This window comes from Mustela putorius, unplaced genomic scaffold, assembly GCF_011764305.1.
Source record: "Mustela putorius furo isolate JIRA1106 unplaced genomic scaffold, ASM1176430v1.1 tig00000224_pilon_pilon_pilon, whole genome shotgun sequence".
Classification (NCBI taxonomy): domain Eukaryota; kingdom Metazoa; phylum Chordata; class Mammalia; order Carnivora; family Mustelidae; genus Mustela; species Mustela putorius.
In genome coordinates, this window is record NW_025421321.1 from 14787275 (window position 1) to 15363990 (window position 576716).

Sequence of the window (576716 nt, forward strand, 5' to 3'; positions counted from 1 at the left end):
CTCATAATAACTAGAGAGTTAATTAACATTCTGATTTTAACATGTGTTTTCCATCTCAATTTTTAAAAATCCATCATAAACACAACTTTGATGGCTGTATAATATCCCACTATACAGGTTTCTCATAATTTATTTAAACATTCTCCTCACTGAGCTTTTTTCAAATTTTCAATTTTTGAGAGAGAGAGCGAGCACACATGCTGCATGGGGGAGGGGCAGATAAGGGAGGAGCAGAAGGAGAGGGGCTGAGAGAATCTTAAGCGGGCTCCTCGCTCAGCTTGGAGCTGGACTCGGGCTTGATCTCACGACCTCTACGTCATGACCTGAGCCAGAATCAACAGCCAGATGCTTAATCAACTGTGTTGCCCAGGTGCCCTTCATATTGAGCATTTGAAGTGGTTCAGAGAAAACACCAGAGTTGGGCCCAGAAGAGCCTTTCTCTTGGATTGTTCAAACTGGAATTAGGAAACTCAAGTCATTCCCCCTCTGGAGGAAATTGTCATGTTTTCTGCTGAAGAAGCTGTTTTGTCGATAAGTTCCTTATGTATCCTGGATATTAACCCCTTTATCAGATATATAACTTGCAATTATTGCAATGACTTGCAATTATATTTTCCCATTCTATTTTTTCCCATTCTACAGGATGCCTCTGTTGTTTCTTTTGATGTGCAGAAGTTGTGAAGTTTAGAGTTGTCCCATTTGTCTATTTTTTTTTTTTTACTTTGTTACCTGTGCTTTTGAAGAGTTGTCTGATTTAATCAAGCCACCAATGTAATCTACCTTCAGAAAGGGTTGCCAACCCCCATTCACCCACCACTCCCACTGAGTAGATTGTTAGTAAAGTGCTGGAAGGAAGGGAACCCTGTATCAAGCATTGTGGTGAATATGTGCGTCTCGTTCTGGAATTATTCGCTAATGGATGTTATCCTGGTGAGCAAGTTTTTGTTTCTTGACTATTACTGGACCTAAAATTACTTATAAAGGATACAATGAAGACTTCAGATTGACGTTGATTATCAACATGCCTCCAGAATCACTGTGGCTATGTTTGATACAGGTAAAATTAAGTTCAACAGGTAAAATTACGGCATACAGCACGTGTGTATTTCATCTCTTGACCCCAGCTTCCATCCAGGACCATCCATCTCTTCTCTATAGCACCCACCTTCCCACTTAAGTGTCCAAGAGAAGCCTGAGTCTTGGTCCCACCGGGATAAGGATGAATCTTACTTCATGTTAAATATCTATGTGTGCACTCTAATTTGTAGGGTTGTTTTTTTTATAAAGATTTTATTTATTTATTTGACAGAGAGTGAGGGCACACAAGTGGGGGGAGGAGCAGAGACAGGGAGAAGCAGACTCCCTGCTGAGCAGAGACTCAGGCTGAATCCCAGGATCCTGAGATCATGACCTGAGCTGAAGCAAATGCTTCACCAACTGAGCCAGCCAGACTCCCCTTCATTTGGAGTTTAAAGTTAATCCTGTAGCAGTAAGACCCCTTTCTTCTTTCAGGTAAAGGAGAATAGGGAAAAGCAAGAGGAGATTCCATTTCTCTATGAACTAGTTAGCAGAGAAGCTACCTTGTTGTTCCTGCCCCTCACTTCCCTTCCCTCAGTCCCCACATTCCTGGAGCCTTTGGTCCACAGCAATCAGCCTAGAGACTCTGCACGGGGGTGGTGGTGGGGGGGAGTCCGAATTCCATGGCGGCTAGGAGTAGGTGGACAGGTGAAATGTGTTCTCGGCATCCCAGGAACACTTCAAGTCTTTGTCTAGCAAAATTAGATTATCTGTGGTGGCTAATTCTTCAGGATTATACTACAATACAATTGGGTAAGTGCATTATTCTAGGAACCTGGCCACTACTTACTTTTTTCTTTGGCAAAAATTTCCAAACAATCAATTAATAAACACATTTCAAACAAAAGACTCTAAGTGGCGACTAACTTTTCTTGTAAATTGAGAGTTAAATTCATCTCCAGGCTAGGACACTATTTGACTTTAAGGACACACACATAAAAAATCCAGAACATATAAAATAAATTTTTAGAACACAGTCCATTGACCCTCCTGTATGAAATAAGCTACTTACGGGACTTATTTCTCCCATGATTTATACATATTGTATATGTCAACATGCATACATGATCTTAAAATTACAATTTGCCAAACGGCTTCCTTTTATATGGATAAAACAAAGCAACACCGAAGACAAAGCATGAATGCAAGAGAAGGAGGTAATAACTGCCATTTTCACGAGTAGCACACCTCAGCTTTGACAATGAAAACACTAGGTACTTCTTGAAGACTGTTCAAGAGATAATGCTCAAAATGGGTTTTGTAAATCATTTATTATGATTGAAAGGGAAGAAAATGATAGGAGACAAATATTACAATTAAACATGGAACATTATTCTCTTGTAACCAATCATAATAACATACTTTGAATTTTTTAAATGGCTATATAAGCAATTTCCCAGAAAATAAAATTTTCACATCATCAGTTACAGAAAATTGATTTCTTTCCATCAAAATATTTTATCTCTGTTCTATCAAAAATAAATGCCAAGTATAAGGTACCACCATGTGAGCTAAGCCTTCACTACTTGCTCCAATTAGAAGATCTGGAGGGGTGTGTGCTTACCAGATGGTGAACTAACTACTGCCTGAGAATAAAGCCCACACACATATGTAAGCTGTGCCATGCCTCTGGCTCACCAGCTCGTGATTATTGAACAGTTTTCTGGGAACCAAGAAACTCTGTTGTATCCCAGCTTAAAAACTCCCAAGAGTCATCCCAAACTGGTAGCCAGTTTATTCTCAAAAAACCAACCTGCTTTTGCAGTGAGTAGTTGTGGCTCAAAGGATTTAGAGGAAACAGTAAATGGAGATCTACTTCTATGAGGTTTTTTTGACCTTTTTTTGTCATTGCCAATAAAGCCAAATCTTAGCTGAGCACTGGACTTCTTGGCTCTGCCCTTTCTAAGGATGCTAATATGAGATGGGATTATTTTCAAAAGGCTTAGTGTGACAACAGTACATTGCCATAGGGTGAAAGCAGCAAAGAAGAAAATATGAAGGCTCTGCCAACAAATTAATTCAGCAGCTAATATTTTTTTTCAAATTGGTTAAAAAAGTACCACACACAAAGTGATAAATACATGTGCAAAAAATAAATACAAATTTTCTATACATAAATAAAATTAAGTATACTCATGATTACTATTGCAATTAAACAGTTTTACAATATAATTTTCATGTCTTATCACAGTTTCATTTTTATCATGAATACTAACTACTTTGTTTTGACACATACTGGAATGAACTGCCCACTTATGTAACCTAGCAAAGTAGTACATTTCTAGACTTTCTCAACTAAAATTCTACCTCCTTCAACAGAAGATTTCTCTTTTCCTTTAAAAAATATTTTGAGAATTTATGTTAAAACTATAACGAAAAAGGCCTATGGGAGGGCACAATGGAAGAATTGTCTTTGCTTTCAAAGATATTATTTAACAAAGTAAGGTCAAGATGACCCAGCACCAAATGCAATGAAATGTGGGCAATATTCCAGTGAACTCGGGCTCTCCAGTAATAGCCAAGGAATGTGGGGAATCACTGTCTTGTTTTGAACTTTACACTCCAGGGATCTGAAAAGGTGACAGAGTATACTTTCTAATACCGCACAGGAGGTTCTGGTTACTTACTCCCATTTTCTCACCATGACTCACAGTGCTGGGTTTACTGTACTTGCTCTAAAAATGTACCCCGAAACAGCCTCCTGCAGCTGTTTCTAACACTGTATGCTCTACTTCTTTCCAGACCCATATCATTAATTAAGCACACATTTAATTACAGTACTTGATTTTTTGGCAGTGAGCATTTCCAAATAATCAACTGGTTTGCCAAATAAGAGTTTGGAATCTCCCTTTGCCAGAACATTTTTTTTTTTAAGACAGAAAAAAACGACATCTTGTACGATGTATCTGCTGGCAAGGCACAAAGGAGGTGGGAAAAAAATGACTGAATTTTCACCCATGTAGTCTAAGAGAAAATCAGCGTGTGGGCAAATTTTGTGTTTATGTTTTGTTAGTCACGTGACTATTTAAGAATCAAATGAAAGACACCCACATATTTTAAAAGTTTGGAATACCAGTGTGTGGGTGCCATGCCACCAGGTGTAAATGAACTTATTTGCAGCTGATGCAGCCATTGCCCAGAGGACAGGAGTGAATGTTCAGGCTCCCGAGCTTTCAAAGTAAAGTGGGTCCTTTAGTCGGTCTGCTACTTGACAGAAGGGGCTGGCTTCCCATCGCCCTGGCTTCTGGTCCCCGTGTCTGGGCTGAGAGCAGCGCCGGAGCAGAGAGGTGGTGAAATGTTGCCTTTTGCTGATGGAAGTTGTTTATGTAACTGGCGATCAAAAGAGTGATTTCAAGAATCTAAAACAAGAAAAATAGAACTGTTAGTGCTCCAGAGAAGTTCCAAAAGAGTAAGGGGCTGGCCACAGGTGGTCTCCATTTGCAAGTGCCCAGGCTTCCAGAAATCCCTTCTCTCCAGATCAGTGAAGTGCTTACATGTTCAGCACATCAAGGCACTGACATATTTTTTGGCTGCTTCAACCAAAAAAAAAAAAAAGAATGAGTCTTAAAAAACAATCAAATTTAGTGGCAATATTAAAAAATGTGATGATAGTGCAAGTCTATTGATTATTTCAAAGCCACATCTGTGTATAAATGAATTAAGAAGTCTACTGCATCATATCAATTTTTTTATTTAAATAAAGTTCTAAGTATGTCTCAGTGTTCAGTGCTTACTGGCTAACTGCCTTCACTTGAATGTCTGCCATTTGAAAAAAGTTGCCGGCTCTAAAAAAAAAAGTAGTCTTTTTTGGTTGACAATTTTAAGACAAAGTTTTAGGAAACTCAGTTTCTCATTCTTTTTATTAAAGCTGGAAATACATACTAAAATGTAGCCCTTGTGTTTATGGTTTTTGCTTACAGACATTAAAACTAAGAACAAGTAACATCTTAATTATAAAACCTTACTCTTCTCACTAAGAAGTCTATAACATGAATTATCCCATGTAAATAAGATAATATGTATAGAGCACCTGACAACAACTTACATGAAGACCACTTACTTTGAACTTCTGTATACCAGGCACTGGGCTAAAGGATTTAACAATTGCAGCATTTAATTCTTAAGCCAAAAAAAAGTAGGTAGCATCATATAATTTTTTAGGTGAAGAAACCAAAGCTTAGCAAGATGAGGTAAGCCAGAATTTGGATCTAGAATTGTTTGATTATAAGTAAATCTGTTTTCCCATCTGCAACTTAGTTTTTGCACATACATGTTTTAACATGGAAAAAACTAGTATAAAAAAGTTAGTAGAAAGTCTTCTACTCACCTTGGGTTTTGCCATGGCAAAAAGTAACTTCTCTGTTGGTTTGTCCTTTGAATGTGTATTGTTAATTACTATCATAAAATCATCTTGATGACCTCCAAAGGTCATTAGACTCTTGTACACATAGCTGACTATTAACCTCTTCAAAGAGAAGAAAAAGTTAATATCATATACTTCTCCTTTCAAAGAAAGATGAGAAATGATTAATAACATTTCCACTAAAATGCTGATATTAATGAAACTAATGTAACATTATGGGCTATCTATACTTCGCTAAAAAAGAAAAATGCTGTTATTAATTATATATAATAAAAATTATTTTCTAATATAAAATCTTATGATTCAAAATAGTAATATACTAGTTTTATGTAGCCACATCTGTGTAGCCACATTTACCTTTGTAATTAGAATACAGTTTGACTCTGATACTAATAACTCACTGTGGAAAAATACAAAAAGAAAATAAAAAGCACCCATATCCCGGCATCCAGTGGAAAATCCCTGTTAATACTTTGTATGTGCCCTTTAAAATTTCTCTCCATATGTATCTATATTAGGTTGAACCATATGAAACTGATACTTTTTAAGGTAAAAAATGGTCAAATATTGGCAAATCCATATGGTTCATCTTGATATACAGATTTTAATATAAACAGAAATAGTATCATGTATATTGTTTAGGATTCCACTTCTTTTTATTTTTTTAAAAGATTTTATTTATTTATTTTACAGAGAGAGATCACAAGTAGATAGAGAAGCAGGCAGAGAGAGGAAGGGAAGAAGGCTCCCCCCTGAGCAGAGAGCCTGATGCGGGACTCGATCCCAGGACCCTGAGATCATGACCTGAGCCGAAGGCAGTGGCTTAACCCCCTGAGCCACCCAGGCACCCTCCACTTCTTTTTAAATGTAATAACGAATCATGAATATCTTTTCATGACAACAGATGTCCTTGTATAACATCATTTTAAGTGATATGATAGATAATCCTTTATTTAACCAATCTCCTATTGCAGGAGATTTAAATCATTTTTTATTTGTTACTATCTTAAATAATACTTCAGTGCATATTTTTTGATACATTTCATAATACCCAAACCTAATTATTTCTTTAGTTATACATCTCAATAACCAGAATTGCTACCTGAAAAAAGTAAGGACTATTTTGAGAATATTTCTAACCTCTCTGGAAAAGTTACACCCAGTTACATTCCCAGCACTGCAGTCTTGCTGACACTAGATACAATCACTCTTTTAAATCTCTGCCAACCTGACTAGTGAAAAGTAGAATCTCACTGTTTTAAATTGAATGTATTTGATTACTAGCGAAATTAACATTTAAAAATACATTTGTATTTCTTCTTTGAAGAGCTTGGCTCATTCATCTACTGGTATGTTTATCATTTCCTTATCGTTTCGTAAGGATATTAACCCTTTGCCGTATGTGCTGCAAATATTTTTCCCTTTCTGTAGCTAAAACAATTGTAAAAAATCAAGAAATGTAAAGCCTATAGGTAAAGGAATCAATCTACATATCTAAGGATTTGCTGGCAAGACTGTGAGCAGGCAATTCCAGAACTGAACCCCCACAAGCTGCAGCTGACCAGTGTCCACCTCCTGGCCTCGATGTCCATCCCCCAGGATCTAGGAAACTGGCCTACTTACTTAAGGTAACTCAATACTGGTCTACAATTTTTTTTTTTTTAAGATTTTGTTTATTTATTTGAGAGAGAGAGAGAGAGAGATCACAAGTAGGCAGAGAGTCAGGCAGAGAGAGGGGGAAGCAGGCTCCCTGCCAAGCAGACAGCCCCATGTGGGGCTTGATCCCAGGACCCTGAGATCATGACCTGAGCTGAAGGCAGAGGCTTAACCCACTGAACCACCCAGGTGCCCCTGGTCTACAATTTTTTGTTGACTTTAGGTCACTGATTTTATAAACTATCTTCAAGTTACCCATTCAAGAATTAAAAAGCATTCAGGAAATATAAAGCCCTTCAAAAAGATTCTTTTTTTTTAAAGCAATTATAAAGAGAGACTACTGTAACACTAAAGAATAGTTTGGTTTCCAAGAAATTCTTGGTGATCCCTGACTATAGCTGGGCATAGAAGAGCCCTTTACACCTACCAGGAGAATTGAACAATTCCTGTCTGCCGGGTTTAAAAACAAAAGAAAGAACATATGAAATAGGATAGAAAGTAAAGCAAATTTCAGATGGATATATAAACCTGGAGAAAGCTGTTTGACTTCAAGTTTAATCATGTAAAAAGCTCTAAAATACCACATACGTACAAGTGAACTGGTAAGTAATATTACAGAAAGTTACAGAAATTGTCACAGAAGTGTTAGGGACACCGAACTTAAACTTTGGTAAATACAGTTTCTACATTAATGTTATCTTCAAGACTTTCCTTTTACACAGGAAGCAATCTTCCTAACAGGATAAATGAAGAGTTGGTTTGCAAATTCATCTGTGTTTGGAGAGTCTGGGAAGCTGAGTTGGTTAAGCGTCCGACTTTTGGTTTTGGCTCAGGTCTTGATCTCAGTGTCATGACACTGAGCCTCGAATTGGGCTCCGCGCTGAGCTCAGAGTATCCCTGCAACTCTCTCTCTCCCTCTCCCTTTGGCCCCCGCCCCCCCACCACGCACACTCTCTCTCTTTCTAAAATAAACAGACAAACAAATGGGTAAAATCTTAAAAAAAAAAAAAAAACTCAAAAAACCAAAAACAAATACAACTGCGGTTGCCGTTAAGTCATGGTATCTTAATATTTTCTTCATAACACACTATAAAACCTGTCTGGTCTTGTTTTAAAGATTAAATTACAATCGCAGTTGCGTTTGTAAAATGACTATTCGATACACAGCATTAGGAAACATGTTATCTGTGGATGAGAAAAATCCTATGAAGAGAGTGGATGGTACCCCGAGCAGTGTGAAACTTCATCTTACCATGGAGTTGTACTCTAAGAGGCTTAAACCATCCTCATGGATCGCCAGCCACGTGAAAGTGCTCCCAAGTGCCGATGGAGTTACAGGCTGTGAAGAGGAGCAAATACACCATATCATAAACTCTAAGCAAAATCACAGAAAACATTTTTCCGTCAAAATGCAATGCCACATTTACAACAACAATTTCATATTAAAAATCTCTTTGGGGTGGAGGAAAAAAAGAAGGAAATAAAACTTGGGGTGAAACAATCTTTCTTGGGGCGGAGGCAGTATCACGTAATGGAAAGAGCAGTGAATCTGTTACCAGGAGATGTGGGTCTGATGTCCAGATCTGACATTTATTAGCTGTGCATTTGGACAAGTTACCTGAGGCTCAATGTTCTCATCTTTAGCATGGGGACAACAATGTTTAATTTTATTTTTCTTTTACTTTAAGAGGCTAATAGTTGATAAACTAGTAGGGTTTCTACGGTGACCAAAATCCTAATGAAACAAAAAACGCCGATGTATTTTCTAAGGTGCATGTAGTGCTTTACATTGGTGAAAGGTTAGGATTACAAATCCACACTTTTTTGAAAGTTTATTAAATCTGATATTCAATGACTAATAACAATAGAATAAAAAGAAAATATGAAACTATGTGATGAATGTAAATTTCCCCTAAATTTCCTATGGTAAAAAAGCAATGAAATTATATTAATAAAGAGGATCTCACCACGAACCTCCAATTAAAACCCATGAATGTTTTTGAGCATTTTACAATGACTGCTTAACAATAACAGAATTGAACAAGAACCGAAATTCTAACAAAAACTTAACTACTTCTCTTAAACCTTATAAAAGAAGTTGAGACTACAGGGGCACCTGGGCAGCTCAGTCAGTTAAGTGTCTGCCTCTGGGTCAGGTCCTGATCTCAGGGTCCTGGGATTGGCCCGCACTGGGCTCCCTGCTCAGCGGGGAGTCTGCTTCTCCCTCTGCTCTATGCCTCATCCCCCGATGATGGATGGTGCTGAGGGGTAGCATAAAAATGTGAATGTACTTAATGGCATAGAAATGTACACTTAAAAATGGTTAAAATGGTATATTTGATGTTATATATATTTATCTCCCCTCAAAGGGATGTTGTTAAGCAAGGAGATGTCTTCATAGCAAAAAGGAAGAAAAGTGAGCAAAGAAAAGATGCTTCTCATATAAAATGCAAATGCTACATATTATTTAGTAATATTTCTGTGCTAAAAGCACTGAACATATGATCAAAGATGGATATTTAATATTTCTTCCAATGCTGAAATCAGAATTAAAATTCATTGCAAAATGCTGCTCCACAGTTCAAATCTAGTTGTTATATTTTTAGAAGACCTATGTTCAACTCCTTGCCAATATATTAATTTTAGAGACGTTTAAGCGTACTGATGTTAATGCCCACTTACTTAGTATACAGCTTCCAGGGCCAGAAGCAAATCATTTCTTACCTTTCAATGGTACAGTCACTCATGGAAGCCAGGATAGCCTAGAGTCTACGCTTCCAGTCCAAACTGGAAGCCATACGATAGCCTAGAGTTTACGCTTCCAGTCCAAACAATCATGCATAGATGACGAGACTGAGGTCCAAGGAGGCTAACTCACGTGCCCAAAGTGGCACAGTGATTCAGCAAACATTTATTCAGTGATACTTATGTGCAAAGCCTAACCGTGAGCACGAGAGGAGGATTTCAGGGTCAGTGAGACCTGTGTACCACCTATTAGTGAGGACCACTCAAAACGTGTATCCCTTATTAGTGAGGACAGACCAAGCGTGCGCACAGATCAAACACAAGACCACAAGCCTTTCAGGAGCCTGAGAGAGTATAAAGTGACATGGTTCAGTAGGAAGAAGCAGAATTTAAAAGTACAGTTCTTTCTGGGGTCCTGGGCTGCCCCCCTGCCCCACTGCCAGCAGGATCCACCTCTCCTTCCTCAGTGTCCCCACAGTGCTCCGTCCCTGTCCCTCTTAACCCTGTTCACCCATAGTGCTTGTTTTCCAACCTGTTGTAACACGGGACTGTGAGTTCCTAGAAGTTTGGGTATAACCCATCTGAAATCATGGGCCTCTGGATCACTAGGTACATAATGTTTGGCAAACAGAAGTCACTAAATACTAAATACTTGAGCAAACGAGTGACAGAGTGAAGGACAAGTAGGTGAGAGGCTGCCTGGCTGAAGAGTAGAAAGGTGGTTGCCTTCAGTCTGCTGGTGAGCCTATGGAGTGTGAGTGACTTACGTGAGGGGCTGGGGACCTGGGACGGGGCAGGGAAGGTAGTGGGGCAGAGGGCACAGATGGAGAAGCTGCTGACTCCCCTGCCCTTCTTAGGGACCCTTCATTGTTTTCTTTCCATGGTTGGGAATTTCCTTACTCCCTTTTTGGAAGCCAAATCTATTACACTTGGGGGGGACTGTGGTCACTGTTTGGCTTCACTGAACTGAAGAGAGTCAACTACACATGAGGAGGTTTTCATTCAGCATCTCCCTCCCGTCCTTTCTTACTTTTGCAAGAAACAACTTGGCTCCAAAGAATGGCCACTTCCTGGCTACTGTCAAATAAATGCGCACACAGTCAGCAACGCTGTGTCCCCGGAGAGCCATCCATCTGGTTGACAGTCGCTGGCAGAGCTGCCTAAGAAGAGAACAAAAACATCAGCAGTGTATTGGCCTCCCAGGGCAAAGCTCTGCTTGAGCCAATCGCAGGCATGACCGGGACACCCAGGCGTCACCCAGGAGGCACAGTTATTTTGTGGTTCCCATCTCGCCACTGTTCCACCCCTTGTCCTTTCAACTGAATTCTCATACTATTAGGGCTCTCAGCATGACTTACATTCCCCCCCTTCCCCGCCCCCAGTCAGGCAAAGTTAAAAATTTTCTGCTACACTAACATCAAACCTTAGAGTAAATTAGACTACAAAGGTAACTTCTCATGGTAATAACTTTCATTTTAAAAGAAAAGTACAGAACATTGAGACCAAAGAATGGATCCTCAATGGTGGTCTCAACGGTGGAATTTTAGATGCTGCCACTCCCTGGCTTGGAGAGATGCTGGCTGTGGGGAAGATGCCTTAAATAAATCACATGGCAACCTCTTACTCTACATAAACCAAGACTGATCTTAAATGTTTCCATTTTGGAAAACTCACGGTGAATTGGATTTGCCTCTATTTCTCGGTTGAATCAGCTTATCTTTATATATTCTCTAAAACCAAAATTCTAAACCAGTTGAATTTAATTAAAAATTTATATTAAAAAAATGGAATACCCTAAGAGATAAAATGTTTTGGTACACTTCATAAAATTATAAACGCAGTACTGGCCATTTCCCCCTTTTTTATTAGAAGGGTTAATTTGGGCAAGAATGAATGAGATCAAATGAAAAGGAGATCTTCTTAATTAAGGTAAAAACTTTTTCCTTAAAAATACTTTAAAAATAGACTCTCAAGTTTCTAGGCCCATCTTAAATGAAAAGATCTATAACCTCTTGGGATTCAACAGCATTAAAAAAATCTTAAGAAAACTGTCATGTAAAAGAATTTTCATCTTGGGTCGCCTGGGTGGCTTAGTGGGTTAAGCCGCTGCCTTCAGCTCAGGTCATGATCTCAGGGTCCTGGGATCGAGTCCCGCATGGGGCTCTCTGCTCAGCAGGGAGCCTGCTTCCTCCTCTCTCTGCCTGCCTCTCTGCCTACTTGTGATCTCTCTCTGTCAAATAAATAAATAAAATCTTAAAAAAAAAATCATGAGTAGTTGCTTACCTTAACTGCTCTTCAGAAGAGCCGTCTCTGTATCTTTTAGGATAAAATTTTTCTATGACTTGTTTTAGAGTTTGATTTGTTTTGCACTGATTAGTAACATGCCCTGCTGGAGTTGAAAAGGGCCTTTCAAAATCTCCGATCTCCACCTAATTGGAAATCCAAAGAGAAAATACAGGCTATTGAAGAGTTTTTAAAAAATTGGGTTTATTCTTCTAAACATTCTTTATATTATATAAATCTATTTGTCTTGATTGAGTGATTATGGAATTTATAATCATATATAAGTATAATTGGTAAGATCTAAATGGCATTTGAATTCTAATTTTGAAAAAAAAATCTGTAATTCAAACATTTCCACTCCATTTCTATGCAAACCACTCTTAGTTAATGCTGTCATCTAGTAGCATTTCCTAATGGTCACTAATATTATTGCCCATAATGGTAGAGGGCAATTTCTCATTTTTAAGATACTATTTTAATCAATAATAACAAGGCAAAATGGAGGCTAAAAATAAAAGACAAAAAATATTTTTAAGCTATGAGAAATCTTAAAAAGTATTATTTACACTTCCTAAGGGTCTCTATTGAATATAATGGAGTAAGAGCTATATTCTCATTACTTTCCTCCTAGATTTTCTGCATAAATCATTCTGTATCCATCCCCTTATTCTGTTATTCTGGGAATAGAGCCGTCTATTTCTCTTTCTCCCTGAATGAAAGAATGTTCAATCATTACCTCTATTAGCGAGGCTAAACAGATGCCATTCTCTACCGACCCATCCATCTCTCCATCCACTCATCCATCCACTCATTCATCCAAACCTATGATGAGTCTCCATTACGCGTCAGGCGTTGTAGTAGGTGAGGTGAGATTAAAAAACAACAACAACAAAAACAGCTGAGCACAGTTTCTACCTTCATGGAGTTTGTGGTCTAGTAGAGGAGACTGAACTTGTTTATACTTCTAATGACTTGTGTCATGTGCCTTACACTGGGTACCACAGAGGGCTCCAGGAGGGAGATGGAATGGGGCCTTCAGATGACTATCCTACTGAACATTCAGATCCTCATGCACAGCACTCCCCAACAAGCAGATGGAGGGATCCTTCCAGACTTGGCGGGGTCTCCATCTTAAGAGAGCCCTCTGCCTCCAGGTAAGCTGTTAGCACAACCAGCCTCTGAGACTCTGACCTCTGTTGCTTCTCTTTTCTAGCTCTTAATCTGACCCACTGCGGTCTAAATTCCTCATCTGAACCTTATCCTTATAGTGTGTTCTAGCTATCTAGGTCTCTGACCCAGTTTCTTACTTGTTGGTTTCTTGGCTTGGCCCTGCTATTCAGCTCTCATCCTCATCTCCTACCTCCTTCCCTAATTTACTCACACCAAATACAAGCTGTTCATCTGCTGTTTAAACATACTAAAATCCTTCCCCCCCCCGAGCAAGCTTTTTACTGTCCTCACCGACCACCAGGTCATACTCAGTACAGGTACCTGTGAAACCTAAAAGCAAAATGTCACCCCCAGGAAGATGGGAATTGGACAAACAATTGTTACAAAAATTGGCCATTCGGGGCAACATTTCCTCTTAAGGAACCCTATAGTGGACTTTGCAAGCTCAGCGTCCCCTCTCTGGCACCTGGCATACCATGTGGCTTAGAATGAGCACATACATGTTTGCAGAATAACAGAAAAGCAGCTCAGGGGATTCCCAATATGACTCACATCAACATTACGCCCTACCAGACACTATGTACAATGATTCACGGTTAGCTCCAAGAATTTCCCAAGATGGAGAATATCGACAAGGACCTACAGAAATTCAAATCTACAACAGGAATAACTTTTCTTCTACAGATCTCAGATGAGTACATTTCATTTGTCTTCACAGAGAGTACTCTAAGGAAAAGGGAAAGTGGTATTACCTAAATTTCCTTTCATGGATGGAGAAATTATACTCTTTAGTTAGTAACATATTCAGAATTTTCTAGGTATACATATAGTCTTACCTCTCCACTCCTTCCTCTAAAACATGTTAGAAGTCTATGTCTCCAAAGTATATTATAATTTTTCTTGGAGAAACTTCCTGACAAAATTAAAAGTTGAAACAAGAAGACCAACTTAAATTTTAGCAAAAATGAGAGTGGCTTTAACAGAGACTCTGTGATTTTAGAGGATAGGGACAAGAATGACAAGTGATAGGAAATTATACCTAATCCTAACACCAAGAAAATATATGGCCTATTTTTCTTTTCTTCAACTTTTCATTACTTGCAAAAAAAGAGGACCCTTAGTGTAGCACAGATGCTTTAAATTTTGGATGAACATAAACTTGTTACAAAAGTGAACTAAACAATCAACTACTCATTCATCCAGTGGAGAATGGATGACGTGTAAGGCACTGTGCTAGGTACAAAGATTAACAGGGACAGCCCTTTCCCTCAGGGAGTCTACAGTCAGTGGTACAAAGCCAAAACAAATCAATAATAATAAGACAGTGAGGTAAAGACAGTACTGGGCAGGACAGGACGAAACCCCCGCGACTTCAGGAAGGTTTCCTGGAATAAGTGACACCCAAGATGAGAATGAAAGGTTACACTGAAATTAACAAGTGAAGGAATGGGGATAGAGATGTTCCAGGGCAGAGCACACAAACAGGTAAACCTAAGAGGTAAGAATAAGTGAGCCGAATGCAAGTCAGGAAATTGTGCAGGGAACCACCGTTTATGCTTTGTTGGAGCATAAATGTCAAGGCAGGGAATATTAACAGATGATGCGGGAGAGGTAGGCAGAATCTAGAGATGGATGTCCTTCTGTGTAAATGAGGGCAGGAGAGAGCTAGCTAGAGACATGTGTTTGCTAGATATCCACCCCAGTTCTTAGTGTTGCCACACAAATTACCATGGCACAGCTTCCAGGCCGAGGCCTTAAGAAGATGGCAGCCTCCGGGGCACCTTGGTGGCTCAGTGGGTTAGCCTCTGCCTTCAGCTCAAGTCATGATCTCAGGGTCTGGGATCGAGTCCCACATTGGGCTTTCTGCTGAGCCGAGAGCCTGCTCCCCACCCCCCGCCCCACCTTCTGCTCTGCCTGCTTGTGATCTCTTTCTCTCTGTCAAATAAATAAATAAAATCTTAAAAAAAAAAAAAAAAAAAGAAAAGGAAAGGAAAAAGAAAATGGCAGCCTCCATTCCTTGTCTCTCTTTTGGGACATTGCTCTGCCATCCAACCACCATTCTGTGAGGAAGCACACACAGCCCCATGAAGAAGCTATATGCGGGTGTTGTTGCCTACAGCCCCAGGAGAAGTCCCAGCTAATAGCTGGCATCAGACACCCACTGTGTACGTGGACGAGTCTTCGTTCACATGGGTGGACTCCAGCCTGCAGCCACAGAGTTGCAGCTGGCCTTCGAGTTAGGCAAGCTGGTGCCATATGCAGCACAGACAAGCTGTCCTTACTCATCTCTGCCCAAACTAGTATTTTAAGTGACAGAGTCTTGGAGTTATTGCTTATGTGGCAGTAGATAACTGAAATGATCTCTCTAGCATCTGGGTGGAGGACAAATCTGTAGGGGACCAGGCCAGAGAAAGGATCACGAGTCAGAAGTCTGCCGCAGGAGGGCTGGTAGGACATGATGGTGGTCCAAACCACAGCAATGATGGCCAGTGTGCAGATGAGTGAAGAGGAGCATCTATCTAAAACTTAAAATGGGGGGACACTGTGCCCTGTCGGACCAGGTGAAAAGGAGGACAGTCAAAGAGGATTCTTGGACTCAAAGCTTGCATGGGGGGCTGTGCAGAGACAGTAGCACAGTGAAGACAGAGAATGTGAAGGAGAAGGAGAGAAGACAATTGGTTCAGTTTTTGCTATGTTGAATTTAAGGAGCCCACGAAAGAAGTGAACTGGAGAGAAAGGATTTGGGTATCATGGGTATCAATGACAGCTGGTAGATAAAGAGATGTCCTGGGATAGTGTGCAAAGTGCAAGGACCAAAAACCTTGGGGAATCTAAGCCTTTGTCTCAATGATGTATCATAAAGTTGGCTTAACATTTTTCTTTAATTAACCTCTGCACAGACTCAGGCGCAGTGGAGACTGTCAGTTGCCTCTAATGACTATTCTCTCCTTCCTTCTGAGTAATAAAAACCTTGACTTTAGTTGTGCTCCTTGCCACCCAGCTAAGGTCACATTTGCGCATCTCCCTTGTAGGCTGGCAAGTCCATATGAACAAATTTCAACCAAGGAGACGCAAATGCAATTGTTCTATGTAACTTCCAGAAAGTTTCTCAAAGACAGGAAGGTACGCCCTGCTTCAGATCTTCCTCCATCATGATGCCTGGAACACTGATGTAATAGCTGGAGCTCTAGCAGCTCTCCAGGACCATGAAGAGGACATGCTATGGGAAGAAGGATGGAGAGCAAGGATAAAGTCCATGCTTCTGATGACTCTGTTGAGATGCCAGCATGCCTATCTCTTTGATAGGCACTTGAGAGACAAATATACTTCTATTTGGATTAAGTCATTATTAATTTCTGTGTGTGTGCTTATAAAATGCTGAACTTAATCCTATTATTACAATAGGTAAACCAGAGAAAGTGCGCTAGCCTTTTCAAAGCTGGTTCTTATTAGATTATTGAATGATTTCAGTATGGCACCCTCAGCCCTGCAGCTCTGCATTCAAACTCCTTTATTAAATGCACAGCCTAGAGGGATCCTTTCAAGGTAATTAAGAAACTAGGTTCCATGAGGAATACTGTCTCAGTATTCAGCAATTCTGATTCAAACTGCAATTACAATGCCCATAAGTTTTAAAGTGTCTATCATAGCCGGGTGAATTTAAAAAATTACATTATACACTGTTTTGATACATTTAAATCAGTGTAGAAATTAGTATTTTACCTTAACTAAATTTGACTCTATATAACACGGAACTTACCTGAGCTAAAAGAGCTGCCATTTCTAATGCCAGGTCCTTGTTCAGAGGAAAAAGTCCATTTATTATTTGATCATTTGTCTGATACATTAACAGCAACTTTTCTCTATCAGTCTCTCCACGAGCTTGCACTGAGAAATACAGTCTAAAAAAAGCAAAAATTTTTCATTAAATGGTATTCTTACAAAGGAAGAAAGTCAAGATGAATCCAGAGGACTGATAAGGGGTTATTCTAATGTAGTTCCCCAAGTGATACAAACTTAGACCCTTACTATTTGTCAGTAATCTCTGTCTCTGTTTCATGCAACATTTTTGCAGAGGAAAAGCTGCTTTGAGGTTGAGGAATGCTTCTATGCTATTTTTTTTAATGTCCTAAAACACCAAATCATTAGATTCTCCTCGTTGCCATACTTTAATATCGGCAAGACTACAGAGTGGCAGGAAAAGAGAAATTTCAGTCCAGGATGTGCGAGGTGTATGCCCAATTGGCTTTAAGTAGATTTTCAGCCCTTTTTTACCCTATATGCCTGCAGGAGAGGGCACAATAGCATCAGTTATAACATCTTTTGCACTAATTATTTCCACTGCAGGGACTGAAAGGGCGGCAGGTCAGAATCTCTGGGAAGCATGGTAAGTGTACTCTGAAAAGCCCTTCCTTCTCATGATTCTGATAATTCTTCTCACCCACCACATTTCAGAATCACTGGCCAGGCAGTCATTCAGCGTGGTCTCTGGAAAAAACAAATCCTAAGCCCTCCTCATCTGTGACTCCGTGATGACAAATTGTTAACTCATAGAAGACAATGGCTGGCAACAGAAACAGATTCTAAATTCAATGCGATCAGCAAAGTGATATAAAACTAAGAGAATAAAGATTTTAAGATGAAAGCCCTCTCTGTTTGGCATAGTTTATATCTCCCCTTGAAGTTAAGAACTATGTCTTATATCAGCCACAGCAACTTCTTTCAAGACACGTCTCCAAAGGCAAAGGAAACAAAAGCGAAAATGAACTTTTGGAACTTCATCAAGATAAAAAACTTCTGCACAACAAAGGAAACAGTCAATAAAACAAAGAGGAAACCTACGGAATGGGAGAAGTATTTGCAAATGACACTACAGACAAAGAGCTGATATCCAAGATCTATAAAGAATTCCTCAAACTCAATACCCCAAAAACAGATGATCATATCAAAAAATGGGCAGAACATATGAACAGACATTTCTCAAAAGAAGACATACAAATGGCGAACAAACACACGAAAAAATGTTCATCATCATTACCCATCAGGGAAATTCAAGTCAAAACCATATTGACATATCACCTTACACCAGTTAGAATGACCAAAATTAACAGGATGGGATAGGAAACAACAAGTGTTGGAGAGAATGGGGAGAAAGGGGAACCCTCTTACACTGTTGGTGGGAATGCAAGTTGGTGTAGCTACTTTGGAAAAATGGTGTGGAGATTCCTCAAAAAATTAAAAATAGAGCTACCTTATGACCCTGCAATTGCATTACTGGGTATTTACCCCAAAGATACAGAGGTAGTGAGAAGAAGGGCCATCTGTAGCCCAATGTTCATAGCAGCAATGGCCACAATCGCCAAACTGTGGAAAGAGCCAAGATGCCCTTCAGGAGATGAATGGATAAAGAAAATATAGTACAAATATATAATGGAATATTATGCAGCCACCAGAAAGGATGAATACCCACGTTTTGTATCAACATGGATGGGACTGGAGTCAAGCAGAGAAAGTCAATTATAATGGTTTCACTTACTTGTGGAGCATAAGGAATGGTATGGAGGACATTAGGAGAAGGAAAGGAAAAGTGAATTGGGGTAAATCAGAGGGGGAGATGAAGCATGAGAGACTGTGGACTCTTAGAAACAAACTGAGGGTTTTGGAGGGGAGGGTGTGAAAGGATGGGTGAGCCTAATCGTGGGTATTAAGAAGGGCACGTATTCCATGGAGCACTGGATGGGGTACATAAACAATGAATCTTGGAACACTGAAAAAATTAAAATTAAGATGTTAAAAAAAAATAACACACACACACACACACACACACACACACACACACAAAAGAACTATGTATTACCCGTCACTGTAATCCACTCGGGTTTCACTAAGTTCTTAATGAAAATTTGAATTGATACTATAGCTAGGAGGGGGAAAAGAACCAAATGTGCAAATGGCTACAGGCAAGAAGAGCTAAAGTGCATTTTCTATTCTTTCTGGCATGCCTAGAAGAAGGAATCTGGGAAGGGGAAATGGAGCTCTATAGGAAAAAAGGAATCCCGGACATGAAGAGGGACTTGGACAGAATGTGAAAAGGAACCAGAGAGTCACAAAAATGATCAAGAGTCAGAAACTCAAATCCACGGTCTTGAACAGACAAGGTGCCAGCAGAATATGATGTGAGTGTCTCCAATATGACCAGCTTCCAGGCACCCTCAGTCCTAAAGGGGCCTGCAGCAGAGGAAGTGGGCTTCTGTCCTGCAGGCAGGGCCCAGGTCAGACAGCAGGGGTACTTGCAAATGTCCACCTTCTCACATGACACCAGGAAGTGGAATGCTGTGGGATGGAAATGTCATCACTACGAGGCCCAGTTCCGCTACCTCGATGTGGAAGGGCTCTCAGGACTGCTGACGGACCCTTTGTTTGCCTCCAACTGGCTCCATATTTCATTCCTAGAAGCATGTATTTCCTGCTGTTGTCTTTCTCCTCCTCTTGTTCACTTACTTCCTTCATTCTCCATTTACCTCCCCTTCCCTCTTCTGTCTGCCATGGTCCACTGATGACACTACTGAACAGTAGTCGTGACCCCCCTTGCCTGCTGCCTCTACGGCGACCGCCTCAAGTCATCTGCTCAGAAGATACCATTCTGCAAAGCCTTCTTCCATATTCTGACAGTGTCCTGCACATACATATACACGTTATATTCATAGTAAGAGACAATATGGATGGGAATTTACTGTGTGGCTGGCTCCAGTCCGGATTTACATTTGCCCAACTTAGTCCTTCAGAAACCCCAGTAGATCCTGTTTGCATTTCCATTTCATGTAGATGGTACCTGAGGCACAGAGATGGTAAGCGACTAGCTCAAGGCCACACAGTGAGTAGGACAGCCAGGACTGTAACCCAGGTGGTGTCTCTCCAGAGCCCCTGTTCTTCACTTCTCTGCTCTAGTGTTCCTGTTACAGGATTGATTACATTGCTAATATTTCATGTCTGTCTGTCTTTCCCTGTAAGCTGTAAGATTCTGAAGAGTAGAAGAGTTCTTTTCACCTTTGAGTCCCAGGGCTTCGACAGGCCCTGGACCTGGTGCACAGTGAACAGATGTTTACGGCATGAGTGGGTAAAGGAATGGGTAGTTAGAATCACTAAATATAGGAATTATTTGCCAAAAAAGCCTGAAAAGTCCCCTTCTATAGCCTTGGGTAAGTGACCTAGCACTCTAAAGCTTCAGTTTCCTCATCTGTTCAGATGGGGATAATTTGAACACCTGTCTCACTGGGGTGCTGTTGGGACTACATTACAAGATGCATACAAGGAGCTCAGATCAGGGCCTAGAGTGTGGTAAGTGGTCAATACATGTTGGTTATTATTATTACTGTTAGTATTATTATTAGGATTCTTCTCTAGTGGTCTTTGGAATCACAATACTCTCTTCACTCTGGATTTTTTTTTTTTTAACAGTACCAATGACCTTTATTGTTTGTAATGGGAACTGGAAGAAGAGGGGACATGACAGCCCCAGCTTCGGGGGGGCAGCTCCAAAGACCTACTCTGTCTCCGTCTACCAAAAAGCCATTCTGGAAACTTTTTTAGTGTGAACACACCTGGAAGAAATGGGATAAACTAGATGACCTGTCAAGATGCTTCTTGGCTTAGGAGCCAATGGATCCAGGTGCTAAAGACAGCAGAGATGGAAATGTTCATCTGTGCTCCAGAAAAATAACAGTCACAAAGGACTACTGAAAATAACTTCCATTTCATAGGGTGGGGGAGGTAGAAAGAGTTGTCTTCTTCAGGGAAGGACCCTTGCCAGTTTTGTTCTGTGAAAAACGTGTCTTGACTTTGGCGGTTTCAAACATGCACTAAGAAACCAAACTGAATAAGCAGCTTAAACATAAACAGAATTTAAACATTAGTTTCCAAGTGGCTGCCTACGAAAACAAGTTCAAGTGCTATTAATTGGAACTTTAACCTATAAATCTAAATAATTAAAATTCCATTAACTTACTAAATATTAAGTACAAATTCCATGATAGAGAGCTGGTGTCCAGTTTCGCTTATTACAGTGCTGCTTGACAGATGGAGACTCAAGTCCTTGGCCGCATGATAGGCCACAGCCCGTTCCCCTCCTCACTGTGTCACTGGAAATTAGGACTCATTGTCTAAGCTATTTATACATACATGCAAAGTGTGACCATATTCAGAAACATAGTACACTCTCAGAGCTGTGGCTACCCAGCCATTTCAAACCTGTGTTAAAAATTAAACCTTTTGGTTGAGTTGCTTGCTTTTTTTCCTACTGTCAGATATTGTCATGGGGCTTTTTTTCTTTTTTTTTTTTTGGACAAGGCAATCTTTATTATGTAACAAACTCTCTTTGTCCTTTCTAATGGCATTTGCTAGACTTGGAGTATTATTCTTATCTGTGTTTCAGACTACCTTTCTCCATTTCATCCAAAATCGATTTGGGTTCCAACCATAGCCATCACGACAGAATTAGCATGTATTAAGCGTTTGTAAATTATGATCAGGAGTTGTCTTAGACATGGAAATAATTCTATTTAGTTCCAACAAAACGTCAAATTCCTGACCCTCTCTCCATATTGACAGATGGCAGGTCAGGTCCGAGAGTTGGCTTTCTTCCACAAAAGGTAAGATTGAAAGACAGCAGCAATGGGGACCTCTAGGTAGTGCTTCTCGGAACTCAGCACACGTAAAATTCACCTGGAAAATTGTTAAAACGCAGACTCCTTATGCTCAGAGGTTCTGTTGGACTCAGTAGGTCTGAAGTGGGCCTAATAATTTGCATTTCTTTTTTTTTAAGATGTATTTACTTATTTATTTATTTGAATGAGAGAGAGGGACAAGCAGACTCCACTGAGTGCAGGGCCCCACGCCGGATTTGATCCCAGGACTCTGAGATCATGACCTGAGCCAAAATCAAGAGTCAGACACTTAACCCACTGAGCCACACAGGTGCCTCTAATTTGCACTTCTAATGTATTTCTACGGAATCCTGAAGCTGCAAGTCCAGGCCTGCACTTTGCGCTCCGCTCCAGCAATCACAGAACAAAATCATCTGGAAGGACCAAGTCTTCCATCCTGCTGTCCCTGCCTATCACCAAAGGAGCACAGATAAAGGCTACCATCAGTGGACAGCAGGTTCCTCCAGGTGCAGAACCTACTAGATCTCCATTATCTAAGTCATCCTGCTTATCTCCAGGAAGCATGATTTTAAAAACCTGAGATACCAAAGCTTAACCTTCACCTTCCTATTACTCAGAATCCTTGCAAATCACAGTTCATGAGCCCCTGTATAGAGAAGCTCCAGTGGCTCATGACCACCATTTATTCAGATCAAAGGAAACTGTTCAAACATTCAAACAGTGGGTGGCCTTGAATGGCTGGCTGTCTGAGAGGAGGCCACAATACGAACGCACCATATTTGTTTTACCATTCCCCTACTAAAAAACATGTGGAGTCCCTCCCAACACCTACTTTTCACTGTTATAAAATACACGGCAAAGAAGATACTGGGATGTACTATAATACTCTCGTTCACATACGTGGGTATTTCTGTGGGACAGATCATTAGAAAAAGAAATCCCCAACTGGATCAAGGCTATCAGACTCCTTACGTTATGCAGTGTCTTTACTTCTTACACTCCAGTTTTAGGTCTATGAACATCTTCTAAAAGTTGACCTCTGAAAGAAGTAACTCTTAAATCAATCATTCCATCAGTAATTCTCTGGTTTCATATCTTAGATTTCTTATTTTATGGGGTATGGGATCCACAAAAAATTAGCAAAATACCTTTTTTTTTGTACAGTTAATGTACAAATGTTCACTGGTCAGTGAACACTTTTTACTAAGTACTACCTTCTGCTAATACATGGAAGAGAAGAATATATTTGAAAAAACAGAAACAAAGAAAATCTGGTTTCTGATGATATGCCAAAGTATATTAAAAATGTATCCGTTGGGATACATTTTTAATCCTGAATCCTCTGAGCAACTTACCTCTACAGGCTCTGGAACGCCCTTTTCTATTCATTTCCACGGTCCACTTTCAGCCACTTTCTGATCCTGGCATGAGCATTATTCCCTCAAGGGAATAATCACAAGGCTTGTGATGCCTCTAGCCTAGGTCAGGCTTTTTCCTATGTGCTCTTCTAGAACCAAACTCTTTTATGTCAGAGAACTTAATGTATTAATTATGTGTTCATTAGAATTACTAGCCTGTAAATTCAAAAGTTCAGGGACTGTGTCCGTGTCTGCTTTTATCCAGAGTATCTGGATTTTTTTTATCCATTTATCCAGAGCGTCTCGCTGAGTACCTGGCTCATAGCTGAAGTTCAATAATTACAGAGAGAGAATATGAAAGAATGAGAATAAATATGAATATGTGACTTCTAAAAGACTTGAATTATTTCCTTTCTTTTTTAAAGTTTGGCTTATTTTATTATTTTATATTATTATTTTTTATTATTTTTCAAAGAATTTATTTATTTATTTATTTGACACAGAGAGAGAGAGAGAAAGAGAGAGAGAGAGAGCACAAGCAGGGGAGTGGCAGGCAGAGAGAGGCAGAAGAGAGAGGGAGAAGCAAGCTCCCCATGGAGCAGGGACCCTGGGATCCTGACCTGAGTGTAAGGGACATGCTTAACTTACTGAGCCACCCAGGCACCCAGGTTTTGTTTATTTAAGTAATCTCCGTGCCCAACATGGGGCTCAAACTCATGACCCGGATATCAAGAGCCACGTGCTCTTCTGAGCCAGCCATGTGCCCCCAGAAATATTTCTTCCTACTACAGATCTTCAGTAGGGTATTTGAGTATTTAGTCTTCATGAAAAACGTAATGCAAAAGAAATTTTTGAAAGTGAAAAAAATTCACCCATGTAGCGACCACCTTAAGAGAGCAGCTATTCTTTCTTATATCTTTTTCCTAATCTTTGTCCAAATCTGTATTTTTATAAAATATACCCATTCATGACTTGAAGAGACTAGAACCACAACCAAATTTTATGTGACAGTTTCTTCTTAGAGAAGTAAGAAGTTTCTTTTATAGAAGAACAAACAAATAAATGCTATAACTGGCAAGGTTATTCAATAGGAAACCACTGGCGCATGGTTCTAGCATAACAGTACACCCACTCTTTGCTGTTTGGATACAGCATTACACACCTGTTTGTTTGTTTTTTAAGATTTTATTTAATTCTTTGATAGAGAAATCACAAGTAGGCAGAGAGGCGGGGGGCAGCTGAGCAGGGAGCCCGATGCAGGGCTCGATCCCAGGACCCTGAGATCATGACCAGAGCTGAAGGCAGAGGCCCAACCCACTGAGCCACCCAGGCACCCCTACACACCTGTTTTTATAAGTTAGTCGAACAGTTCTCGTACCTTCCCATTTCCCAGGCTGCTGTTCTTTGGAGGCCTGCTCCCATTTAGAAATAATGTCACATATCTAGAAGACAAGTGGAAAAATGGAAATTTAGAGCAATTCTCAAATCAGCATTTTTTTGAAGACAAGCATGTCTACACACTGAAAAATTTCTAATCAACATGGTCAAACCAGACAGACTGAAGCCTTTTGTTTTAAGCTTCTGTGCACTCCTGGTTTTAGACTTAATTATAAATTGCTCTTTGGTCCACTTATCCTCTTGGACACCCATTAACTTTGGACTGTGGCCATGAATTTTTTACTCAAAAAGGAATCTTAATGAAAGACTGCATGAGACTGAAAACAAGACTGTTCCAGGAATTCTTCCATAATTTAGTCACTGAAGAAGCAACATTTCCACCTTCTGAGTTTCTAAAGAGTAGAATTACTAAGTTATCTGGGTAACTGAAGTTATTTTAAAAATCCTGAAATATAATCTTAAGATTCTTTCATTGGGAAAGAAAAAAAAATCTTCAGGTATCAAATAAATGTTTGCTTGTTTTTTTAACAGGTCATCTAGAGAATTATAAATAAGCGTTTTCAAAAATATGTGGTAAGCAGTTACTCAGCAAAACCCCCAGCATTTACTCAGCTCAAGTCAACCAAAAAGACGAGCTTTTCTTCTTGACTAATTATTAACAATAGTGCTCTAGGAATGTGTGTCTCAAAAATTTACATTTTAATGTGCTGAACTGAATAGGATATACCTGGCGCTGGGGAGAAAAGGGCACTCCTTTATCTAGATTTCTCAAAATGCAGCCACACATGCAGGGGGGTAGGGGGAAAGAGAGGTGGGTAGCACACCTAGGAACCAACATTCTTTTTTTTTCTTTTTCTTTTTTTTAAGATTTTGTTTATTTATTTGACACACACAGAGAGAGATCACAAGTTGGCAGAGAGGCTGGCTGAGGGGGAGGGGGAAGCAGGCTCCCCACCAAGCAGAGAGTCCGGATGCAGGGCTCGGGCTCCATTATAGGACTCTGAGATCATGACCTGAGGCAGAGGCTTAACCCACTGAGCCACCCAGGCGCCCTGGTACCAACATTCTTAATGAGCTTCAATAGTGTTCTCTGTAACCCCTTCCAGCCCCAAAAGGCTGATCTGCAGGTGAAGCTGGGCTTTGGTAGTTCAGCGTAAAGTACTGACATTTCACGTCCTCTAAACCTGTGGGATCTGTTACTTCTGATCTTATTCCTTCTAGTCTGCCTCAATTCCTTCATCTTCAAATCACAGAAATACCTTCACCTCACTACAAGGCTCTTATTCCCAAAAGCAATCAAGGACCATATCGTGTCAGGAAAGGGCCCAGACCCAGTTCTAGTTGTGTGATCAGGTGTAAACCGTCTATTGCTTCCTCATTATCAAATAAGAGGGCTATTTCTGTAAGGTTCCTAGGGTTCTGCATTCTGTATTTCTCTTACCATTGCTAGATGAAAACTTTATTAAAGTCATTTGACCATGACCTAGAAAAGATTTTTTAAAAAAATCTTCCAGTTGTCCATCTTTGTTCATGATTTTCCTTGTGTTTGCAATTTCCTCTTTATTTCCCCAGGCCCATTTTCCACCCATCCTTCGAAGTCCAGTTCAGCTCCTCCCTATTTTCCAGCACTGAACTTAATCTCTCCATCTGTGGGACATTCCCAGGACTCTTGAATCATTTATCACTTTCAATTCTGGCTTAAGTTTTTCAGTGTATATGGCTGCTGTTCCCCAAAGAAAATTATAAGTTCACTGTGGACAGGGACTACTTCTGGTCCTTCTTTGCATTCCCCTCAAGGTCCAGCCCAGCTCCTACGATGGGTGAATGAGTACTGCCTAGTGAATGAATACAATAAAAATGATTCTATTAGAGTTTCCACACCTCTTCTCTTATTACCCTACTAGTGAGAGTAGTATTCCTATTATCTCTCTCCCGTCTTAACACGGAGCATGTGTGTGCGCAGATTGTGTTTAACCATTCTATACTTTTAGCAATTTTTTTAAAATTGTACAGATTAGGTAACTTAAAATTTTTGAGACCTCCTGAACTGATTTTTTGCAAATAGCAAAAGGTAGCTTCTTGGCTGTCTGCTGGGTCTGCTTTCTTAAAAGGAGTTGGCTTCACCTTAATGTTTCCTTGAAGACAGTGCTCTAAATCCCTGCCAGAAGGATCATCCGTGAATAATGCAAAGCCGGACTGTGTTGGCTTCCTCATTCCTGTGTCCTGGTTCAAAGTGTTCAAAAATTCTTCCACTGTGGTAGATGCATCAAATCCAACTACCTACGCAGGAATAACAAAGTTGTTTTCTTAATTAAAAACTACGTACATTTCAAACTTAAATTTCAAGAAGGATTTCGGGGGGTGGGGGAGAAACAGGGCACATTTGATGCATGATTAATGATAACATGTATTTATCTAGGTGCTTTAACTTCTCCCATACCAAAGCTCCACTGGAGAAAATTAATGTCACCTTAATTGCTAGGTTGCTGTAAGAATTCAGAAATCTTGGCTTCAGCCAACAGACATGAATTCAGAAAAACCAAAATCATGTGACAGCCATAAACATCTTGCAGAGATGTCATGCTTAGCCATTAAAAGCAAAGCAAGAACTACAGTACAATATGTAATCTTTAAGCTAATGGAAAAAAGTAAATAAGAAATACACTTAAACAGTCATGAGGATGTAAAGAGGAGCATAGGGAACATAGTCAATAATCTTGTAATCCCTTTGTATGGTGACAAATGGTAACCAGACTTATCATTGTGATCATTTCGTAATGTATAAAAATGTAGGATCACCACGTTGTACACCTGAAAGTAGTGTTAACATTGTGTGTCAACACTTCAATTTAAAATGAATAAATAAATAAAAATAAATAATGTTTGTTTCTTTAATACGCAGTTACATATCTGAACTCCATGATAAAAAGCTATGGCTGCAAAGATTAGCTGCCAGCTTTGGAATATGTTTGCTTCAGTTAAAAAGTGAACATCTAGGGGCATCTGGGTGGCTTAGCCAGTTAAGTGTCTGCCTTCAGCTCAGGTCATGATCTTGGGGTCCTGGGATCGAGCCCCATGTCGGGCTCCCTGCTCTCTCTTCTGCTTTTCTCCTTGATTGTGCTCTCTCTCTTTCTCTCAAATAAATTTAAAATCTATTAAAAAATAAGTGAACACTTAGATATGAGAGCTGGAAGACCTGGAGGAGTTTTCCCAGATAATTCCTGAGATTTGGAGACTTTGAAAAAACTACACAGCCACTGTACACACCCACTATCAGTAATTATTTTGTCACCTAGCAAGTGCTGGTGGGAAAGGCCTCAACCAAAGTATTTTTGATTTTCTCTATCAGAATTATAAGAGCAGTAAAACTCCCTTATTTTGCTCAATTTGGATTTCAGTGTGACTCCTTCTTAGCAAACTATTTCAAAACTCAGCTGTTGTGTTAGAAGACTTGATATATTTGCACGTTTATGATCACTCTCAGTTGCTAATAAAGGCAGGTGGACAGTCTTGTGTCCCTATCCCACAGAGGCGACATGTAGGATTCAAGGTGGGGCAAGCATGCTTTCAGCAGGACAGAAAGTGTAACCCACCTGATATATCCCATTCATGAAGTGCACGGGGATACTGAAGGGCAAAGAATGATGGTAAGGGTTTCGAAGAAGGGTTGAAAGAATTTCCATTCTTGAGGGTCTTGCTTCTCGATCTCCGTTTTGTTGTGTTCTTTCTACACATCGCTGGCAATAAATGGCATATTTTCCAAATTCTGTCCTATAATACACAACTTAAGATAAAGCCTAGGAATAAATTTAAGACACCTAATACATTAGGTTGGTGTACATTACCATGTCTTATGCTAATTTTGACAGTAATTCTTCTTTTTGAATAATATTAAACTGCTACACCTTTTCTCAAATCCTAGTTTTACTTTTGCAACTGACTGAATTAACCTTCCCTACAAAGAACTTCTTCCTCTTTATTTCATTATTGTAGACACAAAATCAATTTATATTTACCAGTCATTATATAGTCAATAGAAAGTAATTATATTAACAAATACAAAGGAAACAACGGTATAAAAATAGGATAGACTAACTTAGGAAACATATGATGTGGCCGAGTTCTCTTTGGAGGAACATGGCAGTTAGTGCTTGACTGCTAAACTAGGTAAGAAAATACCTTCAAACAAACAAACAAAATACACGCATTTTCCTTCTTTACCCCATAAAACATGCACTTCTTAAAAAATCTTAAGCATTAAAGAAAACCACTGGAGTAAATAAATGCAAAAACTGGACAGAGATCTTATTTGCCCTCATTTGTTATATACAATTTTTATAAAAGCAAACTGCTAATACCTCCTAATATGTTTGTACTATAAAGTGTCTTCTAGGCAGACCTTAAAATGTCACCCTTTAGAGGTGCTTGGCTGGCTCAATCAGTAGAGCATGTGACTCTTGATCTCAGAGTTGTGAGTTCAAAACCCACGATAGGTGTAGAGATTACCTAGAAATGAAATCTTTAAAATGCCTCCCTTTGGGGCACGTGGATGATGCATCTGCATAAGCATCTGACTCCTGGTTTCAGTTCAGGTCGTGATCTCAGGGTCATGAGATCGAGCCCTGTGTCGGGCTCTGCACTAAGCCCAGAATCTGCTTAGTACTCTCTCTCCCTCTCCCCTCTCTGTGCATGCTCACTCTCTCTCTTTCCCTTTCTCTCTCAAATATATAAATCTTTAAATGCCACCCTTTGTTTAGGGGCTTTTCAGTGACTGTAACTAAAAATGATGTGCCCTTGGAGCCCCTGGCTGGCTTTGTCAGGAGAGCATGGGACTCTTGATCTCAGGATCATGAGTTTAAGCCCCATATTGAGTATAGAGATTACGTAAAAATATAAATAAATAAATAAATAAATAAATAAATAAGTAAAATTGCATGACTCTGATCACGGAGTCCCTGAAATATAATACACATCGAGGAGTATTTTCCTACTATTTCCAAGTTGTTTTGTGTTTCATTGTGTTTGTTTTGTTTATTTTAGAGCCAGGGTCTATTTAAGTCCTGGAAGATGAACTTGTTACACAGAATGATCGTGGTAGCCCCTGGCTGGGTGCCCTAGGTCCCACTGTTAAGAAAGCCATACTGACGCTTGGATTTTGAATGTCTTTTTGAAGGGAGTAACAATTCTGAAGCAATTCAAATACACACAGGTATAAAAGGAGGGAAGGCCCTCCGGGAAGTTTTCCCACATTAAAGAATTCAATGTAGAGGAAAATATCAGGGAAAACAAAGGAAACAAAACAGTTGCTTTTATGGAATGAGCACCCACTCTTGCTAAGTCATCCACCCCTAAAATGTACAAAGACTTTTCACTTAAAAATATTCTTTGCAGGGACGCCTGGGTCGCTCAGTGGGTTAAGCCACTGCCTTCAGCTCAGGTCATGGTCTCAGGGTCCTGGGATTGAGCCCCACATCGGGCTCTCTGCTCAGCAGGGAGCCTGCTTCCCCTTCTGTCTTTGCCTGCCTCTCTGCCTACTTGTGATCTCTGTCAAATAAATAAACAAAAAATCTAAAAAAAAAAAATTCTTTGCCAGTTTTTTAAGCTCTTATTGCAATCTTCTGTAAGAGATTTAACACAACAAAGGAAATATTTTTCAAGCCTCACATAAAGGAGAACCAAAGGCTTCCTGCATCAACATTTGTTTCACACCTTCTCCCACAAATGTACCTGGCAGGTTACTAAATACTTATGACTTATTGTCGACTTTCAGAGCCACGTAAACGGTTCGGCCGGCTAGTTCTCTGCACACCTGGAATCTGCATTCCTCTTTAGGTGGAGCCTGAGGAGCCACAGGAAAGGATGGTGGGGAAGGAAGAGCCCAACACAGAGAGCCAAGAGCTGCCAGCCCTGGGCAAAGAGAAGCACCACGGGTTAGACACCACCTGGCAGTCAGAGATCCAAGTGAGAGCCAGTGTGACTGACGGAGGCTGAGAGGAAAGGGATGAGGATGGTCCTTCTCAGCCCCCACAGGTGTTTGCTTCTCCCACATAAATACTATCTGTTCGAGTATTTATAATACATAAAAACATTCCATGTTCCATAATCCATCTAGTTGTATACCCTACTGTCTACAATAAGGTACCCAAGGTCATGTAGATATGGTAGTCCTTTTGACATCACTCTCAAAAGATGAGGGGCATTGCTTTTGTCCACTTATGTATTTACTCATTTGCTGAGGTGGAAGTCATGGCTTTGAGGAAAGGCAGACTGAAAAACAGGAAAAAAATCAAATGCGCCAAACCAGAGCCAATCTACCCACACATACACACATATATACATATCTAAACAAGGGGCAAGTATAATGGTATTAGCAGAGGTTATCTCTAGGTAATGGGATCATATGTGATTTTTGTTTTTCCTTTGCTCTGTTTTGTATCCTCTTTTCATCTTATTGTTTTTAAGTAAGCAAGTATAACTTCAATCATTTTGCAAATGTTATATGAAAAAGGAGGGGGAAAAGGCACCGTCTCTACTCTTGAGTTACCTACAGTCTAGGAGAATTGTATATTTTAACAGTAATTTACAATAAAACATGGTCAATACCATGTCATAATCATTTTTTTTTTTTTTAGTATAACCAACGGAGGAAATAATTAATTGTTGTACCAGTCAGGGAAGAATTACAGGAGATATGTTGCCTGGGCCAACTATCAAATCTATAGGTGGGAAGAGAGAAGGGGATCCAGGGAGCAGGAGGAACAGCTGGTGCACAAGGAAGGATAATGTGCAGGCGCAGTGCGTCTGAAGAACGGGGTGTGTTTGTTCCTTCGCGTATGCTGGGTGCAGGATGCACAAAACTAAGTGGAGAAAGGGGAGGCCTTTGGAGCTAGATTATGAAGGGTCCTTAATGTAAATGAAGCTTAAGCCTCCAATATCGCTCATGCACAGGCCCTCCAAGGCCCGGGAAAGGCCCTATCAACTGTGTTTACATCATCCTGTGTTCTTTTAAAATGTGTGAAAGTAGCATACTTACGAAAATATAACCCATCAGTAATAGTATAAGCTTAAATTGTATAAGCTTCAAGCCCCATGAAACCTGAATCCCCTGAAAGTATTATTTGCTAGACTAAGAACTTTCCAGTTTCATCCTGCAGTTAATAGGCAGTTAATAAGCAAAGATTAAAATCATTCACCAAAGAGTAAACATCCGTGGTCAAAAGCCACCAGAAAATATATTTGGCTACACTAATAGTTAAAGAAATGCATCCTAAATCACTACTGGCATACCACTCTTTACCTGGAAAGAATTTAAAAGCAGAATTACATTGAACATTGTCAAAAAGATACGGAAATTCTAGAAATGGATTCAAAGAAATTCGCTGGACTTGTACACAGGGTTTAGGCTCAGAGTGGTCTACTGTGGTGGTACTTATCATAAGAAGAATGATTGGAAGAACCTAAATGTGTAGTGGTTGATCTTAATGCACCATTAATGTTTCTGAAGAATGGTGATGGATACAGGGGAAATGTTATGTCCTACAGTTTTAAAAAAGTAGCATGCACACTGCAGTTCTGGTGACAAGGAAACAGTGAGTGTGCATAAGTACATACACATACACATTTATACAGAAACATATAAACGTAGAAATAAACTGAAAGAATATACATCAAAATATTAATAGCTATTTTTCCCTTTTCATTCTTTTCACATTTTTCAAATGTCTAGATTGAATATGTATCATCCTTACAGTGAGGAAAACAACATCATTTTAAATTGCATGTGTATGTATCAGTAGATACCTGCAGCGGTCCTGGTTGATTCTGTGGCTGTCTCCGTCTTGTCTGTTTAATGAGCTGACAGCAAATTTCATTCTGGAGCTCAGGATGTGTCAGACAGATTTGCAAAGCACTCTGGGCTAGAGATACATGGTAATCAATCGCAGGGGAGTCAACTGCTGCATTTATAAAAAGCTGGCATGTCTGAATTAAACAAAAAAGGAAAGATATATTCAAGGTGAGAAATGATTAGATTTATTCTGCATGAATTATATTGATTTTCTTCATAGCAACAGTTTTTGTTTAAAAGGCCGGAATGAGACATAGTAAGATAACACTAACCGAAGCTACCTGCAGTGGCTACATTAAAATCAGACCAAGTAGATTTCAGAGCAAGGAATTCTTCGAGAGATAAAGAGGATTATTTTATAATGACAATGGGGTCATTTCTGATAGAGGACATAACAATCCCAAATGTTTACGTGCTTGGGGAGCCTGAAAGCCTCTGCCTTCAGCTCAGGTCATGATCTCAGGGTCCTGGGACCCAGCCCCACATGGGCTCTCTGCTCAGTGGGGAGCCTGCTTCCCATCTCCTCTCTTTGCCTGCCTCTCTGCCTACTTGTGATCTCTATCAAATAAATAAATAAAATCTTAAAAAAATAAAAAACCTTTAAAAAAATGTTTATGTGCTTTATAACACAGCTTCCAAATATATGGAGCAAAGCCCGATAGGATTGCAAGGAGAAACAGACAAATCCACAATTATAGTTGGAGATTTCAATATCCCTTTCATAATAATTGAGAGAACAAGTAGACAGAAAATTATTAAGGATTTAGAAAACTGCAATGACACTATTAACCAACTTGACCTAATTGACATTTATAGAACACCACGCAAGAGCACCATATGCATTCGTTTAAAAAGTATACAGAACATTAATAATCTGTCATCCACAAGACTATAAACTTTGTATGAACAGTGACTTTGCTTTATTTATCTTTGTATTCACTACACAGCATAGAGTGACACAGTAAATGTTTAATGAATTAATGCATTTATTTATTTATTTTTAGAGATTTTATTTATTTGATAGAGAGAGACACAGTGAGAAAAGGAACATAAGCAGGGGGAATGAGAGAGGGAGAAGCAGGCTTCCCGCAGAGGAGGGAGCCCAATGCGGGGCTCAATCTCAGGACCCCAGGATCATGACCTGAGCCGAAGGCAGATGCTTAACAACTGAGCCACCCAGGCACCCCAAATTAATACATTTAAAATCTGATTAAATATAATATATATTAAGAAAGGTTAAAGGGAAATGCATAAACACAAATGGTTGGCTTTAACTACTATGTTGTTAAATACAGTAGGTAGTCTTTACTCCTTCTGAGAATAGAATATAATCAAATAAATTGCCTCTCTAATCGAAAGCACTGCACCCAAGCATTACATGAAATATGGAATGAAAAAAAGATTTCCACCAGTCAATTTCATCATAGTAAGGAAGTATCTATCATTATCTTATGGATGTTGAATTTGCCAAATGCCTTTTCAGCATCTATAGAGATGATGGTCTATGATAATATATAATAGTAAGAGGCACCCTAATATTTAGCCATCCTTGGTTTCCTGGAGTAATTCTCTTTCAGTCACCATTTGGTATTCTTTTAAAGTGATGCTGGGGTGCCTGGTGGCTCAGTGGGTTAAGCCTCTGCCTTTGGCTCAGGTCGTGATCTCAGGGTCCTGGGATCGAGTCCCGCATCGGGCTCTCTGCTTGGCGGGGAGCCTGCTTCCTCCTCTCTCTCTCTGCCTGCCTCTCTGCCTACCTATGATCTTGCTCTGTCAAATAAATAAATAAAATCTTAAAAAAAAATAAAGTGATGCTGGTTTTTGTTTACTAAGATTTTATTAGTTTTTGCATGAAATGCTCTGTTTTGTACAAGCTTTTCTGGGGTTTTGTATCAAAGCAATATTTCACAAAAAGAATCAGGTAATATGATGACTGAGAATTGCTTCAGGGTAATCCAGTGTTGGGGAGCAATAAGAGTGGGGAGATGAAAACAAAACTGGCTATGTGCTGGGCGCCTGGGTGGCTCAGTGGGTTAAGCCGCTGCCTTCGGCTCAGGTCATGATCTGAGGGTCCTGGGATCGAGTCCCGCATCGGGCTCTCTGCTCAGCAGGGAGCCTGCTTCCTTCTCTCTCTCTCTCTGCCTGCCTCTCAGTGTACTTGTAATTTCTCTCTGTCAAATAAATAAATAAATAAAATCTTTAAAAAAACAAAAACAAAAAAAAAACTGGCTATGTGCTGACAACTGTGCAGCTCAATGACAAGTGCCTTGGACCTCACAATATTTTCTCTACTGTTACATAGGTTTGAAATTTTCTTTCTTTTTTCTTTAAGATTTTATTTATTTATTTGACAGACAGATCACAAGCAGGCAGAGAGAGAGGAAGGGAAGCAGGCTCCCTGCTGAGCAGAGAGCCCGATGGGGGCTCGATCCCAGGATCCTGAGATCATGACCCGAGCCGAAGGGAGAGGCTTTAACCCACTGAGCCACCCAGGCACTCCTGAAATTTTCTTTGTGTGTGTGTGTGTGTGTGTGTGTGTGATGTTAGTCACCATACCATGTATCATTAGTTTTTGGTGTAGTGTTCCAAGATTTATTGTTTACATATAACACCCAGTACTCCACGCAATACGTGCCCTCCTTTTTTTTTTTTTTTTTTTTTTTTTTTTTTTTTTTTTTTTTTTTTTTTATTTTTATTTATTTATTTATTTGACAGAGAGAAATCACAAGTAGATGGAGAGGCAGGCAGAGAGAGAGAGAGGGAAGCAGGCTCTCCACTGAGCAGAGAGCCCGATGTGGGACTCGATCCCAGGACTCTGAGATCATGACCCGAGCCGAAGGCAGCGGCTTAACCCACTGAGCCACCCAGGCGCCATACGTGCCCTCCTTAATACCTACCACCAGGCTGCTACCCTGTGACTTGGCAACTGTACTACTGGTTATTTACCCCAAAGATACAGATATAGTGAAAAGAAGGGCCATATGCATCCCAATGCTCATAGCAGCAATGTCCACAAGAGTTAAACTGTGGAAGAAGCCGAGATGCCTGTCAATAGACAAATGGATAAAGATGTGGCCCATACACACAATGGAATATTACTCAGCCATCAGAAAGGATGAATACCCAACTTTTGCATCAAACATGGAGAAGGCTGGAGTGGATTATGCATAAGGAATAACATAAAATTTTCTGAAATAAAAAGTAAAAAAACACCCCAGAATTGGGGCAATTTCCTTCCTTTTCCATGCTTTTAGACATTTAAACAGGATTGAAATGATCTATTCTTATATAGTTTGGCAAATCCCCCTACTTAAATTTCATTCTCCATTCAATTTGGGCCATTTACACTTCATTTATTACTTCATCCAGATTTTCCAACATATTTGTATGGAATCTTTCTTGTTTGGGGTATTTGTGTATTCTACAGGAGGCTTTTTAAATTTTTTAAAATTTTTATGATTTTATTTGTTTATTTGACACAGAAAGAGAGGGAGAGGAAGGCAGAGGGAGACGGAGAAGCAGGCTTCCTGCTAAGCAGAGAGTTTGACTCAGGGTTTGATTCCAGGACCCCAGGATCATGACCTGAACCAAAGGCAGATGCTTAACCAACTGAGCCACCAAGTGCCCCCATTATGGTAGTTTTAAAACATGAGCAAAAATAAAGAGAACAGTGTATCAATCACACATGTACCCATTACTCAGTGTTACAATCATCAGCATTTTGCCAAACTTGTTTCATTCAAACCACCTTCCACCTTTTTTCTGGAATATCTTAATATACATCATCTTATTTTATCAATAAATAGCTCACTATGGATCTCTAAGTGATAAAGGATTTTTCCATGACCATCATATCATAACACCAAATTAATAATAATTTATGTTATCTAATAAACAGATAATTTTTTTTTGAGATAGGAGAAATGTAGGCAAGAAGCCAAAAGAAAGATAAAAATTGAGACTCTAAGAAACTGGGGCAAAATGAAATACCAAGGTCCTGGTGTGGATTGAAGACCTGAATCCACAGAAGGTACACAAGGTTCTGAGACTGGAGGAAAGGAAGAGAAGGAAAATAAATGAAAGAATGTCTATTGGGGAGTGAGATTTGAGGTGTTCATGTCTGATGCTCTCTAATTTTCTTGATGAAATAGAAGGTAAGTTTGATGTGAAGAACATTATTGAATAGGGAGTTTGGTGGGGGGGTGTCACCAAAGAGAAGCAAAAGAAGAGTAAGTCAGCCCCAAAGAATAAAGACCACAGATTTATACTGACTCCAGTCCACACGTGGTTGGAAAACAAAAAAAGTGAATGGCTCAAAACAAGGATCTTAGGATGAAAAATGGGAGAATAAGAAAATAAGAGAACTTGTAGGCTAAGAGATAACGGTTATAGAAAGAGATATTAGAATTGAAGCTTTTTGAACAAATGAAACAAGATGGGATCGGGGGAAGACAAACCATAAGAGACTCTTAATTTCACAAAACAAACTGAGGGTTGCGGGGCGGGGGGTGTGGAGGGAGAGGGCGGTTGGGTTATGGACATTGGGGAAGGTATGTACTTTGGGGAGTGCTGTGAAGTGTATAAGCCTGGCGGTTCACAGACCTGTACCCCTGGGGCTAATAATACATTATATGTTAATAAAAAATTAAAAATTATTAAAAAAAAGAATTGAAGCTTTTAGAGGTAGTATACTTATAAGGAATGGTGGGGTCAGGATATGGACATGGAGAATGGGAAGGTGAAGCTGACTACAGGTGAAGCTTCCTGGCATTAAGAAGGTCGGACTCTTTTTTTTTTTTTTTTTTTTTTGATAGAGCAAAATCATAAGTAGGCAGAGAGGCAGGCAGAGAGAGAGGAGGAAGAAGACTCCCAGCTGAGCAGAGAGCCAGATGCAGGGCTCGATCCTAGGACTCTGGGATCATGACCTGAGCCGAAGGCAAAGGCTTTAACCCACTGAGCCACCCAGGTGCCCCAAGAAGGTCAGGAGTCTTAAGACCATGCACTGGTAAGTGAAGTGAAAATAAAGTCGTTCAACATAACAGCAAAATTTGAGGTGGAAAGAAAGAGTGTGAATTGGGAGCTAAGATCCTTAATGAGATTCGAAGAGTTACCAGAAAATGACTAATGCAAAGATGAGGGGGATAAAGAGTGATATCGTTGAATGGCATAAGTTTCAAGTGATCAGGGATTTCTAATAGAAATTGAGTAGTAAGGATTGGAGAATAGCACTGGAGAAGAGGGTGCTGACCCGGCTCCTCCAATATTGAGGGCGGTATGGTGTGAGAAATCCCTCCTTTTGAGACGTTGAAAGGAAAATGGTTCTTCTGATATGAAGGGTTTTACACTGCTTGAACCATTCACGGTTTATTTATTTATTTTTAAAGATTTTATTTATTTATTTATTTGACAGAGAGAGACACACACACACAGCAAGAGAGGGAACAGAAGCAGGGGGAGTTGGAGAGGGAGAAGCAGGCTTCCCACCAAGCAGGGAGTCTGACACGGGGCTCGATCCCAGAACCCTGGGATCATGACCTGAGCCAAAGGAGATGCACAATGACTGAGCCATCCAGGTGCCCCCCGCCAATTCATAGTTTATTTAAGTAAACCCCAAATCCTCAATCAGAATGTATATTAAATTCACCTAATTTTATTTCAGTAGATTTTCTTAATAATAAAAATGATCAGTTGTGGGGGGTTGGGGAGGTAGGGCTAGGGTGGCTGGGTTATGGACATTGGGGAGGGTATGTGCTATGGTGAGTGCTGTGAAATGTGTAAACCTGATGATTCGCAGATCTGTACCCCTGGGGCAAATAATACATTATATGTTAATAAAAATAATTTTAAAAATTTTATGATAAAAAAATGATGGTGACGATCATATTTTTAATTTGGGGGAAGAGAATGAAAGTTTACAACCTAAATTCTTTACTTTTATTTTTTCCAATTAAAAATTTAACAATGTTTAAGCCCATATAAAGTTTTACCTTAAATAATTTAATCGCTTCTGTCTGTAGAGCTTCAGAAGGTAGTGTTGTCAGTGGGGAAATGATTCCTTCTTTGCTGTGACACAAAGTAGGGTGTCTCCATATCTGAGAAGCTAAACACACAATAAAGTGTGAACAGAAAACAGAAGAATCACTTTTTTGGCCTCCCATTAATTAGCCCTCTAGAAATGAGCTAATTCAGGCCTAGCTCACAACCTTAATTCATACAGGTCACAAGAAGCCTTTGGCAATGTTATCTTACTTGTTTCCAGGCCAGTGGGATTTTCATGTTTCTGTTTTAAATAAACTAATCTAGGAGAGCACTATCACATTGCTGAAATGTGCTAAAGATTGGTGACCCAGGTAGGAGATGCCTCTGAGAAGGAGCTGGTGAGAGACAGAGGAAGAGAAACCAAAGTAGAGGGAGATAGAAAGGTAAAGAGAAACTTGAAGTCTTTCCTAAAATCAACATTTGTTAAATTCCTATGCTAGATACTACAAATATGATCTCTGTATTATGTATAGCATAGAATCTATATTCTCAATGGGGACACCTGAGCCATAAAAAATAATTTCAATGAACAGCAACAAATGCTATAAAAGAGTTAAGTGCACAGGGCATTGGGACATACTTTTAACGTTTTTTAAGCACCTTTTATAAGCCAGAGGCTGATGTGGAGTGGGCTTGCTAGTGGGGGGAGTTCCTATGGTAGGTAGGATTTTATCAGGTTAGTGAGAAATGTGAAGGAAGGGGAAATTTCAGGCAGACGGAGTAATGTGAGTGAAGATAGAAAATTACAGGACATGGCATATCAGGGACTGATACGGTTTCTCACCACAGTGAGAAACCTGGCCCGTGACAAACAAAGCCAATGAACAGATGAACTCACAAAGTAAAAACTCAATTAGGCTAAGGGAGTTGGGTCCATTTCATAAACTATAAAGCCTTATATGTTATGAACTTACAAGGTTCTCCTTCAATATTTAGCAGTTTGCAAACAAGTTGTTCAAATTCTGATCCAACATTTACATTGTTACTTCCTGCTGCAACAGTCAGATGATAAAGCCAAGTGTCCTTAAAATCAAAACACATTAACAGAGATGTTAACCAAGATATAATTTTTGATGACTTAAAGAAAAAACAACTGTATAAACAGTAGAGAACTTTGACACTGAAAAAATTCTTTAGTTTTTAAATAATAACCCAAAGTCATCTAGTCAAACAGATCTGAAGCAAGCTCACTTGAATTATGCTCATAGTGCTTTTTCCCATTGTTCACATGCTTCCTAGAAAAGCATGATAAAATTAAGGAAGTTAATATGATGTCGAAAAACTAGGATAAATGCAACCAGTTCATATTCTTTTAAGAAACATAATAAAGTCCATCAAATTTAAAATCTGACTCTGAATACATATGAATAACACATTCAAAATACTTGGGAAATCCGGAAAATTTAAAGAAGAACATAATACCCAGAAAGAACTTACCTCAACACAATAAAGGCCATATAAGAAAAGCCCACAGCTAATATACTCAATGGTGAAAAACTGAAAGCTTTTCCTTCAAGATGTGGAACAAAGCAAGGATGCCCTCTCTTGCTAGTCTATTCAATATAGCACTGGAAGTCCTAGCCAGAGCAATAAGGTAACAAAAAGAAATAAAAGGCATCCGAATTGGGAAAGAAGAAGTAAAATGATCTCTCTTTGCAGATGACATGATTTTATACACAGAAAACCTTAAAGGTTCCAAAAAAATATTGTTAGAACTAATAAATGAATTCAGCAAAGCTGCAGGATACAAAATCAACATACATAAGTTAGTTAGTTGCATTTCTTTACACTAATAATGAATTATCCAACAGGAAAATGAAGAAAATAATCCCATTTACAATGGCATCAAAAAGAATAAAATACTTCCCTAAGTATTTTATTAAACCTAACAAACCAGCTGAAAGACTTGTATACCAAAAAACTATAAAATACTGATGAAATAAATTAAAACAGACACAAATAAATGGAAAGATATTTAGTATCCATGGATTGGTAGAATTAGTATTATTAACAAATCCTCACTACCTAAAACACCTCCAGATTCAGTGCAATTCCTATAAAAATTCCAATGGAATTTTTAACAGAAATAGAAAAACCAATCCTAAGGAGCCACGAAAGATCCTGAATAGCCACAGCAATTTTGAGCAAGCACAACAAAGCTGGCGGCATCATACTTCTGATTCAAAATATATTATAAAGTTAAATAATCAAAACAGCTTGGTATGGCATGAAAACAAGCATATAGGCCAGTGGAACAGAACAGAGAGCCTGGAAAAAAACCCATGCATAGATGGTCAACTTATCTTTGGCAAGACTGCCAAGAATACATAATGGGGAAAGGATAGTCTCCTCGATAAACACTGTTGGAAAAACCGGATATCCATATGCAAAACAATGAAATTGAACCTTATTTTATACCACACACAAAAATCAACTCAAAAATGGAATAAAGACTTAAACATAAAACCTGAAACAACAAAAGTCCTAGAAGAAAACATAGGGACAAAGCTTTTGGACAATGACCTTGGTGATGACAGCTTAGATTTGATACTAGAAGCACAGGCAACAAAAGTAAAAACAGAAAAGTGTAATTATACTAAACTAAAAACTTGCACAGCAAAGGAAACAATCAATAAAATGAAAGGCAACTTATGAAATGGGAGAAAATATTTGAAAATCATTTATTTGATAAAGGGTTAATATCCAAAATATATAAGAAACTCCTACAACTCAATAGTAAAGAAAACAATTAGCCCAATTAAAAAATGAGCAAAGGAAAAAGAAATGGGCAAAGGAACTGAATAGACATTTCTCTAAAGAAGACATGCAGATGTCCCACAGATACCTGAAAAGGTGTTCAACATCACTAATCACCAAGGAAATACCAATCAAAACCATAGTAAGATATCACCTCACACTCAGTAGAATGGCATGTATCAGGGGCATCTGGCTCAGTCAGTAAAGAGCCTGCCTTCGGCTCAGGTCATGATCCCAGGGGCCCTTCATTGGGCTCCCTGCTCAGTGGGGAGTCTGCTTCTCCCCTGTTCCCCACACCCCCCGCTCTTGTGCACACACTCTCTCTCAAATAAATAAATAAATAAAACCTTCAAAAAAAGGGCTTTTATATTTAAAAAATGATAGCAAATGCTGGCAAGGATGTGGAGAAAAGGGAACACTTAGCCACTGCCAGTTGGAATGTAACTGATGCTGTCACTGTGGAAAACATTATGGAGGTGCCACAAAAACTAAAAATAGAACCACCCTATGTTCCAGCAATTGTACATCTGGGTACATATCCAGACAAATTGAAATCAGGATCACGAAGAGATATCTGTACTCACATGTTTATCTGCAGCATTAGTCACAATAGCCAAGAACTGAAAGCAGACTAAATGTCCACTGACAGATGAATGGCTAAAGTAAATGTGGTAGGGTGCCTGGGTGGCTCAGTGGGTTGAGCCACTGCCTTCGGCTCAGGTCATGATCTCAGGGTCCTGGGATCGAGTCCCACATCGGGCTCTCTGCTCAGCGGAGAGCCTGCTTTCCTCTCTCTCTCTCTCTCTCCCTCTCTCTGCCCGCCTCTCTGCCTACTTGTGATCTCTCTCTGTCAAATAAATAAATAAAATCTTTAAAAAATAAATAAATAAATAAATAAAGTAAATGTGGTATATACATACAATGCAATACCACACCATAAAAAAGAAAGTAATTTATAAAAGTTGTTTATATATAAATATATAATATCTATTATAGATTTAATATATAATAAATATAATATTAATATATAAATATAATACATAAATTATATATTATATAAAATATATATATAAATTATATGTTATCCAGATGTAATTATAAATTAATATATTATATAAAAATATATACTAATATTACAATATTAATATAAAATATATTACATATATGTTTATATGTTAAAGATATAGTAGCCATCCATGAAATATTTTATTTTTTGTATTATCCTTTTGGTTCTGCTTGTGATTTTATTCCATACAGACAAGCATATCAGTTTTTTTTTAAAGTTTTTTGTTTTTTTTTTTAATTCATTTGAGAGAGAGAGAGAACATGAACTGGGTAGAAGGTCAGAGGGAGAGGGAGAAGCAGGCTCCTGCTGAACAGGGAGCCCAATATGGGGCTTGATCCCAGGACCCCGGGATCCTGACCTCAGTCAAAGGCAGATGCTTAACTGAGACACCCAGGCACCCCTCAATTTTTTGTAGTCGAATATATCACCCATTTCTACTGTGATTTCTTACATTGTTTTTTCTTTTTAGAAAATGCCTTCTGGGGCACCTGGGTGGCTCAGTGAGTTAAGCCTCTGCCTTCGGCTTAGGTCATGATCTCAGGGTCCTGGGATTGAGCCCTGCATCGGGCTCTCTGCTCCATGGGGAGCCTGCTTCCCTCTCTCTCTCTGCCTGCCTTTCTGACTGCTTGTGATCTCTCCCTCTCTCTGTCAAATTAATAAATAAAATCTTATAAAAAATGGAAAAAAGAAAGTGCCTTCTACTCAGAGATCAGATAAAGTTTCTTTGAAAAAATAATTTCATTTAACTCTTTACATTCATTTAGAACTATTTTACTATATGTGTGAGATGAAAAACTAATGTTTTCCTAAATAGCCCATTTCCTCAGTATATAATGTATTGAATAATCCATTACCTCCTCCCCCTTAATCTGTGATGCTTCTTTTATCACAAATTAGATATATTTATTTTAAATTATATTAACTTTTATATTGTTTACTTATTATACATACATATAATACATATAATGACTCATTTTTAATTATATCTAAACCAAAATTTTGTTGGAAATGAGTAAAAAGGGGCGCCTGGGTGGCTCAGTGGGTTAAAGCCTCTGCCTTCAGCTCAGGTCATGATCCCAGTGTCCTGGGATCGAGCCCCACATCGGGCTCTCTGCTCTGCGAGGAGCCTGCTTCCTCCTCTCTCTCTCTCTCTCCCTGCCTCTCTGCCTACTTGTGATCTCTGTCTGTCAAATAAATAAATAAAATCTTTAAAAAAAAAAAAAAGAAATGAGTAAAAAATATAAGGGGGAGGCCTTGGAGTCACCTCAAAATAGTCTAAGAGATACAGGTTTTTTAAAATAAAGATTTTATTTATTTGACAGAGAGAGAGATCACAAGTAGGCAGAGAGGCAGGCAGAGAACAAGGAGGAAGCAGGCTCCCCACTGAGCAGAGAGCCTGATGCAGGGCTCGATCCCAGGACCCTGAGATCCTGACCTGAGCTGAAGGGAAAGGCTTAACCCACTGAGCCACCCAGCCCCGAGATACACGTTTTGAACATAAGCTCCCTTTGTCTTCTGCCTTCATGTACTAATTTCAGCCTTGAGATCACTTCTGATGAGAAGATAGAAAAATGACATGTGAACAAAGCTACTTTCGAGGGACATGAAGAATCTCTGAAAATAGAGCTGAAGATCTTTAACAAAGCTCTTTTCTTCCTGTCCCTAAAGTTGATTTGATGATTATTACCAGTACTTAATGACACAAATGTACACCATTCAAAATCAACCAGTAAGTCCCTAGGTACCTTTTCATGTTTGGATCCAATCAGGAGGTAAGTTGGACCTTGGTCTTTTGGGTGGATCACAATGGTATAATGTGTAGATAACAGACTTCTCCCACTGGCTTCATAATCTTCATCTGAATCACAGGATCTATCAACCTCTTCAACTTTAGCCTCCCAGAGTTTGATCTGACCTAAAGGAAACTAAAGTGAATGTTAGTGATTATGAGGAAGGCACTTTTTAGATCTTTTCCCACTAAAATTTTTTATAGTCCCTTTCATGCTTACATTTATAAAGCATATCTTAGCATATCTTTCTTTTTAAATGAATGCCTAAAGGCAGTTGGGTTATCCACATCGTTACAAAAGAGTAGCCCCAACTAAAATGCCCAATTGTAATAGAAACGAAGAGTTCAACTACTAGCCAAGAAGCTACTTCTGTGCAGATTATTCCTTACACTAAAATGACCCATTACCTAGTCAAGTAATTACGTAATTCAGTCAAAATAATCATTTGATTTCCTCCTCCCTGCCCCCCCACAGAATTCATTAGATTAAGGTACTGGATCAAAAGAACGCATATAGACAAAGTCTCAATACAATTCATAGAGTGACGAGGCTAGGCAGCTGATACAAAGAAGTGTGATTATCTATCAGCCTAAATCCCAATGAGAAGTGTTTTGAGGGTATTTATTAACACATGTATCACAAGACAATGTCATGATTCTTCCATCTTACTTTAAGAGTAAGAAAAACTTCCTACTTCCTAAAGCTGATTTATATTGAGTTTTACCTACTTTATTGTCAAAAGCAATCCAATCTGCTATGTTGAATATTTAGCATATTTGTTTCAAAACTTTTGCTTTAATCAAGTACATTTATTCTAGGAAAATACATGGTCTGCTTCAAATTTACAGCTTCTAAAATATTTTATCAGGTTTGCAATTGCAGTCTGAAATGTTCGTTCTAACCTCAAGGATATTTGCCGTCACCTATTTGCATGCTCAGGTTCAGGGCTCAGTGCTTGGATTTTTTTCCCATCTACTCTCAGTCTCCAGGTGATCTCATCCAAGCTCATGGCTTTAGTACTGGCATATATCAGCTACTCTCACATTTGTAACTCCAGATTCACTTTCTCTATATAACTGTCTAATAGCATCTCAACTTGCTCTGCCCAGTCTTTTCTATTTCAGTTGCTGGCAACATAATTTTTCTGTTTAGCCCCAAACCCTGGCATCAATACTGACCTCCTCACTAGTCCTCAAACACACCAGGAACACTCCTGCCTCAGGCCCTTTGCACTTGCTATTCCCTCTGCCTGGCAGGCTATTGCCTGAAATATCCACATGGCAGCTCTTTTACTTCCTTCAGACCTAATTAAAATGTCACCTTCTCAGTAAGGTTTTACCTGAATATCTTACCTAAGCGGAATTATTATCTGTCTAATAGCTGATTAATAGTAGAAATTAAATCATTTAATTAAATGTATTGTCTTGCATGGGAAACATGACTTTTCCCCCATTAAATTAATAACTATTTTCTCAGTAGTCACTATGTGCAAAGCATTCTTCTGGGTACTGAAAGAAGAAAATTTACTTCTGAAGGGAAAAAAGAGCAAAATTAACTTACCCACATGCTTTCAGAAAAAGAAAGGCAGGAAAACAAAAGCCAAATAAATAAATAATGAATAATATGTTTTACTTATTAAATAAATAAAATTTTATTTATTGAATATAATTATATTTATAATAATACATAGGTAGCAAGCTTTTAAAAATGGGATAAAGAAAACTAATTCTATGGTGATAATATATGACAATACTATCCTGATTAGGCATATCCAATTATATGAAAATCAAGAGTCCACGCACCCCAGCATTTAAAGATGATTATTCATTTTACCAAAGGATTTGCTACTTCACTATTCCAAAAAACAGTAAATAGACCTAGTATTTTTACATATTTTGACTGAATAAAAAAGGACACCGATCCAGATAAAAACAAATTGTTTCTGAAATATCTATTACATGAGATGAAGTAGGTCTATCCAGATTCACGTGCATCCTCAATACCTTCCAGTGGTTAGTTATAATGGATTTCTACTTATCCATCTACATCCTTCTGACTTGTTCCTTCTGTGACCAATGTTACCCATTTTTATTACATTATTATTATTAGTGAGAATATTTAAGTTCTACTCTCTTAGCAAATTAAATAATGTCCTCTTTATGAAACATATACTTATTATAGGAAATACAGAAAGGTATAAGAGAAGGAAAAAAATCACTTATAAATTCTTCCATTACAGATAATTATTCAACATTTTGATATAGTTCTCTTTTAAGATTTTATTTTTAAGTAAGCTCTACACCCAGTGTGGGGCCTGAACTCACAACCCCAAGATCAAGAGTCACACGCTCCACCGACTGAGCCAGCCAGGCACCCCTTTCTTTGTATGGTTCTTTCCGATTTTTTTGCTATGCTTTTTTTTTTTTTTTTTTTTTTTTACACGGATAGGCCGGCATGAGAATTAGAAATTCTCCATCCCAACCATCCTCTTCTAAAATCTCCTGGTAATTGCAGACAAGAATTTGGGAACCTTGTTAGAATCCCCTTCTCTCCAGGGTTCTCAGAGCCTGCTTCTGAGAAAACCTACACAAGGTGCGGAAGGTAAGGGTGAAGGAGAAGCTGTAACTCTCTCGAGACACTTGTAGTCTGATGCATGGGCTGATGGGAGCGTCACAGAGCTTTCTGCTAAGCTGTTGAGGACCAGCTGCCTCCGTGCTTTGGACTCAGATATCCAGCGGCAGCTTCCCTGGCCTCTGTTCCCTCAACTTTTCTAAACATTATAGAACTTTTCTAAAAGTGATGGATGTTCCTAATTCTATATTAGAACTGCCAGACCTGGGATACATAGAGTGTCTTCTGTTTTCCTGATTAAAATTAGTTGGGATTATACTGAATGCAAGATTTTGTACTGGGCTTATCCATGTTGCATTTTTATGTTAGTATCTTCCCACATGACCTCAGAGGTATCGTTTTTCATAGCCGACTGTGTTAATTTCCATCCCATGAGCCATACTAATAATGGTATGCATCTTAAATACATACTGGTCAGAACTGACCGTGCCATCTGAAAATGGAACAGAGAAATAATAACAGACTGACATGACCTACATGGTCACCGGACGAAGAAGCCTGATCTCATTAACACAATAATCAGTCACAGACCATTCTGTGGAGCTGGCATCATTTTGTGCAAGTACTTTTGGCCCATGTTGGTTCAATTTTTAGTTTCAGGAATCCAAAGGTGATGCAGAGTACCCATAATGATAACTGGGCATACATTTCACCTTTGAAAGCTATCCCACGTTTTGCCTCTGAGAGTGAAGACAACTCAAGTTCTTTTTGGGAGGGGATTCATTTAAAGATGAATATAAAGATACAAATGGGTAGAAGATGAATAGATCAGTGGATAGATAAGTGGTATCAAGGGATTTGAGGGCCTGGGATAGGGCTGGATTCTTTCCCTCCCCAGACTTTCCTTTCCTCTCTTGCTGTCCCCTTCCTTCAACCTTTCCTAGTCTGTTAGAACCTGGGAAAATAAGAGAAATTGACAGCTGGGAGTGGAGAAGACTTCTCTTTTAAGACCAAGATGCATTTCTTAAAAATTGCTAAGACTTCTAATTAAGAATCAAGACCGGGGCACCTGGGTGGCTCAGTGGGTTAGGCCGCTGCCTTCGGCTCAGGTCATGATCTCGGGGTCCCGGGATCGGGTCCCGCATCGGGCTCTCTGCTCAGCGGAGAGCCTGCTTCCTCCTCTCTCTCTCTCTCTCTGCCTGCCTCTCTGCCTACTTGTGATTTCTCTCTGTCAAATAAATAAATAAAATCTTAAAAAAAAAAAAAAAGAATCAAGACCCCTGTAGGTATGTGATTACCTCAATAATAAATTTAATGCAAGACTGCAACTTTATCAAAAACTCTAAAGTTTTAGCTAGTAGTGGAAGCGTGAAAGAGAACACTGAGCTAAAACCAACATTAGCTTATTAAAAATACATACATACCTTATCTTCTTGACTACGAAAATAATATAATGTTTTTCCTATAAGTGTACACCAGACTCTCTTGGAATAGCCATGCTTTACCTGAAATCACATTTCAAAGAATTACAAATGTAGCTCAGAACTTGGACATGTTTAAGTATAGCATATGCACTCTGCCAGAAACTCTATATGTATCCAGTTTGTTCAAGGTTAAGTGATATTCCAAGTAGACTGTGCAAATGAGGTTTAAGATTGACCTGTTCTAGCAGTACCAGGGCATGTCTAGCTTTGGTGTTCACCACTTAACGCTTAAAAAATGTTTGCTGTATGTCAAGGACTATGCCTAGGCCTGAGAATTCAGAGACAGATAAAACAAAATGCGTATTTTATAAGTAAGTGTATTTCATAGTTACTGTATTTCCTAGGTTTTCAGTAACCTTGTGGCTCTCTGGGTTAACCCCTAATAATGTTAGAAAGAGAAGATTAAAATCTACAAAATCTAGTGCTTTCCCCTATGTTAAAGATTCACTCATTAAAAACATTTGGTGCCTCCTCTAGAAGGATTCATACACAACAAGAAAATAATATTAATATAATAACTATAGTGGTGCCTGGGTGGCTCAGTGGGTTAAGGCACTGCCTTCGGCTCAGGTCATGATCTCAGGGTCCTGGGATCGAGTCCTGCATCAGGCTCTTTGCTCAGGATGGGGCCCGTTTCCCCCTCTCTCTCTGCCTGCCTCTCTGCCTACTTATGATCTCTCTTGTCAAATAAACAAATAAAATATTAAAATATATATATATAATAACTATATACTGAATACTGCCTATATGTCAGGAACTATGTTAAGTGAGGGGGACAGAATTTGAATCTAGCTCTTGATTTTGAATGGTTAGAGACTGCTCTAGGGCCTGGGAATAGGCATATGAACAAGACACAGTCTCTTTAAAGAAGGAGATCACAACCTTGCAAGGTAGACAATGAAATCAACAGTATGCTGTATATCATCACTAAGACCACAAAATGTGGGAAGCCTGGCTCAGTTGGTTAAGCAGCTGCCTTTGGCTTAGGTCATGATTCCAGGGTCCTGGGATCAAGTCCTGCATCGGGCTCCTTGTTCAGTCTGCTTCCGCCTCTGCCTGCTCTGCCTGCCATTGCCCCTGCTTGTGTGCTCTCTCCATCTGATAAATAAATAAATAAAATCTTTTAAAACAACACAAAATATTTACATTTATATCTGTTTCATGTGGAAGACATTTACTTAAACTTTTTACTGAATATTGTAGGTTTTTCATCATTTGGTGGCTTTATGAAGATCCTTACTGTGAGTTCCTCCCTGGCCCAGTCCTGCCTAGGTACCGACATTGAAGATCTTTGCCGGAGAGACCCAGCTACACTGTCAAGCCTAGAAAAACACCAAGAACTCCATTCTCGCCAGTGGGCAAGATTTCCAATAAGCCCTAGTGCTCCAGACCTAGAATGTGGCCTGTCTGGTTGCACCTGCCCTAGAGTCCTCCTTCCCTGGCAGCCCTGCCAAGCCTTGAAGCCAGCGCCTCTCCTGCAACAGAATGGGCTTCAATCTGGAGAGGTCTACCTTCTAGAAACCAAGACACTGGCCAGTAAAACTAAAACCCGACATGCTGTTGTCACATTTGCCCATGGTGATAAGTATTAAGGAGAAAACTAATACAGAAGAGAGGGAGGAAGGGCTTGGGGAGAGGGGGGGAGGAAGTGTGTTTCACAGTTTAAAAGAAGGGGCTCAGGAAGGCTTCCCTGGTATCAAGGCAGGTCCTGAAGGAGGTAGATGAGCCAGGCAGTCATCTGAGGGAAGAACACTCTGGACAAAACAGGTAAATGGGAAGGCCCGGGGATGGTGTATCTGAGACTGAGCAGTGCGGGGATAGGAGAGAGGTCACTGGGGAAGGGACATGAGGGGCGAGGGTAGGAGGTATATATGTTTTGCAGGGCCCTTGGGATGACTTACACTGAAATGGCCTGTTCTGATAGTAGTACACTGAGAAGAAAAATAACTGCTGCAACAGATTTTATGGGAGGCAAGTCACTGTAGTAGAAAAGGCCTGGGTTTTGAAGTCAAAGGACACAACATTTAAATTCCAGTTCTGCCCCATGCTAGATGGAGGTCCTCAGGTGACTGACTTAACCTTTCAGCCTTTTTTTTCCCCCCAAAATATTTTATTTATTCATTCATTCATTCATTTGACAGGGAGAGATCACAAGTAGGCAGAGAGGCAGGCAGAGAGAGAGAGGGAAGCCCGCTTCTGCTGAGCAGAGTCAGATGTGGGGCTCGATCCCAGGACCCTGAGCTCATGACCCAAGCCGAAGGCAGGGTCTTAACCCACTCAGCCACCCAGGCGCCCCAGCCTTTTTGTCCATAATGTGTAATTATTGTGTATCTTATTGGACTGATGTGATGACCAAGGGAGAACATGTAAATAAAGGAAAATAGTAGTTACTCAATAAATGCTTCCTTCTTCACTATGAATAAGGAGAGATAAAACACATGTCATTTAAACCCACACATGCAGCCAGGCTTGGGGCTTTCAAAACTGCAGTTTAAGCAAATACCACCATCTAAGTAGGATGGATTTGAAATCCTGCTTGAGCAAAAACAAAAAATGTTTCATTTGGCAAGACTTGTTTCAGTTTAATTAAATTTAGAAACATATTTATAGACAAATATCCTGGAAGCTGTAAATAGTTTGTGTCACCCAGGTTTCGTTTCCTTCCTTCCTTTCTTTCTTTCTTTCTTTCTTTCTTTCCTTCCTTCCTTCCTTTCTTTCTTCTTCTTTTAAACAAAATCCAGAAGAGCCTCTCAGCAAAACTGGAGTATAATGCATCTGGCTGTAGAGAGCATACTTTTGAAATGATTTATCTTTAAAACAGAACAAGGTGTACCTTTGAAGAACTACAAGTTAACAAAAATTCACATGTAAAAGTTGTTTTAAAAGCACAATCTGTCTTTATGAGTACATCTGATTTTATCAGGATTTCTTAAAACTCTGAACTATTCTGGAAAATTCATAATAAAGCAAATTAGGCTAGAAGAATCCTTGTAAAAATTTAAAGACAACCTCAAATCCCCGGGCTTTGGTGAATGAAATAATTGGAAAACATTGTTTTTTACCTTGAAACCGTAAAAAGGACCTGCCTATCGATTCTGCCTGAAACTCTGAAGACACGGTATATCATATGATTAGCCTCTGTCATTACACAAAGTAGAGGCTCCCACCGTCATCTCTCCTCTCCCAAATTCTCATGCCTAAAGCCTCCCCACCACAAATCCTATCACCCAGCCTTGCTGACGTCCATATGTGGGTAAAAATCTTGTGAGAATAATAGCTAGCATTTAGGGAGTGTTTATGTGGCAGGCACTGTTCTAAAGCACTTTATATGCTTAAATAATTCATTTCATCCTCCCAATACCTTGTGAGGCTGGCACTATGGTTAATTCCCCAACTTAACAGATGAGGACAGTAAGGCACAGAGCTTGCAAGCTGCCTATTCACGGTCACACACGAGCAAGTGGCAGAGCCAGGACTTGGGCCTGTGCTCTTGCCCTACCTAGCCTCTGCCACACTGCCTCTCTACATCCTTACTTCACAGTTTTGTGCCTTCTTCCTTTCCAATGACCTTTGTCCCCTTCCTCATACCCTCAACCTTTCTTTACTGGACACGGCTCCACTTCTGAAGTTGACATTCTATTCTCTGATCTCAACCTTTTCTCCCTCCTTCGCTCATTACTGGCACCACTCCTGTTCTTTGACCTCATTCCAAATGTTTAGTCCTCTGGTTCTTCTATTTTATTTCAGTTTCTCACTTCTCTCCTGGCCTCTCTTCCTTCCCTACCAACCTTGGGTCCTGATTTTGGTCACAAAACAACTCTTGCTCCAAAGCATGGGACTGTGTTACATCCTCTGCTTCTAACATACCCCCTCAAGAAAATTCCACCTCCCTTTTCTTTTAGGTCATCCAGGGGAGAGTGCGGGAAGAGAGAGGGAAGGTAATGAGGGGTTTGTAGACATAATTTTAGCTATAGCAGATAACTTAAATTGGGTGATAAATATATGAGAGTTCATTTTTTTTAAAGATTTCATTTATGTATTTGATAGAGAGAGAATGTGTGCATGAGAGAGACAGCACGAGCAGTGGGAAGGGCAGAAGGAGAAGCAGACTCTCCACTGAGCAGGAAGCCCAATGTGGGGCTTGATCCCAGGACCCTGGGATCATGACCTGAGTTGAACAAAAACACTTAACCAACTGAGCCACCCAGGCACCTGAGGGTTCATTCTATTATTTCTTCTACTTCACATGTTTGAAAATGCCCATAGAAAACATTTATTTTAAATCATCATCTTGCTAGGTATGTACAGAGCAAGTAAAATGTTAATTGTAGAATCTAGGTGGTAGGAATATGGATGTTCACTGTAAAATAGTCTTCTAACTTTTCTGCATATTTGAAAATTTACATAATAAAATGTTAGGGGGCGCCTGGGTGGCTCAGTGGGTTGAAGCCTCTGCCTTTGGATCGGGTCATGATCCCAGGGTCCTGGGATCGAGCCCCACATGGAGCTCTCTGCTCGGCAGGGAGCCTGCTTCCTCCTCTCTTTCTGCCTGCCTCTCTGCCTACTTGTGATCTCTGTCTGTCAGATAAATAAATAAAATCTTTAAAAAAAGAAAAAGAAAAAAAATGACTACTCTCACATCACTATAATGTAAATTCTGCTCCTATTTCTGAGCATCTGGAAGATGTGAGAGAAAAATAACCAATATGAACTCAAATCACCAAAGTCAGGTGGGCCCTGAGAATACTTGCCAATCTTCCTATCTGCCCTCGAGTATTTCCCTATGTCCCTGATTGTTCTCAGTCCTTTCCCTCATTCTCACTAAATAGCTTAGTTGTGGAGTAATCTTCGTCAAGAAAACAGGATATCCGATGTGATCTCATTCTATGCCCCACAAACTTAGATAGTTGTCCTTCCTCACCTTCCTGCCAGCCCAGCCCCCCCACCATGCCCCCCCACCATGCTGCCCCCCCATGCCCACCCACCCACTTCTGAGCTTTGTTCTTTGTTTCCCACTTCACCTCTCTCCTGGCTTCTTCCGCTCATCTCACAAACTCAAGGTATGTCTTTGCCATCCTCAAAATGCTTCTCCTAATACCATGCTCCTTTCAGCTTCATTCCTTCTGACACGGTGGACTGGGCAGACAGCTCTTCAAAGTCAAATACGGCACTTACTCATCTCCCTTTCATCTTCCAACACACTGCAGTCTGCCTTTCTTGCTAAGCACTCCACACAGCATCTGATACTGCAGACCACTCGCTCCTGTCACCACTCTACTCCCTGGTCCCCATGACTTGCTTCCCAAGGTCTCTTCACACACTTCCTTTATGTGCTCTCAGCTATTGTAAAACCCAGTGTTCCAGCAGCAGCCCGCGGCTCGGCTGCAACACACATGTCCCTGGGTGACTTCTCTCACTGTCAAGAATTCAACCACCAAATACATAGTGAGGATTCCCCAAATCCTTCTCTCCAACCCAGCCCCCTCCTCTGATGTAGCCTGGTGTTGCCACTGCCTGCTGGACTTCTTAATCCTTAACTCAAGTATCCTCAAAGTTCTAAAAATTGGCATGGTCCCAAATAGCCTTTGAATCATCCTAAAACCACTCCTCCTCCCTGAGCTCTCTTTTCATTTATTTTATTTTTTATTTTTAAGTAGGCTCCGCACCCAGCATGGAGCCCTACACAGGACTCAAGCATGACTATGAGATCAAGACCTGAGCTGAGATCAAGAGTCGGACACTTAACCCGAGTGACTGAGCCATGCAGGTGCCCCACCCCGAGCTCTCTCATCTTTCACCCAGCCAATCTTGTCTTTCCTATTTCTGGACCCTGAATTCAAAAAAATCTAACCAAAGATTTTATGTCCTACCATTATCTATATTCACTCTCTCCTCTCTTTGCTTATGACCAGTTCAGAGTCTCATCCTCTTCCCAAGAACCACTTCTGCTGTCTGTTCTTAGCACCCCCAGCTTGCCTCCGACAAATCCGCCTTCCTCTCAGCAGAACGATCTGTTAACAACACGAACGTGCCCCCACTCCTGTTACCAGCCCGAAGGGTTTACACCACCTTCAGGGTGCAGAATAAAGTCCTTAATTAAACAAAAAAGCCGTCCATGATCAGGATGATCAGGACCCTCCAGCTTGTTCTCCAAAGGACTTGTCTTCAGTGGAGGTAGCACTCTGGCTTTGAGATACTCTGTCTTTGTTCTCCCTGTCTCCCAGCTTGGGAAACCTTCCTTGCCCATTTTCATTTGGTGTAACTATTCCTTCATCTCTCTGAAGACTCAGCACAAACAATTCTTCTCTCAGAAGTTGTTCCTGATCCCACAGCCTAAATTAGATTTCGCTGTGACCTTACCATGTGTCTCGTAACTGTGCTTAGTACATGTCATTATAATATGCTATTTCCTTTTCTTTCCCAATAGGTCATGAGGTTCTCTGAGGGATGGGGCAGTGGCCTAATTATCTTGATGTCCTTAAGCCCATTGCCTGGCATGTGGTAACTGTTCAATAAATTTTTTTTTTAAAGATTTTACTTATTTATTTGACAGAGATCACAAGTAGGCAGACAGGCAGGCAGAGAGAGAGGAGGAAGCAGGCTCTCTGCTTAGCAGAGAGCCTGATGCAGGGCTCGATCCCAGGACCCTGAGATCATGACCTGAGCCAAAGGTAGAGGCTTAACCCACTGAGCCACCCAGGCACCGCTAAATTTTTGTTTTTTAAATAAATGACTTTTTATACAGAAAATGTTTTTCTTAAGTATTAAAATGAAAGTTGCAAGAGTGACTAATCCAGAATCAAAATTAGTCAAGTTCTTAATATCGACCGACATATTTCTGTACTTAATAACAACCGTGACAACCTGAAAAACACCTCCTCCCTTCCAAAGTATACAAGTGCTGTTCTACAGTAAGTAGCTTAAATTGTAGCCTGAATGTGAGCTCAGAACAAATCGCTCAGAATAACTGAGGGAAGTTTTTCTCTTTCAAGGCTCTCAGGGTGAAAATATAGGGGTGGACATGAAAAATGGTAGGAAGGAAACCTAATAAGTAGCCTGTCTATAAACCCAAGTGGTTTAGTCATCTGATAATCACATCTACTTATCTTCATTTAAAATGCAACTGTGAGATGGGAGGCAGGGAGTAGCAGAAATGTAATGTGCAGGAACTGACAGTGCCATGTGGATAAAGAAAAAACAATCAAACAAACAGATTGTGGGAGACGTAACAAACCCTTAGCCACAGGATCATATTAAAGTCTAAGGGTTTAAAACACATGGTCCTTGAAATCAGAGGACAGCTAGTTATTATGAATTATAGTAAGAATATGATTTAAAGTAGCATTGTGTTCACTGGAAAATATATATTTGCATAATACCAGGGAGTCTCTAAGTCACTGGTAACTGAAAAAACATTTTCCTGGTAATGTAACATTTTGGAAAAAACACAGTTCAATTCTTTGTTGAATATATTGGTGAAATTTTTCTCTTACTTTAGGTGGAGCTGGTCAATATGTTCCCATATTCATGCTAAGTATAAATTACATGGTGACATAGCTTGTCTAAATCTAAATTTTTAACTTCTTACATAAACAAGGCACATGAATGATGAATGATTATTTAGAGGTTATTTTTGTGTGTGATAACTTATGTGTGAATGTTTTATTATATTTTTCTTAAAGTGATCAATAGGACTTTTTAAATTTAAAAATAATATTTATCTTAGCATAAATCAATTCTTCCTCATTCTAAAAAAATGAGAAAACTGAATTAAGCAAGAATGAAATCAGAGTTATAATATATCTTGGCATATTTCATATTCAGACATTTTTCTATACATATATAATAAAATGGGATAATAATATAATAATGCTGTCTACTTTATCAACTAACAATGCATCATAACATATTTCTAAGCACTAAATATTCTTTTATTTAAAATGGCTGTATAGTAAATCATTATCTGATTATATATACTTGTTTAAACTATCCCTTACTCTACATTTAAGTTGATGCCAATTTTTCTTCATTGTAAACTATGCCATGCAAGTAATCTTTCTGGGGCAATTGAAATGTTCTAAATGTTGATAGACTGATAGCAAATATCTGTCAAAACCCACCAAACTCTATACTTAAGATCTGCATTTTATTTACTTAATTTTTTTTAAAGTAAACTCCATGCCCAATGTGGAGCCCAACATTGGGCTTGAACTCACGACCCTGAGATCAAGACCCAAGCTGAAATCAAGAGTCAGACACCAAACCAACTGAGCTACCCAATTGGCCAGATTTTTTAAAATATCGCTTGTATTTTTTAGGTCTACCAACTCTACTTCTTTCCCAGTGTGTCCTTTCTTCTTTTTCCCCCACTGATATTTATCCTTTACTTACTAACAAGGAAAAGCTTGTTTTTCACATGTTTCAAACACTTACCCAAGCTTTTCAACCTCCTTTTAAAAATTCTGGTTACGAATTTTTTTTTTTTTAAGATTTTATTTATTTATTTGACAAACAGAGATCACAAGTAGGCAGAGAGGCAGGCAGAGAGAGAAGAGGAAGCAGGCTCCCTACTGAGCAGAGAGCCCGATGCGGGGCTCGATCCCAGGACCCTGGGATCATGACCTGAGCCGAAGGCAGAGGCTTTAACCCACTGAGCCACCCAGGTGCCCTTGGTTAGGAAATTTTTGATGGTAAGAACATTTGGTATCCAAAGTAAAACACACTTCCCACCCAAGACAATATAAATACACATATTCTCTGACACCCACTTCTGATCGTGGGGCTACCTCCCCAGTTGCCTCAGACACTGCTATGCACATAAAGGTCTTACCTTGGTGAGCAATCCCTTCACCGTTGGTTTGCCCTCAGGCTGCAGAAAAAGAGGGCTGGCAGCTTGTACTCGAAGAACATTCTGTAACACTTTAATCCATTCTTCTAATATATTGGGAGAATCTGCGGTCAGATAGTATGTGTGTTTTTCAGTGGTCAACTAAAATGGGATGAGAAAGAGATAGGAACGGAAACTCTGAAGATTTCGGATTATTAGCAGTTCTCTGTCTAGTCTAAAAACATCATTAATTACCATAGAAACAAACATGCCATACCTTGAATCCTAGTTGCTAAATAAATGATTGCATACATAATTTAGAGTAGTTTCACCACTTTGTGAGAATTACAATAATTAACTTGGTGCTGAAATAATTTTTTCACTTCCATTTACTTTAAAAATTTTCAGAGTATTAAGCTTTTTTTTTTTTTAAAGATTTTATTTATTTATTTGACAGAGAGAGATCACAAGTAGGCAGAGAGGCAGGCAGAGAGAGAGGAGGAAGCAGGCTCTCCACGGAGCAGAGAGCCCGATGTGGGGCTTGATCCCAGGACCCTGGGATCATGACCTGAGCCGAAGGCAGAGGCTTAACCCACTGAGCCACCGAGGAGCCTCAGAGTATTAAGCTTTTGAGTCATGGTTTTTTATCTCATCTAATCATTACCATTTCTTTTTCTCCCTTAAATGTGCTACAGGTTCCTGCCTGTTGAAGTGAGCAGCAGCATGACTGGAGGTTGTAATAAGATATTTTTTAGCAAACAAAGAGTTATTTGTTATAGAAGTGAAGAAATCAATTATAACTAAAACAAGAAGAAGTGTTTGGAAGAAGAGCAATTCTTATAACATATAAGATATTACGAACTCACAATTTCTCAGTCTTAAATTAACCACATTTGAAAATTTTCAAATATTTCAGAAGCTTGTAGCTGATTCTTTTTTTTTTTTTTTTAAGATTTTATGTATTTATTTATTTTAGAGGTCGAGAGAGAAAAGGAGAGACAGAAAGCGTATACATGGAGGGGAACGGGCAGAGGAAGAAGAGAATCTTTTTTTTTTTTTTTTAAAGATTTTATCCATTTATCAGAGAGAGAGAGGGGGAGAGAGCGAGCACAGGCAGACAGAATGGCAGGCAGAGGCAGAGGGAGAAGCAGGCTCCTTGCTCAGCAGGGAGCCCAACGCGGGACTCGATCCCAGGACACTGGGATCATGACCTGAGCCAAAGGCAGCTGCTTAACCAACTGAGCCACCCAGGCATCCCAAGGAAGAAGAGAATCTTAAGCCGACTCCACGCTGAGCTTGGACCCTGATGTGGGGCTCAATCCCAGGACCCTGAGATCATGACCTGAGCCAAAACCAAGATTTGACTGCTTTAACTGACTGTGCCACCCAGATTCTTATCTGCTTTGCTTCAAGATGAAATTTTTCCCGATTCTCCCTTCTACGTTTTTGGGCAGTTTTCAGGTTATTATCCCCAGAAAACATTGAAAATGAGGCTTATTCCACTCTCCAAAGGAGCAAGATAAGAATATAGTATTTATTGAAGGTATTTCAGAAATAAAGTATCTGAATTTCAATCACATTTATCAAACTATCTCAAGAGTGTATGTTTTACATTTAGTAGGCTTCTAGCAAGACTGGCCTTATTGTGTGGGTTAATGGGCAGCAACTATGTCTAGGGTGTGACCAATATTCTTCCCACTTGTGGTTTCCCACTGTTGTTATAGCAGCTGAAGTTCATAGAAGAAATGCCATTTTCTGGTTCTATATCAAAATGCAAGCTCTCCTGAAGTTAGCAGAACATAAAACTAATAATATTGGGAATTCATTTCTCATATAAGCCTTCCCTAAAATAGCTAGACAGTTTGAGAGCTGGGAGAGCTGTGAGATCAGGTAGAGGGAAAGAAGCGTGTAGGGATAAAGGGCAAAGGAGGTGCTGTGGACAGGTACTCAACATAAACCCAACTGATGTTATATTTTTAACTGAGAAGGTCTAGGGTTTCACATGTTTTTTGAGGCACTACACTTAACACAAAACGAATAAAGAAACACTGAATCATCCAATCTCCTTTCTGTTAGCTTGGATCATTAAGAACTGAGTTTTGCATGATACAAAAAAGAAAAATTTTAAAAAAAAGGTTAAAAAAAAAGTACCTGAACTGTTTGTTTGTTATCTCCTCTTAAAATGCCGCAGGATGCACTAAGTTCAATATGGCCCTGGGGTTTTCTAATTACATCACTCTGTAGGAAAGGAAGAAAACCGAAGGAAGAGTGATTGATTACCTGTTAACAGTAGTAGTAAGAAATGCTTTGTATCATTAATTGCATTACAGGGAAGAAAATCAACCAGGAGTTTGAGGAAGTCAATTCTAAAAAGCAAGCACTTCCCACTCACCGGAGATTTATAGTAAAGTAATTCACCACCTTTAAGAACAAACCACCTCCTCTTCCAAGTCTTGACTCTACCACTCATTTTTAATAAGTAGCCAGATTTTTCCAGTGGTTCCTAATTAAAAAGAAATTTTAAAAATTTAAGTTTCCCTTTGGAGCCTCAAACTAACAAGATTCATTACTATTTTCTTTCTTTAAAAAAAAAACTGATTCAGTGTTTACATTTTTCCCGTTATCACTGGATGATGAGCAGGTTTTAGGGAGCTTCTGCTCTGGCTGGGAGTATTCTGTGTCTGTGGAGTAAGCATCTGGGGGAATGGCATAATCACTTTCAGAAGCCACTGAAGACAGAGACACACCTAGATGAATAAAGAAATAAATTAAGTCAATATTTAATAATAAGGTGGCCCAAATGCTAGCTGTGAGTTCTCCTAAGGAATATAGCTATTCCAAAATCACAAGCCTTCCTAGACTAGATTTATTCTCATATCTTTGCCATAAAGAAATTTTAAAGCAGAAAACAGAACTAAAGGATTATGATATAAACCTTCAAGGAAGTCACAGGAACATGAACATGTTGGTATGATTATAGGCACAGCAAATTTTACATAAACTGTGCAACATATATATACATATATAAGATATATGCAAGGATACTGATGTATCTTTCATTAAGGATTAAAAATGTATATTCACATACTTACATTGTATGTATTACATATATACAGGCAAACAAATGTTTGATTTTAATTTATCAAGATTTGTACAAACACATTTTATTTTTTAGAAAGATTTTATTTATTTATTTTGACACAGAGAGAGAGAGCACAAGGAGGGGAGTGGGAGAGGGAGAAGCAGGCTCCCCACCAAGCAGGGAGCCTATGTGGGGCTCAATCCCAGGACCCCAGGATCAAGACCTGAGCTCAAGGCAGATGCTTAACTGACAGACAACCAGGCACTCCTACAATTACATTTTTTTTTTAAAGATTTTATTTATTTACTTGAGAGAGAGACAGTGAGAGAGAGCATGAGCGAGGAGAAGGTCAGAGGGAGAAGCAGACTCTCCATGGAGCTGGGAGCCTGATGCGGGACTCGATCCCGGGATTCCGGGATCATGACCTGAGCTGAAGGCAGTCGTCCAACCAACTGAGCCACCCAGGCGTCCCTACAATTACATTTTAAACCACTTAGTTTTTGTAGTCATTTTTTAAAAAATATTTTATTTATTTATTTGACAGATAGAGATCACAAGCAGGCAGAGAGGCAGGCAGAGAGAGAGAGGAGGAGGCAGGCTTCCTGCTGAGCAGAGATCCCAGGACTCTGGGATCATGATCCAAGCTGAAGGCAGAGGCTTTAACCCACTGAGCCACCCAAGCGCCCCTGTAATCACTTTTAAAGTAATTCACATCCAAAAGAAGTATTAGTATCAGTATCAGCATCAGTAGTATTTTCCATATAAGTTGAATATTACCAGTTTATAAAAAATTTTTAAATCTTTTTGTAAAAGAAAAGAAATAAGACTTAAAGATATAAACAAACTATTTCATTTGCTAGCAGTTACAAAGTAAAATTCAAGGGAACATTTCCACAATAATTCATTTGCTTTTTTTAAGAAAATTACTTGCAGGTTGCAAGCCACATTTGCAGGGTCCCTACAATTGGAGATTTTCAATATAATAAAATCAAGGACTTTAAATCATTATTCATTGCAGTATCTGACAATTTTTTAAAGTGTTTATTAACATTTAAGGGACTTGTTAGGACGTCACTATATCATTATTATTGTTTATTTGACTAAGACAAGTAACAGTCATGACAATAATGTCTTTATTTTTCATAGAACAATAAAAATTTAGATTTATAAGGGACCTCAGAGATCATCTTGATTAATGCCTTCATTCTCTAAGGAGACTAAGGTCCAGAGATTAAATCAAAACATTTGTTCAAAGTAAAACAGCCAGGCAAATCTCAGGTGGTCAGCCCCAGGGCCAGTGTGCTAGGCACTCCCCTAGGTGCTAGGGACAGAGCGGACGACAAAAGAAAAATTTCTGCCTTCATTGGACATAGATTCTAGTCAGAGACAGAATAGAGACAGACAAAATATTGGCAGTAAGTGCTAGGAAAAGATATAACATAGAGCAGACTAGAGGGAATTAAAAGTGATTGGAGTAGAGCAAGGGATTGCAATTTGAATGGTATGCTCAGGATGGATCTCACTGAGAAGACAGTGTTTGAGCAAAGCACTGTAGCAGGTGCCAGAGTTAGCCTGATAGTCATTGGGGGGAAAGAATACCAGATAGAGGAAACAATCAGTGTGGAGGTCCTGAAATCAAAGCATGCTGGCACATTTCAGGAACAGCAAGAGGGTTGGTGTGACTTGAGCTGAGCAAGGAAGGAGAAAGGATATGAGATCGAAGACATGAGAGACACAGAACACCTTATAACCGTTATGAGTCTTTGCAGTATTTTGAGCAATAGTGTGATGTAACCTGATACTGCTTTTGGGGGTCAAGGTAGAAGTAAAGAGGCTGGTGGAAGCCCAAAATACTAAGCCTATCAAAGTTGAGCAGCTCCAGAAGCTGAGGGAATTACCTAGGAGTTCCACGGAACATAATTTGAAAACCTATAGAGCACACTGTATTAAAGGCTTTCATAAAATACAGGTGTCGTTTAGTGTGATTATGTCTCTCTGTCACCTATACCTATACCAAATATTTCTTCAAAATCCACTAAAACTCTTAGACATGCCCAAAGTAAAGTTTTCATTTCCATCCTAGAATCACATTAACCACCAAGTTTTTAGATATATTTTCTGCCACTTAGCATAACAAATTGAGCTGAAATAAGTCCATCCCATAAATTATCCAAAATGCCACACACTAACTATAAAAGAGAAACCTTGTTTTGGCCAGTTATTGCACTCTATTCCCATAATAAATTGATTGCTCTCTTAGAGATAAGGTTAAAATAAAAAGATCATGTGGCTTGGGTGGAATCACAGAAAGAATTAAAATATAAGCATCTTAGTCCTGGCTAATTCTCTTCTCACTTCAGGTAAAAACAAGTACTTCGATTGTTTTTAAAAAGTCCTATTATGGAGATAAAATTCCTATTAAATATCCTGAATTACATGGAGTTGTCTCATATGCCTGAGACTTTGCCTCACCGCGTTTCATGGCTCTGGGGCTGCCTGGTCCACTCCGGTTGCGCGTGTCTGACTCTGAAGTCCGGGAGCTGGATCTGGAGCTATCTTCTTCCTCTGACCCAGAGGAGTCATCCAGGAACGGGCTGCTGCTTATTTGTGTTGCCTTCTAAAGAAAAGGACGACAGCCTAGAAGTGTCCATCTCTAAAGTCACCTCTCTTTTTAGATATGAAATGCTTTAGCAGAAGACATGGAATAAGATTTTTTTTGAATACAAGAATATATTTTGGCATTATCAAAGTCATGTTGTTAAATCCCAAATTCTCATTAGCAAGGCATTTGTCAAATATAAAAGTTTCCTGAAAACATAAGGCTGTTAATACTTAACAATACTTATTTTAAGTATTGTTTTAAGTAATTAAGTACTTCAAGCAAGGGAAGGGAACCCTGGCAGTGACAGAAAAATCTTTCCAAATTAGGAATCTTTGCTACATCATTAATAGTGATATTTCCTTTAAACAATTAACCACCGGGGTGGGGAAGGCTGTGGAAAAGCACATGGGGTATAATAAAAATGGGCCCAGACTTCTAAAACTCTGAGAAATGTAAATATCTTCTCTAGATCTTTCCATTTCTTCTCTTTTTATGATATATTAGTGTGAACGTCTACAACTCCCTATAAAGGGAAAGTCAGAGTAAAATGTCAAGAATGGAACCCAGAGCTTGAATAAACAGTTTTCCCGGTCCACCATGAAGAGAGCCACATGCTCAGCAGTATCAGTAATGACTTACCCCCTTCAAAGTTGTATACACTGGAGTTGTCATATTCTTGTATATCAGAGAGGTATAGAGTCCTGATGTGGTATAGGACAGCAGAGCAACAGAATCTGAAACAGGAAACAAAGTGATTTAAAACAACAACAACAACACCTTCTCTCTAGCACTTAGGTCTATTTCTTATGGATGTGAGCTAGCAAAATTTCCAGTTAAAGAGAAGTTGGATGAACACGCAGGACTGTTCTATGGTCTGCCGTAAGAAACATGCACTCTTGTCCATGGCTCATTATTGCCTTACATGTGCTACTTCCCCAACTAGACTGTAAGTTCTTTGAGAGTAAGGATCATAGCTTTTATTTCTTCGGCATAGCTTTTATTTCTGCTCGGCTGAGCAGAAATAGCATAAGCACCTGCTAATTCAGCGACCACTATCCTATGAAGATATTCTCCGATTCCTCATAATTCTAATAGTGATAAGGTGTTAAAACACCAGCATGCTTAAGACTTTATCAGGTGAACCTCATGTTGAAAGCTTAAAATATAATTTCCCCAATGGTAAGAACAGAAGATCACTTTGAAGAAATAGAACATCAATGATTGCCTCTAAGATTTGGTTTAGTGTTGGATAGGGAGGGGGCTAGGAGAAGGAGAAGGAACCGTTGGAAAATTTCTCTTTTTATTCCAGATGCTGTTCACTGTTGTTTGGTTTTACTTTGTATAATGGGAATGCATCTGCTTCTTCAAAAATTTTTTGACGAAAGAAAGAAGGGATGTGTTTTAAACTCTGAAAAAAAGGACATAGAGACATATTTTTGCGGTTTTAAACAGCTGAAACTCCACAGCTTCTAGTTGAACATAGGTGGTTGTGCCCCTATATTGGATAACAGTGAATTTCAACTTTAAATGTAAATTGGCAACCTTAGAAATCATTTTCTAAAAGTTTTGCATAATTCTATCTACTCCAATGAGCTTAGACGTTTAGGAAGTTGCTGGCTAGTGAAATGGCAATACAACATCACTTATTTTTTGAAACAAGTTTTACTGTAGTAAGAAACACATAACATAAAATTTATCACCTTAACCATTTCCAAATGTGCAGTTCAGTTAGTGGTAATTATATGCACACTGTTATGAATCAGGTCTCCAGAACTCTTTTATCTTGCAAATCTGAAACTCTATACCCATTAAACAATGACATCCCCTCCCCACCCCCACCCAGCCCCTAGTCACCAGCATTCCACTTTCTGTTTCTACGTATGCAAAATCACTTACTTTTATTAACATTCTCCATATTGAAGGCCTCAGACATTCGAATACCTGATTTGGCTACAGCATAAATTCTGCTCTCCTAATGTGAAAGAGAGATTTACACTGGATGTTTAAAGCAAAGAAATGATTACTTTCAATACACATGTTCTTCATTTAATATACACCAGAGCGGAGCATTATTATAAAATTATCATCAGTGCCAACTCAAATATGCCATCGTGGACAGCACTGCAGACATTTTCCATCCATTAGTCATTCCATTATTTATCTTTGTTCCCTAGTTTTTGCTTGGTATTTTACGTTCTTTTGAAGAGATAGAAAAAAAGTAAGAGAAAACTTATAATCACTGACTGCTCATAAACACCACCTTTAGTATCCTACCATTCTAGACAGGATTAAAGAGAAAAAAAAAAGCATAAGACCTTGAATGGCTGTAATATGAGGTTAGATACCACTCACAATCATTGACTACACATAAACAATACCTTTAATATCCTACTCTTCTAGAATACGGTGAAAGAGAGGAGAGAAATCTGGAAGTCAGAAATCACAGAGTAGCATTAAGTGCTATCAACTCCTTATTTCAATGTACATTTCAGTGAAGTAGAAGGAAAAACGGAGGCCAAATAAAAAATGAATTTGAGAATGGCAATGGAATTTATAATATTTTCTTACTTCTTTTCTCTTCTTTGAAAGAAATCTCTGAAATGGGTATTGGAAAGGTTATTAGCCCTGCCCTCTGCAAGAAAAGGGATTCCAGGTAGTTCTTAATACATAATCATCATGTCCTGAATTCTCTACTGCATCTAACTGGACACAGTTGCCTGGACAGGGCATACCAGGTGGTTAAGGCAGTCCTCTTCAGGACTGTGCCAGCCAGTGGCCTGCGAGGTAACGGGCATGGGATCCTCATTGTCTGAGACCTTTTCATTTGAAGAGCGGCTGAGTGAATGAACCAGATGCCGTTTCTTTGCGAACGGGGTTGTGAGATACGCACGCAGAGATGAACAGTAGAGCCGGTGGAACAGGAAGATACGTAAACACGGGAGAAAGCAGGAGAGGCCGCTGAAAGCATGACGGAGTGAAGGAGATGAGTTAGCAGTAGTGAGACAAGCAGAGTCACTGCAGACAGGAGAGGTGAGGCTAAGCCACGGGTCCAGGGACACTGGATGTCACCTGTTCTAAGGAGTTGACAATTAGAGGTGCTGCTGAATCCTCACGTTTTCCCACTACGGTGACTATTGTATTTTGAAAGATATTCCAATTCTGTTAAGGATGGGCTATGCCCTCAAATAACCTCTTAAAAATCCTTAAAATGAACCCTCATAAATTGAGGTAACTGGAATACGTCTCTTTTTCTTGAAACCTGAAAATACCTAACAAATACCAAAATAAAACCTCAAACTTGGCCAGCCTGCTACTAGGCTTTTGAAAAGCAATACTACTTTTTCAGGATTGAATAGCTTCAGAAGACAAATTGAAGAGAGAAAGGCAACAGAGGAGGAAAATGGTTTGCCAAATAAAACGAACTTGAAAAACCTAACCTAAATCTCTGAAAATCTCAACATAATAAAAGAAGCAAAAATTTCAAATCCTCACTGCCTAAAGGATAACATAATTGAAATTCCAGCGATTCACATGCCAATAATGTCTACTTTTTTATGTGCTATCCAGAGTTTAATAATGAACTGCAGACGGTTTCATGTAGGCCCCAGAAAGAAATGTTCTTTTGAAAGTAAGTAAGAGCAGATACATCTTAAGGTCTGAATTTACAGTAGGAAAACTTGGCTACCTTAATTTTCTTAAAATCACATTGGTCACTAAATAAATAATAACAATGGAATGTGATCCCCAAACCCTCAAAATCCTGCAACCCTAATGCTTCTCTGGAGGCCTAAATTTAAACTACGTCAATATGTGAAGGAGAAGTTAAATCTGCAAGACAGATAATTTGTTTCAAAGATAAGAATGACTTTTAAAATTGAGTGATATAGATATTTCTATAAAGAATCACACAATGGTGGTTTACCTATTGTATTAATATTCAGTGTTTTCAATGGAAGAAATTTCAATCTATTCTAGATACACAGTAAGATACTTTTGGTTAAAGCAATGGATTTATAAGCTCATGAAGAGAAAAGTTAAATTTCTCTTAAAGTTAATCAAGTAATGATTAAGTTCAAAAACTAATGACCACCAAGAGTTAAGTATCCTAGTTCCGAATTTGCCCAAAGTATTACACAGGTAGGAGGAACCCTTCTTCCACACCCTTGATGTTTCCTTCCGGGGGAGGGAACTCCAGTAACATTCCGGATTCCTCTCCAACCATTCATTTCTCCCTCCCAAGGAGGAGGAATGGCTTAACGTGACTGGCAAGCTTAGAAGGAAAAAGTGGACAGCCACCTGTCTCTCTCCTTTCTCTGGAGAAGTAATAGCTCAGGAAATACCACTTGTTCTTTCTCTGGGCTGCAAGCTACTTTGGAGAGGTGACCCTCCCCTGAAGAAGCCTCTGGAGGTCCAGGGCTACCTGGGACTGGGCTTATAAATCTAGAGAATTCCAAGTTCAGTATTGGAAAGCTCATCTGCCCTGATTTCTCTAAAATCAGTTTTCTCAGTAATAAAAGTAATATTTTGATCTCCCACATGTCTTCACTTTTTCTTATTTCTCCATTGACACACAACTCAGTGTGAAAAAAGGAGGGGAAACAGTATTCTGAAAAGTGAGATGTTTCAGAACAATCTGGATCGTTAAAAAAAAAAAAACAAGAAAAGAAGTAAAGTAAAGGAGTCAAGATGGCGGAGAAGTAGCAAGCTGAGACTGCTTCAGCTAGCCGGAGATCAGCTAGATAGCTTATCTAAAGATTGCAAACACCTGAAAATCCATCGGCAGATCGAAGAGAAGAAGAACAGCAATTCTGGAAACAGAAAATCAACCACTTTCTGAAAGGTAGGACCGGCGGAGAAGTGAATCCAAAGCGACGGGAAGATAGAGCCCGGGGGGAGGGGCCGGCTCCCGGCAAGCGGCGGAGCAACCGCGCACAAAATCGGGACTTTTAAAAGTCTGTTCCGCTGAGGGACATCGCTCCAGAGGCTAAACCGGGGCGAAGCCCACGCGGGGTCAGCGTGGCCTCAGGTCCCGCAGGGTCACAGAAGGATCGGGGGTGTCTGAGTGTCGCAGAGCTTGCGGGTATTGGAACGGGAAAGCCGGCTACAGAGACAGAGCCGACAGTGAGCTCGCAGCTCGGGGTGACCTTGAACCGGTCGCAGGCTCGGTGAGCTCGGAGCGCGGCCGGAGGTCAGGCAGACGGGAGTAACTGGGCGCTGTTCTCTGAGGGCGCACTGAGGAGTGGGGCCCTGGGCTCTCGGCTCCTCCGGGCCGGAGACCAGGAGGCCGCCATTTGTATTCCCGTCCTCTGGAACTCTACGGAAAGCGCTCAGGGAACAAAAGCTCCTGAAAGCAAACCCGAGCGGATTACTCACCCCGGCCCCGGGTAAGGGCGGTGTAATTCCGCCTGGGGCAAAGACACTTGAGAATCACTACAACAGGCCCCTCCCCCAGAAGATCAACAAGAAATCCAGCCGAGACCAAGTTCACCTACCAAGGAGTGCGGTTTTAATACCAAGGAGAGCAGCAGAATTCCAGAGGAGGAGAAAGCCAAGCACGGAACTCATGGCTTTTTTCCTGTGATTTTTTTTAGTCTTGCAGTTAATTTAATTTTTTCTTTTTCTTTTTTTTTTTTTTTTTTTTTTTTTTTTTTTTCTCGCCTTCGGGTAAAATTTTTTTTTTTAACTGTTACCTTTTTCTTTTTTAACGATTTTTTACTAGTTTATCTAATATAAATATATATATATTTTTTTTTTACATTTTTCTTAGGTGTTTTCTTTTTTTAAAATTCTTTTCTTTTATTTTTTTTTTTTTTTTTTTTTTTTTCTTTTTTCTCTCTTCCTTTTTGAACCTCTTTTTATCCCCTTTCTCCCCACTCACGATTTTGGATCTCTTCTAATTTGGTTAAAGCATATTTTCCTGGGGTTGTTGCCACCCTTTTAGTATTTTACTTGCCCCTTCATTTACTCTTATCTGGACAAAATGACAAGACGTAAAAATTCAAACAAAAAAAAAAAGAACAAGAGGCAGTACCGAAGGCTAGGGACCTAATCAATACAGACATCGGTAATATGTCAGATCTAGAGTTCAGAATGACAATTCTCAAAGTTCTAGCCGGGCTCGAAAAAGGCATGGAAGATATTAGAGAAACCCTCTCGAGAGATATAAAAGCCCTTTCTGGAGAAATAAAAGAACTAAAATCTAACCAAGTTGAAATCAAAAAAGCTATTAATGAGGTGCAATCAAAAATGGAGGCTCTCACTGCTAGGATAAATGAGGCAGAAGAAAGAATTAGTGATATAGAAGACCAAATGACAGAGAATAAAGAAGCTGAGCAAAAGAGGGACAAACAGCTACTGGACCACGAGGGGAGAATTCGAGAGATAAGTGACACCATAAGACGAAACAACATTAGAATAATTGGGATTCCAGAAGAAGAAGAAAGTGAGAGGGGAGCAGAAGGTATACTGGAGAGAATTATTGGGGAGAATTTCCCCAATATGGCAAAGGGAACGAGCATCAAAATTCAGGAGGTTCAGAGAATGCCCCTCAAAATCAATAAGAATAGGCCCACACCCCGTCACCTAATAATAAAATTTACAAGTCTCAATGACAAAGAGAAAATCCTGAAAGCAGCCCGGGAAAAGAAGTCTGTAACATACAATGGTAAAAATATTAGATTGGCAGCTGACTTATCCACAGAGACCTGGCAGGCCAGAAAGAGCTGGCATGATATTTTCAGAGCACTAAACGAGAAAAAACATGCAGCCAAGAATACTATATCCAGCTAGGCTATCATTGAAAATAGAAGGAGAGATTAAAAGCTTCCAGGACAAACAACAACTGAAAGAATTTGCAAATACCAAACCAGCTCTACAGGAAATCTTGAAAGGGGTCCTCTAAGCAAAGAGAGAGCCTACAAGTGGTAGATCATAAAGGAACAGAGACCATATACAGTAACAGTCACCTTACAGGCAATACAATGGCACTAAATTCATATCTCTCAATAGTTACCCTGAATGTGAATGGGCTAAATGCCCCTGTCAAAAGACACAGGGTATCAGAATGGATAAAAAAACAAAACCCATCTATATGTTGCCTCCAAGAAACACATTTTAAGCCCGAAGACACCTCCAGATTTAAAGTGAGGGGGTGGAAAAGAATTTACCATGCTAATGGACATCAGAAGAAAGCAGGAGTGGCAATCCTTATATCAGATCAATTAGATTTTAAGCCAAAGACTATAATAAGAGATGAGGAAGGACACTATATCATACTCAAAGGGTCTGTCCAACAAGAAGATTTAACAATTTTAAATATCTATGCCCCCAATGTGGGAGCAGCCAACTATATAAACCAATTAATAACAAAATCAAAGAAACACATCAACAATAATACAATGATAGTAGGGGACTTTAACACTCCCCTCACTGAAATGGACAGGTCATCCAGGCAAAAGATCAGCAAGGATATAAAGGCCTTAAATGACACACTGGACCAGATGGACATCACAGATATATTCAGAATATTTCATCCCAAAGCAACAGAATACACATTCTTCTCTAGTGCACATGGAACATTCTCCAGAATAGATCACATCCTCGGTCCTAAATCAGGACTCAACCGGTATCAAAAGATTGGGATCATTCCCTGCATATTTTCAGACCACAATGCTCTAAAGCTAGAACTCAACCACAAAAGGAAGTTTGGAAAGAACCCAAATACATGGAGACTAAACAGTATCCTTCTAAAGAATGAATGGGTCAACCGGGAAATTAAAGAAGAATTGAAAAAAATCATGGAAACAAATGATAATGAAAACACAACGGTTCAAAATCTGTGGGACACAACAAAGGCAGTCCTGAGAGGAAAATATATAGCGGTACAAGCCTTTCTCAAGAAACAAGAAAGGTCTCAGGTACACAACCTAACCCTACACCTAAAGGAGCTGGAGAAAGAACAAGAAAGAAACCCTAAGCCCAGCAGGAGAAGAGAAATCATAAAGATCAGAGCAGAAATCAATGAAATAGAAACCAAAAAAACAATAGAACAAATCAACGAAACTAGGAGCTGGTTCTTTGAAAGAATTAATAAAATTGATAAACCCCTGGCCCGACTTATCAAAAAGAAAAGAGAAAGGACCCAAATAAATAAAATCATGAATGAAAGAGGAGAGATCACAACTAACACCAAAGAAATACAAACTATTATAAGAACATACTATGAGCAACTCTACGGCAATAAATTTGACAATCTGGAAGAAATGGATGCATTCCTAGAAACATATAAACTACCACAACTGAACCAGGAAGAAATAGAAAGCCTGAACAGACCCATAACCAGTAAGGAGATTGAAACAGTCATTAAAAATCTCCAAACAAACAAAAGCCCAGGGCCAGACGGCTTCCCGGGGGAATTCTACCAAACATTTAAAGAAGAACTAATTCCTATTCTCCTGAAACTGTTCCAAAAAATAGAAATGGAAGGAAAACTTCCAAACTCATTTTATGAGGCCAGCATCACCTTGATCCCAAAACCAGACAAGGATCCCACCAAAAAAGAGAGCTATAGACCGATATCCTTGATGAACACAGATGCGAAAATACTCAACAAAATACTAGCCAATAGGATTCAACAGTACATTAAAAAGATTATTCACCACGACCAAGTGGGATTTATTCCAGGGCTGCAAGGTTGGTTCAACATCCGCAAATCAGTCAATGTGATACAACACATCAATAAAAGTAAGAACAAGAACCATATGATACTCTCAATAGATGCTGAAAAAGCATTTGACAAAGTACAACATCCCTTCCTGATCAAAACTCTTCAAAGTGTAGGGATAGAGGGCACATACCTCAATATCATCAAAGCCATCTATGAAAAAACCCACCGCAAATATCATTCTCAATGGAGAAAAACTGAAAGCTTTTCCGCTAAGGTCAGGAACACGGCAGGGATGTCCATTATCACCACTGCTATTCAACATCGTACTAGAGGTCCTAGCCTCAGCAATCAGACAACAAAAGGAAATTAAAGGCATCCAAATCGGCAAAGAAGAAGTCAAATTATCACTCTTCGCAGATGATATGATACTATATGTGGAAAACCCAAAAGACTGCACTCCAAAACTGCTAGAACTTATACAGGAATTCAGTAAAGTGTCAGGATATAAAATCAATGCACAGAAATCAGTTGCATTTCTCTACACCAACAGCAAGACAGAAGAAAGAGATATTAAGGAGTCAATCCCATTTACAATTGCATCCAAAACCATAAGATACCTAGGAATAAACCTAACCAAAGAGACACAGAATCTATACTCAGAAAACTATAAAGTACTCATGAAAGAAATTGAGGAAGACACAAAGAAATGGAAAAATGTTCCATGCTCCTGGATTGGAAGAATAAATATTGTGAAAATGTCTATGCTACCTAAAGCAATCTACACATTTAATGCAATTCCTATCAAAGTACCGTCCATCTTTTTCAAAGAAATGGAACAAATAATTCTAAAATTTATATGGAACCAGAAAAGACCTCGAATAGCCAAAGGGATATTGAAAAAGAAAGCCAACGTTGGTGGCATCACAATTCCGGACTTCAGGCTCTATTACAAAGCTGTCATCATCAAGACAGCATGGTACTGGCACAAAAACAGACACATAGATCAATGGAACAGAATAGAGAGCCCAGAAATAGACCCTCAAATCTATGGTCAACTAATCTTCGACAAAGCAGGAAAGAATGTCCAATGGAAAAAAGACAGCCTTTTCAATAAATGGTGCTGGGAAAATTGGACAGCCACATGCAGAAAAATGAAATTGGACCATTTCCTTACACCACACACAAAAATAGACTCAAAATGGATGAAGGACCTCAATGTACGAAAGGAATCCATCAAAATCCTTGAGGAGAACACGGGCAGCAACCTCTTCGACCTCTGCCGCAGCAACATCTTCCTAGGAACAACGCAAAAGGCAAGGGAAGCAAGGGCAAAAATGAACTATTGGGATTTCATCAAGATCAAAAGCTTTTGCACAGCAAAGGAAACAGTTAACAAAATCAAAAGACAACTGACAGAATGGGAGAAGATATTTGCAAACGACATATCAGATAAAGGACTAGTGTCCAGAATCTATAAAGAACTTAGCAAACTCAACACCCAAAGAACAAATAATCCAATCAAGAAATGGGCAGAAGACATGAACAGACATTTCTGCAAAGAAGACATCCAGATGGCCAACAGACACATGAAAAAGTGCTCCATATCACTCGGCATCAGGGAAATACAAATCAAAACCACAATGAGATATCACCTCACACCAGTCAGAATGGCTAAAATCAACAAGTCAGGAAATGACAGATGCTGGCGAGGATGCGGAGAAAGGGGAACCCTCCTACACTGTTGGTGGGAATGCAAGCTGGTGCAGCCACTCTGGAAAACAGCATGGAGGTTCCTCAAAATGTTGAAAATAGAACTGCCCTATGACCCAGCAATTGCACTATTGGGTATTTACCCTAAAGATACAAATGTAGTGATCCAAAGGGACACTTGCACCCGAATGTTTATAGCAGCAATGTCCACAATAGCCAAACTATGGAAAGAACCTAGATGTCCATCAACAGATGAATGGATCAAGAAGATGTGGTATATATACACAATGGAATACTATGCAGCCATCAAAAGAAATGAAATCTTGCCATTTGCAACAACATGGATGGAACTAGAGCGTATCATGCTTAGCGAAATAAGTCAAGCAGAGAAAGACAACTATCATATGATCTCCCTGATATGAGGAAGTGGTGATGCAACATGGAGGCTTAAGTGGGTAGAAGAATAAATGAAACAAGATGGGATTGGGAGGGAGACAAACCATAAGTGACTCTTAATCTCACAACAAACTGAGGGTTGCTGGGGGGAGGGGGTTTGGGAGAAGGGGGTGGGATTATGGACATTGGGGAGGGTATGTGATTTGGTGAGTGCTGTGAAGTGTGTAAACCTGGTGATTCACAGACCTGTACCCCTGGGGATAAAAATATATGTTTATAAAAAATAAAAAATTTAAAAAAAAAAAAAAAAAAAAAAAAAAAAAAAAGAAGTAAAGTAAAACCTGAAAATGGGTGTTAGTTAAAAACCAGCATGCACGCGTCGCACACAGCAATCTCATTTACCCAAGAGGGAAAGCGGTGCAGGGGTGGGGTGGGCGGTTTGCCACACGCCAGCTTCTTGGCCGAGTCACTGGGTTCCTGGTCGTCGGAGCACGGGGATTCCAGGGAGTCATGGGAAAATAATCCATCATCACAACTGGTGTCCATATTCTCTAAAATTTCTGTACTGTCATCATCAACCAGATCAAGGTCTGTTTCCTGAGGTCTGAGCGGTCGGATCATGCTTATGGCATTCCTGTTGGTACCAAACATCCTGTCGGAACTTAACTGTGGTTGGCTTAAGTGCCTTTTGGCTAGGGCCACACTTATGCTGAACACGTTAGGAATCCGTAACTTTGGGGGCGGCAGGTTTGATGAAGGCACTAATTGCATACATTTTCCAGGCAGTGGGTTAGGATGCTTGGGCGTCAAAGCTGGGGTCAAAATAGGGCTGGGGGTGTTGGCCTCACTTGATGACGATGAATAATCCAGTCTCTGAGACTGAAATTTTTTATTCAGTTCATCTGACGAACTGTCCTGCTCCTTTTTACTTGATTCAGAATTTCCCTTTACAAGAGGACAGTTCTGAGCTTTCCACTGGGCCTCCTGTTGCCAAGAATACAGCTTCTTGTGTTCTGGTCTCTTTATGCCAAAAGTCTCTTCTTCAAATATAGAACTGCTGTCATCAGATGCTGTCAGGTATGCCTCGCTGCACATTCTGCTACAGTGGACCCCTTCCTCCGATGTGTGACTGGAAAGGGTGGACGTGTATCTGCACTTGGACCTTCCTTTGCTCCCGTCTTCCTCATCAGAACTCCAGTCGCTCCCTGGGGCTCCAGAATTCTGGGATGTGCCACCATCTGTTGCAAAGCTCGTTCTTGTTTTCCGATTCTGTTCCGGGACACAGGGGGTTTGAGGCAACGTTCTCTGACCCCGGTTGTTTTCTTGAATTTGCTTCTCGCCTGACTTTTCTGGAATTTCCATTTCTAGAAAAATATATATCATATCAGCATGTTGTCTTTGATAATGTAATCTTTCTGTACAGTTAGCTTTATGAAACTACATTGTAAAAACTGGAATTTTCATATGACTAAAGCTAATTTACATGATCCTTTTTTAGTTGTCTTGTTTAAACCCCACTTTGAAAACTGTAAGCTTTAAGGTAAAATATGAGCCCTAACACTTCAATAGAAAAGTATTGAAATTAAACTGCTTTTTACAAAGAAACACATTGGGGAAAAAGGATACTGACAACGGTTTAAAATGAAAGAAGCAAAATGTGAAACAGGGCAACTCTGACTATCAAAGAAAGCAGCCACCAAAGGATACCACTAATTCTATTTTAAAGCAAAGCAAAGGACGACACTCTTTCAACTAAATTTTAAAATTATCATAAGAAAATTTAAACATAATAAATATAAAGTTATAGTTTAAAAAAAAAAAACACAAACTTTGTTCCCAAGCTTCAATACATGGAATATGCAAAGCCATGAAGAAACATAAACACAGAAAAGCCTTCCTGGCTCTACTTTGGGTTTATTCATAACTCCAAATGTGTTTTTATAACAAGAATAATGCTGTTTAACAATGTCTTTCGACGTGGCTTATTTTTGTTTTGAATATAATTAACAGAAGGAACCACTGGCTTCATAAACACCAAACTAAACATTTGTACAATTTATAAAGAGCACAAGAGAAACTTTTAAAACATAGACATGACTTTCATAACAAGGAACTAGAGGCTGAACAAATAAACTTGATGATTTTTTTAAAAGATTTTATTTATTTATTTGACAGAGATCATAAGTAGGCAGAGAGGCAGGCAGAGAGAGAGTGCGGGGGGAGCAGGCTCCCTGCTGAGCAGAGAGCCCAATGCAGGGCTTGATCCCAGGACCCTGGGATCATGACCTGTGGCCAAGGCAGAGGCTCAACCCACTGAGCCACCCAGGCACCCCAAACTTGATGATTTGATATAAAGCAAATTGTTAAATTTGCAAGTGGGCAAGAGCTTCAGGCCAGCCAACCTCAGGTATACCAAGCAATACTCAACTGACTATTTGAAAGTGGAAGGAAAATTAACATGACTGCTCAGAAAAGAAAAATAAATTGCAGGCAACAGCATAAAAGCAAGTAGCAAAGGACAATTCTGCTTGGAAAAACATTATGTTGTTGTCAGGATTTCATGACCAAGTACAGAGCCGGCTTTTAGGGCTATATTTTTTCTCCTTTGGAGGAAGGAAGCGGGAACTGAAAACACAGACGATGCACATTCAAGGCTTTCTAAAATATTTGGGCAAAGTCACACTACAGGTGGCAAAGCCAGCAGCGGCACAACAGAGCAAAATTTTAAAGGGGCTTTACAAATAAAAGAAGGGTAGAAACCTGCACACAGGTCCAGGACTTAAACATCTATGCAAATATTTTCCTCTTTGAAGCAAAACGGAAAAGGCAAAAATCAAAGCAAATATTTTTCTCTTTGAAGCAAAATGGGTAAGGGAAAATCAAAGCACTTACTAAATTGTCCCCTGATGTTCTTTTTCTTTATAAGTTTGCTATGCCATATTTAACTTCATATTTAATATCAGGTAATTTTTAAATATTTTAAGTAAATAATAGAAAGTTCATAGTTCTAATGTGAAACTCAGTTAAAACAAGTACCTTGTAGGTACAACAGTGAGCTTTTTAATTTTAAATATCACTGCTACCTACAGCAGGAGAAAGCATCAAGAGGGGAAAATCAGTCTCTTCTATGCATCTTTGTCAAAGACTCCAAAAAAAACCCCACACAAGATAACTAGGTATACAAATTAAAGGCTGGATTGCTCTTTAAAAATATTTTCATACAACATCAACTTGTCAAGAAAAAAAAAAAACACAAGGAAATTTAAGTTATATTTGGATGAATCCTAGCAAATTATTTTTCCTTTTTTAAAAAAAAAGTCAAAGTAAATTTCTCTAGTCCATAAATACCTTCTACGTCTTTTCCCTCTGTGAACTCGGGCTCTTTAAATGATATCTTGCTCATTTCCTCAGATTTTACTACTTGAGGAGGACTCCTTGCTCGGGATAAAAAGCACCCAAAGGTCAAACTGCTTAGGCGCTGGCCTTCTGAAAGCTTTGGTGTAGAGAGAGTAGATGACTTCTTCCCTTGAACTTCTGCAAGATCATTAATCAAAATCAAGATCTGAATTTTTTATGACAGTTTATTAAACACAGAACCAAAGCATTTAAAAGTCTGGACAAATCACTCCTTATACCAGAAAAAAGCCTAGTCTAGTAACATAGACCCCTCAATGTCTAGTATCACATGCTAATGTTTAAATCTATTTTTACATTTTGAATGTTCTAAACGTTTTTTAACTGTAGGGAGAAACTCTAATCCCTTTAAAAGTAGTTCTTAAACAGAAACAAAACCACAAACAAAAAAACAGACTGTAGACAAGGAGAGGGTTATAGCATCTTGCAAAATCATGGTACTGGTAAATAGCAGTCAAAAACTGGTAAAATTTGATTGGGCAGTAATGCTACTAATGGTGAGGGAAGAGGGACTGAGGTCGTCGTTGCCAGGACAACCAAAGAAATTCAGATCATCAGTTGGGGCAAATATCACATGGCCATTGTACTAACTTTTGCTATCTTAGTTTCCAGTTCGCTTTTCCCAAAAGAGCAGATGTAGGGGCTTGATCTATGATGACCACAATATGGAGGGTCCTCATCACTTCTTTAGAGGAAAAAAGGGGGGAGGGGACAGTTTCTAGATAGAGAATTTAGATAGCTCGAGGAGTAATTAATCACGAGTTAATCCATCTTCTAGAAGTTATAACCTCCCTGCTTGCAAGATTAAAAGCATGGAGAGGGGCGCCCGGGTGGTGCAGTCGGTAAGTGTCCAACTCTTATTGTGGCTCAGTCATGATCTGAGTCCTGGGATTGAGCCCCACATCAGGCAGACTTAAGGAATCTGCTTAAGGGGCACCTGGGTGGCTCAGTGGGTTAAGCCTCTGTCTTCAGCTCAGGTCATGATCTCAGGGTCCTGGGATCAAGCCCCACATCGGGCTCTCTGCTCAGCAGGGAGTCTGCTTCTCTTTCTCTCTCTCTCTGCCTGCCTCTCTGCGCACTTGTGATCTCTCTGTGTCGCATAAATAAATAAACCCTTAAAAAAAAGCAATCTTCTTAAGATTCTTGCCTCCCTCTTCTTTCGCCTGCCCCCACTCTCTTTCTCTTCCTAAAATAAATAAATAAAATCTTTAAAAGCATAGAGATCCTAGTGACAGTAAGAAAAGATTCCCCCCAAAATTAAATTTTTAATTAACTCTGGAAGAACACCAAAGGGGTAAATTAAATAGCAGCTGAGAACTGACTGGAGCATAAGAAAAATATCTTTTTAAAAAAATTGAAAAAAAGAAAAATATCTTTTATAGTGTATTCCTTTAGGTATATCTTTTATTATTTTCATGTTGAATATGTCTCACAGAACCAATCCACAGTATTTTAATAACCACAGACATGCACATACATTTTTAAGGTACTATATTATATCTACTTAATTGTATCTATTCTTCTCCAGTCTAAGTCGAGGCTCCTAGGATTCACACCCCTTCGTCTACAAGACCCAACAGACTGCCAATGAAGACTAGAATTGCAAGCTAAGAATATCAGATAAAATAACAGCCTTTTCAGAGCTAGGCTTAGTACATTCAATCCATGTCAATGGTTTTATAGGTGAACATGGAATTCTAGATCAACCACATGGACACCAACTTCCCATCATATCGTTGGAGGAAGTGTGTGATATAAGAACTATGCTGGTCTTCATCCATGGTTCTGGGCTTCTAAAACCTTTGGAATTTCCCAAGTGGTAAGAGCAATAAAAGTTATCTTTTGTATTCATAACAAACCCTTTCAACCACATCTGAGCTTATGTTGATGAGGTGATTTTTGGAAAGCCACTAGACAGCCCCAGGATGGGAGCTGGTTGCCAGGGGAACCAACTATGTGATTAGAAGACTGGAACTTTCGGCCTCAACCTCTATGACTCCCTACCTCTGACCTCAGGGGAGGGGAGGGTTGAAAACTGACTTAACCACCAATGGCCAATGATTTTAGTCAGTCAAGCCTACATAATGAAGTCTCCATAAAAACCCAAAAGAATGGACTTCCAGGTTGGTGAATGCGTGGAGGTACTGGGAGGGTGGTGTGCTTGAAGAGAACATGGAAGCTCTGTGCCCCTTCTCCATACCTCACACCCTCTGCATCTCATTCATCGTGGCTGTTCCTGAGTTTTGTTTTTTGTAATAAACCAGCAATCTAGTAAGTAAACTGTTTGCCTGAGTTCTGTGAGCGGCTGTAGCAAAATATCAAACCTGGGGAGGGTCATGGGAACCTTTGATTTATAGCCAGTGGGCCAGAAGCAGGGTTGAGAACTGATATTTACAATTGTGTTCGAAGTGATGTATGAAGTGGTGTGGGGGGGTAGTTTTGTGGGATCAAACCTGTAACCTGTGGGATCTGATGCTAACTTTAAGTAGATAATGTCAGAATTGGGTTTGAAGGACAGCGAGTCGGTATCCTCTGGGAATTGGAGAATTGCTTTGTGTGGAAAAACTCATACACAGGGGCACCTGGGTGGCTCAGTGGGTTAAGCCTCTGCCTTCAGCTCAGGTCATGATCTCAGGGTCCTGGGATTGAGCCCCACTTTGGGAATCTCTGCTCAGCAGGGAGCCTCTCCCCACCCCCGCCTGCCTCTCTGCCTATTTGTGATTTCTGTCTGTCGAATAAATTAAACAAAAAAACAGAAAAACAACTCACACATGTCCGGTGTCAGAGGTATTGAGAGAAAAGGAAAACAGGAGCTTTTTCTTTAACAAAACGACCGCAATAAGTATGAACATGCAGTAGACAAAATGGTTTCACACGTTTTATAAAATCAACAAATACCCATGAAACCAGGAAGGCACTAGTACCATTACCATTTTACTGATGTAAAAGAAAAAAAAATCCAGCAATATAACAGTTATTAAATCATGGGCATTAAGGTTGACTTCAAAGTCCATGCTTTTGCTACTGTGCCAGCATTTTCCCAATGCATTCTGTGAACTCCATTTGTGGAAATGTCACAATGGATATAAGAAGAGGTATGGGTAAAGCTGAGTCTGCAGAACTCTGGGCCCATCAACCAACACTGCTTTCACCTGTTTTATCTCTTGAGATTCTACAGAAAAAAAAAATACTGTTTGGGGTTTTTTGTTTTTGTTTTTTGGGTTTTTTTGGTACTGTTTTAAAAGGAGTTCTGTTGCTAAATAAGGTTGAAAACCACTGTGGTAGGCCAGGATCTAATAACCCTGCGGATTCACCTTGTCCTCAGCTCAATGTGTACTTGACTGGTGCTCATCATAGCAATTATAATAAGTAAATATCTATCTCTAACTCTACCACCCATCTTTAGGCTTTCATGCTAAAAGAAAGTAACCCTAAGCATGGAAAATGCAAAGAGTTTATTATTCATATTATAAAATTCTGATGAAAATATTCAGGCTGTAAGAATTTCACTCACTATTGATCACCACAACACAAGTGAAAATAGAAAATAACTGATTTTTTTAAAGCAAACATACCTGAAATTAAACATTCAAATTAGTATTAACCCCCTTTGGGTTATTTACAAAATTGTCTAGCTGTGCTAATATAGACATGTGGCTCTTTAAATTAAAATCTATTCAAATTAATAAAATGTAAAAATTCAGCTCCTTGGTTGTGCTAGGCATATTTCAAATGTTCAACACTAAAATTCTGTATAGCCTAATAAACACAACTAAGCTATCTTAGTCAAAATACTCATACCTTGTAGTTTTGACTGTAATGTTCTTATCTCTTCAGTTTGGTTTTGGTTGATCAAACGAAGATTCTGATTTTCTAATTCCAGCTGAAAGGACATAATGGTATCCTTTTATACAGGAATAATACTTCTAAAATGTACTAGCAAATCATAATATTTTAAAATGTTAATACCTAATTACATGTAAGCAAAATACAAAAGAAATGATGACCAAATAGCAGATGAATTTATCAGCATAATTATCAACCTAGGTAATTAGGGCTCTGATATTTATTTTTTCCAGAACTGAGAGTTCAAATATTTTAACCCCAGGGCATTTTCATGCCTTTCCCACTGTAAAATTGTTTTAAATCAAACTATTTCAGCATTTAATCTGCCATATAAACCAATGTGTACTTCTCAAGATACTGAACACATTAATTTTGTGATATATACATATGTTCTATAATTATTTGAAATTAGCTAATTAGAACTAAAATCAACTACCTAGAATGAGGCTACTTACACTGTTTACTAGGAGTCTATCAATATTTTTAATTTCAGAAATACATTGGACATAAGAATGAAAGCTGCCTATCTCACATTTACCAAAAGACAGCGGCACCACCAACTGATCAGAATTTTGTTTCATTCCAAATGATCAGATACTCTGATGATTTATCTATTCAAATTAAGTAAAAGATAAAGAAAAGGCAAAATATAGGAATAAATACCTCATTTAATTTAAGTGTTACCCATTCTTTGATCTTAGCTGCTTTCTCTTCTATTATTTTAGCTTCTTGTATCCTTATTTGTTTCTGAAATAACATTAGCAGTGCATTTAGTTCAAACATAGGCTCACTGGTCTGGAAACATTACATCATAAATATAAAGGACCAATCCACTTAAAACTCATTTCCAAGTTAATACACCTACCTTCAAATCATCAAATAGAGTAAAAAAAATGAGAACCATCGTCCAACAGACATAATAATAAACCATAAAGCATATGAAAATATTACTAGTTTGAATAACTGTTAAATTCTCTTTCTCAGAAAGATCTTATACTGAAATCCAAGCACTGAATTTATCAACAAAATAAATGATTTCTGGAAATGATCTAGGGTTTATAACTGTAGGAGAGGGGTCAACCAGGTTAGGGAGAAGAGAATCAGAATCTCTTCTGGAACATGGTTTGTTTTCCCCTCAAATACAAGTTTTTATTTCTCATATATTTTATTTTATTTTATTTTTACATGCAAGTTTTTTAAAATTCAGCAAAAATGAAATAAAAAACTGTAGCTCACATTTACCAACCTTGAAACCTGGTTATGTTCACAAAACTAGGAGAATGTGACTGTCATATAAATCGCTGGGGGTGGTGAAAAGTTGGAAACCACTGACCTAAAGAAATACGAATTCCCAGAGTAATGGAAAAAAATATTCTGAAGATAAAAAACAATTTAGCAGATTTATTAATTTCATAGTGGTCATCCTTAAGTGATGCTAAATGATGATTTTTTAAAAATTTATTTATTGGAGAGACAGAGATCACAAGTAGGCAGAGAGAGAGGAGGAAGCAGGCTTCCCGCCGAGCAGAGAGCCCGATGCAGGGCTCGACCCCAGGACCTCTGGGATCATGACCCTAGCTGAAGGCAGAGGCCCCAACCCACTGAGCCACCCAGGCGCCCCATGTGATGCTAAATGATGATTTAAGCAAATGACCTTAATGCAATTTTTCCCCTAAATAAATAAATAAATATTCCTAAGAAAATTTTAAAATAAACTAAAAACTAAGTGGTTTAAAGACAGTGTATACATTTTTAACAGAAGGGTTCACATCAAACGTACTTTTAAAACACAATGTTCCATAAGTATTTCCAACACCCTAAAAATCTAAAGCAAAGATCTATCTCAAAAATTTTACAGAGAGAAATGCCTGCTGACAACCAAATGTTTTGAAGCTGAAAACTACATCATACTCTGAAAAGTCTGAAAGTTAAGGAGCACGGTTGCATCCAAAAAGTGTTAGATATGGCTTTGGAATCACCCAGACTTAAAGAGAATACCATTTTATTTGTACCTTTCACCAGTAAATGTGCTTAGACTCCAGGAACTGACCAAATAGTGAGATTTCTGACCCAAATTTAGAAGTGTGGGCCCCCTCTTTAATCTTTGTGATTATGCATAAATAAATGCATGTATTTAGACTGTGATGATCCAGTTCTTCCTAACCTGTTCTTCAAGCTGCAGTTCCAGGTTTTGAATGATGTCATCTTTTTCTTGTATTAGGGTCTCCAGATCTTGACACTTTTTATACAGCCTTGTTTCTGATTCACTGGTTTGAATATTAGCTGCTTTTAATTTCTCTTCCATAACTTGTACCTGAATTCAGAGGTTAGAAAATTAATATTATGCATGTAATTAATTTATCACAGTATTAAACTTAGCATTTTACTTTAATGTTAAATACATTCCTCAAAGGTATCATCATAAAAACAAAATATTGTATAGCATGTTGTGTTTTTTTAAAATATTTTATTTATTTATTTGACAGACAGAGAACACAAGTAGACAGAAGCAGGCAGATAGAGAGGAAGGGAAGCAGGCCCCCTGCTGAGCAGAGAGCCCGATGTGGGACTCGATCCCAGGACCCTGAGATCATGACCTGAGCTGAAGGCAGAGTCTTAACCCACTGAGCTACCCAGGCGCCCTTTTTTTTTTTTTAAAGATTTTATGTATAGCATGTTTTAATAATTTAACACTTATAAAGTCAGAAGACTAATGTATTTAACAATTATAAGGTCTGGAGACTATTTTGCCAAGTGGTGTTTACCTTTGAGGTACATAAGGGCACAGAAGAGATTGTCAGAATTTTGCTATAATGTAATGCACATATTTACTAGAACAATGATAATATGTGAAATATTCCATGTTAGTATAGAATCAGAAAGTTTGCAGCCCTCATTTTTTCATATTTTAAAGGAAGAAGGAATATAAAGTAAAGAAGTGAGTAGTGAGAAAAGATCAGATTGGATGACCAGGTGTAATAGCACATTTTGGGGAAAAAAAAAAATTGAACTTGGGTGAAAAACAAACACACACAATGGAAAGGAAAAGGAAAACAAAAAAGCTTTAAAGACCCAAATGATGGAATATAAAAAATAAAAAACTATGAGAATCAAGATGTAGGTAAGGGAGTATGTTCAGTGAGGGTTTATAGATTCATTCATTTAACAAACACAGTGAATAGTTGCCAAGTGCCAGGCCCTGGGAAGACATCAGTGAATAAAATGGACCCAAAATCTCTGTCCGCATAGAAATTACATTCTAGTGGGTAAGACAGATCACAAATATAAGATGTAAAAATCATACAGTATGCCATACAAGGAGGTAAAGGCAGTAGGAAAACGTAGAACAAGATAAAAAGATACTGGTGTGTGACCTGGGGTTGTGTGACGCTCTAATACCTAAGATACACTGGCTCTGCTTGAATCTTTTGCAAAACACATTTGGGCATATGAAGGAATGTGTGAGATGTTAATGACAGTAAGAAAGAAAGTACTGGGCACTGTATATTAAGACTTCTACTCCATATACTCCAAACAGGCAAGAATGTAGTTTTTGTAATGTTTTAGATTGTAGGGGGCAAAGAAGAAAAATATGCAAAAGCATTTGAGAAATTATTGAAAATTACAATGAAACATCTTAAACTGTTAAAAACACCTCTGAAAAATCATGATGAATCGACTTAGAGTTCAAAAATACTTGACAAATGAGGGTTTCTGGAAGGAGGGTGTTAAGGTTAGTTTGATTCTGTTTTTTTAACTGTGAATACAAGGTGTCATCTGTGGATTCACCAGAGAAATGTAAACTCAACTCCGATGCCAAAGTGTCCTACTTAAATACCACCCAGATGTCTGAAAACAATAAAAATAAAAGTAGATTTTAAAAGTTGGAGAAAAATCCTGCATTCCACTACCCAAGCGATAATTTTAAGTTATCTTAAGATTTATATTTTTTAACATAATATAGCAGGTTTTCTGCAGGAATGGCAGACCAAGAAGTCAAGGACAAAGGTCTACATCAGAAATGCTACCATGAAAAACAGTCAGAGGAGGACAGAAAGCTGAACAATAAATACCAAGGATCATTCTTAAGATGGTTCAGTCAGTTCTACACAGGACATTCTATAGTGTGGAAGCAGAGAAAGAAGGGCAGAGACCAAGTTCACAATGCTAGTTCTTCGGGGACAGAGTAATAGATGACAGGCCTGTAGGGGAGCAGAATGTGCCAGCCCCAAATACGCCACTTTGGCATATTGATTATTCTGAATTCAAGTTACCTAAGAAACAGCTGGTGTAAGAACACCCCGACCCTCTTTTGTCCCCCTGAAAACTAGAAATAAATCCTCCTCCTGTACCAGGAGGGAAGAAGACACCCTTATCATCAGAGACAGGGAATTTAGGGCTGAAAAGGCTGTGTAAACAAACCTTGTTATTTCTTCACTAATTTACTACCCTAAGCCCAAGCCCCTTTGTCTTGTCAACTCTTCACAAATGTACTGTTTTTTTGTCTAAATGGTATAAAATTTGCCTGCTATGGTCACTTCTTTGAGTCCCTTATTTTTATGGAGCTCCCGTGTGTATGAAATTAAACTTGTTTTTCTCCTATTAATCTAGTTTATGCCAATTTAATTATTAGACAAGCCAAAGAACTTAGAAGGGAAGAAATATTTCTGCCCTGTAAACCTAAAAAAAAAAAAAAACTGAATAAGAATATAAATAAATATTACCAGATCTACATCTATAATCTCCTTTTATTAAGTCAGAGCAAGCCACCCTACAAACACTGGACTACCACATAAAATTGTCCTATTATTGCTAGGAAAGGTCTACAGTTCTAGAAAACTATGATTTGGGAGTACTCCCTTTTTTTTTTTTTTTTAAGATTTTATGTATTTATTTGAGAGAGAGTAAGACAGAGAGCATGGGGGGAGGAAGGCAAAGGGAGAGAGAGACAGACTCTGTGCAGAGCAGGGAGCCTGACAGCGAGCTTGATCCTGACCAGAGCCAAAGGCAGACGCTCAACTGACTGACCCAGCCTGGAGCCCCTGATTTGGGAGTACTCTTATCCCCTGAAAAATGTGTTCCATTTAAAAGGTATTCTCCTTTTATGACTGGAAGCTACAGTCAGAGCTCCTTGGATGCATTTTTGCTATGTATGACTGTTTAATTTGACCATTACTTTTAGCTAAACAAAACCTTCCCGGGCAAAAAAAATACAGGCAAGAACAGCAAAATCTCTTAGGGAGAGAGCTCACAAAATATTTACAGGCAATCTACTTGCCAAGTGCTCCTGTTAGGACCAAGTTCCACAGGATCCACCAGCCTTCCTTTGTAATTCACACGAATAATATGTCTACAGAAAAGAAAAGGGCCTACAGAAACACCAAGGAGCCTTTTAAAATATCTCACTTCAAGTACACAGAAAACAGCCCAGTTCTTTCTCCAGGTCTTATATGGTCTGAACCATATAAGAATTTCAACTACTCAGAGACTGACCAATAACAAACACCTATGAATTCAAATTGCTCATGAAAGAAACTTGCAATTATATGGATCTTCTTTGGGGAAGAATGCTTTGCACTTTTAGGCTACCTTTTTCCTTTTCTTCTAGGAGAGCCTCTGGTTGCACCCATGTATCTCAGCCATTTCCCCAAAACCTTTATTGCTTCTGAGCTCCCTAAGCTATTTTGTAGTAAAGGATTAACTCAGCAGACTTGGGGGTGCTGGAACCCTGCACATTCCAGAAAAAGAACTGGCATTTGCCTAGCTCCTGGAAAAAAAATAACTTCTGTGCCCTTGTAATATCTTGCCTGATAAGACTCTATACACTTGAGAAATTGGGCCACACCCGATAGTTTATGCCAATAGTGTAATTTATGGTGAAAGCCTCTTCTTTTCCCCATTCACGGGTCCTGGACCACACTGTATCATTTTGACCTGTGCAAGGTTGGAAACTGAATAGCTAAGGTCAATCACACATGCACTCCATGCCTACAAGACTGACACTACCAGCCCCACCCCCTGCCAATAAAAATTCTGGACACCAAGGCTCAGATGAATTTCCCTAGTCAGCGATACTTTGTATGTTGTCACATATCGCTGATGGGAGAATTAAGTGCATCCCTGTGTAACTCCAGTGAGAGAGGACAACTGGAAGCTCACATCTGGTTTCTCCTGGACTCTGCTCTATGTGCATTTTTCCTTTGCTGATTTTAATCTGTAAGCTTTCACTGTAATAAAACATAACCGTGAGTATAACAGCTTTTCTGAGTTCTGTGAGTTCTTCTGGGGAATCATCAAACCTTGAGGTCAGTCTTGGGGACTGACACAACTCCCAATGCTGTTTCCAATTTTCCTGCCCATACTCTTCCCTTTTCTAACCCCATCCCTACCTACCCCACTACAGGTAATTAAGATGTGACTATATTTTCGGGGGGGGGGTGGTTTGAAAGTTTCTTTTTCCCTATATGTGTTGCAATGGCATGATAAAAATACCTGATCATTCCAAAATAGAAGGAAGAAAGGAATTATAAGGCTATTTTGAATTCCAGACCATTTACCAGTTACTTAAAATTTACTGCAAATTAAGTAATTATTCTTTCGCATCTTAAACACAATTATTTTGCAAATAGTGCTCCAGAATTTATGTAGTAAGACTGGAACAATTCTTACTGGAGAAGAAAAGGAGTAGCACTGGATAAAGTAGGTTTCCCTGTAATGAAGTAAATCATTACAAGGTCCTGGATAATAGCATGACTGAGTAGTTGTCACTTATTAAGAACCACAAGTGACTTGGAATCTAAGAACCAACTTCACAGGAGGCAGATTAGTCCACATATTAGAATGGTCAGAGAGAACTTTAAAATCTTACCAAGTCTGCACCCAACACAGGCAAGGGATTGAAAACAGAAGGACAGAATGAAAACACAAATTTCTATAGGGGAAATTATTGTACTCCCTTTTGGTTAGCATAAATCAAAGATTTTATTTATTTATTTGCCAGAGAGAGAGAGCAAGAGAGCATGCACACAACCAGGGGGAGTAGCCCGTAGAGGGAGAAGCAGGCTCCCGGCTGAGCAAGAAGCCTGATGCAGGACTTGATTCCAGGACCCTGGGACCATGACCTGAGCCAAAGGCAGCTGCTTAACTGACTAAGCCACCCAGGTGGCCCTGGTTAGCATAAATCAGTGTAATAGATTGTAATATACACCTAATCAGATAAAGAATGAATCCTGTTTATCAGTATCTCCCACATGTGCAATATGCAGTTTTTCTATCTCACAGGAATACTCATAAGTAATTCGGGATTAATGTGCACATACTGCTTTCCAAACTCTGAACCACTACAATAAAAATGTACTACAGCATAATGATCACCAAGATTTCTCTGGAAAAATGTACAATTTCTTCTCTACAGCCAACTTATTTAATGGTTGTACAGGTAAGATAATGCCACTCATTAAAAACAAGGGGAAAAATGAAAAAAGCTCAAGTACAAAGTTGAGTCAGTTTGCGCTGACTACTGCTTTTAATGGTGAAATGTTCCTTTTTGGTTAATATAAATACAGTTTAAATATTAGGATATGACTCAATGACAAAGGACAAGCTGAATTTTAGCAACATAAACAGCAGATAGGGCACAGTCCCATGGACACTGCTAAAGATAGCAAAGGATGTGGTTACTCTATGTTAATAACATTTACTTAGTCATGTGAAGGCCACAAGAAGGTAATATAATTGGTACATCAGAATTCATTTGCTCTCTTTATATTTCCTATAAACTTTCAGAATCAGGGCACCTGGGTGGCTCAGTGGGTTAAAGCCTCTGCCTTCGGCTCAGATTGTAGTCCCAGGGTCCTGGGACTGAGCTCCGCTTTGGGCTCCCTGTTCAGAGGGGAGCCTGCTTCCCCCTCTCTCTACCTGCCTCTCTGCCTACTTGTGATCTCTGTCTATCAAATAAATAAATAAAATCTTTAAAAAATAAAAATAAAAAACCTTTCAGAATCATTATGTATGTAATACTGTGAATAATATGTAATATGTATATAATGTATAATATGTATGATGTATAATAATATGTAATAAAATGTACGATTACATAAGGAAAAAAATCCCTTGTGAAGCATAGCAAAACAGGACTAAACAAATTTAAAGTGTGACAAAACCAAATACTTTGGATTTGCTAAATTACATAGAAACTCAGGGAGATTTGCAATTATCACTCACTCTTTATGGGAGGAGGGGTTTGATTTAAGGCCATTTAGCCAATCATGATGACTTTTTGCTTTAAAATGTAGCACACAGGGTGCCTGGGCGACTCGGTTGTTAAGCATATGTCTTGGGCTCAGGTCATGATCCCAAGGTCCTGGGATCGAGCCCCCCACTGGGCTCCCTGCTCAGCAGGAAGTGTGCTTCTCTCTCTCCTACTTCCCTGCTTGCCTTCCCTCTTTCTGTTTCTCTCTGTCAAATAAGATAAATAAAATCTTTAAATAAATAAAATGTAGCACACAGAATTAAATAACTTTATACCCGATATCCTCAAAGAATAACCTCAAATAAGAAATTCTTCCTGCTAGCTTATCAAGATCAGTGGTTGGGTCCTAATAGCTACAAACAGCCATGGCTTGTTTCCCTTGAATTGGGAATGGCGATTCTTTTTTTGCTCTTAAGATCTAGTGAATCACAAAAGAAAACCCTGAAAATCACAAATAAGAAAGACATATTAATTTACTTTTCAGAGTTAACCATACGCTGCACATATAAATTCAGAATTTTAATTTAAAGCATGCCTGGGTGGCTCAGCCGGTTAAACGTGGGCCTTCAGCTCAGGTCATGACCCCAGAGTCCTGGGACTGAGTCCCATGTCTGGTTCCCTGCTCAGTAGGAAACCTGCCACTCCCCCAGCTCATGGGTTCTCTGCTTCTGTGTGTGTCTCTGACAAATAAATAAATAAATAATTTTTAAAAAAGGATTTTAATTTAACTTAAGAAAAGGCAAAACAAAACCATCCTTCATTTCTTTCTTTTTTCCTCTATACTAAGAGGTGTTAAAGGGAAAAAAGAAAGGGAAGGTAAAAATAGGGAAGAAGAGAGAGAGATAGATAACCACGGGGAAAGAGGTAAAGAGAGATGTCACCAAGGAAAGGCCAAAGTCAGAAAGGGAAAGATAAAGAGAGAGATAAGAAGGACAAACTGCTGAATGTGTGTTACTAGGTGTGGGACTAAACAGGGACATGCATACAGAGCCCACAATAGACAAAGACAAGGACAAGGACATTTAGTATACAATGGCGAAAAGGGACATAAACATGGGAGTCTTTCATAGAATATAAGTGACCTTTGATGAGTTTACTGTTAATTATTGGATTTTTAGAGCTACAAATAGAAATAAAACTATTTGGTATTATTAGCTAAAGAACATTAAAAAAAAAAAAATCAAGCACAGCGGGGTGCCTGGTTGGCTCAGTGGGTTAAAGCCTCTGCCTTCAGCTCAGGTCATGATCCCAGAGTCCTGGGATCGAGCCCTGTACCGGGCTCTCTGCTCAGCGGGGAGCCTGCTTCCCCCTCTCTCTGTCTCTGCCTGCCTCTCTGCCTGCTTGTTATCTTTCTCTCTCTCTCTCTCTCTGTCAAATAAATAAATAAATAAATAAATAAATAAATAATCTTTAAAAAAAAAAATCAAGCACAGCATAGATCTTTACAATTAATATTCAAACTTCTACCAATACCTAAATTTGAGGTTTTAAAGAATTGCTGGTGTGATGATACTATAGTTCCGATTTTTAAATCCTATTTTCAGATTAGTTGCTGAAATACTCATGGGTGAAATGATATGATGTCTAGAAGTTGTTTCAAAATAACCTGGTGTGGGGGTGGAGAATAAAGTGAATGAAGGTATTGATTAGCCTTGAGTAGACAATTGTTAAAGCTAGTGATGAGGGTTCATGATGTTATTTTCTCTACTCTTGCACTGGTTGAAATTTGGCATAATAAAATTTTAGGAATTTCTTTTAAGTATAATTAAGAAATTCAGAGATTACCTTAGATTGGGTTTGTTTGGAAATTTATCAATCCACTAAATCAATCTACTGAATCTGCTGTATAAAATCAAATCTTTTAGGTGAAAACAAGATTTAGTAGTACTCAAATTGAAGAGAAGAAACACTACAAATCTAGAGCAAGAATAAGAAATATTTATACATTTCTTAGAAAAAATTATAATTTTGAAAATCCTGACTTGCCTGAATCTGACAAAGATCTTTTCATAAAATGTGAAGCTATGGAATGAGGATCATTAGACAAACTTTAAGGCTCGTGGGCTCATCCAAAACACTCATTTTAAAGTTGACAAGGCCCAGATTGAGTTAAGTGACATATCAAAGCTTTGACTCTTCCCCCACATGCCTATTAATACTAAGTATACGTTTTTGTACATAGTTTTCCCGATATAACTCTAAGCATTTTTCTGTTTTAGTATGCCTTTTGTAATAATTATTTTTAATGGTTGCTTAATATTTCATGGAATAAATATAGTACACTTATTCATTCTCTTATAATATGGCATTCATATTATTTCCAAATCTTTATTTCTATGAAAGACACTGCTACTCTTCGCAGATGACACAATACTTTATGTGGAAAACCCAAAAGACTCAACCTCCAAATTACCAGAACTCATACAGCAATTCAGTAATGTGTCAGGATACAAAATCAATGCACAGAAATCTGTTGCTTTCTTATACACTAACAATGTAACTGTAGAAAGAGAAATTAGAGAATTGATTCCATTTACAATAGCATCGGTACCTTGAAATAAACCTAAACAAAGAGGTAAAAGATCTGTACTCTAAAAACTACAAAACACTCATGAAAGAAATTGAAGAAGACACAAAAAGATGGGAAAACATTCCATGCTCATGGATCGGATGAATAAACACTGTTAAAATGTCGATGCTTCCCAGGGCAATCTATACTTCCAACACCATCCGGGTCAAAATACCAACAGCATTTTTCGAAGTGCTGGAACAAACAATCATAAATGTGTATGGACTAGAAAATACCTCAAATCACCGAGGAAATGTTGGGGGGAAAAAACAATACACAAAAAGACAAAACCCAAAGCTGGGGGCATCATGTTGCCTGATTTCAAGGTATATTATTACAAGGCTGTGATCACCAAGACAGCATGGTACTGGCACAAAAACAGACACATAGACCAATGGAACAGAAGAGAGAGCCCAGATATGGACCCTCGACTCTACAGTCAAACAATCTTCAAGAAAGCAGAAAAAAGTATCCAATGGAAAAAAGACAGTCTCTTCAATAAAGGGTGCTGGGGAAATTGGACAGGTATATACAGAAGAATGAAACCCGACCATTCTCTTACACTATACACAAAGATAAACTCAAAATGGAAGAAAGACCTCAGTGTGAGATAGGAATCCACCAAAATCCTAGAGTAGAACATAGGCAGTAACTTCTTCGACATCAGCCACAGCAACTTTTTTCAAAAAATGTCTCCAAAGTCAAGAGAAACAAAAGCAAAAATGAATTTTGGGACTTCATCAAGATAAAAAAACTTCTGCACAGCAAAGGAAACAGCCAACAAAACAGGCAACCCACGGAATGGGAGAAGATATTTGCAAATGACTCTACAAAGGGTTGATATCCAAGAACTATAAAGAACTTCTCAAACTCAACTTCCAAAAAACAAATAATCAAGTCAGAAAATGGGCAGAAGACATGAACAGACACTTCAAAAGAAGACATACAATTGGCTAACAGTCATGAAAAAAATGTTAATCATCATTAGCTACTAGGAAAATTTAAATCAAACCCACAATGAGATACAATCTCACATCAGTTAGAATGGCAAAAATTGACAAGGCAAGAAACAACAAGTGTTGGAGAGATTGTGAAGAAAGGGGAACCCTCTTACACTGTTGGTGGAAATGCAAGTTGGTACAGCCACTTTGGAAAACGATGGGGAACTTCCTCAAAAAATTAGAAATAGAGCTACCCTATGACCCAGCAACTGCAGTACTGGGTATTTACCCCAGAGATACAGATGTAGTGAAAAGAAGGGCATATGCACCCCAATGTTCCTAGCAGCAATGTCCCCAATAGCTAAAATGTAGAAAGAGATGCCCTTCAACAGAAGAATAGATAAAGAAGATATGGTCCATATATATAATGGAATATTACTCAGCCATCAGAAAGGATGAATACCCAACTTTTGCATCAGCATGGATGGGACTGGAGGAGATTATGCTGAGTGAAATAAGTCAAACAGAGAAAGTCAATTATCATATGGCTTCCCTTATTGTTGGAACATAAGGAATAGCATGGAGGACATTAGGAGAAGGAAGGGAAAAATGAAGCGGGGGAATCCCAAGGGGGAGACGAATCATGAGAGACTATGGACTCTGAGAAACAAACTGAGGGTTTTAGAGGGCAGGGAGGGTGGGGGAATGGGTTAACCTGGTGATGGGTATTAAGGAGGGCATGTATTGTATGGAGCACTCAGTGTTACATGCAAACAATGAATCATGGAACACTACATAAAAAACTAATGATGTACTGTATGGTGACTAACATAACAATAATTTTAAAAAGACAATGTTATGAACATATTTGTATTTACAACATCATTATGGTTAGGATTTCCATAAAAATCATATCTGATTTTTTCAGAAGATAAACCTTCTAATGGAAGCATTTTCATATTATGGAAATCTGTTAAGGAGCAAAATAAAATTAGATTCTCCACTGTCCCTATGGATCCAGGTCAGAGAGCAGTCAGAGTGATAGGATGTAGAGAAGGGTTGAAGGCTATTTTGAGGATTGTTTGGGGCAAAACAAGGTTTATATTGGTAGAGAGAGAAAAAAATTTTTTAAAGATTTTATTTATTTATTTATTTGAGAGAAAGCACACATAAGTAGGATGATGGGTAGAGGGAGAGGGAGAAGCAGACTCCTGGCCAAGTGTGGAGCCCCTCCTGAGGCTCGATCCCAGGACCCCGAGATCATGACCTGAGCCGAAGTCAGACCCTTAATCGACTGAGCCACCCAGGCAGCTAAGAAAAGAAAATTTAACTAGAATTATACTCTACCTGTTGAAAAGCTTTTTCTGCTTGACGTTCAGCATCAATAACCTGTCTCTCAAGCTGCTGCATCTGTAAAGTGAGGAAAAACAGAGAAAATATAAAAGTTCATATTTCACTTAGGAAAATGACTTAAAAATCTTGCAATGCCATCAAATTCTTTAAGGATATTTAAAGTAGTTTAAAGAATATGAATTACATACAATCTGTTACATTAAAGGCTCTTTCAGTGCATATTTAAAAATTGATCAAATAACATACCAAAGGTTTCATACTTTTAGTACAATATAATACATACTACATGAGTACACATCCATAGAATTTTCTTCATTGAACTATAAACTACTGGCCAACACATATTAAGAACCATAATTTTTTAAAAAATATTTTATTTATTTCTTCGACAAGAGTTCACAAGTAGGCAGAGAGGCAGACAGACAAAGAGAGGAGGAAGCAGGCTCCCCGCCAAGGAGAAAGCCCGATGCGGGACTCGATCCCAGGACCCTGAGATCATGACCTGAGCCGAAGGCAGCGGCTTTAACCCTCTGAGCCACCCAGGGGCCCCAAGAACCATAATTTAAATCTAAGAAAAGAGTAAGACCTCAAATGTAATATTTGATTAATTGATCAGAAAGTCACAATGATATCACAAAGTGGTGTATTCTCATAAGCTCCATAGTTGGTATATTTAAATCAAAACTCTGGGTAGTTTTAATTCTTGTTATACATTGTAGTAGAGTACAGAAGAGATTCTTAACACATATGTGCACGTCCACAAACACGTTGGGCTCAAAGAATCAAAAAATATCTCGCTAAATTTTTTTTAAAGTTCTGTAGAGAATAAAAAGTTTGGAGATCTAAAGTAAAATACTAAAATGACGATTATAAGTAAAATAAAGAAAAGCTTAAAAAGGACCCGATGTAAATTAACAAAAGAGATGTGTACCAGGTACTGAATACACAATTGTGATGTAAACCCCAATTTTAAATTCCTTTTTCTGAGTGTTGAAATGTGTGCATGCGTGTGTGTTTTTTTTGTTTTTTGTTTTTTTTTTTTACCAGTGTGTGTGTGTGTCTGTGGGGTTTTTGGTTTTTTTTGTTTTGTTTTACCTGTGTGAGTGTGTGTGTGTGTGTGTGTGCGTGCGTGCGCATGTTGTTGTTTTTTTTTTACCAGTATGGTGCTTGGGAGCATTTACTCTGTTTTAATAACTATGTAGCCAATTACCATTCAACAGAGGTAACGATCATGATCACCATCACCTTCGTCCACCAAACAGAAAAGATTTATTAAACATTTCAGGAGTGCAGTGCATGGATATTAATAACAGTAGCCATGTTGACTGTATCAGCCTTGGAGAATCCAAATGAGCATTACTGGGTTGTGCTAAAAGAGACTCGGACCAAACACTGTGACAAAGAGCCCTACAGTACTAAAAATGATTGTTTAATAATTTTTAAAAATGACATGTGGTTACAGATGAGGACAACTTACAATTCTGTCTGTGAAAAGCAGGGCGACAACTACAACTGGTTCTTGCATGTCCCACTACATTTGCTGTCATTAACAAAAAAGTACCTGTTGCCTGTTAGGGCTTTATCACAACTTTTCCATCTGGGCCTCACTATAAATGGCGACCTTCCATACCTGATTGTGGAAGGAAAAATTGTTAAGTACAGAGTTTAAAAGACAGCCTTCTCGGCAAGTCTGAGAAGTGTGCAGATCGAAGTGTGATTTGGAAGTTATCTGAAGACATTCAGCTGGCACTCAGCCTCAAATAAGCTGGAGTTCTTGCAGAAAATGCAAAGGATTCTGAAGGAAGAGTTGTATTTAATACAAAACCATTTGCACATTTTATTCAAGGGACAATGTGTAATAATCCTCAGCAAGTAGAAGAAGGCTGCTCTTCGGGTATGGCTATTACTCTTAATGGACCAGCTCCCAGAAAGATGATAGTAATGATGCATGGTGTGCACTACTCAGGGCATTCATTATTTCAACAGTACACTGGTTTTCTTACCTCCAAATGGTTCAGAAAATGACTGAAGGCTGAGGGATAATAGAATTGTGCCATGTAAAAGCACTTGAAATGTGGATCCAGTTGAAGTGTGAATTGAGATATGTAAGTGTAAAATACACTCTTAACTCCATAACACATATATTATTTGAAAACCTTATATGAAAAGTATAAATTACTTCAGTAATGTTTTATATTGCCTCACATTGAAATATTCTCAATATGTTGCAATAAACATAAAATTATTTTTCATTTTATCAATTTGCTTAATAGAAATTTTTTAAATTTTTTATTTTTTATAAACATATAATATATTTTTATCCCCAGGGGTGCAGGTCTGTGAATCACCAGGTTTACACACTTCACAGCACTCACCATAGCACATACCCTCCCCAGTGTCCATAACCCCAAACCTATTCTCCCAACCACCCTCCTCCCAGCAACCGTCAGTTTGTTTTCTGAGATTAAAAGTCACTTATGGTTTGTCTCCCTCCCAATCCCATCTTGTTTCATTTATTCTTCTCCTACCCCCTTAACCCCCCATGTTGCATCTCCAGTTCCTCAAATCAGGGAGATCATATGATAGTTGTCTTTCTCCGCTTGACTTATTTTGCTAAGCAGGATACCCTCTAGTTCCATCCACGTTGTCGCAAATGGCAAGATTTTATTTCTTTTGATGGCTGCATAGTATTCTATTGTGTATATATGCCACATCTTCTTTATCCATTCGTCTGTTGATGGACATCTAGGTTCTTTCCATAGTTTGGCTATTGTAGACATTGCTGCAATAAACATTTGGGTGCACGTGCCCCTTTGGATCACTACGTTTGTATCTTTAGGGTAAATACCCAGAAGTGCAATTGCTGGGTCATAGGGTAGTTGTATTTTCAACATTTTGAGGAACCTCCATGTTGTTGTCCAGAGTGGTCGCATCAGCTTGCATTCCCACCAACAGTGTAGTAGGGTTTCCCTTTCTCCACATCCTCGCCAGCATCTGTCATTTCCTGACTTGTTAATTTTAGCCATTCTGACTGGTGTGAGGTGATATCTCATTATGGTTTTGATTTGTATTTCCCTGATGCCGAGTGATATGGAGCACTTTTTCATGTGTCTGTTGGCCATCTGGATGTCTTCTTTGCAGAAATGTCTGTTCATGTCTTCTGCCCATTTCTTGATTGGATTATTTGTTCTTTGGGTGTTGAGTTTGCTAAGTTCTTTATAGATTTTGGACACTAGCCCTTTATCTGATATGTCGTTTGCAAATATCTTCTCCCATTCTGTCAGTTGTCTTTTGGTCTTGTTAACTGTTTCCTTTGCTGTGCAAAAGCTTTTGATCTTGATAAAATCCCAATAGTTCATTTTTGCCCTTGACTTCCTTGCCTTTGGCGATGTTCCTAGGAAGATGTTGCTGCGGCTGTGGTCAAAGAGGTTGCTGCCTGTGTTCTCCTCAAGGATTTTGATGGATTCCTTTCTCACATTGAGGTCCTTCATCCATTTTGAGTCTATTTTCATGTGTGGTATAAGGAAATGGTCCAATTTCATTTTTCTGCATTTGGCTGTCCAATTTTCCCAACACCATTTATTGAAGAGGCTGTCTTTTTCCATTGGACATTCTTTCCTGCTTTGTTGGAGATTAGTTGACCATAGAGTTGAGGGTCTATTTCTGGGCTCTCTATTCTGTTCCATTGATCTATGTGTCTGTTTTTGTGCCAGTACCATGCTGTCTTGATGATGATAGCTTTGTAATAGAGCTTGAAGTCCGGAATTGTGATGCCACCAACTTTGGCTTTCTTTTTCGATATTCCTTTGGCTATTTGAGGTCTTTTCTGGTTCCATATAAATTTTAGGATTATTTGATCCATTTCTTTGAAGAAAATGGATGGTACTTTGATAGGAATTGCATTAAATGTATAGATTACTTTAGGTAGCATAGACATTTTCACAATGTTTATTCTTCCAATCCAGGAGCATGGAACATTTTTCCATTTCTTTGTGTCTTCCTCAATTTCTTTCATGAGTACTTTATAGTTTTCTGAATATAGATTCTTTGCCTCTTTGGCTAGGTTTATTCCTAGGTATCTTATGGTTTTGGGTGCAATTGTAAATGGGATTAACTCCTTAATTTCTCTTTCTTCTGTCTTGTTGTTGGTGTAGAGAAATGCAACTGATTTCTGTGCATTGATTTTATATCCTGACACTTTGCTGAATTCCTGTCTAAGTTCTAGCAGTTTTGGAGTGGAGTCTTTTGGGTTTTCCACATATAGTATCATATCATCTGCAAAGAGTGACAGTTTGACTTCTTCTTTGCCGATTTGGTTGCCTTTAATTTCTTTTTGTTGTCTGATTGCTGAGGCTAGGACTTCTAGTACTATGTTGAATAGCAGTGGTGATAATGGACATCCCTGCTGTGTTCCTGACCTTAGCAGAAAAGCTTTCAGTTTTTCTCCATTGAGAACGATATTTGTGGTGGGTTTTTCATAGATGGCTTTTATAATATTGAGGTATGTGTTCTCTATCCCTACACTTTGAAGAGTTTTGATCAGGAAGGGATGCTGTACTTTGTCAAATGCTTTTTCAGCATCTATTGAGAGTATCATATGGTTCTTGTTCTTTCTTTTATTGATGTGTTGTATCACATTGACTGATTTGCGGATGTTGAACCAACCTTGCAGCCCTGGAATAAATCCCACTTGGTCGTGGTGAATAATCCTTTGAATGTACTGTTGAATCCTATTGGCTAGTATTTTGTTGAGTATTTTCGCATCTGTGTTCATCACAGATATGAATTTAGTGCCATTGTATTGCCTGTAAGGTGACTGTAACTGTAGATTGCCTTTGTTCCTTTCTGATCTACTACTTTTTTTCTCTCTTTGCTTAGAGGACCCCTTTCAATATTTCCTGTAGAGCTGGTTTGGTGTTTGCAAATTCTTTCAGTTTTTGTTTGTCCTGGAAGCTTTTAATCTCTCCTTCTATTTTCAATGATAGCCTAGCTGGATATAGTATTCTTGGCTGCATGTTTTTCTTGTTTAGTGCTCTGAATATATCATGCCAGCTCTTTCTGGCCTGCCAGGTCTCTGTGGATAAGTCTGCTGCCAATCTAATATTTTTACCATTGTATGTTACAGACTTCTTTTCCCGGGCTGCTTTCAGGATTTTCTCTTTGTTACTAAGACTTGTAAACTTTACTATTAGGTGACGGGGTGTGGACCTATTCTTATTGATTTTGAGGGGCATTCTCTGCACCTCCTGGATTTTGATGCTTGTTCCCTTTGCCATATTGGGGAAATTCTCTCCAATAATTCTCTCCAGTATACCTTCTGCTCCCCTCTCTCTTTCTTCTTCTTCTGGAATCCCAATTATTCTAATGTTGTTTTGTCCTATGGTTTGACTTATCTCTCGAATTCTGCCCTTGTGGTCCAGTAGCTGTTTGTCCCTCTTTTGCTCAGCTTCTTTATTCTCTGTCATTTGGTCTTCTATATCACTAATTCTTTCTTCTGCCCCTTTTATCCTAGCAGTCAGAGCCTCCATTTTTTATTGCACCTCATTAATAGCTTTTTTAATTTCAACTTGGTTAGATTTTAGTTCTTTTATTTCTCCAGAAAGGGCTTTTATATCTCCCGAGAGGGTTTCTCTAATATCTTCCATGTCTTTTTTGAGCCCGGCTAAAACCTTGAGAATTGTCATTCTGAACTCTAGATCTGATATATTACCAATGTCTGTATTGATTAGGTCCCTAGCCTTCGGTACTGCCTCTTGTTCTTTTTTTTGTGGTGAATTTTTCCGCCTTGTCATTTTGTCCAGATAAGAGTATATGAAGGAGCAAGTAAAATACTAAAAGGGTGGCAAGAACCCCAGGAAAATATGCTTTAACCAAATCAGAAGAGATCCCAAATCATGAGGGGGAAGAAAGGGGATAAAAAGAGGTTCAGAAAGAAAAAAGAAAGAAAGAAAGAAAAGAAACAATTAAGAAAAGAAAACGAATAAAGAAAAAGTATAAAAAAGAAAAAAATATATATATATTAGATAAACTAGTTTAAAAACATTAAAAAAGAAAAGGGTAAAAGTTAAAAAAAATTTAGCAGAAGAAGAGGAAAAAAATTGAAAAAGAAAAAAAATTAAATTAACTACAAGACTAAAGAATCATGGGGAGAAAACCATGAGTTCCGTGCTTTGCTTTCTCCTCCTCTGGAATTCCGCTGCTCTCCTTGGTATTGAAACTGCACTCCTTGGCAGGTGAACTTGGTCCTGGCTGGATTTCTTGTTGATCTTCTGGGGGAGGGGCCTCTTGTAGTGATTCTCAAGTGTCTTTGCCACAGGCGGAATTGCAAACCCCTTACCAGGGGCCGGGCTGAGTAATCGCTTGGGTTTGCTTTCCGGAGCTTTTGTTCCCTGAGTGCTTTTCGTAGAGTTCTGGAGGATGGGAGTGAAAATGGCTGCCTCCTGGTCTCCGGCCCAGAGGAGCCGAGAGCCCGGGGCCACACTCCTCAGTGCGCCCTCAGAGAACAGCGCCCAATTACTCCCATCTCCATGGCCTCCGGCCACGCTCCGAGCCTGCGACCGGTTCAAGGTAATCCCAAGCTGAGAGCTCACTCCTTGGCTCTGTCTCTGAAGCTGACTTCCCTGTTCTAATACCCGCAAGCTCTGCGACACTCAGACACCTTCTGTGACCCTGTGGGACCTGAGGCCACACTGACCCCGCGTGGGCTTCGCCCCGGTTTAGCCTCTGGAGCGATGTCCCTCAGCAGAACAGACTTTTAAATGTCCTGATTTGTGCTCCGTTGCTCCGCCACTTGCCGACCCCTCCCCCTGGGGTCTATCTTCTGGTCGCTTTGGATTCACTTCTCCGCCAGTCCTACCTTTCAGAAAGTGGTTGATTTTCTGTTTCTAGAATTGCTGTTCTTCTTCTCTTCGATCTGCCGTTGGATTTGTAGGTGTTTGCAATCTTAAGATAAGCTATCTAGCTGATCTCCTGCTACCTGAAGTAGTCTCAGCCTGCTACTTCTCCACCATCTTGACTCCTCCCTGCTTAATAGAAATTTTTAAGTACATTTGTGTCTCATATTATATCTCTATTGGATAACAGAAGTGTAAAATATTCCATTGTCACCATAAATGGCAATTTAACTGCCTGTCCACACAGCAGAATTTTTTAAGACCATTTATTGAAGGCATCTAGCTTCTAGAAGAGGCTTCAAATATTTGGGTATATAAATAAATATTTCTCAAGTGGTTTTTTTGGACCTGATATAATCATTAATTTTTGTGAAAATATTTCAAATGTTTAATAAGCCAGGACTGTTGTCTAAAATATTTTATTGAGTTACTGTATAGGTTATGGCACTGGGAAGCCATTGGGACAAGCACTGTCTCCTGTGTAAGGTATTCTTTATACCAAAAAGGCAACTGGCAGGCACATGCCAACACTGTATTCTTCCTCTACTGGCAATATGCTGATAATTGTCGCCTCTACAATGTAACTACTTATGTTATTAGGGGAAATTTTGCTTGTGGAGCCTTAGCCTCACTTTTGAATATTGTTGAGGTTGCCAGGAAAATCCACAAACAAGTAAAATTCTGCTCATGAAAAAAATATATAGAGAGAGTACTGACACACCTATTCCAGGGGCCAAAATCAGGAACATTTGACAACACCAAATGCTGACAAGGACATGGAGAAACAGGAACTTTCATTCATTGCTCATGGGAATTCAAAATGGTACAACAACTTTGGAAGACAGTTTGGCAGTTTCTTATGAAACTAAACATACTCTTACCATATGATCTAGCAGTCGTGCTCTTGGATATTTATACAAAGGAGCTGAAAATTTATGTCAACACAAAACTTTGCATACAGATATTCACATTAGCTGTATTCATAACTGCCAAAACTTGGAAGCAATCAAGATGTCCTTCAGTAGGTGAATGGATAAATAAACCATGGTACATCCAGACAATGACCTATTATTTGGCACTAAAAGGAAATGGGCCATGAAGCCATGAAAAGACATGGAGGAAACTTAAACGAATATTATTAAGTGAAAAAAGCCAGTTTGAAAAGACTGCATATTGTATGATTCCAGCTGAGGCTGGGGATAAACAAGGCACAGAAGTTATTCAGAGCAGTGAAAAAACTCTGTATGATACCATAATGATGGATACATATCACTATACCTTTGTCCAAATCCATGGAATGTACACCAAGAGTGAAACTATGGACTTTGGGCTTTTATAACGTGTCAATGTCGGTTCATCAATTGTGACAAATTTACCACTCTAGTGGGGAATGTTGATAACAAGGGAAGTTATGCATGTGAAGGAGCTGGGAATATATGAGACACTTCTGTACCACCCTACTTTTTTGTGAACCTTAAACTACTCTAAAAAATAAAGTCTTAAAAAAGACTGAATATTTCTTTTTTTGTTTTTTAAGATTTTATTTATTTATTTGACAGACAGAGATCACAAGTAGGCAGAGAAGCAGGCAGAGAGAGAGGAGGAAGCAGGTTCCCCGCTGAGCAGAGAGCCTGATGTGGGGCTCCATCCCAGGACCCTGGGATCATGACCTGAGCCGAAGGCAGAGGCTTTAACCCACTGAGCCACCCAGGAGCCCCAAGACTGAATGGTTTCTTAAGAGGATTGCTATGGTCTGCAGGTTTATGCCCCTCTCCTCCAAATTCACACTGGAATCTTTACACCCAATGTGATGGTGATTAAGTCCTGAGGGTGGGACTCTCATGAATGGGATTAGTACTTTTATTTATTTTTTTTTCTTTTTTTTTTTTTAAGATTTTATTTATTTATTTGACAGAGAGAGATCACAAGTAGGCAGAGAGGCAGGCAGAGAGAGAGGGGAAGCAGACTCCCCACCGAGCAGAGAGTCCAATGCGGAACTCGATCCCAGGACCCTGAGACCATGACCCGAGCCGAAGGCAGAGAGAGGCTTAACCCACTGAGCCACGCAGGTGCCTTGGATTAGTGCTTTTATAATAGAGATCCCACCGAGCTCCCTAGCCTCTTCTGCCAAGTGAAAATACAAGAAGTCTAAGACCCAGAGCCTGACCTTGTTGGCCCCCTAATCTCAGACTTCCAGCGAACAGAATTGTGAGAAATAAATTTCTATTGTTCATAAGCTATGTGGTTTGTCACATTTTGTTATAGCAGCACAAATGGACCAAGACAGAAATTGGCACTGAGAGTGGAGTGCTGCTGTAACAAATACCTAAAAATGTGGAAGTGACTGTGGAATTGAGTAATTGGTAGAAGCTTGAAGAATTTTGGGGTCTGTGATAGAAAAAAACGATATTCCCATGAACAGACCATTTAAAGCAATTCTGGTGAGAACTCACAAGGCAAATGAGAAAGAAAGCTATAGAGAAAGCCCCAGTCTTCTTAGAGAGCACCCAAGTTGTGAGCAGAGTGTCAGTGGAAATGTGATGGATGGTAAAGGACATTCTGATGAAGTCTCAGATGGAAATGAGGAACATGTTACTGGAAACGAGAGGAAGGGTGATCCTTGTTTCAAAGCAGCAAGCAGCTTTACTGAATTGGATTCTCCTCTTGGGGTTTTGTGGAAGGCAGAACTTGTGAGCGACAAAACTGGATATTTGGCTGAGGAAATTTCCAAGGCGGCCTAATTGAGGTGTTGAAGGAGCAGCCTAATTCTTCTTGAATGCTTATAGTAAAATTCAAGAAGAGAAATGATTTAAAGATAGATTGTTAATCAAAGAGGAAGTGGAACCTAAAAATTCAGCATGTCCACGTTGGAAAAATTGGGAAAGCTTGTTCAGGAGAGGACAGGGTGTGGCCAAACCACCTTTTGATTAAGGGATCAGTATGGGTTTGAGAGCTAGGTATGGGTTTGAGTATGGGTTTGAGAGTTAGGTAGCAACTGAAGAAAGAAAAGTCTGTGTGAACTGAAGAGGAAGGAATGAGGCTAGCTGTTGGACTTGGATTTCACAGGATGGGATCTTAGAGCCATGGCTGTGATATTGGGCTATTCTTCAAGACAAAGAAGAAGGACCCCAGCTCATCAGAGCTGCTCCTCAGTTTCACAGGCCAGGGCGGGGCATTTCTTGAGTTTCTACAGGCTACACAATATCTACCCAAACAAAGTGGTGCCACCCAAAGCCATAGGGGGCCAACTCCTACCCAGGAGAGTCATGGAAGCATGGGCCTACCTCCACCTAGATTTGGAATGTTGAAGACACCCAGACCTGTGGGCGTACAACCCAAACACAGTGCCACCTCTGGGGCAAGGCCACCAGAGAGCCCCAACCTGGGCAATTCCCAATGAAGCCATGGGAGTGGGGCCACCCCTGGGATCCCAGACTGGTAGAACCATCACAATGCAACTTCAACCCATGAGAGCTGCCCTGCAAATCCATAAGGCTGCAAATGGCCCTGAGGGTCCAGAAAGTGAGACTCCTGCTCCCCCTTATCTCCCTCCTGAGTTAATCCAGAAGGTAGGACCTCCATACCAGAGAGCTGAACATCTAGTTAAAGAAAATTATTCTCAACCCTTAAGACTTAATGTTAGTTGCCTTGTGGGGCTTTAAACTTGCTTAGGAATTGTTACCCTTCTTTTTCTCCTATCTCTTCCTTTTGGAATGAAAATATCCTATGTCTGTCCCACCACTGTATTTTAGAAACTTATAATTTGTTTGATTTCACAGATTCACAGCTGGCAGGGATTTCTTCAGAATGATCCATACCTTGAGTCTCATCCATAACTGATTTAGGTGAGACTCCACACTTCATAGACTTTTACAGCTGTTGGGATAGAATGAATGTAAGAAAGACATGATTTGGGGAGGCCAGGGATGGAATGAATGCTATGGTCTAAATGTTTGTGTCCCCCTGAAAATTCACATGTTCGAATCCTAACACCCCCTGTGGTGGGGTTAGGAGGAGAGGTATTTGGGAGGTGATGAGGTCATAAGGGGGCCCTCACGAATGGGATCAGTGCCCTTACCAAAGAGAGCCCACAGTGCTCCCTAGCCCCTTCCACTGTGTGAAGATACAGTGAGAAGTCTGCAGCTCTGAAGAGAACCCTCACCTGACTTAACTGACACCCTGATCTTAGATCTCCAAACTCCAGAACTATGATAAACTTCCATTGTTTAGAAGTTACACAGTCTACAACATTTAGTTATAGTAGAACAAACTAAGATAAGGACTATACAAATATCTGGTCAGATTTCTCTTTCTGAAGTTTGGTTTCTAGTGTTAACAGAGCAGAAGCCTTGTGTCTTTGCCTCACTGTTACATACCCTAATGCACATCTTTATATGCAGTGCATATTCAATATATTATAAATTACTGGATGAAATTATGTTGTAAAGCATTATGCATATATGAATAGGATAGTATTTTTACTGCTGCCAAAATAATGTTTCTTCCACTCCTATGGCATTGACTCTCTTCCTTCTACTATTTTCCCAACTACACTACAAGTTTCTTGAAGACAGACTTCATGTGTGAGGACCCTTTATATCTTCCTTAACATCTTGCACATACCAGCCATACAGTTCAAATTTTAAAAGCTTGGTAGCAAGCAATAACCTCATTAAAAAACAAAACAAAACATTAGTTCCATTATAAAAAGCCCCACACCTAACACACACACACACACACACACACACTATTTCACAACACTTGGGATATAAGGTTATAGATAAGCGGGCTAAATGTGCTGAAAGAAAACATTATATGTTTATGACTTTGAATACAAGTTAAATAAAGACCTATTCAAAAAGTCATTTTTTCTTTTTTAATAAAAAAAGTATAGGGCACCTGGGTGGCACAGTTGGTTAAGCATCTGACTCTTGGCTTTGGCTTAGATCATGATCTTGGAGTTGTGGGATCAAGCCCCCTGTTGGGCTCTGCGCTCAGTGTGTATACTCAGTATAGTATACTATAGTATATAGTATATATCTATATCTATATCTATATATAGAAAGAGACAATGGTGGGGAGGGGCAGAGAGTAAGGCAGAGAGAGTATATATCTATATCTATATCTATATCTATATCTAGAAAGAGAAGGCACCATCAGGAATCCCTGAGATTTTTTAAAAAGGTTTTATTTTATATTTTATTTATTTGAGAGAGAGGGAAACCACTAGCAAGGGAGAGGCAGAGCAAGCACGAGAGGGGGGCAGAGGGAGAAGCAAACTCCCCCCTGAGCAGGGACCCTAATGTGGGGGTCAATCCCAGGGTCCTAGAATCATGACCCAAGCTGAAGGCAACTAACTGAGCCACCCAGGCACCCCAATAAAAAAATCTTAAAAAAATAAAAGTAGCCCTTGAAATATCAATGTAGAGAAAAGTGGAAAGAGTACTAATGTTAGAAGCAAGAAGACTGAAATCAGAATCCAGTTCCACTACTTATGAGCAATGTAATTATGAATAAGTCATTTAACTTCTCAGAGTTTCCATTCCTCATTTGTAAAAGAGATTAAAATTTATCTCACAGTATTGACATGAAGATTAAACAGGAGCATGTCTATCATTGTATCTAAGACTTAATGGATGTTCAATGGATATTTACACAGCAGCGCATTTCTATCATATACATGCATTAGTTTTATGAATAACTTTAAGTTAGCAAGGTTTAGTTTAAAATGAACGGAGTAGGAACGCCTGGGTGGCTCAGTTCGTTGAGCAGCTGCCTTCGGCTCAGGTCATGATCCTAGCGTCCTGGGATGGAGTCCCACATTGGGCTCCTTGTTCCGTAGGGAGCCCGCTTCTCCCTCTACCACTCTGTCTGCCTGTGCGCTTGCACTCTCGCGCTCTCTCTCTCTCTGACAAAATAAATAAATAAATAAAATCTTTAAAATGAACGGAGTAGATTCAAGAGATCTGGTTTCTAATTCTTACTCTATGACTCAACAGCTTGATACTGCACTTCAAAATTCTTTTTTTTTTTTTTTAAGATTTTTATTTATTTGACAGAGAGAGATCACAAGTAAGCAGAGAGGCAGGCGGGGGTGGGGGGGGGTGGAGAACAGCCTCCCTGATGAGCAGAGAGCCCAATGTGGGGCCTGAGATCACGACCTGAGCCGAAGGCAGAGGCTTAACGCACTGAGCCACCCATGCGCCCTGCACTTTAAAATTCTTATGTATAAAATAGGGATAATATAACTGCTCTACCTACCTTATAGGAAACTGTGAGGATAAAAATAAGAAAACGTGTCAAAGTGATGGGAAAAAGCTGTTGGTATTTCCTTTATTAAAAATACGTGGTAGGGGCACCTGGGTGGCTCAGTGGGTTAAAGCCTCTGCCTTCGGCTCAGGTCGTGATCTCAGGGTCCTGGGATCGAGTCCCGCATCGGGCTCTCTGCTCAGCAGGGAGCCTGCTTCCTCCTCTCTCTCTCTGCCTGCCTCTCTGACTACTTGTGATCTCTCTCTGTCAAATAAATAAATAAAATATTTAAAAAAAATACGTGGTAATGATTACAGTGTTATACTTTCTCCCCAAGATTTTATTTATTTGACAGGGAGAGAACACAAGCAGGGGGAGTCACAGAGGGAGAGGGAGAAGCAGGCTCCCCACTGAGCAGGCAGCCTGATGCAGGACTCAATCCCAGGACACTGGGATCATGACCTCAGTCAAAGGGAGAAGCTTAACTGACTAAGCCACCCAGGAGCCCCTGCAGTGATTATAATCTGAATGATAAAAATAAAAGCCACAAATGTCCAAAACCAGAATTGTCTAAATATATAAGTAGATAACCGTACAGTCGTTAAAATGTACACAGATTGATGAAATAATATGCTTGGAATTTGCTTCAATATAAAGTAAGAAAGGAGAAGTGGATCAGGGTATAGATGAAAAAGGATTGGTCCTGAGGTTAATAATCATTAATGCTGGGTAATGTGTATATGGGGATCCATTATAATATTCTGCTTACTTTTTTGAAAATTTACTTGTTTGAAAATTTTCTAACAAAAATTTAAATATGAGTAACATACTGAATGATACCTGTAAATGATATGTAGTATAAATAATACATGCAAATATATGCTAATTAGGCCATTGGAGACCTTTGTGAGGTCAGCTTTACTGGAGGGAAGCAGGGACATATGCTGAAATGCAAGAGTCTGAGTGAATTAAAGTAACTAGTTAGGCTTAGATAGCCACCAAACAGGGCACCACCAATTCCTTCCCTCCCTATATGCACATGCCACTTTTCCCATTGAGAGGTGAGATCCATTATTCCTCCTTTTGACTCTGGGATGACTTTGTGACTTGCTGTGACCCACAGAATGTAGTGAAAGGACACAGTCCCATTTTGGGCATAGATTTCAAAACTATTTTTTCTTTTTATGAAAACACACCTATATTACGAATTAGAAATTGTTGCAAAGTCATGGCAGACTAAGAAGTTGTTGAGGGCTAAATTATTCTCCAAAGTCAAAGATCTCATTCAGTAACATTAAACATCCTACCCAAAATGTGATTTCGGCAATCCACCCTAATCCAGCCCATCCCCCACCCCACCTCAGGCTTTCTAAGGGTAATTTTGCAATAATGATGAACAAACTACTAGTTCTCTCTCTAGGACAAGATAGGATAATTGAAGTCTTTCTGGTTGCCTGACATTTTTCCATTCTATGGCTTCTAAAGGATTTTATACATTAACCATCTCCTAGTATCCATCAAAGCTGAATGATGACCTAAATTACAAGAGCTTAATTCAACATTTAAACTGAAGGTGCCATTGTTTCTAAAGACTGTTTTCTAAAGAAGAGTCAGTGCTGGCCATCCTAACAGTTTTGGCACTTGCTGTTTTGATGCTCAGCTCTCATTGCTACGGGTTTCCCATCCTTTCTCTCACCAACCCCCCCCACCACAATGTTGCCCTATATAGTTATATATATATTTTTGAATATCACCAACTCCCTAACATGTCCTTTCCCTAACCACGTTCAGTTTTCAAGTTCTGTTATTACAATATAAAGTATGTGTAATGGCCTTTCTTTTCTTTTTTTAAGATTTTATTTATTTATTTTAGAGAGCATGAGAGTGTGAGTAAGCATGAGCAGCAGCAGGATCAGGGGTGTAGGGGGAGAGGAGAGAAATCCCCAAGCATACTCTGTGCTGAGCATGGAGCCTGATGCAGGGCTCGATCTCACAACCCTGAGATCATGACCTGAACCAAAACCAAGAGTAGGATGCTTAACTGACTGAACCACCCAGGCGCCACTCTGGCCTTTCTTTTTAAAAGGAGTTAAGGATAACCACATAATAGAAATTCAGTCTATAGCTTCCAAAGCATCACAGGGTGGGGAAAAAGCATGGAACAGGGAAGATAAAGAAAACTTCAACAACAAGATGTGTAGAAACAGAATGCATTTATTATGATTTCAGATATATTTAAAGAGATTATCTCACTAGTCAGATAAAGACGTAAGTCTTTCTATATTGTATTTAAAAGAGCATACTTTAAAATGATGCTAAGAGATTGAAAAGTATTCCAAGTGCTACCTAAAAGCAATATCAAAATCAGACAAAAGAGACTTTAATGCCAAAAGTTTTATTAGCAAAAGAGTGTTGATAATTATAAATAGGCAATTCCTAATTGATAATTCCTAATTATAAATGGGACATGTAACAATCCTGATCCTGAATGCACCTAACTTCAACTACATAACCCAGAACATTTGATTCTTTTTGATATATCCTGAAAACTCAAAATAGGTTATTTTGTTTGGATGGTGACTTCCATAGAAACACCCTATTATAATACGAAGATTTCCTCTCAAAAGGCAAGTCCATTTACTTTATAATTCGATTTTTCTTTTGTTTTTATATTTATCCAAGTCACAAATGCACATAAAGTATCAACTAGTACCATAAGATTTGTTAATAAAAATTATTACCCTCTTTTAGCCAATTCTCTCAATATTTTACTTTCATGCTTCCTTTTCGTTGACTTTTTCTTTTTCTTTTTTTTTTTCAGTTTAGTGAATTCCTACTTACTTCCTTTATGGAGAATGAGGATTTAGCTCTTTGATCTCACCATCAACATAAATATACTCTTCCAATATGTTTCTTTCTTCCCTTTGGTTAATTCACTATTTGGTATTAGTATTACTGTGACACTGTATGATACTCAGAGATGTACCACAGAGTAAACTATGGTTACTTTTTTCCGTGCTACCTAACTTTTCTCCCTAGAGTTAAATGTCTTGTTCTTTTTTTTAATCCAGCTTTCTATGAACTCATCAATAATTCAACTCCACATTGAATTATCTCTCAAGATGTTCATTCACACCTGATTTTCTACCAATTTCATCTTCTTGAAGCCACTTCCTGAGCTTCGGACCTGTACCCATCTGGACTGACACCCCTCTTGCCAGGACACAGCTGTCTTCTTGGGAAGACCCTTCCACTTTTCCCCACATTGGAGCTCCTGTTTCCTTTATCTTTTGCCTTCCTCTCTTTCATTCTTTCGCCCTTTTAATGGAACACATCCTTTTGGAGATTCTTCAAGAAGGTTATGTGGGAACTTTCAAGTCTTAAAAATCCATTCTAATTCCTAACTGTTTGCATATAACCTGTTTAGGCTTTTTTTTGGTTCCCTCTGAAAGCTTGCAGAATCTTTTCTTTGGTCTGTAGTAAACTTTCATGATGATGTGCTTTTGGACGAAACTATTTTTTATCTATTGTATTAAGTATTTGGCAGACCTTCCAAGAGAGAATCTTGTGTCCTTCAATTCTAGGAGAAATTTTTGTGGCTTGTTTCATTGCTTTTGTCCACACCAGACTTCCTACCACCCTGGTCTTGGACATGCTGGACTAGTCCCCTAAATTTCTAATCTTTTCTCTCCTGTCTTCCATCCTTTTAACATTTTTCTCTACTTCCCAGGTATTTACCTTAAGTTTATATTCCAACCCTTCTATTAAGTTTACTATTTCTTCTACCATTTAAAAAAAGATTTTATTTATTTGAGAGGGAGAGAGAGCATATGAGCCGGGGAGGGGGCAGAGGGAGAGGGAGAAGTAGACCCCCACTGAGCAGGGAGCCTGATGTGAGGCTCGATCCCAGGACTCCGGGATCATGGCTCCAGCCAAAGGCAGATACTTAACCAACTGAGCTACCCAGGTGCCCCTCTTCTACCATGTTTTTGATTTTCAAGAGTTCTTACTCATTCTCCGTAATATCTTTTCTCTCTTAGAATATTAAATGATAGGATTTTGCTTGTTCTGTTTTCTTTCTTTTTCCCTGCATAGGCAATATTGTGTTTTGTTTTGTTTTGTTGTCTGTTTATTCTCTATCTTTCATGTTAGAGGCTTTCCTCAGATGTCTGGTCATTCAAGAGATGCCTACTTATGTTTAATGTTCAGGGACTAAAAAGCTGTCCAGATGCTTTAGCAAATATGTGGGGCTTGTTGACCATGAACTTTAACATTAGGTGATCTGGCTGGGCTTTCTGTTGGGGAACCACTGATTGTCAGTATTATTTCTTCTTTCTTCTTGGGCTGATGAGATTTGCCAGAGACTTTCAGTCTTCCCCATTGGATAAATGTTTGTCTGCCAGCATCTTAGGAGCCATGTCAGAGAGGAAGGTTGGAAATGGGGAGATAAGCTCACCATTAAGTGTGCATATATTCATTTAATCCATTTTTTTTAAAGATTTTATTTATTTATTTGACAGACAGAGACCACAAGTAGGCAGAGAGGCAGGCAGAGAAATAGGGGGAAGCGGGTTCCCTGCTGAGCAGAGAGCCCGATGCAGGACTCAATCCCAGGCCCCCAAGATCATGACCTGAGCTGAAGGTAGAGGCCTTAAACCACTGAGCCACCCAGGCGCCCCTAATCCCCTTGTTTTTGATAAAGCAGAAAGTATAGTCAAAGAATAAGGACTGGAGGGTCCTGGGTTTCTCCTGCGAGTTAATATCCTCACAGAATCTTGTAAAGACCTAGAGCAGGAGTGCAGGGGGCAGGATGAAAATAGTGGGTATTAATGGAAAATATGTAGCACTTAGAGTCAAGGAACTCCGTGAAATCTTGTTACTTCTCCCCATGTGCCAAATGACCAGCAGCTAAGCATTTATTTCCTGTTGAAAATGGAAATGTTCTTCTCTTACAAAACTGAATAAACTGTTTGGAGGGCACCAGTCCAACAACTGTGGCATTTATGGGTTCATGGTGTAATAGGCAGTTCCCCCTCCCCCCCAACTCATTCTAAAACAAAGATTGACAGTTGACCAGCATTGACTATTTACACACAATTGCTGGTCAACTTTTCAGATACCCTATTCTTAAATATGAAGGGACCATCAAAAATCATCAGAGATTTGAGAAAAGTTTACAACCTGAAACAAACAAACAGACATAAAAGTGGGCAATTATCTCAGAGGAAAGAAAAATAACTCAGGGAATAGAAGAAAACTTTAAAAAAAAAATTCTAGTTAGTGTTTAAGAACCAGAAACTTTCCACTACATTATTTCATAGCCATACCATAGGACAAAAATTGTTACTCTCATCATGAAGATCAGGAAGTTGATGTTCAGAATGAGTATGCCTTGTATAAGCTTAGGATCCCAGCCAGTGACATGGCTGGGATTTGAGTCTTCATGGTCTGATTCCCTAGTGGTCTTTTAGTTGAACCACAGCTGCTTTGGTATTTATAAACTCCACACAGTGTATAGTTACACAGAACCATATGAAAACACGTTCCCAATACATGAGGCCACAAAATTCTTAGTTGGAAAGCATTCATCTTTATTTCTATCCCATGTATGCTATTCTTTTAGCCTACATATCTTTTCTTGGGAATTTAAAGTGATATTAATATTTGTAGGAGGAAGAATTTTATGGGCCCAGCACGCTTCTGCAGTAGGAGGAAGAATTTTAAATTGCAGGTTTTCATGGAACATATCACAGAACGAAGCACAGGGACAGAGGTTATGACTAAGGCTAAATTTGGAATTTGAGATTTTTATGTAATTCTACCACTACATAGTAAATAAACTAAGAAGTGTCCCCCCAGATTCTGCATGTAGTCTTTACTTACATAACATTGGCCGAGGCAGGGGTACTGAATACCACATAAGAGAAATTCAGTAAATGTATATTGAAGAAATAAATGAATGGATGAAAGTTTCAACTCTTTCCAAAAAAATTATTTTAAAAGCAAGGATAAACTTGACAAAAGAAAATCACTACATTTTCATAATCTGTATTATAGATCATGAATACTGAGAACTTCACATTGCATAAAGTAAACATAGACTAAGTACGCCCAACAAAGTTTAGAACACTTTAATAAGAGTTCAAACATAAGAGTACTAGGAAAGGCAATACTTTGATTTTGAGTGATTGTATTTATACTCACTCAAGCTGGAAAATAACTTTGCAAAATAGAAAAAAAAAAAGCAATGTGGAGAATATTCAAGCAAGTTTTTACTTTCACAATATATACTATAATGTAAATCTTGAGTCAAGTCCACAACCAGTCCCTACCAAGTCACTAAAAGAAAGTTGAAATAATCTGCTGCCCTATGTCAGGCTTTGGACAAAAACAGGTATTTCTACAAACAAGCTACTTCCACAATAACAAAATAAAGCAGCAAATTCTAAACCTAGTGCTTTGATTTACTACCATAAAAGTGCCCTCTGTAGCCACAGTCAACATAGCATCAAGTGGCAGAAAGCAATACACCATTGACTTGGATGCTAACGCCACCACATTTAATACTTGGTGTTCTAAGCACCATATACAAATAAACTTGGTGGAGTTTTTTGCACTGTAGTATGTATTTCTTTTTTTTAACTTCAAGTTTTTATAAATTCCAGTTAGTTAACATAGAGAGCAATATTTGTTTCAGGTAAGAATTTAGTGATTCATCACTTAGGTACAACAACCACTGCTCATCACAAGTAACCTCCTTAAAACCCACCACCCCTTTAGCCTATCCCTTACCCATCTGCTCCTCCCACAACCCTCAGATTGTTCTCTATGGTTAAGAAACTTATGGGGTGCCTGGGTGGCTTAGTGGGTTAAAGCCTCTGCCTTTGGCTTGGCTCATGATCCCAGGGTACTGGGATTGAGCCCCACATCTGGCTCTCTGCTCAGCGGGGAGCCTGCTTCCTCTTCACTCGCTCTCTGCCTGCCTCTCTGCCTACTTGTGATCTCTGTCAAATAAATAAATAAAAATCTTAAAAAAAAAAAAAAGAAAGAAACTTATGGTTTGCTTCCCTCTCTTTTTTCCCCTTTTCCCTATGTTCATCTGTTTTGTTTCTTAAATTCCACATATGAGTGAAATCATATGGTATTTGTCTTTCTCTAGCTGCTTGATTTCATTTACCATTATACCCTCTAGGTACATTCATATCATTGCAAATGGCAAGATTTCATCCTTTTTGATGGCTGAGTAATATTCGTGTGTGTGTGTGTGTGTGTGTGTGTGTGTGTGTGTACAGATTGGTTACTTTAAGGCCTTCACTCTCACTGATATGGCCAGCAGTTCCCCACCAAGTATCTCTTCATGATTTTCCCCAACAGAACCCATGAAAGACTATCACCATTTTTATTTATTTTGTTATAACAAGTAATATCTTCAGTCAGTTGCCCAATAACTGATATTTAAATTAGCCTCCCAAGTCTCAATGTCAGTGTATGTGTAACTCTTGTCAGGTACTGAGAAATATGAGGTGAGGCAACAGAGTGATTGAGGGGATGTGTAATTTAAATAGGGTGGTCATGGACGCCTGGGTGGTTAAGAGACTGCCTTCAGCTCAGGTCATGATCCTGGAGTCCTGGGATTGAGTCCCACATCGGGCTCCCAGCTCCATAGAGAGTCTGCTTCTCCCTCTGATTTTCTCCCTTCTCATTTTCTCTCTCTCTCTCTATCTCAAATAAATAAATAAAATCTTTAGAAAAAAAAATAGGGTGGTCATAATGTTGTACTGCACCATTATATAAAGATAAATACTATGCCATCCAGGGACTCCTCATTCCCGTGAGAGAATCCTAGACAACAAAAGCGGAATCATATTCATAGAGGAAGGTCAAGTGGCAGGAAATCCCAGACAGTGATACTGTATCAGGTAACTGAGGCATTGCTTTACATGGGCCATGTTGATGCCCAAAGGAAAATTCTTCATATTTTCATCCTTTTTTTTTTAAACTGAAAAACCTAGGAAACAGCATTCATTTCAACTTAAAAAAAAAATCTTGCCCCTTTCCCTCCGTGACTCAGAACACTAACTAGTAATACTGTAAAGTAGGAAAACTACTTAAATCTTAGCTTCCCTGAAGAGTTTATATTTGGCATACTAGAGATATTTCCAACACCATTCCTTAAATTCCTCCAAAGACCTCTCCCACTTATAGCAGTATTTGCCCAAGACTTCAATAAGGCCTTTTTCTTCACAAGCTACAATATTCAAAGTTACTTGGAAATTGCGATGGAAAAAAAAATGGAGCAAAAATAGTTCTTTTTTAAAAATCTCATTTATTCTCCTATTTCTTCTCTAAAAAAAATTAAGGGTAATTAGTTGAAATCCATCTTTAATTATCGAAACACTCTGAGATCATCTCATGTATTTTTTCTTAAAAAAATTGAGAAATAGGTCTCTTATTATTCGTAATTACATTTAAGTCATCTCCTTGTACATTTAACAAGTGTGTCTCTTTAAAAAGATACAGGAAAATAATGAGTTCCTTCTATGTGCCTGGCACTCTAAGCTGCATCACAAAAAGTATGAAAGATCAAAGGTTTAATGCCCATTCTTTTATTCATTAGCTGTATGATATTGGGCATACTACTCAAATACTCTCAATCTTAATGTCAGCATCCTGACATTCAGTATTAATAATAGTTCCCTCACGGGGTTAATGTAGGGTTTAAATCAGCTAATGGTTGTTGTAGCAAAGGCTTAGGAACCATAGTTGGCACCTAGTGTTAGCTGCCTATAGCCAGTGCCAATAAAACAGAACTAAGAACCAGAACTGTTGCAGGAAAGAAAAACTGGCCAGAATTCCTGGCAAAGAGCTGAAGAATCAAATTAGTATTCTCTCAAGAATCTTCAGCCTTGGGCCTGCATCCATTTGTGGGGAAGGTCTGGAGAATTATCCGGGAGAAGCCTTGGGGCAGACTGGTCCTAACACAAAACCAAAGGTTATGGATGGGACCAGACTGGCCTCTGGAATGCAACATTTGACTCAAGTTGGCATGCAGAAGCAATGCAATAGGGTTTTCTTCAAAAATATGTAGTGCTATGTAAATTGTTATTACTACATACATACACACAGATACCTAACACACACACAGATACCTGCCCTCGAGCAGAGATGGACTTAAATGTTGCATGGCTGAGGAGAAGACAGAATAGATGAATGGCTGAGTATATCAGAGAAAGCAAGGAATGTGGTAATAAAACTGGATTAGAGAAGCCATAGAGGTGAGGGCTAAGCAGTCAGGCTCTAAAAACAGAATGCTCAGTTTCAGTTCTTGTCTCCATTTCTCACTCTTTAGCATAAACCTGGGCAAGTTAAAGAACTTTTATGTGCCTAAGTTTCCTCTTGGGTAAAAAAGAGTAATAGTAGAACCTACCTCATAGGGTTGTTATAAGAATTAAAAAGTCAATATGGATAAAGCACCTTATATATTACATAAATATCTAATATATTTCTATACATATTATTTATAACATATAGCTAGATTCGTGTGTGTGTACGTGTGTGTGTTTATTAACTTTTTTATATCTATAAAACTCTAACAACGTATATATAAAGAAGATTGCCTGGCACATAATAAGCATCAGTTTCCCAGTCTATAAAATGGGAAAAAGAAAATGTCTTACTTCAGAGCTTATTATAAGAATTAAATAAATTATATCTATAAAGTGCTTAGCACATAATAAATCAACAAATATTTGGTATTTTTATTAGAACATGGGTGGGCACCAAAAATAATTTTAATCCAGGGAAAAATATTTCGTAAGGGAACATAACAGAAAATAACATGAAAAACATTATTCTCATTTTAGTGTTGAATATATTTACTGGAAAACCATGAGTAACTTGGCATACTTGTCCACTTTCCACTGTATAAAACACATCTGAATAATTCCATCTCTTAGATCTGTCACAGGATCTAAGTCACAGATAAAAAAATACAGAAGATGAAGAAAATGAAGGAGGAGCAAAGAAACCACAACTACAATAGCAATTTCTTTTTAAAGATTTTATTTATTTCTTTGGCAGAGAGAGAGGGAGCATGCTCGCACAAGCAGGGGGAGCAACAAGCAGAGGGAGAAGGAGAAGCAGGAGGGGCTAGATCCCAGGACCCTAGGATCATGACCTGAGTGAAAGGCAGACGCCTAATTAACTGAGCCACCCAGGCGCCCCTACAATAGCAATTTTGAAATAATATACCTCTCACCATTCATTTACCAGCAAAGAAAAAAAAAACCTAAAAACATAAACAATCAAAAAGCTTTTTTAAATAAATACACTTACAGAGAAAATTACACTTTTAAATTCTGAAAAATGGGCACTCATAAAGAAATCTGTTGAAATATGCCTTCTGAAGAACAAATGTTGTCATAAAATTTAGAACTTAAAGGTCACTTCACTGAAACCCAAGTAAGCATAACTCCTGTTTAGTCCACAAAGAAATCCAGAGGTCAAGGGAACCAAGAAAATTTTAAGGAGGCTGTGGCCAATAGTGTGCTAACTGCTAAAAGGCTAAGGCAACACCTAGTAATTGTCCATGAGGCATAGCAGCAAGCATATAATTGATGATCTTAATAAAATCATTGTATGGACTGGCTGGGATTGTGGAAAATACTAGAAAAATCAGCACAATCTGGGAAATGATTTTCATAGAGAGAGGAGCAAAAGACTAATTATGAGTCACTAACTGAGTTAGAATAAGCTTCCTTAACTTAGGGGATATTCAAAGTGGGATTTTTTTTTCAGGTCATAACTTTTTTTAAAAAGATTTAATTTATTTTTTTGACCGACAGAGATCACAAGCAGAGAGGCAGGCAGAGAGAGAGGGGGAAGCAGGCTCCCTGCTGAGCAGAGAGCCCAATGTGGGGCTTGATTCCAGGGCCCTGAGATCATGACCTGAGCCGAAGGCAGAGTCTTAACCCACTGAGCCACCCACGTACCCCCAGATTATAACTTTTATTCTAATAGTGATAAAAAGCCAACTGATATTGGGGATTTACTCCACAAAGTCTATTACTAGGTCATCCTTTGACCCAACGTGAATAGAATAATTTTAATCTTTCCACCTAAAAGACGTTAAAGCACAAAAATGTAAGATAATGTTTTCCTGGGTTTTAGTAGCATACTTTTGTGCTAACAGAGTCTCAGCTAGCAGGGCACCTGGTTAACTCGGTCTGTGGAGCATGAGACTCTTAATCTTGGGGTTGTAAGTTTGAGTCCTATACTGAACGTAGAGATTACGTAAAAATAAAATCTTTAAAAAAAAAAGAGAGAGATTGTCAGCTATCAATTAATCAAAAGATTAACAATCTTTTTTGAATATGTGATGTATGTACCAGTCTCCATCCCAAAGGATTATGCAAACAAGTGCTTGAGAAAGCACCTGTAAATTCTTCTGATCAGTTAGGAATTACAATTAATACCATTTATGTATCCATCTAGACAGCACCTTCCAATGGAAATATAATGTGAGCCATCCTGTCAGAATGGCTAAAACCAAAATCATAAGAAACAAGTGTTGGCAAGGATTGGGAGAAGAAGAAACCCTCATTCACTGTTGGTGGAAAATCAACTGGTACAGCCACTGTGGAAAATAGTATGGAGACTCCTCAAAGAATTAAAAATAGAACAAGCCTATGATCCTGTAACTGCACTACTGGGGATTTACCCAAAGAATATGAGAACACCAATTGGAAGAGATACATGCATCCCTATGTTTACTGCAGCATTATCGCTAAACTATGGAAGCAGCTGAAATATGGATAAAGATATGCAATGGAATATTATTCTACCATAAAAAGGAATGAAATCTTGCCATTTGCAACAACTGGATGGGTCTGGAGAGAATAATGCTAAGTGAAACAAGTTAGAGAAAAACAAATACCATATGATCTCGTTCATATGTGGAATTTAAGAAACAAGACAAAAGAACAAAGGAAAAAAAAAGAGACAAATGAAAAGCTGACTCTTAACTATAGAGAACAAACAGATGGTTCCCAGAGGGGAGGTGGTTGGAGGATGGTGAAACAGGTGAAGGGGATTAGGAGTGCACTTGGCTTTGATGAGGATTAAGTAACATGTGGAACTGTTGGATCACTATATTGTACACCTGAAACTAATACAGCACTGTATGTTAACTACCCTGAATTTAGAATATAAAAAATAATTTAAAATTTTTAAAAATAAATAAATCTTTTAAAAAAGAAATACAATGTGAGTTACATATGTAATTTAAAATTTTCTAGTAACTATCTTTAAAAAGTAAAAAGAAATAGATATAATTAATCTTAGTATTTTTCTATTGAATCTAATATCCAAAATGTTATTTCAGCATGTGATCAATATGAAAATTATTGCTAAGATATTTTACATTATTTATTTCATGCCAAATCTTTGAAATTGAGGTGTATTTTACATTTGCAACACATGTCAATTTGCACTAGCTTCATTTCAAGTGCTCAATAGTCACTTGTGGCCAGTGGTTGCCGTATTGGACAGGACAGGTCGAGAATCCAGGTTCTCTGCAAACAGGAGTATGGGTTTTCTTGTTCACAGATGTAAGCATAGCATTAAGAAGAGTGTATGACTCGAATGGCTAAAATCAACAGTCAGGAAATGACAGATGCTGGCGAGGATGCGGAGAAAGGGGAACCCTCCTACATTGTTGGTGGGAATGCAAGCCGGTGCAGCCACTCTGGAAAACAGCATGGAGGTTCCTCAAAATGTTGAAAATAGAACTGCCCTATGACCCAGCAATTGCACTATTGGGTATTTACCCTAAAGATACAAACGTAGTGATCCAAAGGGGCACGTGCACCCGAATGTTTATAGCAGCAATGTCCACAAGAGCTAAACTATGGAAAGAACCTAGATGTCCATCAACAGATGAATGGATCAAGAAGATGTGGTATATATACACAATGGAATACTATGAAGCCATCAAAAGAAATGAAATCTTGCCATTTGCGACAACATGGATGGAACTAGAGCGTATCATGCTTAGCGAAATAAGTCAAGGGGAGAAAGACAACTATCATATGATCTCCCTGATATGAGGAAGTGGTGATGCAACATGGGGGCTTAAGTGGGTAGGAGAAGAATCAATGAAACAAGATGGGATTGGGAGGGAGACAAACCATAAGTGACTCTTAATCTTACAAAACAAACTGAGGGTTGCTGGAGGGAGGGGGGTTGAGAGAAGGGGGGTTGGGGTTATGGACATTGGGGAGGGTATGTGCTTTGGTGAGTGCTGTGAAGTGTGTAAACCTGGCAATTCACAGACCTGTACCCCTGGGGATAAAAATACATGTTTATAAAAAAATAAAAAAATTAATTAAAAAAAAAAACTATCACAGTCTGTAAAGAATAAACTTTGGGTTTCACCAAAAAAAAAAAAAAAAAAAAAAAAGAGTGTATGACTCAAAATGAGCCCTCAGTGAATATTTGTTGAATGAATGAACAAATGAATGAACGAATTAATCCATGAGTTTTACACATATATATGTGAAAAAATTCCTATGACATAGATGAAATTTTAATTACATGACTAGAACTATTAAGGGAAGCATATAATTATATTAAACTCAATTCTAGCCCAGACCATAGTTTAGTGACATAGAGTTAGTCAATACAAATTACTAAACAGATGCATACTTTCAAATACAGTATAAACATGTTTTACTATCAAAGGGGGAATATTCTTCTATAATCACTTTAAACATGATTATCCTTAACATTTAATAAATTAAAATGCTGTCACACACCTCTAATAAAAATCAAATAAGTTACAGCTTTTCTCTCTGGAATGAATGAACTCCCCATTCATCAAATACACACAATTCTTACATATTCCACTAGTATCAGCAAATGCTTTTTGCTAATGTCCAACTCACTCTGAAACTGGCAAAAGGATATGTCGAGAATAACTTCAAAGTCCTGACAGAAAGTTAAATTATGTTCTTTATTTAAAAAATGTTTACCCCCCCCAAAATACTGAGATTATATAATATAAGTGAAATATGCCCCAAACAGCCGCTGTTGAACAACAAAGTTTGGAGAGAAAAGCTTACCTTCTCTGCTAAGAGCTCTCTTATCTTGCTTGCTTGAACTCTAAATTTCATGAGCTGAGACTCCAGAGCTACACATCGTTCTTTCCAGTCTACTGGTCCTTCTGTCTCAGAAAGCTCTGCCATATTTATTCTAGAAAAGAAGGCATTCAAACAACGTAATACCCATTAGCATTCATGATAATTCATTACATCATCCCATGTACACACTCTAGTTATCATCTAATGATATCCATGTATAAATTTTATACATTCTCAGATAAATTTCAGAACTGGCTATATAGCTCATGGAAAAAAACTTAGTGGGAGACAGGAGGCCAGGGTTGGAGCCCCAATGTGTTTATTATTCAACTTTTCTATGTAACGTTATCCTTTCCATGTCTCAGTTTAACCAATCTTGAAAAAGCAGGACACTGATAATAACCAACCGTCATTCCCCCTGAGTATATTGGGGGAACAAATTAAATACTGCTATTTGTAACACTACTTTGGACAGAATAATAGCACCACCCAAACACAGACTATTGGCATTATTTTAACTCTGCCCAACAGATAAAACATTTTTTTAACCTTTCAGCTCATAATTCTTTAAACTTTCAGCTCATAATTTCACCACACTCCTAAATTTACAGGAATATCTCAATTTGATTCAGTTGGTAGCATGATAGAATAATCAAAGAAAATTCATTAATAGCCCTACAATTATAAGTTAGATTTATATTGCAATCATTACTTACCATCACCCTAAATTTACCTTGGTCCAAGCTCTCTTTCAAGCCAAAAATCCTTTGGCATAGTTAACTGGGCAAAGTATTATGACTTTGGACATACTTGTATAGGTTTTTTCCTGGCATAAGAAAAGATATAAATATAAAATTTGGAATCACCAGGGGAGTGGGGTTATGGACATTGGGGAGGGTGTGTGCTATGGTGAGTGCTGTGAAGTGTATAAACCTGGTGATTCACATATCTGTACCCTGGGGGTTAAAAATATATATAATGTTTATAAAAAAAATTTGGAATCACCTACATTAAGTAAATCTGGAATCAGTGTTTTCCATGACATTAATGGAAATAATAATAATAATTTGCTTTTGGAGGAGGTAAATTCCAGGGAAAAGCTCTGTAAGAGGGAAGCCAGGAGACAGGGGAACTGGTTTTGAAATTATAAGGTGCAAAAACCTATAACTTCATTGTTTCTGGTTCTGGGACTCATAAACGCTGTTTTAAATGTTAATGTTTCATTTGGCCGTCAGAATAAATGGCTTGATGATATATTTCTGAATTGCCCTACCTTTGAACAAATAAAATTTGCATTAGGAGTGGATTTCCACAAGGAGCCAAGCCCTGGTCTCGGCATATACATGACAGCAAAACTCTGAGAACTGCAGGATAGATCTGCAGCTGAAGTGAACCATTATTTTGTTTTCCAAAAATATGTGTCCCTCACACATCAACCAAGTTGATTTTCTCAGTATTTAGTGTAATATAGTCCTCTGAGACCTACACAAGTTTTTAAAAACTTAGTGTTGCTAAAAACCCACAAAAGATGATTATTCTTAGTATAAATATTGTTTTGTGCTTAAACCAATTTTCACATTAATACTGACATTAACATTCAAAAATTTAGAAATAAGTAAAAGTAGAGTTGTTTTACAGAGGCTACAACTTTATTAAGACCACCAACCATATCAAAACCTCCATATGCTCCTAAATTCTAGCCACAATTTCAAGGAAACTTTTAAGTGTAAATTGGAAATCATTTCCTTTTCATTTCTTTATTTTTATAGGAGGCTCACACCATTGTTTTCTGAGTTCCTTCTAAGGATATCAACCTTGCTAATGGCCTTTCTCATTCCCCACTTTAGCCTTTACTATCAGTGATGTAGGAATAGATAATGGACAAACTTTGTCAGTCACAAACTTTTTCTTTGTTTGTTTTCTCCTTAGCTTTTGAGTGGACACAGAAAGAAAATATGGATGAAATATTATAGAATAAAAAGTCCTGAAAGATGCTGTTAAGTATTGAATCACTTGTATTTTTGCACAGAAATGTACTGATACTGTTAAACAAGAGGAGTTTAATTCATGTTGGTGAATTTTTTTTTGCTCTATATTTAAAATAACTTGTATATGTTCTACTGTAAAATCTCTACAGTTTAAAAAATAACATAAAGGCAGATATTTTTCAACAAATGAAAATCAATACAGTGAACCATATTAATAGAGTAGTAGGCAAAAACCACATAATCATTTCATTCAATGCAGAGAAAAACATTTGACAAAATTCAACATAAAATCATTCCATAAGCTCGTTATAGAAGGGAACTTCTTCAGCCTGATAAAAAGCACCTACAAAAAGCCCACAGCTATCATCATACTTAATGATAAATGACCGATCTGCCAAAGACCAGGAATAAGACACGGATGTCTCCTTTTACCACTTCTAGCCAATGTCGTACTAGAGGTTCTAGCCAGGGCCAGAAAATTTAAAAAAAATCCAGTTTGAAAACTAAATCTATCTCTGGGCCTCACACATACAAGACATTCAACTAAAAAGAAGAAAGGAAAAAGGAAAAAGAAAACTAAATTATCTCTCCTTTCAGATGTCATCATCTCGTACATAGAAAATCCTAAGAAATTCACTAAAAATCTATTCGAACTACTTGAGTTCAGCAAGGTTTCAGGAAGCCAGATCAAAATACAATCAGTTGGGGGCACCTGGGTGGCTCAGTGGGTTGAGCCTATGCCTTCAGCTCAGGTCATGATCCCAGGGTGCTGGGATTGAGCCCCGCATCAGGGTCTCTGCTCAGCAGGGAGCCTCCTTCCTCCTCTCCCTCTGCCTACTTATGATCTCTCTCTCTGTCAAATAAATAAATAAAATCTTAAAAAAAAATACAATCAATTGTATCAATTGTTTTTCTATGCATTAGCAAGAAAAAAAATCCAAAAATGAAATCAAGAATATATTCCACAAATAATAGTATCAAAAATAATAAAACACTTAGTTGATTTAACAAAAGAAGTGTTAAAACTTGTACTCTGAAAACTACAAAAGATCATTGAAAGAAACTAAAGAAGACTTAATTAAATGAAAGGCATCTATGTCATGGATTGGAAGACTTTTTGCAGATGCCAATACTTGCAAATGGACACATACATTCAATTCAATCCCTCTCAAAATTCCAAATGCATTTTTTTAGTAAAAATTGGCAAGTTGATCTGAAATTCAGATGAAAATTCAAGTCCAAAATAGTCAAAACAATCTTGAGATTCTTTATGTCCCAATTTCAAAAAATTACTACAAAGCTACAGTAGTCAAAACTGTATGCTATTGCCATAAAGACAGACATATGATCAATGGAATAAAATCAAGAGTCCAAAAATAAGACCTCACATTTATAGTTGATTGATTTTTGACAAGAGTGCCAAAACCATTCAACTGGAAAAGAATAGTCTTTTCAACAATGGTGCTAGAGAAGTGGATATCCACATGCAAAAGAATGAATTTGGACCCCCCCTCCATCATAACATATGCAGAAACAAACTTAAAATGTATCAAAGATCTAATGTAAGAGCCAAAGCTCAAGAACTCTTAGAACAAAAGATAGGGGTAAATCTTTGTGACCATAAGTTAGGCAACACTTGCTTAGATTTGATATCCAAAGCATAAGTAATCAAAAAGAAAATAGATAAATTGGACTTAATCAAAATTTAAAACTTTTATTTCAAAGGACACCATCAAGAAATTGGAAAGATAACCCACAGAAGGGAGAAAAATATTTGCAAATCATATATCTAAGAGACTTTTATCCAGAATATATAAAGAACTCTTACAACTCAACAATAAAAAGTAGGCAAAGGATCTAAACAGACCTTTCTCTAAGGAAAATGTACAAATGGCTAATAAGCACATGAAAAGATGCTCAACATCATTGGCATAAAGGAAAAGGCAAATTAAAATCATGACAATTACTGCACAACAAATAGGATGGTTATGATAATAAAGACATATAATAACAAGTGTGGGTGAGGATGTGGAGAAATTGGAACCCTCATAATTTGCTATTGGGAATGTAAAAATGGTATAGGTGCTTTGGTAAATAGTTTAACAGTTCCTCAAAAGTTTTAACATAAAGTTACCATATGACACAGCAACACCAATGCTAAGTATATACCCAAGAGAACTGAATATATAAGTCTACACCAGAACTTGTATATAAATGTTCATAGCAGCATTTTTCAAATAGCCAAAAAGTGGAAGTAATCCAAGTGTCCATCATCAGATGAAGGGATAAATAAAATGTGGTATATCCATACACTGGAATATTATTCAGCCACAAAAAAGAATAAAGTACTAAAAAATAATAAAGTACTAATACATGCAATGACAGTTACCCCAGATGCCAAGTAAAAGAAGCCTGACATAAAAGGCCATGTATAATATGATTCCATTTACATGAAATAGGTAAATCAAAGAGACAAAAATTAAGTTAGTGGTTGCCAAAGGCTGTGAAGAGGGCAACGGTGATCAACAGTTAATGAATTTGGGGTTTCTTTTTGGAGTTATCAAAATTATTCCAGAATTAGATAATGCTGATAGCTGTACAACCTCATGAATATACTAACAGCCACTGACCTGTGCACTTTTAAAAAGCTAAATTTTATGGCTCATGAATTATACCCCAATTTTAAAAAGAGCATTCACTTACAAATGAGTAAAGAAAAAGTAACAGTTGTATAGAGCGGTTAATGTTTTATACCTGAAACTAATGTAACATTATGTGTCAACTATACACAAATAAAAATAATATTTTAAGGGGTGCCTGGGTGGCTCAGTGGGTTAAGCCTCTGCTTTCGGCTCAGGTCATGATCTCAGGGTCCTGGGATCGAGCCCCACATCAGGCTCTCTGCTCAGCAGGGAGCCTGCTTCCCCCTCTTTCTCTGCCTACCTGTGATCTTTCTATCAAATAAATAAATAAAATCTTTTAAAAAATAATTTTTAAGAAAGTAATATAGATACAAACATTCTCGTCACACATTTATTTACACAATTATTCCCCACACATCTGTTGTCTTTTAAAACTTGTTTGCAATACACACAAAGAAAAAAATTTTATTTAAATATGTAGTAAAGTGTAACAATCATTTTCTTCATGAACTCTGGGCTTTGTTTTATGCTGTAGAATATTCCACTCCAAAATTAAAAAACAAAAATAATTATTTAAAAAAGTAACAGTGTACATGGATGTTTAGTAGGTCAGCTTTTACAAATTTAATTATCCATTGTTGGTAGTTATCCCTGCCAAGAATTCCACCGTTAACTCAAATGATTTAGAGGAAATGTTTTAACCGCAAATATGGCAAGTTCATACATATATCTTACCAAGACGACTTTGCTATGAAAATGACACAATAAATAAACTCTAAGTAAAACATACCTATTCATATCTTTAGTTATGCTCATTATATATTTTACAATGAAGTATTTTACAATGAAGTAGAGAAACCTGAAGAATATTATTAAATTGGCATCTAATGTCTGCATTCCCTATTAATAGGGTCATAATTTTTAAAAATTCTAAACTACAGATTGGTTGGCTCATGGTCCCCTAGAGGTCTAGACACCTGATTTCCTCATTTCATTCTGCAATTTCGGTTAGTACAAAGTAACTGTTGTATTAATACACCATCTTGAGTAAAGATTCTAACTTTGAACAACATCCCTTATCGTTTTCCATTACCACTGACTTTACAGAAAATAACTGTATGGCTTTTTACCATCTGCTAAATAAGTATCATTTCTAGATTTTGAATTTGAAAGTAATCTATCTTAACTGCGGTGGACAGGATGTCTTGGTTTTCCAAACACCCACCTCCCCGCCGCCCCATGACTTTGGGAAATATTTACTGACACAAAATAAACTGTTTACAATTACGGAGTGAATGCTCCTTTCTCCGAATCTCTGACTTCCTGTTTCTCTTCCAAATCCCAAAAGAGAAAAGGAAAGAAAAGAAAGAATTCCTCTATTTAGGCTTATCCTGATGAAACTCCGGGTTAGCCACTCCCATTCTTTAATTCTCTCCTCGTAAGGCACGGCTTCACTCGGCCAGGTAATTGTGTTATTTCTTTTCCAAAGCAGAAAGGGTCTCTTTCTCGACCACCACACAGACCACACCGAGGCATGCCTTGTTTGAGAAGCCTCGGGACCACCAACCAGCTCCACCTGGGCTAAGCCCGCCCTTCGGTGGCACTGCCCGAAGCAGCCCCGTGCTCCCCACTCCACAGCTCCTCGGGGACACACACCGCGGCGCGGTCGAGGCTTGGGACTTGCGTATTCAGCAAGAAAACAGGGACCCTGCAGGTAGCACAGCACCAAAGCTTTTACGCGCGAAGCGTCCGACTTGCCCTTCTTCCCACGGAGTTTCGCGCATCAAAATCGATGACTCAAACGCTCCGTCTTTTAAGAAGAGGTCTAATAACTTCAGGGCCAGCGCAGTTTCACGGCAGGTCACCTAAGGGCACCCTGACATTCGGGCAACTCGAGGGACAGAAAATGGTTCTTTCAAGTTTTGAGGAGTTTCAGCCCCGAGATCACAGCACGGCTCCCAGGAAGCCGAGGCCGAGCCGCAGCATCCCTAGCTGCGCCGGCCACAGGGCGCAGGGACACGCGACTGCCGTCTGCGCCCCCCACCCCCAAGGACAGCCAGCGCCGCGCCACACACCCAGAGCCCGCATTTTCAAACAAAACGTCACGGGAGAACAGGGGGCGAGGAGCCCCCGGCCACCGCCTCCGGCCGAGACCCCAGTCCTGGGGGCAGCGAGTAGGGCAACACCGAGTACCGAGGCGTGGGGGCCAGTCCCACTCCATTCAGCGTCAACGCGCTCCACTGTCCCGGTCCCCGCCCGCCAGCTCTGCCCGCCGCCCCGAGCCTCCGCGCGGCGAGCCCCCCGGTACTGCACACTCTCGAGGGGGCGGGGATCCCGGCATCTGAGCCGCTGGGATCGCCCCTAAGCTCACGGCCCTCTCCATTTGCCTACCTCTGTTGCGGGCCCCCTGCTGCAGTGCCCGAGGTCCTGGCCGCGCCTGGCGCAGGGTTCTCGGGGTTCTCCGTGGGCGCCAGCCCAGCTCGGAGCCGGAGAGGGCCGGGAGGGGGCGGGGAGCAGGCACCGCCTTCTCCTAAGACTGGCAGTAGCAGTAGCCAATCGGAATCGCAGACGATCCTCTGGCGTCACCTGGCTATAATTTGGACTCCTCTCAGGCCCTGCCTCAGGAGGGAGTTCTGTCCTGGACTTTCTGCCCCCAGTCTTCGCCACACGTTCAGCTCAGAGGGTGAGCTGATGTGTGGGGGTAGTCTGGGATCCAGTCCAAAATTAGTGCTCATCTGGAAGAAGTATGGAAGCCTGATACTTGCTCACTGGCCTTTTAGTTGTACTCACTGATTGCCTTGCCTCTAAGGAACTTTGTAAATCTTTATCTCTTTTATGTGTTTTCTATGTAAGGTGAGATAAGCTTTAAAAAAAAAAAAAAAGATGGTAATGGACAAAGCCTTCTGACATTCTTTATTGGCCAACTGTGAACCAAAGAGAGTGATTTGTCTAACCTGGCTTTATGACCTGCAGAATTACCCATGATATTCAGGATTCTGATTTTCCCCCTTGAGACTGTCCTTGCCAGACCCCATCTTGGGATGTCATCTCCTTCTCTCTGCCGCGGTCATCTCCTTCTCTCTGCCGCGGCTCAGCACCCACCTGTTTGGTCTCCCAGCCTGAAGTCTCTGTTCTTGTCAATCTATCCTTTACCCTCTTGCCGGGTTAACTGTCCTGGAATGCACTTTTGATGTGCGCCCTGCTAAAGATTTCTTTGGCTTTCTTTTGCTTAAATTATCAAGAATTGACTCCCTGGGCTGGTATTCGAGGCCTCCGTCCTACTTATGCAGGTTTAATTTTTTAGAGCTGCCCTTCACACACCTCAGGGAAGTCCATTTGGAACGTTTACCTGCTATTTCCTACGTCCCCTTTAAAAATTCTAACTGTCCTCTGAGACATAGCTCAAATAATCTCCTTGTAACCATTCCTGTAACCAGCCCTCCTAGCAATAATCTCTTCTCTTGTTTCTACTCCTCTTGGCACTTAGCTCATTCGGCCTCATGTACTGCTTCTAATCTCTCCGTTAAATTGTGAGCTCTTTGAAACCAGGGATTCATTTTCTTTCTTTTTGTAGCCTCCTCGGCACCCAGCGCAGAACCCTGAATAAGTGGATGAGTGAGAATTTTAATCTAATTGGATTTTACATCCCAAGATGGGGTCTGGCAAGGACAGTCTCAAGGGGGAAAATCAGAATCCTGAATATCATGGGTAATTCTGCAGGTCATAAAGCCAGGTTAGACAAATCACTCTCTTTGGTTCACAGTTGGCCAATAAAGAATGTCAGAAGGCTTTTTCCATTACCATCTTTTTTTTTTTAAAGCTTATCTCACCTTACATAGAAAACACATAAAAGAGATAAAGATTTACAAAGTTCCTTAGAGGCAAGGCAATCAGTGAGTACAACTAAAAGGCCAGTGAGCAAGTATCAGGCTTCCATATTTCTTCCAGATGAGCACTAATTTTGGACTGGATCCCAGACTACCCCCACACATCAAATTCCTTTTGCCTTCTGTGGGAGCTGATGATGCATATCATATGAAAAATTGTCTCCAAACAGCTTTGGCAAACAAGCAGGCTGGACTGGGCCTATTTTTTCAGAGCATGCAGGAGTTAAATAAACAGAGTTTAAGTAACTTGCATAATTTAAGGCAGCAAGTCAGTAGAGACCAAAGAACTAAGTGCAGGAGAAAGAGAGAAAGAATGCCAAAATAGAATCACTTCCGTTTGTGAGTCAGAATACTAAACAGACTAAGAGAGCTGAGTGAATAAAGTCACTCATGAAAAGAAGTGTTCTAAACAAGGCTGCCACACTTGTAAATCTCAGCCAACATTTACTTACTGTCACCTTTTTCTAGAAACATGACAAACTGAATTTGTTTGGCTATGGCAAATACAGTAGAATGGCTTCCTGTTTCTGGCTGTGCTAAGAAAAACACATGATACAATAGAATATTATTTAGCAATAAAAAGAAATGAGGTATTTATAAATGCTACAGCATAGATAAATTTTGAAAGTTTTATACTAAGTGAAAGAAGTGAGTCACAACAGATCACATTTTATATGATCTCACTTACATGAAATGTCCAGAATTGATAAATTCATAGAGCCAGGAAATAGATTAGTAGTGGTAAAGGGCAGGGGAGGATGGGAAGGATGGCTAAGGGGAGAGGGGTTTCTTTGGGGCAAATGAATACATTCTTTAAATTTGTGGTGATGATTATACAACTCTATGAATATGCAAGACACCATTGACAGGTATAGTTTAAATGAGTGAATCATGTATGAATTAAGCCTCAATAAAGCTATTCTAAAAAGGAAAAGACATGTTGAATTTTATGTTTTTGTATTGAGTAGCAACAGTTGGGAAATATCTCTGACCAGCCTTCTGAATGTTCATGGCATTCTGTATCTTTGCTTCACAGTATTTATCTCAGTTGTAAAATTATATTTATATTTATTTGTGATTATTTGATTGCCTGTTTCCCCCCACTGGACTGTGATGAGAACAGAAACTATGTGGTTTTCCTTTCTAATATACACCCAGCATCTAGTGGATGATATATAGTAGGTATACAAAACATATCTCATGTGAATGAACAAAGGTGGCAATAGATATATTTTATTAAGCACTTAAAATATTCCAGGGACTGTACTAGATTCTGAGGAATACAAAGATAAGCAAAACAAACATGGGTTTCTATCTTCATAGAGTTGGGGTCTAGGGGGAGAGATAAGCATTCATGAAATATTCACGCAAATAAATGTATGATTACAAATTGCATTAGGTGTTCTAAAGGAAAAGCACAAGATGCTACAACTGAATAATAAGGAGATCTGGCCTGGTTTTAGGAGTCAGAAAAGCCTTCTTTGATTAAATGACAGTTGAGCTGAGGCCTGAAGGAAGTAGCCAGGCAAAAGCAAAAGGATGATGGGAACAGCATGGGTTGTGGGAAGCATAGGTACCAGGTCTTGTGGTAATGAGAATTCTGGGATATTGGAAGGACCTAAAGGAGGTCAGAAAGGCAGGAACACAATTAGGCTCAGTGAGCAAGGGGAGAAGTAGAGCAGGAACAGGCTGTTGAAGAAAGAAGACCAGACCATCTAAGGCCTCAAAGAGCAGGGCTTCTCAAACTTTAATGGAAGAGATCTTGTTAAAATGCGAATTCAGATGTACTAGGTCTGGGATGGGAACCAAGATTCTGCATTTCTAACAAGCTCCAGGGTCATACTTGAAGTAGCAAGGCTGTGGGCTATAATTATTCCAGGAGTGCTGGGAATCCACCACAGTGTTTTGAACAGGGATATGAGGAGATCAGATGGGACAAGAATATGGAGGTGGTTAGAAAAGACACAAGGAGATTCAATGCGACCAGATGGGGAACTATTTCCGTCATCCCGGTGAGAGCCAGAGGTGATGGAGAAAAGCAGTGGTGACTGAAGCCTTGCTTCAGAAAGCTCTATCCAGCATGCAGCAAGAACAGCTGAGAGAGGAAGGAACAGGAGCTAAGGAACAAGTTCTGTGAAGAGATGAACTAGGGGGAATGAAATGAATGGCCATCATGGAATCGAAGGTTCTGGGGGGGAAATAGATAAAAATAGTAGGAGGGTGACACAATGCGACGAGCATTCTTCCAAGTACTTTAGCATATATGAACTCATGGCAGTTTTATGATACAGGGAGAGTTGTTTTTCCCATCTGACAGATGGGACAACTCAGGCACAGAGAAGTTCCATCACCATCCTCAGGTTACCCAGATATTTTGTGATGGAGTTGGGAATTCTGGTGTCACAGTAACCGCTACTCTATGTGGCATCTCAACTTCTTTTGAAAAACTGATTCGACAAATTCTAACAACTAATTTGAAGGTTGGGAGGCTTTGTGTCACTGGGAAATGATTAACCAAAGTAGAGGAACAAGGAGAAGAGGAATTCATTAACTGGAAAAGAATGAGATTTGGTTTAGATGTGTCAAGCACAACCTGAGAAGAGAGACAGCAGCAGATGAGTCAGGCTGGGTTGGGGAGAAAGGTCTGAGTTTGGGTGTACATTTCAAGGTAATATGCATGGCGGGGGGACTCTTGTGAATTCCAGAATGATTGCCGACCACACAGCCACTTGGTATACTGGGAACAAGGACAGAGAGATCGGAGGAAGCAGGGATAAGGCAGCTGGGTAAAGACTTGGGAAGACAGGTCTGGCTCTTTAATCTGATCACGTGTAACATCCAACAGAGGGAGGAGACACTAACCCCCACCTTGAAGGAGCATGTGGCCAGAGTAGAGTGGAAACCCCAGTTCTGACACGAGCATTCCCAGCACCTGGGGAAATATATCAAAGACAAGGGGAAGAAGATTGGGAAAAAGAAATACGGCTGGCAGGATTAAGCTCTCCCCAGCTGACTGGGATACAAGTCTGGGGTATAGGCTGGGATACCCTAAGATGTCCAGACTCTGAGCACCAGCGGAGCTGGCTGTAAGCTTCCTAGTGGAGGTAGATGCCTGGCCTGCTGGTGTGTCGCCAGTACCGAGGTTGTAATGGCCTGCTCAATATTTTGGGTCTGCCATGAAAGCAGAACCCCATTCAACCTCACCTCACCCCATCAGGTGAACGGGGCCCCTACTATCACAGCCTGGTGTGGGGAGCAGCTCACAAGTGGGATCCTGTCAAGGCCGGGACTTGGGGAGGTAAGAGTTTAGTGGGCATTGGTAAGACCACAGAGAAAGAACAGGTGTATACAAAGGAGAAAGAAAAATGCTGGGGCAGAGCTTTGCAGATCACTTATTTTAGGGCAAATGAAAGGAAGAGAACCACTGAGGCAGACTGAGAGGTAGTAAGCCATGACTTGGTCAGGACCCATGAAGTTAAAAACAAAAACACCACACATGAGAGTCACACAGGAAGACAGTGACCCAGACAGTATGAAAAAGCATTAAATATGAACTGATGATTTATTCTTTTGGGGGTCAGTACTTACCAGCCAGAGGCAGCCATTCTGGTACAGATCTGTATCACAGCTCCTAACTAAAAAATCTCCCCTCTCAGGCGCCTGGGTGACTCAGTTGGTTGGGCGACTGCCTTTGGCTCAGGTCATGATCCTGTAGTCCTGGGATCGAGTCCCACATCGGGCTACCAGCTCTGCAGGGAGTCTACTTCTCCCTCTGACCTCTCCTTCTCATGTTCTCTCTCTCTCTCTCAAATAAATAAATAAAATCTTTAAAAAGAAAGAAAAATCTCCCCCCCCTTTCTTTTTCTACTGCAAAAAGGGACAGTTTAAGCCAGAAGTAAAGGAACAAAAAAACACAGCAAAACTGACCACAACATCCCCTGACACAGAGAACTACAGAGAAGACCCATTATAAGGACATTGTTGGGGCGCCTGGGTGACTCAGTTGTTAAGCGTCTGCCTTCGGCTCAGGCCAGGATCCCAGGGTCCTGGGATGGAGGCCCCACATCAGGCTTCCTGCTCAGTGAGAAGCCTGATTCTTCCTCTCACACTCCCCCTGCTTCTGTTCCCACTCTTGTCTTTCTCTGTCAAGTAAATAAATAAAATGTTAAAAAAAATTAAAAAAACAAGGACATTATTATGTGCTAGGTAATAATTGTAAAATGAAAGAGGATCCTCAAAAGACTGTGGGAAAAAGCAAAGGTGAACAGGGCGGTAGCAAGTAGAGAATGCTTAGGAGGTGGGGCTTGAGCTAGGGAAAGATTTGGTGAATCAGAAAGAACTGGTTACTTCCTTGTGGGGGGTGAGAGTGAATTGCCTGAGCCCAGGAGGAATAAACCTGCATATGAATGAATGAATGAATGAATGAGGCATCCACGAGGTAGGTTAAAGGAGCCTGCCCAGCTGGAAGGAGAGAGGCTTGGGATCTCTCTTGAAGGCGTAATTGTAACAGCTAACATTGAGATGTTGAGGAGCCAGACAACCCACAATGTGATCCAAAGTGCCTGTCCCCAGGTGTCTTCTACCGTTGCCTATTGGATGTAGCATGGCTGTTTCAGAGAACCCGGCAGGGCCATGGAAGAGGTATTGACTGGCACTGAACGGAATCAAATCTACAACTGTAGAACACACAAGCTATTGTCAGCTCGCATGAAGCATTTATTTGAAGGATAGCAGATACACAGCAGGAAGATCCCAAGTCAAAGTGAGGAGAAGCAGGGAGATGAAGTCAGAGAAATGTACAGATGAGAGAACCATATGTGGGGACAGAAGAGGGTCAATGTCGTGTTGAACTCAAGAGGTGGGTGGGTTTGCTCTGAGCCTCGTTGGAGTCATGTGAGATGACTTGGCAGCAGCATTTCAGAGTAACAACTGAAATGAAAAAGTAATGACTTATATCCTTGTTTTCAGAAGTCTGTGACTTCACTTAACCAAATTCATACGGTGACCCTGTACTTTGAACTTTAGTGCTGTGTTACCCCGTTAAATGCTCCAATCAGCATAAAAACATGTTTTTAGTTCCCCATAGCCATTTTTGTTTTACAACATTTTGTTTCCTGATTAAAAAGCGATATAAATTCATTTTCATTGGAAAACATAAAGAGAACAAAGAAAACAAATTAACCACAATCCATCATTCATAAACGCTATCATGCTGTTGTTTTTCCATTTAGTGTTTATTTCTATACACTGTTTTCCCTTAATGAGATTTCCTTAGAAGATAATGCGGAATTCACACGTTTTCTCTTGCTTTTACACTTGAGATCCTATTGTGAGCATTTTCTTTGTTGTTATGTATTATCTGAAACCATTTTTAATGACCAGCTAACATACCATCAAAGGATCATGCCTTAATGTATTTAACAATTCTCTTGTTAATGTACAATTAGGTTGTTTCTAGTTTTTCACTAGTATAAAAACAACAAAACTAGGGGGCACCTGGGTGGCTCAGTGGGTTAAGCCTCTGCCTTCAGCTCAGGTCATGATCCCAGCGTCCTGGGATCGAGCCCCACATCGGGCTCTCTGCTCCATGGGGAGCCTGCTTCCTCCTCTATCTTTGCCTGCTCTCTGCCTACTTGCGATCTCTGTCTGTCAAATAAATAGATAAAATCTTAAAAAAAAAAAAAAAGAAAGAACTCTTAAAAAAAAACTATTTCAATGCTCTTGTATTTTTCAAATATAATAGTCTTTTGGAAGACTTTGTTCATGGCAGCTTTATTGAGATATAATTCATACACTATGCAACTCACCTATTTAAAATGTACAATTCGAGGTGCCTCGGTGGCTCAGTTGTTAAGCGTCTGCCTTTGGCTCAGGTCAGGATACCAGGGTCCTAGGATCGAGGCCAGCATCCGGCTCCCTGCTCTGCAGGAAGCCTGCTTCTCTCCCTCTCCCACTCCCCCTGATTGTACTCCCTCTTTCGCTGTGTCTCTCTCTGTCAAATAAATAAATAAAATCTTTAAAATATAGCAATTCTAAGGTTTTTAGTATAATCACAAATATGCACTAATTGTGTCTGTACTAAATTGGGAGATTCTGTTCAGCTCTGGATTAGCACAATTGGCATTTGGCCCAGCTCCAGGTTCACAAAACTAGCCAAGCCTTATTCTTACGGACCATTCCATCCTCCCGTGCTTTTCTCAGTAAAAACTGCACCTCTTCCAAGCAACTTATCTGCTGCCTTTGTATTTTCTCTTTACCTGCTAACTTGTACAACTAACTTTCTCTAACTGGCAATAATTTCACCAGGGACGGTTTGGAATGCAGTGGCCAGCTTGGGGGAAATTTTGACATGAGTGAGGTTGTTCATTTGAGAAGTGCCTTAGAACAAAAAGAAAATCTCTTGAGGATATTGACTCGATTGTTAAGAGACAGAAAATTCTGTTTAACCATAGAAATATCCCCTTCTTTGTTTCTGGACTTCAAGAATTAATGAGACCACACGTTTTTAATTTGTGGCTTATTGAAGTTGTCAAGGAGTCAAGTTTCATCCAAACCAACTACATATCACTCTCTTTTGTGCATGTATATATCAAACATTTATTTTTTTCTCTATCTAAACTTTCTTTCCCCTCCTTGCCGGGGAACATAATTAGCTTTTTACGAGAACAATTTCATATTTGACTGAAGCTGGTTACCTCATGTTTTTGCTGTTTCTTTTCTTCTCTTGGGAGACTTTAAAGATTAATTAATTTTAAAGATGCATTTGGTGGTTATGTGCTCACTAGAAGAATATAGCCCAGATAAGCAGTCAAAAGTATCTAAAAGAAAGAAAAAAATTATTAAACTGTTTCCTCTTGTTGACACTAAAAAGTATGTTTACACACTCGCCTGCTTAACAGCTATGAGATAAGAAGAAAAGCCTTTAATTTTAAGATGAAAGAATAATTTTTGTCATGTTTGAGAGGCTTTAAAAATTAGTTTACCATATAAAAAATGTCAGCCCACCAGTTTGTTTTATTCAAGACCAGGGTTAAATTTCTTGTGATTCAAACTTCTTAAATTTTTTATCCTGGTTTTATGAATTAAGTTAATTATTACCATTTCCACAACTTGCTTTAAGTGAAAAGTTATATTATAAAATTGTACTCAACTAAATGGAATGATAATGAATGTTTGTTCAAAAGGTTTAATTTTATGAAATTCTTACAATACTACAAATGATAGGGATTTAATGTGTTAGCTATGTTATCATTTCCAGATTTTTAACTAACTTTAAAATCTTAGGCAAATCATTAATTTGATTAATAAATAATCTCTGGATGAACAGGTAGTTTCTAAAAGAAGAAACAGAGAGGGGTGTCTGGGTGGCCCAGTGGGTTAAGCCTCTGACTTCAGCTCAGGTCATGATTTCAGGATCCTGGGACTGAGCCCCTCATTGGGCTCCCTGCTCAGCGGGGAGTCTGCTTGTCCCTCTTGCTTTGCCCTTCTCCCTGTTTATGCTCTCTCTCTCTCAAATAAAAATATTTTTAACCCACTGAGCCACCCAGGTGCCCCTCTAAATAAAATATTTTTAAAAAATAAAAAAAGAAGAAACACAAACAAACTGTTGGTCACTAAACATAATATTAAGTTACCTTTATTGCTTAAATTGACACTAGATTAACAAAATATGCAAATATTTTTAGATGATACACACACAATTTATTTTTGCCCCTTAATTTTTTTTTTTTTTAGATTTTATTTATTTATTTATTTGACAGATCACAAGTAGGCAGAGAGAAAGAGGAAGAAGCAGATTCCTCACCAAGCAAAGAACCTGATGCAGGTCTTGATCCCAGGACCCTGGGATCATGACCTGAGCTGAAGGCAGAGGCTTAAACCCACTGAGCCATCCAGGTGCCCCGTCCCTTAAATTTTTTATTTTATTTTTTAATTAACATTTAATGTATTATTTGTTTCTGGGGTACAGGTCTGTGAAACCTCCTCAAATTTGTTAAAATTATATGAAATACTGAAGGAGAAAAAAATAGATAAACAGTATTTGGTTTTCAATTCCCTAGTTTTCTTTTGTGTCTGAAGAAAAGAAATGTTGGTTACTTTGGTTAAATGTGACCATATAGATGTTTAATTACACTAGATACAATAATATTTTAAAATATAAATAGGCACAGTGATAATGCATATGCTTTTCTGGTTTTATTTTGTAAGATTTTTATTTACTTATTTGACAGAGAGATAGAGGTAGAGAGCACAAGTAGGCAGAATGGCAGGCAGAAGTAGAGGGAGAAGCAGGCTCTCCACTGAGCCTGATGTGGAGCTCGATGCCAGGACCCTGGGATCATGACCCAAACGGAAGACAGCTGCTTAACTCACTGAGCCACCCAGGTGCACCATGTTTTCCTTTTTTTTAAGGAAGTTATAGTTTATTAAGAGGGTAAATTTACTACGATATACTTACTTTATTACTAAGTTAATTATATTTTAAAACTATAGTTAAATGCTTCAAGTCAATACCTATTTGCATATTCATATATTTGTATATGAATGTGGGAATGAGTACATATAAAGATGTATCAATAAGTCCTTTAGTGCAGATTGTTATGTGAATAATATCAAAGGAGTAATATTAGAATTTGGATCTTTTTTTCTACAAAATGAGTACTTTGTTTTATGTACAAATCATTGAGGTCATCAAATTATTCTACTCACACTTGGCGCTTCCTGACGTAGTCATAAGTCACTTTTTGAGTCCCTACTTTTGGGGTGCCTGGTTGGCTCAGTCAGTAGAGCATGTGACTCTTGATCTTAAGATTATAAGTTCAAGCCCCACGTTGGGTTCGGAGTCTACTTGAAATAAATCTTAAAAAAAAAAAAAAAAAGAGTCCTTACTTCTAAAAAAAGGAAAATTCCTAGAAATTATTTATTGCTTTGTTTTCACAACTTTGCTGCAAATTGTTAGCCTTCAGATATTTATTAATATGTCTCTTTTAATCATTCTTGATGTTGCCTTTTAAAATTCAAGCCTCAAATTCTGAATAATAAAACTGCTAAGATGCCTTTTATGATGAACTCTCTTTCAGATTCCTAAATAAGAGAAAGAGTTGCTCCATCCCACTATAAAAGAAAGGAAAATAGGAATAAACAGGTTTGTCTAAAATTCTCCAAATTATACTTAATTCGTAACCTGTATGAGAGGTTTTTTCTTTTTTTCATTCTTTCTTTCCTTTTTTTTTTTTTTTTTTGTCAGACTTAGGATGAAAAAGAAAAACCTGACACTAAAAAGAGAGTTTATCTTCTTGGGCAAATTATACTTAAGTAAAATATCTTTCTTAAATACAAACACATGTGATTGTGTACTTTCTAGGATTGTATACTTCTCAAGTTTTTATTATAAAGACTGTTATAAAAACTATCGAAATGTGTTTTCCAGAATTCTAGATTCACAATTTGTATTTCCCTTTTTGTTGATGCAAAGTCTGAATAAACACTAGCAGTATTAATTCAAATACCAGGTAATCTTCAGAGACCTATTGCTTATTTCAGTCTTTTACTGAGTAACCAAAATATAACTGCCTTGTCTGAAAATGTGACAGCAACAGCAAAATGTGTACAAATTTCAACTGATTTTGTTTTAAGGTCTCCACTAAACATAATGGTTCCCATGCTATACAAACTCTTCTTTTTATTTTTTTTTTTCCCCAGACTCTTCTATTGATAGAAAATGTTCATCACTTTTCAGCTGGTCACCACCTAATTTTTTTTTAAAGATTTTATTTATCTGACAGACAGAGATCACAGGTAGGCAGAGAGGCAGTCAGAGAGAGAGGAAGGGAAGCAGGCTCCCTGCTGAGCAGAGAGCCCGATGTGGGGCTCGATTCCAGGACCCTGAGATCATGACCTGAGCCGAAGGCAGAGGCTTTAACCCACTGAGCCACCCAGGTGCCCCACCACCTAATTTTTAAAACAAAACTGTGCTGCCCTTTCCATATCACTGCAACACTAACATAGCCACTGTCCTTCCTTTCCATGGAAAAAGAAAATCCTGTGATGACTTAATCCCTACCACAGAACTTTCCTGGTCCCTTACAGACCTTGTAGAGACTTCCTTACATATCCCTGACATAATTTTGTAATTGTTTATACTTAAACTAAAAATTGCCAAAGAGGTGAGGCTATCACAGACTTGAATTGACCCTGGAAATTCAAGCTTCTCCCAGAAATGAAACAAGTTCAGTGGCCATATTTGTTGCTCTTTCCCAAGCCTGTCAACAAACAAACCATAAAATATTTGAACTGATAGTGGACATTGTTTGGGTTAGCCTATAATTTCAAAATGCTTTAGAAACAAAGAGATCTCCTGACCACTACAGGAACCCTTATAAAATGGATTGTGAAAGAAAGAACCTTGAGATGTTTAGGTAGCGCCTAAAGAGATAGCCACAATAAAAGGGAGAATTTAACAAAATCCTTCATGGCATTACTCACAATAGCTGAGAGAAATTAGCCATGGTATAAAGCCAGCAACAATGGGGTAATTTTAAGAATTGTGAATGTTTCTTTCTTTTTTTTTTTTTTTAAGATTTTATTTATTTATTTGAGAGAGAAATCAAAGTAGACAGAGAGGCAGGCAGAGAGAGAGGGGAAGCAGGCTCCCCGCTGAGCAGAGAGCCTGATGCGGGGCTTGATCCCACGACCCTGGGATCATGACCTGAGCTGAAGGCAGAGGCTTTAACCCACTGAGCCACCCAGGCGCCCCAAGAATTGTGAATGTTTCTAATGTATCTCCTATTTGTCAAATATTTATAGCTCATTCTTTCATTTCCTTTTGGACTTTGCTCAAATATAACCTCATGCGTGAAGTCTTTCGTGATTACCTTATATGAAATAAATGAGAACCTTCTCCTTCCCCATCCTGCTTAGTATTACCTTATTAGCAGTTTGTCTATTACTTGTTTTTTGCAGTAGAATTATTATTATTATTATTTCCAGTGCCTACAGATGTCTAGTACATAATTGGCATCGAATAAGTGTTTGTTAAATACATAAAATATACCTTCCCAGACTTGTATGATTTAGTCATTCAACAAATGGTACCTTTTCTCTTTTAAGCACTATGCTGCGATCTGATGATGCACAGTGAGGTTACAGTCTAGTCAGAGGCAAATAATAAGTAAATTGACCGTTAAAGCACAGGATAATGAAGGCTGTGAAAGGTGGAAGTCCTGGACACTTGGGACAGGTGGGACCCTATAGCAGACTCATGTGATCCAGTTTCAAGGGAATCAGGGAAGGCTTCTTGGAGGAAATACTGTTCTAACAAAGACACAAAAGACAGGAGTTAACTCGGGTGGGAAATGAGGAGAGTCAAGAGTGTTTCATTCTTGGAAAAGGGTGAATAGTGAGAGTATTTGCCAGGCTGAAGACTCACCCTCCCCAAAGGCTCTGATCTGTTTCGTGTATTCAAGTCTTTGCCTGTGTTGTTCCCTCTGCTGGGAACGGTTGGAATGCCACCTATTTACCACACAGTCACTTCTAAATCCTGAAAAACCGTTGGCTGTGTGGCTTCTCTTGCCTCACAAAAGCCAAAATAATCACTTTCTTCTTTGTCCTATCCCTATAATCAGTGAGTGTTTTCCTCTGTTCCAACCCTTGGCAATGTTAGATGGAATTCCTTAGAGAACAGAAAACATGTCTCAGTGTACTTTGTATCATTCAGCAGTAGGCACAGTAAAGGGCCTGGCAGAGAGTAATGCACTCACTAAATATTTGTTGAATGAATGAATGAGTGAATAATTAGTTCTGTTTCTGAATGTCATTTCCTGATTCTGTTACTTTGAGGAGTAATGACTGGAAAATCCAATGACCATCCTACATCAGAAAAGGAATGACTGCAGAGTGAAAATTAATATAGACAAAGATCTATTGGTATATCTATTCTGCCTATCTATCTATCCATTCATCCATCCATCTATCCATGTTCTAGCTGTTTAACTAGTAAAAGAGGTGAAGAACCATAAATATGTCTTATTCCATAAACTTGTTAATATATGTCTTCCATCAGTTCTGTGAAAACATCTGTGTTCTGTGAGACAGGGCTTACATTCAGGATATTTATTAGGGACCACCTTTTTTTAAAAAAAGATTATTTATTTGGTAGAGAGAGCAGAGAGAGAGAGAGCAAGCGTGGGCAAGAGTTGGGGGGAGGAACAGAGGGGTGAGGAAAGCAGGCTTCTGGCTGAGCAGGGAGCCCGAGGCAGGGCTCCATCCCAGGACCCTGAGATCATTACCTGAGCCGAAGGCAACCACTTAACTACCTGAGCCAGCCAGGTGCCCCAGGGACCACTTTTCTGTTGGACGTGAGGATGCAGGATTGGAGAGAGAACTGTGATGTAGGCTCCCCAAAGCCTCAGGAAATGCCACAGGGAGTCCTTGAGCACATATGAGCTCAATCGGAGTTCTCCCACAGAGACCTGAAATATACCAAGAATGCTGTCAGTTTATCAATAGTTGGATGGAAGGGTCTGTGCTTGGACGTGGCAAAAGTTTAGGGAAACCCTGATAGGAGTGACAGCTGGTCACCAAATTATGAGCAGCCTGGGCAGCAAGTCCTTCCCTGAAGACCTCTGGGTCCACTGCAGTATTATTCCTTAAATACCCTATCACGATATCAAATGATATAGATTATATTCAAATTTCCCTAACAAGAATGTGTCTATTTAAAAAGATGTGGAAAGTGACAAAGATGTATGATGGAAATCAGTATGTCGGAAAGATACTGTGTGGCTTCTCATTTTTCTCAGAGACATTATTGGATATTTGAAGTATTGCCATGTAGCTTGCTTTCTTAAAGTTTGGTGGGCAATGCTTTTATCCCCGAATTTTGGTTTACTTTGTCCCAAAAGTAAATTTCCATGGTAGATTGCAGATCATTCTCTCCTTTGAGGTATTGTGAATTTCACATTTTCCATCCCTTTTCCATGACATCAGGAGCCAAGTATCCAAACAAATTTCACTTAAACTGATTCATATGGTGACTCTGTACTTTGAAGTTTAGTGTTAATCTTTCATATTATAAAATAATTCTTCAAACCTATTTTAAAGCAATGAAACCAACTGATCTCTTGAAACATTTTCAATATAACAGGTACTATTGAAGAATTTTAACATGATAAGAATTACCTCTTAGTGGAGGGAAAAAACCCCAACAACCTACTTTCCTTCTGACTATAAGAACTTTTTCTTTTGTGCTCTGTTTTTCTATCTGTGTCATCCTAGACCATTCTATTCTACTGTTGCTCTTTCTTGCTGGTTGCATTTCTTACTGGTTCTAACCAGTGCTTCACATTTTTTCTTTCTTAGCTGCTTTCTTTCATGGTTTATATGGATATTGCTATCAACAGGATCTAGAGGTCATCAGTAACACAGTAAGGGTCAATTCTGCATTAAAAAGCAATAGACTGTTACAAACAACTGAAAAACTATCTGCCAGAGCCTTAAGCTTCAAGACTCCTGAGACTCGGCTGTGTTCCCCTTATGTACTTACATCTCAAGCTTTCACTCAAGATCATATTCTTTCGGGACACCTGCATGCCTCAGTCCATTAAGTGTCTGCCTTTGGCTCAGGTCATGATCCCCGGGTCCTGGAATCGAGTCCTACATCAGGCTCTCTGCTCAGCAGGGAGCTACCTTTTCCCTCTCCCTGCTGTTCCCCCTGCTTGTGTGCTCTCTCTGACAAACAAACAAACAAACAAACAAACTTAAAAAAAAAAAAGATTGTATTCTTTTTCTGTTTTTACTGCACTGTAACAGAATGGTGTTCAGGTCAGTTGGGCTCAGTTCATTAGATGCTATTGGAGCACTGTCACAGAAGACAAACAGTGACTAGAAGAATAAAGAAAATCCCTCCAGGATCCTACAATCTGATAGGGGTAGACATTTACACAAATAGATCATTTCAGTACAAAATTAAATGCTAACAGAGGGGTATATTCAGAGGGCAGTGGGAGGACAAAGAAAAGGCATTTAGCTCGATCTAGAGGCTTTAGAAAGGTTTCTGGGGATGATGACAGATAATTTGAGTCAGAGTCATTTGGTCGCATAGTACTAGAGCACTATGAGGGATACACAGAAAGGACTGGAAAGGTGGCCTTTGGGGTAATGCCTGCTATGCCAAGGAGCACCTGCTGTCTTCTATAGGCCATGGGGAACCATGAAGAGTTAAGCAGAGAAGTGCCATGTGTTTTGGAAATGTCATTCTCACTGGCACATGAAGGATGGCTTGAAAGCAGTGGTTCTCAATGGGCCCAGACTAGCAGCTTCAACATTATCTGGGGATTTGTTAGAAATGCACACCCTCAGGCCCCACCCCAGACTGACTGAATCAGAAACCAGGACTGGGGCCCATCTGTCCATGTCTTAAGCTCCCCGGGTGATTTTGATACTGGCCAAAGTTTGAGAACCACTCCTCTAATTCAGCAGGGAACACTTGACAAAGTCTCAGATTAGGGTACAGCAATTGAGGAACTCTCCTCAGGTGTAAAATTTAAAGGGTTGCCAAAATCTCAGGGTCCCGATCTTAGGGTCATGAGCTCAGGGTCCTGACGTCAGGGTCGTAAGATCAAGCCCTGCATGGGGCCTCTGTGCTCAGTGGGGAGCCTGCTTGAGATTTTCCTTCTCCCTTTGCCCCCCACCTCAAATAAATATTTTTAAAAATCCTCAGTAATCAAGATTCTTTTTAAAAGATTCTATTTATTTATCAGACAGAGATCACAAATAGGCAGAGGCAGGCAGAGGGTGGGGGGGGGAAGCAGGCTTCTCGCCATGCAGACAGCCCAATGTGGGGCTCAATCCCAGGACTCTGGGATCATGACCTGAGCCAAAGGTAGAGGCTTTAACCAACTGAGGCACCCAGGCGCCCCAGTAATCAAGATATTTAATGCAATATTTTTAAAATAAAAATTAATGCCAAAAATTCACAGTGCTGTTTGTTCTAGGATGCTGTGTTATTGTGCAATGGGAACAGTTGTTTCCAATCAGCTTGGGGTTCCCAGGACCCACATAGCTGTCACATTCCCCATCAGGCAGATTGGATAACATGGGGTTCAGGGTGAGCTTCATGGGTATGAGAACTGTGCAGCTGAATAGGACCCCACACTTAGAAAGGCTCCACACTTGGCTTAACATTCTTCTGTCACTGTTTTGAAATTCTTCATCGGTTTTAAAGAAGGGGCTCTGTATTTTCACTTTGTCCTGGGCCCTGTAAAGATCCTGCTCTAATGGTTTCTGGATGTCTTTTTGTTTGTTTTCCCTCCTTTAAATTTTACGTCAGCATAGAGTGAATTTAGTCTTTTTGCAGTTATTGTTGCAAAACCTTTCATTAATTTTTTATACTTGGCTCAAACTATGGGAGGACATTCTGATAAGTGTACCTAGGGCACACATTTTCCCCTTGGCCCTGTAGTGGTCTGAAGACTTTGCCATGACTAAGGGTTGCTACTGACATCTAGTGGGTAGAGGCCAGGGGTGAGGCTCAACATCTTCCAACGCCAATGACAGCCGTTCCACAAGGAATGATCCATTCAGTCCCAAATGTCACTAGGCTGAAGTTAAGAAACTCTGCTCCCCAGGGACAAGTAAGGAGGTTTTAGCAGTGTCTTGAATTGGGGCAGTTACCACAAATGTGCAACTATCTAGAATCTGATGATTAATCACCTGGGAGGGAGTAGAGTTTGAGGGCAAGAATGACCCCCCTCAGTGTTCTTGCTTACTTAGGGCATGAGCTGGCAGACAGAATTCAGGAGGAGGAGCTAGTTAGGTAGAAGTGAGGCAAACAGAGTGAGGAGTTTGTGGCAGGACATTAGACGGCACTGTTTGAAGGCCAGCACCTGAAGCTCTGAAGAGATGTTCTAGACCTGTCAGCGGTACCCGTTGTGGTCCTCTGTTTTACCCAAACCTCTGAGACAATTCCATCCCTCTCACTTCAGAGAATGGCCACCACAACCAAACCAGGGGACAAGGAAGACACTTTTTGACTTTGTAAGTCTCACGTGATTTCCCTGAAACTCATGGCAGAGAAAGAGTCTTATGCACTTCAAATATGGAAGCCCTCACAAGCTCAGGGCACAGAGTGCATTGTCATGCTACAGCAGTTTGGAGTAGCAGCCTGGGAAAACAGGCAAGTCCAAGTCCTTTTTCTCTGAGATGAAATAAAGATGCCACAAGTGGGGAGGAGGAAGGACAAGGGCATGTGGAGGAGGCGGAGATGACTGGGACAACAGTATGGGGGGGCGGGTACCCAATAGACAGGAGCTCTCAGCACTATCCTGGCTCCGCCTAACCAGGAATCAAGGAGCTGCCTTTCCTGATGGTACCAAGGTGCTGTGTCTGCGGAGAACCACTCCAAATCAGCAGTCAGCACACCCCCGACTCCAGCAATGACATCTACCTCTGGGCGGCCTTCTTACCAATAGCTTAGAACACTTGCAGGTCCCAGCATATAGGAAAAACTCTATCACCTATTCTTCGGTAGAGCTGGAGGGATCCGCCGTCCATCACAGAGGAGGCCAAAGTGATTTCTAAATGCTCCAGTCGTGTTTAATAGGCAAGTTTCTCCAGAACTGTTTTGGGACAAACTTTCCATCATCTTCAATTTTCACATCATCAGATTCACCCTAAATACTTCAACCGTCTTTATTGCCGTCAATAAAAGGCAAGGATTTATCTTTTGTTGTTTATTTAAGCTAATGGCACACATTTTGTAGCTACAAGATAATCTTCTAGTTTCTGTTTTTATTTATTTATTTTTAAAAAAGATTTTATTTATTTGACAGACAGATCACAAGTAGGCAGAGAGGGGGAGAGGGGAAGCAGGCTCCCTATTGAGCAGAGAGCCCCATGAGGGACTCGATCCCAGGACCCTGAGATCATGACCTGAGCCGAAGGCAGAGGCTTTAACCCACTGAGCCACCCAGGTGCCCCTAGTTCCTGTGTTTTTAAAACATTTGTTTGTTTCCTTTTTGGCTCTGTACCCCTGGATGCCTTTGAAGGAAGAGATGTTGTTTTGCTCAATATCACATTCCCTAGACCATGGCACAGTGCCCAGGATGTAGTAGAGGTCTGTAGTGGATGAGGTGGTGTGTTTCCCGGTTCCCCTTTCAGGACCAAGGCCCTCATTCCCCTAGATGTGGCTAGTGTAAGCTGATTTGGCTCACTGATCAAATAACTGGTCGATGCAGAAGGACAGAGTTCTTTGCCAAGCCAACTCCAGAGCTCCCAGTAGGATCGACTAAATCCACTGTGGCACCATCAACCCCGTTCAACCCTTTCTCACTCTGCTTCCCTCAAGCCTTCTTGGGGAGTGTTCTCAAGAGCACTCCCCAGAAACCCTCTCTTCTGTAAACCTCTGTCTAGAATCTGTTTCCTGGAAAACAGCTTAAGACAATATTTAATAAATATTTGTTGAATACACGGATGAATGGGCCCTTCCACTGTAAACTGTGAGGTTCCTCATCCTGAGCAGAGATTATTGTGGAAAACCCCTGACCCTTATTTGTATATTTAACATTTTACTTTGTCATCTCCGGCCCTAAAAGTCAGAGACCACACTAAAATCATTCACCCAGCCTCAGGGGCGTGCTTGACTTCTATGTGATGATAATATCAATACCCACTTGCTTCAGTTATATTGTCATTTGACCAGCAGATGGCAGAGGTGACACTTGGACAGGCACTCCTTCTGGACGTAGGTCACATACTCCAGGATGTAACATCAAACCTAAATTACCCATTTAATACCATCAATTCCCAAGCCTTCGTAATTATGGCATTGTTTCATTTTGTAGGAAAGTGTCACCGACACAATTGGCCTCGTTTGCATATAAAAAGGAGCGTTCGGCATATAAAGGAAAGAGCCCTGGACTGAGGAAGCACCAGAACCACTGCACACGGGCCGTTTGCGCTATTCGAACAGTTTCTTCATCAGCATAGTGAGAACCGCGCCTCACAGGTCTCTTGAGAGGAATACATGAAAGATACTGGGGGCTGGTTGAAGGGACCGCATGTGTTCCTCCCTAGCCCAGGAGCGCTCTGCGTGTGCGGCCCCGGGATGGAGGACTGGGGGGGGGGGACTTGACTTGGCTCCCGGACCGAGGGGTTGGCTCTTGAAGGAGGCCCTGGCTCCCGACACACGCACTCCAGTCCGGGGCAGGCTCCTGGGCACGGCAGAGCACACACGCACTCCAGTCCGGGGCAGGCTCCTGGGCACGGCAGAGCAGCCACGCCTCGGCTTGTGCGCGCCTCTGAAGTTCCTTCCCACCCTGCACGCCGCGATACGGACAGGCTGGTGTACTTCTTCCAAGAATCCCCAACTTCTGCCCTTGCGGGATGTGTGAGCCGTGAGACCAGAAAAGGAGGGCGGAGTTTGACCGACCTGTTCACAGCTCTGGGAGGGTCGCCTCACTGCCTGGATTCACCCATTCCCGCACCGGTGGTCGCCTTTGGGAAGCGCCCAGAGCCAGCCAAGGGTCGAATCACGTGCCACCGAAAGGCGGGGATCGAAGAGGCCGACGCGGTCCGAGACGCTTCCGGACTCCCGGAGTCCGTCGCTTGGGGGCGAGGAAGTACCACCTAGAGGAGGCCCCTGCCCCGAGGGGAGGAGCTTCTGCAGTCATGTGACCACGAACACAACCACTTCCGCGCTCCCACCTGGGCCACGTGGTCCTTCTTCTGTTCAAATCTGGGTCAAAGAGTGGCCTGGGCCAGGGACCCAGTGACCCACCCCAAACAAGACTGTGGCCTAAATTCCGAAGATGTAGCCGTGCCAAAGGAACACCAATATCTTTGAAACTTTATTGTGGTGTTCGTATCGTGTGTTCTCTGGAACAGTTTGCCGTGGTAATAATACAACTAGCAAAATAGCCGGCGCTTGTATTTGTTTTCTATTTCCAAAATTCCCTGTGCCAAGTTTCCCCTCTCCTCAAAAAACCCCAAAACTCAAAACTCCCGGCAGATGGAGCCCCATGTCAGGCCCCACATCAGTACTGGTGACTGGCTGGCATGGACACTGAGGTCAGTAGGGGTGTGCCTGGTGTCTGCTCTCTCCTTTTGCAGTTAGGGAAAGTATTAATTTCTTATTTCTGCTGTAACAGATACCACAAACTTAGTAGCTTAAAATGTACATTTATTATACTGTAGCTCTGGAGCTCAGAAGGTGCAAATGGGACTTACCTGGTTAGAAATCAAGGGGTCAACTGGGCTGTGTTCCTTGTCTTTGCGGTTTTTTTAGAGTCTGCCTGCATTTTTTGGCTGGTGGCCCCTCCCTCCATCTTCAGAGCACACCTCTAATTCCTGCTTCTGTTACATCTCCTTTTCCGATGCTGGTCCTCCTGCCTCTTATAAGGACCCCTGTGATGGACCACCCAGGTAGCCCAGGATAATCTCACCTCAAAATCCTTAATCACATCTGCTAAACCCCTTTAGCCATGTAAGGTAACATGCACTGGTCCCTGTATTCCCACATGGGAATCTTTGGAAAGACTTGATGCAGTCTACCATAGGGAGACTGCATAGGGAGTTCTGAAAACTGGGGAGTGAGTTGAAGAGGGCTTACAAGAGTAGGGTCAAGTGTGAATGAGAAAAATAACAGACCACTTGTTGAACATGTGTTATGTTCCAGAAACTATGACAGGCATCTTACATGTGGTATCTTATTAAATTCTCACAGCAATGTAGCAAAGTAGGTATTATTACAACTGTTTTTGATTTTTTTGAGATTTTATTGACTTGAGAGACAGAGCACAAGCGGGGCAGTGGGGGTAGGAGAGGGATGAGCAGATTGCCTGCTAACTGGGAGCCAGATCTGGGGATCGATCCCAGAACCCTGAGATCATGACCTGAGCCCCCCGCCAGGTGCCCCTACAGCTGTTTTTATTTTTATTTATTTATTTTTAAAGATTTTATTTATTTGACAGACAGAGACACTATGAGAGAGGGAACACAAGCAGGGGGAGTGGGAGAGGGAGAAGCAGGCTTCCTTCTGAACAGGGAGCCCGATGCAGGGTTTAATCCCAGAACCAGGCTCAATCCTAGGACCCTGGGATCCTGACCTGAGCTGAAAGCAGATGCTTAATGACTGAACCACCCAGGTGCCCCTCTACAGCTATTTTTTAAAAGATGAGAAAATTGAGGCTCAGAGAGGTTAGTTTACTCATCAGTGATGAAGCTTCACACTTGGGTCTCTCCAAATCAATCTTTTCCCTTAATCTCTAGTTTTCTCATTTGTGAAATGGAAATAGTAACTAGCCATAGGTTTGTGTGAGAATTAACTAAGCTGACACGAGTGAAGGGCTGGAGAGATGGTATGGCTCCTGGTGAGTGCCCCAGGAGTGACAGCTGTTATCCCTCACCTGCCCCAGTCCCTCCCAGCTCAAGTGCTTCCTTCTCTTTCCAACAGGCACAGCCTCACCCAATTCTAAGCCAATTCTGACCAAGGTAGGCAGAAGCCCTAACAGAGTAGCTCCAGGCCAGCAGAGCTCTGTGAGCTCTAAATCAGAATGCTGCCACAGAGCAGGTACCATGAAATACTAAGGCAGAGCATTCAGATGAAGAAATACTATTTTTTGTGTAATATTTTGTGTATTATTTTAAAATTAAGTTGAATGGTCCTATTTTGTCACCTTTCTCCAGAAGTGCCCACAGAAGTGAACTGAATTTTATCTGAAAGGGGCAAGGGTATGGACTACGTTAACTCATACCCCAAAATGTCCACCACAGCTATTCCACTTGCTCTCCACTCAGTGCTGCCAGAACCCCAAGGCCACCATGAGTGTCTTCATTCCAACCACAATCCTAGAAACCACCCTCTTGCCTTTCATTTATTGCTGGCCCTTAATTAGTTACTGAGTTCTGTGGACCAAGCCTCTTAATCATCTTTTCAAACCACTTAGGTACCTTTCACGTCTAGAGCCCACCAGTACAGCAGTTGAAGACGAGTAGTTGGGTTATTGAACTTTGTATCTCCAAAAATTGACCCCAAACTGGCCAGACGGCTCATGTCTTCAAGGTACAAACAACTTGTTCTGGGCTTCTCATTACAGACATAGAAAATGAGAATGCGGACTAGCCCAAGGATGAACGGAGAGATGGTATGTGCAGTGGTCCCTAGCTGTGGCCTGGCTGATCTGAAGGCTGAGGGATCATGACTTTGGTGTATCATTGACCATTTTGTAACACCACCAGTCTGCTAAGCACACCATTTGGAAAGTTGGTATCTATTCCTTTTGTGGCTGGGCCATGCTGGGATTTAAGATAAACTGTTACCTGGTTGTTGGAGTGAGTTTTGGGTTCCCTTGCCTGTCTACTGAGAAGCAGTCTTTACTTCCACTGGGCTACTGCTTTATGAGCCTAGATTCCTGATCTGGAGCCCTGCCTATCATTCACTTGGCACACTGTTCACCCTAGTGGCCAGGCCCTCTTCCCTATATATGCAGGTGCTTGCTGAGAGCCAGCTGTGAGCGGATAGTCCAGAATGAGGTTGCTCATGCCCATTTGGTATTACTGTCACTGGAATTCTTCTGTCCCTAATATATGCATTAAACCGAAATCACCAATATTGGATTAGCTAGCAACCCTCACAGGTGTGTCTTGCTTATAACTCACGGAAAAAGAAAGGTATCATGGCAGCTCCTAGAAAGCAACAGTGTAGATATTAGAAAAAGAATAATCCATTCAGAAGCCTAAAGCATGAAACTAGGATAATATTAATAAATATGGGTATCAAAAACTCAACACAATCTTTCCTATTCCAATAAATTAGAACAATGTTTTATAAACTCTTTTCTCCCCTTGTAGTACCCAGTATAGTAGAGACCTACTCTGTAAAGTTCATATCAAGCTTTCCATCTCTTCCTGTCCCAGGTTTGCTCAGATGTCCCAAAGAAATGACAGTAGGCATCTGCTAGTCCCTTTCATGAGGAGGGCTGAGAATGGGGACTGTCATCTGACAGGGTGATGCAAAACTTCCTCATTTGTCCTCCTAGATAAAGTCCATATGTGGGCTCCCAAATGATTGTCTGGTTTTGGGTGTCAGAGTAATGTCTGGGAAATGAGATTGCTTTTTAAAACAAAAATGAAAAACATTTATTTTCAAAAGCATTTTAATCAAGGATGGTGCTACGTATTTTAAAATTTTTATGTTTTTCCATCTGTGCCCTACACAACTGTTGCCTTTCTTAAAATGACAGTTATGGGATACCTGGGTGGCTCAGTCAGTTAAGCGGCTGACTCTTGATTTCAGCTCAGGTATAACCTCACGGTTATGAGATGGAGCACCATGTCAGGCCCCACACTCAGAGCAGAGTCTGCTCGTCCCTCTCCCTCCCCTTCTGCTCCATTCTCTGGGCCCACTTCTTGGCTCACGTGACACAAGCACTCCCTCCCTCCCTCTCTGTCTCAAATAAAGTAAAATAAAATAAAATAAAATGACAGTAACATAATTCAAATAGTAAAAAATGTTAACTTTTTGGTGATTACAAAAACAGGCCCTAAAACAAAAGTTTATTAACCCAGATTTACATTAAAAACAGTTGAAGAAGAAAAAATGTTCACTCAATCTAAATAGCCTGATAAACTACTTTTCCAAACACATTCTCATCCAACCCTTTTTCATCGTACCTGTATTTTTATGAAATATGTATATGTATTTCTCTGTTCCAATATTTTCAGGTCATATTATTTTATAAATATTTTTCCTTATTACTTAATTTTTGAATTACTTAAATTTTCTTTAAAGATTTGATTTTATATTTATTTACTTGACAGAGAGAGATTACAAGCAGACAGAGGCAGGCAGAGAGAGAGAGGGAAGCAAGCTCCCTGCTGGGCAGAGAGCCCAATGCGGGATTCGATCCCAGGACCATGAGATCACGACCTGAGCCGAAGGCAGCAGCTTAACCCACTGAGCCACCCAAGTGCCCTAAAGATTTGATTTTTTTTTTTTTAAGATTTTATTTTTATTTGTCAGAGAGAGAGACGGAGAGAGAGAGAGCATAGGCAGACAGAGTGGTAGGCAGAGACAGAGGGAGAAGCAGGCTCCCTGCCGAGCAAGGAGCCCGATGTGGGACTCAATCCCAGGACGCTGGGATCATGACCTGAGCCGAAGGCAGCTGCTTAACCAACTGAGCCACCCAGGTGCCCCAAGATTTGATTTTTTGATGTAAAAAGTATAAGCAGCAATGATGCTGAATTTTAAAAACACAACACTGAAAACAATCCCTACAATTGCACCAAAAATAATAAAATAGTAGGAATAAACTTAACTAAGGAAAGACCTATACTCCAAAAACAATAACACACTGATGAAAGAAATTGAAGAGGACACAAATAAATAGGTATTCTATGCTCATGGATTGGAAGAACCAAAATAATTAAAATGTCCATACTACCCAAAGCAATCTACAGATTTAATGCAAACCCTATCAAAATACCAACATTTTTCACAGAGCTAGGATAATATTGAACAAAACACAATAAACACAATACGAGCAATTTTCATAGCCTTCTATTTGAATGTTATATTTCATAGGATATTAACAAGTTATTCTAACATACTTTTGGATAGGAAGTTAAGAAGCTGAAACTTCTTTATAACCATTTACTGTACTTTTCTCTATGCACAGGAAAAAACGTGCTATTATTCAGACAATGCAGAAATACCATGGAAAATGAAGGCCTCCTATAATTCCACTCCTGAAAACACCACTGAGTACAATTTGGTGAATATTCATCCTGGCTGAACTCCTAAGGAGGAAATAATTCCGTAGTTTGCTGCCACATAGTGGTAAAGTAAGCATCACTGCCCATGAACACTGTAAAGAACTTGTGAGCCATTGCCCTAACCCAACAAATATTTGCCAAGCTACTTATGCTCAGCACTGCACTAGGTACTAGGGAATCTAAAGATGATCCCTGTCTTGGAAGGACTTGGAGGAAGACTAACAAGCATACAAATAAGTGACAAAATGGTAATGTTCTAACTGAGACAAAAATCTAAGTATGGCAGAACAAGGGATTTCTTGCCAGGTTTCACAGAGGAGGTGACATATGAGAAGGGTCTTCAAATGTGCTGAAGTTTCTCAGGTGGGAATATGTAAGAATGTAAGACCCTCCCAGCATAGAGCAGAGGATAGCACATCAAAAGGGCAGTGCTTTCAGGGACTATTAAGAAGGTCACTCAAGCTGGAGCCCTGTGTATGGGGAAGGAAGACAGGAGTGTCACATAGAAGACAAGCCACTAACTCTTAAGTAGGGAAGGGATCAGACTGGCTTAGGGAGAGTTTGAAGAACATCTAAAATTTCCTTCCTCCCAATAAAACTAGCTTTATGTTTAAATTCTGTGGCATCTTCTGTGAAAATGTATGTCATTAAAGGCAAACAACTTTGTAAGAAAACATGAGCATTAATGTCTCCTTTAGATATGCTGCGGAAATCACACTCAAACCACTCTTAAATCAATCATTCTGTAGTTGTGATTCCTTAGTTAGTATGTTTTAATCATTGAGGGATACCCAGCAGATGTGCTACAATATTGGGGTAGCTAGCCTCCAAAATGGCACTCCCAATTCTATTGGCCTCCTGATATTCACATTTCTGTGTCGTCCTTCTTACAATGAATAGAGCTAAACTTTGTGACTAATAGAACGTTGTTGAAATGGTGTGTAACTTCTGTGGCTGGGCCATCAAAGCCATTGAAGCTTCTACCTTATTGTCACCGGCTCACCATTCTGTAAGAATGTTTAAGCAGTCTGGGAGAGGCCCACATGGAAGGAATTGAGGCCTCCTTTAAACAACCAGAGCCGCTGGACTAAGTCAGTGGTTCTTCCTGCCCCAGCCAGATTTTCCAATGACTGCAGTCTCATGAAAGACTCCTAGCCAGAAGTACTGAGCTACATACATGGCTAAATTTCTGACCCATAGAAACTGTGAGAGTGAAAATGTAGTGTTTTAAGACATTAGTTTTGGGGGTAATTTATGATGCACCAATACAAATAACCGAAGAACTTTGCTTTCTTTCATTGACTGAGGGATAAATATACTAACAAATAACAAATTTAGGGGCACCTGGGTGGCTCAGTCATTGAAGCATTTGCCTTCGGCTCAGGTTGTGATCTTGGTGTCCTGGGATTGAGCCCCACTCAGTGGGGAGTTTGCTCTCCCTCTCCCTCTAACTGCAGTTCATGCTTTCTCTCTCAAATAAGTAAAACAAATCTTGGGGAAAAATTATTTTATTAACAAGAGTTCATCTTATATTAAAAAATGACACAATGTTCATGTTCATAGCTCTAGTAGATGCTTTTGGACTTCATTTTAGACATGAAACTATGCAATAAGGCTTTTTAGAGGGATTCTTTAATTATGTCAATCATCATGTACAGCTGGCAGATTACCACAAACTGTATTTTTTTAGGAGGTAATGGACCTATAAAACTGACAGACTATTATGCTTTTCATTTATGCAAAGCAATACTTATAGGAGAAACTTAGCTTGGATCAGTATGAATTATGGCTTGTATAGAGACTTTTATGAACAAGTATTAAATAAGTATGCAATTAAGGCCTTTGTTTGTGGTTTTTAGAAATCAGATTTCAATTATTCAAATGTCCAAGATTTAAAAAAATCATTATGTGTGAAAATACGTCATTAAATAAGCATTAAAAAAAATCCATTCCCTAATTGAGGGGAAAATGCTGCTCCAAACAGGTATGTATTTCCAAAGCTAAACTACACAAAACAAAACATGGATATATTATTTTTCATGATTTTATGTAGTCCACATAAAATCCGTAATACTAGGGATTACGGAGTCTTTAAAAATTCATTTGGAATACATTTTTACAAATAAAATAAATAGCTACTTAAAAAAAAAGTTCATGGCCCAAATTCTCATGGTGTATTCTAGAAAACCTCGGAGAATTTAAGGTGGTTTCAAGCTGGTAGTGCCAGGTGGCTACAAAAACAATGGGGTATCTTCTCTAAACATATAATATTAGAATCTTTAAAACCTAAACCGTCATTGCCTCTACTTCCCTTAGTTACCGCTCCATTTATTTCACCCTGTGTAATGGAAGTACTAGATTTATTTCTACTTGATCTTGCCATTTCTTCTCCCAGCCTGTTTTAAACCCACTCTAATCCACTCCAAACTTTTGCCCCATCACTATAAACGACAATTTCATCCTCCTCCCTTCCTCAAGCCAGAAATCTTGGGACCATCTTGACTCCTTTTTTTTTCCATACCCCCCTAGCTTATCCTTCAGAAAAAAACCGTTAGCTTACTTCCAGATCACAATCCAGAATCTGTCTACGCCTCACACTTTCTTTGCATTGCTACCACCCTGGTCTGAGCCACTAGCATCTTGCTAGCCTAGTTTACAAGAGTAGCTTCTTCACTCACTGGCCGTCCATCTTCCACTACAAAGTAGTATCACCAATGACTCTATGTAGATAACCCAATTACTCTTCTGCTCAAAACGACTCCCATTTCACTGAGAGATTCCTCTTTCACTGGAAGTAAAAGTCCTTACAATGGGGAATCGGGCTTTACATCATTTAACTCCCCTTGTCCCGTTCCCTACAACCTACCCTCTTAACTCATGTGGCTCCAGCCACACCAGCCAACTTGCAGAGAGCATCCGCCTCTGTGTCCGGATCTAACCACCCCACCCCCACCCCCACCCTCTGTCCCAGCTCCTAGCGTAGTGCTCGGGACCTAGTTATTTATTTCTAAGTGAACGAATCATCCGATGATTTTAATTTTCTGCGTAAAATACATATTCCAAATAGGGTGGAACTTTCCAGGCTGGCAATCCCCAGATAGTTAGTGCTCAGGAACTATTTGCTGAACCAACAAACGCACTCGAGGATACGTCAGTTTATTTCGACCCTTCTCATTTTAGTTAAATTCTCAAGAGTGGCTTCTGCTCAAGGCCCGAACGACCCCACCTCGCAGGCTCTACGGTCGCTGGTTCTCGCAGCCCGGAGGCAGTTTTCTCTCCTTCTCCGCGCTGGGTAAAAAGCGTGGGAGAAGGGTGGAATGTCTGGATTGAGGCACAGGGGCTCACCCTGTACTCCAGGTCTAGACTGCCCTAAGGCGAAAGAAGCCGGTAAACCTCCAAGCTGCGCACACTCTCAAGTCGGAACCGACCCAAATCCACTAACACCCGCTCCCGATGACATCACCCCCGCTCCGAACTCCTTATTGGAAGAGCGCAGTCACTCAGTTCTCGCGATGACTCCTGTACCCGGTCCCCTTGCTTCCTTCCCATCGCTCCGACCCGGTAGTCAACAGACCACGTTGCGAGCCACGGGGACCTTGCAGAACTAGACCAGCTCCTGTACTCGTCTAGACGGCTGCGACTCTTCTTAGACGCTCACGGGCACGAGGTTTGGCTCCCAGGCGTCCTGTCTGCCACACGCGTGGTTGCGCGCGCGCGACTCTTCACGGCTTGGCTCCGTCACTTTGCTAGGGCAGCCGGGTGATTCGCACCAATTCTCGTCCTTTCCTATCGCGAGAATTTGGCGGTGGCTTTACCGATTTCCGGTCGCTTAGGTCTCCATGGAGACAGCACTTTCAGCAGTGTGTTTTTGTTTTGGGGGTCACCTGTAGCTCTCCGAATTCCACGTGGTTCGAAAATTACCTAGAGATTGTTTGTGGGCGTCAGCCAGAAAGGTGTAGATGGCAGTGAAGCAGCGGTCAAAAGGGAAGCAGCCGGTGGGACTTAGCAGTACAACTTGCTGTCCTATCTTCTGGACGCTGGAGTAGTGTTGTAGGGTGGGCATGGGGTTTCACCCAACTGGGGAGACCCAGTTCATCAAGACAAACGTTTAGGCCTCCGTTGAGCACACATAAGCACCGAACCAATTTTTGTATAGTCTTGAGGGTTCCACGATCAAACCCTGCTGTAAACTTACTCACCATTCACCAGAGAATAGTCTCCCTAGTTATGTCCCTATCCCTTCTTAAGTTTGTGTATTGGTTACTTTGCTAGGAAATGATCCCCAGTAATTACCCTAGATCTAATCATGTCACTTTTCACATTTTTACCTTGTCTTGCCATTATCTGTGTCCATTTTTATTATCATTTTCTGTTAAGTGTTTTTTCACGTGCCATCGCTGTATCGATTTCTTACTTTTCAGATAGGCGGTAGGTTTCTTCAGTGTCAGGACTAGCTTGTCACTTAGGTACGGAATATACATACCAGGTAGTGCACTTTTCTGTTGTTGAAAGCATACATCTCTTGACAATTTTTGTTAACTTATTTGTTTATTCACCAAATATTTATTAAGCACTCATTATATGCCAGGTACTGTTTTAAGAATTGAGAATTAAAACAGTGGATAAAACAGATTTAAGTTGCTTCCTTCGTGGAGTTTATTACTAGGGGAGACAGACAATATACAAATAAACGAGTTATTGCAGTTTTAGGTACTAGTAGTACTATGAAGGAAGTAAAGTAATGGAAATGATCTGTGGCATTTTAGACGGGTAGAGTGGTCATGGAGGGCTTCTCATAGGAGGTGTTGTTTGAAAAGAAACTTGAAATATGGGGAAAAGACCTTGCAAACATCTCGTGGAACAAGCATTAACTGGCAGAGGTATGAAGAAGGGCAAAGTGCCTTAGATGGTGAAGAGAAGATTGATTTGTGATGAAAATGCAGAGGAAGGCAGGACCAGATTACCTGTGGCCTTGAGGGCCAGGGTCTCAAGTTGGATTTTATTTTAAGTGTAACTGGAAGCCCTTGGAAAGTTTTAAGCAGGAGAGTAATTAGATTTGATTAAAGTTTTAAAAAGATTGCTCTGATGATGGTGAAAAGAGGGGACTCCTCAGAAACAAGGGAGAGGAGAGGAGACCAGTTGTGGGTCTGTTGCAGGAGTCCAGATGCAAAGGGATCATTCAGCTTCTGCTGGGCTATTTCCAGGGTTGGGGCAATTCTCTGTTTACAAGGAAGTCCATTTTACAGTTGGACCAGAGAGTTCTTCCTTTGTATTGGGCTGGAATCTGCCTCACTGAAACTTGCACTGACTTTTCCTCATTCTGTAGCAGGATAGAATACATCTCCTCTTTTTCTGACGGTCCTCCAACAACTGCAGCTGCTCTGTAGCACTTGTCCTGTCCTCTTTCCTCCAGGACAAACACCTTTGGTTAAGTGGAAAGGCACTGAGGTTAGTTGGGCCCAGTTTACTTTTGGAAAAAAGATGCTGGTTTGTTATTGTTATTACTAAAAAGAAGGTTGGCTGTATTTTAAAATACAAAGACTGGGCCATAAAAGGTAAGAATAACTTTAGACAATAATAAACTTTTGTTGAGCTTAAAAAATGTTTTTCTTTTATGAAGCAGAAATTCTTTGACCAGTGGTTCTCCACCTGAGGCCACTTTGCTCTCCAGGAGACATTTGGCAATGTCTGGAGGTATTTTTTGGTTGGCATAACTTGAGGGAAAGGGGATGTTACTGGCATCTAATGGGTAGAGGCCAGGAACCTGTTAAACATCCTACAATACACAGAACAGCACTGCATAACAAAAAATTATCTGGCCCCAAATGCCACTAGTGCTGAGGCTCAGAAATCCTGAATTAGACAATCCTTTAAACTCTTCTTTTTTGCAGCGACTGCTATTCTGTTTAAATGGGTGTAAAAAAGAAGAAAGAAATGCAAGTAACTGCACTGACCATTTGCCATCAAGACCTTGAAACTTTGAGATGTAAGTGATTTTTGACTTAATTTATTTGCTTTTTTTTTGTTTTAAAGATTTTATTTGATAGAGATCACAAATAGGCAGAGAGAGAGAGGAGGAAGCAGGCTCCCTGCTGAGTGGAGAGCCCAAGGCGGGGCTTCATCCGAGGACCCTGAGATCGTGACCCACTTCGAAGGCAGAGGCTTTAACCCACTGAGCCACCCAGGCATCCCTAATTTGTTTGCCTCTTTTCTGGGTTATAGAGTATTTCTGTCTCTGAGACTCACTATCACATGATGTTCAAACTCTTGCTATGTACTTTTTCCATGTTCTTTGCATTCAGTTTTACATGTAAAATGGTTTCCGAAAAATGTTGTCTCTGGACTAAGCTCTGTCTGCTTTTTTTTTTTTTGGTTTATAAGTACTTAGATTTTTGATAATGCATAACAAAGGCAAACTCATATGCATACACTGTTAAAACCTTAAAGAAATTTTTTGTGTGTGTTTTCTAGCTTTGGCTGATGTGGAAGGAAAGAATCTAGCTTCTTTGCTGTTACATTGTGTACAGCTCAGGGATGGAGTGTCACAAATCCATTATGTTAAACAGGTAAGACTGCATTGATATTCCTGGATACATCTTGAAGAATATCATGCTGTTATGGACTTCTAAAATTAACTGACAGCTTTTGGCTTCCAATTATTTAATATAAATGTATCATTAAGGAATAGTGTTTTTTTTTTCCTTTTCTGTTTGTTGTATCATCTCATTTTATTCAGAGTGTTGGTAGAAGCCATACTCGGGCCTCCACCAGCATTGGAGCTGTAAAAGGATAGGACAGTGAGACAACTGTGCATACCTTTCTCTTTTTCTTTTTTCTTTTTTTTTGTGCATACCTTTCTTGTGAAGAGAAATTTTAAAAAATTATTTCTAGTAATTTGAAACCTTAAAACTCTTCAGCAGACACATTAAGAAGTTAATTTAAAATGTAAAGACTGTCCTAACCAGTATTTCTGTGTTAGGATTTACCATTTGAACTTGCATAATTTTTTTGGAAAGCAATTAAATATATTACTGGTTTTTCAATAGAGCTATAGAATTCCTATACCTTAAGCCATTAACAAGTCTAATTCTTAATAGAGGTAGGTCTGGAGGGTAAACTGGGAGTTGGGGATATGGGTTAAAAAGGTTAAAAAATACTAAACTAGGTGTTTAAATCGGTATCCTTTAACAGTGCATTGTAGAAAACATTACATGCCATAATTGAGACTTCAAAGAGTATTTGAAACTTTATTACTTTGCTATATATACTTGATAATAGAAAAAATTACTATGCCTTTGAATTTTTTGGATTGTAGATTGTGCCTTTACTGGAGAAGGCAGATAAAAATGGCGCATGTGATCCCACTATTCGAAGTTGTTTGGATATTTTAGCCGGCATTTATCTTTCTTTGAGTGTAAAGAATCCCTTGAAGAAAGTTTTGGCAAGGTAAGGAGGAAAAGGAAAGGAAGTTAAGCATTATAAATGTTCAGTTTGACCAAAAGTAAACAGTACCTAAAATTCTCCTGGTTTGGTAAAACTGAACTGCAGTACATCACTAACAATTTCTTTTATATGGTCTCTGCTTTGTTTACTTATGACAACTTTTTAAAAATGTAGACTGGCTTTTAGGTCATAGGCTTTAATAAAATAGGCTATGGGATATAGTTTGCTGACTCCTAATTTAGTCCATTTATGTTAATGCAATTATTGGTTAAGTTTAATCTGTCATCTTGCTATTTCTTTTTCCTCTGTTTTTACCATTTGTTCTTAGTTTAAACATATTTGTAATTACACAGGTAATACAAGAATATATGCTTGATGTAAAGACATCAAGCAATGTAGGAGTGAAAGAAATAAGAAATGAGCCTTCTGTTTCACTCTTCCTGGCTTATCTTACCTTTTTTAATAAAGGTCATCAGTTAACATTTTGGTATCTAACTCTTTAGACCTTTTCTTGTGTGTGTTCTGTAGCTTGTTTTTTCACTAAAGAATGTTTTAGAGATAGTTTCAAGTCAGCATAGTCCGTATTCTTTTTTTAATTGTGTGAAAAAACACACAACATAAAATTAGCCATCTTAACCATTTTTGAGTGGTAAGTATATTTACATTGTTGTACAGTGGATCTCCACAGAGTTTTTCATCTTGCAAAATTGAAACTATATACATTAAACAGTAAATCCCCATTTCCTCCTCCCCCTAACCCCTACCACAATTCTACGTCCTGTTTTTATGAATTTGATTACCTTATTTACCTCATATGAGTGGAATATTTGTATTTGTCTTTTTTTTTTTTTTTTTTTTTTTTGATTGGCTTATTTTACTTAGCATAATGTTCTCAAGGTTCATCCTCGTGGTAGCATGTGGCAGGATTTTTGTCCTTCCTAAGGCTGAATTATATTCCATCATCCATGTGTACCACATGGTATTCATTCATTCATCAGCTGATAGACATCTGGGTTGCTTCCTCCTCTTGGCTATTATGAACAATGCTTCTGTGAACATGGGTATTTAAATATCTCTTTGAGATCCTGCTTTCAGTTCTTTTGGATATTTACCCAAAGGTGGGATTACTGGATCATATGGTGATTATATTTTTAATTTTCTGAGGAACCTCCATATTGTTTTTCATAGTGTCTGCACTATTTTATGCTCCCACCAAAGGTCCTTATTCTCTCTCTTTCTTTCTTTCAAGATTTTATTTATTTGACAGAGAGACACAGTGAGAGAGGGAACACAAGCAGGGGGTATGGGAGAGGGAGAAGCAGGCTTCCCACAGAGCAGGGAGCCCAATGCAGGACTTGATCTTAGGACCCTGGGATCATGACCTGAGCCAAAAGAAGACGCTTAACAACCGAGCCACTCAGACACCCCAAGTCCTTATATTTTCTTACAGCTAAAATTTCTGTAATATGGATATACCGAAATTTTTATGTACTGAGTTACATATTATGAAATCACTTTCCATTGATATTTAGTTTGTTTTGTTTTCATGATTCCAACAATGATACAGTTATATTCTTAATTATGTATATAAGTGTTCTGTGTATTTACCTGAGATAAATTCCTGTAAATGGAATTTCTTTACCAAAACCATTGCTAACCTGTACTCCCCCAAAGGTATTCCAGTTTATACTCCTATTAACAGTGAACGAGAGTGCCAGTATCTTCATATCTTCTAACACTGGGTAATACCAATCTTTAAACCATTTAAAATCTAACAGATAAAAAAAATAATACTTTTTTTTACTTTTCAGTAAGATTATTAGTGAGATTGAACATTTTTTAATATGTGGAGTTTGACTATTTGTGATTATATGTCTTTTGTATGTTTCCTTGTTAGAATGTCTTTTCTTTTTATGTAAGTAAATTTATTTAATGTGTCAAAAAGCAAATGGTCAAGGGTGCCTGGGTGACTCAGTTAGTTAAGCATCTGCCTTTGGTTCAGGTCATGATCCCAGGGTCCTGGGATCAAGTCCCGAATCAGGCTCCCTTCTCAGTGGGGTGCCTGCTTTTCCCTGTCCTTCTGCCCCCTGGCTCATGCAGTCTCTCTCACTCTCTCTCTGTCTCAAATTTAAAAAAAAAAAAAAAAAAAAAATCTTTAAAGGAAAAAAAAAATAAAGGAAATGATCAGATACTGGCGAGTTCTAGGGTTTTGGGGAAGTAGTCAACAGTGTCATCAAAGATCTTGATGTTTTCCATTTTTCTCCCATTTGTTGGCCATATCTTCCCTCAGAATTACAAGGAGCTGTAGGAGTTGTAGCCACTTTATATAGACATGACAGCATCCACAAAGGAAAAAAGGAAATTTCCTTTTTTCCTTCTCTTTTTATTGGAGAGAGAAACATTTTACAGAAGGTTCCAGGAGACTTCCTATCACTTTCTGTTGTCAAGATTGGGTCATATACCCACCTTCTGGTTGTAAGAATGGCTGGGAAGCAAGACTCTCACACCTTTGGTTTCTGTAGTGGGAGGTGGGTTTTGCCACTAAAGAAGGGCTTGGGAGGTACCTGGGTGGCTCAGTGGGTTAAAGCCTCTGCCTTCGGCTCAGGTCATGATCCCAGGGTCCTGGGATCGAGCCCTGCATTGGGCTCTCTGCTCAGCAGGGAGACTACTTCTCTCCCTCTCACTCTCTGCCTACTTGTGATCTCTGTCTGTCAAATAAATAAATAAAATCTTAAAAAAAAAAAATAAGAAGGGCTTGGGTATGAGATCTCTATCTAGATTATGTACTAGATATTCCTTTGTTTTATTACATATATTTAAACTTTCTTTATGGTGTATTTGCCTTACAAAAATTAGAATATTTTTCTTGGTAATCAAACCCACTAATATTTTTCTTTGAATAGATTTCTGAGTTTCATGCCTTCCTTAATGTATGCTTTCTCTACTATAAGATCATATAAAATTACTTGCTTGTCTTTATTAAAATGCTTCATCTGGAATTAAACTTTGAGTGGAATGTAAGTTAGAGATCCAATTTAGTTTTTGATAATGGGGACCCACTTATTCGCAAACTTTTGAATAGTCCATCTTTCCCATGTATCTGGAATGCCATTTTATTATGTTTTGTGTTCCTGTATAAACACAGATTTGATTTTAGACTTGGGTCTGTTTGTTTACTCACCAACATCATACTTTTATTTACTATAGTTTGATGAGGTAGTTTGATTATATGCTGGAACAAGTCACCCTCCGGGGACGACTTCTTCAGACTATTCCTATTTCTAAATTCTTTCTCTTCCAGAAGAGCTTTAGAACTGTTCAGTCATATTTTTAAAAAAGTGCCTACTGGTTTTGATATAGATTAATTGAAGTAAAATTGACACTAAATTGAATTTATCTATTAAGTAAATTTTTTTGCTTGTCTACTATATGTCAAATAAGTATTCCAGGCATTGAGGTTATAATGAATAAAACATTTTAGAATAGAGGTTAGATACTTTTTTTTTTTTTAAGATTTATTTATTTTAAAGATTAAAAAAAAGATTTTATTTATTTGACAGAGAGAGAGATCACAAGTAGGCAGAGGGGCAGGCAGAGGGCGAGGGGGAAGCAGGCTCCCCACTGAGCAAAAAGCCCAATGCGGGGTTCGAGCCCAGGACCCCAAGATCATGACCTGAGCTGAAGGCAGAGGCTTAACCCACTGAGCCACCCAGGCACCCCAAGAGTGAACATTTGGGGAAGAAGGGGCAGAGGGAGAGGGAGAGAGAATCTCAAGCAGACTTCCTGCTGAGCCAGGAGCCTGGTGCTGGGCTCCATCCCTTGACCCTGAGATCATGACCTGAGCTGAAATCAAGAGTTGGAAGCTTGACCATGGCACCCCTGGAAGTTATGTTCTAAGAACAAGATTGAAAATAATCAAAATAAATAATCCAAATATATAGGATTAGATGAAATGAATGCTATGGAGAAAAATAAAGCATCAAGGGGGAATGGGAATACTAATGCTGGGGTGAAGGTTACAATTTAAAATATGGAGGTCACTTCAAATGTCTTGGCTCAAATGTCATTGTTAAGGTGATACTTGAGATTGACCTGCAAGGGATGAGGGAATGATTATTGGGTCTATTTGAGGGAAGCATGTTAGGTGGAGAAAATAGCAAGAGCAAAGGCTTTGGTATATCTTCGCAACAAGGAAGGCTATGTAGCTAGAGCTAAGTGAACATGGATTAAGATGAGATAATGGTGGCATTAGAGTGTGTAGTCTTGTAAGTCATTGTCACCACTATGGCAACTAATTTGAGAAGGACATTGTTGGATGATTTTAGGCAGAGGACTAATATGGTGTTTTTATAGTATTACTCTGGCTACTCTTTTGAGGAGGGAAATGAGATGGAAGCAAAGCGTTCCAGTGATTGTGGCATGAAGTTAAAATTTTCTACCTTATTTTGAAGGTGTAGTTCAGTATTCCTTCATTTGTATGATTTCCTCCCCACTCTGTATATCCACTTGCTACATAGTTATGAAATATTTAATACTCAGTTCTTTTTCTAGCTCACTAAATGGCCTACCTGAATTTTTCCTAACTGAGGCTGTACAAAGTTTTACTTCTCGTCTTCAGGAAGAATTGAATACTACTGATCTATACTCTTACAGGAAAGTAATTGATAATATATCTTCCTGTATGGAGAACTTTGACTTGGGTAAGCCAGCTCTTGTGTAGTATTTTTTCTACCATTACATCGTTGTTTTTAAATGACATTAGATTTTGGCCCTGGAGCTCATTACCAGTGTTGATTTTTTTTATCCTCACAGGTAGAACAGGAGTTAATAATCTTCTTAAAAATGGTAAGTCCTATTATTTTATTTTATTTTGAGGGGGTAACTGCTTGTATGAGTCATTTTGGAACTGGTTCTTTTCTCTTTCTTGGCAATGGGCAGAGTCTTGCAGATTACTAGAGTACATCATGCCCCTTCCTTTTAAGTTTCTACCTCTATAACATGATATTATTATAGGTAACACTAACTTAAAATATTTTCTTATACTGACATGACACTTTACAATTTTAGGTTCTGCTTTGTCATTATGTATTCTTTTTGTTTCAGTGCTCCATTTTCTGCAGAAGAGTTTAATTGAAATCTCAGAAGAAAATAGGTGAGTATTATGTGTTCACATGCTTGTGCGTCTATGTGTATGTACACTTGTAGTTGTGTATTGTCTTTGTACAAGGGAAATTTAAAAAAGTATTCTAGAATGTGCTTCATTCCATCCCTCTCTGTTAATATGAGTCCTGATTATTGAAATTTATCTTTCAGAAGTTTGATATTTAATTTAACCAATCAAATAAATTCTTAGGAGAATATGAGAATGAGCTTCTTCCTCCCCAAGTGTTCCTTTCTGATAGCATTCTGTTCTTGTTTTATGAGTGAAATATATTGTTATCTTTCTGAGGATATTAATGATAGTTTTTTTAATAGTTTCTTATCTTTATATAGTCTTGTTTCTTCTAAGTTGCTTTTTTTCTGTTTGATGCTTTCACTTTGCTAGATGCTCTCATCAGAAATCTGGTGATTTTTGGCCAAGTGCCCATATTTAAGGATGGGGTACTGAGAGTTGATTTGAATCTGTGCATATGGGTGGGGTTGATTGCAGGTTTTATTGTAGGCTAATTTAGCTAGGCTATTGCTTTGGGAAATCTCTGATATCAATATCACTAGGTCTTTTTGCATGGGTAACAGAGTCTCCATGGAATCAAACCATTGGCTGAATATTCTGGCCGCTGAGGGAGTGAAGAAAGATTAGGCTGTGGCATTTGGCATTCATTGTTCATATAGTTACCTAATTCTCTTGTTTGCAATATGGTGTTCCTGGCTTATCTGTGCATGTTGTTTTACCTTCTCTAGAGGTAAGCCAGTTGTAGCCAGTAGCCAGTTTTCCTGTTTTCTGCTGTGTTGAGAATAGACTGAAAGGGGTGGCAAGGATAGAAGCTGAGAGACCAGTTAGGAGGTCATGGCAATAATCCCAGGGAGAAGATGAGAGTGACTTAGGCCAGGAGTGGCAGTGAAGGTGGTCTAATTCTGTGTGTATTTTGAAGGTAGGACCAACAGGATTTTCTTAGAGATGGGGTAGGAAAGATAGAAGTCAAGGATGATGACCAAGTTTTTGTAGGGTAGAGATCACAGCAGGTAGAGCAGGTTTGGAGTTGAAGATGAGTTCATGTAGTTTAATATGTCTGTTAGACATCCAAGTGCCGATATCGATAAGAAGTTGCATATGCAAGTCTGGGATTAGCAAGAGAGATTCAGGCTGGAGATACAAATTTGGGAATCATCAGCATATAGATCATAATTTAAAGTTTATAAGCTAGATGTGATCACATCAAGGGAACAAAGTAGCTGAACCAAAGAGGGAGAGTAAAGACTGAGTTGTGGAAAGCTGTAAAGAGCTTAGGGAGAAGAGGATAAGTTAGCTAAGGTGTCTAGGAAGGAACAATGGTGAAGTAGGAGAAAATGGAGGAGAGCCTGGTGTCTTGGAAGTCAAGTGAAGAAAGTGTATCAAGGTTGAGGGGGAGTGTTCAAGTTTAGAAATTGTGGCATTCTAGGAACCCCTGGGTGGCTCAGGTGGTTAAGTGTCTGTCTTCAAGTCAGGTCATGATCCCAGGGCCCTGGGATTGAGTCCCTCATCGGGCTCCCTGCTCAGTGGGGAGCTTGCTTCTCCCTCTGCCACTTCCCTTGCTTATGTGCACGCACACTCTTTCTCTCTGACAAACAAACAAATAAATAAATAAATCTAAAAAATCTTAAAAAAAAAAAAAGATTGTGGCATTCATTCTTGCTCTGTTATTTTTACTGTAAAAAAAGAGAAGCAAGATTAGTCATTAGCTGAGGAGGAGGAAAATGTTGAGGTAAGAATGTTGAAAGTTTACAGTATATGTCCCCATAATTGGAATGTTTATGGGAGTGGAGGAGAGAGTCATAAATGTCTAGTATAATCTAAAACGAATTTTGGCCCTTTGATTGAGGAATATTTCTTTCAGAGGGATAATAATGGGGGCATTTTTATGTGACTTTTCTTTTGTAATAATGTCTTTTCTTCGTTATAGAAAATTTGCTGGAAATCATATAGTTCAAACGCAACTGATGAATGACTTGTTGGTAGGCACTAGAGTTTCAGTGATGTTAGTGCAGAAAATACAAGACTTCCAGAGAATTCATTTGAAGGCTTCTACTTCTCCCATATGGCAAAGTATGTGTGGATTGCTGAGTATTTTCGCCAAGTTTTTAAGTGATGGTAAGTGTAAAACCATGAAAATGATGATTATAATTGAGTGTCATTCAGCTTGTGCTAATAATGATATGAAATGTTTGATACTTAGTCGAGTTGTAGAACCTCTCTTCCAGCCCCTTAAAATGGGGAAATGGCCCAGATTATGAGGTTTTAATGCTTTTTCTTTCAAATGTACCCGTTCTGCAAGGGATAATGTTGAAGGACTTTTCTAAATGTGTGTGTGTATATTGCAAAGAAGAAAACCTAACAGCCTTAGTGTTGAAAAGCCACAGACTTTAAATGACAAAAGAAATTCTTGATAAGAAGAGATTTCCAGATCTGAGTGGACGATCTGGAAAGGAGAACATAACCCATACATTTCTCTTCAAGTGATGATGGTAGTCCTTATTGGGGGTGGTCATCATGACCTCTTATGTCTCTCGTATGTTGCTTCTATCCATATAAACTGTGTTACTGGGAAGCCAAATAGTTAATGAGAGGAAGTCTCTCTTGTAAAAGTATATCAAATAACAAAATAAAATGAAATGGTAGAATATCACCATTTTGTAACCCGAGGAATGGATACAGGCAGTAAGCATCGGCAACTGCTAACTTTACGGAACAGACAGCCAGACAACATGTCTCCCTTAGAGGCTTGCTTTTACCACCCATACTCTTCCCAGAGTGACTGAACTTGAGACTGATCTCTAGGTCACTTGCCCATTTACAGGAATTACAAAAGACAGAAGAGTGTGTTGAAGTGCATTAGGATGAGGCGACCCCACATCCAGATTGTGGGGAAACTGCAGATCAAAGGCCAGAGCTCTTGAACAGAGAAATTGTAACGAAATGAAGGGTAGAGAGGGCACCTGGAGATTAAAAGGCACTTAAAAGATATATCAGATTTAAAAAAAAAATGGACAGGCCTAAACTGCAGTGTCTAGGGATACACATTTGATGAATAAAATCATTTGAAAATCAGGAAGCCATTACTTTGGAAGTCATGATAATCCTTACTCAGGGTGAGAAAAGGGGGTGTGGCTGGGATGAGGCACTTGGAGGAGCCTTCTGCGCTGGGTGCCTGAGTTTGATTTCTCACCTTGAACATTGGGTACAAGAGTGTTTACCTTCAAATAATTTATTAAGCACTACACTTGTTTTGGGTGTTTTCCTATATCAGTGTGTTACAAGATAATATAAAATTAGGGACATCTGGGTGGCTCAGTTGGTTAAGCCACTGCCTTTGGCTCAGGTCATGATCCCAGAATTCTGGGATCAAGTCCCGCATTGGGCTCTTTGCTCATCGGGGAGCCTGCTTCTCTCTCTCCCCCTGCCATTCTGCCTGCTTGTGCGCTCTCTCTGACAAATAAATACAATCTTTAAAAAAAAAAAGATTAATAAAAAAATGATATGTAACATAAAGTATTTACAAAAAGTTAATTACCTTTTTACCCTTGACCTCACATTCTGTATGGTCATGCATGCATGTATATTAACTTATTAAAAAATTATTGGGGTTAGTTTAGAGTTTTTGTTTGTAAAGAGCAGTAACTGACTCTGGTTTTGCTAGACTAATGGGAGAAAACATAGTATGTCACTGTTTGTATGTTTTGAATCCTGATAACTAGTGAAAGTGCTAGCTGTCTTGTCCAGATAGTTTTTTAAAATTAATTAATTAACTGGGATGCCTGGGTGGCTCAGTTGGTTAGACGACTGCCTTCGGCTCAGGTCATGATCCCAGGACCCTGATCGAGTCCCGCATCGGGCTCCCAGCTCCATGGGGAGTCTGCTTCTCTCTCTGACCTTCTCCTTGCTCATGCTCTCTCTCACTGTCTCTCTCTCAAATAAATAAATAAATAATCTTTAAAAAATTAATTAATTAACTAATTAATTAATTTTGGCTAGTATCTCAGTTATTGAAAGGAAAGTTACTTTGAGATGCAATTTACAGACATATTTTCAGAGAACATTTGCTTTTTAGAAGAGGACTTTGTTCTTCTTAAAAAAAAAAAGCCTGGTGAAATGCAGGGAAGACCTGATTTCAATACAAGGCAGCCTCTTTTCTGAGCAGTTGGTAGGGTCTCTCCAGTGCCGTTCTTCCCCAGGGTTTTAATTTTTTTTTTTTGTTTAAAGATTTACTTATTTGTTTATTTGACAGAGAGAAAGAGATCACAAATAGGCAGAGAGGCAGGCAGAGAGAGATGGGGAAGCAGGCTCCTTGCTGAGCAGAGAGCCTGACGTGGGGCTCAGTCCCAGGACCCTGAGTTCATGACCTGGGCTGAAGGTAGAGGCTTAACCCACTGAGCCAACCAGGCGTCCCTCCCCAGGGTTTTAAATCTTCACTTATCAGTCAAGTGTTTGGCTGCAGGTAACAGAAAACTAAATTTCGGGGACTTCAGCGGATGTCCCTCCCCTCATTTCCACATCATAGGAAGTTCAGAGGCAGGTGATCCTGAACGCTGTATGCAGTCTAGGACCCAAACATTTCTGCCTTTCTGCTTTGCTATCTTCAGCATGTTGGCTTTCATTGCCACGTTTGTTGCCTCATGGTTGCCATTTGACTGCTGCAGCTCCAGACATTATGTCTGTGTATAAGGCAGGAAGGAAGGCCAGTTGCATCTTTGCCTTTCTTTAATCAGGAAAAACAGAAGTACCCAGGTACTTGCTTACATCCCAGTGGCCTGAACCCTCATATCTACCTTGAGCTGTGAGGAAGATAGAAGCAGCAAGTGTCCTTCCTTTGGCTGAGGACATGGATGCTCCAGTCAAAGTCACAGTTCTGTTAGCAGGAATAAAGGGCAAAATGGGTATTTATGAGGTAGTTCATGGTAGGCATTTATGATTCTTAACCCAGGTTGAATAATTTACCAAATTTGGTAAACTTTCTCACAAACCAAAGGTTGATAGGAAACAGGGAGGAGACAGCAGGCCAAAATTGGTTGCATTGGGTATAGTGCCAGTGACGGTGGAGTTTGCAGTTAGCACTGATGCAGGCACTTTACACAGCCCTGAAACCATGTTAAGGAAAAGTAATATATGTGGGGGTTGGGATTCAAGGCATCAGTGCAGACAAATGGTATTGCTGCTAGATATACTTCAGGGAGAGGAAGAGAGCGTGGGAGTTAGAGGAGAGAGAATCACATTGATTAAGCATTTATGTGCTGGACATAAAAACCTTATGTTAGTTATGCATTTAAACCTTATAATTAATTGTCAGAAGTTACAGTTTCTCATTTTACAGAAGAGAAAGCTGGGTCCCTAGGAGGTTAAATAACTTACTCAAGGTCTATTTGACCTGGGAATTGTGCTAGAAATTGCATCTAGGATTATCTGACCCTGCACCATGTACTTTTTCCACTGGACCAAAACATCCATTGTCATTTAATACATGCTGTCTACTTTTTTGCCAAATAGATGACCTCTTACAGACAATTCAGAGTACGTCTGGATTAGCTGTTATTCTTTTTATTAAGGCTATGTTTCATCCACCTGAAAAGATTCCTGATTTGGTGAGTGCGTCTCCTTTATAGAATTGTATTTGATGGATAATTAGACACATGTTTTAAAAATATTTTTAAAGAAGTGAATTAAAAATTTTTCTGCATAATCAGAATCTTTCTGGTGATCATTTTCTCTTATAGTAAGAGACAGTCCAAAAATGCAGAAAAAGCAGAGAGAAGACAATAGCAGTCACCTATTAATCCATCTCACAAAGATTATCACTATCAACATTATTTTCGATATATCCTAGTTTGTTTCTAGTGCTGTTTGTTCAGTTCCATCTCTCAGTATTACGAGAGATACTTATAATGTTGAAAGTTTGCAGGAGTTAATGTATAGATACATAGAGTCATTACTTTTTGATAAATATGTCCTTTTTATTAAGAATAACCCAGGGGGCCAGGCACCTGGGTGCCTCTGTTTGTTAAGCAACTGCCTTTGGCTCAGGTCATGATCCTGGAGTCGTGGGATCAAGTCCCGCATTGGGCTCCCAGCTCTATGGGAGTCTGCTTCTCCCTCTGACCTTCTCCCCTCTCATGCTCTCGCTCACTCTCTCTCTCTCTCAAATAAAAGAATCTTAAAAAAAAAAAAAAAAAAAGAATAACCCAGGGGTACCTGGGTGGCTCAGTCAGATAAGCGTCAAACTCTTGATTTCAGCTCAGGTCTTGGTCTTGGGTTCGTGAGTTCAAGTCCTGTGTTGGGCTCTGCGTGTGGAGCCTGCTAAAAAAAAGAATAACTGAAATATTGTACTTTGTTTTTATTTATTTATTCATTTATAAAAGACTTATTTATTTGAGAGAGAGAGAGCAAGAGAGTGAGCACAAGCACGAGGAGCAGAGGGAGATGGGGAGAATCCCATGTGGGCTCAGCGCTGGATCCCATGACCTTGAGATCATGACCTGATCTGAAACCAGGAGTCAGATTCCCAACTGACCATGCCATCCAGGCGTCCCCCAAATATTACACTTTAGATGGGAAGTATGTTAGGATTGATTTTTCAGTGTATTTGGTCAGATGCAAAGTATAGTTGATAATTGGGCTATAATTCTTATATTCAGTACTAGCAGGTTTTTTTCTTTCTTACTATATTATCTAGAAATTTCTTTTAGCTATTTACTTCACTGTTCGCAAAATAGTTGTGTACTCTTCTGTGAGATCGCACAAGGTATCACTGGATAAAATTTAACAATTTGATTTCTAAAATCACCACTTAAAAGCATTAAGCTCATCCACCTGCAGGTAGCAATATGTTTTGCTCTGCTGGTCCATTCAAACCAGCAAAATGGTTCATGTATTTAGATTGAATTTTTTTCCCCCTTTGATATAATAATTTCAGCACTTGTGGCTTTTTGTCTTTAGGTTCAGTTATTTTTCCTAGGATGTTTCGGGGGAAAGGGAATTTTGCATTTACATTTTGAAATATCTGAAAAGTTTTTGAAGCTTTATAACATGTTAGCTGTGTTATGTTCTTCCAGATTAGTAGTTTGCTTCTCCGTTCAGTGGACTGCGCCAGCATGCCCGACTGGTTTTTGAACTGCTGCAGGAGCCTTTGTTGTACTGATGTCTCGCAATCAACTCTCTTATTCCTGTGTCAGGGGACACTCACCATGTTGAACTGGCAGAATGGGAGTATGGGCGCGAGTGGGGAGGCCCTCCTCTTGAATATCGTGCATGTCTTGTTCACCTTGAGTTCACAGTGAGTTTTCAGGCTACTGTCTCCTACTCTGTTTTGCTTGTCAGACATTTCAAAGATGGCAACTGAACTAGCATATTTAGTAATTCCATGAAAAGTACACAGGGTAATCCTGAATTAAAAGGAAGATAACAGGGACGCCTGGGTGGCTCAGTCGGAAAAGTGGCTGCCTTCGGCTCAGGTCATGATCCCAGGATCCTGGGATCGAGTCCCACATTGGGCTTCTTGCTCAGTGGGGAGCCTGCTTCTCCCTCTGCGTTCTGCTCCCCCTGCTTGTACATGCACTCTCTCTGTCAAATAAATAAATAAAACCTTAAAAAGGGAAGATAACATGTAGGCAATGAAATGAGTATGAAAATAGAATAAGAGAAGGTAAGATGAAGGGGGGGTAGTTACAGATATTGGTGTAGGTGAACCTGTACTGAACTTTTCAAATGCTGCATTTTAGTTTATGAACAACGTCAACATAGGTAATTCAATATAAGCCTCACATGTCTGATAGATAAGATAGGAAATCTAATGTATTGAGTAGGTAAAGTGAAGTTAGAAAAGTAAATGCTCAAACTTAAGAGTGTATTGCTAATAAGCAACTGAGCCAGAACTGCACTGCAACCAGCTCATTTGACTTCATTGGATTGTGTTTGTGGGGTTTTTTTTGGGGGGGTATTTTTTTCATAACACTTGAAAGTGATCATGTGTTTAAAATGTCAAGCCAGGGGCGCCTGGGTGGCTCACTGGGTTAAAGCCTCTGCCTTTGGCTCGGGTCATGATCTCAAGGGTCCTGGGATTGAGCCCTGCATCGGGCTTTCTGCTTAGTGGGGAGCCTGCTTGCCCCCATCTCTCTGCCTGCCTTTCTGCCTACTTGTGATCTGTGTCTGTCAAATAAATAAAATCTTAAAAAAAAAATAAATGTCAAACCATAGATACACCTTGATAGTAATGGACATGAAGGTAAAGGAAGAAAAGTACTGTGTTCTAAAATAAATTTTTCATGTTTTTCAGTTTATATATAAGTAAAAATTGTGCATATTTTAAAGGAATGTAAAAATCATTTATTTATTTATTTTTTTTTTAGTGAAGGGGTGGCGGGAAGGGGCAGAAGGAGAGGGAGAAAGAATCATAAGCAGTCTCCACGCCCAGTGCAGAGCCCAGTGCAGAGCTTTATCTCGTGACCTTGAGATCATGACCTGAGCCAAAACCAAGAGTTGGTCACTTAACCAACTGAGCCACCTAGGCGCCCCTCTCAATATGTTTTAAAACACGTGTGAAACCATTATCAAAATAAAAATAATGAACATTTCCACCACTCCCAAAATTTTATTGTGTCCCTTTTTGGATTATTTCTCTAAGATGAAAAGATTCATTTATAATTTGACTTATATTTTGGCATTGTAAATTTAATAATTATTGAATTTTCTGATCATTTTCTAATGAGAAATCTGATCTTTGTCTTTTATATTTTTAAAATCTAGATGATTATTGAATGAAATTTATTACTAGTCATTTTATAATAACATGGCTCATTTTTCTTCAGGATCAAGGAATCAACTCTGGAATTGTTTCTGTCTAGAATTTTGGCATCCTGGGCCAATTCAGCCATACATGTCCTTGAATCAAGTTCCCCAAGCCTAAAGGACAGTCTGAATGGGAATTCAAGTGTAGTTGGGAGACTTTTGGAATATGTCTATACCCACTGGGAACATCCACTGGATGCTTTGAGACACCAAACCAAAATTATATTCAGAAGTATTCTCCACATGCACCAGCTCACTAAAGAAAAGTCAGACTCCGAAGCGTCAGGTTTGGCTGCCGATCGTTTCATCTGTGATCTGACCGAGAATATTCTGCAATTGGAATGGCATGTGAAAGGGAAGTATGCATGTCTTGGTTGTTTAGTAGATTACATAGGAATTGGACATATTTTGGCACTAGCTAAAACTATTCCATCACAAATCTTAGAGGTGATGGGAGACCAGTCCTTGGTACCTTATGCAAGTGACCTTTTAGAAACCATGTTCAGAAATCACAAGAGTCATTTGAAGTCCCAGGCTGTTGACACTACTTGGATTGATGAGTGGCATGAGACTTGGGTTTCTCCTCTCCTTTTTATACTGTGTGAAGGAAATCTGGATCAAAAATCTTATGTGATTGATTATTATTTGCCAAAATTATTGAATTGCAGCCCCGAAAGCTTAAGCTACATGGTAAAGATTCTTCAAACTTCTGCTGATGCTAACACTGGTAAGAAAAGGAATCATTCTTTTAGGAATTTCTAGTTAAGATGTTTAAGGTTAGGTATCTGGGCAGATGTGGACCATATCCAGATTTAAATATTACTGCTTACATAAATAGTAGAAGAGGCTATTAACGATAGAGATTTCAGATTGAGGCTAATGTTCCTGTCCAGAGTGGAGTAGAGTTTTTTTGGCTGAAGTCATTTCTATAAGCTAAGGATTGATTCCAGTTATGTTCCCTTTTATACTAGTTTTAATCCATTTACCAAGTACTTATTTGTTAGGTTGTCAGATGTATGTAACACTCATAACAGTTGGAGTATTTTATATAAGTTGCTTATGCTAGTGCTTGAAACAGTAATTAAAAATTGTTTCTGGCAAGGATCAAGATAGGTAAACTGGCAGTAGCAGTTTTTAATCTCTGGGGAAGAGACAAAAAATATAGATGTGGTGACCTCAAGAAACAACTCTCTTTGGTCATTTAGGATAGAGGGTAAACATTCCACAGAAATTTGGTAACCCAGAAGGAATCACTGCATTAAAGCATAGTTAAGTAATTAATATGTAAATGATGATCCTGACTTTATTGTTTGAATCTTAAAATTACTGTATTCTGCTTAGCAAAGCAGGAATATGATACTCTACATTATAATTTAAGAATATTTACAAGGGATGCCTGGGTGGCTCAGTTGGCTAAGCATCCAACTCTTTTTATTTTTTTTTTAAAGGTTTTATTTATTTGAGGGAGAGTGCTAGAGAGAAAGAGAGAGGAAGCGCAAGCAGGGGGAGAGGCAGAAGGAAAGGGAGAAGTAGACTCCCTGCTGAGCAGGGAGCCCGATGTGGGGCTCCATCCCAGGACACTGGGATTATGACTTGAGCTGAAGGCAGGTGCTTAACTGACTAAGCCATCCATGCACCCTAGCATCCAACTCTTGATTTCAGCTCAGGTCATGATCTCAGGGTCATGAGATTGAGTCTCACATTGGGCTCTGTGCTGAGCATGGAGTCTGCTTAAGATTCCCTTTCTTTAGGGGTGCCTGGGTGGCTCAGTGGGTTGAAGCCTCTGCCTTCGGCTCAGGTCATGATCCCAGGATCCTGGGATCGAGCCCCACATTGGGCTCTTTGCTCGGCAGGGAGCCTGCTTCCCCCTTTCTCTCTGCCTGCCTCTCTGCCTACTTGTGATCTCTGTCTGTCAAATAAATAAATAAAAAATCTTAAAAAAAAAAGAAAAAAGATTCCCTCTCTTTGTCTCCCTCTCCTCCTCCCCTGACCCCCACTGCACAGGCACTCTCTCTCTCAAAAAAAAAAAAAAATTACAACTGAAAATAATAGAAAACTTTCAATACTTCAAAGAGTGACCATGAGGGACGCCTGGGTGGCTCAGTTGGTTGGACATCTGCCTTCGTCTCAGGTCATGATCCCGGAGTCCCAGGATCGAGTCCCGCATCGGGCTCCCAGCTCCATGGGGAGTCTGCTTCTCCCTCTGACCTTCTCCTTGCTCATGCTCTCTCTCACTGTCTCTCTCTCAAAGAAATAAATAAAATCTTAAAAAAAAAAAAAAAGTGACCATGAGATAGCTGGAAAAATCTGATTCCCATACACAAAAAAAGCCGTTATTTGTAGTTGGTTTATTTTTCGTTATTTGTAGTTTTAAACAACCAATTGTTCTTGCCTTTTTGAGAAGCCATCTAAAATTCAAGATTCATGAATCTGTTCTGAAGTAAGGCAGTCTCTATTTTTTTTTTTTTTTAATCAGTGTTCCCTTTGAGCCAGGGTTCCCTGTTCTGTTAATAATGACTGATGTCCTAGCCTCTAAAAGGATCAGGCTCCTTGTAATCCTCCTTTTATCTTTTTTACTAGGGAGAAACAGTAACTCCAAAATATGTACAGAGGCTTAGTGTTTGTTTTTAGAAAAATAATGGTATTTAGCCACTAAAGTGTTTTTCCCAATTGTGGCTGAAAGTCATTTTAGTTGTTCTTATTGTTTTAAATAATTTGTCTACTTGATTTTTCCCCCCCCGAATCACTTTGGTTCATTTCTAGGTGTAAAGGAAAAGCTAAAAATAGCAAAAAATAATGATTTCTTTAAGTTTACATAAGCAGATTATGCTTACTTCAAATTATTGACGCAAGAACAATCAAGTTCTTTTCAATAATGATTATTTTATCATAGTAACTTTAATTCATGTTAGAATTTATAATATTTTTATTTCTTGAAATTATAATTGCAATATGAAAGTTGTGGCAGTTGTTGCATAGTACAGTAGTTGTCTGTGTTATTGTGCTTTTGAGACAAGAACGATCTTTACCATCCTTAGGGTCTTTTAATAGTAGAGGGGCTCTGGGAGCTTTGATGGCATGTCTGCGAACAGCTAGAGCTCATGGACATCTTCAGTCTGCAACTGATGCCTGGAGGAACCTTGTGTCCAGTGCAAGAATAAAACAAGGCTTAATTCATCAGCACTGCCAAGTAAGTAAACAAAATATCTGGAATTTCATACATGCAGTAGATCCCTGATTTATTTATTCAGTTAGCAGTCCAATATAGAGGCCCCCATGTTGAGCCCAGCACTGTTTTAAGGGATCTGTAAGGAGGATGAATTGAAAGTGAAAAGCGTAGGGGCAACTGGATGGCTCAGTCTGCCTTTGGCTCAGGTCCTGGGATTGAGCCCTTAGTTGGCAGCGGCAGGGTTGGGGGGGAGGGTGCTACTCAGCGGGGAGCCTGCTTCTCCCTCTGCCTGCCGCTCCTCCTGCTTGTGCTTTCTCTCACTCTGTCTCCTTCTAAAATAAAAAAAGTCTTAAAAAGAAAAGTGAAAAGTGTTGACTTTTCAGGCTATTTAAATTTTAATTGAAGGAATGAGAAAACCTGCATAAAACAACTGGAAACTCTTAGAAAATAACATAGATATAAGTGCTCCTTTATGCATAAGGACTTGAGGGGCTTAGAACAGGGTAGGTAGTGGTTGATTAGGAACATGTTAAATGGGATTAAAGGAGAAGAAGCATTGAGCCAGCACACAAAATGGGAGAACACCAGAACTGATAAATAAATTCAGTAAAGTTACAAGGTAGAAAATCAATGTACAGAAATTTTTTGCATTCCTATACACTAATAATGAAGCAGCAGGAAGTGAAATTAAGAAAGCAATACTATTTACAGTTACAGCGCCAAAACCAATAAAATATCTAGGAATAAATATAACTAAGGAGATGAAAGACCTGTGTTCTGAAAACTATAAAACATTGATGAAAGGAATTCAAGACAATGCAAAGAAAGGGAAAGACATTTCTGCTCATGGGTTGGAAGAACAAATACTGTTACAATATCTGTACTACCCAAAGCAATCTACACATTTAACGTAGTCCCTATCAAAATACCAATGGCTTTTCCCATAGAACTAGAACAAACAATCCTAAAATTTGTATGGAACCCTACGAAAGACCGCAAATAGCCAAAATAATCCTTTTTTTTTTTTTTTTAAGTATTTATTTCAGGGAGAGGGAGAGCAAGAGACAGAGTGCACAAGCATGAATAGGGGTGAGGGTATGGGAGTTGCAGAGGGAGAAGCAGACTCCCTACTGAGCAGGGAGCCTGATGCCGGGCTTGATCCCAGGACTCTGGGATCGTGACCTAAGCTGAAGCAGATGCTTAACCAACTGAGTCACCCAGGCATCCCTAGCCAAAGCAATCTGGAGAAAGAAAAATAAAACAGGAGGTATCACAATTCTACATTTCAAGTTATATTAAAGAGTAGTAGTAATTAAAACAGTATGGCGCTGGTATAAAAACAGACACAGAGATCAATGGACTAGAACAGAAAACCCAGAAATAAACCCACAATTATATGGTCAATTAATCTTTGACAAAGGAGTGATAAATATACAATAGGAAAAATATGGTGCTGGGAAAACTGGACAGCCACATGCAAAAGAATGAAACTGGACCACTTTCTTTCACTGTACACAAAAATAAACCCAAAATGGATTAAGGACCTAAATGTGAGACCTAAAACCATAAAAATCCTTGAAGAGAGCACTGGCAGTAATCTCTCTGACATTAGCTGTAGCAGCATTTTTCTAGATCTGTCTCCTGAGGCAAGGGAAACAAAAGCAAAAATAAACTATTGGGACTACATAAAAATAAAAAGCTTCTGCATAGCAAAGGAAATAAGAAAACTAAAAGGCAGCCTACTGAATGGGAGAAGATATTTGCAAATGACAAAGCCAATAAAGGGTTAGTATCCAAAATATATAAAGAACTGATACAACTTAATACACAAAGAATAAATAATCCAATTTAAAAATAGGCAGAGGATATGAACAGACATTTCTCTAAGGAACACAGTTAGGTGGCAACAGATGCATGAAAAGATGCTCAACATCACTCATCATCAGGGAACTGTAAATCAGAACTACAGTGGGGTAACACCTCATGCCTATCAGAATGGCTGAAGTCAATACCATAAGAAACAACAAGTGTTGTCAAGGATGTGGAGAAAAAGGAGCCCTTGTGAACTATTGGTAGGAATGTAAACTACTATAGCCACTGTGGAAAACAGTATGGAGATTCCTCAAAAAGTTAGAAATAGAACTACCCCGGTGGTCCAGTAATTACACTACTGTGTTTTTACCCCCCAAAATCTGAAAACGCTAATTCAAAGGGATACATACAATATTATTTATAATAGCTAAACTATGGAAACAGCTGTAGTGTCCATGGATACATGAATGGATAAAGAAGAGGTGATTAAATATGTATACAGGCATATACATACAATGGAATATTACTCAGCTACAAAAAAGAATGAAATCTTGGCCATTTGCAATAACATGGATATAACTAAGTGAAATAAGTCAGAGAAAGACAAATACCATGTAATTTCACTCCTGTGGAATTTAGGAAACAAATGAACAAAGGAAAAAAGAAAGACATAAAGAAACAGACCCTTAACTATAGAGAACAAACAGATAGTTACCAGAGGGGAGGTGGTTGGGGGGATGGGGGAAATAGAGGGTGGGAATTTAAGAGTACACTTACTATGATGAAGAAAAAGTAAAATGATTTTAAAAAACCCCACATAATAAATACTAAAATGGAAGAACCCAAAACAAGTTCTGGAGGATGAGTCAGGATGTTTGGCAGGATTAGAGGGTTTGGTCCATTTTTTGGAGGCCTCCAATGCGAGGTTGAAGACTTCAGATTTCATTCATTTGGTAACTGGGAACCAGAGCCATTCTGCCTTTAGCAAGGAAGTAGAATTAATGGCAGCAGAGATGAATTTCCAGTGAGAGAGCAAAAAGAAACCAGAAGCCTTGTTAGATGTGCCTGATGGTAACCCAAGAGTGAGGTGATGAGGTCCTGGGGTAAAGTAGAGAAAAAAAAATGAAGTTGAACATTAGCATGGAATAAGAATCTTTAAGATTGTTGACTTACAAATACCAATTGACACATTTAATAAAATAATTTTATATGAGTTACAGCCCCAGGATCTTTGGGATGAGGGAACCTTTCTGGCGTATACATGGGTAAACTGAGGTTTACTGGTTCCCCCCCTCTTGGTAGCTTATGTAAATAAACATGTCAGGTAGTCTACAATTTGCTTATTTCACTGAAAAATTAACATTTTATTGCTTCTCATTTGTTTTAGGTACGGATAGATACATTAGGCTTGCTTTGTGAAAGTAATCGAAGCACAGAAATGGTGTCCACGGAAGAAATGGAGTGGATTGAATTCTTTATCACATACAATCTTAACAGTCAGTCTCCAGGAGTGCGGCAGCAGATTTGTTCTCTTCTTAAAAAGGTAGAGTTTCAGGGCGCCTGGGTGGCTCAGTGGGTTAAGCCTCTGCCTTCGGCTCAGGTCATGATCTCAGGATCCTGGGATCAAGCCCTGCATCGGGCTCTTTGCTCAGCAGTGAGCCTGCTTCCCCCTCTCTCTGCCTGCCTCTCTGCCTATTTGTGATATCTCTCTCTCTCTGTCAAATAAATAAATAAATAAAATCTTTAAAAAAAAAAAAGAGGTAGAGTTTCTCATCAGAGAGTATAGGAAAGTGGTGAACCTGCTCTGCAAATCATGTTTGAAAAGAGCTCGGATTTTGGGAGAGTGCGAGAATAATGGTCATGTGATTGGACTGCCTGTGAACATCCCTTCATGGCCTATCTGTGGACCATTCTGTGATTCCACAGAGTTTACGTTTGAGATTCAAATCCAAGGTGTAAAGTCCTTTCATTTTGGTGCAAAATAAGTCAACTTGAGCTCTTTTTTTTGGAAAGAAAAAAAATGTGATGGATCTTTCTGGATGAAAGGTATTTTAGGAAAATTTGGTGAAAAGAAGAAAGATGCCCTTGTAATTTTATCATTTTAAGGGCCTCATGAAATGGTCATTGTTGACTAATTCGACTCAACTTAATTACATGCCTCATTTATGGGATGAACAATTGGGAGAGTACAGAAGTGAGTATATCTTTAGTTTCATGTCAACCTAAAGGAAATAAAACTATGGGGGATTTAATGACTGTGTATTCTGGTTTGCAGTAGTATTTTGATTTTGGTTTTTAAAATATATGTTAATTTTCTGTCAGAAGGAAACTCTATGAATTTAATTAAGAGTTAGAAACCAGTATTCCCCTCTCTTGAAGTTTTAGTCTAAAGAATTTAGAAAATTTGTCCTTTGCCTTTTTTTGACTGATATTTAAGATTAATGTGGCTTATATATACTTCATTTTTCTTTTTCTTAAAAGTTGTTCTGTAGGATACAGGAAAGTTCTCAGGTGCTTTATAAACTGGAGCAAAGTAGATCCAAACATGAACCAGAGAATGAGTTAACCACACAGCCCCCTTCTGTTTCTTTACAGCAATATAAGGTAGGTGATCTATTTCTAAACATACGGGTATTTAAGAAACCTAGAATAATTATGAATAAACATTAAAGGGAAGTACATGGAAGTCTCATGGTGAATGGTATTTCTGTGTTTCTTTCCTTCAAGCTGGTTTTACATATTCCTTCTGGTGCTTTTTCTCTTGAGGTACCCTGAGTCATGGAACCCCTGATAGACTTGAGGCCTGTAACAGAATAATAGTAATGTGTTAACCTCAATCCTTTACAGCTTAATGTGGGCCATGTGAATGTGGTACTTCAACAAAAAACTAATTGCTGGCCCTGTACTCCTCCACTCGATCCCAGGGTAGAAGATTGCTGTATCTGGGCCTGCTTCCCCTTTAGACTAATATGACTTACAGTGGCTTGATATTGGTGCCTCCTGGTCGGTGTTCCATCCCATTTGGGAGGGAGCATGAAGGGTAGGGCTAGGTTTTGGGGCCCTGTGTTAATGATATGGATGGAACCCCAGATACAGCAGCTCTAGTCTGGGCCAGGGCTCAGTTTGACAACCTTATATGTCTGTCCATCAGAACAGAATGAGTTTATTACTGGTTTCTTACTTCAGATCTAGCCTCTCAGAAGCAGGAATCCTCCTGTCTTTAAGACCTAGATAGAGGACAGAGCTCATCGATTGTATTGCATATAGGAAAACAATTACAGTAAATTAATGATACATTGGAGCCATGATACACTCACTACCTACTCTAAGGATTAGTATGGATGGCCCTTAGCTTTCCATTTTATATTTGAAAGGTAAAAAATCATCTAAAGAGGAATATTGCTGTACCAAGGCTGATGTGAGCTTCATCTTTGTAAAATCCCAAGAGTGAAGATGGGACAGTGACAACCTAAACTTGAAGGACATGCGTTTAGTCCCATTTCTGCCGCTGATTAGTTGGCTTACTTGATGAGTCTGTTTGACTGTAAGTGGGCTGAGTAACCTCTCTGTAAAGGCTGGCTTTGAGGATTAAATAAGAAAGCTCTTTGTAAATTCTAAATCACCCTAAAAAGCCTCCCACCCTAATGCTGGGAGTCATTAAAAGTGACTAGAGTGTATTCTGAGCACTTGCTTTGTGTGTGGACAGGTTATTTTCAGCCTTTCTTATCATTGCTAGATGTTCTAAGAAAACACAGCTCTTTTGATTCTTTTTCAAGGGATAAAGTGACATTTGTGAAAACTGAGTTAAGTACTTAAAATGCAAAACCTGTACAGTTGTGGATTGACATTCTGAATTTTCACATATGCATGGTTTCATAGTTTGACCTTGTAAATATATGTGTTTTTGGAAACTTAGCTCTTCAGCGTCGTAATCTGAGTCATTCTCAGGTTCTAATATTTCCTCCCAATTATAGTCATCTGTGGCTTTCGGAGATTGTGACTTTGGCCCTAAATTACTTATCATTGTCTTTATAATAGCAGGTGTCACGCATGGTGTATGGTAGGCTTTGCCAATCAATAAATTACGTACAGGAGAGAAGAGGAGGCTGTTAGTTGGAAAAGATGTCTTCTAGTCTAGGGAAGGAGATTATTTCATGCCTAAATAACTAATATTATGAACTTAAAAACTTTTAAGTTTACACAGTGCTTTGTACCCACATTCTCATTTAATAACAAAGCTGTGAGATAGGCATTATTATCCTCCCTTAACAAATGCGAAAACTGGGGTGCCTGGCTGGCTCAGTCAGTAGAGCGTGCAACTCTTTATCTCTGGGTTATGAGTTTGAGCCCCAGATTGGGCGTAGAGCTTAATTGAAAAGAAAATGAAAAACAGAACCTTGGAGAAGTTGAATAACCTGCCCAAGGTCCCTCAGTTACTAAATGTTAGAGCCAGACCCCCATGCACATCTGCTCTCGCTTCTAAAAATCTGAATAGTTTTCCCCCTAGCACCTGCTTAATTGAAAGCTTGGAGATAAGAAAGTACAGGGAGAATTTGGGGAATGGTGAATACACTCTTGGGAATGAATGACATGTAAGATGCTTGGAGCAACAAAAGAGACATAACAGGAGATGAGTTCGAAAATGAAGTTGGGGCTGGGTATAGGATGTTTTTTGTTGTTTGCTCTAATAATCAAAACAGAGCTTAACTAACACATGTGTATATGTACAAATAAATAAAGTTTCTTTGTTTCCTTAGGAATACAAGTAAACTATTTTTATTTTTATCTATGAGGAAGCTGCTGTGGAGGTTCAGGAATTTCATTTTGTAATTACACAACTAACAAGTGACAAAGCTGGAAGTACAAACCAATTTCATAGCTGCAGTTGGTTTCCCGCTCTAATAACCTAATTGTTTCATCTCTTGTGTTTGACAGTGTAGCAGAATTTAGCATTGTATGGGTATTTGCAATTTGAAATCTATCACTTTTAACAATTTTAATGTCGCTTTTCAATAGCTTTAGCTATATAACATGGCAAGAAGCCTTAAAGGCAAGTAGGGAAGATGCCTGCATAACCTAAAGAGATTTTTGAGTGCTAGGCTAAGGTATTTGGAGGCTGTTAAAAGTGACAAGAGCCTATATCAAGGCTGTTCTATATGTTTAGGACAATATGCTTAGAACTAGGGATATAAATATATAAATTGTGGTCATGCCTCCACTATGGTTATAGTGTGGTTGAAGGAAAGAATCTATTTTTAAAAATATAAATGGTACTGTAGTTAAGATAAGATCATTCCTATCCGATGAACTTGTTACCCTTTAACATGAATACCGTACTACTCATTTATAATTAAAATGAGCTTAGGATATTTTCTTTCTTTCTTTTTTTTTTTTTTAAGATTTTATTTATTTATTTGACACAGAGAGAGAGATCACAAGTAGGCAGAGAGGCAGGCAGAGAGAGAAGGGGAAGCAGCCTTCCTGCTGAGCAGAGAGCCTGATGCAGGGCTTGATCCCAGGACCCTGGGATCATGACCTGAGCCGAAGGCAGAGGCTTAACCCACTGAGCCACCCAGGTGCTCCAGGATATTTTCTTTTCTTTTTTCTTTTTTTTCCCCCAGGATATTTTCAATAACTACTTCGTTCCCTTGAAACCCAGTAGATTTTAAAAACTAGCAAACTCTTACTTAGGTCTTGCAAGGGCCTATAGGATAAATCCCCAGATTGTACATCATTGACGAAAGAAATGAACGCTGAGAACTTTTCTGGAATCAGTTGGGACTAGAACTGCTTATGTGCTTCTCAGTTACAAATATACATTGTTAGGGCATAGTGGTATATGTGAGATGCTTGAGAATCACGGCTTTTCCTTTTAAGATTTTTTTTTTTTTTTTGACAGACAGAGATCACAGTAGGCAGAGAAGCAGGTAGAAAGAAAGGGGGAAGCAGGCTCCCTACTGAGCAGGGAGCCCATGCAGGGCTTGATCCCAGGAGTCTGGGGTCATGACCTGAGCGGAAGGCAGAGGCTTTAACCCACTGAGCCACCCAGGGACCCCTTCCTTTTAAGTTTTATGGTTTTCTATTCCATCTTATACAGAGATGGATAATAATTATTATTTTAACCAGAGAAAGAAGACTTTATCTTGGATGAACTATTTCCCATTTTTTGAAAATTGTATTTAACTGAAAATTTACATTTTTTTATCATGTATGTATACAGAATGGCAGAGCAAGTGTCTCAAAGGGGAATATAGAAGACAATGGGATAGTTGGATCTATTTATGAATTGTGTCATTATAGCCACATTTATCAAGTATTGTACTTACCATATTTATCAAGTAGTTTGTATTGGATTTTTTTTTTTTGTTATTTAAAAACTTTTAAAAAATATACATAACTTTGGTGCCTGAACATCTCTTATGAAGAAAACCAATATTTGTATAGCTTTAGCTCAGAACTTGCTTTCACCAAAAATGGGTGCTGGGTATTGGATTTTCTTGTGTGGACTACAGTAGAAATTATACTTCTTGTTGACCCTACCAAAGTGGGGTTCATTGAAGTCATGATATAGCTTACGGTCAAGGGTACCAATCTGAACTGTCAAGCGCAGTAAATAGCATTGTTACTAAAAATCTTTTCCCTGTTAATTAAAGAAGAACCCCACTCTTAAAGGTGTTTCTTTGAAAATAACCTATTATGAGTTAAAGATTATACTTACTGTAATTTTTTTTTTCTTTTAGAATTTCATGTCATCCATTTGCAACCGTCTTTTCGAAGCACTGTTTCCTGGGTCTTCCTACCCAACTAGATTTTCAGCTTTAACCATTTTAGGCTCAATAGCTGAAGTTTTTCCTGTCCCAGAAGGTAAGCTTTCAATAATGTTGCGGGAAAGTATTTTTTCTTGCAAAACACGCTTTATTAACATTTTGTTTTATTTTAAGATTTAGCTTTTTTTTGTCTTGTGTTTAGATTCTTAGGGGAGGTTTTTACGCTTAGTCTGTAATTCTTACTTGGACATAATTAAATTCGCCAGTAAAGGATGTAAGGCTGAGAAGTTGTTTTCAGTGGTCTTTATTTCCCAACCCAAAACTCCAGTTCTCATGGATTACGCTTATTATGAGAAGAGTTGCTTCTCTCAACCTCCAATTCATGTGTTGCTATTTGAAGATAGTGTACCATCTGTTCTTTAAGTTTTAAAAATTAGAACAAAATAATGGTTTCTTTATATATAGCATTCCTCAGTGAGTCTTTTTGGTTAAAATGTGGTTTCCCTTATATGCTGTCAGTTTCATTAAGTCTTGATCTGGTTTCAGAAACGCAACATGAAGATGTCATTTCCAGGCATTCTGGTTTAGTGATAGCCTTTATTTCTCCTGTGGGGCACTCAAGAGGATGAATATTTAGCTTCCTTCTGAGTCAGTTTTTTTCCTTTTTGACAATCAGTATTTCTTTTTATCTCTGTACTTGAGTGTGTATGTTTTGATGTGGATTTCTTGTTTGTGCTCAGTCTTCCTTAACTGTGATCAAATAGAAAAATATCCTGCTTAGCTGTTCTATTGGAGAGAATGGCCAGAGGACCAGGGAGCTGTATAGTATAGTTGCCTTATTATTTTTATTAGTAGCAGTAGTAGTATTTAGTATTATTATTTTTAGTTTAAATTTGTCAACAAAGTATAATTTTTCGGCAGGGAGGAGGACGGATTTTGCTGCTAATACAGCCTTGCTTCATTTGAAGGACACCATTTTTTTTTTCAAGTTTTTATTATGAAAAGATTCAAACCACCACAGCAAAGTTTCAGGAATAGTTCATGAACAGCCGTGTACCCGCTCCCTCGATTCATCAGTTGTTAATATTTTGCTGTATTTGGTTTAGCTCCATCTCATTTATTTTCTAGCCATGACACAATGATCAAGTTCAGGATATTTAATGTTGACATGATGCTGTTATCTAATATATAATCCATAACAAAATTTGCCATTTATCCCGTTAAGTGACTTTTTTTAGAAAAGGGAAGTTTTTGCTGTGATCTGGGAAACTATCCAAGATTACACAGTGCATTTTGTTGTTATGCCTCTTTAGCCTCCTTCAATATGGAAAGTTTTTTATTTTGCGACATTAACATTTTGGGAGAATGTGTCTGCATTTGGGTTTGCCTTATTGTTTCCTCATGATTGATTTAGGTTGTGCATTTTGGGTAAGAATATTGCACAGGTAAGGTGATGTTCTTCCCAGGGCATCGTATCAGGAGGTACATGAGTTTGGTTTGTCCTATTACTCATGATGATAAATTTGATCACCTGATTAGGATAATAAGTGGTAGGCTGAAAAGCAACCCACAAAGGATATCATTAAATCTTTAGAACCTGTGAATGTGAATCTTACGTAAAAAAGGGGCCTTTGTAGATATGATAAATTAAGTATCTTAAAATGAGATAATTTCTGGATTATCTGGATGGGCCTAAATGCCACCACAGCTGTTGTTAGAGGAACAGAGGGAGATATGACACACAGAATAGGAGGAGTTACTATGATAGTGGATGTGGAGATTGGAGTATATGACTTCAAACCATAGAATGCTGGCAGCCTCCAGAAGTGGAACAAAGCAAGGCATGAGTTTTCCCTTAGAACCTCTAGACTACGCATGCCCCCACCAGCACCTTCTATCAGACTAATTGGACATTAAACAAAATGGCTTCCAGTACTGTGAAAAAATATATGTTTGTGGTTTTGAGCCACCAGGTTTATGGTAATGTGTTACAACATGACAGAAAATGAATACAGTGGTATCTATCAGTTAAGGGAATTTCAATGGTACTGCAACTGAATTTAGAAAATAAGGTTTTTCTTGAGAGTGATTTGATTACCCATTTAACAAAAATTTTTCTGTATGTTTAATATAGTTATGGTTGTACCTAGGTGTTGAGAAAGAACACTAGCCTGAATTGCACTGGTAATTTTTTAATTGAGAGAGTGTTTAATATATTTAAGTGTACTTTAAAAAGTGAATAACCTGAGTCATCTTCCTAATGAATGAGTCACATATAATTGGGCAGTGACTGATATCACAGTAATTATGTTAATTAAACAACTGGGAGGTAATGCAAATGGAGCAAGCCATACTTTACCCATTAACTATCTTTCCTCTTTCTTTCTTTCTAGAGAGGGTGAGGGGGTGGGAAGTGTAGAAGCAGAGAGGAAGAGGGGGTGGGGAGAATCTTAAGCAGCTTTCATGCCCAGAGCAGAGCCTGATGCAGGCCTGGATCTCATGACCCCGAGATCATGACCTGAGCTGAAATCAAGAGTCTGGACACTTAAGCAACTGAGCCACCCTGGCGCCCCTTTAGCCATGAACTTTAAAGGGGGCTAAAGAGGCACAACCATGAATTACAGGGTGGAAAACACGAATTCATTCTTTACCTTTCTTCACGAACTTGAATGTGGGTTTTTATATTATTTTTTTGAAGAACTGTGATTTGGGATTAGTCAAAATGGTTTCTGCCTTTCCTTGAGTATATCCTAGTTCAAGAAGAATAAGCCACATGTACCTTTTTCACTTAGAATAAATGTCACAGTATTCGTGGTGAAAAATTGGATTTCACAATTATATTAAAAGGGTTTTCCCAGCAAATATTTATTTAATGCTTATTATATATGTCAAACAGCTAAGGATATGCGGTGTACAAAACAAAATGCTTCCTATTCTTGAGCTTAGATATTTTAGTGAAGGGAGATGACAATAGATTCACAAGTAACACATAGAATATCAGATGGAGATAAGTATTATGAAAAAATATTTTAGGAAGGAAAGTTGGGGGGATATAGAGTTTAGGAGGGTGGGGAGCTGTTTTATACAATGGTATCAGAGAAGATTTCAGATTTGAGCAGAGCTCCTAAACAGCCAGTGGATCAAAGAAGAAATCATAAGGGAAATTAGAAAATACTTTGAGAGGAAGGAAAAAAGAGCATAATTATCAGAACTTATGGGATGAAGCAAAAGCAGTGCTGTTAGGGAGATTTAGAGCTGTAAATGCTAAAAACGAGAAAAGATCTCAAATCAATAAGCTAACTTTACACCTCAAGGAATGAGAAAGAGAAGAGCAAACCTAACCCAAATTTGGTAGAAGGAAGGAAATGAAGATTAGAACAAAGACAAACAACATGGGGAATAGGAAAACATTATAGAGAATCAATGAAAACAAACATTTGTTTCTTTAAAAGGTCAACAAAATTGACAAAATTTTAGCTTTACTAAGAATAAAACAAAAGAAGGTGCAGATAACAAAGATCAGAAATACAAGCAGGGACATTTGTACTGGCCTTACAGAAATAATTTTCAATAAATTAGGTAGCTTAGATGAAATGGACAGATTCTTAGAAACAGACAAATTGCTGACTTAACAAATAGAAAATTTGTTATCTGTAGCAAATAAGAGGTCAGGTCAGTAATTAAAAGCCTCTCAGTAAAGCAAAGTCCAGAGGGAGTGGCTTTACTGGTGAATTCTACCGAACATTTAAAGAATTAGTGCCAGTTCTTCTCAAACTCTTCTAAAAGATTAGACAGGAGGGAACATTTCCAAACTCATTCTATGAAGCCAGCATCACCATAGTACGAAAGCCAGATGGAGATACCACAAGAAAACTATAAGATACCACAAGAAAACTATGCCCTTATGAGCATAAATGCAAAAATTCTCAAGAGAATACTAGCAAACCAAACCCAACACCATATTAAAAGTATTATACCCATGACTAACCAAAGTGGAATTTATCCCAGGAATGCAGGGGTGGTTCAATGTAAGAAAAAAATAGTCGATGTAATATACCACATTAAAATGATGGGGGGAAAATCCCATGATAATCTCAATTGATACAGAAAAACTGTTGACAAAATTCAGCATCCTGATATGATAAATAAACACTCAAGAAACTAGGAATAGAAAGGAGCTTCCTCAGTAGGTTAAAGGACATTCATGAAAAACCCACACTTAACACGAAACTCAATGGTAAAAGACTGAAAGAAAGTCTTTCCTTTGTGATCAGGAACAAGACACAGATGCTCATTTGCCCACTGGTGTCACCATTGTACTGCAAACTTCAACCAGAGCAGCAAGGCAAGAAAAAGGAATTAAAAGCATCTGAGTTCGAAAAGAAGCAAATTTAATCAGACATGAATGAAATGACAAAAACTCCATTCACTTGCTTTAGGAATTTCACAGGTTTGCACTAACTTGTGAATTAAGATTAAAAAAGAAATGCGGGGGCGCCTGGGTGGTTCAGTGGGTTAACCCTCTGCCTTCGGCTTGGGTTATGGGTCCTGGGATCGAGCCCTGCATCGGGTTGTCCACTCAGCAGAGAGCCTGCTTCCCTCCCCCAACTGCTTGCCTCTCTTCCTACTTGTGATCTCTCTCTGTCAAATAAATAAATAAAATCATTTTTAAAAAATAAATAAATAAAAAAGAAATGCACATTTTAAAAAATAAATAAATAAAAAGAAATGCGCATCATATTGAACATCTTCATGTTTTCAGGTGTTATCAGAGTGGGTAGTATGTTAAATCTTGTTAATGTTCTTTGCATTTTGTGAAACCTTTTATTGCCACAATTGTTTAGTCTTAATCTCAGAGTTAAGTGGATTTGGTGACTACCATTATTTTTTGGTGATAGTTTTTCTGTTCATTTCTTGGTTGGCTGCAGTTCACCTTTATTTTGAGAAGAGTTATTGGGGAAATATAGTTCTTAATTTCTTAAACATTCAAAAATGCTTCTATTGACATTGTTCTTGATGCTGGAGTAGGATTTTTTTTTTTTAAAGATTTATTTATTTATTATTCAAGAGAGACAGAGAGAGCATAGGGGAGGGGCAGACGGAGAGAGTGAATCCTCAAGCGGACTCCGCCCTGAGTGTGGAGCCCAGTGCAGTACTGAATCTTGAGACACTGAGATCATGACCTGAGCCCAAACCAGGACTTGGATGCTTAACCATCTGACCCACTTGACGCTCCTGGAGTAGGATGTTGATGTATAATTTTTCACCACACCTTTCTCTGAGGATGTTGCTCCACAGTCTTCTAGCACTACATGTTGCTAAGGTGAAGAGTTAATGTTGTCCCATTTTGGAGATAAATTGAGCTTTTGTGCCTGAATAGCCAGAAGACTCCTTCGCTATCTTTGATGCCTGGCAATTCTAGTAGGATACATCGTCATATCAATTATTCTGTGTTGGTTTAACTAAGACATGGTAGGACTTTGGATTCTAGGTTAAGACATTTTACAAAGATTTTTTAGAAGTCATTCCTAAATTTATTATTTTTTTATTTATTTAAAAACTAACTTAGGAATCTTTTATATACAGTATATCCTTTTGAAAAAGAATGAAGTGGTTTTGTTTATTTATATATTTTTAAAGACTTAAAAAATTCATTTATTCATGAGAGACAAAGAGAGAGAGACAGGCAGAGTCAGTGGGAGAAGCCTCAGGGAGCCTGATGAGGAACTTGATCCCAGGAGGCCTAAGCTGAAGGCAGAGGCTTAACCCACTGAGCCACCCAGGTCTTCCTAGAATGAATTGGTTTTAAACAAAATTTTAAGAAGTGCTTTTTATTTGGGGAACTTTGATATTTATTTTATCATTTTAGGAAATAAGGAAAAATTATTCTTTTGTGCTGTTATGGGTAAACTGTGAATGTGAATATTTGCACCAATTTTCTATAAATTTGGTCAGATAACTTCAACGTGTTGATTTCCTTTTTCTTTTATTAACTTAAAAAAAAAATATTTATTTAAGTAGGCTTCATGCCCAATGTGGGTCTTGAACTCACGAGTCTTAGATCAAGAGTCCCATGTTCTACCAAGTGAGCCAGCTAGGCGCCCCCTCTTATTATTCACTTTTAAATCTTTTTCTATTTTTAGGTCAAGTCCAAACAGTGTATCAGCTGAGCCATGATATTGATATTAGTCGCTTCCACACACTAATGGAATGTTTTACCAGCACTTTTGAAGAAGTCAAGATTTTAGCATTTGATCTTCTGATGAAGTTACCAAAAACAGTTATACAGTTTCAGGTATTCGGACCTTTCCTGTGTGAATGTGAATGTGGTGTATGCATGAAGACTTTATTTTAGCAGCAAATAAAGCAGTCTGTGGATTATGCAGGCTTTTTGCGTCTGCCTTCTCACATCTTCTGATCCTTCAGTTATTATTAATACTCCTAGTGTTGCAGGGTGGTAGGGATGTTGGAGGAGGTAGGGATGGATGGTGTGAAGAAAGGAAATACCATGAGAGAAAATGAACTGCAGATCCTTGAGTTTTGCTTCTTTTATTGTTTTGGTAAAAAAAGGATGTGTAAGAAGTGGTAGGTTTTCTTGCTCACAGGAGTATTCGTAGATTTCAGTTAACTGTGGTCTCCCCAGTTCCCGTGGACATGTTAATATTCTGTCAAAACACATCACTTACAGTAACTTGCGTTTTTTGAGATAACATTCTTGCTAAGTTGACTGGGAAGCTGAGTGTAAGTGAGGCAGAGAACGTGTTTCTGATCTTCCAACAAGCAATAGCTAAACTGAGACTGAAACTCAGTACTTGAGGTTAACAGCAGTTTTCTCCCCCGGCCTTCTACCCCATCCCAGCCCCCATTCTCTTCCTGACAGCAGGCACTGCCAAACTTGGAGTGGGAAGAAAAGGGGGGGCTTGAGAGTGAGGGCACAGCATGGGGATGGGTCTGCAGGGGACACTCCAACCAAGGTGCTTGGCTGTGCCCTTGGAGTGTGTTCTGGGGCTGTGAGATCACCGGCATCCGTGGGTTTACTGGCTCTAGAGCTTTGCTCTGGCTTTCTGTTAGAGCTATATAGAAGCCAAAGGCGTCTACCAGGGCTGGTGCTGTTCTCTGTTCTCTGGCTATTAGGCTCTAGCTAGGACAGGACAGCTTGTAGATACAGTGGATTCTTCTTCTTCTTCTTCTTTTTTTTTTTTAAGATTTTATTTATCAGAGAAAGAGCACGAGAGCAGGGGGAGGGATAGTGGGAGAGGGAGAAAGATGTTCCCACTGAGCAGGGAGCCTAGTGTGGGGCTTGATCCTAGGACCCTGTGGTCATGACCTGAGCCAAAGGCAGATGTTTAACCCACTGAGCCACCCAGGCACCCTGAAATTCAGTGGCATTCTGTAGGAGCTCATGTCAGAGAGCACAAGGTATCTGTTTCATTGGCTTCAAGATGGCATTGCAAGATCCTAGAGCATCTTTTCTAACTTGGGTCTGTATTAGGAGTGGTTCTCCAGTGTCCATTTATCTTTGTGATCTTTCAGGTGCCTTGGTAAGCAGAAGCTTCTTTTGATGCTTGGGCTTCTAAGTTTTGTACCAAATGGAGTTTTTAAAGGAGGTGCTTTCTCTTCCTTTCTTCTCTCCCACCTGCTCATTCTCCTTGTCCCTTACCATTCATCACACTGAAGCGTTTTATTATGGATGATATATGTGTGTCATTTATCATACATATATACCTATGACTCATTCTTGGCAAATATTTTGAAACTATCTCAAGTCGGGGCGGGGGGGTTGTGTATATATATAGCACCTATATGAAAGACTTGGTTGGTCCTTTGAGATAACTTTAAAATGTTTTTGAATCCAAACTAATTTCTCTAAGGACCTATGTATATATTTTTTTGATGGCATATTTTTGTAGTGTATGACTTTATTACTCACATTGTCTGTTGCCCTTTTTTCTTGTAGAGCTACATATCCAAGGTCTTTATATTTTTACTGACTTTAGATGATAGAACAAAGGTATTTTATTTATTTTAAGATTTTATTTATTTATTTGAGAGAGAGAGAGAGAGAGAGCACATGCGCGCGCAAATGAGACAGCACAAGCAACAGGAGCAGCAGAGGGAGAGGGAGAAGCTGACTCCCCAGGATCCTGGGATCATGACCTGAACTGAAGGCAGATGTTCCAGGTGCCCTGGAACAAAGATATTTTAGACTCCAAAGGCTATTTATTGTGTTTCTTACTTGTCAGTTAAGCAATTCAGGGACCTAATTGTTCATTATAAAAAAATAATGGCTTAGATGCTTAATTGGTTCTTTTTAGTATTTATTTTGATTTGAGCTTTTGGCCACTCTAAGTTTTTTAGGTCACAGAAAATTAAATTTATCAAATGATAAAGAATTTAAACTGAAAGAAACTGGTATTTGAATCAATATGTTTGATATCTATTGTAGATTAATAGATTTCCAATTAAAGTAAATATTGGTGTACCTATAGCCAAATTAAAAGTTAATCTTGTAATGATTTGTTTCCCTTGCATTAGACAATTATGGAGTAATCCTAGTAGAATTAATACTATTGAGCAGTGAAACCCTGAGACTCAGTGTAGTGAATATGCCAGCCATGGAGCTGGGTTGAGGACCCATGTCTCTTGACCTCAGCCCAGTGCCTTTCCATACAGATTACAGTGAACTGTCCTTTATTCTCTTCTTTAGGACATGTCAGTGGATGTTTCTATGACATACAGGTGTGGGAGCTCTGATGGAGAATTTCTGAGGCTGATACGATCACTTTATTTGCCATATATATATATATATATATATATATATATATATATATATATATATTCCATATCTATGTATATATATGGATCTTTGCCAGGAACAGTCCTGTGGATTTGTACTTTTGTGTACTTTTGTGTGAATTTCTATTTTTTTCCATTGAATTTGCTGAATGGGGAGGGGGTTGGCGGGGAGTGTAGGAGTATGCTGCTCAGGTAAAACAGACTTCAGCATACAAAAAAAAAAAACCCTCTGGTCTATATGGAAATAAAAAGATTTCTGATTATAGTCATCGCAGAATTTTTACAAGAAAAAGTATGCTTCTGCTGGAGAAAGAGGTACTAAAAAAAAAGCTTTATTAGTGTCAATTTCCCAATCACATTATTTTCAAGATCCTCATCACTAGAGCTGAGTAATAATAATAATCAGTAATAAAAATGTCTAACCTATATTCTGGGGAAAAGGGAATTGAATTAATATTTATATCAAGTTTCAGTTATGTGGCAGGCCCTGATTCTAAATTCCTTCAAATTAAAGAAATGTTTCAGTGACAGTTACTGAGTCTGTTCTTTATTCCAGGATTCAGAGAAACTGCAAGGCTTATTCCAGGCAGCATTGGAGCTCAGCTCAAGCACTAAACCATATGACTGTGTGACAGCTTCCTACCTGCTGAACTTCTTAATCTGGCAGGATGCCCTGCCCTCATCTCTGTCTGCCTACTTAAAAACTCAGCAGGCTACATGTGGAGCTGAAGATAAGTCTGCCATTATGGTGGAGAGGAACACATTAATGGGTTTGTATTGAATAAATGTCCTTTTGCTGTTGCTTATCAAAACCAGTATCTTACTTTCTCTCTATTCATTTAGTTAGCGTAGCTAGTGGCAAACATTTATTTTGTGTTTTTTACATTTTTAAAAAATTTTTAAAAGGTTTTTAAAATTTATTTGAGAGAGAGAATGAGGAAGAGAGAGATTAAGAACACAAACAGCAGGGAATAGCAGAGGAAGAGGGAGAAGCAGGCTTCCTGCTAAGCAGGGAGCCCAACTTGGAGCTTGATCCCAGGATCCTGAGATCATGACCTGAGCCACCTAGGAGCCCCTATTTTGTGTTTTGTTTTGGGGTGTTTTTTTTGGTTTGTTTGTTGTTTTTTTTTTTTTTTTTATTGAAGAGTTTACTAGCATATAAGAATACTGCGAATTTCTCTTTTGCAAATAAATAATTTACTCAGCTGTAACACTGTTTCTAAACAGAGGATTCATGTTTAAATTCATGTTTAAATAATCTACTTATTTGTAGATTATGCAAATGGACACTAATAGAGCTCTTATTTAAATAGGACATCTTTATAAAAAATGTACTTTTTTGGTGGCAGAAATTTTACTATGACTATAGCTAGATCATCTTTGCTCTTTCTATAAAGAGCAGAGTTCCTTTGTCTATCAAGTTTATGTTTTAACTGAGTGTCAGACCCCTGCCTTTTACTCTTCCCATATAGCCAGTTCTAAAACCTAGCTGACTGGTTTAGGTCTAGTGATTCCCAATAAATATTTCTTGGGGATTCATGTGCTTAATTTTGTGCTAATAAATCTTCATTTGGACTTGTAAATAAGGACAGATACGGATTTTTATTTAAAAAAAATAAAAGAGAGAGAGAGAGTGAGGTCAGATGTAGGAAGAGTGTTAAAAACTGTTGTCTCCAAGATGGTAAAAAATGCCCCAAGAAAGGGAACTAATAATGGGAGAAAATTAGGAGGCCGTGGGGATAAGGAAGGGACAAGTGCCATGGAAGATAGCACCTGTCCACTCTAGTTGCTTCAGGGCTGGACTCAAAAGGAGACCTTAATACACGACAGGAAGAAGTTTGTACTTGGGGCAAACTGTTCATGTACAGGCTTTCAAATTCAAGTCATTTAAAAAAACTATGAGATATTTCAAGCATATAAAAATATTTAAATATAGATATAGGCTATAAATAGTAATTGTATAAAAATGTCACAAGTTTTATTCCCAAGCTAGGTAATTACACTCAATAGCATCCATACCTTTAAAGCTTCTCTTCTATCCTAGCTCCCTCCCCGGCCACATAATAACTCTTCTGTGTTTTACATCAGTCTTTCATCTTGTTTTTACCAAAATTTTACCACCCATGTATATATCATTAAGCAATATATTATTTACTTTGACATGATTTTAAATTTTATATAAATAGTACCATATGTATTATACAAATTTACTACATTTTATTAATGCATTCTCCTGTTGAGGGACTTCTTTTTTCTAAATAAATCATGCTGATGTGAACATTCTCATATATATCTCTTCTAATGGACAGGTCTGAGATACTATGGTAAACAAAAAAGTAGAATAGCCTTGTTATAAAGTATGTGCATCTTCAACTTAACTAGGTGATGGCAAATAGATTTTTAAATTACATTACCACCAATAAATTTTGAAGAGTTGTGTATTACATCATCACTATAACTTGCTATTGTCAGATTTTAGAGGTTTATGGAATATAAAGTGGTATCTTGTGGTTTCATCTTGCATTTTTCTGGTTGCTAATGCAACTGAGCATCTTTTTACATGTTTATAACAATTCACTTCTCCCCTTCTGTGAAATTCCTGTTCGTGTTCTTTAGTTTTCTGTAGGGCTGTTTGTCTTTCTCCTATTGATTTTTTAGGACTTCTTTGTGTATTTTAAATGTTAATAATTTACTTGTTATACACAGCTTTAAAATTTAAAGTATAACTCTAGAGGGGTTAGAGGAGATACTGTCTGTGCTGGGATAACTGGGTAGTTACATGCAGAAGAATGAAGCTGAACCTACTTCTTTATACCATATGCAAAAATTAGTTTAAAATGGATCAAAGACCTAAATACAAAAACTAAAAAGAACAAAACTCTTAGAAGAAAACACGAGGTAAATCTTTGTAATCTTAGATTAGGTAGTGGTTTCTTAGATCTGGCACTCACAGCACAAGCAAAGAAAAAATAGATAAATTGGACTTAATGAAAATTTGAAACGTGTCAAGGATGTCCTTAAGAAAGTGAAAAGACAACCTGTAGAATGGGAAGCATATTTGGGGTTCCTTTATCTGAGAAAGGACTTATATCTAGAATATATAAGGAATTTTTACAACTCCCTAGTAAAATGATATAACCAAATTTAAAAATGGACAAAGAATCTGAATAGACATTTCTCCATAAAAGATAAATGTGAAAAATAATCACATGAAAAGATGCTCCACATCATTAGCTGGTAGGAAAATGCAAATCCAAATTACAATGAGGAAGCACTTCACACCCAGTAGGGTGGCTATAAACAAAATAAAAGCAGAGCCCTTACACGCTGCTGGCAGGAATATAAAATGGTACAGCTACATTGGAAAACAGTCTGGCAATTCCTTAGAAAGTTAAACATGGCATTACCATATGATCCTACAGTTCCACACTGAGGCTGCTGTAACAGGATACCATAGCCTGGGTGGCTTCAACAACAAACATTTAGCTCTCATGGTTCTGGAGGCTGGGAAGTTCAAGATTAAGGTGTGAGCAGTTTCAGTTTTTGATGAGAACCCTCTCCCTTGCTTCAGACAGCACCCTTCTTGCTCTGTGCTCACATGGAGGAGAGGAGGCCAGCTCTGGTCTCTCTTCCCCTTCTTAGAAGGACTCTAATCTCGTCATGGGGGTCCCACTCTCACAATCTCATCTAAACCTAATTTCCTCTTAAAGACTCCCATTTTCAAATATGGGACTTGGGGCTTCAAATAGAAATTTGGGGAAGGATGTAAACATTTAGTCCATACTGGACATACATTGAGAGAAATGAAAACTATGCCCAAACAAAGACTTGTATGTGAATGTTCACAGAATTATTCTTAATAGGCAAAACATAGGAACAGCTCCCATGTCTATTAACTGATAAATGGATAAATAAAATGTGGTGTGTTCATACAAGGGACTGTTTTTCAGCCATAAAAAGGAATGAAATACTTGTATGATCCAGTGTGGATGAACTTTGAAAACACTGCTAAGTGGAAGAAGCCCCATATTTTATGATTCTGTTTATGTATGTTCAGAATAGGCAAATCTGTAGACTTAGAAAATAGATAAGTTTTTGCTTAGGGCTGGGGATGGTGAGAGATGCAAGGAGGGGAGTGACTGATAATGGGTAAGGGTTTTTTTGCGGGAGGATTAAAATGTTCTAAAATTCACTGTAGTGATGATTGCACATATCTGTGAATATACTAAAAACCACTGACTTATATACTTGAAATGTGTAAATTGTGTGGTATGTGAATTATACCTCAAGAAAGGCATTGTTTAAAAAAACCACAAAACAACAACTGTTCAAGTAGCCCATGGTACATGGGCCTGGGGTCTGGTTCCCTAGATAGAGGATGTCTAGGAGGAATTATTCAGAGTCATTGCTCAAAATGGATCCAGGAACTTAGGGAAAGACCCAGTTCTGCTTTCTTGACTGGAAATGCATAGCAGGCTGGATCACTTTGAAAATTTCTTTTTTAATATAAAACCTCTAACACAGTTGAGTTGAGCTGGATTTTTCTGTGGGGACTGTTAAGCTATTCACAAATTTATAAATGTGTTTTTAAGCGGGCATTACTTTGGTTTTTTGTTTGCTTTTTCTAGTCATCAAATGCTTGTTGGAAAATCTTGAGGAAGAAGTATCTCAGGCGGAAAATTCTCTCCTTCAGGCAGCAGCATCATTTCCACTGTATGGGCGAGTTCACTGTATCACCGGAGCTTTGCAGAGGTTATCTCTAAAGTAAGTGTAGCCACAGCTCTCTCCTGAGCATGCGTGTCTGAACTTTAAACCCTTATTGGATTGTGTCCTGGGAAAGGAGTATATTGTCTTAAAGATAATTAAAAATTAGATTTTAAAAATGTACACTTATTTTTATATCTTAAACATTTCATAGATTGCACAATTTTAAAATAGATTCTTTTATGTAATTTTCATTTGAAAATTTTGAATTTTGCTTTTAGTGTAAATTTCCTTACCATCCTCGTTGCAGCAGCCTGCGGTTGGTGAGCGAATGGACACCTGTGGTAGAGAAGCTCCTTTTGATGTCTTACAGGCTTTCTGCTGTGGTGTCTCCTGTCATTCAGAGCTCCTCCCCAGAGGGCCTTATCCCAATGGACACTGATTCAGGTCAGCAAATGAAAAAAGCTAGAATTCCTGTATTTTTGCTCATTGTGCCTCTCCCTGCCAAATCATTTCTTTGGGAAGATACAGAAACTAATAGGTGGGTCAAGAAGCTATTTATTATGGTTAGTAATATCTTCTGCCATTTTAGTAATGTCTTTAACTCTTAAAAAATAACCAAAACAAATAAATGAACCGGGTGATGAACAAGATACTTCCTCTTCTGGGGTAAATCAGATATTCTAATATTGTCATTTCAGAGCACCACCTACCAGGTAGCTGCTGGGGCTGGGAGAGTGAGCAATAAATTAGGAGGTGGGGTTTAGTCAGAGATGGAAGCTTATTAGGAATCAGGAATGGGCAAAGGGCATTTGACACACAGAGACTGTTTAATTAAAATAAAAAATAGGAGGAGATACTCAAAATGCCCCAAATTGAACTCATGAACTTTCATCTGCCTTTTCCCTCCCAAGCCCTGTGTCTTTGCAAATGGCCCTAACAAAGGTCTGTTTGTGCAAGTCAGGAGCCTAGCAGTGCTTGTTGTCTCTCTTCTGTTCCTTACATATCTTGCTTGGCTTCATGTTCTTTCAGTGGTACCCCTTAAATATTTTTCAAATCTCTTTTGTTTTTATCTGCCACCCTCTTACCTTCTCCTAGGCCTTTATCTCTCTTGTTTGGATGACTCTAGGGATCTCCCAGCTGGTTTCACCCCCATCTACTCTTATCAGCTCCTTCCATTTTCTTTTTATACTATATCCCCAGCAATCTTTCCTACTCATGTCATTCATCATGCTTCCCATAATCTCTGCTTAACCCTTGTGCTCTGCCCCACTCCATTTGTTTAAAATACTTGAGCGACCTCAGACCAGGTCCTGTAGTAGTTGGGCTCCTGCAACCTTGTGGGTCTTACTTATCCCTTTTTCTTCCCAAAGTGTTCTTCATGGATTTATTGTGGTTTAAGAGGGATACTTTCCTCTGTTGTTCTTAGCAAGTGCCTGGTAGAAGTAGGTATACAATAAATATTTGTTACCATGAAAAATCAATGGGTGAGCAGTTCCAGAAAGGATAGGAACTAAACCCAGTGCGTGGGATGCTGTAGGTGGCATATATATACCTGTCCTGTAACAGCCAGAAGGGATTGTCTGGGAAAGGTGTACGTTTAGTGTTAAAATAAAGTTTGTGAATGCATTTGAGGAGTGCACATGAGAGGCTTGTACTAAGAACACACTGAGTGTATCATAAACACCCAATTAAAGTAACTTGGAGTTGCACGTTTGCATAGAAAATGTTGGGTTTTGTTCTTTACTAAAAATGAATTGGCAGTGGGGCGCCTGGGTGGCTCAGTGGGTTAAGCCGCTGCCTTCGGCTCGGGTCATGATCTCAGGGTCCTGGGATTGAGTCCCGCATCGGGCTCTCTGCTCAGCAGGGAGCCTGCTTCCTCCTCTCTCTCTCTCTGCCTGCCTCTCTGCCTACTTGTGATCTCTCTCTGTCAAATAAATAAATAAAATCTTAAAAAAAATAAAAAAATAAAAATAAATGAATTGGCAGATTGGTGACGGTTTATGATAGTAAGACACAGTTATTTGTTTATTTTGGCTGGTAGTCTACCAAAACTTGAATACTTGTCATCCGTCATGGGTGGGGCCTATAGCATATGCCAAAATTCTATTATTAAAGTTTTAGAATGTCTTTTGGTCTCAAAAATAGTCTGTGGCCCTTAGACTTTTCCTTGATTTTGCCTTTTCTTTTTACCTCGGGTTGTCTCCATTATTCCTATTTCTGTCCTGCATTATCTACCATGCATTCTGAATTCCTTGAAAATGTTTCCTCTGAAAGCCATAAAAACTAATGGGTAAAATTTTATTCTGCTCATCCTTTTATTCTTCCATGGTTTCTCTTTGGAGCCAGTGTTACTTTTTCATGATTGTCAAAATATGTTTTGGCAATATTTTCATGGAAGCCCTAAGTGAACATAAGGTGTTTGAGTCATTTTGACAGCACGTAGGGTCTTTGTATCTCCTATAAGACCTAAAATGTAAGTGTATCTAGGGACTCCTGGGTGGCTCAGTTGGTTGAGCATTTGCCTCTGGCTTGGGTCATGATCACAGGGTCCTGGGACTGAGTCCCTAGATGGGCCCCTTGCTCAGTAGGGAGCCTGCTTCTCCCTTTGCCTGCCCTTCCCCTGGCTTGTGCATGTTCTTTCTCTCTGACAAATAAATAAAATCTTCTAAAAAAAAGTAAGTATCTAAAAAAAGTATCTAATAGATTTATAAAATACCCGTTGTTTGATTTTTTTAAAAATTGGTTTCAAGTTACTAGCTGTTGTTATTTTTTTTCTTAAACTCTGTGAGCCTGCCTAGCTCTTCATTACATCATCATCTGTTCATTCCTTTAACCCATGTTACTGAGCCTCTGCTATGAGCTGGTTCCTGTTGTAGGTGGAGACTCAGCGTGAATAAAGTGTCGCATTCATAAAGCTTACTTTTCCTAATTCATTGAGTGCTTAAGAATAAAAATGAAGTTCAATATAATACAAGGACTGTAAATCATACTTAGAAAGCAGTATATTACCTAATGCATTTTGAAGATAGCTAAGGTGTCTTCATAATATTCCTGAGCTATAAAAGGTTTTTTTCTTTATTTTTAATTGAAGTACAGTTGATAATACAATATTGTGTTAAAGATTGTTTTGTTGTTGTGGTTTCTTACCTCTTAAAATCAAATTGCCTGAAGTTTAGTTTTCTTTTCTCACATGACTGAGCACCGTATTTGCGATCCTTAGACAACACTAAGGAAAGCAGTGTAAAGAGAAAAAGAAAGTAAAGTGATGTAAATGAGAGAGTGGTCTTTGTCCTGTGGAGAGTTTTTGTTGTGTTGTTTTGTCTTGTTTTCAACCAATTTAAAATTTTTGCCATATTTTAAAAGCACACTCAAGTGTCATGAAGACCTTAATAATTTTTACATTATCTACCCCATAAGTCCCTTGTAATAGAGCTGATTTTTAAGTATTCAAAATTTTAAAATTTGGAGCACCTGGGTGGCTCAGTCGGTTAAGTGTGGCACTCTTGATTTTGGGTCGTGTCATGATGTCAGGGTCATGAGATTGAGCCTCCCCACTGAGCATGGAGCTTGCTTAAGATTCTCTCCCTCTCCCTCTGCTCTTCCCCCTCCCACCCCTGCTCATTCATATGCATGCACGCACAGCCTCGCACTCACTCACGCTCTCTCTCTCTCTCTCAAAAATAAAATTTAAAAAATTGAGGGCAAATACTCTCAAGGGAAATCTGCATGGGCTGCAGAACTGTGGTTTATGCACTCCCTTCTCTCTCCCTCAGAGTCAGCAAGCCGCTTACAGACGATTCTGAGTGAGATTCAACCACGAGATACTAATGATTACTTCACTCAAGCCAAAATTCTCAAAGAACGTGATAGCTTTGATTTGGAGGACTTGAATGCCAGTGTGCCAAATCTTGGTGCTTCTGCAGAGACCAAAGGTAGCACGTATAAAATCAATATTGTATTACTGTAATTGGTGTTCAGTGACATCATATACAAAATGTTCTTTTTACATAGGAAATCAGGATGCATAGGTTTGCAGAACATTTCTAGATAATAAAGTCTTGGAGCTTGTCCGTGATTTATTTTGGAGAATCTGTATCTAAGACTTTTACCAGAAAATGGTGCACCCCAGGACATTAATATATAAGGGGCTACAACAGAAAGCCTTTGAGTGGGAACACCTGTCTTGGCAGCCAGGTGGTGTTCAGTCAACTTGGGTTTGGGCCACAGTGCTGTGGTTCTCTGCAGTGAGAGTCCTTACGGTCAAGAAATCATGTCCTTTGATTTCTGAAGGGAAATCAGCCTTATTACTCAGTAAAGCATGAGCTGCTTTATTGTATCAAGCCTCTGAAAGTTGTATTCTACTGCTTGTTTTCTCTTTAGTTGTTATTTTATCATTTTCTATAATGCTGTAAAGTGTCATCAACAGTAATAGCTTAGTGACTTAGTACATATTCTACTTTCTCCACTAGGTGGAGATATTCTCTTATAAAAATTTCTCGTCATTTTTTAAACTACACAACATAACATCTAAATACATGCTTGTTGTAATAGTTTGAGGCAATAGCGAGGGAAATTTGAATTAAAAACAACTTAAAACCTTAATTAAAATTTCAATTCAGTGTTTACATTTTACCTTAAAAAAAAGAACAACAAACAAAATTAAAGATCTTCATTGACTCCCCCAAGCCACTTCTTCTCTTTGAAGTGTATTTGCTTTTAGATTTATTCTGTATATTGATGGGTATATGCATTTACTCTTTTAGTTTAGTGGGCATTTAAAAAACACAAATGGGTTGCTTTGTAACTTGCCTTGGATTTTTCTTTAATGTTAATACTAAAATACTCTAAAAACTAGAAAAAGAGAGGAAGCATAATTGGTGTTTATTGGCTATGGAATTTAAATATAGTTTGAAAGAAAATTTATATTTTCCTTTGATTTTAAGTTTTATCCTGCCCCTTTGCTGATAAAACAGCTACCCTCACCAAGATGAGTAATGAAGTGTATTTATAGTCGGAATTTGTTTCATTCATTTCTGAAAGTTAGACTTAATTTTTGAAATGGTATTGTGTTTTATTTTAAAATTTATTTTGAGGGGCACCTGGGTGGCTCAGTTGGTCGGGTGACTGCCTTTGGCTCGGGTCATGATCTTCAGGGTCCTGGGATCGAGGCCCGCCTCAGGTTCTCTGCTCAGCAGGGAGCGTGCTTCTCTCTCTTCCACTCTCCCTACTTGTGCTCTCTCTCTCTGTCAGAAAAATAAATAAAATCTTAAAAAATTTATTTTGAAAATAGTACATTAAAAAATACTTAGCATGAATCTTAGAGCACATGCTCAACAAATGTTAGTTGTTTTATTATGAATAAATAAAACGATTGATTTGTTCATGTAGATTATTCTTGGGGAAATGATGAATAATCTTATTCTAAGAAACCTGGGATGTGAGTAATCAAGTGTCTAGTGTTGCAATTGATCCTTTTTTTTTTTTTTTTAAGGTAAAGAAAGAAAAACATGTGATGTAACTGCTCAGATGGTGCTGGTATGTTGTTGGCGAAGTATGAAGGAAGTTGCTTTACTTTTAGGCACACTGTGCCAGCTTCTCCCTATGCAGTCTGTGCCAGAATCTTCCAATGGATTATTAACGGTGGAGCAGGTAGGGTAGATATTTATTCCGCCTGGCATAATTTCTGGTTATATAACTCCATATAAAAAAGATGAGTTTTGAACTTTTCTTGAATAAAATCATACAGATGTCAACTGAAGGAAATTCATGGTAGTATAGAAATTAGACCTTGCAGTATATTTCAAAACTGTGGCATTTTTGGAAATAATTTTATTTTTCTAAGTTAGAAATAACTGTAGGTTTTACCTTCTAACTTCAGTATTGCATTTTAGTTTTTATTCTTCCATTTAACACGTATAAATTTAAATGAAATTGTCTGTTTAGTAAAACTCCACAAACCTCTTAAATTTCATGAAGGAAAAAAAGTAATGTATTGGTTGATTATAGATCTCTTGTTTCCCACTACACTGATAATAAAGTTGTAGTCACTTTGGTTTTTTAGCTGACTTTTATTTTAAGACCACAAAATCAGTTCACCATCTGGGACTGTTCAAGTGACTGGAGTGCAGTGTTTACAAGAAATTAGCTTACCACAAGCATTTCATTTGGAAATATTTTAGATTTATTAGATTTCTGTTTTTAATTGATTCCCTCTTCCTTTCCATATGGTTTCAACAAATCTATTTCCCACCATTTTCCAGCAAAGATATATACCACGTACTTTCATTTTTAACCTTTTTCAAATAAAGATAATTTTTCCCCCTAGGGTGTTACAACATTTAAGAACAAAACAAATATTGTAGTACACTAAATGCTGATTATTTCTATAATAACCATGTGACTAGTTCCATGGAAATAATGCTAATATTTTTATTCTCACACTCTGTGGCCATGTGCTTGCATCTGGTTAACAGCTGGGCCTGTGATGTTGCAAGGCCCTGAGATGGAGACCAGCCGAGGGGAACAGTACACTGTCGGCATCATTGTTTTCCTTATTCTCTTCCAAATCAAATAGGCGTCAGTGTTCTAGAGTTACTTGTAGTCATTGCTGGTGACCAGCTGGAGTGCCAGTGCCAACATCTTTGCTGAGGAATCCAGCTATGATTAATGATTACTTCACAGATGTTCACCGTCTTACTAAGAAGTAAACATGTGCTGAAGTCTCTTCACTGTTCATCTCCTCTTTTCAAGGACAAGTTAAAACATCTAGTTTTGGGGGCTGTGTTGGATAGCATTTGAAAAAAAAAATTCAGGGAAACAGATTTTGCTTTTACTGTAGTTGAGAAAGACCTGAAAGCTTCCAGTGAAAACCGTCTGGCCTTGACATCTTTTCCAGAGCACCCAAATCTTTTGAATTTAATTTATGTGGGAGAGCCATGTTGGAACTGAGAATTCATATGAAATAAAAGAGATGTTTGTAAAACAAGAACCAACCCCCTGCAAAACAGCAGAAACAATAACAGAGAGGCTCTTATAAAGCAAAGAACTCTTGTAATGACTGTTTTCTTGAATAAGACATAGAGTCTTATTTTTCTGTAAAATATTAGTTTCTACTCTAGTGAGATTCAGTCATTTTCCCATGTCACTGTTCACATGGTGACATCACATTTTTGGTTTGAGGAGAAACTAGCTACTGAACGAGCAATCAAGAATGTATGGAATAATACTGTTCCAACCTTGAAACCCTGCTCCCTGTGGAAGACTTTTCTTGATTCTGGTGTCTTTAACTAGACGAATTGCCTTAGTTTAGGAACATTTAGTCAATGAAAATCAAAGTCATCAGGAAATTAGCATTATTCATATTGCTAGAATATTCCGACTTTGAAACATCAAATTCTGCTCCATGAAATTCTTCTAAATTAAAAATAAAACCATGTACTTAAAGCTTTTGAGAGTTAAAAATATGTCCATGATGGAGAAGAAGGAAATTTCCTTTGCAGTGGCTGGGCCATGCCTGAGGTCCACCTTCCTTCTGAGGGCACAGTCACCATTACAACATGACATCTTTTGTGCATCTAGCAGCAAAACTAAGAATTTAAAAGTCAGTACCTTAGGTGAGGGTGACCATAACAGATGTGCACAGACAGGGGCAGGGAAGTGACTTGTAGGCAGGAGTCACTTTGGGGGAGAACCTGGGACTTGGATTTCTTATTCCTAAGAATAATAATTAACAACGGTGCTCTGCTTTTCTCTCGAGGGATGAAGGAGGCTGTTCCATACAACCTAAAATACTGACACTCAACCCAATGTTTCTTTTACTCTCCATTTGCCCTTTACTCTTGAAAAAGTAGGATGATTCTATTGTAATTTAAAATGTGATGCTTCAAATGCAGGCAACAGGGAGGATTTCTATAGCCCAGTGCCTTCAATCCCATCCTCATTTGAGGGCCATTTGTTGAAGTGGTGGCCTCTGAAATCCTGCATTCACGAAGGTAGTTTCTAAGCAGCTAGCAGACAGTGAGATACATTTTGAAGATTACAGTTTACTGTGGAACGAGAAAGACCGGTGCCCATTTGTGACTGAGTATTCAGTGCTATATTCACAGACTATTAGAGCTGGAAGGATCACGGGGATGATAGAATTCAACCCTCTTGCACCAGGGCAAACTGAAGCCCTTGGGCGTTACCTGGTTTGCCCAAGATCACAAAGCTGGTTTGTGGCAGTTGCGGGACAGGAACCCAGCTGTCCTTTCCAGCCTGCGTTCGGACACGGCACAGTGCTGCCTTTGTTCTGATCTGCTCATTTGATTTTTTCTTTAAATTTGATTTTCCCTTTTCCCCCTACCCAACCAGACTTTAACAAGCAAGAGGACGGTAAGGCAACTTGCTACTGAGCTTTTTAGCAAATGATTCATTTCCCTAAATTACTTCTTGTGAAGCCGTGTGTCCTCCACGGCTTTAGCAAGAGGAAAATGGGTTCATTCAGAGGCATGTCTGACTTTCCTCCTGCAAGGTAATCACCTAATGAAAGGTTCTTTCATAATGTCCCTGTACAAGAGGCAGAGATAAAACCAACTTGGAGGGATGTAAGTCGAGACCCTTAAAGAGTGGGCTTTACACACAACCTTATCTCACAGCTTCCTGGCTGGTGTGTGTCTAGGTTTCAAGCTGGGTGTTTTGCTGATGTAGAGCTTATGCTTAATGCATTTTGTTGGTCCTCTTTCCAAGGGATGTTGGATATGCAGTGCCTGCTGATTTTTTTTTTTTAAAACAACTTCCTCTTTCTGGAGTATCAATTCATATGTTCATATATTTCCTATATATAAATTCATATATTTATATATTTCAATTATATTATATATTATATAATATATTTTAATTCATATATTTTTATATTTCAATTATATTATATATACTTATATATATAATATTTCTATTTATATATTATACTTTTCCTTAGTATTCCTAAAAAGAAGCTTTGGGGTAGATTTGTCATACCTGCTTTCTCCTTCCTGTAATTATCGCCACAGAAATCACCTGAATAAAAATAATTGCCAACAATTAGAAATTAGCTACTTTTTAAAAACTTCCTAAGGTAGAGTCTGTTGTGATTTTTAGGATGGCTAAATGGGTTTACACATTTTTCTCAGTGTCTTATGTTACTATGTTGGATTGTCCATTCTGGACTACAACAGGGGATATATTTTTATTAGCACCTGTGAGTCTTAAAGAAATTGCCTTTTGTATTTTGCCAAAGTTGATTTTTTTAGAAATTATGAATAAGTATTCATTGAGTTGTACTGGATACAGGTTACAATTTTTAAGCTGTGAAATGGAGTTAGACATGTCTTTTAGTCACCTGTTTATTGATTGCCATAGTCCGTCAACACAAGAGTGTTGTGGGAACATAAATAAATGTAATATGTGTTTCTCTGACCGAAAGGCTTAGAAATGTAATAGGGATATAAGATAAATTCATTTTAAAAAGTTAGACTGAAGGACACCAGTTAAAATGGCACATGGTTAAGAATTTGCTAGAAAGCAAAGAGTAAATTGCTGGTGAGATGTCTAAATGCCAGAAAACTTTTTTTTTTTTATAAAGATTTTATTTACTTGAGAGAGTGTGTGTGCATGTGCTCATGCGTGAGCTGGAGGGGCCTGGGAGAGGGAAAAGAAGAAACAGACTCCCCACTGAGCAGGTAGCCTGATGGGGAGCTTGATCCCAGGACCTCAAGATCATGACCTGAGCCAAAAGCAGAAGCTTAACAGACTGAACCACCCAGGTGCCCCTAAGTACCAGAAAACTATTATCTTTGTTGTTATTATGTAGGGGAGCAATATTTGGGCTTTGAAGATTTCCCACCGTTAGTAAGAAATCCCTATAGTAGTGGATGTGCAGTTTAAAACATTAATTATCTTACTGTCTGCTAGACTTTTATAAACTGTTCTATTTAACCTAAGTGGAATTAATGACATTCCTAAGGTTATACGAAGTAGCTGTATCATAAAGTCAAAGTTAAAATTAAGGGCTTAAATCTCACTATTTGATGATACAAAATGAAAGCAAAACAGACATTTACTGTTTGCTAGTCTACCAGGTGCTCTGCTAAATGCTTATATGTGTAATCTGACTTATTTCTCAGAATAACCCTGTGAAGTAGGTTCTAGTTGTAGCCCCACTTCACAGGTGAATGAATGAACGGCTTCATTATGTTCTACTGGCAAGGAGGCTGGATAGGGTTCCTGAACTCAGCCCTCCTGGCTCCAGGGTATCACAGCTGAACCACCACATATGGTTTTTGTAGAAATGTTCCTCCAGTACTTAAATCCTCTTTGGCTTATCTGCTTTATAATAAGTGGAATTAGCCTCGATTTTTCAGCTGTCTTTCTCTATAAATAGAGGACAAATTTTTAAAAAATGTATTTAGATTTGCCCTTTGTGGGTTTTAGGCTCTAGATGAGCATTTAGCACCCCTAATTTGTCCACTCGTGAATTGTAGATGCCTTAAGACATGGCATGTAGCTGTTTTCCCCTTTGGAAATTTATATCCTATAAACCCAGAAAGCATGTTAATTGGCCTGTAGAAATGGGTTTTATGAAAATTTAGAACCAGGATCTGCTCAATTTAAAAAGGTAGTGACCAGAATTTAATTTTAAGTCTAGAAATCAGTGTGCCTCCCCCACCTTTTTTTTCTCTTTTACCTTAATTCCCTTAAAAAAAAATCTCGAGACGCATGTTATTCATTAAGAAAATAACACATGAAGACATCATCAGTGTTTTTGTGAACTTTAGATAGGACCTTAGTAGTATCTAATAAAAGGACAATTGGATCAGAGCTTTCAGAGGACTTTTGCATTTTTAAAAAAATTTAAAAATTCTATTTCTGATTCTGGCTGTTGTCATTAATATTCTAAGTTGTTTGGGTAAAATCTGTTGTTTGTGTTTGATTATCCAATGGGGGGGTGTCAGCATGGCCTTTTCCCCTGTCCATTTGCTCGTAGACCACACTGCCTTGACTCCTCCTACCCTTGGTAGTGGAATCCATGTCCAGCTTGCAGCCCTATCTTCTACTGTTTTCTAGTATGAAACCTTAAGGTCATGCAGCCAGGTCTGCTGATGTTCACTTATATATTCTGTGTTCATTCATATAGAAAGATCCAGTAAAGTGTCTGGGCAGTAGCAGGGACTTAATAAATGTTTATTCATACCTTCTAGTCCCCCAGCCTCTTCCCATGTTCGTTACCCTCTTCCATTTTGGTCTCCCCAAGTATATCTAGTTCAAAGTCTAAACATGAAGCTTCTTGTAATAATTTATTCCAGAGCAGAAGGATCTTTCATTTCTTGGAGCTCTTAGGCGTCTGATGATGTGTACCATTCAGCAAATCGGTTTTGTCTGAACTGAAAGCCTCTTGAGGACAGATGTCTTGTTTTGCCCCTCCCTGTCTACCCTAGCACTAAGCTGCTAAGTATTTGACTGGGTGCTAAAGAAATATTTACTGATTAGCAGACCTTGTATACTCTCTTCAAAGGCAAAAATTCATAGTATTACCTAGGCGAGTTTGTTGGGAGATTATGTTCAAAATGAAATGAGGGAAAACTCTACTTCTCACTTGTGTCCTTAGCACCTCAATCTGTTTCCTGAGGCCAGGATTACCTAAAATTGAGGTCAACCCTTGAGAAGACCATCTGTTTGTCACACTTCTGAGATTTTTTATTTTGTTCTATGCTTGTTGGTTAGGTTTCTTTAAACAGGGTAAAGGAAGCTGAAAATCAAATTTTTGCCTAAGATCTAGATGGTGAACTATTCTAAGTTCACAGAGAAGCACTTGAACAGTTAACATTTTTGTTTTCCTGAAGTATGTTTTACTATCTGTAACATTTTAGAAAAAAAAAAGTTAGATTCCATCTTTATGACTTGCTGTTTTAAATTTTCTTAATAAACCTATTACCTATTCTTAGAAATCTTTTATTTCTCTAATAATGGAAGTGATAGTCATAACAAGTTAGCTAAGTGGAGTTTCTTCTGGCCCTCATTTTGTGGGATTATTGAGCTTTAGATCTATCTTGGGGGTTAAGTTCAGGTTAAAGGCTTGAGAATTCTGGTCAAAATATACTCTGAAATTACTGTATTGAAGAGAAAATGATAAAGCTTATCCTGACTGGTCTTGACAGGCAGTAGTATGTGCTCTTTAAAAATTTTAAAAATTAAGCATATCATCAGATCTATACCTGAAAACTTCAGCTGAAGAACATGACCTGTCACTCTTGGGTTATTAAAGTGTTAAAATTGAAAAAGTCCTATTATATATTGGTTTTCTGGTTCTTTATTATATATCTGCTTCTTATTTCTCTAAATATATTGCTTGTTATCTCTCTGTGATCAGATATATTTTAAGTATGGAGTACATCTTTACTTTTCCTCTATTTGGAAACCCAGAGCTGAAATGGATTATAGGTTATGGGCCTATTCTGAACTTTTAGGTTTATTAACTTATTTTAATATACAACCTTTGAAGCAAGTATTATTGTTACCCCCAGTTTATAGATGAGGAAACTTGCCCATGGTCAAATGTTTAATTACACCTTGTACTGTTATCTCACATGTGTGCAGAACACGAATCTAATCACTGTGCTGAGATAGAAGGTGTTTTAGGTGAGCATATCCGAGCTATCTTGGGACAGCTTGCCTTTCCACCATACTGTGATCTACTGGGGAGACTTGGATCAAGAGAGCCAAGGATAGGTTTGGTCCTGAGCCTTATACAAAATTTGAATTTTCTAAAATTGATAGCCACCAAATGATTTTAGTATAAAACTAGCCCAATTTACCGGTTAATTCTGCACAAAACCTCATCAACAACTAATTGTTAGTCTTGCCTTCTTCAAAATAGTGATATTTGTTATTTGTCCAAACTTGCATGCAGAAAGGCAACATGTAGGAAAGTGATTTGGCAGCATTCTGGAAAATGCCGTGGCTCTACCTCCGAGTGAAGCCTGTCAGTTTTCAATTTTCAGGACTCCCTTTGCACAAGTCTTGCATTGCCACTAATAATTGTTTATCTCTAAATGGTAATTATTGGGAGTTTTACTATTTAATGGACTGGAGTTTCAGTTTGGGAAGTTCTGTAGATGGGTGGTGCTGATGGTCACACAACAGCATGAACAGACTGAGTGCCATGGAACTGTACACATTAAAAAATGGTAAATTTTCGGGGCTCCTGGGTGGCTAGTTGGTTAAATGTCTGCCCTCAACTCCCATAATGATCCCAGCATTCTGAGATGGAGCCTAGGATCAAACTCCCTGCTCAGTGGGGCGTCTGCTGCTTCTCCCTCTGCCTCTGTCCCTGGCTTGTGCTCTTTCTCTCTCAAATGAATAAATAAAACCTTTTTTAAAAAATGGTAAAGTTTGTATTATATATATTTTAACCACAGTAGAAAAATTTATTTATTTATGTATTAAAAAAATAACAGAAAAAGATAATTATTTCACCCAGGCCTAGGTGTGTGAGGCTTGTCACCTTGTGCAATTTGCTGTTGGTGTTGAATGATATGAACTGGCATAGGGAGGCAGTTCTAGTTTAATAGTTAAAGACATCCACTGGCGCCAGACTGCGTTTATGTACTGGCTCTACTACTTACTTGCTGTGTTACCTTGAATAAGTTACTTGGCCTTTCTGGGCCTCTTCCCTATTGGAAAGTAGAGATGATAATAGTACTTATTTCATGGAATTGCTTTGAGGATTAAATATGATATTATAAAAACACTTAAAATACGACCTGTCACAAAGTCAATGCTAAATGGATAAAGATCTAGTTCTGAGCTCTTAATGGTGATACTGACATAAATGGATCTGTAAATGTAAGTAAGCATAAATCACACATTTATTTTTTTATTTTGTTTTAAAGGTAAAAGAAGTAGGAGATTACTTCAAACATCACCTCTTACAGTCCAGGCACAGAGGAGCATTTGAACTTGCTTACACTGGCTTTGTGAAACTTACTGAAATACTAAACAGGTAAACAAAACAAATATCCTCTGTGTACATTTTTAAAAGACTAAGTGTACAAACTATGTGCTCAAAGTGAAATTTACTTGTGCCTTTTAATGTTTAAAAGAATAAGACTTAGTTGCTTCAAACTCTTGGAAGAAATTGTTTTCTTAGGTTTCATTGTACGATTTACTGCAGATGATTGAGTGCAATGTCCAAACCAAGTTGTTCTCCCATTGAAAGGTGATTTGTAGCAAACTCAAAAAAGATTTTGCTAAAAATAGCTTTGGAGTTACCATTTCTTTTCATTGAATGAAATGACTGTTTTGTCTGTTTGAAAATTACTTGGCATTCAGGAAAAAATAAGCCTTCCAGTTTTCTGGATTTGTGTATGTTACAGACAGAGAAACACTTAAGGATTTTGTGTTTTTCTTCGTAATGTTATCTTATAGAAAATTTTAAAAGAACAGTAAATCGACCAAAAAGTATCAAAGATTTCCCCCACCCTTACCTGGAAGAATACTTAGGTAGATTTCATATATTTAGCCAAATGTGTTTTTTTGACATTATAGGTGGTGATAATTTCATTCATTCATATAATAGATTTCCTCCAAAGAGCTTGTAAGGAAACCTTAAATTACTTAATGACTAAGTGTTCATGGCAAGTGTTCTCTAAATAAAAGGTAGTATTTTCCAGGAAAACATTTCCATTGCCTGGAAACTTTTTGAAATGAAGCAGAGTTCTGCCAGTCTTGTAGCCTCAGCAAACATTTTATTTTGGGCTGGTAAGACATCTACTCCTTGAATATTTTTGAAACATTTTTTTCACACTCCTGGTAAAAACATTTATAGCACATTTTGCAGTTGTGGGCTGCACAGAATATCTGTAAATGATAAATTATAAAATGTCCCTGACATTAAAATGCTGATCTTGAAAATATTTTATTATCTTTTCAACTCTCTTTCCAGTGTAGACATGACTTAGGGATTTTTTTTTTTTGTCGTAACACAACACACTTTACTACCTTCAAATCAGTTATCAAATATATATTGAATACTAGTTGTGTGCTTAGTACTGTGTTTGGTTCAGAGGATATAGTACTTCTTTATAAGACAAGGGTCCTGTTCTTAAAGAGCTTATTGTTTAGTGTAGGAAATAAGCAGAGATGAAATTCAAAATATTTAATAGACAGTATGTCATGAGTACTGACTGGTCAGAACAGACACTGGTTGTGAGCACTCAACATTGCTGTACGTATGGATGTGTGTTAGCTGAATGCCAGCCTGGAAAGTGAGACCAACATACTTGAGCAAGATAAACAATCCAGTGTTATATTTTGGATAAAATTTATTAATTCTGTAGGAATAATGGAAAGAAAGCAACAGAGATAGGCTGGAGAGGAGGTAGCATTTACACTAATGTATGAGCAAGGTTTAAGTAGATAGCAGGAGAAAGGAGGAAATTTTGTGAGCAGATGTTCAGAGGCTAGAATCAGAATGGCATATTGTTAGGTGAGTAAATAAGTCATCCTTACTGTAGTAGTGGTGGTGGTGATGGTGATAGTGGTGATATTGGTGGTGATGGTGGTGATGGTGGTAATGGTGGTGGTTATGGTGGTGATGGTGGTGGAGATGTTGGTGGTGATGTTGATGATGGTGTGGTGATGGTGGTGGTGATAATTTTATTGTACAAACATTAATCTCCTTGACTCTGATCTTCTCATCCCTAAAGTAAGGAAAAGAATATTTGCCATATTGACAGATCTCTGGCAGTTGTTGTATAATCAAGTTTGCATTATAAAACTTTCTACAAATGGAAACCATCAATGAGACTGGTGTTGATTGTAGTGTTGGTATGCAAAAGTAGTTTTTAGGTCGAAACTATTAGGTTAGATAGATTGTAATGGCAGATTATAGTGAGGAGGCTCTGGAACCAGTTATAATGATCTAGATCTAAGGTGATGAGAGCTTCTTCCTCTGTTGATGGCCCTGGGAATGGAGGAGGGAAAGAAGTGGCATGTCAGTTAACATTCAGCTCCACATAGTAACAACTCCACTTACAACATATTAAATGCTTAGAAGGAAGCTGTGGATTTTATTCTACTTATATAATATGTTTCATGATTTTATGTGTTGAGAATTAGGGCAAGGCTCAGCTGGGTGATTCTTCTCAGTGTATTTACTAAGTACAGTTGGTGGCATTGAGTTGGCAGATGAATTGGTCAAGAGGATCCAGGACAGCTTATATTCATATTCATATTATGGCAACTTGGTAAGAAAACTGGAAGATTGGGCCAGGTTGGGACTACATGTTGTCTCTTAGCATAGGAGTCTTAAGGTAGTTGACATTCATGTATGGCAGCTGGCTTTCACCAGAAAGAGTTCCGAGAGAATCAGGCAGGAGCTTCGTGGTCTTTTTTCCTACCCTCCCTCCCTCCCTCCCTCTCTCCCTACCTTCCTTCCTTCCTCATGGTCTTTCTGACCTAGTCCCTGAAGTCTCATAGTATTGCTTCAGTCATATTCTTCCAGTTATAAGTGAGTCTTAAGGCTAGTTCACATTTGAGAGAGGAATTAGACTCCATTACGTGTTTGTTGGTGAAGTGGCAAGATCATCCTGTAGAAATACATGTGGGATGGATTGTTCCTGTGGTTTAATTCTTGGTGACCAGAACAACGGGATTAATGTTACCAGGCAGGGAAACTGAAAGAGGGAATTAGTTTGATAAAGATGAATACATTTGTTTTGTATGTGTTATGTGTGAGATGATGATAGCATATCTTGGTGCAAATACGTACGTCAGACTTGGAGATAGGGGCATTAAGTTTGGGAGATATAACAGAAACAGGGACGTAGGTTTAGGAGTTGTCATCATAACCACTGTAGTTAGTAGGATTGCAGTCTTCAGGGGACAACGTAAAAGGAGAAAAGAAGAGAGGACCAAGGACAGAGGCTTTTGAACAGCTATACTAGGTGGTTGAATGCTACAGTTGAAAGTATGCCAAGTACGTGGAGCAGGGAGACTAGGTAAGGCCCATGCCTGGTATCTCAGCCACTCCTAATCTGCTTTAAAAATCTCACGGTTGTCGCTGTTGGCTTTTAACCAACCTGTTATGGGTTCTCATTTGTTGCTTCCAAACCAAGTGGTTCTTGTCCCTTTGGAGACATTTCAGATCTGCTGAACAGAATGTTTTGGAGAGAACATCTTTACAATGTGTGTGGCTTCCTTTTGTTTGGTTTTTATTTTTAATAGAAAATGTGTTTCTTTTGGATCCTTTTGAAAGTTTTTTATAAGCCCTTAAGTTATGAAAAAGTTATTTTTCATACAACTTTTTAAAAAGTTTGCAGAAAGAAATCTGGGCTTTCATGAAAATCCACTGAAATGGAGGCCAACTGCTGGCTACCCCTTGAATTACAGCTGTGCTAGGGAAGGAGGCACTTAAAGAGATTAATGGATAAATAACTGAAGAGTTAAACATGAGCCAAATTGTTAGAATTGGTTTTTAATAAGATTATTCAAAATGTCTTCAAATGTAAACTAACTTTGCTATTAAACAATCACCTAAGAATAAATAGAAGTGGAGATGCTGTTCTTTTTTCTGGGCATTTTTTGAAAGCGACACTTACGTACAAACACACACACACACACACGCATAGTATGTTGAGTTAGTTTTTCAAAATACGATTTTCTTATATGGTGCTTTTTATCTAGATTTGATGAAACATGCATACTCTCTTCAAAAAACACAAGTACGTGCCTAAGCATTTGATTGAAGTGATTAGGTACTTTGAAGTCATAATTCAAAACTCAGGTTTCTGGTGAAATTTATATTTGCTTGTTTACCCTTTATGACCCTAGTATTTTAAGTTGTTCTTTCAGTGAAAAGCAACAGAATCTTAAAAGTAGGGTGTTAGGCCAGAGACTCTAGCTTTCATTTGTACAACCATGAATTAATCTTAACTATAAGGGGACTAAATTGTTGATTTTAGTTCTAAATGTAGAAGGGAGGTTCGTGAATGCATAATACTGTCTTATTCTGCATCTATTTGAATTTTTCTGCTTATTGAAATATAACTTAATCTCAGCTATTGATTGCAATAAGTAGAATCATTTTCAGTTATTGACCTGGAAAAATGAATTGCTGACATTTAGCAGTTTTTGTCCTAAAATGCTAGTGCTGACTCGTGGATGTCAACAGTGATGGTAGACAGAAGTAGTTTAAATATGTATTGAAAATTTCATCAGTTAATTACAGCCACTACAATCTAAATTCAATAGAAGACTTCTTATGAACAATTGAGTTACAATAATGAAAAAATAATTTCCTCTGCTTTATTAGAGAATGAAAGACCAAGTCTCTAAAGAATGTGCGATTGAGCAAGAAATAAGTGTGGAATGTAATGTATGAGATTTGGGGAAAAAGTCATTCAACTCTTAATAATATAAAATACAATCTTGTCTAAACCTTTATTCCTGCCTGCTTTGGCAAATGTGTCTAATAAGACACTTTTATTTCTGAGTGTCCTGTGAATTTTATTTAAAACCTTAATAATTAAATAAAGAATAACTGATGATCCACTCCGGGAAGCCATAGAGGAAATCCTTTAAATTCCCCATTTCTGGGGCGCCTGCGTGGCACAGTGGGTTAAGCCGCTGCCTTCGGCTCGGGTCATAATCTCAGGGTCCTGGGATCGAGTCCCGCATTGGCCTCTCTGCTCAGCCTGCTTCCCTCTCTCTCTCTGCCTGCCTCTCTGTCTACTTGTGATCTCTGTCTGTCAAATAAATAAAATCTTTAAAAAAAAAGAATTCCCCATTTCTGTAGCAGATTGAAAGGATTTGTGGAAAACTAGAATGTTGTAATATTAAATTCTGAGTCTTGGTGTTGTTGGTTTCTGGCCCCTAAATTGTTATTTTTAAGCCCACTGCATAGTTGAGTCAGGTATTACTTTTCTTTCCTGAACTTTGAATACTTACTTTTAAAGTTCTCATAGTAAGACTGAGTCATTTAGACAATACCAGAGGACTCTTGTTCTCCGTGATCAACCACTATGTCAGTTCTGCTAGCAAAGTCCCAAAGTTTTCAATATTAATTTTTCTCCTTGAGCACAGGGAATGGTTATATTAAATACTGAGAGACCCAACCATCTAATCTGCCCTTTTAACTACTTTTTAAAATCCACTGTATTTTGCCCTTTCCCTATGGCCTTCTTTTGGCAATTCAATTTAGATTTGGTCATTGTTGTTACTGCCTGTGCCTGCAGCTCAGGCTTCAGAATAGCCCCCTGATGTTTGAGCCTGCAGTAAACCTACACAGTATTTGATGGTGGAGAGGGAGTGAAGATGACTTCTGCTGATATGCCGCTTTGTCACTGGCTCTCATTTGGGCAAATCATTTTTCAGGCTTAAAATTTCTCCATGCTTCAGGGTCATGTTACCTTTTTAAAATGTGCGTGCGCATGCACCCAGTCTTCACGCACATCTGTCACTGTTTAGTTTAATTGAAATAATCAACATGAACCTTGAAAAAATAAACATAATACTTGACCAGAGAATGAATGGAGTGGAGACTGTAGTTTATGAAATAATTGGGAGATTGGGAAAATCTCTAAGTTAGGAAAAGTAACCATACTGAAAGAGTTGGAGGAAATGAAGATAACATTTCTCAATAAACAATAGTAATAAAACTAATCAGAACTCAACAAAAAAATAGCCCTGTGTGACCACACTTAGGTGGATGGACGAAGCCACTGGAAAGCCACTTTGTAGTCAGGGAACCTGATTTACTGGCACAAAATAGTCTAATGACCAATTAGTTGGGTATACAGCAGATGTAATTTGATTTCAGTCTGCGGGTTTTTCCGCTTATCTTAGAATACTTACCCACTTTGAGGGAGATAACTTTGTGGCTAGAAAGTGGACTAATCTGCTTATGAAACAGTAATTTGCTCCAGGGATTTGCTCTAGACAACACAAAGGCCTGAACAACAGCAATGGTCTGCAGTTAATTTCTGTTACTTTTAGCAGAGATTCAAGCTGTAGCACTTAACAGGGAAAGACAAAAACCAAAAAACACCCCCACCCAAGTCAGCCTTTTTTTTTTTTTTTTTTTTGACTGTTGAACAGGAGAGTCAGAATGGTCTGATTCCTCCCACTCCCCACCCTCACCCACCATCACCTCCCTCAGTGTTTAGAGGAAAGGATACTGAGGTATGAAGTAGAGCTGAGCTCGGTCTACCAGCCTTATTAACAAGAGGAAAGCCATTTAAGCTTCTGGGTGCTGCTGCCTCTCTGAGGAAGGGAGTGGGTTCAGCTCCCCGGGCCTCTTTCAGCTCTGAGCCTCCTGCTCATCGTACATGGCTGCTTTCGCGTCTCTGGCTGAGAAAACCTGGGGATTGGGTGCATGAAAGATTGAGGGGAGCTGGATCATTTTTAGTAAACTTCCTTTAGAACTGATAAACCATCTCTTAGGAGTATTTTGTGGATTAATAACTTTTAGTGAGAGTTTCTTATGAAGAACCTTGAATCCCATGTAAGAAATTTATAATTTGTATGATGTCCTCGGAGACTAAAGACACGGTAGATTTTGTATTAGGTTGACATGGGAGTGAGGGAAAACAACCAGTCCTTCAGACAAGGAGGATGTCTGCTCGTTTAGTGGCGTGGCCCTCACTAGCACTGGCAGGGTTGGAATTCCCCATGGCCTAGGTTGGTGACCACACAGAATTGGCAGAGAGAACCAAGGACTGCTCCACTCAGGAACCTTTCCCTTTTCCTTGCTGACCTCTGGATGGTGTGATGAGGAACCAAAACAACCAACCAGAGTGGCTGCATTGTTCTTGGGAGCCTTGCAGGGTTCCGTTTTTACCTCTTAATTCCTTCATTATCATAAGGACCAGCAACTCAGAGGAGTTTTGAAATCACTTCCTTAAAAAGTAATCTTTCCTTGCTGGGGAGGAGACAGAAGGTTCACTGACTTGTCAGAACGCTAGATTAGGCTATTGTGTTTTTATAGGCACAGTGGCTTCACCGTTGAGAAGCCTTAAAGTTCCAGCCCTCCTTTAATACACCCGTTTATTTTGTTTTGTTTCCAATTATCTGCCTAACCAAAGGCACAGCTACTGTGCAGCCCCCATCACCCATGATGAAGTCCCAGAACCTAAGTCAGGTTCGGTGGGGTGAGGAGGTTCGGAGCCGACGACTAAAGAAAGAATTCTTAAGACGTCATTGGTGCAAAATGGTGGTTTATTAAAGCACGGGGACAGGACCCGTGGGCAGGAAGAGCTGCTGCCGTAGGTTGTGAGGGATGGCAGGTTATGTACTCCCTGAGGGAGGTTTCAGTGGAGTTTTCATATGCTAAAGAGGGCCTACAAGGTGCCAGGATGTTCCAGGCCTGCCGGAGGCCTTGCCCTTGCTGCTGGATCAGTGTTGTCTTTAGACCGGCCATTAACATTAAGATAGTTGGGAGACTTTTTGGTGGGGTGTCACAATCCTGCTATCAATCGTCTTTGTAAGTGAGATTTAGGACATTTGTAAGCCAAGGGAGACTCCTGTCTAGCAGGATTGTGAGCTCTGCAAGTTAACTATTTGCTTATTGTTCATGGCAGTCAGGGCTGCCTGAGGGATGCTACACTTATGGAGGGGAAAGGGTGAAGAGGGGGTGCAAGGCGCCAGCTTTTGCTTTGTCCTCAGCCAGCCTCCTGCTCCCTCATCAACCCACACTAGCTGTTCTTGTTTAATCATTCAATGCAAGATTTCTTGAACATCTCCTGTGTGCCAGATGCTATGTTAGAAATGCTCTGACTGACCATGGAGAGTATGAGCTGATAGGCCAGAGAGCTGCTGTGAACCTAGAGAAAATTACTAGGATCTGAATTTGAAACATTTAACTCTGTAGCACTAAGAGGGGCATGTGAGGACCTGAACAAAAGACTAAGGCCATGATGGGCTCATTGTTTTGTGGAGATGTTCTTATCAGGAGCTTTGGGTACTTATGTAATTTAAGGTCTCCGTGTTCTTTATTTAGAACAGTAACCCAGGTAATAATGTCTCATTGAATTTCAAAGCAGTTTTGTAATTATTTTATTTTCCTTCTTAGGCACTAAGAAATCAAGTGATTTTTCTGTAGCCGCACAACTAGTTAGTAACCAAGCTGGCACCAGAATCCAGTGTTTTTTGAAACTTCCTACTGCTTCAGAGATTAACAGTTCAACAAAAGCTTATTGATCACCTGTTATGTATAAGAAATTGTGATCGGTAGGCCTCATAGAAAAAATAGTGGTAAGAAATGGTTCTTGTTCTTAGAGGAACTTTGAGCCCAGCATTCTAATCTTTGGAATTAGGAAAGTAAGGTAATTTACAAGGTGGAAATGACAGGACCAAGAAAACTTTACACTTCCTGGGCTTTCTGTCCAAGGGGATGGGAGGAATAATTAATGCCACCTGCTGGCTCTAATGGTGGCACCTGTTGTCATTAGAAAGCACTTTTGTTCATACTTTCTTTTCCAGTTATCATACCCCTCTTTGTCAAGCTGGTTTTTTTGTTTGTTTGTTTTTGTTTTTTAGAATGGCACTCTTAGCAGAGTTGCTAAGTTAGGGAATGCTCATTTATTCAACAGGTAGTTGTTGAGCTCCTGATTGTGTGGCAGGCCCTGTTACAAGGTGCTGGGAAGAGGGAAGTGGATAGGACAGAACATGTCCCTGGATCATGGAGTTTATATAACTGCATGTTTCTACGGGACGTTTAGAAAATAATAAGAAATTATCATATAGTGATATGTAGTTTGATGTGATAAAGTTTGGTGGTAAGGAAAAAAAATCTCTCCTTCCTTTATGCTAAAGTAAGCCAAGGCTTGAAGCAACAGCACCTTTTTCTGGGAAGCTTTCTAAGCAGTAAGGTGAAGCCAAATGAGATTCTCCAAATATGTAGGACTTGGAGAGTCCTGGGATAAGGATTCTGGATTTTCTACTCCCTGGATATTTTTTTCCTGAGAGTCTCCAACCAAATGAATGTAAAAACAAAAGGTATTTTGAGAACTCTATGAACATTAACAATGAATGGATCCCAGTAAATAGTTTTAAGATCATCAGCAAATAAGGTACATATATGTGTGTTATAGAGTTATATAGAAGAGGGGCAGAGGAGCTAGATAGGACATCTGAGAAACTATATGAATGTGTAAAATAAATGGAGGTAAAGTTTTGTTCCCAGAAAGTGGACTGTATCCCTCCACACTGTTTTTATTCTCCTCTTGACTCTTGCCTTACCGGTACTTGGAATCTTTTGCTCACTATTATCAGATGATTTTCGGTTAGGGCGTGGAATATTTAAAGCATGTAGCTTGTGAAAGCTTGTTACATTGTGGGTAATTTTTCTCTTCTAAATTTTTCTCTTCAAAACGGTATGGTGCCCCACGGATAAGGGTATAGACACCCCGCTCCCGTTCAAAGACAATAGTCTGGCTTGTTTTTTTTATGTTGTAGGCAACTAAAGCTTTGCTTTATAAGACTTTGAGCTTGGATGACTGAGAGAACTGGAATTCCTCATAACAGCATTAATATGGTAGATGTTTAGAGATGATTCTTAAATTACTAGATTATCTTTCTTCTACTTTCTTGCACTTTGTTTATTTTACTGGGTAAAATGTTTTTCAGTTTCCTCTGTTTTTATCTGTATGAAAGAAGCAAAGTCTTATGTCTTTGCTTTGGATATCAGATCAGTACCAATTATCCCCTCTTGGTTGCTTGTGTGTCATTTACTCTGATGTGATACGCAATGTTTTAGGGTTCTAAGTGTGCTATCCTCAACAGCCAGGCCAAGAGTGTTATTTATTTATTTTTTAAATTACTATTCATCGCTGTTTTCACCCAGGTGATGATGGTGATGACTGATGGTGTTGAGTTTGAGTAAACGTGCATCATTGGTTTTGCATCAGGATTGGGGAAAGATTCTGGTTCTGACCCTCAAAACAAATTTTTTTTTTTTGCATTATTTAGACTTACTGAAATTACTAGCAAATGAAAAATAAGGTAAGTGATATAAGGAACATGGTAGGGTAAAAGTTTAAGAGTCAACGAATAAATAGCTTTACTTTCATTGGTACTCGTTTTTCTCAACCCAGTAACTTATTTAATTGAATGAATTTTCATTTGGATTTGCTGTTACACCTGGCAAAATGAGTCTGTATTTATGGGAAAAGAAAACGATTTTCTTCCTTCTTGTACCCTTAGTGGTAACAGCTTAGTAAATAAACTATTATTTGGGAAATGAAGATATTGTCAAAGGCTTAATATTTACTCAGTTGAGTTACACATAATTAGTTTCCTGGCAATTTAGTTTTGATAATTTTCTGGGAATTGTGTTTTGTATATTGGATTTAAATGTACTTTTGCATTTAAAATGTGAAATTAAGGCACCTGGATGACTCAGTGGTAAAGCGTCTGCCTTCAGCTTAGGTCACTATTCTGGGTCCTGGGATTGAGCCTCGTATCAGTCTCTCTGTTCAACTGGAAGCCTGCTTCTTCCTCTCCCTTTGCCTGCCCTCCCCCTGCTTGTGGTTTCTCTCTCTGTGTCAAGCAAATAGATAAATAAATAAATAAAGTAAAATAAAATAAAAAGTGAAATTAGTTGCTTTGTGTTTGGAGGCGAAATAATTTCTTTAGGCCAGTGGTGAGTCATTCAATTAATACAGGAAAGTTTATTAACAGTCATAAATGTTCCCAGTTGGTCAAGGGTTGGAATACTTCTAGAATGAATGAGACACAGTTCACATCAAGTCAGTTACAAGTAGACAGTTATCTGCTGAGTGGTTTTTTTGTGGGATTTTTTTTAAATTAAATTTTTATTTTTTATAAACATATATTTTTATCCCCCGGGGTACAGATATGTGAATCACCAGGTTTACACACTTCACAGCACTCACCATAGCACATACCCTCCCCAATGTCCATACCCCCACCCCCCTTCCCCCAGCCCCCTTCTGCCCAGCAACCCTCAGTTTGTTTTGTGAGATTAAGAGTCACTTATGGTTTGTCTCCCTCCCAATCCCATCTTGTTTCATTTATTCTTCTCCTACCTCCTTAAGCCCCCCTGTAGCATCTCCACTTCCTCATATCAGGGAGATCATATGATAGTTGTCTTTCTCCGCTTGACTTATTTCGCTAAGCATGATACCCTCTAGTTCCATTTTTGTGGGATGTTTTAATTCTCCAACTAGCTTTCCATCCACATCACTCAATTTGTTTAAAAGCTACTCTAACTCCTACCCTGGTATATAGTCAGGGATCGAAATCAATCTGAAGAATAACCTGAATAAAATGATTAGGAAGGTAAATTTCTTAAAACCAATATACTCTGGTAATACATTCCCAAGCCACAGTAACTTGCTTTCTGAATTATGTGTTATTTGGAATTTTTATTCTTTCTCCATTTCCTAGGGTGCCAAGCAAACTACTAGATAGTTAATAGATCTTCTTTTTTTTTTTTTTTTTTCCAAATGAATGAATGAAGTCCACTGAAGCAAAGAATAGAATTGATAATATATCTATGATGAGCAGATCAGGCCAGATGTGGAACAGAAACTAGGACAAGCACCTTTAAATAATGCCTTTTTCTTAAGCAAGAGCTATGGTGTTAGTCTACATTTTAATTCTCCCTCTGTCATTCACAAACTTTAAAATGTTGGGGAAATTACTCAATTTCTCTTTTTTTAAACTTGAGTTTAAAAAACTATCTTTAAAGATTTGAACATATTGGTAAGTCTAGTGAACACTATAATCAACAGTTGTATTCCTGGAGTAAGACTGTTTCAGGTAGAGAGAAGTCCAGGTGCCAAGGTCTTGAAAGGCCTTGATGGGGACTTGATGAGGACTAGATACTATAAGATGCAATGAAGACTTTTGCTTTTATTCTGAGTAAGACAGGGAGCCATTGGAGGGTTTGTGAATAGAGGAATGTTATGATCTAGCCTTTTAAAAGGATTACTTTAAGGGTGCCTGGGTGGTTCAGTCAGTTAAGGGGTTAAGGGTCTGCCTTTGGCTCAGGTCATTCTCCCTCTGTCCTGGGATCGAGTCCCACATCAGGCTCCCTGCTCAGTGAGGAGCCTGCTTCTCCCTCCCTCTGTGCTGCTCCCCCTGCTCTTGTGCTCTGTTAAATAAATGGATAAAATCTTTAATAAATAAATAAATAAAAAGATTACCTTGACTGCTCTGTTGAGAATAGTCTATAATAGTAAAAGCAGAGAGACCGGTTAGGAGGTTACAATATTATTGCAATTCAGGAAAGAGATGATGGCTTGAAGAGTGGTGGAGATAGTAAACAGTGATCTGAAGCTGGGGGTAATTTGAAGGTAGAACAGACAGGTATGTTGACTGATTGTGGTATTTGAGAGAAAGGACAATTCCAAAATTTTTGGCCCAAGATGTATCTTTTGTATGCTACGATGGGGAAGACTGTGGGCAGAGGAGATTTTTAGAGGAAGGCCATCAGTTTAGTCTGGGGTATGTTGAGTTTGAGGTGTCTAAGAGATACCACACTGAGATTGCTCTGGGTTGACTTAACTTTGCAGAAGCATGTTCTTTAGAGTTTCTTTTCATGAGATCTTTGGGAGGCCAACTTACTGTTTGTCTCAAGTTGTTTTTATCTTACCTCCACTTTTGAATGTAGTTTAACTGGATATAGAATTCTGGCTAACAGTTATTTTCCCTCAGTGCTTTGAAGATCCTGTGTTTTTTATTATTGCAAGTGAGAAACTTGCCTTTGTTATAATTGGTTTCCTTTCTAAGGTAATTTGTTTTTTCTTTCATCTCCTGTGTCTATTAAGGTTTTCTCTTAATCACAATTTCACTGTGATATGCCTAGGTATGGGTTTATTTATTTGGAGTGGATACTTGGAATACACGTTGAATCTGAGGCCTTGTGACTTTCTTCAGTTCTGGAAATTGTCTAGATATGTCTTTGAGATTTTTCTCCTAGACATTTTATTCCTGCTTTATGTAACTCCTCTTAGATTATATTGGTTTCTCTCAATTTTTTGTATGTATGTATGTGCACACATACATACACAGATACATGTGTGCATGTATATACTTTGTGTTTTTGTGTTCTTTCTATGTATTGTTTTGGGTACATTTCCCAGAAAACTGTTGTCTGAGACTCTAATGCTCTAGAATTCATCTCATCTGTTACTTTTTAAAAATTTTTGAAAGTACATTTTTATTTCTAGTGTTTCCATTATTATCTTTGTTTTCTTTTTTTTTTAAGACTTTAATTAATTAATTAATTAATTAATTTTAAGATTGTATTTATTTATTTGACAGACAGAGATCATAAGTAGGCAGAGAGGCAGGGAAGCAGGCTCCCCACTGAGCAGAGAGCCCTATTCGGGGCTCGATCCCAGGACCCTGGGATTATGACCTGAGCTGAAGGCAGAGGCTTAACCCACTGAGCCACCCAGGTGCCCCAAGATTTTATTTATTTAGAGAGAGATTTATATATTTATTTAGTGCACAGATGTGAGTTGGAGGAGGGGCAGAAGAGAGGAAGAGAGAATCTCGAGCAGTCTCTGCACTGAGTCTGACTCTGGGCTCCATCTCTCGACCCTGAGATCATTACTTGAACTGAAATCAAGAGTCAGATGCTTAACCAACTGAGCCACTCAGGCATCCCCCAATGCTGTTTTTCATAATTTCTTCCTCTTTTTAAATAGAAGTTATTCCTTATCTCTTGAGTATTCTAAACAGTTATTTTAAGGTCTTTGTCACACTGCTTCATAAAATTAAGTTTCATATAAATGACTTTATTGTCAAATGATTGCTTTTTAAGATAGCTTTTCTAAATAGAAAACATCTCTGTGTTTTGAGTTTTCATTTGCTGACTATATGATTAGGAGTCTTTTTTGTTTCTATTTATTCTTCTTTGGCTCATTCCTCTCTATCAGAGAAACTAGATTAGATAAGTGGCATTTTGGGTCTCCCACCCAAAGTAATACTGGGGGTATTACAGATCTGATCACTAAGTTAGTAGTCAGCCTGATTTGGGGTTTCTCTGGGCCCATGACTTTTCCTACTGCTGCAGCTCTGGCAGTAGCCCCTTTCCAACTTCCTTTCATGGGAGAGGAAGCCCCTGAAATTTCCTGTTTCCTGGGAGTGAGGTGAGTTACTCATCAGGAACTGATTTCCTAGCCATCATTGCTGCTTCTGGAGCTATAACCCAGCAGATCTCTGGTCTCAGCACTCTTGCTACTTTGCGTTTCTATTCTGTTTTACCAGATAATTATCTTGTTTTTGAGCTCACTTGGTTTGTGGATTCTATTTGCATATTTTGCATATTATTAATATGTATTGGGGTATGGCTTGTCTGTAAACCACCTGTTCCATCTTTCTCTGTTCAGTTGAAACTCTTTAAAGCTTGCTTTTCTTATACTAATAGATAATACTTTTATTTTTTAAAGATTTTACTTTTTTAAAGTAATCTTCACATCCCAAGTGGGACTCGAACTTACAACCCCAAGATCAAGAGTCACATGCTCTGCTGACTGAGCCAGCCAGGTGCCCCAATAGTAGATAATAATTTTAGAAAACAACCTGTTTAAGAACACATTAAACACTTAATCAGGACAAACTCATTTAATCCCCCCCAACACTTTGATTTCGTAGAGGAGGAAAGGGACAAATGGGGAGGTTTCTTAACTTGTCCTAGATTATACCACTAATAGGTGACAGAGCAAGGATTCTAAACTAAATAACTCAGTTCTCTAGTCTTTCCTCCTAAGCACTATCATGTGCTCTCCCACCTTTCATAGACTTGTTTGTTGCAAAGTAAGATAAGATGTGAAAAGTCTAGTGTTGTATCTGATGTATAATAGACATTCAATACATGTTTATTTTTCTTTCCTTCGTGGCAGGCAAATATATTTTGAGTGTGATAATTTAAACAACACTTCTAAGTTTATTTTGTTTAAAATATAGCATGTTTCATTTTATTAAGAAGAGTAGGAATTCTATTATTGGACTAATTTTCTTGTGTGCCTATGGGGGCAGGACTAGCCTGGGAGAGATACAGAGCTAGGAAGCTAGAGAATCAGAGAAATAAGGTCCAGTGCAAAGTCCATATTGAAAACCAGACAACTGAAGCGTTCTACAGAAAAGCCAGTGTGATCCTGGGGAATTCCAGAGCAGAGGACCGTGTGGACAGATGGGAGGAGCTAGTGCCTCGAACATTTCCCAGAGCTCCTGAGGTTCCTGGATCCTTGGCAGTGGGCCAGAGAGGGCTGGGGAGGGCACTTTGCCAGCCTTTACCTCATTGAATATTCTTTAACCTTTATTTTCAAATTCCCCAAATTAACAAGGAGCATTTAGTCTTAGTATGTGCCACTCAAGGGAATCAATAGGCATGGTTTACTGTTTATAATTATAATAGCCAAGAATCTAAATTAGGGAATTGCCCCTGGGGCCTTAAACTATTTCCTCAGTCATCTCATCTCTTGCTCCCTCAAGCCCACACGTATGGGCCTTCCACCATTCTGCCTGCACCTCCTCCAAGCCCAGCCTAGAGTCCACCCTGTCCGTGGCACCGTACTGACCTCCTGTACACTTTGTGCCTATCAGTTCCTCGTACCGTAAAAACTTTGAGAAAGGAAAGGGTCTTGTGAGATGTAACGTTTAGAGGACGTTTTACTAATTTGTATGACTAGGAAAAGTGTGGAAATCATAAACAAATGCTTATTTGGGAATATGGAGAGAGTACGTATATGTGCATGTGTGTCTGTGTGTGTGGCATGTATGTTAGAATGGGAATCAGCAAAGTGCACAACCTCACTATAACAGAAAGTCTATAGACATGTGGAAAATTTTTTAAGGTTAGAATCAAGCTGGAATATTTGATTAAGATGGAAAAGGAATTAGATCAAGATTGTTAACAGTCTCGAGCCCTTCTAAATTCAGGCAAGGAGGGATGATGCATGGTGAGGTGGCCTGCTCTTGTCCCGGACCTGCCTGCCCTTTTCAAATTGGTTGGTTTTGCTAGAACCTCTGTATGCCAGGTCAGGGAGGCTCAAGAGAGGTGCATGGACGGTGCTGAGGAACATTACAAGTTAATATTTATCATTCTTGTATTTCAGTGCACTTGAAAGGAAAATAAGGAAATAGGAAAATACCTCTTATCTCTTACAGTTCCTTTTCCTCAATTATTTTAGAGTGAGTCCCTACAGGAGACTTGACCTTAGACTGTAGCATTTTTTATGAGCAAGTCCTACATCGCCATTTATAAGCAAGTCCTACATTGCACTGTGATGGGGAAGAGAACTAAATGAAATCTACATGTAATCTTAGGTCAAGTAGTTTTTACTGTATTCACCTCTGTGACTCCAGTTTTTTTGGATGATTAGACCACAAAAGATGACTTTTGCTTCGATTTTTTTTTTCCTCTTCCCTGCTCACCCACTGTGGAGTAAATTAATCCAAACATACTTAAAAAACTGTGAAGAATGAGCAAAGGAAGACCATAATCTGTAACTGTATCATTAGCACTTAACATCTCTGGGAAGTTTGGATTTAAGTGTTTGATTGGGTAACTGTGGGAGGATTATATCAAGCTGGCATTGTTAATAATAAACTAGAAAATGATGCCATGAAATTAAAGGCATTTATCTTAATTATTTTTAAAAGATTTTATTTATTTACTTGACAGATCACAAGCAGGCAGAGAGGCAGGCAGAGAAAGAGGAGGAAGCAGGCTCCCTGCTGAGCAGAGAGCCCAATGTGGGGCTCGATTCCAGGACCCTGGGATCATGACCTGAGCTGAAGGCAGAGGCTTTAACCCACTGAGCCACCCAGGCACCCCTTATCTTAATTTTTAAAAGATATAAATCCAGTGATGGGAAGTAACTTCAGTTCTTATAAAAGTGTGGGAGGGTTACTTTTATTATGAAAATTTCAAACATTACACGAATGGATTATTTTTATTATGAGGAGTTTCATATGTGAATTTTAAACATATAATATATAAACATATAAAGCATATAAAAATTTCAGGCATATGTTTATAAAACTGGAGAGCATAATGAAATGAACTGCCTTTACCCATCACCCATATTCAACATTTATCAGAGTTTTGCTACTCTTGCTTCATCTGTACCTTTCATTAGGGACTGCTGAAGTATTAAAAAGTACATTTCTGATTTGTTATTTTTACACCTGTGTACTTCAGTATGCGTCTCTAAACAATATGGACATTGCTTCCATGTTCATAATGCCCCTGACACATCCTATAAATACACATCCTTGGTGTCCTATAATCTCTAGTACATTTTTAGCCCCATGTTAAACTTTTAAAAACCTTTTTAAAAAACTTCTGCTTTAGAGTAGTATTATTTACACATATTTTGTTTTATGCAAGACCTAAACAACTAAATTTGAGTTGCTGTTTGAAATAGTTAATTAGAAACTAAAGTTGTCGATCTGAGATCAGACTAAAGAAAAAACATCCCACATGTGACTCTAAGAGGTCAATTCTTACTGCAAATTAGAAATCAGTTATCTTGGAGCATTTGGGTGGCTCAGTCAGTTAAGCATTTGCCTTTGGTTCAGGTCATGATCCCAGGGTCCTGCTTCTTCCATTTCCTACCTGCCTCTTCCTACTTCTCTCTCTTGCTATTTCTCTCTCTCAAATAAATAAATAAAACCTTTGGGGGAAAAAAAAGAAGTAGGTTATCTTTCTACAGAATGTCTTCCTCAGTGTAAAAAATATTTTTTCTTTGGACTTCATCCCTTTATTTTCATGTGTTTTTAGTTAAATCCAGCTACAATCCTCCTAAAATAATTGTCTACCACTGAATGTACTATTTCTTAAGAAAATGTTATATAATCTGATAAAGTATAAGGTTAAAAAATTTGGGGGGCACCTGGGTGGCTCAAGTCAGTTAAGCGTCTTACTTCTGCTCAGGTCATGATCTCCGGGCCCTGGGATTGAGTCTGGTTGGGCTCCCTGCTTAGTGGGGAGTCTGCTTCTCCCTCTGCCCCTCCCCCTACTCATGTGCCCATTCTCTTTCTCTCGCTCTCTCAAATAAATAAAATCTTAAAAATAAGCTTTTTAAATAAAATTTTCTTTTTTTAAAAAAGATTTTTATTTATTTATTTGATAGAGAGATCACAAGTAGGCAGAGAGGCAGGCAGAGAGAGGGGGGGAAGCAGGCTCCCTGCTGAGCAGAGAGCCCGATGTGGGGCTCGATCCCAGGACCCCGAGATCATGACCTGAGCCGAAGGCAGAGGCTTAAACCAATGAGCCACCCAGGCTCCCTAAATAAAATTTTCTTAAGCACTCTAGAGTAACAGTATAATAGAACAGAATCTCACTAACAGTAATGTCCAAATAACCTCGAAAGCTTTATGCCAACTTGCTTCATCAATTCTCCATTGGATTTGGTTGAAAATTTTGTTGTAGACCACATTTTGAAAGACACGAAAATGATTATTAAAATATACCTTAAAAATATACCTTAATATGTGTTTTCTTTGAATGTAAATAATCTTTATAAAGGTAGAACATAAATTATATTAAAGTTTATTTCCTTTGTTAGAAATCTTGAGTTTTGTAGATAGATTATCTGTAGGAATTTCATTAATGTCAAAAGATCAGAACATTTTGACTGTGGGCATAAGCCATGGTATTAAAACTTATTTTGCAGGGCACCTGGGTGGCTCAGTGGGATAAGCCGCTGCCTTCGGCTCAGGTCATGATCTCGGGGTCCTGGGATCGAGTCCCGCATCCGGCTCTCTGCTCAGCAGGGAGCCTGCTTCCTCCTCTCTCTCTCTGCCTGCCTCTCTGCCTACTTGTGATCTCTCTCTGTCAAATAAATAAATAAAATCTTAAAAAAAAAAAAAACTTATTTTGCAGACAAGACACATGTTTCCTAGGCTTTTGTAAGAAGTGGACTCTTTAATAGTTTCAAACCTTAAGACCCATAATAAAGAGGAAAATAAGTGAAAAGTAGAAAGGGAGACAGTTTTTAGTTTCCCTCCTTCCAAATGTAAGAATATTTATTCTTTTCTAACAATGTTGATGTGTATCCATAGTTTGTACTATTACCTTTTGGTACTTGGTTATTCCAAATATTTGCTTTATATATGCCTTTCAGGTGCCCCAATGTGAGTCTGCAAAAGCTACCAGAACAGTGGTTATGGAATGTTTTAGAAGAAATTAAATGCAGTGATCCTTCATCTAAACTCTGTGCTACAAGGCGCAGTGCCGGAATTCCTTTCTACATACAGGTACTTATCCACAGGACATAGCTGTTTGTCCTCTGATAATTTGTTTTATTTGTCTTCTGACAATTCCCTTGACATGTGAGTAAGCATATTGCATAAGGGACAATTCTGTCTCTTAAGTACTGTAGCACTCGTGACTTTGTTGTATATGTGGACGGTGTGTTCCCGTGACAGATCTGTTCTTGGAACAAACCCTCCACGAGGTCAGTCTTGTCATGTGAACAGAGGGTGGTATAGATTTCCGCCTGGGTATGAAGTAGGCAGTCCTCACTGCTCACTTCTAGGAAGTGTACATGTTACCTTTTTCTTTTTGAATTAGAAAAAATAGTCTTCCTGTTATTTCAAGACCCTTAAGACTCTCTGTAAGTAATAAGCAGTAGCAGTTTCTTCTGAATCCTTCCATAAAATATATGTCTTTGTTTGATATTCAGTAAGTCAGTCCAGGAAGGGGGGTGGTATAATAAAAGCAATGAAAATCAGTGAGACAAAAATTTTTTTAGTGTCCCTACCTGCATTTTTCCCTTCTCTTTCTTATTCCTTCCCCAAATTTCCAACGTCATCATTGTGTGACGACAGTGGATCCCACTTGCAGAGGCTGTTGATTTGATACAGAGATCTTCGAGGTTGTTCTGCTGGATGAATTTTGGTAACTTTCAAAAATGAACTCCTCGGGGCGCCTGGGTGGCTCAGTGGGTTAAGCCGCTGCCTTCGGCTCAGGTCATGATCTCAGGGTCCTGGGATCGAGTCCCGCATCGGGCTCTCTGCTCAGCAGGGAGCCTGCTTCCTTCTCTCTCTCTCTGCCTGCCTCTCAGTGTACTTGTAATTTCTCTCTGTCAAATAAATAAATAAAAAAATCTTTAAAAAAAAAAAAAAATGAACTCCTCTCTGATCTACCCATTCCACATCAGTTGGGTTCGTCTCCTGTCTGTAATTCATTCTGACCCAGTGTGTTTTTGCCTCATTCGTCTCTCTGAGGACAAATGTTAACACAACAGCAAGGTCTAGTTGCCTGTTTGTGCTGTGTGCTTATTCCACCCGTGGTTCCCCTCCAGTACTAAATAGTGGTCACAGTGACAGAGCAATCAGGACATGCGATTTCTTAGCCCATCCTTGGGGAGAGTGTTGTAATTATGCCTGTAGCTCTTGATGGAACAAAAGCCATGGTTCCAAGGAGACATTTCAGTAATTGCATATAACTTTCTTATTTATGTTAGTTGAGGAAAATCTAAATTATTAAGAGAATCTGCTCAAAGATGTCCCATTCCTCATAGCATAATTTACTAATAAGTTATATTCTCATGGAAAACTTTATTTAGTGTTGACTATGGAGAAAAACTGCCCTCCTTAGTTTATGAACTTAACTTTTGTGCAAACAGATATGAAATTTTTTTGAGTGGTCATTAGAAAAATAATATATATGTGTTTTCTGAGCATAGATATACTATGATAAATTTTTCTTTTAAACTTACCTATTTTGGCTCTTCCTCTTTTATGGATTATAAGTATTTCTGAAGAAGCTGAGTAGCTTGAAACTTTCACTCTTAAGAGCTAGTAGCTCGTACAAATGAAATAATCCCTGCCACTCCTAGTCCTACACAACCACTAATCTGTTTTCTGTTTCTATAGATTTGCCTATTCTGGACATTTCATGTAAATGGAATCATATAATGTGTGGCCTTCCTGTCTGGCTTCTTTTCACTTAGCATGTTTCAGAATCCATCCATGTCGTAGCAAATATCAGTACCTCATTCCTTTTTATTGCCTCAGGTAGTTTGATATCCTATTTTTATGTTTATTGTGTATTAGCAAAATGTTAGACACAAAGTAAATGAGCAGCTCTTGAAAATTCAAGCGTAGGACCCCTTTGGAGTTTATAGTATTTTCTTTTGCTGCATGGAGTTTCCAGTGCTACAATTTGATACTCCTCCAGCTAGAGACTCTTCAGTAAAGAATTAAATAACTGACTAGTCTCCAGGGAGTTTCCAAATCCTTGCTAGAAATTTAATCCACAGGCTTTTTTTGTCTTTTAAGTAAAGAGAATTTTCTTGTTGGTAAATTTGTTATAAAAACTGCTTGCTTATTGTATCTGAGACCTGCTACCTAGTTATGGTCCTTTTTTTTTTTTTTAAAGATTTTATTTATTTATTTGACAGAGAGAGATCACAAGTAGGCAGAGAGGCAAGCAGAGAGAGAGGGGGAAGCAGGCTCCCCGCAGAGCAGAGAGCCTGATGTGGGGCTTGATCCCAGGACCCTGAGATCATGACCTGAGCCGAAGGCAGAGGCTTAACCCACTGAGCCACCCAGGCGCCCTGACACCACGAATTTTTATAGGGGGATTTTGCATTTTGGGATTGATTCTGGGAAATAGCAAATAGGTATATGTAAAATCAGAGCCCCATTAATTTTTGCCTTGTTTTTCCATAGGCACTATTGGCATGTGAACCTAAGAAAGGCAAAATGGATTTGTTGAAAATAACAATGAAAGAGTTAATCACATTGGCTCGGCCTTCGGATGACTCACGGAGCACAGTCCCCCAGGTAATAATGAAATATACAAAGGCTGCTAAGAAGGCAGTGATTTTAAATCTTTAATGTACCAAAAAAAAAAAAAAAAAAAAAAGGGTATCTGCTGAAGATACAGAATTCTTGAAAATGGCGCCGGCATCTGATGCTTGATCTGAATTTGTTTTGTTTTGTTGGCCTTTCCCATCTATAAAATAAATCATTGCTGTAGTTGATATGTATTAACCAAAATGAAATCTTTTTTAAACTCTAGTGAAAACATCCAGTTTAGATAAGATATTTTACAATACTGCCCTTGCATCTAAAATTTTTTAAATGAATGTACTATCACTTTAAAATTTCTTTGTGTGTTCTTTGAGTTGACAACACATTTTGTAATTCAGTAGCTGATCTTTCCCTAAAAGGACATGTCTATCCTTTGGTATATTCATATTTTAATTTTAGCTAATATTTAGTCTCTTTTAATCACCGCTGCGGCTAGGTTAAGTGTGTATGAGTGTGTCTGTGTGTGTGTATGAGTGAGAAGTTGGGGGAGGTAATCCTTGCAGCTCCACTCTACTCCATAATAGTAAATACCTTCAAGTCCATCTTGTGTAGGCTTTTTCAGTAAATGCTTTATAGTAAGACTTTCCTCCCCAATGGTAGGAGGCCCGGGCTAGGTCAGGGAACAGAAGAGCTGACACGTCAATCAAGTACAATACGTTCGTACATGTGGTTTTATTTCAGAACCTGTGGGAGGTGTCAAAGGGAGTCCATGGGCCAGAGTGTGATTAGTGGAAAAGGATGGTATTTATTTGCATATGGCACTTTCTGTCCTGTGACTATTAATTGTGAAATATCCTTATTTCTTGCAAACTTTTAAAGTGTTACTGATCACCTTTCAGAAGTTATCAGTCTTAGATTTTTTTCCAGCAAAATGTGAAAAATACAATTTGGTTCCATTTTCCTAGACTTCTACTTAAAGAAAGTACTATTTTTTATGAGAAAATCTGAAGATAATGGAGATTGATTTTAAATAGTGTTGGATAATTATTGTCCTACTCTGCTTCAAGATCATTCATGGCATTTTAGTGGTCATTTTTATTAACTTGATAAAATGTAAAAACTTTGTCTCTGACTAGTCTTCTAGGCATTCATTGATAATTTGCTTTCCTTCTCCCCTTCTGTGGTATATTTCTTATTATTTTTATTAGGCATCTATGAAACATTTCAGCATATAAAAATGTGCAGTGAACAATGAACATCCATGAAACCAAGTCAACCTGAAAAAGTAAAACTTGCTGATAGAATTGTATTGTTGTGGGCCTCTCTGCATCCTGTACCCCTTTCTCCCTTCCTCAGCTATAATCACTAATCACTCAGCTATAATCACTTCCTCAGCTATGCACATTTTTCATTATTTTATGACCTTTTTAAAAATAAACATAAATGGTATTATCCATACATCTTTTTAAAGTTTGGGTGTTTCCAATAGACATTATTTTTTAAGGTGAGTGAGCTGTAAGTTCGTTCATTGTAATTTCTTTCTTTCTCGCTCTCTTTTTTTTTTATTGATTGGTTTTAGAGAGAGTGTGAGTAGGGTGGCATGGGAGAGGGAAAGGGGAAGGGGGAAAGAATCTGAAGTAGATTCAGGGCCAAGCTGGGGCTTGATTCCACAATGGCAGATCATGGCCTGAGCTGAAACCAGAAGTTCGACAATTGACTGAACCACATAAGCGCCCCAACTTCATTGTAATTTCAGAATGGCGTTTCATTATACTTAGTTTCTGCCTTTCTGCTTCATGTGAAATGGCTCTTTCCAGTTTTATTTCAGATTTATCTAATACCTGGCTAGCTTTAACATATTTTCATGTTTCATTTTTAGTCTTCTGGATTACTTCTGTGAACTGCCCAAACACTTTCTGGGGAAGCCTGGGTGGCTCAGTTGGTTAAGCCGCTACCTTTGACTCAGGTCATGATCCCAGGGTCGTGGAACTGAGTCCCGTATCGGGCTCCTTGCTCGGCAGGGAGCCTGCTTCTCTCTCTGCCCCTGCCTGCCTCTCTGCCTGCTTGTGTGCTCGCTCTCTCTCTCTTCTCTTTGACAAATAAATACATAAATAAATTTAAAAATCTTAAAAAAAAAAAAACCACTTTCTGGCTGCCTTCAACTTGGTTATTTGCCTTTGTCATGTAGGAATTGGGGTTTGGCTGTTTTCAAATGATTTTCCTGGGGCATCTGGGTGGCTGAGTTGGTTAAGCATCTGCCTTTGGCTCAGGTCATGATTTCAGGGTCCTAGGATCAAGCTCTGCATTGGGCTCCCTGCTCAGGGGGGCGCCTGCTTCTCCACCTCCCTCTGCACACCAACTCCCTCTTTCCTGCTCTGTCTCTCAAATAAATAAATGAAAAATCTTTTAAAAAAAGGTCTTCCTAATAACAATATTCCTTTTTGGTTATTTGAGTTACACATACCTTCTCCCAACCTGTGGCTTCTCCTTTCACTTTGCTTATGCTGTTATTGCTGGAAGTTTTAAATTTAAATCAAGTGGAGTGTGTCAGCTTTTTCTTTTATGGTTTGTGCATTTGGATCTTGTTTAGAATACTCCAAGGTCAGAATGATATTTTACATTTTCTTTTTAAAGTTTTAGAGTTTTACTTCTCACATTTCATCTTTACACCACCTATAATTTGTTTTTGATTGTGTGTAAAATAAGAAAAAAATTTATTACTTTCCATTTGGATAATTAATATGCAAGCATTTTTGATACAGGATATCTTTTCCCCATGATTTGTAACATCCTTTTATCTTTCATGTACTATTTTTATTGATATGCATATCTGTTCATGTGCTCTGTTTTATTGGTCTCCTAGTCTATCCCTGAGCCAAAATCGCTATTTAAGTTACTATCTTTTTAATAATTTTGGTATCTGGTAGGGTGAATCTCCCTTTTTCCCCTTTAGAATTATCTTAACTATATTTGTTCCATTGCATTTTCAAAGCTACAGAGTTGGCTTGTTAAGTTCAACAAAACCCCTTTTATTTTTTTTTTATTTTTTTAAAAAAGATTTTATTTATTTATTTGATAGATAGATCACAAGCAGGCAAAGAGGCAGGCTGGGGTTGGGGGGAGCAGGCTCCCTGCTGAGCAGAGAGCCCCATGTGGGACTCGATCCCAGGACCCTGAGATCATGACCTGAGTCGAAGGCAGAGGCTTAACCCACTGAGCCACCCAGGCAACCCAACAAAACCCCTTTTAGAATTTTGGTTGGAATTTAAATTTATTGATTTGTTTGGGGAAAATGACTGCACTGAATATAAGCACAACAGTAACCAAAAAAATTAATTGCACTTGTACAAACTGGCAGTGTACAATATAATCTCTAAAATATCATTTTTAGTCACTAGTAAAATTAAATCTCACAAAAGGTCTATAAGACTTATAGAAAATTATTTTAAAAAATAATGGAAGACACACAAGAAGATCCGAATAAATGGGAAAAAAAGCCATGCTCATGGACTGGAAAATTCAATATAAAAAAAGAAGTCATGTCAGCAATTGCTGTACTACAATTAATGACTTAGATGTAAATTCTTTTTTTTTCTTTTTAAAGATTTTATTTATTTGACAGAGAGTGAGAGATCACAAATAGGCAGAGAAGCAGACAGAAAGAGAGAGGGGAGGAAGCAGACTCCCTGTGGAGCAGACAGCCCGATGCAGGGCTCGATCCCAGGATCCTGGGATCATGACCTGAGCCAAAGGCAGAGGCTTTAACCCACTGAGCCACCCAGGCGCCACTAGATGTAAATTCTTTTAGATTTTCTTTATGGATAAACATATCCTCAGTGAATAATGCTAAACATGTTTTACCTCCTAATTCTTATTCATAGGACATTTTTCTTAATTCTTCTGGCTGGACCCTGTAGTATGGTTTGTATAGAAATGGAGATAGCAGGCGGCCTTGTATTGTTTCTAATATTTGCTATAGGTTTAAATCTATCTTGTATCTCATTGAGGAAATAAAATTTTATTGAACGCTTTCAAGTGTCTTTTGAGATAAATGGTTCTTTTTTGAATTTGCAAATATGAAGATATTGATTTTTTTCATACAATACCATCTTTGCCTACAGGCCAACCCACAACTTTGACATTTTTTAATACATTTTATACATTATACATTTTTTTATACATTCACTTAAAAGTTTTTTAAAAATATTTTTGCATATTTTCACTGGATTCATAAGTGAGACTGACCTGTGGTTTTCTTTTTTCATGTTGTACCTGTCCTTATTTTTTATGTAAAATTTTTATTGAATTATAACACTACAAAGACATGTGTATATCATGTGTACACCACAGTAGAGTTCACGAGGTGAACACATTTGTGTGTAGCAAGAGACAGAACTAAATTTTAGTACCTGAAAACCTCCTCATGCTCTCTTCTCATGCTACCTTTTCCCCAAGGGTGACCACTAGCCTAACTTTAACACTTCAGTTTTAGTTTTATCTGTTTTTTTTTTTCATTTTAAATAAATCAAATCATACACTATACGCTCTTTTGATATAGTTTCTTTTGACCAATGGTATGTTTATAGTATCCATCCAAATTGTGATTTATTCATTTTCATTTTTTTATAATATTTTATAACTTCTTCATTCTTCTGTTGATGAACATTTGGTTAGTTTTTAAATTCGGGTTATTAAGAGTAGTACTATTACAAATGTTCTCATACATGCCCAATGGTGAATATATGTGTACATTTCTGTTTAGTAGATACCTAGGAGTGATTATCGGGTGTTGTATATTAAGCTTTGGTAGATATTACCATTTTCCCAAAATAGTTGTCCTTACTTTGTATTTATAGCCAGGCTATGTTAGATTGACAAAATAAATTCGGGAGTCTTTTCTTCTCTAAATAGTTTATGTAAATTAGGATTATCTATTCTTTGAATATTTGATAGAATTCATACATAAAATCATGTGGGTTAATTTTTTGGTAATTGTTGTAGTTATTAGGTTAGGGGTTTTTTGTTTGTTTGTTTTTGGTCTCTGGGTAGGATATTTATCTATTGATTTCCTTTTGCAGTGCTAACATCTATCTAACTTTTTAATTTCTCCTTGAATTTGTTTTGATAAATTCTGTTTCTTGTAAAAGTGTTCATTTTTACTTAATTTTCTGAATTGATTAGGATAGTGTTATTCATAGCGGTATTCTTACTTTTACTTTATTCTCTATCTGTAGTCATGTCATCCTTGGTATTCTCATGATACTGCTTATTTTCTTCTCTCTCTTCTTGGTTAGTTAGAAGTTTGTTTCTATTTCAAAGTATCAGCTTTGGGTTGCTTTTTTCAAATTTTCTGCTCTTTTAAATTTTCTCTCTTTTGAATTTATTGTTCTTTATCATCTTTATTGGACACTTAGCATATTCATTTTTAGTCTTTTTTTTTTAAATAGAAGCATGTAAGGCATGCATTTGTTTTAAGTTCTACTTACAGTGCATCTCCCAAATGTTGATGTGAAGTATTTTCATTGTTATTCAGCTCTAAATATTTAAAAAAGGGTTTTTTTTTGACCAGTGTTTTAAAAAAGTATCAGTTTTAAATATATTTAAAGAAATCAGTGTCTAACTTAATTCCACTGTAATCAGAGTATAATCTCTAAGATTTTAATTGTTTGGTATTTGTTGAAATTTTTATTTGTGGCTAGGTTTGAAGTCATTTTTAAAAAATAAATGTTTCATGTGTACTCTAAAAGAGCATTTTGTCTCTACTTGGTAGGTTCAGGATTTTGCGTATGTCCCTTGGATCAAGCTTTTTTTATTGCATTGTTCAAATCTTACTTTAGAAAAATTGACTCAGATACTAGTTGTTTTATTAAAACCTGCTCTTTCATTTGCGGATTATCTATTTCTCACTGTAATTAAATAATTTTTTTTTGAGGTTAACTATTAGATCTGTACAGATTTAGTACCATGGTCTTTGACCCACAACTAATTTTCAGATTTTTATTCTAGGTTCATGCTTTAAATATCCTTAGAGCCTTGTTCAGAGATACACGTCTGGGAGAAAATATTATTCCTTATGTTGCTGACGGAGCTAAGGCTGCAATTCTAGGCTTTACATCACCAGTCTGGGCGGTAAGTGCTTTTGCCATTTATTTTCATTGACTTAATTATATTTCTGAGTAGGTTTTAATAAACTGTTATTTATCTTTTTTGTTGGCTTTTTAGCCATAACTCTTTGTTTTCTTATTGAAGTGATTGCTTTAGAAGTTTTAGCATATATCTTAAGCATCACAGTCATCCCTCAAGTGGTATTATATCACTCCGTTGAAGTATAAGATTTTGTAAGAACCTATTAATGTATACTTCTATTTCTCTCCTTCCAATCTTTGTGCTCTTTTTTTTTTTTTAAGATTTTATTTATTTATCTGAGACCGATATCACAAAGGGTAGGGTTAGAGGGAAGTGTAGAGGGAGAAGCAGACTCCTGCCTGAGATGGGAGCCTGATGTGGGACTTGATCCCAGGACCCTGGCATCATGACCTGAGCCGAAGGCAGATTCTTAATGACTGAGTCACCCAGGTGCCCCAATCTTTGTGCTTTTATTACACATTTTATATATATATACATACATATATGTATATATATATAAAGTACATATATTTATATATATATTTTATATATATAAAATACACTTTTATGTGTATTATAAACCCATACTACATTGTTATTATTTTTGTATAAATTGTCATTTATTTCTTTTTTAAAATTTACCATTTTAACCATTTGAAAATGTGTAGTTCGGGGCATGAAGTGCACTTGCAGTGTTGTGCAGTCATCCCTGCTATTCGTGTTCAGAGCTTTTTCATCATCCTAAACAGGAGCTTTATGTCTGTTGAACAGTGTCTCCTCTTCTCTCTTCCCGCTGCCCCTACTAACCTGTTCAGTTTCCCAGACTCTATGAATTTACCTACTGTAGGCACTTTATAAGTGAAATCAAAGAATGTTAAGCCTTTTGTATCTGGATTGTTTCACTTAACATAGTGGTTTCAAGATAGTATGTGTCATAGTTTCATTCCTTTTTAAGGCTGAGTAATATTCCATTATGCATATATTTAACATTCTGTTTACCCAGTCATCTGTTGATAGGCATTTAGGTTGTTTCTTTTTGGCTACTGTGAATAGTGCTGTAATTGTATTACTGAGTTTCTGATTTCAATTCTGTTGTATCTATCATATGGTAATTCTATGTTAAGCTTTTTGAGAAATGGCCAAACTGTATTCTGTAGTAGCCATGCCATTTGATTCTTCCATCAGCAATGCTCAAGAGCTCCATTCTCCTAACATCTTTGCCAACACTTGTTAGTTTCTCTTCCGTTTCTTTGTTTTTTGATAATAGCCATCCTAGTGGGTATGAAGTAGTATCTCATTCTGGTTTTGATTTGCATTTTCCTGCTGGTCAATGATGTTGAGCTAGAAGCAGAACAACTCTTAATCTTTCTTTTGGATGCTGTGGACTCTGGGTATCAGCGTGTTGAGTAAGTGCTATAAATACAGTCTATCAAAAGGTAAAAAACAACAATAGCAACAAAAACTGGGTGGCTCAGTCAGTGTAGCATCTTTGGCTCAGGTCATGAGTCCTGAGTTGGGCTCCTTGCACAGTGGGGAGCCTGCTTCTTCCTCTGCCTCCTCCCACCTCCTACCCCCCCCACCCGCCCTGTTCGTGCTCTCTCTCTCTCTCTCAAATAAATAAATAAAATCTTAAAAAAAAAAAAAAAAACCAGACGGAAAAAACAAAGGGAAAAACCCCTTAAGTATTAAAACGGAGGAGGTTAAATATTCAGTCACCTTTTTTCTTTTTTTTTTGCGATATGATCACTGTCCAGAAACTTTTAGACTGAGAACTCTAAAGATAGTAGACAATACGCAGGATAGTAGTTGTTGGATTTAAGACGGTCATCTTTCCTGATTCTTGGGAGAAGCACCATGAATTTACTGTTTTCCTTCCAGAATAAAGGAGACTAACCTGTGGCTTGTGTTTGACATGTTGCTTTAAAAAAAAAGACTGGCAAAGGGAGAGGAGGAAAGAAGCTAGACCTTAATACATTACCTGCAGAATGGAGAATTTGCTAGAACGGCAGGGCTTCCAGTCAGTGATCTGCACAAACCATTTTATAACTCTGCGATAAGCCTCTAATTGAAGGTCAGCATGTGGTAGTGTAGCTAAAGACACAGACTCCCAATGTAAAGAGGAATCCTTAAGGTTGCCAACTTCCGCCTGGAAAATTGGGCATCTACCTGTAAGAATAATGAATGTCTAAAATTCTGTCTAGGAGCATTGCCTAACTACTCCCGAGGACACAGTGTTTACCCTCTGCATTTACAGGAAACAGAGCAGTACCTGTGTACCTTAAGTAGAGTCATAGAGGTAGGAATGTGGCTTGACCATCCGGAAAACTAGAGATCATAAAACTGATTGCCAGAAATATCAATATTGTTTTCGTTAAGCCGTGAATTTAAGATGAACAAAGAAATGCTTTCAGAGAATGAAACCTGGTGACTTTTCCAACATTTTAGCAAAACTGAAAGTATGAAAAATGAGTGGCTGTTTTTTTTTTTTTTAAATTTTTTTGAGACCTTTTAAGACAGTAACACGTTTACTGCAAAAATTTTGAAAATAAAGAAAAGCATAAGAAGAAAAGTGAAAGTCCCCTGTTTAACTACCTTATAGGTATAGCATTCTGATATATTTTCTGCCTTTCTTTTAATGTGGGTTCTATGTATGTGTAGTGCTCAGATACACACATATATCCACAGAAGACTGCATAAGTACATGTAAGTGCTCATGTGTAGTTTTATTTTCGGGACTCTTCCCTATTAACCCTGGTTTTGAAGAATCTTTTTGGGTCTTTTCAGTTTGCTGTACTAGAGGAAATAAACATCATAATGACCAATCCTGTGTCTTTAGTATATTGATTGTTGTGTTTTTTTCCTTATAAAAAATTAATCTAAGATAGGCCGAATTATAAATCAACATAGTCCGTGAACGCGAAGAAGGCTTTATTTTAAAACAATTAACATTTACAATAGTTTAAAGCAGCTTACCACAGGATTCTCTGTTGAGGTCATTTAGAGAATGATTTTTTTCTGAACACATGTGAAATATGGTTGAATTTACAGAAACCTAATTTCTGTGCATCTTCTCAGGAATGGATCTTGGGCCTAAAGGTCGCTACATCTGTACTTCTGACTTTCCTGTTTTTCCATGTTGGAGAGGAAAAAAAAACTATACACACACAAATGAAATTAACTTAATTTTGTAGTAAAGGAACATTTTTCCAATAAGCATCCATATACAATTTTATTTGTTTTTACACATTCCTCAGTCTTTTTTATTGAGACCATAGAAGTTTTTCAATCTCTGCCATCTCTTAGGCATTTTTAAAATATAGGGGTAAGGTATTGTTGTAAACATATTAGGCATTAGGAACACCTATTGTGTTGCAGATGCTACAGTAAACACTAAGAAATACATGGATAAATAAGACACAATCATCATAATGGCTGTCTTGTTGAAGATTTTCTGTGTGCCTGACATCATTTATTTTGAAAATCTCAGTTAATGCTTAGAACAGACTTGTAAAGTAGATTCTATTATTATAATCCCCGTTTCCAGATAAGGAAGACAAGCCTCAGAGAGGCAAAACAACTTTGTCTAAGGACATACAGCTATTATCTGTATGACTCCAGAATCTGTGCTATTATAGGGAATGTTTTTGGTGTTACAGGAATACAGAGAAGGTGTAAACACACCTACCTACCTTGTAGGCTTTTGGTCTTGTTCCTTAGAAAACAAAACTGGAAGTATTATCTGGGTGCTAAGGTTTTATTGAATGGTACAACCACAGCAGCAAGAATGAAGAAATAAAGAGAAGAGGTGAGACAAGGGAGGAAAGTCATTGCTGAACAGGTCTTGACCTTGCCAGAAAACTGAGCTAATTGTCTGGTCACGTGATAGATCTTCTAGGCCACGTGAAACTACCACCTCTTGGAACAGTCCCATCTCCTCTCTCTTACTATTAAAGGTTAGCACTTGGGGCATTCACACAACTTGGGCAGGAGTCGGTACAACATTTGGGCAGGTGTGAGAGAAGGCAATTCCCATGCCCTGTGATGTAGTGTGTCATCTGAGTCTGAAAATGGCTGGATGAGCCAGAGCCTCTGTGGGTGTAGTTGGGACAGACCTGGGGTTTGAAACTGTGGCTCTCACTGCTGTTGAAAAACCCTTCATGACAGAGTTTCTAAATAGGGGAGTAGAGGCATCTGATCACTGTAGTTAAGAATGGAGACTCAAAACTGGCAAGACTTATAGGGAAAGTGGAAGACTAATTTGGAAATTATTGTAGTAGTTCTGCCAAGAGATGATGATGGCTCAGAATGGAAAAATATTAGTAAGAATGGTGACATGTGATGACCTTTGACACGTATTTTAGAGATGAAACTAGTTAAGTTAAAGAACCCGGGTGGCTTAGTCAGTTAAATGTCTGATCCCAGAGCCCTGGAATTGAGCGCTGGGCTGGGCTCCCTGCTTAGTGTGGAGTCTGCTTCTCCCTCTTCTTCTGCCCCTGTCCCTCACTCGTGCTCTCTCTTTCTCTCTGAAATAAATAAATAAAATCTTTAAAGAAAAATTATGTAAGGGTAATTTACAGGTACATATATGGGAACTAAGATACTTCTGGGCAGTCCCTTTTTTTTGTTCAGCAACTGGGAAACCTGATCTTCTTTCCTTGCATCCTCATTACAGGCAGCTAACCCATCTTCCCTGCTTGCCCAGAAACCCCACCAAGTATGCATTTTAACATCCTACTAAGATCCACACTGAGCTTATATTTCTATCTGGTATGTTTTTAGTTTCTTCCCTCAGGCCAGCTCTGGTCTACAATATGCAGTGGGTTTCAGAGGAGGAAAAGGAGCCTTTTACGTATTCCCAGGAGCACGGCCATGTATCTATGCTCTGTTGGCCCCAGCATGTCCAGGGTCTCGGGTAGTTGTGCGTTTGCCACCAAGGGGCCAGGCTGAAGGCTGTGTGGTGCTTAAATCTAGCCCTGCTCTACTCATTACACTACAATCCCAGTACAGCTTTGCTGGATTACAGATGAGGGATTTGGGACCTAAAGTTTTAAGTGTCTTTTTCAAGGTCACATAGCTAAGAAGGGATGAAAGACAAATAAGAATCCATATCTCCTTGAGTTTTTTCAGAAAGTATTTTTTTCTACTGTAAACTGGCGCCGTGTACACTAGACAAAATATTTCCTATTACATGCAGATCCATTCTCAGGGACGTGACCATCTGTTAAGGGTGAAGGTGTAACGTGTATAAGTGACGATGCCACATAGTGATTGCTCATGAGAGGCTCTGCTTTACCATTTAAAACTATTTGTCAAGGGAGCATTTATGTTATATAAGAAGAGCCATACACTCATAATAAAAATATATTATCTGCACATATACATATACACATGTGTACACACTTCTACACACACACACACACACACACTGCTTCGTGAAACCTAATTTTGATTTCTTTTACCAAATCTTTCTATATTTTACACAAGTCTGTGTGGTTAGCTTTTTCATGCTAGAAAGAAAAATATATGTACTTAGTGAATAGAAGGGAAAAAATTGATAACCATTGTAGCTGAGTATCGAGTCTTTATCAACCATATATTGGGGGCTTGATGGAGAAGGTGGTAAGCAAACAGGAAGATTTTCTGGTATTTTCCTTATGATAAGAATTAATTATAACGAGTTATTTGGCAGCCATTCTATTCTGTCCATTTTTCACTTGACTACTATTTTTTCCTATAGTTATTCTCCTTTCTACTTGTTTTCTCCTTGATCCATCCTTCCCAATCTGGGCATGTTTTCCTTGTTGTTACTGTGAAGAGTTTTTCAAGATATATGGGTGCTGGTAGTGACCCTACCCACATTGATAGGGTTTCAGTGGTTCATATTACCATCTTCTATCAGTGATTTAGGAATTGGTAATGCAGTTTGTCAGTCCGTCTCCACCTCTCTCCCAATTGTACTTCTACATAATTTCCTTCCTTTATTAGCTTTATAATGGATGGGGACAAAAATATGGACGGAGTATTAGAAAATAAAAAGGAGAACTTTACCAGATGTCCTGGAACCATTTACACTATTGTAGCAAAACAGAGGGACACTCTCCTATCTTAAGTAACCAATAGTGTCTTCCACGCTAGTTATTTTCTCTATATTCACATTCATGTTTTTAATGTTATGCTATATAACTTCTACACATTTAAAATAACGAGTATATATTTCAACATATGAAAATCAATATAATACACCATATGAATAGACTAAAGGACAAAACCACATGAGCATCTAAGCAGATGCAGAAATCCAAACACCATTTCGTGTTATAAATGCTCAATATACTAGGAATGGAAGGGGACTTTCTCAACCTGACAGAGGATATCAATGGAAAACCTGTAGCTAACAACACGCTGATGGTGAAAGACTGAAAGCTTTCCTCCTAAGATCAGGAATAGGACAAGGATATCAACTCTTGCCATATCTATTCAACATCATACTAGAAGTTGTAGGTAAGGCAGTTAGGCAAGAATAAGAACTAAAAATCAACCAAATTAGAAAGGGAGATAACTTACCTATTTTTCAATGACACTCTCCTATATAGAAAATCTTGAGGAACACACACACTTACTCACACACATACAAAACCATTAAATAATTAATCATTAACAAGTTCATCAAGGTTGTTGGATACAAGATTAATATATAAAAATCGATTGTATTTTTACACACTAGCAATGAAGAATCCACAAGTGAAATTAAGAAAAGATTCCATTTGTAATAGCGTCAAAAGGAATAAAGTACTTAGGAATACTAAGTACTCTTTAATAAAGTAATATTCTATTTAAGAAAAGAAATATAAGACTTATATGCTGAAAATTACAGAATATTTTTGGAAAGAAATTGAAGAAGCCTTAAATGAAGTGGAAAAAACTTCATGTTCATGGACTAGAAGACTTCATTAATACTGTTAAGATGACAATACAATGTTAAGACGACAGTACTCCCCAAATTGATCTACAGATTCTATTTATCTACCTACCTATCTATAGTCAATATATATTAAGTATATTAATATATATAAATATATCAATATATAAATTCAATATATATTAAAATCTCATCTGAATTTTTTGAAGACATTGACAAAGTCATTCTAAAATTCAGATGAAAATGCAAGGGACTCAGACAAGCCAAAACAATCTTGGGAGGAAAAAAAGAGGACTCACATGCTCAAATTTCAAAACTTACGACAAAGGCAACAGTAATCATGATAGTGTGGTACTGGCATTAGAATAGTCATTTATAAATCAATGTAATAGAAGTAAGCATCCAGAAGTAAAACCTAACATTTAGTAAAAAAGACAATTCAGTGGTGGAAAGAATAGTCCATTCAGCAAATGGTACTGGGACAACTGGATGTACTACATGTGGAAGAATCAGCTTGTTTCCTGTCTTAAACCATATTAAAAAAATAACTCAAAATGGATCAAACTCCTAAACGTAAAAGTTAAAATGGTGAAGCTTTTAGAAGAAATTAACTGTCAATCTTTGTGACCTTGGATTAGGTAACAGTTTCTTAGGTATGACACCCAGAGCACAAGCAGCAAAAGAAAAGTGGTAAATTAGACTTGATCAAAATTTAAAATGTCTGTGTTTCAAAGGATACCATCAAGAAAATGAAAATATTTGCAAATCATGTATCTGATATTTGGTTAGTATATAAAATATATGAAGAACTCATTTTTTTTTTTTTTAAAGTAGGCTCCATGCCCAGTGTGGAGCCCAAAATGGGGCTTGAAGTCATGACCCTGAGATCAAGACCTGAACTGATGAAATTAGGTTGGATGTTCAACCGACTAAGCCACCCAGATGCCCCAGGATATATAAAGAATTCTTAAAACTCAGTGAGAGAAATTACCTCAGCCCAGGAAAAAAATGGGCAAAGAATTTGAAATTATTTCTCCAGAAAACATATGTGAATATACAATAAGCGCATGAAAAAGTGCTTAACCTCATTATTTAGTAGGGAGATGCAAATCAAAACCACAATGAGATACCATTTCACATCCATTTAGAATAGTTATAATAAAAAAAGGTGGACAATAACAATTATTGGGGAACACTTGGAGAACTGGTGAAATGGGAACCCTCATACATTGCTGGTGCAAATGTAAAATGGTACCACCACTTTGGCAGGTCCTCAAAAGTACAGTTACTGTTACTAGGGGGAGAGTCTGCATTGTGTAAATGGAGATCTTGGTTCTTGGATTCCCCATGAAAGATTTACATGAGGGTCCACACTTGGATCAAGACAGCCAGAAGGAAAGTAGCAGGCACAAAGCAGTTTATCAAGGATGTTACACTCTCAAGGTGGGAGATTGGGCAGGCTCAGAGGTGGCAGCTATACTGGGATTAGGGCTATCTTTTCTTTTTATGTTTGCATAGGTTGTAGGTCACAGCTAGGGCAGTGTCCAACTGCGGTTGTTTCCAATCATCCAAGGGACTCCTAGGGAGGGGGAGTTTTTGACCCTGCAAGGTTCTTGCCAGAACTGTCAGGGCTATATTTTGCCATGGGGATAAATCAGGGGTGGATTGAAGAGACCACAGTGTGAGTATATTTTAATAAATGTTACTCTGGGGGCAGAGATTGAAGAGAAGAGCCCATGTTCTGTACCTGTGGCCCTTGGTCTGTTAGCCCTATCGTGTTGGAAGCTGTGAGGCCAGGATGTTAAAAGCCACAAAGTCAGGATGTTGTGCCCCAGGCTTTTAATGTGTCACCTCTTTATCATCACCTTTGTCTCCAGCTCATGTCTGACTGTCTACTCTATCATTACCATATGACCCAGCTGTACCATTTCTTCCTGTATACCCAAAAGAAATGAAAACAAACACGTTCACACAAAAACTTGTAGTGTTCATAGCATCATTATCCATAGTAGCCCCCAGATGGAAATAACCCAGATGTCCATCAAATGACGAGTGGATTATAAAAATGTGTTATATCCATGCAATGGCATAATATTTGGCTGTGTAAAGGAGTGTCCTACTGAGACATGCTGCAACATGGGTGAACCTTGAGAACAGCTAAGTGAAAGAAGCCAGACAAAAAGGGCTGCATGTTGTATGATCCTATGAACATGAAATGTCCAGAATGGGCAAGTCCATAGAGACAGAAAGTAGATCAGTGCTTGCCTGCTGGGGGAGGGTGCATAATGACTAATAATGTGTATAGGGTTTTATTTTGGAGTAATGACAATATTGTGGCATTAGGTGGTGGTAGTTTCCTGGTTTGTGAATATAGTAAAAACCACCAACCAGTACCCTTTAATATGGTGAATTTTATGGTATGTGAATTTTATCTCAAGAAAAGGAAAATTAATTTTCTTTAATGTCTTAAAAGATTATTATTTGGTGGCCTTTGAGGGCTGCTATGGCATTAACTCATTATTCTGCAAACTGGTAAATTTATGTGTAGTAATCCAGTAACAGGGTAACTAAAGAGCAGATGAGGGGAAACTTTACTTTCTGAAAGTTGTCACTAATTAATGGTAGAATATCAGCATGTTGCTACACCTCCTGAAACAGACAATGATGACTATTGGCTGCTAATGTGGGAACTTGATACTGAAGGGATCAGACTACTACTATTGGAACCCTCGGATCTCTCTTAATACTACTGAAAGACTGGCTCCTGCCTCCAGCTTATTGAATCAGACAAGGGATTTTCTCTCTGGCCGTTCCCATTCACTTCGTAAAGCAGTCCTCTAAGTTTTGATTAAGGGGTGCCTTGGCACTCGTGCTCTTTCATCTCCTGGAACTCCTATTTTAGTTTGACTGCATCTGGCAGCCTTTGTTAGAAAGTTTGGTTTAGGGCAGGATGGAATTTGTGTTTCTATTTTTCTTTTTTTGTTTTTGTGCGATACCTGACGGGAGCAGGATTTTTGTATGACTTTACCAAGTCATCTTAAACCCAAGATCTTTGGGCACTAAGTCAGTAGACCAGGTGAGAGATAATCAAGATCTGGATTAGAGGATGATCTAGATCATGGCTCGAGGCCATGTTCACAGTGTAACAGGACAGATTGATTCGTTGTTTAGGGATATTGGGGCATGTGGTAGGTGCTTCATTAATGTTTGTTGATTGTGGAATGACCATATGTGAACTTGTCCAATTTTAGGTCTCATTGTAATATTGGTATGAATTACTCCACTTTGGTAGGAATTGTAGTCCACTCCTAGAGTTAACCATGCATGAACTGAGTCAGCCTTGGGCTTCTAGAGGAGAGGTTGCAAACTGGTGATGGATAGGTCAAATCTAGCCTACAACTATGTTTTATTTGGCCTCCTCAGTGTTTGTTGTTGTTGTTGTTTTTTCCTTTAATTTGTTGCCAACATTTCAAAATAGTGAGATTTCACATAAAAACTGCGTTTTCTGGCTTCTCTTGAAAAGGCAGATCTGGCAACACTGGGCTTACATCCCCTCCTGTGACTCAGCTGAAGCTGAATGGTGACTGAATTAGTCCCAGTCCTGTGCTGCCCCTGCCACTCACTGGTCCCTGTGGGCATTTGAGTTTGTGACCCTTGGAGCAGTGGTTGCAGGCAACTATACATAAATCTTCCATTGTTACTTTTAATTACCTTTCTTCTCATGTTGCTGTTTAAACATACCATATGATTATGAGCCCTATTTCAGTAGAATATAGGTTCTGTGTTGGCTGTAAGTGTGTCTTCTATATATTCTCCATGATGCTGGTATCGTTCTTATACACTGTGGGAAACTCAATACATATTTGTACATCTCTGCTCTGATTTGGCAAGGTAATCCAGGAGGCCCAATCGGCCATGGCATTCCAGACAGTTTTATGATAGAACAAAACATCTTGACACATTAGTTTGGAAATATGTATCTCCATTATTACATTTTTTAAAAAGGTTTTATTTACTTGCTTGTCAGAGAGAGAGAGAGCATGCACAAGCAGGGGAGAGTCAGGCAGAAGGAGAAGCAGGCTCCCCTGCTGAGCAAGGATCCTGATGTGGGACTGGATCCTGGGAGCCTGGGATCATGACATGAGCTGAAGGCTGATGCTTAACCAACTGAGTGCCCCAGGCATCATCATCATCATCATCATTATTATTTTGAAGAAATGATTTATGTTTATTAATGATAGTTCCCTCTTATTTTTCTTAACCAGTTGTCTCATATGACTATAGGGCTAAAATTCATTAAATTACTACATTGTGGAGTTAATAAACAACATTTTGGATATTGAATATTTTCTTGGCTGTATTAATTAATGTGGATTGAGTAAGGTCTTATAAATATTTCCCATAGGTAAATGATTATAAAAAATAAGTAGAAAGAGCTGAGCTCTTTCAATATCAAGGGATATTCCTTGTCAGAAACAATACAGGAAAATGAATTAAAAAAAAAATAAGGTTATTTGATGACTCAAGGACAAAAAAATAAAATAGTTGGTGGTAATGTTAGAAGTACAGGAAAGAGCTGTGTTGTGTGCATGTGGTTGGATTACAGAGCTTAGTGTAAGAGGAAGTCATTGAGTCAGTTACTATACAGTTTTTGAAAATTATTTCATGAACACAAACCATATTTGCTTTAGCCCCACATTAGCCAATTGGGTAAGGACTTTGAATGTCAAGTTTGAACATTGTAAATGTTGGTTTCATGCCATGTATATTTCTTAACCCTTATTGTGCATTATTTTTACATTAGGTGAGAAATTCATCCACACTTCTTTTTAGTACCTTGATCACAAGAATATTTGGAGTTAAAAGGGGAAAGGATGAACTTTCCAAAAAAAATAGGTAAGCTTCATCTAATGCTGACTTTACTTTTTACAAAATATTGTCCTGGCCAAAAATAATTTTTGGAAATTTGCTTACTTTTATGGATTCATCTAGAGCATAAAACTATTAAAATGATATGGTAAATTAACCTAGGCTGCCAAATTCTAAGCTCTTGGGCAAAAATACATACTGTTTAAATAAGTGGACCTTTCAAAGCAACAAAAATACAGCAAGGTAGCAAGGGCTGAAATGCTGAGCTTGTTTCTCAGTGCAACAGCTGAAGTTTTTTTCTTTCTTTGCATTTTCAGGTATTCCTGAAATGTCTTAAACTGCTTTTTCTTGATGTGCTAACCAAGTACTAGCTTGTGTAGTATCTTTGCTTTTTTCTGTAGCCAAGGGGAGCAGTTACAGATAGATGCTGGCCACACGGAATAACCAAAGTTTTTTTTTTTTTACTTTTAGGTCTTCAGTATTATGGTATTTCTTTTTTTTTTTTTTTTTTTTTTTTTTTTTAGTATTATGGTTTTCTTTAAGATGTTTTTAAGGTTTTCTTTTTTAATGTCTGAGAGGAGATTTATTGAAATACTTTAATGATGCATCATTTTTAGGTCTAAAACACAAGTTACTTTTGTTGGTCTTTAAAGAAGAGAAGTTTTGAATAGTTGTTTCTTCAGTACTTGGGAAGATTTGATGGTAGTCTAGTGGCTTGCAAAAGTTGACACTAGATGTCACTGTCGTTGCATGTTTACTTACTTTCTTGATTTCATTTAGGATCCAAATAGGCCTCGTACTTTCTCTTAATGATCTGTAACTAAAGCCCTATTCTTCTCCTACCTAAAAAGGCTAATAATCATACTTTTTAATTTAGGTTTTAAGCTGTTATTTGTTAAAATATTTTCTTGTGATGAGGTGAGTTTTAGGAATTGGAAAATGTCATGAAATATATTTTATGATGCACTGTTGATAATTCTAATGAAACTTACTGATAGTTCTGAATTGTCATTTAAATTGCTACTTATCACCCTATGAAATTTAACAAATATTTAAAAAGAAACCAAGGGCTCTAAGGATGAATTTTCTGAGTATATTCAGGAAATACTGAAGAGTTGTTATTGTTTTAATCAAGTTGTATTTATTTTTTTTTTTAAGATTTTATTTATTTATTTGACAAGTGAATCACAAGTAGGCAGAGAGGCAGGCAAGGAGAGAGGAGGAAGCAGGCTCTCTGCCAAGCAGAGAGCCCGATGCAGGGCTCGATCCCAGGACCCTGGGACCATGACCTGAGCGTAAGGCAGAGGCTTTAACCCACTGAGCCACCCAGGCGCCCCTCAAGTTGTATTTTTAAAATAATGCTAACATTATTCCTTTGAAAGGATGATTACAATTTTTACTATTTAGCCAGTTTCTAAAGAAGTTCTTCCTCTCAGTAGTTTGAAATCACTAATACTTGTTTCTCCTTAGCTTTCTTTATTTTGTTAATAATTCTAAAAAGTATTAAGGTTTAAAACAATTTGGTCAGGGACGCCTGGGTGGCTCAGTTGGTTAAGCAGCTGCCTTCGGCTCGGGTCATGATCCCAGAGTCCCACATCGGGCTCCTTGCTCGGCGGGGAGCCTGCTTCTCCCTCTGCCTCTGCCTGCCATTCTGTCTGCCTGTGCTCTCTCTCTCTCCGATAAATAAATAAAATCTTTAAAAAAAAAACCAATTTGGTTTATGGCATCAATAAAGTATGAGATAATTAACAGTGAAGTTATTATTTAAAACTGAACGTGATAGTGAAGAAATGCTTTTTTCCCTTTTACTTTTTAGAAAGTGAGTGAATCTCAGATGTGCATACAGATTTTACTATGTATAGGAGAAAATCATCAGATACATTCCATTTAGGTTACATCTGAAGGAGGGTAGAAGGTTAACACAATGAAACCACACAGCTTTAATCGTTTTGCCAAAGGCATGCTGATGGGAGCTGCCACTATAAATTCATTCCTTTTTTTTTTTTTTTTTTTTTTTTTTTTAAGATTTTATTTATTTATTTGACAGGCAGAGATTACAAGTAGGCAGAGAGAGAGAGGAGGAAGCAGGCTCCCCACTGAGCAGAGAGCCCGACGTGGGGCTCGATCCCAGGACCTGGGATCATGACCCGAGCCGAAGGCAGAGTCTTTAACCCACTGAGCCACCCAGGTGCCCCTATAAATTCATTCTTCTTAGATGGGGAAGGTTACAAAATATGTAACTTTCCTAGAAAGAGGGAAATGGGATATTCATATAATTGTTTGAGTAAAGTTGAAAGGTGAAATGAAGGAATTAAGAAATTACTAATTTTTTTTTTTAATGTGATGAACATGCTTGGTAAGAAAGAGCATTTATTAATCTGAAGATTGGTCTATATCATTATGTATACAAGGCTTCTGTTCTCTGTTTAGTTCTTAAAGAGTATGGAAGTTTCCTGGAAGTATCCACTAGATTTGCTCTTCAAAACCTTTAGTGTCTGGGGCGCCTGGGTGGCTCAGTGGGTTAAAGCCTCTGCCTTTGGCTCAGGTCATGATCCCAGGGTCCTGGGATCGAGCCCCGCATCGGGTTCTCTGCTCAGCAGGGAGTCTGCTTCCTCCTCTCTCTCTGCCTGCCTCTCTGCCTACTTGTGATCTCTGTCTGTCAAATAAATAAATAAAATCTTTAAAAAAAAAAACAAAAACCTTTAGTGTCTTAAATTAGCTATTATTTGTAGTGGTTATTCTATTCATAGTTTGTTTAATTATGTCACTTTTTAAAAAATGTTTATAGCCCTGTTCCCTACAATATTAACTCCCTGAGGGCAGAAACTTTGCCATCTATTCTGTGATATATAGTGGGTATGTTAAGAATACTAGTAATAATGAGGTCTTGTTGATGGTTTACTCAACTATCGAATAACTACGCTCAGCTGATGAGACGCCACAGGCCAGTTAAGTCTACTTTCACAGCCACAGATTATTCTGCACACGGTTTCACAAATGTATGCTCTTGGTCAGAAGGGAACTGGTCATAAAAAGAACATCTGCCTTTCCCATCTAGTGAGGAAAAAAATGTCGATCTTGGAGTAAACAGACTTGGTTTCTAGGCATTTTGTTGCCGCTAGAGATGACTTTAGTAAACTCCCTTATTCTCTTTGTACTTCAATATCTCCATCTATGTAACAGGAATAATAAGATTGGTGCTCTGTACTCGTAGGGCCGTGGTGGGGATAAAACAAATGATTAACTGTTCATTTGCTTTTTTTTTAAATGTTGGAAGTTGTAGTCCTGGGTGGTTCAGTCAGTTGGGTGTCTGACTCCTGGTTTCAGTTCAGGTCATGATCTCAGGGTCCTGAGATCCAGCCCCAAGTGGGGCTCTGAGCTCAGCACAGAGTCTGCTTGTCCCTGTCCCTCTGCTCTTCCCCTGCCTCACATGTGCTTTCTCTCAAATAAATAAATAAAATGTTAAAAAATAAAATGTTGGAAGTCCTACACAATTAGAGACAGAGTTTACTTTTTTCTGTTACCGCTTCTATTAAAGTGCTCATCCCATCTTAGAATTACTCTGCAATTTTTGAGGACAGAGTCATTATCTTATCCATTTGTATAACTGGTACCTACCATATGTGTGGCATAAAATAGGCACACAAAAATAGCTGCTTAAAGAGCAAGTCAATTTTGTTACTAGAGGAGAGATAAGAAACCTGGTTTCTATTCCTTGCTTTGTTGCCATATAGACACGATTACCAACTGAGACAAATTAGTTAACCTCTCTGGGCCTTGGTTTTCTCCAAGATAAGAGATTTGGACCATCCTGGAGGTCTCTTATTTTTATAAAATACTAAGCTATGGCTTTATGTAATTGTTACTAAAATTGTGGGTTTAGTGAACTGCTCTATCCCCAGTTCCTCAAACTGTACCTGCCTTGTAGTAGGTACAAGGAGCCCTGGTAATGACTGGACTATAGAGCTCTTTAGTCTTGTTCTAGATGTGTTCCTCGGATTATGAAGAATGAGAAAACTTAAGTTTCACTTGGTTTTTTGAAAATAATGTTACAGCATTTTAATTGGCTAAGTCTTTTTTCCTTTCTATTTATTTCTCCCTGACTGACTTGGCCTGACAGAATGAATCTTTGATCCCATGCAGAAGCAGAACCTGCACAGCTCTGTGATCTGGGCAGTGTGCTAGGCGTTCCAAAATGGCCTCCATCTGCAGTGTCATGAGTGGCCGCCCCTCGATAGTTCCTTGTTCCTTAGAGGGCAGGAGCTAAACCAGTGTGATCTTTAGGTCTTTCTCTTTAGCCTCTGCAGCTATATTACCTTCAACTACTCTAGTTTCAGGTAAATGACAAATGTCAATATATAGCAGTCTGAAAACCTTATTTTAGATTTTGCCAAAGTTTCATTTTGGCCCTCAGTGTAGACAGTATTCTGTAGCGCTTGCTTTCTCTCTGTATTGTATTTTATTTTTATCTATCTATTTGTTTATTCATTTATTTGTGAGGGAAAGAGAGAGCGTGTGTTTGCGCGCATGCATGTGAGTGGGGGAAGGGGCGGAGGGAGAGAGAGATTCTTAAGCAGGTTCCATGCCCAGCACAGTGCTTAATCTCAGGCCACTGACTGTATGACCTAGGCTAAATTGAAGAGTCAGACACTTAACCAGTTGAGCCACCCACGTGCCCCTCTCTCTTAATTTTAAATCAGTTAGTCAGTGAGAATTTGTAAGCATGTGTCATGAACTCATTACTGACACATTAAAGGAGTACATGAGAAGTATAACACTTGGATCTCACCTAAGGAACTTACATTTTAGCTAAAGGAACAAAAATTGCTATTTGCAAAAGATGCAAGTAGAAGACAAGTTGTAATAAGTGGCTGCACAGTGTGACATGAGTACTAGATGCACTAGAAAATCATTAGTGGGAGAGCTGCATGGAATATTCGGGGGAAGTAGTGTTCCTTATAAAGTTTTGGGAATGAGTAGATTTGGGGTACATGGAAACAGGTAGGTTGAAAGATGGAACAATAGAATAATCTTGTTTTTTGTGTTGTTATAATAGTCTCTATTCTGTCTTGTTAGAGAAAGCTCATTTTTAAATTGATAGCTTGGGATGGTTTAGCACAGTCTCAGAAAAATATGCTTATAAAAGCCAGTCCAAGTAAAATAATTTCTAATGACTGTGTTAAGAGATGTTGAATTGTATTTATTTCACTTGCCAGGGTGTAAACTAGAGACAATTATTTTAGTTATTTCTCCTAACATCTTAGTTGTATAGGTCTGGAAGGATCCTCCGAGGGGCATCTGATCTGGTCTATCCTCTGCTTATAGATGGAGTTTGAAGCAGTTTCCAGACAAACTGGCTTCTTTCCTGTTCTTCATGTATTCTAGGAAAAGAGATTTCACAAGTTTCTGTGGTTACCCACTCCATTGTTTAGGAAATAATTGGATTCTCAAAATTGAAATTGAGAGCTGTAGGGCAATTGGGTTTTTATATTTTAGAGAATGTAATTATTAAATTCAGAATAGCTTATTTGCTTTGAACTATTTAATAGTTTGCAGCAAGCGCCTATTTGGCCAAACTGAAAATCAAAATTTTCTTTGACTGTGGCCAGGATAATCTTAACATCCTCAGACCCAAAGGATTCTCATTTTCTCCATTTAAAAAACATTTATTATGCATTTCCTCTGGGCCAGGCCCTCTGCCAGGCACTGAGATCCAAAGATGAATCAGACATGCGCTTGGTGCTGGGGAAACCGGCCGTCTCACAAATACCTATGGTTCTCTGCTGCGGGGCGGTCTCTGTTACATGGGTGCAGAAGGAAGCGTGTATACCTTCAGTGCCTGTTTGTGTGCTTGGCATGGCTGGACCCTTTGTGGGTGTCTAATTTAGCCTCCACCATAGCCTTGCAAAGTGGAGAGTCATCCTAATTTCACAGAGGAGTAAACTAAGGTTAGTCAGATGTAGTTATTTGCCCGAGGCCATACAGCCAGCAAGTAGCAGAACTAGAACACAGGTCAAGTTCTTTTTGCAGAGTGCATGCAGATTTACAAACCAGTGCACATTAGCCCCTCATGAGCAGTGAGTTACCTTTTTAGAGTCTGCTTTAGGTTTTACGTTTGTAGTCAGACCGTGGGAAATGAGCCACTTCACCTAGGGTCTCAGTGTACAGTAAGACTCTCCCATCTCCCATATGGCCTGTTGATTTTAGGAGGAAAGGTGGGAGGGGCCAATGGAGAAACTTGTTCTGAGGTAACTAGGAGACCCTTTCTTTGGATGGCAGAAGACTTTGTATACCTCTGTCCCATGGATGTTCTCTTCCTGGGGAACTTAACACTGTTTTCTTACAGATAGAGGTGAGGGAAGAGCATGTCACAAGGCTTCTAATGTCCTACTATAGCATTAGGAATGTAGAAATCTTAGTTTTCTGGTTGGCAAGTAGGCGATGAATTAAATTACCTCAACAGGATATCTGTGTGACTACAAGACATTTACCTCTTGTGTTCAATGATAGTTTAGTGCTATAGGGAGAAGATTTGGGGGTTTTGTGATGATGATCCTTGTCTAAGGTATGATGTCTTCTAGGCTTAACCTAATGTTTTTCAAGTCTGTGCTTTTCATTCATATCTTTAACAGAAATGATAGGGACACCTGGGTAGCTCAGTTGGTGAAGTGCCTGCCTTTGGCTCAGGTTCTGATCCCAGGGTGCTGGGATCGAGTGCCGGGTTGGGCTCCCTGCTCCATGTGGAGTCTGCTTCTCCCTCAGCCCCTCCCCTCCACTTGAACTTGCTTGTTCTACTCCCTCCCTCCCGCCATGTACTCTCTCAAATAAATAAGTAAAATCTTTTTAAAAATGATAATAATAGCTGTTACTAGTTTTTATCTTTGAGAGGACCTAAGGTGAAAACTGAGGTATGGAAAAGTTGAGCAATTCGCTGAAGGTCACACAGGTAGTGCCAGAAATGAATTTAGTGATTACTTTTAGTTCACACAAAGCTCAACTAGAACATTTTTAAAAAACCAGCTGATTATTTATAAGTGGAGTTTCTGTTGGCAACAATAATACTAGTTGGGATTCAAGTAATTTGACCTTAAATTAAGAGCCCCAGTGTTTTGATATGGTCTGGAGGTGTCATTCATGCATTTTCCACAGTTGTTCAAGAACATTCAGTCTGGTTCTTTAGGCTGGGTTAATAAATGAGTATTTTGGGGGACTGAGAAGTAAAGTACATGTCTTATGTAACCTTTGTTGAAAAGTCCTTAAAATCAGAATTTAAGTCTATACTGACACTTTGGCCTACTGGAGGGTTTCATGTTTCAAGTTTTTGTTCATTCTTAGGTTCATGGATCATAGGTAGGAAAACCACAAATAAAAATTTTAACCAAAAAAGAAGCTCTTAAAAAGAAATATGTTCATGAACTTGAAGTGGGAATTAGTCATTGTGTTCTTAAATATTGACTCTTGCGTGGACCAAGTATTCTTTGTTCCTAAGTACTGCTTCAGGCCATTGCCTTCTTTAATAACTAAGGCATTGTTGCTGTAGTTTGAGCATGTTCTATGGAATTTTGGCAATGCATGCATCCTCTCTCTGCATCTTAGTAAAAGCATGAGTAAATATTTTTTCTTAGCTTTGGTATTTTTGTAGCTTACATTTTATATGAACCAGACTAATATAATGTAATACCAGGATTACATAATTTAAGACGTCAGGATTGCTTCCAGGACTATGAGATAAAGTCTTCCTTTATCAGGGGTTTTACAAGCAGTATTTGTTGCTCATTCAGTACCTGTAGAGGAATACCACAGAGCTATTTTCCAAATGAGAAAATGGAGTCAAAGAGGTTAAAGCCAGAGGGAATTGTTTCTTTAGAACTTGGGTAACATTTTTTCTTTATTCAGAGCTTGGTCCTTATAACTACTGATTTAGTAATGTATAGGTTTAGAAATCCCAGGAATTTCCAGTTATTCTTGTTACATACCAAATTTTTTAATATAATGAATAAATTTTTTTCACCGAATACTTACTACTGTATCTTGGCACTCTAACATATACAGAAGTAGTTTATAACACGGTCTCAGATTCCAAGGAGTTCATCATTTACTGAGAGAGAAGACCAACTAGTTTAGGAATAATGAGTATCAAACTCACTGGTACTGTCTGGGGATAGGATATCAGAGGAGGAGGAGGTTGAGCTCCATGCAGGAGTCAGGGCTTAATAAGGATGGCAAAGATTTGGGCAGGTGGGGAGGAGAATGTGATGGAGATATTTATTCATTCATTCATTCATTTTTCATTCATTCATTCTTGGAGCAAGGATTTACTGACTACCTACTCTTATAAGCATCATACTACGTTCTGGGGTTTTATCAGTGAGTAAAACAGATATGCCAGGGAGGCTGGTTTGAATTGTGCATTACATTAGGAATCATTTAGAAGTTTTTGTATTGTAGTATTCCATAATAAAAGCATTGTTTTTGGAATCATTTGAGAAGAGATTTCATTCTGTGTCCCTGGCAGGTTGGATTGGAGAATATGATGCAAAACCCTGGAAGAGAGTTACTTAAAAATAACTTGTAGTCTCTGCAGATTGTTAAAGCATAGTTCTAACTTGGTGTGGTTATTTTGGCATTTATTCTTTTTGTTATTTCTAAATGAGTAGAAGGGAATTAGAAGGGACTATGCCTTATGTTTTAAGGATTACTAATTTCCTCAAGATACCAAAAGCTATTTAGGGAAAAATAGATTCTGTGGGGCACCTGGGTGGCTCAGTGGGTTAAGCCTCTGCCTTTGTCTCAGGTCATGATCTCGGGGTCCTGGGGATGGAGCTCCACATCGGACTCTGCTCACCTGAGAGCCTGCTTTCCTCTCTTACTCTGCCTGCCTCTCTGCCTACTTGTGGTCTCTTTCTCTCTGTCAAATAAATAAATAAAATTAAAAAAAAAAAAAGAAAAAGAAAAATAGATTCTAGAGTCAAGTAAGCTTCAGAAATATTGAATTAAATAAAAATGTCTTTATGACAGAATTTCTTAGGGCAGTTCATATGCTATAATATATTTTGTGAATCTTTAATAGTGGGATATAACATGTAGTATTTCCCCCAAATTATTTGAAAGGGAAAACTCTCTTTCTCTCCCTCTCATTTTATTTTTATTCTTATTTATTTATTTATTTTTTAAAAGATTTTATTTATTTATTTGACAGACAGAGATCACAAGTAGGCAGAGAGGCAGGCAGAGAGAGAGAGAGAGGAGGAAGCAGGCTCTCCGCTGAGCCGAGAGCCCGATGCGGGGCTCGATCCCAGGACCCAGGATCACGACCTGAGCCAAAGGCAGTGGCCCTAACCCACTGAGCCACCCAGGCGCCCCTTATTTTTATTTTTTAAAAAAGATTTTATTCATTCATTTAACACAGAGAGAGAGAGACAATGAGAGAGGGAGCACAAGCAGGGGAATGGAAGAGAGAGAAAGAAACAGGTTCCCTGCAGGGAGCCCGACACGGGGCTCAATCCCAGGACCCCTGGACCATGACTCGAGCTGAAGGCAGATGCTTAATGACTGACCCACCTCGGTGACCCTCTCTCTCTCTTTTTTTAAAGATTAGTGTTTTTTTTGTTTTTTTTATTTGAGAGGGGGTTGGGGGGCAGAAGGAGAGGGAGAGAGAACCTCAAGTGACTCCAAGCTGAGCTTGGAGCCCAGCACAGGGCTCTTTCTCATGATCCCAAGATCATGACCTGAGCAGAAGCTGAGAGTCAGATGCTGAATCCACTGAGCCACCCAGATATCTCTCTCTCTCTCTTTTTTTATTTTTTAAGATTTTATTTATTTATTTGACAGAGATCACAGGTAAGCAGAGAGGCAGGGAAGCAGGCTCCCTGCTGAACAGAGAGCCCAATGCGGGGCTCGATCCTAGGACCCTGGGATCACTACCTGAGCTAAGGGCAGAGGCTTTAACCCACTGAGCCACCCAGGCGCTTCCCCCCCCCCCCCCGCCGCCTGGCCTTAAAGAACATCTATTACCATCTTGTGTTCCATCCAACCTAGTTAAGGGTGGCTGCTGTGGGTAACTGATAAATGCAGGTGGAAGGCACGTTTCTGATCATTAGGAGCAGCACCATATGTGAGAAGGAAAGATAATCATTTCAAGATTTATCTCAGCAGGAACAGGAAAAAATTAGTTTTAGTTGCAGTTAAATATACTGTAAATTATCCCAAGTTGTCAGATAAAAATTCAAAATAGCACCCTAACTTATAGTAGGTAGTGAATAAATATGAATCAATAAAAATTTCATAATCTTAGACTGTTTCAAATCTTATGATATTTAAAGTACCTCTTTGGGAGAGAGAACTTTATATTCTACATCAGAATCTTCTACCGTTTTGTCAGAAGATGTCCATTTTCCCAAATCATTGGTATGGAGAGGAGGTCAACTTCAAACCATTAGAGTGTGAGGTATGTTCCTGAGGGGAGAGGGCAACAGAATAGTAACCAGCTTTGAAATATAATAGGTAAGGCGTTAGGATCTACTCCTGTAACTGAGTTTTCTACCTTTGGACTATATGTCTTTCTAGTAAATTAAGAAGCATATTCTGTTGTCGTCTCTCATCTCCCAATTCATAGCTCCATTTGTTAATATTTAAACAGAAACTTGAAATAATTCAGACTTGTCCACAGAATGCTTTTGACTGCAAGTAACAGAAAACTGCAATCAAAATTTAAAGAATAAAGAGAAGTTATTATCTCACATATAACCAAGAAGTTTTAAGGGGGATTGATTCATTCTAGCTTGATAACATCATCAAAGACCCAGGGTTGTTTTTTTTTTTTTTCTTCATTTTTCTGCTGTGTCATCCTTGATGTGACGATGTTGGCCCCAGGCAAGCTTCCTTCATGGTTGCGAGATGGCTGCAGTTCCAGCCATCACATCTAGATGCAAAAGTGTCTAGGCGCAATATCCAGTGGCCTTGTACCTCTCTGTTTTTAAGTGTGACAACACCACCTCCTATATATTCCCGTGCTCTCAGTCCCACACTTTACTCTCTTTACTTTACATCTTTTTGGCCAGAGTTAACATCATAGCATGCCCCAACTTATCCCTGACAAGGGAAATGGATACACCATAATTATCTTAGACTAATCAGGATTCTCCAGTTGGGTTTGGGATTGGTGCCAGTCTTCCCTAAAGCTATCCAAGCATATTAAGTGTACTCGAGAAGGATATATAACCAAACCAAACTCAAACACTGTTAAAAGGAAAGATGGGGTGGGGGAATGAATTTTTAGTAGGCAACTAATGAAGTCTGCTGCTACATTCTTCTAGGCTATATCAAAAGCTTTGAAAATGCTTTCATTAGGAACAACGGCTTAATAGGAAGATAAGTAGTATATGTAGTATTTTAGCCTCATAGGAAAATGTGGGTTTTTTTTCCCTTTACTTATGCAATTCCTTCATGTAATTTTAAAAGATAAGAAGTAGTATAAGTGTGTCTGGCTATGTGGTTATATATAATTTATTACTATAAGCAAGCTGGCATTATAAAAATTTTACTCAAGAACAATGTGTATGTCTTTACACAAGAGAAAAGTTTTATAGAGCATTAAAATAGAGATTCTGAATAAAATATAATCAACTTCTAAGTCAGAAAATGCTACTCTGAGATGTGAAATGTCTTTCTGGTTCATGGCTAATCTCTATTAAGCTAACAGAATGCCAACACTGTTTTTTATTAGGAACTCGAATTCATTTTGGAATTTGACCTCTATATTACAATATTGATGTTGTTATTGTGAGGCCAACTCGAGGGAAGTCAAATGTTCTTTCTAAATTTATTGGAATTGGTACTTAATTATTTTCATTTATTAACCAAAAAAATCCCTATTTCATTTAAGTCATGTGTTATATTTTGATATACTTTTTTTGGCCTCTGAGATTAAATTAGGCTGTTTGTTTTAAACAGACTCATTTTCTCTATCTGCCAAGCTTCCTTCTTTTGTCTCCTTCAAACTGTTACTGTCTTGTTCTGTACAAACTGCCTCTGTAGGAGTAGACCATGAAGCTGTCTGGGTCAGGGCAAACCAGTTGGACTGGACAGAAGATGGAGTCAGACTAGCTACGTCTGATTAGGATCATTAAGCCTGTGACTCTTAGAGGACTAGGGTTTCCTATTCTATAAGCAAAATTATAGAGCCAGCCATTGCTTTGAGTACATCTTTGTGCTTCTTGTATTTATCTCTGTGATCGCTCAGGCTGTGGACAGCTGATCTAGGTACATATAAATGGCTGGTTACATACTTCCTCCCCCTGTTAACTGACTTGATCCTCTCTTTCACCCTCTGCAGTCAAAGTTCCCCTCAGCCATTGGTTTGCTATAACTGGTGGCCTGTTTCAGTGACCCAACAGTTTCTTTTTCTTCATTATTTATTCAACAAAAATGCTTCCTAGGTTCAAGGCTCTGAGCACTGAGAGGAGTACAGACTTTATAAAATACGCTCTGAAAGTCTGAATAACAGTCAAAGAGATAAGACTCAACTCAACTGTAATGCAAGGTGGAAAACCTTAAATACTATTAACTCCCTTTCCCTCCCTCAGGGAGGAGCCTGTCTGTCCGGCTCCTCCTCCTCCTCACTCCCCTCCCTTCCAGTGCCACTATGCGCTGGCCCCTCTGCCAGCTCCTCATTCTCTTCAAACAGGTGGCCCTCATATACCCTTCTCCCCCTCCTCTTCTCGGTTCTTCTGCCATTTAGTCAAGAACATATCACCTGATTACTTTTGTATCTTGCTCTGCCATCTTTTGTCGTATCTATATGACAGTCAGTGATTCAGATCACGACATTAAACATTAAAGCAATTTGATGTTCCTGTCTATATTCGGAAACAAAAATTCTGTGCGCCAAAAAACAGTGTCACTGACAGAAACTAAAGGCGGTGAGTACCCAGTGTTCCCCAGACACACAGCCCAGGTCCTCATCTCTTTTTCCTTTATGCTTTCATTAAACCAACGTTTCCATTAGCTTCAACACATAAGGGCAATAAAGCAGAGTTTCTGTCTCAGTGGCGTGTGTACTCTTGTTTTGATTAGTTACAAATTCTGCAACAGCAGAGGCTTCAGTTTTTTATCATTGTGAAAGCATAACGTTTCAGTGGGAAAGTATTTGGAGTTATGTCTTGGGATGAATGTATTCCAGTCGGCATACGATCATTTATCAGTTGTGGCCTTTCCCCAGATGGACATACCACTCTTAAATACTTGCTTGTTTTCAGCCCTCATTGCCTTCTGAACTGTGCTGGTGTGCGCTGCCAAACTCTTTGGCTCACCCATGAAAATCAAATTCCGTGGGATCCATGGCATTTTCTGGCAGAGGTTTCTTTCTCTAGAAATCTCTTCCTGTTCCCGCACCTCACTAAATTGAAATGTAATAATCAGGGTTTTGTGTGTAATATCAAAGTAACATTCCTTTAACGGATAAACCATAGTTTACTTAGTCTTTCTCTTATTAAATATATAGTTTCTCCCCAGGTTTTTAAAACATACATATTATTAGTGGTGAGTATCTTTATTTACAAAGTATTTTAACATGTAGGGTTATTTCTTGCAGATAGATTCACTTAGGTGTAATTTCTTGGTATTAGGGTATCACTAATCTTTAGTTTCTATTTGAGTATTTTCAGATTCCTTGGTAAACTGATGTTCTTGAAAAACAGTTTCCCGTTTCAACTTCCTGCTCAGGAATTTTCACTAGCTCTCTGTTGCCTCTGATCAAAAGCCCATAGCCCTTTAATTGGCCTTTCCCATTTTGTTAAAGCTTTTCCTTTTTGTTTTAACCAACTGCCTAACACCAAGCATTTACATTCCATCTAATTTTTCCACATTATAAAAAGTGGTGCAAGGCATATCCTCGTGCATTTTAGCTTTGCATGTGTTTTTGGATGATTTCTTTGGGATAAATTATCAGAAATGGAAATAGTAGGTTCAAGAATGCTAACACTCCAGAAAACATAGCCGGGCTTCTGTTAAATAAGAATATACAACTTAAAAATTCACTAGCACGTGTAATCTTCCTGGTAGTGGGTATTCTTAATTTCTAATGCAAGATTAAGAGAATGTGAGGGGGGAAATTACCCATTTGTTTCAATTTCTGTTGCTTTTTTTTAGTAGTGAGGTTGAATATTTGCCCACATAATTCGTTGGTTAACTGTATTGTCTTCAGCTTAGCTTTCAAGGCCCTATGTAATTTGGACTTGGCCTTTTCACCTTATCTCCTATTATTCAAACCCACAAATATTTATTAAAGTCTTATAGACTACTAACAAATACATATACTCCCACCAAGCTAATCTCCCTACTGTTCCTTTGAATATGTTGTGATTTTCCTTTTTGTTGCTTTTGTTCCTGCTTTTTCTGCTCCAAAAGTGCCTGTCCCTCTCTTCTACTTACAGTCTGCTGGTTTTTCCCATCCTGTGGGGTTCAGCCTGAATCTTTTTTCCTCCAGAAGTCTTCCAAAGCCTTCCCTGACCTGACTGTGGGTTTCTTGAGAGGAGGGCCTGTGACTGATGCCCCTTTTTGCCCCACTGTCTTGTGAAGGGTCTGCCTTACGTAGGGGGCAAAGAAGTGATAGACTGACGTCACTCAGAAAGTGCATGTTGGGTTAGACAGGTCTAGGTCAAACTTCCGGCTCAGACTTTGGGTTAGTTATTTAGTTCCTGGAGCCTTCAGTTCTTTTTCTCAGCATCATCATAAATTGGAGATAGTGACAGGACCTGTCTCCAGAGTTGTTATAAGGAGTAAATGTCACAGTGCTTATAGAGGGCCTAGTGCAGTCATGCTTGGGGAGCATTTAGTGAGAACTGCCTTTCAGTTAGTTGAACGATCCAGATGGGTGATCCCAGCGCTCATTGTGCTCCCTTTCTTTAGGACTCTCCCTGGTGTACCACGGATGGTGTGTCCTCTCTTTCTCGTGTTGCTGTTGCTTCTTGTGAATTACTTATGGACTCGGAACCCAATGCCGAGTTCTGAAGGAGAGGGCTTGTCTTTTAGGTTTGTTGCATGTCCTAAAGCACCAAGTAAATCCTAATGTGTGGACTAGCTTTGGTAGCAGTGATGAACACCTCATTTGCCGTCTTTAAATAGAAACTTTACTGGACCTTTAACTAGCAGAAATTGCTTTCTCCTAGGGCCTTTTAAGAAATATTTACTTTTGTTGCTTGTTCAGCCAAATGGAGTTAGTTATTCAGTAGAAAATGGTAAAAACACCCAAATAACACCACCGGATTTCACTTTTCCATATAGTGTTTCAAAGTGTTGCATTCATTAGTATTTGTGAGAAACCTATGGCTAATACCACAAGAAGTCATAAACTAAACCAGATTTTTCCCCGTTTTAACTTTTACATGACTTGGATTAACAACAGTGTTAGTCCCTAATTTGCACCTGGGATTTCTAAACCTTCTCAAAAAGCTGTAACAATGATTCATGTTTAGTCACCATGTGACTAGGTTATTTTCATTTATTGAAAACATAAACAACAACAACAAAAAATAGCCTGGATAAAGATCTCCATGTATTTTAACGAGTGACAGATGCTAAGATCAGAATTTCTACTTAAGTCAGGCATTTTTGACATACACCTCAAGCCTTGCAATTAAGCTTTATGCCTTTCCAAACATAACAGTTAACCAATAAACCAAAATATCGGCTTGGTCTGGCTTAGCTCAGCGGTCTTTTGATTTCTTCCAGTCTGTTTGATGTGGAGGCTTATTGAGATTTATCTACTGAACTGTTCATAGTTTGTAGGGCTGAGAGCACTGGCTATATTATATAAGATTCCATTAATGACAGGAGAGTGTAGACAGTCTCTACAGTATAGATAATTTAGTCAGTTGTGCTGGTCGTGGTTTTGTTGAAATTTTTAAGACTTTTGTCAAGTTTTTTTTATTAATACTCAATGATTTTTCCTTATTTCCAAGTTTATACTGTGAGCCTCAAAACAGATGTAGTTCAATTGGTTCAATTTAGTAGAAAGCTTTTTAACTTTCAGTAGAAATCTCTATGGAGATATGAAAGCTTTTCCAGTTATTTGGGCTGGTTTGTCCATAAAAAAAATAAAAACAGAAATATATAGTTACCAATTATAAATATTTGCTAGTGGGTGCAGGGTCAGACATCATTCCATTGTATTGTTCATGGTAGTAATAATACCAGTATTCCCAACGTTATAACCTAAAGGCTGCAGAGGACTTTCATATACTTACGTCATGTAATTCTGGTAGGAATACTCAATAAGATAACTGTCATTTTAAATAACACAGTTGGAATTGAGATTATTAATTTGCTGTGTGTTTCATATCTTCTACTATGAAAAAGACCTGGTGTTCAAATTCAGATAAGACTCCTAATTCTAGTTATTTTCCTGTTACATTAAAGCTTTGTGTTCTATAACGTATAGTATTTCTAAAAGTAACAAGGTTCTGCCAAACAGCTTTCCATTGATTTAATCACATCATCTTTCCTAAGAAGAGAGGTAAAATTACTCACGTTTACACGGCTGGAGATGAGAAAATAAGATTGTATTGGAGGAATAATGAAACATATTCATTCCTCCTACCTCAGTTGCCCCATGTGTCAGATGAGGAAGATTCTAGCACTTAACCTTGTAGGGTCTTTGGGTGGGTCAGGTGAGTTAATATACGCAAAGAGATTAGCAGATGCCTGGCACGGAAAAATGATAATACAACTAGGTATCGTTAGCATTCTTTTACTCAGTAGGGTTTATTAATTCACTGCCATGTGCCAGGTCGTGTGCTGGACTTTGGAAGATAAGTCAGTCAGAAGCTTTGCCCTTCAGAGTCTCACAACCAAGTCCAAACTACATGCCATTAGCATGAAGGTTCTGTATAGAAGCATGCAAAGAGAGATGTGGACACACTGAATAGAGATGAGTTTCTACTCTCAGGGGCCTTCCTATAGGAGGCAGGGCCTGAGCTTGAAGGATAAGAAGTTAGCCAAAGTAAAGAAAAGCAGCTGCGGACAGGGAGCCAGGGCAAGTGATGATGGTGGTGAAAGGTCGGTATGAACATGTTTCTTCAGGCCAGGGGTTCTTGAAGACTTTAATATGCTGGTATGTTCTATGACTCTGCAGTCACAGTGTAGTCACTCATGGAAAATACTGACTCACAGAATTTTTTTTTTTAATGGAGTATCTTAGCAAGACTATGTTTTAAAGAACACACTTGAGGAACCTTGGTGTGCTGGGTGGTGAGAAATGAATTCAGGTCAGAAATGGGGTGAACAAGGAGGATGGAGCGAGGGATATTGATTAGAGTTAAGACAAATAGATTCGACAGGACTTGAAAAATGAAAGCACTGGGGAGGAAGAAAGATGGTGGGATGATTGGGCTCATTTTTAGCTTGGGATAGTGTCTGCGGCTGATGGTGCTATTTGCAGAGGCGAAGATTTAGGAGGAGAAGCATTTTGCAGGATGTGGGGAGAAGTTGATGGATGCCAAGTTCAGTTTTGGATCTGTGTTTCGAGATGCCTAAGGGACATCCAATGGGACATATTCATGAAGCAGTTCAGCAAACTGCTTCTGGAGCATAGAAGCAAGTCCTGGGCTGGATGAAGGAGTCAGCTGTGTATAGATGGCATTTTGTGCCTGGAGAGTGAATGACATAACGTAGAGGGGTGAGGTAGACTCCCAGAGGCATCACTGTTTAGGTGACCTGTGCAGGAAGAGGATCTCAGCAGAGACGGAGTATTTCAACAATCTGGTATTCTTTGGGACACGCTTGTCAGTTCCCCTGTGAGCCATGAGTATTTTGTTTTGTTTTGTTTTTTTGGAAAGTGCCTGACTCCACCCATGCAGGAAATCTACTCTGTGGGCTACTCCTTCTCCCAAGAATCTAAGTAGTTGCAGAAAGAGGCACTTCACCCACACCCTAAGCTCTCTGAGGAGAGCTGTGTGGTATCCTGCCTAACCCTTCCGAGCTCAGTGCGGGGAGGTGGAACTATCTTGCATTGTTCGTTTTGTGAGTGTGTTAGCTTCTTAACTGTAACTGGAGAAATAATGAAAGAGAAGTATTCCACTGGAATTAAACAAGTTCAATGGATTTTAATTTTCCTGATAAACTGTTATTAAGAAATTGTTTTGGAGATTTACTCTCTGAGTAGGATTAGCTAACCTACATTTTTCATTTGGATAAGTAGTTCTTTAATTAGCAACCAAGATTTAGGGAATAGTTTCCCATTGCTTTCTATAATGTAGGGAAGGTATGTGAAACTGCCAAATGAAGGTTTTCCTCCTGATAGTCAGGAGCAGGGAAAACAAGAGGAAATTATAATATGTTAAGGGAAAGGATTCTGTTCATCCAGTGTGCCTGCTTTTATCTTCAGTTCTGGAAGTCTCTGCCGGCAGGGTTTTCTTTCTTTTTTTTTCTTTCCTATTCTTGTCATGCCAGAAGTTGCATATTTCTGGCAAAATGTTCATTACTGGCAAGGGGTGAGCAAGAAATCCTTTGCCAGAGAATTAAGCAAGCAGAAAAAACAAATATTCTATTTTGAAAATACGGTCCTGCGGGGGAAGGGGGAGGGGTGGATAGTGGAGAAGGCCAGGGCATGTTCTATGGCTGTGTATTTATTTCATAAGAATTCTGTGTTCTGAAAGACTGTTGCTTGTAGGAATGCTAGAAGAAGCAAGATTGTGGAACATTAAATATACTGATGTGGAGGGATGGGTTTTCAGGGGATTTTTGGTTTGCTTTTGTGTTCAGTATTCAGCTCATATGATGACAAGTTTTGTTAAGAGTGAAACATTTTTGTAAGAAAGACGCTTTTTAATTTAATTCAAGAAATATTTAACAAAACTCAGGTTTACATGGAAAAACTCAGACTGAGGATACTGTCTGCACATAAACAAACAATCATGCACATAAACACAGGATCCACTTCATAAGCACTTATTTGACTGGAAAATGCTAACTTTCTATAATTTCAGTCTTAAAAGTATTGGCTGATTGATTCAGAAAAGCAAAACTTGGTTTTTTTTTTCCCTCTAACTTTTTCTTCTTCTTCTTCCTTGTTACCTTTAAAAAGTCATTTTTATGGAAAAGTAAAATTATAGATTGGATAAACATAAGGTTTTAGATTTCTTTGCTTTATAGTTGCTTAAAGCTGCTATTATAGAAGTTGCTCTTCAAGCTGGAGAAACATAGGCTGGCGTTTCTACTTTCCACTGGGATGGGGGTGGGCACTAACCGTAGTAAACCTCAAGAATGAAAACCGTTGCATGCACAAGTGGATTTTGAGGATTTCCTGACCACATATAACTATATGCAACTAACATCGTTTTTTGAGAGCATTTTTTAAAACAAAATATATCGCATTGTGTAATGTTGAAATAAATGATCATCCATAATAGGATGTATTAGTAATAAAGAAAATAATAGTAATAAAATACAAACCAGCTTATTCTTATCTCTTTTTGGCAAATTTTAGACTTGCTACCATAAGCAATTCAAGGAACACATGCCTTCTTCCGGAGCAGTGGGAGGAAACCTTCCTGTTCTTTGATCCTCCGATTTGATACACTTTAGTTACTGGAAGAGACATTAATTAATGTAAAATTTCTTTAATTTTGGTAATTCAAAAGAATAAAATGTTTTTGAGGGGTTGAAAAGATCATGGTGCACCATTGGAATTTGCCTTTTAGTAAATGTAACATTTGTTTTCTAAAGAATTATAACAACATACTTAAATTCCAGAACAGTAAGCAAAATAGCTTAAGTTCACTGACTTGAAAAAACATTCTTTTATACTGCACGGTTCTAAAATAAATACTTAAAAGAAACAGAGAGCAGGCCATTCTATCTTGGATTTCATTTTCCTTCAGATAGAACAGCTAGAACAAACATTCTTGCTAGTTAACATTGCCTGTGTTTTTATGCAGTTAATAACTGACCTGTCAATCACGCCCTATATAAATACGGTAGTTGAATGCTTTCTGCTTTAGAAGCACTTTTATTTACAAGAGCTGCCAGCCAAGATTTCCAAAGGACTCCACGGGCTGTTTGCTTTGATCTGTTTTGAGGGCTGGTCTCTTTATACCTGTTGGTTTGCTATTTATGATACCTTTGTGTAATCAGGTATGGGGAGAGCAGATGTGCAGAATAAACACGTCTTAAGGAAACCAAGGCTCAAGAGAAATCATGTAATTATGCACCCACAACTTTAAAAAGAGAGAGAGACTATTTTCTTGAATCAACTTGGTTGCTGTTATGACAAGGAAACAGATGTTACGGTATTCACCCCAGAGAAGGAAAAGATTCTCTCTTAAGTATGTTTATAATGAATGGAGGTGGTGTGTGTATCCCCACCCTTCAAAGGGTACTCTCCTTTAAATTTGTAAATTGCTGAGATGTTACAGCTCCTCTCCGTTGACTTATACCTTTGACCTTTTTTCATTTGCTCCTTCCCTAGGAAATGTTTATCACATGTCTCTATCCAAATAATCCTCTCTCTGTGGGAATAGTTACCTTTGCATTTTCCACTGCAAATGCCTTTTAATGTTTAAGACAGGTTTCAAAAAAAGGGTGACTTTTTGTTGTGTGTTTTTATGATTTTGATTTGGGGTTCCTGCTCCCCCACCTCTCCCCTGCACTGAGGGGAACTGAAAGCCAAATTTATCTTTGTATCCCCACAATGCCAGACACAGTACCTCTAATAGCATTAGGGTTCAATGAATGAAAGAATGGCAGAAATTAAGAGAGACCAAAGTCCCTTTGGTTTTGTTTCTAAAACGATCTACTGAGTTTAATTTCTTTCATCTTTCGATTAAATGTTGCCTTAATAATGTTATGTATATTATGTTTACATACTGCTTTTCTCTAGGAATCTGAACATTTGAATATGTTGTTAACTTTATTTTGCTTTGAAATTAAAAAGCTTCCTCTACCTTTTTTGAACTAAAATTTTTGCCATCACTCTATAATGCTTTTGGGGGAACTGAGTTAGAGAGTTTCAGGCTCTTAGAGTTGTTCACCCTATTTTGCTGGGATATTCTGTTTATACTTTTCATACTGATTTTACTGACTTTTTTGGTCAGCAACTTTCCCTCTTGTGACACTGGTAAGAATCTTAGACTTTGTGTGAAAGGTACCTGAACGCATCCCAAAGTTTGGAAAGCAGGTCTTTTGTTAACCAGAGTTTTCTCCTTGCTTTGTTGTTGCTCAGAAGACTTTCAACACCGAGGGTCTGTAACTGGTACTATTGCTATTTGGTTCCTTGTTTATAATTTTTAAATGCTAACATCTGTATGATAATGGTTATAGTGGAAAGGGTGAAGTATAAAATGTAGCCCCAAATACCTTTGGTTCTGCCGCCTTCCCCCAGATGATCGCTTGCCAGAGTAAGATCTTTTCGTAAACTTCCAGGCAGATTAAAGCTTGGCTTTAAACTCAGTGTTCCCTTTACCCAGCTTATGGGGGTCAAAGGTGGTAAAGCCCTGAGGTTGCCTGGAGCCAGCGCAAGTGAGTGCAGTCAGACTGCCTTTGTTGAGACAGGAACCTCAGAGAGGTATAAAACCGCCAGAATTACATTTGAGCATCTTTGGGCCTTTGATTACAGAACCTCAGTTGGAAGCTGAGTGGTACAGGGCAGCCCAAGAGCAGGCCAGAGAAGCAAGTAGGAGTTACCTCGGGTCAGCCGTGCCCCCGACACCAGTGCAGAAACTGCCTCGCCAGGGATGCACACAGGGACAATTTTGAAAGTCTGCAGTCCTGCTTAGTTGGCAGATTAGCAAAGAGAAAGTCCCCTCCGATGTTTTCATTTTACATTCATCCAAGGCTCAAACCTGTAATTAAAATTTCTGAACAAAGACCCTATTAACGCACACCATCCAGATTGATAGACTAACAGCTCTTCCTTCCAGGTACATAAGGAAATCTGTAACACTTAAAGCAAAAGAAAGACCCTGGTCAGGTTTGGGGAGGGTGAAGTAAGGGAGTGGGCGGAATTAGGAATGGATTTGCCTTTCAAAGTCACTTTTCAGTGCTGTTTAAAACCGACCTTTCGATGGTTGCTGCGTTTTCTCAGGTATCAGTGATTTACTGAATGATCTAAAACGTAGTCACAGTGATACAAGTTTACCCAACTATCCAGGGAAATACGCTGTTTTCTAAACTTTCAAGAGAAGAATTCTCTTTTTAATTCTTCTGTGTGGGCAGCATAGCCTTATGTGAAAATGTTCAAGACAGACCCAAACACAATTCATCACGTTACTCGTTTGCCAAAACTTCAAGCCACTCTCCAGTATTTGAAAAATACGGCTTAAATTCACTAGCTTGGCATTCAGGGCCTTCCACAGACCAGCCTGTTCTCTTTCAGAGGAGACTTGGTGTTCCAGCCCTTTCCATTGCCCCAGGCAGGCCTTACACATACCTGCCTCAGCTGTGTCTTCATACCATCCACTTCTCCTATACACACTGTACTCTCTTCCTCCACCCTCAACCACCTTACTCCCCAGGAACAGTGAATCCTGACCCATCTGCAAGGCCAGGGTTTACTCAGACTATTCAGGACTTCTCTTCTGCTGCTTTTCTAAATCTGTCAGCCCCCTGGCTGCCATGCTTCTTGGGAAACTGGCCCTCCCTGAACACCCCTCTGTAGGTTCTCCCATCTTCTTTGGCCTCCACAGCAAAGTTATGCCACTTCTTTGGCTCCTACCACACCTTCAATCCTAGTTTGTTTTTGTTTTTCCATTCGTTTCTGTCTTGTTTTTTAGAGTTGATTTTTTAAGTTCCGCGAGGCTTTAGAATTGTAACTCGCATGTGCTAGTGCCCTCCAGAGCACTTAGCCCAGGATTTGCTGTGTGTTTGTCAGTGGGTTGACTGATGGATGCGTGTCGCGGACCCAGGGTTGGACATTTTTGCAGCCTGTAGAGACAGCAGGCTATTTTCAGAACCACTAGGTACCTTTGTACCAGGTTTATTTTTTGGCTTGTGCTTGGTATTGGAGACGTTAGGTCTCGTTCTGCCCAGAAAATCTATTTTTGGAGCGGCCTGAGCCCTGCGTTGCCGGCTCCTTCTTATGCTGACGAGCTGACCCTGCTGGGTGTTCCTCAGATCTCATTTCAGCTTTCTGGGCTACTCTTATTTTTAATTACAGGAAAGCTGATTTCTAAGCCCTTTCTTGCACCAAAGGCAAGTGAATATTCATTAAATGTTTACTTTCTTGACTTTAATTCACTTTAGCAAGTGATAAGTCAGGTGGGATTATGGGCTGACAGTGATCTGACAAGGTTCTCGTTCGTGGTAGTTATTGACTTTTCCAGCATTAACCTCTCAGATACAGCATGAAGCCAGCATGCTAGTGTCTGAACCATATAAGGAACTGGCTTTCTTTTAATTTTGTGTTTTGAGTTTGAGGAAGATGCATGCTCTGCCAAGTTGGGACTTTCGAGAGACTTCAGCGCTTAACTCATTTGATCTGAAAATTACTGGTAAAATTACTCCTTTGGCCAAGTATTAAACCAAGGGTTAGAATAGTGAGTGCCATGGTGTGACTGACACAGCATGCTCTGAGGCTCTGAAAGCCCCGGCCAGACTTGGAGAAGAGTTTTTGAAATGCCGGTAGGAACCCGAGCACACAGTGGTCAGTCCATATTTGTGTCGCGCTTTTTGACACTTCTGTAACTTACTCATTGATAAATGTCTTTTGAGCATTAGCTCGGAGCTGGGCATTGTGCTGGGTTCATAGGATCTGATGGCGAGCAGCCACCAGATATTTTACTTCTTGATTCTTTTTGAATTTTTATTTCTAGTCTGTTTCCTCTGACTCGCATGTCAGCTTCTGGGGGCTGGGTCTTCGTGTTCTTCACTATTGGGTCTCCAGCACAGACAGCAGTGCCTGACACATAGCAGAAGCCCAGTAAATAGTTCTCGGTGTGTGGATCAAGTAATGCCACAAGGGAAGTAAGGGTTGCTGTAAGAGCACATGGAGGATACATGTAACCTCGGCCTGGGGGGTTCATGAAGACCCCCCAGAGCAAGACAGAGAATGTTTGAGCTGAAGGCTGTGCAGCATTTAGCTGGGAAAGGGGAGGTGAGGTGGGGGGCACTGCTCCAGTGCAGAAGTCTGGGGGTGACACCAGCCATCACAAAACATGACTGCTGTGCTGAGTACAACAGAAGGGGGCAGGAGGTGAGGTAGGGACATTGTCAGGCAACTCAAGGACATGGGAGCAAGGAAAGCATTTTAAGCACCGGTACGACAGGACTAGATTTATTCTGGTTTGATCATTTTCACTGTGGTATAGAGAACACATTGTAGGCGCTGGATTGGAAATCAGAGCTGAAGACTGGGAGATCAGTTTGTTGGAATTGTTTTGTTTGTTAGGATAATGGAGATTTGTGGTACCCAGACTTGGATTTCATGAACCAGGAAGAAAATTTTTTTTAAATACTGAGGCTCAGCATCATAGAATTGCTGACCTTTTCATTTTGTTCAGCAAAGACATTAAACAAACAACCGAAAACCATGTCAGAATCATTTCATAAAATAAAGGACATTTTAACATACATGTCCACCAGTACACACACACATACACACACACCACACACACAGGAGAATCTCAAATAAATGTTAGCTATCTAAATGGAATACATGTCACTTAATGAGAAATTTACTACATGGCTCTGTTTTTCCCCCCTCTCTCTTTTTTCCATTTTCCTCATGATTGGGCACATATGTGATCCAGTGTTTATAAACCAGTAATCTAGCCTAGGAAAAAATGGTGGTCTGAGTTAGAATAATGATGATGGTGATTGGAAGAAGGGACCACAGTTGAGAGGAGGTAGGATTGGTAGAACTTGGTGATTTCAGAGCTCTTATTTACCTCATTTGATTCTGATGGTAACCATGTCAGGTGGTGAGGTATAATTATCCCCACTTCACAGATGAGGAAACTGAGACTCAGAAGGTAAGTGACTTACTTCACTCGCATCTGATGACAGCCCATTGCAGTGGGACTCTAAGATGTGTGGTTCCTCCACCCTGCCCTATTTGGTTGGCTCAAATTTCAGGGAAGAAAGGAAAAAGAATCATGGGCCCCCTGTGAGTCATGTCTTTTAGGACAAAACACATGATATAGTCCATCCTCAGAATGAAACAGTGTTTCAGTGATGGCTCTTTTTCCATCCTTATTTCTCAGCATCATCCATTACTGATCCATGAACTTGAGTAACCCTATTTAAATTATGCCAGAGGAGACTAAGAGGCTTCTTTGTCCGTATTTTCATTTTTATCCTGTGTTACCCTTTGTCCTTTCTATAAATAAGCCTTGGCCACCCTATTTATGGGATTCTGTGGAGGGGGAACGGTAAGGAGGTGAAGCTCTGTATGTATGTAAGGATATTTATCTCCTACCACCTGTTTTTTTTCCCCCTTTTTCTTCCTTAATATACTTGCAGATTAAAGTAATTAGGTGCCATCTAAATTCCAAAAAGACTGGAATAGACTTTAGAGGGGACTGCTTCTTGTTGAAGGGCAAAGAAAGGAAGTGGAAATAAATAAAAAGAATAAAATTGGGCTTAAAGGAGGAGAAAATGAAGCAATAACAATTTGATTTGAACAAAAAGAAAAAATGTATTGGAACATATTTGTGGGTAGATCCCTGTAAATGGCTTTATAAACAACATTTTTGGTATACAGTCATAAAATCCTCTGACCTATGAAACACCAATTTAATGGAATTAATTAAAAAAAAGGTGGAATGCCAAAATTTACATATGAAAACTATCACCAACTGTTCCTTTAATTAGTTGTTTTTAGTTAGGCTTGATATCAATCATTTTGTAGGCTCCCTGGTTTCTGGCAAATTTGGAGACTTTCTGGAAAACTATTAGAGTGACTTTAAATTATTTCCGTACAGACTCAACTGCTAGTCAGTCTATTGTAATCACAAATGATTATATGAGAAATACGGTTTTCTTTTCCAAGGATGAAATACACTTTTTATGAAGCATCTGCAGCTATTTCTGTTCTGTTTGGTTATGGAAGTGTCTTTTTTTGCTACTAGAATGGACACATCAAAACCAAATAGTGTTTTCTTCCAATGTATGAGTGGAAGAGTGTGAGAACTGTCATGGTCTCATATCCTTCGTGTGTGGGTGTGGGTGTGTGAGTGTGGGGAGGTGTGTGTGTGTGTGTGTGTGTGAGAGAGAGAGAGAGGGAGAATGTTTGTTTAGACACTTGAACCGTTTTTTCCTACCAGTATGGATTCATCCATCTCATTTTAGAGCTTTCTTCTTTGGCTCTTATAGGTAATTTAGTGTGTAATTACTGCAAAATATATACATATTCAAAATACCATAGAAATTTTTTTATGTGAAACTCAGATTTCATCTGTATTTTCAAGTGCTCCCACTTAATGTATTTTTTTTTTTTTTTTACTTTATTTATTTGACAGAGAGAGATCACAAGTAGGCAGAGAGGCAGGCAGAGAGAGAGGGAGGAGGAAGCAGGCTCCCTGCCGAGCAGAGAGCCCGTTGTGGGACTTGATCCCAGAACCCTGAGATCATGACCTGAGCTGAAGGCAGAGGCCTAACCCACTGAGCCACCCAGGCGCCCCCCACTTAATGTATTTTTAAAGGCTATTTGTGTAGCAAGAATGAAGATGACCTATGTTCTCTGGTGCTCTTGGATCTAAGAATCTCAGAGTGTGTCGACCTTAATGGTAATTTATACCGATCTCCTCTCTGTTCCTTTCATCTCTTTTTAAAGTGGGGAGAGAGACAAAGAGGTGGAGTAGTAGGAGCCAAGGCCAAAGAACAATGCACCTATAATTTGTTGAGAAGGTACAGTGTTAGATTTACCCCTTATTATCTCATTTCTCATAGGAACTCCACAGAATAGGAACTATTATTTCTGTTTTATAGAAAACAAAGCAGAAAGGTGCTTAACAAGGTTGGACAAATTCAAAGCTACACTGCCTATTAAGTAGTACTGCTCTGGTCTGGCTGATTCAAACCTTTGCTCTTTCTGTATATTGTGTTTCTTCATTCCCACTCCACCACAGAATAAATAATAAATGGGACATGGTTTCAAATTTTACTCTATGATGGAATGCAGCCTTTTCTAAAATATTATGCTGTGCATATTATAAAAAAAATATGTTGCCATTGGAAATAGGCTTAATTTAGGCAGTTAATATTTGAACTGGGGTACCTGGGTGGTTTAGTCGGTTAAGCCTTGAGTTCTTGAGTTTGGCTCGGGTTATGGTCTCAGGGTGGTGAGATCCAGCCCTGTGCCTTGTCCTCCTGGCTTTCTGCCAGCAGAGAGTCTGCTCGAGGTTCTCTCTCTCCCTGTCCCTCTGCCTCCCCCTTTCCCACTCTTTCTCTCTATATAAAGAAAATAAGTCTTTAAAAAAAAAAAAGGTATATTTGAACTGCCTTAGTCTATGTGGCTTATTATTACCTTTGTTAAAACTCATGGCATTATTTTTTTTTTAAGAATTTATTTATTTATTTGAGAATGTTGTGTGAGCAAGAGCACACAAGCTGGGGAGCAGCAGGGGGAGAGTGAGAATAAGATTCCCCATTGAGCATGGAGCCCAATGTGGGGCTTGATCTCAGGACCTGGAGATAATGACCTGAGCCAAAGGCAGCCATTTAACCAATGGAGCCACCCAGAGGCCCCACTGTTATTTTACTTTAAATGTGATTATATCGTTGAGATGGGTATTTGACTCAATACTGAGGAGTTTTACCGATTTTTAAGACTTTATTTGGAGGTATTTATATAGTTCAAATATTTACTGGGAAGTATCTTTGTAAGGTTAGGTAAAACATTTCACCAAATTCCCAGTTTCAACGAGCCTCTGTTGGGAAAGGTTAAATAACACTGTAGAGTAGTCTTTTGGCATTCAGGCAGTTCCTCTGCTCAAATAATGTTGAATATAATTGATGGTCTTAGTAATAAGGTCATAAAGTCAGAAAGAGTTACCACAGTGTGGTCAACATTTTGACCATAAGGAACAGTATGTAAAAGTTGGTTAGCTGAAAGGATTTCCTGCCTCCTTAACAACTTTTCTGTGTGTGTCTCTTTTTTTTTTTTTGAAGAGTTGTAGCCAAATTGGCAAGAAGGGGAAAATCTTTTAAGTAGAACATTTTGTGTTTAGAATTTGTGTTTAGATTCATGTGATAAAAAGCCTCTGTGAATGAGTGCAAACCAGACCTGTCCTTTGAATAAAAATACCTTTCTGCTATGTTGCTTATTCAGAATGGTCTTCATTGGTGCCTTCTTCTTGTTGACCTGTCTGTAACCCATGTTTGATGCATTACAGAATTTCATGTTTCCGTTTTTAACTGGTAGAACCACTCTTTGCATTGATGTGTGTGTGTATTTGTGTGACAGGGAGAGAAGTACTACAATCATTCCAAGAAAACAGCTGCCATCTAAAATTACAATCAGTATTAGAAAAAGAATAGAGCTTTAAAAAAAGGGGGGGGATGAAATAAAAGCAGACATAATATAGGGACCAGAAGAAAACTTAAAAAAGGAAAGTTAATATTCTCAGAAAAATAAGATGAAATTGATTACATGAACTCCATGAACTAAGAACAAGATGGCGTCTTTAAAGGCGCAACCAGAGAATAAGAAAGAACTCCAAAATGTAAAAAATGTGATAACCCAAGTAAAAATTTCGGTACACAGGACGGAAGACAGAGTAAGTAACTCTTTCAGAGGTAAAACTAAAGAGAGCAAGAGTGATGGAATGTGGGAGGGAAAAAAAATTAAGAAAATTAGAAGACTATTTCAGGTGGTTCAACATCCACTTATGGAAGAGCTAAGAAAATTGAGGGCAGGAAATTGTCAAAGAAATAATAGTGCAGGAAACTTTCCTAGAAGTAAAGGACGTGAGTTCCAGTACAATGAGTGGAAAACAACCCACACCAAGACACATCATCATGCAATGTCTGAAATTTTGTAGAGAGGGAAAAAAACCCCGAAAATGTTAACATACATTAAGAATACATAAGAATCAAAATGACAACAGACTTAGAGGCTAGAAGTTAATGGATCATTACCTTCAAAATTCTGATGGCATGTGATTTCCTTCTTCTTATTTGGTATTTAGCCAGACTGTTGATCCATTGGAGATAATGTGGAGTTAAAATCATTAGAATGTGGAGATAAAATCATTAGAATGTACTTTTATTCGAAACAATTTTTAAAATTAAGGGTAAGGAAAACTAGATCTTTTTCTTTGTACTTCCAGAACACAAATGAGTGAAGGCACCTAAGTATTTTGTAAAAAGCAGGTTTCTGAATATTTGTTTAACACACCCATGTCTGTCACTCCAAAACATCTGTGTATCTTGAGTGTATAATTTTAACAATTTTATATGTGTATAGGAAAGGTCCAGAATGGGGCAGGGTGAAATTTCTTTTACTGCTTATTCTGTATATTATCTGAATTTTTAAAAAGGAGTATACATTAATTGTAATCAATAGAATATAACTTAAAAGGGGGGGGGAAGAGACATGACTTATTCCTTCATTTATTTTTTAAAATATAGGAAGTCCATGCTATGTCTGTCTCCTCTTCTAGGTGCTGTAGGAGATACAGTTGAAGTAGAAAACACAGCGTCAGCCTTTGAAGGGTTTTGGGTCTGGCTGTTAAAGGGGAAACACGCATGGAAGGGAATGGATCCCAGCCGTGTTGAAAGTCTGCCTCTGTGTGATCTCAATGTACAGACTACTCTCAGGGCCAAGCAGATGGCTTTCCAGGGTCTGCAAAGAGATGGCAGCCTACTTACTTGAGAGCACTTTAAAAAACCAGGATTCGTGACAACACCAAACACAAGACCCTGAACTTGGAATGTCTAATTTAATAACTTTCATTTGCATTTCTATAGAAACCAACATGCTTCCTGCTGCCAACCCCAGGAGCCAGAGGTTAAGGTTTTTAATAATAATAACAATAATGAGTTATACTTATTCCAGATTAGTTTTCTGGCTCTCCAAAAAACAAATGGCTAAAATGTCCAAAATGTTCCTTTCACAACTCTGCCAAGTGCTGGCTTCTCCTCTCTGTCTGGAGATCCAGCCAATCTGTTGAAAATTATCCCCCCCCCTTTTTTTTGAGTACTTCCAGGCAGTTGTTCAGAGAGAAGACTAAATCCTGCAGTCTGAGATGGACAGCCACAAATGGAGGCTTTTTTCCATACTTCTGCAGCAGAAGAAAGTGACACTTTGTATTCCGAGTCTTACTTCATTTCTTCTAGGTGTGCATTTGGGAAAATGTACACTGGACATCACATCACATCATACCTAGTTGTGAACAACATTGTGTTAATTGGGAGTGTAACATTTGCCTGGTGACTATTTTGGTGTTTTTGTTTTTGTTTTCCTTGTGAGTAAGCTTTGGCCTGAATGTTCACAAACTTACAGAAAACACGGGTTCACTGTGGGGGAAAGAAGCCTTGAGCCTAAATAAGAATTAGCCCATACCCCCTCTTCTGATTTGATTTGCGTGGGAGTTAGAGGGGTTTTGGTTTTCATTTTTGTTTTTGTTTTGGGTGCTGTGTGGAGGGGGGTTAGAGGTGTTATAATGAGTTAGTAAGATTGTCTTAATTTGAATACAGGAGGGACTTGAAACTTATTAGACCCAGTGGAAGATCTGTGGTTGTGATCTCCAAAAGTACTTTGTAAGAGCAGATGGATATATTTTTAAAGATTAGTTTGGCTGGCAGTTCGCCTGCTCATCTATTCCCCTTCAAGTCAGTGGGTGGGCCTGGCTCAGTGCATGGGAGTGGAAGCTCAGGTTGGGAACCTTAATCTAACTTAAGCGGGCTGTTTGGCAGTAGTGGAGAAATGGCTGTCCACCCAGTCGTGGGACACTCACTCCTGTGAAGACTGGCCTGTCTGGGCCACAGTGTCCTCTGCTCATTAAGTGGATGCCTTGCACAGGGATGCCTGGGTTCCTGCATAATAGAAACCCCGAGAAGTCTAGTGGCTAGATTGGGAAACAATTGCATTGTAGGCTTGCAGTTTACCCCCAACCTGTATTTTTTTTTTTTTTTAAGATTTTATTTATTTATCAACAGAGAGAGAGAGAGAGATCACAAGTAGGCAGAGAGGCAGGCAGAGAGAGAGGGGGAAGCAGACTCCCTGCCGAGCAGAGACCCTGACATGGGGTTGGATCCCAGGACCCTGGCATCATGACCTGAGCCGAAGGCAGAGGCTTTAACCCACTGAGCCACCCAGGTGCCTCCTCAACCTGTATTTTGATCTTAGGAGACTCCCTGAATTCCTCTGGGTTTCAGTTTCCTCGTCTGTGAAATTAAATGAAAAGAGTAGTAGACTTCTCTGAAAGTCTTCCTAGTTCGAATATGTTCCTTGAAGGCTGGGACTCTATTGGCACCTTTCTTTTGCTTTAATAATACAAGTTGGCAAATTAATATTATCCTTAGTGAAAATGTCTATAAGGTTTGGAGGAGGATCCTGAAAGAGTTCATTGACCAAAAGTTACAGGGATAGAAACCAAAAACACTTATTTTGAAATATTGGAGCTTATGCTAAATTAGTTTGTTATTGATACATGGAAGAAATTTCTAGGTGATTTGTTGCTAGTGTTCTGGATGAGGCAGGTTTAGCTCTGTTTGAACTATTTGCATATTTAGTGATTTGCTTAACTAGGGGTTTATTACTTACACGATGCTTTTTAGAATTGCTAAGTAATAATTTGTAAAGTAATATCTTTGTAGAGTCAAGCTGATGAGGATAGGACCCCTATGGTTGGAAAGAAGATAGCCCGTGGTGAATTGGGGCAGGATTCATGGAGGGAGTTCTAAGAAAATCATTAAGAAGGCAGCTGGTGTTTACAAAGCCTTCCTAGGTGCTGGCACGGTCCTAGGTGTTGGGGCTGGAGCAGAAGCAAGACAGCCTTCGGTTTCAAGGAGCAACTTCCTAGTGAGAGGAGGCAGACCTGAAACATATTTAATAAAACAACAGTGATTGTAGGGAATTGGTGAGCGGTGGTGGATGGTGTGTGCTTCTTTAGCTAGAGAGGTTGGAGCAGTGGGAATAATAGGAAGGAAGTAGGTGTGGAATGTAAACTTTGTCTGGCAAAGCCTTCAGACTCTAAAGTGTGCCTCTTGAGTTCATGGAGGTGTCTCGCAGCCTATACCTGCTAAGATGAAGAGGGCAGCCAGGTGCAGATCACTCCCCTCAACCCCGCTTCAACCAGAACAGTTCTGGCTTTGTTTTGTTTTGTTTTAAATATTGGGATTATATTGGGGGAAGAAAAAGTTGTTGGTTGTATTAAAGATTTGGAAAACAACTGCTTGGGAATAAACCAGTTATGTTCATTCTTGCCCCTTAGTGCCTTAGCGCTTGTGTTTTGGCAGTTCAGATGGATAGTCAATAATCCCGCCTCCCCCCACCAGCCAGGAGGTCCTAATCCCTGGAACCTATAAATGTTACCTTGTAAAGACAAGAGGTCTGTGTAGATGTGATTAAATTAAAGCTTTTGCTCTGGGGTGATTATCTTGGATTGTTTGGGTGGGCTCTAAGGCTGATAAGAGGAAGGCAGGGCGAGGTCTGAGAGACAGAAAAGGAGAACTCAGTGTGACCACAGAGGCAGAGATTAGAGCCACACAGCTGCAGGCCTAGGAAGGCCAGCAGCCCCCAGAAGCTAGAAGGGGCAAGAAGTAGGTTCTCCTCTAGAACCTCTGGAGGTGCCTTATTGGCACTTCGATTTTTGACCATTGATTTTTTTTTAATAACTTTTTAAGACTTTATTTACATTTTTTAGAGAGTGGGGAGGGACTAAGGGAGAAGAAGAGAATCCTACGCAGGCTCCACCCAACCCTGACCATGACCTGAGCCAAAATCAAGGGTCAGACACTTAAGTGAGCCACCCAGGTGCCCCAAGACTTTCTTTAAAATTAAGTAATCTCTACACCCAATGTGGGGCTTGAATTTACAGCTCAGAGATTAAGAGCCACAAACTCTACTGACTGAGCCAGCCAGGTGCCCCTGGACCCCTGATACCAATTTCAATTTATGGCTTCCAGAGCTGGGAGAAAATAAATAGAGTAGTTAGGTTAGATTGTATGTTCCTTGATACCAGCATCCCTTTTAGTTAATATTACCTTTTCCACAGAGTCTAACTCGGTCCCTTGAATATCATGACTGTGGTTTAGTTACCTGCTTCTGCATATGGCAAATACCCTAAAATTTCATGGCTTAAAGTCACAACTCATTATTTCTCAGAGTTCTGTGGGTTGACTGGGTTCAGCTGGTTCAGCTTCGCCATGTGGTGTCATCTGGGATCACTCAGATGGCTGAGATATCTGAGACCTCAGCTAGGACTGGAATGACCAAGAGGGCTTCACATTCACATGTCTGCACCCTCAACAGGGAGCATAAATAACGGAGGTGGGGGATCATGGGGCCTCTCCCCAGCAGAGTTAGTCAAGTCTGAAACACCATGAATGCAGAAGCTGCCATACCTCTCAAAGCCTAAGGCAGAACTGGTGCAGCATTGCTTCACCACCTTCTGTGGATCAAAGAGGTCAAAAACTAGACCAGAGTCAGGGGAGAGAAAATAGATCCTGCCTCTTGAAGGGAGGGAGGCATGCACATATAGCAAGAGTAGTCAGAATTCTTGTTGGCCGTCTTTGCAGGCTGCCATAAACTCTTTAAAAAATGACCATTGAGTTAACTATTAGAGGCGGACTGATTCTGAGATTTTATAGATGGCAGGATTTAGAAAGACACATTCTCTAAGAAACAAATCTCTGATGTAAAGAAATCTGTATTAGCTGCCCAGATGCGACCTTGTGCACATGAGGAATGCGGGAGATGTATGTTTACTGACCGCCTGGCTGTGGAATGAAGAGGAATGTATTTCCAGGCCCAGCCTTAGGCCAGTAATTTCTACAAGGGGAATGGCAGGGCACTTCCAGAACCAAATGAGTTTCCACTTCCCCTCCATGGGTAGAGTATAGTGATGACTGATTTTGTGATTTGGGAGATTCTCCACCTGGAAATCAGCTCCCAAAGGGAAGGATTAGGAAAACTTTCAGTAAGTCCAAGAATGTCATGGCTCTCTATGGAGGATAGGAAGGGAGATGAGATTGGCAGGAGATCTGGTCAGAACCCAGACCCTTCAAAGAGAGGCCCTGAAGAAGATACTCTTCCTTTAACTTCCTTCATGGTTTGCCTGACATTTAGTAACAGGCGTTCCTGGTGGGACCCTGGCCGCGATCACAAGTGCTTGCTGAGTGTGAGATTCTGGCCCTGGGGCCTCTGACATCTGTTCAGTCCAATCACTCATTCTTTTTAAATTACCATTACGCGAGGGAGAAGTGCTGGTGTCCGGCCCACTCAGATGTGGAGAGAGGATTCTAGGAACAGAGTCAGAGATGGGCGATCCTCCTGGTGGGGTTCCAAACCCAGATTTCTTTTTTATTAGTTGTTTCTGTTTTATTAGTTTGCATTTGCTCCTCCTTTGACGTGTGTGTGTGTGTGTGTGTGTGTGTGCACTTTGTCTTCTTTGTAAGTTTGTTTCCATTTCGGGGTACTTTTTCTTAAGATGCGCTTGCTCTTTTTATCAGCAATCACTGTGGCAAGGAGACTAAGGCCTTTGCTGGTTTCTCTCCTCTAGAGTGGTTTTATAGGCCAGAATCTGGGGATAGCTAGGTTTTAATAGTTTATTGGGTTCACATTTGAAAAACCGACTGAAAACCTCCAGCCTTCGGTGTTTGTTTCCATCTAATGAAACCAGGTTTATGGTGTTTGCTCCATGGCCTGTGAATAAGTCCTCATTTTGTTGTTGTTGTTTTGTTTTTTTTTTTAAACCAGGCACAAGCTATGCCTTCGCTGCTGTTTACTATGGAGTTCCTTTTTCTGCATGTTTTTGTTTGCCTTGGCAAGCTTTCCCTCTTTATACCTTTGTACATTACTCTCTTGGTCCCTGTTCCTGAGATGATTCAGAATGATAGGGGATCTGTATGTAGTAATTGGGGGGTGGGATACCTTATTTTAATTTGTAACACGGTTCACTGAATGCCTCTTTTCATTGCACAGTCATTTTTTATCAAGATGCTTTTGTTAAGCTCAGAAGCATTTCAATTTCCATATGTGTGGCAGATCTTAGGACAGGGTCTCTAAGAGGAATAGAAGCTTGATTCAAGTGAAGATTTTCCTAGGCTGTTGTGGATGGCAGGTGGGATTCAAAGACAGTCAAAACAATGGAAGCTCAGATGCTCTAAAAAACTAGAGCATTACCATTACTTCGGCGTTACCAAGCTTGGATGTGGAATGTGCAGACCAAGTGAAGCTCAGAATGTGGTTGGGGTAGGGACTGCCTTTCACCCATGGCTTAGCCAGGATGGGAATGAGGCATTCTGGGCTGGTGTCTGGGTTCAAATGTTCAAATGTGGGAGAGGCACAGAGAGCGTACCACACTGAGGCTTCTGCATTCAAATGGGTCTAGACTGATATGGAACAGTGTTCCTGTTACAGTGTTAAGTGTAAAAAGCAGATAAGAAAAGGATATATAAGGAGGAGAAAGGTGTAGATGGACAGACATCAGAGCAGACTAGCAGTCATCTTTAGGTAGTGAGTTTGGGGTGGACTCGAGATTTTTCTTTGCAGTGTCCTTTATTATCTAATTTTTACTCAGTAAACAAGTAGTGCTAGAGAAATTTTTAAAAAAGCTTTAAAATAAATAAACAAACAAATAGCTTTTAAAATAAAACAAATGGTGCTGGGCAGGCATTTTCATTCATTCAGTCAATCTCTGTTGCTTGCCAGCTTTGTTCATGGCCTTGTCTGGGTTCTGGGGGAGCCCACCCCTGAAAGGATCAGGCAGAGGAGTGCCCTGCGGAAGACTGGAAGCCACTCTCTGCTCCTGGTGCGGGGCAAGTGGATTCCTTCAAGGAGCTTCTGTGTTTCCCCAAGGGCCTCTCCATGGGTTGTGCCTACATAGTTCTTACTGGATAGAACTAGGGAATCAACTCATGTTTTGTAGAGTCTGACAGTCCCCAAGGTTAAAGCTGCTTTATTTTCATTCCCTGTCCCGGCTTGTTTGTTTTCACTTTTGTCTGTCTCTTTTATCCCATTCACAATATTTGGTGGTCTCCTTTTGTCTTCCTAGAAGCTTGAATTGACAGAGATTCCATTTTTCCTTTTTGGTTATCACTTCTTTTGTTTCCATAAAGTTGCAGGGCTAGTTTTTGGCCGCATAGATAAACAGGCTTGAAATCCCTGTCACTGGAGAATTTACCCCCAGGGCTTGCTATATTTGTGGAGGTGACATATCAGCCTGTTTGCTTATATGGGTGAACTAAAATTGAACTGTTTGTAAATCAGCGAGACAAGATTTCTGTATTGTATTTAAGAAATTTCAAGTCCTGGCAGGATACTCAGTTTATTAATTCAAATCAGGATTTTGAATGTCTTTCGATACAGCTAACGATTCACGTTGAGAAGGTTTTAATTTGTTACCATCTTAGTCCTAACTCCTCTTATCCTTGTAAGAGAAATTGTGTTGAAGCTAGATGGGTGGTGTGGTGTCAGTTGGATGGGAACCAGTCACTGGGAAGAGAAAAAAGGCGTAAGGCATTGGTTGAGGTCATCTATAGTAGAATGTTTTTCTTCTCTGACTAATCTTATACATTCATGGCCAGAATGTTTACCAGTCAGCCAGCATTTATATAGAATTGTGGTTTGTATCAAGAGTGATACAGGGGCACCTGGGTGACTCGGTTGGGTGTCTGCCTTCAGCTCGGTTCATGGTCCCAGGGTCCTGGGATTGAGCCCTACCTTGGGTTCTCAGCAGAGAGCCTGGTTCTCTCTCTTCCTCTGCCTGCTGCTGTGCCTGTTTGTGCTCCCTCTCTGTCAAATAAATGAATAAGATCTTAAAAAAAAAAAGTGATACAAGGAAGTGTGAATGTGGTTCCTTACCTATAGATATTTACGCTCTAGTTGAGGTGCAAAGGGACATTCAGTGAATGTACGTTGGGTCACTGTATTTCTACCCTCCCTCTAGTCTGGTTCATCTGCTCTTGGCACACCTCTCTGCTGTTCAGAAACTTTCAATGCCTCTAAGATACAGGCTAAGCTGCTTAGCCTGGCATTGAAATTTCCAAAAACTTGTATGCCTTTTCTGTCTTGTATGTCTTTTCTGTCTTGTCTTGTCAGGAAGCCCTCTTTTCATCCAGCCGGTTTATCTACCCAGTTGGTTTCTGTAACAACCCACCCTCTGCATGCTATTTCCTCTCCCTTTTAATCCATTTCTCTCCATTTTTACCCAATTTTTTCAAAACATCTTGGTTTCCATGTTTGCCACAAACTGTTCCCTAACCTTTCCAGCTGCCAGTGATATCTTTCCCAATTCCACTGTTCCTGGAAGCTTTAGTTATTTGACCCTTAAAGCGGTTTGCCTTACCTAGTCCATGGGTGTGCCTTGTCTTCCTAACCAGATCTTAAGCCCCAAGAGCTGTGACTGTTTCATTGTTAGTGTCTTCCATGGGATCTAGCACTGTGCTCAGCATGAAGTATGTAAGTATTTTAAAACAATTGCTGTTTTCCTGAGAAAACTGATCATGCTATAGTTTTGATTAAGTAGAAATGATAGGTAAGATTCACATGTTCCAGGACTCATGTATGAACTAAAATGGTCCCATGTTCTTCGCCTTTTAAAATAAAGCTTTGGATTCCAGTCCTGTAGGGGTAGCCCAAAACCTATGAGCAGCCTATGAACTGTAGGCCTTCTGCTGTAGCTAAGAATCAGGAGTGAGTGAAGTTTGAATAGATGATTCTGATATCCTCCTCTGGTGGTCTCCTTTTGTCTTTTGTCTCAGTACTCTTAGATAATTCTGATATCCTCCTATGCTTTACCTCTTGAGGCTCTTTTTGATAATACGCAAGGATTGTTAATACTGAATCTCCTTCAGGCAGCACTCTGCTGTAACACATTTAGCCAAGTCTTTAGTAACCCTTGGCTGATGCAGATTTGAGATGATGCTTTTTATTTAAATTCTAGTTTATTAACATATATGGTAAAAATTGTTTTCAGGTGTAGAATTTAGTGATTGATCACTCGATGATCACCAAGGCTCATCACAAGTGCCCTCCTTAATACCCATTACCCATTCAACCCAACCCCCACCATCCTCCCTCCATCAACCCTCAGTTTGTTCTCTACAGTTAAGAATCTCTTCGAGTTGATATTTTCTTAACAGTGTCAAGGAGCCTGAGAACGCTAGAATAGAAAAGCAACTCTGGTGTGCTCAGAGTACCTAAGCAAGGTCAAAATTCTTCTTAGAAATAATTTTGGTTTTTCTTAAACCCTGAGAGATGTACAGTTGATGCTTCAAAGTCCTACACCATCAAGCATGGACACAATAATTTTAACAGAATATTTTTTTTAAAGATGTAGTCAAAGCCCACCGAATTATTAAGAACAAAACAATTACTTAAAAGATTCACCAGGGCACCTGGGTGGCTCAGTGGGTTAATTCTGTGCCTTCGGCTCAGGTCATGATCTCAGGGTCCTGGGATCAAGCCCTCCATGGGGACTCTCTGCTCAGCGGGGAGCCTGCTTCCCCCCTTCTCTCTGCCTTCCTCTCTATCTACTTGTGATCTCTCTCTGTCAAACAAATAAATAAAATCTTTAAGAAAAAAAAAAAGATTCACCAAATGTCTATAACTTCTAGTGACATACCTTCTTCATATATTCTGCAACATAAACTAGTTGGTAAATACCTGCTAAGGTAACTGAATGAGGTAATTCACTGTTTGGGACAATTAGTTTCAATTCAATTAAGACAGTGACTTTAATTTGAGGATGATAGCTCCACAGCCCTTTTCTCTGGTATATTTGTGGTCATCAGAGCCCTTTATTTATCAAGGCAATTTCTAGACCATGGTAATGCAACCATATGTCCTGCTTATATAAGAATGCTTATGTCCTTTGACACCACCAAGAGATATTGGACCATTAAGGAGTGACTTACTGCCCTGGAAATACTGATTTCTCTAGAAGACATACCACCAGGCTTTGTGGTATAAACAGGGAGATTCTATATGGGCAAGTATACACAGGGATTGCAGTATTGAATTCATAACGGTTTTAAGTAACTCCGCTAAAAATGGAAACTGATGTTCCTGACCAGTTTTGCTTAGCGATGCTAAGGAATGTAACAATGGTCTGTAGTGGAATGGTTTTGTGATCAGTGTTTTGTAAAACACTGAACTTGCAAAGCCCAGGTTTGTCACTGTTTGTAACAATAAGGTAATGACCAAAAGGCCTGTCATTTGGGATTAAATCAATTACACTCAACAAACAGTGGATTACTCTGCAGCCATTAAGTGGAAAGAAATAGAATGGTGTGTCTGATATTGAATGATTACTCAGATATAATTAAAATGAAAAATAAAGTCAAGGGGCACAACCATATGTATAATATGCATATTTGTGGGGAAAAGGGGCTAAACTGAGAGTATGTACCTGTATAAACAAGTTTTTTGCAAGGAAAGCTGAGATGCTTTTGTGTAGTTGTCTATGCATGGGGCACTGGGAGATCTAGTATGTGGGGTTTTTTAACATTTGCACAAATGTTCAATAAATGTTCAATAGATCTGATTTAAAAGGAAGTAAGGACTTTCTCTTCTTAAAAAGAAATCGCTTTTACTGTGAAATAAGTACAAAAGAAAATGTATATAGTGTGTGTAAAGTATAAAGAGTAACTGTGCAACACATACATTTAGATCTACTACCTGGTTAAGTAACAACATTTCTTTTGAAGCCCCTTATATATTCCTTCCTAATCCCATCTCCTTTCTTTCCCCCCCTTGGAGAAGTGATTACTTTTGCCAATTTTGTTTTTATTCCTTTGCTTCTCATTTTTGTATCACTAAAATTTGTTTCACTAAGTGATGTATTACTTAGTGGTGCTTTATTATAAACTCTGTTTGCAGAGGGTTATATTATTAAATTCTTCTTTAACACACTTTTTTCACTTAACATGATGTTCCTGAAATACATCTCTGTTGATACACCGGTAGTTCATTCACACTTACTGCTCTACAGTATGCTATTGTGTGAGTGTAGAGTTGTTCACTCTACTCCTGAAGGACATATAGCTGCTGTGTGTACAGTTGCATAAGCCTTCCGGTGCCCACGTTATTAGGCCACTAGAAATAGCACTTGTGAATCACTGGCTAAATACATCTGTGGCTTTCAAGAAAATGCCAGATTATTTTAAAAGTTGTTTTAGTAATGTTTGTTTCCATCAACAGTAGGAGTTCTAGTACTTGGTATTGTCAGACTTTTCAGTCTTTGCCAGCTGATATAAAATGGTCTCTTAGTATGATTGAGCAGCTTGTATTTATTGGTCACTAATGTTTATTTTCTGTGGATTATATTTGAATAGGTTTTATCCATTTTTATGTTCAGTTGTTTGTCATTCAACTTATTGATATCACTGGAGTTCTTCATATATTCTCATACTAATTATGTAATCCTCAGTTATATGCATTACGTATTTTCTCCCCGTTTGGGGCTTGGCAAATAAAAACGTTTACTTCCATCATTTTAGAACCCTTTTATTATGGGAATTTTCAACATATGTAAGAGTGAAGAGAATAGTATAACTAACCCTTGCATATCCATCACTGAACTTCAAGAATTACCAACATTTTGCCAATCTTATTTTGTCCATTTCTTGTCCTCCCAAGGTCACAGGCAGGCAGCATGTCACTTTTCCCATAAATACTTCAGGTTGCGTGACTGATTTGATACGAGAGTTTAAAAAGAAATGCACCATGCTATTATCATGTGTAACAAAGTTAATAACTCTATAACCTTCAACTTTTCCTAATTGTCTTAGAAATGTCTTTTTATAATTAGCTTGTTAGAATCAGGATCCAAATGGGGCCCAAATGTGTTTAGCCTTTTAGTCTTTTTTATTTCATAATGTTTGATACTCTTCCTCTGCCAAAAATACTTTTTGTATGTGTATTATTTTCTGTTTTTATTTGTGCTTTTTTGTATGTGTAAAATTTTTTTTAAAAATAACTGATGTAGTTAATATATAAATTATTATTTTTATGGAATTGCATTGAATTTGGTGAGAATTTCTCTTTATAAGATTGAATCTTTTTTAAAGAATACTGAATCTTCTTATCCATGAACGTGGCACATCTCTCCTATTTAAGGCCTATATCTTATGGCATCTCCCTGTTAAAATTATGACACAACAGTGTAGAGTGTAGAAGAAAAAGAATCTTACACCTGAAACTAATGCAACATTGTGTGTCAACTATACTTCAATTAAAAAAATAATAAATTTTTAAAAGAAAAAGAAAACCTTTGCCTCTACCTCACAACATACACAAAAATTAATTTGAGATGGATCATGGACCTCAAGATAAAAGCTAAAACTATAAAACTCCTAGAAGAAAACAGAATATCTTTGTGATGTTGGGGTAGGCAAAGATTTCTTAAGCTACAGAAAACATGAATCATAAAGAGAAAAAAACTTCTGCTCATCAGAAGACATTATTAGGAAAATAAAATGACAAGCTACAGAAAAAGAAGGTACATGTAGTGCATATATATGACAAAGGAAGCAAGCAACCTAATGTGAAAACAGGCAAAAATTTTGAATAGCTACTTTGCAAAAGACAGTATCAATAACCAAAGCACAAAGAGTGTTTAATATCATCATTAGTCATCAAGGAAATGCAAATCAAAACCACAGGAATCTACCACTAGGCTGGCTAAAGTGAATAAAGAGAAAGACAACAGCAAATGCTGGAAAGAACACAGAACCACTAAACTCTCATTTAATACTGGTGGGAGTATAAAATGCCATCATGATTTGGGGGAAACTGTCAGTTTCCTAAAATGTTAAACATATTAAAATGTTATTCTCGGATACTTATTCAAAAGAAATGAAAACATGTCCACAAAAACCTTGTGTAAGAACGTTCCTAGCAGCTTTATTCATAATAGCCTACAAATGGAAACAGCCCATATCTGTCAAGAGGAGAATGGATAAACAAACTTGTATATTCATACAGAGGAATAATACCCCACAAAAAAAGAATCAAACTATTAATACATCAGGTAACATGGATAAACTTTAGGCTGCGTGAAAAAAGCCAGACCCCAAAAAATTATGTAATGTATTATTACATTTATATGAAATTGTAGAATAGACAAAACCAAATTGTAGAGTTGACTGGGAAGGGGTATGAGGAAACTCTCTGGATGATGGAAATTTTCTGAGTCTTCATAGGAATGGGTTACATGAGTGTAAGCATTTGTAAAAACTGAACAGGTCTTGTCAGAATTCAAAAGTAGTATTTATCGGATGCCCAGAACCGTAAATACCAAATCTGTGCCTCTGATAACCGTACTCTAGCCCAGTGGTTTTCGGCTGGGACCATTTTACCCCTCGGGATACATTTGGCAATGTCCAGAAACATTTTTTTTTCCCCCAGAGACATTTTTGATTGTCATGACACGAAAGGGTGGGGATATTACTGGCATTTGATGGGTAGATTCGTTGGAGGCTGCTAAACATTCTACAGTCATATGACACCGCCCACAACAAAAAATGGTCTAGTCCAAAACATCAGTGGTGCCAACTTGGAGAAACCTGTTCTAGACCTTCCCTTGTTACAGAAGCTGTCAGCCTTAGCCAACCAGATGTTGACTATATGTGTAGTCCAAATCAATTGTAGAAAACTTGGCATTTGCACAGATTACATATTTCTTCCCCAACAGAACTTAATATCAAATATTTGTAAATACACATAATCTTAAATTTTTAGATAAAATTTCCATGTGTTAAGAGGACTTCCCTGGGACGCCTGGGTGGCTCAGTTGGTTAAGCAGCTGCCTTCGGCTCAGGTCATGATCCCAGCGTCCTGGGATCGAGTCCCACATCGGGCTCCTTGCTCCGCAGGGAGCCTGCTTCTCCCTCTGACTCTGCCTTCCACTCTGTCTGCCTGTGCTCGATCTCGCTCGCTTTCTCTCTGACAAATAAATAAATAAAATCTTTAAAAAAAAAAAAAAAAAAAAAAAAAAAAAGGACTTCCCAAATCAAAATTAAATGTTTTGTTTTGACTGATTGTTAAATTTTTAAGGTGAGGTTTGTTCTTAACTTTTTTTCATTAAATATTCAAGCAAATGACCTTGGCTATCTTCCTTTAAATAAAATTAAAAGGCTTTATTATTAGATCAAAGGAAATAAATGATAGTAATTTGTTTTTCTTCCCTTTACAGAATGACAGGCAGCGAGTTTTTTTCTCGTTTCCCGGAACTCTATCCCTTTCTTCTCCAGCAGTTGGAAGCTGTAGCTAATACTGTGGACAGGTAAGAAGAGAAAAGGGTGGGACACAGTGAAATCAAGGAAGTTAATTACTTCATTAATCGAGATTTTTCCCTCCAGGCAACAGTTTTTAATCAACTCCTTCCTTATAACTTAGATGGATTTTTTTAAGTGCTTTTTTATTACATCCTGTTGCCTGACTCTCTACAGTAGATTTGTACCTGAAAAGTTGCGTAAAATCCTGTTTTATTTTTGTTTTTGTATAGAGGTAGAGTGGGGAACAAGAGGGAGAGAGAGATCTTAAAGCACAGAGCCAGACGCGGGGCACTTATGCCTCAGAGATCATGACCTGAGCTAAAAGCAAGAGTCAGACACTTAACTGATTGAGCCACCCAGGAACCCCTAATACCCTGTTTTTATGATATTTTTTATATTTTTAAAATCCTGTTTTAGATTGTTTTTTCGCATTCTGTTTGCAGGAAACATATTTCAGAAAACAGCTTCTTAGAAACACAGCTTCTGAAAAGCATTTTCTTCCCATGATATTTAAAAATCTCTGTGTTTGCATACTGAGTTTGCTGTCACAGACACCAGCCATTGTTTTCTTACTGACCTGTTAGAGTTGACCATTACGAGAGTAAGCAAATAGCTGGTTGGTCTGGAAGAAGCACTGGCATGCTTGACCCTAGAAACAGAAAAGAAAGCCATTCAGAGAGCTTCCCGTCTGATCAGGGCACATAGAAAAGTTTATCACTACCCTTTCAATCACATCCTGTGCTGATAGTGGAATTTTTAGAACATGTGCTTTTTTATTCTTCTAGCCACATTTGCACTTGATAGGAATTTATACTCATTATCTGTAACGGGGAGGTAAAATTAACATCAATGAATTTTACTTCTGTTCATGATACATTCTCTCACATAAGATTAATTTGTACAGACAGGCTTTTCTGGCCCCCAAATTGACCGTTCAAGCTTTCCTAAGTGCATTTGGCTGTTGAAAAGTTTCACATTTCATACTGTGGGACTCCTTTCTGCTGTATGAATGGCTCAAATCAAAACACAGACACAAATTAACAATTATCTTTGAGAAGAGACTCGTGTGCTGGAGCCCAATCCATGCTTGGCTAGTAGCTCTTCCTTATTTGTGCATTAGGAATATATGAAATGAATGGAGGGGAAAAAAACGAGAAAAGGGGAACGATCTTCCAATCATAGAGCATCTCACTTTATATTCATAATCATTTAATGAGAAAAATGTTTGCAGGTAACACTTTGCCTCTTAAATTATAAGTCTTTTACATGCAGTAACTTTTTTTTTTTTTTTCCAGTGACACAGGAGAACTCAACCGCCATCCAAGCATGTTTCTCTTACTTTTGGTGCTGGGGAGACTCTACCCTTCCCCGATGGACGGCGCCTATTCTTCTCTCAGCATGGCGCCTTTCATTCCCTTCATTATGAGGTAGTGTGTGCTTCGCAGAAATAATGGGGTGGGCATGGGGGCACTATGGGGTATTTTAACTTGTTTCCACTATCATTGTTTTTTGTTTTGTTTTGTTTTTGTTTTTGTTTTTGTTGTTTGTTTGTTTTGCTTTGGGAGAGGTCTTGATGAAAGCAAGGGCCTGGGGTTTGTTGCCATTGTCCCCAACTGGTCTCCAGTGTTTCAGAAGAAAGCGCTTCTACCGTGTGCGCAGAAGCCCATAGCCATAAGCCACTGCTGAAGTCATGTGCCCTAGGCACTCTGCCTGCTAATGGATATGTGGTGTTGATAGAGGAGATGCCTGCTGTTGAAAAGCATAGCCTGGGAATTTGCGCTGTCCCTGTGTTGAGCCTAGGCAGCCTGAGGCAGGCTTGGTCCTGGCATTATATCCCCTGTCCAAGGGTTGAAGAGGACATTTGCCCTTCTGGAGGAGTTTGCTAGTGCAAGGCCATGCTATGTGGCACAAGTTCCCTTCCTGCTCATCTTCTCTTTCAACACTGGAGCACCTGAGAAAAAGCCGTGCATACAGATTTTGGAATCAGATGATAACAGGCTTTGGTGCTCTAGAGCCCAAGAGCCACTTCCTCTGTTGCAGTTCTTGAAGTATTTGCCAACTTCTAATCAGATTACCTTTTTCACTTTCGATCAAAATCCTCAATAAATAGACGTTTAAGAAGTCTTAAAAATTTTCTTATGGAACATTTCAGAAGCCCAGTCATATTAGTTAGCTCTTGACATCCTGCTCTCATCTTGGTAAAGCAGCATTTTCATTTTTATTTATGTACCAGAAATGGAGATAGACTTAGAGCAGAACGTCAAGATTTGCCAAACTCTGAAGAATGTGTTTGTTATTTATGTGGCGTCCCAGGTTCCACTTCCTGGTTTCACAGAGCTGACTGATGCATTTTAATGTAAAAAACCATTAAACACAAGATGCTGGCATGTGATTGCTGTGGCCATTTGTTTGCCCGGAGCTCTGGCTGGGGCTGTGTTATCTCTGATCACAGAGATGACTCACTCGGATGGGGTTTTTGTTTCCTGATACACAAAGTTACCAGTCTCCTGGATCCGGCATAGGGTGATTCATTTTAGGAATTTGGGTTGTAAATTTTACTTTCAGGAGCATTTAAAAATTGTACTTTCACATATAACTGGAAAGAACTAAAAAATGTTTGAGAAGGTTGTTGGGGTGGGGAAGGAAAGACACATGCTCAGCATTACAGAAGGACATGCTTTAGAACTTCATCATCCTGTGTTGAGAACATTCACTCTGTGGAAGCTTATTACTAATCAGTCTGTTATGTGTTGCATCCTAGAAACCAGAAATTACTGCATTGAAAGTATCCTTCCGGTTATTTAGAGTCTACATATAATCAGAGTGCTCGTATTACTAATTACATGCAGAGCCCTCATTATATAACAAAGATTGCATTAATGTAGAAGATTTAAATATTGCCATAAAGCCAGTGTCCTTTGTGTATCATTTTTGTTGTTTTGTTTTAAACTCAAAAGGCACAAGGTGTCCATTATACTGTCCTTCCAGGGAAAATGCCTTGGTCAGTAGTTGCTTTCTACCCGAATAAACATTCATAGAGTCCCACCAACAGCACAAGTGCCACGATTGCTTCCTTAGAATGTCAGTAGGCTCTCTTTATTCTTCTATACCCCAGTTCATTTGTGGTATAGAACAGTGTTTCTCAATCTTCAAGAGGTAACCCTATCACTTGGGGAATCTCATAAACTTGGATTCATTAGGTCTGGAGTGGGGCCCAAGGGGTCTGCCTTTCAAACAGACTTCCAGGTAATGCTGATTCTGCTGGTCTGTAGATTATACTCTGAGTACCAAGATTAAATTTGGGATTTTAAACATAATCAGAACCCTCCCCACCCCTCAACTGCACAGAGGATTTTAACAAACTAGGCAGTAGTAGTGTTGGTCATACTTGGTACTTGGTTAGGCCATTCTAGGGGTTTATAAGAAATAGATTTTGACCCAGGAATGCAGAGAACAACAAAAAAGTACTCTGAGCAGAGATGTTGGTAGCAAGCACACCAGCGTTTTTTGAGCTTTGACTATTTGCCTGACACTGAACTGGCCGTCTTGCTTACAACGACTTAGAGAGGAGGTGTTATCACCCCCACTTTCCTGTTGAGGAAATTGAGGTTCAGAGAGCGAGTCAGTTATAGAGCTAGAATATGAACCTGAGAGCATAGGCCTGTCAAGAGTATTGGGGGAACTCTTTCCATTACACCAAAATAACCAGCTTCCTTTTGTGCAGCCAAGAGCAGTGGCTACACTGAGTAGGCTGGTGGGCCATGATATTGATGAAGTTTGGAGTAAGAAGGAGCCCATCTCCAGAGTTGGTGGACCCAAGTGCTGTTTTCAGAATGTGGAAGTCATGTCCCCACCAGCAGTGGGATCTGCCCCTGCTTTGCTTTTCTAGTAGTGAGAATGACTTGATTGGAAGCAGCCATTCTCTTGGGCTTGTCTCTGCAGGATCATTGCCTGAGATATCAGGGTTGGTCTGTGACCAGCTATGTAGGAAGCCTGGCTTAACTGAAAACCCTGTGCTACCCTAAAATGTTCACAATCACTCTGGGCAGATGAACCATAAAAGTAGTGAATTTGTAAAACTGTACACGCTTGATTTACATTACTTGGGAGAAAATTATTCATGAAGGAAGTGAAGGATTGATCATAAAACCTGTCATTCCAGGCAATATTTGCGGTGCTAGAGATGGTAAAGATTGGGCTGTTTTGAGTTGGGTTAATAGCTGAAAAGATGGAGGTATGCACAAGTGGGTGGGCGGTGCTTTATTTCTGTAACATTGCCAGTGTTAATTTATGTACTTGGAAGAGTCTAATCAGGCTCTTGGATATTCTGAGTTTAGTTAAATAGAAATTTTTCAGCTGGTGGGGGTAGCATGAGGGTTGCTCTGACCGTGCTGAAGTGAATTGCACAACCAGAAGATTAAAAGCCCCAGTGACAGCTTTTTATTTCCCTCTGATCTGTGTATACTTACCTGCCATTTCCTTCCTCTGTGTAAGATGTTTGTGAGTATTGTTTGTCTTTTTGTTCCTCATCCAGCATTTGGGAGTAGAAACTTCTATCTCTGTTGATCTACTTTGTTGACTGAAATCTTAGAAGTTCTGATTTGGGTTCTCCAAAGTTAGGCATGTGTGCAGTTGCAGCGTCTTGGAACAGAAATGATAATGTTCATCATAGTGTTTTGTTGACAAGTTTTTTTTTTTAATCCAGTGTGTGTTATGTACCCAATGCTGTGCTCCATCCAGATTCATGGCCCCTTACCATACCAGTGTGATGCCTTCAGTTTCAGACCGCTTACCCTTCAGTTCAGATACCACCGACCCCAGCTGGCTCCCTGAATATACTTTCCTTGTCTAGGGCTTTCTAGAGACCAGAATATTCCTCTACACGTATCTTTGAATTCCCTTTTACAGTGGAGTTTCAAGTTTGAATTGAAGAACTACAGAAAACTAGATATGCCCCAAACCTGGGCCACAGCGTGGTGTCTTGGATAGAACAAAGGTGCTGGGTTTAAGAGACCCAGTTCTGTCTAAGCTCTGCCACTCACTGACTAGCTGTGATTCTTGGACAAGACTCTCTACCCTCTCGGAACCAGCATGGTACCCACGTATGTAAGGATATCCACGGAGAGAGAAGGCTGTTACTGACAGCAGATCTCAGCATTGAATTACTACCTGTGGGGGAAACCCTTTCACTGCCTTTTAACCATTCTTTTGGGTGGTTTTAAAAGGGTCTCTCAACCCTCATCCCCAGCCCCACCCGTTTGGGGGCTTATTTTCGTTACAAATGACTTTGAGTACATCTTTCCTCAAATCATTCATTGTTCACCTTAGAAAACTTTTCAGTGAGATCTGCTCTTGTTTACTCTGAAAAATGTTGAGGTGCTAGTAACACAATTAAATACGTGGCAGTGGAAATCACCCCTAGGGACCCATCCTGTGGACACTTCTGTCGTTGAGATATTGAAATATTTAGCCAGGAATCAAAAAAAAATTTTTTATACATTTAAAAAACATTTCATGGAACCTTTGGATTGTACCAGTCTTAAAAAGGGAGGAAGGGTAGGAGGTTCAAAAACTCAGTTAGGCCTTTTAACCCTGTGATATTGAGAAATAATATTGGCCCTTGTTTTCTTATCCTTGATAGTTACATAATTCAAGGATTACCACTTTACTCCTTGCCCAGGTTGTGGAGCTGAAGGAACTGGTTTTCCATGGTGTAGAGCTGAGGTTTTTGGGGTAGGCAATAGATGGCTTCTCCCTTTGTTTGTGATTATAATACCAGGAACTCCTCTTCAAGGCTGCATGGCCCATTTCTATCTGCTCTGTCTTCCCAGAATCCTTGTAGATAAGTTAGAGGATCAGCTTTGCCTCACAGAGAGATAAACAGGCAGAGAGCGGCTGAGACATTGGTGGGAAGGAAGACATGCCCTCCTCCCTTTCTCTTCACTTGAGCTCTGGCTTGTCTCTCCCTCTGAAAGGCTATATAGCATTTGTTACTTTAACCTCTTATCCTTCCATTCATCACTGCGGGATCATAAATAACTGTAATTTGTAGCTTGGTGCTTATTCTCTCCAAACAAATCTTAGCCTCTTTCCATGCAGAAGCCACTCTGGGTTTTTTGGTTGGTTTTTGTTCTTTGGTCCCCTTCTCTGCCTCACCCAGGTTTGGGCACAGAGAATGAGTTATTAACCTAGAAGTGAAAGTATTTGCAAATTGAGACATTTTGTGTCTTAGCAGATCTGCGGGTCTGTGAAGTAGTACAGCCTCCTGGTCCTACACTAGGAGCCATGTTTCATATCCCACCAGTTACTGGTTAGGTAGAGGAAGCTCATCTGGGTGTTGTGTTTTACTAGCCTTTCAGGAGTCTTGTGTTCCAGTCTGAGCTTTCACATTTACCTTTATTTTGACTTCACCTCACTGACCCTCTGTTTCCTTATCGGTCAGATTTGAGTATTGGATATTGTCTGGGTGCTCTCTGGCTTCAGGGGCCTGTGAGCTGAGTCCTTCCTGGCCCCTGAACCCTTTTGCCCTGACTGCTATCCTGCAAACTGCTCTGGAAGCCCCTCCCACAGCTACCCTGCTGCCGGCGTTAGCACCGAATTAGAGGCCTGGATTGATAAGAATGGAAGAAGGAGGGAAGGATGGAAGCGGGGAAGGGGGCAGATGTCATTTTTCTGCCGAAAGTCCTAGAACTATCTATATACAAGCCTTACAGATTTTTATGGCATGCAAGAGGAGGGCCCCTGGATGCTTCAGGCTGCCACTCTGTATATGGGGCTAATACTGCTTGCTTAAATACTTAAATATTTACATAAATATTTACTTACAAAAAATACTTACTTACATAAATACTTAAATAGCAGATAAAAGGCCCTTTGATTTAGTTTTTAAGAAAAGTTCTAGAGAGAAGAAGGGGTTGATGATGATAGAAAGAGGGCAGACTTTTTAAACACCTGTTTTGGCTTATCCCAACCAATTAACTGGAAGGAAGGCCCTGAAGCCAGATGTAGGGGAGCAGATTTTAAAAAAAGGCTACTGTGTTGGCCTGCTGATGAAGGCAAATCCCTGGACCCAGGCAATTTACAGCCTCAGACACATGTGAGCCTAGAACCATGTCAGTGATTTGGGGGAAATGTGGGATGGCGGGTGTTCTGCTGGGAGCTTGCAGAAGGATTTTCGAAAGAGAAGGGACAAGGCCTATTTTACCAGTGACCAAACAATTGTATTGATACTGACTGTTTTAGACTGGGATCATTCAGGGTATTATTTGCAAAAGTTTGTTTGCTGAGGTGGAGAAGGATTCCCTAAGAGTAAGTCATGCCTGAGTCACCTCCCTGTTTTGACGGGATTACCAGGCTGATGGACAAGGACAATGCCGCTTTAGTCGACATTTGAATTACCTACCTAAATGAACCCGGACTAGAGGCATGCTTATCAGGGTTTGTATATAACAGAAATATAAGTGGTGATGGAATCAACATTCAAAACAGTCTTTAAGCATGTGAGTGACAAACACAAATTCAGGCCAGTGGGCATTATTTCAGTGTGGCTGGTGAAGGAGGGGTTAAAATGGAGAAAGCAAATACAAATACTAGGAGCTTCCGTTTTATTTGTGATGGGTTCTAAAGCTAGATTCTGGGCAAGTGGTTGATTGTTGTATTATTCTGTATACTCTTTATTATTTGATAGGTCTGACATTGTCCGTGATTTTAAAAATAAGATTCAGAATAGCCTTGGAAGCCTGGATGGATGGGCCGAGATTATCAAGGTGTCTTTTAATAGAGATATGTGTCATATTCTGATTTTCTAAAGAAAAGTCAAAATTATGTACATACAGGATGAGAGCTGCCTGGCTCGCTAGCAGTTTTTATGAAGAAAGTCTTGGGAAATGGCATTTCCTGGTGAGTCCTGTGGAAGTAGTGTGACACAGTTGCTGTTTCCAGATAATGAAGACTGTAGACCCCCTGAACTCTGCTGGTCAGATGAAACCTACATCATTGTGCTGCTTCTGTTATTCTGTGCTGGGCTTCCCATTTTAAGAGGGTCACTGATAAACTAATATTTATCCAGAGGAGATAACCAAGATGAGGAGGAAGCTAAACATCTGGAAACAGTTTGACTGGAAAAGACTTAGAGGCAACATGGTAGTAGTCTTTACATTCTTGAGAGGCTGCCATATGGAAGAAGGCACATAATTTCTTTCTTGCACTCCCAAGGGGAAACTGAGAGGTAGATTTCAGATTTAATATAAAGAAGAGTTTTGTGAAAGTTAGCATGCTCCATCAAGGGAATGGATAGATTTCTGTAACACTGAGCTGCCGGTCATTGAAAGTATTCAAGGAAAACTGATCACATGCTGGGCTTTCTGCAGGATGTCTGAGGTTGAGTGAGATGACCAGCAGGGCATCTTTTTGAGACGTCTTATTTTGGAACAGCTGCACAACCTAGATGTAGATTGCAAATGTACAGTGAAGGAAATGACAAGCCTGCCTCCAAAATGATAACATGTTACTTGTACATTTTTATTATGGGCTCCTCTGTCACACAAAGAAAAGAAGTTGGGGTGCCATTCTTAGCAAGGTCCATAGGGTCACAGAGGTCTGCTCCCATATGGTGCCCTCCAGCAGTTAATTCACTTAAGTTTAGCTTCTAAGTAACTTCTATAATTTCGTTCTGGAGAGTTCTGAAAACATTTTTTTGGCCTATGGGATGTTATGTCTGAAAAGCATTCCTTATTAATTTAATTATCTTTTTTGTGGTTGCTATATTTTTCTCCATTCCAGATGTTGGCTGAAACCACATTTGTTTTCCGACGAGTACAAGGAACATCTGAGTCTTTGAGAAAAGTCAGAGAGATGCTTTTCTGAAACGTGATTAAAATAGATAACTCTTTGTTGTCCAAACTTCCTGAAGGCTCTTCTTTGAACAGAGATGCCTATAGAGAGAACACAGGAGTCCCCGAGCCTAGCCCATGACAAGAAGAGACAACTGAGAATAGGTCTTTGCCGGTGCTGTTAATGTAGGACTTGTTTCCCAACCTGGCGCTCAGAAACATCCAGAACTCCACCCCTCCTGTGGTTACTGCTAAATTCTGTGAGCCTGGGAGATTGGGATTAAAGGTTAGGAATGTCCCTATACCTTCCTGATCTCCCAGCTATGGTTGGATAAAGAAGGGAACTGCCGTCCCATCAGTGTGTGGAAACTCTGACCTCTGGTTTTACTAGTGTGACTCTGATACCAGGTCAGGCTTTGGGCAGGATCATCAAGGTGCACATGTTCAGTTCTGCTCAGGGGTTTTCCAGCTGCTCCATTATCCTCTTTGCATATAAGCCAGACCTGTGCCCACTTCTTCCTTTCATACAGATGTGTAAATGACCCTAGTCATTACCTTCCTTGGGGCTGTTTGTTGTATTAGACATACATTTTGAAATACAGCAATGAAAGTTGGTTTTGGAGTTTGGGGCCTTCCACAGGGGAGACATGGGAAGGTTGTTTCCTAATGCTGTGAAATCAGTTCGGGCAGCTACGTACTCTGTCTCCTTTCTACCATGGCCCTGCCTGCCTGCCTAGCGCTTTACGGGAAGCATTGTGCTCACCGCCTTCTGAATTTCTGACTTCTACCCAAGGGTAGCTAAGATTCAGCATGTGGAATGAAATCATGTTTCCTGCATTGTGTGGCTTTTTTGCAAAGAGAACTGGTATAAAGGATACTCTGTCATCTGTCACTGATTTTTATCTCTTAGTTCCTAGCAAAGAGCCTGGCCAACTTCATCTCTGGTGCCAGATCTCTTTAAGACCATTTTCTAAATATGTTTTTGAGCAAAAGGAATGAGGAATTCACCTCTTACGGAATGCATTGACAAAGCAAGCTAAAAAAACAAAACTTGTATGGACCAGCTTTTCTTCAATGTTATCTGTTACTTCAACAGGCCAATGCAGGTCATGTTAGAACAAGTGATTTGATCTGCAAACAGCTTCATTCTTAGGTGAAATTTTTGACAATGATGATAATCCATGGCCTGTTGCTGCCATCCACTCTAAAAGTTAGAATCCAATTAGTTAATAGATTGATGAAGTAGTTGTTAAACATCCATTGCATACCTAGCTAGTGTTAGGTCTTGGTAAGATGCAAAGTGAAGAAAGAAGGTCTTCATCCTCGGAAGAACTTGCAATCTAGTTAGTAAGATAAAACATACTGAATTTTAGCCGCCGAATTATGTGACACACTCAGGACCAAGGGCCTATAAACAAGGGGAACAGCACCGGGGCTCTTGGAGAAGTTCAGAAAGCTTTCCCAAGTAGCAAGGGGAAAAGAACAAGAGAATTCAGTCTGCTATCTTGAGGACCTTTAGAAATCCCCCATAGTGATTAGCAGCTCAGGCAAGATGAGAGAAAAGTCAGGCTGTCTACTCTGTAGATGGTTGGATCTAACAAGAGAAAGAGAGTTTTATGATTCATAACTTGGAAGTCATCATAAAGAGCTTTGCTTTCACTTGAATCAAGGGTGACCCAGGAAATTTACAAAATACGTGGTTTGCTGCCCAACAAGAGAAACCAATGATAGAGACTCTACGCTAATTTTAAAAAGGACAGTATTTGCTCCAGGTTATACATTTAAAGCTTATGGAAATAATAAAAGTTGTAGGAAAACTATTACAAACATAATAATATTTAAATTTAAAAATATTTTAATGATCTCTTTCCCTAAGGAGATTTTATTCCCTTGGTCTTAATTACTTTAGCAAGAATTGTAGCCAAAGTGCTCAGCAGGCATTTTTAATGCTGAATTGAAGGCTTTGACGGGAGCAAGCCCCAAATGCCAATGGATAGGTAGTCGTCTTATCCTACGTAGTGGGGAACATTTTAAGATAAAAAATCTATGTCTTTCTCTTCAGGCAGCAAATGCGAATTAGGGAATAGAGTAGGAAGGCAAAGATGAATTATAGTAGGCTTAAAATGAGGACAGGGGGAAATAATGACCCAGCGTGTTTGGAATAGCTTTCCCTGACTGGCACAGCTTTTTTCCTCCCTCTCCTCTGGGCCTTGACCCTTACCGGTCTATTTATAATCTTCTAGTTAAAACAAGCTGCATTAGTCACATCAGCTGCACAAGATGCATTCACCCTCATATCTGTTTGCTTTTTCCTTCATATTTTATTTCCCTCATTCGCCTTGAGCATTGAGAGTCTGGAGGGCCCCTCTTGCCTCCCCTCCACACGAGCGAGTTACAGGTATTCCCTTCTTCGCCGTTTATTCTTGTTCTCTACTTTCTGTTGCGAGAGCTCTTCATCACCAGCTCAACTGTCCCTTAAATATATTTGCAGGGCCTACTTTGTGTCGTTGTCCCAACCTAATGCCCTTATTTTCATCACTTCCCCTTCACGAGAGAGAATAGAGGCCAAGACCTAGACTCTCCATAGAGGCGCCCACTCTGTGGCTGCGCCTACAAAGATGCAGTAGAAGTGACCTAGTCCCAGAAGCCACCAGATACTTTTCAGTGCTCATCTTTCTTCACCTTTCTCTGAAATTTGACACTCTTAAAGCACACTCCCTTCTTTGTGGCCCTCTTTCCTCTGTGGCTGTCTTCGGCTGTTACCTCTTCCCTCTCTGGTAGGACCCCTTCCTCCTGCTGCCTCCCAGATATTGGTGTGCCTCTTTGCCCTACCCTCTGCTCTCTTCATCTCCACTTTGCATGCACTCTCTGGGGTTGCTCCTCACATACAGTGATGTCCTAGATCTAGAACTTGTCCAGAACCATAGATTCAGTGTTTTGTTGGCCAGCTCCTTCTGCCTGTCCCATAGACACCTGAAAGTTAGCAATTTCAAAACAAGCTGCCAGGTAATTCCTCCGCACCCTAAGACTTAGACATCCATCTCTTAGGGCCAACTACATCTAACATCACATTCCAAAATTAACCTACGATTTTAAAGAACACACATTTGGGGGCGCCTGGGTGGCTAAGTGGATTAAAGCCTCTGCCTTCAGCTCAGGTCATGATCTCAGGGTCAGGGATCGAGCCCCACCTCAGGCTCTCTGCTCCACGGGGAGCCTGCTTCCTTCCCTCTCTCTGCCTGTCTCTTGTGATCTCTGTTTGACAAATAAACAAATAAAATCTTAAAACAAACAAACAAACACACATTTGGACTTTACCGTGCTTTCTTGAGCTTTCCTCCCTCCACCTGCCTTGGGCATTGCCTTGCAGTGGTCACATTTTCTAATCTGAAATCAGTAGCAAAGGAAGAAAGGTAAGCCCAAGTGGTTGTGACAGGTTGCTGAATAAAACTGGCTCAGCTGAAGTTCTGAGATTCTTGAGAAATACTGAGAATTTCTTACAAAAGAAATTTTCCTTTTGACAGGAAATCATGGGTCATTGCACAGTTGCTAGTGTCTTAGCAAAGAGAAGATGTGTCTTGAGGCCCAAGGAGCATAAAGTCTTAATGAGATTATTTGTGGGCTTCTCCTTCTGCATCACTTTTAAAGTATTAGAGAGTATATATATATATATATATAAATTTTTTTTTAAGATTTTATTTATTTATTTGACAGAGATCACAAGTAGGCAGAGAGGCAGGCAGAGAGAGAGGAGGAAGCAGGCTTGGAGCAGAGAGCCCGATGCGGGGCTTGAGCCCAGGACCCTGGGTTCATGACCTGAGCCGAAGGCAGAGGCTTTAACCCACAGAGCCACCCAGGCGCCTCTAGAGAGTATATTTTTCATCTGTCTCTACCATCTTACGTTTCCACGGGCAAAACTTCACAGAACTTCTCAAACCTTCAGAGTTGTTGAAAGAAAAAGAAAAAAATGACAACAGATATTTATGAAAGACTTTGACACACAGTAGCTTACTTGATCACCCTCTTTTTATCCTCTTAGAAAGAAGACAGAATCCAAGACTGTCAGTTCATGTTGAAATTTTTTTAACTTGTCAATGTTTTCTTCTGTGATAATCCTAAACTTCTCTGGAAAAAACGGCCAGTCTGAATCAGTGAAGTGTTCTGATGATGGCCTATTATGAAATGAAAGTTTCGTTACTCCAAACTGCATATAGTAACTTTGGGACACTGTTCTGATGAGGGATACCAGTCTCATCTGGTTACTATATAGTAGTTGATAACCCACCACACAAGGCCACTGAGGTGGGTTGAAATCTGCTGCCCCCCGCCTTATTTTTGCTTTCTTCGCCCACACAGTCCCACCTCCCTCCTTCATTAACCAAAGACTCCTAGCCAAAACGCTCTGGGAGGCACACCGAGAGCTAGATGTGCCCCCTGGGTTGCTTTTTTTTTTCTTTTGTAGCAGAGAATTCTTGGCCTGGGATGTTCTTGTTCTGGCCACCAGTCCCCAAGAGATGGCCACATGTCTCCTAACTTTAAATGAAAGCTCTCAGTCCCAGAGGTAAACTTTGGCTTGGCCTCAGTCAAAATAATCACAGAACCAAAACGAGGCGGGCCCACGTGAATGAGATTTTTCTCTTCCCTATAATGTCCAGAGCATTAACAAAAATATATGTTTGTGTGAAGGCTGTTGTGTAAATAAGCATCTCCTATTGATTATTGCAATCGTACAGGAAAAGGCCATCTGTTTGGGTAGAAACTATGGAAATATATCTAGGCAGCCAAGGAAAAGCTGAATTGTTTCAGAAGGATGTGTCACACAGACAAGAAAATAATTTACAAAGCAGTGGGTTGAAAATATTTTCAAACGCTAAACAAGTTAGTCCCTTAAGGCTGTCCTTTTGGGTGATGCGTAAGTAATGTGGGTTTGTTTTTTGCTTGACTCTTTATTCTCCCCCCCCCCCCAGAAGAATCTTTATCCTGTAAAGCCAGAATTTAAGGCTCAGCATCTTTTCAGCTGGGATGAAATGAAAAGTGAAATTCATTTAATACTAATTATAACCTGCATAAGTCTAGTGAAGAGAAACTTCAGAAATGTAATTCTTGTTTTCTAGCTGAGCTTCAGTGCTATACAATTAGTATAATTCAATCACTTCTTGCCCACTTTTCTTTTTTCTGCATGATTTAAGACATCAGAATTTAATTCATGGCCAGAATAAAAACTGGACTTAGGGAAAACTTGAAAAGGCTAGAGGGGGATTTGCCTCCTGCTGCATGGTTGAACACGTCCCAAAAGGAGCAGCTTTCGAATGCTGTGTTCTGATAGAATTCCCCGTTGAACAGTGGCCAACAGAGAGGTGTCCTCTACACCGTCCCCTTGTCTGCGCTCTGTGAACTGTCACAAGTGCCCTGAATACAACTGGGCCTCCGCAGAATTGCTTCACAGCCTAACAGAAGGGCAGCAGTGTCACAAGGCAAGCTGTGCTCTGGGATTATAAGCCCGAGGCTGTGGGTCTTGGAACACACCAGCCACCCTGCCTCAACTCTGGGTAAATATTCCCAGTTCTAAGTACATTGGGGAATTCAAAGCCCTGCTTTTCCGGAGTCCTTCCACAACCACAGTCCATGACATGTTATGAGGTCTGGGTGGAATGGCCGTATGTGGAGGGCAAGTAAGGGAATGCTTTCTACTGCTAATTCATCTGAACTCCCTGGCAGCCCCTTTGCCCTTAGGAATGCAGCCACTCACAGGGTCAGATTCTAACCCCACTGTAGTCATACATTCGGACCAGCTTTACTCCTAGGGTAGTTGAAACCTATCTGCAATGATTTCAGAAGTCCTACACAGTGCCTTCTACCCACCCAGTTTTCTCACATGCCTTCTCCAGTTTGAGCTGAACTTGGAAGTTTCACAGGTAGATTTTCATTATTTAAGTGTATGGTTTTGATCCCTTCTAAAATGGAAATCCCACTGTGAGGCATATTACTTTTAAGTGATTTTCAGTCAGTTTTACCACAGTATGATTTAGTTTAAGATTCTTGGGTTTTGACGGGAAGAGAAATGGAAGGCTTGGGTTGAGTGAAGTGTTAGGGATGGGATAAGGCTGGTGGGGAGAGAGGATGCAGAGCTTGGAACATAGGCAGAAAGCAAGTTGCCACCCTCAGACATGTGGCCGGGGTGAGGACTGCAGTGACTTCTTCCCGACCAGGATTTTATTCCTGTGCGTTCAGTGAAAGGGGACATCTTATTATATTTACCTCTCCCTTCTGGCAGGGAAAGACTGAGAGGTTTTCTTGTTTTGTTTTGTTTTTTTACAGCTTTGACTCTTCTTTATCCCTTCTAGATGTGGTTCCATTTCCTTTCCAAGATGAAAGCTTGTCTTTGTCCCTTCCCAGAATAGTTCCAGGCAGCAGAACACAGTGAATCCTTCCAGATAAAAGACCCTGCTGATAAAATGGCAGATTGTTATCAGAGAAGTGAAGTGAGGGGAGTCAGGGCCCTACCATTAATTACCTAGTTACAGCTCTGTTTATATCCTGTTCGTTCGGGGGCATGTTTTCCTTGGACAGTTTCTTGTCTGTGTTCTGAACTGCAGTCTGGTGGTTGCAAAAATCCCAAAGGTCAGGGAATAGTGGGTTCCTTATTTTCCGAAAGGCTTAATGGCAGGGAGGAGAATATCAGAGTTTCTGTCTTCCATCTGGAAGGAAATAGACAAATGCGTGGATTTGGTGGTTCATTCTTCACCTCAAGCAGGCAAACCGTGGTGTGTTGAATGAAGTCTGACTTTGAATACTTAGCCAAGAAGTTACGTGGAAACAGAATGACATTTACCTCTGTGGAGCCAAGAGTATCAGCCAGTGAATGACAGAGTATCTAGACATTGAGGCCAGAGTCTAAAATGTCCTAAAACTGGTGCTTGGAAGACACACTTAATGCCACTGAACTGTACACTTAAGATTGTGTAAGTTTTATGCTATTTTTATTTTATCACAATAAAAATAAATTAATTAATGATTATATAATGCTTGCTTCCTGGCAGCTCCATTACTTTAAATACCAAAGGGTCAGGCTGCATGGTCTGCTTTATTTTGAATGGAATTGTTGTTGCATGTAAGGCATTACTGGCCCTTCTAAGAGCCATCAGGCTGTGAGCCCCGAACACCTCAACAAACACAAAATAAAGAAACTGTTTGGCCGCCATCATATGGACGTACTGGGAAATCTGGGGACTGCAAGAGCCCTTTCTTGAAAATGATGGATTCTAAACCACGACAGCCACTCTCCTTCCACAGATGTAAAAAAGGAGGGGAATAAGGTCTCTCGAAGGCTAGAATAGTAGCATCTCTTGCTCTGGTGCTCAAAGAGTGGCTCTGAAATGCTCCAGGACCAGAGGGAGGATTAGGTAAATTAACCTCCTCTTGGTATCTAGCAGCCATTAAGTGGTCAAGCACATGTTTCTTCACCAAATTAAACTCACATCTAACCTTGTGCTTTCCTGTTAGGTTCTGTCCTCAGCCCAACCCATTTTTGTTGGAAGGCTCTTGACCTGTGACTTAGCCAATTCTTTCAGCTTTCCTGGTGATGGGGTTCTTTTTGAGGACTGCACTGTTGCCTTTTTTTTTTTTTTTTTCAATTAGACCAAGAAACTTCTTAAGCCCTGCAAACATGTTCCCTGGCTAACTAGCTGCAGTGTGAATTTCAGGGTAGAAAAAAAGAAAGAAATAGGAATATAACCCTATTCTAAATCTGAAACTTTTTTTCTTGTTAACCCAGAAGTCCTAAACTCAGAACCCTGACTAAAAGATGCTTCTTTTTTCCGTGTGCAAGTGGTGCTTATGCACTTGGCCTGACATTCTTTGAAGAAGTTGTGAGATAGTCATCAAGGTTTCAGCAGTACTTTTCTCAGATTTAGTATTTTCCGTAGAGAAGGCAAGAAAATATAGGAATCCAAGAGGACGTTAAAGTAAGTTTAAATTTTCTATAAATTTATAGAAATTAAATTTATAGAAAATTTAAACTCAAATAAAAGCTCATTTTGAGTGAAAGCAGCCAAAATAAGCCCTGACCAGTTCTTATAGGTAAGAAAAATTGGAATTTTTTAAAAAAGTATTCTTTTAGGATGTGAAAGATTTTGCCAGAAATAGCATGGGTGGTCAAAACAGTCTGGTATGAAAGACACATCTTTAAAAATCTCCACTTTCAAAAATAAATTTTCTTTGCTTTCTTCTTAACTAGTGGTTTTGTCAGAATAATCATTTAAATAATAAGTGAGATGCTTTGAAGTATCTAAGGGAGTGGAGAACTTTTCTGTGCCTTGTACGAACTGGTGATACAGATTATAAACTAAACGATGGCAAATTCCAGCAGTTTACCCAGGATCCAAATACAGCAAATGTCGCCAAAGCCATAGAAATCTAATGAAATCATGATGATGAATGGAAGTGATCCAGATTGTTTAATTTTCCTTTGAAATGTACTTATTAGATCTTAGCACCCAAAAGTTAAACAGTATTGAATTTCACACATAGCACTGTATTTTAATCTTAGGTTGAAGGTTATATCCTTGGCATGATTGAAGAATGACTCATATAATTTGCACTGACTTTTTTTCTTTTTCTTTCTTTTTTTGGCGGGGGGCTTTTGTTTTTGATAGGCAAGGAGGGAAGCTGAGAAGTAAGATGAGACTGAGGCTAAATTCATTAAATTCAAATGGAGATAAATAAATGTCAATAATTTTCTTGTTTGTTTTTATAACCAGGTATATACCTTCTGTAAAGATTCCTTGGAATGCTGCTTTTGCTTAAAATGCAATATAAAATATCTCTTGCCACTAAAGTTAGCAGTGGGAATTAGTGATTTTTATTTTTTTTCCAGAAAATGTATCAAACTGTGTCACAGCCCAAACCTTCAGTCCCATGTACTTGTTGGAGGATGTGGCCAGAATTCTTTATTGACATGTTCCCCATCTTAAAATACAATCACCATGAAATTAATGTATTAGGCCTCAGTCACAATCCAGGGAAGGACTTAAAGGTAATGTGATTCTCCTTATAATTAGTAACCTAATTAAATGCTGAAGGGCTTCAGTCGTAAAGTAGTGTACCTTGCTTCCAAACAAAGATAACACCACCACTGAAATTGTATAGTTGTAACGCTAATATATTTTTAATTAGTGGTAGGGTGTGTGTGTGTGTGTGTGTGTGTGTGTGTGTGTGTGTCTGTGTGATCAGTTTTGTTTCATTTTTAAACTCTGCACAGTGGTCTCCATTGTGAATTCATTTGGACTATATTAAACAACAGTGTACTAACTTGGCTTCTGTTTTCTCAGTATTTGGCATGATTCAAACTGGGATAAGTTGAAATTTGCCTTTTTGCTATGGAATAAGCAAAAATAAAAGATATTAGGAAGCAGTTTAATCTACTCAAGATGGGGGAAAAATCTGTTTAACCTTAATAACCACATGGAAAATCCTACTGCTAAATGCAGATGTGTTTATTAAAGCTGGCCCAACAAATCTGGCGTTGCTCAGTTGAATGGTTTGAGTTGTCAAGTGTGCGTAAGTGTAACGAAATTGAACTTCTTTTAACATATGTTACTGCTGTTCAGTCCTATGGTGGTACAAAGCCTCATAGTTGAGGCACACTGGTTTTTGCAACTAGCACAGGCAATCGAGGCAGACAGACCTGACTTTGAATCTCAGCTTGTTCATTCACTCCTGTTTTGAGCTTGGGCAAGTCACTTAATCTCCCTAAGCCTGTCCTAGAACAGCATGTTGATTTGGAACATTGTCCCGGGGCGGCGGGGGGAACACCAGTTTTTGTGTTTTGGCTCTTACATGATTAATCGTTAGGATTCCAGTGTTTATTGATTTGATTCTTTAAGAGAGCACAAGGAAAAGTTAATTCTAGTCATAAAAGTTCAAAGGAAATAGCTGTGCCTGTTTGATCTGAGGAAGGGAAGACTTGGGATGTTGTGTGGGTGGGGCTGGAGGCAGAGAAGGGGAAACCAGATGGGCTGTCCATAGCATAGCAACTTTTCTAAAGTATGTGAAAGGTTATTCTTTAAACCCAGCCTTATATAGGTATAATTGGTATAAAATAAAGTGCACGTTTAATGTGTACTATTTGGTAAGTTTATACACCCATAAAACCATCGCCCCTTCAAGATAGTGAAACATACCCATCAACTATAAAAGTTGCCTTGTGCCTCTTTGTGATCTCCAGCCACCCTGCTCCCATTACCTGGCAACAGCTATTCCGTGTTCTGGAACCATAAATTAATTTGTGTTTATGTCGTTTCCGTTCATATAAATGGAATCCCCCATTATGCCTTCTATTGTGTCTGCCTTTATCACTCAGCGGTGTTAATTTTGAGAGTCATCCGTGTTATTATGTGTTTCTGCTCCCTCTTATCACTGAATATATTTTATTGCACAGATGTATCACAAGTTTTTTATAGGCTCACCTCTTGCTGGACATTTGTGCTATGTCTAGTTTTGATTATTTCAAATAAAGGTGCTAGGAATAGTCCTGTACAAGTCTTTGCACTGACATATGTTTTCATTTCTCTAGCATAAACACCTAGGAGTGGAATGAGTGGGGTGTGTGGATGGCGTATGTTTCACTTTTGATGTCAAGTGTTTTCCAAGGTGATTGTACCCTTTTACATTCCCACCAGCAAAGGATGAGAGTTGCAGTTGTTCCATATCCCAGGCAACTCTTGGTATGCTCAGCCTTTAACATTTTAGTCTTTCTAGTGAGTGTGTAGTAGTATCTCATTGTGGTTTTAACTTGAACTTCCCTAATGACCAAGGATGCTGAGCATCTTTACATGTGTTTATTTGCCATCCATGTATTGTCTTTGTTGGCATGTGAGTTCAGAATTTGACCCAGATTCCTATTTGCCTGGCATATAGAATCAGCAAAAAGAAATTAAGTTGAAGCAGGAAAAAGTATAATTATACTTAAGTACTTTCTGGCTGTGACACTAACATGGGCATTGGGGCAACCATAGGAGGATGCAAAACTTTCCCTGAAGGTATTTAAAAATACAGCTGTATTTAAAAATACGGCTGTTTGGATGCTGTAGGCTTGCTGATGTGTGACTCAGTTTACCTAATTGTGGTCTTCATTTGAGGAAAGAATCTTCCATGGGGTGGGTCTGTTGCTAACATCTCAGTATTCCTTGCTTTTTTCTGCTCTTTTTTCAGGCCAAAAATATGCAATTTCTTGGAATTTTTCAAAACTTTCCATGTACTTCATGGTTTTTTAAAAATCCATTCTCTCTGATTTTTAGCTCGAAATGATGCTGCAAAACAGAGGAAGGTCATTTAGGGGCATTAATTAGCTTTAGCAAAAACAAATTACAATCTCTGGAGAGTAATGAAATCCAAAGAAATGCTCAAATTTCCCTCATCCAACTCTAGCACAAATCATTGTTTTAGCTGATAGTATTGGGAAGATTCATTTAACTCTTTGTAGAGGCAAAATAATTAGCTAGGTTCTAGAGAAGAGGTTCTACATGATTAAAGGAGTTGAGTGGTTTTAGTCTGCGGAAGGGAAGAGCAAGGGGTGATTTAATGACAGGATTCCAATACAACTAATGAAGGGTTTTCCTGTGTGTCGAAGACACTGGTCATTTGTTCTCCAACTCCAGAGAGATTCAAACTAGAGAAAATTGGCTCCAAGTATAGAAAGATTGAGTGTGGGTAGTATTAGACATACACCTTTTATTATTGGCATCAGTATTATTGTGAGGTTAAGCAATGGAGCAAGTCAAGAGAGGTCATAAAGATATTTTAAAACAAAAATATAGCTCTCTGCCTGGGATGTTGAAATGTCCATTGAATTACAGGATTTGGCTATTGAAGGGGACCTTAGAGGTCCCTTACTCTAATCTCCTTTTGCAAGTGAGGCTGTGAAAAGACATTTTGTAATTTGCCTGTGGCCACATTGCTAGATGCTAATATTTTACTCTAAGGATGTTTTTAAAAGTAGCCTCTCTCCAGAGACACCAAGGGGCCCATGTGAGAGTTTCTACTTCACAGCAGCTTTCACGCCACCAAAATAGTCACTTAGAGCTGATGATCACGTATATTATTTTTTTCCAAGCCAAAGTACTGACCTGTATGTGTCGCTTCTTATCATTAAAAATGTTAACGATTTCTCTTCTTTGACATTCAGAACTTGTCTCTATATGAATGCTGTACCTTCAGTGACTATAGTTGATTTGACCAGAGGTAATCAGTGTCCATCGAGGTCAGCAGAGGACACTGCCACAACCTTGGGGTGCCTGTCGCAGCTTGATATGGGGTTCTTCATTAACTTCTGGTTGATGGCTGTGCTACAAGGACCATAATTTGGTGGATGACTTTGGGTCAGTTATTATGTCCTCCTGGTGACTAATTTGCCTTTCTTAAAGATAATATAGGGGCACCTGGGTGGCTCAGTCAGTTAAGCATCTGCCTGATGTTTCACATCATGATCCCACAGTCCTGCGATCGAGCCCCGTATGAGGCTCCTTGCTGCTTCTCCCTCTCCCTCTGCCTGCCGCTCTCCCTGCTTGTGCTCGCTTGCTCTCTCTCTCTGTCAAATAAATAAAAATCTTTTTTTAAAAAAGATCATATATTATAAAGCTTTAGGTTTTGTTTTGAAAAACACTAGTTAGAGCAGTAGGAAACATTCCTAAGCCGCCAATTCATTATGTACAGGGTCTGCAAATATGAGTTCCAGCTATTGGAATTAGTGGGATAAATTGCTTACAAAGGATTACACATGCTTTACCATAACTGAAAGAAATTGGCACAATGCAATTTATTTGATTGTGGTTACATTTCATTGGGTAACTCATCATTCTGTACATGTTCCCACTTAGGCCATCTAGAGCAAAACCTACATATGTTTATACAGTATTATATAGTTATTTTAAAGGGTTTATATGAGTACTAAAAATGTGATAAAATATTCAAAAATACCTAGCATCTTGCCCGACATCTAGCAGACACACAAGTTAATAAAACTGTACACATTTAAAAGTGTTTCTTTAGAAATTATCATCAGTGTTTGCTGAGCCCTTACTTGACTCACAGGATGTTTAGATTTTATGAGATTTTAATATCTTTTCAGATATAGTCACCTGAAAAGTCAGGTTCTGTTGGTTTGAGAAAGATTCACTCGGCACCTATAATTTGCTCCGCCAGTCTTGGGCCAGATTGAGGATGCTTGGAATGCCAGAATGAGAAACTTGTATTTAATGTGGCGATAGAGAGCTATCGCGGGTTCTGAAACTTTGGAAAGCTAAAAACAAACTTTTTCAACCAGACCATGAACATTCCTTTCTGAACCTTCCCCCTAAGTATGTATATTAGATTTAAAAGAAGGTAAATTATTTTGTGTAGTCCATTGAGTTGCCCACCCAGTCCTGTGTTTGGGAACTGGAAACCACTCATGGTAAATATGGAACCACACGCTGTAAAGTTTAATGGAGTGACTTACAACTAGAATGGGATTTGCTTCAAGAAATTGGCCTTTGAGTAGTGACTATTATCCCACAGAGACCCTGTGTGTTCAGGACTGTTTTCTGTGAGCCACTTACTATCTACAAGAAAAGAAGCAAGACGAGCTGGAGCCAGGTATTACATTCAACCCCTTTAGAAATCACTGGCTGCCTGAATGGGCTCATCTCTCAGCTTTTTGTGGAACCAGAGTAGAAACAATGTGAGGACTTTTGCTATTCAAAGGAATGTGCAGCTCTTTCCCTCTGTCTGCATGAACTGCCGCCCTCAGCTCCTGCCCCGCACACAGCTTATCATACCCGGGAGCCCTGAGGGTATGTATATCCAGACAGATTTTCCAGCTGTCCACGGGGAGACCAGTAGACCAGTGTGCGGCTTACTGATTCAGAGTCCAAGGGAACCCTCACACATGCCCAGGGAGGGAAGACTATGCCAAGATTTCAAACTAAATCTACTGATTATTTGCTTTGTTAGGGAAGTTTTATACTGTTTGTGTTAAATATCTATATTTTTCCCCTTTATAATATTCCATTTTATTTGGGGGAAAGACTGAAAATAATGATTCCGTTTTAATCTCTAGGGCTTCCAAAGTCTTTGTATTTATGTTGCTATAAAGTCTTTTTCATGTTTTTCCCATAGTCAGGAAAGAATCATTGTTAAGTAAAGGTACACCACATCTCATTGCTCTAGAGAGTAAAACCCCTTCTTTCCAACTGTCTAGACCATTTGGTTGGAATCTGAAAAATTCCGTTTCCAGTTGAATTCATCAAGGCAAAAAATAATGAACGAATAAAATGAAATTTCAGATGAAATAAGAATTTTCATATTTTGTCTATATATTTTGATATCAACAAGTAACCAGGGATTTGCATTCAGCAATCAGGCACCCTTTCATTTATTTAAGTCACATTTGTAGTTCCAAATAATTAAGGAGCACCATTCAAGCAGCTCTTTGAAGTAAGCACCACACTAGACACCTTCCTCTGTCCTTGTTGGAAAATTCCCTCGCTCTATTTCCTAGCACCAAAAGGAATGGTGCGGATGCAAGTAGCTATTGTCATTGCACCCATGCCCCCGTGTTTTTGCCACATACATGGCCCAGTGCGGTGCCCAGCTCTTGCAGGGCCTGGACAGGTGTCACTGTGATGGAGGTTAATTCCCAGCTCCTGGCAGCTGCCATTTTCACCACTCAGGGGTTAACAGCGTGTCACTGATCAGCCTGCGCAGAACTTTGGTAACTTGGAGGCCGAATGAAGGTGATCTTCAGAGAACATGTCTCCCATGGCTGAGCTCTGTGGTTGAGCTGTCCCAGGCGGTTACACACTGCCGTTTTCAGATGTTCTCTTGTGGTTCATTATTGTCAGCATTTCTTCATAAAAACATTTTCTTTTTTTTTTCAAAAAGGTTCTACCATGTTGTTTGGAGTCAGTTTGCAAAGAGCAGTTACTACTTTGAGCTGCCCAGCAGATAAACATTTAAACTAAGCGTTCTGCCTGCAGATACATATATATTTTGTAAAGGAAAGCTGGCAATGTGCAATTTCTAGTTTAGCTACTGTCTAGGCTCTTATTTCTTTCTCACTGCCCAAACCAAGGATTTTAAAAAATCAAACTTCAAAAGTCCTGAACCCATTATCCTTCCAAGAAACATATTTGAGTAAAGAAATCCATGAGCTGTTCAGAGGGCGAGATTACAGGAAACGCAGCTTTTAAGTGCTGGCGGTTTGAGTTGCAGGGAAAGGAACAAGGAGGTTGGGTGGTGGTAGGGCCTTTCATGAACTGAAAATTGGTATAGGAAGGACAAGTAGAGAATCTGGCAACCCTGCCGGGCACTGAACTCACCTGAGAATGGGGGAGAAGGGCTTCGGGAATGCTGCATTTACAACAAAAACATACTTACAGTCACAGGACACACAGAGTTTTTCAAACTCTGGTACAGCTTTTTTTCCCCCCTCAGGGGTTTCTCTCTTATGTGCACATACAGGTACCCACACACACGTACCCACACACACACATGTTTCCTGAAAGCAAGATTCGAAAGCCCTGTTGGAGTGGCGTCATGGGGAGCAGAGTCTGTGTCATCGGGGCTGTCGCCTCTTCATCGTTGGGAGCGGCCTCGTCATACCCAACGAAAACAAAAAAGAACTCTTTGGTGAACAGCATTAGAAACAGGATTGGAATGAAATTTGGGCCCTGGACCTGAAGAATAAAGGCAGTAGGCCTCACGTAAACTAGCCAGTTGCCCCAAAGAAACTCAATCTTCCATCTGTCTCTTCCAGCTCCGCTGGTGGGGAGAGGGAAGGGTAGCCCTTGGGAGCCCTTGAAGCCTGTTTGGTACAAGCAAGGCTCTGTGTCCTCAGCCAGTGTTTGAAACAGAGAACACTAGAGAGTTTGTACATGTGGATAAAGCTCTTACGTTTGAAAGGTATCCACCTGTTCGCTTTAATAACAGTTATGCTGACCGATTGCTAACTTGAAGGCATTGCGTCTCTTGTGCTTTATCTCGTTTAGGCTTCACAACAGCGCCGTGAGGTCATTTCTCTTGCCCATTTTAGAGAAGATAAAAATTTAAGAGGTTCACTGATCTGTCCAAGGTCACACACTAGCAGGACCTAGATTTAAACGAAGGTCTTCTGGATTCCAGAATAAGTTTTTATCTCCTGTCCAATGTGCTGTATTATTCAGAAGTATGAGACCCTGTTTCTGTTAACTACCCTCGAATTTAAAAAGAAAGAAAGAAAGACCCTGTTTCTGCTCTCCAAATCATTTTGGTTTGGCCACCATGACCCTTGAGGCTGTTGTGGGGAAGGCATAGGAGGTGTGCCCCCGGGCTCTGATAATCTAAATGTGCCATTGCAGGGGCAGGGGATGGGAAAGGAAGTGATTGCTTCCCACCAGAAGGGGTGCAGTAAGATTTTGCAAAAGAAGTGATACCTGAGCAGAGGTCAGAAGAAGAGGGGTTCCCCAAGTGTAGAGGGTGAAAGGACATTCATGCCAGTGAGAGCGAATTATGTAGGCAGAGGTGCTAAGAATGAAACAATGGTTGGTTTGACAGAACATATGCAGTTGACCCTTGGACAACTCAGGGGGTTAGGGGCTCTGATCCTCCCACCCCATACCATTGAAAATCTGCGTATTTTGACTCCCCCAAAGTTTAACTGATAGCTTCCTGTTGGCTGGAAGCATTGTCTTGATAACAAAGTTGATTGACCCATATTTTTATGTTATATGGATTGTATTCTGTATTCTTACAATAACGCCTAACTTTTTCTTAAAATTTTTAGTATTTCTAGGCTACATAGTTCCTCTGTGACTTTTTCAAATTGACACAAATCTCCCCCCAATTTTTCCCCCATGTATTTATTGAAAAAAATCTACATATAACTGGGCCCGAGCCGTCCAAGCCCATGTAATGCAAGGGTCAACTTTATAGCAAGATTTTTCTTTTAAAATAGTGTAGGGTTAGGTCTCTGCCTTCTCACCCAGACTGCAGAGATAACCTGCAAGGTAGGGTTATAGCACCTTTGATCAATGGATGACCGTTGCCCAAAAGCAGATAGCCTTGCGGTATGAGAAACGTGCCATGATGGCGGGGCTTTCTTGAGTAAATCTGGTGAAGGACTTGGGAGTAAATCTCATACAGCTTCTTTAAACTCAACCCAGCTCTCAAGATGCCAACTGCCAAGTCAGGTAGGCACATCTAGAGAAGGCTGGTGGCCTTTTTTATCAGCAGGAGAGGTTTCAGGGCTTCTGTTTGGTACAAGGTACTGCTTGACCTGCGGCAAGTGAGGAGAGGACTGGAGCTGGGTCCGGGAATACAGAGGAACTGGGGGAGCCTTGGTTATGTCAGTAAGGGAGAGTGGAAGGGGCTATTAGCTGGACGGTGAAGTCATTCTGAGACTTCTCTGAACACTTGCACTCTGATTCTTGTGAAATGAGGCACTCACACAAGGTCAGTGGACCTTATGAAGTCCTATCAAAAATACCTCCCTCGCATTGCCTGAGAAGGTTCTCTCAGCTATTCTGTCTTGTTATAAGGATTAAATAGTGTAATACACGCAAAGATTTTAACATTAAGTCTGGCCCTCTGTAGGTGCTCAGTAAGTGTTCACTGTTACCAGCATCATCTTCATTGTTGTTGCTTCACCTTTAACCAGTGAGAGACTTAATGGCTCCAAAAGCGAGTCGCACTTCAGCGTGACTAGGCTGAACTTTTCCAAAGCTTATCCAGACTGAGGATTTCGAGGCAGTTGCTTCATCAGATCTTAGAAAGAGCAGATTTTGCTTGTCGCACTTCAGCGTGACTAGGCTGAACTTTTCCAAAGCTTATCCAGACTGAGGATTTCGAGGCAGTTGCTTCATCAGATCTTAGAAAGAGCAGATTTTGCTTGGCGCCTGGGTGGCTCAGTCAGTTAAGCGTCTGCTTTTGGCTCAGATCATGATCCTAGAGCCTGGGATCGATCCCTGCTTTGGGCTCCCTGCTCAGTGGGGAGACCGCTTCTCCCTCTCTATCTGCCTGCTGTTTCCCCTGCTTGTGCTCTCTCTCTCTCTGACAAATAAAATCTTTAAAGAGAGAGAGAGAGACTAGATTTTGCAGATAACCCTAACTGGAATGCAGGATCTGCCACTTGCTAGTTTTATGATCTGAAGTATGTTGGGAAACCTCACTTTCCTCATCTTAAAATAGGGATGATGATAATGACATTAGAATGAAGATTTAGTGAAGTAAATGAACTAGGGTGTCTAGACTACATGGTCAGCGCTCACACACAGTAGGCATTCAGTAAACCTCAGTTCCCTTCCTTCTGTCTGGGCACACAGAAGGGCAGTTTAGGTTCATGTCGGGAAAGACACAGGTCAAACCCATTTCTGCTGGCCCCCATTGCATCCCAGCCGGACCATATTTCCCAGACCACCCACCCTCCTCTCTGCATGTCTCTCCTTAGCTCTTCGTAACAGCCTATGGTTACTTCCTAGAGCCCTGAGAAGCATTGGCTGATCGGCCTGTCTTTCCTATTCCCTGTAGGTTCCTGTGGCCTGAGTGTGGCTTTTCTTTCTGATTTCCTGGTACCTATCCCAGCGTGTACTTGTGCTAGGCTCTCAGTAGATGTCTCCATGCCTCCTTTAGGAAGTTCGGGTGAGCAGAGACAGTTTGGGTGATGTCCAGCCACTTATCTGTGAAACCTTCCAAGAAAATTGGAACAGATTCTGAGGGTAAATACAAAGAGGGAAACACCTGGTTAAAGCTCAGCCATCACTCTAGGAAACAGGGTGAAGCATGGGGAAGATCTCAGAAGACCTGTTGCCTCCTCAGAATACCACGTTCTAAACTCTTCAGGGTTCTCCGGGCTTCTTGAAGTCCCGTGGTGTGTATCATCCTCACTTGAAGGTCCTTTCTTCCCTCCAGAAAGCCATTCCAACTCCACCTCCTGCTTAGCTTCTCTGTGCTGCTCACAGCCGTGTGTGCGCCTCCATGGTACCCCTGGTCTGTGATTATAGGGTTATCGGTCTGGCTTCCCTCCAGATCAGTGATTTCCTGTGAGCCAGAGTCCTGTTCTCTGTCACCGTCTCTAAACAGAGCACAGACCTGACAGTCACACTGTGTGCAAAGGAGCAACTGGAGATTCTCGGCCAGGGTCTGGGAAGCCCTGCGCCAGGGGTTTTGGGTGTGTGTCATGAACCCCTGAAATTATATGGGAAATTGTATATGTTTGTAAATCCGTTTCTCTTTTGAGAGAGTCTACAGTATACATGTGATCCTGAAATGTTTTCATGATCATGCAAATATTAGAAACAAAAACCAAAACCACACTCATTTAGGGATTTTCTACATACTTGTAAAGCTTGTGTTTTAATTAGCTGGGAGATATCTTTATGCTCCCTGGATTTCCAGGTCTGAGGTACAGCTTGGAATAGCCCACAGGCTCCATCTTGGAGCCATGGATATGGCCCTGGCTTGGGTGCTATTGCTTATATATGCTGGAGGGTCCACCTCACTCTTCTGAGCTTTGTTGTATGCTTCATCTGTTAATTTGGGTTTATAATGCCCTCATGTGCTGCAGAAATATTGCATGATAAAGAAATAGGGGTGTGCAGGTGTTTTATTAGTTGCCCAGGCTATTGACTGCAGGATGCAAGCTTTATGCTGACAAATGTGTCATTTCTTTTTTTTTTTTTTTAAAGATTTTATTTATTTATTTGACCGAGATCACAGATAGGCAGAGAGGCAGGCAGGGGGTGGGGAAGCAGGCTCCCTGCTGAGCAGAGAGCCCGATGCGGGGCTCTATCCCAGGACCCTGAGATCATGACCTGAGCTGAAGGCAGAGGCTTTAACCCACTGAGCCACCCAGGCATCCCCCAAATGTGTCATTTCTCATGGTGCGCAGTGCTGAGAGTGCAGTAGGTGCTCAGTAAAGATGAGATTAAAATGAATGTGGAAAGGGTTAATTGGAATGAAAGGTTTAAAGGTTCAGGTGTCAGCATGGTCTGTACATCCTGTGGAAGGACCTTGTGTTCAGGCTTAGAATACAGCTGGGGCTGCTGACGACATGGTTTTCAAACAATAGTAAAAGTAAAATGACCATTGAGATTCCAAATCCATTTGCTTTATTTTCCAGAAGAAACTGAAGCTTAGAGAGACAGAAGCACTCCTACTTCTTTTCAGAAGGGCTTGAGTGTCCTCCTCTTTACTTTTAATGGAGACAAAAAAAAAAAAAAAAACCAAAGAGAGAGAGAGAGAGAGAGAGAGAAAGCCCAAAACAAAACTCATTGCCTTATATCATCAATTTGTTGTCTTTTCTTCTTAAAAATGGGTCAACATTCACACCACAGTCTTAATTCTCTCATTGAAGCTCTTCAGAGGCTTGGGATCCTTAGAACATGCTGATGCTGTGCTGGACACAGGCACATTGCACTAGGGAAACTTTGTATCTCCAAAGCATCTTTGGAATGTTCTCATAGACAGGTGAGAACACTGAATATCGATTATTGCTACCACTGCTGGCTCAGCTGAGGCCCAGAGAGGTTACTGTGACTTGTCCAGGTTATAAAAGAGTGTCCAAAAGCAGGATGGAGATCCGGGTGTTCTGATTTTCCATTCTGAATAGCCACTAGAGTCTCTGTCACCAAAATGCAACTGTGCTTGATTCCGGCACATTTACTGGATCAAACTAGGAGATTCTACCCAAGGGAAAGATAGATTTTAGCTTAAGATATATTCTGCTCAGGGCTAAAAAGACTGTTTTTATATCCCCTCACACTCCAGGCCACATAGACCTGGAGAAAAGCTAAATGTCATCAGATCCCTCCCTGCCCCCCAGTAATTAACAAAACAGTAACCTGGAAATGTATTTTGCTTAATGTGTGTGTGTGTGTGTGTGTGTGTGTGTGTGTGTTGACTATAATCTATTCTTCCATTTTAACAATGTGCAGTGAGAGGAGTTTAAAATTACATTTAATCATCATTTCACAATGAGTGATAATTAAATATTACTTTTAAAGTAAGCTCTTTTTTTCTGTAATTGCATTACTTTTCTAAGGGGAGATTTTGTTTTGCTCTTTAACCTGATTGTGTGCATTTGGAAAGTACCCTAGCACAGGGTATCCGAAAACAGAAAATTCTGGCACTTTTCCCACTTTCCATTCTTTCTCCTGTATGGATGCCAGATTCCTTTGTGAAATCATCATTTGCTAAAGGTCAGGAGCAAAAGGAGGGGCATTCTTTAGTGTACAGTTACTGCTAATTAGAAACTAAACATCTGTAACCATGTCAGAGTTATTTGTATTTGAAAAGAAACATTTATATACAAGAGCCCAGTTCGGTAACATAAAATACACACTAACACATAGTGTGTGTGTTGGAGGGGTTGGGGACAGACAGATGGGGAAGCTTCCGACAAATGACTGGGCTGAGTGAGGTCATTTGCTAATTAAATCTCAAAGCATTTTCAGAGTATTTTCTTTTCTCTGTCAAGTGAAGTTTTCTCAATCTCCGCCCCCACCCACCCACCATGAGCCAAAGCAAACATTTCAATGTATTTGCCAATTAAAGATTAAACATTTAATCATTTTAAAGGAAAAATAAGTAAAAAATGGGTGATTTGGCAGAACCTAGTCAAAGACCACTGGGAAATCTCTAGCTACCCACTGTAACATTAGCTCTCAGCATTTTACAGTACCATGTAAGGTAAGCTCTTCCCCATCCGTAAAGTGTGTGGTGATTGACTTATCTCACAGACCTACACTTGTAGGAGGAAAAAAATGACACAGTGCTTGACTTACCACTCCCCATAATGAAATTGTTTGGCTCATTCCAAACAGAAATTGTATAGAAATTGTGCCTGTTCTTTTATTATCATACTAAGATAAATGTCAGTGATACTCTGGGTATTAGAAACATTTCAGTCATAGGCTTTGTCCCTCCACATGCTAAGCCTACCATGGCCCAGATCCTACCAGTAATTCTTTTTGGAATACTAAGTAATTTTGAAAACAAAGCAAGAGATTGTCTCTTTCTTTCACAGAGTCTACTATCTTCTAATCTTCCCCATCCTTGTCTCTGAGTGTAAGATATTTCTATGAGTTGAGTTACTTTTTAAATTGGGTAAAAGATCAGGGAGCCTTGTGAGTTCTAGATAAGAACTTATTTAAGCCAAGATCTACCGTATTGGGCCTTCCCCTCAAATAACACTATCTCTGTGAAGGCTCTCAAGTGCACAGTTTCAACAAAATGGTTGTGGGCTCTCAGATTCTGAGTGTTTACAAAGTTAAGAGGCCCTTAGATGACCTGCCTTTCCAATGACCTCTGTAGAATCTCAAAATACCACTTGTCTCTGACTTTCACTGATTTAAGAACTGGCTTTTATTCAAGCTCTTTGGGTGTGAGTCATCCCAGAGGCTAGGATTCAGTGACTTAAGGGTCCAACTCTTCTCTTGACAATAAGTTCAAGATCATATATTCTGTCATTTGTGGCACTACCCAGTCTAGCCAGACCCATTTCTCAGCCTGAAGTTCCAATGTTATTTCGGAGCCTCTGCTTTAGTCAGACCACATCTACCTGTCCCTTGAGCATTTATACCCTTTCTTTATCTCACTGTTTCTGGCTGAAACAACTTCCTGGTTTCGGCCTTCTTAGAATTATGCTTGCTTTCCTGAGTTCTATCCTTCTCGATACCACGACCTACAGTCTTATCCTCACGTAGCCATAATATGACAATCACTTGCTTATCACTTTCCCAGAACGGTCTTGCGCTTTTGGTCATCTTCTCAAATGTACAGCTCATCTTGCCAACCAGAGTATAGGCTCCCTCACAATGACTGTTTTATTTCTCTTGGCACTTACCGTTTGTTCATTTTGAGTTCCCAACGAATAGTTGTTGATTGTTGAGGAGGAAGCTGTTTTTGCTACTACCTGTTTATTGAATCATTCCCAGAGCCGATCTGCATTTATGCCTGTGATAAAACCACAGATATTAATGGTATTTACGTGAAAAGGAAAATCACCTGTAGAGCTAACAATAACCCACACATACAATCATTGGCATAAGGGAAGTATAAAAAAAACACTGGGAACTCCTATCTCCCCCAGCTCAGTCGTCCCATCTGGAACTAGATAGAACATTAGCATATACAAAGGCACGAATGTGGAAATGAGTATTGAATGACCTTGTGTTTTTGTCTCCCCAGATGCGGTCACTCGCCTGTCTACCGGTCCCGTGAAATGGCAGCTCGTGCCTTGGTCCCGTTTGTTATGGTAGATGAAATCCCTGCTACCATCCAAACTCTGTTGGCCCAACTCCCCAACAACACTGACCAGTGTTTCCGGCAGAACCATATTCACGGGACACTTCTCCAGGTAAATACAGTTACTCTGTGTCAAACAGCACAGGATAAAGTTTGATTTCTCATGTACTATTAGCAGGTTAAGATTTGATACACAAGCTTTTGCTTTTTTTTTTTTTTTTTTTAAATTAACATATAATGTATTATTAGCCCCATGGGTACAGGTCTGTGAATCACCAGGTTTATACTTCATAGCACCAACATAGCACATACCTTTCCCAATGTCCATCACCCAAGATACACAAGCTTTTAACTTTATCTGTAGAACTTTTTTCTATTGCTGAAAGAAAAGGTATTTCCTAGGTTTTTTTGTTTTTGTTTTTCATTAAAAAAAATTTAAGTACAGCATCACACTGTGATTCAGTCAGATCATCTTTTGCAATAAATCCTGTTTTACATAGCAAGCTTTCCCATTCGGACTTACCGCTCTGAACCACTTAGAGTTTTGTCTTTTCCATCAAGTGCCTGCAGAACGTTCTGGGCCACTCCCTGTTCAGGGTGAAGCTGTGGGCATTCCTTGAAAGAGAAGTTAGTACAAGACACAGAAGGAGAGTTATACACATCACCGGGAATTTCCCCAGCAGTGTAACACCATAGCACATGGAAAGGTCAATCCCACTTTTCTGTTTTCTCTGTGCTACAAGAAAGACTTTCTATTTTTAATAAATATACAAATATATTTATCACTTTTAACATTTCCTCTAGAAAGGACTAAAGTACAACAAATGAATGAGAAATAGACTTCTTACTGAAATTGTTTTTTTTTTTTTTTTAAGATTTTATTTATTTATTTGACAGAGATCACAAGTAGTCAGAAAGGCAGGCAGAGAGGAGGAAGCAGGCTCCTCGCTGAGCAGAGAGCCCGGTGTGGGGCTCGATCCCAGGAACCTGGGATCATGGCCAAAGCCAAAGGCAGAGGCCCCAACCCACTGAGCCACCCAGGCACCCCTGAAATTGTCTATCTTAAGCCCTACCTCTTACCTAGGAAACAAATGGTACTGGTGAGATCTGCTCACGTGTCTGCCGGGGTCACTCATGATGGGTCGGCATTGGAGGGGGATTTAAGTATCAAATCTTGTGCCTGGTTTGTGAGCAGAGTTGAGAGATGGCCTTGGGATCTCAATATATGCTCTAAGCTTGAGGTCTGCACTGCCGACACGAGAGGCTAGAGTGATTCAGAGTATGGGACTCTGGAACCAGACAGGCTTGGCATCCATTTCTGATCTACTACTCACTGCCTACACTTCTGTCTCTTCATTGTTTTTATTAAGTTTTTAAATTTTAATTACAGTATAGTTAACCTATAATGCTGTGTCTTCATTTTTGAAATAAGGATAATAGTAATGTATACCTGTTAGGGATTTTGTGAAGATTAAATGAACTAATGCATATCAAGTGCATAGAATAGCACCAGGTACATAATATGGTATATAGTTACTTTTGTTATTATTATCCTAGCTTTAGTGAGCCTGTTCTATAATGGACACTAATATTTTTAGTAACTGATTCCCTCTAGGTGAGAATGAATGCAAGAGAGACCTATCTTCTTGCCTTCCTTCCTTCCTTGGTCACTGTATATATTCAGCCAGTAGTTGTGGAATGCCTCCAACATACTGCTATGTCTGTCAGAACAGTTGTTGCATTAAAGGAGTCAAAGGCCAAAAAAAGGCCTGAACTTGGGCAGTGTAGCGTGCACACGGCAAGGCCATCCGACTCATTTTGGGGAAGCCAAGGAAAGTGTCCCAGAGAAAGCAACATCTAAGTAAAGAGCAGAAAAAAACTAGCCAGGCCGAAGAGGGAGGGGGAATCCTTCTGCAGAGAGAACAGCACATGGCAAGGCTCAGGGTGGGTGAGAAGTTGACCCACCTGGGAACTGCATGCTTCAGTGGGACCAAGTTCCGGATTGGCTGGTCTTGCACTGGTCTCAGGGCCTCTTTAACCACAGGCAAGTTATTGAAGATTCCAAAGAGCTTTTGTCTACCGATACTTAACTAGACTCTAAAACAGAAAATCTTACAGCACAAGAACTCACAAGCACACATTCCATTAGTCATGATTAGAGTGATGACATCATCACACACCTTGTGGCCCCAGCAGACTCCATTGTGTACTGCACGAGAAGGAGTGGCCTAGTGGTGTTTTGGAAAGAGTTTGATCTTGCAGATCTGAAAAGAGCGTGGTGACCCCCCAAGGGTCCCAGGGCAGACCCTCTGGTCTGTGTTGTATACACTGTGGGCCTTTGGTGGTCTCTTCGGGGAAGACCCTCAGGCACTCGCCTCTCTTGGTTCTCAGTATATCTCAGTGATGAAGAGGAGACGGGGTGGTATTATCTTGGTTTTAAACGTGGGATCCTGAGGCACATACAAGTTAGGTGACTTGATTCTGTCCAGTTCTGGTGCTTTGAAGGTTAGGAGCTGGTGGTAATGAGTAACAAAGAACAGGCTTTTCAAAGATGTCTAGATTCTGCAGCTGAGTTAGAAGGGGGCTCAGATTGTCAAGGAAGGAGTGGGGATCAGCCAGCAGATTTTCTTCCCTGCAGATCAACTCTTGGCTAAATTTTGTCAGAAGCGGTAAGGCTGGAATTGCTTCTTTGGCTGTCTTGCCACTTGTACAAATGGGCCTCCCAGCCTGGTTTCCCACACGCAGCCCTAACAGGTCAGGCCTTTGTCTCACCAGTCTGCCCGGCAACAAAGCATGGTCTTCTGCTCTGTATCTGGGCTGCCTCTGATATCTCAAATTGACTTTCCTGGGACCCAAAGTGCGAAACTCCCCAGAAAGGTAAAAGCCCTGTAACTCCAGATTGGTTGTGGCTGTTGCTTTTGTTCCTGAGTGTTGGGAGGTGAAGGGCTTGTTGAAAACAGAGCAGAACAATATGGGCGTTGGGTGTTAGGTGTCATGTTCATGTTTGTCAAACAGATTCCTGTCTTTACCAAGATTGGTCTGTACCCTGGGTGAAAAAAGGAAGTCAAAGGCATGTGAAAACCCTTCTGTCGTGTCCCATTTCGGTGTCTCGTCTGTGTCGTAATAGTTCGGTTTCACTCTGTTGTTCTTTGTGAGGAAAGCTTAAGGGGTTAAGATGGGGAGGGCTTTTTTTCTCTTTCCTTTCTACAGCTTTTGGATTCCTTCTCCACATAAAGCCACCTTTGAAACCGATAAAAGGCTGCACCTGGAAAAGAGGTGTTAGGGATTGAAAGGCATGAGAATCTCCATGGGACTTTCAGAGCCAGCTAAATAAATATAAAATAGCCCCCCTCCCTTTTTTCTGAAAGGAGGAAATCATTTTGTGAAAGCAAGTTCTTTCACAGAACTTTTTCTTGAATTACACATTTTGGCTTCTTTGAAAAATATTTACATAAATATATCAAACCTCAGAGTATTTCTCTAAGATACCTTGAAAATGAGAACTATACTGATCTCTGAATTTTCTGGAACGGTTGAAGCAAGACTCAAATTATAGGACATGCATCAAAAGAAGACATGTGGGAATCAGTTTCTTAATCATTTTAAAAACCAGAGGTTTCTAATTGCAATGCTGACAGGGATAGAAGTAACACACATGAGAAAAGGTGAGATTATGCAGCCCGTTGGTAAGAGCCAATGGTAAATGACATTAAATCTCCATAAAGGCTAGATAAGAGCCATGGACATTACCTCATTTGGGAACAACACTGGCTGGCAGGGCTACCCTGTCTTTTAAGTAGAATTAACCGTCTGTTTTTGTTGCCAAAATTCTTCATGTTGGGGCCTTAACATTATTACTAGGTTACTTATCACTCCTAAGAAATCATATTGGCATTCAAAAAGTTCTCTTATGTTGAGGAAGCATTTTGGTCAACAATTACAAGGCAAGATTTATTCTGATTCTAGGGTACTTAGTTCACATTTTGGTGTTTCATAAGGAAATAGAGACCATTTTAAATAGAAACTTGAATTTTGAGGTTTTTTTTCATTTTCTGTTTTACTTCTTTTTCTCATGATATAAACCTGTAAGAGGTGGTCCCTGCTGTTTCTTTACTGAAGCTCTTCTGTGAATAAAGAGGACAGTCAAGGTAATTTGGCTTCTATTGAAGCAGAAAAGCCACTTTTGCATTTATGTGAAACTTCTAGGCAAAGGTATTCTTTTTTTCACCAGTTAATCCACATAATACCCACAGTTCTAAATATCCCTTTGCCGGTATTAAATTTCCTCAGGTTTTGCCAGCATCATCTGTTGAACACCTTGTTTAATTCTCTTACTTCTCCACCTCCTTCCCCTACTACCCAAATTTGGAGCCTTGATTTTTGCACTTGGAGAATCCTAAATCACTTTTCTGGCCATGAAGCTGAGTGGCGGTACTGCACACTTGGGTTGACAGGAAATATTAGCCAGCATGGATTTCAGACAGCCTAGGCCCACACATTTGGTGAGTTTGCGATAAGAGAAGTAAAATTAACATTTTTGAGCACCTCCTGTAGAATATAAATCACACATGTAAATTGCGTGTGCGATTTCATTAAAACGCTCAGCAATCCTGCCAGGTGTTGAGAAATCACTCCTGATAGTTGATGTGAATAACAATTTTTTCTGCCTCGGGAAACCAGACAAAGAATCCCATCTCCACTCTGTTTTTAATCCCTTGTCGCTCAGTTCTGAAAACCTGATTCGATGCTAGAAACAAAGTAAATCAGTGTTATAAAAACAGAGGGACAGAGGAAGTCAGTGAAGCCCTAAGGGGCTACAAGTAGTAAAAGACTTTCTGGGTTTTTTTTTTTTTTTAAATATTTTATTTATTTATTTGACAGATATCACAAGTAGGCAGAGAGGCAGACAGAGAGAGAGGAGGAAGCAAGCTCCCCTCGGAGTAGAGAGCCCGACGTGGGGCTCAATCCCAGAACCCTGGGATCATGACCAGAGCTCAAGGCAGAGGCTTTAACCACTGAGCCACCCAGGCACCCCAAGACTTTCTGTTTTTTAGTGTAGTTGACACACAGTGTTGCATTAGTCTCAGGTGTACAACGTAGTGACTCACCAGCTCTACAGGTGATTGTATGCTCAGCACAAGCATAGCTCCCATCTGTCCCATTATATCGCCATTAGGAAATTATTGTGTTCCCTGTGCTGTGTCTTTTATTCCCATGACTTCCTCATTCCATAACTGGAAGCCTGTACCTCCCACTCTCCTTCACCCATTGTGCCCATCTTTCCACCCCCTCCCCTCTGGCCGCGATCAGTCTCTGTATTTACGGGTCTGATTCTGCTTTTTATTTGTTTACTCATTTGTGGTTTTTGTTTTTTAGATTCCACTACAGCATTGCACCTTCCTTCTCTCCACTCATCTCTTCCTCATCATTTCTGTTTGGTCTCTCATTTAATATTCTGAACCTAAAAATACAGAATCCTCCATTGGGACCTATGTTGTAGCCAAGTTTGAAGTTGCCATACCTGCGTCATCCTTAAGGGTGTGACAAAACCTCTCAAACATGGACACCCACAGGAATTGTGGGCTCTGGGCCTGGGAGCTGCTGGGAACATGAAAAAGAGGTCAAGATTGCATTCAATTCAGCAGACTCAGACCCAGTTCTAGGTACAGGTGAAGACATGAGTTTGCCTTTAAGGCTCTTACCTCCGAGTCTGGGGAGCTGTGGGTTAGAAGCCAAGTGAGCCAGCTGAACCCTCAGGGACCAGGGAGCATATGAATAACAGAAAAGAAGATGAGGCAAAAGATAGAGCTGCCAGATAGGGCATCAGGCATGAAAGGAAACGGAGACTAAGATAACAGTCTGTTTTAGTCTAGAATGTTCTGTGTCAGGCATAGAGTTAGGATCTTTATGGGGGTGGGAACAGCTGGGCTGGGCAGGACAGCAGGAGGACAAAATTAGAGGCAGGTCTTGGCATTACCTTTGTGGAAAACAAAAGCAGAAAACCAGGAAAGAAAGAAAGTCAGGTCAATTCAGCCAGCTACTTTTCTGAAGGAAAAATTTCTTCAAGTTCAGGAAAACAGGGATAAGACCAACCTTCCTTAACTCTCTGTGGCAGAGAGTAGTGGAAACAAAAAGAAAATCAATGATAGAGGTAGTCTTAAGTATAAATTCTGTCGGCATTTTCTTAATATCAGGAAATGAATGTTTTTAGAAAATGTATTTTTTACTAGGTGCTGCCCCAAAACTTAGAGTTGAATTTAAAAGAATGATCGATTCCATCTTTAAAAAAGTGACCATGTAAGACCACACCTTATGCTTGAGAAATTCTATCTTTTTCACATTTCTTACAAGTACAAAATTGTGAAACATAAAGTAGAATGCTCCAGCAGCCCAGAAATAGAACACTGCTTGATAGATTCCATTTGGTGACTTAAGGTTGGCCTACGTCCATTGTTTATTTTATACACAGAAAATAAAATTTCAGAATGGAAAGTAAAAACAAAAGCATGAAATTACGCTGATGTTGTAAGTTATAAATGGATTGCTGGTCAGTGTGCTTTTTTTCTGGACCGAGTCATAAAGAAAATGCTCACTCTGGTCACTAGTGGCCAGATTCATTCTCTCTCTCTTCCCGAGGACGGGTGTTCATGTGAAGGGAGAAAAATCTTAAGTTGCTAGGAAGGTCTCCAGTCCAAGAAGGGCTAAGGCAGCAATCCTCCAATGGTGTGCTCGCGAATGTGCCAAGTGTTTATTGATTCCTTTAACTCTCAGCAAGTCTGAGTGGGGCTGAGCGGGGCTGGAAGCTCTAGGCAGTCACCTGCAGCTGGGAGCCGTGGCATCTGTTTGTCCTGGGGTGCCAAAGAAAGATTATTTTCTGTGTGTGCCTTGACGTGAAAGGGATTGGGAAGCACTTTAATTTAAAAAAAAAAAAAAAGGAAAGAAGAGCTAAACCTTGTTAAATCTTACCTTTTGGCAATATATTCCTTTCTGGATCTAAGCCCAGAAAAGTCATTTTTAATTAAAATGCTACTTCTGAAGATGAATTAATCCTTTCCTTATACATATCGAAAGGCTTTTATTTGGTATGTGTTACTTAGGGAGCTTTCTCTGGGTGGAGGAGACAGCTTTTAGCTGCCAGGTCTGGAGCATTGACTGTAGTGCACTGTCACTGTCCCAGCCAAAAGTGCTACTGCTTTTTGTAGTGCTCTGTACTCCTGATATGCAGAATTTTTAGATTTATCTGAAGACGTGACCCCAGGCTTTTGTCACTGTTTGGGATTACAGTGGGGGAAGTAATAATGAAAAGAATATATATACACACACGCACATGCCAGTTACTGAGTCCATATATAGTGTGTGTGTGTGTGTGTGTGTGTGCGCGCGCGCATATTTTGAGTGCCTGTGGAGGCGCCTCTGAGTGATTGGTATTATACCCATTGTACTAATGAGAAAACTGAGGGCAGGAAGGGTTTGACTAAACCCTTCACTAAAGCTATGCAGGGATAATTTAGCAAAAGCACAGCTGGGATTCAAAGCTTTCAAGCTTGTGTGGTTAACTGCCATGTTCTACCACTTCTCCGGATGAGAGAAGGAACATTCTAAGGCTAAAGTGACACTGTCTGAGGCCTTCAAGGTGTGGAATGAAATGGAAGTTGACATCATCTACTTATCTGTGCATTCTGCTGACTGAGTACCAACCACATGCCAAACACTGTTCTAGATACTTGGAATACATCAGGGAACAAAGGAGATAGATCCTTGCTCGCAAAGATCTCTCCTCACAGACCTTGTATGCAGGAGGTAGGGAGACAGACCAAAGAGTAAATGATATTATAATAGAATTTATTCTAATTTGTTATGGTAAATTATATCATTTATTAGAAGGTAATAACTAATATGGACAAAAAGAACAAGCAGAGTAGGATAAAGTGAATCAGGAGGTGATTAGAGAGGAATGCAGATGGCACTATTAAATGAGGTATCAGAATAGTCATTGTTGAAAAGGTAACATTTGAGCAAATCCCATTAAGAGACAAGGAAAACCTTTTTTTTTTTTTTTTTTAAAGTAAAACATAAACTTCTTTTCTCCTGAAACTAGGTTTGTTACACATGTCTGTACATTCAAGATTACCTTTAACTCTAAGGACATGCTAACAGAGGAGGCAGTGAGTAGTGAATAAACAAGGCCAGGAAGGATGCTTTTACTTTAGAAACTAGAATGTTCTATGAAGTCTCCATGCTATACAAGCAGATTACTGGGGACTGTGGGAAGTCATTTCCCAATATAAGCCAGTCAGTCTATCTTGGATCCCATGAGCTTAGGTAAAGAGGAAAAGCATCTAATCGTATCTCCTGTTTTCCAGGATGATCTTTTCTGTAACTCTCTGGACTTGGGCCTTAGAGATGTGCAGTAAACAGAGAGAATGTGTACTTGTTCTTTTATTTAGCAAACACTGAGTGCTAATTAAGAGCATAAGAGTATGCCAGATGCCATGGAAGATACAAAGAAAAGGTAATGTGGAACACGTTCTTTACCCTCAAGAGGCTTATAAGCTGAGGCAGAGAACAAGCCATCCACACCACAAACAACTACACAAAAATGCATGGCCGTGGTGTGGGCCCGGCATGTGGCTGAGAGCACACAGCCGAGAGGAGAGCTCAGAGAAAGCCTCGTGGGGATATTGGGTCTGGGATAAACCTTTAAAGAATTTTCTCTTGTTGGCATAGGGACTTGACGTGAGCCACAGCTCAGAGGGGGGTCATGCTGAAGGTGTCTGCGGGCGACAGTGGGTAAGCCTGTCAGGCCTGGAGCATGTTGGAGAGGTGGGCACAGGTCAGCCCTCAGAGCCCACTAACGCCAGGCCAAGCCATCTGCATGGTGTCGGGCTATGGCCTGTGTCAGGCCATGGCCTTCAAAGTGAGGTGTGCAAGATGGTAATGTGTGTGGAAGAATAGTTTGGCACGTTATCTGTCTCTCTCATCCTTTCCACTGCTTTTGTATATCAGATGTATAGTAATGTACATATCAATAGGGTAGTATGTAATTTCCAAAGAAGTAAGTATGTAAAAGCTGCACGCATATGCTTGAAGAGGTTATACCACATAAGCGGGAACATGGCCTCTGGAACCAGTTTGTCGCCACATAGATCCTAGCCCTGCTGGTTGCTAGCTGTGTTGTTTCAGGTAAGTTGATTTCTGTGCCTCCACATCCGCCTCAGTAAATGGGAAGATACCACTTTCTCATGGGTTGGTTGTGGGGGAGGTTAAATGAATTCAGACACGAGCGGTGCTCGCCATGGCCTCTGGCGTATGGTAGGCGGTCGGTGAACGTTAGCTGTCGCGGTTCCTGCTTGCTGCTGCTGCTGCTGCTGCTGTCACCACTGTCAAAGCTGGCCCCAGAAGGGGTCGATGAACCCAAAACGCAAAGACCGTTGTTGTAGATGGTGAGGGAAAGATTTTGCCCTCAGAAAAGCTGTGTTTGAGAAAAATGAGTGTTGTACATTGAACTAATGTCGTTAACAAGGTGAGGATTCCTGCTGATGTGTGAGCGTGTACATAGGAGAGAAGGTAAGTTGATTTTCAGCAGTCTTGATTGTGTTCTCATGCTTCACAGAGAGCTTCCTTGGGCCTGTCAGTGTGCTCTACCTATCTGTAGGTCAGATCAAAGACTATAAGAGCTAAGATTAGTTCGGATTTTTAAGGGTCAAGTTCCTGCCTATCGAGTTGTTATTCCTTGCACCTGTTTTGTTTTGAATTACAGCCCCTCTCACAGACCCCATCACAAACCTGATGAGTCAGGAAGGGAGCACCATCACACTGTCCCAGACAAAGGAGGCTTTCCCCACTCACAGGGGGAAATTGAAGTTCATAAAGTGAAAAGCGGATATAGGATCCTCCTAGATAGATTAATCGAGCACTTTTCTAAGTTCATTTTTCATCTCAGAAGATGCAGTTTCCATCCTCACCTAGCATTAGAGTTGGGGACTTTTTATGACTAACGAGAATTCTGAACGTACTTTAAAAACACAATGTGACAAAACATCACACGGTGGACCCACCACCAGGTGTCTGTCATTTCCCAGAATCCCTATAAAATATCTGATGGTATGTGATCCTCTTACGTGCTGTGACTTGCTTGGTAGGTCTCCATCCCATGAAAGTAGCATCATTTGTTGTTTGCTTGCAGCCGTGCCAATCAAATAGGAATACCTTATTGCTTTTATCGGGGAAGCCTTTTTAAGATTGCAGAGCACATGTGCTTGTGGCATCGCCCTGGGACTTATTTAGAGCACCTAGCACGCTTTAGCTACTGAGGACTGAGCTGGCTGGTTTCAAAGCACTGTGGCTGACTATAGCCAGTTTGGCAGCTGCCCAAGAAGGCTGAAGTAAAATCAGCTCATGGGCCTAAAGGAAAGTATAAATAAGTAATAAAACTCTTCCTATTTTAAGCCATATTATTGTTCATGACATTCTTCTGTTTCTCTGCACTGCATACCTCTATCCTCTCTACCCTGTCCTTCTGTGGCAGGTCTCTCGACATCAGCTGGTAATTCTTCGTTGAGAGGACTGTGCCGTGCATTGTCATATGTGTGGTAGCATCTCCCCAGTAGCTCGCCTGGAGTAACCACCCTCCCAGCTATGACAGCAAAAGTGTCTGCAGACATTTCCGCCTGTCCCCTGGAGGGAGCAGAATCGTCCATGGTTGAGAACCTTCTTTGCATGGTACCTGTGGATTTTCGCCATCATTCTGAGTGGACATGGTGTGCTATAGCTCCTTTAAATACCAGTGGCCACGGAAGAAACCATTCCTGACCCGTGAACAAATTGTGGGTCCCTAGACTGCAGTGAGCTGTGCGTGGGAATAAGAGAAGAGGAGGGGCAACATAAAACTCAGGCTAGAAATCTCAAAGGAAGCACCTTTCTTCTCTTGGTCTCTTTCTCTCTGCTAGAAAAGGGTTATTAATGTGTAAGCCAACTCGCTTTCAGATCCTAGCTTTGTATGGTTTGTTTCTTGTCCCTTTCCCAACCTGCCTCTGATCCACTTGCATAATGTGGAGTTGAAACTTATTTCTGCCCTCCCCAAACTCAAGGAGCATAATGAACTTCTAGGTTCTATTTACATAGGGGAGCCTTGGAAAATAACACATAATTAGAATTTTCTCACTTCTGTTTTTTTGAAATGCTGGTGAATTTTTATTACTGAGTATACTGGCTGTCTGTTTCATCGATTCTCTCTCAGGCTAGAGGCAACAGACTGTGAGGAAAGATCTTCTCTAGGAACAGAGGTTCAGCTGAAAACTAAACCTAGAACGTCAGAATTTTAATTTTGAGTTAAACATAAAGCTTTCTCCAGATCCGCAGATACAGACCTTAAAAAGGAAAACTGGAGGATAAAAGTAGATGAGAATGCTAAAAATACAGTGATTCTATTCGCTTTATTTTCAAAAAGCTCTTAAAAATTGTGTGTGCCCCAGATGTGCAAATGAGTAGTAAATTTGTGACTTCACTGTCAAAAATGTTACAATATATAAAAAATAAGAATTTTTTAAAACACACCCTTAATACCTCTTTTAGAAATTCTTAAAGAATTCTTATGTGTGCTTTTTTTTTGTCTAAAAGGATAGCTACAGGGGTACCTGGGTGGCTCAGTCGGTTAAGTGTCTGACTCCTGATTTCAGCTGGAGTCGTGATTTCATGGTGGTGGGATTGAGCCCTTGGTCACACTCTATGCTGGGCATGGAGCCTGCTTAAGATTCTCTTTGTCCCTCTCCTTCTGCTCCCCCAACCCCTCTCTCAACCCCTCTTTTAAAAAAAATAAAAAATAAAAAAAGGATAGCTATAGATGTTAAAATGAAGCCTTACTTTCTGTTATTATTAAAAAGCAGTGTTTGAAAAAAATAAGCAAATTAAATCTTAATTGAATTTCTCATGTTAATGTTAATAACAAGAATTTTCTGTGCCTTCTCGTCACATCAAGGGAATGTAGATGTTCTGAATGTTTTGGTAAATCTTTTTTATTTTTTTTCTTCTGATGTTTGCATGGTTAATTTATCATTCACCCTATTAATAAGTTAATTATACATCTTGACATCAAAATACAAAGAATTAGTAAGAGTACTGAACCAAGCTAATGATACTTCTTAGGACAAACATAGGGGCAGAGGTATTCTTTTCCCCATTTTATTAAGAAACCCTTTCACCACTGTTGAATTCCTGTTTCCATTGAAATACACATTCACTGACCTCCATTTCCCATATGTCTATGACTCTGGAAAGCTACCTTTGGATAATGAATTCCAGCAAAGTTATCCATAAGCGTTTTTCCTGTCTAAATTGGTAAGAAGAAAAAATTAATCCATCTTTTGTATACTTACTTTTTTTTCAGCTTTATTAAGATACAATTGACATATATAACATTAAGTTTGTGTGCAATGTAGTAGTTTGATGTATGTATATATTGCGAAATAATTACCATATTAAGGTTAGTTAGCACATCTGTCACCTTGATTACAATTTTGTTTTTGAGGCAAGAACTTTTAAGATCTACTCTGTTAGCAACTTTTAAATATACAGTGCAATACAGTATTGTTAAGTATAGTCACCATGCTCTTACTTCTCCAGGCCATATGCATATTATAACTAAAAGTTCCTACCCTTTGACCACCTTTACCTATTCCCCCCTCTCCTGCAACCACTACTCTGCTTTCTCTTTCTGTGAGTTTGGTTTATTTTTAGAGTCCATGTGTAATGGAGGTAATCCCATATTTGCCTTTCCCTGTCTGAGTTATCTTACTTAGCTTAATGCCCTCAGGGTCCATCCATGTTGTTGCAAATGGCAGAGTTGCCTTCTTCTTAGGGGCTAAAGAATATTCATGTTTGTGTGCGGACATGTGCATATGGCACATTTTCTTTATCCATTCATCCATCAGCGGACACTTAAGTTGTTATGAAAATAGTCTTGGCTATTGTAAATAATTCTGCAGTGAACACGAGAGTGCAGATATGTCTTAAACTTAGTGATTGTATTTTTTTCAGATATGTTCCCAGAAGTGGAATTTCTAGATCATATATAGTTCTATTTTTAATTTTAATTTAATAAAGTAATCTCGACACCCAGCATAGGGCTTGAATTCACAGGCCTGAGATCAAGAGGTTGCACATTCTACCGACTGAGCTAGCCAGGCTTATTTTTAATTTTTTGAGGTAGCTCCATAGTGTTTTCCATAGTGGCTGCACCAATTTACATTCCTACCATCAGTGCACAAGGCTTCCCTTTTCTTCAAATTCTCATGGGCACTTTGTTATCTTTTTGATAACAGCCATTCTGACAAGTGTGAAGATACTATCTGATTGTGGTTTTTGATTTGCATTTCCTCCGTAATTGGCAGTGTAGAACACCTTTTCATGTACCTGTTGGTCATTTGAATGTCTTCTTTGGAGAAAATGTTCACTGAACTCCTTTGCCCATTTTTCAGTTGGATTATTTGTTTGTTCATTGTTTTGTTGGGGGTTTTTTGTTTTGAGGGTTTTTTTTTTTTTTTTTTTGCTATTGAATTGTACGCGTTCCTTATATATTTTGGATATTAACCCCTAGTCAGATATGTGGTTTGCAATTATTTTCTCCCATTACATTTTTTTGATTGTATCCTTTGCTGCGAAGAGCTTTTTAATTTGATGTAGTCCCACTGGTTTATTTTTCCTTTGGTTGCTTGAACCTTTGTCCTATCCGTAAAACATAGCTGAGATCAGTGTCAAGAAGCTTATTCTCCTAGGAGTTTTATGGTTTCAGGTCTTATGTTTAAGCCTTTAATACGTTTTGAGTTCATTTTCGTGAGTGGTATAAGATAGGGATCTATTTTCATTCTTTTGCATGTTCAAATTCAGTTTTCACAGCACCATTATTGAATAGAACATCTTTTCTCCATTAAGTACTCATGGCTTCCTTTTTTAAATATGCATGGGTTTATTTCTGGGCTCTTCAGTCTGTTCTATTGATCTGTGTGTCTGTTTTTAATGTCAGTACCATACTGGTTTGATTACAGTAGCTTTGTAATATAGTTTTACACCAGGAAGTGTGATATCTACAGTTTTTCTTTTTCAGGATTGCTTTGTTTGGGGTCTTTTGTGGCACTACAATTTTAGGATTATTTTTTCTATTTCTATAAAAAAATACCATTAGAATCTTGAGGGATTATGTTGAATCTATAGAGATGGCTTTGGGTTTTTAGCAATATTAATTAATTAATGACTTTTAATAATACCATTTCTTCCAATCTATGAACACAGGGTATCTTTCCATCTATTTGTGTCATCTTCAGTTTCTTTCATCAGTGTCTTATAGTTTTCAGTGTACAGGCCTTTCATCTCCTCAGTTAAGTTTATTCTTAAGTATTTTATTGTTTTTGATGCTATTGTAAAGAGGGTTGTTTTCTTTTTTCTTTTTCAGATAATTCATTGTTAGAGTATAGAAATTCAACCAATTTTTGTATCTTGATTTTCTGTCTTGAAACTTTACTGGATTCATTTAAGTTCTAATAGTTTTTTAGCAAAATCCTTAGGATTGTCTATCTATAAGATCATGTCATCTGCAAATAGGCACAATTTTACTTCTTTTCCAATTCATATGCCTTTTGTTTCTTTTTCTTGCCTGATTGCTCTGCCTAGTACTTTTAGTACTATGTTGAATAGGAGTGCTAAGTTGGCACCCTTATCTTACTTCTAATTCTAAGGGAAAAGCTTTCAACCTTTTACTCTAAGTATGATATTAGCTATGGGCTTGTCATATATGGGCTTTATAATGTTGAGATATGGTCATTCTGTATCCAGTTCATTGAGCATTTTTGTCATGAATGGATGTTGAATTTTGTCAAATTTTTTTCTATGTCTGTCAAGAAGATCATATGATTTTTATCACCCATTCTATTAATGTGATGTATCTTGTTGATGATTTGCACATATTGAGCCATCCTTGCATCTGAGGGATGAATCCCACTTGATTATGGTGTAAATCTTTTTTTTTTTTTAAGATTTTATTTGTTTATTTTGACAGAGATCACAAGTAGGTGGAGAGGCAGGCGGGAGAGAGGAGAAAAAGAGAGAGAGAGAGAGAAGGAAGCAGGCTTCCTGCTGAGGAGAGAGCCCAATGTGGGGCTCCATCTCAGGACCCTGGGATCATGACCCGAGCTGAGGGCAGAAGCTTTAAGCCACTGAGCCACCCAGGTGCCCCAGGTGTAAATCTTTTTAATGTGCTGTTGAATTTGGCTTGTTAGTATTTTGTTAAATAGTTTTACATCTATATCAGGGATATTGACCTGTAGTGTTCTTGTAGTGTTCTTATCTAGCTTTGGTATCAAAGTAGTGCTGGCCTTGTAAAATGAGTTTGGGAGTGTTTCCTCCTCTTCGATTTTTAGGAGGAGTTGGAAGGATTGGCATTAATTCTTTTTTTTAAATGTTTGGTAGAATTCACCAGTGAAACAATCTGTCCTGGGCTTTTCTTTGTTGAGTTGGGAGGTTTTTGATCACTTATTCAATCTCCTTACTCATTATTACTGTTCAGAGTTCCTGCTTCCTGATTCGGTCTTGGTGGGTTTCTAGGCATGTTTCTAGGAATTTATCCATTTCTTCTAGGTTGTCCAGTTTGCTGCCATATAGTTGTAGCTAGAAATGCCTTTCATATTTCTTTGCTGTGTTTATTCCTGTGTTCCACCAGACCCTCAGATAATGCAATGCATTTACTCAACAAAATCATCCAGCTCCTAGAGGAGTTCTGTCTCCCTGGCTACCCTGAACCCCCTCCTCCATGTCCCATACACAAGCCTTTGCTCTTAGACTATTAAGTTTAACCTTTGCTCTTTTGCTTCATTTGTCTTTCCTTTCCAAATTAGTAGTCCTTTTTAATGTAATAGTTATTTTTTTAAACATTTTATTTATTTATTTGACAGACAGAGATCACAAGTAGGCAAAGAGGCCGGCAGAGAGAGAAGAGGAAGCAGACTCCCTACAGAGCAGAGAGCCCGATGTGGGACTCGATCCCAGGACCCTGGGATCATGACCTGAGCTGAAGACAGAGGCTTTAAACCACTGAGCCACCCAGGCGCCCCTAATGTAATAGTTATTGAGAGAGAAGGCTCTGGAGTTAAAATTATCTGGATTCATGTCCTGGTTCCATGGACAGCTTAGATTTCTCAGCCTTTGTTTTGTTCTCTGTAAAATATAGAAACAAGTAGTTTTGGGGGGATAGTTTAAAAACCAAAAGTGAGATAAAATGGAGTGACTAATGGCCAGATCTTCTATCTCCAGGAAAGAGCAGGGAAGAATATTTTTTAGGCACGAAGGGGATCTTCTGAAACTGTTTTCTAAAGCCTCCTTAGTCATAGCCTCTGTATGCACTGAGTTCAGGGGTCCCTCTGTGCAAGGGTGAGTGAGTTCTCGGATCTCTCTTGAATTTAGTCTGCTGCAGGGAATTCCAAGCAAGTCTGTCTCCATGTGTGTTATTTTTTGTTTGGGGTGTTTTGTTTTGGTTTGGTTTGGGGTTTTTGTTGTTGTTGTTGGTTTTATTTTGTTTTTTTGTCTATTTAGCTAAATGAGGTAGACTATTGTCTTCCTGCTTTTTTTCTTTATTCCACTTTTTTTCTTAATTAGTGAAGGAGATGTATGTTATATACTTGAATTAATGGCACTCTGGAGCAGTTGTTAGGTATATACAGGTATCAGATTTTAATTCATACCCATGTTCATAACAATAGGTAATCCTCTGTTTTCTTTAGGATCTTGGTCAATCTTCTATTTGAGATGCCTTGTTAATCTTAATAAAGTAAACTTTCTCATGAGGGGGATAGCTTTCATTAACTTTCTGAGAATTACATTTCCAAAAAAAGATCTAAAGTTGTGTAGTTATTTTTTTTATATCCAATGGATTTAACAGGTTTTTAAAATTGTGACTTTGAAAAATTTATAAGTGTCAGAAAATTCCATCACCTTTGTTAATCTTCAAAGAAATCAGTATAATTAACATCTTAAATGTGCTTTTTGACGTTTTTCTCCTTATTCACTACTTAAGCCTTTAAAAAGTATCTTTATTTCACACAGATGGTAAGACAGATTTTACTTGTAAGTTTAAGTCAGTTTATAGCAGATAGACTTTATGCTTTTCCTTTCTTCTACTACAGGATATATAGTAATTTTTATATCTAACACATTGTTTCTGAACTGCAGTTTCTTGTTTTATAATTGATTTTTTTCAAGGATGTGAGACACTTCCTAATCCAGTTAGCAAGCTGTTTTTTTCATACTGAAAAGCAATATTCATTGATCATTGATCAGTCTATTTGAGAGAAAATTCTGCCATCAGGTTTGATGTGTATTTAGAGAACAGAGATACAAGGCAGTCATTTGTTTTAAAATTTATGATTGAACATATGCTTGCGTGTGTGTGTGTATATGCACTCAGAATTAAGGTGCTAGAGACTCAGGTCCATGTTCTTCAAAGAAAACCCTGATAGTAAATTACAGATGTCATATAATCCACGGCCACTGAATCAAGAGTTACCAGGTGGTAGATTTCTGAAGAAAATCAGTATCAGTGCCCTTCATTGTATAATGTCTAAGCAGTGCCAAGGCTCTTGCTCAGGCTGGCACTTCTCCTCCAGACTCCAGAGGCTTATTAGAAAAAGAAGAAGGACCATAGTGTTTTGCAAATGTGTCTTTTATTTTTTTCCTTTTTTTTTTTTTTTAAGATTTTATTTATTTGACAGAGACAGATTACAAGTAGGCAGAGAGGCAGGCAGAGAGAGAGAGAGGAGGAAGCGGGCTCCCCGCTGAGCAGAGAGCCCGATGCGGGACTCGATCCCAAGACCCTGAGATCATGACCTGAGCCGAAGGCAGCGCCTTAACCCACTGAGCCACCCAGGCGCCCCCCTGAAAATGTGTCTTTAAGATTCACTTCTTCTATTGGGAATGAAATGTATGATTTACTTTGTTAATCTCCCTTTGTCCTAGCTTTTTCTTCTTTGTGGTTTCTCTAATGTTTGCTCTTTCTCCCTCCTGAAGAACAGCAGGATAGAGATGCTCAGCTCCCAGATGTCTAGTCAAATCTCAGCTATCACTGCATCGGTCACAAGTCTAATCATTTCTAAATTCACACAGAGAAGGTAGAGGTGGCCTGTATGTGTGTTGGGGGGGTGGGTAGTGGAGGCCTAAAAACATCTGCAGTTTAATGTAAAACAGAAACAAGCAGGACACCAAAAAGTCCTCCTCAGAGTTGTCTTGAAATGAGTATGTTTCATTCTTTGGGTATAGGTTTGAGGACTGACACATTTTCATGTTACTTTTTCATCCCTGGTTGAACTTTGAAAGGTGGAGCAGGTTGCTGTGGAGTGGAATGAGCACTCAATCTTAGAGGTCAAGCCCAGGCTAGAGAGCCTTGTCGCTCAAGGGCAACACCAGACCAGCCACATGGATGTGGCCACGGCCCGACAGCCCAAATCAAAATCTGCATTTTCAAGAGTTCCCCAGTTCAACTCATACGCTCATTAAAGTTTAAGAAGTACTAGTTGAAATAAGGGTTTTCCAGGATTTTGTAGTGGGCCTATAACCCAAAGTGTAAAATAATTATCCGTAACAAATAAATAAATATGGGAGAAGAGACAAATCTCCCATGCAGAAGAATTCCAGATAATTTCACGTAGCTGCTCGTCTTCCCACAAGCCTTTCTCCGGAAAGTGAGACTTCACTTCCCTTCCCTCCTCCCTTGAGTGTGGGCTGCACAAGGTGACTTGCTTCCACAGATGGTGGGGGAAGAGGGAGGTGAGAAAAATAATTCCACCATGGGGAAGTCTAGCAAATACCACCTCTGAGCTCTGTGATCAGCGTAACTTCAGCAGTGATAAGTCATGATGAGTTCGTGTAATGTACCCTAGTTATGATGCAGGGAGAATGGCATGTCACCTCAGTGGTCTTCCTCCCCAAAAGCTATAATCATTGTCTAACCGACAGGGGGTTGGGGGGGGGAAATTGAGGGACTTATTACAAAATATCTGATTGGTACTTCTTAAAACTATTAAGATCATCAAAAACAAGGAAAATTTTCATCTGAGAAGCTGCTACAGACCAGAGGAGACTAAAGAGATAGGATAATTAAATGTAATGTGGTAGCCTGGATGGGATCCTAGAACAAAAAGGGGACATTAGCTAAAAACTAGTGAAATCTGAATAAAGTATGTGGAGTTCAGTTAACAGGAGTATACCACCTACTTCCTTAGTTGTGACAAATATATCATGGTAATGTAAGGTGGTAGCAATAGGGGAATTGTGTGAGGGATGGACTGGAATTTTGTTACATCTAAAACCCACTGCTAGGGCGCCTGGGTGGTCCAGTTGGTTAAGTATTTGCCTTCAGCTTCGGTCATGATGTCAGGGGCCCTGCATCAGGCTCCCTGCTTTTCTCCCTCTTCCACTCTTCCTGCTTGTGCTCACTCTCTCTCTCTCTCTCTCACACACACATAAATAAAATCTTTAAAAAAATAAAAATAAATAAAACTCACTGTAGTACATCACTTTCTAGTGCTCTCCGTTGGAAGAGCAGCTTTTCTCATACAATACAGTGATGGGTAGAGGTAAGCATGCTGTGTCCTCTAGATCGCCAGAGCCTCTGCGCTGGATGTCAATAATAACTGACATCGGGCTTCATTCTAGTGTGTTACTCAGGCCTTGGTCAGAACCCTTACTGTTGACTCCAAGCAGTGTTAGTTATTTTGCTTCTAAGTGGGGTAGAATTAGGCTTCATTCATTTAACACACGGCCTTCAGTGACTGAGACTGCATGTTTAGAGTATGGATCTTTGTCATTGACTTGGGGGCATCCTCGTAAATCCCTAGCACCAGATTCATTTTGGGGAAAGAGACATTAGTCTGTGTGCATTCATTCAGCTGTAGAATCCTAGAGAACATTGAAAATGAACTGAGCTAATTGGAGACAGATTTTGAAGATGAGGTGGCTTTCACTTAAAAAAAAAAAAGTTGGCTCAACTGTTTCAGGTGCGTGTAGAACACAAACCATCATCAGAAGGATCTTTTTTAAACAGGGGGGACTCTTTAGGAGTATACACACCAGGGTCTGTGTCCTTTGCAGTCTAAACAGCAGGTCTGCGCTCCCTGAACGGTATCTTTACACACACCAAGTAAAGCGGAAGAGAGCCCCGTGGGTTGTGTTTCGAGTCCTCGGAGAGGACAGGCGGAGAGAAGGGCTGTTCTGTTTTCTGCAAGTACAACTTTAACCCTGCCGTCAATATTGGCTCTGGGGGGAGTTTCACAACGTCCCTCCAGCGTCAGGGGCCCTTTTGAGTCTGCAGTGGCTTGCAGTTGGGTGATGTTTCTCTTGTTGGGTTGTGAACACTGACACGGATTTCACAAAACTCTTGCAAAATGCTTTTGCTTGCTTGTGCTTTATTTCGTCCTTGTTCTTGGAGACCTTCCTGGCACAGGCCCTGTGCCGATTTTCCTCTGCTGTCTTACTGCCGTCAGCAGTTCTGTAACAGGATTAAAGGGATACCTCAATTCCCCAAAATAGACAGAAGTTCAAGAGGTTTACTGCCCAGCAGAGGGAAGTCAAAATAACCAGCATTATATTCTTTTGGCATACAGATTTCCAGTTTCCCACGTTGGGACTTGGTACATAGAAAATGAAAACAGTTACATTTTCCTCAGTGTCAGATTCTGTTGATGCTCACTCTATTCACTTTAACTCTTTCTCTCTCTCTCTCTTTTTAAGATTGATTTATTTGTCAGAGAGAGAGCGCACAAGCAGGGGGAACAGCAGGCAGAGGGAGAAACGGGCTCCCTCCTGAGCAAGGAGCCCGATATGGGACTCGATCCCAGGACCCTGGAATCATAACCCGAGCCCAAGGCAGACACTTAACCAACTGAGCCACTCAGGCGTCCCTTTAACTCTCTTCCCTATCGGAAAGAATGGGCTATATGGTGGATTCACCTTGGATGTCTTCCAGTGACTGAAGTACCAGGTGACCATGATAAGAGTATAAATAAGACACGGACCCCAGTGTGTTTACCATCTTAAAACTAAAAAGCATAAAGACAAGATACTGTGTTTTCTTATAGATACTTCATTCCTGGTTAGTATATACAGGTGTAATCTCGTGTGGGTTTGTTGTTGTTGTTTGTTTGTTTGTTTGTTTGGTATTAAGTAGGTTAGATGCCCAGCATAGAGCCCAACATGGTGCTTGAACTCATGACCCTGAGATCAAGAATCAAATGCTTAGCCAACTGAGCCCCCCAGGTGCCCCATGCACTGTTTGTATTGCTTGGTTCTTAGAGTCTCATTGACATACTGGATTATTGTGTGGAGAGGGGATGGTATATGGAAGGAGGGTTGGGATCGAGGCAGACCTGGCTTAACATACTCCTCCATTTTCTAGATATTTGACCTAGGACAAATCACTTAAATTCTAAACTGAAGCTTAACCATTTGTTAAAATAACGGTATCACAGGCTCCTGGGTGGCTCAGTTGTTAAGTGTTGGCCTTTGGTTCAGGTCATAATCCCAGGGTTCTGGGATCGAGCCCTGCATCACCTCTCCGCTCAGTGGGAAACCTGCTTCTCCCTCTCTCCCTGCCCTGTTTGTATTTACTCTCTCACTGTCTCTCTCTGTCTCTGTCAAATAAATAAAATCTTAAAAAAAAAATAATAATCATAACACGTAATTTGCAAGGTCGGCATAAAGAATAGAGATGTTATAGGCACAAATTCCCAAATTGTCATAATGTAGTTTCTTAATAAATGGTGTCATTTATAACTCTAAGTTTAAAACTATGTTATGCAGAAAACTTAATGTCACTGAGGAGAATAAAAAAATAAATGAAAAGCTATTGTACAGGGTTTTGTTTTTGTTTGAACGTTTGGTTTTATGGTCCCAGATTTATTTGTTGAAAAGTACATCTTATCTCTCCTGACAAAGAAACTGTTTTTGTCATATGCTAAGTTTCGGTATGCAGCTGTTTAGTCTGTTCCATTGAAAACTGTGTCCCCTTATACACCAGTTGCCCATAGTAGCCCTATATAACATGTCTTTTGTTTGTTGGAGACTAATTGCCATTCATTACTTGTTCAGTACCCTGCGAACTTTAAGTCAGCGTGTCTAATTCTCCCATCTTCCATTCTGTTGATTATTTGTATTTTTTGCTGGGATCACATTAGATTTATACACCCCCTTATTAACTATACATACATCCTTATTATGCTACTGTCCAGTTTCACAACGTGGTATGCCTTTCCATTCATTTGTCTTTTATGTTCCTCACTAGCATCGTATTTTAAAGCCTTTTTTCAAGTAGAGTTTATGTTCTATTTTTATATTTCTTATGATTGTTATTATGACTACTTCCCTTATGTTTTATCTTCTGACTTGTGCTCTTTTTATTTTTGAAAGTGACTAATTTCCACACATGCACTTTGTAATAATACTGTTTGGCATCACTTATATTGTGCAGAGTCTGTGTCAAACACTGTTTTATGTACTTCATATATTTATTTATTAAATCCTCAGAACAGTCCTGGAAAGTGAGTGCTCTTTTACAATGAGAAACTGAAGCTCAGAGAAGTGAAGTAACTTACCCAGAGTCACAATGCTAGCAAGTGGCAGATAAAGGGTTTTTGAGAGCCCGCACTCCTATAAGTTCCAGACTAGACTGTACTCAGTCACCTAACCCTCATTTGTAATAACATCATTTGGAAGCCTCCTTTGTAATATCTTTTCTGTTGAATCTCTTGAGTTTTCCCCAAAGATATTGGGGATAGTGATAGGACTGAGAATCACAGAGATGTCAGTTCTTTCTCCAAATTTAAACATGGCTTTAATGCATTCCAACAAAATTTTCACTTGACAATGCAATTAAATTCATATGAAAGACCAAATAGTTAAGAGAATGGACAAAATCTTTTTTAATTGGGATTATATTGAATCTTTAGAGCAACCTAGGGGAGAATTGACACTGTTAAAGTATAATTTTCATGAAGGTAAAATCATCACTTGAAGGCAAGTATAAAATAAAGATGTGTAAAATAAATTATTGAACCCATTAATTAATCAGGGGACAAGAAAGAGATATAATCAGTTCAAAGAACAGCTAACAAACTAGGATATTTATAGGCAATTTAACAGAATGTTAGAGTAAGATTGCTAATTAGATATGAGACAGTTTAGTGTCCAGCAGATCATAAATCTTTGGGGTCATCTGTTCCACTAGAGAGAAATTATTATTATTGTTTTTTGTTGTTGTTGTTGTTGTTTTAAGTAGGCTGCATGCCCAACGTGCCGGCTTGCACTCGCAACCCTGAGATCACATGCGTCAGATACTCTACCAACTGAGCCAGCCAGGTGCCCCAGAGAGAAATCATTTTTGTCTCCACCTCACAAAAGCCTACAAATTCACAAGTAACTTCACTAAGTCTAGGACCTTTAATCAGTAGCAAAAAAGGAGAAATCCATCCTTACCCCTCCCTACGTTTCATAAATTAAGCCACGCCCATTTGTTTACATATTTTTTGTGGTTGCTTTTATACTATAATGCCACAGTTGAGTGGCTACACAGAAATCGAATGACCCAGAAAGCCTGTTATATTTATGCTCTGGCCCCATACAGAAATGTTTACTAAATACAGGGCTCCACAACATTTGGATAATGCATCTTACACATATTTTGTGAGGCTTATCCCAAGATATTTCATGTTTTTGATACTATTAAAAATGATGGAAAATTTTGAATTCTAAGTATTCATTGATAGTATTTAGAAAATACAGTTAATTTTCATATATTGACCTCATATTCTGAGACCTTGCTAAACCTGCTAGTTTTATAGCTCTGTAAAATAGACTCTTCAGTGTTTTGTTTTGCTGCATTGATAATCGTCATCTTGAAATAAAACAATTTTATTTGTCTTTCCAGTTGGCATGTCTTATATGTTTTTGCTTTATTGAATTGGCTAGGACCTCCAATATAAGTTGAGTAGAAGTAATGAGAATGGACATTCTTAATTTTTTCCAACCAAGGGGGGAAAGCATTCAGCCTATTATCATCGCATAGGATATTAGCTATAGGTTTTTTTCTAGATGTGCTTTATCAAGTTAAGGAATTTCCTTCTATCTCTACTTTACTAAAAATTTTTACCAGGAGTAGATGTTGAACTTTGTCAAATGTTTTTAGTGCCTCCATTGAGAGAATCAGATTTTTTTTTAATGGGTTGATATGGCAAATTACATTGATTTTCAATACTGAACAAACCTTGCATTGCCGAGTTATAAACCCATTTCTTCTTGATGTACTATCCTTTTTCTTAATTATTTGGTTTGACTGCTAACATTTTATTAAGGATTTTTATGTCTAGAAAATTTTTTTAAGAAAGATCAACTTGCCACATAAGCATAAAACACAATATAAGGGTACATTAATATTTATAATAATTGTACATTAATAAATAGTATAGTACCTAACTCATCATTACAAAGAAAGATCAGAGGACAAAATGGAGAAACAGACCCTCATATATATGAAAGGTATATTGTAAAGGTTCTATTAGTACTGTAAAGGTCACAGTTTTCATAGGGATTCTGAAAATGTTGGGCTTTTATTTTACTCTTCGAATCACCATGTGTGATTTAAACTATACATGTATAATGTACTTTAAATAACCACGCAGACATGTCAGGGTTATCTCGTTCACTTCCATAGCATTTGACCTTAAACCCTCGATAGAGGTTTGTTGCATAAATGAACTAGATTAATGTTGTTTTTCAAAAATCCAAAGGATATGATAGTGTTTCCTCTTTTCCTCCATATTTTCCTACTGGTAGCTTTGGAAACGGGAGTTTCTGGGGTTATCTAAAGATTTTAAATACTTATTAGACTAATGTTCTACTTTTCATCATATTGTCAGATTGGAGGCTGAACTTTCTAAGACTTTGAGGTAAAGTTTGGATGGCCATTTTTTTGTGATAAGCTACAAGGAACAAGGAAGCTTCAGCAGAACAAGGAAGCTTCCCTCTGTCAGCTATATTGACTTGGTGGAGACTGAGGACCTGCACCCCTGCAATGTAAAATTCTCAGAGAGGTTAGAAACTCCTGACTTTGGAACTCCAGGTTTAATGGCTGCATCACTTCTCAGTTTATCCATTAAAAAAGTGAGACTTTCTCGATTACGGAAGAAGCCTCGTTAATTTGGATTTCACTATTTTAGAGTTTTGTTTTTTGTAATTCTTACATGACTACACATAAATTTATTTTTCTCCATGAATGTCCGTAACAAATTAATCTTCTGAGTTTATTCAGGGTCATCTTAACAGTTAACACTATTTGACATTTATTTGTGTTCAGTATAGTTCATGTTACTGACAAGATTAAATAATAGACCAGCAACTCTTTAAAAAACTGTTGTTATTTAAACAGATTTCTCCTGCGTTCAGACTGGTCTTTTCCCAATTATTTTGTATGCAGGAAGTGTTGCTGTTTCTGAGATATTTGCCATTGATATGTACACTTTTGTTTAACTGAGCACATCACCATTGTAGCCTACCAGGGAAGAAGTGTATATGATGAGGAGGTGATACCAGGCAGTTAAAAGGTGGGAGAATGTGTTTGGATGAGTGGTGACAAAAACCTAACACCTAGGGACGAGTTATCTCAACCATCAGAAATCCAGGATGAGTTGTATATCCTGGGCCTGGGTTTTATAATCCATCACTGGCTTGGGTGGTAGATATTTAAACAATGGAGAGAGTTAGCACATAAACATAGCTGCTAAAATGACAAGTGATTTCTTAGGGTACCAGGAAAAGGAATCATAGTGGACCTTTTTAGCAATTAAGTGACCAAAAAATTGTGGAGGTTTGGAAAACAGACTGAAGTGATTTGGTCCACAGTCAGTAAAACAGTTTTAGTTGGAAAAACTGTAAAGGTTTAATTCATTTTGTTTACTGAAGGATTGATGTGTTCAGGATTGAGTTAAAAAAAGAATCAAAAGAGTTTGAAAATCGGAGTCAATGCTGTTGTTTCTCCTTTATACCAAAAGATGTATATTTTGGTCGTTTATTGTCTAAATTTTTGTAAGACCATTTTTACCGTATATTTTTTAATATAAAATGGCAAATTATTTATACTTCTAGAGGTTCTCCTCCCTCTACAAAAAGTAAGTGCTGCTGTTTGTTGTATTCTGAACACTCAGATCTGCTCTTAATCTTTAAGTCAGTGTGGGAGATGGGAATTCTATCATTTAACCACCAATGCAGAGGAATGTTATAAGGGACTTTTTAGAACAAATGTGATAATTTATAATAATCTTAAATAATGAATCATTTGTTGAGCAATCTTATAAGTAAAAGCTATAATTAAGCCAGATATAAAAATTCATAAGCTTTACACTTCAGACTTGGCACTTTTAAGTTGTATTTCAGTTATTAAAAAAAACTTGATTAGGCATAGTGGTCAGGGTTTAGGAATTGTATGTGATAATTTGGGGAGTTACATACTTTATAATTTTATGGAGAGGATGTTCTTCATTTTGAAAAGTTCCTCCAGGGACTGAAGTTTGTGGTTCATTACAAACAGGGAGAATCTTTATAAACTCCGTCTTCAAATCTCTATATAGACCAGTAGGCACGATTGAAGTCCAGTGGCTGAAAAGAGTATGTTATGGTCATGATTTTCAGTGTTCACTTCAAAGCAGAAATGCAGGATTCATTAATCCTATCCTTTGATTGTGATGTTAGCTCTTTTGTTACTGTCGAGTTTACCTTGGCCCGAGTGCTGGCAGCTAAGTGGCCCAGTGAAGATGACTGGAAAACATTAACTTGTTATTGTTAGTTGACATCCTGCTAAGGTTGATGGGAAGTCGAGTTTATAAATAGCCTGGTCTATGCACTGATTTAGAAATCTGCTCAGTTTCAGGGATAGATCTCATCATACGGACCATTCATTGTTTACCTTTGAAGCTTTTTATTTCACAGAGGATGGATTCATCCCTTTGAAAAATGTAATACCAAACGAACGTAGCTGTGATTACACCCCCACTAAAATTGCTGTTTTCAGTGTTAACTTCTTGAATAAATTGGCTCCATATTGTTTGTTCAACTTTATTTTTCTGGATATCATACAAATAGTAATCTTGCACTTTTTTGAAAAGGCCCTACATTCTCTTCTATTTGCTATAATTTATATTTTAACCTAGAATGGCTTTCATGTTTTGAAGAAGTATTTTTTTTTTTTTAAAGATTTTATTTATTTGAGAGAGAGACAGTGAGAGAGAGCATGAGCGAGGAGAAGGTCAGAGGGAAAAGCAGACTCCCCATGGAGCTGGGAGCCCGATGCGGGACTCGATCCCAGGCATGATCCAGGATCATGACCTGAACTGAAGGCAGTCGTCCAACCAACTGAGCCACCCAGGCGCCCCTGAAGAAGTATGTTTTGAAAGAAGCACCCCTCACCATTTGCAGTGTGAAACTTCTGTTAGTTTCTGAGAAGTATTCCTGTGTGTCCTCGCCTGAAAGTAGGCCTGCTGCTCGAATTTTTACGCTGCACTATCAGGTGCAAATCATCAACTCTGAGATCTCCCCAGCATGACGGCGGAAAGAACACAGGGTCAAAGCAGTAATCCTGAAAGGAAGTTGACTCTGTTATGAGAAATCTAGGCAGTCAGACAAAGCATAACAATAGTGTCAAGAAATCTGACCAAATCGCTGAATAATTGCCTTCCTCTTTCAGGTCAAGAGGCAAACCCTAAGTTTGCATTCTCATTCTCATTAACCTGATGATGAGGGAAGGATTCAATACTACCCAGGTAGACTCTAAGACACGCAGTTTTTAGGGTTTTGTTTTGTTTTTCTTTGAGTTGGGTGGTGCCTTTACTGATCAATCGGTAAAGTTTTAATTAAGTTCTAATTACATGCTCCATACTGTGGTAATTAAGCATTGGGAGACTATAATATAACAGTGTAACTTCATCCCCAGAATCTTGCAGTGTGACCGACAAAATACAAAATCTGAAACCAACAGTTTGGCATGCAGAATCACACAGTATTTAATTTTAAGTAACATTATCAGTAAATTTAAGTAGGTAGAAACTTCATAACTAAACTCTTAATAATTTAGGTCATCTGGCTACTGTGTCTTCTGACCTCTGGCTATTAGGACATTGATAAAAACAAAAACAAACAAACAAACAAAAAAGTCCAGGATCTGACAGGCTGTCACACGTTTCTCAATTTTACCTGACAGAGGAGTTACTGGAGCACTATTTAAAATACAGGTTCCCGGTCTCTTGTCATGAAAAGGTTTAGTGTGTGGATCTGAGACAGGACCCCAGAGTCTGCCTTTTTAATGTGTGGCACAAGTGATTCTTATGATCAGCCAAGTTGGGAAACCATTGGGTTGAGAGTAGTTCGGGGTCCAATGGCCAAAACTGAGTTAATATAAGAGACGAGTGATTCTTGTGTCGGGTCGAGGCAGTAACAGATTTATGCCCCAGTGATGGCTATTAGATGTCACTGGGGGATTTGCCACTGAGATCAAAGGACTGTGAAGAGCAGTAAGAAAATCTTGAAATTTCTAAGGTCAACTATTTTAATGGGCCAGAAGTGTTCTGCATTTCATTGCATCACTTATTTGTACCCCAAACCAGTTCGGCTCTAGAAGGGGTGCTTCTCCTGGTCATTCATGTGGGAGCAGGAAGGCAGACTTGAGTAAGGAGGAAGCGTTTGAAATAGTAGCTTGGCAGATGTGAGGAGAGACTCTTCCAAGTTTAAAGGGCAGCTGGCAAGACTGCCCAAAGGCAGGAATGGAGGAAGCAGGAGACCAAGGGAGCTATGTGGTAACACAGTGTTTTTTGGTCAAGATCAAGGGGTGTGAAGTAAGGGTTGTGGGAAACCAGGGCAGAGATAACACTAATAACTGCGCATGGGACACATCTTCTAAGTGTCAAGGAGGTCAGCCGGGCACACTAACCCTGGGTCCTCCTTGCGAGGTCCTCACCCAGAGCAATAGAGGGAGGTTGGTTATATTGTTTCAGTTTTACATCTAGAGCCCAGGTGTTGCCGGAGGCTTTGTCCCAGGTAGTGAACTAGAGAAGAAAGTAAGAACCAGAGCCAATAGATTTTCTGTCCTGTGGTGTTAGGTTGGGTAAGAATTGGGGGGTTGGAGAAGAGCAGGAAAAGACAATCTTGTTGATTTGAGTTGGTGAACGGATCTCAGCATTGGGAAGTGGGGAAAAAAGTTATCAAAAAGTTAAAAAAGGTGGTCAGTGGGGATACCGAAAGGGGGCTGAAAATGTTGGGAAGTTTTTCAGCTGTGAGCAGAGAAAGGAACTGTTGAATGAGAAACAGAGGTGATGGTTCACAAGTGTGTGAACAGAAAAGATGTTTGTGTCTCCTTCAGGGGCCATACAGATGGCATGCTGTGCTGACCATTGTAATCGTCTCAACTACATTTTCCCTAAGAAGCATAATACTTGAAAAATAGTTTGCAGTGGAGAAAGTAAAAATGAAACTTTGTCTCAGAATTAGTCTATGGTAGTGGCCTTTTCCCTTCTCCGTAGTGGTAGAGAGACTAGGAAAACAGCAGACACTAGGAAGGCAGCAAAACAGATCTTTACTATCTGCTCATACGTCCCGTGTCTCAGTGTTCCTTGAGAATCATTCCTTTACAGGTAGTGTAACCTTATAGCTCGCCTCGAAGGATACATTTAGCTATTTCTAATTAGCACCTGATGCTAATTTTTTAAAGGATTACAAGGAATCAAAATGTGGTTCTAAGAGTATCTAATTAATGCAAGCTCACAATACTAATCGGTACTTGAAAGTAAATGTGTAATTCACCCAACAAGGCTTTTTAATAGATTAGGAACTCTCTAATCAGAGAATTTACAACATATCCCAGGAATAACATGACTATAATACAATAATATTGAATATCAGGGACTTGAATATAGGGAATCTTTTAAAAATTTTGTTTCTTAAATTTTTGTGATAATATACACATGAAGTTTACCATCTTAACCATTTTTAAAATTTTTATTATTTTTTTTATTAACACCATCTTAAACATTTTTATGTGTTCTGTTCAGTAAGTCTGTTCACATTGTTGTGCAAGTAACCTCCAGAACTTTCTCATTTTGCAAAATTTGCAAAAATTGAAGCTTCATACGCCGTAAAACAACTCCCTACTTCTCCCTTCCCCGCTGTCTGAGTTTGACTACTCTTAACAGCTCATATAAATGAAATCAAATGCTATTTGTTTTTTAGTGACGCTTATTTCTCTTTTCATAGTATCCTCAGTATTCATCCATGTTGTAGCCTGAGTCAGGAGTTCCTTCCTTTTTATGGCTGAGTAATATTCCATTGTATGGATATGCATCCACTATCCATTCATTGGCCATTGAACACTCAGGCTGCTTCCACCTTTTGTTGTGAACAATGCTGCTACGAATATGGGTGCACAAATACCTCTTTGAGACCTTCCTTTCAGTTCTTTTCAGTATATATCCAGAAGTAGAATTGCTAGATCATATATTTTAAGAAATTCAATGTTCAGTTTTTGGAGGGACTTCAGTACTTTTTTTTCCCATTGAAATGTACAGAATCTGGGGCACCTGGGTGGCTCAGTCTGTTAAGCGGCTTCCTTCGGCTCAGGTCATGATCTCAGGGTCCTGGGATCTTCTTTTTCTAATGCGCCAGCAGGCTCTCTGCTCATCAAGGAGTCTGCTTACCCCTCTCTCTCTGTCTGCTACTCCCCCTATTCTCACTCTCTCTCTCTTTTTATCTGTGTCAAATAAATAAAATCCTGAAAATAGAAGTAATGTACAGAATCTTAATTTCTAGTTTTAATTAGACAGTAAGGAACTTCACTGGGTACCTTGATGGTCTGTTTCTGGGCCTCATTTTCCTCTAATATTAAGAACTAGTGGCCATAAACTTTATACTTTCTCATTGACATTCCTCCACTGTGTCGTGGGTATCTTCCCTCCCTACCCACCCGTATACCCAGTTCTAGTAAAACAATTAAATCATCTGTTTTTCACTGAAATATTTTGGGAGACATTAGAAGTAGGAAGACCCAGGTAGTCACAGAGGATAACTCCCAACTATGGATGCAACTCCAAATTTTGTTATCTGTGGGTTTCTCCTTATTGAAACCTCACATTCTTCAGAAAATGAGCCTTTGTTTCACCCCACCTTACTTAGATCTTTTATTAACTGAATCTCTGTGTTTATAGTTTACTAGACAGTAATTTTCATTTGTTGGTGTTTTGCTTTTTAAGTAAAATTGATTTTATCTTTTATTTAATATAGTTATCTAGAACCCACCTGACTTGCTAAATCTGTGCCAAGCTAAGAAATAAAAGAGTAAAAAACTGCTTGAGAACTGCCTATTAAATATTGCATTTTCTCTCAGTGGGCATGTGTCCTGGAGGGAACAGTGAGATGTAAGTTGGAAATGTATGATCTCTTTAGTGTCTCTGGCTATGCTGGATATGATTCAAGGCAATTTTTACTGTACGCAATGTTCACCTTAACCTCTAGCTTTAGAACCTACTCCCACCAAGGATGTGACGATATTGTACTTGAATGCTGTCTCCTCAAATAAATCATAGACTCCAAAGGAGTAGAAATTACCATAACTTGCACCTATGTTGGGCCAGGAGATGATGCCTTTTCATCTGAGCAAATGAGAATTCTGCTCCATCCTCTGACCAAGCCTTACAAGCCTGGCCCTCTGCTGATCTTCATGTTCTCAGTCAGTGGCCCTACCATTCACTCAGTTTTTCAAGGTGGAATCTGGGGATCAAGTTTTGATTCCTTCCTTTTCTTTGGCTCGACATCTAATCCACCAGGATCATCTGCTTCTCTGCTTTTCATCTCTGTACCACCACCCTTGTCCAAGCCACACTCATCTTTTGCTTAGACAATGGCATTTGTCTCTGCTTCTAATCTTGCCCCCTTTAATCTCTTTGTGTAGGACAGAAGGACCTTTTTAAAACACAGATGAGATTAACTTAATTCTCTGCTTAAAATCCAGTAGTCATTTTCCATCACACTAAATAAATCCAGACTTCTTAAAATAGTTTATAAGTGCCAAAATGACCTGACCGGCCCTGCTTCTCCAACCTCATCTCAGGCTGCTTTCCTCCTTTCTTTCAACCCTAACCTCGTGAATCTTCTTCTAATGCGCCAGCATTGTCCTGCCCCAGGGCCTTGGTACATTCTCTTCACTCTACCTGAGGAGGCTCAACTTCCTCATAATACTAACATAAGTTCAGCGTTTCCATTTGTTCTTCTAATGATAAAATGCCCACTATTCTCCAAAGTTAAAGGCAACCCTCTGGTCCAGGTGAGAAATCTTCCCCCTCTCCCATTTCAAAGATTTGTGAGTAAACATCTTTTTCATGATAGCTAAGATTCTGCCAGTTACGGAGACAATGATTTATTCTACTAAGAGTCACCATTAATTTCAAGAAGATTGGAACTAACCACTATATTGCGTTTTTTAAAGAAAAACATCAAGATTCTATAGAATTTAATTATAATTTAAGTTTTTTAAAGATTTTGTTTATTTGACAGAGAGAGACACAGTGAGAAAGGGAACACAAGCAGTGGGGAGTGAGAGAGGGAGAAGCAGGCTTCCTGCTTGGCAGGAAGCCCAATGCAGAGCTTGATCCCGGGACCATGAGATCATGACCTGATCTGAAGGTGGATGCTTAACGACTGAGCCACCCAGGCATCCCTAGGGTTTTATAGAATTTTAAGTACATACAGGCATATGCATACACAAATAAGACTACAGTGTAAGACTGCAGGCTTTGCTGTATAAATATCCAGAGATCCACATTGTGAGACAAATAGACACAGGAAAAGTGCTTTGCTTCCTTTGAATAAAATGAAAACAAACTGGCCAGATTCACCCAGGAAATGAGTTGGGTGGAGGCTAAAGTATTTGTATTCGTTAAAATGTTACCTGATTTGGGTCATTCAGGAAATACTTAGGAAAATAAGAATGTGCTTACTTAGCTTATTTTAAAGTGTTTGCCTCTCTGAAGCAGGTCAGAGGAGCTGGAAATTGTTCCTCTGGATATGTGAATTTATGGAGCGTGCTCTGTTGGGAAAAGTATCAAGGATAAGCCTCTTGAGGATCATAACTAATAGAGCTAATATCTTCAAGAGTCACCAAATTATTCTCCTGAGACACTGAATCGCACAACTTGCTCTTAGATATAAATCACAAATGTAGAAAATGTAGCTTATAACAAAAGGGCAAACTTGATAATAAGTGCTATACTTAAACTTCTCAAATGATTATCCTGAGGGACGATCATTAATTCATTCTTGCCGTACACTTGGTCATTATTATGAGCTGTAGTAAGATGATTAGTCAGAGAGCTCTGTTTCTGGGAAAATCATCAGAGACCACTAAGATAAGTATTGCTGAGGAATAATACTGCACGAGACAGAAGTCCAGTGGCCAAGCAAAAACAATTGCTGAATAAAAAGAATATAAGTGAGTACCACAGAGGAATTAAGAAAGCGACTTAATAATACAGAGTCTGGAGAATGTGGATACCCTAGATGGATGGAGAGGGTGAGATGAATTTCCTTTCCACACCCAACACCTAGCCATGCCTGAAGTGTACAGCGAAATTAAAATCACACACAGGCATGCTATCCATTAATAAGAATACCTAGTTTTTTAAGGAGTAATTACAAAGTACTTTTCCCATCAGTTATCTTTTAGACTTCACAAGAGCCTCATGAGATGATTTGTATTATATTAGCTCCATGTTATAGATGAGGAAACTAAGGCCCAGAGAGGTTAAATCATTTTCCCTGAGGTCACCAGCTAGGTCTTGACTGGCTGCAAAGCCTGTGCTCTTACAGCAGGCCAGTGTTTCTCAACTTTTGCACTATTGACACTTGGGGCTGAATGATTCTTGGTCTCAGGGGGCTGTCCTTTGCACCCACCATAGGATGTTTAGCAGCATCTCTCACCTCTACTCACGCCCCTTTTCAGTCGTGGCAACCAAAACATGTTTCTAGACATTGCCAAATGTCTCACGGGGGCAAAATCACCCCACATTTAGAATCACTGGCCTGAAGACCCAAGTTCCTCAGTAGGAACCCAGTGGGAACCAAGAGGAATGTCCTGTTGTCCCATCGCAATCAGCCTTGTACCTGGCCCCGAAGGCTTGTTTATTGGGGAAATGCATAGCAGCATCTCCTAAACTTGCTTCTCACAACCTTCCGGCAACACAGGGAAAGGGGACTGGCCAAAATAGATTATGGAGAGTTACTTAGAAAGAGCCCTTGTCTCATTCAGCTGGTTACTCAGCAAATAAACCTAACAGTTCCTGGGAGAACAGTTTCATAGAGGCACCAGTGTTTGAGCTGAAGAAGGTTGAGAGGGAAGATCACGAGCTTCCTGGAGATGAGCTTGGGGAATGATGAATTCATGTAGAGAACACAACATGTTGGTAGGCTGAGAGTAGCCAGCGGGCTGATGGCCCAGGCCATAAACACGCTGGCCAGAGGACTTGCATTCACCGGTTGTTTCACTCTGTAAGCCAGCAATATTCGCAAGCAGTCTTGGTGTTTACTTTCACTATTGGGTTAACTATTGCATTGAAAGTACTGTTTATCTCAGCCCACATGGTAATTGCCTTAAATTTAAAATCAAATCAACAAACTTTCGCATTCCAGTAAGGCTCTGTAGGAGATAAAACGACCTGGTTTACACAGAAAGATAAATAGCAATCAAGGCAACATAACTTAGGTGCCAAATGAGTGGTTCAGATAATACAGTGGAATGGGAGGATGGGGAGATTGCACTACCTAGAATTGTTGGGGAGAACTGCACCAAGGGGGCCAATGAGCTGAGCCTTAGTGGGTAGGTGGAAAGAATATGAAATCTGTATAATGAACTGGGGAATCACACAGCCCCCCCACCCCGCCCCGCCTCAGGTAAAAAACAGTACCTTTTAGATGCTTGTTTTAATACCATCTAGTCTCATTATTTGGGGAAATGTCTAATAGCAGATATGAAATCCATTTAGAGACTTCATCCATGGTAACTGTCCAGAGTTCATTGTCAGGAAAACTCCCGAGCGAGAAGCGTTTTTGCTTTTCTCAGGGGTTAGAGGAAGTTCGTAAGGATTGGTTTCACTGACCCTTTGCTCCCAATAGACTCACCGAATCACCCTTCTCTGAAGAAAGGTGCCCTCATAGGAAACGGGGCTCCAGATTTGGAGAGACCTTACTGCAACCCGTGTGTATGGCTTTGGGCATTACATATACCCCACAGGATGGTGGGAGGCAGTTATCAACATGGGTGACAGAGGTTTTTGCTTCTCAAGACACTGCTTGGTTTATTCCTTGAATCCCCAGCCATCTAGGAGACTTTTTTTTTTTTTAAGACTTCATTTTATTTATTTGACAGAGAGAGAGATCACAAGTGGGCAGAGAGGCAGACGGGGGTGGGGGCGGGGAGCAGGCTCCCCGCTGAGCAGAGAGCCCAATGCGGGGCTCGATCCCAGGACCCCGAGATCATGACCTGAGCCGAAGGCAGAGGCTTAACCCACTGAGCCACCCAGCCACCCCTCAAGGAGGCTTTCATAATTCTGCATAAAATGGACAGGGCAGATGTTCCTGTGCTCACTGCAGGAGGTGTTGAGTGGCAAAGGAACAAACAAACAGGGCTGGCGGGGAGGAGCCACCTGAATCTCCATTCCTAGGGGCTTAGAGGAATCCTTTTTCTCCTTCCTCCAAGTGAAAATATAAACAGTTGCTTTATAAACAGTTGTCACTTTCTGACTTATAAAGATTCACAGTCTTTTCCTTTTGTTTACTTTGATGACCTTTGAAATAAGCTGCAACCAAAGACTCAAAAAAAATTTTTTTCCATCTTCATTTTTCATAAAGAGGAGTCTCTGTTACCACAGTGTGCTAGAAGCCAGCAGACTCCCAAGGCTGGCTCTCACCCAGGCCCAGGCTCCCCAAGGCCTTCTGCCCCAAACCTCCTCACTGGGCAGCTCGGAGTAATGTGCATTCGCAGCCTAAGAGCATGCAAAAGGCCTTTTTCTGTGGGTCGGCTCTTTTTTTTTTTTTTTTAAGACTTTATTTATTTATTTGAGGTAGGCAGAGAGAGAGAGGAGGAAGCAGGCTCCCTGCTGAGCAGAGAGCCCGATGCGGGGCTCGATCCCAGGACCCTGAGATCATGACCCGAGCTGAAGGCAGAAGCTTTAACCCACTGAGCCACCCAGGCGTCCCAAGGGTCGGCTGTTTTTATAAGGCAAATTTTACAGCTCTAAAATCTGGGAGATGCAAATTAATAGAATACTTTGTATTTCCTTTGCTCTTGCCAGGGAGCCAGCCCTAGAGAGAGAACGCTCAGGAATGCTGTTGCCCCCCAAACTCCACCCCCGTTGTCACCCCCACCTGATGAGGCCAGCCTTCTCTACCCTCAGTGAGTCTCTCCTCAATGTGAGCTGCTCTTCCACCCACATTGGGTACAGATGTGAAAAGCCCTGGGAGAGCAGGAATAGCCTTGGGAAGGTCCTAACGTCTTCTTTCTCATGCTTTGAAAAGTTCCTTTCCTTTGATTTCTGTCTCTTGGTGAGAAATGCTACCCAACCACCTGCCCCAGTAATGTAGCGGGTGAATTTTCATATTGAGTATGGCGTTGAGGGATACATGATAAAAAGAGTATTGTTGTACTATTTCTGACTCCAAAAATAATGCATTCTTTCTTTGTGGTGCTAGAACAGTCCTGTATCTTAGTTGTGGTGTTGGCTACACAACATGTGTGTCTGGGGGTTACCATTTATACAAAACATGTGTGCATGGGGTGAAACTGCCCCCCACCACAGCCACACACATGAGTACATGTCAGAACTGGCAGAAACTGAATAAGGTGTGGTCTTGTGAACAGCAATGCCAATGTCAGTGTTCTGGCTTTGAGACAATACTACAGTCATCTAAGATGTCACAGTTGGGGGAAGCCGAGTGAAGGGCACACCAACTCTACCATTTTTGCAATTGTTGCAAGGCTCTAATTACTTCAAAATGAAAAGTCAGAGAAAAGTAATGCATTCTTACTGTAACATCTTCCAAATTCTAGAAATATGTGATATTGAATATAAAAATTCTACCCCCACTGTTAACAATTTGACATCAATAAAAATAGGATCATACTATGTTTGCAGCTTGCTTTTTCACTTATCAGTATGTCTTGGAGATGATTTCATGTCAGTCCAAATAAATTTGTAACTTACTTTTTTTTTTTTTTAAGATTTTATTTATTTATTTGACAGAGAGAGATCACAAGTAGGCAGAGAGGCAGACAGAGAGAGAGGAGGAAGCAGGCTCCCCGCTGAGCAGAGAGCCCGATGTGGGACTCGATCCCAGGACCCTGAGATCATGACCTGAGCCGAAGGCAGCGGCTTAACCCACTGAGCCACCCAGGCGCCCCTGTAACTTACTTTTAATGCCTCTTTCTCTTCACCATATATGATGGGATACTTAAAGAAATACCCCATAATTTTTTCAACTGATCCTCTACTTGCTGTTTCTAAATTTTCCGGTTCCAGTCAGTGCTGCTGAAGATCATCCTTGGGCATCTGTATCTTTGCCCATAGTGTTTCTGTGAACTAAATTCCTAGAAGTGGGGATTGCAAGACTGGGAAAGTACCTGTTTTCCATTTTGATAGCAACCACCAGACTTCCAAGTTGCTGCTTTGTCCAGCTCTGGGGGTTACCATTTATACAGAATACCTTGTATGTGCAACAAAATGGCCCTGGTGATTAACCCCCCAGAAGAGTGTGATGATTTATACTCCCACCAATGATGAATGAGAGTGTCTGTTGTTTTACCCAGTAATTAATTGGGTCCTACCCTTAAAAAAATTATTTTAATTGCATTTCCTTAACGATTAATAAAATTAAACGTTTCTTCATGTGTTTATTGGCTATTTGTATTTCATCTGTGAATTGCTTATTTATATTCCTTGATAAATATTTGCAGTTCCCAAAGTGTGTGCCAAAGTGCTATGGGATATTTTAAATTTTTGTGAGCAGCCCAGTGACACTTGCCATCTGTGAGAAACTGTGTGAACTACTGGCTTGAAATAATTTACAGTTATCAACATTAGCTCACACTGCACTCCTTCTGATGATTCCATATATCTTTGTAAAGTTGAGTATTTGAGAGTTGCTGTGGTAGAAAGCAAGCACCATGGGAAAATCAGTATGGACCAGGAATATGGGTGGTGGAGTCCAGTGATTCCGAGGGTTGGGAAGTTGTGAAGTACCCAGCAGTCACACACATATCATTAGTAAGTAATCGTGGTTATTAAAGAATGAAATCAGAGTATTTTTTCTTTCAACGTATGTATATTATTTTTTCAGTTTCTAAGTTGTTATGGCATAAATATTTATTAGGTTGTTTGGATCTTACTACTTAGTAAATGGAACTATTAGGTATTTATTTTGGCCTAGAGGCACCATGAAAAAATTATTGAGGTGTAAGGGTGCTATGAATGGCGAAAGCTTGTAATTCCATCATATTTCATTCCATTACTTTCATTTTTGTTACTGATTTGAAAGAGGTTTATTCTTTAAAGGAATTAGCAAATGTTTTACCCCTTGTTTTTCACTTTCAAAAATTTCTAGTAATTTTTGGTATACAAAAGATTTCAGTTGTTATGTTGACATTATACGTCTTTTGTGTGTGTGTGTGACTTTGTTTCATTCTTAGAAAGCCCGTTTTTGCCTTATGATTATACAATATTTTCTTGTTTTCTTCTAGCACTTTTATAGTTTACTTTCTTTTTTTTTCTTTTCTTTTTTATGTTTGATTAACTCCTCCATCCAGAATTTATTTCAGTGCAAGGCTTTGGGTAAGGATCCAGCTGTATTATTTCCATAAGACCTAGTTAGTTGTCTTTTTTTTCTCAGTTTGCCACCTTTTTTTTTTTTTTTTTTTTTTTTTAATGTTGGTCTGGGGCGCCTGGGTGGCTCAGTGGTTAAGCCTCTGCCTTCAGCTCAGGTCATGATCTCAGGGTCCTGGGATAGAGCCCCACATCGGTCTCTCTGCTCAGCAGGGAGCCTGCTTCCTCCTCTCTCTGCCTGCCTCTCCACCTACTTGTGATCTCTGTCAAATAAATAAATAAAATCTTTAAAAAAAAATGTTGGTCACCATACAGTACATCATTAGTTTTTTCACATACAGTACATCGTTAGATTTTTTTTTTATTAAAGATTTTATTTATTTATTTGACAGAGATCACAAGTAGTCAGAGAGGCAGGCAGAGAGAGAGGGGGAAGCAGGCTCCCTGCCAAGCAGGAGCCTGATGCAGGGCTGGATCCCAGGACCCTGAGGTCATGACCTGAGCCAAAGGCAGAGGCTTAACCCACTGAGCCACCCAGGCTCCCCACATCATTTGTTTTTGATGTAGTGTACCATGATTCATTGTTTGCATATAATACCCAGTGTTCCATGCAATATGTGTGCTCCTTAATACCCATCACCAGGCTAACCCATCCCCCCACCCCTCTCCTCTCAAACAAACCCTCCATTGGTTTCCCAGAGTCCATAGTCTCATGGTTTGTCTCCCCCTCTGATTTCTGTTCCCCTTCATTTTTCCCTTCCTTCTTCTGATGTCCTCCATGCTATTCCTTATGTTCCACAAATAAGTGAAACCATATGATAATTGACTTTCTCTACTTACTTCACTTAGAATAAGTAGTTCCATCCATGTTGATATAAAAGTTGAGTAGTCATCCTTTCTGATGGCTGAGTAATATTCCATTATATATATGCACCACATCTTCTTTATCCATTCATCTGTTGAAGGGCATCTCAGCTCTTTCCACATTTTGGCTATTGTGGGCGTTGCTGCTATGAACATTAGGGTGCATGTGCCCCTTCTTTTCATTACTTCTGTGTCTTTGGGGTAAATACCCAGTAGTGCAGTTGCTGGATCATAGGATAGCTCTATTTTTAACTTTTTGAGGAACCTCCATATTGTTTTCTAAAGTGACTGCACCAGCTTGCATTACCACCAACAGTGTAAGAGGGTTCCCCCAGTTGGTTGTCTTAGACTCTTTGTTAATAAGTCTGTTTCTTCACTACTGTTTAAATGTCACTTTTACCATTCTCTGAATCTATTTCTGCAAATTTATTTCTGGACCCTCAGTCCTCTCCCTTACAGTGCTTAGTGTTCTCTCTTGGATTTTATACATTTTATTTATTTATGTACATAACTTACTTCCTATACTGGATTATAAGCTTTTTAAACTTATTGCATCTCTATGTCCTGTAGCTGTTTTCTTTTCTCTTTCCCTCCTTCTCTCCTAAAGCCTTTTTCTAAAACTTTTATTATGGAAAAATTTGAATATACACAGATGTAGACAGAATAATATAATGAATCTCCTGTACCCGTCACTCAGCTTGAACAGTTATTGATTTATAACTAATATTGTTTCATTTATTCCACTACCAGCTTCCTTCCTCCTGTATTGCTAAAGTTAACTCTCTTGAGTGAACAAATTATCCATGTTATTTTGCAGTAATAAGTTTTCGTACCTCAAAGAGATGCTTATTGATCTCAGTATTGTCTTTAAGGAAACTCAATAGTTGAAGATCCAGATAGATAGAAAAGATAAATTGGCAAGTATAATAAAGCTTCCTAAATAAGTTAAACTGGGGTTTATTTTACAAATAAATAATTTGTCATTTAAAACATTTTATATGTAGCTTTGGGGTATCTGGGTGGCTCAGTGGGTTAAGCCTCTGCCTTCGGCTCAGGTCATGACCTCAGGGTCCTGGAATCAAGCCCCACATCGGGCTCTCTCCTCAGCAGGGAGCCTGCTTCCCCCTCTCTCTCTGCCTGCCTCTCTGCTTACTTGTGATCTCTGTCTGTCAAATAAATAAATAAAATCTTAAAAAAAAAAAAAAACTTTGTATGTAGCTTTACAGAAAGGTATCTGTGTTCCAAAGTTAGTAACTCTTTGATTAGAGCAGATATTATATCCGTGTTTAGTAAATTGTTTGTTTTTCTTTAAAGATTTTATTTTTAATCAATCTCTGCACCCAGTGTGGGGCTCAGACTCACAACGCTAAGATCAACAGTCGCATGCTCCACTGACTGAGCCAGCCAGGTGCCCTAATAAATTAATGCTTTATATGCAAGCTTTTGTTGGGATGTTGGGTTATCACTGAATACCTTTGACATCTCTTTCTAAACCTCACTCTTACCCAGTAGCTTGGGGCCCTTGATGCTTCTTCTGGGTGAGGGGATCCCTAATTGCACTGTAAAATTTGGAGCACCAGGCTAGAGATAATCTAAGACAAATGAATACTCACTCTCTTATTAATACTGTGTACTTCTCCCAGTGCCTTTGCGTGGGGCACGTGTAGAGAGGTCAGGTTTAGTACCTGGCTGCTGCTGTGAACATAGGCTCTGCCCCTGCCACCCATGGCAAGGAGGCATGGAACAATTCCAAATCAATAAATGCTCCATTCATGGAGCCCCTCTCTCCACCAGACAATGCTACATATCCTTGGGGCCCCAGGGACTGTGAAGAACAGGACATAGTCCTTGCCTTCAAAGAGCTGTACTTCGGGAAAGCTGTACTTCTCAATTGTAGATTGAGAACCATGATGACAAGATTAAAAAAAAAAAATTTTTTTTTAATCAAATGAAATGAGCTGTTGGGTTCTGAGTAAGAAAAGAGTATGTGTTGGTGGCGGGGAGAGAGATGGCGGTTGATGAAAGCTGAGGAAGGTTTTATGGAGGGGGTGGTGTTCGCTGAGCCTTTACAGTATGAAAGGAATTTCAATAGGTAGAATTGGAGAGGGTGGTGGAGGGAGAAACAGAAGGAACATTCTGGACAGAAAAACATTTCTAAGTTGTCAGGAATGGGAAATTGTCCCATTTAGCCACAAAATAGGTATGTGAAGTGGAGGAAGAAGGAGGTAAAAACCAGAAAGGTAGGTCAAGACTTCAGTGCCTAGCAAATTCTTTAGGCGGTTGGAAGTTGTTGAAGGATTTGGAACTTGGGAGTGATACAATCAGGGCTTTAAGGAAGTTTCTCTGCAGCCATGTGTAAAATAAGCTTTGGAGGTAGGGACCAATGAGTTGTTTTCATCTTCTAGGCATAGGATCTTTGGTTCTTGTACTAGAACAGGGGAGTGTTAATAGAAAGGAGGGAAAGCATTGACACACAAAGTGACTTTTCAGGCCCCTACACACTTTGTGTTTTTGTACATTTTAGTCCTTAAAGAGATTCAGGGGCCTGTTTACTGCAATTCTCTTCCCCGAGCCAGTGTCAGCTAGGAAGTAATCACGCTTCAGAATTAGCACCCTTTTCCTGGCAGCAACAGCACAACACAGCCAAGTGTCACCTTTTGGGAACTTACCAAGACCTTCTGAAGGATGTGTTCTCATCTGATAAACAAGTTGAGGTTTGGAGGCGCAACCACTTGAAATGCTTCCCAGCCTGTCCTTTAGCATTGGTGGGTAACTGTGGGTGGCACATGCCCACCAAGCCCTTTCTTGTAGGGATGACCAGGTTGAGTAGCTCAAGTGTCCCAGGGTCATGCCTCCCGTCCATGGGGCTGTTGATTAAAAAAAAAGAAGAAGAAGAAAGAAAAGAAAAAGATGCCGAGCTGTCTGTATAGATGACATAGGCAGATACCCAATGAGCACCATTGCCTGCTGGGTGGAAGTCAGAGGCTAAGAGGGATGCCCTGAGAAGCCTGTGGTCTGGATGGGGATAAGATTAATAGGCCTGAAGCAGAAAACAGTTATATCCTAACCCTTACTGTAATGATTAGGAAGGAAATAGAAGTTAGAAAACTCTTCTGTCTCTCACTTTCCCATCTCCTACCCCCCCCACCACCTATAAACACATACTAATGCAGTCCACTTTTTAAATAATTTTTGCTGTATCTCTTTCTCCGCATTTATATGATTAAGTGTGTTTCTGTGAATTAGAAAGTTGAGATTCCTCCCTCTGTCACCCCCTTCTCACACCCTCCCCCACTTTCAGCCTGACTTAAAGCCATAAAATACTTCTGCCTGCCTGCCTTTCGTTCTGTTTGTATGAATTAAGTCGACAGGATAAATATTCACATTCCCAGCTACAGGCTGAAACAATGTTTGCCTGTTCTGCCCAGTGAGTCGAGAGAAAAAGGGGGCCTGACATCACCCTATACTGTACATTCCCGGCATAGATCATTTATTTAAGTCCCTGAAAAAATACAGATGTTTTACCAGCCGAAATAAAATCCTGTGTAAACACTGGGGTTGGAAAAATGTGGCTCTGACTTAGCTGTGGGGGTTGGAGCAGCGCAGAAAGAAGCCTAGGCAAAAATGGCAGATCCAGAAATTTTATACTTGGCTGAGTGTGATAGGGGCAAAAGCGTTCTCCCGAAGTCTGCATGCTGCAAATGAAGAAGAGGATATGTTTTTAGAAAAATACAGCTGCAGAAAGTGGATAGATTCGTTGATCCGCAGAGTTTGGGATTGTTAATGATTACGGTACACAGAAGCTGATTTGTATCTGACCTCTGAAATGAACGCCTCTTTTCTCTTTGGAGTTGTCCTTTTTCACAGCCTGCCTAACCTGGGCCTGTTATTGCTGGATCCTGCTGTTTCTGGAGCTCAGCTGCTGTTGATTTTATAAGGGGGAAAATTGCCTGGAAGCCATGCTTGGTGAAGAGGAAAACCCATCTCAGCGTTGCATTCCCAAACAGCCATATATCATCTTGATCTTGTCTAACACAGGTCACTATTTTAGTCTAGCAGCGTAAACCAGACATATTTTACTGGTGCGGTGCAAGTTTTTTCAGGGATCTGCCTCATGACCCTTTTCAGTCCTGTGGCATTTATTCAAAGAGCATTATATTTGCTCTTGTGAAGTCGCTTTTAAGATTCAGAGTTGCCCAAATGGACCCTGTGCTTTACACACATGCTTGGGGGCTGCCCCGATTCTCTCTGTGGTTAGAGTGGGGCGGGGAGTGGGCAAAGAGGAACTGCTTGCAGGTTCTCTAGATTTTCCTTCAGTCCTCCAGAGATTCATCAGGGCTTGCATCTCGGGCAAGAACGCTAGCCCACTCCCCTCTGCTGCCCGGCCTCCCCTCTGAGGGCACCCCTCGTGGTCCCGTTGCCCACGACAGTCATGGGCAGGGCTGCTGGTGTGTGCCTAGTTGTTGACATGTGCTTTCTTTTTCTCCGTCTCACAACCGCCTTAGGTCAGCAAAGCTTTCTGCTGCTGCTTTTGCTGAAGACACCTCTAAGTCCGCTCTAGTCTTTCTCCAAGGGCCTGCAGAGGCCAGAGGCAACCCTCTGCCTTGCTTCGTCGCGTCCCATGGTGTTCATTCATAGAGCTTCTTTTCACTCTCGAAAGATTTCTTGCTGTGTGAGATAAGTTACCACTGACTAGAGCAATCACCACACGGGTGTTCCTAACCAAACTCCTGAGTTCCCCTTCCCTCATTCCCAAACCTGCATGTTCCCTTGTCGTCCCTGTCTTGGATGATGGCTTTCCATCACCGACTGCCTGAGTGAAGAGGCTCTTTTCCGACCTTCAACTCCACGTCTAAATGCCAAGTTGCCAAATCCTGCTTCTCCAGCTTCTTCTTCTTCCTTTTTTTTTTTTAATGATTGATTGATTGATTGATTTGACAGAGAGAGATCACAAGTAGGCAGAAGGGAAGGGGGAAGCAGTCTCCCCACTGAGCAGAGAGCCCGATGCCAGGCTCCATCCCAGGACCCTGAGATCATGACCTGAACCAAAGGTAGAGGCTTAGCCCACTGAGCCACCCAGGCACCCCTAGCTTCTCAAATGGCTCTCAAGTGTATCCTTTTCCTCTCCATTCCATTCTTCTTACCATCTAGATTGGGGCTTTCACAAAATCAGAGTCCTATCAGCACCAAGCAGATGAGTGAATGAGGGGGGCTGTCATAAACACACAGCCCTCTTGGTCCAATCCTTTGTTTTTAAAGTTTTGATAGAGATTTGGGTTCAATAAATACTTAACTTTCCTCCTTCTTGATTCTCCAAAAGTTTAAAAAAAAAAAAAAAGGCAAGAAAGCAGTGATAAATGACACTGATACTCCACCTTAGTCCCATGAGTAACAGGCAGTTGTGGCATGGCAGTGAACCCACCCCCACAGATGCCTGTTACCGTGTAGGAGCATGGGCCTGTGGTCCCCAGGTCTTCTAATGTTTCAGAAGAAGTTGGAAATCAGGATGATTTTGGTGTGAAATCTCCCAGTTCATAAGTGGCAGTTTAAAAATAATACTGTGCAGGTTGAAGAAAACATCTGCAGCCACTTTGGGCCCACTGCCATCCTTGGCTTTCAGCCTCTGGCTTTGACCCTGACCACCTGTAGTCTAGACTGATAGCAATCTTGGTCATCCTGCCCCTTTTTATCCAGCCTCCACAATGCCCTGACCTTTCCTTTCCAAATTCCAGATCTGATTATGTGAGCACTGTCTCTAAAGAGGCCTGTGCCGCCTGCAGAACAGAGGTCCCTTGGTGGTGCTTTTTAGATCCTCATTCCAACCTGACCCCTCTTTGCAGCTGTGTCTCCTACCGCCTTGCACACCCTTGACTTTGCTCTTGCCATACACAACTACTTGCTGTCCCCGAGCAGTCCTAATATTTTCTTTCCATTCGTAGGATGTTTTAAGAACAATTTCGGGATTTACAGAAAAACTGAGCAGAGAGTTCCCACATACTCCTTTTCCTCCCTAGTTTTCTCCTGTTTTTAATATCTTGCATTAGAAGGGTATGTTTGTTACAATCAATGAACCAGTATTGACCCATCATTATTAACTAAAGTCCACAATTTACATTAAGGTTTGTTGTTTTTGTTGGCAATACTGATATTTTAATACCCTTTAATATTTTTTTTTATAATTCAGTTTCCTCTCTGCTTGCGTGGTCTTCCCTGGATTCTGACCAGATTTGTTTAAGGGCCAAATAGGAATATGACTTTTTCTGCAAAGCCTTCTCTGAATGTTTATTTTTGGAATGGGGGCTAGAAGGGAAGGGGCAGACAGAAAAAGGAAGAGAACTAACATTTTTATCAGGTGCCTAATGGGTGCCAAGTACCATATATTCCTTTAAATCTCTCTATAGCCCTATAACAGAGACTGTTATATACTGTTTACCGAGGAAGCAGAGGTTAAATAAGTTGCCCCAAGCCCCATAGCTAGTAACTGGTTCTACACCATGTCCACCTGGCTCCCAAGCCTGTGCCACCTGCTGCTCACCCTGTAGGGCTGCATTTCCACTACTGACCTAGCCTCCCTGCTCTCCCTACTGCAGCAAAGAGTGCAGTGGTGTTTCCACTCCTTAGTCGGGGTTGCAGGAGCTCACCAAACCCAAGGGCACGTGTCCTACAGGCAGCGTTGGTATACGAAGAGGCACCGCAGCGCGACGTCAATTCAGCAGACGCTTGTTGCATTCCTGCTGTGTGCCGAGCTTGGTCAAGGGTGAGGTCAAGCAGAAGAGGATGGGGATGGTGATGCTGCCATGTAGGTCATACATCCAGACCAGGCAGGGGCGAGGAAGCTATGGATTTTCCACTTACCTGTGACTAGAGTGTAAGCTGCGGGGAACAGGTGCTCGTGTGTTGTGTGCTGACACTCCTAGGACCATGCCTGGTAGTTGTTTAGTAAATATCTGTGGACTGAATATTTGAATCATATTGCAAATTTGGGAGACCTAAAATGACACTTCCCTTCTCGGAGCTCTCACATGCATTCAGTTGGTCGCACAGTTTCAGTATCTCTGTTTGGTTCAGTGTGGTCCTGTACTGCAAGTTATTCCAGGCCTGGCCTAGTCCACGCTCCTAGCCCAGAGGTTCTCCTGGCGCAGAACTTTCGGAGAAGGGGGAAAGCAGGAGGAATTGCCCTCGTAGTCTTTTCCGACTGATGGGCAGATAACCCTTCCTGGGAGCTGCCTGGGGCTCCTGGACCTGACCTTGGACCATATTTCCAGAGGCCTGGCCCCATGTCTGGACTTCACACCAAAGGATGGCCTCATTTTTCTTGGACAAATTAAAACAGACCCTCTAAATGTCAGGGGAAGATAGCCGTGTATTCAAATATAGTCATTAATTTTCTTGAAGAAAAAAAATGATCTCAAACACAGTAACCTGTTCCACACCTAGACCTACAAGACTGTCCTTTCCTCCCCTCCCTCCGTCTTCTCCCCTTCCTCCCCTTCCTGCCCACTTTTCCCTTGACTTCTGTGCCCTGCCTTCCACTTCCTCGCCCTGTCTCTCCTCCATGCTTCCTTCCACCGTGGTTCTCGTAAGTGTACCTCCCTCTGCAGTTGCCCTGTGTAAATAGATCGCTCTCTGTTCCTGATGAATAACCAGGATCACAATTGTTGTCTGGGTTGTGCCCAAGGTGACAGAATTGATGGACCTGGAGGCTGATTTTCATAAACCAGAGCTACCAAGCGTTTCAAAAACAGCCTTGTTTTTGCCAAGCAAGGTGAGCAAATATAGGACTAAGTTTAAACATCCATCAGGAGTTATTTTTGAGGTGATTGCTTCTAAATGAGAGGCATTCGAAAATCTCACAGGTTTCTTTACAAGTAAATTCCACAGTCATGTATTTTGCTGGTGTCTGCTGATTAATTACGATTCTGTGACACCATGAAAAGCCCTGGTGGTTGGTTTTGTGCAGCTGTGGAGGAAAGTAAAGCAAGGCCCAGTGACTTTGCCAGCTCTGTCAGGATAGCGGGGATTCGGGCAGAAGGAGCTGTTTTTTTCACTCTGGCAGTCACCACAGAAGAACAGAAGCCCCAGCCAGACCCATTTCTCCAGACTTCACGACGGGCGGTTTGGGTCCCTGCGGGGGTGTGGTGAAGTAGTGATACTTGATCTGTTGCCTCTGAAATAACAGATCCATTATTAGAGAAAGCATTTTCAGTCTCTACATTGGGACTTGTGTGCATTCTCCTACACAATTAGGTCTGTTTAGACCCCACCCCCCCAAAAAAAGTACTTACATATAGTAAAGTAATCACAATTAAAAAAAAAAATTCTCTACACAATTTGTTGTTGGTGACTGCAGACGCCTGATCCAGGAAAACTGCTAGCTCATTCTTGTTCAGGCTCTGATGATTCTGGATCTCTTTTGTCTTGGCCTCTTGCTTCTTCTCATTATTTGCCTCCCTATTTAACTCTCGCTTAGACTCCTCATCGGCTGGAGAGGAAGAGAAGAAAAAGCTAAATCTCGTCGCTTTGAAAGAGTCACCTGTAGCTCCGGTGAAGGATGCAATAGGGAAGGGAAGCAAACTGATTATTAAAATGGACTTTCCAAGTTCTCGGCGTGTTTATGCGTACTGGCTTTGCTCCGCTCACTGATTCCGCTTGGCTGAGATGAGGAGACCAAAGGAGCTCTCTGACATGCGTCCTCACACTCCTTGGCACTGGCTAAGGTCAGAGGAGCTTGTCTGTGCCTTAGTCCTCTCTCTCTGATGCAGCTTTGGACTCCTCACAGAGTGTTGTTGGTGTCATCACTGAGTGTGAACCCAGACATGCTTACATGAGCCGTGCACACAAATACACAAACGGTCATGTGTCTGCTGAATCTGCGGCCTTCATTCTAAGTGGAGGCAACTAGATGATCTGTCCTTCTCTGCCCAGTTCTCCTACATCATGTCGTGTCAGAGTGAGAGTAGCTTGTGTCTGTTTTGCTGCTTTCACTCCATGTCTTGGTGAAAAACTGTGGAAAAAAATCAAGATCGTTTATAGATATCACCATTCGTGTTTGCAAAGGCATGCATCGTCGTGGCCTGCTTCTTTGGCCAAGACTGTTCTGATAAACCCAACCCACAAACCAGTTTGGACTGTGAGACTGTTGATTTTTCCTCTGCCGTGAGACTTTGACTTGACAACGCACATTTTTTTCATGTTAGACAGGTCACAGAGAGCAAGGTGTTTGCCTTTCTTTGCTAAAATCACTTGATAGGCTGTTGGAACTAATAAGCTCTTATATCAAATGAGTGTTTGGTCACTGAGTAGTCACCCTTGTTTGGAATTGCGCAGGGGGACCCAGAGCAGAGGTAGGGACGGAGGGCTTAGGTTTCCTGCCACTTGCTACGTCCTCCCAAACCAGCTTGCTTCCTGCGTGGAGACCAGAGCCCCATTCTGCAGGTGTCTATTTCCTTTGAGGGGAATATTTTGAGGAAACCTAATGGGGAGGAACTGAACATTTAGGAAAAATATATTTTCACAGCAGGATGTTGCTTTTTTCTCCTTTTTGGTTTAGGTTTTTCATTTGTTACAAGCCTGCACAGACTCCAAGTACAGACTGAATACAGACTTTCAGCAGGAGCTGGCTGACGTTGCTGTCTGTACCAGAGCCAAACTCTGGCTGGCCAAGAGGTATGTTAAAACCCCACATGAGTAAGGAGTTATCAGGGGTTAGGGATACATTGGAGAATGGCTGTTTCTAGTTGTGGGAGTTTTAAAAAGTTATTGGCATGAGTTTTCTAAACTTATTGGAGTATTTATCTTTTTAGAACTTTGGGTTGTGGGAAAGAAAGAAAAATATTTTCTTGACAGTTTTTCTGAAACGGCTATATGGCTGTGGGACTTGTAATATGGCCTTTTATCAGTCCACCGATCAGCTTGTTTTTATTAATACCTGCCATGTGCCCAGCCCTGTGTCAAATATCATGGCGGTAAAAGGCAGTAATTGACTCAATCATGTGGTGCAAACTCTTAGGTGCCACGGCAGTTCATAGATTAGAGATTGGGGTAAGACTTGAACAGGTACAGAGAGACCAGTACAGCATGAACAAAAAAAAGACGTACAGATTGCCCTCTTTCTAGGTAGGCAGGAGAATAGCTTGAATAATCGAGGCAAAGGAGGGTGGGGACATTTGTTTTTTCATTCTCGCTGTTCTTCATTTATTCTAGAACTTAGGACATTTACTATGTGAAAGAGGGAATAAAAAGAATCTTTCATTCAAAACACAGGGAGTTCTCTTTGTAACAATATGGTCAAACCCATGTTGCAAGACTCTGATATTGGTTGCACATTGTTACTGCGAGGGCCCCCTGTATGTCCTCTGTACATTCCAGCACAAGAGACCCACAGGCCACCACATTCCATGCCAAAGTATCTTGCATTCGATTAGAAATCAATGTATTGATTGTCTAACGTACCAGCCTTTTCGTTTTTCAAAAAATGTCCCTTCGCTCACTTTTGTTGGTTCTCCACCTTATATGCGAAGGCAGGAAACAGGCAGTACAGGCCCACAAGTCACTGTAATCCAACAAAGTCTTGTCCAACACCAGCTGCACACTGACCTTTGTGTTAGGAGATGGAAGGGATGCAAAGAGAGAAAAACTAGCTCTGGTTTCAAGGAACTCAAATCCAGGAGGTGAGAAAGATGTGTAAATAAATAATTGTCATCACATATGGCAAGGGAAATAAAAAGTGTGTGTAGTGAGCCCAGGAGTAGCCCAGAGGAGGGGCAGCAAAGGGCCTTCCAGAGATGAGCAACATTTCGGCAAGTGGCCAGGGCACGGAAGGCATTCTGGGCTCTGGTAATGTCAGCAGCAAAGATGTGGCTGTGTGACATGGCATGGCAAACATGGAGAGTGGTAAACAAGTCAGCTCTTCTGGAACCTAGTAGAAGGTACACGAGGCTATGGAAATCCACGGAGGCCACACAGTGAAAGCTCCTCAAGGAAACCTCTTGGTGAAAGGGAGCCATTGAAGGATTTCTCGGTGTGTGGTTGTGTGAGTCTCCACGTATTGTCTAAGCACCTATAGCTCTGGACAGATACTGATGGAGAGATGGTTAGCTCTCGTTTTTTAGACCAGTCTGTGTTTTCTCTCTCTCATGTAGAGAGCAGGAGTTGACTGGCCATAAACTGATTCTCTGACTGAGCTAGTATCATTGCCTTCTGTGTGGCTAGGGGAGGTAACTCCCCTAGGCTGCCTTTCTTGGGAGAATAGGGAACTGTGATCACATTTGTGCTCTCTTCTGTTTATCAGTAGCCGGCCAGGTCCTCCTAGGTTTTGTGTGTAGGGATCAGGAAGTCAGGGCTCTCCAGGAGCCATGCTATTGAATGAAACCTCTGCTTTTAGCCAGGCCCACCCCAAGACAGAATCCTAAATTTCCTGTTCTGCAAGTGCTTTATAGGCATTTCTGCCCCTTAGACTGCTGCCCCTTCATGGGTTTCATAGAAATTCAACCTCTACTGGCTTCTCCCTTCTTGTTGGACGGAAAGGAGGAGATGGTGTCACAGGCCAACCCTCTGAATGGACCTTCATGCTATGGGGTCAGTGCCTGAAGATGGATGACCAAGCTGCCATCAGCCTCCTCTTCAGCTGGAGGGGTCCTCCTGTCCTCTTTTAACTTTCCCGCTGGTCCCTATTGCAATTTTCCTGTGAGGCTTTCAGCATCATCACTACCCCACCCCCAACACACACACACACACACACACACACACACCTTCTCTTATTTTTCTCCATGATTTTTTCAGCCCTAGAAAACAAAAGCATGAATCACCGCAGTTCACTGTGTTTCCACCTTCCTTGCCCAGAGTCCAGGAAAGCCACTTTTATGTTTCCAGTACAGTCCACTCTTTATGATCCAAGTGTGAACTTTATACTTTGTGGGTGGTCTGTAGGTGGTTCCTAACACCAGGCTTCCTCTTGCTCCCCACGCACTTTTACTGTGTTAATCATGATGTGTTCAGAACCTGAAATAAAGTTTGGGAGGAAAACACACTGGCAGAGCACCATCCCTTCTAAAGCCATGTATCAGTTTCTCTGTATTATCCACGTCATTAGCATGATAACCTTGAGGTTCCTGAACAGGAAAGGAGAACACTGAACGTAAATGACGAAGTTTCAGCCTGTCCTGTGAGACATGCCTGCCTTGTCCCTGAGGTCCTTTGAGGTCATTGCCCTGGGAGGTGAGTGCGTGCACTAATACCTCCATGCTCACAGGAGCCCATTCTGGGTCCTGATGGGCCCTTCTCGAAGCCGACCACCATTTCACATTATCACCTGCCTTTCCCATGAAAGACATTGCAATGTGGAGTATTCCCAGTTCCGCTGCTCAAGAGGCTCTTTCTGTCCCTAGCAATTTACATATGAAAGACGAATAAATGTTCCTTTGTGCCTACTAAGGCTTTTCTGTATCTTTTGAGTATAAGCTATGAAACATTAATGTTACTGCCAAAAAAAAAAAAGAAAGCTAGTTTAAATTTTAGCACCGACACCTTTTTTCTTCTACAATTTATTAGCCTGAGTTCCTTCAGTCCGCTAAGTACATACGCATTAGTGAGGGTGTCACTTATTTGTCTTTTTATTCCCAAAGAAAGTTTAAAAAAAAAAAAAAGTATTGGAGCCACTGGATAATCAATTCGGTTTTGTAAATTTTGACCCTGAAATTGAGGGCACATAAAATAAAGACTTTTGTCATATATTTATGTTTTGACTTTGCAAGATTAATTGGGATTTATATGAGGTGGTTAAGCAATAGCCATGGAGTTGTGGGGAATTTTTGGTGATGAACGGCCAGCTGGCAACGTGGCCTGAGTAGAGGCCTGGGCTTCTGCTCTTACAGGCCGCTTTTCATTCCAAGATGTCAAAATCTTTATGGAAGTCAGCTCGTTAATCCTTCACGTTCCTTCCCCTTTTGCCTCCAGGCCTCCCTTCTCCGCCAGGTCAGTGTCTCTCTCACGGTGTGAGCACCGTTCCTCAGCTACTGAAGGAAAGGGAAGCCGACCTAGGCCGCAAGCGGAGTGCACATTGGGGTAGCTGACGGGCCTGGAGAGGCTGGCCGCGGGCACCCCTGGAGGGCACTCAGCAGCGCCCTGGGGAGGCTAACGGCCGGCCCCAGCTCTGCGGCCCCAGCTGGACCACAGGCCCTGCCTAAATAGGAAGGATTTTCTGAAAGCCCTGTCAGAGAGGCCTAAGAGGAGAAAAGACTTACTATTTTGATCGAGAGTTAGAATTATTACTATATTGGGCTTAAAATTTTTCAGAAATCAATTTGGTTTTAAAAGGAAGAGGTATTGTCTGTGTGTTTCCCTTCATACAAATGTGGTGAACTCACTGAACCGTCAGGCTCAGTGCAATGGATGACATGATGACCGGCAGGAAAAATATGCCCTACGAAATGTTTTTTCACTTTTTTTTTCTTCATCATCAGTGTAGCATATGCTTATCATAGAAGGTTAGGCAAGTATGAAATTTGGAAAAGAAGAGACTGTCAGTCTGCTCTTACCAACATCCAGTGGAAGCCACTATTGTTAGTTCACGGTTTTCTATATATACTTACTTCATCTTTGCTCCTGGGCCTTTTTTTTTTTTAACATAGTTGTGGCTTGACTATATATATAAGTTAGAGCTTCACTTTTTTTACATAACAGTATCATGAAAGTATTTGCTATTATTATTATTTTTTTAAGATTTATTTATTTGACAGAGATCACAAGTAGGCAGAGAGGCAGGCAGAGAAAGGGAAGCAGACTCCCCACTGAGCAGAGAGCCAGATGCGGGGCTCAATCCCAGGACCCTGAGATCATGACCTCAACCAAAGGCAGAGGCTTTAACCCACTGAGCCACCCAGGTGCCCCTGCTATTATTATTTTTTTTTTAAACTCTTTATGGTATAGCCACTATGAAGAAAAATAGCATGGCGTTTCCTCAAAAAATTAAATATAGCATTACCATATGACCTAGCAGTTCAATTCAGTTGGGTATAGACCCAAATGAATTGAAAGCAGAGTCTTGAAGAGATATTTGTACACCCGTGATCACAGCAGCAGTATACACAACAGCCAAAAGGAAGATGTAACCTAAGTGTCCATTGATGGATGAAGGGATCAACAGCGCAGTGTATATGGACAATGTTATTATTCAGCCTTTACAAGAAAGGAAATCCTGATACAGGCTACAACATGGATGGACTTTGAGGACATCATGCTAAGTGCAAGAAGCTAGTCACAGAAAGACAAATGCCGTATAATTCCACTTCTGTAAGATACCGACAGTGGTCACATTCATGGAGACAAAATAGAATGGTGGTTGACAGGGGCTAGGGGAAAGGGAATGAGGAGATTGTGTTGAATGGGCCTAGAGTTGTACTTTCACAAGATGGAAAGAGTTCTGGAGTTTGTGACTCTGGGTATTGGCATTTATGAAGTGTGCAGATTGGCTGATGGTGAGTTTTTACTCCAGTCAGTAGTTCCTCATGCTGATGGCTGCATATTAGAATCATCTAGAGAAGTCTTAAAACTTGATGCCAGGTTCCACCTCCAGAATTTTTTATTTTTTTGGTTGAGAGCGTGAGCCAGGTACTGGTAGTTTTAAAACTCTCCAGGAGATTCTAAAATGCAGTCAGATGGAGAACTACCGATGTGGTTTTGTGCATACTTGTGTCTCCCATCGCCTTGAGAAAGAAGATGAAGGATGAGTGTTGAGTGAAATTGTAGTCGTGTTACAGGGCACCTGGACTTTTCTTGGGAGGCCATAGACTCATTCAAGAAAAATGGAATGACCATCACTCCAGCCTGCTACCCAGGAGATAACAGTTGTTAACACTTTCGTTCCACAGATGTTCCAGAATGTGGGGCCACGCCACTGTGTAGTTTCATATACGAGTGAATTTCCCAGATAGATTACTTAAAAGCTGCCTTAGCAAGATATTTTAACTTATGTCCGTTGCCCTGAGAAGTGCCTATACTGGTACTCTGGGGTGGTATACTGTCTTGGAAGCTTACGGCTCCTTTTTGTTTTTTGAGGAGTAGCTTGAAGAGAATAGACTCGTATTTGTATCACTTCTTTCAACAAATACTTACTGAGCCCTGCTATAAGCCAAGCTGTATTAAATACTGCAACTACCTATTAAAACCAAACTTCAGCGTAGAGAGGGCAACAAAACAGAGTCTTGTCAAATGGAATCATGGACCTCACACTTTAGAACTAGAAGGAATCCTGAAGTTGCTTGCAGTCCACTCCCATCCCCATATATATGGGAAAGTGCTGCCCAGAGCAGTTGGAGAATTTGTTGTCACACAGCCTACCGGGGCAAAGGTAAGATCCTACGGACTTAGTTCCCTGCTCCTTGTGGGGCTCCTTCTGCTGCCCCTCCCACCCCCCTGCCCTTGCCTCCATCTGTCCAGTGTTTTTATGTCAAGGCTTCTGAATGTCAAAAGGTTAAGCATTTTCAAGAACATTGCTCCTCAGACCCTAATGTGCATGTGAATCACCCCGGGAACTCCTTAACGTGCAGACTCTCATTCAGTAGGTCTGGGCTGGTGCCCAAGATCCTGCATGATCTGACGAGTTCTCGTGCAGTTCTGCTGCTGCTGGTCGCAGGACACAGAATGTATTTGAAGGCCAGGGTTCAGTGTGGTCATCAGGACCACACCTGTTTGAAATACTCCCCCTTCACACCCTTGTTCTCAAAGGCTAGAGCTTGGGGACACAGGAAAAGGCTAAGACCACTAAAGGTGTCAGCCTGAAATTCTTTCCCCATCCCCCTGGGTTGCCCTGCGTGGAGGGGCTGCATGGCCCCAGCACTTTCTATGGGGAGCGCACACTTCCTTCCCCAGGCAGCCATCCCAGTGGCCTCAGTGCTGAGGGTAGGACCAGTGCTTGTTGACACGCAGAGAGTATTATCATTTTGAAAACAACAGCCTGATATTCTGGTGAGAAAAACAGGGTCTCAGGAATACAAGAACACATCCCAAGGCTATGAGGAAAGCAAGCTCGGGCAATAAGTTTTGAGTAAAACCATCCTGACGGGGAGAAGAAATGTTGGAGGGCACTAATGTTTGTTGAGGACCACCCTTTGTACTAGACCTAATGATTTGTTACCTCAAGTTGATTCTCACTTGCAGAAAGTTTCAGCTCTATGATCTCTCCACTCTCCACTCTCCATCAGTGCTCCTGACACCCACCTTTTCCCTCTTCTGTGGTCTCCTCGTCCACATCTCCATCTCTCCAGTACATGCCTCCAGCCACTTGTGCATCTCCGTCCCTGTCCACCACCTTGGTCTGTACTCTCATCGTTCTCCCTATTTTCTCTCTAAGTTCCTAGGCCCAGCTAAGCAGAGTGGTAAGCTCCTTGAAGGCCTTGGACTTAAATGTGTGAGGAAAATAGGTTTCTAGAGCAGAGCTGGGACTGGCGTTTGTACAACGATCCCAGTCCTGCCCCAGTGGTGTGGGGACCTGTGGCCAGCTGCAGAATTGCTGGTTTGGGACTCTGTTTTGCTTCACAGCTGAAGACAGCATCTATGTCCTAACCACCAGATTGATTCGCACAAGTGCCTGCACCTCCCAGGCAGAAACACCATTTCCCACCATTCCTTCGCCCTTCCCAAACCCCACACGCCTCCTGGGTCGCTCCCCTCCCTAAAGGGAGAAGAGTCCTCCTTTCGCAACTGCTTGAAATGAAGAGAGACCTCAGCCCTTTGCCACAGCTGCAGAGGGCTGTGCCATAGAAAAGCGTCCAGTCGAGAAGGATTGTTAAAATATTCTGATGCTCATGTGGCATTTTAAGGCTATCATGTGTGGTCCCTGCCAAAACTGTAAGGGAGACAAGTCTGAACAGGGATGGTTAGTTACATAGCAAGTTTCCAGGCATTGCTGGGGGTTGGATTTTTGCTTTTTTGGTTTGTTTCTTCTTCACTCTCTTTCTTCCCTTTTTTTTTTTTTTTTTAAATATAAAAGTTTTCCCACTTCTCCCTTTGCATCCCCTCTTTTTCAACATTGCTTTTCTTTCCACCCCCAGATTTTATGGGGGAGAGAGATTCCCATTAGGACCACTCTGAGTCCTTCAGCTCAGCCTCCTTCAAGTCTCCTTGTGCCTCATGCATATTTGAAAGATGAGAGAAATGAAGTTGGTGTCTTTCAGACCCAAGCTTGTTGACATGTGTCCGCTTCTCTTTCAGACTTCTCAGGAAAATTTAAGGTCAAGATATCTCGGGATAAGATCCTGTTTGTATTTTGTAAAAACAAAGAACCATTAAGTTAGCGCATTTCAACCCAAACCGATGGACAGGGTGCCAGAGATTTTCTTCATTAGCTATTCCTTTTAAAAATATGTCAAGACTTGAAGGAATAAGGTGTCTGAGAAGAAGTGAAGCTTGAGAATATATGAGGTATTTCTTGTTGACAGGCTGGGCTTATGGAAACCAGTCAGGTAAAAGGAGTCACAAGAGATCGGTATATGGAACTGAGCCTTTGAGCAAGGTGCCCAAGATCAAAGCTTCTCCATATTACAGTGAAAAATAAAAATAGTCCTTTCATGCAACTACACATCAAGAATTCCACTGCCAACTGCTGGTGCTTTCTACTTCTTAAATATAGAAACCTGCAGACCTAACCTGGAAATGGCAATTAATTTGATAAAGGACTCAGAAATGTCTGTTTTGCCCCACTTGTAGCTGTTGGCTCATGGAGTTATTGCTGTTGGAAGATTTGGGCGATGCTGTCATTGCCCGGCTTGCAAAGGACTGCAGGCTTTAAGTGTCCTCAACACATTTTCGTAATATTGTGTAAAACACTAACATAGTGGCTTATTTTTTTTCCTTTAGCAGGTAACATGCTCCGTCTTTTGGGTAAGTCAACACATGGATCCATTCCCAAGGAATTGGAGCCAGTTCAGTTTCACAAATAGTACAAAGCAGTGTTGTGGACACAGTAGGGAGTAGAGAAATGAATGATATGGTCCCTATTTCAAAAACCACGTAAATAAGACAGGTATGGATTTAATTAACTGTAAACAAGAATCTGGTCAATTCCGAAATGAGGTCAGAGTGTGTTACAGGAGCTGGCTTGTGGGGCCAGGCTGCCGAAGGAAGTCTTCTAGGAGCAGGGAAACGTCTTTAAAGGCTGGGTGAGATGGAATTATTAGATAAGGTTAATTTTCTTAGATTGGAGAATGACTGAGTTTAGACTGATAGAAAGCCCGTGTTGCTAAATAAATTGTGAAGGTCTCACTGCCCAAGTACAAAGGAAGGAATCTTAGCACAGCGTTCAACATCATGGGAACCACTTTAGGCATTTATCATGGAGTCTCTATTGTCAGAGCTTAGTAATGGTTTAGTCTAGTTGAAAAGAGAGCTTATCCATGTGAAACAACCAACGGTGACGTCCATGAAGAAGCTGTAATTCTGTAGTACGTAGAATAAGTACAAGAACTCGGGGAACAGTGTGGACTGGAATAGTCAGGGAAGGCTTTGCTTTCTTGGAGAGTTAAATATTCGAGATGGGTCCTGGCGCATTGGTGTGATTTGGAAACACCAAATGTGGTGGGAAAAGAGCGTGTCAGGATTGTGGACAGCATGTGCAAGGACACACCGAAGGGAATGCCTGGGATATATTGGGTGCCTGTGAGGGCAGAGGGCTATAGGAGACACACTATGTTTTGGAGAGCAGTACAAGACTTGATAAGAGACCAGTTGTGGCAGGCCTTAAATGTCAGCCAGAGGAATTTGGATTTGATCCAAGAGTTAAAAGGAAGTCAGTAAGCTCAGGCTTATACTGGTAAGTACACTGCTGTCTCCACGCACACGAGATACACTGAGGAGTATATTAAATCTTTGCAGCCCCTCCCAGTGATCAACACAATTTGCAGCCCCTCCTGGTGGTAAGCAAAAGCTCCCCAGTAACCATCAACCAGATCTCTGTCTCTTAGAAGCCCCTGTTCCCTGCCTGGGCGGCTGGTGAGGGGAGTAGAGATACTGGTTGTATGCATTTTAGACCACCTGCCTGTTGTCTTCTCAACAGTGCCAAGAGGACCACTGAGCCACAGAATTTATAGCAGGAAGGGAATTTAGAGATCTTCTAGTCCCGTGGAATCCTTTCTTCAAATAGAAGCTTAAGAGTAAGTTCAAGGGGCGCCTGGGTGGCTCAGAGTTAAGCCTCTGCCTTCAGTTCAGGTCATGATCTCAGGGTCCTGGGATCGAGCTCCGCATCTGGGCTCTCTGCTCAGCAGGGAGCCTGCTTCCCTTCCTCTCTCTCTGCCTGCCTCTCTGCGTACTTGTGATTTTTGTCTGTCAAATAAATAAAATCTTAAAAAAAAAAAAAAAGAGGAAATTCAACATGTTGAAGATAGTAGGACTGACACACGGTAGGATGGGGGCCTGGGGACCCACCTGCATGGCCCTCACCCACTGGGGGCTCTGAAAGGGACAAAAAGGAGCATCCTGACTTCCTATTTCAAAATAGGAATCTAATCCAAACTAGTATTTGTAGATGAGGAATTGGGCACAAGAGGGCAGGTAACTTCTTCCTACTTGACAGATGTGGCTGACTCTGGAGGTGGCCCAAGTTGGGCATAAATAGCAAATTTGCTTTTTGCCTCTTGATCCACTATGGCCTGATCATCCTTGTAGCAAATCCTGCCACCCCATGCCCGTGGGCTGTCCCAGCACCCTCTCTCAGGAACTGCCCTCCTTGGACAGGGACACATGCTCTATACCTTCTTGCCGTCCAACGTTTAGCTATTCAAAGTCCTCTCGCCTTAGAAATCTATTCTCAGCTAGCTGACTGCCACTGCCACTTGATCTGAGCAGCGACTCATGCTAACATCTTACTAAGTTCTAACATGTAAACAAGTTAATTCTCCTGGATCATACAACTGTTTTTTCAGTAGTGATCTTTGGAGACAGTACTCTTAACTGGTGTCAGCAACTCTGAAGGCAGGCTTTTGGGCAAGGCATAGACCTGACTGGAGTGCTTCTTTATGCCTCAGTTGGCCTCCTGCTTGTGTGCCCTCATACTGAGCTGACTCAGCCAGGGTACGTTTGTCCCTTGTGGCCAGACTTCTGCCGTCTCCCCGAGGGCTTTGGGGATCTGTAGACTGGTCTTACATAAATGGACCGAGGGAACAGCTTTAAGAAGAACCCTCCAGAGCCCCCACTCTCTTTCCTTCCTCCTTCTCAGCTGCCTGCGATACCCAGGCTTCTTTGGTGATAGAATTGGCCTACACACCTCTGGAAATAACACTTTCCCGTGCAGTATCAGGATTTTACTCCAGGGCTCCCTGCCTGAACCCAAACGCCCTGTGTTTCTGGGTGACCAGAGGAGGGGCACTTTGGGAGCGACTTGGCAGATGGAAAAGCCTCTGTCCTGTTTATGCGTCCTGCTGGAGTTGAGGAAAGGCAGAGGTTAGCAGGTCTGGGTTCTAGGGTCCCTGTTCAGCTGTAACCAACCCTGTGGGGCCAGCCTTCTCTTTGGGACTCTGTTTTTATCTGTAAAATGGGACCCTGTAAAATGACGGTGAGAAACCAATGTGGGCAAGGAAGAACTTGGTGTGAAATGAGTGTGAAAGCATAGGAGAGCTAAACAAATAGAGGAAATATCCACTGTCAGATGATTAAGTCTTTATCAACGTCATCAGCCATGTTGAAAACAGGCCTTTATGTGGGCCCTCGCAGGAGTAGCTGTGCTCTGAGCCTCACTTTTCACCAGACTGGCTGCAGGACACAACACCAGGGCATGTGGCCACAAACCAAAATACTCTCATTGTTTGGCACTGAGTCTCATTTTGCATCTGATTGTGTTTGGGACACAGAGATACAATTTGTCAAGAAAACCTTGAATCTATTCTTGGTTTTTGCCCTAATCTTGGGTGGGTCACTTGAGCTACATAAGCTATTTTGTTGACTTGTAAGAAATGGGAATAATAATGCCTATTTTTCTTCCCTCTTAAGAATTTTATAAAGATAAGGTAGGCATATTTTTTTAAGACAAAACTTTTCATAAAAGAAAGTTGATATTATTATCATCAGTATTACTATTCTTGCCAGGGCTAATTTCCAAGTGTGTGCTCTGCCAAGTTCACATTAGCACAGTTGTGTTGACTGTGGCTGTTGGAAATTCTCACCTTGTGATCTGCATACAGACTTCTCATGCAGCTTCCAGAAGTTTTCATTCGCCTCACTTATTTATCCCTTTTTTATAATACTGGGGAGAAAGTGGGATTTGAAAAGAAAGGGGACTTCTGTTAGCATTTTGTGTAATAACTGAAGCTATATATCCTCCAAGCCCCAAACTGTACAATAAAAGTTTTCTTGGATACTACTTTTCTCCCATAATTCCTAGCACATAGCTTATTAAGTTATTAACCAGCAATTTCTCTGGCAGCATATTAAACTTTACTTTTAAACAAGTCACAGAGGGGGGGAAACATGCATCTCTCATAAAAGGAATAAAAAACATACACCCTCTAAAACGATTTCCCCAGGCTTTGAACAAATCCCAAGCCCCACACAAGGTCTCTTTTTCCTTATTCTCTGCACATAACTTGAGTGTTAGTACATTAATGAGAAAAAGATGCCTAATAGAAAGATGGAAAAATATGAGGGCCTCTGGGGGGTGTGGGAGGCTCCCTGGGGGTCCTCTGAAAAGGCAGGTGAAACTTAATGTTGGGAAAAGGCAAAACCTTGGCCTTGAGGTTGTGGGTTTCCTCTTGAGTAGCGGTTTTACCAGGGAAGCCAAGGCGGCCATGGCCTGGGCCCTGACCTGCCAAGTGCCCTGATGTCTACACACCGTCTGGGCCTCACCGAGTCCCTACCCAGAACCCTAGTAAGGTGGCTGGGGCCCTGTTTTCACAGATTTCATTCCCCGGAACAAAAGCTGCTTTTCCAGGGGAAACCCCATGTGCTCTGTAGGCATGGTGGGGACCCTTGGCCCCTTTGTGGACAGACTCACAGCTCCTGGTCTCTTGCTTTGGCCATAGGCAACTCAGTCAATTCCCTATAAACTGGTCAGCCACCAGAGCAGGGCACAAAGATGGCTCCACTTTAAAAGGCAAATTCAAGGAGGAGTGCTACGGGGCAGCTTCTGCGTGTGGGTGTGAGTATAAACACTTGCAAAGCTCCAGACCAAGGAAGGCTGGATGGAAGTTGGAGCATACCATAAAAATGCAGCTCTGCCGTCACACCCCCTCAGGGGAGGGCAAGGTAAATGAGCAGTCCTGGGGAGCCAGCCAGACCCCGCATGCCGCTGCCAGCTGGCCTGCAGCGTAGAGCTAAATTCTGGATGTTACAGTGGGGGGAAATCACTTGTTTAAAAATATATATTCTGCAATTCATGACCATTTGGCATCTTGGTTTAAACAAATCCCCTATTGTTGCTCCAAGAATGTCATGTGATGGTTGCTTGGCTGGGGGCTGTGGTAAAAAATGGAAATCAGAAGGGAGAGAGGGGTTCTTTTTTATTTAATTTACACTTCTACATTTACATAACTTAATGTGGCCGGCATCAAAGAAGTACCTCCTAGCTCCTAACCCGCAAGAGCTCTTCCTTTTGTATCCACATGTGAAGAGAGGCAACTCTGGTTCTGTGGGCAGCTACCATTGCAGAGATGGGAACTGCCTGGGTTTGCAAAGATGGCCGTCGGGATCTCTGGGAGACCCAGGGAGGTCAACAAAATACGTTGTGTCGAGCCGGCCATTCAAATGGCCCTCGGAGGCTGGTTTCTGATGGTTAGTCAGGGAAGGTTTTCCTAGAGGACAGGCTCTGAAATGAACGTCCAATAAAGAACATGGTGTGGCTGGACATGTGCCAAGTCTGGGGTCCGTGGCAGAAAATGGGAACATGTTCTAGACTGTTTTCCCCCTCTCCTTCTCCCACCACCTTCCCTCTCTCATTCTTCTCTTGCCCCTCCCCCCACTTCTTACCTGTCTTCTCTTCCCTTGCTCCCCACCTACTTTCCTTCTCTTTTTCTGGGTTTCTTCTTAACAGCCTATTCTAGGTCTGGTGGTAGTCCCTGGGATATCACTTTATTCACTTTACTGCTGGCTCCCTGGTACGAGGCTATTAGTGCTTTTTGCTCAGTGACGTGGTTGAGAACAGAAGTGGTCCGAGGAGGAGTGAGCCTGGTCGAAGCTAGGATTAGAGCCCCTGCTAGGACTCGAGCTCCCCAGTCATTCTCAGCCATCAAGCTCGTCAGCGGCACCCGTTTGATTTCCTGGTCTTCATTGGTCCCTGCATGTAGCAAGCATGTTTTCGCCATCGTATCTGCTTTACGGAGCTCTCCTGACTGGATTCCTTCTTTCCCTTCACTGGCTAAATCCTTCGGTGTCTCCAGACCCCTACTCCATGACATTCCCTCTCACTGTTTTGTGTACATTTTGTTTTTCTCTCATGTACACTCTCCAGCATACACTTAAAAAACAAGGCCATAGGCTTTGCAAGGCCAGAACGTTCTCCCTCTCCCTCCTATTCTGTCCCAAGTAGGATGTTCCCCCATGGTGCTCGGTAAAGGTGTTTAGCTTAATAAAGTTAAGCCATGAGTCTAATTAGGCTTCTGGGGGAGTAGTTCCCTGAGGATTAGAGAGACCTCAGACCCTGACTTGTTGAAGTCCAGATACAGTCTCTTGACTTAGAGACCTTAACAGACACTAGCTGCCTAAAACCACAACAGCTGTTTCCAGCCCTCTGAAATCGGCAATGAATGCTTCTGGAAGAATATAGTGTGTCCAGAGTGAACTCTCTGACCCTTCTAGGGAGCCCACCAACACTTCACACTCTAGTGTGTGGGGATCCTAGCTTTCCTGTATGGATTGGGCTGGTGGAGTCCCACTGGTGGCTTCAACCCTTTGGAGGTTTTGAACTCTTGAAGGTCACTCTGAAGCTCTCCCTTTGGGTGTTTCACTCATCTGCTGTCATTTCCTGTTGTTCCCCTCCCACGTCCCCTTTGCAATTATTATTTTCCAGATGTGTCATGTGCCCTGCTCTTTGGACATGCTGCTGCTTCTGCTGGGGTCACTCTGCCCATGTTCTGTATCCCACACTCCTCACTCTCCAGCTCTTTGCCAAGTCACTTCCTAACTTAGCAGGTTCCTCTTCAACCATGCTTAATTTTTAGCCTGTCGAACCCCTCCTTTGGGCCGCCCCTCATACTCTGGTATAATTGCTTGCATGTTTCTTCTGCTAACTTGCCGGCTTTCAAGATTTTTTGACAGCCACTCGAAACAAATATTTTACATATGACCTATGTAAAATATGTGTGTGTGCTGTCTGTGTGTATATATGTACACACATGTGAAGTCTTGCCCAGTTTGGAATGGTGATACTATCTGTATAAGATATGAACAGTCTATAAGAAAAAGTGCAATAGGGGAATTTACTCAAGTTGTAGCACATTTAATTTCAGGAATGTTTGCTTTTAGTATATCCACCATCACTTTGGATACCAAGCATAGCCCTGGTAATACCATTCAGTATAGAGCAGGCTGGCTTATTACCTGGAAAAGAAAAAGAAAGGAGTTAGAACAGATCTACCAATGTTTTTGCTTAAAATCATTGCATTTCATAAATTATTTGCCTCTAACAAGATAATTTATTAAAAATAATTTATTAAAGATAATTTATGAAAACTTGATCCTGGGCAAGGACTTTATAGCAACAAGTAAAGGAAACAGTGCTTCCCTTTACCACTTTGATGCCTCTGATTCTATTTTCCTCCTCCCTCCCTCCTCACCTTCCTCTCTTCCTCCCTCTCTCTGCCTTTCTTTTCCTCCTCTGTTCCCTCCCTCCTTTGTGGCCCCAGATCCTCTGTGTTCCCCACCACCACCTCCCTCCTCCTCTCCTTCCCCTCCATTCCTTTCTCTCTGTTACGCTGGTCACCACTCACTAGTTGATTTCATAGTCAACAAAATGGGTCATAACCTGCGGTTTGAAAAAACACTATTCAGGACTCTAAGTTCCTTGAGGGCAGTGACTATGTCACTGAATCATTTTATCTTCATATTTCTAAACTCTGGCACTATTCCTAGCTCTCAGTAGCCTCTCAGTAAATGTTTTCCGAATGAATGGACCTCAGTTAAGCAGCTCTACAGCCACTGGGATTCCGGAAGGGACGGGAGAAGTGAATAATTTATCACAGACTTCCCAGGAACTCCTGCTGTCCTCCAGACACTAGGGCCATTGTGGATGTGTCTGGGAAGCCCTACTCTCTGCCCTGCCTTCTCCCTCCTCCCAGTTCCCCAGGAGAGAGGGCAGGAGGTTTAATGAAGTTCAGAGATTTCCCAAGGTAGCAGTGGATTCATCAGGTTCTCAGGTGGACATTTATCAAGGGACGAATGTTTAAAAAAATATGGAAGAAAGCAAGATTCTTAACAAGCCTTTTGTTTGATTTTATATGTGTAAACTTTGTCCTCCTAGTAACTGAATACTTGCTGCTCTTTCTATGGCTGTGGTTCTGCCGTTTTTCAGCCCATCTGTAAGACCCTGACCACTTTGGACTTTTTTTTTCTTTGAACACTCTAGATCTCTATTATACTGTGCCCCATGCCAGGATTTTTCCATTAGGGGGTAGGAAAAAAAAATTCCCAAGCCCACCAAAACCCCGTGGGTTGGTTTCCTGTCCAGCTGGCATGCTGTTCCCCAGGATTTTATTCCCCTCATCAAAGTAGCTTGACAGACCAAGAACAAACCTCTGGCTCACCCTGAACTCACAGTGTACCATTTCCAAGTCTGAACAAACATCAAATAATGGTGAGAAAGAAAGAAAGAGAACAAAATGATTTTCCTGACCTAGAAGCCAGTTTAGAGTGAGGCCCAACTCTGACTCCAGACAGGGTGGTTATGTGGCTGTGGCCATGGCTCTGGCTGTAGCCGTCCTTGAGGGTAGAGCCATGAACAGTGGGCTCCAAGCCAGGATTTCTGGCTTGGTTGGTCTCAGAGGAGAAGCCACAGATGGAGTCCTCTATGGCCCAGATCCTCTGTTTCCTGGACTCAAGAACAGCAGCCCTCGAGGGAGAATCCCACAGTCTCCTTGACTGCATCAAACTTAGCCCAGAGCCTCTCCATTATGGGGGTAGTCAAAGTGGGCCTCAGAGTGTCACAGGAGGCCAACAAGGTCACCAGCCTTGTTGCCAGATCCAAAAAGAGATGCAGAACCCTTCAGCCAGGCAGGGGTCTCTTAAGATTGCCAACCTTTCCTTGATTGATTTAGAAATCCTAAAAAATATGCTAACTTAGCTAAAAATCTCATGGAAACTAGGCTCCTCCTCAGAGTTGATAGTCAAACCAGCTTCCCCAAAATTTCCCTTTATGGTTCTGTATGGCTCTACGAACAGGAAAACATCCAGGGTGAGGCTATGACTCTGAGGCCACATGGGAGCAGACAGTGCATTTTTACACTAAGCAGCACCCAGTTAGCATGAGGCAGCCCATCTCCTGAAGGCCTGGCCTGCCTTCTTCTTGTTGCTACTTTTCAGCACATTCTCTCATCTTCCCCTCCTGATCTCCCTAGGTCCATAGTCAGGCCAAACTGATTCCTTCCCATATTTTATTGACCCCTCTCAAAACGCCCTGCCCTATCAACTTTGTGTGGCTAAAATCTTCCCATCATTCACGGCCCAGTTGGAATTACATCTCCATAAACCTTTCCTATCGCTCCAGTCCCACCTCTTCACTCCTTACATCCTGTCCCGAGGTTTGCCCTTATTTTTGTCTCCATAACTGCATAGAATTCTCTGAGGTCAGAAATCATCTCATGGACCTCATTTCCCAGCACTTAGCTCAGAGCTGGGTGCTCAAGGGGTTCCGTCTGCTCTCCGCAAGCCACTTACTCAGCTCCGTGCTGGATTGCTGACAGTTCATGAACCCCGCAACACTGGCTTTTCCCGCATTCTTGCTTGAGTGGCCCTTCCTTTGGCAGAGGGAAGTCCTACCTGTTACACAGTAAAAATGCCAGAATTGCAAATTATATCATTAAAGAAGTTTTCATAAAGTGTGGACCTTTCATAGGGAGTAGACAGATAAGGACAGGGAGTTAGGGTTGTGAGACCTGGGGAAAATGAGATAGAAATGAAAAATAAGGGTAGGTTTGGGAAGAAAAATTCCAAATAGATGAAAGTTTTAAGCAACAACAAAATGGAATTATAATTATATATATTTTTTAAAAACTACAATTATATATATAATTTTTATAATTATATATTACATTTACATATCATTTACATATATTTAACATATAATTTACATTTACATATAATGTACAATTATATATATATATATATATATATATATATATATATATATAAAATCTTGAAGAAGGTATAGACTTTGTAAGCATGATACAAAATCCAGGAGACACAAATAAAAATACCAGTGTATTTGGCTGCATTGAACTAAGCATTTTTGACTTGTAAAAAATTTATAAAGTTGAAAGACAAATGATAAACTGCAAAAATATTAAAAACAAATAAATAAAAGGAGAAGCTGGATGGCTCAGTCATTAAGCGTCTGCCTTTGGCTCAGGTCATGATCACAGGGTCCTGGATTTGAGCCCCGCATCCAGCTCCCTGCTCTGTGGGAAGTCTGCTTCTCTCTCTCCCACTCCCCCTGCTTGTGTTCCCTCTCTCATTGTGTCTCTCTCTGTCAAATAAATAAAATCTTTTTAAAATAAATAAATAAGTAATAAAAAATAGACTGCAAAAATATTTGTAGCACATGTGACAAAGAGTAGATTTCCTTAATATACAGAGAGCTCCCACAAATCAATAAGAAAAAGACCAACAATGTTAATGGACAGGGGAACTGAATACATTTCACAGAGAAGGAAGTTGAGGTATCTTTTGTGAAAAGCATATGAAGTGATGATCAACCTCACTTATAACAAAATAATCACAACATAAAAATGATAAGATACTGTTTTTCACCTATCATTTTGATAAAAGTCAAAAAGTTTAATAGTACACTGTGTTGGTCAGGTTGTGGGAGACTGGAATTCTTTGGCATGCTGTTGGTGAAAATGTATTATCTCTTTGGAGAGCATCTTGTTAAAAACAATCATAATTGTTTGCAAATACCTTGATCTGTCTATTCAGCTTCTAGGAATTTCTCCCCTGAGTACTCATTTATATGCAAAAAACTGATGTATATGTACATTCTTTATTGTTTTTAGCTAAATATCTTAAATAATCTGAATTCTTTCAAAAGGGGATTGGTACCTCCGTGGCATGGAACAGTCTACAATCTTTGAAAGAGAGGCAGATCTGTTTTTAATGGCATGATGTCAAAAACATGTAAGTGAGAAAAAGTAATGCCTAGAACTTAGTATATAGTAAACTACTCTTTGGGTAAAAATAAGCAAGTGGGTAGCTATAGATAGATGCTTGTAAATGAACAGAATGTGTCTGGAAGGCCATACTGAGAAGTAGTAATAGTAGTGGCCTCCGGGAACAGAAGGTGAACAGAGGGCAGTGAGAACTCCATTCTCACAGCATGCCCTTTTGTACGGACTTATTTTTATACCATGTGCACATGTTACCTATTTTTTAAAGCTTATTTAAAAAAAAAATAACTAGGTGCAGGTATGAAATTGGGCCAAACATGAGGTATGTGTATAAACCAGGAGTTACGGTAGGGTAGGAGTTGAAGCAAGCAAGTGACTAGAGAGGAAGCAAGTCAGCAGGACAGAAATGAGGCGGGTCAGCAAGAGAGAGACCTGGACACATGGCAATTTTGTGTTTTCTTTTAAGTCAAAAGTATCTGATTTCCTTTTCATACGAGAGCATATGCCGGGCCTCAATATGGCCAGTTCAGGATAGAATAGGAATAAACTTAAGGGAAATGGTAATAAGACTGTTCAAATGCAGGGAATGAAGAGGATGGGCTTAGGGGTCAAGTAAATGGAATGTCACCAGCCAGAACATTTGTGCCATTCCCTCATCTTAGGCAGGAAGCAGAGAAGGCAGGGAGCGAACACCTGATGGGGCGTCTGCCGTGGCCCATAAGCGAGGTGCGCATTCCACTTGTGCCACATCGGAAGTCACCGTGACTCACCATGCCATAATTAGGGTTTCCATTGTCCCAATCAGGAATAGGACTCAGGTCACAGAAATAAGTGGCAAAGCCAAGATTCAAATCCAAAATGTCCCTTCTCTTTTTACTGCTTGTCCTCTTTTACTACGTGCACATCAGGGAGGGTGGGGCCCCTTTCAGTCAGTCCGTGTGACCCGAGGCTCAAAGCCAGGGGGACCTTCAGCACCGTTTTCCAAAGAAAGTCTTCATTCTTCCTTTTTTTATCCAGAACCCTAAATCCAAGCCCACTTACTTTTTCCAGCATGTGGTTCAAAGAGTAAAGTGAACTCCATTTATTGAAAAAAGAAAAACTTGCGCTTATTGGGAAAGGAATGTCTGTCGCCAGGCTTGTTAGCACTCCCGTGTGTTTGGTTTTTCCACCGGTTTTTTCAGTCTGTAGGTATGGTTTGTCCTACGCCAGTGCAATTCTCCTCTAGAATGCTCAGTGAGTGACACTTGTAACCCAAGATCACCTCCACCCCGCCAGATCTGTCCACTAAAGAGGAAAAATAATAGAACCTTAACTCCCCCCACCAATCTCCTCGTTTTCAAATAACTGGGATAGGATACCGGGTTTTGTTTGTTTTCAGTTTGTTTTATTTGGAACCAGAGCATAGAGTTTTATCTGTTTTTGTGCATGTGTATCCCCAACCTCCACCTTGTGCTCTAGGATTTCATTTCCTCATTTGACTTACTGACGTGTTTCTACTATTGGCGATTATCTGTCTTTTTTAGCATTGGCCATAACTCCCTAAGCCTCATGAGACACCTTTTTCTCATCTGTGACCCAGACCTCAGGGAGAGAAAAATACCAGCTTATCTCCTGTTCTTTACCGTTCTAGGCAAAATCCGTGTTTGGTGACCAGAGCTGTATATATTGACATTCTCTTCCTGTTGCCTCGCTGCCTTGACAAGCCCATGAAAGGCACCCAGCCAGGTATGATTCATAGTTATATCATATTTTGGAATGATTATGGATCTCTGAACTATAGGTGGGGCTTTGAGTGGGTCTGCCACACACTCCCCCAAGCTTCTGCTTTTATAAAACTAACCACACATCAGAATTCAGCATGGTGTCATACAATTCCTTCATGCACGCTTTTCAAGGAAACTTATCCTTGTTAAGTTGGAAGTTTGCCATTTATTTTCTGTTTCGTCGTTCAGGAGGGAGTTTGGACTCTGAGTACTCAAATACCCTCTGTGTTTCAGAGACCTTGGCTTTTTTCCTCTTCCATTCATTTTCTTTAAAATTCAAAGAAAGCAGAGAGTCCATTCTGCTTTATTCCGCAGAGCCAACTGAACTGGGCTCATTTGATCCTGGAGTCTGGATACCAAAGACTCAGTCCCAAATCTGCCCTCACTGCCTTAAGCTCTGTCTTGAGATTCGTTCCTTGGTCATACACGTTTCCAGTATTGGCCGCCAAATCCATATATAATTGTTCTATTTTAATGATGATTCACAGGGTATTTTTATTATTAACATATAATGTATTATTTGTTTCAGGGGTACAGGTCTGTGATTCATCAGTCTTAAACAATTCACAGCACTCACCATAGCACATGCCCTCCCCAATGTCCATCACCCAGCCACCTAATCCCTACCCCCCCAACCCCCAGCAACCCTCAGTTTGTTTCCTGAGATTAAGAGTCTCTTATGGTTTGTCTCTCTCCTGATCCCATCTTGTTTCATTTTTTCCCTCCTTTCCCCCTACAAACCCCCGCCCTGCCTCTCAAATTCCTCATATCAGAAAGATCATATGATAATTGTCCTTCTCTGATTGACTTATTTCCTCAGCATAATACCCTCTAGTTCCATCCACATCACTGCAAATGGCAAGATTTCAGTTTTTGATGGCTGTGTAGTATTCCATTTTGTGTATATACACATACACACACACACACCCCACACACACACATATATATATACACCACATCTTTATCCATTCATCTGTTGATGGACATTTAGGTTCTTTCCATAGTTTGACTATTGTGGACATTGCTGCTTTAAACATTCGGGTGCATGTGGCCCCTTCGGATCACTGTATTTGTATCTTTAGGGTAAATACCCAGTAGTACAATTGCTGGGTCATACAGTAGCTCTATTTTCAACTTTTTGAGGAACCTCTATACTGTTTTCCCGAATGGCTGCACCAGCTTGCATTCCCACCAACAGTGTAGGAAGGTTCCACTTTTTCCCCATCCTCGCCAACATCTGTCATTTCCTGACTTGTTAATTTTAGCCATTCTGAATGGTATAGGGTAGTATCTCACTTTGGTCTTGATTTGTATTTCCCTGATGCCAAGTGATGTGGAGCACTTTTTCATGTGACTGGCAACCATCTGGATGTCTTCTTTGCAGAAATGTCTGTTATGTCTTCTGCCCATTTCTTGATTGGATTATTTGTTCTTTGGGTGTTGAGTTTGATAAGTTCTTTATAGATTTTAGATACTAACCCTCTATCTGATACATCATTTGCAAATATCTTCTCCCATTCTGTCAGTTGTCTTTGGTTTTATTGACTGTTTTTCTTGCTGTGCAAAAGCTTTTGATCTTGATGAAGTCCCAATAGTTCATTTTTGCCCTTGCTTCCCTTGCCTTTGGTGACATTTCTAGGAAGATGTTGCTGCAACTGAGGTTGAAGAAGTTGCTGCCTGTGTTCTCCTCAAGGATTTTGATGGATTCCTATCTCATATTTAGGTCTTTCAGCCATTTTGAGTCTATTTTTGTGTGTGGTGTAAGGAAATGGTCCAGTTTCATTCTTCTGCATGTGGCTATCCAATTTTCCCGACACCATTTGTTGAAGAAGACTGTCTTTTTTCCATTGGATATTCTTTCCTGCTTGTCAAATATTAGTTGACCATAGAGCTGAGGGTCCATTTCTGGGCTCTCTGTACTATTCCATTGACCTATGTGTCTGTTTTGGGACCAGTACCATACGGTCTTGATGATGACAGCTTTGTGATAGAGCTTGAAGTCTGGAATTGTGATGCTGCCAACTTTGGTTTTCTTTTTCAACACTCCTCTGGCTATTCAGGGTGTTTTCTGGTTCCATATAAATTTTAGGATTATTCCTTCCATTTCTTTGAAAAAAATTGATGGTATTTTGATGGGGATTGCACTGAATGTGTAGATTGCTTTAGGTAGCATAGACATTTTCACAATATTTGTTCTTCCAATCCATGAGCATGGAACATTTTTCCATTTCTTTGTGTCTTCCTCGTTTCTTTCATGAGTACTTCATAGTTTTCTGAGTACAGATTCTTTGCCTCTTTGGTTAGGTTTATTCCTAGGTATCTTATGGTTTTGGGTACAACTATAAATGGGATCAACTCCTTAATTTCTCTTTCTTCCTTCTTGCTGTTGGTGTATAGAAATGCAACTGATTTCACAGAGTGATTTTCTTCAAATGGAAAAGGGCAACTTCAAATTTAAAAAAAAATTTTTTTTTTAATGTGTTTATATAAGAGGCTGCAGGAAGTGCTATACATGAGCTCCAGGCCACAGACTGAAACTGATTTTCAGCAACACAAACTGGAATGCAGGGTAATGAGGCTGCAACTGGTTAAAATCAGGCTCTTCTAATTGATTAGGCCTGTCGAAAGAAGGCTACAATTACAAAGTCACATTCTGAGTACAAGCAGGCCAGGCCTTTCCCCTGTTACATTTAGTCTGTCAATGATTTGTTGTCTTCAGTAAATATATTCAGGCTGTCAGAGTCCAGCTCTGTCCATATGGAACCCTGTTCCCAAATTCAAACCAATTTAAAGTGCTTTGAGGGGGAGGTGCGAAACCACCTCACCCGGATTGATGACTATTAGCCCACAGAGCCCCTGTGGCCACGCAGAGGTAAGAAGAACACACCTAGACTTTCATCAGCTCCCCAGCCTTGCAGAGGGCGGCCATTGTATCCATTTGGTAGAATAAGTTCATATAGTTTTGTAGCTGTCAAACGGTCCTAGTTTATGCCTCATCCCAGCCTAATTACTAATAGTGTTCCCCTTTACCCTTGGAAGTGTCCAGGTTTGCTCCCCCATTATAGATCACCCCCACTGTAAGGGACCTCAGGGTTGCGCCACTGTATTTTACACTTGAACTAACTGGGGTATGGAGATTATAAATCAGGTGTTACTGGGTGGTGGCTCAGTGGGTTAAAGCCTCTGCCTTCGGCTCATGTCATGATTCCAGGGTCCTGGGATCGAGCCCCGCATCGGGCTCTCTGCTCAGCAGGGAGCCTGCTTCCTCATCTTTCTCTGCCTGCCTCTCTGCCGACTTGTGCTGTCAAATAAATAAATAAAATCTTTAAAAAAAATTTTTTTTTAAATCAGGTTTACCAGGGAGGTTAGTTCAGGTTTCCTCTATTTTTGTATTTCAATTCCAAATTCTCTATAGCTTGACAGTACTTCTCTGCTTAGTAGCTAAAGGACTTTGGCCTGGAAAGAGTTGCTCACGACTCATGAGTCCCGGCTTTGGGATCCTCTCAGAGTTGTGTGGTTGACCGTAATCATCAATTTATTTGAACCAAGTTTTCCTTAATGTACTAGTACCTTTATTCCTTGTCCAGAGGGGTTAACCCTTGAGTGTTGTGGGCAAAAGGCATGTTTGGTGGATTCTCTGTTCTCCAGCCACCTGCCCTTTACTGATGCTTGGGCTCCTTCATGAAGACATTGGCCTTTTTGAACCATCCTTTCTTCCAAAATCTTGTGTTACAGAAGACTTTGTACCCCAGTTAAAAGTGGATACAGCTGTCATTTATTTTGCTCAGCTGTGTTGTACTTGCATCAATGCATCATTCCTCTTACAGAGTCTTTTTTTTTTTTTAAGATTTTATTTATATATTTGACAGAGAGAGAGATCACAAGTAGGCAGAGAGGCAGGCAGAGAGAGAGAGGGAAGCAGGCTGCCCGCCAAACAGAGAGCCCGATGTGGGGCTCGATCCCAGGACCCTGAGATCATGACCTGAGCTGAAGGCAGAGGCTTAACCCACTGAGCCACCCAGGTGCCCCTCTTACAGAGTCTTTACTCTGCCGAGGAGAATGGGACAGAGTGGGTGCTCTTGCCTTTATTCTAGTATGACAGCCATCACTTGAAATACTTTATCGCACCCTGCCCAGTGTGGCAGTCACTAGCCACGTGTGGCTCCCAGGCTCTTGGGATGTGGCCGATCCAAATGGGAATGTTTTGGAAGGATAAAATACACACCCAATTTCAAAGAGTTAGTATGAAAACAATTTCTCACTCACTTTTTATGTTGATTACATGTTGGAATGATTATTTTTGATATATCACATTAAATGAAATATATTATTAAAATGAACTTCACCTATTTCTTTGTATTTTTTTAAAATGTGGCTGCTGGAAAATAAAAAATTATATATGTGGCTCATATTCTCTTCCTATCAGACAAGTAAGGATGTTATCCCGTCCTTCAGGATTTGCCCATATAAACCACATATATGTGTGTCTATCTGTATGAATGTTATACAATCATATAATGCATCCACACAAACCATGGTAACAAAATGTCCATCTCCATTATTAGCTCACAAAACTCAGAGTAGGGAGTGTATCATTCAGGCTCAAAGCCATAACCCTCATTTTGAATCCCAGATCTGCCGTTTAGCTCTGTGACCTCAGGCAATTCATTGAACCTTTCAGAGACAGTTTTTCTCAATTGTAATTGGGAGTGATGACAGGATCTGTATCTTAGAGTGGTTGTTGACGAATTTGTGTAAATTCCTACATAAGGGACGTGCTTTGCATTGCACAGAGTAAGTGCTCAGTAAATATTAGGTACTATTAATATTATTATTATCCTCATTATCATTAGCTAGAAACCAGGCATCTAATCCAGTCCCCTGCAGCCCCACACATTCATAATTCTCTTCAAACATCTTCAAGAAAGAAGAAATGTCTGCTTTCCTAGGAAAATACTGAAAGATGGCATAGCTGTCATGGAATGTCAGGAAATCCATTTGATTAAGGATTCTCCTGCCTCTCTGACTGATTCCAAAAAAGGATCATTTTTGTTGTTCGTCTATTTTTTCATTCATCAGAAATGACATGCTAACATCAGACACATTGAGCACCTATAGCTGGAGACACACATACATGGGTTTTGGGCTTATAAGTAGGGGAGTAAGGGATTACAGGTGCCGTAAAGGAAATGTTTATGGGATACATTGAAGGTCATTTCTACTTGGGAAGACAGGACGGCTTCATAGAGGAGAAGGTGGTTGAGCAGAGTTTTGAGGCTGAGTAGAGATTCAGCACATAGGCAAGGTGAAGGTGGGCATCATAGAGAGAGGGAGGAGCATGGCCAGAGGCACAGAGGCACAAGTCAGCACAGCCTTCAGAGAGCAAGGTCAGTGACCAGTGTCGGGTTCAAGACCAGGCAGGTGTGACAGTCACAGAAGCAGGAACTCAATCATGAAGGACCTCCTAGGCCAATTCAAGGAGCGTGTACTTGACCTTGTAGACAAAGCAGGTTATTAAAGGATATAAGACAGAGAGTCACACCATGTGGTTTTTAAGACAAGGTGACATTTCCTTCTATGCCCTCACCCTCGTAGAATTCTTAGAACCTTAGGAACTAAGTTCCCATGGTCGCCAAAAAAGAATGTAACAGAAAATCCATTTATGGAATGTCAGGGGGATTTGTCCAGACATTGTGATTGTCAGCCCTGGGGGTCTGGCAGGTGGGAGTGGGGAGTAGAGAACCAGACTGAAGATAAAGGCAGCAGAATGCTAAAAATAGCTGTCTTCGAATGGTGCCATCATGGGGGTGTCCTCCTCTTACTTCCATTTTACAGATCTTAAACACCATAATTCTGTTTTATTCATATGGGAGTACGTATGTATACTTCAACAGTAAATGGAAGGTGATTCATTATTCTAAAAGAAGTAGTATCCATTTCAGGGAAACATTTTTGGTTGAAGGAGGATTGGTCCATCTCCTCTCAAACACTGTTCTGTTTGTGACCTTGGAAGGCTGTTTCCCCGTCTAAACTGTCTCAGAACCACGTTGAGGGGCTAGGGAAATAAATAAGGAGAAAAACAGTGGAGTGGAAAGGCAGGGAAGATGATTAGGAAAGCTTAAGATAATGATGTGTTTTGTGTGATTCAGACTTTTATCTTAGTGCTTCCTCATCCTTTGAGGTTTCCTGAGCCATTAACTAGGTTTTACAAATTCCAGATCTGGGGGTTTTGTTTTGAGTTCCAAAGTGATTTAAACCCGCAGGACTCTCTGTCCCCTGTATTTTTTTTCCTCTTCTGAATCCAGCTGTCATCGTTCGTATACATCAGTTTCCTGCTGGAAAGAAAATTATAGTCTCTGAGTGGAGTTGGGGGATGAGGAAGAGGAGACCTAACAGCACGAGCACTCTAGGGCTGCCTTGCAGGCCTGGGCAGGGACCTGGAGACACAGAGCTTTCCCTCTCATTGGAGGCCCGCCTACCCTTTGTCGCTCTCAGCTTGGACACGTTCCATCCGACTCCACAGCGTACAAGTGATCTCAAAAGGCTTTTTCCCTGCCCCTGAAATGTATATAGGGTGCCCAGCATACTCTCCTTCTCAAGAAACATGTTCAATACCCTCTTCCTTGTAGGGGTCATAGTAATTATGACCGACAGTTAACTGAGCACTGTTAAAATAAGTCCATGGCAAGCATTGTGCCAAGCATTTTGCATGCATCAGTAAGGGAGGTTCTTATGGTCCCGCATGTCAGATGGGAGGAAACCCAAGGCAAGGAGACAACTGACCAAGTGTCACATGCATAATAGGAGAGCAGAGGCTGAGCTCTCTGGGCACGTACCCCATGGCCCCAGAGCACAATCAAGGCCAGAATCCGGAAAACCACTACCTCGGGGAGGGTGCCGTAGAACCCTCTTGGTTGTTCCAACTTCCCATTGCTCTTCCTCTCCTATAGAACCCCCAGCCCTCAGAGAAGGATCCCCTTCAGAGGAGCCTTCCAGACCACATGCTTTCATGGGGCACTTTCTTGCCTGCATTTCTGTCTCCTGTGCCCCAGAGTGTGGAACAGCATGAGCATGGACCTGGGACAGAAGCAGTTACTAGAAAGAGAGCGCCTGACTGCTCCCAGGCAGCCACCTGCCCTTTCTCTCTTTGCAGGTGGACCCACGGCCATGGCACAAAATACTTCCCGGTACTAAGCTGCTGGCGGCTGCATTTTGTGGTTTCTTCATTAGCTGGAATTTATAGTTCAGATCTCATCATTCTGCCAAGTGCAATAAACATTCTGTTTTACTAGAATGTAGCTATTATTGTTATTATTTTTCTTCTCAGTGCCTTAAACGTGAGTGACCAACTTGAGAGCGTGAAGTCAGAATCCCTAAACAGTTGGAATGCCAAGTCAATGTGCTCTGTAGATCAGTCTCAGATTAGAAGACAGGCTCTCATTTATTACACTCATATTTATATAATGGAAGTTAGGTAATGGAAACACTCCCAAAGGCCAGCTCCGATGTTGATGATGGTTAAATGGTAAAACCTGGGACAAGTATCCAACAATGCCTTGTGTTTGTACTGCCTTGAACATGAATAATATATGTGTGACATGAATAAATATAAGGTCAATGATTTTTATGACATACTAACTTCCTTTACCTAAGTTCCTGGGAAATACAGTTAGTTACAGAGAATGAAAACATTGGCAACTTACAAACACCTGCTTTGATTATTTGGTCTAATTAGGTTAAATTTAACCAATCACATCTGAACAAATTGAAAACAATTCTTATCTGTTCCCTTGGTCATGTACTTTTATCGGTGTTGGATGCAGATGTGTTTAATATGACATGGTAGATGCTGTTCTCTCAGCTCTGGGTGGAAGATAAAAGGGAATTGAGAACATATTTTTAGAGTCTTCTGGGGACTTTTTATTTCTGGGCCCGCAGCTATGAAATTTCAAGGAAAAAAAAACAGGCTTTGTTGTCAATAAATTAGTTGCTTTTCTCCAAAACACTGAGACTGTCATCTGAATGGTTGCTTTTGCCAAAAGTGTCTTTCCCAGGGAACAGTGAGCGCCCAAAATAAGCAGATGATTCTAGCTGCCTTTCGGAAGTTAGAATAATACAGGATGTGTTATTAGATTGCTAGGTTCGTGTGGTGTTTACAAGCCTGCTGCTGAGGACATAGGCCTACAGTTCTTCGAATTGTAGAAGTTAGAGACCATGTAATCAGTAGGTAGAATGGAAACGATAGCAAGGTCACACAGCTGGTAAGTGAAGTAGTCAAGCTTCCTTGGCTCCTGGTCCATTGCTTATTTCCATGACCAAAATTAAGAGCCTCTAGCAATATAAGTTGGGCCAAGTGTCTGGATCTATAAAGGAACCATGTCATGAAACTGGCTTACCCACACTTCCACCCCAGGAGTAAAATACTATTCAGTATTTCATGATCCCAATACTGGGATCTCAGAACATCTGTGATTTCGGTTTTTCTCTGTGTTTTGTCTTGCCCCACTCTAGCAGTCCTCAACACAGATAATCTGAAACTAGTTACCCGTGTCAATTAAATTAGTTAAGCAAGTTGTTTTTGAAAGCTTATTCTAGACATCTCAAATAAATGGAATCCTACAATGTGTGGCCTTCCATGTCTGGCTTCTTTCACTTAATGTTTTCAAGGTTCATCCTTGTATCATGAATCAATGCTCTGTTCTTTTTTATGGCAGAATAGTAGTCCATTGGATCAATATACCACCTTTTATTTATTCATCAGTTGATGGACATTTGTGTTGTTTCTACTTTGGGGCTGTTATGAATAATACCATCATAAGGATTCATGGACAAGTGTTTGTGGCGATGTAGGTTTTGAGTTCTTGGGTATTGACCTAGGAGTAGAATTGCTGGGTATATGCCAAACCTAGGTTGAACTTTTTGAGGAAGTGGCAGACTATTTCCAAATAGACTGCATCATTTGGCATTCCTACCAGCAATGTATGAGGATTCCAATTTCTCCACATCCTAGACAGCATTTGTTAATTGCCCATCTTTATTTTTTATTGCCATCCTGTTGGGCATGAAGCAGTATTGCATTGTGCTTTTTGACTTGTGTTTCCCTTATGGCTAGTGATGTCAAACATCTGTTCTACTGCTAACTGGCCCTTTGTTTATATATCATCTTTAGGGAAATGTCTGTTCAGATCCTTTGCCCATTTTTAACTTGGGTTATATATTTTTTTCATTCGTGAGTTATAAGAGTTCTTTAAATATTCTGGATATTAATACCTTATCAGATATATAATATACAACTATTTTCTCCCATTCTGTGGGTTGTCTTCTCACCTTCTTGATAATGTCTTTTGATGTATAGGAGTTTTTAGTTTTGCTTATATCCATTTTATCTTTCTCTTTTGTTGCTTATGCTTTTGACATCAAATCTAAGAAACCATTGCCTAATACAAGGTCACAAAGATTTGTACACATGTTTTTTGTAGTTTTATCTCTTAACATTTAGGTTTCTGATCCAGTTTTTTTTTTTTTTAAACTGAGACTATAAATAGGCCCTAATTTTTAAAGGATTATTTATTTATTTATTTGACAGAGAGAGAGAGAGATCACAAGTAGGCAGAGAGGCAGGCAGGGAGAGGGAGAAGCAGGCTCCCTGCTGAGCACAGAGCCTGATGCGGGGCTCGATCCCAGGACCCTGAGATCTTGACCTTAGCTGAAGGCAGCGGCTTAACCCACTGAGCCACCCAGGTGCCCCTCTGATCCAGTTTTTAAAGATTTATTTATTTATTTATTTGAGAGGGAGAAGGTGTGGTGGGGAGGGGCAGAGGAAGAGAGAGAGTCTCAAGCAGACTCCGAGCTGAGCACAGAGCCTGACACAGGGCTTGATCTCACAACCTGAGCCAAAATCTAGTGTCGGACACTCAACTGACTGTGGCACCCCAATTTCTGATTCATTTTGAGTGAATTTTTGTATTTGGTGTGAGGTACAGATCCAACCTCATCCTTTTGCATGTGCCTAATGCATTTGTCCCAGCACTATTTGTTGGAAATAATTATGCTTTCCTTGTTGAACAGTCTTAGTATCATGGTCAAATAATCAACTGACCATAAATATATGGATTTATTTGACCTCTATGACTGTCCTTATGCCAGAACCATACTATCTTGATTATCATAGCTTTCTAGTAGCTTTTGAAATTAGATCGTAAACCCTCCAACTCTGTTGTTCTATTTCAAGATGATTTTGGCTAGGTTGCTTATATTGTCATACAAATCTTAAGAACAGTTTGTCAACTACTGCAAAGAGGAAAGAAAAGCCAGCTAGGATCATGATAGGTATTGTATTAAATCTGTAGGTCAATTTAAGGAACATTGTCATTATAACAATATTATGTTTTCAGGAATTCAGATGAGAACACAGGATGTCCTTCCATTTATTTAGATCTGTTTTCTAGTTTTCAGTGTACACAGCATGAACATCTTTTGTTAAACAATTTATTCCTATTTTATTCTTTCTGATGCTGGTGTAAATGAAATTATTTTCTTAATTTGGTGGTTTGGGTGGTTTGTTGCTACTATATAGAAGTACAATTGATATGTGTATATTAATCTTCTATCCTGCAACCTTACTGAAGTCATTTATTAGGGGTTTTTTGTGGGCTCCTGGGGATTTTCTATATATGAGATCATGTCATATGCAACATAGTTTGTACTTCTTCCTTTCCAATCTGGCTGCTTTTTATTTATTTTTCCAATTGCCTAATTACCCTGGCTAGAACCTCCTGTACAGTGTTAAATAAAAATGGCAAGAGCAGACATTCTTGTCTTTTTCTTGATCTTCTGGAGAGTAGTTTCCATCTTTCACCATCCAGTATATCGTCAGCTGTGTGGGTTTTTCATAGATACTCTTTATCAGGTTGTAGAAGTTTCCTTATTTCTAGTTTGTTGAGTGTTTTTACTGTGAAAGGGTGTTAGATTTTGTCGTCTTCTTTTTCTGTATCTATTATGATGATCATGTGGGGGGGGTTGCCTTTATTCACATGATATGACCCATTACTTTTTATTGCTCTGTAGTATTCCATTATATACATGGTTTGTTTTTATTAACTCATCAGTTGAAATACATTTGGGCTTTTCTACTTTTTAGAGATTGTGACTGTGTGGCTCTGAGCATTCTTACTGAAGTGTTTGTGTGGTCATGTTTTTATACCTCTTAAGTAAAGCCTAAAAAAGTGATCACTGGGTCATAGGATAAGGATTACAAGGAATTCCTAAACTTGTTTTCCAAAGGGGCTTACCACTTTGCATCCCCACCAGTGCTGTAATAAGAGATCTAGTTGTGCTATATCCTCACCTAGACTTGGTGCTGTCCCTCTAGTAGCTATTCAAGTGAGTGTAGCGGAATCTCATTGTGATTTTTTTTTTTAAGATTTTATTTATTTATTTGATAGAGAGAGATCACAAGTAGATGGAGAGGCAGGCAGAGAGAGAGAGAGGGAAGCAGGCTCCCTGCGGAGCAGAGAGCCCGATGCGGGACTCGATCCCAGGACCCTGAGATCATGACCTGAGCCGAAGGCAGTGGCTTAACCCACTGAGCCACCCAAGTGCCCCTCATTGTGATTTTAATTTGCATTTCCCGAGTGACTAGTTATATTGAGCATCTTTTCAATTACCATATTTGCTGTACGTATATATTTTGGGTAAAGTGTTTATTCAGATCTCTTGCACATTTCCTTTTAAAATTGAGGTGTTGGGAGGCACCTGGGGTGTTCAGTCAGTTAAACATCTGCCTTCGGCTCCAGTCATGATCCCAGGGTCCTGGGATTGAGCCCTGCATTGGTCTCCCTGGCCAGCAGGAAGCCTGCTTCTCCCTCTCCCTCTGTCCCTCCCCACCACTCATGTGCTCTCTCTGTCTCTCTTTCTCAAATAAATAAATAAAATCTTTTTTAAAAAGAGAAAGTGAGTTGTTTATCTTATTGTTGAGTCTTATTATTGAAAGTGCTTTATTCTGTGTATAGTCCTTTATTATTATTATTTTTTTAATGTGAGGTGGGTTTTTTTTTAAGATTTTATTTTATTATTTATTTGACAGACAGAGATCACAAGTAGGCAGAGAGGCAGACAGGGTGGGGAGGAAGCAGGCTCCCTGCTGAGCAGAGAGCCCAATGCGGGCCTGCATCCCAGGACCTTGGGATCATGACCCGAGCAGAAGGCAGAGGCTTTAACCCACTGAGCCACCTGGCACCCCTGGGTATAGTCCTTTATGCAAAGAAATACTTTGCAGATATTTTCTACCTTTTGTTTATCTTTTCATTTTCTTAACAATGTCTTCTGAAGAACAAACATTTTTAATTTTGATGAAGTCCAGTTTATCAATTTTTTCTTTATTTTATGCTTCTTGTGCTTTAATAAAGAAATTCTTCCCTATCCCAAGATCACAAAGATGTCTTCTTCTACAATTTTATAATTAAGGTTTTACATTTATATCTTTGACATTAGGCTAATTTTCATGTATCTCACAAGGTTGAAGTTCTCTTTTTCACTTCTTCCATACAAACAACCAATTATTCCAGCCCTAGTATTTCTTCAAATATTTTTTCCAGCCCTTTCCCTTTTTCTTCTCTTTCTGGGATTTCACTCTATGTATATTAGGTGACTAGAAGTTGTCCCACACATCACTGACGTTCTGGGTTTTTTTTTTTTCTATCTGTGTGTCTTTTTTTTTTTAGAATGCAGCTGCTTTCCTCAGACAAGGTAGCAGGCGGCATTTTATTTTATTTTTTAAGATTTATTTATTTGACAGACAAAGATCGCACGTAGGCAGAGGGGCAGGCAGAGAGAGAGGAGAAAGAAGGCTCCCTGCTGAGCAGAGAGTCTGATGCAGGGCTGGATTGATCCCAGGACCCTGGGATTATGACCTGAGCCGAAGGCAGAGGCTTAACCCACTGAGCCACCCAGGCACCCCTGTGTGTCATTTTTTGGTAGCTTCTAATCTATGTCTCTAAATTCACTAATCTTTTGCAGTGTCTAATCTGCTGCTAATTTCATCTAGTGTATTTTTTTATTTTTTTTTTTTTAAAGATTTTATTTATTTATCAGAGAGAGAGAAGGGGAGAGAAGCGAGCACAGGCAGACAGAATGGCAGGCAGAGGCAGAGGGAGAAGCAGGCTCCCCGCTGAGCAAGGAGCCCGATGTGGGACTCGATCCCAGGACGCTGGGATCGTGACCTGAGCCGAAGGCAGCTGCTTAACCAACTGAGCCACCCAGGCGTGCCTAGTGTATTTTTTAAAGCCAGGTGTTATCTTATTCATCTCTGTAAATTTGATTTGTGTCCCTCTAATATCTTTCATATTTCTCTTCATCATGTTCCATTTTCCTCTAGATTCTTGACCAAACATAGCATGTTTATAGCAGCTGTTATTATATCCTTGTCTCTGCTTCCATTATTCTTGTTATTTTGGGGTCTTTTTATTAATTTTTCTCCTACTTATGAGTCCTAATTTCCCTCCTTTTTGGATGCTGATATTTTTTTTATTAGGTGCCAGACAATAATAATTTTATGTTGTTGAGCATTGGATTTCTTTTATTCCTTTAAAATGTTGGACTTGGGGAGCACCTGACTGGCTCAGTCAATAGAAAATCACTTCCAGGGGTGCCTGGGTGGCTCAGTCGGTTAAGCTCTTGCCTTTGGCAGGCCATGATCTCGGGGTCCTGGGATTGCGTCTACCCCCCTCCCTCCCCGCTTGTGTTCTCTTTCTCTGTCTCAAAAAACAAATAAAAAAATTTTTTTTTTAATTAAAACTTGGAAAGTCACGTTTCTAAGATAGGAAAAATCCAACTTTGGAAGGAAAGCAGCTAGCAGGGGTTAAAATTGATAGCAAAAACAAGGAAGTGAGTGGTCCTCTCATCCAGAGCAAGAGACAGAGCTCCTGCTGGTCCCACGGACAGGTACCCTCACTTCCGGGCTGACCTCCAGGGCTCCTCTGGCACAAGGTACTTAACTCCTCCCTCCATGCCAGGGCTGCATTCCACCTGAAATAGCATTCCCCAGGTTCTGTTGGGTTGGCCAACTACATACTGCACCTCGCAGCATCATTCCTACAGGTGTTAGTGTGAGTCCAGTAGTGCCGGAAAGCTCCGCAGCCTTTCAGTCAGTCTCTGCCGCAACTGTAACCTGTAGTGCCGCAGGGGACTGAGACGGGTGCTCCTCGCTTCTCTCTTATCACAGGGGTAAGCCCCAGGTATTTAAAGGAGTGCTCCCAGCCAGCTCTGACCTCTCACGTTGGTTTCACAGCTGAATCTCATCGCCTAAGGGTAGCCCCCCTTAGGGCTTCTGGGGGGAAAGGCAAATCTAAACAGGGGTATCTACGGTGTGGTGCTACGGAAATTCCTGATTTCCCAATCTCATCCTGAATAGCCTGTCACTGACAGAAAACCAGAAGCACTATTTGCTCAGAAGTAATTTTATGTTTGTGTCTTTGTGTTGTCATGTGTTTATCCTCAAGTATTTCCTGACGTCCCCCCTGTGTTGGACAGAGACCGGGATGGGACCGTGGGTGGAGTCCAGAAGTAAAAGCTGGCCCCACCCAGTGCCTGGTGAGCTCATTTTTAGCCGGCCCAAATCCTTTCAGGGCTCCCACCCAGAGCAGGCTCCCAAGCCCAGGGACTATGTTATTTCTTGGGGTGACAAGATGGTTTTCAGAGGGTCTTCTCAGAAGCTCATCCTCCTTCATCAGCAGCAGATAAGGAATTCTGTGCTTGAAAAATACACGCCTTTGAGAATATGCTGGGGGCAAGGAAAGAAGGAATATTTTCCAAGGGAAGTGTATCGGGGCCACACCTTGTGTCCGCAGGGCACGAAGGGGTGCAGAGCCCTGGAAACAGAAGGAGGCAAGAAATAAGCAGCCAACACCAGTTCAGCATGCTTCTCAAGGCAGTTAGTTTCCAGATCCTTCCACCAGGTCATCCTACATGTTTGTTGTTGGAGGGGCACCTGGGGTCAGGATTACAGTGTATTGGGAGGGACAGAGGATTAAATAGAAGAATGGAATTTCCCTTCGATAAGGAGAAGCCAACATTTATTAAATCAGTTGGTTTGTTGTTGTTGAAGTTCCTATGGTTTCCTTTTCTCCCCAAGTATATTTTTTTCTACTGACAAATTGCATAACAGGACATTAATATTCACAGAGCGAACAAATTATCATCCGTGATTATTTTTAGAACCAGTTTATCAACTGTTTGAGGTAAGAACTTTTGTTGGATCTGATTACAGATCTCTCTGACTGGAGCTACACTTCTTTGAAACAGAAAAAACTGGCTACTTAGCTCTGCATTAAAAGTGAGATCTGCTTTATATTTTCTCATCCCCTACTCTTTTAAGGAGGGTTGAGATTCTGGGAGAAAGGGAGGAGATCCAGGAAACTTCAGAACAATTTCATCTGCAAATTTTTCTTGACCTACTGGTGTCAGACAATTCAGAGCCTTTTGAATATGTGAAAGAGAAATGCAGCCATTTGTTCATTCATTCATTCATTCATTCATTCAGTTGAGGCAGAGGGAGCATGTGCAAGGTCAGGCAGGATGGAGAAGCTTAGGCTGACTCTCAGTGGCAAGTGAGCATGATCAATATCATGGCCATTTACACAGCATCCTAGCAAGTGACTAAGTCCATAGCAGGGGAACTATCCTTTTCTGTTTGGCTGGACTTTTCAGTCCTGGGAAGGATCCTTCCCCCTCTTTGTGGGTACCCACTGCTACTTAGAAGTTGAACAACTTCATGGTGATGCCTGGGTCTTTGGCTTCCCCTGTAGCCACCTCTGCGGAGCCAAGAAAATGCTGTCTTTGGGCCTGCACACTTACTCCCTCTTGTCCAGTTCAGCACAAAATCAGGCTCTCTGGATTCATGACTTAATAGCGAAGGCCAGGAGCTTTTGGATGAACACTAGATGAAGGGGTTGACTTTATGATTAGGGGCTGTGATGTATAGAGACGAACACCACTAACCCCTAGAGTCACACACATGCCACACAGCAAAGCGTTTACACTGCCAGGAGCACAGAGGCACTCAGGTGGGCTCAGGAGGGTCTTAAAATGCGATTCCTGTTAGCGGCCTCAGCATCACCTGGGAGTCTGTTAGAAATGTGATCTGGGGGGCCCTGCCCCAGACCCACTGAATTTGGACCTCTGCAAGAGAGCACACTCAAGTCTGAGCCCCTCTGGTCTGAGATAGCAGCACAACTGCCCTTCTATAAATATGCTCGGTGATGACGGTGCCGGGTGAAACTGCCCTCTCTTTTAATTGTTATTTTCCTATCTCTCTCATGCTGAGTACCTCAAGTTAAATTCACCTAAATTAAACGCTCTTTTTTTTATAATTTTTTAAAATTTTTTTTTTATTGGACAGATAGGAATCACAAGTAGACAGAGAAGCAGGCGGAGAAATGGGGAAGTAGACTCCCTGCTGAGCAGAGAGCCCCATGCGAGGCTCAATCCCAGGACCCTGAGACCATGACCTGAGCCGAAGGCAGAGGCTTAACCCACTGAGCCACCCAGGCGCCCCTAAATTAAACGCTCTTAACAACGAAACTCCACTGTATCCATAGTTGTGTGGCAATGATCTCATCCTACTTTTCCCCCCACCCCAGGATGTCCTTATTAAGGCTAGATAGATTAACATGCATCTTTTAAGATTATGTTTGTTTGCTTGCTTTTTTTAAAAAGAAGAAATTTTAATCCATCTATATGACAAGCTCAGAAAATCAACGATGAATGACCCACAGGCCTGCCCTTTGGGGCTGTGCTCCTCCTCTGGGGAGAAGACGGACTTCCCTAAGTAATAAAACAGGATTTGTGACATAGGACGCTGTCCCTGCTCCAAACATGTGCGGCTTTTAAATCCTTTTTCAGCAGCTGGGTTGATGTTCACACTGTACATTGGTTGGTTAGGGAGTGGCGGCTTTGAAAAATCAGTTAGTTTAGCAATCACCGTTCAGGTTGCAGACATTAACACTGCAATCTGCAGCTCGCCAGAAAACCAAGAACTGCTAAAATAGTACATTCAAGATTATGGGAGGGAACCGTGTGAATGGGCCAGTGTGGTCCTTCACACAGACACTCTGCTCACTGCCCCGAGGGACCCAGAGGAGTCCCTGCGGTTCTTCTGTAGAAGACCTCTGTTCGGGGTAGTCGTGCTGTCCAACCAGAGCACACTCAGGAAACTGTTACCAGCTTCCCCAAAACTGCAGTTCCCTTATGCCAGTCCCTGGTGACGCTTTCACAGTCAAACTGTTACCCAATGGTACTATGGCAGACTTCTTAAAGCCAGATGTCTTTAAAGAATTACGCTTTTAGGATAACACTATGGATTTACTACCTTTTTTGGTGTAAAGATAGCCTTTCTTTCATGAAAATGATAATAGATGGTGGGTTTTTAACATACTTCCTTGACAAGGTAAAAAGTTGGCAACGTGTCACATTCTGTCTCAGTGCTTTTGACATTTTCGTGGTCCTTGGATTCCAAACTATTTCTCCATTGAATGAGGACTTAACATAGTAGGAGGTATTGTCCTTCCAAGTGAACTCAGCCATTAAGCCATTCCTTTGAAGGCTGGAAACACACTCTAAAGAAACAAAAAGTTAATTTAAAAAATGAAATCAAATTAATGTTTTAAATCATTCATACTTACTTGGGTGACTAAAATGACCACACGGATGAGAAGAAATTCCAATCAATAAGTTTGAAAAAATCATCTAATTCCTGAAAAATAAGATGAGGCCATTAAAGGAGGGACTTGATTCTTTCATTGGAACACTTGGCTTTCCAAGAAAGATGGGAAAGAAGAAACCCAAAGCAATGGAAACTGAAATTGCAAACAGAAATGTTATCTTCCAGAGAAAAGAGGTTCTAAACCTCAGACTGGGGAGCCCCATAGAAGACCTGATTTCAGTTTTTTTGCATGCCATAGACAAGTTACTGAGGGAAATGGAAATAAACACCCCATGTTGATCTGGACTTGGAAATGCATTTGGTAGGGCAAGACCCAAAACAGTGCTTGGCCAGGAAGAAGTCCGGATAGTGAAAACCATTTGGTGAACTCTGTCTACCGGCTGCTGGTGAAGCAATGGCTGTCAAGCCCAGGAGAATCACACTAGAATCACCCAGTCCTTTAAAACCAGGCTCACCCCAAACTTGCTGTCCAGTGTCCCTTGCCATAGTTGCTTTTCTGAAGCTCTAGTCACTGCAGCTGCTCGTGTGAAAGTGTTGGTTACCTCTGACTGCAGCCTCCTGTTCCGGCTCGAGAGCCCCTTGCTAGAGGCTCAGGAGGAAAGGTGCTCTGTGGTCCCTGCGTCCATGGGAACGGAGCCTGGTCAGTTTCACTGCCACATCCTAAACCGAGAACAGAGCCTGCGCCTAGGGAGTTAGCCTTGAGGCCTGACTGCCTGCCAGGTGCCTTTATTCTAGGGCTTATTCATTCTTTTCAATTCTTCTTGGTTTTTTCCTCCTCTGACCTTTTTATTTGTAAGAGAAAAGGGATGTAGGGGAATTTTCTAGTTCTTCACGATAATGAACCACGGGGCTGGAATCAGCTGTGCTCTACTTGGGATTGCAAACCCCTAGCTCCAGAAACCCTACAAGCGCCTTTGAAGGTCATGTCTTAGGAGCCTGGTTCTCAGCTGAGGTACAGAGCAGAATTAGCTGTTGGCTTCTTAAGACTACAGGTGTCTGTGCCCACCTCAAGCCAACTGACTCCGAGTATGCAAGCATGGGATTCAGGTGTGTGTGGTTTTAAGAAGCTCTGATTACCAAACATCCTTGGCCCAGCAGCGGCAGCAGCACCTGGGAGCTTAGTAGAAATGCAAACTCAGCCTCCTCCCCAGGCCTGCTGAATCAGACACGTGGAGGGTGAGGCCTGGGCAGTGGTCTGTGGGTTAGCAAGGCCTCCAGGTGAGCCTGAGGCTCACTCCAGTTTCAGAGCCTCTGCTTTAGGTCATCTCTTTGGGTCTAAGCAGCAGTTAGGAGAAAGTGTCTAAATGCGTGTCATTTGATTATTTCTTAGCTTGTAGCTCTGACAGCTCTGACCTCACAGCTCCTCTGCTAATTCACACTAATCAGCAAACTTTTCCGCTGGTCAATTTTTGACTCTCTCTTTTTTTCTTAAGATGTAATTTATTTATTAGAGAGTGAGAGCACAAGCTGGGGGGGGAGCAGAGGGAGAGAGGGAGAAGAGGGTTTGATCCCAGGACTTCGGTATCATGACCTGAACCAAAGGCAGACACTGAACCAACTGGGCCACCAAGCGCCCTACTCTTTGTCTCTTAAATTTCCCTGGAGCATTTGCTGATTCCTCCCCCGGTCAGGCACCACTGGGCAGTCTGCAGGACCCATCTTAAATTTTTTCCCTCCTGAAAGCTTTTATTTTGTCTTTTCCCATAGAAAAAATAAGTGCCCATCACATTCATTTTGGTCCTTCTTATGGCTCATGTATTCTCTTTACCTCCCATCCCCTGCACCCTTGGGCAGATAACTTAACCTCTCTGTTCTCTTGTCTGTAAAATGGAAATACTACTAGTACCTACTTCTTCAAATGAGGTTAACACTTGTTGAGGTGCTTAGAATAGTACTCAAGTGTCAATTCTAGAAGTAATCGGGGCACCTGGGTGGCTCAGTGGGTTAAGACCTCTGCCTTCAGCTTGGGTCATGATCCCGGGTCCTGGGATCGAGCCCCGCATTGGGCTCTCTGCTCCATGGGGAGCCTGCTTCTTCTTCTCTCTCTGCCTTGCCTTTCTGCCTACTTGTGATCTCTGTCTGTCAAATAGATAAATAAAATCTTAAATAAATAAATAAAATCTTAAAAAATTCTAGAAGTAATCGTTCCTAGCACTGAATAATGGGTATACAACATTCTGTAGTGCACAGCACATAAACCTAGCTTTTCTCACTAACAATTTTAGGGCCCTAAGCATTTTGCACTTTTGTAGCTGTCTTTATCCTCCCAAAAAGGTTTGTTTTAAAGCTTTTTGATAGCAAGTAATTTTTTTTTCTCAACTCTGAATCTCCTTCTCCCAAAGTACCTAACGTATGCTCAGTAAATGCTTATGACATTGTGCTGAGCTCCACTGGCAATGTAGGCTAAGAAGTCCCAAAGGAGCCCTTCCCAAGCCTGTCCCCCATCTTTCTTTGGGCCAATACCTTCAGTCCCTGGGTTCTTGATGATGTCATCCTTCCTCAAGGCCCTAGAGGAAGAAGATGGGTCTGGGTGCCTGGCTCTTGAGTTCAGTAAATAATGCCCTCTGCCTGGAATATTTTTAGATAACAGGTTCCTCTGAAAATCATCCAGAATGGCCTAGACAGTTCTTCCTGTTTGTCATAACATTCTGAAGAACAGATCTCTGAGCCATGTTTCTGACTCCTTGCCAAACAAATGAAATTCCTACTTAAGGCAGTGTTATCTTGAGGCAGCAATGGATAGGAAGAGTAGGAAGTGGTACGTGGAGACCACATGGTGTCATGGTGTCATTACTAAATTGTACTGGGACAGGTGACGCAGAGGTTGAGGACCCCAACTATCTGGGGCTTCCTTGCTTCTTTGTAAAAATAGCTGCCCTCCTACTTAAACTTAGACTTCCGCAGACTCTGAGTTAAGAGCAGAAGTGCGTCTGCAGCCACAGTCGGCAGATGGTGGATGGGGTCCTCCAGGGTGCCCAGTCGTACTGGAGCATGAGCCCCCACCTTGCCTCTTAGGGCAAACTTCTTTTGTAACAATTTGATGTGTAACATGAATATTCTATGTTTTTGATTCCTGGACTATTGCAAGCCTATGAGATTTTGCAATTTCAAGTAAGTTTTTTTTATTACCATTATCTTTTACATTTCTGTTATGTTTATGATAGTTTTCTAGAAGGCAGTAGTGTTCACCGAGTTATGAGATATGTAAATTTCAGCAAGGCCTCTGATGAGGTCTATCATGATGTTTTTGTAGATGAAATTCCATGCACAGACAGTCAAGTTAGGAGGATTTGTAACTGGTAATGAATTGGTGAGAGTTTGGAATAGGCAGGGGATGGGGCTTCTTCTAACTGCTTCTGCTGCTTCTAACATTCAGCGACGCCTTCTGCCCTCCACACTGGCCCAGTGCACAGTTTCAGTAAGTACTTGATTACAGGCATTTACGACATGCTTGTCACATTGAGGTTTACACAACTTCTGTTGGATGATGAATATGTTGGTTGTATGGTTGTATGGGTTCTGGGAGGTGCTCAAGACTCCTTCCCTGGTTAGTTACCCAGTACTGCCCATTTTACTCCCTCACTGGCTTCTCAAATCCATCTTCTTCTCCCTATCGCTTCCTTCCCTCATCATTTCTCTCCTAGACTACTGCCTGACGTTGTTGCTTCAAGTAACCCCCCCAGTAGCATTCCCTTGCCTCCAGAAGAACGTCTAGGCCCCTACGCATGACCTAGGAGGTTCTGAATGCCCTGGCCACAATGCTTCTCTAGCTTCATCTCCTGCTGTTCCCCACCTTGAACTCCATGCTATAGTCCTGTCAGATTGCCTGTCACCCCCCACATAGTCCATTCTGGTTCATGCCTTTGGACCTTTGCTCTGCCTTTGGTGGCTCCAACACATTGTCCCCTCCTTTCCCCTTAAAGACTCAGATTATTGTTTACCACACTGTATTGGAATTACCTGCTCATTTCTCACTCTCAGACTAGACTAGAAACTCCTTAAGGACAGCGTTCTCATTTTGTTTAGCTCCCAGGACATAGTAAGCAGGAAATGTGTTGTTTTGATCCCAAGTGAGAATATGAAAAGATCTTGGCAATCTAAAAGGGAAACCATAAAACTTAACAGGGAGATAAAATTTAACAGCGGTTTTACTTGGGTTTAAAACAAGCAAACAAAGAAAACAAGTCCCGATCTAAGGACTGAGTACAAGGTGGGAGGAAGATGACTCACCACGCTCAGTAGACCATGTAAAAAAAGAAAGACTGTGGTTTCAGTTGACTTTAAGCTCCATGAGTCAACAGTGTGATGCAACTCCAGTCACCCAGTGTCAGAACAGGGAAAGTCATCATCCTGTGGTCATACCACGCGGGAGAGTCATGTTCCACTCTATGGCACCGGACCCTAAGAGGGGGGAAGGATATCCAAAGGAGGGCAGCTAGAATATCGAGAGAAGACAAACCCCACCATATGGGGAATTGTTGGAGGAAGTAGGGGTGTTTCATCTGGAGAAGATGGGGGCTATCATGCCTAGGCTCACTGAGAACCTCCAAATGCAGAATTAGGCCAATGAGTAGATTGTCTCAAAAGAGGGTGGTGACACTTAGATCGCCTAACAATGGAATAGGCAGTCTGTCTTGTGAGCTCCAAGTCACTGTAAGGGCAGAACAGGAACCTTCAAGGAAGGGTGCTGTAGAGGGATCTGAGCCCCTAAAGGAAGTTTGGACTAGATGTCCTTTTATCCTGCTCAACTCTGAGGCTAAGTGATTCAGGAGGTCCCTGAGTTCATACCTATGAAGTGCTGGGGACAGGTGCCAGGAGCACTTTTCCTGATAGCAAAGCCTTTTGTCCCTCCAGGGGAAACATTATGAATTACTGAATAGAAATTGCTTCTGGGCAAATGTAGTAAGTGACTAGCCCATTTAGGTTCAGACTTCTGGTTCATGCCTTCAGCTTCTGAAGCTGTGTGGACTGGTCACTTACCGCATCATTCCCGTGAAATCTGCTCAGGAAAGGCATCTGGTGGTCCCCATCCGCGTACCCAGCGCCTTGCATTCTTCACTGCCCTTTTGTGGGACTTTGAAGTGATCACCTCTTTCCCTTACTTGTTTGCTTTTTCAGCTGTGGAGCGTCTTGGCTTCTGGGAGGACGTCAGGAGGATCATCTCACAATCTGAGCTGATAACGGGATTCCCCTATTCCTTCACGGCACCGGGCCTGCCCCAGTACCTGCAGAGCCTCACCAAATTGGCCATCGCCACAGTGTGGGCGGTGGCAGCCCAGGCTGGAGAGCAGGCAGAGGCCATTCCCATCTCCTTCTCTCAGCTGCTGGAGTCCTCTTTCCCCGAAGTGCGCCTGCTGACATTGGATGCCCTGCTAGAAAGGTTCTCGACAGCAGGCTCTGGATTAGGAGAGAAGGGACTGCCACCCTTGCTGTGCAATGTGGGAGGGACATTCTTGACATTGGCTATGAAGGAAAAGCACCCAGAATGCTTCTGCAAGGTAAAGTCTCTGGTGTGCGGACCCTTCCCTTCCACTCCCCACACTCTTTGGCAAGCTGACAGTAGCAAGATCACGTAGGTGGGATTGGGTTGGGCTTCCCCAGGAGCAGTAGTAAGGAGATGCCACATCCAGTGGGCAAGGACTCTCTTCATACAGTGCTTTTCATGGCTTTGTGCACGGAAGGGCACTAAAAATGGTCATGACAATGGTAACAATGATGGCAGTAAGCCAAGATAAAGACTGAGAGTAAGCCACTCAGCACTTCAAGAAACGCAGCACTGAAAATTGGCTGTAGAACGTGGCAGAGGGTAGTCTTTGTCAACATGGGTGTGTGGGGACAGGTGGCCACCTGGAAAGCATCATCAAAAGGAAAAGGCACTGGCCGAGGAATCAGGGCACCCAAACTTTGATCCCAGGTCAATAAGTTCCCTTGGGTTTGTCACTGCTCCACCCTGTCTTGGTTCCCAAAAATATTAAGGGAGAAATAAGAAGTCAATGAAGCTTTCTGAAAGCTACACCCCTTTCTTGGTACAAGTGATGATTATTTGGCTTCTGGAGACTTTTTCCTGAGTATTTTTTTTTTTCCATGGATCTGACACGCACAGATACTGAAAATTCTCCATTGCGTAGACCCCAGTGAGTGGCTTCCCCAGACCGAGCACTGTATCCACCTCACCCCAAAGGAGTTCCTGATCTGGACAATGGATATTGCTTCCAATGAAAGGTTTGCCCCCTTTGCTCCCTCTGCAGCCTTCGCCGACATGTGGTCCTTCCCAGCAGTCAGTTAAATAGTGGACTGAGGCATAGTCCTTACCTAAGGGCTTAGGTCCTGTGTTTCCTTCTAAATCTCAGCCTAGGAGCATGTTCTTAGCTCAAGCCATAGAATGAAGTCAGAGTTTTCACATTAATAACCAAGAGGTAATTACTTCTGGAAGCATCTGTATGGCCTTGACATGAGCATTTCCACCATTCACAATGGCATGGATTATAGACTATCAACAAGAACCCATCCGTATGCAAAGTACACTTGGTTTTATTTTCTGTGTGTTTTTGGCTTACTTTTCCTAGGTCTGAAATTCAAAGTGTAGCTCTGAGACTTGCCTCCAGAGTGATCGCCCACCAGCTGCAGACATGTGAGGAGGTAAGGGTGGCCTGTGGGCCAAGATCTGGGGTCTTTGTGTTCTTGTTTACCAGGAAGGCGTCAGTGAAAGTGAACTGTCTCAGCAAGCAGAATCAGTAGGGCTGGATGTGTCCCCTCTGCAAAAGTGTTATTCCTGTGGATGTTTCACTTTGGGTATAACTTCTGTAGAATTTTCTGAGCACCACCATCAGCATTTCTTTTCTCTTGTTCTGGGCACGCTTGATTTGGGTCCATGAGGGTAACACAACCTCTTCTCCTATAATACACACACACACACACACCCAAACCCTTTGTTTTTTCCTATTTTTCTAGCTAGACTCTTTTTCAAAAAAAAGTGAGTGAGCAAGTCACTAGGATTGCATCTTGGGCAACGAAGTATGAAATACATCCCTAAGGCTTCAGTGTTCCCCCTGGAACATGGCCCAGCTGGCTTTGTATGGAGACCCGGATGTACCCCTTCATCTCATGTGTCCTTTGGGGGAGAGGTGGAACCAAAGTAATTGAGACAGCTTCTGGGAAGATGCCTTAGGAAAAATACAAGTGCACTTGGGGCATATGAGAAAGCTGCCCCCAGCAGAGAATTATTAGAAGTAGAAGGCAATCGGTACTACAGTAAAGTTACCGGACGCTCCTGGTTATACGTGCCATCGCTGTGATGGTGACAGCGTGACATCCCGGGTTCCAATTCCTTATGGTGAAGCAGCACTATCAGAGGTGTGGGAGACCGGGAGAGGAACAGAGATGGAGGGACAGTGTCACAAGCAAGGAGGAGCATTAGACAGTGACGTTAAATGCCCCACTGTGGAGGAGACCAGAGAAATCCAGAGGAGGAAGGGAGTGTGGAGCTGCTAAGGAGAAGACTTCACAGAGGAGGTCATCATATTCAGAGAGTGGCGGCTGGGCAGAGGGGACAGAGGGTGAGAGCTCAGCAGATGCACAGTTGCCGTGGATCATTCAGAGGCAGGCGGGGGCGCCCGAAGCTGGCTGGTCACTAGGAGAGACAAGAGCCAGAAAAAAGGCCAGTGGTGTGCGCCAGGGGCTTGAAGGGGAAAGATTTATAGGAAGGGAGAGGATTTGCTGAAAAAAACTGCAGCCCAGTTTCTTTATTGGAAAGAAACAATTCCAATAAAGCAGTCTTAGGGAAGCCTATCCCATCCGCTGAAAGATGTCTTTCTCATCTACAGGTGTGTCTTAACCACTAGTCATGTTCATCTTAAAGGCACTGCTTGGTACTTGAATGAAGCAGTATTTGATAAAAATTGGGAATTTTCTAGGGAGAGGAAAAGTAACAAAACCATAGAGAAGTGCATAAAAGACCAGGAAGACCTGGGAGTTGGCCTCTTCCTCAGGGTCCCAGCTGCTCCTCAGTTCAGTTCCACAGAGGCCTATCAGTGGTTATTTTGAACAATTAAAGAGGCTTCTTCGATAGGGGAAGGAAAGTACATTTGGAACAATAATCCCCTTTCTAGAATACATAGAAAACCAGGGTTTAAAAGACAGAAAACCGTCCAGATGTCCATCAACTGAGGAATAGGTAAACAAAATGTATGTCTATTCAAGAAAATATTAGTCACAAAGAATACTGATGCTGCTAAATCTGTAGCATGCACGAACCTTACAAACCTGCTGAATGAAACAAGCCAGTCATTAAAGACCACATACTGCGTAGTTCAGTTTCTGTGGAATGTCGAGAATAGGCAAATCCGTAGAGGCAGAAAGTAGGTAAGTGGTTTAGGGCTGGGGGTGGGGCGCTGGTAACTAAAGGGGACAGGAGTTCTCTTCTTGGTGATGAAAATGTTCTAAAATTGACTGTGGTGATGGTTGTACAAACCTGTGAACATACTAAAAACTCGACTATGTACTTTACATGGGTGAATTGTGTGGTGTGTGAATTGCATCTCAAAAAAAAAAAAACTGTTACTATAAAAAAATAGAACTTTCTTTGAACGATAATGTTAGAGTGCTGCTTTAAATGTTTTAGTGGAAACTATCAATAGAGTGGCTTAAACTAGATCACAGCAGTCAAAGCAGATAATGATGACATGACAGTATTGGGTCCCTAGACCTTTGTACCTTATTCTGCTGTTTTCAAACTGGCTTCAATCTTATGGTCCCAAATGGTTGCTCTGACTTCCACCATCTTGTCCTTATTCAGCTAGCAGGAAAGAGCGACTCGGGAAGTAAAGGTCACACTTGTTTTCTAAGGCATGACCCAAAAATAATACACCGTTAGTCAGAACTTAACCAGTATTACTCCCAAGTGCAAAGGGGCCTGGGAAATGTAGTCTATATGCCCAGCCCAAAATTTGAGGTTCTGTTACTAGAAATAGAAGGGGCATCTGGCTCTGGGAGACAACAGTATTATTTGCTGCCGTACCCTTTGCGCAAAAGGCTTGTCCTTACTGAAGCTGTCCAACACACCAACCTTCTGATACTCTGATGTGCATCACAAAGACTCCAGGAACTTTCTTGCTAGTTCTAGTGACTCAGTATTACTGAAAGACTGGTCGCACTTTCTTCCCTGGGCTTGTTTATTTCTCCCTAGCTGGGTTGGAAAAGCAACTAAAAAACTTTTCTTCCCCTATGCTAAGAACTAATTTGCACATCCAGTGTGGTGTAGGTGGCTCGGACCTAATTCCATGTCAGCCCCTAACTGCATCGCGGACCTGCCATACGCTTTGTGCTTTCAGACCAAGGACTTGGTGACCCCCACACTGAAGCGATGGGTTCAGCTGGTTGCCACCTCCTGTGGAGAGCACCTTCCCACAGACTCCAGGCTGGCCGCTGCTGAAGCCCTCACTAGCACCGCACCGTTCTTGCTCACCAGCCCCCGTCCTGTTCTTGGTAAGTGCACCGAGCCCAGGGAGCAGTCCAAGGTCCATTGAGCCCAGGGAGCTAAAAGCATGAATAGATTACTCCAGGATAAAAACTGGGGGAAGGTGAAAACTGACCATGTGCTCTGTACCTTTGCATTTCTCAAATGTCTTCCCCCAACCCTCCCAATTCCTCCTTTTTCACAACAGCCTCTTAACTGGCCTCCTTTCTTTCCATCTTACCCCCAAAGCCATTCTCCTTAAGCTTCCAAAAGCCTGTGTGGTCTTTCTGAAATACAGAAGTGATCATTTCACACCACTGCTTAAAGCCTTTGAGTGGGTTTCCGTTGCCTTCTGGATAAAATCAAAACCCCCTTTCATATGGCTCTGTGCCCTGCCCAGCCCTCCCTGCTCCTCAACCACCACTCCCCAGCACAAGGCTCCATGCATGCTTGGTGGGGAACAGTTCTCGAAACAGACTGCTGCTTGAATGACTTCTGTTTGTCTTTCAAGACTCAGCCTAACTATCCCCTCTTCTAGGAAGCCTGTTCCGTTGATCTTGGTGAGAAAGGGATGGGACAGGCTGAAGCCAGGGCATTGGAGAAGAAGAAAGGACAGGCTCAAAAGGTGTTTAGGAAGTAAATCAATAAGACTTGGAGGTTAACATGAAAGGAAGATTCAACAAATAAGAATAAGCCGTGGTCCCTGCATCCACAGAGCTATCAGTGGAGTTGTGGGGAAAGGATTTACAGAATGAAGGAGAGAACTGTTTTTGTAGGTGGTGAGCTTCACATTTTAAGCATTAGCACAGTTCAGACCAATTAAATGTCTCGTGCGCCTGGATTCCTCTGGGAAACAAAGTTGTCTTTTTTTTTTTTTTAAAGATTTTATTTATTTATTTGACAGAGAGAGATCACAAGTAGATGGAGAAGCAGGCAGAGAGAGAGAGAGAGAGAGAGAGAAGCAGGCTCCCCGCTGAGCAGAGAGCCCGATGCGGTACTCGATCCCAGGACCCCAAGACCATGACCTGAGCCGAAGGCAGCGGCTTCAACCCACTGAGCCACCGAGGCGCCCCAAAGTTGTCTTTGATAATCCTTTTAATTCTTTCTTCTAAGCGACTTCCAAGCATTTTTCTTATGCCCAAAGGAGGACTGGAAGGGCCTTCGGTGATGGTGACTTAATCACCTGACCCAGAGGGGTAAGAGCAAAACTTCACCAAAAACTTTGGTGAAGCTTCTCTCGTGAGAATATCATTTGTGGCATTTTCTGGGTGACTCTGACTACTATAACACTAGCTCACAGCAGGCAAAACGTGTGTGGAATAACCTAGAATACTGAGTAAAATGGAGTACTGGGTAAAAGCCATTGGTTCCTGATTAATTTCTGGAGCTGGTAACAGCATTCTAGGCAATAAGGAAGGAGGTCAGTGGTGGCTGGTGGCTGTGAAGAGAAGGTACAGAACTGAGAGACAATGGACATAAAAGTTCATGGGGACAAACCAAGGACAGAGCGAAGTCATTTAAGGAAAAAGAGAAATCAAAATAGACTAAAGAGGGAAGATTGAGGAGCTCAAGGGGTATAAATGACCCAAGTTAAGGAAGAAAATACTAAAAAAGGAAAATATTCAACCCTAGAGAACAATTAGAATGGACAGTCTCTGAAAGACTGCGTAAAATGTAAAGCCAGATTTATAACAGAAAAGAGAAAGCGAAACCCCATAGAGAATGTTGCTGTTCCTGGTATGACTAATGCATCTGTGTCTCTGGTCCCAGGTTCTCTGTGAGCAGACGAGGGAGAGGACAGTCGAAGGGGAGTTCTTAGGACAGGGCAGGTCCCCCATTGAAAGGCTAGGGGTGGTGAGTGGTGGTCTTCTGTGGGCCTCCCACTGTGCCCCTGCCCAAGCCTGGGCCCATCCCCTGTACAGCACACATGCTTTCTATGAGGCCCTGCCTACCTGTCCCCTCCCTCCTGAAGTCTGCCTCTGACACACTGGTCCACTATGATCTTTCCCTGCTGTGAGGCACAGCCGGCCATTTCTGCCCCTGACTCCTCCGTGCCTTGTGTCTTCGACTTGATATTCCTTGCTGTTGTTCAGGCACATGTACTGTCTTTTCCTGTCCCATTGTCCACAGCAGCGCCTAGGACCACACAAAGCTCCTGCCAGGACAGATGGTGGTCAGAGGGTGGCCCTCACATGGACGTGGCATGGGCTATTCCACGTGGTTCCCTGCCCTTTTCAGAACCTACGCCCCCCACCCCCATAAAGTGTAATCTTGATTGAAACTTTGCTTTCAGAATTTATAAGCTCAAGCAGTCACTCAAATCAACACTGGGCTCATTTCCCCAAAGCATTCTTGATGCATACAGTTTCATTCCTGAGAATCGTGAGTCACTGTGGACAGCTGGGCCCGTTGTGGACAGCTGGGCCCGTTGTGGACAGCTTAGTCAGCTGGGCCACACCTTCCAGTGGGCCTTGCCTAGGGCTGCTTGCCTCCAGAAGCCTTCCCCCTGCATCCCAAAAGACATTTCCAAACCTGACCCCTTAGGGCCCTCTCTCTTCCAGTGTTAGTCTGACTGCCAACCAAGTCTTCCTCTCTTGAAATACCCACGAAGAAAGAAATGGCTCATTAACCACTGCTCTCGTCCATCACGGATTGATTGATTGATTTTTAAAGATTTTTATTTATTTGTGTTTGAGACAGAGCATGAACATGGAGGAGAGACAGATGGAGAGAGAGAGAAGCGGGCTCCCCGCTGAGCAGGGAGTTTGACCTGGGACTCAATCCCAGGACCCCGAGATCATGACTTGAGCCAAAGGCAGACGCTTGACCAACTGAGCCACCCAGGCGCCCCTCACCCCCAGCCCCAGGATTTAAAGCAGTATCTGTACCTGCTTGTAAATTGAACCGTAGGTAATTTGAATTCCTTTTGGTCTTCTCAGGATTGCAGGATACTCTTACTCTCTGGAGATGTGTCCTCAACCTCCTGCAGAGTGAGGAGCCGGCCGTCAGAGATGCAGCCACGGGAACGGTGGTAACCGCCATGTCACAGGGAAACACCTGTCAAGCAACAGGTATGGCGCTCTTACTGTTCGGCTATGCCTTATGGCTCTTGGACAGTACATGTATGCCTTTCTGTGCACTTCCTCTGTGCATAGCCAGAGAGTGAATATTTTAGCCGTTGTTGGCCATTCGGTTTCTGTCTCCTCTCTGCTGTTTTAGTGGGAAAACAGCCCTAAACACTAGGTAAACATGGGCGTGACTGTGTTCTGATAAAACTTTATGGACAAGAACAGGCAGCTGTCCAGATTTGATCTGCTAGCCATAGTTTGCTGACCTCTGACGCCTAGGACGTCATGGAGGAAAATCGTCTTCAAAGATAGAAATCTAATAAGCAGTGTTGTTAGCTGATTACATTGTCATCCGTTTTAAATAAGGCTCAGTCGTGATTATCTGTGTGGTTACATAACCTGGGAATCATAGATCCAGCATTTTCTACTTCTGTTAGTTTTCACATGTGACAGAAACAGATGACTGTGAGTCACGTTAGCTGGGAGGAGAAGCAGGGTCACACCTCTGGACAAGTAGCCAGCTGGGAGGTTGTCTGCTCTGGTGGACGTGGATTCTCTGCACTCGGGTTGTCGGAAGGACTTTTGGGTCAGCCATCCCAAAGAGAAGCCAGAACACCACCTGGAGGCAAGAGATCCCAGGCTGAGCACACTAGACCGCAAAATAGGAGTGGGAGGAGCCATACAGGGTTTGTAACTGACTCGGGGCTCCTCGTCCCAGTGGCTGGGGGTCCTGGAGGCTCCCCTTGGAATATGAACTTCCTCATTCTAGAGTCCTCTGTTGTCATGGCGTAGGTGCAAGAAGCTGAATTTTTTTTTTTTTTTTTTTTTTTTTTTTTTTTTTTTTTTTTTTTTTTTTTTTTTAAAGATTTTATTTATTTATTTGACAGAGAGATCACAAGCAGGGAGAGAAAGGAGGAAGCAGGCTCTCCGCCGAGCAGAGAGCCCGATGCGGGGCTCGATCCCAGGACCCCGGGATCAGGGCCTGAGCCAAAGGCAGAGGCTTTAACCCACTGAGCCACCCAGCTGCCCCAAGAAGCTGAATTTTTAATAATCTCTTGGTGATGCTGCTCCAGAGCAGATTTGGTTGGGACCTGCTTTGCCTCTCGTGGGAAGACATACAGCTTGATTCTGGGAGTCATGTGCAAGAAGCCCTCTCCCCCCGCCCCCCACCTCCACCTTCCTGGCCTGTCAGAGTTCCTGGATCTGTAATTCTGCCAGGAGTGATTCATTCCTTTTTCCAATTGCGTGTTTCCCTTAGAAGGACACACAGAATGCCCAGCAAGTGCTCAGTAAATATTTGGTGGTAGAATACAGTACTCACGAGATTTCTCTAGGACCCTCTGCACCAAACATGGGAAGGGGGACAGCATACCGGAATTCACCAATGGACTTATTCCCTCCTAATCTTGAGAGTTGTTACCCGACTACTTTTCTTTCTTTCAGGATTTCTCCAAGTTCACTTACAGTAAAAGTATATTACCATGGTCTTCCTCCTTCTAGTTTGAATTTTTCCTCAAGAAATACAAACTAGTAATTACATATGGAATGCCTTTCACATGTAAAAATCCGTGTGTAAAAGCCTCTGAGGGAAATAAATATAAAAGGCTACCTGTTTTTGTATTCCCCACTTTGGCCTATAGAAAGAGGATCTAAGGTGTGAAAAAGACAAGGATTCTACAACAGTGAAATGTAGTGTGTTACCCTGGACCAGAGTTCCTGTGCCAGAGAGATGAAAAGCCGTACAGGAAATTTCTGGAACAACTGACAATATTGAAATATTATCTGTAGACTAAAATCAATATTAAATTTCCTGAATTTGATAACTGTACTGTGTTTTGTAAGAGAATATTTTGTTCTCTGGAAATACAGAACTGAAATATTAAGGGACCAAAGGGGGATGCCCCCTGCTACATACTCTTCAATCGTTCAGGAAAAATAATCGTGTGAGTGTCAATAGTAAACCCAGATATGGAGTTACTGTACTTGCATCTTTTCTGTATATTTGAAATTCTTTCAGAATTTAAAAAAAGTTTGTTGTTGTTGTTTTTTTAAATCCAATTCCACCACTTGAAAACAGCAACACGGGATATATTGCCAGACCATCTAACTGATTTCCCAACAATTCAGCCCCTGCTGTGACTCCTCTCCCCTAAGTTATATGAAAACATCCTGCCCATTTTAACTCATTTTGAGTGAATTTTCACGTCCCCAAAAATCAAACCCAAGCCAGGTTCCTCAAAGGTTTCAGCAACGTAATGTCACTCACTCAGCACTTCCTCATGGGTTCCTTGTTCGGCTTGGTAGCAACGCTGGGGCAGAAATCCCTAATACAGCTTGATTTGCTCAAGCGAAAAATACACATCTTTCTATCTGGGACTGAAAAGTAGCTGAAGGTAGAGGTACACCTCTGATTTTTTACTTTATTCAGAAGTTCAGCCAGCTGAGAACAATATTGTCTTGTTTTGACATTTCTTGAGGATATCAAGCCACTGGTGGTAACTTTTCTCGTTCCTCCAGCACGCAGGGATTTGGTAGACTGTATTACTAATGGCTTGCTCTGTGGTGTTCAAAGTTATGACTATGGAGTCTTGAATAGCTCGAAAATACAAGTCCTTAATTTTGTCCCCACATCAATGGCCTAATGAATGCCATGGTAAAATATTACTATTAAATCGTGGTAATATTCAATGTCTTCTTTGAGAAGGCTAAATATTGTAAAAAAAAAAAAAATTAATTCTCACTTTTCCTCCTAAGAATATAATAAAACACAAGGACTCCCTGCTTCTGAGACCCCATCGACCCCATCCTATAAACAAGGGCTGGATGTGGACAGAGAGCTTTGCATGTACGTTATCTGATAGTGTGCTGGGTGTGTGGGGACATGCAAGGTGCATCTTGATTTATGTGGTCTAAGGAGGTCCCTGAGAGTGGAGTTGGCCCAAAAGGCGGGGTAAATGGGGCACAGATGGGAGCATTTCAATGCAGAAGAAGCAGCTAGAGCGGGAACTTGGAGTCAGGGAGAACTTGGGAGCTGCCTGGGGGTCTGAGGGGCCAGAACACAGGGGACCCTGAGGCCAGGGGAATGGGGTGGAAGATAAAGCTGGAAAGGCAGGGGCATGCACTCTTGGGGTGATTCTGAACCCCAAGTTAAGGACCTCCTTCTGTAGGTGATGGGAGGCTGGAGAGGTTTTTAAATGGGGGAGCAGTGTTTTCGGGCCGCAAGTTTGAGGGGCTTTTCCCAGCAGCAGTGTGTACGATGGCCTGGGTCAGGGGAGGGAGGGAGATCTTGGCGCAGAGACCAGCCGGGACTGGGTCGCAAGCCACTGGCAGTAGAGACAGGATGGCAGGCAGACTGTGGGTGCTGGTGGGAGGTGGGAGAGAAGGGAAAGCAGAGAAGGCTTCAAGGCCTCAGACCTGCGAGGTAACTGGAGAAATGCCTAGTCGTGCCTCTGGCACCAATGTAACAGTTGAGCCTCACCTTCTAGGAAGTGAAACTACCAAGAGTCAGGAAGCATGCTTAGAGGCCACAGGGCACTGTGATCAGGGACAGAGACTTCCTTAGGCCATGGGGAACTAGGTAATGGAAATGAGAAGACTAAAGGGGGCCTTCCTCTGCTGTGGGAGCAGAGTGCACTGGCCTGCCCAGCACACTGCTCAGTGACCCTGGGCCACAGCTCCAGTACTAGAAAACACGGAAGGGGCAAGCGTCAAACCAGTCGTTCAGACTGTGTCCCCAGCATGTCACTTTGTGCGCAGCTGGCTTCAGCTATGGATTTGTGGCATCCATTGGGTAATGATTCTGGGCTGCCTGGAGACAGCCCCGTGCCTCAGTAGCCCTCGTGACGGTGGATTTGTTGTCCACATTTTTTGCCTGCTGACCTCGTGCATGTGCTTCATCCCACCCGGTCACCTGGAAGGAGAAACCCGCAGCCCATCAGTGATTCTCAGGCACCCCCAAGGCTTCCTCAGCTTTGCAAGCACGACCTACCCCACCTCTCTACTCCTAGGTCAGCCACCGAGAGGGACAGCAGAAATGGCTTTTCTGGACTCAGGAATGGGGGACTGAAATTTGCAGCTAGGACAAGAAAGGGTACAGGCAGGTTTCAGGTGGGGCTCCCCCTTCTCCTTTCCCTGTCCTGACCTTACTGTCCTTGCCAGAGCAGGAGACATCAGCTCAGCGGCCCCTGCTTTGCTGGGCTCCTGACTCTTACCCGAGCAGCTCACTTACGTCGGTCCCGTTCACATCAGGATTCACGTTGGGTTCCACTCAGGCTTCCATTGGGCGTGGGGTGGTGGTGTAGGGGACCAACCTGGACAATATGTACATTTAAGTCACTAAATTTGTAGGATTCTCAAGTTAGGCTGACAGAGTTCTGGGTAAAAGCAGCAGGGGAGAAATGTGAAGGGCTTCAGACCCCACACCCATCGGTATGGCAAGAGTGTCTATGCTCGGCACAGGGACCCCCGGAGACGCCAGATTCACAGCAGAGCTTACCAGGGAAGCGAAAGAGCGGGACAGGAGCAGAAGGTAGAAAAGTTGAGACTCAGACGTTAGAGTATAGGGCTATTGGCGGGTAGTTTGATGGGCAGAATTACAAGTCATCTGGCCTAAGGCACGGTGGAGAAGACCTAACGTCTGCCCCATTTCCCCCAAACCATGTTCATCCCCCAGCACCCATACCCCTGCCTGCTCGCACACATGCATCCATGCACAGCTGCTTCCCATGCAGAGCCCAGGAGTTGGCACGACAGCGCTGACACATCTCAGAGGTTCCAAGCCTTGAGCAAGCCGGGAGGGAGGCTGGGTCACTTTGACATTACACAGTGGCCCTGCAGTGACGGCTGGTCAGCAAAGCCCCAGAGCCGTGGGGCTTGAGCTGAGTCACGGGCAGCTTCACCCCCGGAACTTCCAGAACTGAAAGCCAAGGCTCGCCTGCCCACCCAGCCTCATGCCTGGGGGGAGGCCTGTGCTCTTGGGAATTCCCAGGTGGTCCTGGAAGATGAGCCCTCAGAATGGCCTCCCTCTTCCCTCTGCCTCCCTCCAGCTTCTTCCTAACCTGGCCACAGGCACTGTCCCCACACTGTGTCTCCCGTGCTGTGGTGCCAGAGCCTGTCCCACGTAGAGGTCTTTCTGCTCCGCGAGTGTCACCTGATGTGTATGTACCAAGGACATTTTTCTGGAGCAGAATGGCCCAAATTAGAGAACCACTACAGGAGAATGAACTTGCACACCTTCTCCAGGCTTGACCTGCCTCTATCATTGCTTTTGGGCTGTTTTAAAATTCTGAATTGTTTTTCTCAATCCCCCTTTCATGCCTGCCTAGATGGTCCACAGCTTTTTCTCTTACCGTTTAAGTATGAGGGCAAAACTGGTGACATCAAGCATATTTGTTTAAGAAATAGTTATAAATTGCCTGTCCTCCAGGCTTGTTTCATGCGCTGGTGTAAGCCGCCATTAGCTCTCTCCTGGACTTCTGCAAAACGACCCTCTAGGCCTTCCTGCCTCTGCTCTTACCTACCTGCCATCCCTTGCCCAGGAGGCCAGTAATGGGCTCTTTTCAGGGAGTAAGTCAGATGACATTGCCATCACACTGAGAGCTCTCCCTTGGCTTCCCTTCTTTCTCAGAATAAAAGCCAGCTCCTAAAGTGACATATAAAGCTGTACCAGACCTCATCCCTGCCTCTCCAACCCCATCTGCTGTGCTCGCTCCCTATCTTTCTCTGCTCCAGCCACTCCAGCTTCCCTCAGGTTTTTTTAACTTGCCAGGCTCATGCCAGCCTTAGGCCCTTTGCACTAGCCACTTCCACCTCTTGGAATGGTTTTCCCTGGTCCCACCCAGCTAACCTTCCTGTGGTTTCAATCTCTGTTTTAGTGTCATCTCCGCAGAGAGCCGGCCTGACCACCCAGCTTAGAGTAGCCACCCATTCATTCATCTGCTGGTTTAACACTCCGTGTAGTCCTTTCACAGTCTTATTTTACTGTCTGTTTACTTTGTTCTTAGTGGCCCTCTACCAGAATAGAAGCTCCAAGAGGGCAAGATTTTTGTCTCTTCTGCTTGCTGCTATATTCCCAGAACCTGGCACGTAACAGATGCGCCGCAAAAAAATCACTGCTGGGATGATCAGTTGGATGAAGGAATGAACGAATGTGTTCTTCACAGTAGTTAAACACAGTAGAGAGATCAGTGTTTTTAGAATCAACCTAAGACAAGGGAGGTAGAGCTCTTTGGATTCTCTTTGTGATGAAATTGCCTCGAGGTGGCGGGTCCTTGTTGCTGCGAGCTCGTCTGGTACCTCAGGCCCCAGGTCTTCCCAGAGACAGTAATTTAATAAGGAATGGATGGAGCACCTGCTGAGGCAGGGATGTGACCAGCCAGGGGAGAGTGCTAGTTGATCCTCGGGCCTGTCAGGGGCCTGCCTGACCCCCGTCAGGGGACGGGTGCCAGTGCCAAATGGAACCATCTGGAATGCCTAGAGTTGGTGGCAGCCTCTCTGAGGACAGAGGCCCCTTCCTCCTGGGGCCTCTTCTGGTGGTCTCCTCCAGTGGCAGGACGAGGGTGATGCAGAATATCACCCAGCAGGGCACTCTTGGCTTCTTCCAATTCTCACAGCCACTCTGAGATATTTTACTTTTGCCTCCATTTTAAATACAAATCAGCTGAAGGTCAAGGAATTGAAGCAGTGGACCCCGGGTCCCATGGAAGACAAGTGTCGAGCGGTGATGGAGCCCAGGGTCCAGAGGGACAAAGGCCTTGAACATTCAGCACTTCCTCTGACACAAGAAGGGGACTCAAAACCCAGCCCTCTAGGTTTAGAGCCGAGGAGTTAACTGAAGAGGGATGCTGAAGGTCTTCTAAATTCACTGTTGTGTTTGAAAAGAAGACATGAGAATCAACCCAGGAAAATGTCTTGGGGACCCAAGAGCTCAGATAAAGCTTGCCCTGAGGAGGGCAGTGGGAGTAGGGGTGGTGAGGGTGGGACTGTGGGAGGTAGCAGGAGGTCCTACTTCAAGGCTGATTTGTACCCCCTTCCCAAGGATCCTCAAGGGAGGAGATCGCGGGACTTGAGGGTTTTAGATGTGGAAACCAAAGGCGAGGGAAGGTAAATTATTTCCCAAGTGTCACATAATTAGTGAGAAAAAGTGAACCCAGGTTCACTGAGACACAGAGCAGCGCTCCTTTCTACTGCTCCTCAGGCCTCAACTTCGAGAAGTGACAGAAATGTGGGGGCACCCTTGAGAATAATCTGGACTGCCGGGATGGGGTCAGGGGATGAGGTAGGAGCTGTGCAGTAGGCACAGAGGAGAGGGAACGCTGCCTTGGAAAGAGGGCCTGGAGGAACTCCAGCATCAGAGGGGTGGGAAGAACAGAGTGTTCTACGAAACCAGGCATCTCCCAGCAGTAAAACCACACCCTGCAGTGAGCCCTGACCCCTCAGCCTTGCTTTCTCCTGGGCCTCCCTCTCAAGGCCTCTGGGTGTCCATCCGTATTGTCAGTAGGGGAGGAAACACAACAAGGTGGGAACTGCAGTTTTAACTCCCAGGTGAACCCCTGGCAGCTCGCCAGCGGAGGGTGAAGGGAAACAGGGAAACAGCTGTTGGAGGAGGGAGGCTGTCAGGAGCCGGTTCTCTCTTCTCCCAGCGCAGCCTCACTCACCACACACCAAAATGCCTTCCCCGTCACTGCGTCCCTGGAAGCCTGGTCGTGACGTTCACCTGCATCCTGGCGAATGCGTCACTGGCAGCTGGCCCCCGACGTGCAAACGCAGATGCTAACTAATGCTCCTGTCTTAAATCTGGGAGCAGGTTGCCCCCGCCGCTGAGTGCCCTGGCCAGGCCTGGTTGCTGGGGTGATGGGATTGTTTCCATGACCTCCCGATGACTAAGCCCAGAGAGACAACAGTGGGTTTCTCTCGAGGAAATGAGGGTCAGTTCTGCATCATTTTGCCTCCACTGTTGCTGCTCCTGAAAGCCAAGCTCCCTGGGCCCAAGGTGACTGACCCAGAGGGTGATGATAAGCCCACAGTCTGAGGCTTAGGCCCTCTGACACTGATGTGCTTTGTCAGGGCAAGCCCAGAGCCCGGCCATCCTTATCCTGCTGGTCTGGCCTCAGTTCTGATCTCTGTGCTTTCCTTTTCCAACATCAGGAGCCTAAATTTTCCTCAGGCCCCACCACGGTGCAGGATTCCTTTTCCGACGGTTGCAAACAGTCGTCCTTTTGGACCCTAAGCCAGTCTCAGGAGTTAGTATTACCTCTGTGTCAGGGTGACCAGATGGATCCCCATCTTCATCCCCAGACCGGCCAGCCGCACCTCCTTCTTCCCACCCCACCTCCTCAGGGAGTGCCCTCCCTCCACACCTTTCATCCACACCAACCCGGGCACATGACCCCTTTTCCCGCCCAGATCTAGTCACCTGCAGACTGGCCAGAGGATGACCTCCTTCTTCCTCTGGTCCCCAAAACCAAATGAGGGTCAGACCTAACTGCCCAAGTAAGTACATCTGGGCACTGTAGCAGCCCTTCATTCTTCAGCATCCTGCTGTGATCCCAAGAGGAACAAAGGGTAACATCAGAGGAAAGCTCTCATTCTGCCCACGAAACCCCAAAGTTTGGTTCTCAAGTCTCTGAGCTTGACTGCCCAGGCTTCCTTGCTCCAGCGGCTCTCCTTTGAGCACAGGAATCCACCGGGCAGAAGCTCCTGCAGGCGGAACAGAATGGGAGGTGGCTCTGGTGGTGACAGGAAGTAGTCTTACCTGCACACGTGCAATGTGTGTGAGTACCTTTGGATACACGTGTGGGCCGGTGTGTTGTAAATCTGGACGCCTTTCAGGGGGGCTCTCTGTAAAGAAGACGCAGAAGCAGTTTGGATGTGAACATGTACACCGATGTCATGAGGAGATGGGATTACGAGGAGATACGCTTTGGCCGGTCATTCAGACATCATCTAACTGAGTGCGAAATCCTTGTGTTGTTTGGTAATCCAGGTGTTGAAAAGTGGTTTCTTGTAAAGCTGGTCTGGGAAAGCAAAGGCAGAGAGCATCAAGTGAGAATTGGAGACAAAGGTTGGCCTTGACTGCAGCTTGCCTCCCCCTACACTCCCCTTCACCACTCACCCCCACCTCCAGCCAAAATACTCAAGTTAATAGAGTACCACCAAGGGTCTTACTTTGGAGTCTTATCTTAAGATAGACTTTCTGAAGTATTTTCTTGGGATCTCAAGCATGAAGCCGCTGGTGTTTTTAGTCAGGGTATAGATCTGGCACCTGGAAGACTTGGAGACCCAAGTTAAAAGTGGTTTAAAGGAGGTAGCAGCTTGGGGCACCTGGGTGGCTCAGTGGGTTGAGCTTCTGCCTTCAGCTCAGGTCATGATCTCAGGGTCCTGGGATTAAGCCCCGCATCGGGCTCTCTGCTCAGCGGGGAGCCTGCTTGTCCCTCCACTGCCTGCCTCTGCCTACTCATGATCTCTCTCTCTGTCAAATAAATAAATAAATCTTAAAAAAAAAAAAAAAGAGGTAGCAGCTTCTTTCGCCCTCCTCACATAAAAGGCTCATGAGGTGCCCGGGGGCCTCCATCAGTTAAGCACCGACTCTTGGTTGCAGCTCAAGTCATGATCTCAGGGTCATGAGATCAAGCCCCACATCAGGCTCCACACTCAGCTTGGAGCCTGCTTAAGATTCCCTCTCTCTCCTGCTCCCTCTGCCCCTCCCACCCCCTACTCCCACTGGCGCATGCAGGTTCTCTCTCTCAAAAAAAAGAAAAGGCTCAGTATGCCGCTGTGGTGGTCTGCAATCACCAGGGAACCCCCCCACCTTCTTTCTTGGTGTTCTGCCATTTTCGGGTGGCTCCGTCCCCCTCAGGATCCGAGTTGGCAGTTGCCCTTCCACTGCAAAGCCGCAGTCCAGTGAGTGGGGAGGAGGGAAGGGAATGCCCACCTAGACATTACAGATACCAGCTCCGGGGGTGTCTCATCACCCAGGGCTTAGTCACGGGCCACAATGCTCAGCAAAGGAAGCTCACGGATGGGAGCTAAGTGGACATGTATGCAGCCGAGAGATCTATTTTCTGTGCAAGGAGGGACGAATGGATTGGGGGAGATAGGACCTTCACTTCTAGCCATTTCCCACCTTCTTACTTTCACACAGGCACTCATTAGTGAGTTTCTGGAGAGTTTTGGCTGCTTGCTAACAGCTGGGGACTCGGATAAATCCAGTAGAGCCTCTGGCCTTAGCTGTTGGGCCTCTGCCCTCTCAGCTTTTATCCCAGCTAAAGTCAACAGGTTTCCCTTTATTGACATCCATATTTTTTTTAGTAGCTCTCAGAACCATTTTATAAGAAAAGGCAGTAGTTGGTAGTCAACAATAAGAATTTTCATTCCCATTTGTTTACCAACTTGACAAGTTTAGTTGCTTATCCCCATTACGTTTCTTCAGACCACACACAACACCCAAAATGCAAAAAAACACACACAGAAAACAAAAAAATTCATTAGAAAACAAGACACCAGGCTTTGCGGTTGCATTACCCAGAGCCAGAAGTTACTAGAAAGATACCTATTTAATGGGGAGGTGGGGGAGAGCACACTTAGAAGAGACCCAAGAACGGGACCGCGGAGGAGAGAGCCCCGAGGCCATCTCTTCCCACACTCCCTGCGCCTTCTCTCTCTGTGCTTCAACCCATATTGGCCCTGTGCCTAATGTGTCATCTACTTAACAGAAATGTTGCTCATTCCAGAGGCCCGGCCCCCAAGTGGCCCCCAGGCCCTCTTTTCTCACAAAGCCTCCAGGCCTTTGTCTCTCTCTGTCTCTGTCTCTCTATCTATCTTTTGGTCAGATCCACACTGTTTAGCTCTTCTGCTGTTTCTTGGTTAGGATCCCACCCACACTGTAATCTGAAAGGCTGGTTCTCCATCACAGTGAAGCTGGATGTGTTAAATTCTCGGCTAACTCACGTCAGGCTGACCTATTGCTCTTAAAGCATGGTTTTGGGGGATGGATGTGTGCCTGGGATTTGAGGTGAGCAGCTACGTTTGGGTGGGAGGTCCCTGCCCAGCCTCATGGGGAGCCCCCAGAGTGCCCAGTGATCCAGCTCTGGGCCTTCAGAGTCAGGCTAAATTGGGATGGGTTGGGGACACCTGGGTGGCTCAGTCAGTTGAGCATCCGACTCTTGATTTCAGCTTAGTGCTTGATCTCAGGGTTGTGAGTTCAAGCCCCACTGGACATTGAGCCTGCTTAAAAAAATAATAAATCATTAATTAATTAGGATGGGTTGGCAGGGGCTCCCCAAGCAATGCGGTCCCATTATACCAGAAAATGAAATTCGCCTCTTCTTTTAAAAGCCTGTCATAAGAACACAGTGGTCTGCCTCCAAGTCTCAAGTGCGTTAATTTGTTTCAAAAGTAGAAGAAAAAAAAAAATCATATTCTTGCCCCGTCCTCCTTAATCTGTTCCAAATGAGAGCTTTGAGAAGGAAAACTCTGCAGGACTTACTCTGTTGAGCAAATTGATTTCTGCTGTGGAGGGAAGCTTGCATGGGGACTGGAGGTAGGAAAATATATGGAACCTGACATAAAAGATTTGGTTTTTGTTTGGAAAAGGATTCGGGTTGTTTTTGGGTTTTGAGTTACAGCTTGGGTGTGTTTGAAGAAGCAGAAGTGAGCAGCACCTCGACCCACAGCCTTTGTGGACTTTTCATTCAGCTCCTCCTGCCTGGGCTGGTGCCTGTGAAAGATGCCTTGCTTGGCAGCGTGGCCAGGAAACCTTGCTTCATAAATAACTCTCCAGGGGAGACAGGAGTGATAACAGACGTTTTAAGTGGGAGCCGAGCTGCCTTCAGCACTTAGGGGGGTGTGCACAAGTCTGGCTCTGGAATTCTCCTTGCCAGGGCAAGTGAGCCCTCTTCAAGTTTTCAATTGGGTTGCTCTCGTTTTATTATTTCTCTAACCTCTCTAACCAGCGGGGTGGCCGAGGCTCTGCTTCTGCGTTCTGTTTTTATTTTTCACACTCTATTTTTGTACTTTGAAACTGCGGTTATAAAGTATACACTCAGAAATGTTGGCTCTGCACCCACAAGACACAGGAGGCTATCCAGATGCACAGTGTGGGGACTGCTCCCAGTAGGGCTCTGCCACCACCCCTGGCCTCTCCGGGAGGGACGGGAGGGATGGGAATGATCGGGGACAGCATTTGCTGTAAGTCACTGGTCCGGTAAGGAGCAGAAATCTGCCCAAGATTTATAGATTTGACCCTGAGAAACTGTCAGGACTGTTTTTCTAGTGGCTTCCCAAGCACACACACAATAAGAGGTCAGAACACTGCGAAGCAGAATTCCCAGGTTCCTGTAAAGGGTTCATTCATCTCCTTGTGTACAGTTGTCCCGGCCCCTATCGTCCCTCCCCATTGGCGAAGGCACATAAAAACAGTGCCGGCAAAGCAGCCATGTTTATTTGATTGCCCCCGTTCGGTGGAAATGGTCGTCACATTCTTGTTACCGTGGAACTTACACAACAGGCATAAAAAGTCTTTCCAAGTGCTGACTTCCTCCTCGTGTTCTTCCCTGGCCAATTCCAGCCCCTTCTGTTATCTTTTTTCCTTCTTTTCCTTCAGGCTCCTCTCTGCCCTTCCCTTCCTCCAACCAGAATAGATCTAGGAATCTCCTGACATTTCCACCTTGGCTGCGAGCAGCACTGGTTCTTTTTGAATAGACTCGTCCATAAATCTTAGATGGTTTCTCATCTTTGAAAAAGCCGCTTCTATCAGCAAGTCATTATTCACATGTACAGGGCAGGGGAAAGTTTACCAAATTTCAAACTTCCATTTCTTTTCACTCCATTTTATGACATCTACTCCCCAGAAACCACAGAAATTTAAAAATACCAGTCCCAACAGGCAAAGTGCCCCCTGACATTAGCTTATAAGAATGAGGGCTGGCCACCTGGGGATGGGAGAGGGAGGGGAGATTGGCCTAGATCAGAGCTAATAATTTCCAAGTCTCAGAGAACTGAAAGTCCACTGTTCTCATTCTTGAGTGGTGGATTCGGTGGGTAGGGAGATCTGGGAAGATGAGTGATATTTATAAGGAAAGGCCTAATGTAGCTGTCACTATAAATTAAAAATAAGGAATAGAGTATAATATAGCTAATGGGCTAAAATATACTTTAATTCCACGTGATATCAGCTAGAAGAGAGCTGAAGGGAAGGGTCTGTTTGGAGCAGATGAGAAGAGAAAGGAGGTAGAGGGGACAAAGAAACAGATTTCCAAAGCCCGGCTCTTTCTTTCTACTTTGTCATGCTCAACAAGTTGGCATTTGACCTCATGCTTGTTCTCATGGTTACAAGATTATGGTTCCTCATTCAGTCATCACCCTAACATTCTAGGTAGGAAGAAGGAGGAAGAACATAAAATTCTCTTATCTCAAGCTAATTTTCATCCAGGAAGAAAAAATGTCCTCTAAAGCCCAGCTCTGTACGTCTCCTCGGCCTGGTCTGTGTAGGTGGCCATCTGGGCTACAAAGGTATGAGAAGGGGCTAGACCCATCACCTCCGAGCGCAGGCACGGCTCCCGGGATAAAACTGGACTTATGCTAAGGGAGAGAGGTGGCTACCAGGAGAGGGCTGAGTATGTGCCCAGAGCGTGCCGTGACATGCCTGAAGAACTATGGAAGCAGCCCTCAGAAGGAGTGGAGAATGGGAGTGGGAGGCAGGTAGAAGGAGAGCAAAACTGGAGAGGTAGAGGGCCAGCCACTTCACGGGCCTGAAATGCCTGCTGAGGACTTGGCCATTAGTAAGAATCCAGATCACCACACATCACCCAGAGGAGGGGAAGGGACACCACTGGTGTCCCACACTCCAGTCTCATGACATGAGGATATCTGCGGATCTCATGACATGAGCTTTGGATTCAATACGTTTAGAAAGGGCACGAGATTCTGCATCTCTTACCAGCTCCCAGATGATGTCGATGCAGCTGGTCAAAGGACCCGACCCAGAGCAGAAAGACCCTAAAGGAAATCTCTTCAGAAATAATTGCACAGAGCTACCTGGCTGGTTCAGTCAGAGGAGCACGAGACTCTTCATCTCAGAGCTGTGAGTTCAAGCCCCGTGTTAGGTATAAAAATTATGTAAGGGTAGAGTCTTTAAAAAAGAGAAAGAGAGAGACAAATGCCCACATGTGTTTGTTAAGCATTTTAATGCGATGACTAATAACACTGTAATAGGAATTGAGACCCAAATATTTAAGGAAAAATGACCATAACTTAAATTGAGCTTTTCCCACAAAGTGTGGGGAGCAAAATCTGATGTATCTTTTGGGAGTCCTGGTGTCTATAGGTACCAGAAAAGCCAAAATAGAGGAAGTTTCTCTCTCTCAATTTTATGTAGTCTCTAAGGAGGAGTCAGGCTAATCAGAGGCTCTCAGTCATTAGGCCCCCGGCCCAGGCTTCCTGTGAATCTCTGCTTCGCTATCCTGACAGGCGGCTTCTATGCTCAAGGACACCCCCTGATCCCAGGTGGCTGCTAGAAGCATTCACCAGCCCATCCTCAATACCCATGAGAAGAAGGGGAAGAAAAGAGAGCAGTGAAGAGCTCCAACCCTCTCCCTTTGAGGAGGCCCTCCCAAAGTCCCACAGTGCACTTCAGTGTTCCTGAAGTGACGTGGTCCTGTTTAGCTGCAAGATATGCCAAGAAATGTGTTCTCTTGGCGTGGGCACATCACCTAGAGTTCTCCTACTAAGGAAGGAGCTCATCTAAGCTACCTGCCACATTGATACAAGAGTTACACCTGAAATGATAGGAATGGTCGAAAACAAAGGGATGAACAGAACTATGCCAGGCGAATTACAACAAAAAGAAAGAGATGGCAGTAGAAGAATTGGGCAGACTAAAATTTTGGACAAAAAAGTAGAAAGCTGTACAGAAAGGGGAGGATTGGACAGTGATGGTGATGAAAGGGTATGATCCACAAAGAACATGTGACAGGTATGAACCTTTGTACAGCAGGCCAATAACATCCAAACCTGCCCTCCCACCTCCAAAAAACACTGTAAGACATATTAGGGGGAAATTGTTAACATTACCACTGTAGTGGGATACCTGAACCTACCTTTCCCAGATTTATGAGGCCAAGCAGACCGAACATAAATAAGGTTATAAAGGACATGAATGCCATATTTAAAAGCTTAAATGTGTGTCACTCTGCAGACAGAGCATCCATTTCAAATAGGTATAAAACATGTACAAAAATGGATTACATCTTGGGCCCCTAAGAAAAATCTCAGTTCCAAAAGGTAGGAATCTTTTAGGTCATATTCTAACCAAATTGCAAGCAAACTAGACATTTAAAATAAAAATATAACAACAAAAGCACCACTTGGATATTTATACACAATTTAAATAAGTTTTGCCAGTGACAGAACAAAAATTAAAAGACTCCTTTCAGACCCAAACAGATGAAAAGGCTGTCAGTGTTTGAGCAGATGAACCTGTCCTCAGAGGACATCCTTGCAGTATCTTAGACAAGCAGAGTGTCCTCTATAATATACAGAAAGGGACGCCTGGGTGGCTCAGTTGATTAAGCGGCTGCCTTGGGCTCATTTCATGATCCCAGAGTCCTAGGATCAAGCCCCACATCAGGTTCCTTGCTTGGTGGGGAGCCTGCTTCTCCCTCTGTCTGCATCTCTCCTGCTTGAGTACTCTCTCTCTCTCTCTCACACACACACACACACACAAAATAAATAAAAATCTTAAAAAATAATAATAATATACAGGCAAATCTCTCAAAATCAATTAAGTGAAGATAGTGGAAATAGAGGCAAGAGATAAAAACCCAGCACTTTGTGGAATTAAACACAGTGGAGAATAGTACACTTAGGACAGAACATGCTCATCCTGGCTAATGATAAAGAAACACCAACCAACAACAGCATCTGGTCGTTCTCCCCACGTCTTCCTGCGGCCGTAAATTGGGGCATTTTTGGAGGGAGCTTAATGGACTCTTTAGAGATTTTTTAATGTTTTTGCCAGTTGATTCAGGTAATTCCAGAGGAATTTATCTTCCAGTACTATGCACACATGGGCAAAAATATGTGAACAACTCGAAGGATTAAAGAAACCTTGATATACGCACACACCATGAGGCGGTTATAAATAATGGAGTAGATCTGTGTGAGCTGAGGTGAAAGGGACCCATGGCATGGCATTATCTGAAAAAATAATTATTATTTTAAATAAATACATAATTTTTTTAAGTCTAGGTGGCCATATGTTATGAATTGCAGTCTCTGGGCCACAGGGCCCTGGCATGGGGCAGAAGTGAGTGAGTCTGCTGGGTGCACAATCTCAGTAAAGAGCACTTGCCTTCTCAGTTGTGATTTGTAACCTTGTCGCCACCTGCCCAGAGGCCCTGGATCAGGACTCAGGCTTGGCAACTCTTTCTGCTTCAACCCTGAGATGACCTCTCAGCCCCTTTGCAAGGGCAGCAGCGATAGCCCCCGCCAACATCACCCTGCGTCCTCGTAACAAGCGTTGTGTGAACCTGGAGCTTCTGGTCTGGTCCAGGGCAGTCTCATTACCCCTGTCCCATGAACCTGGTGGCATGGGCTCAGTCCTGTCTTCGGAAAGTTACAGTGATTAAAATTGAGCTTAAGATTTTATTCTTAGGGGACACCTGGGTGGCTCCATTGGTTAAGTGTCCCACTCTTGATCTCAGCTCAGGTTCTGATAGGGTTGTGAGTTCAAGCCCTACTTAAAAAAAAAAAAAAAAAAAAAAAAAAAAAAGGGCTTTTTTTTTTCTTCTTTTTTTAGCACCCAGAACTGTTAGACTATGTTTTGTTTTGGTTTTACTTGTTCCTTAGTGTCTGCAAACTTGCGCTTCACCTAAGGACCTCCAGAATCTTCCAGAACCCTCAGAAGTCCCCACACCGGCCATGTTACCCACAATCCCAATGTATCTCTATGTAGAGGTACTCTTTTTAGTCTCTGTAACCCTTGGCAGGGAGAGGGGCCAACAGCCTCAGATGTACTGGAGGAGAAGACTAGCAAGAAATAACTCAAGGAGGAGAAAGCTTAAGGATTGATATCTTCCAGTTGCCAATTTCTATCCTACTAGCAAAACCTCTATGCTGCTTCACTGCTCATTTTTAAAAGTGGTCTTCAACTTTATTTCCCCACCCTTACTCTCAGTTTAAATACTAGCCTGGCCAGTGGGGCTTTGGTCCAAAGAGTGGTTTGACCTCCAGTGTAGGATTCCCAGATTTAGCAGATAAATACTCAAATTCATAAATCTGAATTTCAGATGGACCACAAATGCTATTTTCTGTGTAAGTATGCCCCATGTAATATTTGGGATATACTTATGATAAAAAGTTATCCATTATTTATCTAAAGTTCAAATTTAACTGGGTTTCCTCCAGTGGGCTTTTGCACATTCCAAGACGGGGCGTCTGCAAGTTTAAGGATAAAGATCAGCAGGAGTTTAAGTAATCGGTACCTACAAGTCCCCTCACACCCAGAACCTCCTAAACGCCCCCATGACCCTGTTTGTGCCTCTCCCTCCTCTCATTCGCTGCCCTGCTTCTGAGCTTCACCTCCCTTCCTGCCTCCTGTCTTCCTCTCTTTTAGTCTGTGGCTTTCCCCTGCCCTCACTTCTCCCCCTTTTTTCCTCATTTTGCTCTCGCTGGCCCATAACATGTCATTAAAGTTTACGTATTTGAGTGTTGGTTATAATGGCTAAATAAGGTTTTATGTTCCTTGCTGTAATTTAAATAGCAGGTGAATTTAACTGTGTGTTTTTCATTTTCCTTTTAGTGATAGGTGGCCTTAAGTTCATTTTTAACTGTGTGAATCATTGACCTTCATTCACCTTGAGTGAGAAAAAAGCTCTCCCATTTCCAGAATGAATTCACATGCATCTTCCTAAGATAGAAGCCAGCAGGGAAGGCGGGAGTGGGAGAGACTGAAGTAGGGACCAAAGGAATCCTGTGAAATTGACCCAGTCAGTGGAGAAGGAGCTCAGAAGTCTCTTGTACTTGCCTAAAGCTTAGCCTTTGGCATTGGGTCCAGTTGCCCTGAGCAGCGTACAGAGCAGAGGAGGGCTCTCTCCTCTTTGTGACTGATCACGGGACTCATTCCCAGCAAGAGGCCACCTCTGATAGCGAAGACCATGGTTTGCAGCTAATAACTAGGGCCCCAGTGGCCTTCTGCTTCCATTCCCTGCCTCTCCCGATGAAGCATACTCTTGAAGGCAACCTCATTCTGGTTTCCTCCCCAAAACAGTTTGGGGGTGGGGCAATTCTCTGAGCTTCCACCAAGTCAGAACCTGTTTTCTAGTCACAGCTCTGGGCTCCTCTGATGTCTATATTTCTCCCATTCTCTCCCTGCCCTTGTTTCTCTATCCCTACTCTCCCCTAACCCTGCTCTCCCCCACCCAGCATGACCCGGAAGGTGCCTTCCTATGTGGGAAGCAGACCTGTAAATGACAGTGCCATTTGGGAGAGAGAATAGTGATCTGGTAGTCAGGGAATGGCCTCTATCCTGAACTAGTTGCTTCTACTCACTTGGCCTCAGTTTTGTCATCTGTAAAATGGGAGTGATCACATGTCTCACTTGGCCTCAGTTTTGTCATCTGTAAAATGGGAGTGATCACATGTCTCACAGAAAAGCTGTATTAAAATATGAATACAGGGGTGCCTGGGTGGCTCAGGGGGTTAAAGCCTCTGCCTTTGGCTCAGGTCATGATCCCAGGGTCCTGGCATCGAACCCCACATTGGGCGCTCTGCTTAGCAGAGAACCTGCTTCCTCCTCTCTCTCTCTCTCTCTCTCTCTCTCTCTGCCTGCCACTCTACCTACTTGTGATCTCTATCTGTCAAATAAATAAATAAAATCTTTTTTTAAAAAAACCTTTTAAAATAGGAATACAGTGAATGTCAAAAAGTGAGCAAGTTTCCTTCCCCAATCCAAATGCTAAGTGATATTTTCTTAATGCTGGAAAGCCAGTAACTCACTGTTGGCTATAGAATCCTTTTCATTCATCCGATTAGAGAACCTCAGCATTTCATTTGGAAGGTGTCTTTTTATTCCTTCTGTCTTGGACTCATAAACATCTGGATGTTCTTTCCTATCTCCCCTTTCAGGCAGGGGAAAATTTAAAAGAAGCTAAAGGAATAGATCTGTTGCCATTTCATCCTATATTTCAGTAGAAAGGAATCTGGCTCTTGGAAAAATTTGCCCTAACAGTTCAAGACCGAGTGGAGGTGTCTTTTCGTCTGTGGAGGAGGCAGCTGCACGAGTGGGAGGTTGATGCTGGCCAAATGGCGGCCCAAAGAATTTTGGATCAGATCTCTCTGCTTTGATGGAAATAAAATAACAAAGCCTCACCCACCCCGAAGCCTGTTGCCTTTTGCTGAGCAAAATCCTGTCAGCCCTCTAGTTCGGAGGTATTTTATCCCAGCTGGAAACCTGGTAATGAGGGAGACCGAAGAATCTGGGCTTCCCAGAATGTGTGGGAAACTGAATAGGAGAGGCCACAGCATTCCGACTCCGATACTTGGCTAGACCTTGTGCATTCCCTTGGTTACAGCCATGTGGGGCTCCGAAAGGCAGAGATTTACCCAGAGCCTTGTCTCCGTTGCTGTGGGGCCGGAACCCCCAGTCACCTGGGAGTTCTGTGCAGTCCTTACCGAAGCTCGCTACCCCACAGGGGTGAGAAACAATACATATCAGCCACGCCCGTGGAAGTGCAGGTCAGGGAGAAAAGGCAGGAGCAGGATCAAAGCCTCTTGTAACCCAAGAATTCCTCAGCACCTCGAGTCCCTTAATAATTATGGTTTGGAGATTTGCCAGAAAGCAAAACCACTTAGCATGCCGTATTTAACAATGAACAGCCCTCTGTGTTCATAACAGTCACTGTGCAGAGCAAATAGGCACCTTGAACAACAGAGAGGGTATTTATATGTGTATGTAAAATAACCCACACAGCCTTAAACCCCGAAGCATGTCTGCGGGAAAGAGTGTGGCACTCCCTTCTGCACTGGGGTACCTGTTTCCCCAGTAAGTAGGAGAAGGTCTACATGCCCTGCTCTAGTCCCCACTGCCCGCATCTCAAACGAACTAACAACAAGAGCCAAAAAAACCTTTGTTTAACCCAGAATTTTCCAAACTTACTTAATAGCCAGATCTTTTCTTTTAACCTTTGGTTGGTTTTGGAGTTTGGAATTTTTCTGTTTCATTTTGTTTTCAGTATCTCTTAGCATTCTAAAAAGCCAGTTTCCTAAGGAAAATGTTTGAGCAAAGGATAGGCAAAGGAGGGTCCATCAGAAGCAGGGATTTTAGACCGGGGGAGGGGAGGTGTTGGGGGGGTACAAATCCCAAATCCTGAGGGTTGATGGATGTGATGGCTGGAACCCAGCTCTGTACCTCAGTTTGGAGCACCCGACCCTGACTGGGCCCTGTTTATCCGTGTCATTTTTTTGTTCGTTTGGTTGTATATTCAACAAACATTTGTCATTGGGAGAAATTGAAGAAGAGAGGCCTTTTGGAGGAAGCTTCATTAGAAGTGAACCTTAAAGGGTGGGTATGATTTCAGTGAGGAAAGATGGGGAACGTTCCAGAAAGACAGGGGCGGCCAAGTATGAGGTCTGCTCAGAAAAAGAAGACATGAGTATAGTACAAGCCTCAAGTGCACAGATAGGGTGGGGTCAGATGGGGCTGGGATACAGTGCAGGACCCCTGGATCAAGTAGGTCTCTTTCACATGCAAAGGTCAAACAGAGTCTGACCCAACCCCCTTCAGTACCCGGGGGCATATTGAGTCATATTATAACTGAGAATTCTGGGGCTAGGGCTGGATTCCGATGTGCTGTCATTCAGGGGTTTAAACAGTGGCCCAAGGACCTGGTTTCTTGCCATTTCTCCCCTCTGTTCTTTGGTTGGTTCTATTATCAGGTAAGCTCTCACTGCCCTTGGAGTTGTAAGATGGGCGCAGCAGCTCTAGCCTTCACATCATCTATTTAAGGCATGTGTCAAACAGTCCCTTTACTTTTAAATGCTTTCTTAATGGTTCAGTTGGGTCCCAGGCACATCCTGGAATTAATCTCTGAGTCAGGGAACATGGTGCCCTGATTGGCTTAGAACTGGGGCAGGTACCCATGCCTGGAGTTGAGAGTAGGACTGGCCCCAGCGGAACCACACAGACTAAAAGATATGGAGGGGCTGGCTCTAGAGGAAGAGTGGGGTCCAGTTCTCTGGGGATTAATGGAAGCTAGGCCACAAAAACGACAGATATCCACTAAAACCTGGAGTACCAATCCAGAGAATCTGGATTTCATTTGCAGGAGAGAACCAGTAAAAATTTCTGAACAAAACAGTGATCAGAACTATGCATTAAGATTAATCCAACTACAGTTTAATAATTGCCATGTGCTTGGCCCATGGTAAGATCTCAATAAATCTGCATTGAATGAGGGAGATAAATGGATGGATTGGGGATGGGGAAAGAGAGAAATGTCATTGTAGGAGGCTATTGTAATAGTTTCAAAGGGGAGCTAGCAAAGAAACTAACGAAGACTGATCAAGAAAATCAAGAGGTTCTGTTGTCATGAAAGCCACAGAAGGAAAAGCTATCAGGAGGACAAGGTTGGTGAGTCATGCCAAATACCATCAAAAGGCCAGGGAAAGGAGGATGGGGACTGAGAAAATATCAGAAGGCAGAATTGAAAGAGGAGGTCCAGTAGGACGGTCAGAAGCCAACTTCAAGGAGTTCAGAAGTAAGAAGCTATGTATAACATCATCCACCTTCTCTTCCCCCACTCCCCTTCTGGCTCCAAACTCAGCAAAAAAAAAAAAACAAAGCCCAACAACAACAACAAAAAAACCTCATTCACCTCCATACATTCTTCACAAAGCACCTGATGCCATCCCTATGACCTTTATCCAGCCATGATGTCCTTTTCTCTCATGTGTCTTTAGGCTCTCCTCCCTCTTCAGGGCTATCTCTCATATAAATATTGACATTACTCTCTTGTCCTAAGATGATATTTCTTAGGCCCTGTTCTGCCTTAAGTTCATGTTTCAAAAGAACCATTAGAGAAATTTTGAAATTGGGGAGGACAGAAGTTTGAGCTTAGGTTGAATATCCTTTGTGGAAGACAAGATTATCTGTAAGAATGAGTGGTTAGGGAGTGGGATATAGGGACAGAGAAAGGGTTGGAACAGTTCATTTAAGGTTCAGTTGGGGGTCACCAAAAGATGAATCAAAGAATTTTCAGGGGCCAGTGGGAGGCCAGCTGAGATCGAATAGCTTAAGTTTATGGAGAGCCTGATCAGCATACTGCCTCTCTTCGACTGAAATCAGTGGCCCGGAGTAGAGTGGTGGATTGGGTTTGAGGAGAGGTGGTTATGAAGCACTGTTCAGCCTGGTCTCAGGTCAAGTTGACATGGAGGTTGGGGGCTAGAAGAGCATCTCAGACCCAGAGAGCCCAGGGTATATAAAGAAAGGCAAGTGATGGTCTAAGAGAAAAGGTAGGGTCAAAGATGTGGTCAGGATTCATGTCAGGGGATTGTCCCAGAGAAGAAGTAGAAGGTTCAACAGTTAGGTTGGGGATATTAGAGAGGCCATATGGTGTATGACGTGGTGTGTAGACTATGTGATTTAACACATCCTAACCTGTGTCTCCACTTGGCCTTGTTTATAAAGTGAGGCTCAAAAAATCTCAAAAGGCCATTGTAATTAATACATATGAGGTACTTAGGATAGTGCCTGTGTGTAGTAAGTGCTCAGTGAATGTTGGCGATGGGGATGTTTGTTTAAAAGAGATGGAAAAGGGGGCACCTGGGCAGCTCAGTCCATTAAGTATCTGACTCTTGATCTCAGCTCAGGTCTTGATCTCAGGGTCATGAATTCAAGCCCCTCGTCAGGCTCCATGCTGTGCGTGGAGCCTACTTTAAAAAACAAAGCAGGATAGTGAGTGCTGTGAAATGTGTAAGCCTGATGATTCACAGAGCTGTACCCCTGGGGCAAATAATACATTTTATGTTAATAAAAATAATTAAAAAGAAAAAAAAGCAGGGGCACATGGGTGGGTGAGTCAGTTGAATGTCTGACTCTAGGTTTCAGCTCAGATCATGGTCTCATGGGTGATGAGATCAACCTTGAGTCGACTTGAAGCTTCTCTCTCTCTCTGCCCCCTCTCACTCTCTCTCATTCTCTCTCTCTCTCAAATAATAAATCTTGAAAGAAATACAAAACAAACAAAAAGTGATGAGAAGGCTTAGAACTTGAGATGTTGAGGGGCCTCTGGGCGGTTAAGCCCAGTTGGTTAAGCATCTGCCTTTGGCTCAGGTCATGATCCTAGAGTCCTGGGATTGAGCCCTGCATTCGACTCCACTGCTTGCACGCTGTCTCTCTCAAATAAATAGATAAATAAATAATCCTTAAAAAAAAAACAAAACAAAAAGAACTTGAGATCTTGAAGTTGAAACAGTTCTGAGTAATGCCAGGTTTTCAGATGCCATCATGCTTGTTGGGAGTGAAATTGGAGATTGAAAGTAATGGAATTGAGGAGGCTGAAGAATGTGAACCCAGATTCTGGGAGGGGCATGTTTATGGGCGTGGAGGTCAGCAGTGCGCTGGTGAAACCCTGAGTCACTGAGAAAGTCCAGGTCTCTAGCTGACATTAACAAAAATGGGGACGTAGCAACCTATGGGCTTCAAGGCAAGAGAGATTCTTGAGAGGAGAGAGCCATGTCTAGAAGTGGTGGAAGGAGGTGCTGATCTGTCTGAGTCAGAGACCAAGGGAAAGGGAATAGCCTACTGAAAAGTGAGTAGTATTCTGCCAGGAGGATCAAGAAAGGAGCCAAGAATGAAAAAAGTGGAGAATTGGCTCACAGAGAACAGATTTTGATTGAGAAGAGATGTTTTTCATAAAGCTTTTAAGAAAATCCATTCTCCAAGCCTGAGGGCAAATCTGAAGAGGGCTTGAGCTAAGGGAGGACGTGGGAAGGAGGTTTGGGAGTAGATTCCCGGAAAAGCCGGTAGATGGGGGCTCTGCTCCCTCACCTTGACTGTAGGATGTGCAGCCTCAGACACAAAGGCTTAGGGCTGTGTGCTGGTGCTAGGCACATCCCAACCAGCCACCCACCTGTCCGCCCCCCCCACCCACTTCTCCAGCTCCATGGGCATGCAGTGCCCTGTGTGGGTGCTGCTAGGTGCTCTGAGGGCAGAGGACTGGGAAAACTGGGATTCGGAGCCCCTGCTTTCAGAGAGCAGACAAATGGCTTTCAAGGGAGGGGAACAGGACACCAGCAAGCTCCGTGGCTGCCTTTTCTTCCAAAAGCACCGCTCAGTACTGTAATTGTATTCGGACATTTTTTTTGCATGACGTCAGGGAATGGCCTTCCTTAAAAGCGCTCATGAAAAAGCACAACTATAAAACAGACTCGGGCAATGAAATGGAAACCAGACAAGTGGGTCTGTGTAATTTGGGTAAAGAGATTTCCCCTTACGGCTTTGTGATCGGATCCCTGCTCTCTGCATAAAATTCCATTTCACGGCGTCCACTTACATAGGCGTCTTACCTTGCAGGTGCTTTCAGACATATGTCTTGCTTTATTACCAAATGAGCAGGGAAGCAAGGGCTTCCTCCTCAGTGGCTGTTCAGACCACCCTCCTAGGCTTGTCACCTTTCTAGTACCCCAGGTCCTAAATCTCTCATCTTCATATGAGCCCAGCTCCAGCAGTGGGAGGGAGGCCAGTCCCACGTACACTTCCTTTAACCCCCATGTGTGCCTTTATCCGTGCACCCCTCACACCCCTGCTCAGGGTCAGTCTTGGGGAAGTGTGTGCCAGGCAACACTACTCACTGAAGAGGCCCATTTTTTTTTTTTTTTTTTATTAGGAGGCCCATTCTTACCTACCCTCTTTGCTCCAAGCCACAGGGGCACAGAATCGAATTATCTGCCATCTTGTGTTCTCGGCACGCTCTCTGGCTCCAACCCCAAGGAAATCCTTTCTTGTTTGGATTTCTGTTTTGTACTGAGGTGACATTCACTTAACATAAAATTAACCATCCTAGGGATAAAGTCAGTGGTGTTTGGTACATTCATAGTATCGTGCAACCGTCCCCCTCCATCATAGTTCCAGAGCATTTTCCTCATGCTCCCTCACCCCCTAAGAACACCCATGTCCATTAAGGAGGCACTGGCTGCCTTCCTTTTCCCTCCCAGCCCCTGGCAACCACCAGTCTGCTCTTTGTCTCTCACTCTTCCCATTTTGGGTATTTTGTGTCAATGGGAGCATAGGATATTGGTGTGCCTGGCCTTTTTCATTAGGTGTAGAGTCCACAAGGTTCCTCCGTGGGGTATGTGGTAACGTGTAATAACTTACGACTCAGTAATAACTCTGTTATACGGCTGTGCCGTATTGGGTTGATCCCTCATCTGTTGATGGACATTGGGTTGTTTCCACCTTTTGGCTGTGGTGTACAGTGCTGCTGTGAACACGGACGTACAGGTCTTTGTTTGAATACCTGGTTTCACTTCTTCTGGATCTATACCTAGGAGTGGAATTGCTGGATTATGTGGTAATTCTGCGTTGAGCTTTTTGAGGAACTGGAGGGCTCTTCTTCTTTTTCTTTTTCTTTTTTTAAAGTAAGCTTTCTGTCCAACGTGGGCCTTGAACTTGTGACTCTCAAGATCAAGAGTCACATGCTGTAGTTATAAGCCATCCGGGTGTCCCTAGAAGTCCCTTCTCAAAGGGCAACCTCCTAGGTCCTCTCTGTCAAGGAATAGTAGGTATATACCACCCAGCCCCAGCCCTCAACACATGTTGACCTCATTCTGCTACCTCTGGAAAGAAACTGAAGGAATAAGATTGAGGAGCCCGGAGTCTCTCTCGAAGTGAATAAGGTCACCAAAGAGATGCTGGTAATCAGAAGAAAGACAGTCTGGGGAAGGGATTAGGTGCTAAGGGTTTTGAGGGCCACTAGAAGATTGGACTAAAGCAGGGGAAGAATTTAGTGAGAAGGGAACTCAGTTGCCCAGAATAAAGGAAGGCGTGAACCTAAAACCCCCCGTGGCTGGTAGGGTCACTCCCCTGGTGATAGAGGAGTGACGGAAGGGAGTTATAGACTGGTTTATCCTTGTAGTGATGGGGCAGTGGAGCTGGGCAGAAAGAGCCCTTCAGGCTGAGCAGTTAGGGCACTCAGCCTCGAGGGTCCATCGAAGGGCTTTTATGAGAGGAGGCTTTAGAAGGATCACCCTGACTACAGGGTGGAGGGTGGCTTGGAGGGGAGGAAGACAAAACTAGAACCAGGAAGGGTGGTTAGAAGGTTACCATTGCTCTTGAAGGAAGACTGGTGAGGGTGGTCCCTAGGAAGTGGCAGTGCAGAGGAAGAGGCGGAGTGCCATCATCCAGGCAGCCGAGGACCAGATGCTCCTGAGAAGACAGGGCAGCCAGTAGCCCGGGGGAGGGGGGGGGCTGCCGAGATGCCCAGGAGCTCCAGAGCACTGCTCCCGCCGCAGAATCCAGTCAGGGAAGAGGCGGGAGGGGTGAGTCTAGAGACAGGGAGGTTGGGGAAGCAGACCAGGCTACCCCTTCTTGACAGATGACTGAAGTCTGAAATGCTAGCCAAATAATACAGTTTTTGTCTGGATTATACCAACACTAATTAATTTTCATCAAGAAATTATTTGTAACTCTGTCAAGCCAATTGAATTCCTTGTCTCCTTGTGTGACAGAATTATCTTTCTTCATTTCCCTGACTCCTAATTTCTAGTCTTCAGGTATACTTCAGGACCATCCATACCACTATCTTCCATAGTACACTAGTGTGTTGGCAGAGCCCGGCAAACCCCCATCTTGTGCTCTGTACCGTGTGTCTCATGCATTACGTGAACGACTGTTCTGGGGAGTCCTGGCTTCTGGCTGGCACAGCACTTCATGCTCACGACAGCTTTGCTGAAATGAATCAGTCATTTGGTTTCTTCCTCTCCACCACCTAAAGCCCCAAATAAACTGAGAGGGTTGAGAACAGGAGCAGGGGTTGGAGGTCGGGGTGGGGGGGGGAGGATTAAGGCAGGTGGGTAGTGGCTCTGAGGGTCAGAGAAACTTAGGAACAATTCTGAAGGAGCTAGTCAGTTTTCAGAGCTCAGGTGGAGGAGAAATTTCTTCTAAGAGAAAGAAGTGGAATAAACTAAAGAAAACTGGAATGACTTCAAGGAAAGGGGAAAGAGAAATGCTAAGATCCAAGCTGGTCACTAAGGAACGTAGAATGTAGAGCCCTTGAACTCTGCCCAGGCAGAGGAAGAAGAGGCTGATGGCAGGAGACATCAAGTTGCCCAGCTGCCCACCTCCCACCCCCAGGAGGGCTTCTCAGTCTGTAGGCACCCCCATTTTACCCCATTACACTGGCTCATTGGCAGGTTCAGGAAGATGTGGGGAAAGGGCTCTGATTGCCCCTTCCAGGAGGAGTGCTTTGGGGTGGGTGACCTAGCAGAAAGGAATAAGTACAAGGTGCTTACCATCCATGAAGAGGAGGAGGTAACTGAACACTTGGGGAGGCTTGGCAGAGCGAGATCACCCGGGAGCAGGGCAGAGCGCAGGGAGGATATGCTGGAGAGCATAGGGCTCATCTGCGGGGAGGGGCTGACTTTGCACCTTGCATGAGGGCATCACGGAGGGCCAGATGCTGTTGTCCAGAGCATCTCCAGTCTGAACCCAACTCACTCCTTCCCCTGTGACCTCGTCACACACCAGGCCTTTGTTAGCCTGCCATGGAGTAGCCATGAACAAAGCTCACGTGCACCTTACCCTTCCCCGCTGGGCTTCGGAGGTAGCCACAAGGAACAGGACAGTGAGTTGCACACAAAACCAGAACAACTGAGAACCCTGAAAGGTCTAAGTAGGTGGGAGGTGCTCCTCTTCTCCCCAGGCTCAGTGGCCCAGGAGAACCCGGGTTTTTTCACCGCCATTGTTGCCTGAGAGTGACGTCGATTTTGATCCATTCCTCATTCTTTGGTGTGGTTGGAAGTGAACAGTTGCAAGCATTTTTATAAGCCTGGAGCTGAATGTGCTACTCACCAGCTGTAATTTATTCGATTGCCCCCTTTTCAGTGAAGTGTGGCCCTCCCAAGTGAGAAGTGCACACTTTTAACTCCTATTAACATGTTATTATTCATGTTAGCTGTATCCATTTTTAAAATTAGTGGAAAATCTACATCTATTTACCCAGTGATTTGAGGTGGGCCCACATTTTTTAAATTATAGCTTTTTTAACCTTAAAAATAATTTTTTTAAATATATCTTTAATTTAAAATGAAAACAAAAGCTCCACCGGATGTTTTCTGGTTTCGTGATGGGTCACCAGGAAAATGTTGACGTTGGGCATCTGACTACGTCATAGACTCCCCTGACTCCATCTTGGGGAGTTGGGTCCACAGGAACTTTGGGGAATCCAGGCCATTTGTTCCTATGAAAAGGGCTAGAAAACTAAGGAAAAGCAAATTACTAATATTTGAAAGGTTTTCCCCAGACTATTTTTAGAATTCAAGTGGTGTTTTTATCCTTTCCCTTCAGACTTGGAAAAATGTTTGCACCTCCAGACAGAAAGGGCTCTGTGGTTAGCTGTCTACCTCAAGTGGCTGTTTGTCACCTGTTGCCACCTCTCTGCCCAGAGAGCTGAGGAGGAGGCAGGGAGCTAGGGATTGCCTTGCAGAAAAACGTTGAGAGGAGATGCGCTTCTTCTCTTCTGCCCCAATTAGAGACATAGGCCCCTATTGCCGGGGCCTATGAGCTGAGGAGTCCATCCATCTACCTTCCAAACTGTTGCTTGGCAAGGACTTCACTGCAGGGACTTCATACAGTTGTGTAAGGTTGCGGACTGTTTCAGGGGTAAGACAGGGCTCCTCCGTGTCAGCCCTGTTGACATTTGGGGGAGGTATCGTGTGCCTTGTAAGGTGGTTCACAGCACCCCGGGCCTCCACCCACTCCATCCCAGCAGCCTGGCCTCCCCTGACTCGTGACATCCAGAAATGTGTCCAGATGTTGACATCTGCAGGGCAGTATTATCTCTGGTTGAGGTTGGGAACCATCAGGTGAAGGGAAGCCGACGTGATGTTGGGGCCCCAGAGACTAGCTGAGAGCAGAGGGAATGGGGTTTCCTGCACCCAGGGAGAACTGAATGGGGTGGCGCAGCCATGGCCAGAACCTTGGCGACTCACAGGGGAGGTTCAGCAAAGAAGTATTCAGCTTCTCTCTCTTTCTGTCCTCCAGATTCTCAGCATTCCCTCCCCGTTAGATGAAGCCTGCTGGAAACCGGGTGACAGGGAACCTGTGTGGCACAGGCCATCAGGGTCAGCGCCAGGGGCACTGAGTAGGGTGCAGAAGGACAAAGAATGGATGAAGGCACAAAGACAAACAATCGGTCTGCTCATCCGTCTGTGTGATCATCCAACCTGTATGGGCAGCTCCGCGCAATGGTCAAGAATGTAGGCTTCTGTGCGGCCCCTACCACTTCACCTGTGTGATATTGAACGAGTGACTTCTCTAACCCTCAGTAACCTCAGGTGCAGAAGGACAGCAATAATTCTGTCTACATGTGACCTGAGGCTTGCAATCTTGGAGGTTTCCTACTGGGGAAACACATCCTAGTTGACTGCTCAGTACGTGGCTTTAACCGAGTAGATGGTATCAGCTGCATGCCCAGTGCTGTTTTATGGACAATGCTGGGAAAAGCAAAGACATAGGGCTCCACCACAGAATGCCGTCTCTCACCGTCTGTCAGCACACTGAGTGCTGTGCAGGTATGAGCAGAGAAAGGTCATAGCGGGCTGGAAAAATCTAGACCACAGGACTGAGTTGGGCCCTGAGGGATGAGTAGGCCTGGCTAAGTCATGAAGACAGGAACTGTCAGGTGGTAGGGATGGTGAGCAACCTGGAGCTGTAAGACTTGGAGGGAAGTTGGCACCTGGGTGGCTCCATTGGTTAAGCATCTGCCTTCATCTCAGGTCATGGTCTCGAGGTCCTGGGATTAAGCCCCGCATCAGGCTCCCTGCTCAGTGGGGAGGGTGCTTCTCCCTCTCCCTTGGCCTGCCATCCTGCCTACTTGTGCTCTCTATCTCTCTGTCACATAAATAAATAAAAATCTTAAAAAAAAAAAAAAAAAAAAAGAATTGGAGGGAAGGAGAAGGCCCAGAGAGAGCTCCAGGGGGAGACTGGTGATCAGACAGCTTTGGTAGAGGGTCTTGGTGCTCTCTTCCCTCCCACCCACCGTCGCCTTCCTCAGTATTCGGGTGTAGGAGTCATAAACTCAAACGGCTATAGGAGTGAGGTCGGAGGCAGTAGGATACATCTATGCCTCCTACAGGGCATGGCCACTGCTTGGCTCCAGGCATCTATTAACATGCCAGAGTGCATCCCTGGGACACCAGGTACTAATTCTCTGAATTTTCAAAAGATGCTAGAAATGTGGATTCTTATGAGAAATCTCCTGACTTTTTTTATTTTTTTTGAAGATTTTATTTATTTGACAGAGAGAGACACAGCAAGAGAGGGAACACAGGCAGGGGGAGTGGGAGAAGGAGAAGCAGGCTCCTGGCTGAGCAGGGAGCCCAGTGTGGGGCTCGATCCCAGGACCCTGGGATCATGACCTGAACCGAAGGCAGATGTTTAACACCTGAGCCACCAGGCGTCCTGAGAAATCTTCTGACTTTTAAAAAACCATGCAAGCCATACCAGACTTGTGTGCAGACCCAACAATCCATTTGGAGACAGATGTTTCTGAGGGGCCCTCTGGGGCCTTAGAATCCTTGAGCTGTGTGTTTGGTTGGGTTCTGCCTCCTGCGTACTTATTTTTAAGCAATAGCTCCCAGGGCTTTAAAAAAGAAGAAGTAGAAGAAGAAGGAAAAGGAGGGGTCCACCTGAGCCAGGTGAAGTCGGAGTTCCCCTCCAGACCTAACAGCGCTGATAGGTTAGGGAGCAGGAGGGAAGGACAGCCCAGAGGCACTGGCTTGGAGCTCTGAGTGGGTGGGCCCAAGGCTCAGTGCTGTCAGCGCCCCGGCATCTGATCCGGTGTCCGCGGAGACTGAGGCTGGAGCTGCCCTTTAAGAGCACTGACCAGAGCATTTGGTTCTTGGACAAAATTTTTTTAAATACTCAGCCAAAGAACAGAGACTAATATCATGAATACCATGTTCCCCTGCCCAGCCTTGCTTCTGTGTTCTTCAAAACTGGAGAAGCCACCCCTTTTCTTTCCTTAGGGCAGTGACCTTTGGGAGAACCTGAAGTCCTGGCACTGATTGCCATGCCAGGAAATCCCACCTCTGAGTCCTGACTGTGCTGGCCCTGAGGAGCGGAGAGCCATGGGCTCCGGGAAAGGCAGGGGGCAGAGGGGCCCTGGCAGCCTCAGGAAGAGGCAAACGGCAGTCAGCAGCTGAACCAAGCGGCCGTCTACACTTGTTTCTCATGACCAAATAAAATACAGTCTCTTGCTCTGCTGAGGGGAAGTGAAGAAGTCTGTGGAGAAGACCAAAAATAATGAAGTTGTCCGGAAGCAGCCTAGTGTAACCTTAAAATATTTTCTCTCAGCAAAAAAGAAGACCCAGTAATACTACCTTATTCAGACACTGCCTTTGCCTCCCTGGGCCTGCTCCAGCCTGTCGGGCCCTCCAGCTTCACCTCCAGTTCCTCTGGCAGGAGCCCCTCCTCAGGGGCAGGCCCGAGCTCCCTGTTCCTCCCTTTTGTCCCAGCTCTGCGAAGCCCCTTATCCTTGGCCTGCCCATTTTCCCTCCATAAAGCTCCCACCTCCCATTCCCCACATCTTTTTTCCTTTTCTGCTCATTCATTACTGCTACTCATGATATTATCAGTCCCTGTCATACACCGTCTTGGATTATTTCCTGACCCTTCGTTTGTGTCAGCTCACCACTGACCACACTCTCCTCTCTCAGAGAGAAGGGACTGGAGTTTTCCTCGTGTTTCTCATAGTACCGCTCTCCCCTCCACACACACACACACAGCAGGTGACAATAAGTACCATGGGCAGATAGAAGCTTGAATTGATGGGTGAGTGTGTGGACAGGGAGATGGTGGGATGGCGAGTTTGAGGGAGTTCCACAGATGCCTAGAACAGGATGCTCCTGAGCTAGGGGCAGGAAATACTCAACCCATCTCCATTTCCTCAGCATTTACTGTGCTGACTTGGCCCCTCTTGGAAAGGAGACTTGACCAATGGCCTTGGTCTAGAAGGCCTCTCCCCCATAATAACTCTAGAGTCAGACATTGCATTTTGAATCCATAGTCTCAAGCTCAAGGTTGGCACCCAGAACAAGTCGACATTGGCATTTTCATTTTCATCAGTGTGATTGAAGACAACCTCAAAGCCTGGGACTTGAGGTGTGCCCAGCCCTGTGTGGAACTTGCCTCTAACTGCCAACCCCAAGGGGGGCCTCGTCACAGGAGTGGGAAAGAACATGGGCGGCAGGGCTGTGGGACTCCCCATGCTCGCCTCAGGAGTCTCAGCCTGTATCTTCTGGCAGCCAGGTATCTGCCTTGGCAGAAGAGCCCCATGCTGGGGGGTGGGGGACAGTAGCAAGAGGATGTCCACACTGTATCGGCCCCGAAGCCCTACCACCCAGGTGATCCATTCACAAGGGGAGATGTCAAGGATTAACTAGTTCTAAATGCAGATTCGTTGGGTTTCCAACTCACTTCCTATTGACCGAATGCTAATCCCCCTTGTGTAGGCCTAGCACAGACAAGAGTATGTACCAGCACTCCTCACTCACCTGAAGCCCACTCACAGGGGTCTAGGGTGTATTTCACTCTAGCCTTAGCCAGTAGCGATTGGCAGGCAATGATTTATTCGAGCACACTGACTTCCTCCCTCCCCTGATTCCTGCAGCTCTTGGGATCCACATCACTCCATTGAGCACCGGATGTCTCATTGCTTCCAGAGGCTTCATCCCTCCAGTCTTCTAGCTTCACGTCACCTTCTCCTCCATAGGTTTCCGGTGTCTTTCTGCTCGCTCTCTTTAGGACATTTGTGATGGCATCTAGGCACCACCCAGATCATCTAAGACAATTTCCTCATCTCAGGACCATTAACTAAATCACATCTGCAAAGACTCTTTTTCCAAATAAGGTAACATTCACAGGTTCCAGAGGCCAGGAGCCATTTTTCAGCCTGCCACATTCCCCCTTCCCCCTGGCCCAAGATAATTCACATGCCACAAAATTCACCAAATTAAAGCCTACAGATATACACATTTTAGTATATCACAGGGTTATCCAGCCATCACCACTGTGTAATTCCAGAACATTTTTGTCAACCCAAAAAAGAAGCGCTGTTTCTATCAGCAGTCATTCCTCCATCTCCCCATTCTCCAACCTCTAGCAGCCATTAATCCACTTTTTGTCTCTGTGATTCACCTGATCTGGATATTTCACATAGGTGGAATTATACAATACATGGTCTTTTGTGTCTGGCTTCTTTTCACTCAGCATGTTTCCAATTTTGTCTGTGGTGTAGCATGTATCTGTACTTCATTCCATTTTACAGCTAAGTAATATTCCACTGTACGGTTATACATTTTATTTATCCATCCCTTGGTTGATAGATGTCTTGACTGCTTCTGTGTATTGGCTAGTATGAAAATTCACAAATACAAATGTTTGTGTGGACATACGGTTTTTATTTCTCTTCAGTGTATGTGCCTAGGAGTGAGCAAAACTTCGAAACTGTTTCCCAAACTGGCTGCACCATTTTACATCCCAACTAGCAGTGTCTGAGAATTCCAACTTCTCCACATTTTCACCAAAACTTTTTATCTGTCTTTTGTATTGTGGGTCTAATGGTTATGAAGCGGTATCTCGCTGTGGTTTTGATTTGTATTTTCCTGATGGTTAATGGTGCTGAGTATCTTTTCCTGTTTTTATTGGTCATTTGTGGATCTCCTCTGGAGAAATGTCTATTCAGATCTTTTGCACATGTTTTCATTGGGTTATCTTTTTATTATTTCATTTTAAAAGTGCTTTATGTATTCTAAATATATGTCCCTTGTCAGATATGGGGTTTGCAGATATATTCTCCATCTCCGTGAGTTGTCTTCTCTTTATTAATGATATCCTTTGGAGCACAAAAGTTTACGGTTCTGGTGGAGTCTGACCTTTCTTTTCTTGCTTGGGTTTCTGATATCTTACTTAAGAAATTACTGCCTAATCCAAGATCTTAGAGCTTCACTTCAGTATTTTCTTCTATGTGTTTTAAGATTTATTTATTTGACAGAGAGAGATCACAAGTAGGCAGAGAGGCAGGCAGAGAGAGAGAGAGGAGGAAGCAGGCTCCCTGCCAAGCAGAGAGCCTGATGTGGGACTCGATCCCAGGACCCTGAGCCAAAGGCAGAGGCTTAACCCACTGAGCCACCCAGGCGCCCCTCTTCTACGTGTTTTATAGTTTTAGCTCTTAATGATCCATCTTGAGTCCGTTGTTGTACCTGCTGTAAAGTAGGCCCAAGTTCATTGTTTTGCCTGTGGATGAATACCCAGGTGTCCTACCTCCATTGATTGAAAAAACTGTTCTTTCCCTACCGTTAATTGTTTTGGCACTCTTGCCAAAAAACAAAAAAACAATGGAATGTAAGTGTGAGGGTTTATTTCTGGACTCTCAGTTCTATTCCGTGGATTTGTATATTTGTCCTTATGCCAGCACCACACTGTCTTGATTACTGTCACTTTGTAGTTAGGTTTTAAAATCGGGAAGTGTGAGTCTTCCAGTTCTGTTGTATTTTTCCAAACTGTTTAGCTGTTCTGGACATGCAACAGATTCTTCAGACACACTGGTGGTTTGGTCACTTGCTTTCTTGTTTCGCTGATGGACTGGCCAGCGCATGAGAGCCTAGTTGGCTTGTGTGCTGAGCTAAAAAAAGACTCCTCTCCTACTCTTCTGCCTCCCTTCACAGGGCATGTGGCCAGTAGCGATCTGGGTTATTCTAGCCAAGCCATCCTAGTTCAAGGCAAAGTAATAAAAGAGGAAACTTGGTGGGGTGCATCTGGCCCCTCAAGTAGATTTAAATAGAACTTATTACCCCCTTCCCCATCCCGCTTTCTTTCCCCTTCCTTTTTCATCTGGCAGAATCAGTATTTGGATGGCTCTAATTCTCTCTGGATCTACTCCTAGCCAAGTCACACCAACACTCCCCTGTGTCTCTGTCATGCCCGTCACTCACCTGCCACTTCCTAAGCACAATTCATGACAAATTGGTACAGGATGGGAGACATCTGTTCTGGCAGGTGGGGCAAGTGCAGCAGGCCTTCCTGGTGGCATCATGAGTACAAGTGATAAAGCCAAGTGTGACTTCTTCATCTCCATGGGCTGTTTCTGCATGGCTTCCCCATGGGGTGGGGGCAGCGTCTGGGCTGAGGCAGACTTAGCTCACTGCTGCCACTGCTGACTGTGCAAACTTGGATCCATTCCCCATGAGCATAGCTTCCTCATTGGTTAAATAAGGATACCTCCCTGCTCGTGTGGGAGCAATAAGGGTTAGATAGGCCAGTGTTCATTATTATCACCAGTAACCCTAGGTAACCATTTAGTGAATGCTTTCTTTATGGCAGTCCCTATGTTAGTGTTCAAATTAAGTCAAATTGGGGGCAAAGGAAAAGATTTCATGATCTCCGGAGCCACACACTAGAATGTTCTGAGCATCTGCTATGTGTTTAATCCTATGCTAATCTTCATGTATATTTTCAATTCTTTTAGGTGTGAAAGATGCTAATTAATTGTACCATCTCCCCATACATATTCTAAACGATCTGAGAACTACACAGAGGAGTTAGGTAGAGATAAAAATAGAGATTATACTGTAGGTAAGGGCCGGACTAACACGTGCCCCAGACCGAGAGCCAAAATGCACATTTGCTCGCTGCTTCTCTCTCATCCCTCTCTTCTTTCTCTGTTGCTTGGGTTAAATCCTGGTTCCAGGCAGCAAGAGGCAGCAGGCTGGGGAGCAGAGGCACCAAGGGGCAGAGTCCTGGGAGATTGATTCGGGGATGGTGACATCAATCTTGGGGCTGCTTCCATGAGTCCAGGCTCTGCTGGGTGGGCTTCAGGTAGTACTGGGCCCGCTTCAGGGTCACTAGCCCGGCTTATCTCACTGGGGAGACCTGTATGTCTGGAATGTTGATGCTAATTCAAATCTGCTCTGGAAGTACCATGAAACATTGTGCCCATTCTGAGTATTTATAGTCACTCAAAGCACTGGGACTATATACAAGTAACTTAATCTGAGCCCAGGGTTCTGCACCTGTGAAGTAGGGATGACAATACCCAGCCCATGGAATGTCAAAGGAGTGGATAGAAAGTAGTTGGTTAGGGCCTGGCACATAATGGGCCCTGGGGTGGGGGCAGGGGCATCCTACTTGGACCGGTTCAGTACCCTGAGAGCTCAAGCTTTCAGTCCAGACTCTGAGCCTTCTCTCTGTGTGCTGAGCAAGTCTCTGTGAGGGCCAGTGGTCCAGGCCAGGTCTGTGTGCTGGAGATGGGGATTAGGGAACAATGAAGCTTCAGTAGAAGTGGGTCATCAAAAGGCAGGCCTTGGTGCATGGAGGGATCCAAAGAGGTTCATTTGGTGGTAGTATTGCAGTCCTATGTCTCAGACCTCTTCCAGGTTGCTGGTAGGAGGCCTCCAGTTGTTAGCGGAAGTGTCAACACCCAGAGCCTCTCTTCAAACCTATATTTAGGACCGTCTAAGGCAAATGATGAAGTAAGCAATGGTTTCCCCAAGGCACCCGCTTCCTCTTTCTGCACCCCATTCTACTCTTTCCGCACCCTTTCCTAGCCAGCGAGTAAGACAAGGATCTGAAAAATGAATTCGAAGACAAGAGGGTAGCAGATATGAGCCAAATCCACTTGCCACCTGCTGCCATACAGCCTATGAACTACAAGTGGTTTTTTTTTTTAAAGATTTCATTTATTTATTTGACAGAGAGAGAGATTACAAGTAGGCAGAGAGGTGGGTGGAGAGAGAGAGGGAAGCAGGCTCCCTGCTGAGCAGAGAGCCCAATGTGGGACTCCATCCCAGGACCCTGAGATCATGACCCAAGCCGAAGGCAGAGGCTTAACCCACTGAGCCACCCAGGTACCCCTACAAGTGCTTTTTAGCACTTTTTAGTAAATGGTTGTGGGGAGAAAATCAAAAGAAGAATATTTTATGACAAGTGAAAAATACATGAAATTCAAATTTTACTGGAACTTAAATAAAGTTTCCATATTGCCTGTGTCTGCTTTCAGCAGAGTTGAGGAGTTGTGAAAGGGACCTGAAGACCCCCCAGAGTCTAAAATATTTATTCTCTGACCTGTTAAGAAAAAGTTTGCTGGGGCTCCTGGGTGGCTCAGTGGGTTAAAGCCTCTGCCTCCAGCTCAGGTCATGATCCCGGGGTCCTAGGATCGAGCCCCACATCGGGCTCTCTGCTCTGCAAGGAGCCTGCTTCTTCCTTTCTCTCTCTCTGCCAGGCTCTCTGGCTACTTGTGATCTCTGTCTGTCATATAAATAAATAAAATCTTTAAGAAAAAAGAAAAAGTTTGCTGATGCCCTTCTCTAAAATGGTAAAATGGCAAGAGGTTTATGTGTCACATGGCCAGCGGGATTTGCTTTCAGAGCGAGGGGCAGACCAGTGGCATTCAGGCATTGTGACAGGCCTGCAGAAGAGACACAGGGTGGGAAGCTGTCCTGAGGTCCTTCCAGTTACAGTAGATGGACTGACGGGAGCTAAATGTCTCATCCTACAGGTGGAATTGCTTCTGATCACACAGGGATGGGGGGGGCATGAAAATGGTGAGGTTCGGGCCTCTGACTCCTTCCAGCAGAATGAAATGGACTAATGACCTCTGAGGAGCCTAGACACCTCCCTGCAGGCTGGTAGCAGTGATTTGACCTGAGACCCTTAATGTTCCTGGAGTCCTGCAGAGCCTCCCCAGGATGGCCCTGAGCAGCACATTGACCGCTCGCCTCTCTCTCTCTCTCTCTCTCTTTTTCTCGTTTCCACAGAATTTGCCTTCTGTCAGGTGGATGCTTCAATTGCACTGACTCTGGCCCTGGCTGTGCTGTGTGACATGCTCCAGCAGTGGGATCAGCTGGCCCCTGGACTCCCAGTCCTGCTTGGATGGCTATTGGGAGAGGGTGATGATTCTGCGTTCCATGTGGAAAGCACCCATCAGGTAACCCCAGGGTCTCAGGGCCATGGCGGTGGGATCAGAGCGGTGGCCCAAATCCACTAGATCAGCGCGGCAGGCTTGCTGCAGCTTCCAGTGGCTGCTGAAAGTGTGCTTCTGAGTGCTCACATACAGATCAATAACCAATTAGGAAAGTCTCCAAATGACCACAGCAGCTGGCTAGATGCTACTGGGGGAGAGGGGATAGCTCTTATGCTTACTTTTGAGGTTCCAGTGGTAAGTCTTGAGATCACAAGGGGAAAGGACTTTGAAAGAGCCTCCTGGGTTTCTGAAGCCCATGGGCAGACCCCACTGCCTTCACTATCCGACGGCCTAGCTAAAGCCAATAGCCTTGGCTGTTCCACACCCAGGACACCCCTTGATTGCCTGGCCCTGGTGGCCAAGGGAGCTGTCATCCTGAACTCCGCAGGAAGGTGGTGATCAGGAAGACCGTTCTCGGCAGTCTACCATCCCAGGGCCCTGCACAGACAGTGGACTGAAACACAACCCCAGTCTTCATGGGAAAAAGGCTGTTTACTTAGCCTGGATCCTCAGCCTGAGAGATAGGCTTCCGGTTTCCCGCACATCTAGAGGCACAGGAGGTGTTCCTAGGAAACATAAGCAGAAGGTGACATCCTTGCATGCTCCCCTTGGCCTTGCTACGGCTCCATGAGACCTCTCCCCAAAAACCTAATACATTGATCCGGAGCCCCAATTTTTGCAACAGTTGCCCAAGGGACACCTTAAGATCTCCTGGTCTGGAGGCCAGGAAGGATTACAATTGCCATCCCACAGTATTATATATATTTTAAAAGCTGCTGCCAAAGGATCTGGCTTCCAGTCAGCCTGAAAGCAGGTGCTAAATGAGATTCCTCCCCTTGGGACACAGACAGGTCTTGGCACATCCTCAACAATGGAGCCATATTAAGAATAAATCAGGCTGTTCAGACAATCAGAAGGGTTCAAGAGACAACCAAGAGCTAGGGCAAAGTTGAAGGAGAAGTTTCATCACCCATTAGGCCAAGAGACCAAGAGAGGTGGCTTCTTTGCCTAATACACAAAGCAAACACAGAGTCAAGCAAAATGAGGAAACAGAAATATGTTCCAGAAAAAGACCTTAATGGTAATGGAGGTAAGGAATCTATCTGATAAAGAATTCAAAGTAGTGTCCATAAAGAAGCTCAGTGGGGCTCCTGGGTGACTCAGTCAGTTAAGTGTCTGCCTTCAGCTCAGGTCATGCTCTCAGGGTACTGGGATCAAGCCCCACATCGGGCTCTCTGCTCAGCGTGGAGTCTGCTTCTTCCTCTCACTCTCCCTTTGTACTCTCCCTCTCTCTCAAATAAATAAATAAAATCTTTAAAAAAAAAAAAAGTTCACTGAACTTGGGAAAAGAAAGGATGGACACAGTGAGAACTGCAACAAGGAGGAAATATACATAAATACCAAATAGAAGGCACAGAGCCAAAAAATACAATAACTGACCTAAGAAACATTAGAAGGGCTCAATACTCAATAGCAGACTGGATGAAACAGAAGAATGGCTCAGTGAGCTGGAAGACAAAGCAATGGAGCTCATCCAGACAGAGCAGCAAAAAGGAAAGCAAATTTTATAAAGAAGTTAGGGGTGCCTGGGTGGCTTGGGTTGAAGTCTCTGCCTTCGGCTCAGGTCATGATCCCAGGGTCCTAGGATTGAGCCCCGCATCAGGCTCTCTGCTCAGCAGGGAGCCTGCTTCCCTTCCTCTCTCTCTGCCTGCCTCTCTGCCTACTTGTGATCTCTGTCTGTCAAATAAATAAATAAAATCTTTTAAAAATAAATAAATAAAAATAAAAAGAAGTTAGCTTAAGAGAGCTATTGGGACAGCATCAGGTGGAATGACATTCACACCATAGGGGTCCCAGGAGGAGAAGAGAGAAAGGGGCAGAAAACTAAATTGAAGAAACAATGGCTGAAAACTTCCCTAGCCTGGAAAAGGAAACAAATCCAGGCCCGGGGAAGCCCAAAGAATTCCAAAGAAGATGAACCTAAAGAGATCCACACCAAGACACATCATAGTTAAAATGTCAGAAGTTAAAGAGAGAATCTTAAAAGTGGCAAGAGAAAAACAAATTATTATGTACAGGGGAATCCCTGTATGGCTATGGGCAGGTTTCTGAGCAATTATTTTGCAGGCCAGAAGGGAGTGGCATGACTTACTCAAAACCTTCCAAACAAGAATACTGTACCTGGCAAGGTTATCATTCAGAAAGGAAGGAAAAATAAAAAGTTTCCCAGACAAGCAAAAACTAAAGGAGCTCGTCACCACTAACCTGGGCTTAGAAATGTTCAAGGACTCATTTAAGTTGAAAAAAAAAATGGCACAAATGAAGATGGGATAAGAGGAACCCTGACTGCAGCCCCATCCAACACCTGTGACCAATAGGAGGTAGCTATGATAGAAGGGTGGTCACCCTTCTTCCCTAAAAGCAGTTAGGGTTACTTCTTCAAAGGGAGAATGATGAAGGACAGCTGGAAAGCAGGCAGACAGGGACAACCCCCACCCCACCCCCAGCCCTAAGAGGAAAGCACCCTTAAAAGGATTTTATACTACCCTGGAAGGAGCCCTCCACCATTTGCATATGATAAGACAGGTGACAAAAATCTGACTAGATGACAAGCAGGAGGGTTAATTGGATTAAAACATACTAGCATGTTAGCATACTAACAATCCCATAAAAACCCCTAGACTTAGAAACTCCAGTGGCAACCCCCTTAGGTCCCCTTCTTCCTTGGGAGCTTTGTAACTATCACTTTGCCATTGGTCAATAAACCTTGCTTTGCTGCCCACCAAAAAAAAAAAAGAAAGAAAGAAAGAAAAGAAATGTTACTAAATAATAACAAGAAAACATAAGAAAGTAAAAATCCCACTGGAAAAGGTAAATGTATAATAAAGGTAGTAGATAAATCACTTACAAAGCTACTTTGAAGGTTAAAAAGAAAAAATTTAGTAAAATGTACTAAAACTAAATAATTAAGGGAAGTGTGAAAAGATGTAAAATGTGACATCAAAAACAAAAAATAGAGGGGGCACCTGGGTGGCTCAGTGGGTTAAGCCTCTGCCTTTGGCTCGGGTCATGATCTCAGGGTTCTGGGATCGAGCTCCACATCAGGCTTTCTGCTCAGCAGGGAGCCTGCTGTCCCCCCTCTCTCTGCCTCTCTGCCTACTTGTGGTCTCTGTCTGTCAAATAAATAGATAAAATCTTTGAGGAGAAATTAATTTTAAAAAAATAGAGGGAGTAATAATTTGTATTCTGGGATATGTTCAAATTGAAGATGCTATCAATTAAAATAGACTGTTATATATATAGGATAACATGTGAACCTTATAATAAACACAAAGCAAAAACTTACTATAAACACAGAAAATGAGAAAGGAATCTAAACACTGAAAAAGTCATCAAATCACAAGAGAAGAAGAAAGGAACATGCAGGCCCTACAAAATAGCCAGCAAATAGTTAACAAAATGGCAATAAGCAGATACCTATCAATAATTACTTTAAATGTAAATGGACTAATTCTCCAATCAAAAGACATAGAGTGGAGGTACCTGGGTGGCTCAGTGAGTTAAGCATCTGCCTTCAGCTCAGGTCATGATCCCAGGGTCCTGAGATCGAGCCCTGCATTGGGCTCTCTGCTCAGCAGGGAGCCTGCTTAACCCTCTCTCTCTGCCTGCCTCTCTGCCTACTTGTGATCTCTGTCAAATAAATAAATAAAATCTTTTTTTTTTAAGTGTTTAAAAAAAAAGACATAGAGTGGCTAAATTAATTTTTAAAAAAAAGATACATTTGTATACTGCCTGCAAGAGACATCAGAAGTAAGGACACATGCAGCCCAAAAGTGAAGCAATAGAGAATTACATTCCATGCAAATGGAAACAAAAAGAAAGCTGCTATAGCTATAATCCTATCAGACAAAATAGACTTTAGAACAAAAACCGCAATAAAAGAGAAAGAGGGCCACCATATTGATAAAAGGGTCAATCCAACAAGAATATATGACATTTATGAATTTATACACCCAACATAGGAGCAAATAATAACAGACCTAAAGGGAGAAATTATGAGTAATGTAGTAATAGTAAGGGACTTTAATATCCCACTTACATGAATGGATGGGTCATCCAATCAAAATAAATAAGGGAATGTTGGCCTTACACAATACAATAGATCATATGGATTTTAATAGATATATACAGAACATCCCATCTAAAGCAGGAGAATACACATTCTTCTCAAATGTGCATGGAACATTCTCCAGGATAGAACACATGTTAGGCCACAAAACAAGTCTCAATAAATACAAGAAGAAAACTGGAAAAACTAAAAATACATGGAAATTAAGCAATATGTTCTGAACAACTGTTGGGTCATAGAAGAAATCAAAGGAGAAATTTAAACACCCAGAAACAAATGAAAACAGAAACAGAACATACCAAAATCAATGGGATGCAGAAAAAGTAGTTCTAAGATGGAAGTTCAAGTGATAATTGCCCATTATCAAGAAACAAGAAAAATCTCAACAACCTAACTTTCTACCTCAAGGAATCAGAAAAAGAAGAACAAACAAGATCCAAAATTAGGAGGAGGAAAGAAAGAATAAAGATCAGAGTGGAAATAAATGAAATAGAGACTAAAAAGAAAATAGAAAACATCAATGAAGTTAAAATCTTGTTCTTTGAAACATAAAATAGACAACACTTTAGCTAGACTGACTAAGAAAAAGAGGGCTCAAGTAAACAAAATGTGAAATGAAGAGGAGAGGTTACAACTGATACCACAGAAATACAAAGATCAGAAGAGACTACTGTGAATTGGATGTCTATGCTAAGGTTGTGTCTTGGGGCAGGTGGAAGGAGGATAGGAGGTGTATATAGGAAGACAGGGAAGCACTTCCCTCTCACTCTGTACTTCTGAAACAAACATTTCACTAAATAATACTTTCTAACACATGGTGCTGATGTTTCTGAACCTTTGTCTTATTTTTAACTGGTTGTAATCTATATTGATTTCATGACCTCTTAAAGGTTACAACTTGCGGTATAAGAACCGCTCTCCCGTAGACCTACCTACTTGGTCAGTGAATGCAGTTGATTAGCAATTAGTGTGTTTTTTGTGTGTAAAGGTTATGGAGAAACACCTTTGAAAAAAAAAATATTATGATTCTAAAAACTGGTTGATAAAACTGAGGCTTTAGGGGAATTTCTTTACATTTTCTCCTCTGTTAAACTGAGCCTTAAGAGGACAGGGGCTACTCATTTATCACTGTGTTGACCAATACCTAACACAGTGCTTTGCTCATGGTGGATGCTTAATAAATGAATGAATGAATGGTTGGTGAATGTTACTAGAGTACTATTATTCAAATCCATTTTTTCTGAAATACTGGAAGGTATTTCTAAGCTATTTCTTATTTGTAATGAATTTAGAGAGAAATAAATTTGTGAAGGATTAAAAAAAAGAGAGACTACTGTGAGCAATTATATGCCAACAAACTGGATGACCAAAAAAGAATGGATAAATTTCTAAAAACTTATAATCTTCCAAGACCGATTCATAAAGAAATAGAAAATCTGAATAGACCAGTTACTGGGAGTCAATTAAAAACCTCCCAGTAGGGGCACCAGGGTGGCTCAGCGGGTTAAAGCCTCTGCCTTCGGCTCAGGTCATGATCCCAAGGCCCTGGGATCGAGCCCCACATCAGGCTCTCTGCTCAGCAGGGAGCCTGCTTCCCTCTCTTTCTCTCTGCCTGCCTCTCAGCTGACTTGTGATCTCTGTCTGTCAAATAAATAAATAAAATCTTAAAAAAAAAACCCTCCCAATTGTCGGGGACTGCCTCCAGCCGGGAAAGTCCCCGCCATTACAAGAAGGTGCTTGGCTCACTGCTAGCAAAGTACGCTGCAAGTATACGATGAACTTTCTGGTGAAGCCCGCCTAAAGGAGGACATAGTTATTGGCTGTATCAAATTTAATCAGCATAGTAACAGGACTCTCATTGGCTCTCCCCATTGCTTGACCCCTTATTGGTCACCCTGCTGTATATAAGCTAAGGAAGTTGATTAAATAAACGGAAATGAAGCATTAACACCATACCAGGCTCATTGTCGTCCTTGCGGGCCGAGGGCGACACCCAATAAATAAAAAATAAAAGGGGGGCAAGCCACACACAATAAAAATCCAAGACCAGAAGTCTTCGCTGGTAAATTCTACAAAACATTCAAGGATTTAATAGCTACCCTTCCAAACTCTTCCAAAAAATTGAAGAGGAGGGAATGCTTCCAAATTGATTTATAAAGCTAGCACTACCCTGATACCAAAACCAGGTAAGGACACCACCAAAAAAAAAAAAAAGAAAGAATGAAAGAAAATTATAGGCCAATATCCCTGGTGAACATAGATGCAAAATCCTCAACAAGCTATTAGCAAATTGAGTTCAACAACACATTAAAAGTATCATATACCATAATTCAGTGGGATTTATTCCAGGAATGCAAGGATGGTTCAACATCTACAAATCAGTCAATGTGATATACAGTATTAACAAAATGAAAGACAATCATGATCATCACAATAGATGCAGAAAAGCATTTGACAAAATTCAACATCCATTTATGGTAAAAACAAAACCCTTAATGAAGTGAGTGTAGAAGGTACATATCTTAACATAATGAAAGCCATATATGACAACCCCAATGGATAAAAGCTGAAAATACTCAGTGGATAAAAGCTGGAAGCTTTTCCTCTAAGATCAGGAACAAGACAAAGATCCCTACTCTCACCACTTTTATGCAACAGAGTCTTGAAAATGCTAGCCACAGCAATTATGCAAGAAAAAGAAATAAAAGGCATATAAATTGGAAAGGAAGAAGTAAAATTGTCACTATTTGCGGATGACATGACACTATATTTAGAAAACCCTAAAGACTCTACCAAAAAGCCTTTTACAACTAATAAATGAATTCAGCAATAAAGTTGCAGGATAAAAAATCAATGTACAAAAATCTGGTGCATTTCTATACATAAATAACAAACTTAGAAAATGAAATCAAGAAAACAGTCCTAACTATAGTTGCATAAAAAATAAAAAATTAAAACCCTAGGAATATACTTAACTAAGGAGGCAAAAGACCTTATTAAACTGTGAGATACTGATGAAAGAAATTAAAGAAGACACAAATAAATGGAAAGATATTCCCTGATCTTGGATTGGAAGAATTGATATTGTTAAAATATCCATCTGTCCAAAGAAGTCTATAGATTCAATGCAAATCCTATTAAAATTCCAATGGTATTTTTCACAGAACTAGAACATTTATTCTAAAATTTATATGGAATCACCAAAGACCCCAAACAGGGGCGCCTGGAAGGCTCAGTGGGTTAAAGCCTCTGCCTTCACTCAGGTCGGGATCCCAGGGTCCTGGGATCGAGCCCCGCATCAGGCTCTCTGCTCAGAGGGGAGCCTGCTTCCCTTCCTCTCTCTCTGCCTGCCCCTCTGCCTACATGTGATCTCTGTCTGTCAAATAAATAAAATCTTAAAAAAAGAAAAAGAAAATACCCCAAACAGCCAAAACGGTCTTGAGAAAGAACAACAAAGTCAGAGGTATAATGTGTCTTGACTTCAAACTATACTACAAAGCTATAGTAATCTAAACAGTATGTCATTGACACAAAAACAGATATAGAGATCAGTGGAACCGAATAGAGAGCCCAGAAGTAAACCCACATATATATATGGTCAATTAATTTTTGACAAAGGAAGCAAGAATATACAATGAGGAATTGATAGTCTCTTCTATAAATGGTATTGGGAAAACTGGAAAGTTACATGCAAAAGAATAAACCTGGACCACTTTCTTGCGCCATTTACAAATATTAACTCGAAATGGATTAAAGCCTTGAATGTAAGACCTGAAACTATAAAACTTCTAGAAGAAAACATAGATGGTAAGCTCCTTGACATCAGTCCTAGTGATGTTTTTGTGCATCTGACTCCAAAGGTAAGGGAAACAAAGCAAAAATAAACAAGTGGGACTAAATCAAACTAAAAAGCCTCTGTGCACTGAAGGAAACCATCAACAAAATGAAAACAGAACCTACTGAAGGGTGACTGGGTGGCTTAGTTGGTGGGCCTCTGTCTTTGGTTTGGGTCATGATCCCAGGGTCCTGGGATTGAGTCCCACATCGGGCTGCTGGCTCAGTGGGGAGGCTGCTTCTCCCTCTGTCTTTTCCCTCTGCTTCTGCTCTCTCTCTCAAATAAATAATTTAAAAAAAAGAAAAAGAAAACAACCTACCTAGTGGGAGAAGATATTTGCGTATGATTTATATGTCCAATAAGGGGTTAATATCCAAAAAATATAGAGAACTCATACAACCCAATAATACCAGAGAAATCTGATTTAAAAATGGGCAGAGGGGCGCCTGGGTGGCTCAGTGGGTTAAGCCGCTGCCTTCAGCTCAGGTCATGATCTCAGGGTCCTGGGATCGAGTCCCACATCGGGCTCTCTGCTCAGCAGGGAGCCTGCTTCCTCCTCCTCTCTCTCTCTCTCTGCCTGCCTCTCTGCCTACTTGTGATCTCTCTCTGTCAAATAAATAAATAAAATCTTTAAGAAAAATAAAAATAAAAATGGGCAGAGGACCTGAATAGACATTTTCCCAAAGGAGACATACAGATGGACAACAGGCACCTGGAAAGACGCTCAACATCACTAATCATCAGGGAAATGCAAACCAAAGCCACAATGAAGTATCACCTAACACCAGTCAGAATGTCTAGTATCAAAAAGACAAGAAGTAGGTGTTGGTGAGGATATAGAGGAAGAACTCTCATGTCTTGTTGGTGGGAATGTAAATCTGTGCAGCCACTATGGAAAACAGTATGAAGGTTCCTCATAAAATTAAAAATAGAACAGGAGATCTAGCAATTTCATAGCCTGGGCTCTATCCAAAGAAAAAGGAAACACTAATTTGAAAAGATACATGCACCACTGTGTTCACAGCAGCTTTATTTCCAGTAGCCAAGACATGGAATCAATTTAACATGTCCTTCGATGGATGAGTACATAAAGGTGTGTGTGTGTGTGTACACATGCATGCATTGTGTGTATATTATGTGTGTGTTATCTATGTACAGGAATATTACTCAGCCATGAAGAAGAATGGACTGTTACCATTTGAGACAACACAAATAGAACTCAACGGTATAATACTAAGAGAAATAAGTCAGAGAAAGACAAATAGCACCTGATTTCACTTAATATATGGAATCTAAAAAACAAACAAGCAAAATTAAACCTAATCCAGACTCACAGAGAACAGTTTAGTGGTTTCTGGAGGAGAGGGGGTGGTTAAGGTCATGTGAAATGGGTAAGGGATATCAAGAAGAACAGACTCCCAGTTATAAGATGAATAAGTCATGGGGACGAATGTATAGCATGTGGACTATATGCAATACGGTTATATTAACTTCGTAAGGAGACAGATGGTAACTAAGTGTGGTGATCATTTCACAATGGATACAAATGTTGTACACCTGAGACTAGTATAATATTGTATATCAGCGATACCTCAATAGAAAAGAAAAAGAAAGAGGCCCCTTGGAAGTTGACGGTTTAATTATGGAGAATGCTTATTAGTCCGCACTGGAAGGGCTACAGGCTCCCCATGGTTAAGTCGGAAGGTGAAACATTCCCAGAGAATCAGGATCCTACCAGGGTATTTGCTGCTTACAGTCAACAGACAGGAAAACTGAGGACCAAGACTAGCAGCAAAAGCATCTCGTCAACTGAAATTTGTTTCCATCCACCAGTGTCTGACTCAGCTGGTTCTCTCTGACATACCCAGCAAGCCAAGAGTTCAAAAAGCAGCCTGTTTATGGGAAATTTGGAGACAAGATAAATTGTCTGTGATAAAATAACCTTGAAAACTCCTGGCATTATAGCAGTTTGGTTTCGTACTCAGCAGGGTCTCGCGTTTGGTAATTCTTTTTTGCTCTTTGCTCTGCCACTGAGATTTCTCTTCCTTCCCGCCCCCACCCTCTGGTTTCTAGATGCACCTTTGGGTCCAGGGGCCACACCCATGTTGAGGTTCCCTTTTCAGCAGCAGGCACCCAGAAATCTTGGCTCAGAACCGCAGACACATCTTTATCAAAGGTCATGTTAAGTCTGGGGAAGAAAATCCCTCCCCAGTAGAGAAGTACAGCAAATAAAAATAGAAGGTGACCTTCCAGACTGCCAGTGGCAAGTGTATGTGGGTGCTGACAGGTGAGAGTGGGCCCTCCCCAGAGAGGGGGAGGGGACACCCCTCCTCCATATCCAGCAGGACTCTGGTCTGGATGGGAGCTTTTCGACATTCCCTGCAATGTTGACCCTGAGCTTTGTCATTTGATTTAGGTGGAAGACTACCTGTTTGAAAAAGCAGAGGTCAACTTTTGGGCTGAGACCCTAATCTTCGTGAAATACCTCTCTGAGCACCTCTTCCGGCTCCTCTCCAAGTCCAGCTGCCATCCCCTCAGCCCTGAAAGCCTCCAGCATCTTCGTAGGACAGCGTCAGAGCAGGGCCACCTCCTCTCCCGGCTCTTCAGAGAGCTGCCACCAGCTGCTCAATTTTTGAAGACAGTGGAATTCATGAGACTGCGCATTCAGGAGGAAAGGACTTTGGCTTGCCTGAGGCTTCTGGCTCTTGTGGAAGGAAAGGGAAGGGAAGACAGCCCCATTCTTGGTGCTTCAGACTCTCCTGCAGAAGCAAATCAGTTCACTCTTGCAAGAACAGAAACGGCTTGTTGAAGAAAGAAGACTTGGGGGTGGGCTAAGGGTGGACGGTTTCCCCACTGCATCTGCAGGGAACACGTTGAACATCAATGCAAATATTTCCTTCCCTTGGTGAAGCTAGTCTTCTGTCCCTTCCTACAGAGGAATTTTTCTTCAGTTCCCCCATTCAGGGCAGCCCAGTTTATGGCAGCTACTGTAGGAAGTGAGGCTACCACATTGAATATTGACTCTGTTCCCAGGTGCAGGCCACCTGCAGACCTGAATTCACTTTTGTCTTCTTCCATGACCTCTAACATCCAGGCATAGCCAGCCGGCATTTTCTGTTAACTGTACAAAACTGGTTTGTAACTCGTGATTTTTCTTTCCTTTTTTCCATTGGATAGAAGAGCCGGATTCGTTGGCAAACAGCTTATGGGTCAGAATTCCAAATTTTATTCTATTTTAACTAAGGCAGAAGTAGGTTCCAAATGTTGGATACGGGGAGAATTCTAGATCAACTGCAAAGAAATAGTTTTGTTTTTGCTATTTACATGTGCGAGTCCTGCAGTGACCTGCACATGCCGTTTGAATTATTAAAAGAGCTCCTACCTACCAAAAGTGTTTAAACTAATGCCAGGAAACCTGATTTTGCCACCCACTAAAAGCACAGACCCTTGGCTGTCAGAAGGAAGCCCAGAGAAGGTAAAACCAGAATAAATGATTTATTCACTTCCTACACTGTTCACTGTCATTTTCTCAGTGGCAATAATAAGATTCTCATTTAAGATGTCAGAAAACACATTTATCCACTTCAGTGTTTGAATCTAGACCTACCTTAACGGGTTTTCTGCCTTAGGGAAGACCCGCGCAGCCCTCTTCCTCTGATACCCAGCAGGTGTCGCTCTTGCACACATTTTGCTACTAGTCCAGCCTTTCCATGGCTTGCCATTTTCTACCGATAATCTCAGAATATGCGTTGCCCACGGGCGGCTGTCTTGAAATTCATAGTTTGGATTGGTCATAGGCTCATCCATATTCGTTTTTCATCCTGGTTATCCGAAAAAGCCATTTTAGTAGTAGTGTGTAAAGTTGGTCTAGGTTTTAGGGTCTGTAAATATTTTAAAATACTTCTCAGATATAACAGTCACTTGGAAATACATTAAAGGGGCAGCTTAGAGGTGAGAGGGTTTGATGTCATTTTTTTCTGCAGAAAGGCTCCTATCCAAATTTGTTTCTCTTTAAAAGTAAACCACCTTGGGGCGCCTGGGTGGCTCAGTGGGTTAAAGCCTCTGCCTTCAGCTTAGGTCATGGTCTTGGGGTCCTGGTCTCGAGCCCCACATCGGGCTCTCTGCTCAAGCAGGGAGGCTGCTTCCTCCTCTCTCTCTCTCTCTCTGCCTAATTGTGATCTCTGTCAAATAAATAAATAAATAAATATTTTTTTAAAAAAAAGTAAACCACCTAACACTAAAAACACAGCCATACTAGAAGTATAGAGAAAGGACCCATAGGGAAAAGGCAGGGAATGAATTAAACTTAGAGTCCAAAACTTTGTCCTAAAGAGAAGAGGAAATTCTCTGGGTGGTTTTGCACTATTCAGCTCAACGTGTGTTTTTTGTGATCCTGAATTAATTATCTGGTTGGGCATCTGTGTAGCCCACACATGAGGGAAAGTGGCCAGTCTAACATTTCTTTTTGTTCTGAGAAAGGCGACCTGACTGGGTGAGAAGTCAGGGAATCGTTGGCATGATGCAGTGATGACCATGGTTCAGTAACTGTGAAACTGACCCCGGCAAAGCCAAGCTCACTGGAAAAGCCCAACATTCCTTTTTTCTCCATTTAAATGAAATAAAAGCAGTTATATAATAAGAAATACTTTCTACTAGCAGGTACTCCATACCAAAGCACATAAGCATGGTGTATTTATTACATGTTATCTCCAAGATCCTTCTACCCAGCCTGCAAAATGGGTGCTCTCATAGCTGCCGACTGGGAATTACCCCAGATTTTTATACTGGCTGGCTGTGGCCAGCCTGGGAGGACAGGAAGGATAGATATTTCTCCTGGTTTCAAATCCGAAATCTTGTTACTGACCTACAATAGTGGTGGCTAAGGAAATGGCAGTTTCACACTTGCCTGATGCCTGAGTACTGTTATGGGGGCAGGGGGAGCTACCCTGGAACTCCTGTGTTTGGGGTCATTTCAACAAAGAACAAAACAGAACAGTTGGGGGTCTTGGGCTGTGAGTGTCAGCCACCCGTTGCCCAGAGCTGCCTGGGGACCAGTGTAGCACTGGGTGCAGCCATCCCCAGAGAGAAGGTGTCACCTCTTCTGTCCAAGATTCGGTGCCCCTCAGGTCTGCAGGCATGATTCGGTGATTTCCCTTCCCATCCAGCCACAACCCCTTTTTATGCTTTGTCAACTTGTTTTAATAAATAATAGGGATTATACTTACTCATCTTTTATACACCTTAACAGATAACTCCTGTGCGCCTTGACAAAGGGGAGAGGTGATTAAAGCAGGAATTATCTTAGTTTTACAAGGAAACAAGTACCAAAGAGATTATGTGATTTGCCCAGGATCACATGGCTTGGAAGGGGCAGGGCTTGAACTCGAGCCCTGTGTTTTAGATCTTAGAGGCCTTGCAGCCCTACGGGGTGGGGGGGGGGGGGCGCTCAAGCTCTCCTGGTGGGTGGTGGGAGTTTCAGCAAGGGGAACTGCGTGCAAACTGAGCTCTGAAGGGTCAGTTTCATGAGTGACAGGCCTGGCTCCTTTCCTTCCAGGTTAACGTGTGGAAATGACCACGAGGAAACAAGAAATAAGATCAATTTTGGAAAGGCGCGTAGGTTGCTTCCTTCCCTAGAGGGAACTGAGCCTTCCAACTTACACCCAATTGCTACTGAGGCTGCCAGGTGTGCGAAATCACGTCCGCTCGAGCTTTTTGGCAGCGTGTTTAAATGCGGAGTGATAAAATGCCCTGGACCAGCCCCCCAGATCTCTCCGAAAGGGGGTGTCAGCCGCTTTAGCCTAACTGGGCGCTAGGGGGGGGTGTCGGCCCCGCACCCAGAGGGTGCCTGTTAGCGAAGACTTTCCTAGCGCAGATTTTTTGGGGTGTGGGACTGGTGAGAGGAGTAAAGTGGGGCGAGCCCACCCCGAGCGTCCTCTGTGCCCAGACCTGCCTGGCCGCTGGCCTGCCTCAGCCACAGCCTGCGGCGCACAACGAACTAAGGCAGGGCGCGGCGCCCCTAACGGACTGGGAGAGAAGGGACCTGGATGGCGCGCCGGGCCAAGGTGGGCGGGCAGCCTCAGCCGGCAGCTGCACCCCATCCCCCGGGAGGGCTGGGGAAGGCCGGGCCGCCGAGCGGACGAACGGGGTGGCGGGAAGTCGCCTCCATGCTTGCGCAGCTCTCCCGGCCTTTCCTCCCGTCCTCCCAGCCGGCTCCCCCGCCCGGGACGCTCCGCGCCATTCCGCGCCTTTGGCCCTAGCTCAAGGTCTTGTGATGTGATTAGCAAAGCCAGCGCCTTGTCCTCAGACACTCAGCCCAGCTCGGCAGGCCCCGGCGCTGAATCCCTGTTTACTGCAGCCTGGGCGGAGAGGGGGGCGGAGAAACAGGCCCAGGCTCCTCCGGGTGAGACTGCCGCGGCAGCCGCCCGCGTGGCCACTCCCGCCCCCACCCCCACCGCGTCTCCACGTGCAGTCGGGACGGAGCCACCACCCACCGGACGCAGGCCTTGAGCCCCCGCTACCCACCCGCCGGCCAGAGCACTCTTTGCGAGCCAGCCGGCTGCGCGGATGGTTGCAATAGTCTCGCATTTTGCAATTCCCGCGCCCAGTCTAGAACCGAGAGTGAGAGATTAAAGCTCCGCAATTTCGCCTAGCAGGATCGGGCGGGGAGAGACACGTCCAGGGCTGCAGAATCCTGGCCACGTTCAATGTGCAGGGGATTTCCAACAGTGCAGCCCCAGAGAAGGGGAGCCTTATCTTCCCGCCGCCACCCAGCAGCACCCATCGAGGACCAGCTCTCCACGCCGCCGCAGGCGCTCCAGCAGCCAGCCCGGTCCAGAGGCCTCCCGCCCCCTCCTCCGGAGGAAAAAAAAAAATTGGCGGCGGCCAATGGGAGGCCACGAAGGAGCTTGACGTCCGCGAGCCGGCGGGCGGCGTTGCCTGGAGACCCCAGCGGGGTCAGCGTTCTGTCCCCTCCCCCGACACGCCCTCGCGGCCGCTGCCGCGCTCGCCCGCCCTATATAGGGCGCGCGCTCGCAGGCCGCCGAGTTCCAGCAGTCTGCGAGCTGTCGCCGGCTCCGCGCAAGGGGGGGGGGGGCGGGCCGGGCACCCCCGGGACGCGGAGGAGCACTGTTTGCTTCTCTGTCGTCTTTCCCCCCACTCCGCACTCCCGGGCACCCTCAAGCCAGGCCGCACTGCTTCCCTTTTCCTCTTGTCTCGTCCCCCGGCAAACTTTCGGTCCCTCCCCCGCCGGTCACCCGTTATTCGTCGTGGCTCGAGCCCGGCCTTGCTTCCCCGAGGGCTCCTCCGGACCTCCCTGCCTGCAACTCCGACCATTTCAGGATCCAGAAACATGTCGACCACACTTCTGTCCGCCTTCTACGATATCGACTTCTTGTGCAAGGTACGCGCGGGAACAAGGAGGGAGGAAGGCGGGCAGGCAGGAAGCCCCTCGAGTTTTCAGACTTTGCCTCTGCCTTCCGCCTTTGGGGCACCCTTCCCCACCTTGACTTTGGGGTCGGGAAAAGTCCTGGAGTTCGCAGTGGTGTGTGCTCGTGCCTTGTGGGCGGGGAGAAGGGGAGCAGGGAGGGAGGGCGGGCAGGAGGGAGTCGCTGTCGCTGTTTAGTTTCTCCGGCGCCGACCGCGGCCACGCTGCCCGGGGCTTCCCGGACCGGCTTTGCGCCGCCCAAGCTGGCGGCCCACGGGCTGAGGATCACATGTCGAAACCGAGCGCGGCCTGGGGTGGGAGTCGGCTCCTCCCAACGCGAACTTGATTCTTTTCGCGCGTGTACGGGTGGAGGGTGGGGGCCGGATCGAAATCTGCAGAAAGGAAGAAGAATCAGAAGGCTGAAGTTCTGCAGCTCGCCCCAACTCTTCCTTTACATATTTCATCCCGTCCTCGCCCCCCTCCTTTTGGCAGACGGAGAAATCCCTGGCCAACCTCAATCTGAACATGCTGGACAAGAAGGCGGTGGGGACGCCCGTGGCCAACGCCCCTAGCTCGGGCTTCACGCCGGGCTTTCTCCGACGGCACTCGGCCAGCAACCTGCACGCGCTCGCCCACCCCGCGCCCAGCCCGGGCAGCTGCTCGCCTAAGTTCCCGGGCGCGGCTAACAGCAGCAGCTGTGGCAGCGGGGCGGCGGGCGGCCCGACCTCCTATGGCACCCTCAAGGAGCCGTCAGGGGGCGGAGGGACGGCCCTGCTGAACAAGGAGAACAAATTTCGGGACCGCTCGTTCAGCGAGAACGGCGAGCGCAGCCAGCACCTCTTGCACCTGCAGCAGCAGCAGCAGCAGAAGGGGGGCGGCGGCTCCCAGATCAACTCCACGCGCTACAAGACTGAGCTGTGCCGGCCCTTCGAGGAGAGTGGCACGTGCAAGTATGGTGAGAAGTGCCAGTTCGCGCACGGCTTCCACGAGCTACGCAGCCTGACCCGGCACCCCAAGTACAAGACCGAGCTGTGCCGCACCTTCCACACCATCGGCTTCTGCCCCTACGGGCCACGCTGCCACTTCATCCATAACGCAGACGAGCGGAGGCCCGCGCCGTCTGGGGGCGCCTCTGGGGACCTGCGCGCCTTCAGCGCGCGGGACGCGCTGCACCTGGGCTTCCCCCGGGAGCCGCGGCCCAAGCTGCATCACAGCCTCAGCTTCTCGGGCTTCCCGTCGGGGCACCACCAGCCCCCGGGGGGCCTCGAGTCGCCGCTGCTGCTCGACAGCCCCACGTCGCGCACGCCGCCGCCGCCACCCTCTTGCTCCTCGGCCTCGTCCTGCTCCTCTTCCGCTTCGCCCTGCTCGTCCGCCTCCGCAGCCTCCACGCCCTCTGGCGCTCCGACGTGCTGTGCCTCGGCTGCGGCCGCGGCGGCGCTGCTGTACGGCACAGGGGGCGCCGAGGACCTGCTGGCGCCCGGCGCCCCGTGCGCTGCCTGCTCGTCTGCCTCGTGCGCCAACAACGCCTTTGCGTTCGGCCCGGAGCTGAGCAGCCTAATCACGCCGCTTGCCATCCAGACCCACAACTTCGCCGCCGTGGCCGCCGCCTACTATCGCAGCCAGCAGCAGCAGCAGCAGCAGCAACAGGGCCTGACGCCCCCCGCGCAGCCCCCGGCGCCGCCCAGCGCGCCCCTCCCTGCCAGTGCCACCGCGCCGCCCTCGCCACCCTTCAATTTCCAGCTGCCGCGCCGCCTGTCCGATTCGCCGGTCTTCGACGCGCCCCCTAGCACCCCGGACTCGCTGTCGGACCGTGACAGCTACTTGAGCGGCTCATTGAGCTCGGGCAGTCTCAGCGGCTCGGAGTCCCCCAGCCTCGACCCTGGCCGCCGCCTGCCCATCTTCAGCCGCCTCTCCATCTCTGACGATTGAGGCAAGAGGGCGCCAGCGAGGAGGAGGAAGGGGGAAGGCTGTTCTGGGGGTTGGAGGGCGCCCCTGCCACCTGGAGCCCTGTTAAGAGCAGGGAGGGGCGCGGGAGCTCTGGGGGCTGACAGTCCATGAGCAGAGACTGCGGGCCGCGCCGAGCACTTGGACTCGAACTTGTGTGCCGGGAGGGTCCCCACCCTCCCCTTTCGGTTTCCTCTTTTTGTTTCTTGTTTTTATTATTTTTATTATTATTATGAAGTTTCATTCTTGTTGAGCAAAAAAAAAAGCCAACGAACTTTTGTATTTGATGAACAAAATACTCACAACAGGGCAGTTGTGATGCGAACAGAACAAAAAACCAAACACTTAAAACTTTTTTAGGTCTCCTAGGAGTTTGGGACTTTAGGGGAAAAAAAAAAATCAACCCAACACCAGCAGCTACCAACCACCATTCCGTATCTTCACTTGAAAAGCATTAGTTACAGTCCAGATGTGGGAACTCTTATGTGAACATGAGAGAAGTTCTTAATTGTCGTTTGTCTTCAGACCAGTGTAAACAAACAGCCAGCCACCACCTTGCTAAACCTCTAAGCTTCTGGAATCCAATATTCTACCAGGAATATGCCTTGACTGTAGTCCTCCGCTCCATAGGTTTTTTTTTTGACACAAAGTTCTTTATGTCTGGAAAAAAAACAAACGTGCATTCCAAAGTTTCCTACTGGTTACTGGTTTTGTTGCCACCACTTAGTGGATGTTTAATTTTAAAACCATTTTGTCTGCTCTTTCTGGAAGCCTTGGGCAGAGCTTAGTTCCTAATCGTTTGGGGGGAATAACTGCTGAATTTTTAGCTGTTTTGAGTTGATTTCGCACCACTGCACCACAACTCAATATGAAAAAACTATTTAACTTATTTATTATCTTGTGAAAAGTATACATTGAAATTTTTGTTCATACTGTATTTATCAAGTATGATGAAAAGCAATAGATATATATTCTTTTATTATGTTAAATTATAATTGCCATTATTAATCGGCAAAATGTGGAGTGTATGTTCTTTTCACAGTAATATATGCCTTTTGTAACTTCACTTGGTTATTTTATTGTAAATGAGTAAAAAAAATCTTAATTTAAGAGATTGTATGTAATATTTATTTCATTAATTTCTTTCCTTGTTTACGTAAATTTTGAAAGATTGCATGATTTCTTTATAGAAATCTATCCTGATGCTGTGGAAGTAGTTTGAGGAATATCTTATATGAGTTTTCTTAGAATGTATAATGGTTGTAGCCCATCCAACTTTTAAAGAAAGAAAAGTTGACCACATACTTTGCAAGCAGGCTTAAATGTGGCATGCTTTTTGTCATTCCAGCTTTTTAAATTAGCAAGAAGAAAAATTTTGTTTTTGTTTATCCCACCAATTCTACTGTGACATACTCTGCGTTTAAAGACATGTAGCAATAATGGGGTGGGGGGGGTTAGTCTCACAGTGCCTTTGGAAAGGGCCAGAACTTGCCTTAAATCTTCCTCAACCAAATAAGTATTTTTCTATCAGTGCTTGAGAGCATTTGAATGTAGGATGGGTTCAACTGCACAAAAGGAGAAAATATTTACCACTTGCTTACATAAGATCTAAAGTGAAAAGGCCACCTCTTAGTGCTAAGAATGGTATGTAGTACATGAATATGCCTTGTTTTTTCATTACAGAAAATTCCAAAAGTTGTACTTTTTTTTTTTTTTTTTTGCGTGTGTAGAAAGGCAGGAATGCTTTCCTGGACAGCGGATGAATGAGCAGTAGCTTTAGTTTGTACGTAGGTACAGTTGGAGCACTATGTATGTATGTACTCGGGACTACTTTGACAGAAGTAGGTTATTGAATGTAACAAGATAAGTCAACTTGAGTTGTAATATATTTTGGGGAATCAGTTCACTACAAATTGTGACTGTAAACATTGTACTGTAAATGTTTTGTAGTTTTCCCCCAATAAAATTTTTGGGAAAAAACATATGTAAGATCAATTTCTCTTGGGCGCCTGGGTGGCTCAGTGGGTTAAGCCGCTGCCTTTGGCTCAGGTCATGATCTCAGGGTCCTGGGATCGAGTCCCACATCGGGCTCTCTGCTCAGCAGGGAGCCTGCTTCCTCCTCTCTCTCTCTCTGCCTGCGTCTCTGCCTACTTGTGATCTCTCTCTGTCAAATAAATAAATAAAATCTTTAAAAAAAAAAAAAGATCAATTTCTCTTTACTTTTTTTTTTTTTTTTAAAACATCAAGTGTTTTCACTCCTTGTCACTTGGTCAGGCAACGCCGAGCCCTCAGAGGGGTGGGGGGCGGTGGGGCTAAGATCTGGGGATCTGACAAAGTTAGGGTTCAGAAGAGCCTGCCCCTATGTATTTTAGTGCAAGTTCTTTAGCTGAAAGTAATTATTTGGACTGTCAAGGGCATTAGTTAGCTGTTCCCCTTGGTAATAAGATGCATCCCCCTGTTGGCTGACCGGCTGGTGGCAGGCCCTGTCTGAAGCCCTGGAGGGGTGTGGCCCGCCTGTGAGTCACCAAGTGGGTCACGTGCTTGCAGTGGCAGCTGAAGTTCCCATTTTTTTTTCCTGTTGGGACGCCGGGGAACGGTCCGGCTAGGGGTGGGGAAAGCAGGAGGGTATCGCCAGCCCCAGGCCTGCAGGCCTCTAGAATGCTCCACTGCAAAAGAGGCCCAGCCTTTTTCGGGCTGGAAAAGGAAGAGTTTGGCCTGGACTTCGGGAAGCCTGGTTCTGTGTCCTTGTCTGGAGAGGAAGGAAAAGGGAGGAAGATGAAACAGGTCAAGCTTACAAGTGGGCTATCTGGGTAATGTTTGTTTATGCGGACAGCTTCCTCTGGGAGTGAGCGCACTAGGTATTTATGCAGGAGGATTAGTGTCTGCTTCGGGCGACTGTTAAGTGGCCAGAAAGTAAATGCAACCCAGGCCTCCAGAAGAAGGAAGAAAAAAAGAAACAGCACCAATTTGTCTGCCGGTTGGCACAAATGAACAAAACCTTGGTATGGTTTGGGGTTTTTGTTTTTGCTTTTTTTTTCCTACCATCACTTTCAAGACTTCAAAATCAGGTTCATAAATCAACTCATGTTTTTCCCTTCTCCCATGCTCCCCCCACAACCCCCAGTTCAGACACTTTTTTCCAAAGTAGGTAAAAGATTTAGCAATAGTTTGTTTTCTTATCTACAACAGCTGGGCCCTATCAACCACTGCTTGCTCCTCACTGCGGGGTCTCCTGCGTCTCCCAGCTGAGTCGTGCGGGTTGGGGGTTGGGGTGGGGTCTGGAGCTTGCCGGGCCTCGGGCCTCGGGCAGCTGTTTCGCGTTAGCGATGATTGCGCTGGTGTTAACTGGAGCGTTTTGGTGCTTGGCTGCCGAAGGCGATGGGGAACAGTTTCAAAGTTCTCCCAGATGCCGGGCCCCTGGCTAAAGGCCTGGGCCGTGGGGGAGGGGAAGCCTGGAGCCCAGGAGGGCTTCCAGGGCCTCTCCACCATAAAGAATGTGCAGTGGGGAGGAAAAGTCTGAAATGCAGTGCTATTTAGGCCAAGCTGCATTTCAAAGGCCTTGTTTCCACCTCATTCCAAAACTTATTTTTCTAAACAAGTACTTTTGATCAGCTGGAATGTCAGACTTGTTGGGGTAAGCCACATTCATTTTTTAAAAATTGGTTTGTTTGAAAGCCCAAGTGCTAGGATCTGATGTTTTGTGTTTGAGACCCAGTGGAGCATGGCAAGCTGGGGGGGGGGGGTGGGGTGGGGGGATCATTCAGAAATTTCCTCTTGCTGCAGATCAATGGAGGGTATGGAGGGTATATATAGGTCATTGTCTTTCTGCAGCAGCTGGAATGAGCAGCACACAAAACTCTTCTGCTATTGCTTGATCACCCTTAGGAAAGTCTTCTTGTAAGGGAAGGAGACTAGAAGTAAAAATTGCAAGCAAGTAAGGACAAGCTGGGATTCCTGTCACCGGCTGGGGAGCAGAACTGAAGCTTACTGGGTCCAAGTCTGTGTCACACTCAAGATAAAATTCTTTCGCAGCCAGTTGTGAAAATGAGCCCAGGATGGGAGGGAGTTGAACATGTCTTTTCTATTATTTTTTTTTTCTTAAGACTTTGTTTATGTATTAGAGTGATGAGAGAGAGAGCACAAGCTGGCGGGGTGGGGGGAGCAGACTCCCTGCTGAGCAGGGAGCCCAACGCAGGGCTCGATCCAGGACCCTGAGATCATGACCTGAGCTGAATGAAGGCAGATGCTTAACCCACTGAACCACCCAGGGGTCCTGAGAATGTCTTAATAGTGGGGACGCCTGGTGGCTCAGTGGGTTAATCATCTGCCTTCGGCTCAGGTTATGATCCCAGGGTCCTGGGATCGAGCCCTGTGTTGGGCTCCCTGCTCAGTGGGGAATCTCCTTCTCCCTCTACACTTACCCCCTGCTCATGATCTCTCTGTCTCAGTCTCGCTGTCAGATAAATAAATTCTTTTTAAAAAAAGAATGTCTCAGTAGTGGCTTTGCCACTGGCTGCTTGAAAACAAAGATATTTTTTCAAGCAGCCCAATTAGTATGTGCCACCTTCTAGATTATTTCAGAGAAGGAATGCATACATGGACATACTTGCTGCTCCTCACTCAGTCCAAATCTACTACTGAGTATACAAAGGGAAAAACAATAACAACACACACAGAAAGACTGAAAAAGCCAAAGCCCAGCACCCACCGGTGGGAAGAAACTGTGGGCAGCAGGGGTTGCAAGTCCCCCACCATAGCTCAGGAGCCTGGATGAAAGGTCCAGGCCTGGGAGGGCCCAGAGAAGGAAGGACAGAGAGGCACAGCTCTTGGCCCCAGGTCTGTCCCAGCAAGAGGATGCTGGGTATTAAAATCTGCTTGGGGTCCAAGAACCACCCCCCACCCCACCTTGGGCTGGACTTGTTCAAGGAGGAAACCCTAGAGAGCATTTGAACAAGGAGAACCATCCCCGGGCACTTGCTGTTCCCCCAGTTTTGCTGATGGTGACTAGCCAAGTCCTTGGCCTGGTGACTTGGGGCAGCTAAGTTAAGTGGGCCCCTGGAGGCTGAGCCACAGCCAGGGTCCCCTTCTGTCAGAAGACCGGAGCCACTGTCCATTGTTGTTACCCCATTTCATTGTTTGGTTTTTGCCATGCACACTGCGGGTTGTGCTGAGCTGTGACCATCCAGGACAGTTCCAGTTCCCTGGGGTTGGCAAGGCCCAGGAGGAAGGGAGGAAAAAAGGGAGGGGCTGCGGAGGGGGCCCAGGAGGAGCCCCGTGGGCAGGAGCTGGGTGAGGGGCCCCGCAGCAGGAAGCCCTCAGCCCCTCCAGGGTTCCCCAACCCCACACCACTCCCCTCTCCCCAGCTCTCCACTCCACCTAGGTGGGTTCTCCAACCTCTTCTGACCATGTTGCTAAACCTGGAAAGCACATGAGTGTGTCTGTGTCTAAGGGTGTGTCTGTGTGTGGAGAGAGGTCTGGGGGTCCATATGGAGGTAGGGTATGTGTGTGCATATCTGTGTCCTTGCATGGCTAGCTAGGTGTGCTCATGTTCGACGGAATCATTCTGTATGTGGGTGTTCTGGGGTCTGTGTTTGTGTACTCTTGCCGCAGGGAGTACTGGCTAGCAGGGCTGCTATGTGCGTGGCGTATGTATGTCCGTAGAGTCTGAGTGTGGGTATGGGTTTAGGTGTGTTTGTTGCTGCGTGTGTGTGTGTGTGTGTGTGTGTGTGTGTAGGTATGTGTGGGTAGAGGTGTTTGTAGGTGTGGGGGGATATGGGTGTGTCTTGCTGTGTGTGTGCATGTGTGTAGGTATGTTCAAAGGTCTGTGTATGGGTAGAGGTCTGGGTTTAGTGTGTCTGTTGCTCTGTGTGTGTGTGTAGGTATGTGTGGGTGTCTTTTTGTGTATGGATATGTGGAGAGTATGTGTTGATGTGGGTGTGTCTGTTGCTGTGTGTATGTGTAGGTATGTGGGGGGGGTGTTTGTGTGAGTGCATGTGTGTAGGTATGTTCAAGGGTCTGTATGGGTAGAGGTCTGGGTTTGGTGTGTCTGTTGCTGTGGGTGTGTAGGGGTGGGGGGGTATGTGTAAGTGTGTGTGTGTGAGTTTGTGTGTGGTGGTGTGGAGGGTTATGTGGGGGTAGGGGGGTGTCCGTTGCTCTGTGTGTAGGTATGTGTGTTTGTGCGCGTGCATGTGTGTGTAGGTGCGTTCAAGGGTCTGTGTATGGGTAGAGGTCTGGTTTGGTGTGTCTGCTGCTGTGTGTGTGTGTGTGTGTGTGTGTGTGTGTTTGTGGGTGAGGGTGTGTCTGTTGCTGTGGGTGAGTGTGTCTGCGAGCTGTTGCTGTGTGGTTAGGTATGTGGCTCTGTGGGGCGTGAGGAAGATTCCGTGGGTGTTGCTGTATGTTTGGGTCTGGACAAGCATGTGTGGGGGTGAGGGTGTTAACAACACCTACAGAGGAAAAGCAGCCCTTTTTAGCAGGCCTCCTTCAAGTTAAAAACTGCTTTCAAAACCCGGAAATGGTGGCCAAGCTGTCATCTGTTTCCTCTGGGGCGCTGGGCGGAACAGGGCTGAGCTGGGAAGGTGGCAGACAGGCCTCCAAGTCGGCAGGGACCCCAGACCCTCCTTACTGCATTGCACACCTGCCAAGGACAGGCCGCCTGAGCCTCACTGCGGGGACATATTTAGAAACCATTCTCTAGTTGGAGGGGGTGGGGACCCCTTTATTTTCCTCAGTACAGAAATAGCTCTCATCAGATAGGAGTTCTGGAGCCCTCTGTGGTGAGAGGCAGCTCTGAAATAGAAGGAAAGATATTAAGGATTTTAGACAAGAAAACTCCTGAGCTCGCTGAAACCGAGTTTAAAATATTTCTCTAAAAATAAGCTTTGTTTTCCTTGTGGATTCCTCTGGCAATCGGGCCCTTGTGTCAGGGTGCTTAGCTGGCCTGTGAAGCCAGGCGGAATTTTTTTTAAAAAGCAAGTGTTTCCCAGCCGTGGCCTTGGAAATTTCTCTGTTTTCCATTTATTAAACTCCTAGTTTCCAGCTAATTAAAATTATTTTTAAATAAAACTCCATAGCCCAGCAATATTTGATGAGACACAGAATTCCCAAAGACCCTTTTTCAAGAGGCCTGGCTAAGCAGTGGGATGACCTGGGACCCCTCCCCTGGGTCAGTTTTATGGGGGAGAGGGGTGTTTGGAAATGCAGGTCCAGGGCCTTATATTACCAAATCCCAGCACCCTCACAGGGACAGGTGAGAGGCTGCTTGCAAGGCTGTCTCTGAGCCCTGCACCCCCTGAGAAGAAGGCGTAGGGTCATTGGGAAGCTGTTTGTCTGCCTGCAACACGGAGCACAGGAGGCGGCACACCACCTGGGGCAGCGGGGACGCTGGGCTGATGGATGTGGCAGGTGGTCCTGCACTAACTGGTGGCAGCTTCCTGGCCCGACTGCTGGTGAAGTTTCCAGTCCAGTCAGGCCAGAGTGCCAGGACTTTACTGGGTACCTACAGGGTCCCCAGACTCCCATGGCAGCATGTTATGAAGCTGAAACCCAGGTCACCAGTGAGCAGGTGTCACCAAGGACCAGATCGGGTGGGAGGCAAATTCAGCCAGCAAGTCTGTCCCCTCACTGCCCTGAGATCCAGTCCAGACATCAGAGGGCTGGGGCGCTGGGGCTGCTGGCTGAGACCCTTCAACTGTCCCACAGGTGGATTGTCTAGTAAATGCCTACCCTGGGGTAACAGAGATGGGCTGACCGATGTCGTCTCCTGCCTTTGTGGAGTGTCCCCACCTTTCAGGTTCGTTTCTGAAGTAGCATGAACCAGCTTTCATTCCTTCGTAGAACAGGATAACATCTTATCTTATATGGATCTGCCACTCTTGGGTTCTCCCCTAATCAGTTGATAGACATTTGAGTGGTTCCAGCTTCTTGCCTCTTGTTAAATAATGCTGCTACTGTCACCTGTGTCCAAGTCTGTCTCTGTGTGTATGTGTGTGTGTGAACATGTTTGCAGTTCTTTGCATTATATACCTAGAAGTAGAATTGCCAGATCATATAGTTACTCTATGTTTAACTTTTTGAGGAACTGTTGTACTATTTTCCAAAGTGATACATTGGTTTTCTGAACTGTTTTTTTTTTAAGATTTTTTTTTTTTTAAGATTTATATTTATTTACTAGAGAGAGAGAGAAAGAGAGAGAATGCAAGCTCAAACAGGAGTGGAGGGGAGGAGCAAAAGCAGAGGGAGAAGCAGACTCCCTGAGCAAGGAGCCTGACTTGGGGCTCAATCCCAGGACCCTGAGATCATGACTTGAGCCAAAGGTTGACACCTAACCAACTGAGCCACCCAGGTGCCCCCGGAACTGTTTTATTCATGTTAGTTTCCCCCTCTCAACCTCATGCAGCCTTCATGAGGTCCACATAAAAAAACTTGTACACTGTTCACAATAGCCAGAAATGGAAACAATCCAAATGTCCATCAACAGATAAGTAAGTCAACAAAATATGGCCAATCCTTAGAACAGTATTTAGTCATAGAAAAGAATGAAGTACTGACACATGGATGCACCTTACAAACAATATATTCAGGGTGCCTGGGTGGCTCAGTCCATTAAGCGTCTGCCTTCAGCTCAGGTCATGATCCCAGGGTCCTGGGATAGAGTCCCATGTCCAGCTCCCTGCTTAGCGGGGAACCTGCTTCTTCCCCTCCCTTTGCCTCTTCCCACTGCTCATTCTCCTCTCTCTCTCAAATTAATAAAATCTTTAAAACAACAATATAATGTTTAGTGAAAGGAGTCAGACACAAAAAGCCGTACATTGTATGAGTTCACTTACATGAAATTTTCAGAATAGGCAAAACTATAGAGACAGAAAGTAGGCTGGCAGTGGCCAGGAGCCAGGGGACCAATGGGGAATGACTGCTGGTAGATGTGTTTCTTTTGGGGTTGATGGAGATATTCCAGAATGATGATAATGATGACGGTTACACAGCCTCATGGACATATTAAAATTTTTGTGGGTGTATATTTAAACTGGTGAGCTTTAGTGTATGTGAATGATATCTTTGCTTTTAGAAAGTGTATACCCACAAGCTGAAATCGAGGCTGCAAAAGGAAAGGACAGGAAGAAAGCCTCAATCAGGGAAACCAACCTCACTTAGGGTCCAGGAAGCCCTTACAAATGTAAGAAGGGCAAAGGGTAAGTAACACTTAATAAGGTAAAGGGGGCCAGTGAAAGAGTTTCCAAGTAAAAGGAGTTAGTGCAAAGGCCCTGTGGTTAGAGGGAACATTGTTCCAGAGAGGGAAGGAAAGAAGGATATGGTTCTAGGGGGTAGAGAACAGAGGGAGGTGGCACAGGCTGGGGCTGGGGCAGTGGGCTCAGCCCTCAGAAGATCTTGCCTGCTTTCTGCTTCCCACCAATTCCTCTATTAGGACAACATATTTTTGGTTCAATGATTTCTACACTCGTGTTTTCTCATATTATCCTAATGCACTTCACAATACCTGTATCATTCACTTCCATTCATCTCATTACGGGGATGTTTTATCATCTCCCATCACAAGGCTGAGTACAGTATAGGAGGATATTTTGAGAGACCACGTTCATGTAACTTTTATTACAGTTTAGTGTTATAATTGTTCTATCTTACTATTCGTTATTGTTCATCTTAGTGTGCCTAATTCATAAGTGAAACTTTATCATATGTATGTATAAATAGGAAAAAACATAGTATATGCAGGGTATGATTTGTGGTTTCAGACATCTCTGAGGGTCTTGGAACATATCCCCTGCAATAAGAGGGGGGCCACCGTATTACCATCATGCTTCATCACCTTCTGTTTTGCCTCCTCCCCTTCTCAGGCCCGGCCCGCAGGTCTTCTGGTAGGAATGCCTTAAAGATTCTAGTAGTTACTATTTATGGAGCTTCTGTCATATACTAAAGCTTTACATATGTTAAAGACAGTCCTTTATATCTACCCAAGACGAGGTACTGTTACTATTCCCATTTCGCAGAGGAGAAAACTGAGCTCAGAGGAATCGTCATATGCCTGAAACTGGGAAGGCTGGAGCAGAATTCTAAAGAATCTAAACTGTTGCTCCTTCAAATCACCTGGGGCTACTTCTCTGACTCCTCTCTACCTGTCTTTTCTCATACTGCCTATGAACCCGTATTTCCAAGAAGACTGTATCCTGCCTCACCTGTGCTTTTAAAACACTGTTAGTTCAAGTCACCCTTCAGCTCAAAATCCGCACTCAGAATAAAATCTCAATCTCAAGGAGGCCTACAAGGTCCTCCATTATCCATCCCTCCCCACCAGCTCCCTTCCCTGACCCCTTTACTTTCTGGTCTATGCTCTCCCTTACCCTCATCCTGCACCAACCACACAAGCCTCCTGGCTGGTCCTCAATCATGCTGCGCCTGCTCTCTGTCTCAGGGCCTTTGCACTTGCTGTTCCCTCCACCCATGCTCTTCCACATAACACATTTCCTTCAGTTTTCTGCCGTCACCTTTTCAGAGGGCCGCCCAGACCACCCTAAAACAACAGCCCATCTGGCATTCCTTCCCTCTCATCTGGTTTTATATTTTCCCTAGCATTTGTCATCCTTTGATATACTTTAAATGCCATTGTTTATGAACATACTGTCCTTCCTTTTCTGACTCGAAGCTTCATGAGGGCAGACATTGTCCCCAGAGCAGGGGAAACCCTGAAGGATTTTAAGCTAGGGAGTAAGAGAACCACATTCACATTTTTTTTAAGTTCACTCATTTATAATCTCTACATCAAATGTGGGGCTTAAACTCACAACCCCAAAATCAAGAGTCACATGCTTTACCAACTGAGCCTATCGGGTTCCCCAACCACATCCACATTTTTAAAGGATTTCCCTTGTGTGGAAAGTAGACTGGGGGGAAAAAAAAAAAAAAAAAAAAAAAAAAAAAATATATATATATATATATATATATATATATATATATATATATATAACTTACAAAAACATTTATAATGCTAAAAAGATTTAAAAACTCATGACTTAGGGGCACCTGGGTGGCTCAGTGGGTTAAAGCCTCTGCCTTAGGCTGAAGTCCTGATCCCAGGGTTCTGGGATCGAGCCCCACATCCATCCATCCATCCATCCATCCATCCATCCATCCATCCGGCTCTCTGCTCAGCAGGGAGCCTGCTTCCCTTCCTCTCTCTCTGCCTGCCTCTCTGCCTACCTGTGATCTCTGTCAAATAAATAAATAAAACCTTAAAAAAAAAAACCTACTCATGACTTAGTGTATCCCTTTCATTCCACAGATGAGAAAACTAAGGCTTACAGGTGGGGGACCCTCTGGAGACTTTCCAATTTCTGGCTTTCCACAAGAGCCCTGGATAAAGAAACCACCCAGGACACTGTCCTCCCTAGGTCTGTTCTGTACCAGTAGGGCTGTTGGTAAAAATGTAAATATCAACTCTCATCAAAGCAGACCTAAATCGCTCTGGGCTGAGAGGCTGGGAGCAGCTGGTTTCTGGATGTTCTGTCCCTCCAGCTCTCAGGGAAGGCCTGAGGATCCATGGGGTGGCCGTGGCCAAGAGCTTACAAAGCACAGCCCTGTGAGCCCAGAGCTGCCTCAGGGGCTAGGACAAGGGAAGGCTCCAGGCAACTGTCACCACCACTCTGCGAGGGGTCTAGTGACATGGGGTTACAAGCAGAGGCTCCCACAGACCTCCCTTCAAACTTCATCCCACTGCCACTCCCTCCCTGTGGAATCCTGAGCAGACCTCTGAGCCTCAGTCACCTCATCTGTGAAATGGGGATGATGGCACAATCCTGCGGCGCAAAGCCTGGGCAAGCGTCAAATACGATTCCACATGTAAAGTGTCTAGGAGAGGGCCTGGTTCAGGGTCCCCCCAGTGAAACTGTGACAACGAGCAGAGTGGTCCCCAATCCGGGCTGCCTGGTTGGTTCAAAGCCAAGCTTTGCTGCTGCCCATTGTGAGACCAGGAGCCGGCTGCCAAGGCTCTCTGTGCTTGATGTCATCGTTTACAAAATATCGGGCCTATTTCCCAGGGCTCTCATGAAGCTTACGTGAGTCGGCTCCTGTAGTGAGAAGAGAACCTGGCACACCAAAAATGCGACGTCAGGGCGGGGGGGTGGCGAGGCGAGCAAAATGGGTGAACAGGGGCGAGAGGTACAAGCTTCCAGTTATGGAATGAATATGTCAGGGTATAAAAGGGAATATAGTCAACAGTATCGTAACTATGTCTTGTGGTGACATACGGTAGTTACACTTGTAAGCAGAGTATAACATACAGAGATCACTATGTTGTACACCTGAAACTAATGTAGCATTGTGTGTCAACTAGACTTCTGATACCCAATTGAATACATACATACTATATACATACATACCTACATAAATGCAATGTAACAAATTGTTACTGAATCTCTTAGTTTTTTCCACACTTAAACAATAGGCACCAAATCTGAGGGGGGGTCAGGAAGGCCCCTTAGTATGCCTCTGCCAAACTCTCCCAACCACACAAGCCTTAAGATAAGAGCGGTAACTGCCTTTCTTCAGAAATTCTAGATACATCTGTCCTGTCCAAAATGGCAGGCACTAGCCACATATGACTACTTAAATTTAATTTCTATACATTAATGAAAATTTAAAGCTCACTTCCTCAGTCGACTAGTCACATTTCAAGTGCCCGACAGCCACAGGCTTTTCCAAAGCCAGTCCTGGAACATACCCATGATGCCCTTGAGAGTTCTCCGTCAGCCAAGAGTCCAGAATATTCTAAAACTACCTCTCTGTCCAGTAGACTACCTGTGCCAGTGGAGAAGAAATGAAGGGACCACTCGCTGCGTGTGGCATCTCACAGCCCTCCCTTACAGCCTGGCACATGCCTCCTCTCAGACACCCCAGGGACATGGACCCCTCCAGTGGTCCCTGTCTCCACAGCGGTGACACCCCACCCATCCAGTCACTGATGCCAGAACTTAGTGTCCTGCTGGGGTCTTTCTCTAGTTCCCTCCACCCCTTTCCTCATCGGTTGCTTGAAGCTCATGACTCTGCTTTCTCACCAGAGCCAGACACTGACCCCTCTCTCTTTATCTTTACTGCCTTGGCAGCTCAGGCTCCTCCTCTCGCCTGGACAGCGATGAAGCTGGAGCGTTCCCCCACCCCCACCCTGCCCCGCCCGCCCCCACTGCTCCTCCTCCTAGCCACCATTCATTGTTCTGAGTCAGCTTCTCAAACACGTAGCCTGGGTGGCTCAGTCAGTTAAGCATCTGACTCTTGGTTTTGGCTCAGGTCATGATCTCAGGGGTCATGGGATTGAGCCCCACATTGGGCTCCCTGCTCAACAGAGTCCGCTTGAGAGTCTCTCCCTCTCCCTCTGCTCCTCTCTCTCTTTCCCTCAATAAATATTTAAAAATAAAATAGGGACGCCTGGGTGGCTCAGTCAGTTAAGCGTCTGCCTTCAGCTCAGATCATGATCCCTGGGTCCTGGGATCGAGCCCCATATTAGGCTCTCTGCTCAGCAGAGAGTCTGCTTCTCCCTCTCCCACTCCCCCTGCTTGGGCTTGCTCGCTCTCTCTCAAATAAATAAATAAAATCTTTTAAAAAAAAAATAAATCAGGCAATTGTGCCCCTCCTGCCCTAAGTCCCTGCAGGGCACCCTCACCCCCAGTTCAAATCCAGGCTTCCAAACGCGCTTTGTGAGTCTCTGCCTTGACGCTGGCTGCCCCTCACCTGCCCTGGGTCTCCCTCACCTGCTGGTGAGTGCTGGTGGCTGATGATTGCTAATGGGCCTCCCCTCTCCCCATGCTGCTGTCTGGCTGCCTGGAAAACACTGCAAGGTCCCTCGACTTCCTCTGCCTTCCCTAAGTCTCAGCCTCAGATCTGGCCCCTCCACCATCCATCCCAGCTCTTCGGGGTCCTGAAAAAACCTTTGCTGGATTACAGAGCATACTGTCCCACACCAGCTGGTTAGGGCCCTGTGGGCTCTCTAGCCTGGAAGTTCCTTCGGAGCGCGAGTGTCATCATGTTCCTCGTTGCATGTTCCAGCCTGGCTTCTAGAAAGGCCTCAGTAACTGCGGCACAAGCAGAGGCCCCTGTGAGAGTGGCGCTGTTCTCTCCCACTTGACAGATGAGAAAAACACAGCTCTGGGAAATGGAGACCATCGCTCAAGGTCAACCAGCTCCTGAATGGTGGGGCCGTGATGCCACTCCACTCCCACTCCTTCCCCACGGGTGCCCCAGCCCTTTTGGCATCTGGAAAAGTCCCTTCTCACCTTCCTCGTCAGTACAGCTGACTACTCTGTAAGGTCTTTGCGTGAGGAGCTCCAGAGACTTGATTGTGAGCTTATAGCTATAAATACTGACTCACACGTTCATGCATTGTGTCAGTTCCCAGAATCAGGTCTTGCTGGGCCTCCTATCCATTGGCCCACTCTCCACACTCAGTGGGCCAACATCTTCTCTCCATGGTGACACGGTCCTCCATGGCACGAGAGCCCTAGTGATGGCCGCCAAGATTCCACATGAGTGCAGTTCTGTGGACGATGGCAGCACAAACCTCCTTCTACTCAGACCCTTGTGTATCTCCATCAGATGAACCCTGAAGGGCAGCACAGCTGAGTTGATCTCCCATCACGCTATGACTCGGAGGCCATTTCCACCCCTTTGCTCCCAGTGTGCCTGTTCCAGATTTCTGGAGTTCTCCATGACAGAGGCTGCCGCTGGGGTCCGGTTTCTCTCTGTCTCCCCATCTCCCCACACCTCCAGGCTCTTAGAGGGCAACCTGTGACTGGTCCTGCTCTGGGGCTGATGCTAAAGACTGAAGCTTCCCCGCTCCCAGGAGCCTCGGAGCAGGCCTGGGTCAGTCCCACTGGGGCTTGAGCGCCAGGAGCTGGGAAAACTCTCCCCTTAAACCAGGGATGGGGGGAGGCCCCACTGGCGGGTTTGTTGGTGGAGACAGCAAAAAGTGCCCCGAAACAACAGTCTTGCCAGCTGAGGGTGTCAGACTGCAGGTATGTCTCTTCGAGAGCGTGTGGGTGAGTGTGTGTGCACGCCTCACTCCGTGCCAGTGTGAGTGTGTGTTTTAGGGGCAGTTGTGTGAGGTGTTATGTAATGGAGGCCCTCCCTGGGGCCAACAAACCGCAGTGGTATAACCGCCGGCAGGCCAGGCCACCAGAAAGAAAGGAGGGAAAATGTAAACACCATTCTGGGCCTTTCCCTCGCCTGCCACAAACAGGCCCTGACAGAATGGTTCTTCCTGCCCTCCATCCCTGCTGCCGTAGCCCTGGGGGCTAGCCTGGGAGGGGATGATAATGGAGGCTGAGGAGCCCAGACCAGGGGTCTGTCCTGTGTCTGTCACAGGCCATGCGTCCCCCACAAATGAGGCATGCTGCCTTCCTTACCCCCAGAGTTGCTTTCTCTTTAAGGCCTTTGGAGGCTCCCCACGTCCCAGAGGCCTCTCACCGGCAGTAGAGCCCCTTGCCCTGCAGTGAGCCAGTGCAGACTCACCAGCAGACTCACCACTCACGTGCATGCTCACACTCTGTCCTCTGAGCCAGCCGTCTCTGCCTGTCTGTCTCTCACGTACACGCAAAGATGCATCTCTCCCTGCCTTCAACACCTCACCCAGGCCAGACACCTGCCTTCCAGCTGGGTCCCAGCAGCTCAGCCCTTCTGCACCACACCGAGGTCCCCTCTTCCAGGAAGCCTTCCCTGCCTGCTACCGGCCATGGTCCTCTCTTCCTGCTCTGAGATCCTGAGGTGCCTCTGGACATACAACCTGACATCCGGCCACGCACAGTCATCCCCACATTGTTCTCTGGCTGTTCACTTTAATATTAATGGTCACAATTTATGCGGCACATTCTCTGCCAAACCTAGTCCCTTAAGGTGCCCTTGTTATGACGAGGTCACCCTCACATCAGCCCTAGAAGGTGGCATCTGACCAACGTCACGTGGGAACCTGTTCTGCCTCCTACCTCCCCCAGCAGAAAGCCGGCTGGGCACCCACAAGATGCTCAAATAAAGACTGGGGCTTTCCTCTGTGGCTGCCATGTCACCAGTGTCTTTAACTGCTTGCTGACTGAGTAACTGGCTGCATAGAACAAACGGAATGGAATCTTTTCCTCGGAACTATGGGGCCTGATATGTTCAGAGCAGGGTTTTTCTGGAATCACACAAACCTGTGACTTTACACAATGCACGAACCCTCGTAAGCCCCACTTTTCTCATCTGAAGAACAGGAACGGCCATCATGCCTTCATGCAAGGTTACAGAGAGGATTACATGTGGTGCTGTCCCACCTGCAAGCTTGTACGTGCGGGGGGGCCTCGCTCTGCGCCTGACCTGTGTTTAGTGGTCTGCAGACACCAGCTGCCAGTAGTGCAGGGGCAAGCCTCTTCCCCCCCATTGTACAGGTGAGGAACTGAGGCCCAGAGAGACAGCTTTGCTCAGATATTGGAGGGGCTGGATTGCAAATGAAAAAAAAAAAAGATTCCTGGCCCAGACCCATTGAAGAGACAGACCAGCATTTTTCATCCAGGTCTGTGTGGGGAGAGGTTGTGAAGATATCTTTCTGGACTTTTTTTTTTTTTTTTTTTTTTTAAGATTTCATTTATTTACTTGACAGAGAGAGATAGCAAGAGAGGGAACCAGAAGCAGGGGGAGTGTGAGAGGGAGAAGCAGGCTCAGCAGGGAGCCTGATGTGGAGCTCTATCCCAGGACTCCCCGACCATGACCCGAGCAGAAGGCAGACACACAGTGATTGAGCCACCCAGGCAACCCATCTTTCTAGACTTTAAAGAAATTTCAGCTCAAGGGCGGTGTCCTCTAGGAAAAATGTGCATTCTCATTTTTCCACTCCAATGAGGGAAGAGGTTAACCAAGGAGGGCTTCCAGGAAGAGGTGGACTTCAGACCAACACTAACCCTTAAAGGAGGAAGATGCCATGGGCACAGGCTGCAGTTACTTGGAGGTGATTTTGACCTGGGCCTCCGTAAGGCTCTGTCTGTGCTGAATTTTTCTCTGGTGGTAGAGACGGAGCCTGGCTCTAACTGGGCAAGGGGCCACTAGAATGGGCCATCCTCCCATCCTGACTCAATTGAGCTTCAGGCCCTTTGGGAAATGTGGGCAGGAGTCATGGCAGAAGCAGGTATGGATGGTCTCAGTGAGTCTTGGGAGGCCGGGACTCCTGATACCACTGACTTTGCCCAGGCACACGAGATAAGACCTGTATCTTTGTCTTTTGACCTTCAGGGCCTTTTGCTCCAAGATCAACCCAGCCAGGTCTGTGGCAGGAGAGCACTCGTTTGGAGGAGGGAGCTGGTAACCTGGGTGGGCTGGTCAGCTCCCGGAAAGCCAGCTTCTGACTCAGACCCTACAGCCAAGGCTCCAGTGGGCTGGAGGTTTCCAGTGGGCTTCCAGTGGGCTGGGAGGTTCAGGGCCCTACTGACCTTGGGGTCCTTCCCTAAGAACCCTTTGGAAAAGTTGTCACCAAGCCGGCTGTGTGTCCTTGTGAATGCCCTGAAGGGAGGGGAAAGAGAAAATTATCTTCACTAAGGTAGAAACTCACACCAGGGCACCATGTGAGTAAAAACCAGAAAGCTAGAAAGCAAAGATGACTCAGGAGACAGTGAGTGATGATACTGGCCGAAGTGAAAGACAGGGCAGGGCAGCAGGAAGGAAGGGGGAGCCCAAGTGAAGGCGAGGGGCCGACGGCTGCCCCCCCCCCCACTCCCCCACCCCACAGCAGAAGCCTCCTGCCCACTCCTCCTGGCCCTTGAGGGCCCAAGGACCCAGGATCTCCTCTCCTGCTTCCCTCTGTTCCCCTAGAATGCTGGGACCATGCAGTCACCCACCCTTGGGGGACAGGATGTCCATGGCCCAGCAGTAAAGTTGTCTGTTGTATGAGAATTAAATGCATAAAATATACCACACCTGGCACACAATGATGCTAAATAATATCGGGGCCTCCTCTGGGCCCTCCTTGGGAACTGTCCCTACAAGCCTTCCTGTGGTCACTCCTTCTAGCAAGTCCACAGAGAGTCCCCCTGGCACTGGGGCGCCATGGAGGAGGAGGAATGCCGAGGGTCTTGAGACCCCCCCGCCCTGGCCTGGGATGGAGGTGGGTGACCCACGGACACTCCATCATGGTCATGCCCTCCAGAAGCAAATCGCTGTTCACCCGCTATTTCCGGGCACAGCTTCTGGAGCCCGACTGACTCGTGCCAGCCCAGTTTTCCCTCTTACCAGCTGTGTGACCTGGGGCAAGTTCCTCAATCCCTCTGTGCCTCTGTTTCCTCATCTGTTATTCTCCTGTCCCCTGAAGGTCCCAGGGAAGTTTTGTCTCATCAAATAGCATCAGTTTTCCAGCAGGGCCTATAGGAGGCCCATTCTTCAGACCGTGCCACCTTTTAAAAATCTCCACCTCCACCTTAAGAGAGGGTCCGCCCCATGTTAAAGAGACAAAAATTGAGTTTCAGAGAAAGCAGATAGCCTCACCCAGGGCCATCCGGCCTCTCTGCCTCCAGGAGCTTCTCTGCCTATGTTGGGCTCATTGCAACTCTGAATTCTGGGTTCTGAGATGGGGAACAGAGGTTCTGGCCCAGGGATGATTAGAAAAGAGGTGAGTGAACATTTCAGATGCGCTAACAAGAGACTGGACACTGCGTAGAGGCCTATTCAAAGAAAACTTGCCCCCCACCCCATGCATCTATGAGGTGGTATGTTACACATGGCCCAAGAATGGGCCGGGGCCACGCATGTTGATCAGAGATATTGAGCTGTGAACTTAAGTTAAAAGAGCAAGGGAAGATCCACGTGACAGTTCAGCCTTCTTTCCTGCACATTCCCTTTAACAGACACACCTGCTTATACGTGCTAGAGTGGACGAAACCTTTTTGTCTGTTACCTGGTTGCTTTCAGACCGAGGCTGGGAAGAAGATGAAGGGAGGGCGTGTTTTATTTTAAATGTTTCTCCTTTATTTGACTTACCCACCACATGCATATGTTATTCATTTTTTAAATTAGTTTTTTAATCCAACAGATGTGATCGGAGCACTTGGGATATGAACCATTCTGCTCTTTGTCTGGAGTGTCAAAAATATATATATACTGGGGCGCCTGGGTGGCTCAGGGGGTTAAGCCTCTGTCTTTGGCTCAGGTCATGATCTCAGGGTCCTGGGATCGAGCCCCGCGTCGGCTCTCTGCTCAGCAGGGAGCCTGCTTCCTCCCTCTCTCTCTGCCTGCCTCTGCCTGCTTGTGATCTATGTCTGTCAAATAGATAAATAAAATCTTAAAAAAAAAAATATATATATATATATATATATATACTGAGAGTTGGGAGGGAGTAGTGTTGTATGGGGTCTTGGCTGTGGAGGGCAGGGCCTGGCTGGGAGCAAGAGGCTGAAGGGCCCATGGACCCCAGAAAGAGGAGGGTGGGAGGGGACTCTGCTTACCGACTCTCCCTTTCCACTCCCAGCTGGCTCAGGAGGACTTTGAGGGGTCCAGGCCAGCACTTGATGCTTTGGAGCCCTCTCTCCTGTTGTTTGAGCTAATGCTTTCAAGTGCAAAAAATCCTTTTCTGTGGGGACAAGAACCAGGACCTTTGTCTGTTTGTCTGGGTTTTGCCTGCAATTTGCATGAGGCACCACAGCCTGTCCTACTTTCTGAACCTCTGGTCCTAGTTCCCCCACCCCCACCCCATCCCAAAGTTGGAAGTGCAGTGTGATCTGTAGCCAGGAGTTCTCTGCTCCCTACTTTGCAATCACAGCTGGCTCAGCACCTGGCTTTACTCACCACTGACTGCCATGCCAAGCCATTACCCACATCCTAGAGGGCAGAGACCCTCCCCCCATCCCCGGCCCATACCTCCCTCAAGTGGGAAGAATGCCGTGAGCTCCATTTCATAGCCTGAGAAACTGAGGTCCAGGTTGGTTAAGTGACTTGCCAAGGCCGATGGCAAGCTAGTGACATAACAGAGCCTGAGATTAAGGCCTATCTCCAGTCCTGGGTGCTCAACCCTTTAGGATGAGCTGAAAAAAAGGGAAAAAAAGGAATTTAATATGATCTCAGGATTATTTAAAGAAAGATCTGTCTTTCAAGTGACCCATCTCAACATCATATGTTAGGAGGGAATTGTGGATTTAAACAACGAGATACCAGCGCACACCTGTTAGAATGGAGAAAATCCAAAATACTGGCAACACCAAATGCTGGCGAGGATACAGAGAAATAATAACTCTCATTCATTGCTGGTGGGAATGCAAAATGGTACAGCTACTTTGGAACGCAGTTTGGCCGCTTTTTACGAAACTAAACAAACATACTGTTTATGATCTAGCAGTTGCATTCCTTGGTATTTACCCAAAGGAATTGAAAACTTCTGTCTGCACAAAAAGCTGCACATGGATGTTTACTGCAGCTTGCCGTAGCTTGGAAGCAACCGTGATGTCCTTCGGTAGGTGAATGGGGAAGTAAGCTGTGGCACATCTAGACAATGACATAGTGCTTAAAAGAAAAATCTCTCAAGCCATGAAAAGACATGGATGCAAAGACAGAAGAGTGTGTGAAAAGCCCACATACCATTTAATTCCAACCATTTGACATTCTGGAAAAGGCAAAATTATGGCAACGGTTAAAAAAAAAAAAATCTGTGGTTGCCTGGGTACAAGGAAGACGGAAGGATGAATGGGCAGAGCACGGAGGATTGGCGGGCAGAGGGGGGCTAGAGGGGCAGAATATACAGCACCAAGAATGAGCACTCCTGTGAACTATGGACCCACGTTAATAACGATGTATCAGTGTAGGCTCTTTCCTTGTGACAAATGTACCACTCAAGGACGCCTGGGTGGCTCAGGGGATTAAGCCCTAAACTAAGTTGGGCTCCAACCCCAAGTCAGGCTTCAGCCCCAAGTTGGTCTCCCTGCTCAGCGGAGAGCCGCCTTCTCCCTCTGCCTCTGCCTACTTGTGCTCTCTGTTTCTCTGTCAAATAAACAAATAAAATCTTAAAAAAAAAAAAAAATGTACCCCTCTGGTGGGGGATGTTAATAGTAGGGGAGAAAGGGGTAGATGGGAAAAGTCTGTACTTACCGCTCAATTTTGCTGTGAACCTAAAACTGCTCTAAAAAATAAAGCCTGTGGGGCACCCGTGTAGCCCAGTTGGTTAAGCATCTGCCTTCGGCTCAGGTCATCAGGGTCCTGGGATGGAGTCCCCCATCAGGCTCTCTGCTCAGCAGGGAACCTGCTTCTCTCTCTCTCCCTCTGCCCCTTCCCCCTGCTTGTGCACGCTCGCTCACTCTCTCTCTGACAAATAAATAAAATCTTAAAAAAATAAAGGTAAGGGGCATCTGGGTGGCTCAGATATTAAGCATCTGCCTTCAGCTCAGGTCATGATCCTGGGGTCCTGGGATTGAGGCCCACATCAGACTCCCTGCTCAGCGGGAAGCCTGCTTCTCCCTCTCCCACTCCCCCTGCTTCTGTTCCCTCTTTTGCTATGTCTCTGTCAAATAAATAAATAAAATCTTTTTAATGAAGAAATAAATAAAGTCTATTAAAAAGGGAAAAGAGTGACCCAGGTGTGAGAGGGGCAAAATACCCTCTCCACAGTGTCTCCCGTAGGACACTGAGGCAGGAGGACTGGGCCTGTGGTGGGCTCCAGAGCCAGGCGGTGGGGTGAGCAGGCCTGTCTCTGTCCCTCCCTCCTCCCCACATGTTTCCTGGAGGAGCCTCAGAGATCCCCAGCCGTTGGCCCTCTTCTCCCCAGCTTCCTGTTTGGGTTCCAGAGAGGTTTGGGCCGTTTGTGCAGCTGAACTGGGAGCTGGTTGGGCTGGTGGGAGGAAAGATATTTGTCTTTTGTCTTGCCAGGGTGCAGGTCGGGGGGGGGGGGTGGCAGGCTTGGAGTGGGGCTGCTGTGAGTCGGTTGGAGCCTCTGCCTGTGGTCCCTTGGATACTCAGCTTATGACCTGGAGGCCTCTGAGAGGTCAGTTAGCTCAGCCCCCTGCCTTGGTACAGGACATACTGGGCCAGACGGCAGAGGTCTCCACCATTGCTGGGCCCAAATCCAGCCCACGCAGGCGGACCTTCTCACCGTGTGACTCAAGCAGGCCACTTACCCAGACGAGGCCCAGCTTCGTCACCTGTGAATGCCCACTCCGACAATGCATTCGTTCAGAAGTTGCAAGGCACATGTTGGAAGGGAAGAAATCCCACCTTGTCTCAAGCTCCTACCTGCCCTTCACCTTCTGCCCCAGGCTGGCTGCCCTGCCACACCCATGAGCATGACTCCAGCTGCAGGCCTGCCAAGGTCACAGCCCCATCCTCGGGAAGCGCCCCCCAGCCCAACAGATGAGGCTAGAAGCATACTGAGGCAAGTACTTTCAGCAGAACAGCATGGGGAAGGCCAGGGGGTCCTGCAGATCAGGGATTCTAAGATTTCCTGGGAAAAGAGACTCTCATGTCAGAAGTTCAAGGATGAGTTGCCTGGCAAAGAAAAGCAGGATGGTATTTCCAGGAGCAGAGGCCCAGAGGCAGGCAGCTACCTGATGTGGGCAGGGTTGTGGTGGAAGATGGTGCTGGGAGGAGAGGCAGAGGTAGGCTGGGGCTGTCTAGCCTGCTCCAGCCACCTCCTCTCCTCTAGTCTCTGGGGCCCAAGACTGTCCTGGGGCTTCAGGAGGACCCCAGGCTCCTGCAGGGCCTTCTGGCCGCAATTGGGCTCCTTCTGGCCCTGCCCCCTGCTTCAGGGAGGGGTGGGGCTTGACTCATAAGGCCCTGGGGAGGTCAGACCACAGGTCCTTAGGCCAGGGAAGGGGAGCAGGAAGACTGCCCGTCCAGGTTCCTTCAGCCAAAGGGACATACTCAGCCCATTCAGTGAGACTGTTTGCAGACAAAAAGGTGCTGCCCCAGACCCCTCAATGGGGCATGTAGGTAGAGGCTTCTCTTGGACATGCAAGGAGAGGTGCCTTTGCAGAGAGAGCTCAACAGGGTGGGGCCTGGGGGCCTGGGAGGGGCCTCTGGCCAGAGAAAAGATAGGTACCCCTCTTCCCACCCCCGAAGCACCCCAAATCTCCTCCTCTCTTGTTCCCAGCAAGAGCTGAAAGGAGGACAAAAGTGAGATTCAAAAATGCGGGCTTGCCCCACCCCCACTCTGCCCTGACTACAAACTCCCCAGTGAGATTAAGGTCTTCCTGAGCCAGAGGCTTGGCCTCCCCCATCAGATTAGGGCCTTCTGAAATAGAAGCCAGGTTTCCTTCTCAGACAGAGCCAGAGGTTCTGCCTCCTTCTGTTCTTCAGGCTCCCTCCCCCTCACTGAGCCATTTTCCCAGGGGACATAAGGCCTTGCCCGGTGAGGTGCAAAGGATCTCCTATGCTTCCTCGTGAGCCAGTTGTTCTAGCCCTCCCAGCCCAGACCTTCTCCAGGGTCAGAGAGGGCTCCCAAGAGAGGCGTGACAGAGGGGGGCAGGTGAGAGGACAGGAAGGCAGGACCAGGTAGCACATCTGGGAAACTCAGTGTAAAACGAAAATTCAGGGCTCCTTGCTTAAAATTTTAAATTTCAGGGACGCCTGGGTGGCTCAGGTGGTTAAGCAGCTGCCTTCGGCTCAGGTCATGATCCCAGGGTCCTGGGATCGAGTCCCGCATCGGGCTCCTTGCTTGGCAGAGAGCCTGCTTCTCCCTCTGCCTCTGCCTGCCTATCTGTCTGCCTGTGCTCGCTCGCTCTCTCTCCCTCTGTCTCTGACAAATAAATAAAATCTTTAAAAAAAAAAAATTTTTTAAATTTCAGGATGGCATTGACAGAACATTCAACCAATGATGCACGGGGCCCTTCTATGCCCTGTCAAGACATGTGTCCATGAACCTGGCCTGTGGGGGGACCGGACGTTCCAGGAGGGGGCACTTCGTGGGGGAAAGGACAAGAGGCTGGAGCAAGCATCCAAGGGGCTTGGAGGAACTGGGCCTGCTGGTATGTTGAAAAGAGGGAAAGGGGAGGCGGATTACTTGAGATGGTACCGGATTCATAAGGATCCTGAACCGTCGGATTTGAACTTGATCCTAGAGATAGATGTTTCCTGAGCCACAGGGAACCGGGAGGGGCAGGGTGGAAGAGAATATCATAACTTGGGAGGGGGGGGGCATGGAAATCATCTGCTCATGGATGATTTGCTGAAGAGGAAACCTAAAGCCCAGGGAGGGACAGAGGCCGACCCAAGGTCACCCAGCCAGGGTTGCAGTCAGGCCAGGGCTCTGGCTCACCTAGAACCTGTTTTGGGGTTCTGTGGGAAACACATGTGATGTGCAGGGTAGAAGGGCAGATTGTGGCAGGCCACCAATGTCTGTTTCACCTGAAAGGCAGGACCCATCTTCCCCAACACCCTCAGTCCTGGGGCCATACTCCCTTGGGTACCACTTTCCTCTGGTCCTGCCTTAGTGACTCTTAAAATTTCCCCTTTCTCAGTGTCCATCCTCTTGTTTCTTCCCATCTACCATATCTGGCCTCCAGGAGTAGGCCTCACCATGCACCTGGACTTTCGGAGACTCAGAACCCGCTAGCCCCGGGCCTGGCCAAGCAGCACACACGGAGGGATGCACAGGGCAGGTGTCCCTGCCACAGCAAAGCAGTCAAGGTCTATGAGGTCTTGTAGACGGCTGCTTCCCCACCTACTCCCTCTACACTGTCTCTCCCCGCCCCTCAGCTCAATGCTCTGCCCTCTCTCTACTCCCCTGAACTCGGGACCCACACCCTGAGACCCACCCAAGGCATTTGGGAACCTCACTGAGGCCTGTGCTCCCTGGGCCTGCAAACCCGTTACTTTTCTGTGTTCTTTGGGAAAATGGAGACCTTCCAAAGCAGCCCATACAAATATATGCAAAAGAGATGCAAATTAAAATAGAGTGTCACCTCCCATTTAATACCAGGGTGGACACTGGATGCAGCTGGCCTCCTCCCTGCACAGTTTGCTATGTTTATGTTTGTGAGTGTGTGTCTGTGACCAGGCTGCGATGTGAGAGGGAGAGTCAGAATGCAGAGCCAAAAGACATTGCGGAGGGGCCCAGCCTGGAGACTGGGGGCTGGGGATCTGTGTCTCTGAGCCGGAGGGAAGGTGCAAGGGAGGCCTGAATCAAAGGATGGTTTTGTTTTGTTTTGTTTTGTTTTAAAGATTTTATTTATTTATTTGACAGAGAAAGTGAGAGACACAGGCAGACAGAGCAGCAGAGGGAGAGGGAGAAGCAGGCTCCACACTGAGCAGGGAGCCCGATGTGGGGCTCGATCCCAGGATTCTGGGATCACGACCCAAGCCGAAGGCAGTCTCTTAACCAACTGAGCCACCCAGGAGCCCCCAAAGGATGGTTTTTTATGGCTGTGATGTGCATGGGGGCTTCCAAGCCTCTGGGAAAACTTCAGGGTCACTGTCCAAGATGGGCGAAGGCAAGAGTCTGAGGAGCGGTGGCCTAGGGAGGGGCGCAAAGGGGAACAGCTTGCAGCTGCCTGGGTGAGCCCGGGGTGGCTCAGCTTGGAGCCTAAGACACAGGCTGCTGCCCCCAAAGGAGACCTCCCAGGTGTTGGCCTGGAAGTCCCCACTGGTGCAAACTAGAGGCCATCCCGGCATTCTGCAATCCCACTGTCCTGAGGAACTCATGTGGGAGCCACACAGCCAACAAGGCACTTGACCTCTGGGGGCCTGGGTTTCCTCATCTGTAAACACCAGCCACGGTGTGAGGAAACCATTGTGCAATGTTGAGTGTAAGCAGTCCGTGTCTGGTAAGATGATTTATAACCTGCAGAAAGAAGGAAGGCTGTGGGTCCTTCTAGAAGTCTCTGTGAAAAGCGTTACCAAAACATCTTAAAGGGGTGAGCCCCGTTTTAGAACAGACTTGGAAATCCCCATTCAGAGCTCCTGAGTCCCCATGTGGAGGCTCCTTGGGTCACATCCTCGACCCTGAGGAGACAGGGAGCCCTTTGCCTGGGAGAGTCCCACACAGAGGTGTCCCTGTGAGATTAAGAATACAAGTACCGATGTAGGTGGGAGAAAGTTAAAAGGAGAAAGGAAACAGGCCGTCAGTAAATGATTTGAAGAGCTGGATGCCAGGTTCTGGCAGCTGTAAGAAGAGCAGCATCCGAGGTTCTTCTAAATTTTACACAAATGTGGGGTCACCTGGGCCAGCCTCTGCCATCTTCTGGTGGTTTGAACCTGGCTGAGTCCCTTTACCTTACCCGGCCTCAGTTTGGCCATCCGACCATTGGGGATGATGATGCCTGTTCCCAGGCTTGCAGTCGGAATGCAGGTCCACAGGACACATGGGAAGGGTAATTGAAGTCCATGTGGTGCTTGGCAGGCACGCTTGCTCGGGGGTTCCCCGTGAGCAGAAACTGAGAGCTTTTCAGTGGAGTTGTTACTTGAACCAAGAATTCAGTTTTTCTAGAAAAAGACGCAGCAAGCTATGTGTCATAGATCTGTGGTTCTTGCAGTGGGGAAGCTGACCATGGGCTTGCTCACCAGAGGGCAGGCCTCAGGCTTGGGTGTGATTGAGTTGTCCCTGCCCCCAGCCCGGGGAGAGCCACATGGGCTACACGTTGAACTTCAAAGGGCCGTTCTAACAGACGCAGCCCGCTTCCTGCAGCTGTACAACAGCCCACACCAGTTCTGAATCACCCAGGGCAGAGGAGAGCTGGAGGAGCAGGGCCACACAGTGCTTAGGGCCAGGTTAGTCGGACAGGCTTCCTGGAGGCGGCCCCCAGATTCTGACTGCTCAGAGAGAAAAATGGGTTGGGTGGGGAGGGTGCCACTCCTTCGTGATTCTTCCACGAACTCAATCTCTGTAGCCCCAGGTGCTGGGGCCTGGTATCTGTAGATCCAGAGAGATCTTTAGGCAGAGGAAGGAGTTGGGAGAGGAGATAAAAACACTGATAAATGAGATCACATGTAGGAATGTAACCTACTGACCCAGGCTGTCCTCCAAGTCCCAGGAACACCCAGTGGTTAGTGGTGGGCAAGTCTTCCTCGTCCAGAAAGCCCACCAGGAGTGCTCCCAGTGGTGAGGTTCGCAGATGCCAAGCTGTAGAAAACCTTTTTGGGTCTGTGCTGTGGGTATGGGAGGGTATAATCGGGTGGTCATGGGTCTGGAAAAGACGGGCTGGGGCGGGGGTGGGTACATGGGGAGGTGGAGGCCAGAAGCAAGGGGCTTAGAGCCGGGCATGGGTCTAGCCCCCAGCAGGTGGGAGGTATTTTTAGGTAGGCTCAGGTGCAGACAGAGACATTACGCCATGGGCCGACAGGTGGTTAATATTTAATCCCTTCCTTAATCATTAACTCCAAGGCTGGCTCAGGAGGAACGAGACTGTTGTCAAATCAGTAACCATGGCCCGGGAACAATGTCCACAGATCTCATGGCCTCTGCCTCTGGGAGTGCTGGCTGGGTGGGGTCACCCCTGGCCCTAGGGGCCCTGGTTCGTGTCCTGCCCGAGGTGACCTCAAGACATGAAGAGGGTATGAGAAGGTCAGGAAGAACCCCGTCTGGGTCTGGATCGCCCTCCGACCCTGGAGGCACTTCTGGGTGGGGAGCGGTGTTCATTCAAGCATGAGGATGGCAGGCCCTGCTTCCTGGCTGTGTGACCTTGAGTGAATCCTGTCACCTCCCTGAGCCTCAGTTTCCTCATCAGTGCCAGGAGGCGAAATATTCTTATCTTGAAGAGATTCGAATGAGATATGGGTATACAGGGAAGTATTGTATAAGAGGAAGATTGGGACAGCGAACAAATTAGCAAAGTACAGGTAGAAAGGTAGAGTAGAAGAATTTAAAGATGAGGGGCTCCTGGGTGCCTCAGTCCGTTAAGTGTCTGCCTCGGTCCTGGGATGGAGCCCCACTTCAGGCTCCCTGCTCAATGGGGAGTCTGATTCTCCCTCTCCCTCTGCCCCTCCCCACCACTCATGCTCGCTCTCTCTCTCACTCACTCTCTCAAATAAATAAATACAATCTTAAAAAAAAAAAAAAAAAGATGAAAGAGAAAAGCTAGCAAGCTCTGGCTTCTATTCACTTAAATGCCGTTCCTTTCAACACCGTGGTTTTGATCCAGGTCTGTGAGTGTGTACAGGGAAGCCTGGGTTCCCCGCCCTCACCTGGGTTTCTGGGGTGATTTGAAAAGGAGTTAGCCTTGCCTTCAGGGAGCAAGGGTGACCAAACTCCAGGCCTGAACCAGAATGAGATGGGTAGTGTTTGTCATGTAGGTCAGTAGGTCAGGGCTGCAGGACGCTCCGGGAGCTGGTGGGGAGAGGACAGCATGAGCTGGAGGGCCAGAGCAGGCAGGTTTCAGGGGTGAGGCTGGGCAGGGGAGCACCCTGAGGGATGAGCAGGAGTCAGGGTTGCTGGGGGAGGGGGCTCTCCTGCATGGGTTCTCCCACGTAGCTGGGAGCATTCAAGCACATAAGCAGACTGTGGGAGAGCATCCCTGAATCACACACACTCTCTCTCTCTCTCTTTCACACACACACACACACACACACACACACGTGCACACACACATACACACATGCATGCACCCTCAGGCCGGAATGAGCCTCCTCCCCCGGCCCCAGCCCTGAGCCCTGCTGACACCCAGTTCATCAAGAAACCCCAGGGTCCACTCCAAAGCACAGTTGCTTTTCCCATTCCCTCTGGTTCCCTCCTTCCCTCCCTCTTCCCCACCAGGTGCAGCGGGAGCTCCATGTGCTTGTGAGGGTCGGGATGGGGATCCAGACACATCCCCCAGAGGGGACAGGAAACAGGTGGGAAGGGGACCGAAGGATTAGTCTCATGCAGGCCTGAGAACAGCAGGCATGGCTTCTTAGGGTGGTGGGAATGGAGCTGGCCTTCAGGAGGGAGGGACTAGAGGATAGAGAGAGGTCCTGGGGTGGGGTCTCTCCCAGCAGTCCCTCTGGCTGCCCCACCCATAATCTCATGCTCAGGCTGGGCCCAGGCCCCTGGAGCCAAAAAGAAACCAGGCAGAAACTCCTGAGAAATTAGGTTGAGAGCTAACAGAAACAGAACTCTATGCATCCCTGTGCTCCCTCCCAGAGGGGCCTCTAGAGCTATGTAGGGGTCTGAGGTAAGGGTCCTTCTCTGTGTTCTCTAAGCACAGAGTAAGACTTCCCTAGGAAGCCAGTCCTGATCCATGGTCACTGCCACTGAGGGACTTCTAGTCTAGTCTAGCTAGAACAGGACATAAAAGATTCAGTGCCACCCAGTGTATGAGGGAACCCTAACAGAGATATAAACACCACTAGGGGCCGACCATTGGTGGTGTACAGAGCCCAGGCTATGTATCCAAACTTGACTTGACTCTGTCCTTTTCCAGCTGTGTGACCTTGGGCCTGTTACCTAACCTCTCTGTGCCTCAGCTTCTTTTCTATAGCGTGGGGATAATAATAGTAAAGTACTTGCTGTTTGTGGTTGTGGTAAGGGTTAAGTGAGGCAGGGCCCAGTACAGTGCCTGGCACAGGATAAACGCTGAAGCAATTTGAAGAAGGGTCTCCTTCTTCAAATGTGTTTTGGACTCACACATTCAGCGAAGCTTCCTGGAGGAGGAGACATGTAAGCAGGCCCTTGAAGGACCAGCTTCCACAGATCCAGGTGAAGGACAGGTGTACATTCCCTACAGAGACAAACATGTTTTGGAACCACGAGGAATTCCATGTGGCCTCAGCCACTGTCTGAGGATAGAAGTGGGGTTGGGGTCCGGGAGTAGTTGGGGAAGGTTTAGAAGGTCAGGACACCCTGGAATAATGGGAACCACAGCACCAAGGCTGAGCTTTGGCAGCAAAGAGCTGGCCTGGGTGGTGAGGATAAGCCCAGGCATAAGGCCTTCTGCAGGAAAGGGGCCCTGTGCTTGGGTAGTCTGGGAGGCTGGCCTGAGGTCAGCAGGGGAGTAGAAGGGCTAAATCTCCATCCATCCATGGGTCTTTCTCCCCTGGGAGAGACTATAAACACAGCCTCCTTGGGTTTGTGGCACAGGAGCCTTTGGTCATGCTCTCAGTGACCTTGGGCAGGTCACTTCATTTCTCTTGCCTCCATTTTATTTTCATCTGCAAATGATCCTAGGAACTCACCCTCCCAATGGAGTATGTGACCCCAAGGAGAGGGCTGCTGCTTTTTTGGCCAAGGTTGGGCCATGGGTCGGGCAGAGGAGTTGGGCAGGGAAGGACCCAGGCCATGGCTTTACCTCTGTCTTCCTGGGGTGGCCTCTCAGTTTATCTGAGTCTGGGCAGGGCAGGGGTGGGCTAGGAGGAGATACTCCTTCAGTGTCCAGATAGTGTATGGGCGTGATAAAGGGTGCAAGGCCAGCAACTGGCTTAGAGAGGGTGGGACAAGCAAGGCTGTCACTGGCCTGACCCTCACCCCACCCCCACGGCCCCCTCCAGCCCAGGGGTTTGGCCCTAGTCTTTCGCCATCCTGACCACCCCCCCCCCCGCCCCAGTGGGGCAGGAGGAGGGAGAAGAGGCCACGGGAACTGGCATTTGAAGTCTGGTGGTGGCCTTTGTATGTGTTTCATGGGACTGATGGGGACAGAGGCCAGGCTGGGGGTGGGGGTGGGGCTGGAAGTAGGGGACAAGTTGGGTGACTAACTTGCCCAGGGCCTTTCCAGTTTTGACATCAAAAGCCTGTCCTGGGAAATTCCCTCAGTCTAGATGGTTTGCCTGGGACTCTTCAGGTTCTTAAAACTGAAAGTTCCTTATTCTGGGAAACCTCCAGGAAACGAGGAGAGTCGGCCACCTGGGAGAGAAGGAGAGAGTCAGGTGCGCGGCTCCGGTGGGGGAGCACACAGCTCTTTCCCTGGGGGCCCAGAGGCCCGTTTCGTAGCTGCCTCTCTTCATCCTCAGCACACACGCCTGTCGAGGATGCCCCTGAGGTCTGACCTCGAGTCCATGAGTCCGGCAGAACCGCTTCACTAGACGGCCTCTTCACCAAGCAGAGGGAGGCCTGGGAAGAGAGTTTGAACGACAATCTTTGAGGTCTGCTGCTCTGCGAGGAGCTTCAGAGGTGGAGTTGGGGCCCAGAACCACTCACTGCTGATCGCCAGTACAGCACTACAGGCATAAGCAGGCGTCGGATCTCTGAAGTCAGAAATTGCTGAAAACCGAAGGGAGGGCACCTGGTTTTGGGGTCAAGTCAGAAGGCTCTGCTCAGAGCCTCAGCCCTCTCCCCACTTTCAGTACCCCTGCTAACTTGGCCTCTCCTGCACGGGTTTCTGAGGGCCAGAGCACATTCTGGGCACAGGACAAGAAAGCTGTCAGGTGTGTGGGGGAATAATTAGGGACACCCCCACAGAGAGGTCTCAGGCAGGACAGGGATATCCCGCAGCATGCCATTCAGTCTTAGGCTTGGTTTTATCCCACACTCACCCTGGAAAAAGGAAGAACTTTCCATACCTGGGATATGGAAATCCCAGAGACCCTTTTGCCCAACACACCTGTCCTCAGAAGGGCTCTGGCCAGTCAAAATAGGGCCAAAGCCCAGGCCAGAGCATCCTGAAGGGAAAGGCCTTGGACCTTGGGGGATGGGTGTAAAGGGATAAGAGAGGAAAATAGCCTCAGAGGCATCCCTTCACAGAGCTCCCAGAAGGTTGACTCAGCCAAAGAAGGTAACTGAGAGACTCCACTGGGCTTTGGGGAAATGTCTGTACCAGATGCTCCCAGAGCAACTATTTCGAGACTTGAAAGAAACTCTACCCCGCCTCCCCTTTCAGGGATCCCGGGTTTTTTGTGGGGCGAAGTCTGTCAGTGGAGCCAGCTGTGGTCTTGCGATTGACATCAGGGTAAATGGGCCACATCAGCTGACCACGTTCTAACTCTAGGCTCTGTTGCTTCTGGAGTCTTCCCTGCCTCATTTTACCTCATTATCACACAGGATCACTTTGGCCTGTTCACTTACGCAGAGGCCGCCCCAGCCCCCATCCCTATCATGGTCCCTGTCTGATAACCTCTGAACCACCAAGGCCTCCCAGGTAGCGCACTCTGCAGATGTCTGGAAGGTGAATGTGTGGTAGGCCCGGGGACCCGCAACGGTGACCATGAAGTTCCTGACAGGCGGGGGCTCGAGGAGGGGCCCAGAGGCCAGTCTAGGTGTCGGGGGGGGGGGGGGGGGGACAGCAACAGTGTGCAGGGTGGGCCCATTCGGAGCCCTTTGTGTCTCTAACTCAGCTCTCCCCTCCCACCCACGTCAGACTCCACCACGAGACCAAACTGTGTGAGCAAATGGTGCTGATGGTCCCGGGGCTGCGACGGAATCTTCCCAGACAGGCTGGCCAAAGGGGCCAGTCGCTGACTTGCGAGGTCTGCAGGGAGCCGCAGGGAAGTGGGGGGGTCGAAGCCGGAGGAACAGAGGCGGGTAGGGCTACCACAGGGGGGCGTGGCCAAGGGGAAAGGTGCTGAGGGCCGGGGAGCCAGGCCTCATTGGCCTTTGAAGGGCAGGTCTTCCTGGGGAGGACACTTTAATCGCCCCCAATTAAACCATTGCCGGAAACTTTTAACAGCCCCATACGGCCTTTCAAGGACCGCCCTTTTGTTAGGCAGCCAAGCTGTTATGCAAAAAGAGAGGGGGCTGGGGCCTCTGACCACTCACCCCAGGCCCCCAAGGCCAGCCAGCCCCAAACTCCAGTCAGCCTCCAAAGAGGGTGCTTGTTTGCGAATCAAAGGCTGGAGAACCTGCTTTGATCTGGGGAAACCCAGCCCTTCCTGGTCTCCTCAGCTTCAGTCCCCCCGCTGAGGGTGGGGGGCCTTGGGGGCTCTCAGTCCCACTTTCCAGATCTTCGGCCTTCCAAGCTGATCCCTGGGGTCCTGGGAGACTGTCCCTGCCTCTCACTTCCGGAAGCAGGTCTGCTGGGCTGGTAGAAACTCTCACTGCTCCCACTGTGCCCTTGGAGCAAAGAAACTGTGGTTTTGCCTTTGCAGGATGCTCTAGGGCCTTCTAGGCCCTGGTGTCAGAGTGCAGCCCCCAGATGGGCATCATCTGAGAGCTCCTTAGAAATGCAGACTCTCGGGCCGCATCCCAGACCTACTGGATCAGAATGCTTTTCAACAACCTCCCCAAGAGAAGTTTGAGAACTGCTCTAGTATCTTCCCCTTTTCAGATCTCCCCCACCTTCCTTCCCCCCAAAAGCAAGATAAAGTATAGAAACGGTATTAACCATGGGAGGTTATGGGCAATATAGCCCTCTGCTTTCTAAACTTTATACAACATATAATTTCTAAAAATGTCAACAAACAAAGCACTTTCTGTAAATAGCAGCTTCTAGAGGACCCCAAATGGCAGGTTTCCATTTGGTCATTCGGTTAACATCAAAACCTTCCACACTTGATTTCCACATCTGCTCCCTCATTTCGTCCTCAGAATTGCCTGAGGAAAACAGGACTAGCATCCTCATTATATAAAAGAGGAAACTGAAGCCCAAGTGGGTTTGTGGAGGTAGTGACCAGAATTGTGAGGGAAGAAGGAGGAATTCAGAAAACCCCATTCAGGGCCTCCCTACTCTAGGTCCAGCAGGGCTGCCACAGACAGTTGTGAAGTATGTGCACTGCACAAAGGTGCCTGGCCTGAGGTGGGAGTGAGGGCTGAAGTGTAGCTCTTACTCCACTCACCAGGGGTGTCCTGGTGTGGGCAGAGTCCCATGCACTAGAGGTAGGGGAGCCTTTTTCTAATTTACATGAAAGACCCACACTGGCCAGCAAAAGCTGGGAGTCTCCAGAATTCCCCATTTCACTCCTCTTCCTCCTCCCAAGAGCTTCAGATCATCAAGCACATGCCAGTCTTTAGGGTTAGTGGTTTCTTTCATGATTCCATTTAGTTCCTAGGACAACTCTTGGACTCATTCTTCTGGATAAGAACCATTCCTTCTGCTTCTTTCCTTGAAGCTGGTTCCTTGCAAAATCAAATAAGACCCAAGCATACTCCAGATGAGTCAGATCCTGTTGGAACAAAGGTCTCCTGAGGCCCACCCTGGGATGGACAGCTTGGCTCAGCCCTGGGGGATGCCAGTAGAGGTTGGCTGAGGGAGATTTTCTGGATGTTCTCGGGCCTTGAAATTTCAGTCCCATCTGGGGCAAGTCTTGGGTGCCTGGGGGATGAGAGAGGGCCAAAACCCACCTTGCTTTCCCTCGAAGATTCCATGGCAGGCTCAGCCTAACAGAAAGATGGCAAGCCCTAGAGGCAGGCAGGTGTTTAGGACTCCTGGAGCTGTAAGGTAAGGTAACAACAAAATAAGGCAGGCTGGTGGTGCCTTTTAAGGCAAGCAGGGGTTGGCAAAACTTCTACCAAGAGACAAATAGTAAAAATTTTAGGCTGGTCTCTTTCATAACTCCTCAGCTCAGCCACTGCAGTGAGAAAACAAGCCATAGACAGTATCTACACGAATGGGTGTGACGGTGTTCCAATAAAACTTTATTGATGGATGATGAAATTTTAATTTTGTGTGGTTTTCCCACGTGCCAAAATTTTTACCCTTTTTGGCAATCTTTTTTCCCAGCCACATAAAAACCCTCGTAGTTCTGAAGCTGCTCAGAAGCTTTGATCTTGGCAGAATTTGACCGGTGGGGGCCACCAGTTGGCTGACCCCCGGTGTAGAGCAAGGGTTTTGAGGTGGGTCATTGGTCAGATTCAAGCCCTGGTTATCTGGTTACCTGGTTACCAACGGTGTAACTCCAGGCAAGTCACTGAATCTCAAGGAGCCTGCTTCCTCTCTGTGTAATGGGGGTGGTGCTTGAAGAAGTATGGAAGGCCACTTCCTAATCTCAGTGACTGACAGGCAGCAGGTGCTCTTGAAATGTAAGCAGTGAATATGGCAGCAGGCCCTTGGAGGTCAGTGGGAGGGGATCGTGAGGCTGGAAAGGTCAGGGATCCTTCCTGGAGGAGGTCTGGGGTTAGCTGGGCCTTGGCTGATAGGAGAAGTATGATTGTAGAAGGAGGCGAAAGGTTGAGAGATCAGGCTGGGAAACTGGTCCCAGTCCTAGGGTCCAGGATGGCCGCTGAAGGCTCTGAAGAGGGGACCCTTCAAGGGCAGCTGGTCCACCTGCAAGGCCTGCTTAAGTTGGGGGGAACGGTCTGTGGGCAAACACCATGGGCATGGGAGGCGGGTGATGGAGTGACTGGTAAGTCCTGGCGACTGGGAGAGGGCTGCTTCTGAGGGGAGTGTCAGATCAATAGGCGGTTGTGTTTTGTTTTTAATCACCAGTAGGGACCAAATTAGCCCCTTTCTTTTCTTTCCTTCTTCCTTCCTTTCTTTCTTCTTCTTCTTCTTCTTCTTTTTTTTTTTTTTTAAGATTTATTTGAGAGAGAGGGAGCACATGCAGGCAATGGCAGAGGGAGAAGCAGACTTCCTGCTGAGCAGGGAGCCCAAGGCGGGATTCCATTCCAGAACCACGAGATCATGACCTGAGCAGAAGGCAATGCTTAACTGTCTGAGCCACCCAGGCGCCCCAATTAGCCCCTTTCTTGAGTCCAAGTGCATTTCCAGGTTAATTTGAGGGGGCCACCTACTGATTGCTAGTAGCAGGCCTTCCCCCGCCCCATAAGGCCCCCTCACGTCGCTGTAGGTGCCAGTCCCTTTGCTGCCTCGAGCTGAGTTGTGCAGGGGCGGGCTCCCCAACGAGGCTGAGCTGCTGAGAGCTCTTCCCTGAGCTGCTGTTAACTTGGGATCAGAGAGAATACGAGTAAGTCCCTCTGTGGTGGCGGAAACATCAGGACACAAGCCTCAGAGCCGTGTTCCCTGTCACATAAGGGAAGTCAGAGGATCCATGAAAAAAAAAGTTACTTAACCGGAAGCTGAGAGGTGAGGCTCAGGGAGTCCCCCAAAGGACCGCATCCTGGCCTTTGTGCGGGGCTGGGAGAGTCCCCTCTTCCTATGTCTGTCAGAGATATCCTGAATCCTTTTGAATAAGCTCCTCTTGTTCTTCAACTTCTCTGAGTTTCTATCACTTGCAAATGAAGAGAATCGCCGCTGAATGTGTTCTCATAGCTTTCCCACCCATCATTACCATATGCTGGGGTGCTGGCTGTAAGTGCCGGCATCCGTTGCTTAATATACAATCCCCAGTCCCGCTGGGAGCAGCAGCCCCTGTTCCATTTTGGAGCTGATCAAACGGAGGCTCCAGTTTCCCCTACGCTTAACTGGGGCGCCCCTCAGGCCTTAGGCTTGGTGCTCTTTGACTAGCATAGATTCCTCTCTTCTAGGCAATCCTGTCCATTCCCGGGTCGGAATGATCCCATGCCCACAACTTCTCAATCTGGAACTTAAGACTGATGTATCTAGCTGCCTACTTGATACAGATATTTCTATTTCTATTTCTTTCTTCCTTTTTTTTTTTTTTTATGTAATCTCTACGCCCAACGTGGGATTCGAATTCATGACCCTGAGATTAAGAGCCACAGGTTTTACAGACTGACCCAGTCAAGCACCCCTTTTAAAAATTTTTTATGTTTAGGGGTGCCTGGGTAGTTCAGCCGGTTAAACATTTGACTTTGGCTCAGGTCATGATCTCGGGGTCCTGGGATGGATGGAGCCCAGTGTTGGGCTCCCCTCAGCAGGGAGACTGCTTGTCTTTCTCCCTCTGCCCTTCCCCCCACCCCAGTCATGCTCTCTCTGTCAAATAAATGAAATTTTTTAAATCTTTAAAGAAATATATTTTTTAAAGATTTTATTTATTTATTTATTTGATGGAAAGAGAGAGATCTCAAGTAGGCAGAGAGGCAGGCAGAGAGAAACTGGGAAGCAGGCTCCCCACTGAGCAGAGAGCCCGACATGGGTCTCCATCCCAGGACTCTGAGACCATGACCAGAACCGAAGGCAGAGGTTTGGCCCACTGAGCCACCGAGGTGCCCCAAGAAATATTTTTAATTAAAACAAATTTTAAATGTCTTTTAGACATAGATATCTAAAATTAAACTCCTGCTTTCTTCCCTCCCCTCAAATCTGCCTCTTCCCTGGGACCTCCTCTTTCTGGAACTAGCCTTAACCTCCACCAGCTTCCCATGACAGAAACCTGAGAGTCCTTTTTTTGACATATATTCCTTCAGCCTCCACACCTCCCCTATCGCCAATTCCTATTCTATCTACTCCTTAAACCCCGGCTGTGCCCCCCTCTTCTCCACCTCTGCTCTCTCTCATCCAGCTCTCTCTTGAAAGATAGCCTCTTCCCTGATCTCCCAGAATGTGCTTCCAATATCCAATCAGCTGCTGGAGACATTTTTCAAGGTGCTCTTATCACGCCCATTCCTTAAAACTACTAGGTTTTCATCCTAGTCCTACTTAAGGACTAGGCTCTAGTCCAAAACCTTTCCCAAAACCTGTGTGGTCCCATCAGACCTGGTTGTTTCTACCCTCCAACTTCAGTTTGAGGACTCCTTTCAGGTACCAAAATCTTGTGACCTCAGGGCCTTTGTACTTGTGCTATTTCTGCTGTTTATACATGGTTTCCTCCCTCTACCTCTCCAGTTCTTTTCATTCTTAGATATCCTTCATGTCTTGGCTTAAATCTCAGGAATACCTTCTCTTGAGTCCTCCAGAAAATATTAGTTCATAGCACCCTTCATTCTTCTGTAGCACTCAATAAGAATAGGTTTGGATATACATTTAATAGTTGCCTCTCTAGCTAGACTATGACTCTTTATTCCATTCCATTGTGTACCTGCGGCACCCCATACAGTGTCTGGCACAGAGCAGGTGCTCAGGGATATTTGCTGAATGAGTGACTGAATGACAGAGGCTTGGAGAAGACCCATGACTTGTGACCAAGCGTCCTAGTGCTGGTGATAGAGGAGAGTGGACGTCAGCCCCAATCTCTTGGGCACTATTAACACTGCAATATTGGCAGCACTAGGGAACCAGGAAGGAAGAGGCTAAGAAGCCAGCCTTGGGCCCTTAGACTCATGGGAAAGGATGCAGGAAGCAGGGTGGGGTCAAGGGTGGAGGTGGGCATCCACTGCCAAATGGAGTCAGACTGGAGGTAAGGAGATTCTCAGGTCCCAGATAAGGACAGGGGTGGAGGGTGGGTTACCAGTGCCCCACTGATGGAGCCCTGGTTCTGCACCCAGGCACCTCACTACGAGCTTTGCCTGTGTTGCCTCATTGGACCCCTGCTGGCCATACAAGGCAGGATTATTATCTCTTGTTATAGACAAGGAAATGGAGCTTTAGAGGAGAGGAAGTAACTTGCCCAAAGTCTCCCAGCTAGTAAGTGTCAGAATCAAGATCTGAATCTGGAAACTGAGCCCAAGAAGTAAGCCCTTGCGGAAAATCAGCCCAGAAAAGAAAATGGTAGGACAGGTCCCACGTAGGACTGCTGGGATTTCAGGGAGAGCTTGCAGCCCTCCCCGCCCCATCCCTTCACCCCCCCCCCCCCCCCGCCGTGGGCTCTCCATCCCTGCAGGTATCTTTATGAAATTCCAAAAGCTCTTGCAAGAAACCAAGAAGCCTCACTGTGTAACCAACCCCTCAGGTGGTCAGACCCTCCCTGGCTGGCGCCTACCTTCCCCAAGGATTTCCACCCCCCTACAGCTTCCATTTGAAAAGGAGCTTGGGGTCTTAGTGCCTATCCTGCTGGGGCCCATCAATACCCTCAGCTCAGGGATGCAGAGTGAGGGAGCTGGCCTGCTGGAGGAAGTGGGGCTGGGGCTGGGAAATTCTCTCAGAGCCTGGCCTTGGGTGTTGGGCATATTTTATGTAACATTACTTACAGACCACCTTCCCAACCCAGTTAACACCTCTTATATTTAACTCTTAAAAAATCAACATTATTTATATAACTCTTTATATATATGAACTCGTCACTGCTCACAACAACTCTATCAGGTAGATTCAGTTATCCCAACATTCTGCAAACAGGGAGGTGGAAGCAGGTAGGATCAGTGCCCAAGGTCACCAGCAGTAAGTGGCAGAGCTGGGATCTGAACCCAAGCACTGGGCTCTGGATGTCATGCTCTGAAATCCCTCCCCTCCAGTGGGGAGTCTCTCTGGGGGAGGGGAGTATCTCGCACCCCGCCAGGCCTCCGTGGCCTCAGGAGATAAATGGGTGCCTCCTTTTCTCACTTGCCCAGAGTTTGTTTACCTCGGGGGAGCAAGTGGCTGCCCCCAAACAAAAGGGATGCGGGGGAAGATAACCCAATCTTTTGGGGCGGGCCTGGCCGTTGGGAGGGCCGGGATTGAACCCAGCCTGGACTTCGAGAAATTGCCAGGGTTTGGCTGTCTGCTGTTTGTTGCAAAACAATGAGTCAGCCCTGTGGGGAGGGGAGTGGTAGGCTGGGGGGATGGGAGTAGAGGGGCCTCTCCCCCTCCAGGCCTGCCTCTGGCCTTTCCCATGGTGGGTTCTGCCCACCCCCAGTCTCCCAGGCCTTAGAAGGTTCACCAGTTTCCTTTTTTGTTGTTTGGCTGTGATAGGAAAAGTATTGAAAAATAGAAAGTGCCCTAGACAGGAAAACACTCTGAAAGCTGAAACCTGAAACCCTTGGGCCTGGGCCAACACCCCACTGGGGGGTGGTCAGCCAGCCAGGGTCCCATCCCTGGGCTCCTTCCCAGGCACCTGCGCATGGTGGCTTTTTAAGCCCTGCTCAGGAGAGAGGAGAACTAGGAAGACTAGGGGTGAGTGGTGACCGACTCAAGGTCACACCTGGTGCTGACGGCCAGGAGGGTGGGACAGATCCCACGGGAAGGTCTCGGGAACCAGGTTACCTGATGGGAAAAGCCTGGAGACATAGATCTTTTTTTTAAAGTGGGCTCTGCCAAGGGACCACGCCCTTCCATCCCTATGTGAGAAGAGCCCCCACCCGGGGCACATCGAGTGTGGGGCCATTTCTGCCTCGGCTCTCACTGGAGGAGCCCCTTTCAGATCCCATCTTCCCATGGTGGATGTCACAAGCCGCTCCATTCTCCTTCTGGCCCTGCCTCCTTCGCCTCCAGACCCTTTTCTCCTGCTTATCCAAGAAAGACAGTGTTTTCTCCTTGTTAGAAGGGGACAGAGGGAATTTGCTGAAGATCACAGGGCAAATTCAGGAATTCATTCATCAAAATCTTGCTGGGGTGCTGCTGAGCCAGGCTCCGCAGAGACCCGGGAAGGGGGCGGGGTGCACTCTCCTGGAGGCCAAACCAGAAACGGCTCTATCATAATGCGTTGATCCAGACTTATGGGCCATGCACACAGCGGGGTGGCAGAGGGTTCTGACCCAAGCTCAGTGACCAGGAAGACTTCCTGGAGGAGGCAGATAGAACGGGCATTAGAGACAGTAAGAGTGTGCTCGGGACAGAGGAGGGTATTCTGGGCTGTGAAAAAACCAAATCCTTCAGTGCTGGTCTACCAGCGTTACTGAGCTCTTCCAGCGGCGCAACACCGAGCTGGGACCTGGGAGAGAATGCGGGGTAGCTGTTACAAGGTGCCTGCCCTCCAAAAGCTTCCTGGGCCTGTGGGAAGACACACTACCATCATCATAAAGCTGAGGAAAGCCAGCAAGTGCTATGTGTCCCTACGCAGGGTGCACCTCATTTAACCCACACCACCCCCAGACAGTGGCTGTTCATCCACAGCCGCCAACTGAACACCTACCTACTAAGTACAGGAACTGTCAACGGCCCTGGGGTACACGAGGAAGCCCGGAGCCCGGAGGCTCAGGAATCCACAGTCGGCAATGTCACCTGCACATTTCTCCCTCTGACCTCCCACAGCTCCAAGAAGGGAGGAGTTCCCATCGAGAGTCTCTCTCTCTCTCTCTTTTTTCCCAAAGATTATTTCTTTATTTGACAGACAGATCACAAGTAGGCAGAGGCAGGCAGAGAGAGAGAGAGAGAGGAGGAAGCAGGCTCCCTGCTGAGCAGAGAGCCTGATGTGGGGCTCGATCCCAAGACCCTGGGATTATGACCTGAGCCGAAGGCAGAGGCTTAACCCACTGAGCCACCCAGGCACCCCCATCGAGAGTCTCTTGTAACTGTTTAGAACAACCGTCTGCCACCGCTGTCTCTCCCTGGTCCCTGGGACACTCTTGAGACTCGTCTGTTTTCATGCATTCCCCCCCAGGACGAGATACAGTACTGAGTACATGACTAAGTGCTCATTTCGTGTTTGCAGAGGCTGGTCTCAATGGGAAGAAACCATTCTCCAGCTACAGTTGGACCTTGACTCTTGAACCCAGACCGCAAATTCCTTAATCGACCCCGGCAATGTTCAAACGGTCCCACTGGCTCCAGAGGCCCTGTACGAGTGTGAGGCTGGCTGACCTGCCGCTTCGGTGAGGCCAGAGCCTTTGGTTCCTGATAGCATTGCTGAGCCTTTAAGGCCACGGACTGACACGCAGGGGTCGGATCTTTGAAGCTGTCGGTCACCCCAAGGGAGCCAGTTCCAAGACATCTGGAACTGGCTTCTGCATTGGGTGTGAATGGAAGGGCCCTGGCCAGGATCGGGGTAGGCATCCTGCAGGACCTGCAACCCCAGGCTTCTCCCAATTTTGAAGCTTGTGGCTGCTGAGTTAAAGAGGTTTTTGACTCTTAAGGGAGCGACCCAGTGAGGCTAACACCGCCTCAGTGGGGAACCACAGGGCCGGAAGCTCAGGAATTGGAAATGGGGCAGGGCCTGGGGGCCCTAAGTGGGAGCTGACTGTGCGGGTCGACAGTGCCAGTGTGCATCCTGGGAGCTGCTTTTTATTTCTTGGACTTGGGTGTTTTTATTTCCTCTTTGTCCCTCCTTAGGATTTACTGAAGCCCTCTGGAAAGTTTTAGCTGCTTCAGCTGTGTGTGTCAGAATGGGGTAGTGAGGCCACGAATGGGGAAGGGTTGCAGGAGTGAGGCCGAGGCGCGCCGAGCAGGACCATGAGACGGGGAGGCTGAAGCTTTTAGTTTCACGAGGAGTGCTCTCTCTTCCCCTTCCAGGCCCTGTCCGAGTAGCAGGGCTGCCCAGAGCATGACAGGGGACTGTTTCTTCCTTTTATTTCTGGCAAAAGCTACAGGAGGGGAGTTCCCCTTCTCTGTTTGTTTTGATTCTGTTGTTTTCTTAAAGAGAGGAAGGAAAACCATCATCACTTTTTTCGGTTTTGTGAACAAAGGCAAGCAGAGAGGATGTTCGTGGGGCCAGGACTGTGGGGGTTGGGCCTCAGACCCCTTCCTCCTCCGCCCCCCACCCCCACCCCAGGCCTCTCTGCCCCAGCTCTGAGCCCCTAGAACCACGTAGTGTCAAGTTTAGGTGCTGGTTCTGCCTTTTAATAGCCTTTAGCCTCTCTGAAGTGCGACTGTAGAAACGGGAATTGTCAGATCCGCTTTGTGGGACTGTTGAGATTAAAAACAAAAGAAAATACTAACTCGCAAAAACACAGTCCCAGGCACATGGTAAATGCCCCAGAAATGTTTTCCTTTGCTTCCTTCCATAGTTACAGTTGGAGGGATCTTTTCCTTTGGTCCAGTAGTGTGGAAAACCGGGACCTTCCCCACTGGAAAAGTCCGCCCCCCCCCCCGCCCCTGCATTTGGATCCTCAGGGGTCCAGCCCCTGCAGCTCAGCCCTCCTTCTTTGGTGAGATGTGGGGTGCTGCCCTGATAAAAGGAGTGCCTCACCCCACTTAGTAGGGCCCTGGGCCCTAGTTTGCTCTGAAACTTGCCCAGGATGTGCCACCTCTCTGGGCACTGGTGTCTCAATCTGTAAAGTGGTTTCTGAATTTTTTGAACACAAGCGTTCTTTCAGAGAACTGAAACATTTTGCAGACCGTTTCCCTGCTGCCTGTGATGGCAGTGGTACTTTTAAAATCCTCCGACTGAAGAAAAAAATAGAAATGACCTTGGGTGTTTTTATTTCCTCTTTGTCCCTTTCCCTTTTATTTCCTCTTTGTCCCTCCTTAGGATTTACTAAGTATACATTTGGTATACATTTGGTCTCGCTTTTAAATGAATGCATGTTTTATTTAACAGCTTCTACACACGTTCAAAAATGTGGCCCCTTAATGTGGGAAATGCTAGCATGTAAGAGGATGTTGACATGTGCGGGAGCTTGAGGCTCCAGTGTGCGAGGGCACAGACAGGCCTGGGGTTGAATGCTGCCTCGTTGGCCCTCTTGAGTCTGACCCAGAGACCCCGGGACACCTACCTAGCAGGCCGTCGCAGGCCCAGACGCAAAAGCCCAACAGTGTCCGACCAGAAGGCCCATTGTGTTGTGGCTTTTCTTCCACGTGTAGATGCTGCCTGGGCTCGAATCCTCTCTCTGCCACTAATTAGCCAGCTCTGGGACTTGGGCACATGCTACTTTGCCCCTCTGGGCCCCAGTTTGTCACCTGTAAAATGGGGCTGACAGTACTGGTGAGTTTCTGTAAAAATGAAGTGAGATTATCAAGCCCAGGGCTCCCCAGCCCCGGCACAGTTGGTGCTGAAGAAATGTTCCATTTAAAAACAAATAAAAACAAAGCCCACAAGTACCACTGATCACTTTCTTGCAGTTGTCACTTGCCATTGTTTGGGCTGGTGCTGTCCCCTTCAGGGATGGTGGTCTCCCTGTCCTCTCAGGGGACCGTCCTGGCTCTTGCAGTTGCCTTGCCGCACCCCCTCTCCCCGGCCCAACCTCCTTCAGGACAGAGCTCATCCCTCCTGTGTGGCTGCCTGGCCAGGCCTCCCCTTCTGTAGCTTTGCCCAGCCCAGCCCCCAAGGCCAGCCCCAGCCCCTTCCACCCCAGGCCTGGCCTCTGCTCTGAGGACAGGGAGCGTTGGTTCCAGACCACATGAGGGAAGGTGCGAGGAAAAGCCATAAAATCGAAGCCTGAGAGGGATGTTTGTTAAAGTGGGACAGGTCTGTGGCCGGGGACGTGGAGTGAGTGTGCAGAGACTGAGCGGAAGCGGCTGTTTCAGGGGAGAGGGATGAGCACCGAGGAGCTGGCCTGGGCAGGGCAGGAAGGAGGCCCACTAACACTTGGGCCCCGACCGCGCTTCCTCTGGCACCTCGGCCAGGGTGCACACAGGCGCGTTTGTCCTGCTTTCACTGTGGGGCTGTGTTTGAAGCCGCCCCTGCCCCCCAGCCCCAGGTGGGCGGTATAGCCTGGGCACAAATGCCCTTTATGGATGGCTGTGCTAGAGGAAGACGGCACCTCCTTGGACCAGAACCACCCCCCCAGAATTCAGAATTGACCCTGGAGCTGCCTCCCTCCTGCTGATGCAGGCTCGTGGGGAGCCTGGTTGTGGGGGACAGAGGGGCATGGCTTTGCCCTCACAGCCAGTCATGGGGGTACATCCCAGGAAAAGGCAGCCAGGTTTGAAAGGTCAAGGGTTCCTCAGGGACGCTCCCCTCCGGGGCCCATGCCCTGTGTGTGCGTGTGTGCGTGTGTGCGCGTGTGTGATGGTCCCTACATCCTTCCTGCTGCCACGCCCTGGGGCTGAAGTAAGGGATTTTCATGTCCTTGAGAGGTCTAGAGGGAGAGTGTGCCCAAGGGAGGCCTCCAGAGGAGAGGGAAGGAAGGCACACCATGGTTATCCCTCCTCACCCTCCCTCATCCATCCCAGGACCAGTGAGCGAGCGGGATGTCATTGAGGGTCCAGGACAATCTGGGCACCCCTTCCAAAGAGCCCAGTCCATGTGAGTCTGGGATCGAATCCTCTGAGGCGCCCCGGTGCTCTTCCTGCTGCCAGTGGGTGACAGAAGTCACACATCCCACAGACAGGCCCTTCAGTCAGGCCCCACTGAACTTCTCTCCCCCACTCACAGCTCCTCAAGCCCCCTCCCCCGCCTGCCCTGTCTTTTTGCTCATTTGATCCATTGACTAGTGCAGGCAGGTGCTGCCTGCCTGTCAGCGCCCCCTAGAGACGGCCCAAGAACCTTCACACACTCCCCACCTTCCCACCCCTGGTGTTGGGGGAGGAGCCAACTGAACTATTTCTCGAGGGTGCAGGGTGTGCGGGACAGGACAAGGGAGCGTGGATGCTGAGCCCTATTTCCTATGGCCACACTCCAGGCTTACCTGGGGTACAGATAACCCCTTTCTGTAGATACCACTGTGTCTCTTCTATGTAGGGGGATGCTCAGGAGACAGAAGTCCTGCCTTGTGGGGCTTGAAATCTGCTTGGAGCAGGTTCAGATGGGAGGGGCTCGTCGGTGGGGGACAGAGCTGCATGCTGGGGGAGGGGCACCTTCTCTGCAGTGCCTGAGCTGAGTCCTTCTGCTGGTGGCCGGGGCGGGGGAGGGGGGCTGTGCTTTTGGTGCCCCCTTCTCTCTGGCTGGGCCCAGGTGAGGGACGGCAGGAGGGAGTGAGAGGGCAAGGCCCTGCCTTCTCTCTTCTCAGAGGCCAAATGCTCAGGTTGATAAACTTCCCTACCCCCGGAATAGCCTCTGTGAATGGGACCTCGCCACCGCCATGGCCACGAGTGCTGACCTTGGGTTTCTCTCTGGCCCTCTGACCAGGCAGAGGGAAATGTACCTGAAGGGTATGACACCAGCCTCAGTCACAAACCCAAGTCCTAAAGTCCCTTCACGTCCTGCAGGGCCAGAGACAAGTCAGGAGGTCCAGGCACAGACACCCTCAACGCCCACACAAACACAGACAGAAACACTTCCTCCACGCCCAGCACCCACCCCCTTCACAACACGGATATCCATGCGGACACACCTCAGGCACAAATACACTCTCCCCACCCACGCCCTGCCCCTCAGTGGTAGAGACTTAGAGCACAGACACCTGTGCATGGCTCATAGCCCAGGAGCCCAGAGTCCTGCCCCCATGGAAATTTCCTCCAACCACAACCTCACAGACACAGGCATGCTGTGCTTTCTCGCAGATACCCTTTCTTGACCTCAACCACACAGATGAGCTCACAAATTCAGACACCGAGCACATCAGAGTCTGCAGCACCTGTGTGCTCACACGCCTCAGCACGTGCTCTGTACATACACACGTGGAACGGAACCCCAAGCCAAGCCTCTCACGTTCCCCCCAGTGCTGGAAGGCTGGATTGGGGGCTTGTGCAGATGGACAGCTTATTTACAGTGCATGGGTTTTGAAAGGTGTGTGTGTACGAGAGAGAGAAGGCACAAGGTGTCAGGTGAGAAAAGTGGAGAGGAAGAGAAGGAAGGAAAAGCTTTGTGACTCACTTCCAGCTGTAACAATGCTACATCTCAGCCCCTCCAGACGGCAGGGGGTGTTGTGTGTGGGGGGTGGGAGGATGGTGGAGGGGAGGGACCCATTTGTCAATCCAGGCTCTGCTTGGTTGTGGGGCCATAAAGTGAGGTCCTATCCTGCCGGACAGAGGAGGTGGGACACCATCCAGAGAGGATGGCTCTTCCTCTGTCTGCACCTGGGCCTGCAGGGGAGGGGGGGCGTGAACTCCACATCCCACATCCCCAACACCTGGCTTGTCTCCAGTACCCTTCTTCCCCATCCCTGACCAAACAAAACCCCAGAGCCTTCTGTGTCTGCACCGCAGCTCCGGGGCTCAGCCATCCCTAATCAACAGCCGGGCCTACAGTTCCTGTCACTAGGATCCCACATTCGCCACCCAATTGCACCCCACGAGTCCCTCCAGATGTGTCTTCCAGGTATGTCTGCTGCCTGCCATGCCCCTCGGTGCTCCCGTACTCCTCACCGCCATCCTTGAGGCCCCAACTTCTTCCGTGATGCTGCCTCCCAGCCCTGAGCTCTTCCTGCTGCAAACCATGGTTTCTAGTCCTAGTTGGGAGCTAGTGAACCACCTCCTCCTCCCAGTCAGACTATGAGTTCCTAAAGATCAGGCTCTGGAGTTTCTTCTGCCTCCAGAACCCTGTCCCCACCCCCAACCAGGGGGGCCCTGGACAGCAGCAGGGGCCCAGCAAGGCCTTGAGCCATGGTGGAAGGGGGTGGAAGAAGGGTCGAAAGACAAGGACCTCTGCCCAACAAGGTAACCGGTTTCCCTCTGGACTTGATTCTCCTGGCCAGCGCTCCATTCTGCTGGGAGTGAAGAGGGAGGATTTCTCACCGGGAACCCCACTTCCGGATCCAGGGCCTCATCTGCTGCACGCCTGTTTAGCACTGTGACATGGGGGCTCTCATTAGCCTCTGCTTACTGAGGCTTCTAGGAGCTGGGGAGTTTCCCTGGCCACCCAGCTGGTAAACAGCAGAGCCCTGGAGCCTCTGCCCTCCCCCCCCTCACAATACCTTCCTGCCCCTCAGCAGTCCAGCCTCTGTCCCCAGTTTGCCCTCTGAATGTTGCTGGTCTCTGACCTTGAACTTTTGGCTCTGCTTTGACTGCCTGAAACGCTGCCTGTTTCTTCCCTTATCTTTCCCCTAAGCTCCCACCCCTTTGCCTGAGTGTGTCTCCTCTAACTTGCCGGGGGGGGGGGGGGGAGAATGACGTGGGCCCCCTGATTGAGGGTGTTTCTTTATGATCTCGATCTCACTGGGAGCCAGGCTCAGCACGCACACTTCAGTGAGGAAGGTTTTTCTGAAGTCTGGACGGGAAGCTAGACAGAGACCTGTCTCCTTTCTCGGTACCAGCAGGGACAGTGCTCGTAAGAGACGCTCCCTGTCTGCTTGTAGCTTCCTTTCTGGCATGCTGTCTTGTACACACACATACACACAAACACACCATAGCCGACTTGCCTCCCCAGAGTCTACACAATCCCTGTTCTAAATGATGATGGGGAAAAAAAACAGGTAATGGGCTCTGGGAAATGCATGGGACTGACTCCTTATGGCACAGACTCAAGTGTGTGATCCCAGCCCACAGATAGCATGTAATTATTTGGTAAGAAATTGAATTCCAACCCCAAGCCAGCTGTCCCTGTTTTGTTTTTTTTTTCTTTTTTCCCCCTCTCTCCTCTGCTGCTTGCCAGACCCACAGTGCCTCAGTGTCAGATGTGAAATGTGGTTGCGATTTTCGTGCCTAACCAAAGTCAAAGCTGATTCCTCACTGAAGTTCATTTTAGCTGGAAGATAAAGACTGACCCAGATTCTTGTGTGTGGGTGTAATGGGGGGAGGGGGTTCCAGAGCAGAGGCAAGGTGGAGGGAACAGGCTGGCAGGACTGCACTAAACTAATCCTTGGGGGTGAGTGTGGCTAACTGACTTTCTTTGGCCAATGAAATGTAAGTAGAACTGACACCTGTCACTTCCAGGTGACAAGAATGAAAGCTGAGGTGAACTCTCCCCTTCTGGCCCACCATGGTTAATGGTGAAGGGTGGTGTTGCGGTGGCAGGTGGGAAGGGGGAACCTGGAGTGAGGAAGACACCCTCCAGAACACCTCAGGAGACCTGCGACAGTCACTTGGCCTGAGAGAAAAACATGTTTACTGTGTTAAACCACTGAAATGTTGGGGTGTTTGTTACTACAGCACAAAGTAGCTGATCGACTCTTGATAATGGACCTGCCTTATAGGGTTGATGAGGGGATTCAGAAAATAATATACGCCAAGAGCTTAGCACAGTGCCCCCCAGCATCCTGCCCCCTCTTCTTCCTCGTCGTGCTCCTCTTCCTCTTCTGCTGTTATTTCCCTTTTTATGCTTTGCACCAAGTCACAGCAGTTGAGTCCGACCCACTAAATGTCTGGAATGGGGTGACAAGTATCTATGCAGGGAACTGTCACCTGCTGCACTGCCAGGAGTCCCAAGCTCGGTGAGCCCAGGGGAGGGAGTAATAGGTTTATTGACCTTCTCAAAAGTAAGGTCTGATTTGGGGTGGGGGGTGTTTGATTTCTTTGGGCCAAGGAAAGGGAATAAGATAATGTTCTAACTGTGAGAACCTCTGCCCTTGTCTGGGATGCGCCAGACACTGAATCGGGCACACCGGCCCTACTGTCAGAGTGACAATAACACCCATGGTGTGTGTGCTATTATATGTCCATTTTACAGATTAGAAAATCAAGGCCAGCGAGGGTGCCCAAGTCGGGCAGAGTGTGTACAAGGATGAAGAGGTGTGGTGACTCTTAACTGGCCTTCAGTTTAGTGCCTCTCAAAGAGCCACAGGATACACTCCAAGGACAGTGTTATAAGAATGTAATCCATACTCCACTCTGTGGCCTGCGAGACATTTCCAAAACACAGCTCTGGCAAAGTCATACAGCTGCTCATGAACCCACTGCTTGCCTGCCTGCTTGCTTGCTTTAAGAGCGAGAGAGAGAAAGCAAGAGCAAGTGAATGAGTACAACAGGAGGAGGGACAGAGGGAGAGGGAGAAGCAGTCTCCCTGGCTGGCTGAGCAGGGAGCCCGATTCGGGACTCATCCTAGGACCCCGGGATCATGACCTGAGCTGAAGGCAGACACCCATCCACCTGATAGGCACCCCTCCCCACTGCCTTCCGGACAAGGGCTGCAGTGTGGCCAGCTGCTTTGAGCCCCTCCTGATCTTTCCAGCATTGTCTCTGGCTGTTCCCAGAGCTCTTCTCCGTGTCTGAACATTTCCTGCCATTTTCTGCCTCTTGGATCCTGCTCCAGCATTAGTCTGGAGTGTCCTTCCCCAATATATTCACTTGCCTAAGGCCTACTTTTCCTTCACAGTTCAGCATACTGCCTACCTTCTCTCTCTGCCCCAGGGGCTCTTGCTAGAATCAAGCCTTAGGGAGCAGCTCTGAAGCTGACTTGATCTGATTTGAATGTTGGGATGAGAAAAGATGGTTCCCTTGGGCTGCAGGTATTTGCTACTATTTTATGTAGATTTTTAGTAGTATGTGTATATGAGGTTTGGGTGTGTATAAATATATCAAAGGTGTGTGCCTGGAGTTCTGTTTTACTGATAGCAGTAGATGATCAAACAGGCTTGGAGATCACTGTCACAGAGGCTATGAGAAATTGTGGAGGTTTGCCATGTACCCGCTGTGTGGCTTTGGAAAGTTACTTGACTTTTCTGAGCCCTAGTGATCTTGTCTGTAAAATGGGGATTATCTTTGTTTCTAGGCCACTGCTGGCTGCATCCGAGCTGTTGGTGGGTCCTGATAGGAGAGATGGAGGAGGGAGGGGTGGAGGGATGACTCTGTGGCATAGGCAGGCTGGGCTGAGACAATCCCAGGGGTGTTTGATAAAAGCTGGGGGCTCTTTGGCCAAATAAATGTTATAAGAAAAAGCAGTCTCCAGGGAAGGGCTCCCTCCTGATCCTCACTTAAGGGCCAAAGTCCCCAGAGGCCAGTCTGGAGGCTCCTTTTATGTGACTGTAAAGTAATCCAGGCTCTGGCAGGGTCGAGCCTGGGCGGGCACTGACGCGCAGGGCGGCATTGATGTGGTCAATGATTACCTTTTATGCCTGGTCATAAAGGCAACCGCCCAGCTCTCTGGACAATGCCCCCTCCAGACAATGCCCGGGGAGTGTGGTTGCATGAGTGCGCATGCGCGCACACACACACATAGGCACCTGTCTCTGCCAGAGATCTCTGTGAATGTCTATGCAGGGTATCTTCGTCTTCCCTGGGTGGTCCCTGGAGACTTGGCCCAGAAGCGAAGGGGGTATGGGTGGCTGTATGTGGGGCCCAGTGAGCTGCAAGACACAAAAGAGCTGCCTTTAGAGCCTTGGAGCTTGTCCCAGGCAGGTGTATGCAAGAGGGGGGTGGTGTGGTCAGACTTAGGGACCAGGTGCCAGTGGGAATGAGGGTATCCTAGAAAAGATTTAAGTCCATTACCATCCCACAGGTGTGGCAGTTGAAGTCTGGGTACGAAGTGCCTTGCCCCGGGTCCCGAGGAAAGAGACAGCCACCGAGTCAGAGGTAGGACCCAGGTCGTCTCTGTTATGACCAGACCAAGGGGTAACAGTTGTGAATGTCAGGTGTCAGAAAAGGATTGGGGTCACCCTGAGGCTCCTGTTGTGGAGAGACCAAGGATGAGCCCCTTGGGGGGCCCTGCAGGGCCTGCTGTCCTGATGGGTCCACATACCCACCCTTCAGGAGGGATGGCGGGCTGTGAGGGGGCAGGGCTGGAGCATGGGCAGCCCAGTTAACATCCTGCCTCTTGGGAACTGCCTCTTGGAACTTTGTCCCAGATAGAGAGGCTGGAGAGGAAAGGGTTTCGACCTCTGGTAGAGAGGGTTCTGGCACGGCAGGTGGCTAGGGCATCCCTGCGGGTGCATGAGGCTGGAGATCCAGGCTGGAGATAGGGAGGTCTGGGTTCCTGCAGCCTTCCTCATCCTGGTAGCACTCTCCTTCCCCGACAGAGGGGAGAACCCTGCACTGTCTTCTTGGTGGGCATGGTAGAGATCAAACCATGACTCCAGAGGACAACTCTCAGACAAGCTGACATTTGGGTTGCTATCTGGAGGGAAAAGGGCTGTTATCCATAACAGTGATCATAAATGCTTCGTGGAATCAGAGTGGAGTTGCTTTGAGCCCTCGCCAAAATGCTCCAATCAACCTTTGGCTCTGATAAAGATAAGTGGACCCAAGGTGATAACACACAAACCAGAAACTGTCAACAGGTGCTAATTAGGGCGCTGGGAGCCGAGCCACACCCACTGCACCTGACGTGGGGAGAAGGCTCAGGTAGGGGCGCTCCATCTGGGTCAGGGAGGATATGGGCCCCTGCCTGGACCTCAGCCTAATGACCTTTTTTGTTCCCTTCTCCTTCTAACGACTACCCTCCCCAACCCCTGCTTACATGATATTACATAACACAAAAGAACAAAATCTATTTGAACATTGTGCAATATAACACGATCAGCATGATGTCACAGTGGAAAGAGTCTTGAACTGGGAGCTGGGAGACCTCATTTGATCCATGCTCTGTATAAGCTGGAGTGTTGTGGGTTTTTTTTTTTTTTTTTTAAGATTTTATTTTTTAAAGTAATCTTGGAGCACCTGGGTGGCTCAGTCAGTTGAGCATCCGACTCTTGGTTTCAACACAGGTCATGATCTCAGGGTCCTGGGATCAAGCCCTGCATGGAGCTCCCTGCTGGGTTTGGAGCCTGCCTGAGATTCTCTCTCCCTCTCCCTCTGCCATTAGCCCCCAACTTCTTGTCTCTCTCTCAAAAAACGTTAATAAAATAAAATAAAATAAAAATAAAACGTAATCTCTATACCCAACGTGGGCCTTCAGTGCGCAACGCTGAGGCCAAGAGTCACACTCTCTACCGACTGAGTCAGCCAGGTGCCCCAGTGTCATTTCTCTTGGAACTTAAGTCAGTCCCCTTTATAAAATGGGGAGTAGAAAGAGGGCAGTTATCCAGTAATCCCCTGTTAGGGTCCCCTCTCAGTCTAAAGTTCATTCTCTTCGGCCACAAACACTGTAATCTGCGGAGTGCAGAAAACATCACAGGTGCCACCCAGCAACGCCCGGGTGTGGGTGACACTCGACAGAATCACAAATCTATCTGCAGAAGGGGAGCCGTGCGGAGGGCTGCAAGTTGTGGACAGTTCTCAGGGCTCCTGGAATCCCTCTGCCTATCGGAGCTAGAGGTCGCCGTGCCTGCTGCCTGCGCTCAGCGGGGCACTTGGAGTCTATTTTTAACTTGGTGCCCCGTAAATAAATGTGGCACTGGGCCCAATGCTTCATTCCACTCCCTGCCCTCCCACCACCGTACACACACACACACACACACACACACACACACACTCTGAAGTGGCTGCTCAGAGCCACTTGGGAGGTGACACAGGGTGCTGAGCTCTCCCCTCCAGCTGGTGGAGTTGCTGGGGTCCCACTGCTCTCCAAGGCGCAGACCACACAGTTTCTGCTTCCCACCAGCAAAGCCCAGCCTGAGAGCAGGGCAGGGAGCTGCCATTTTCCCTGGAAACTGGTGGAAGAGGTGCAGACAGGGTTGCACAGGGGTAAATGCAGGGGTGAAGACAGGGGGCAGACAGGGGCTGGGAGGAAGATGAGGGGGTTCCTGACCAGCTATCCTTCTCCAGGCAGCAGAGAGTTGCCTGTGCTGCCCCTCATCAGGCTCAGTGCTGGACGTCGAGGCAGGGGACTAACTGAGACCCTCAGTGGGGTCAGGGCAGAGGAGAAGGGCAAACAATAATGCCTGAGGGGGCCAGAAGTCACTACAGGGACAGTGGCTCTCGGCTGGGAGTGGCTTCTCCTGCCCTGGGGTGTGGTAAGGAGGGCAGGGGAAGGTACCAAGGTGAACCTTGAAAGATGGGCGGGAAGGCAGCATTCCTCAACCTCTCTCAGCTGCAGTTTTCTCATCTGAACAATGGGTATCACTTATGGCACTTTCTTGGGAGCATCAAGTGACTGAAAGGACGGGAAGCCTTACAGCAGGGCCTGGCTAATACTTAAGTGTTGACTGCTGACTTTATGGTCAGGAAGATAAAGAAGGAGGGCATTTGGGGCATGGATATGGGGGCAGAAACAGAAGAGAACAAAAGGCCCGGAACCTAAACAAGCCGGCCGTCCTGGGGGGCTTTGTGGAGTCACACAAGGACCTCTGTGTGCTGGGGCAGGAGTGGGGACAGGGAGGGCGTGGGCCTGGCCACTGCAACTGTTGCTTAGTCTAGCCAGAGGACAGTGGGGCCCAAGGGGGCAGACCCAGAAGGGGAAATCCCCAGACTGGACCATTAGGCCTGGTCTTACCTTCCAGGGCTTGAGTCAGGGGCCCATGGCTTTGTGGGGCTTGGATACTCTTTCCATCCAAGGCTAGTGTTGGGGAGGGGTTTTTAGAGGAGGGGGGAGGGATGGAGGGATGGAGGGACGGAGAGAGGGAGAGAGAGTTAGAGCTGTAGGGTTGAGGGCATATGCTATGGATCAAGGTCCCCAGGCAGCAAGAAGCTGTGACCATACTGGGGAGGGATCAAGAAGCATGGGCCCCTCCCCCACACTGGGCTGCTCTGCTCTCCAGTAGCAGGAGGCGCTCAGGCTTCTGGCATACCAGCCTAGCCCAATGCTCACAGGCTGGCCTCGGCCTCACACCTGCACTGTTTCACCTTCGGTCATAGTGTGGCTATGTGTCATAGTGTGTCATAGTGTGTGTGTGTGTGTACATGTGGGATTTCTAGACCAAAGAACACTTAGAACCTAAAGGTCAGGTCAGTGCGGATCAAGGGCCTGGCCCATCTCCTCAGACCTTGGCACCCAGGCAGCTCCTTCCCACCCAAATCTACTGGGCCTTGGGGGCAGCCGGAGCTGACAGGCCTCTGACTCAGGCTGGCGAGGAGGAGGGGCTGGGAGTGCTGCGCCAAGGAGGGGCCCAGGGAGTCATCTGCTGAGTGACAGGCCCCATGCAGCCCCAGGCTGGGGGCAGCGTTGCTGGGCTTTCCTGCCCCTGAAACAATCTCCAGGGCTGAGGCCAAGGGTCAGGACACAGGCGAGGATGGGATCCGGAGGAGCCCTGAGTAGCAGCAGCAGCAGGACATCCTGGAAGTGAAGCCAGGGCTGACAGCCGACCGTGTTGCCCACCACGCGTGGGAAGGCTATGGCTGCCCATCAGGGCTGGGCTCTGCGGTATCCCGGCCCTCTGCTAATGGGGTGAGACTGAGTAGAGCTAGTGAAAACCAAGTACTGGAGGCCAGAGCTCCTCTGAGCATCCAGAAGCAAGCCCGGGAGACACACAGGGAGAGGGAAGGGCGCTCTCTGTATCTCATGTCTGACGAAGCCCCTGCCATGGAGACGGGACGAGGAATAGCCCTGATGCACCAGGGCCACTCCACGCTTCCTGGGCCCAAGATGCAGCCTCTGTAGGCTGTGGGTGGGACAAATGCAGCCACAGAAGCCCCATGGAAAAATCTCCCCTAAAGGAAGCCATCTTGGAGCTTTCCAGGAATGTTGGCCTGGGGTGGAACTGGGGTGAGGGGAGAGGAGGGGCATGGGGTGGTTATGTTCCAGAATAGATTTGGACCCAAACCCAAGAGCATCGTGTTCCCACGGGCCTGAAGGCTGGCCATAAAGAAAACGGGAGGTCACAGGGATGTGCCTGGTGACACCAGGACAAGGCTGGCTGTGTGTGCGTATGTGTGTGTGAAGGGGGGAAGGGGGAAGAGAGAGACAGACAGACAGGGCTGGGAATGACCTGAAATGTCCCATGTTCAGGACCCTAATGCCAAAGGCAGCCTAGACCAAGTAATCTCTTTTCTTTTTTTAAAAAAAATTTATTATTTTTTTAAAATAAACTCTACCCCCAATGTGGGGCTCAAACTCATGGCCCTGAATTGAGAGTTCCATGCTCTACTGACTGAGTCAGCCAGGTATCCTATCATCTTTTATTTTTATTTATTTTTAAAAATATTTTATTTATTTATTCCACAGAATACAAGCAGGGGAGCAGTAAACAGAGAGGAAGTAGCAGGCTCCCACTCAGCAGGAAGCCCAATGCAGATGTAGGGCTCAATCCCAGGACCTCAGGATCATGACCCCAGCTGAAGACAGGCTCTCAACTGACTGAGCCACCCAGTCTAGGCACCCCTCATCTTTTATTTTTTTAAAAATAAGTTTAGGGATGCCTGGATGGCTTAGTTGGTTAAGCGTCTGCCTTCAGCTGGGGTTGTGGTCCCGGGGTCCTGGGACATTGCATTGGGCTCCATTGCATTGGTCCTGCTCAGCCGGGAGTCTGCTTCTCCCTCTCCATCTGTCCTTCCCTCTGCTCGTGCTCTTTCTCTCTCTCAACTAAATAAATAAACTCTTTTTAAAAAATACCTTTAAGAGGAGACAAAGTATAGCTCTGTGGTGGAGAGCATGGCCTGGGCCAGACAGCCAGGGTTTGAACCTGGGCCATGCTGCCCCCTCCAAGCTGCTATGATTTCAGGTAAGTTGGTTTATCCGTCTCTGTGTCTCTGTTTCCACAACTGTAAAATTGGCATCAGAATTGTATCTTATCTCAGAGAGTCACTGCAAAGATGAAGTGAGCAAAAATCAATAAAGTGCTTTGAAATTGGCCTTACACAGACTGCACATGTACCCAGGTTTGGTGCTTGCCGAAGAAGTGAAACCCCATGCCAGTCCATCAACGTCAGGCCCAGATCCAGGCCAGTGCTGAGCTCTGACCAGCTGGGCCCACACAGGGTGGGGCAGGGTGGCCCGTGTCAGCACATCCAAAGTTCCCAGACCTGCTGAGCTGGCAGAGAGCCTGCCCTGGCACTCCCTGGCCCTGAAGAAAGACCTAGAAAAGTGCCCGGGGCTTCCCAAGGTGTCCATGGGTGGAGGGGACAGAGGACTGAGCCCAGGCCTTGGCTGAAGACTCCATCCCTGGATTGCTGACCTGTCCTGGCCTTGTTGTAGGGCTGGGACTGGCCGATGGGTCAGTCGGGCGTCTTGTCTATGGGAAGGGGAAGTTCCAAGGGTTCAGGACTCACTCCATGGGGCCTGGGGTGACAAATGTGTGCTTAGAGGGGCTCACAGCCCTATAGCCCCTGGGTGCTGCCATACTCTGACTAGAATTCCATACCAGCAAGTCCACAGCAGCCCATCCGGAAATAATTCTTAGCTGCCTTGTATTCCTGATGATTTCATCCAACTACACAGGCAGTCCACCAATGGCACTTACCAGGGTCCCGCTGGGTGTCACACCAGTGAACTTCAGGGATACAGAGATCTCTGTCTTGGATGCCAGGACCTGTACATGGGGTCCAGGATCGAGTGGGGAAAGGGGTTCCTGGTTGCAGGAACAGTGTGGACCAAGGTTTATCAGACCAAGAGACTTGAGATTGAGCTGTGCCGTATGGCTGGAGGGAGGGTGAGGACAGGAAAGGCCCTGGGGTTCCCGGCTTTCTCTGGGAACAGCCATTGAAGGCAAGACTTCAAATGTCCAGAGGGTGAGGAGGTGTTCCTGACATCCCCCAGGGTTGGGTCCTGGAGCTGTTCAAGGACTCTTTGCCCATTAATGACAGTGTAGCATCAGCATGTGGTGGGGGCTACAGGTTGCCTTGTAGGCTGCAGACCACACAAGTGCCACATTTGGAGTTGTGCAACGCAGTGGCCCTGTGACATCTGGGGGCATGGTGTCTGGGTGTCGGTGAATGGGTGCTTACCTGTGTCTGAATCAGCATGTGCTTGTGGGATGTGATATAGCCTGCAGCCATGTGTGTGTGTGCACGTGCGTGCACGCACGTGTGTACGTACCATGACTAGGGTGCTATCCAGCAGCTGGGGGGCTATTTTTGGAGGTGTTAGCCGGTAGAGACGGCTTCCGCAGGTGAGAACACCTGCTCAGGTGAGAACACCTGGAGGTGATTCCACATCTGGGCTTGTATCTCGCTGGAAGGTGTGTCTCTGGGCATCAAGCCAAGCAGGTGTTGGCCTCCCTAAGAGCCTGGCATGGGGAGGAGACAAGGAAGGGGGCAGTGGGGTGGAGTGTCTCTTCGGGGGCTTCAGAGAGACTGAGTGAGGGATGTCCAGTGGCCACCTGCCCATTTCTAGCTTTCCATTAGGCTATCCAACCTCCCATGTCTTTCGGTTCATCGGCTAAGCTGTCCATTTGTCCATCCATTGGCCATCTGTGTGTTCTTGGTTCTCCCCTCAGATCAGCCTGCTTCCCTCAGGTACCTCACTCTCAATTCCTCTGATGCAGGCAAGCCTCACCTTGACCTTTGCTAGCTCTTGGGGTCACAGCACACTCTCCTCACCCTGGGTGCATGGCCTGCTCAGCTGGCCTCCACTTCACCCTGCAGGTGTCACAAGGTCCCAGCACAGACATGGCACTTGCCAGTCCTGGAAGCAGAGATGCACAGATGCCCCCTCCAGCCCTCTTTCCAGAAGGTTCTCCCATCACTGGCCTACACAAGCCTCCTCTCCTCTAGGGAGTCTTCTCTGAGCATGTTGCTCTGCTCCTGGTCCCTCAGGCCTTCCTCTGCCTCAGCCATGTGCAGGCTGTGGGGAGCCTGGCCAGAGCCTTGAGGGAGCAGAGCCGAGAGCTCCCAGATCGAGAGGGGGCAGCCTAAAATGGGGCGCTCCCTTGGTGCAGGGGATGGGGGAGGGCCATGGGGCAGGTCCCATGTCCCCTGCCCCAGGGATTTCCCTGGATGTGGTCTAGCCAGACCTCCCCAACCCTGAACCCCAGCACAGTGCTAGGGCTCCCCCTGGGAGGTCTCTCCTATAGAGAATGGGGATTCTTACACCCTTCAGAACAGGGTCCTTAGACGCTGCTTCCCTGGTTCTACCACCCTCCTCAGGCCTGAGTTCTCCCCCTGGCCCAGACTGTGGGTGGGGTGCATTGGCCCGGCCAGGGAAGGACCAGCTTCATGGTGCTGCTCTTTCCAGAACCTAGTAGAACTAGAACACTGGGAGGGGGATGAGGTAAAGGTGGGGTTTATCAGTTATAGAATATGTGTGTAAATGCGTGTGTGTGTGCGTGCACACATGCATTCATAGAGAGAAGACACTCCCTGAGCTCCTGGAGTGTGCCGCCCAGTGTTGCAGGCATTGAAGAAAGAGCTGGGGATAAGACTGACTGGGGTACTGCCCTTGGGAGGCTGGTGTTCTAGAAGGGGAGACCCACGAGCTGCTGGGGCAGTGTCAGAGAGTGGTGGGGCTGTGAGGGTGGTAACAGCGTGTGTGTGTGTGTGTGTGTGTGTGTGTGAATAAGGGGTCTATAAGGGATTAGGGTCAGGCCCAAGCAAGTACGTGTGCATGTGAACTAGAGTGTGTGCCTTTGGGGATATCTGTGGTCCCCTGGGGTCTGGGCTTGGCAGCTGGCATGTGTCCATGCAGGCCCGGAACTGGCGCGTGTACACACACACCAGCCACACCTGGCTGACTCCCAGGCTTCGGGGCTCTAATTTTAGAAGTGACAGCTTATAGATCCCTCTGCACACCTGCTCAGGTGCCCAGCCGCCAGGGAGGGCCCAGCTGGCCTGTTGGGGAGAGAACCTGTCTCAGCCAGCACCACCCACACCGGCCCGTGCTTCAAACTGAGCAGCCTCTGGCCTGTAGTTCAACAGGGTGGGCTGGGCCTGGGGCTCTGACAGTTGATGGGGAATCACATTCCCCAAGCCCTACACAGGTGGCCCCACCTCCCAGCTCCCAGGAATGCCCCACCTCTGCCCTCCTTTGCAGGAGGCCCAGCTCTGGAACCCTCCAGAACGCTGCTGGCCTACCATGCCCTGCACAGTCACCATGAAAGGTGGGCCAGGCTGGGCTGAAAGTGGGGGGAGAGGAGGGAAGTCAGGTGGGGCCCTCTAACACCTCTTCCCTCCAACGGGCTTCTTTCCAGGCCTGCGGGTAGAAGGTGCTGCCTCGGTGTCCCTCTCCCTGCCTCTGATGACTCCTCATCCTCCCCTTGGAACCACCTCCCATGCTTGTTCTGGGCCCTCCCCAGCTACTACCTTCAGTGGCTTCCTACTTACCAGGGCAAGCTCAAAGTTCTTCCAGGCTGGTGCACAGTCTTTCCTGCACTACAACCATCTCCAACTCCCCCAGAAACACCCTCTCAACTAGGCTCCGGCTCTGCCTCCGGCTTCTGTGCACTCTGCTTTCCCTCCAGGGCAGCTAAAGGGCATGAATGAAAAGGCCATGTTCAGGGGCGCCTGGGTGGCTCAGTGGGTTAAAGCCTCTGCCTTCGGCTCAGGTCATGATCCCAGGGTCCTGGGATCGAGCCCCGCATCGGGCTCTCTGCTAGGTGGAGAGCCTGCTTCTTCCTCTCTCTCTCTGCCTGCCTCTCTGCCTACTTGTAATCTCTGCCTGTCAAATAAATAAAAAATCTTTAAAAAAAAAAAAAAGAAAAGGCCATGTTCAGAACCGAGTGTCTTACTCACTTCATTTCATCCCATCTGTGTAATGTCCCTGTGAGCTAGGTTTTCCTGCCCTCTTTGCACAAAGGAGGAGACAGAGCTCAGAGGAGGGCAGCACTTTGCTCAAGGCGCAGAGCAGTCCCAGTACGAGTGGGATTCAAAACTGCTTATCTGTCTCCACTGGGCCATTCGGTTCAACTGGAATGTAAAAGATCCTTACTGGGGGTAAGAGCACAAAATCCTACTCCAGCAACTGGAGACAGTATTAGGGGAGGGGACATACACACAAACACACGCACAGGGGGCAGACGGGGAGGAGGGGAGAGGTGTTGAATTGCTCACCTTCCAGTCTTAAAACCTTCACACTTATGACTTAGACACCCAGTTGGTCCCTTTCAAGGAATGAGCTCTATTTCCCTTTAAAAGAGGGTAAGAGTAGGAAAGAAAAAAACACATTTTGTTCTGATGTTTCAAGAAGTCATTTGGGGACAATTTGTCCTTTTTTCTTACTATCTCTGTCCCCCCATTCCTCCACCCCCACCCCAGGCTGGTCCTGGGACCACAGATTGCATCGCCTCACCCCATCCTTCCCACCCGGGTTCTACTACCTCCTTGGCTTTCTAAAATCCCAGCTCTAATGCTGAGGCCCTAGGCTAGGGCCGGGGGTGACTCAGGAGATAGTTTCCTGACTAGCCCAAGACTCAGATCTGACCCCCTCTACTGTCTAACTCCACAAGGACAGAGACCTTGCCTGTCTGGTTCACAGGCCTGCAGATTCTTTTTTTTTTTTTTTTTAATTTTATTTATTTATTTGACAGAGAGAGATTACAAGCAGGCAGAGAGGCAGGCAAAAGGGCCAGGAAAGCATGCTCCCCGCTGAGCAGAGAGCCAGATGCGGGGCTCAATCCTAGGACCCTGAGATCATGACCTGAGCTGAAGGCAGAGGCTTAACCCACTGAGCCACCCCGGCTGGCAGGCTTTTTAAATTCAAATTAAATTCATCCTTACTTCTGGAGATCCCACCGAATTCAGAGGAAACATACTAAGATTCACACTGATCCCACACCAAATGTAATTTTAAGGACATTAAAAAAAAATGATTTTATTTATTTATTTGAGAGAGAGAGGGAGAGAGCCAGAGAGAACACAAGCAGGGGAAGCAGCAGGCAGAGGGAGAAGCAGACCCCCTGCTGAGCAGGGAGCCCCATGCAGGGCTCCATCCCAAGACTCTGGGATCATGACCTGAGCTGAAGGCAGATGCTTAACTGACTGACCCACCCAGGTGCTCTATGGGCATTTTAAAAAAAGTATATTGAAATGATTATGATTGTGAAATTATCCAACCAGAGTCCATGCATTTAATTTAAAACTGACTTTAGGGGTTCCTGGATGGCTCAGTCATTAAGTTTGTGCTTTCGGCTCAGGTCGTGGTCCCGGGGTTCTGGGATTGAGCCCCATATTGCACTCCCTGCTTGGCAGGAAGCCTGCTTCTCCCTCTCCCACTCGCCCTGCTTATGTTCCCTCTCTAGCTGTGTTTCTCTCTGGCAAATAAATAAATAAAATCTTTAAAAACAAAATAAAAATAAAACCAACTCTAATGTCTTCAAAAGCATCAAGCATACTTGGAAATTCTTTGTAATGAGAACATCTAAATCAACAAATTGCTTTTAAATGTAATGAAATGTTCCCGTGTTCCAGGTTTTCCAGCTAACAAGTTTGCCATAAGATTTTGTTTGGGTGACATTAAATAATATCATTAGAGTTTCCATTTTCTAGCTTTTAAAAAATATTTTGAAGCCAGGTGCCTGGGTGGCTCAGTTGGTTAAGCGCCTGCCTTCAGTTCAGGTCATGATCTCAGGGTTCTGGGATGGAGCCCCACAGTGGGCTCCCTTCTACTTCTCCCTTGATGCTCCCCTCCTCATGCTTTCTCTCTCTCACACATAAATAAATAAAATTGTAAAAAAAAAAAAAAAAAAGTATTTTGAAGCCAATACATGCTCCCACCCCAGATCCCAAACCTTTCTGTAGGCCCTGAAGACATTTTGTAGGTCCCAGACACTTTGCTTATGTGACTGCAAGGATGGGCAGCCTTGGGCCCATTAGCTCCTTAAATACTGTTGGAGAGAAGTAAGTGAAAGGAATACAATGGTTTGGAAACATAATGAAGACAGCAAATTAAAAAGAGATATTATTTTGGGGGCCCTTGGGTGGCTCAGTGGGTTAAAGTCTCTGCCTTCGGCTCAGGTCATGATCCCAGGGTCCTGGGATTAAGGCCCCCATCATGGGCTCTCTGCTTGGCAGGGAGCCTGCTTTCCCCTCTCTCTCTCTGCCTGCCTCTCTGCCTACTTGTGATCTCTCTCTCTGTGTCAAATAAATAAATAAAAATCATCCTTTAGATTGGCAAAGACCAAAAAGCAGTGTTTTGTTTGGTTTTGTTAAGATTTTGTTTTTAAGTAATCTCTGTACCCAATGTGCGGCTTAAATCCAGAACTCTGAGCTCAAGAGCCAGCTGGGTGCCCCATCGGAAAGTGTTTTGATACAAGTTGGTGCAGTTTTTTTGAGGACTGCTGGCTGATATCTATCCAAATGCAAAGTGCACAGCCTCTTCGCCCAGGAATTATGCTTCAGGGAATCTGGGTCCTTAATATACGAAGCTATATGGAGAAATACTTCTGTGGCCATGAAAGACTGGGAAGGGACTAGAGGTCAATGGACAGAGGACTGATAAAAATGGTAGGATGGCTCCATCCTGGAACTGTTTACAGCCGTGGAAGAATGCATGGAAGTACTGATCAGAGCAAAAACCTCAGCACAATGTTGAGGAAAAAGAAACCAGGGTGCAGAACGGTGTGTAGGTGCATTATTTTTGTGTGTGTAAGAAGGCAAACAATATACATATACGTGGATTTATACACTAGGAAGCACCTAGGAATTACTGGAAGGAGACTGGGAAGAATGATTGTTTCTGAGAGGGGAACTTGGAGGATGGAGGGAGAGTTGTTTTTTGCTTATGCTATGTTTAATTTTTATTTATTTATAATTTTTTAAGATTTTATTTATTTGTCAGAGAGAGAGCATAAGCAGAGGGAGAGGCAGGCAGAGTGAGAAGCAGACTCCCTGCTGTACAAGGAGCCCAAAATGGAGCTCCATCCCAGGACCCTGGGATCATGACCTGAGCCAAAGGCAGATGCTTGACTGACTGAGCCACTCAGGCATCCCTGCCCTGTTTAATCTTTTCTTAAAGATTTTATTTGGGGGGCACCTGGCTGGCTCCATCAGCAGAGAATGTGACTCTTGATACTGGGGTTGTGAGTTCAAGCCCCATGTCTCTATACCCAATGTACACCAGACGTGGGGCTCGAACTCACAACCCCAAGATCAAGAGGGCACACTCCACCCACTGAGCCCACCAGGCACCCCTACGTTCAATGTTTTTTGTTTTTGTTTTTTTTAAATAATTGGTACATTTTCTCTTTTTTTAATTGAAAAATAATCTAGTTTACAGACAGATGCCTGTGGAATAAATGAAGTAAAACAAACAAAGACATGAATGAATAAATTCTAAGTTACATGGAGGAAGGAATTGCCCTGTAGCCTGGAGCCCCAGGGGCTTTGGCCACCCAGTGAAGGAGACCCACAGAAAAGGCAGAAAACCCCAGTCTATTCTGCAGAGGGAGGGGGGGGGAGAGGAGGGTCTGGAGGTCTCCTCCAGGAGGGCCTGAAGGATGGAAAAGGTTGGACAGATGGGGAGGAGGTGGGGGTAGGTTGTCTTTTGTCCTGGGAGGGCTGCCTCTCTATCCCTGTCACTACCCCCCAGCTCCTCCCTAGAGACTACATTTATTTCAAGCCTGGGAAGTCCCAGCCCTTAGATGATGCCTGGCATATAATCTGTGGCAATAAATAGTGGTTGACTGAATGGATGGAATCACTTGTTGGTTAATCTCTAGACCACAGTGTTAGTCATTCCTGTCTCTTCCCTAAACACCTCTTTGCCACTGAACAACAACAATAGCAAATGATTCTCGTGGAGCTGCTGTGTACTGATGTGCAAGCTGCCCACTGCACAACTCCAGGAAGAGCCATTTTCATAGACTGGCACATGAGTAATGCCTTCTGAAGTTACAGGACATGGTGTACCTGCAAAACACTTTTTCTTCTTTCAAACCCAGGGGAACTGAAAGCACACTGAGAGTAGGAGAGGAAAGGGGTGGGGACTCTTCTAATCCAGGCCCTACAGGGTTTTCTCCCCCACATCCCCCTCCAATTCCTAAGGCCCCTCCCTTCCTTTTTTCCTCTCTTATTTGAGTTTAAGGTGACTTAGCCAAATCTGGCCAATTACTCTGTTCCTCAACTACAGAGTTTGGAGTTTGCCCTGTAATCTTGGGCAAGTTCCAGAACACTTCTGGGTCTCAGTTTCCCACCTAAGAAATGAGTACATGTGTAAGGAGAAGCTCATGGGGATAAAAGTTTGAGGGAATGCATCCTTGTGGGATATGGCACTCTCTGAGGGGACAAGTCCTCACTTTCTGCCCAGTTCTGCTTTGCCTTCCACATCTTTGGGCCTTTTATTTAGCATAGGGAGCAATATCCTGGAACAAAAGGAACCCGTGCAGGGAGCGGGAGCCCTTGTCAAGTCCTGACTCTGATGATAGCCACAGTGTGCTAGTAGCAAGCCCCAGCTCCTGCCTGAGCCTCGATTTCCTTCTCTGTAGAACGGGTGCTTAGGCCAAGTCAGCGAGTGCCAAAATGCTGGACAGAGTCTGCCGTGGCCTTTCCTTTTTCTCTTTATTTTCTGTCATTTGTGTTTCATTCTTTCTGACTGCAAGCGTCACATGTATTCGTGCAAGTTCAAAACCAACACTTCTGAAAAATCACTGCTAACTTTTTTTTTTTCGGTCACTTTTAATTCTGATATAATTTCAAATGTATAAATAGTCACAAGAAGAGTGCAAAGATTCTGGTAGACCTTTTCCTCAGATTTATCACTTGTTAACATTTTATCCCTTTGTTGCTCTTTTCTCTGTCTGAATCCCTGTGTGTGTGTGTGTGTGTGTGTGTGTGTGTCTACAATTTCTTCCCAAACTATGTGAGAGTGAAGTGCAGGTCTTATGCTGTTTTACCTCTCAAGGCTTCAGGGTGCATTTCCCAAGAACAAGGATGCTCTCTTCCAGTGTGGGACTTATAAAACTCCTGCAGTTAACAAAATCAGGAAACTCAACATTGCTACAACTCTGTTATCCCCAACCACTGGGTCCATGTTCAAAGTCAATTGTGTCAGACTTTTCATAGGTTTCGAGCCAAAATAGGAAAATCTGGACAAGTTTTTCTTTTTCTTTCTTTCTTTTTTTCTTTCTTCCTTTTTTTAAAAGATCTTATTTATTTATTTGACAGACAGAGATCACATGCAGGCAGACAGGCAGGTAGAGAGAGAGAGGAGGAAGCAGGCTCCCTTCAGAGCAGAGAGCCCGATGCAGGGCTTGATCCCAGGACCCTGAGATCATGACCTGAGCCAAAGGCAGAGGTTTAACCCATTGAGCCACCCAGATGCCCCTGGACGAGTTTTTCTTAAAGCCAACATGTATTTAGCTTTGAGGACTGTGCTTACCTCTAAAATCAGGCTCTCCCCTGCGGTTTTGCTTTTACTGGTGCTTAGGCTGCCCCCTCTTAATGATGGTGATAGCAGAGAGTGGGCTGTTACTTGCTTCTGAGATTCTTACTTGGCAAAATAAGAAATGGGCGATCTTCTGCTAGTCCTTCGCTTTCTTTTGCAGGGATCCCAAGGTGTGGTTCCCCCACCAGGGCTAATGCTCCTTGATTCCAGGTGAGTCAGATCACCAGAGACTTTCCCTGGAGCCCAGCTGAGAGCACAGCCACTCCCAACTCTGGAAGCCAGCATATGATAGACAACCCCAGGCCCTATCCCTCCGGAGCAAATGCTCTCACTCAGCAGAGTGCACCTTTCCCCTTTTTGTGGCTCTCCGGCGTCTGTATGGAGCATCCCGTAACTTGGGAGCCCAGCACGGGAGGCAGAGCCGTCCTCTGGGTCCAGAAACCAGAGCTCACCCTCCCAGCCTCCTTTGCGGCTGCACTGCAGCCATGTGACCAGGTTCGGCCAATCAGATACACCTTCCCATGAACTCTGACTCTCAAGCAGGTGATGCAAAGCATCAGTGATACGATGTATCTGACAGAATTGGGGGTGGCAGCGGCAGCAGGAAGAGTTTTCAGGGGGCAGTGGAGCCACAGAGCTAGTGCCCTTGTGGTCCTCCCTGCTCTGGCCTGGAGCTGTGATTTGGGCTGAGGTTCTGGCTGCAGTTCAGCACCCCCCCACCCCGATTCCTGCACTTGGCTCTGCAGCAGGCTTGAGGAGTCCCTGCGCTTTCCATTGCTCACAAGCAGGAGCCCTGACCAGTAAATACGGATAAGTCAGTCTCATGGGAATGGAAAGGTGCTGAAACCTGGAGTGTGGACACATCGGGACTTGGGCCGTGATCCCGTGGAGATAGGCAGCCATGGAGGAATCCGGTTTCCTGATCAGGAATGTGGATGGGACACCCTGTCTAGGAATCAGGTGGGACAGTCCAGGCAGGCAGTGCTGTGGGTGAGGGGCCTTAGGGCTGTGAGAGCAGAGAGCCTGGAGCCTGAGAAAGGGGCTGGGAGGAGGGAGATGAGCTCAAGGAGGGTGGGAATGCCTTTGTAGGAGGAGAGAGCTGAGCTGGGTCATACGGTTCCATCCACCCACGATATTTTTTGACCTGCTTGGATATGTCACACAGTGTATTGGTTAATAAAACAGTCTGGGGGTGGATATTGTTATCCTCATTGTACGTATAGAGAAAGATGAATTAATTGGTACGAGATCAGAAAAACAGAAGGGGACAGAGCCAGAATTTACACCTGGGCCTAACTCTAACAATGAGGCTCTTAAGAAACTAAACAGATGCTCAGATGAGGGACCAATGCCTCTGCCTCTGTCCCTGAGTTTTTATATGTTTCTGGCATGTACTTTAAGTAACATATACTCCTTGTAAGTACTTTGTGAGGGAGTTTGGACAAGTAATGGAATCTGGGGGGCCTGGTTCAGTTCGTAAACACCAATCCTCCCCTCCTCCCCCACCAGGAAAAGAAATTCAGATCCAAAAAAATGAGCTGCAGCACTCAGGCTTGGTTGTGGTTGCCTCCCAGCTGCCCCGTCGCCTCCCGCTACCCCCCCCCCCCCAGTACACCCTGAGCTCAGGTTTGTTCTAGGTGTTTGTCCATCTCCTTCTGGACTCAGGGTTAGTACTGTGGCACTAATAGTGGAACTATCCCCCTTTCTTGGGTTAGATTCAGGCATGAGATGTGGCTCAATTCTGGCCAGTGAGCAGTGAGGGACCACTCTCTTAGGAGCTTCAGGGAAAATTTTTCCTGAGTCTTAAAAGGGGACAGAGGGTGAGGTGTATCCTGAGTTTGGCTTGTTTTTTTGTTTGTTTGTTTTAATTTGTTTTACCGTTATGGACATTGTGTGACAATGTGATGTCTGGGATAGTGGCAGCCATCTTGTGACCATGAGGAGAGCTAGCCAAGGACAAGGCAATATGCTGAGAATGGCAGAGGGGAAGGAAAAGAGGAAATAGCCTGAGTCCTTGATGATGATGTTGAGCTGCAGCTCTGCTGAAGTTACCCTTCCTCTGGACTTTTCGTTCTATGAGATAATACACTTTCCTTATTGTCTAAGCCAACTGAATAAAAATTCTGTTTCTGGCCACCAAAAACATCTTTACTAGTACATGAACCATGGAATCAAAAGAATAAACACCTGACATAATAATACAATATGGTTATAGCTGATGTCAGGGACAACAGCCATTGGTGAAATGAGGAAAGTCTGATTTCTTGACCACAAGAGATCCTAGAATGTCTTTCTTTCTCTGCAACATGAATTGCATAGGCCCTGCATTCTGCATCTTGTCCAGGCATGTGGGAGGGCTTCTATCAGAGGAGAGGTCCACTCCTGGCCAGCTGAACTTCTGACTCCCATTTCCTGTAGGGTCAGCAGAGGAAAGCAGTTTTATTTACTGAATCAGGATGGAAAACAGATGTCCAAGCACCCCACTGGGCCCAGGCTCACCCTGGACAGAGGCTAGGCCTGTTCTCAGTCCTGACCCACCCACCAGTTCCCTGTTCCCCATATCGAGTCCAGATGTGGCTTCTTCCAAGCTCTAATAATAATTTTGATTTGTTGCAGTTAAGTAACCTTTGCCCCCCCACCTCAAACCTAAACTCTCCAAGGAGAAAAATAGGAGTTATATTATGAAACATTTGTAAGGAAGCCTGGGTGGGACACAGAGGAATATGCACTTGAGAAGCAGACTGATGTGGGTTCAACCGCAGTCCCGAATCACACTAATGGAATGATTGCAACCATTGTATCGGTCAACAGCCGCCGTGTAACAAGCCACCGCAAAAAACTCAGTGGCTTAAAACAGTACCTGTTTATTTGCTCATAGTTCTAAATTTGGGCTGGGCTTGGTGGGACAGCTCATTTGTTCTCCACATAGTGTGTGTTTTGGAAGTGAAGTCAGATGGGACAATGCAGCATACACACAAGTGAAGGAGACCTGTACAATTCATGTGTCTGCCCTGTTCTCTGCTTCCCTGTCCCTATGTGGACTCTTTCCCTTTTCCTTTCAGTTCTTCCTCACTCATCAGCTAGTTGAAGGTAGAAGATGTTGATGGCATGTGTACATGCCACGAAGAGAAGCCCTTCCCATAAGGAGCCTGCAGTGATCTCTGAAAATGGTCCCCTATTGGCTTGACCCAGAAAACTCCACAAAATCACATAAATGGGGAGAGTCAGATCTCTCAAATCAAGAACATTCGAGAAACTGCCCAGGCCATCCTGGATATGCATTTGTGAAAAGTCATCGTGTGTATGAAAGATGTCACTTACAGAAACAGTGTGTGCTGCTCTGTAAATAAATGCAGGATCAGATTTCTCCCAAAGCAGGAGAGGAGACTGCACAGAAGAAAAAGCCATCCCAAAAGAAACTGAAGAGACAAAGGCTTATGACTGAGAATAAGTTGAACATAAAATAAATGCAAATAAAATAAAGACATTAAAAAAAAAAGAACTAAAGCTGAGTTAGTTTTATGCAGTATTTTGTGCAGTGTTTCCAGAGATCTGGTAACAACCAAGTACATATATGCATATGAGCCATGGACTATGAATTGCATAATATTCATGATTCCACATATGAGCTAAATGCTCTTACATTTGCATTTGAAACTGACAATAATGTAAAGCTGAACATTAAAATTCATGCTAATATGTAAATTAAAATTTTTTTTTCTTAGAACAACATTAAGTAGCAAATAAAAAATTCCATGATGTTGGGAGGGTGTGGGGGGATGGGCTAACAGGGTGATGGGCATTAAGGAGGGCACGTGATGTAACAAGCGCTGGGTGTTCTATGAGACTGATGAATCACTGACCTCTACCTCTGAAACTAATAATACACTACATGTTAATTAAATTGAATTTAAATAAAAAAATTTAAGAATACCATGATGATTTGAGGGAGACACTATGGAAGAAAGGAGAGCTTTCTATTTTAGTATTTTTTTTTTAAGATTTTATTTATTTATTTGACAGAGAGAGAGATCACAAATAGGCAGAGAGACAGACAGAGAGAGAGATGAGGAGAAGCAGGCTCCCTGCTGAGCAGAGAGCCCGATGCGGGGCTCGATCCCAGAACCCTGGGATCACGACCTGAGCCGAAAGCAGAGGCTTTAACCCACTGAGCCACCCAGGCATCCCGAGAGAGAGAATCTTAAGCAGGGTCCAGTGCAGAGCACGGCCACGGGGCTCAATCTACTGACCAGGAGATCATGACCTGAGCTAAAATCAAGAACGGAGCTCTTAACCAACTGAGCCACCCAGGTGCCTCTCTCTGGGTCTTCCTAATTGTCCCTTGATCTCCATCTGTGACCCACTGCCACCTTTCGTTCTGTGTTCTCTTTATGTCTCTTAGACACATCTTCATCCTGCACCCCCCCCATTTCCAAAGGGCCCATGTACTTCCGGTGCCCAGGGGAACCAATCCGTGTCTATGAGAGAGTGTGAGTTTGTGTGAGACTCTTGTCATGCTCACGTGCCTTACGTGACCGTGAATGTCCCCGGTGTCTGAGTGTTACTTTGGCTGTGTGAGGGTGTCCATGCGTGTCCCTGGCTCTCAGAACCTAAGTGAGTGGGGGCTGCGGGGCCTGAGTGTGTGTGAGCATGTGAGGTGCACAGGTGTGTGTGCAAACACACACATGTGCACATGGAGGTGTTCTCTCTCCCCTCCACCCCTTCAGTTTTGCTCCCATCCTAAAACACACAGGCCATGCCCACCTCCTCCCCTCACTGATTGCCAGCCTCCCACTGCCCCGCAGGAGCGCTCCAGGCTCCAGTCCTCTGCTGGTGGTCCGCCTGTTTTAGAGGGGAATCCATTTCCTAGACTTCGGGGCAGGGTGCGCCTGTGTGCGTACCCCTGCCTTAGTCAACCCTCAGCTGTTCTTCCCCAGATCACTGGGCCCCTCCCTCCACCTCCCCTTCGGGTTTCTTTAATGGAGGGAGGGACACTGACCTCCAAAGCGTCTGGCCAGCGGGCCTGGTGGCCTCCAGCTGGCCGAGGCAGGTGGGGCAGAGTGGTTGCACCCTCAGGCTTCCTTCTGCCCTGAGGGTGGCCCACTGACCCTCCCGGTGGGAAGCTGGAAGTCCGCACTACATTCTTTCAGTGCTCTCGCAGGGGCCACTGGTTGGAGCCTTGGGACCCCAAAGACTTGTCCCCACTTAGGGAGGCCTGTGGGCCCCAGGGCAAGTTGGCCTCTTCTGCTCCCACTCTCCCTTTAGGAACCCCAGGGTCCTCAGGCCTCCTCCATAGCTCCCGCCTCAGGGCATTCCTACGCTCCTCCTGGTCTAAGCCCTTTTCCTTTTCTGATCCCTTCTTCCCCAGACATTGGCTCCTCGGAGAGCCCTTTGGCTTCTCCTACAGGTACCAGATGATCCTTTTCTTTAACTCACTGGAAACTGGACCCTTGCCTGGAGCAAGGTGAGGAGGTGCCTAGAGGCATAGGGTCACTTCCATCCTCCAGGTCAGCCTTCCGTTCCCTGGCCCTGTCCCAGGCACACTCCAGCCTCGGGGTCTTTATTCTAGTCCTTTCTTCCGTCTGGAATGTTCTTCCCCAGACCTGCTTGGCTTTTCCCTCTCTAAGCATTTGTCAACCTATCATCTTGCCAATGGGGCCTACCTGGTCCACCCAATCTCATACTGTGGCCTGTGAGCAGGCACCACCCACCCATCCCCACCTCCTAGCACCCTCCTGACCATCTCCTGGCCCTGCTCTGCCTCCTCGAGGTCTCATCACACCCATCACCTGCTTGCACACAACAGAGTCTATGCTGTCTACTGAGTGTCCCCTCTGAGAATGTTGGCCCTGGGAGGGCAGGGATCTCTGTGGTATTCCCCATTATTTCCCAAGTGCCTGGAACCATGTGGGGCCATCTGAGGTGCTCCACAGACACTTGCTGTGGTGGGTGGCATGGCTGCTGAGAACAAAAAGAACTTGTGGGAGAAGTGGCTGCTCCTCCCCCCGGGCCTATGGTCAGAGGGCTGGACTCTGTGCCTGCCCAGTGGGGAAGATCCAGCTCCCTCTACCCCATCCACCTTCCTGGGACAGGGGAGGCCACTGGGCCAAGGAGCCCCCCCGCCCCCCACCCCCGCCCATGCTGGCCCCAGACATGCATATTGGCATACAATTGCACAGCCGGCCTCTGTGGCCCCACCACCTACCACCCGCTGACGTGGCTGCGGTTTTGAGGCCCCAGAGGTGCAGATTAGAGACAGTGTCCTGTTTTCTGCGGTTGCAGAGGCAGGTGGGGGTGGGGGACAGGCTCCCCTGCAAACAAGCACACGCAGAGGCCCCTTGTCCTCCCCTTCCTCCACACCCATGCACACGCGGGGACACACACACAGGGGACGGCCAGGTGGCCCAGCAGACGGGCTGCTCTTAGGTCTCAGCACCAGACCTTGCACCCGGCCCTGTTGCAGCTGTGGAGAGGGGTCAGAGGAAGAGGCTGAGAGCTCCCTCCCCCACATGGGAGCTGCAACCTTTAATGCTTTGTGCCCACCCAGCCTGGCTACGCAGCCACATTCACCAGTTCTTTCTTTTGGGGAAAGAAAAGAACCTCTTTTGGCTTCTCCTGTCAAAACCACATCCCTGGAGCAGGGGCCTGCATTCATCACTTTGTGGGGTGTTGTTCTTGGGCTCCATAACACCCACAGTGGCTAGACTGCCATGGTCCCCCAGCACCTGCCAGGTCCAGCACCCTCTCCCCACCACCCCCCAACCTCCCACCCTCTGTGCACCTGCACCTTTGCTGCTCTAGGAATCCCCACTGGGAGGGGGAGATGAGTGTGGCCTCCAGAACCAGGCCTCCTGGGTTGAATGTTAGCTCTGTAAGACCTTAGGCAAGTCACTTCAGCTCTCTGGGCCCCAATTTCCTCCCTGGCAGAGCTGTTGTAAAGATGAAGTAGGTTCATATATGCAAAGTGCTTAGCCCAGCACCTGTTGTGCAGGGAAGTCGTCAGATGTGAGCTATGCTCTGATGGTTTCCTGCCTTGGAGCCAGGAGGGCCTGAGAAATGGCCTGGGTTGGGGCTTGTGACCCAGGGCTGGCGCCCCAGACCGAGCCAGTGGCTTTCAGACCCACCAGGAGCTTGTTGGAGACGCTAGAGGGCCAGGCAGCAGCTGGGCCTGGGAAAGGGGCTCATACCTCAGCCTGCAGCCACCCGGAGGACAGCAATTCCCCAATCTCCCACCCTCAGGCTTATCGCCCCCAGCGGCCCCCCCCCCTTCTCTAAGCCCCCTGGCCTTGGAGGGCGCCCCTCAGGCTATCTGCCGCAGTAGAAATGCCTGTCAACCTGCTCTCTGAGCCCCCACGGCTCCAGCTTCCCAGGGCCTTAGGCTCCTCAAGCAGGAGAGGGGATAAAACTCCTACACCAGGGGTTGAATGTCAGGGGAGGTCATGGATGCAGAGTGCATGGCCCTGGCAGCCAGTCACAGCTACCTCCCCTGGCTGGCAGGACCTGCTTTTGCCGGGCTCCCAGAGGTGTCCAGGAACCCCGACTCACAGCAGGCCTCATGAGAAGGAGTTCTTGCTGAGTGGGGGCTGGAAGGAACTGGGAGTCCTGGGAACTGACCAAGGGGTCCTGATGCCTGAAGCCTTAGGGTCGGTGCTCACCCCAAACGGAGCTTGACTGAAGGAGGAAGGAAGAGAGGACTGGCTGAGTACACCCTGGGCCCCAGAGGAAGTTGACAGTTCAAGGGCCCACACCATACCACAGCTCCCCGCCCCGCCGCCTCCCCTGCTGACTGACATTGGTGGGGAGTCCAAGACCCTGCCTGCCGCCCCCACCCGCCCCCCACTCAGGCCCTGGATCTGTGAGGTAGGGTCCCAGCCTGGGGGCTCCCACAGGTATTCTCTGCACAGCTGGGTAGCCAACAGAGCCTCATGTCTTCAGGTCTGCATTGCCTTCTCCAGTCTCATTTAATGAAGGGCAACCCCGTCAACAGCACCTCTTTACTCCCCAACACTGCCTCACATCTCTCAAGTGTGGCCCTGGAAGATATCTATTAAGCACCTACTGTATACAAGGGGGTTTCATCTCCACAAGCTCATTTAATCCTTCACAATACCCTGAAGTGAATATTTTATGGATAAGGAAAACAGGTCAGAGAGGCCAAGTAGCCTGCCTGAGGTCACACAGCTTGTAGGTGACCCAGCTGGCCTTCCAAGGCAGGCTCCTGTCATGAAGTTCCCTATGCCTACAGGTGACAGACTTCATGCTGGAGAAGCCCTTGGAAGGCCAGTGCAGCTAGGTCTCTTGTTTGTCAAGGAGGAAGTGGACACCCAGCATTGGGAAGTGAGTGCCTTAGGCAGTGCCCGAGGCTGCTGGCAGAACCAGGCAGGATTGGGGAACTTTCTTTTGGCATTGGATGCCTGGTGGGAGGGGCTCTGCCAGGAAAGCTTCTTCCTTCACCGCCTCCAGATCTCCCCTCAGAGGCCAACTCCTTAGAGAAGTCTTTCCAAACAGTCCTAGATGAAGGAAGTTTCTATCATCCTTTACCTACTGGCCTGGCTTCATTTTTCTTCATGGCACTTACTGTCCCTTGCAGTTTTATGAATCACATTATTTATTTCTTGTTCTCTCACCCCTCCCCCAATTAGAATGTGAGCTCCTTGAGCTCGGAGAGGGTCTGTCTTGTTCCCATGCATGGGACAGTAGTACCTGGCGCAAACTCAACAATTTTTGTGAGGAGTGAATGAATGAACGGAGTCAGGTGGCTCAGAAAGATGCTTCTGTTTTATGGGGGAAAGTTTGGTGTAAAGATGAACTTATTAAAGGCAAACTAGATACGTAATTCTAGATGCAAGAAGGGAGTGAGAAGTAATTTAGAGAAGAGAAGGGGCAGGCCAGCATGTACGGATACAAGGTTTGGCACACACGCTGTAAAGTGGGGAGAACCCCCTCCCCAGTTGTGCAGTTCTCAACTTGGACAACAATACATGACAACCCTGGGGGTGGGAAGAACACAAGAATTTTGGCCCCCCCAGCAGACCCAAGGGGGTGAGGGACTGATGAGTCGAGGCAGCTCTACAGGTGCCTGCCGCAGGAGGAACAGGCTGTACCCAGCATGAGGACGCCACGTGGTCGCGGTTAGCAGTTTGCCATCCGGTGGCATTGTCTCCACAGATAGTTGGGGGGGTGCGGGTAGTGCGGGAGTGATTGTTCTGCTGTTAGCAATCTCTAGTACCTGGAGGACCCAGGGGGACACGCGTGGGGAAATCACCCCGACACACCCCACAAGCACACACCAAAGGCTGCAGACAGAGATGATCACAACAGCGGGAGGGAGGGAGGGAGGGCTGTTTCCTGAGCCAGCAGTGAACTCTGAAGGCGGAGGACATTGTGTTCTGAGACTTCTCCATTGAGCAGAGGACTCGGTGAAGAGCCTGTCCCGGCCGCCTTCTTCCTCCCCAGTCGTACAGACTGGGCACAACAACAATCACCCCGTGATTGTGGGGCCTGTCCTTGATGAGTCACCTTGCCCACAGCAAACCTTTTGGGGTGATGTTATCGGCCCTGATGCTTACTTAATTCCCTGGTTGACATCACCACCGCCCTGTCTCCTTCTCGGCACTGCAGCCCGCGGGCTGGCACATCCTGGAAGGGAAGGCGGTGAAGGTCTCTTGCCAGAAGCTACAAGAGCGGGTAAATCAGGACCCTCAGTCACGTGGCTATTAGCCTCAAGGTGCTTGTCCTAGTTTCTTGATTCGCTGGGCAGGGGCCTCAGTTTACCTCTTAGGAAATACTCTCTTGAGTCTGTATCCTTGGGGTGTGGTCCCCCAGTCCAGCCCTCTGCTGGCTCAGGCATGTGTTTCTAAGTTCTGTCTCCTGCAGGGCTCTCTGCCTCCGAGCCTCCATGATGGGTCTTTGGGTTCCCAGGCTCTCCAGGGCTCCACTAGGTTGCCCTGCTGGCCTTCTTCCTGCCTCCCTGTCCAGACCCTCTGTCCTGGGACCCAGCTCCCTTGGAAACCTTGGCTCCTTGCTGCTGCCCCAATCCCACCCAGGGGGGCTGCCTCCTGGGAGCAGAAGCCTGTCTTCCTCCTCCCCTTCCTCCTCCTCTATCCCTGCCTAGTATTCTCTCTGGCCTCCCTTCTCTGTCACCCTTCTCAGGGCCTCCCTGTGCTCAGTGGCACAAGGAAGGAGCCTTGGAGTCGGCAGAGTCCTAGCAGGGAGGACCAGAGACACAGGCTGTTTTGTGTCAGCCTCAGCCTGGTCTCCGCTGGCCAGTGGGTGCTGAAAAGGAAGGGTTGGGTCCGGCCACCCGCTGGCCCCTCCCCACCATCTGAGGTGGATAGTCCAGGGGTGAGAAGGGTTAGGCAGGGAGGTGCAGGAGTCTCTCTGCTCAGGCCTCAGGGGCAGGACCTCAGTCCTTGATGGGATGCTGCCTGAGCTTGGCAGGGAGGGAGGCAGTGTGGGGAAGTGGGTGGGGCCAGGCAGGTCCTTTGAACTTCCCAAGCAGCATCCTCTGTGGCCCCAGGAGACAGTCCCCAAATGTCACTGCCTGAGGCCAGGGCAGGGGGAGGGGGAGGTTGCTCAACACCAGTCTCTCTTATGCTAGCTGGGTGCCCAAAATGAACGTTCTTAGAAGGAAAAAGGAAAAACAAACAGAAAACCCCAAAACCTACCACTGAGGTCATTCCTCTTACCCCCAGCTGCTGCTGAGCAGATCCTGAGAGCAGATAGCATACCTGGGCCATGGCTGGCTCTCCCCGACTCATCCTCGTGGACACAAGGCCATTAGTTGACCTGGCTGTTCCACACCCAAGCACTGGCTGTTCCAAGTAAGAAGGGGTGAGCCCAGAGGGAGGCACGGAGGAGCAAGCCCAGGCTCAGCCCTACGCACCCCAGTTTCTTTGGACCTTTCCCCACCTGTCAAATGGAGGAAACCATTGAGGACTCAATGAGATAATAAATGTGAAAGTGCTTAGCAGTGTTCACTAGCCAGCCAAGAGGTGGGTGGGGGTGGGAAGTCCTGCAGAGAAGGGAAAATGGAGTCAGGAAGAGTTTCAGAGAAGAGGCCACACCTCAATAATTTAAGAACATTAAATCAGTTGACTCCATCTGCTCTCAAATCTTTTAGCTTCCCTTTAAGCCTTGAGTTGAGTTCTTATTCATGCTGTCAGGTAATTGCACACCTTGAGAGTGATGGGTACCACTGCTGAACTTAGCCTGTAGTCACCTAAGACCCCCGGATCCTTTTTTAAGTTTGAGAATGCAGAATCCTCAGTGCAGTCTATTGGGTGTTCTGCGGTAGTCCTTCCCTCCTAGGCCACAGTGTGAGCTCAGATTCTAGTCAACTGAGACTGCTTTCCTCAGTTGGAGAGTACGGCCTGATTCTGGCTGTAGCATGAGGTTGTACCCTCTTTAATCCTGAACCCGAAGCTCACTTCCACTTACATATCCATACATATCTCAGACTCATTTATGCTAGACAACTTGTCTTTCTCAGTAGTCCTCTCTCCGCTTGGGTGCTAAATCGTAGTTCACGGTAAGACTCCTCATCACGCAAGCCGGAGGCTTAGTCATCCTTGACCGCTGCCTTCTGTCCACCACATCTGATTAGGTCTCTCATCTGGTAGATTCTAACACTTTGGTATCTTGAGTTTTTCCTCTCCCCCTCTTCTGCCCCATTTCTGTACTAGTTTAGATACTCATCTCTTCCCTTAAGAACAGGCAGTAGAATCAGTCACACCTCCTGGGCCATCCTCCCCATGGATGCCACGGGGCGGGGGGCTCTGCTGATGCAGTGGAACCCTTCCCTCCGCCGTGGCTCCTGCCAGTCTTCCTGGCTTCAGGCCCCCGCACTGCGGGATATGGACCAACAGGACAGACGTGTGGATTTTGGGAAGTGCTTGCTTAGTTAGGTTTGCTCAAGCTGCTGATAATGCCCTTCGCTTCCTTGTCAGCCTAGAGAGTAACCTCCTCCTCCAGGAAGCCTCCCAGACTGCACATGTACATGTGGGTTGCTCCTTCCCCAGTGCCCAGCTCTACTCTGTTCATTGCATAGTGAGTGTGCACCGCCCTGCAGTGCTCCCCAACCACAGACTCATCTTGATCCTCTCTCTTCCTGGACCCTGATTCCACCAAGAGAACACGTGCCAGGCAGGGCTGGGTGGTATTTGGTTCTGCCCCTTTCCCACTGGGGACTTCAGACAGTTATTTATCTCTGAACTTTCCTTCCCTTATCTGTCAAATGGATTAATACCATTACGGGCTTCTCAGGATGGGTCACTGAGTCAGTCATTGCTTGGCCCAGAGCCTGGCACACCATAACCGTGTAGCAAATGGTACAGATGGTTTCCACTGTTGTTACTAATCAGCAGGACAAGGGAAAAAGTGCTGACAACTCAGCCCTCCCATCCCTTCCCTAGAGTTCTCCTTTAGCTCAGCCCCACGCCTCTGCTCATCCCCTTTCTGGCTGTCTGCTCTCCCCACCTTGACAAGGTCTTGGGCAAGGTTGCCTGGTCCCCTTTTCCCCACGGTTCCTCCCAGGACAGTCCCCTCCTCCCACCCCCATCCCCCGGCCACTGCCCAGTGCTGTCCACACGGGGCTGCAGTGCTCAGTGTCAGACTATTGTCAGCCCTTTCTCAGCGTGGCCTGCTCCGTTCACGTCCCGTACTGCAGGTGCCGTGGCTTGTTTAACAAGGCCCCGGAAATGTGCCCCCAGCCACACAGGGAATGCTGTGCTGAACCGGCAGGCTGGTACAGCAGGTCATCTGTACCAAGCCCTGCCCCCGTCCCTTCCTGTCTTTCTTGCCTCTGTATGGCTCAGCTTCCTCATCAGCAAAATGGGCACAATAATTCCTTCTCCTTCTTCGTCATCTGGAGGAAGGGAGAAGAATGGGGTCAGCCTGGGAAGATGTGAGGAGCTGGAGATCCTGCTGTGCTCAAGGCAGGCAAGCCTGGCTGAGGTGTTTGGGTGGTAGGGCACTGGGACACAACAGGAGGTGAGGGAGGTAGGTTCCGCCTGCACCTTTCCTGCGGTCCTATACCTGTGCCTGAGTCCACAGTGCCCCCTGCTGGCGAGTCATCCCAGAAGCTCCCTGTGGGCAGCACCAGCCCCACCCTTGGGCTTTTCCCTAAGGTGACCACCAGGATTGCCTGGCCTCTGTCCTCAGGGAGCTCAGGCTGAGGGTCAACATGCACCCATGGCTCAGGAAGCCCAGGCTGGTGGTGGGGAGCCAGCGCCTCTGTCTGAGAAGGGAGCTTCCTAGGCCAGTGAATTCGCCATTCTTCTCCCATTAAATCACCGAAATCTCTTCAGGAGAGAAAGGTCGGCAGTTCGGCAGCGAGTCGGAAATGGTGTGTTCAAAGCCCCGCCCCTAGCCCTTGATTAAGGCTCCCTCCCACCGCCCGCTACCTCCAACCATGGACCCTCTGGGGACACTTCAGTGGAGGGTAGAAGCTGAGAGACAAAGAGGGGCGCTGGTCCCCTACTTGCACTTGGGCTGGACCCCTCATCAGCAGCCTCACCATCCAGACACAGTCCTCCCAGCACTGCAGAGCCCACGGCTGCCCGCCTTCTTACCAGGCCTTATCTCCCCAGCAGCAGCTTCCTTGTCTCAGCATCTCCTTTGCCTGATTCTGTGATGGGTGCTGCCGATTCACGGAGAAGCAACCCCCTCACTGGCCTTCCAGAACAGACATGCCACTGTTTCCCACATCTGCCCCTGCCCCTTCCCTGCCAGCATCTTCCCTGCTTGGTCCTTGAGGGCCCGCTCTGGAGGAAGGCAGACCTCCATAACATCCCCCAGATTGAGATCCAACAGGCTGTGGCCACCTCTCCCTGGAAATTCTCCCCCACTCCCCACCCTGGATTCTGCTCACTGTTTTTAAGACTTTTCTCTCAAACTGTGATCTTCCCAGACTGCCTATATAAGGTCAAGATGGCATTCCTCCTCCAGGAAGCCTTCCTGGATGGATCCCAGCTTCAATTCCCCCACCCCGCTGATGTCAACCTTGTGTACAATCCACTTTGTCCTGGGTACATTTGCTGTTCTATCTGCCCCACAGGTGCTCCAGGCCACAGGAGGAAATACTTATGTCACCTCTTTCCCTGTACCACTGACAAGATCATACCTGCTCCTTGAAGCCCACATAAACCAGTGGTTCTCCGCCAGGCATGGTTTTGCCCCCAGGAAACATTTGGCAATGTCTGGAGATAATTCTGGTTGTCATGACTAGAGGAGGGTGCCACTGGTGTGTCTGGTGGGTAGAGACCAGGATCCCTGCAAACCAACCTACAACACAGCCCCACAAGAGCCCCATGACAGCCCCGTGGCAAAGAAATAGCCAGCCTAAAATGTCAATAGTGTTGAGGTTGAGAAACCCTGATTTAAATGAATTCACAGACTAGGTATTAAAATAGTGGCCACAAAGTGGGTAATGGCAGTAGGGGAAGGGGACAGAGCTGGCATTTCAGAACAGCCTCCCCTCCACGTGGCCTTTTCAGTCCCCTGAGCCTCCCTACTGCTTGGTCAAGCCTTCTGTAAGAGGAGGCTGATCTTAGCCAGAGGAGGAGGAGCTGGAGCCTGTCTAGAGGACCCATGGGGAAGTGGGTGCTGTGTGGGGAAACCCTTTGGGAGCAAGGGGTAGCTTGGTCTCAGGTTAGTTATCTATAAAATGCGGATGAGTGTTCCCTTCCAGTCCTAATGATCAGAGGTTCTCAACTGCCTCTGGCTCTGCACAAGTCCTTCCCTGCAGCACCCCCCCGCCCCGCCCCCCATGCTGCCCGGCAAGAGACCTCCCTCAGGGCTGAGGGTGGAGTACCAGCCATCAGCCCCTTAAACAGATTGGGGGGGGGGTATTGTGGCTTTAATTGCCCTCCCAGGAAACAGCTGTAAGCACAAGAATGCTTTGATAGGCTTCATCAAAGCTGCTCCATATCGCCTGGGGACTGCCTGGGTGGGGGGCATGCAGGAGCCTTCAGCTGGGAACAGCTGTTATCCAGGCCCCCATGCAGAGGTAGAGGCTATGAAAGGTGCCCCCGACTTTGGTGGGGTTAAGAATGTCCCAAGACTGGTTACCCCGAGGCAGGCCTCTCTAAAGCTCTTCGGGGTCCTTCTCTGTACCCTCCCTGGGTGGGCTTAGGTGACCCATGGCCCTTGGCCTTTGAGGGGTGGCAGCTTTCCTCTCATGAAGAGTTCTTTCACAGGAGCAGCCCGAGTCTGATTCCCTGGGACAGGGGTCCACAAGGGGGGGTGGGCCTAGTCATTCCTTCCAGCCCGCTTCATCCCACAGGGCCTCTGGGCATCTGGTGAGTGGGGAGAAAGGGGCCCCTGAGCGAGTGTCTCCCCAGAGCTCACAGATCTGCCTCACAAGGATCCAAACCTGTCAGGAAAAGGCTTGGTCTTTGAGGACAACAAGCAGGAACCAAAACTAACTTGAAACCTCTGCCAGACAGCAGCCCTTCAGGACTTTCCACCATGAAAACGTTGCACTCAGCAGCCCCGCCCAGCGTACACACCGCAGGCCACACACACACCCAGCTGAGCGCGAATCAGGCTCACTGGCTCAAGGCAGAGGGGACACAGCCAATTTCAGCTGCACCCCCGGCCCTGCTGTATCTGGGTGCTCATCCTGAGCCCCAGATGTCCCAGGCAGTTCTGCGAAAACTTCTCCCAACTGTGCTTCCACTGGTGGCTAAACAAACACCCAACGACTGCCCTGAAAGCATTCCCAAAGATTTTTGTTTCTTCCCATCTGGCTAATGCAACCGATTACCCGACGGCTAGGTTCGGGAGAGCTGTCACCCCCAAGGGTGATAGCCATGATGGTGGTGGTGGCAGCGACAGCCTCGATCGCCAGCACTGAGTGCGTGCAGCCTCGATCGCCAGCACTGAGTGCGTGCTAACTACCCCCAGGGACTGTGTGCTCCGTGCCTTGCTGACACCACCTCATTCAACCCTCAAAGCCACCCATCAGGTAGCTGCTGTTATTATGCCCATTTACAGGTCAGAAGACTGAGGTGCTGAGGAGCAAAAGGAACGTCTGTAGAGACAACAGCGTCAGAACTGGGGAGAAAACAGGTAGAAACGTGATGGGCTGTGGGTCAGTGCCTGGGTGGGCTGTGTCTGCCTTGGGACCCCTTGGACGGACACCTCCCCCCAAGTGTGGTCCCACCCACACGTCCTGAACCACCTCTTAGCTCTTAGGTTAAACATTACCCTCTGATGTCCTTCTCCGATAGTGTGGAGTGTGTGGTCAGACCAGGGGCCCTGGGGCCTAGGGCCTGGGTTCTGGGCAGAAGGTCCGAGGGGAGGGCTGCAGGCGGAGCTGGGAACTGCTGAGCTGGAAGCCCTGGTTCTTTCTTTCTTTCTTTTTTTTTTAATTTAAGTGTGGGAAGGACTCACCCAATACAAACACAAACGCAGATGTGAAGGTACATAAGCAACTTGATAAGAGTATTGTCACAGGAATTAGGACATTATCATGAGGACAGTTTGGAATTCATAAATGAGGCCTTCTCAGAAGATATCAATGCTAGCCCCAGTTAGACTGATTGTTAAAACATAAGGCTGAGCTAATCCAGAATATCTACATTCCAGATATTTGATTCTAGAATTAATCTTGAACTCTCTGTGAATCGACGCTTTTATTATTTTTATTTTTCTCCAGTTTGAGTGAGATATAATTGTATTAGCTTCACACTGTGTTTAAGTTTAAGGTGCACCCAATGATTTGAAATCTGGAGAGATTGCAGAATGGCTATGACAATAGGGCTAGTTGATATTCATTACCTTACATAGCTGCATATTTTTTTTCTTGTGGTAAGAACAATCTCTCCCATGTTTCTATGAGTTCTGGTTTTGTTTTGTTTGTTTTTCTTCAGATTCTACCTATAAGTGAGACCATGCAGTGTTTGTCTTTCTCTGTGTGGCTTTCTCTGCCGGGCCCTAGTTCTGAGAGCTGTGGGCACCTTTGGAGGGAGGTTGGGAAGGAGGAGGGTGTGTCTAAGCCAGAGCCAGGCTTTGTCTTAGATAGGACAAGAGTGCTTAAGGAAAAAAGGCAGGGGTGAGGGAGGGGGAAGCATGAGGAACTTTCTGGAAATCTGTGCCTTTTGCCTTCTTTCTGAACTTCCCTTCTCCTCCCCTCACCCCTCCTCCCACCAAAAGCCAGGATCCAATTTCCTCTTTTTCTCAAAATACAACTCAAAACAGATTTAATCTCTGGGGATTGTTCTGAGAAGGAAACCTGTAGAGGCAAGTTGTCTCTGAACTCACAAGAGAAATATATATATATCTCGAACATCTGAAAATAAAAAGTCCATGTGGTGTGTGAGGCCACTTGAACTTCTGGCTGCCGGCCACCTGTGTCCTGCCTGCAATAGAAACCAGCAAGGGCCCCATCTTGGGGTTGGCGGATCTCTCCTGTTCCCACCCCATGGGGACTTTTCAGAAATAACCACAGGGCAACTCTAAATCGGGTGAGGGACCAGCACCCCATGACCCATGATGGAGGTTAAGATTGCAGATTCCTGGGCTTCCTTCCAGCTGAATACACTGGAATTTTCTAGAAGCCCTGAAGCTGCAGACAACCTGAGCAAGTTCGGTCTGCTAGCCAGTGGCCCCACTCGCTCTGGTGGGTGCTGGGAGCCTTTCTCACACACTGCTTCGGAGACCATCCTCTGCAATGGAACTTTCGAGCTCTCGAGAACTGCCACCTAATGTTTCAGTCATTCTGAAGTGAGGTCACATGTAATGGAATGGGTGTTGTTCGGTGTGTGAAACATGTGACCCCCTCTGGTGCCAGGTGTACTGAGGGCACAGGGCGACCCAGTAGGACACGCTGGAGTCACCTGAAAGGTGGCGTTCCAGCCCATATTTGAGTGCTACAGGAATGATGCTCCCTGAACCCTTTCCTCCCATCACTCATGGTCACAGACGCGAAACAGATGGTCCCACAGAAAACCTGGGCCTTCTCGCCCTCTGGCACATGCTGTCTCCAATTCACCATGGGCCCCCTACCTGTGTCTGTGGGCCTCCCTACTGGGAGTCACCAGGCCAGCATTTCCAAAACTGTTTTTTGACAACATTAGTATGTCAAGGAATGTAATAAAACATCTTCCCACAAACATACAAAATTAGCAATATTTTCCTATAAAATGCATTTGGAAAAAATATGCATGAAAAGTGATGAAATTATGAATGCTCTTAGCATCATATGATGCTTGCTTCTACGCCAGCTTGCTGGGCCTTCAGACTTGAACAAGGACAGCAGCTCTGCAGGTATTAGACTTGCTAGTCTCTCTGTAAGTTGATTCCTTATAATATATTTCTTTAGGGGTAGATATAGTTAGATAGATCCTATTGGGTTTGTTTTGTTTTGTTTTGTTGCATTGATCAGTACAAAATGAGGCTCTCTCTACTCAGAGATGCCAGGAATTCCCTCCGGGGCTTGCTTGTCACAATAAGCAGTGCTGGATGGTGAGATCTTTGAGGACAAGAGTCAGGACTGGTGTTCTCTCCTGTGTTGGTAGACTGTGACATTGGGGGACCCCACATGTGACTTGCTCAAGCATGTGACTTGCTTTGGCCCATGTGACATTAGAAGTGTGATGCAAGCATAGATCTGACCAATGCTTGCTTCTCCTCTTGGGGCTTGTTCTCTTGAGCCGAAGGCCATCGCTTAACCAACTGAGCCACCCAGGCGCCCCACTCTTGGAACATTCTTGGGGAAGCTAGCCATCCAATTGTAAAGAAGCGTGGGTAGACAGATAGATGATGGTACAGCACTTGGAGAGAGAGCAGCCTCGTGGAGGAGCTGAGGCACCAGACTCTATAGAGGGTCTTCTTGAACTTTCCAGTTGAGGCCAGCTGAGAAGAACCATCCCACAGAGCCTGGACCAAATTCTGACCCATAAAATCATGAGAAATAAATAAACTGTTGCAGTTTTCAGCCACCAAGTTTTGGGGTAGTTTGTTACATGGCAATAGATAACTGAGATGCTTATAGTAGGTGTGTAATAAATGGGTATGGAATGAGGGAATGGCAAACCACAGTGTTGGCTCTGGTGGTAGTCCTTTGCACTGGTCCTATACACTCATGAAACCTTGATCACACGTACCACCTTGTGATCTTGGAATGACTAATTCTTGGAATGACTAATTATATGTATCCATTTGACTGGAGGCCATGGGATCCCCAGATGGTAGGTCAAACATTATTCTGGGTGTTTCTATAAAAGTATTTTTGAATGAAATCGGTAGACCAGTAAAGTAGATTGTCCTCCATAGTGGGGAGGGGGGACCAGTCAGTGGAAGACTTACATAGAACCGAAGGTTGACCTTCCCCAGAGGAGGAGAGAATTCTCTTGCCTGACAGTTTTGGAAGTGGGGCATTGGCTTTTCCTGCTTCTACGCCAGCTTGCTGGGCCTTCAGACTTGAACAAGGACAGCAGCTCTGCAGGTTCTAGACTTGCTAGTCTCTCTGTAAGTTGATTCCTTATAATATATTTCTTTAGGGGTAGATATAGTTAGATAGATCCTATTAGGTTTGTTTTTTGGTTTTGTTTTGTTGTTGCTGTTGTTGTTTTTGAGAATCGTGGAAAGTGCAATAGCAAGAACAGATGTTGCTATAACAAATAGCTAAAAATGTGGACACAATGTTAGAACTGGGTGATAAGGAAAGGCTGAAAGAGTTTTGAGACCTGTGCTTGAAAAATCCTAATCACCTTGAGGGGACATTTGGCAGGAATATGGACATCAAAGTCCATTCTGACGAGGGCTTTGGAAGGGGAAAAACTGCAGAGAATATAGCATTGTGGTAACTAGCATGTTGATGGAGTATGACTAGTAGAGATGCTTCTGGTAAGATCTCAGGTGGAAATGCCCAAGGTGCTCTTGGAAGCAGAAGGAAAGGCAATCCTTGTTATAAAGTAGCAAAGGATTTGGCTGACTTATGTTCCAGGGTTTTGCGGAAGGCAGATCTTGTGTCACCCAGAGCATTTTTTTTCTAAGCAAAGTGTTAGAAGGGCGGCCTGATCCTTCCTTACCACTGATAAAAAAATGTGAGAGATGGGGATGGGGGGCGAGGGGGAGGAATTGAAAGAATATTTTCAGCAAAAGGAAACCAGAACTTGAAGATTTGGAAAATCCTCAGCCTATCCATATTGCAAAACATGAGAAAGTGTGTTCTGGAGAAACACCAAAGATTTGGCTGGATGATTATTCTGTAAAGATGACCCACGAATTAATCAGCTGCCTCTGCTGAAGCCAGAAATAGGATTGGGACTATGGCAGCAAGGCACAGCCTGTGGGGACAGAAGGGGCCAGAGGAAATGGAATGAAGGAAGCCGCTCAGATTTCTGATCTACAGGACAGGGCACTAGAGGATCCAATCTTGAACATGGTTGTCCTTCCAGAAGACGAAAAGTGACCATGAAAGCTATTTAGAGATCATAAGAGCTGTCACTCTTACCATAGGTCCAGGGGATGCCACTATCTCTTGGCTTCAGGGTGAGGGGCCCCTCCTCAGAGTGAGGGGGACAGGAGGCCCGCCCAGAGCGGAGGGGGCAGGGTCACTGCTGAGGGCCACAGAGGTAATGCTGCTGCCCCAGGGGGCACAGAGGGCAGAGCACTAAACTAAACAAGTTTGACCTGGAGCCTTAAGATCAAATAGAATTTGCCTTGTGGTTTCGGACTTGCTTAGTACCCTTCCTTCTTCTCAATTCTCCCTTTTGGGTGGGAATGTCTGTCTTTTGCCTGTCCCGCCATTGTGATCCAGAAGCACAGAACATGTCTGGTCTCACAGGTTCGAAGCTAGAGAGGAATTCTGCTTTGGGATGAATCATACCTCCAGCCTCACCCAGCCCTGATTTAGATGACGTTTAGGGAGACTTCTGACTTGGTGATGAACGGGTCGACTTTGGGGCTGTTGAATGGTGTATTTTTTTAAAGATTTTATTTATTTTTTATTTGTCAGAGAGAGAGAGAGAGCACAAGCAGGGGGAGCAGCAGGCAGAGGGAGAAGCAAACTCCCCGCTGAGCAGGAAGCCTGATGCTGGACTTGATCCCCGGACCCTGGGATCATGACCTGAGCCGAAGGCAGACGCCCAACAACTGAGCCACCCAGGCATTGCAGAGTGAATGTATTTTGCACGGGAGAACGATGTGAATTTGGGGAGCAAGATGGCAGAATGTTATGAACTGAATTGTGTCCCCCTAAATTGAAGACTTAACTAACCATGGGACTGTATTTGAGATGGGGCCTTGAAGGAGTAAAGATTAAATGGGGTCACAAGGGTGGGCCTTCTCTAACAGTACTGGTATCTTTGTTTTTTTTTTTTTTTAAGAGTATTTATTTATTTATTTATTTGACAGAGACACAGCAATAGAGAGGGAACACAAGCAAACGGACTGGGAGAGGGAGAAGCAGGCTTTCCGCTGAGCAGGGAGCTGGATGTGGGGTCGGATCCCAGAATCCTGGTATCATGACTTGAGCCGAAGGCAGATGCCTAACAACTGAACCACCTGGATGCCCCTCCTGGTGCCTTTATAAGAAAGGACAACAGATTTCTCCCTCTCTCTCCTTGGGTGCACACAGAGAAGGCTACATGAGGGCCCAGCAAGAATGTGTGTTTGCAAGCTGAGGAGACAGGTCTCACTGGAAGCCACATCTGCCAGCACCTTAACTTGGGCCTTTCAGCCTCTAGAACTATGACAGAATACATTCCTGTTGATTAAGCCACCCAGTCTGTGGTCTCTTGCCATGGTGGGCTGAGCAGACGAATACAATTCCTCACAACTTTGGTGAGGGAGGAGCCAGGCGCACTTGGATTTCAAGTTCCACTTTCATGGATTGCCTCACTCGGCCAATACAGAAGTTCTGCTATGGGTCAGACATGGTGCAGGCACTGGCTTCAATGGTGAGCAAAATGGTCGCCCTTCCTGTCCTCACAGAGCTTAAGAAAGTCATGGAAAGGAGACGCATGTTCACCAAATAACAGCTCAAATAGAGAGAGATTAGTAACGGTGTTGAGGACTGTAAGGGGATGTCACCTCGTCAAGGAGGTCAGGGACAAGTTTTCAAAGAAGTGACGCTGGACCTGAGACATGAAGGGTGATCAAGACTACACTAGGTGAAGTGGGGAAGGAAAAGTATCACACACAGAAGGAACAGCATATGCAAAGGCCGCTCCCACCAAGGAGGGAGTTGGTGAGCGTTCAGGGACCAAGGAGAATTCTGCCCTGCCTGGAATGGAGAGGAGACGGGTGGGCAGATGGCATCCAAGATGAGGCTGGCTCTCTCCTGCTGGCTGGACCACAGCAAGGTTTTGTCACAGGAGCAGTAGGAAGCCACTGATCTCTCTTAACCTGGGATTTGGCATGGTCAGATTTGCATTTCTAGAAGATGCTTGTGGAGGGTGAGACCGCTGAGGGGGTTAACGCAGAAGTCCCGGAGAGGTGTGCAGAGGTCTTGGACCAGACTGGTGGCTACAGACATGGAAGGAAGGGCTGGATTGGGCAGCTGTCTGGGGAGGCGAGGGGTAAAGTAACTGGGCTTGGGGAGATGTGGGCAAGCAAGGAGTCAGCCATAACCTGAGTTCTCGGATTTGAGCTCCTGGGTGGGTGGTGGTGCCACTCACAAGGGAGAGAAGATGGGGAGGACCAAGTCAGGAGTGGAGGCAACTACTTACCTAATTGGGTGAACTTAAGCAGGTTACTTTGAAACCTCTGTGTGCCTCAGTTTCCCTACCTCAGTACTAAACGTGAGGTAATGTACGAAGAGACCCGCTCAGCGTAGCCGCTCCTGTAGGTTGGGGCTTCCCGCCTTTCCCTCTGTGAGGTGGCCTGGCCAGAGGCTACTGTTCCCATTTTAAGGATGGGGAAACTGAATCTCGGTAAGGCTGGAGTCTCGCCCAAAGTCACACACTGTTGGATCCAGGCTTCCAGAAAGGTCATGGGAAGAGCCTTCCTGCATTGCCAGGCTGCTTTCCATAGCAGCACGCAGATCTCCGGAGCAGAAAGCGTGCACTCATCAGCAGCTGTCATCCCTGGAAGCCTGGGATGGGGCAGGAAGAGAGGAGAAAGTTCAGGTGGGAAAAGGGGGGGTGGGGGAAAGGGGATGAGGGAGCGCTGTCGTGAGGGCAGGCCCACAGTCCCTAGAGAGACAGGCCGTTAAACACTAAATTCATAGAGGAGCCAAACTCCAACACGCAGGCTGGTCACAAGGTTTAGTCATTACTCACATGAAGTCCAAGGTGGGTACTCTGACTGGCAAGAAGCCTGCCTCTAAGGGGAGATCTGGGCACTCCAGCTCCTTCTGTCCCCAGGATTCCGCCATCTCCTAGACCACGTGATCACGGCAGCAGGGGAAAGAGAGGTAGACGAGGCACATGTGTTTCTTCATGTCCTCAGCCCACAGGAGAGACGCATGGCTTCGGCTCACACTCCGTTGGCCGCCCTTGATGACGAAGGAGGTGGAAGTGTAGTCCAGCTCAGTGCCCAGGAAGAGGAGGACATGAGTTTGGTGACCAGTTACCCAGGCCTGCTACAGTAGGTCAGGGCTAAGCTCAGTCAAGGGGGCAGGGTGCACCCAGGCTCTGCTGGAATTTCCCACGCGGACCAGCTCCAGGTAAGTAAGTTGAAGGAAGCAGGATCGATTCCAGGGCACTGGCTGACCATTAGCAAGGTTAAGGGCTATGAAAACTGTCTCTAGCCGAGGCCAATGGGAAACCTATCCTGAAGGCCTCAGGAGAGCAGGCTGTGAGGAGTTTGTGAGAGAAACCACCTGGACTGCACCTACCACAGCATTTGTGGGCTGGCAGAGAGAGGAACCTTGTGAACTGTAACTGGGCGGCCTTGACGAGAGGGAAGCCTCCCTGAGAAGGGACATTTGGACAGAGACGCAAAGATGCTGAATCATAAGGACACCTGTCCGAGGGCAACGGGAGCAGCAAGTCCCAACCCCCTGTGGTAGGAGCAGGCCTGCAGTGTTGAGGACCCCGCTGCAATAATCTGGGCTAAACGAGAGACAAAGGTGGTGACAGTGAGCAGGGGCAGGGGGAGAAGTGGTTAGATTATTGATCTATTTTGTATGCTTATCCCTCCTTACCTCACTTCCTTCCTTTTTTCAGTTTTCTCATGAAGACACACTGAGGTGTTTCCACATCCGTGCCCTCTTCTAGACTGTACACCCTTTGAGGGTAAGGCCTGGGCCTGGCTTCTCTCCCTAGCCTCACACCTGGCCCGGAGAGGGCCCAGTGCCAGCGCCCAGCAAACAAGCCTGTGGAGAGACAGCACGTCCTCCTGAGTCATCAGATTTCACGGGGCTGAGCCGAAGCCCTGCTTGTCAGCATGTTGCTCACTGATGGGAAAAGCTTTCCTGTGGTCTAGACACTCCTGACTCCAGTCTAAAGAGACCTTCTAAAGAAGGTCAGTGTGTCCAGTGGAAGGAGATGGGGCTTTCCCTCCCTGAGCTCACAGACCTACCTGCTGGGAAGACAGCTTCACGGGTTCTATTTTTTCCTGGATGTTCCCACCTGCTGACTTCCCCAGATGTGACAGGATACACAGAGAGCTGTGTCCAGCAGGGATCCTGGGCCCCAAGCAGTCTGGCCCTGGGCTCCCACACTGCTGGGCTCTGCACTGCTCGCTCACTGGCTTGTGGGTGGGATCCCCAGTGGCTTTGCGGGGCGGCGGGGGGGGTGGTGGTGGTGGTGCCTTGAGCGTGGTTGTGGCAGGCTTTGTTTAATCTGGGCCCTTCCCTGCAACACCCCTGCCTCCCCTGCCCCCGACTTGTACAGGAACTTGGGTACAGCTGATGTTTACAACCCAGCAGCCCATGGACTTGAGAGGGCTTCGAGAAGCCCTACAGCCTTAAATTCAGCACGTTGCTATAGGCTTCCAGCTTTCTCCAAAATCGCATTCTGAGAGTCATGGGTTTCCTGTGCTCTCATGCCACAAATTAATCGCCATTTTACTTTTCCCACAGGTTTCATCCCTTATCCTGTGTGCAGGGGCTCACGGTGTAGTGGTTACAAAACCCGTGAGCTCTGGAACCGGACAGACCTGAGTGGGCATCAGAGCTTCCATTCTTCCTCGAGAAGCTCTCTGGGCTTCAGTTTTTTCATCTGTAAAATGAGCACAGTCATAGTATCTCCCCAGGAGCTCAGCTGTGACGATGAACTAGGGTATGACTTCGTGCCTGGACCCACGATCATGCAAAGCTATCCTTGTCCTTAATCATAACTCCCAGCGAGGCAGGGCTCAGGGCTGGTGCGCATCCCTGCGGGCTCCGAATCCTGCCCCTCTTTCCACCAGCCTCTCAGTCCAGTTCCACGTTGGGCCAGAGCAAAATGGGAAAGCTGTGCGCATTCCGGGCCTCTGGGGGAGTCTTCAAGTGGCTGAATCTGTGAATGATTCTTCTGCAGGTGCCAGGACCCGACCGTCCCATCCTCGCCCAGCGCCAGAGTCTGCCTGCCAGACCCTTGTCAGCGGTTACAACCAGCAGCTGCCTCCCGCTGCCCGAGTTTTATCAAAAGCTCAGTTGAGAGAAATAAAGTTCATGGGGGTTATTTAAAGGCCATGCATTCCATCCATTCTTCCAGATGAGACTTATCCCTGAATCGAGTCGGGCTCTCATGAAGCTGAGTTGCTCTTGGACCACATGATTTAGCTGCCACAAAATCTTTATTATGTCTCTCCCTTATGATGGGGCTTTGTGGAAAAATGGCTGGAGGAGGCAGGCTGCTGCGTTTATTTTGGGATGCTGCTGTCGCTAGTTCCTGCTGCCCCAGTCCGTGCTCTCTGTAAGACCTAGAGGGAAATATATTTTAGGTCCTCGTTCCTGGCAAAGCTCTGTATCCTCAGAGCAATCGGTGGGCTTCTGACCTCTGGGCAAGGGGACTTGGGAAACTGACCCCCATTCTCATTTTACTTGGGCTGCCTGGAAGCTTGGATGCGGGGTTCAACTAGAAGAACCCTCAGGGATCTCTTGACCTGGGACGCAAGGGAGATGACTTCTATCCAGACACTGATTTCTAACAGATGGGATTGTTAGGAGTTACTATGATTGTTTCGTATGTGTCTCGTTCGTTGCTTCCGGCTTGAGTGGGACCAGAGTGGGACCGGAGTTCCTGGAAAGCAACACAGGGAGAGCTGGTTGGGGTGGGTGGGAGAAGCACCAGGGAGGAGGACACAAAAGTCTGAAAATGGCACAAGCTTGGCGGCGGCGGGGGGCGGGGGGGAAAGTGGTTTCTAGGCCGCCGTGGAGGTGAGGGAGGTCTGGTCTTCCTGAACCAGAGGGTGCGAATAGGGATTTTTCCATGAATTTGAGAAGAGAACTGCAGCCCTTGCTCAATTTGAAGTTCTCCCTGAAGCCCCCTCTGGCTTTCTGGGTATTTCTGTGATGTTGTGAAACACTGAAACTGGCAGTGTCTCCTTTCTCTTCCTCTTCCCTCCCTACCCGAGGCCCTCCCACCGCCTTTTCCCGTTCCCTTCCTTGCCCCCTCTCCAGTGACCACGGTCCTCGGTCCCTCCCCGGGTCCTACTGTGGCTGTGCTGCTGCTGGAGCAAACAGAGGCGGCGAGGACTTTGGACCTCCCGTGGGAAAGCCAACACTAACTGAACGCTCTACGCTGAGCCACACATTTAGGAACCGACATGACCGTCATTTATCTGAT

General features: G+C 42.6%; 4 protein-coding genes and 4 long non-coding RNA genes across 15 annotated transcripts; 4 read left to right on the plus strand and 4 right to left on the minus strand.

Annotated features, from left to right (window-relative positions):
- Positions 1–2329: 2329 nt before the first annotated feature.
- On the minus strand, positions 2330–128357 carry PLEKHH2 (pleckstrin homology, MyTH4 and FERM domain containing H2). 2 transcript variants are annotated; one of them, XM_045077745.1, is made up of 30 exons: positions 128221–128356; positions 121182–121311; positions 93914–93976; positions 82970–83119; positions 81469–81552; positions 80761–80842; positions 76894–77079; positions 73948–74909; positions 64671–64746; positions 63414–63508; positions 62645–62789; positions 59701–59837; positions 59483–59593; positions 59242–59328; positions 57094–57252; positions 48204–48284; positions 44164–44343; positions 39510–39618; positions 38544–38656; positions 32514–32693; positions 30523–30620; positions 28307–28484; positions 26838–26993; positions 24660–24757; positions 17055–17196; positions 12125–12270; positions 10872–11001; positions 8349–8435; positions 5405–5542; positions 2330–4436 (listed from the first exon to the last, which is right to left on the minus strand). In XM_045077745.1, the coding sequence occupies exons 2-30, from the start codon at positions 121302–121304 to the stop codon at positions 4251–4253; spliced, it is 4482 nt and encodes a 1493-aa protein (XP_044933680.1). In that variant the 5' UTR covers positions 121305–121311; positions 128221–128356; the 3' UTR covers positions 2330–4250. The 2 variants fall into 2 exon arrangements, with proteins under 2 accessions (XP_044933680.1, XP_044933681.1); XM_045077746.1 differs by lacking the exons at positions 2330–4436; positions 5405–5542; positions 8349–8435; positions 10872–11001; positions 12125–12270 and having other exon boundaries at positions 17120–17196; positions 24694–24757; positions 128221–128357.
- C1GALT1C1L (C1GALT1 specific chaperone 1 like) lies at positions 95080–95948 on the plus strand. The gene is given in 5 exon segments (XM_013056344.2): positions 95080–95117; positions 95119–95265; positions 95267–95580; positions 95583–95889; positions 95891–95948. Coding segments are annotated over 5 exon segments (864 nt in total).
- Positions 128358–134414: 6057 nt separating the features above from the next.
- On the minus strand, positions 134415–135576 carry LOC123391388. Its single transcript, XR_006606082.1, has 2 exons — positions 135524–135576; positions 134415–134645 (listed from the first exon to the last, which is right to left on the minus strand). It is a non-coding gene; the product is annotated as an uncharacterized LOC123391388 (long non-coding RNA).
- Positions 135577–135659: 83 nt separating this feature from the next.
- On the minus strand, positions 135660–148503 carry LOC106005829. The gene is made up of 4 exons (XR_001179485.2): positions 148144–148503; positions 142004–142186; positions 136412–136534; positions 135660–135708 (listed from the first exon to the last, which is right to left on the minus strand). It is a non-coding gene; the product is annotated as an uncharacterized LOC106005829 (long non-coding RNA).
- An 8496-nt stretch (positions 148504–156999) lies between these two features.
- THADA (THADA armadillo repeat containing) lies at positions 157000–479080 on the plus strand. Of its 7 annotated transcripts, none has more exons than XM_013056340.2 (39): positions 157001–157152; positions 158812–158933; positions 159377–159471; positions 159957–160051; positions 160801–160931; positions 165468–165628; positions 165741–165773; positions 166032–166080; positions 168029–168216; positions 171607–171701; positions 173169–173389; positions 174921–175627; positions 177939–178090; positions 181269–181424; positions 182363–182485; positions 186622–186745; positions 192792–192943; positions 196001–196214; positions 200073–200208; positions 200459–200595; positions 203925–204086; positions 205643–205800; positions 214059–214168; positions 233271–233403; positions 235825–235938; positions 241915–242037; positions 253758–253849; positions 297118–297207; positions 298495–298626; positions 329230–329398; positions 378628–378743; positions 399003–399097; positions 421973–422352; positions 422958–423076; positions 423421–423493; positions 426184–426337; positions 429248–429379; positions 467402–467571; positions 477988–479080. In XM_013056340.2, exons 3-39 carry the CDS (start codon positions 159396–159398, stop codon positions 478378–478380), a joined length of 5865 nt encoding a protein of 1954 aa, XP_012911794.1. In that variant the 5' UTR covers positions 157001–157152; positions 158812–158933; positions 159377–159395; the 3' UTR covers positions 478381–479080. The 7 variants fall into 7 exon arrangements, 6 of the variants coding, with proteins under 6 accessions (XP_012911793.1, XP_012911796.1, XP_004753020.1 ...); XM_013056341.2 differs by having other exon boundaries at positions 157006–157152; positions 158815–158933; XM_013056339.2 differs by lacking the exon at positions 158812–158933 and having other exon boundaries at positions 157000–157152.
- On the minus strand, positions 326235–332592 carry LOC106005828. The gene is made up of 4 exons (XR_001179484.2): positions 331252–332592; positions 329810–329901; positions 328886–328995; positions 326235–326723 (listed from the first exon to the last, which is right to left on the minus strand). It is a non-coding gene; the product is annotated as an uncharacterized LOC106005828 (long non-coding RNA).
- Positions 479081–482601: 3521 nt separating the features above from the next.
- Positions 482602–486920, plus strand: ZFP36L2 (ZFP36 ring finger protein like 2). Its single transcript, XM_004752959.3, has 2 exons — positions 482602–482970; positions 483487–486920. The coding sequence occupies exons 1-2, from the start codon at positions 482920–482922 to the stop codon at positions 484921–484923; spliced, it is 1488 nt and encodes a 495-aa protein (XP_004753016.2). The 5' UTR covers positions 482602–482919; the 3' UTR covers positions 484924–486920.
- Positions 486921–571444: 84524 nt separating this feature from the next.
- LOC101693290 lies at positions 571445–575615 on the plus strand. Its single transcript, XR_006606007.1, has 4 exons — positions 571445–571958; positions 573451–574467; positions 575027–575225; positions 575466–575615. It is a non-coding gene; the product is annotated as an uncharacterized LOC101693290 (long non-coding RNA).
- Positions 575616–576716: the final 1101 nt, after the last annotated feature.

Coding starts and splice junctions, on each gene's coding strand:
- PLEKHH2 (XM_045077745.1), bottom strand. CDS start 121,304: ATGGCAGAGCTTTCTGAGACAGAAGGACCAGTAGACTGGAAAGAACGA. Junction 93,977..121,181: donor GAGAGCTCTTAGCAGAGAAG/GTAAGCTTTTCT, acceptor CTCACTTTACAG/ATGCAGCAGCTTGAGAGACA. Junction 28,485..30,522: donor AAGAGGAATGCAGATTCCAG/GTGTGCAGAGAA, acceptor TGTGTATTATAG/GACAGAATTTGGAAAATATG.
- THADA (XM_013056339.2), top strand. CDS start 159,396: ATGGGTGTAAAAAAGAAGAAAGAAATGCAAGTAACTGCACTGACCATT. Junction 182,486..186,621: donor TTTCTTTACAGCAATATAAG/GTAGGTGATCTA, acceptor TTTTTCTTTTAG/AATTTCATGTCATCCATTTG. Junction 214,169..233,270: donor CTTACTGAAATACTAAACAG/GTAAACAAAACA, acceptor TATGCCTTTCAG/GTGCCCCAATGTGAGTCTGC.
- ZFP36L2 (XM_004752959.3), top strand. CDS start 482,920: ATGTCGACCACACTTCTGTCCGCCTTCTACGATATCGACTTCTTGTGC. Junction 482,971..483,486: donor ATATCGACTTCTTGTGCAAG/GTACGCGCGGGA, acceptor TCCTTTTGGCAG/ACGGAGAAATCCCTGGCCAA.